The sequence below is a fragment of the Micrasema longulum genome, unplaced genomic scaffold (genome assembly GCF_059751315.1).
Source record: "Micrasema longulum isolate JH-2025_06_02 unplaced genomic scaffold, ASM5975131v1 h1tg001716l, whole genome shotgun sequence".
Taxonomy (NCBI): domain Eukaryota; kingdom Metazoa; phylum Arthropoda; class Insecta; order Trichoptera; family Brachycentridae; genus Micrasema; species Micrasema longulum.
The window spans coordinates 171799-748514 of NW_028278894.1; the positions used below are offsets into that span (position 1 = coordinate 171799).

The 576716-nt window shown below is 32.9% G+C and overlaps 11 protein-coding genes and 1 long non-coding RNA gene across 17 annotated transcripts; 6 read left to right on the forward strand and 6 right to left on the reverse strand.

Annotated features, from left to right (window-relative positions):
• Window positions 1-26438: 26438 nt before the first annotated feature.
• On the forward strand, window positions 26439-30243 carry LOC148274233 (odorant receptor 4-like). Its single transcript, XM_088237397.1, has 5 exons — window positions 26439-27241; window positions 27320-27419; window positions 28646-28750; window positions 29575-29730; window positions 30187-30243. The coding sequence occupies exons 1-5, from the start codon at window positions 26439-26441 to the stop codon at window positions 30241-30243; spliced, it is 1221 nt and encodes a 406-aa protein (XP_088093523.1).
• A 1198-nt stretch (window positions 30244-31441) lies between these two features.
• On the reverse strand, window positions 31442-35536 carry AP-2sigma (adaptor protein complex 2, sigma subunit). The gene is made up of 3 exons (XM_088237419.1): window positions 35397-35536; window positions 35086-35235; window positions 31442-33693 (listed from the first exon to the last, which is right to left on the reverse strand). Exons 1-3 carry the CDS (start codon window positions 35397-35399, stop codon window positions 33418-33420), a joined length of 429 nt encoding a protein of 142 aa, XP_088093545.1. The 5' UTR covers window positions 35400-35536; the 3' UTR covers window positions 31442-33417.
• A 96-nt stretch (window positions 35537-35632) lies between these two features.
• On the forward strand, window positions 35633-45637 carry LOC148274235 (uncharacterized). The gene is made up of 5 exons (XM_088237417.1): window positions 35633-35845; window positions 35923-37593; window positions 37684-37824; window positions 38687-38914; window positions 44222-45637. The coding sequence occupies exons 1-5, from the start codon at window positions 35824-35826 to the stop codon at window positions 44521-44523; spliced, it is 2364 nt and encodes a 787-aa protein (XP_088093543.1). The 5' UTR covers window positions 35633-35823; the 3' UTR covers window positions 44524-45637.
• Window positions 41027-58292, reverse strand: LOC148274236 (solute carrier family 71 member 1). The gene is made up of 2 exons (XM_088237418.1): window positions 54557-58292; window positions 41027-54315 (listed from the first exon to the last, which is right to left on the reverse strand). The coding sequence occupies exon 1, from the start codon at window positions 58116-58118 to the stop codon at window positions 56670-56672; it is 1449 nt and encodes a 482-aa protein (XP_088093544.1). The 5' UTR covers window positions 58119-58292; the 3' UTR covers window positions 41027-54315; window positions 54557-56669.
• A 1305-nt stretch (window positions 58293-59597) lies between these two features.
• Window positions 59598-62243, forward strand: LOC148274237 (ubiquitin-conjugating enzyme E2 J1-like). The gene has a single exon (XM_088237414.1). It carries the CDS (start codon window positions 59706-59708, stop codon window positions 60444-60446), a length of 741 nt encoding a protein of 246 aa, XP_088093540.1. The 5' UTR covers window positions 59598-59705; the 3' UTR covers window positions 60447-62243.
• Window positions 62244-70582: 8339 nt separating this feature from the next.
• Window positions 70583-85287, forward strand: Sf3b2 (splicing factor 3b subunit 2). The gene is made up of 14 exons (XM_088237410.1): window positions 70583-70796; window positions 70902-72189; window positions 73366-73505; window positions 74209-74375; window positions 75260-75455; window positions 77292-77501; window positions 78158-78360; window positions 78738-78888; window positions 79349-79552; window positions 80280-80358; window positions 81328-81499; window positions 81979-82103; window positions 82784-82980; window positions 84079-85287. The coding sequence occupies exons 1-14, from the start codon at window positions 70776-70778 to the stop codon at window positions 84145-84147; spliced, it is 3222 nt and encodes a 1073-aa protein (XP_088093536.1). The 5' UTR covers window positions 70583-70775; the 3' UTR covers window positions 84148-85287.
• On the reverse strand, window positions 85284-91128 carry LOC148274239 (eukaryotic initiation factor 4A-III). The gene is made up of 5 exons (XM_088237411.1): window positions 90884-91128; window positions 90339-90674; window positions 87755-87977; window positions 87066-87320; window positions 85284-86062 (listed from the first exon to the last, which is right to left on the reverse strand). The coding sequence occupies exons 1-5, from the start codon at window positions 91026-91028 to the stop codon at window positions 85810-85812; spliced, it is 1212 nt and encodes a 403-aa protein (XP_088093537.1). The 5' UTR covers window positions 91029-91128; the 3' UTR covers window positions 85284-85809.
• Window positions 91129-91250: 122 nt separating this feature from the next.
• On the forward strand, window positions 91251-105586 carry H (transcriptional corepressor hairless). Its single transcript, XM_088237412.1, has 4 exons — window positions 91251-91858; window positions 92075-92230; window positions 98786-99952; window positions 101812-105586. The coding sequence occupies exons 1-4, from the start codon at window positions 91681-91683 to the stop codon at window positions 101838-101840; spliced, it is 1530 nt and encodes a 509-aa protein (XP_088093538.1). The 5' UTR covers window positions 91251-91680; the 3' UTR covers window positions 101841-105586.
• Window positions 104590-283653, reverse strand: Myo81F (unconventional myosin 81F). The gene is made up of 37 exons (XM_088237415.1): window positions 283475-283653; window positions 242619-242740; window positions 196466-196528; window positions 156774-156863; window positions 153407-153611; window positions 150635-150825; window positions 148933-149032; window positions 148633-148772; window positions 147965-148132; window positions 145821-146072; window positions 143973-144098; window positions 143008-143247; window positions 142347-142537; window positions 141472-141699; window positions 135779-135920; window positions 134282-134520; window positions 133141-133381; window positions 132711-132822; window positions 132124-132634; window positions 130880-130946; window positions 130581-130758; window positions 129287-129447; window positions 128828-128956; window positions 127630-127902; window positions 126461-126690; window positions 125844-126024; window positions 124347-124520; window positions 123496-123643; window positions 121895-122066; window positions 120408-120656; window positions 118996-119365; window positions 117815-117997; window positions 117525-117732; window positions 116983-117221; window positions 115453-115704; window positions 114884-115087; window positions 104590-113610 (listed from the first exon to the last, which is right to left on the reverse strand). The coding sequence occupies exons 1-37, from the start codon at window positions 283500-283502 to the stop codon at window positions 113494-113496; spliced, it is 6924 nt and encodes a 2307-aa protein (XP_088093541.1). The 5' UTR covers window positions 283503-283653; the 3' UTR covers window positions 104590-113493.
• Window positions 283654-284884: 1231 nt separating this feature from the next.
• LOC148274242 (lysM and putative peptidoglycan-binding domain-containing protein 2-like) lies at window positions 284885-301514 on the forward strand. 2 transcript variants are annotated; one of them, XM_088237405.1, is made up of 3 exons: window positions 284885-285341; window positions 285461-285747; window positions 291395-291817. In XM_088237405.1, exons 1-3 carry the CDS (start codon window positions 285171-285173, stop codon window positions 291414-291416), a joined length of 480 nt encoding a protein of 159 aa, XP_088093531.1. In that variant the 5' UTR covers window positions 284885-285170; the 3' UTR covers window positions 291417-291817. The 2 variants fall into 2 exon arrangements, with proteins under 2 accessions (XP_088093531.1, XP_088093530.1); XM_088237404.1 differs by lacking the exon at window positions 291395-291817 and adding an exon at window positions 292056-301514 and having other exon boundaries at window positions 284892-285341.
• Window positions 293476-304183, reverse strand: LOC148274243 (uncharacterized). Its single transcript, XR_015824346.1, has 2 exons — window positions 304042-304183; window positions 293476-303538 (listed from the first exon to the last, which is right to left on the reverse strand). It is a non-coding gene; the product is annotated as an uncharacterized LOC148274243 (long non-coding RNA).
• A 4758-nt stretch (window positions 304184-308941) lies between these two features.
• On the reverse strand, window positions 308942-449182 carry LOC148274244 (uncharacterized). 5 transcript variants are annotated; one of them, XM_088237402.1, is made up of 26 exons: window positions 448928-449182; window positions 422242-422560; window positions 410891-411542; window positions 379740-379847; window positions 364817-364899; window positions 361495-361596; window positions 343235-343311; window positions 340580-340638; window positions 337402-337555; window positions 336916-337052; window positions 330444-330651; window positions 328446-328613; window positions 326642-326898; window positions 324786-324882; window positions 323539-323787; window positions 322333-322481; window positions 320612-320761; window positions 319544-319692; window positions 317894-318042; window positions 316392-316592; window positions 315315-315468; window positions 314402-314606; window positions 312472-312601; window positions 310849-310972; window positions 309875-310034; window positions 308942-309702 (listed from the first exon to the last, which is right to left on the reverse strand). In XM_088237402.1, the coding sequence occupies exons 3-26, from the start codon at window positions 411421-411423 to the stop codon at window positions 309057-309059; spliced, it is 4449 nt and encodes a 1482-aa protein (XP_088093528.1). In that variant the 5' UTR covers window positions 411424-411542; window positions 422242-422560; window positions 448928-449182; the 3' UTR covers window positions 308942-309056. The 5 variants fall into 5 exon arrangements, with proteins under 5 accessions (XP_088093528.1, XP_088093524.1, XP_088093527.1 ...); XM_088237398.1 differs by having other exon boundaries at window positions 422203-422560; XM_088237401.1 differs by having other exon boundaries at window positions 422193-422560.
• Between the last annotated feature and the right edge of the window lie 127534 nt (window positions 449183-576716).

The window sequence follows — 576716 nt, forward strand, 5'->3', positions numbered from 1 at the left end:
TCTATGTCTACCGGTTTCGAGACGTACCCGTCTTTTCGTCAGGACACCAATTAAACCAACATGCAAACCAACATGCAAAACCCACTATACACCTTCACCATAGTTGTTGCACAAAAATATAAAACTAACAAATATTTAACAACATTTATTAAAATGTTTGACCACAAAGTTAATGCTTTAAATATTAATTTGTCTTTATTTTTTTTTGCTTACTTTGGTAGTCGGTATCACATGGAAAAGTTAGTTTTTTTAGTAAAAAATCGCGCTTCTGCTGATTTGTTTCTTATGAAAAAAAAATCTGTCATCCTCTAAATTATATTATGCATATTTTAAATGTATCTCCCCTAATTTAATAAAATGAAATTACTCGTGAATCGTGCAAATATATTCATTTCTGCGTTTTAAAAATAAATTTACGATAGCGGATAGTAAATTAATTCTCCAAACTAACAATATGAGCTAGTGGATGCAGCCAACAATCTAATAGAAATGTACTCAGACCAGAGAAAATCAACATGTAATAACACTAACTCACCTCTTAGTTGAGTCCTCTTCCTTGTTGGCGATCAGATAACGCTGTCAAGGAAATTGGTGATCAGGAACACTGCAGGCACACAATTTCGTCTGGAGGCGGCGGATAATGAAGAACGGCGATGAATGATGATAACTTTGCGGCGTTGTGCGAGTTAAAGCGAAATTATAACAACTTACTCGGCGAAAAGCGGACAATATTTTTTTCAAATTTAAAAGCGTGCGAACATTTGGTCGAAAAAGCGAAGAGAAGAACGCGCGGGCCAAACAGTGTAGCCAAACCAAAAATGTCCCGTCAGGCGTAGCAACCTCACAAAACCAAAATTAGCCAGTATCTACTTACATATGATTCTTCTAGCTAAAATACATCGCAACAAATTATCGTATCAACTAAATACCTATATTGTAAGAAAAACACACGTGTTATGAATTTTGTATATTGATCAGTTAAATTATCAGTGTTCATTTAAAATTAACGTCAAATGATTCCAAAGGTTCATAAGTTTTTTTTCCTTTAGTACATACGGAATAATGTGATTTTATTCAAATGGAAGGAAGAATACAGTTATTTGCATGACACAGAACCAGAACCCTGGACGAGTGATTTCGATAAATCCTGATTAAAAAAATCGAGTGGAGATGAACTCGCCTCGTTGTGTATTGGTTGGCGCATTCGCCTATTGTTCAAGGTTCTGGGTTCGATTCCGGCAAGGTGGACGTGAACCGTTTTTAAAGGTTTTTTATATTGAAATATTTTATTGTTCCTGGAGGAAGTGTAGGACTGATCGCCTCACCTTCATGTAACCGATGATGAAAATATGCTGCATTCGGTTTACCAAAGTAGTGCCCTATGCACCACTGTGTGCTGAATGGGAAATGATGATGATATACAGAATGCAAAATATGTTTAATGTCCGTAGTTAGTTAGTTAGTGTTCAAATCTGAAGGGGTTAAATCTGAAATTACTCCAAATTGTGTGTTTGTTGGCTAAGCGTGTTTGAAGTTTAAATCTCGGTGAATTAACTGATTGACAGATCATAAGCCTTGTAAGTATTCCTTGTATCTTATCTTGTAATTGCTCTGACAACGTTCCATTCTTAAAAAACGATTTTGTTGAGAATGCAGTGAATATTTATTCCCTGGAGGGCGAGGGTGGAATTCAGTAGATAGGTACTCTAAATGGTTGAATAAAAACTTAAACTAAATAGTGTTTATATTTTTAGTACGTCTATACGAAATGTATGTAATAAAGACTGAATTCTTCCAAGGGAGTTTTATCATATTGCAACAGAGATGGATAACATTTTTGAGATGGGAACATGGAAGCTCATGGCAATTTAATAATACAGACCGGTCAAGTCTAACTTTAAAAAATATTTTTTCAACGTTTTTTTTACGGTTTCTACAACAACTCATAATAATATTTTTGGGTGTTATAATAAGCCAATTAAGGCCTTAAAGTAAAAATGATTTTATTTTAACGATATTTTTCGTAATTTGTTTTTAATTACATTTATATTTTCATGATGTCAGACATACAGTGCTATTTCACCGTTTTAGTAACGAGATAATCCTTTCAATACCCATTCACCGCTCTATTTTTTTGCTTCCTCTTAGACAGTAGTAGCTGCTTGATTATGGAACAATCTACCTACTAATGTCAGAGACGCTTTTCTTTATTTACATTCAAATCACGTATAAAATGTCACTTCCTGAATGTTTGAGTTTTTCCTTTCTCTTCCCTTTTTCTTTTCCTCTTTTTTCCCCCCTTTGTCTTCATTGTATAGTGGAGATATTAAGTCATTTTTTTTACTAAAAAAAATTATAGGTTTATCTATAATTTATTTTATAACGAAAAAATTATAATATACCAACAATATATCATCTCCAACTCATTTTCTTAGTTTGAGTAAGTATGAAGAAATTGCCTTAGGGCAAAATACCCGCCCTTTTGTATATGTATGTAAAATGTATAAAAAGTGTTAAAATAAATCAATATTGTTAGTTATTTTAGCAGACAGCCTATTATAAGTACAAAAGACATTATATTTATGTATGCAATGTGTTTTTAATGGTTTATTATAATAATTGAAAATAGTATATGCTTAGATAGTGTTTCTTGATGAAATTGCACCATTAATCGATTAAAAATCCGTCCTATTGTTTTAGCGTTCGAAAACATTGGCTAACACTTTTATATTAAATACCTGTAGGCTATAATTACAAGAAGTTCACAAAAATATTACAACGTTTCAAAAATTCAAAGTTGTGTATCCGGGATGAATTTTTGGGGTCAATTTTCGAATATTTCTTTATTTTTAACGTTTTTATTATCTAAAATTAAAAATTTCAGTCTTCTTTTGAATTTTCCATTCCAATGTCTTGTCAAAATTCAAAAGAAGACTGAAATTTTTAATTTTAGATAATAAAAACGTTAAAAAGCGTTTCCAATTGTTAGATTTTTATTCTACAGAGAACATAAAAATCGAATTGGGTAATAAAAACAACCAAGGGCTTGTTTTATTATTTATTTTTTTATACTCCCTACGGGTTTTTACATTTATTAGCAATACGTTCAAGTGCAGCAGTGTAACATAAATATATACATAAATGAAGTCTAAAGTAAGAATAACACAATAAAAACTAAAAGAAAAAATAATAAGTTAAATTTTGGAAATGTACCCACATAGGGTATATGGTTTTGTAGGTAATCTAAATTGTTTTGTCACACATTCTTTAGTTTTCCAATAAATTGATTGCAAACAATGTTTTTTTGAAAACAATGTTTTTATTTTTTTTTATTTAGTACAGTGGTGCCTCGCATAACGAACGCCTCGCACAGCGAACGCTGCACACAACGAACTTCCTTTTCGTTCATTTCACGATTCATACAACGAACTTCGCTTCACACAACGAACTTCGCTTCACACAACGAAGTCGCCCACTTCACACGATCACTGCCGATTTATTGCATCCTTCCGCGCAGGCAGTCGTTAGTCACTGAGCAGTACGCTTAACTTACGCACGTGTCGCAGCAATCGTTGAAGAGGATGTAGAGGAGCTTATTGAGGAACACAAAGAAGAGCTGACAACTGAAGAGCTCCAAACACTTCTGGCCCAACAACAGGACAATGCTCAAAGGGAAGCGTCATCTGATAACGAGGAGCAACAATCAAACAATCAACCAATTCCAACTGCTGACATCAAGAACATCCTGGTCAAATGGAAAGCAGTTCAGGAGTTTACCAATGCCCACTATCCGGATTCCGCTGAAGCAAACAGGATCAACGACCTGTACTCCGATACTCTTGTCCGTTATTTCCGGCAGATGTTGAAGAAAAGAGAGAAACAAACGACTTTGGACAGGTTTTTCACTGCACCATCGGCCAAAAAGCGGAAAATGGATGAAGATGTGCAAGATTCGATTATTTCTTAAAATTAAAAAATGTGTGTTTTTTTCATTATGTTTTTAGATGTACCTATCTAAATAAAAATAATAACAAAAAATTTATCTTTTTTTTATGTCATCTTACCATATTTTATGCTACAGAACGAATTATTTTTTTTAACATGTATTGTTATGGGAAAACGCGTTTCACATAACGAACTTTTCGCATAACGAACTTGCTCCTGGAACGAATTAAGTTCGTTGTGTGAGGCACCACTGTATTATGTTTTTTTAAACAATAAACATAAGAAGTAAAACAGAATATACATAAAAAATAATAATTACATAGCAATGAAATACATTTATTAACAGTAAGAATAGTTAACAAAAAATCCCACAAAGGCATGGCCTGTTTGTGGGTATACAAAAAATGTTTTTTGCTCCTATAAAAAATAAACAGGTATAGTATTTTTGTATAATATAAGAAAGAGAAAATAAAATATTCTGTACAAGATGAGAAGGTAATTTTTATTTTATGGTTATTAAAAAAGGAAATAAAAAATATGAAAAAACATTAAAATATTTCTTATTAGGGGCAACATAATATATCATAGAAAAAAGGAGTTAATGTTTTTAGTTTGAATCCAGGATAGTAGGTTTTTTAAAAGAAGGAATTTTTCGAAAGTTAGGATTAACAAAATATTATCAGAAAAACTTAAAATTAAAACCAAATTTTATCTAGTTTGTACATTTACATAATAAAAATATTTCAAAACAAATCTTATGTCATTTCTTCCAAAATCCAATTTTAAATAAAGCTAATACTAGAAAAATACCTACTAACACGTATTGCTTCGTAATTATTTTTTTTAGACCTTTTTTTATTTATCATAATACAACTGAGATGGAGAACGTTTATGAGAAGGAATATAAAAGTCCAGCCATTTATATGGATCATGACCTGTCATTGCCTGGTTTTAGTGGTAAGTTAACACGCTTCATCATTCCGCCTATATTTGTACATCCATATTTCTTCAATTCGTACACTTGTTAATTGTTCTGAAGTTAAAGAGAAGAGAGAGAGAGCTAAAACTATTATTTATGCGGGTGAGATTCATCTAATTGAATTATTTCATTTACATACTAGGCAACGCCTGATTTTTTTTTTCCGCAGAATTATGGGCAGGATGGTGAATGTTACACAGTGGGTAAAGTGGCCACTCAAACCAGCCAACGACAGGTCACAAGCCCTGTAGATGCCTAGATTTCTATATTACCATTTTTTAAATGTTATTTATATCTGATGTAATATTTATTTATTCATATTTTACTCTTACAAGCTATAAACAATAATAAAAATAATGTGCCCTCACTGGGGTTACCCGTGCCGAGGACACTTAACAATATACTTTTTTGAAATGTTTTTACATTTGAGAATAAACAAAATAGACTAACTTAATAAATATAGATAATTAACAAAATATTCAGACTGTTTTAAAAACTAGGTATAAATAAACATCTATATTATACGTTAATATTATGTATGAATAAGCTGAAAATATTAAATACATGTCGTTTTTAAATGACATCAAGTTAAATAAATCAAAAATATGTGTCTTTGTTAACAAATAATTAATATCTGCATTAGTCGGGATACTGATAGTAAAAATAATAAGTAATTTTGATCCCAGTAAAATGGCTAAATAGTGAAGAGCCAATTCTAATATATAAAACAAATATATATTGCATTTTCATTTCTGTATATAAAGTCTTCTTTGTGTATTCTCATTTTTTATTCAATATATTTCTTAAGGCCTAAATTTTTCGCTGGCGGATCCATACGGAGTAACCTCGATAAAATAAAAATTGATAAAATCCTCTAGATCCTCCGAGGTTGTTTCAAAGTTGGCGTATACGTATAAGATAAAAACCCACTAAAAATTCTTTTTTTAAACGTTTGCTGGGGAAAACCTGTGATTCCATTCGGGCTTATTCTGTCACAATTTCGTTTCGTAAGTTCGTTCGTCCGTCATATATCCATCTCATTCTAATGCAATCAAAACCATATTTCACTCTCGTTCCCTCTGGTTGAATTTACGAAACGAATTAGTTACTGTATAAGGCCACTGATATTTTTTTTCGGAATATCATCAATTAAAACAATACAAAAGAACCAAGTTGGTTTCATATTTTTGTCCAAAATATGAATAAGGAAGACTGGAAAAGACTTTTATTGAGCCAAATATCCAAATCTCAGAATAATAATTCTTACTCGAAAATTCAAATAGATTTTTCCCATATAATGCATTTTATTTTATTGGAAAGCCAACAGACATCTATAAATGTATAAGATACAATTATACTATAAATACATATCATTAAGTTCAATTATAGGCTTCCATATAATATTGTTATTGTAAATGTTGTCACAGAAAAATTATACATAACATAAAATAATTAATCATATACAACTTGTAATATAACTAAAAATATAAATGTAGTACATATTATAAAAAAATATATCTACTTTTGAATATTGGTCACACAGTTGCACATTATAATATATAATACAACTATGGTTGACCATGCAGTGTACATTTATTATGTGCCTACATACAGAACTGCACATAACCTGCATAATATAGTGTGCGGATTCAAGGCGCAACATCATAACATGAATTTTTTTGGAAATTTAATTTATGAAGGATGTTGAAGATATGATATTAATATCAAGACAATTTAATTCATGATTACACACATTGCGGTTATATTTACAAATGAATTTTAAAAAGATTTAGTGGAACACTCAACACAATTTTTAATAGAGATTGGTTTCTGGTCTGCGTTACTTGGACTCTAAAATTAATAAGTGATAGAATCTTAGGGCAATCTATCATGTTATTTAAAGTTTTATACATAAAAAACGGCGTCAGCCATGTTCCTGCGAGTTTGGAGAGTTTGGAGTTTAGGTATGTTTGTAGATTCTTCTGGACCTGTATTCAGAGTCAACCGTCTAAAATTGCAATAAGATATAAATTTTGATTGTATAGATTCAATTCGTTAATGTATTTTGGGGGTTTTATCAGTATGCCGGGGATAATTTGTTCTGAGTTCTGAGATAGCTAATATATCGCTAGCGCAAACCAATAGTGAGATGTGTCTGAAGAATACAAACAATGAAAGAATGAAGAGTACTGGTACAAATTAATTTGTCAGCATGCGTCGCACTCCAAGTATAAACACAAGTTGGTACATGATTACAACACCAGGTTTACTAGTATGCAAGGGCCAGCTGTTCCTAGATATTGCAATAAATATGGCAAAAGGACACTGCAATACAGTATACCTAAAATATTTAACATGTTACCAAACAATATTAAAAATACTGAGTTAAATACAGGAGTGAGACGTTTGCTCAAATTATGGTTATTGGAAAAAAGTTGTTTGTATTGGGGATAGTTTTTAGTTTTTCATAATGTAATATGTAATGTTTTTCAAGTAAAATTATTGTTAATGTATTTACATTTTACATTTTTTTTTTGCACCACAACAGGCCAGGAGGCCTAATTACAGTAGTGAATTACATCACAGAGCACCCAGGCTTGACTCTCTGTTCTCACCGGGAATCGAACCCGGAACCTTCCGTGCGTGAGTCAAGCGTCTTGACCACTACACCACGGAGGCCGCCGATAATGTAGGTTATGTGTAAATAATCTATGTAATTTATAAGAACCTGCTGACGAGTTGTATGTATGCAACTCAGCAGGACTTTAATTTAAGACTATTTTGTAAATATTTTTGAAAAATAAATTTTTAAAAAATTCAAAAATATTTTTTTTTAAAATCGGATTTTGAGGTGGTGCAAAGGGTCCGACTTTATTTCATTATTTTATTTTATTTTTTTTATTTTTTATAAGGTAATTCAACAAAGATGCATACTAGAAAATATACTATTTGCAGGTTTTAGTAGATATAATTTCACATGCATAGGTATGTCTTCAATTATAGAATTAAACAAAATGGATGGAATTACATTTGTTGGTTTTTTAATATACTTTTTTAAATCTTTATACATATATATAATTCCTCTGAGCGTGTGATGTTACTGAACTTCTCCTAAACGGCTTAATCGATTTACGTGGGGTTTTTGGCGAAACGTAGATCTTTGCGCTGTGCTAGTTCGTAAATTAAATTGTAGTTAAAATTTTCAATTGTATCTGTGAAAAAAAAGTTAGAAGCACAAATATTTATTTCATCGACCTACCAGTTTTGCATTCGACGTTAATGCATTTACAAAAAAATGGAAGGATGTTGTTTTTTTGTGTTAAAAAAAGTTTGTTTTTGAATGTTTACAAACAATATTTGCTTTTTATGGATCCCAATCAGATTCTTTCCTTAGATTCCTTGTAATTTCATCCCATTTATTTCTTTTTACTGGATTTTTGGTAATACTAAAATAATATGAACAGACATTAAATACATTTTTTAAATCGCATTCATGAATAAAGTGCACCCTGTTGGTGAGAAAAACCGAGTTGGACATTTGCAAAAAGAACTCTATATTTGAAAATGAATTATTTTGTGTTTTGGAATTCAACCATAAACAAGAACCTAGGTACCTGCTTATCGATGAAAAGTCTTTTTCCAAGGTAATAGCAGGCAAGCTAACGTTCGGGAAGGACAAAGTATGTCGGGTCCGCTAGTTTCTTATATAATACAATACATATGTTGCGCGTGTGTACTTGTTAACTAAGATTTATTCCCAAGAGATTTTTGGCAAAAGTTGAGAGAGTATCATAAAACATGTCGATTTTGTTATTTCGGCAGTATATGTTATATTCCCGACACATGCGGGCCAAAAGCGTGTGGTATGTTGAAACCAAAGACAGTTAAAATATGTCTCGATATCTGAGTGTTCTCAATCTCGCATTTATTTGTGATTTTTTGAGGTGTCTACTTAATAGTTTAATATTTTATCGAAACATTTTATATTGAAAATAACGCGGCGTTATGTCAGGGAATCAAAGTGAAAAAGACTTAGAAGTTGCTCGTAATTTGAATTTAAACGCGGACGTTAGAGTGGGCCGATGATGTATAAAGTTTTTTATTTTTTTAGACAGCAAAGTGAAAGGGGTCTAAAAAGTTGCATTTTGGATCACATTGAACGTAAAAAGTGTTTTTTTAAATATTCCATACTACTTTTGGCCCTCAACCGAGGTTTGATGTTCATAACTGTCTGAATATTTTGTCAATTATCTATATCGATAAAATATTTTTTTGTTAGTAAAGATATAACTTAACCTTATTACAAATTAAAACACGTTTTAAAACTACCGAAATGCAAAAAGTTTACACTCCGCGGAACTGATTCCGTTGAGCGCCTGGCTAATATTGACGAAAACAATGGCTCATTAAAACAATGCTACCCATTTATCACAAATCAAAGTGTAACTCACGCCCTCAGATGCTTATTTAATACGGTTTAACGCACATTATAAAATTTTATTGGACTGATTTTCTTACTTAAATACGAAATGACAGCCGGCTTGGCGCAGAAAAACTACTTTTTCGAAAACTTCAAGCTCTGGTTGAGGGATAAAAGTAGTAAACAATATTTTTTGTTTTTTTTTTTCATTCCGTGTAATCCAAAAGGTAACTTTTTAGACCTCTTTCATTTCTAAATTCGGGAAAAAAATTACCGGTTAGATATTTGAGAGTGATATAAAAGGTATTTTAAAAACTAAATAGATTCTATAAAATTCTATCATATTTGAAGTAAATAATTATAAATACTATATTTTCACATAAGTTAACTATCTATTTTCAATATTTCAATACTTCAAAACATTAAATTATTTTATTTATTTACATATATACATGTGTATCTCAAAATCGGAAATTTTGAGTTTTAAGAATAATATTATTTATTTTGTTTTAATATGACACAGTTTTAAGATGATGCATGCTATTTGTTACTTTGTGGTTATTGACGTCTCCATTGTGGTAGATGGGCCAATACTTTGTGTAAGATATTTAGTGGTTTTAGATGTATTTTTCTATTTCGACAATGTATTAGCACAACATCCGTAGATATTCTCTAAATAAATAATATTATGATATTGACCACTTTCTTCCCTCTAAATGAGCAATCTATTTTTTACAGAACCTTGACATTGGATAAATATTATATTTATCGATTTTCGCCCACCGCAAATATTCATCAATAATTGTTTTTAATTTTCATGAAAAAAAAAATGACGGTGATTCATTTATAAATTATTGCTTACAAATTATAGCAAAACAAAACAAACTAACCATAGAGCCGTTTCCCCGAAGGATTAGACAGAAAGGATAGAGCCATATTACACCATCTTTGTACACAGACCTCTCTTCCTCTATATTCATATATCTTCTCATGTATGCACGCGGGTTATTCCTACATTTAAAATTTCCGCCTTCAAGTATTTGTTGGATACGGTAGTCGTGCCATGTACTTCCTCGTTTTCTGCGTGCATTGATATTCGTATCCTAAATCTTTTTAGCCGTTCATTCACCTCCTTTCTTGATTTAGCAGGACATGTTTTAACGCACAACTCATTTCTTTATTTGGTCGATAATCCTTATTTTTATTTTTTTTATTAACCCTTATGGATTATTACATTCATTTTACAAAAATTATATATACTTTTTTATTCATACTCTGTTGTTGATAATAATATTTTTTACCTCTTTTGAATTTTTTTATATAAATAAAAGACGAGTGATACTTTAATCCACAAATTTGGAATATCCAGTGACCGGTTTCATCGCTTTCGCGACATCTTCGCCACTGGTATATTTATTAAGGAGTTCAATGTATTTATACTAAACAGAGGTAAAAATCACTGAATATTCCAAATTTGTGGACTAAAGGATCACGCGTCTTTTATTTATGTAATAAATCACAATGAACTTCCATCAAGAATTTTCACATACAAACTTAAATCTTTTGAAAAGTTTGTCGGAGTATTTTGTTCAGTTTTGTCTGGTAGTTTATTGTATAATTTCTGTACGAGACGCGTTTCCGCCTCGTATAAAGAATTGTGAGACTGTAAAAATCTCGGCAAGGCGCTGGTATTCTACTGCGAGCTGCGATAGGTATCAGTAGCCCGTAGGTATGAATATTTATTCCAAATACTGTCGGCTGACAGTGGCGGCTAGCAGGTTGTAAATCCGCTTCTGGATTCGGCTGAGTCCAGGAAAGATGCAGTGAAGATCTGAAGACGAAGTGGCGAAGTAATCGGGCAGAGTAGAGTTAAAAGAGAGTGTTTACTGTTTTCGATCGATGTCTTTATTTCTCACATGTGCACATATTTATACAAGATTACAAAATCTGACCCTACGGTTAACTTAGGTATGGGAATGGTGCCGGCCCCCCACTCCTGTCGAGTATTCTCCCGAGCGGCCAACGTAAATAGGCGCCCCCTAGCCAACGTATAAGCCCCGACCCCCGCCTCCGTCCCTCCATTGCACAATCGAGCGCCGACTAGAGCGGACGTGAAAGGGCCGCTAGCTTGACACGCTCCGCTCAATTTGTCCTTTATACGGCAGCGGCCGGTTAGGCACGGAATTAGCCTCGTAGACTCATACATACTAGGTTATATATTAAATACAAGTAAAATAATAATTGAAACATTTATACTAACATACAATAATAAAATAAAGGACTATGACGTCGGCTACAATTTCAGTCCCTGATGTATTAGTCTCGATTGTCCTTGTCTCGTTTTGGAATGTTGTATGTGATATTGTTCTGATATTCTTGTATCATTCCCATGTTTATTACAAGTGTTAGTTCTTTGTCTAAAATGATATCAGCGGCTAACTTTTGAATAAATTTTAAAGATTCTAGTTGAGAAAGTTCATTAACATTGAATCGTTTAGTTTTTTTAAAGAGTTCTTTAGTTGGTGTTAGATAAGGGAGGTCATATTCTAGCTTCAATATTTTATTTTTCTGTCGTTGAGATCTGTTTATGTTATTTTGGTTTCCTGTTCCCCATAGTTGTTGCATATAACATATTTTAGATTTGACATGGGCTTCATACGTATTTTTTTTTTGGTTTTTGGAACAAAGTTTTTGATATTTGAATGAAGACTCGATAATGTTGCTATTTCGTTAATTACATTATCAATGTGAGTTGTCGATGTCAATAGGGTATTTTCACGTTTTTTTTTTATTTTGCAAAAAAATAGAAAAAAAAATTACGATAGTAACTGTACAGTTTTTATTTTTTTATGTCCACGCGTTAATTTTTCAGAGCGGTTTAAAAACGTATACTTTGAATTGGCGCCAAAACGAACATTCAATGCCGTATGGGCTTGTGACGTCACGCGTTACGAATTTGACTGACCGTTCAAACAAATTCATACGAATTTGTATAGCCTACGTGTTGTTTTTGTTGTAATTGGTTGTTTTAACTAATTAACGCGCATAAAATGTCTTTAGTTATAAGATACAAGTACTGTTTAATTCCGATGTGCACAAACACTACGGTGAAGACGCAAAATAAAGCTTTTTTCGCCATTCCTAGTACCTAATGAAAAAATGCAGAAAAAATGGTTTAACGCATTTGAACGTTATATGTTAGATGTTAAAAAAAACAAACCACTATTCTTTTTTCCGTAGGTCTTGTTCAGTACAAAATACTATATTTTATGGTGTAGACTGTAGACTATAAACATTTACTAACAGTAGGTACTGAAATTAGCACTTATAAAGCTTGACAGGTACTACAATACTAAAATAGTTTATTCTTTGAACGTTATTGTTTATATTTGTATTATATTTCTATACTTATGTTACTTAATTTAATTTGTTGAACTGTTGGTTTTCTATATGAATAAAAAAAAAAAATTACAAAAAAAATCCTGTATGAAAACCTACCTTATTTATTTGTGAAATTTATTGCATTTACAAAATGGCAACTGACCTTGAGATGCTGGACAGTCTTCACACTTACAGGAATCTATTATTTCCTATACTTCATCGCAAATCAACGTCACCGAGTACGATTTGGTTCTAACTTTAAGTTCTGCTGGGGGTGACTCGACCTTTTACCATTCAAATATCACCCGTCCGTTTTACTTGAATGTAATCTATGGCACTGTCTCCGTAATTTACCCTAGCTGATATATTAATAAGTAAATCACATTTAATAAAAAAAGGCATTACAGAGATGTTTACAAGCAATGGTATTTTATGGATTATGTTGTGTCAAAGTCACGTTACTTCCCTTTTGCATTAAATGTACGCTAAACAATATATTTATAGTACATGCAAATAATACAACTATTTGAATGAATACATTCTGGAAGCAAACATTATATATTTGCTTATCTTACGGCCTTAACATTTCTATACTCGAACTTAAAAAGTTTGTATTGGATGAGAAAAAAATACCCATCATGATTATATCTATTTTGGGCAAGTTATCGGACTTTCCTTGTAAAAAACCAATTTTAGTCATAATGCTATGGATGTTTTTAAATGAAAACAAAAAAAAAACAAAGGAAAAGACGAAATTTAACTAGAAAAAACAAATAAAAAGCCACAAGCCGCCCGCGTCGGAGTATCTCAGTATAGGATTTGAGTGAACGTAGGATATATAAGTCACGCGTGACGTCATCAACCCTTTTGGCCAGTTACGGGCCGTTTTATTTCTATCAACCTTTAAATAGGAAATTATAAATGAAAACATTCGCTTCAGATTTTGATAGTAATATGGTTCGAATCGTAAAAATATTCTTTAAATACTGAATACATTAAAAATCATATTCCCAGTTTATGAAAATACCCTATTGTATGTCTATTGTTAGTCCTTCATATTGAACATGTTTAATTTCAATTAGTCGTTCTTCGTTTATGGTTTATGTAAGCATCAGCCTAACTTAATGCACGGATCTCGATATTAGAGCACCTATCGTACATAGTTTCCATACATAAGGGTCGGCACCAGGACTCCATTGCAAACTGGTTATTTCGCCTAGGTACGATAAATACTTTATGTTTCGGCAAATATGAAAGAGCGGTACAAAATAATATGTTCAAAAGAATATTAAACTACAAAAATATTCAGTAATATTTTTTTTCACAAATTAGGAAATAAATCAATTATCTAGAGCGGCTTTTTACGATTCTAATGATTTAACTATCGATGTTTTAAAATCAGTTTTTCATTCATAATTTTCGGGTTTAAAAACGGGTATATAAAATACGCCCACATTTGGAGTAACGTCATTTTGACGTCACACATCATGCCCGCCGAGTAGGCTTCCGACAAACATTACAAGTATGGCGCTGTAACGTAGTACTTGCCGTTTGTCGAATAGGGCGTGAAAGTCTTATTTTCAGGTAATTAAAAAAATGCGTATTTTAAAATTTTGTAGAAAATTCATCCGACGTCGCACGGAAAATAAAATTACCGTTAATATTATTCTCAGTTTGTTTCAGTTTAGTGCTGGAATACGGCGTTTATTGGCAAAAAATAAAGTACATACTTGCAATACAAAAAAACTGTTTGACATGTAAAAATTGCAAGAAAATATTCCTATTAGCTTCACTAGATACATAAATACCTCAGAAGATAATACTTGTCAACGTGTTTCAATTTATTTTTTTAATGCGTTTTAAAAACATAACAAAATAGTATATTATATTTTCCCTTCAGTAGAGAGGAATGGCTCATTTGGTGAACCTTACCGGGAATCAAACCTAGTGCATGGCATTACGCCATCCTTTAGACCACAAGGCGGACTAATCTCTACTCAATTTCCTTCGTTCGGACCAACTCTTAACAGCAAATTTGTATCTCTTCCCATTTCCTAGCTCAGCTATACGCAACTTAGAGTGCTTGCCAAAAACACATTTTTTTTGCTTAATTTAAAAATCACACTATACATGATTTCAAATAATATTCCCAGGGAATTTTTGTAAAAAACTCATTTAAGGACAGATAACAATATTTATTTACAGACGTATTTGGGTTTTAAACTTATAGCACCCGTTTTAATCCCCATATTTTTTTTTCGTATTTTTATCCTACTCTTACAACATAGTTACATATTAACAACTCCTCTAACATGTCAGTAGGTTTGCATACACTCGTATTCAAACGCGATGTCCTTATGACATCCCTCAGCTACCCGGGCTTACCCCATGCCCCGCGAGACCCTTAAATTTCTCATCCATCCTTATTTTTGGTCTTTATAAGGCAGATTCCTAGCTCCAGAAGTTAAAGTATTCCGGGTCATCTTCTTACCTTTCTGCTTACCTATCTTCTTGGTGCTTTTTGGTAGAAACACCTACTCGGGGCTCTCCTAGCGAACTAGCTTGCTTTCGTTATCTGGAATTCTTAGGTATTAGGCTTCCCCCTTTCGCTCATCCTGTACGGTCATCTTATACTGTACTCCCTCGCCAACCTAGTCGTAAACCTTATTTGGTACAACCGGGTTCTTTGGCCAGACATATAATTTGATCAATCCAGATCATAGCAATTGATCCCTGGTACCTACTCAGAGAAGTCCGAATGCTTGTTGTTAGGCCCTTTCGCTACCTTCTAAATACGGTGTGAGACATTGTATGGATGGGTGCGCGTGAATTTATTTGAGGTTAAATGAGAAATATGGATTACAATATAATTGCAGTTATTTATTGAGTAGATACACACGAGTTACATCCTTACAATTTTGTACAGAAGGAATTTACTATAGCAAACACTGGCGAGGAGCTGGTGGACGGGCGACACGTAATGCCAAGATGAAATGTGCATATTCTTTCGCTGCGCGACGTTTAATTACTTGTCCGAGCTGACGTTGCGTTGGGTTACGGGTTGCGGGCCAGAACGGTATTCTGCTCTGCCAACTTTACGGCTTGATGGTGATGACTTCCACAACATCATATTACTAGGAAGAGATAGTTCAGCTGCCCGAGGCACCAAGTGTTTTGGCCATTCGGACCCATAAATCAACACCGTGTCTTAAACAATAACTCCACCGCCTCTCGATCTATAAAGTCAGTGTTTGTCAACCCGATTAACAAACGATATTGTATTTATTTAATTTCTCAGTACTTATACTGTATGTAATATATGAACTGAAGCAATAAATATATTTGAAATATAACCAGACGTGTTATAAATTATAATATTGTTCACAAAAGCAGTATGAAAATTACAACTTATCCCAAAAAATATTATCTATTACAAACTTATCTTCTATATTCTAACCTATTATAAGGATGAAAAAGTTGATATTATATATAATACAAGGTGAAAAGCTTGAGGTATTAAGAATTACATATACGTAATACAGCTTAAAAGTACGTGATTAAGTATTAAAAATTACATATAACTGCATTAAAAGATAATGAAAAGTTTCAAAAAATTGCAGAATATCCATAATACAAACAAAAAAGGTATAGTAGGCATTAAATTCAGTACTAAACAAAAATCAGACCAGTGAAATGGTATAAACACGAACTACAACAAGCGAGCTGTGCCAGCGTCCACCTGGACCGCCAGCTCCAGACACACAACACGGGCGTCACACGACCACCAGTTCTTCACTAGGTTCCGTCACCAGACGTCGCGATTCAACACAAGCGGAGTTGCGCATCCTTCCCTTCGACCGTACATAAAGTATTTCTGCACACCTCATCCACTCCTCTATATCCTTATTTGGGATTTTCACCTGGAAGTATCCATTGAGTTGCAATATTTTTCCGGGGTCATGGTTCTCTTTTGCATGCAGAACTGGATTCCATCTTCTCTCTGGATGCGGGAAGAATAACACCGCGATTTTATTTTGAAAAACAAAGAAACATGACATACTTTTGAGTCACTTTATATCGTCATTAAAAGCAGCTGAACGGTCTCGTTGACTAATACTCTTAGTCGAAAATATGTGATTATAACCAACAATACAATATCGCTGACGCAAACATCTGGTTGAAAAAAAGTCTGTAAAATAATATAGGGACACAACTTGTTTACGTACGTAGGTACTCGAACATTGTACCTGCGTGAATAATTCATGTTTTATTTTTAAATATAGGTTCAAGGTGCCAAATTGGAATGAACTATCTCTTTATGTGAATAGACTTTTTCCAAACACCTTTGAAACTCCTAAAACATTACCTACTATAAATATATCTGTAGAACTCTTACTTTCCAACACATCATTCCTTTCTTTTGCTATCTTCTTCCAAACTTCTGACCTGTTCCCGCATCATGCATTACTTACGTCATAACGTGTATTATGTATTATGTCGCCGCCAAATAGTTAAATCAGCTGTTCAGTAAATGACAACAATCAATTTAATGGCTAACGGACGCTTAGTCAAAATGTTGAAAGCAACATTTAACGAAAGGCAGAACGTCACCGTCGCTTAGCCTCTTTAGTTTTAAACGAACCATTATAATTGTTTTATCTTTTTATTTATTTTGTTATTTTATTTTCAATTTATTTATTTTATAAACGTTTATGCACATTACAAAATATTTCAGTGTATACATAAAACGAAAAAATTAATACTAAAATTCAAATATACAAAAATGGTAAAATAAAAATACCCAGCAATTGTAGAGAAATAATGAACTCTCTGAACTTTTTTCACTAATATGAAAGATGACAATATCCGAAGAGATACGGTTGAGTAAAGACATTGCTCTTCCTACTGGCATTACCATCGGCCGGTTGGATCTGCAAACAGGAAGATACAACAGCTTAAGCTGTCTATGTCTAAGGTAGTCATTAGGAACATAAAGAAAAATACTCTCAGTTACACCTATGTTGATCGTAATACCACGGATCAATCGGAAAAAATACATAAGCAAGTATGCATTTCTTCTTTTCTCCAAACTATTGTAGCCAAGCATTCCCAGTATGAAGTCAGACGGGTACAACCACGGATAATATCCGCACTCCCTTAAGTAAAGATACCTCAGAAATTTCTTTTGAACCATTTCCAGCTTAAGAGAGTACTTCAATTCGTGGGGTGCCCAGATCAGAGATCCACACTCAAGTCTGCTTCGCACCAATGAGTTATAAAGAAGCCTTAGAACACGAGTACCTATTCAAGAACACCTTAGCTGTTCGGAGAACAAATCCCAACATTTTGCACGCATTGTCACAGACAGTGCCTATGTGAGTATGAAATTTCAGTCTAGCATCAAACATAACTCCCAGATCTTTGATAGTGGCAGTTTGCTTGAGTGAACACCCTCCCATACAGTACCGTATAAAAATAGTTTTTAATGCCCTCGTATATGACAGAACATAACATTTAGAAACATTAAATTTTAGTTGTTTCTGTGTTCCCCAATCAAATATATTATTTATATCAGACTGGAGAAGGGGCAATCATTCACGGTGGAAATCTCCAGAAACAATTTTAGATCATCTTAATACAAACATTAATTATAAAAGTTATTTTGAAAAAACCGTCTACTTTTCCCACTGTTCAATTATTTAAAAAAATTAAGGTTTTAGATATAAAATTGCTATATAAAAAGAATTGTTTGCTTCAATTACATAAAGATAAAATAAATAGTAGTATTTCTAGGTCTCAAAACGTAAGTACGCGACCTAGAACAGGTAGTAATATCTTAATTCCTAAATTAAAAACAACTACTGCACAACATCATTATACTTACAGAGGAATATTTTTCTTTAATGAAATGAACAAAGATAATAAAAAGTACAATCAGGAATAGAATATATTTAATAGAGAAGTAAAAAATTACATCTATAATTCTTCTTTATGTAACACTGATTGAAAACATCGTTTGTATCTTTTTTGTAATTTATTTATGTTGTTCTAAAAATATTATTGATTAAAATAAAATAATCTATTGTAAGACGTCACTCCCCATTATGTACACAAGAATTATTTATTTCTTTTACGTATTGGGAAACGTTCATGTAAATATATGTATTTGATGAATGTAAAATTGTGTTTAGTTGTAATATTGTATTTTTATTTGTTATGAATAAAAATATTTTTTTTAAATTGCAAACAACAAGAAGTTAGGTTAGGTTAGGATAGGTCGTGTTAAATTTAATAATAAAAAATAGGTTTTATACATAACTTCCTACTTAACTAAACTTAATAAGTTAACGTCGTTGCGCCGGCAATATCTGTTAAGTGATTTATTTTTTAACTCATTAAGATTTCACAATTTTGTTTCAACAAAATATAGGGTCAAAGCACCAGTAAATGACCACCCCCCAGTAAATGACCATTGGTTAATAAAGCACAATATAATAATAATAGCTACATGTGTCCAGTCAAAAAACTTTTAACACTAGAAACTATGACAAAAGCAGTAGGCGGACACATCTTTTGGTAAGAAACAAATCTATCAGTTTTGAACTGTGAGTTGTCAAAAGGTAATAGTGCGTCTTCCCGTTATTGTTCTGAGATTGATAGTGTTTTTATAAGGAAAGGTGTGGTAAGTGTTTTATTTGATGCCATTTCTTATACAATTCTTTGAATATAGCCATATTCTAATGTAAACAGCTCCCCAGGAAGTTGAATCCAGTCCTTGTCTACAAAAATTTGGACAAACTCAAAATATTGTTGATAAATTACCTGGTCCATGAAAAAGTATAAAAAAAAAATTGAAAAAATAACATTTTCAGGCGTTGCCAGTATGTAGGTGAAATAATTCAATTAGATGAATCTCACCCGCATAAATAAAGGTTTCAGCTCTTTAACTTCACAAACATCAACATATGAAGGAATCAAAGGAATATAGATGTTCAAATATAGGCAGAATGGTGAATGTTACACAGTGTGTAAAGTGGCCACTTAAACCAGCCATTGACAGGTCAAACTGTAGATGCTGTAGATGCCTAGACTTCTATATTACCTTTTCTTAAATGTTCTTCATCTCTAATGTAATATGTTAATATTCTAATGTGTTAGGGTGTTTTATATTGTTATGATGTAACTAAATCTGAGTATTATTTTTACTGGGGTAGTAGTGGACATTCACTGATGATTCTGCTATTTTTTTAGAGTAATATTTATTATAATTGTAATACTCGTATTTGAATAAAAAAGGAAAAGTACTTAGAAAAATTCATGTGTTTTTAATTGTTTTCTTTTATTTTGTAAGCTTAAATAATGAAATTTATACCTTTAATGTGGGTTGCACTACAAGCTGAACCTTAAACGGTCAGTCATTGGTGCTTTGACCTTAGTTTAATATTTTGTCAAAATAAAATTAGGTTTTTTTCCTTTTTGTCGTGCGTAAAAATGTATTTAAAAATAAAATCCATCATCAATACATTGTTTAAATTATCTCCTTAAAAAAATCAAAATGTCACTTAACAGATATTGCCGGCACAACGACGTTAAGTGAAAAGATGGTTGTCTTTATTATTAAACTTAACCCAACCCATCCTAAGCTAACCTGGCGGCTTTCGGTTCGGTCGTTTCCAAAGAGCTAACTTTCAACCAGCTATAATCGCCTTAACTTCATGTAACAGTTGATCTAACTAAGCTGCATTTTTACCAATGCAGTGGCCTATGCACCACTGGGTGCGGAAAGGGGAATGACGATGATGGTAAAGTATAAAATTTGAATTATGTTTATGATTCGAGTTCCGTCGTGGTATCAGCGCGGCGCAGACGGCACGAAACATTTATTATGTGGACGGGCTAAACACCGCAAGCGAACGTACTGCACGTTTTAGGTTTGACCGCTTCTATTCTGAAAATTTCCATCTCAAAAATGGGCCCTGTGCAAGACCGGAGACTAAGGTTGAAGATGAGGAATTGAAAGCGATAGTGAAAAATTCTGAGTCAGATCGTTGCTTGCGATAAGAAATTAATCTTCCACAACAACCGTAGGCGTTCTTCGCAGTGGTTGGACCAAGAGACTTCGGCCAAACAATGCCTGGGGTGATATTCCAAACGCTCTTACGGCCATAGAAAATACTTTTGTCTCGCGTATTTTATATGTAAATAAAAATAAGTGTTTTCTACGGCCGCAAGAGCGGTTCAGAAGAGCACCGCTGGAACAAAAGATCACCCAAAAGAAGCTTACGGTAATAAAATTGTGGTCCTATGCCGGTGTTATCCACAAGATGTAGATAATAGGAAAGAAAATCAAAGTAATGCTGATATTGATATCTTTAACGATATATTGAATAATTATAGGAGAATTGTAACGCAATTTATAAAATCAAATAGTCCCTTCTGCTAGTAAGGTAAAATAATTTGTAATAACTTGTTGATATAATTTATTGTAATAACTTTCATAATATTAATATAATTTAATTAAACAATGTTATAGTATGTCCAAATGCTTGCAGACTGGCTGGATTTCCTCCCTAGGGAGTTAGTCATGTATAAATTTATTTCAACAGAGAGGGAAAACATTTTTGAGAAGGGAATATGGAAGTCTAGGCATTTACAGGGCTTATGACCTGTCATTGGCTGGTTTAAGTGGCCACTTTACATACTGTGTAACATTCACCATTCTGCCCATGTTTGAACATCCACATTTCCTCAACTCTTCCATCTGTTGACTTTTGTGAAGTAAAAGAGTCTCTTCTCAAAAATGTTTTTCTTCTCTGTTGAAATAAATTTAAATAATTTAATTAAGCTAATCATTCTTTTTAATGTAGTGTACTATTTTTTTACTTATTTGTGCATTCTGTGTTCACATATAATTGATGAGCAATATCAAAACATAAAAAATTGTGATTCTTATAACAATGTCGTATTATGTATTGTTTATTTATGTAAAGCATAATAAATTAAATAAATAAATAGTTGAAGACAATGTTGGAGAAGCTCACTGTAAAACAAGCGTGACTGGGAAAACTCCTAGGCGCACACACGGGAGACGATCTCTAAACCGCAAGAGCTGAAGCTGGAGACTCCGTCACCCATCATACTTGCCAGACCTTGCTCCAACTGAGTACCGGTTTTCGCTGAATTTGGATAACTTTTTACAGCGGAAAAATTGAGTAGATTTTTTTTTTTAAACTCTGAAGATTCAGAGAAAATTGCCTTCATTCATTTGTCGACTTCTGCCCACGAGATTTTTACAGCAAAGTCATCAATTAACTTTTATTAAAATTGCAAAACTGTATTGATAATAACAAAAATTGTTTGCCTCGTGGTGCAATGGTCACCGCGTTTGCCTACCATGCAAGAGGTTTTGGGAGCGATTAGAAATATTTATTTAGAAGTGTGTTTTTACACTAAAATATTTCACAGCCCCTTAACTGGTACCTGAAGCGTAAGATGGATCATCTTACCTGATCAAGATACGCTGCAATTGGTATACCGATGCAGTGCTCTATGCACCATTAGGTGCGGAAAGGGAATGATGATTGATAATACGGGACAATATTTCTTATGAGCGAGAAAGACATGGTATGGACATGTCAAAAATTCGTCGGAATAATCGGATAAAGAAAAGGGAGGTCTGTATGCAAAGGCAGAGTGATGTGGCGTTCTATCCTCTCTGCTTACTTCATCCGAGGGTTACGTAAAACCCAGAAAAAAATATCATCTACTTTATAAGGATATTGAGCGATGTAAATGCAGACCGCATACATCCCTCTTAACCCCGCTCTGAACTTAAAATCTGATATATTTTTATATTATTTAGATTTTAGTTGGATAATTTAAATAACCCCATTTTTGAGAAAATCACCTCAAATGCGCTGTACCATAAAAAAATATCCCAGAACGCCTTGCAGCTACAGAGCGCATGGACAGTAAGAAATCTAATCCTCATTTACATTGTTTTAATTTGACAATAAAGTTTAGTATTTAAATTATATTTTTAAAAAATAAAAAAGCTAATTTTCAAAAATATGAGTTAGATTACAGGAAACAGGTCTTGCAGCTATTGAGCGCATATACGGTTGAAATTCTAGACCCCATTTACAACATTTCGGTATTTTAAAGTTGATAATATTTACATATTGAAGCTAGATTAGCAATCGTCTTGCAGCTACAAAGCGGACGAGTGGAATTCTAGCAACATAAAATTACATCAATAAATTTACAAAAAATGTATTCCAATACACAGATAATCTCTTATATATTGACGTTTTCAAATGCGATGACTCTGGGGAATCGGAAAATGTGACCGTTATCATAAGAAGTACCAAATTCAAAGGCATTATCTAACTTGTCTGTGGAACACAGGTAACGAGAATAAATATTCGTGTGTGTCGTGTGCAAAATATTCAGTCTTATCATCCTATTTAGTATCACTAGGCACCAATAATATCAGAGCTGGAATGAGGAATTTCGGTGCTATGCAAAATTGGGTATAAAAAATGATTTCTTACGCGCAGTGAAAATTAGAGCATTTGAGAGAAAATGTTTGTTTTAAATTTGAAAGGAAAATACTGTAAATATTCGAAAAAAGACTGTCAAAACATTTTAAAGAACAGATTCTTATGCACACCTAATTTCGGATTCGAAAATTTATTCATTTTCTGATTCCTTAAACTAAAAAAGATTCCTTGTCCACAAACATTTGAATATATTAAAAATATTAGTAACTAAACCAACTGGTTTAAGAAGTACAAAAATTAAAAAATACTATTTTTTAGGAATTGCCTCTTAGGTGAAATAATTCGGAAGAATCTCACCCACATCAATCATTTTTCAGATTTTCTTTTTTTTGTTCTTACTGTATCCTTCGTCTCTATTGCATACATCATAATTGGTCTGACGCGCGTTTTGTATATCCGAATCTTGCTCCCAACCCGCATGTATTTATCGTACAACGTCGATTTTAATTAAAATATACATTTCTTGCAACAACTTTTACGGTTATTATTTTCAAAATGTTTAAAATATATCAATTTAAATTGATTTTTATATCGCTCAGTAATATGTAATGGGTAATTAATGCAACAATGTTTGATTATGTCCAAATGCTTGCAGACTGGCTGGATTTCCTCCCTTCCAGCCAGTCTGCAAGCATTTGGACATAATCAAACATTGTTGAATTACTACCTGGTAAAAGAAGAAGTATAAAAATTGGAAAATTGCTTCCAGGCGTTGCCTAGTAGGTGATTTGGTTCAGCCGGATGAATCTCACCCACGTGATAAAGGTTTCAGCTCTTTCACTTCACAAAAGTCAACAGATGGAAGAGTTGAGGAAATGTGGATGTTCAAACATGGGCAGGATGGTGAATGTTACACAGTGTGTAAAGTGGCCACTTAAACCAGCCAATGACAGGTCATAAGCCCTGTAAATGCCTAGACTTCCATATTCCCTTCTCGAAAACTTTTTCCCTCTCTGTTGAAATAAATTTAAATAGGTAATTAATGCTTTTAAAAAATACGAATCCTCTGATAATAGCGAATAAACAACACTGGTTTGGAAGAACTTTATTCATTCGAATCCATCTCTGTCTTTTGAAAAACGTTGAATAAAAAAACGGTTTTGCACGCGGTTTTGCACCCGACACCAATCAAAAGTAATCAATAATTTGATTATACCTATTATTTTTTCACACTATCTCAATCTTCAATAATAATAATCGGTTTGTACATATTATGTTTTAGTAAAATTGTTGCCCATCAACTTAACAATATTAAAAGCGGGTATTTTTGTAGTACCTAGCAACATCATTTTTTTTTTTTTTAATAACTTTAATAGCGTGTCACCCATTAATTATTTTGATAGATATAATTTATATTAACGTTTTCAAACAACACAATAATATGTATAGCAACAAATACAATGAAATGGTTTTTTAAATATTTTTTTTAATGTCAATTTCAATTTGTTTTTTATATTTAGCACGGACCCCGTGGAGTAATGACTAAGACGCTTGACTCACGCACGGAAGGTTCTGCGCTTGATTCACCACTGCAATTGGGCCTTCTGGCCTGTTGAGGCGTAAAAAAAAACTTCATCCAAAATAATAGCATTATTATGAAATTCTTTGGGATAGATCTCCCGGCTTTTCGTAGATCTCTTCTCCATTATCACAGTGTGGGATGAAGATGGATTAGCATGGGTTAGCTCAAAGTCTTACATGTTGCTCGTGTTTTTAAATATATTGTATAGCATTATTTGTTTACCGTTGTTTGTCTTTGCTACAGAGTTTTATGCTCTTTTTGTTTAGCTTCTTGTTCATATATGTTTCTTTAGAAAACTGTTGTAATTGGCTGCCACATATATAATAAATAAATATTAAAAAATACATTACAAAAAATTGCACCTTAATGCATACATGGTGCATAGGGCACTACATTGGTAAACCAAACGCAGCGTATCTTGATCATTTTTGAAACATTAAGATAAAATGATCAGTCTTTACGCTTCAGGTGCCAGTCCAGGGACTTTGAAATATTCTAGTATAAACACACATTTTTTGATAAATATTTCATCTCAACCATGTCGGGAATCGAACCCGAGACCTCTTGCATGGTAGGCCACTACGCCACGAGGCTGAAGAAAATAAAAATTACATATCAAAATATCTTTAAAAGGGCAAGAAAATCTCTCAATAAAAAATTCTCTCAGAGACATGAAAAATATCAATGTCTAAAGTAATGTTCAACACAGCCCTTCAAACAGGCATAACCATCGGCAGGTTGATCCTGTATATTCTAGTCTATGTTGAACTTGTTAGCGGTGTTTGTATCCGGAACATAAAAACTAATCTCCCTGCTCAGGAACATGAATATATAAGATGGGCAAGAAATAATACCAATATCTATATTCCTTCCTTTAACATAACATTTAGTTAAGGATTATTTTTCTGCCAATTTTTTTAATATACTTTCCCATCAAATTATGTTATTAATTAGTTAACTGATAACAAACAATATTTTTAAAAAGAAATAAAAAATCGGTCTGAAGAAAATTGGGATAAAAGAAATTTCAAAAAATATTTTAGTGACATGAGATATGAAAAATATTTAGCTTATTTTTTGTTTTGTACATCATTTTGTGAAAATGACCTAAATGATATTGTTATGGTATTTTTAACAATCAATATAGTGTAAAGTTTCCGCATACCAAGTTTTGTAAAACTTCCATTGAAAATAAACGTAAAAATTGCAATTTTCAATAAAAAATTATAAAAGCGCCATCTATGAATAATTGGTTTCATATTTTCGTTAGAGGTAGCTTTCTGATAAAAATGTACATTATTTTAATACATTATTAAGTTTAATGCATTTTCTCTGCCTAAGGAAAGAAATAAAATGTCTTAAAATCTTGCAAAGTGTATTATTACAGTTAGTATAGAATTATTACTTATTGTCAAACATTTTGTATCAAAGGGAGATTATTATAGACAAGAAGTGTTATGAAAAATATTTCTGACAATTTGATTACAAAGAAATATTTGTTGTGAATAATTTATAGAAACAAGCATGGCAGCCGACGGATATAAAAACTTCAGTCAACCTTTGAGCAATACATAACTTTAAAGAAACAACCTGCAAGTAGTTGTATTACAAAATCTTTCTAAACATAAAATGGAGAAATTCAGATTATTATTTTCACCAAAAGATTTTAAGTTGACGAGTTACGCTGATATTTATAAAAGAAGTTGCTATGGCTTGGTTGCCAATGGCGTTTTTCCTATGCATAATTCTTACAAAATAAAAATCTGGCTGTCATTAAATATGTTTATACATGCCACAGGAATATATGTCTTGGGACATGCGGCTTTAGTCGATATTCAGAATCAGGACTATTCCGATGCAACAAGACAACTCTCTATAACATTCCTTTTTATTTACATGTTCATAAAAGTTTTTGCTCTAATAAAACATAAAAAGATATTCGTATCCATAATAACCCGCATCGATGATGATTACAAAGATGCGAATGAGCAGCTTTCGAAAGAAGAATCTGAAATTGTAAAAAAATATGCTAAAATAGGTGTACTCGTTCAAAATATTTGGATTTTCCTCGTTTCGTTTGTTGGAAGTATATTTCCTGTATCCGCCGTGGTAATGAATCTTCATTCCGCTGTTAAAGGCAATGTTCAGAAAAACATGGTGTTTTACTGTATTTTACCATTCTGGGACAGACACAAGTTTGACTTTCCTCTTTACGAAATATTCTTTCTCTACGAAATCCACATTTGTGTACTTACTACCATGTTATACTGTGGATTTGATCCGATTGTTCCCATCGCTGCACTGCATGTATGTGGACAGTTGGATGTGATTAAATCCCGTATAGTGCGTATTTTTGATGAGGAAAATGAAACTAAGCATGTCGTTAAGTTAAAACTACGCCGTATAATAACAGAACTACAACAAATTTATAGGTGAGAGCAATAGAAATATTGATTCATCGAAAAGTTTAATGATTATTTGTATGAATGATTCTACCTGTATGTTTTCAGTTACATAGAGGATTTAAATAAAGCATCTAGGACAGTATATGAAGCAGTATTTTCTATGACTCCGCTTATATCCACAATTGCAGCATTTCAATCCTACAGTGTAAGTTTTTAGATTTTATATTGGAAGAAGATTTTATATTGCAAAATTAAAAAATATTAGAAAATAGTTCATACCATACAACATTTTTATTATAAAATATATATAAAACGAGGAGCAACAGATCAAAGTGTATTAATTCCATATATCCAAATATTCTTATGAGATTTTTTATGTTTTATTTATTTAATAAATGCCCAACAGGGATCTTACAACATACAGTTTAAAAGTGCATAAAGTATATAATTATAGCGAATAACATGAAATAAAATTACAATTATTATACTGAATGTGTAATCAATTCTGAAAAAGAAAAGTAGTGAAGTAAAGAAGAATTTAAACAAAAACACACACCATTCAATGGATAGGATAGCTGATTTAATTACAACAGGAGAAGTGTGGAGCAAGTCTGACAGCTCTGCATAATTATTAGCAGTTCTGTGAATGCGTGCCGGGGGAAAATGGTGGGTGTAGTTTTTCCTGTTGTACCTACTCACGTTGGAACATATGTTGGAGTCGGGTGGTACTTGTGAATACATAAAAGTATATCAGGGACAGTCATTTAAGGCAATCTATTAGGGTGCATTTCACTTTGTGCATTAAAGTGAAGTCAACAATTGTCCTTCTGGTGGAGAGCAATAGTAACCTCAACTCAGATCTCAAAGTTTGGTAGCAAATTTAATGTACAGGTTTACCTTTTTTAACTGTATGTGGCGTAAAAACTTCCGCTAAAGTCTTTCCAAGTTGAAATAGTTGCAGTTGTACAAAGGGCTCCAGACCGATGAGGCATATTCCAGTTGTCATCGGAAATACAAAGATTTTACTGAAGTGATGCTTCTAAAATTTGTTGTATTCCGGATAATGAAGCCCAGCAACTGTATAGCCATATTTCAATATATTTTTAAAATATTAAAATCTGCCTAACTAATCAAACTATATAAAATCCAAACACCGTGCCATTTCAAAATTTATTTAATTTCGTGTTTTAGCCTTTATCTTAAAAGTGATATGCATGGAGTTAATACATTTTCATCTGTTCCTCCTGGTATGTAATAAATTATGTATATCGACATTGTGGGTTTACAAGAAAGCCCATTTTAATATGTATCATAAAAAATAACTAGGATATTTTTCTATAAATTAAACGAGACAAAACTATTTGCATTGTTAGCTCCATAACTAGTGCTGTATTTTTTAACAAAAATTATGTTTCACAAATTTATTTTCAGACGTTGAAAAGGGGTGAAATTCCATATGAATTTCCATTTTTTTGTATAGCAACAATTGTCCATGTATTCATCCCAAGCTTGTTCGGAGATATCCTTCTAGAAAAGGTAATTGCTGCTTATTTTAATAATCAAAACATAAATGTTCATAATAATAATTACGAAAGTGTAATTTGCAAATTCGTCCGCCTCGTAAAGTAAGTGTCAGCACTTGTTTGCCTACCACGTCAGAGGTCTCAGGTTCGATTCCCGACATGATTGACATGAAATATAGATTTAAAAGGTGTTTTTACACTAGAACATTTCATAATCCCTGTACTGGCACCCGAAGCGAAAGACTGATCATCTTAACTTGATGTAACAAAAATGATCAAAATATGTTGCAATTGGTGTACCAATGCAGTACCCTATGCACCATTCGGTGCAGAAAGGGAATAATGACGATGAATTTGAGATTGACAAATGATTTTCTAAGTTATGCAGTTGATCTTAAAACACATATTATCTGATTGAATCAAGGTTGAGAACTGTGATAATCTCCTAATCTGTGTTTTAAGACAAGTTTTAAGTTCGTTGAGACATGATCTTTCAAAATGGTTTAACCTATAGAATTATTATATAAATTCTATGTTTTAATCATTGATAATGTGTCAATGGGTTTAGCCATAGAATTATAAACAGTCTATAATTCCAAGGGTTGTCGTATTTTTAAGATGTAAATTTTCTATTCTATAATTCAGTAAATATCAGCTTATGGTAATACTTTTTAAAAAGCAGTACTGAAATAGTCATCTTTGGCAGCCCATCACAAAAGCAGCCACTTATAATTTGGTGTGCTAGCCAGAGTGTTAGCGACGGCGGTGGTTGCCAGAGTAAAAATCAGATCTTTTTGATAGACAGTACTAATGACATAATATTGGTTTACTTTACAGAGTATCTCAGTTGGTGAAGCAGTTTACTTTTGCAACTGGGAAAACTCGACCGATACAAAGGCGAAAACTATACTACTTATGATGCTACTGAGGTCCCAAAAAGCTCTTCAACTCTCAACAATGTTTAAACCTGTTTGCCTAGTCTTATTTTCAGAGGTAAAATATACACATATTAGTAGTTAAATCTAATATCTATCGAAAATGAAACAAATGAATTCTAGATTCAATTCATGGACAGTAAATTCACACAGTTTTTTTTCAATACATCTAATATTAAAACATTGCAGGACTGCTTAATCGATTGTCATTTTCAAAGCAGTTTCCAGAAAACTTTCATGATTTGATATAACATGCATTAAAACTATAGATTTTTATTTTACTGAATGAAAAATTCAACAATGTTTTGAGTATGTCCAAATGTTTGCAGTCTGGCTGGATTTCCTCCCTAGGGAGTTATTTAGACTAGACTTCTATATTCCCTTCTCAAAAAAGTTTTCCCTCTCTGTTACAACAAATTTAGAATGACAAAATTTTTGATAATGTGCATGTTGGACAAAATATTTTGATTATTATGAAGTACTAATAATCAAATGGGTACATTTATATTTTTAGGTATGTCAACAATCCTGGACCATGTTTAATCTTCTGAGGGTTATATTTGAACAATGATATGTCAACTAACAAACTGCTGTAGAAAATGATTGATTAAATCTTACATGTGAATATTATGAAAATTAACCAATGACATACAATGATGAAGTTGTGCTTTTTTTACTATTAAATATTTATTAATAGACTATCAAACTAAACCAAAAAATATTTTTTTTATCATTTATATAAATTTTTCTAAAACTTGATATAAATGACTTTTCAAAAACTCTATCATTGGTACCTTAGGAAGAACTTTTGATGTAGTTCAAGATAGTTAATTTTTTCATACATTTTTTAGATACTTCCCTGCACAATTAAATTCTATAATTTTTACCCATGCAAGAAAACATTTTTTATATCCAATTCCCCATAGCACTGAACTTCCTCATTAAACACACATATTACAAGCACAAAGTTGATGCATTTTAATTCATGTGTAAGCCTTTCTTGCCTTCTTTCGTTATGATCAGATGAGACATAGACAGTTGCTTTCGTGTGTGATGAGAAAATGCTATGATTATACAGTAACTGTGAAAAGAGAAAATACAATACAATATTTTATTTACTTGACAATTGTGGTCTGCATTGCTTTAAGGGCTGTTTAACCCAACATGTAATGAAAACTGTAAATGTAAGTTAGAAGTTAATGAATAGAAAGCAAATACCTGCTTAACTGATATGTACAGAAAAATAGATCTATATTATCCGAAGAAGCCGTTATTGAGCAAGTAAATATATATATATAGTTCTATCTGTAAATAAAATCCAATGTATTAAATAAGTAGATATTAAGTTATATTTTTTAATACATATTTCACAATTTTGAAGCACGTAAGTAATAAAATGCAAGTTATGCAGGATATGAACTAAGGAAAAACTCTCTCTGTTTTTATAGAAAGCTTTTTTTTAACTTCACGTGAGCATTTGCATGTGATTACTTTAATGTGTATCATGATTTGTTCTCTTTATTTACAATTTTTTAAGGTAAGGCAATATTTGCATGAGATGCAGCCATGTCTGGTATCAGTGAAATTTACAGATTCCAAAATCAATCATTTAAACACCAAGTTTAAAATGTGTTTTTTAAATGCAATAGTGCCTGCAGCTGTTTGCCCATTGTGATGGACCAACAAAGCATGTTACAATGTATTTTAAAAAAATAATCTAAACTTAAAATCTTCATCTAAAACTTGTTACAAAAAATAAAAGACGTGGAGTATTTAAGAAATATGAATATTTATTATACATTTGATTATATAACGTAGCTTCATTATTTAATAGTATTTGTGTGTAATTAATGTATCAGGAGTTCCTGAATGATATATTGTATCATTATTCCTAATAAAGTATTGATGGAATACTATTTAGTCCATTGATTTAGTCTCCAAATACCCTAGACACATAATGTATCAGATAGTGTTAACAAGACAGGACATTTTTATTAAACATAAGTGTCGATCAATGGTGTAAGTACTTAGTAGGATCGAAAATAAAAGGAACTTTTAACATATATATATATATATAAGCTATTTAAAAAAAATTGAAATCAGTATTTCGAAAATGGTGGTCTTTGGCAAGGATTTGACGACCTTAAAATTTTCACCAGTCACAGATCAATCGAAACTTCTGTTTATTTAGTTATCAAGAAATAAATTATAATAAAATAACATTATTTCTCTAGATTTCTTTTATTTCATAGACTGTCATGGATCAGCCAAGAAATTATTCTACTTGCATAACTGGGTTAGTTGAACTTTGATCAAAATATCAATGAAGTTATAAAAAAAATCTAATCACCAATACTCAATTGATTGAGTAATCGCTTTGCTTGAGCAGTGCTGAGATGCAGATGTAATAATTAACGATCCTTTTTAAAAGCTAGAACAAATTGCAGCATTTAAGATTTGTATTAGATAAACAACCTCACAACCATCTAGTTGGAATTGCATTTTGAGTTATATTAAATCAGTCACTGTTGTTGCTGGTCAAATGATTTCACAGGAGCAGTAAACTAACCGTAAAAAATGGTATTAAGACGGGGAAAGATGGACAATGTACATATTATATTCGAGAATGTACCCAATTTAGAGATTCTTATTTAAAATATAGTCGACGCCAACAAGCCTTACATAAGCATAAACAATAGAATACAAATCATGTAGCCAACCTTTCATCGGTGAAAATTCATAGCTAAAAACAATCTATATGTACTTTATGTAAATAATAAATATTTATAAAGGAATGAGTTTGAACACAAAGCCGCTTGTTCATTTTTAACATTTCTAACCATAAAACTAAGAAATTATTATATTTATGTACATATTATATTACCTAAATTATGTATCATTTTTTATTAAAATTATTACTTATTTAAAGTATTCCAAATCATTTACCAGACATACTACAGTTCAAAACATATACAGAAAATAAAATAGTGAATAAAGCTAAGTACAGATGTTATTATTCATTAGTACGGATGATTTATTTAGTTCAATAAAATACCTGGAGGGCACTGACACACACGCTAACACTACTCTTAAACAATAATCTCAGCCATTGAAGATTATTACGAACATACATAAATTTTAATGTACCAAATGTACACTCCGTGGCCTATTTAAAAATAATATAATTTAATTATTTTATTCATATAATGCTGGTATGAGAAATTAAGTGTTGCATTTCATGAAGTCAATATGAATATTAAACAATGAGTAATTAAAAATCTAAATCACAAAAATTCTAATTCTTGTTCAAAGAAACAAATATTATTTTTCTGCAAAATGATTCAATATCCTTTTCCAAATAATGAAGTTGAAAGATAATTATGAAGTTTTTAATAGAAAAATTAAAATTTGGCAGAAGCATAGTAACAAAGATTTTTTCTAATATTTATGTGAAATGTGAACAAAAAAAATATATTTTTTTGGAACATTACAGTTCTCGGAACAGGTTATTCTAACGAGGAAGACCTGATTTTTAAATCAAATCGGTATAAAATGGCATATGATTAACATTTGAGGCACTAATTTTGTGATTTTATTTGTACATGTAATGATGTTAGACAAAGCGATTTAAATAAATAGCTGAAATAATGGAACTGTAACTATATGAATAGTGATAATATAGTGAAGTGTAGTATGTCGTAAACAAAAATAAAATAATCAAACAGTAATTAGGCATTAACACATTTTACTCTAGCGAATTTAACATCAACAGTTGTTTGAGGACTTTTGTTTGTGATGTTTCTCGTATTTCTCCTGCCAAGAACATCTCATCCACCACCGTGTATACTTTGTAGAAGTTGAATACGAGGTCCAGTTCACACACATTGTGGAAATATTCATTCAGAACTTCCACGAAATTGTGGATGGCTTCCAAATAGCAGAGGTTGTTGTCATTGACGTCTACACATATGCAGAAGTACAGGCCGGCATATCTTCTATACACTATCTTGAAATTACGAAACTGAAAAGTAATAAAACCTATTGAAAATTCTGGTAAACACAAAGCAAAGCTTCAGAATAAAACTTTTTGATGATATACTGGCGAAAAGCTGGCCATAGGCAACATAATTAATGTTATTAGTCGACAGGGTGGAATGTTAAATACTAACTGTAGAGATACATTTTTTTAAAGCCATTTTTTTGCAAATCTGAGGCAGGTATACATAATTATAAGATTGTGGAACAAACGGATGCAATAAGACCGCTTACACCAGCAAATGTATTATTTCTCATCTTCCATATTATTTTTAAGAGCTTCTTCGTCACTACCGAGATACTTATTGTAGTGGGATTAAATATGATTATTATACGTACTAACTGAGTAAACGTTAATATAAAAACAGTAACTTTTATTTTTACCTTTTTAAAAGTTTATTTTTATTATTCATCAAATTTATAAACAAAAGTTAACAAAATCTAGATCGCACCAAATTAATAATAAATTAAAGTTTATCAGCGTGTTTCTAATACAAATAAATAGACAAAGGAAATCGTCGTAAAAAATCAAATAAAGAATAAATAAAACCATTATTTACTTTAAAAAACAATACTACGAATTAAAAAAAAAAGTAAAATAATAGCCGAACATATTTTCAATCTTTGAGTCTTGATTTTTGATAATGAAGTCCTTTAATCATTTTCTTCTTTGCTCCAGACTGGTAAAGCTCTTTACGTCGGCGGGAAGCTTGTTAAACAGCCTCAGTACAAGAAGTTTTGTGCTCTGGGCTCATTTCATGGCTGAAATTGACCCAGTTCCAGGTTGGTGACTGAGCAGGGTTTTTCCCTCATAAAAGTACTTCATTATTAACTTAAAGTGGTATAGTTGCTTCAACGGAAGTACCCCACGATGGTTAAATAGGATTTCTTTAATCTTATCTTTTAATTTCGTCATTTACAATAATTATACTGAGAAGTCTTTTCTGGAATTGTAAATTCTATCTATGAATATCTTGTTAGTTCTTCCCAGATACATTTACTAAATTATTTATAGAAAATATTGTAAAGAAGAAATGGGAACCAGTAAGTTATAACTTGAATTTCTTTCATGTTTAGTTAAAATTGTACATTGTAATTCTTTAGTAATCTTTTTTGTGTTTTACTGAAGTGGTCTGCAACTGCGAGTGATTGTTACAAGTGAACATACACATCAACTACAATGTGAACAAAATACTGATAAACAATTTATTCTTATCTGGTGAACTAATATGTGGAACGTAACCAGAGAAAATGGGTGTACTAAAAGCCTATAAATAACTATATAAATCACTAGTTTCTATACAAAACGGAGATTCAAATATTAAAATTCCAATATTATCCAAAATGAAAACTAGACATTGAATTTAGTATTACTTACTTCTACAAAGTTTGTGTGTTTCGCGTCTCTTACTGTTACAACTGCGTGGACTTCTTCAATGAGTTTTTGTTTCTCATCATCATCAAAATTCATGTACCATTTTGCCAATCGAGTCTTCCCAGCACGGTTCTGAATAAGTATAAACCGAATCTGAAACAATAAAGAATTATGTCAAAATATGTTTATTTCTATTAGGCTGTGATTTTATTTTTATAACGAATTCCAAGAGTAGCTAATGAAGAACGAATATCACACATGTTCATGGTTTCTAATAAAATCAAGTTTTAAATCATATAGAAAAAATCTTATACCATCGCGATCGATTTGACACTTCCTCAACTCAACTTCAAAGAAGCGGCGCTGACGTACGCACGCAAAGTTTTTAACGATTGGTCGGAGAAACTCCCTAATCATGACCAACATTAGAATGTTAATATTTTTCTAGGGTATGTATTTGTCTATGTTTTAGGAACGTCAATTTTCAGCCTAGAAATCGACATTATGCGAGATCACGCGCATCACTATCTAATAACGGCAGTTTTGATCTATGGAATTGTATTCAAAATTTGAAAAAGTACGTTGTTTTGAGTTTGATGTGTGGTTTCAGTCTGCTTGTGATTTGTTTGATTTCAATTTAATGCAAAATATACGTACTAATTAATAATAATATTGCTCCCAGTTATTGTGAAAATGTTCTAATTTTATGATCGTTTGACATCAAAAACACCGAACCTTAAAATGACTACCAGGAGCACGAGAAGTATGTACAATACATTTTCAATGTTTGTTATGGGGCCGTCATAATATGCGAATGTATAATAATGTCTTTATTTTTAGGAGGCGCTTGTTTGGCTTCTATCGAGAATGTACGCGAAGATGATTCTTCAGCAATCACAAAAATACCCAATGTTAAGCGTTCTATGCGATCACGTAAATGCGGGACTACAACTTATAAAACGGAGAGTGAAAGTGTGCCTGAGCCCAATTTACAAGAGATACTCCACGAAAAACATGACAATGTTGTGAGTTCTCCCATTGCTTCATCAAAACCACCAAATGAACGTATCAGAAATACGCGTTCTCACAAGGAATCGAAGAACGTTAACACCACCATAACTGTTGACGTTGATGACAAGAAAGCTCAAAACAACAAAAATATTCAACACAAAGTCAATACTGCCGAGACCAAACTTCCTATTAAGATATCTACTCGAACGACAAGAAGAAATAAACACAAAGACGACGCCGAGGCAATCTTAGATGTACATGTGTCAGAAGCGATCTTGTCCAACAAAGAAAATGACAGTTCTAGTAATGACAAAATGAAAAAAAAGAAACCTAAGCAGGAAAAAAAGACGGCAGCTGCATCTTCAAAATCGCCAACCTTGACGAACACAGCAAACGATCTTCCAAAACCTTCCAAGCGAGGTTCTACAGATGGTTCCATCAGCAACGTGGCTCCCAGGACAAGGAGAGGAGCCAAATCCAACAGCAACCCTCCGTTGGAAGTCCGTTCACCGGTGATGGCTAAAAGACGGCGAAACAAAAAGCCCGACCCTAAAGCTGCGAGACAAAAATCTTCCAACTCTTCTAAAAATGTCTCAAGCGTATCGAATGAAACAACTTTTCACTCGATTGATGGAGGTATTAGCAAAGACGCCAGTTTTTCTTCAGTTAAAGATTTTGACATATCTGAATCTAAGCACTCTTCGGTTATAAATCTCTCTAAGTCTGACTTGCCATCAGCTAAGAATTATTCCCAGATTTTCAACGAATCGCTTCCTATCTTAGTTGACGATTCCATTACTTCCGGAAAAGGAAGTTCGAATAAAAAAAATATTTCCCCGGCGATTATCAATATTTCTTCGAAAGAAAATTCTTTATTGGAGCCGTCGCAATTTATGACGAGGTCTAAAAATAGTATCCGGATATCTGGAATTGAGGAATTCCCTCTTGCTAAAGTATCGGAGAAGAAACCTCGAAGGCTTGAACGGGAAGGAATATACGTAAAAGAGTTTGCAGCGCCCGATATGAACTCTACGTTCAACAAAACTGTCGATACTTCTCATAATCAGAGCAGCTTTACGCGGCGCCACGTGTTTTCCGCCGCAAGTCCTTGCAAGCTATACCCTAGGCAAGGATCATTAGGAAATAAAAAGAGTATCATAAATTGTACTTTCACTAAAACTCCTCCCAAATCTCTGTGCCGAGCGATATCAGTAGGGTCTGCTGGAAGGACGCCGATGCCGCCTCTCGACAAATCTCTTTCTGCGGACAAATTACCGGAGGAAAGAACCACACCCGCAAAAAGGTCCGCGTTGAACGTAACCCACTCCTTGGAGAAACCCAAGAAACTAAAATCTCCAAAACCGGTGGAAATTTCTAAACCCAAGAATAAAGTAGAATTTTGTAACTCGACTAAAAAGCCCCCTTGTTTACCGAATGCGGGCAAAATTATCAAGTCTAACTTAAAAGGATCCGGCAAAAGCTTTGTCATGTCAAACACAGGTTAAAATACCTCTATTTAGATTATTTAATAACTGAATCAAACAATCGAGACTTTGCAGATTATATAAATATGTTGTTATGTTGTTACAGTGGCAAGACCGGGAACTAGGAAACGATCACTTACCCAGAGTGATGCTGAGACACGGGGAGGGAAGATACGCAAATTGGCCCTCAAAGAGCCAAGCACTACTTCAAATCGTTTGATCAAACTTAAGACTCCTGTATCTGTTGGTCAGTACCTAACTACAATATGACAAAACTAAATGTGTTTTTTATAGAAGAAATAATCTGGGCTTATTTACCACTCATTTGTTATTTCTAGCTTCAATTTACAGCATAAGTCGTCCCTCTCCTGACTAGCTATTGTCAAACCATTTTTGGTTGCTACTTGCTACTTGCCAGTGTAAATTAAGATTCCTAACTATTGTCAAATACAAGTTAGTCGAGAAAGATATGAAATATCTTAGATCAAACAAAGAAACTCGCTCATAAAACATTGTTACTTGCTACCTTCTCTTCTCCTTCTTCACGTGTCATGTTGGGTCCCCATAATGTTGACGACCACTTGGGCGAAAGCTTTCCTGTCAAACAACTCCTCCGCAGTTCTAATCCTGGCCCATTCTCGGATGTTTTAAAGCCAGGAAAGCTGTTTTCTTCTGACCCCCTACATCCCTCGATCTTTCCTTTCGTGACAAGCTGAAGTAGACACATTTATCACCTCTCAACACATGGCCAAAATATGAAATCTTACGGAGCTTAACGGTGGCGAACAGTTCTCTATTCGTATTGGCTCTACGTAATACTTCATGTTGGTTATCATTTTGGTCCAAGATATTATTAACATTCTACGGTGGATCCACATTTCAATTTCTTCAAAGTGGTTTATGAAATTAACTTTAAGAATCCAAGCCACTTGGCCATTCGTTGTCTCAGCTTTAGGTTTATTTTCGGTAATGTTTATTGAAAACAGCGGTTCTAAAGAAATTTCTTTAGTAAAATTAATTTTAGTGATGCCTATTCTATTCAAATTGTGTTTGTTTTGGTGCCTCGCCTGAACTAGGTAATTTTCTTTAACAATACAATTATTCTTCAGGTAAAAACCTGTACAGCGGAAGGGTAAATGCCTCGCTGTGCAGTACGACTCCCGCTAAGCCAGCCGAAGCACGTCAACCCCCATCGGCGTCACGGAAGATGCCGGACTTTGCGTCTCTCCACAAGAAACAGTTTGCGCAGATGGAATCTCTGGTACAGAACAAAGCCAGGAAAGAAGAGAGGGCCCGTCAACTGCTCTTCTCTAAAACTCTTCCCGAAGTATTAAAATGTAAGTGATATTTTTCAAACATTATTTATTTATCTTATTATGCATATTAAGTTATCACATTTAATGGATATATTACTCTAAGTTACTATTTTTCAATTTCGAACCAGCCAATGACAGGTAAATGCATTCCCTTTGCTAAAATGTTCTCCATCTCTATTCTAACATGTTGTTCTTGATAACTTCCTTGGGGGTATTCCAAAATATTGTTGATCAAATCTAAATCATCTGGTCCAAGAAATGAGTTGTTTATTTCCAAAACCTGCCATCTTCTTACCGAACTATTTTTGAGAAACACGTTTTTCCATATCAGCATTCCCTTTCTTGTAAATGCCTGACCAGTGTTTTACAGTGACAATAATACCTATTGAGTACACGTGAATAATAGAACAAAAAGATAAGAAAAAAAATCCCACATAGACATAACCCGTGCGTGAGTATACATACATGCACACACACACATCCATACACATATATAAAAAATACACAATATAAATATTTAGCACAATAAACCGAAAAGTGACATATTTTGCTAGCAATTTAGCTAAAGAAATCAAGTCCATCTCTTTCCATGACCCATTTTTTAGAATATTTTTTAAAGGTGTGATTGGTTAAACTTTTCATGTCTCTCACATTATTAGTAAATACATTGTATAGTCTGCGAGTGAAGAAGAGTGCATGTCTCTCCTAGTCTAGTCTTACAGAGGGGTACTTTTATTTTAAGGCTAAGCCTCTGACTGGTTCAAAAGAAAAAATGTAAAATAATAATCTTATTTTCATCATGAATATGGAGGAATAACAGTTTTTTTAATTACTGATACTCCTCATTTGAGGTTTTTTTTTCTAATGGTTTAGCTGTGCAATACACATTCTCCCCTTATTATGTACACATATATTTAAATTCTGTAATAAATCGGACATTATTCAATCTTGGAAACAAATAATTAGGTGACGCTGCGGCAGACCCGAAAGTTACATTTTTATGGGCAAATGCTCCGATACTCTGGCCGCTAAGAAGACTGCTGGTGTGGTTTGGAATGATTCTATGTTGGATGTGGCGGCATTAGGAATAAACCTTAGTATTTGAAACTAATTTACAAGGGATTTGGCATATATTGCTACTAAATAATTATTTTCGAGGGTCACAGATTAGTATGCTACATTTCTTTAAAGTTCATAAATTATCTACTAAGTTGGAGATGCCAGTGGTTATTTGAAGTAAACAACTCCAATATAAAAATTAAAAATATTTTCAAGCATGCTGCTTACAGGTGGAGTAATTCAGTCAGATAAATCTCACCCGCATCAATAAAGATTTCAGCTCTTTTACTTCACAAAAATTAACAGATAGAAGAGATGAAGAAATATGGAAGTTCAAACATAGGCAGAATGATAAATGTTACAGTGTGTAAAGTGGCCAACTCAAACAGTTAACGACAGATCATAGGCCCTGTAAATGCCTAGACTTCCATATTCCCCTCTGTAATAAATGTTCTTCATCCCTGTTTTAATATTTTAATCTTAATAACGCCATATGGAGTGAAATCCAGTCCTTGTCTACAAACATAAAATATTTTTCATCGCAGATATGTTTTTGGGCCAGTAAAATCTCTTCATTATGATGTTTTAAATTCTTCTTTGAATTTGAGTGGATTTTCTCTCAATCAGGAATGAGGTGGAATTCAATTTCAATGCAAAAATCATCAAATGCGGCGCGCATACATAAGCCGTTACTTAAAATATTTTCCTTACAATTTTCTCATCATTTATTCACACTTACCTATTCCATATCGATACCCTAGTTCCATAGGGAAATAACTCAAAATAGCTCATTTTGAGTAACCAGCACTTTTTTTATTGTATTTTATTTATTTGTTATTTTACAATGTATGTATGACTTTTTTCACATTAATGACAGTGTTCCCTAGTCAAATTTGACGGATTTTTAAAATTGATATCTGGAAAGGGAGTGTTTCTTTGCCATCTAGCATCATTAACTCGAAATTTTAGGATTTTGAGTTATTTCCCTATAGAACTAGGGTATCGATATGTACCATCTCTCAGCAAGTACAGCACTGAAATAAACGCATGCTAGGAAATAAAATTAAAAAATTATCAATCAAATATGTTTATTTTACAAATAAAAATATGGATGCAGCAAAATAGCTAGATTTCTTATCTTACAATTATATTTGTTAGAGACTAGTTGATCATACGATACAATACAGTTTCCTTGTTGATTGACCAAAGTGTCACTCTGTACAAGAAAGTACAGAAGGTTGTGGTACATACAGCAATCTATACACCTACTCTAAAGGTTCACCCACACATAATCTCCCTAGAGCTAGTAATTATCTCTCGCTTCACCACAAGAACTTGACAAAATACTTTATACATCTTTCTAAACCCTCGACGCAACCGGAACAGGTTAATCATTTCATGGAAACATATCTAGTATCTTCTATCTGGAATGCGCCGTATGCATTTCCATCGTCTTGTCTTGTTCACGTTACTTTTTAATACTCGTCGATAGTTCCCATTCAATATGCCGAAGCTGACATTTTTGCTGGAAAGCTTGCGTTGATCACTAGCTATTTCCCTATCACTCGATATTAAAAGAATAACACCCAACTCAATATTATTATCATCTATAAAGTAAATTTTAAGTTAGTTTGCTAATACATATACAAATCTAACAATTCCCACACATCCGAAGGGGGTGTCTTTTCTCAGTGAACAACGACAAAGTAAAAAAATACACGTATTAATTCATTTTGTACAATAAATATTTTTCAGAAATAAAAAATAAAATGTTTAATAGTAAATATTTGAAAAGATATCATTTTACAAAAAAACAGTTTTTTTATTTTTATATATTGGCCGTAATTTTTCAGCTGGTGAAATATTACCATAGTGTGTAGAAATAATTGTAGTATTAAATAATGACGTTAATTCTAATGAAGGTTATCGTGCCTAATTAATGTTAGAAATATATGTAAGATAGTTAATCGCACATCTGCCGAAAGCTTTGCCAAGATAGTGTTACTGGCTCTGCTTATGTTTTAGTCTCGCGTATCCCAGTAATCAAATATGTACTAGAATAGTTGAGATCGTGTATAAGTTGACCAGTTGACCGATATTTACCCCGTACCTTCCCAATTTATTGTTTAAATGCACACAAATGTAGTGGAATATTACAAACTTATGTCCTAATAAAATGTAATCTATAAACTTTGGTACACAATAACAATCCACGCAGCATGTCACATATTTTAAACTCTCTAGTTCCCACACATAAATTGACATCTATTCAAATAGTGACCCAATTTGACATAGTATTTAATGTGGCCGAAGCAAATGTGACATATCTGATGCTTCCATATACAAAAATACATATTGTCACTCTACAAATATTACAAATGACTTGCAGACTTAAACAATGCAACCGCTCTGGGCATAATTAACATTACAAAGTATTTACAGATACAATAAAAGATAATACTTGGTTTATCTAAAAGACAAAAATAAATACATATGTATGTAAGTAATCCCTTGTAGGGTAATAATTTTGATTAACATTAGTTTATATATACTAACCGAAGCAACTAGGGTTGAAAACATTCTTTTAGATTACTTAATTCGTATTTTCTACGATCAGGACAAAAGTTTATCGCTAATTTAGGTGTTAAATTAATCAAAATCACAAGCTCTAAATATATTCTACTAATAAAAAATGCAATCCAATATAAAAGTTTAGTAAACACAGCAATACACTCCATTTTCCTTCATTTTATTAGAAATACTATAATTATATATACATTAATTTTGGATCAACTGACATCGGCACACTGCGATATTCTATTTTTGATATAAATCCTAATGTTCCTCTGATTCTTCCTTTTAACATTGCAAATTTGACATAATGTCCTTACTTTGTTTTATTTTAAATACGTAATAACTACTTGGAATTATCAATATTCAAGTCCCTTTCTTACAAATGTTACCCATCTGTTTATACTTATTATTGGTCAGTATTAAACAAACTCTCCACCAAATCATGTTATTTGGCTGATTCTAGTCGTGTTAAAAATTGTAATTGAAATCTTATTAGTCTTAAATGTAGATATGAATGCGAAATTAACAAATATGGCAGTATTTTCTATATAGTCTCATTGGTAGTAAATTCATGTTATATTTTAACAAACTCTGCAATATGTTGCGTAGTATATGTACAGTTGCTAACAAGACCATGAAAAGTTTAATCATTTTTACACACAGCTGAATACATAAACAATATTCCTCACATTTATTGATATACTTATCTTCATATTTTCATCAGATCTTTTGAAAATATTAAAAACATAATTTTGCTATTTTTTATGATATTATTTAAAACTAATACAATAATTATTTTTTAAATTATTTCGTAATATGTATTATTTGAAAGTTTAGATAAAATAGTAGATTACTATGAAAAATTAACTAGCTTTCTGAAGCATTTTTGAAAAAAGTGAAAAATATGTAACTCCACAAAAACATAAAATACTCGAATAATTTTGTTTGAAATTTGTGATGTTTGACACTTAAATATACTTAACGTTATAATTTAGTTTTGAAATTTGATATTCATCTATTGATTGTATTAAAAATGGACGATTTAAATACTCATTTTGTATTTTCTTTAAAATTCAACAGAATAACGCGCGTACAATATCAACATTATTAATATTGTGTTGAGGGAAGCACAGATATACATGACAGAAATATTTTCTATGGTACCCTGAAATATTGTACAAATAATGCACTTTAAATCTTCAAAACCATTTCGGACACTGATAGTGTTCTTTCGGGCCGTTGACACGTGTCATTAGCATTTCTTGCTGAAATTCTATCTGACATGTCAACAAGAAATTCTAATGCTGCACAGCATAATGGCTCAAAAGAATGCTTTCATTAATAAAAATGAAATAGGGAAAATAATCTACCTCATTTTGGTTATCTTAATTTTAATCTATTTTTCCATATTATCGTGCCTGCAATACCGCTCTGCTTACTGAAAAAGTTTCTTATTTCATTTTATTAATTTTCTTGCAATTATTATACTTTTCTCATGCTGATCGAGTGTTATCGACGTGTACTGTTTTAAAGGCCTTTTATTATACCGGTGCTGTAAATGTGATGATTATAATGTTAAGCATTTGTTCAATAATGTTTGCCATTTAGCGCTGTATGTAAAACGACTCTCCAATACTCTTTAAAAGATAAATTACCAAACTAGAATTTTATTAATGTCTCGATTTTTTTTTTCAGCAAACAGCAAGTCAAACACCAAGGACAAAACTTTGAATCCTTTCAGCAAAGAATCTGCTGACACGGGCTTCACTCGCTTCGGATTTAAGCTTGCGACAGAGCCGGTCAAAAGCGTCGTAAAGGCGAGTCCCTTGCCGATTGCCGAGACCAGCAAAAGGGCTGAAGCTCGTAAGGTCATCATGAGGGAGGACAAGATGTCTATCGTCGAGAGGAAGAGGATAGAAAACCGGAATTATGTTCGGGGGGTTCGCACCAATAGGAGATTTGAGCTGCAGATGCAATCGAGAAATATGGCGGCATAATCTCTTTGACTCGCGCATCGGTATGCCCCCTTAACTTTTGTTATTTCAATTAACAATTCTTAATTTAATTGCGCTTTAACTCTATAATATTTAAAATAATTGTTAATTTTAATTATTGATCAATGTTAATTATTATACGCTGACTTGTACTATTCATAAAAAATGTGTGGGGCTAGAATTTTTTTTTTTTTACATTATTTCTATTTTCTACTCTTAATTTTTACATTACTAGCATCTGATTCTAATGTATTTTGATAAAACATAGAATATAAAGCAAATTGTTATACAGATTTTGAGCTGCTTATTTATAATTATTATTTATTTTAATGTTGGATTATGGCAAGCAGCCTCTGCTGATGCACCTATATCATCATATTTTGTTTGCGATAACCTTTTTTCAGAAGAGGTTTTTTTTATACTAATTGACCGTGATGGAATTGTCAATAATTGTTGATAAAATAAAAAATACGTTTAGCAAATTAAAAGTTAATTTTTTTTATAGCATTATTAAATTAACTAAATTTGTGGAATTCCACAACAAAAAATTATTTTTTTTACAATTTCAAACCCGCCATTTTGAAATGTTTTGTAGTTTTATTTTTTTGTGTATACACAATATTTAAAACAATAAGATAGTGAAATATTACACTGACTGTAAATTTACACACTTGCACAAACTGTATTTAAATTTATTTACGTCACAAGTTATCAAACCAGATATTCTTTGTGAGAATTTGATTTTTATTTTATATCTATACTTTTTATTTTACACTCAATATATAGGGTATTTGCCCAGATTTAAAGGTGTTTTTTTCCCTTAATTTACCGTAAATAATTCAATTTAGTTCATGTTCTTTTGAAATTTCGGAAAGGAATACTAACATTTTAAATCGTAAGATGTGATTGTGTAATCACACGATTTTATCAATGGTGGTGTAAGGATAATCAGTTTAAACATATTTATATTTTATAGTGTGAGCATTGTTTACATTCTGGTAGAACATAACAGATAGGAGGTCCCATGGAGTTGGACAATGAATAATTCGTTGTTGTAAAAACAAAGTAATTTTGAAATTAATAATACCCTTATCATCCTCATTTTTATGTTGGTTTTTTCTAAATAATTTTAACATTTTTGAGGTAATTCAATGTGGCATTTTTTAGACTTGCTAATAAAACTCAATTAACTAAAACTCGAAAAGAAATAAATTGTAATTAAAAATAAACTTCGTTTATAATAATAAAATTACTTTTATAGTTTTATTCCACTTTTATTTATAATTTTTTACCAGTGACCGGGTTTTGTCGTGAACAACATCGTCAGACTGGTTTCAAAAATGTGGTCTGGTAGACTGGTCAAAAAATTATAAATAAAAGTGGAATAAAACTATAAAAGTATTTTTATTATTATAATTAAAATGCAGTTCCACCAAGAAATGTCAGTAGAAAAACTAAACTTCTTTTGTTTATTAGAAAATTGATTGTGGTTTTTCACAGATTCTATGCAAAACAGGCTGGGGAAAGGAAACAAACGAAAGAAAACATAATCAAACCCCCATAGAAAACTGCATATCACGGGGTAATTACTACAACTGGGTAACATCGAAATCAGGATTTTTGAGTTAACCATTAATAACATATTTTTATATTTTTCTCAATAAATGCTACAAATAGACGAGTCGAATCATATGATGATTTAAATGCATCATGATTTGTCTATTTGAAGCATTCATGGAGGAAAATAAAAAAAATATATTTGCACGGTAAACTCTTAAATCCTGATTTTGAAGTTACCTAGTTGTAATAATTACTTATGATTTCATATAAGCTTTTCTGGTACCTACATTAAAGAGACGAATATAATCAAATGTATGTAGTTTTAATTAATTATATAAATATTTAGAAAAGGGGATAAAATATTTTTTTAAAAACATCCACATATTCGTAAAGTAGTATTTTTTAGTCTATTATTTGAATGTTAAAATAATACTTGTTTGTGTTATGTAAAGCTTTAAATTTGTAATAAATATAATAAATATTTTACTAAAAAATATTGTAAATATTATAATCATACAAATTGTTAGACAAAGCAAATGGAATAATGTGGTGCGATACAAACCACAATTATGTTTCCACAAGTGATTCATTCTATGTAAACGTGTACTGTGTTTAAACACACATAACGTCGGCAAGATTGTGGTTCGAGCTCTACTACATCTGTACTCTCCTTAATTTTACATTCTAATAATTAATCCTATTAAGTTAATCATTTATTTGTCAAAACCAGTAAGAAATATTTTGTGTAACACACCCGAAACATTGGCTTTAATTATTGTAACCAAAATAATTTTTAGGATGTTAAAACGTGTTCTCCATCGGGCTGCTTGAATTTAAAAACCTATTTATAAAAAAATAGGTGATCGCCACATTGAACGGACTTCTGACTGACTTTTGAAATGTTCATCGTTAAGTATTTATCGGATTTGGTCATGCCATGTTTTTCTCGGTTTTTTATCCATCAACGTTCGCATCAGAAATCGTTTTGGCTGTTATTTTTCTCTTCATGTCCAAACCAATGCAGCTCCGCTTTCTGGATTTTTTTTATAATACTCGTCTGAGCCTCGCATACACTGCACTGATCATGACATTTGTGCACCTATCATAGATAGTTTTACCGCACATTCAGCAGAGATTTCATTTTGACGGCATTTAGCTTGCTATCATTCTTGTTTTTCCAATTCCACACACCTAGACTTCATTGAAAACTATTATCAAAATAAAAAATGGCAGAAATTTCGCAGATATTAATAAAGTTATTTATTTATACTGATACACTTTTAAACCTGTAAACGTATTGTTTATTGAAAATATACTAATTAACTCGGTGAATCGACGGTTATCAAAGAACTGTCTTACATAATTTATTGAGGGTCAAGATTACTACAGTTTATATCAGCGAGACTTGGTAGAGATAAATACTCTATGGGGCAATACATACATTTTATTTACATTACGATTCTATGTTGTCTCTTTTCTGATGGATGTGTAGGCAAAGTTCTGACATACATTTGACATTGAATACTAAGTATTATAGGCAGTAATGAGGTTAATAGATATTACGAGAGAGAAGGTAATATGGAAGACATTTACATGGCTGACCCGTCATTTGCTGGTTTGAGTGTTCACCATTAGACTTATAATATTTATCAATCTTGATCAATCGGATTGAATCAGGCGTGCGTGCACGCAGCATTGCACAACAAACAGCGATCGGCCTACTGTCTGTAATACAACTGACAAGCTGACTGACTATCTCGCTTCGGGACTCGGGTGACCGAGGCGGTCGTCGTAGCCACATCCCCACACCTAACCCTGACAATAGCTAGATAGACAGGTAAAGTCACAAATACTGGTGAGAGTCTCTTAGAATCGAAAGGTATCATCTGATTTTGCCGGCAGTAAATATTTTCAAGCAGGTAGGTAGATAGTTTGCACGTCTTTTGTTTGTGTTGGGTTATTTTTACAGAAAGCTTAGGCGGCAGAAAAGCCCGCCCGGCTAAACAATCGGGAAGTCTGCGGCGCCCGGGGACGGCAGCCCCGCTCGCCCTGCCCTCGAGGCGGCCCTGATATTGACTGTGTTTAAAACAAAGACCGCAATTTAGACCGGAATTTTTTTAATTAATTTTATGTGTTTTTAACCGATTATGTGGATGTTAGACGCATTTTGGCATTTGGTAAAGGATTGCATCAATAGGTGCTTTGGGTTTAAATACTACTTGCTAGAATATGTATAAGACCTATGTAATTAGTTAAAAACACATTTAAAATAATGAAACTCCTTTTCCATAATGAGGAACTTCAGCCCTATGAGAAATTCGATACAAAAAAAGTTTTCTTGCGCGGGGTAAAAATAAGAGCATTAAATTGTAATGCAACTTGAAATTGTACGGAAAAAATAATAAAAACGCACTACTTTGAATGACGTCACTGGTTCATATGAATCAACCTATGATCTGAGAGCTATGGAAGATTTCTGGTCTGCTTGTCGTTTCTGGACCAATGGGAAGAACTGAATGAGAATAAACGGAAATGAACCTCTGACATTACACGCAGAGTTATTTCAGAAATACAAAACTTTAAAAAATCGTAGCGCTGATAAAACTATATATAAAAATTGAACAATAAAATTTTTGGCTTAATTTAATAGTCTATTAACAAACAAAAAAAAAATTTAAAAACCGCTGAACTTCCTCATTGTAGTAAATGTATTTTAAAGTTTTTCAGTGACAGTGGTAATTTTGTTTTTATATTGATGAACAAATCTTAGGGATCAGTGAATGGATTTTTTAATTATAAGTTTAAACATTTCTTGCACTGCTGTATTAACAATTTCATATGGGCTTTATTTATAACGTAGCATTATTCTATGGGTATGAGCCCATTATTTTAAAAGTGGTTAAAATGGATCTTTTTTTGATATTTCAGTGTTTAATATACACAAAAGCTGAACTGAAACTTAGATTATCCTCTACACAAATTATTTAAACTAAGATCAGCTTTGTTTTCAAAGTGAATAAATTGACTTTTAAATCCCAGTTTGAATAACTCCACAAAATAAACAACTTATATATCTCTTTCATTGTACATTCGTTAACTAATGTCTCCTACATTTTAAAATGTGCTCTTTTAATTCCTTGATATTTTCATTTGTGTTGATTGAAGTTTAACTTTTTTTTTTAATGTAGTCAACCCTAAATAAAAATATATTAGAAAGTATTCAAATGGTACATTATGGTTGTATGTACTTACAGTACATACAACCATTCAAAATTTTTTATTAACTTTGCTTATGTGTGCATAGCAAAAAGTTTTCATATAAATCATTCAAATTTGCATGTTTACTTGGTTCACTAGCACTATAACGCAATAACATCGGTTTATTAAACATTCAAATGCACTGTACATATGATTATAATATATAACTTTAGATTTATTAAAATTTGAAACAGGAATGCAAATTTTATATAGACATGAAATTAATAATAAATTTGGGCTCCGCTGTGCTTAATTTTTTATCTCTTGTAAGATTTTAATGGTTTTTTTTTATTAATCTAAGAAATACATACTTGTATTTCAAAGATGTTAAAATTTGATTAGATGTTTGGACAAAACTAATTTTGTTTGAAAATATGCTAGGCATTGAAAATTATTTAACACATTTTGTAATAGTGAAATAAAAAACTAACAATAGAATGTATGTACATAATTAAGTTTTTTTTTAAATAAATAGTAAAATGTACTAGTGTTTCATTTTAAATAGCAAAATCTGATTTGAGATTTTTCTAAGCAGGATTTTAAACATTGGTAAAGTTAGTCTGGAACAGCAGCTACTATGCATGACGTCCGGAGTTTGATTCCCAGGTCAACATAAAATATTTATTTCAAATGTTTTTACCGCAATATTTATTATTCCCTGGACCAGCACGTGAAGCGTAAGATCTTGCATTCATGTAAAAATTGATTGAAGTACATTGAATTTTTATAGCAATTTAATTTATGTATGGAATTCTAACGACAATACATCTGAGACTCCGATAATTTTACTCCGTTGGAGGTTCTGCCTTAACAAATCTATCCGATAAGATTTTATGTTAATAAATCTGCAATTGAAATTATAATTCCTGCAAGATTTTCCAGAATGACAATTATTAATTCAGTTTGTATAAACAGCTTTAAAAAAGTCAAAATAAGCTATATGCGATGTAATGCCTGAGAAGCTTGGCTCACGAGGGGGTGTTAAGGGTTCAACTCCTGTTGACATCGCAATAATTAAAAAGTTATTTTTCTCAAGTCTGGGTATTCTGGGCCATGTTCATCACTGTTATACGTCTTAGCCTTTTTGAAAAAAAAAAAAAACAAATTTAAATACACAAAAATACCTATGAAATCAGGAACACAATATGACAGTAGCCAACGCATGATTCAGACATTAAATTGCATAAATGATTAATGGGTCTAGTGGTAATGTTTGAATAAGCAAAGCACACAATATTAATAAACGTCACTAGTATCATGAGTGGGCTGAGTGAGGATTATAAAACCCGCAATTACTAATTATCGCTGGTTGTACTAAGGGGTTCTAAATGAAAATATAATAGAAAATAATTTGAGTGAGTAAATTATAACGTATGAAATAATATACAAGAGCAAAAATGCTTTAACAAAGTTTTAATCGTTTTTTCAGCACAGAAAGCACACAGGGGGATCACATACCCAAAAACTGTTTTTAAGACGGAGGGTAATTCATATTGGTTCCACTCATGCTGATAAATTATTATTTTTGTCAAATCTACTTTGAAAGATTTCAATTTCATAAATGGCGATTAAAATTAAATTTAACTCTACGGGTTTCATTGCCCCTTTTGCTGTGCATTTGGCGGTTTGTATGGAAGTCTATGTTGGATATTGTCATTCTTTCATCATGACCATATTACAATTACGAGAAAAGTAACAAAAGCTGTGATTAATTTCCTTGTATAATCCTGTTACTAAAGTCCATTTCAACTGTGGTGAAAACATAATCAGTTTAGATTAGTATTTGAAAATTTAATTTACCAACGCTCTTCATGCAAGGCACCAAAATATGAATTCCATAACCATGCAATTGACACAGCTTATTTCAAAGTTTAGCTACCTCAATTTAATCTAGTCACATTGAAAGGATTGTTAGTACTGCATTTGTCAATTTTTGCAAACACCAAGGGTTCGAAACTTCTTCCCTTCGGAAAGGACAGCACAGAAATATTAGTTCAGTTCATACTAAAAAACATTGGGCTCCTTTGACATTTACCAAATATTCTACAAATTCTCTAAAAGACGTTGGGAACGTCTCTAGACATCCTTCGATGGTCAATTCAATGGCACTTTATTGAAAGTGCAATTGAATATTGATCCGCCTCCTGGGGTTTGTCGCTGTGACTAATGCTGTCAACATTTTATTTTGTTCCAAAGTTCTATTTACCATTCTAAAGGAATATTATTTTTTTTAATTAGCCATGTCTTCTCTTTTAAATTTTGGGATTATATTAATTAAGCTTACATTTTGAGATCAGTTATAGAACTAATTGTTCATTTAAGTCATTGTTAATCATTATTACATTTTGCAACATTGAAACATGCTACTATGAGATAGTTAAGATTGACACATTTTTATCATGTTTTCTGATAACACAATTGATTAAAAAAAACAAAAAAACTGGTTACAGATAATATTTTATGAACACTTATTGAGGCAACCCTGTGTGATTACATATATTAATAAATTATCTATCTGAATTGTAAAATTGCAAGTCTTGGTAATCTGGTGATTCTGAATGTTTGTAATTGTTATGTGTTTTTGCTTGGAATATTTTTTTATATTTTCGAAGAGACCAATATCTTAACAGAGACAGAGGAAATAACTTTTTGATAGACAAGTCAACTGAAATGATGGAATTATTTGGGAAACTGGAAATCTAGGCATCTGCCATTTGGCAAGTTTAAGTGGCTGCTTTACGCAATGTAATATTTATCATTACATCTGTTGATTTTTGTGAAGTAAAAGAGCTGAAACCTTTATCGATTTGGGTGAGATTCATCTGACTGAATTATTTCACCTACATACTAGGCAACGCCAGAAAATATTTTTCTATTTTATACCTCTTGGACCGGTTGATTTAACCAACAATATTTTGAGCTTGTCCAAATGTTTGTAGACAAGGACTGGATTTCAAATTGGAGTGAGGCTTAGATTATACTGCCTGCTTGATCTCAATTAATTGGGAAAGCATAGCAATTTGATAATATGAATCATAATGTAACATGTAAGCTTCCCTAGAAAAAATATTGAAAAATCAATTCAAACTCGCGAAATACATATTATGCTTCTGCTTTTAATATGCTCTGTGTCTGGGCGGATTAAGAATACAGGTTCTGTGTGTAAAATAGAACAAGAATCCTGTGCGAGTGCTTTTGACTCGATGGCTACCCCCAGGTAAAAACCCTGAATAAGGAGATCGAATGAGGTAGGGGCTGGAGTACTCGCCTACCCGCTTGAGAGCATATGTTCAATTCCTGGGAGGGTCGAAAAATATTTATTTAAAAGGTGGTTCTACACTGCAATATTTCATGTTCCCGGACCGAAAGTGCACCCAAAGTGTAAGGCTGATCACCTTACCTACATGTAACAGATGATCGATATACACTGCATTTGGTGTACCAATATAGTATTATGATGATGTTTTTATTATAATTTTGGTTGGTTTTTACTGTTATGTAGACACCTTAACACTTACAGAAAAGATAAGCCAATACATATAAATACCTGCATAATGGTATGCATGCATTGTTATCATTTTAACATATTTACATAAGTGCTCAAATGGTTCCACGTGTAATTCGTTAATATGTAGTTGATTTCATTTAAACATTTTATTTTACCAGTCAAAATTACCAAATAAAATAAACTTATTCATTTGGCCTTAAAAATTGTGTGTTTTTACAAAAGAAAACCTGTTGAAAAGATTTTGGTTTAATTTATTCAGTTATTTGACATTTTGTACATGCATATGTGTACATTGGTAAGCTTATCGCCAAATGGTAATCACTTTTAACCAACGGAAAAAATAAAATAATATATATAATTTTAGTTTGCAGTAGAGCGTTTAATTTAGACCTCCGAATGCGCATTGTACAATACTAAGTCTTCTCAGTACTATTTTACGATGTCGAAACATGGACACTCACCCAAGCCACTTCAAAAAATATCAAATCCTTTGAAATGTGGTGCTACAGGAGGATATTAAAGATCTCCCGAGTGGACAGAGTCCGAAATGATGACGTTCTCCGATGGATGAAAAAGGATAAAGAGGTACTGAAGACCATAAAGAAAACTCGAGTACTTTGGGCATGTGACGAGAAGCGATAAATGTATCATTTTAAGTGTCATTCTACGGGGAAGGATTGAAGGAAGACGCAGTGCAGGTAGAAGGCACATCTCTTGTTCCATTGCAGAACTCAGTGCCAATGACTGCTACAAAGCTGAGTTTGAATTGGTTGAAGACCTCCCTTATTCACTTGATTTAACCTCCCGTGACTACCAGCTATTTCCATAACTCAAGGAACATTTGCGTGGAAATGAATTTTTGGATGACAATGAGGTCGTGTGCTGTGTAAATGATTGATTGGCAGGGGTTGGAAAAATATTCTACCGGGAGGCTATAGAAATGTTGGAGCATCGTTAGAAGAAGTCAAGAAAGAATACAGAAGAATAAAAGTCCAAGGGGACTATGTCAAAAAATAAAGTACAAACAATTTTTCTCATCCACTTGGAAATACGTCAAGGGTGAAACATTTCAATCAACCCTCTTAAGTGTAAGAAATATTTCAGCTTAGTGTTAAAAACCCTTCAATTTTAAACCAATCCATAAACATTTATTTATGTAAATACAATAATAATTCTGCAGTTATTGTTAAACTGTATTTAGTTTTAAAAAAAAACTATAACCGATAACTATTTGACTATCGTATTTCCGACTTTGATTTTAGGGTACATTGTATTAATATATCTAATGATTTACAGGCAAAAAACAGGTAAACTCTGATCATAATTATGTTACTTTGGTTCGTATTAGTAAAACTGATTGTTGTATGAATCATATTGTGTTATCATACCACTCTAATCGAAAGTCCTTATCAGCCATGGGAAATGGTTAGTTTGCCTATTTTAAATGTGAGTTTTTTTTTTGTACAAGGCTATTTATTTATTTATTTATTGTGGATAACTTATATAGCGCCATTTTCGTAATAAAATACCTCAAGGGCGCTTTACATGGTGATTCTATTGTTAAGTTAATTTAATTGAAGCTTTAAATTTGTAATTTAATTAAAATAATTCATTTTGTTGTCACGTGCTACGGATTTATTCAAATGATTTAGAGAACAAGTGGGTTTTAAGTTTTTTCCGAAACATCACTTCACTTTCACAGCCTCGCACCTCTGCTGGGGATCTTTACTTTTGTACAAACGTCTACAGCAGCAAATAATTTAATGTATGATAAAAACATGACTGGGTTTTATTTTTCAAGACCTAGTTTAATTTACATTTAAATTATTTATTTCAGTCTACCGGTTATAGTATTCTTGGGACAAAACTAAAGTTTGGAATTTCATTACATGATCCAGGAATAACAGAGATAAGGAAGATAAAAAACCACAATGTCATCGTTAGAAAACCACAATGTAAATATTTTAAATTAGGGATTTTGAGCAAGAGTTATGTAAATTATTATTTATGGTATTAAGATTTGATCACTGATTTCGAATTTTCTATATGATAAGTTTACTTATAATTAATTTAAAACTGTATGCCTGTAAAAATTGTGGTCTTAAGATATTAAACTATGAAAGTTTCTTGATAACTGAAAACTGGTCAGAAATAATTCAGTTATACAACTTAAGTATTTTGATTTATTATAGAAATAAAAGACGATCCAGTGACAGGTTTCATCGCTTTCGCGACATTTTCGAAACTGGTATCTTTTCATATAGTTGTGAATCCTCTATCCTTACCTCTGTTTTGAATAAATACACTGAACTCCTTAATAAAGATACCAGTCTCGAAGATGTCGCGAAAGCGATGAAACCGGTCACTGGATATTCCAAATTTGTGGATTGAACTATCACTCGTCTTTTATTTCTATAATAAATTACAATGAACTTCCATCAAGAATTTTCACTTACAAAGTTAAGTATTTTGAGTCTATTTTTTTCACTATAGTATGTTTGTCAGTTTTACCTCCCTGTAGTGCAATTCTGAACGTTGTCTAGGGAGTAGAGAAAGCGTTGCTAGTACGTAATTAGTATGTAAATAACGTGCTAGCAACATTTTATTTACCTCCTAAAGAGCGTTCAGAATCGTCTGCTGGTATAATAATAACCTTTATGAATGACAGTTTATGATCCACTAGATAAATTATTAACTCTAAAGAAAGAGCTGAAAAAAAAACACTGTAAATGTTTATTACATATTAATGTGCAAAAAAAATTTCATTATTTCAAATCTTACATGGATTGCATTTTACGTAAGGACAAGAATCAGTGTAAATATGTGAATGTGTAGAACAGATTTTAAATTATAGTCTTCTGATTTTTTTAGGATTGCTTGTAAATTTAATAATAACATTTTGGTTTCAACACAATCTAAAAATAAACAAGTATAATGTTGTGTTGTAGGTATAATATTTACATTTACAAACAAATTTCTGTTTTATAAAATAATAATACGAGAAAATGGGCAAGATTTCTTAAAAATAATTGTCAATTTTAATCCTATTATAAATTATTTTAGACACATTTCTCAATTTTGTATGGATAAGAAGCAACGTAAATAAAATATTATTTATTTTTGATTGAAGTTATCATGCATACTTTAAAACATAATATGAAAATACAAGATTATTCATATCTACTGCAGGTAGAGGAGAAATGCAAAATAAAAATAGAGATTAAGTTATAAAGACATGCCACAACCACCATTTCTTGAATCACAAATCCACATAGTGACAATAATGAGATATACGGGATAACACAATAACAGCGTATCGAATAAACTTGTAAAAAGTTAGTACTTTATTGCAAGGAACCATGAAGTTACGAGTTATTTCATTAAAATATTATTTTGAATATACAGTTTACAAGTAAGCAGTAGAAGTACAGATTTTGCACGGTAAATTATCAGTTTAAGGAATGTGATTTTACGTCTATTTTAAATAAAAGTTTGTTTCCCGGGCGGTTCAATCGATACATAAACTATAAGCGTAATGAAAGTGATACATTAAAAAATAGATTAATAATAAATTAGTTCTTATTCACAGCTTTAACAAGTGTGTATGTATACGTAGCATAAACACTCGAAGGATAAAGTTGGGTACGATAAGTACCTCTCACAGAGGCAGTCGTCGCATCGTCGCATCGACGCCGAGCGGAACTCGAGCAGCGGGCGAAGGTTCGTAACTCGGACGCCGGCCACGTTCACCCTGGCGCGAATGTCGATAATACACTCTTTAGGTAACTGAACGCGGTAAACTAAGGAGACCTTTACCTTCGGCCTACAGGGCGGCCGAGTCAGCGGCCATGAGCGGCGACAGGGGACCCGCCACGCGGCGCCCGCGCTCCACCTCATAGTGGAGCTCCAGCCCCGGCCGCCGGGGGCCCTCGTCCGGGATGAAGGCGGCCACCAGCAGCGCGCAGATCACCAGCAGCGCTCCGAACACGAAGGGCGGCCCCGGGACGAGCCTCACGTAGCGCGCTTCGCCCTCCGTGTAGTTGCGGTGGATCTTGTTCCCCAGGTGGTCCTCGTTCAGATCCACGTGGAAGAAGTAGAAGATGACCCCGAACATGGCCGGCCCCAGGCCGTTACACAGGCCGCGCATGCCCGTCACCATTCCCTGCACCACACCCTGGCGGTCCACATGGCTGTTGACGGACACGAAGGCGCTGATGGCCGGGTACGTGATGGAAGACACGGAGGCCAGCACCCCCGCCGCCCACATCATCCACGTCTGGCTGCCGAAGCCGTACCACATGAGCTGCAGCATCTCGAACAGCAGGCCGATCATGATGGTGTGCTTAGCGCCGAGGGAGCGCATGAGGAAGCCCAGGATGACCTGCGCGGCGATGCTCAGGATGCCGACGGTGGCGATGAACACCGCCACCTGCACCACGCCGAAGCCCATGACCAGCTTGAGATACACGAAGATGCACGAGTACTGCCCCGCCTCCGGCAGGTACGACAGGAACACGGTTACGCACAGCATCAGGATGGTTTGGTCCTTGCCGACCTTGCGCAGCGCGGCAAAGGGATCCGCCTGCTCCCAGCTGATGGGCGCCCCCCACGAACTCGGTCGCACTTTCTCGGGCAGACTCTCGGGGACGGCCACCAGGATGAAAAACACGTCGAGGATGGCGATGGCAGTAGCCATGGCCACCACGAGGGTCTCGCTATACACGTCCATGAGGTAGGCTCCGAGGGCGGGGGAGATGACCATGCTGGCGGCGAACGTGGCCGACACCAGGCCGTACGCCCGCGAGCGGTCCGCCTCGGACGTGACGTCGGCGACGTACGCGAATACTATGGAGAACGTCACGGCAAACACTCCGCTGATGCTTATCATGGCGAAGAACCACCAAGTGTTTATAGTCATCAGGGGAATCGGGGCGCAGGTGAAGAATACGGTGATCAACAGAAAGAACTTGCGACCCCACACATCGGACAGGGCACCGATCAAGGGAGCGCTGAGAAATGATAGAATGCCCTTGATACCCATTATCAGTCCATTCATTAAAAAGGTATGATCGGGAAACGTCGCATTGAGCACGGATATTATAGGCATCGTCAGAAGTCCCCACGCGAAAAACTCTAAGAAAATAACCACAAGGGCATGAAAAACACTCGGATCTCCTACTCCGGACATTGTCATGACTCCGTCTTTTATGACAGTTTTACGGTTTCGAATCACCATTTCGACTTCGTGTTTTGAGGCCTTCGTGGACGTCATTTAAAAAAGGGATTTTGTTATTTCGATAACCAAATTATCACACTCCCGACATTTTTTATTCCACAACGAATTCACTCCCTCGCAACACAATCCGCCACAAAAAATTTAAGCGTAACCACTCGACACAACCAGAATCAGACATACCAGAAAACCATAAACAAAATTTAGTTTGTAGTTTTGATTTTAAAATCTTCCGTTGCCATGTATAAAAAAAAGGAATTATAATCGTATGCCGAATATGTCATATTATGTTTCCATACATTTTTACTTGGTTAATTGTTATTATTATTAATTCATAATTATTTAGCATTAACAATCTTAATAATGAATTATTATTTAATTTAAGAACTTTTTTTTTTCGTTTTCATGTTGTATTTTTTTATAACTCATACCACCGATATTTTAAAGTGATTAAAATTTCTTCATATTTTTACATTAAATTTACCACTGGCCGGTTGTAATTTTTTTTGCATGTTTACATACTGCCTCAAGGAAGTTAACTTATTACCATTAGCAGGCAACAGTTATCTATTGCCGACCGTTACATGCTGGGAAATCAGTTCTTTGTGCTACATTTAAGGTATAAGAATCTCAAGCACTGTGAAATTTCACCCTTTTGGGCCTCAATTTATTTTTTTGCTGCTAGGAGCAACCTAAATATAATAATGAACCGGGGGTGTGGTTCCGTGGCTATTGTCGCGGACCCAGGGATCAGAGGTCCGAGCATCGCACCACGCTCTACCACAAATAGGCTCTCATTTTCTAATAAATAAATAGTTTGGGTAGAGCATAAGAACACAATTTTTTATTTTAAAAAATGATCTGTCACTCAGAAAAACGCTTCACAAACCATCCTAGTAAGAACACAAAAATTAAATGTGATTTTTTTTTTTTTAATTCACCACAAACCAAATACTTACGTGAAGTTTTGGTATTCGCGAAAACCGCATGTAAATCTTGATTGAGATACAATTTAATAAGCAAAATAAAAACACGTCGTCATAACGACAGGCCGTTTTAGTCTGTAGGTTTCATGCCGATAAATTCGTGAATTCGTTTTAATTAGGCATTTATCGTAGGATGTTTTGCCAGTGATATTAAAGTATCCTTTCGGTACTACATAATGAAAATGACAGTAGAATATAAAAGTTTGTATCCATAATCATTCAATTACTCGGGTTGTGGTCCCGTGGCTAGTGTTGCGGACTCACGGATCCGAGGTCCGAGGTTCGAACCCCACTCGACCCCAACTTGATTTCCATTTTCTAATAGTGAGTTATTTACAACTCTTTGAAAATAGCCACCGAAATCGGAATATTTTGGTAAATCATAAGAACGTTAATATTTCTTTTAAATAAAAAAATAAAAAAAATGTATGGGGTACTAAAATAGAATATATTTCAAAAATATTTACAATACTTTATTCTTTAGCATATGGCAATATTTTTTGTCTATGCTCATGAAAAGTCAAAGCAAAACGATAAATCAGTGAAACCGTGCAGTGAAAAATTACTTATCTGATTATATTATTGAATATAAAAACTATCCAAGTTTATTGTACTTTATCATACTCTCACGGTTACCGCGATGGAGGATTTTAAAGAAAGATATAATACTAAGTGCCCTGGCGTGAAACGGTTGATGCGAGAGGCAATTGAATTGGCTGAAGCTACTGAAGAATATTGCGCTCGTCCATTGGAAGATAACTTGTTCGAATGGCACTTTACTATTCAAGGTCCGAAGAGTACGGAATTCGAAAATGGCGTATATCACGGTAGAATTATTTTGCCTAAAGAGTATCCCATGCAACCGCCTCATATAATTTTACTGACACCCAACGGAAGATTCGAAGTGAATAAAAAAATTTGCTTGTCTATATCTGGGCATCATCCCGAGACTTGGCAACCGTCTTGGTCGATCAGAACTGCTTTGTTGGCGCTGATCGCATTTATGCCTACTCCTTCAGAGAGAACAATCGGATCTCTGGACTACACTCCGGCTGAGAGGCGCTCGCTGGCGAAGAGGTCTAAAACTTTCGACTGTCCCCAATGCGGCCTGACTGCTCTGTTGCTATCGCACACTGCAGCGAAGCCCCTTACGGAGGAAGAGAAGACTGTGTTGAGTCAGATTGCCCTGAAGGGAGAAGAGGATAGAACGCCGAGGCCCCCAGCCCCAGCACCGCCCGTTGTGGAGACTCCTGCGGAGTCAAATGAACCGACTTCGCACTTGGACAGTGTAAAAGATGTTTTAATAATCTGTTTAGTCGTGGTAATTGGAATATTTTTTTACAGAAGACTAAATTTCTTCAACACATTGCTTGAAGTTTAATGTTGCCTTGTTAATTTTCTCAGTTGACCTGTTCCATATTGTAAACTGTTCTATTTGGGAGCTGCATTGGTTCTCTAATAGGGGCGTATTCCGATAATTTGCCACGCAAGTTAAAATTATCAGCAATATTTTAAGTATGTCCAAATTTTTGTAGACAAGGCTGGACTGCACTTCCCAGGAAGTTATCAAAATTGACATTTATTGTAACAAAGAGGGGAAACATTTAAAAAATAACTTGTTTACTGCCGTCATAAGGAAAAAGGGCAGTTATTTGTTTTTTTAATATTTTTATTATTTATTTTTATTTAAGAAGGTAAACATGAACAGAAAATATAAAAGGAAAAATATTGAAACCCACTAAACCGCTAAACCGGCTTGTCAGCAGGTTTCTTATTTTTCCTTTACAAATAAAAAAGTTAAAGAAATTGTATAAATTTAAAAAGTAATATAAACATTGTTAAGAATTAAAAGATAAGCATACATATTTTTCACACAAAATATATTTACAAAAATTTAAATAGTTGAATGTTAACTAAAATAATAATCAACATAAAGCCTTGTTACATATTAGCCATTGAATTATTTTTTTCTTAAAAGTTTTGTCAACATTTTATTTTAAGGTCCGCTTAGGAATTTTATTAGAAATTTTAGGAATTGTATAATAAAGTGTTCTTTGGCCACACTTATTTAAAAACCTCGGTGCTGACAAGCCTTCATGTTGTACTAGCCTTCGTCTTCTTCGTTTTTTAATGGCCTTTTCACCTCTTAACTCGGTAGGAGAAATAATTCTGCCAGATGAATCTGACCCGCATCAATAAAGGTTTCAGCTCTTTTACTTTACATAAGTCAACAAATGATAGAGTTGGGAACATGTGGATGTTCAAGCATAGGCAGAATAATGAATGTTACACCATTGACAGGTCATAGTCACTGTAAATGCCTAGACTTCCACATTCATTTTTTTAAATGTTTTCCTTCTCTGTTGCGATAAATTTCAATTTGAATATTTACTTTAGTCTTACGCCTGTGAAATATTAGAGTAAAATAACACTACAAACCCAGCACTTCAAGCATGTTAGACAAACGTGCTAACCAACTTGGCTGGTGGCTAATTTATTTATGTTAATGTTGGATATTTACAAAATATGTTCTTAATTCAAGCTGACAATGTTATTAATTTTGTTAATTTTAGGTTTAGTCGCCTCAAGTTGTGCAGTCTATTAGGTGTTAACATAAGTTGAGTCCGTTTTTTTTCCAAATTTAAAAATGAGCAACTAAAGTAAAACAAAATGTAACGTCATTTGAAAGAAAAATTTATGGTCTGCAAAATATTGTGTTTGCGTTTTCCATTTATTATTTTATTTTATTACAAGCCTTCAAAATGGAGCGTCAAGTAGACAAAAGTGAGCATCGCGCGACATTTGTGCAGTGTGCGGTGAAGATGCTATGAATTATTGAATAATTCGTTTCAAAATAATAAAGGAGAATACATCAATGACCAATTTGTTGTAATTTTTTGTTTGTTGTGTCTCCCCTTTCTCTTCATTTGGAAAAAAACGGACACCACTAATGTATACGTATACGTTTCTTCGTCAGAACACTAATTAAACCAACATGCAAAACCCGCTATACACCTTCACCATGGTTGTTGCACAAAAATATAAAACCAACAACTATTATGAAGGTGTATAGTGGGTTTTGCATTTTGATTTAATTGGTGTCCTGACAAAGAGACGGGTACATCTCGAAACTGGTAGACATAGAAAAGTCGGTAAGTGGTTGTATACAAATATTAAATAACATTTAGTAAAATGTTTAACCACAAAGTTAATGCTTTAAATATTAATAGTATACTATTCCTTTCATAAAATACTTTTTATTGGAGTATTTGATATTTTAGTTATATGTGGATAAACTTGCAAAATTTGAAAAACACATCTTCTGATACATACTTACATACCGTTTTTTATGACTGTTTATTTATAAATAACTGCCATTAGGACTTTTACATGGATATATCGTCTCATAATATAATATATAGATATAAATACAAACACAAAACATAAGAGTAAATATCAAATTATTAAATGTTTCTGATTGATTGTTTTTTAGAATACTTAACCAGATTATCATTGGGAGTGTACGTATAAAACAGATCTAAATCATCACTGTATTGATTTACAAGTCGTTGCATGCGGGTAACTGGTGAATTTAATGAATAATGATTTGTTATATATTTATTTATTTACATTCCGGATAAATTAATATACTTGCTGAAACTCTTTATTATTATGGATAACTTATATAGTGCCATTTTCATAATGTAGCACTTTCAGGGCGCTTTACAAAGTGATTCTTTGAATACTGATTTTATTTTGACTAAAAATTTATAATGTTAGTGAAACAATTTGTTTTGTCATCACATGCTTCTTCTGTGGATACCTTCCATCTACGGAAGACGATGGTGATGTACCACTCAATTTGAAGACTGAGACAAACAGTTTTTCCCGTGACTGTATAGTCCTATACGGGACGTTGGTGTAGCTGATCTAAACATAAGACGTCTGTCAGCTAGTTAATCTAGAATGCATAGTTCTTTTAAATTTATATATTTTAGAATTTAAATTCTGGAATATACTTTTCATAACCATAGTAATTATTATTTATTCTAAACAATATATTTTCAGAAACATTTCAATAGAGTTTAGGTCCTGTTATTAATATTCTTTGCCCAAATTCGGCTCTTTCAAAAGCGTACAGTCTAAAAGAAACAAATAACGTTCAGTTAATTGTAGATATATTTTTTTTTTTACATAGTTATATTTTATTTTTTACATAAACCAACCACATTACTTTCGTTTCTGCTTATATAATAACAGAGTCTATGTTAAAAAAAGAATGCTTCATTTTTAAAATGCGATAATTTTGTGTAGTTTTTTTGAACTGCACTTTTTTTTAGGTGACACTTTAGTTATTAGACAACCACATAATAAATTCTAATAGGTATTTATAATGAAACACCACTAGTAAATGTTACTTTTTAAAATTGATATTAATTTTATGTATGTAGAACATACATGATAACACAAATAACCCGGATTGTTTTGTCATCAATGACGTATAATAAATCGACTTATTATTTATATACAAGCTCCATCTAGATAATATATAATAAAAAAAGAGATAGAAAATCACGATACACGTGCAATCGATCATTCGTGTATGGAGAAAAACATTTTTCCTTAGTTTGTATTTATTTCTGTGTGACGCATTACCATTGAAACAACACTAGCAAAAATTAAAAAAAAACTTTCTTAAAAATATAACTAATTATCTAATTATTGCATAAATTGGATTGTATTTATGAATGAAACGATATATCTATACTTTTTTTCAACTTGCAGTGCAATTAAAGCATTTTTCTGTCATACAACTGCATATTTCTGCGTAGCATTATGTTTGATCATGATGAAAGTTCGTTTGGGAATGAAGGCACGAGAGGCAATTACCCACGAATTAAAATGCCATTTTGTGAGACACTTGACAGTATTAAAAAAAATTAAGACTATTCTCTCAAATTATTTAAAAAGATTAATAATAATACTGTAGATTATTTTATAAAATTTTTATATGTACTTCATTTATTTTATAATGTTTTTAAACATTAACTCAAAAGTTTTAGTTTTTTAAAAGTATTATGTATGGTGTAAAATTTCTTAAGGCCAATATGTCACAAAAGTTGAGTGTATTTTAAGCCATACCTGTTTTTTATTATGAAAACACTCTTTTACACAAATTATCTCTTGTCCAGTTTAGGAAGATATTAATAAGTTCTTTTGAAAGGGAAATATATGTTTGAAGAATTTATTTTACTATTTATTATATAATTAATTGTTTTCTGTTCCACCAGTCAAACATCTCTACTTGTATCAGTGCCATGGTACTATGTACATATGTATTTATTTAAAAAACAAATGTTAAGAGTAAAATTATATTACTACAGCTTGGGACTGATTGTAATGAAACAGAAAAAATAAGTTATTCATTACTTATCCACTTATAATCTTTTAGATTATAGATACATTCAAAATGATGACATGTTCATTTTGTTTAAGTTCAAAACCTTTACTGAGTTTTTCGAAAGAATGAATATTTTGTGTTTGTCAAAATCTTTGTAGACAAGTACTGGATTTAACCCTCCAGGAAGTATATAAATATTAATGGATTTTTTTTCTGTACTGTGAAAAAAAATCTTAATTCACATGTCACTTGCATATTAAAATTAAAGTATTCACTTTACACACTGTATAAAATTCACCACTCTTGTCTATGTTTGGCAATCCACATTTAATTTATTCTCCACTTGAGTCATAAAACTGCATAGACTTTCATATTTCATTCTTAAGAGGTCAATTTTAGAGAAAATGTGTTAACCACACTTAAAAAATTATGTTTCATGCAACTCATTTTTGTTATAATAGTTTTCTTTTTGATTAAATAATTTAATTAGATGAGTTATTAATACGTAAAAAAAAAACAAATCTTGAGAAAAACATATTTTCATTGGTATTGTAAAATCTACACACAAAGTACGCATTGTTTTGGTCTATCTAATGGAAAAAAAAATTAATATAATTTAAATTAAGATGTTGATTCAGGTTCTTCTTTATCACAATTAAATGTAGGTATCTTTAAGTATAGGTTAATTAACTTAAAATCTGCATGTATAATTTTATATATATATATTCATCATTTACATTATTATTGTTTTGCATTCCATTATGTAACCCATATTAATTACTTACATAAAAACTACATTCAATCCAGTGGAGGGTATCAATTTGACCAAATACAAACTATTATCAATTCAAATTGTGTAGTTTGTAAAGTTTCTTTAGGAAGTTAATTTTAATTTTAGAAAAAATGTAACAGGTTAAAAGTAACTGGCTTAAAAAACAATGTGGAAATTGGCAAAGTATAAACATGTAATTTTTTTTATTGAAAAAAAATCCCTGTGCTAAGCAATATGCAGCAGCTATGCTGCTCACTTTAATATTATCTAGGCAAGTAGAAACTTGCAGACCATAAGAAGAGAAAATTACAATACCATAAATAAGGGGGTTAAAAGTAACAACACCACTGTCCAGGAAGACTGTTTCTTTCAAGTTCGATGTGCAACTTGTGCGTGGTGTAACAAGTAGCGAAAAGTCCATTTTAAGTTTTGTCTGATGTGCACATTGAACTTAAAGGAAAGAGTCTTTTAGCTACTGATTTTGTTGGTCTTCCCAAAAACAGTGATTATGGGCTGACGTTTTTTTCTTTTAACCCTCTAAATTATTAAAAAATGCAGTTTTCGTGAAAATTATAAATACATGGCATCTTCTTGAACAAACTTACAAATAAACTATCATAATGGACTTCCTTTTTTTTCCGTACAGCAAAGTGAAGATAAGCTGTTCTATATATATATATACGAGTATATGTTTTATTCAATACCTCACTGGGAAAGAACAGTTAGGTAAAATTATTAAAAAACAAATGAAACTGTTTATTATTTCTAGTATAAATGAAAATAACCCACCGTAGAGAAATTAGTATAACTGGTTATAATTGATTAATCTATATAGTAGGTAATAAGTTGAAATTATTTTATTTTCTTTTATTCAACATTGTTACTTTATGTTCGCCTTATGTGTGGAGGGATCTGGATAGAATTATCAGTGGGATAAATATTAAAATAATTTTTCTCAAGCTTGGTGGTTCTGCGCTATAATTTAAACCCTCTTGGTCTGTTGTGGTTTGTGGTGCAAAATGAAGAAATTAATGTGGTTGAGAATGTTATTTTATGTTATTATTTTTCTACGTTTTCATCTAGCTTTTTAAGACAATTGCGATATTCTATCTTTATTTTATTGTTTACTATCCTTCAATCAATAAAATTCAGATTTGCCTGAACTATGTATATATATTATATTGTAAATAGGTTTGTTAATTGCTATATTTATTATTGTTGTTTATAAAACAAATATATAAAGCTTTTATTTCTTGTATCATTTGATGAATACATTACATTACTCTCAATGAATTATTTTAATCATTAAAATAAAGAATTTAAACAATAAATTATTATGATTTATTTTCCCATAGCCTTATTTCATAAATATTGTCAAAAAATGTGTTAATTTATATATTTATACATGGACAAGTTAAACAATCAAACAATGTTTATACTACGATACTAAGCTTGTTTACTAGGTGTCCCTGTGTTGATGCATTACATAGAAATGGATGGTTGGTAACTAACATATTATTCTAAAAATTTAATACATCTCATGAGTTACAGGTAAGTTACTCTTGCCCGTCTATTAATGATGTTATTATTTCTTGCACTTCGGGCCATCAGACAAACACATACATCCCATTGTTGTTAGTGCTAACATCGAAAATGACAAAGGATCTTTTACATTGATTTATTAATACACTGTATTGTATTAATACATCAATGATCTTTTATAATTAAAAAAATATTTTAATTTATGATAATTTGTATATTTTTTTCTTTCGTGGGATTAGGAGTTTCTAATGATTTCTCCGATTGTTCCAATAAATATGCATCAGAACAAAAGCACATACAAAAACATATATTAAGGCATAAACTTATTTCTTTTACCAAATAGTTTTTTTTCAAAACAGTGGCTTTTATTTATTCGTTGATAGTTAATAGCCTTTTAAGAATATCATGTCAAAAGCAGACACAATCGAATGCAGGAAAAGCTAAGAATAGAATATTTCCTTTGGGGAACAGGCGTGACTAGTAGGAATAAATTGTATAAAACCAAATTCAATAATATCCATAGTTATGAAATTTTCAACTAAGGTTACAGGCATAGAATTTTACAGGTGATTACTGACTCTGGACTTTTGTTTGAATTTACTTTAGAATAATAAAGTAACAATAAAATCCGTAAATTACCTTGTGTCAGGTTTTCGTAAAAAAAAATATTTGTATTATTCCACAGAGGTAAGAACTACCACATATTCATAGTTACAACACTCGCAGTGAAAACGATCGAAAATATTAATATATTTTCTATACTTCGACGCGTTTCTGTGGTTTTTGGTAATATAGAATAATCGAGATATTTAGATAATCGAAATACAAGCATTCGAGACATGCAAATAATCGAATTCAAAAATCGAATTTATCGATTTTTTACCGTGAAAAATAAGAAAACGGCCAAAAAAAAAAACAACATTGGTAACTGTTGGGTAGGGGGATAAAAATACATCTGTAATAACAAAGTACTTCAAAATAATTATAAGGAAGTTCAGCCCTACGGGAAATTTGAAATAAAACATGTTTTATTACGCACGGTAAAAATTAGAAAAATAAATTGTAAATTTCTTGAAAATGTATGAAAGAAAGTTCACCAAAATCAACCAATAATACAGCGTTGTGATAGTTATATGTCGGCCTCTTGGTGTAATGGTCAGCGCGTTTGCCTACCATGCAAGAGGTCTTTTTGGTCTTTTAGTAGTGATCTCGCTTGACATAAGAGGGGCCTTTGATAACGCTTGGTGGCCATTTTTGATGTGCCAACTGAGCAGTAAGAAGTGCCCTCGAAACTTGTTCTTGCTAGTGAAGAGCTATCATCAACAAAGGAAAGTTGTATTGTCACACTTCGATGCCACTCTTGAAAAGGTTACGACCAAAGGATGCGTTTAAAGATCCTCCTGCGGACCGAGCTTCTGGAATTACATCTTAGATGATGTACTCCAGAAAAACTTAGGTGCGGGAGTCGAACTGAAGGCATTCGTGGACGATCTTTTCTTGACAGCCGTGGCAGACAATACAACAGAACTTGAGAGGATGACAGACAATACACTGAAGATTATCACAACATGGGGCTCAAAAGCTAAACTACAATTCGCCGAAGATAAAACCAACGCAATGTTTATAACCAGAAGAAAGGACCGCCGCCAGCCAGCCATTCATATGAACGGAGTTCAGTTGAACTATGTGGACCACTTTAAGGTTTTGGGTCTTACCATAGATCGCAACCTAAATTGGTCCAAACACGTTGACAGTGTTTGTAAAAAAGCCGCAGGTATTACAAACAAACTCGTGAGAGCCGCCAAACCCACATGGGGTGCGTCGCTGGAGGTTATGCAGCAAATATACGTAGGTGCTGTAGAGCCTCTGATTACGTACGCTTCAAGCGTGTGGGTGGACGCTAGATCACGGCTATGATGATCAGGTTCTGCCTGGGACGGCGCGGGAAGAGCTGAGAATCCACACGGACGGCAGTCTCTTGGATAGCAAAGTGGGTGCAACTTTTGTACCTTACGATGGCATCAGAGAGCTGCCGTCGAGAAAGTTGAAACTCGGCAATTTTTGCTCCGTGTTTCAGGCAGAACTCTTTGCGATCAGAGAAGCCCTGGTCTATGTTTTGAAGAAGCCACCAAACAGATGGAAGAAAATAACGATCCTGACAGATTGCAAATCTGGAGTCCATGCAATAACTGACCGAAATTCAGTCAACCCTATTGTAATGGACATAAGAACAGATATCCAGAATCTACGATGCAGACACCAGGACATGTACATCGGCTGGATACGAGGACACTGCGGAATCCTTAGCAACGAAAAGGCTGACAAAAAGGCTCGGGAGGCTACGCTTAAGAAAACAGCCCCCGATTTCGCCGATTTTTCACTCAGTTTCGCCAAAAGAAAAATAAGAAGCAGGACCCTTCAACTCTGGAACGATCGCTATTTGAGTGAGACAACCGGAAGTGTAACTAAAATGTTTTTCCCTACAATTTTTCATGCCTATGATTTCAGAAAAATGCAAAATGCTGGCTACGAGCTCACCCAGATGCTTACGGGTCATGGTGGCTTCATGAGCTACCTGCATCGCTTCAAGCTCTCAGAGATTGACAGCTGCCCATGCGACGATGAAACTCCTCAAGATGTCCCTCACCTGTTGATGCATTGCCCCTTTTTCAGCTTTTAAAGACAACAGCTGGAGGCGCGATGCAGAGGCCTGGGTGAAGATTTATGCGACATCCCATCGGTAATAGGTAATAAAGAACTCACACAAGAGGTAGTATCATACATGATAAATATAGCGCAGGAAATTGGTAAAATAAACCAAAGTAGGGAACAAAATGACGAACACTCCTCTAGTGGAACGGAAGGCCTGTTGACTACTGCCAACAGGCCGGCTTCTCCTGAAGAGTTTTAAGTGGTTTCCTCTCCACGTGAGCAAATGCTGAGAAGTTCCTGATTAGCCCACATTAATATACCCCTCCTGATCCCAATAGTTTAGATAAATTTAAAGATATTTAATTGCAGAAAAATCCACTTTTTAAAATATAAACCTTGTGTATTATAAGCAAGGTAAATAATAAAGCAACTCCCATATAAAAAAAAAATATATGAAAAAAAAGAGGTCTTTGACATGGTTGATTGGAAATATTTATTTATAAGGGTGTTTTCACACTAAAATATTTCATAGTCCCTGGACTGGTATCTGAAGCGTAAGACTAATCATCTGACCTTCATGTAACACAAAATGATCAAAATACGCTGCGATTGGTTTACCAATACAGTGCCCTATGCACCATTAGGTGTGGAAAGGGAATGATGATGACGACGATAGTTATCCTATTTTCGAGAAACAAACTAACAGACGTGAACTTAATACGTCACACGCAGAGTAATTTCAAAATAAAATCAAAATTAAAATCATAGTGCTGATGATACGACATACAAAAATATTAAAAGTTGTGAATGTTTACCCACATGTCAGAATTCATATCTCGATTGTCTCGAAATCTCAAGTCCGAAATCACATTTCGACTGTCTCGAAATCTCAAGTCCGAAATCATATTTCGATTGTCTGGAAATGTCAAGATCGAAATCATATTTCGATTGTCTCGAAATCTCAAGTCCGAATTCATATCTCGATTGTCTCGGAAAACCATTTTGAATGAATTCACTCGAGATATCTCGATCATTTTTCCGATTAGTACTAGTGAACTCGATTAGTTGTAAGCATTTCGAAATGTCTCGATCTTTTTAATAATCGAATATTTCGTATATTTTAATTCGATTCTTCCCACCATTAGTTTTTAGACAATCTCTATGGTTTTGCGCGCTTTGCGTCAAGCGTCAAGCGACAGGAGCGAAATAATCAGAATAGTGTATTTGAATATACAAAATATCCACATTTAAAAAGTTATCCAATTCCAAAAATCTATATATTTTGTTAAACCGTCAGAAAAATACGTCTTTACCAAACAAAAAAGGGGCCAATCTTTTAAACCATGAGTGACAACGGCGAAGAGGTTAGAATTTTTATTAAAGCGTACCTTTGTATGCCTTAGATTTATAAATAAAAAAAAATATAAGTTAAATATTTCGCAATGAAAAAGTTTTATCTCATGTTTTAGGACGGAATGGCGGTGAGAATCGCCCAGCAGCAGGCAATGCTGGAACAACAGCAACAAGATGATCTTCTCCGCCGGCAGCGCTCCGCCCTCCAAGAACTTTCAAATTCTTCTATGAGCGACCATGAAGCCGAGATGCAGCGGCAGATGTTGTCTGTGATGCCCGCTCCTCCTGGCTTCGGGGGCGCCCCATTCTCCAGCAGCGGGACCAACTCGGATATGCCGCTCATGATGGGCAATGTTCCTCCTCCGGGTGTCATGCAGTCCTCGAGGCCACCAGGGGTGCCTCCAACTCCCAATTTCTCTTCCAGCGGGTCCAATCAAGACAATTCTAACATTGGGTCTGGACCCATGCAGGGGATGATGATGGGTCCTCCTGGCACAATGGGAATGGGACAAAACTCTGGCCCTCCCGCTTCCAATTCTGGACCAATGGGAGGTCCGGGACAAATGGGTTCTAATTCAGGCTCCATGGGACCAGGCCCGATGGGTTCGGGTCCTCCCGGACAGATGGGATCTAATCAAAATCAAATGGGCCACGGACCGCCGGGAATGGGGCCGCCGGGAATGGGGCCGCCCGGAATGGGTCCACCTGGCATGGTTCCGCCCGGAATGGGACCTCCAGGTATGGGCCCTCCGGGAATGGGTCCACCTGGCATGGGCCCGCCTGGTATGGGCCCACCCGGCATGGGCCCACCTGGCATGGGCCCACCCGGCATGGGCCCACCCGGCATGGGCCCACCCGGCATGGGCCCACCTGGTATGGGCCCTCCTGGCATGGGCCCGCCGGGCATGGGCCCTCCTGGCATGGGACCTCCTGGCATGGGGCCACCTGGAATGGGCCCTCCGAATATGGGTCCTCCTGGCATGGGCCCTCCCGGCATGGGCCCTCCCGGCATGGGCCCTCCCGGCATGGGCCCTCCCGGCATGGGCCCACCTCCGCTAATGGGGCGTGGGCCTGGAGGTATGATGAACCTCCCCCCGGGGATGGGCCCACCGCCCACCTGGGGCGGCTCCATGGGAGACCGGGGCGGCTCCATGGGAGACCGGGGCGGCTCCATGGGAGACCGGGGCGGCTCCATGGGAGACTCGGGTAGCCGGGAAGAGATGCCCCAGCGCCCTCAGAACAGTAGCAACTTGCCGTCCTTGCTGTCCCTGAAAGTAGAAAAACCAGAAGAACTGAAAAATAAGAAACCAAGTGAAGTTGTTTTGCCCAAGGCACTGGAAGAAGCGCTCGCCTTTAAGGACCAGAGGGCGGCTGCTGTTGGGTCTAATGAAGACCAGGAACCCGGTTAGTTATTTGGGATATTGCACTTTCTTAAATGTTGATGACGTAATTTAGGGGAGCACTTTTTAGTTTAAAATTGATGATAATTCAATTAGGTAAAAAAGGCACAATATCGTTCCATACATAAGTAATTCATTTTTCATAAAAATTGTGTCTTCCGTGTGTGCGTTATCGTGTATCACAACAGAATAAGGACATTTCACATACTACGAATACTGATAAAAATATGTGAAATGGATTTGGAAAATAATTGTATTTTCAAAATTAACATGGATATTCATTGAGAAAAAATGTTTTCATTCATAAGTGTAAAAATAAAATTGTTAAGAAATATATCTCAACAAAAATGCGACATGTTTGTCCTTGAGAATTGTGACATCAAGATTCGCATAGGTCAAAATTTAACCAAATCGTGATGGATTAGGGGTGTGGCCAATGCAGTGAACTGTTTTTACAGGAATTTAAAACGATAAATCAAAACATATTTTTTATACTACTAATACAAAAATGGTACATAAAAATATTTATTTTTACTCAACAGTATTTCATAGACCGTTATTAATTTAAAGATGTAAATAACCTGTGACCTTATGCTGTAACTAATTTGAGAGCGAAATAGGGTTTTCATTGCGTTAGAATGAGATGTATATATGATGAACGAATGAACTTACGAAACGATATTGTGACATAATAAGGCTGCAGATATCCCTTTTGGTATTTTGAAAAAAAAAATTAAAACAATGTTGTTTTGAAATAAATAAACTGTCTAACAAGTGTTTAAAATAATGATTTGTCAATGATTCAATCCTAAATCTGCCACTGAGCCATAGAAATCATGTAATAAAATTAAGTGCTAAATAACATCAAAGTATTACAGACCAGTGATCTGCGCTTGCATAAATATTATTTGTTAAATTACTGATAAAGCTAACTCAAATTTTTATAATTTGAATACATGATATTTTTCAGTTTGAGTTAATCAAGTAATCTGGGGAGTTTAACTATGTAATCATTATTTTACCACAATCTGCTATTTATAATCAAAAAATATTCCATGAAAAAAACCAGCAATATACTTAAATAATTAATTTTGAATTTGTGGAAACTAAAATATAAAATCTTATTGATCGATATTAATTTTATATAATATTGATGATTTATTTGAAAATTTTATTGTAGAACCCCGAGCTCCTACACCGCCTCCAGCACCAGTGATAAGTTCAGAGTATGAAGGAGAAGGGGAGGATGAAGAAGGAGATTCTGATGATGATGATGATGGTGTAATGGCTCCACCTCCACCCACTATATCCAAACAAGAGGTATCTATTCATGCTCATAAAAAAGGCTGTCCCAAATGTAGAAAATAGTAGAAATTTGAACTACAACCAATTTACATACTGGCAACATCGAATTCCACTATTTTGACCAGAGATTAAAATAATTGATTGATCTCAATAATCCGATTAATTAATTTGGTTTGAAGTTAGAGCAACTTGTTCTATATAATCTCTGGTTTGAGTAATCAGTCTTTGGATTGGTCTATTTGCTATTTGCATTTGAAATTTCTTTTTTTTTGTTGCTAGATTTCGGTTTTGTTTTGCGAAAATTCCATAACTTTAATTATAAATACAATAGGGCACATTATGCATTTTTGTGTTTGTCCAGTCGATTTTTGAACACACTAATCTATCATGTACCACTTTCCCGGGAAGACTTTTCCATTCCTCCACAATTCGGTTTGTCAGGAAGTTCTTTCTGGAGTTGAATGTGAAGAAGGAATTAGATATAACTATTTTTATTAACTACGTTCAATTGGGTACTAATTTATTTAAATAAATAAATTGGTAGTTGTATTATTTTTATTCATTACTAATTTTGATCATTTTATGAACACTGATGTGATGTACCCTGTTTTTTTTTTTTATTTTTAGAAATTTATAATGTTTATATTTTAAAATTAATTTGATGATACATATTGTGTTATATATTATTTTCTAATAAATACTCTTTCTTAATGTGAAGGGATTGGGTAAGGCCAATAAAAATAAAAGGAAAAAGAAACGCAAGAAGGTAGCAAAAGCAAATCGACTGGAAAACAAAAAAGAGGAACAGATGCGAAAACAAGAAGATGACAAGGATAAGGAAAAAAGTCAGAAAAATAATGAAAATGCTCCCGATGTCGAAGTCGAGTAAGCCCTGTTTACTTTTTCATAACCAATTTAATACTCTATGTGTAATGATTTTAATTATCCTGTTAATAAAAATTTTTAACTAACTAATCACAATGCTTAGTGGGGATGTTCGATTTAATTTAAATATGATTTTAAAAATTTTATAAATAAATCCGAAAATAGTTTCTGATTCTGTCATCTTAAAAATGTGGTGGCAGTCCCTTTACTAGTTTTTACATATTATTTATATAATATGCGCATTGAATCTGAGTAAAAATGTGGTTCAAAATTAGAATGTGTTCTAAAATTTAGCATTCATATACTAGATTTTAACCAATTTGTGTATTATAAGACATATCATCGCTGTTCAGGCAAAAGCCATTAACCCCGAAATGACAGTTTTGAGTTAAATATGCCATTCCAAGCGTAAAATTATGTTCTTAGAGGCAAACGTCACCAAGGTTTGGTTTGAAAAAAGTTGGGTAAATCCGAAATGTTTGTTTTTTACTATGTGACAATAATTATATCTAATATTTTCTAGCTTTCACTAATTCTTATAGCTTGCATTGTCTAGATTATAAATAAGCAAAAGTTCCAGATATTAAAAAATATATCAGAAGGCGAAAGTTACCAATGGAATGTATTTAAAGGACACAAATTGATTGTTGCGTACATAAAACCCAAAAATCCGATTTTTCGTTGGTCTCCAAACTTTAAAATTACGATTTCTCATAATGTTTTTTGGGTTATTGACTTTTTATCAATGTTCTCTGATTAAAAATTAGATTATTTTTCTCACCAGCTTTTTGATCGCTGTATTACAGCTATAAAGGTCTTCGCAGTTTTAAAGTAATGCTTTTGTTTTTTCAATAAAATGGTGTTTGTGATTTGTCATGTTACAGGTATATTCAAGAGAATTTACAGTTTCACGAATTGGAGCCCATGTATCGGCAGTTTCACAGGATATTTGAAGTATTCAAAATATCAGAAGTTAAGCCTGAGTTGGAAGAGCTGGCTGCGCCTAGTCGCCCCGTACCTGCGGCCAGGAAGGCAGAGCGAGTTCAGGATCAATTTGAAGTAGATGAAGAGACTGAAGAGGTATAGAATAACTTTTAAATCTGATAAAAAAAAAGAAATAACATCAATAGGATATTAAGCGAGTATGGTAAAAATGTCACTCTTTTCAGCTCATCAGAATCATTCCGTTCATTAACACTGCCAAATTGGGTTTGTAATGATTGGCAATAAAATGGTTTATCGTTTCATAAAATCATTGAAAATTGTACATTAAAAAGAAAAAAGTTTATTGTGTATCTTCAAAATTCGATAATCATGCAATTTAAAAAAATGCAATGTTTATTCATCGGAAATTACAAATCTTTAAAAATAACTGTCAAGACTTTTTTCATGTCATATGAATTAACAAATATGACATGGAAATATTAATTTCTTATTAAATAACATTTTAGTATGTACTTCTTTATAATAAGTAAAATGTGTTTTTGTTTAAAAAACTGTTTGCTTAAATTTAGAATTATTCACCAGAGACCAGGTTTTATTGTGCCTGACCTCGTGAGACTGGTGGGAGACTCAACAAAATTACATGTTATAATATAAGTAGTGACCGACCAAACATTCAACTGAAACCGAATTTCGGCTTCTGTTCTAGTTTCGGCCGTATCCGAAATCGAAACTTATTTAAATACGTTAAAAGTCTCTTCAAAACGCCCAAAACTAGGTGTTTATATTGTCGAACCTTACGAGTTCAAAATACACAATGAAATAAAGGCATAAATTTAATGAGTAAATTTGTTTACTTTTAGCGCTTATTGGTTCGTTGTTATGTTATAGATATAACTTATATGTGACAATTCTTCAATGTACACTATAGGAACTTAAACTTTAAGGAATTATAAAAATACAATTATGAAAGATCTTAGAAGCTGAAACAAACTAAAAGTCACAAGTCATGCGGTCGAGTCACAAACCATAAGATTGACGCAAGTACAACCAAACGTAATAAAACATATCCCGACCGCAGGTTTCAGCTGAGCTAAAGTTTCGGTCAAATTTTGGTCTAAACTGAAACAGAGGCCGAAACTCGTTTTATTGGCCAAACTAAAACCGAAATTTCAGTGTTACTAAATATAAGTAAAAGCAGGACTTGTAAATCATGATTTTATATAATTATAAAAAAAACTAAAACTAATTTAAATTAAATTATATCCGACTGTGCTAGAACACAATAGATTTTTTCAAAATATTAAATACCAAGACTTGTATTATTCTGTAAAATAATAATAATTCTTATCACGAGCATCAAAAACATTATTTTGACAGTTGGTGGAGTGTAAATAGCTTCACCTTGCGAGAAAGGATTAAAAATTAGCGGCAGGGACAGAACAATAATTATTTATCCAAACTGACAATGTAACCTCCTAGTGGATAATGCGGCCAACAATTCACTAGATATGTCCTCATAAAAGCAGATCAATATGTAAAAAAAACACTGACCAACCTGGAGTTACGTCTCATGTCTTGTCAGCAATCAGCTCACTCTGTTAGGGCTTGGTCTTCAAGAAACTGCAGTATCACGAATTCCCCGGAGGTGCGGAGATTATATGAAAGGCGATGGATTATGAAAATGTCCAATGCCAATGTTCACGGCATTAAGCGAGTAAAGGCGTAGCGAAAACATACACACGGCAAAAACAGCTGGAAGAATTTATTAACTTGCAGGAATGTGAGTAGATGCAGTTGCTTAGCGGGCAAACAGAACACAGTGAAGCCAAACCGATGATTTCCTATCAGGCGCGGCAACTTCATAACACCATAATGATTTCCTGGCTAAAATATAATTGAAACAAATTATCGGCTTAACCAATGGTCAAGCTAATGTAAATTGTACAACATTAATAATCTTGTGAATTTCAGAAAAAAGCTAATGATGAGAAGGAGCGCCTGTCAAAGAGGAAATTGAAGAAGTTGTCGAGGTTGTCAGTAGCAGAACTGAAGCAGTTGGTGGTGCGACCAGACGTAGTGGAGATGTATGATGTTACTGCTCGAGACCCTCGACTCCTTGTCCAGCTCAAGGCACATCGGAATACGGTACAAGTTCCCAGACATTGGTGCTACAAGCGCAAGGTATGGTATGGTACAGTGCGTTTGAATGTTTAATAAGCCTATGTTAGTGTGTTAGTGCCGGTTAGTGTGTTAGTAGTCGGTTAACCAAGTAAACATACAAATTTCGTTTATGTTAATAGGCACATTAGAATATTTTTTTGAAAATATTTGGTCAGGCGCACATAATCAAGGTTCATTCTAGATTTGAATAGACTGTACATTACTTTAAATTCAAGATATCTGCTCTTAATAAAGTCGTTTAGAATCTGTATAATCTGTATTACTGTACCACTTAAACCAAACCAATAAAAAAATGTGATTTTTATGCCAGTATGATTTTTTAAAATGGAGATTTTTTCATTTCCCACTTTAATTTTTACTTGTGATACCATTTCTTGTTCTTACTCCTTACCTCCTAGTTATTTTACAAAATCTTTAGCATTTATGATTGGTGAACTAATTTGTGAATAATGATAGATATTTAAATGTGTTTAATTTTTATTATTTTATTAATATATGTATTTTAGAGAAGTTTCACCATACAATTAAATGTTTGTATTGTTAATATGCCCCAGAAAAATTCCTCATTGCAAATAGTATTATTTCAGTATTTAGAGAGGGAGGATTAGAGGGTAGATTATTTGGAGAGATTATCTAAATTAATTATTTTATTTCAGTATTTGCAAGGTAAAAGGGGTATAGAAAAGCCACCGTTTGACTTACCAGACTTTATCAAGAAGACTGGAATTATGGAGATGAGAGCCTCACTTCAGGATAAGGAGGAAGCCAAGACCCTGAAGGCCAAGATGAGAGAAAGGGCCCGACCTAAACTAGGGAAGATTGATATTGATTATCAAAAATTACACGATGCTTTCTTCAAGTAAGTAATTTTTTCAATCACTAAAAATGTATTTAACAATGGTTTACTTTGAGAAAACCCTTATGAATAATATATGTTCCCGAATACGTAATATTGTTCTTTACAATGTAAACAATGTTCTATCAGTCATAATCCTCTATCTCGCATGTCTAGACAATATAACAAATTAAACAGAGACACTGCGAGAAACATTGATATTGTTAGAGACTCGTTAAGCGCCCTCAAGAGGACAGTTTTGCAATTATTTCTGCCTCAGAATATCATGCTATAAAGTTTGTATGCGAGTGTTGCTAGTAATTTGTTATTGTTTCAAAAATAAATAAAACTATGTACCTTTTCAATTATGTTATTAATTATTGTTGTGTTATGTTTTCTAGGTGGCAGACCAAACCTCGTATGACAATACACGGTGACTTGTATTATGAAGGCAAAGAGTTTGAAACTAGATTGAAGGAGAAGAAACCCGGCGACCTTAGTGAGGAACTTCGAACTGCTCTCGGTATGCCCGTCGGACCAAACAGTCACAAGGTTTGCGAATTTTTATTTTCTTATTAAAGTTCTTAAGAAAAGTCAACTGAAATAATAGGATAAATGTTGAAGGATCAGACAATTTTGGTTGCTGAATATTATTGTTTCTATAATTCACCACAGTCGTTCTTTTAAATCTGCAAGTTGAACATAATAATTTTACTTTATTTCACTTTTATTTAAGAAAAATAAATTTATGGGGAACTGAAATAAACAGATAGATAAACTGAAAGCAAACATTTATTTATTTATGTTTTTACAATATTATTTTTCTACTATAACATTATCTGGCTATATAGAGTTCGAATCCCATTCCAAGCCAGGCTGATTTTTTAAAAGCAAAGATGTAAATATTTGATATATTATTTTATCTAAAAAACTTATTTAATATTGTAAATATTTATTTTTTAAAGAGTGCTTTATCAATCTCGTTTCTTACCTTTCGAATTGTTCTTTCTAGGTGCCCCCTCCTTGGCTTATTGCCCAGCAGAGATACGGCCCCCCTCCCTCCTACCCCAACCTGAAGATAGCCGGATTGAACGCCCCCATTCCTGAAGGTTGTGCCTTCGGCTACCACGCGGGAGGATGGGGCAAACCCCCAGTCGACGAGCATGGAAAGCCCTTATACGGAGATGTGTTTGGACACACGCAAAACCTCCAAGATGTAATATATATTTTTTATTTATTTAATAAAACCTAAATTTTAAATGGGCAGTAAGGTAGTTTTTTCCTTCCTTAACCACTCGACAGTTGGATTTTGGTGAGTAAGGGATTCCAGAGAAAAGATAGGTCGACGACATTGCCTCTATTGCCGGTAAAACATGGATGATGAAAGCGGGTGATAGGAAGGAATGGAGACGTTTGGAAGAAGCCTTTATTCAGCAGTGGAGAGAATAAAGCTAAAGAAGAAGAAGGCATTCAAAAAATTCTTAAGTAAACTAATAATTATTTACAAAAATATATTCCGTATCGAGAAAACAAATTGGAACAAGACCTGCCTAAACCATGCTCGGGAGAAACCACTCCTAACTTGGGTTCGTCAAAGGCAAAAGTCTCGGGCAAAACTGTCACATAACAGAAATTAATAAATAACCTAACCTAAAAAACACTGTGCATTTGTTTAATTTCCATCTTACCACAAGACAGAGGTTCCATGGAATTGGAACATAGTCTATGTTAAAAGAGAGATAATTGTCTATCTTTATGATCTATAATAATTTACTTTCTGATACATTGCTTTCTTCCCAAACACTTATTGATTAAGTGGTCATCATTATTTTTAACAATCTAAGCTTAATTTTATATAACCTTCCTTAATCAGTTACATAGTACAATTATTGCAATCGTTAAAAAAATATTATTTTACCAAGTATGTACTATTTTATTTCCAGGATGCAGAAGAACCAGAGGTAGACAGAACTATGTGGGGGGAATTGGAATCAGAATCTGAGGGCGAATCATCAGAAGAAGGTTAGTTTTTTGGTTAAGTAAAATTTTAATTGTTTTAGAAATTCACACTGCCGAATATTACAGATCCCGCTGTTACATCGTTTTACTCGGAAAACTTCACCAAAGAGAAGAAATTACTATTACGATTAAATCAATTCTGTTTTATTGTGGATAAATATGTATGTACAAAGTAGTTTTTACCTTATGTGAAATTCTAAAATTATTTACAAGATATGTACTTATTACAATCATTCTAAATTTTAGATCTTTCGAATTTCAGCAATTCTAAGGCACAGTTTTCTAAAACACCATGGACTTGATTGTCTTAGCCAAACCTTTTCATTTATCACAATAAAAATAGATCTTGTAGATTTCCAAAACAAAGTGTTCACACCATTCTTTTATTTATTTTGTAATACACGTGCATTATTGAAATATGAAATAAGATTAACAAATTACAACAGGGATGGAGAATACCTTAAATAGGGGAATATGGAAGTCTAGGCATTTACAGGGCTTGTGACCTGTCATTGGCTGGTTTAAGTGGCCACTTAACACACTGTAACATTCACCATTTTGCCTATGTTTTAACATCCATATTCTCCATCCCTTTTTATTATATAAACGAGTGATACTTTAATCCACAAATTTGGAATATCCAGTGACCGGTTTCATCGCTTTCGCGACATCTTCGAGACTTGTATCTTTATTAAGGATCATTATCAATAAATTTTCTTTGGGTTAACTAATGAATTGATATATAATAAATTACAATGAACTTCCATCAAGAATTTTCACTTACAAACTTAAATGTTTTCTCCATCCCTGTTGTAATTTGTCAATCTTAATAACTCCCGAGGGGGTGAAATCCAGTCTTTTGTCTACAAACATTTGGACAAACTCAAATATTGTATGAAATAAGTGTTTTTTTAATTATTTTTTATTACTACCGAAAATCATATTTAATTTGCCTTTATTATGTGTACACAGAATCAGAAGGGGAAGATGGTGGACCAGAGAATACCGAAGCTCTTGCCAGCGGACTAGTGACTCCTGGAGAAGGGCTGGCTACACCTTCAGGGATGACTTCTGTTCCACAGGGACTAGAAACTCCAGAGACCATCGAGTTGAGGAAGAAAAAAATTGAAAATGACATTGAAGGGTCAGTTGCTGTAATAGTTTTGACAAAATTTATATTTGCCATGCTTATATTTTTATGCATACATTTTTACAGATTTTAAATAGTGGGCAGTAATAGTCTCTCTAGTGGCGTAGGAGTTGATTATTCTATTCTAAGATAACAAAATTCTGTATTTTTCTTACACCTGTAGTCACTGGTTTAGCAAAAAAGTTAAAGAAAATCTAAAAGCTACAGTAAAAGATTTTAAATATGTAATCATGGTCACACCTTTTATCTGCCCCTATTGGACATTATGCTTATAGACTCTTCTCGACATTTTAGTTGATTTTGAGAAACTTCCTTTGTGACTGTACAAATTTTGAATATGTATGTATTTATTTATTTGTTAATACGTAGCCCAAGCCATTGTTTAAAACCGAATAATATGTGCATGAAGGTTGCTTGGTTTTGTAATATATAATTTAGTTTTAATGGTATGTAAAACATTTGTATTTTCACAGAGGAGAGACACCGGTGTTGTACCAGGTGTTAGCCGAGAAACGAGGAGTAACAGCCGGCATGATGGCCTCAACACACGTTTACGATATGACAGGAGCTGGGGGAGCTCAGCCGCCCACAGTTATTGGTAATTATTAAAATCAGTTATACAGTGAGGATTAGTCAAATATCTAATCATTATCATTCTCTTACCCGCACCAAAACACTGCACTGGTTTACTGATAGGAAAATATCACATACTATGAATACCGATAGAAAAATGAGAAATTTTTTAGAAAAATTAGTCTAAAATTGTTCAAAAATACGCCTCCACAAAAATGCGACAAGATTGGCCTTGACAATTGTGACGTCAAGATATGAAAAATTATGTTCCGTCTCTGTATAAGTTTCACCACTAGCCGAACATTATATAGAGACAGGACATAATTTTTAATTTGATTGCGAAATATTAGGTCGTCCCAAAAGCTACTAAACTCGTCTGACTCGGCCATTGAAATTTATAAACATTAGTATGGAGATGACGGAATGCGCCTCAAAACATGGCACCTGGCATTGAATATAACACATTAACCGATACAACACAAACCTGCCCACTGCAGTACGGTACAATTTCCTCACACAATTACAATACACTAAAACTACATCAGCCCAGATGATGTATATCCCTAAATCCAATACAGCAAGTACGCCATGCGTAACTGCCTCAACTAACTTCCTCTAGACGCATATGATAGTAAAAATTGATTTTCTTGTATAAATCAACAACACAAAATATTCTTTATTCTTAAATAATGTATTTTTTTATAGCTGCTAGGAGGGGCCAGGCCGGGGGCGGCGTGACGGAGCGCGGGGGGGCTGTAGAGTTGGCTCTGGACCCTTCCGAATTAGAGTTGGACGCAGAGGCCATGGCGGCTCGCTACGAGCAGCAGCTACGTGCTCAGCAGCATCACCCCGCCAAAGAGGATCTGTCCGACATGTTGGCTGAGCACGTTGCCAGGCAGAAGGTATACTTGTATTTTATTAAGAAATCCACAGTTCTACATTTTAATAATGAAGAACTGAGCCACAGTATTATAGTTTTGAGAAAAAATATTTTTAAGTTGTCTTGTTAAATGGATGCGCGGTCTGACGTTTCTTCATACAAACATATTCTCATATTTACTCCCTGGATTATGGCACTAGAGCAATTATTTTTTACACACTAGATATCCACCATTGAAGTGCCCATATTGTTCGTTTGTTTTGATAAATTGTCTTTTATAGGAGATAGGATCATTCAAAAACCCTAAAAAATGCCTAGTTTTATATCCGTCTTTATCGGACATACGGCATACAAATATTACAACTTTTTTTGAAAAAGGTGAAACATGTTGACACAGAAAATTTATTTCTTATACTTTCTTTTAAAAAAAACATAATCCGTTCAGTTTTGGGGCAGAGAAAACATGAATGCGAGACCTCGATTTTGACAATTTTAGTTAGGCATAATCAGCCCGGCAATCAGTTGTTCTTTTCGCACAGTATTCAGGGAGGCAGCTGCGAAAGTGACAGAAAAATTATATTTAAACCACTATTCATTAAACCTCTCCTCGCCGCACATCTTAACGAAACCTTTAGACTACAACTACCAACATGCCATTTCTTCGTAGGGGTAGGCAGAGAAAGAATGGACTGCCACTGGCATACATTCTTAGGTTCTTCCACATTCATACATCTCGTCATACATGCCCTTCGGTTCTGCCTGCTTTTTACATGACCAGACTTAAAGTTTTGGTTTATCCGATCATGCCACGTCTTCCTTTGTCATCCTTGTCCCACATTACCGTTCATTCTCGCCGCATATACCTGTTTTTACCATTCTTTCATCATTTATTTGTTCTACATGACTTGACTATCTTGTAGACGTTTTCTTAATCTTATCAATTATACCTGAATCAGATTTACATTCTCGCCTGATTAATAATATATATTGTATTTTTCTGTCCATAAGATGCCCTTTTTTACTCTGCAAATTAAAAAAAAAATTGGGGTGCATCTTATGATCCGATGCATCTCGTCGTCCGCAAAATATGACAATAATGGTGTTTTTTTTTTTGTTTCAGAGTAAACGCAAGAGACAACAAACCACAGACTCCAAACAAGCAAAGAAATATAAAGAATTCAAATTTTAAATTACTATTCCTTCAACAATATAGTGCTGTTCAACCAAGATTCTCTCCTGTTCTATTAATTTATGGTGAACATTATGTTATTCTGTTGAATTGTTGTTTTGAATCTAAAAGCCATTAGAAAATTTGTAGTCCGGCTTATTTAGGTCAAAAATGTATTTCAAAGCAGCCATTTTGTGAGAATTGCTATTTTGGTCTCGCACTATGCAGTGTTAATATGCACCCTAAAAATAACAAATAGTCACTTCTGTATACGAAAATTGAGTAACTCGACTTGGACATAAAAGATGAGAAACATTTTAGATAAATACAACTCAGTGTAAATCTAATTACTCAAAAAATAGAGAAAAAAAACCATGGCATAACTATTATTGTTAAGGGAGTTTTTTTAAATTATATATAAGCCATTGATTATGAATATATGAGTTGATAAAAAAGATTAAAAGCCAGTATGTCCACCCAAAGCATCTTTTGACATTTGTTCTACAGAATGTAATGAAAAAAAAAATGGTCATTTCAGTACTATTCAAATGAACACATGTCTTCATTATTACAATGAAAACATTGTCAAAAAAACTGTTTCGATTCAGAAAGTAGTAGGTCCACATGGACATTGTGGTGGATATACTGGCGTCTGATATTTATCAACTCGTATGTAATATGTACACACACCTCCGATAAAATAGTCATAACTCAAAACTATCTAATTTGAGTCAAGTACACAAATTCATTATAAAAAACCTTTGTATGTGCAAAAATAGACACAATTCTAGCATTATGATTTAACTGCTTGATGGCTTTATTACACGTTTACTCTTATTTGGCGGGTACTCTCAAACAGTGTAATATTTGAACTATTTTCTTTGTGATAATCGAGATTTTCGTTAAACAATGTAATGAAATCTAAAATATATTACACATCGGCATTGCTTTAAAACAAAAAAAAAACACAATGAAAAATACATGTTACTTTAGTTTTTAGACTACTGGAAATTCTGAGTTCTGACTGTAATTTATCAGATGTGTGATATTACATTAATAATCATAATGTATATTACATGCATTGTTATGGTAAAATTTATTTTATGATTTTAGTTTTAAGTGTATAAAATTAGAAATATCAAATAAAACTATTCATATGTGGTTTATTTTTTTATTTGTTATGGAAATTTCGAAAGATGTGTGTGGTGTAGTGAAAACAATATAGTTAAGTGCATGCAAATGCATTTCAACTGTTTAATTTAAAACATAATTCTTAGATTTTATACAGTCACAATATGTTGTTTTAATATTCCAAATAATTCCGTATTTTTAAATACAAAAAATATTGCATTTGTTTTTTTTTAAAAACTTAACCCTTTTAATACCAGCCTATTTTGAAGAGAATGTGAAAAAAATTCCAAACAATTTTCGTAAATTTAATTAGATTTAGTAATCTTAGTAGTTGAGTGAGAACTTGGATGTCTCGTGGGATTAAAAGGAATAAATGGAAATGAAAGATCTGACAGTTTTCTAAAAATATTCCAGCGGTGGAAACATAAATATATTTTACATCATCACAATAGCTTTAGGTAATATTAGCGGCTTAATATTAAATCGTAAAAAGTCATTCAAATCATACATCACACATTCAAACAGACACTCCTAAATGATTTAATATAAAGTCTAAATGAGATCCGCCACGTTCATCGGCATCTCATCAATCTGTGTCGAGTAGTACTGCTCGATATCTCTTAGGATTCTGATGTCGTCGGACTTGACAAAGTTGATGGCGACACCCTTCCTGCCGAAGCGGCCGGAGCGACCGATCCTGTGGATGTACAACTCGCGGTTGTTGGGAAGGTCATAGTTGATGACCAGGGAAACTTGTTGCACGTCGATACCTCTTGCCCAGACATCTGTGGTGATGAGGACGCGGCTGAAACAAAATCAATATTTGTCTAAATGTTTTTTTTAGACTACCATTTTACATGGTGTATATGTTCCACGTATTATCATATTAAAAAGGGTATCATAATACTTCCTTGTTTAAAAATCAATTTCATTTTTTAAATTACTTAAAAATTTAGACTTCCGCATTCCGAGTACCAAGTTCATGCAAGAGGTTCGGGAAAACGAATAGGTACACAGTATTTAACAGTAGTTAGGAATTGTAAAATTAACAAGTAAAAAAAATAATACATTACACTATGGTAAAACTCCTTCGAATTGATATGAGGTACAACTTCAAACTAAATAAATATCATGATTTTGATAAAATTATAAATAATTTTATCAATAAAACTCCTTGGTTTAGTTTTGCTTTTTTATTATTTCGACCAACAAGCGCTTTCGCCTAAGTAGGCATCTTCAAGACTGGTTAATTGTTTATAACTTACAAATGTGTATTTCCTACTCTGTTGTATTTCACCGTGTGTTCTTTTCCCACCTTGTAATAATAATAAATGCCTTATCCCAATTTCGGTCCAATAACTCCCAAAAATGAACTGTTTAGCAAACTAGTTAACCCTACTGGTGCATAGGGTAGGCATCATTTTTGTTACATGAAGGTAAGATGATCAGTCTTACGCTTCAAGTACCAGTCCAGGGACTATGAAATATTCTATTATGAAAACACCCTTTTACATAAATATTTCATAATAACCATGCCGGGAATCGAACCCGAGACCTCTTGCTTGGTAGGCAAACGCGCTGACCATTACACCACAGGCCGGCCACGGTCAAAATAACAAAAAAGTAAAACTAAACCAAGAAGTTTTATTGGCAACTTTATTTACAATTTTTTTAAATCATTAATTATGGAATTTTATCAAGAAATACCATAAAAAAACATAAATATTACAAATAAATATCACTTACATGTGTATTCCAAGACTGGGCAAGAATAAATAAATAGGTCGGTTGTACAAATGTAAATTTACCTCTGTCCAGAGCGGAATTCCTTCATGATGTTGTCCCTCTCCTTCTGGGGCATATCCCCGTGCATGGAGCTCACCGTGAAGTTGGCCTCGCGCATCTTCTCCGTCAGCCAGTCCACCTTGCGCTTGGTGTTGCAGAAGATGACCGCCTGTGTGATGGTCAGCGTGTCGTAGAGGTCACACAGGGTGTCGAACTTCCACTCCTCGCGCTCCACGGCCACGAAGAACTGCTTGATGCCCTCCAGAGTCAACTCATCACTGAAAACACGCAAGATGTTTATTTTTAATACGATTTACTGTAACTTGATTACCATTTTTTGCCATAAGTTGGAAAATTGCTTTAAAATTGAAATATTTCAGTAAATCATTGGAATGGGAAAATTTCATTCCAGTCTAGGCATTTATTGAGCTTATGACATGTCATTTGCTAGTTGAAATGGTCTGCTATGTTTGAACACCAACACTTATCCAATGCTTCTATCGGTTGACTTTTGTAAAGAAAAAAAAAACTGAAACCTTTAAATGCAGGGTGAGATTCATATGGTAGAATTATTTCACTGACTGTACATACAAGAAGATCAAATAAAATTTAATATTGTAACAAATTTACACGCTTTGAATCAGCTCACCAAAAGATTTAAATTTTCAACACAATAGTTCACATATCTGCCAGCAAAATAGTATGAACTTACCGCTTGACCAATATCCTAATGGGGTCTGTCATGAACTTGGAAGTCATCTCCAGGATCTCGTGGGGCAGAGTAGCGGAGATGAGCACTACCTGAGTGGCCGGGGGGAGGTAGCGGTACACGTCATAGATTTGCTCCTTGAACCCCTTGTTCAGCATCTCGTCAGCTTCGTCTAAGACCAGCATCTTGATAGAGCGCGTGCGGAGAACTCTGCGCCGGATCATATCTGCAATAAAAAATATAGTGAAATAAAAAAAATTAAGGACGCAGTGACAGCGATATGTGTGAGATTGTGAGTTTTGCGGGCAAATCTTGGTTTGAATTCACTATTTCAAATTTTGATAGAATTTATTTATTTATTTATATTTGGATAATTTATATAGCGCCGTTTTTGTGAAAATTACCTCAAGGGCGCTGTACAATAAATAAATATCCCAGCAAGTCTTGCAGCTACAGAACGCATGGACAATAAGAAATCTAGCCCCTATTTACATTTCTATTTTTTTATTTGACAATGGAGTTTAGAGTTTTAGTAATATTTAAAAAAAATGAAATACAAAACAAATTTATAAAAATAGAAGTTACATAACAATAAGTCTTGCAGCTACTGAGCGCATGGACGGTTGGAATTCTAGACCTCATTTACTAAATTTGGATATTTGATAGTTGGTAACATTTACCTATTGAAGCTAGATTACTAATCGTCTTGCAGCTACAAAGTGCATGGACGAGTGAAATTCTGGCAACTTAAAATTATCAATAAATTTACAAAAACAAACATTGAGCATAATAGTAAATTTGTAAAGTGTTCGTGCTAAAAAGTAAACTATAAAAAACTAAACAGATAAAGCACTTCAACACTATGGATAGCATAACAGATAAAAATATCCAAAGGGTAGTTTTCGTAGATGTTCGGTAGTCACTAGTCACTGTCGCAGTATCGCACAAGTGCAAACACATGTTTTTGCTAAATTCCTAGAAGATGGCCCGGTCCACGTGTAGTTGCCGGAGGGGGGAAAGAAGCCTATTGTTCAAACGACTTTGTATCCATTTTAGTCTGTATTTTTTCGTTTTATAATGAGTATGAAATTCCCGCTCAATTTTATTAATTTTTGACATTATTATTAGACAAACGTGTGTATGAGAGTAGTTTAAGGACTGACGTATCATTTTGTATGTACGAGTATATTAGAAAGGATATTTTAAATCTATTGAGTATGTATCAATAAGTTCACTTTTAGTAGCACTGTTGTAGTGGGAGGTAGTATTCCAGATAGTTCAATCTTGGTACATGCATCACAAATTAATACATTCTTAAACGATTTTAATGGGTTCATATACTTTTTTATGATTTTAAAGTATATGTTGTTTGAAAGTTTCCGTTATTTATTTATTTGACACTTTATATCCATATGCAATAAATATACATATAAGGGCGGGCATATTGCCTTAAGGCAATTTCTTCTTACCTACCCAAATCGTTCAGTTTGAGAAAATTATAAATACATGGACATATTGAATCTTACAATTTTATACAAAAATTAAAAGCAAAGATTAACAAAAATAAATATATTTATATATATAAAAAAAATAACACTATACTATGAAGAGAGGAGAGGGGATGGGAAGGAAAGAAGAAGGATAAAGGAACAATTTAAATATTTAGATAGTGACATTATTAGTGATGTTATTCACTACTTGTCACATATTTTAGTAAGAATAAATAAAGCGCAAAATAATGCTTTAAAATGAATAGTCTTCTTTTCCACTTTTTGTCTACACATCGACCACTTATAAACATTAACACAATGTTTGTTTAACAGTTAACAATTTGATTTAGAATTTTAAGCTACTATTGGAGAGAGAAACTAAAATTCACGCCCAGCCGGTATGGAGGCTGAGCGCGAAGTATAGATAGAACCACTAATTGACAATGCATTTATGCACATACTAAAAAAGAGCCTTCGGTTGACCGATGTTTTTTTTCAAATCAAGATTTTCCCGACAGGGAAAGTGCGTATTTTTTCCACAAATAATAATGATACAGTAAAACTATAAAAAGAGTAGATTTTTTATAATTTTCTGAATAATCGTAAACTTTGCTGTTCTATGCAGGAAAATACAGCTATTCGTCGTCTTACGACCGCGATCAGTTCCTGAAAATAGGTCGTAAGTCAGAACATGCAATAATTTCCTTATATATACAATTACTTACGCCGCGTGAAGATATTAATCTACGACGAAAATGAAATAGTATGTCACTGTCATTTATCGGGTTTCTATATGTTTCTTTTTATATTATTTTGGGTTGGTCTGTGGTTGAATAATAATTACCTATCTTGGGAATCTCGATTTATTGTATTCAGCGCAGGCAAACAACTGATCCAGATTGTGGTCGTAAAGTCGAACAGCTGTATGTCACAATTTGACAAATAGCTGTATGTATTTTTTGCCTGAAAAGACACGTCCCGCTAAAAATTCATACATCTGTCGACAACACTAATAATAACAATTTGGAAAAAGTGACAGAAACATCTTTTTGGCATTTAAAGGTGGATGTTCCCCAAAACAAATAAAGCAAACTCACCGAACACTCTTCCCGGAGTCCCCGACACCACATGTTGCCCATAATCCAGTTTCCTGATGTCTTCTCCCAAGTTGGTTCCCCCGATACACGCATGGCACTGAACATTCATGAAGTCTCCTAACGCCAGGATGACCTTCTGTATCTGCGTGGCCAACTCCCTCGTGGGAGACAAGCACAGAACTTGGGTCTCGCGTACTGTCGTGTCCAGGGACTGGAGAATGGATATAGAGAATGTTGCAGTTTTACCAGTTCCGGATTGTGCTTGAGCGATTACGTCTCTACCCTTTACTATAGGTTGGATACTTCTTTGCTGGATAGCTGACGGTTTTTCGAATCCTGAAATGATTAAATAAAACAGTTAAAATAACTAACGGTAGGAAATAAACATAACTAACCTAAATACCACAAACATAACCTACAAAAATAGCTATGCGCACTGCTCGAAACATAAGCGGGTAGCGTATGAATACAAAAAAAAATCAGTCACATATAAAGTAAAGTGAAAATGAGATATTGGAAGTGTGATGATTACGGAATAAACAAACCATATGCATATATTCCACGCAGAAGTTCTTCTCGAAGCCCCATAGTATCGAAGGTGGGAATAACTTCGACATCTTCGCTGGTGTCAAATTCCACATTGGATAGATCTTCCGTAGCCAGAGTTCTTTTAAATGAAACTTCTGACATTTTATTAGATTGTTGACAGTCTTTGAAAGAGAAAATAAACAACCGCCAAACGGGTACGAAAATCAAACGCAAACTGTGAAATCGAGATGGCCGCCACAACACGTATTTTGGCAACTCTATGGATGTGCGTGCGCGTGCGCGAGCACCGGTGTAAATGTTGCCACATAAAAAATATATCGTCCAATCATCGGTCGAAGAAATGAAACACGATAAAAGAACGAACCCATTTGAACGAACCAAAATGGATGCTGGGTGTGAATGAACTAGTGGAAAACGAACAAGTAAATGTCGAGTTGTGTCGTGGGTTCGATTTGCGATTTGTATCGAAGAATCCGGCGTCGGAATTTCTTAATCGTTGGTGTTGTGGGTGGGATAAAATGTGTAGAATAGAAGACATTTGATCGCTAAAATTACGTATAATTTAGATCAGTTTCGAAGAATACTCAAAATATGCTCGATTCCGCGTAAAGTCTAGCTGTTTTTCGCAGGTGGTAAACGTAGAATGAAAATTTTGAAGTTTTACAGGAGTTTATTTCGCGAGTTTCGGCCGTTCCTCAAAATATAATAGTTTCGATACGGCGGCCCAAAATGAAAAATTGTGACAGTTTTAAAAGCGCAACATGCTGACGGACCCAGGTTTGTCAGAGATGAAATGCATATACAGGAAAGAAACAACACAACTCTGACAACATGTACAAAAATGACAGAGGAAGTGGACAGAAGACATGGCATGAATGGCAACAGCAGCAGTAAGGGAGTTTCGGATAGTAATTCCGTGCATAGCTCCGCGCCACCGACCTCCGCGGGAGGACGGCTCAAGTTCTTCAAAGGTATACTCCCTTCTGCACTCCCGTTTCCTTAATCCCTTTTCCTACATTCTCCACACTCTATTTCGTTACTTTTCGCGTAATTACTCTCACTCATACGGCGTCCGTAATGAGTAGAAAGTCATTGTTACGCTCTGATAATCTCACATACAGTGCTTTACCGTCTACCGGGCGCTGGTTCTGCGCTCGCCGCTCGCTCTCACCGTGTCCGTGTTGCAGATGGAAAGCTACTCCTGGAGCTGGAGCAGTCCCGCGAGGGGGAGCGCCTGGGCTGGGTGTCGGTGCCGCGCAAGACCTTCTGGCCGCCCCCGCCCGCCGCGCCCTCCACCCCCTCCACCCTGTCCGCGCGCCAGGAGAGGGCCACTTCCCTCAGTGGTAAGGCTCTCTGATGTTTGTCGCTGCGCTAGTATACATAGTATGATCAGCTGATAAGTGGATGAGTATTCAAACAAATTAAACCTCCTTTTACGTCCACGAAGAAAACAGTTCCGTGTGTGAAATGGGACCAGGACTCTGTAGATCTATAAAAAAAATCTCCTCATAGTGTAGGGATTGTTTCATTCGCTTACCATGATTAAGGCCCTGGGTTCGCTTCCCGGCTAAGTGGATGTGAACTATGCTTCTGCACTGCAATATTTCATTGTTCCTGGACTGGTACCTAAACCTTGAAGTATCTTTACACGTTGACAATACAATAGATAAGACAGTGTTGCCTTGTACCTGCTCCATGAACAGCTTCGACGGACAGAATGCTGGGACATTACGAAAAATCAGCCCGAATGAATACACAACATCATTTATTACGAGCGAGTTTACGAAAAGTACCTAATTTGTACCGAGATGTATTGGAACTGTTTAAAGACGAACTAAATTATAAAAATGCGCAGGAGCGACATGTATACGTTGAGCACATTGCTATTGTCATAAGGTCCTGTTCGTACGCGTTCACATGAAGACAATGAGGCTGCGTGCGGTGGTGAAGATTATCATCGTTCCGCTGAGACAGCCTGCTAGCCTATCTCCTGTCTCGGAACGATGTCCTGTCCTACAAATGGCTGTTTACACATGGACAATGGTTGAGTCTTAAGATAGAACAATATTGTACTATCCACGTGTAAACGGCCTGTAAGTCTGGATCACCTTACGTAATTGGTGATCCAGATACGCTAGATACAGAAAGGGAAATGATGTTCAATATAAGATGTTTGGTCATTAGTGTAATGGTTACTACATTGTCTTTTCTAATTAGGTGGCGTAGTAGTGAACAACATTATTATATTTTCCTAATTTTTTTAACTTTTAAGCTGTCCTACCTCATGATAATTTGGGACATGTTTGTAAAGTATATAATGCATGAGATTATTTCCCAGATTAAAAATTTATGTCGTTTAGAATAATCTTTGAAGAACTCCGAAGATAATACTAAAAGAGCATAAAATGAATTTAAAGAAAGAAGTAGATTTAATTTAATATAAAATCACCTAATAACTAATGGACTTATGCTGCACTCTTTCATCTTCATAGTCGCTTGTGACTTCCGTAAATTGACACATGATACCATTCTTGAACTAACTATGTTTCTTCGGCCTCGTGGTGTTATGGTCAGCGCGTTTGCCTACCATGCAAGAGGCCTCGGGTTCGATTCGCAACATGGTTGATATGAAATATTTATTTAAAAGGGTGTTTTTACACTAAAAATATTTCATAGTCCCTGGACTAGTATCTGAAGCGTGAGACCGATCATCTTACCTTCATGTAACAAAAATGATGAAGATATGCTGCGATTGGTGTACCAATCCAGTGCCCTATGCACCATTAGGTGGGGAAAGGGAATGATGATGTGACTGAAGTTGATTACTAGTTACTTTATCTTGAATTAGTTCATTTTATCTCGAGTGCCCCGAAACACTCTGCATTGACAATTTAATGTGCTTCATACCTTCAGCTGTCTATTTTCTGAGTGTAAAACGCTCGACATTAATCTTTGAATGAGTATTTTGATTTAATTTTCATTTATGTATGTTGTTTATGTTAAGGTGCACCGAGAATATGTGCAACATATAAACTGTACTTATTTCAATCGATTTTCAAGTTTAGTTTTACTAGAAACATCGATTACCTCTGTCAAAATACTAGATGAATGTCAATAATTACTCCTAAAAAACTCAATCTCGGCTGTAAAATGAACTATCTTACCTCTGAATTATTATGGTTAGCATGTTCCACCAGCAAATTCCTGATTTTTCTCATACTCAAATTTAGAACATTTTCTGTATTCTTTGGATCCTGGATCCTTCTCATATGCATACATGAAGAAATCTTCTGCATATTGAAGCAAACTTACTCTATGGGAACAATGTTGCTGATGTCATACGCATAAATATTGAAGAGAATTGGGCTCAGGACAGAACCCTGGGGCAGTCCCTTGCTTAAATCTCTCCATCGCAGCATGACCGCGAATAATCAAATTTATTATGAATGTGAGCTTTTGTGGGATTTCGATTTGTAGCATTTTATCTTCTAGAATGTAAATAATGCTGTCACATATTCCATCTATATCCCCATAAAGAATTATTTTTTAGTACGAGCGACTCTGATCTCTAATGTCTGAACCGACACGCTTTTAATAGTGCTCTTTGTTTTCCTTAACCAAATAAAGTTTCGGGGAGAGTTTCCGTGCTCTCCACAATTCAGTTTAAGTGTTGTCTCGCCATATAATCCGCCACTTTTGGCAGTGTGAAAGAAATAACTATGAAACGGCCGGAAGAGCGGAAATTTGGATCTTTGTTGGGTTTAAGGATAGGAATGTCATGCTACGGAGCATGACATTCCTATCCTTAAACATGCCTATCTCGCAACAAAGAGCAACATAAGTTTTCCATCCTTTTCTTCTCTTGATTTCCAGGAGACATTTGACTGTACACAAAATTGCATTAGGAAACATACATGACGATGACATTTCAGTAACCAAAAATGCTGATGTACACAAATATAATACCAGACAACAACACTACCTCATTAAAAGGGGAAAGACAAATGCAGGACTGTCAAAAATACTATACAGTGGACATAAACACTACAAGAACACCTTATTGCTTGAAAAATTACTTTGAGACAAATTTAAAATCAACCTTAAAAAGCACATGTGACTACCAGATGAAACATAACGTGACTTGACTTTATAATATGCTTATATAACCTCAATGGGTTTTTTAAAAATCATAATTCAATAAAAATACAAAAAGTAAAATGTATCCGCTAATTTATTTTTCAAAACTTTTCAATCATAAATATTAATTTATGTTAAAGCGTTGTATATTAAATGAATGTAACATTTATTTAAATACTTATCATAATTTCTCTATCTACACCTAGTGGTGCATTGGAATTCCAATTGCAGTGAAGGTGAGGTGATCATTCTCACGCTTCAGATGCCAGTCCAGAAACATTGAAATATTGCAGTGTAGATCCACTCTCTAAACCAATATTTCTTGTCCACACTGTCAGGAATCGAACCTAGAATCTCGAGCATGGTAGGCTAACGCACTAACCACTGAACTACAAGGCGAACTTGTTTCTACTCAAATTTATTTTACACTCATCCAGGGTTCTGGTTCTATTTCAAACACATTTGTGTTCTTCCTCCGCCCAGATAATAAAATAATTAATCAGCTGTGTGTGTTAAATATTTTAAAAATTCTAACGAGATTATGTATTTACATGACCTTGTTATGGCTTGACGGTGGAGATTTTTTTTCAAAAAAAATAATTATACTATAAATTTTATATTTGAAGCACTAACTTTGGTTATTCACCACTTATTTTTTATACCGACCGGTTTCAAATCTATACAAGCTTCTTTATCAAGGTAGTTAAGGATTAGTTAAGTATACCTTGATTAAGTATAGCTTAAACCTTTGAAAAAAAAAATTTGTGGCTAAAAACAAAGTTGTTTTATTTATTTTATATTAATTGGTATATTTAATACTTCTTGTTAAACTATAATACGGTTGTGGCAGAAATAGTCAGCAAAAGAGTTGATGTAGCTATTTTAAAAATGACAATTAATATAAGCAGATAGAGTTAGTATTCCACCCTGTGCGGAAAACATAGCCAGTGTAATTCCCGAAATAATATGATTGAACTTAAGATTCCAAAAATAAGTCTCGCTACTGTGTTTAATACAGACTGTACGTGAATCATTTTATTCATCGGTAGCACAGGCGGCTCCTGACCAAAAACTCTGGTGGCAGAGCATTTCTTTACATTCTGTCAACTTGTGTATTAAGTTTAATAATATTATATTGTGATATGTCTGATATGGTGAAAGTGCAATAATATGTGCGATGACGGCTGCTAATACTAAATCTGCCATTAATTTTGTTTGCATACTGCTTAAATGCACTGACAAAATCACCCAAATTCTTACTAATACTCTTTCAATGCGCGTGCTTAAAGTGACATTATAAACAAACTTCATTTTTGCACATGGCAGTGCACGCAGTATGTATATAGATGGTATTAGGTCAAAACATGTTCACTGAAATTTTGTCGATTTCATGTTATGTGTGAATTTCACTTACTTACTTACTTATACCAATATATTCATTTGATCAAAGCCTGTTAACTTTGTTGTATGATTTTTTTTTTTCCAAAATTTCAGTTAACATGTTTTTGACCTAATACTATCGGTATTGCTTTCTCCTTCTAACACACAACTCACCAGTACAAAGCAAAGTCAATATCTAGCCGCAACTTTACCAGATGTGGTATTTTTCATACAAATTCAGAGTAAAATCGCATGCAAAACAGAATATCCAACGGGATAATTGCGTTTAGGTAGACAAGATAAGAAAATCACTCGCTAGAGCTGATTTCGCTAGATCTTTTGTCGCTAATATTGAATATAATGTTGCGATGAATCCCCTTTTCTATGTATTATATATTTTGACTATGAATTATAATTTTTATTTACACATATTTTTACATGACAGTGCACATGCTAAGGAATCACCTGTGATTGGCAGACCTGCGTAGATACCATTACAATAATCTACTCTAGACACTACAAAAGCATTTATTAATTGACTGGCGGCTTCGATGGTCAAATTTTTGCATATGCATTTGATATGTCTCATCTGGTAGAAGCATGCATTCATCGTCCTACTCATTTGAGTATTAAGAGAAATATCAGAATTTAGGAAGACTCCCAGTAGTTAAATGGTGGGTAAAGCCCTATATCGGGTAGTGCTGTAACGTCAAATTCTGTGATTTGAATATTTTTCCAAAAATTACTTCTGAATTTTAACTTTTACTAATGATCGTGTTTTTACACTACAATATTTCATAGTCCCTGGACTGGCAACTTAAGCGTAAGACTGATCATCTTACCTGCAATTGGTGTATCAATGCAGTGCCCTATGCGCCATTAGGTGCGGAAAGGGAATAATGAATGATCGAACAACCGAATTTTATATCCATCTCACCTACACATACCATTTTAGAAAATATTAATTTTTCCATGGAATTTTAAAATAATGATGTAAATTATATTTTCAGGAATTTAAATTACTTATAATAATAGTATTTATGCTCTCTTTACTGACTCATGAGATTTAGTAGATTATATTATCTATGTAAGGAGAATATGGACATATTTACTTGTGTATTTATCATACATCAAAATAATACTGACAGTTGATTGATTACTCATTAGCTATTTTTTACCACATTTATTTATTTAATAAACGACCAGAGGGCTCTTACAATATACAGTTAAAGGTACATATAAAATATCATAGAAAATAACAAAAATAAACTCACAACTATAACGCCTAACATGTAATTCATTCTAAAACTTTTTTTAAAAAGGAAATAAAGTGAAGATGAGTGGAGAAACATATTAAATAGGGGAGAATTGAGAGGATGGCCATCCGATGGATAGGATAGCTAATTTGATAGCAGCAGGAGTGGTGTGGAGCAAGTCCAACAGCTCGGCATAATTATCAGCAGTTCTGTGGATGCTCACTAGGGGAGGGGAGAATGGTGGGTGAAGTCTGTCGTATTGTACTCACTGGAAAATGTGTCAGAGTCTGGTAGTCACATGTAAGATTGCTTTTTTAAAAATTTAAATTTTGTTGTTTTTTTACAATAAATAAAAGAGGTAAAACAGAGTATTAAAAAAAATAAAGCATAATTACATAGTAATGAAATACATATTAATAGTAAAAATAGTAAACCAAAAATCCCACAAAAACATGGCCTATTCGTGGGTATACAAGAAAATTTTAATGAATTTTTGCTCCTATCATATAATATTTATTTGTTTTTACTTAGTTACAAATAAGTATATCAAATCTAATCGACCATTTACCTACATATAATAATTAATCGCGGTAATCAGTAAAGTACTAGATTTATTTTCATGTGGAATTTTTTTTTATTCCTAAAACTTAAACCAAAATTATTTCCAAAGCTACTTAAATTTTCTTTAATATGTTTATGCAGGGTGTCCAGTGGCAGATTTCAATTTTTAAAAAATTATAGAATAATAAATATACATGTTATTTAAATAAATCTTAATTTTATTTTGAGTACATGAATCCGGATTTTAATTTTTTTCAAGACAAAATAATAAGCGCCTTTTTTGTAAAAATTACCTCAAGAACACTGGTATATTGTTGTGAAAATATCCTAATTTGATTTACTCCCATATTTCTCAGACCAGATGATAAAGCTTTACTGTATAAATTTTGAATTTAAAGGGGGGATTTGATAAGTAGATACCTTGTATAAACAGTGAGAAACTAATGCCGTGTTTATGTGTGCCCTACTTCAAGATTCTAAATAAAAAATAATGGTATAGACAAACTAATGACATTTGTTATTTATTTACTCGAGATATTTAATCAAATATATTTTCTTCTATAGTATCAGATGACAATAGTTCCGTGCAGTCATCACCTTGGCAGCGTGACCATTGCTGGAAGCAGGCAAGCCCCAGGCGGGGGCTCTCCCGGGAGCTGGGCCTGCTGTACGTGCGTCCCGCCAGCCTTCCAGTGCGAGCCTTACGCTGCCCCGAGGCGCGGCGAAAGCGTCGGCGCCCCCACGACCCCGCGCCTGTGCCCGCCCCGGCCCCCGCCAACGGTCAGGCCTCACCGGAGGAGGCCCACTTCCGCCCCTCCGCGGACAAGCCCACCGCTCAGGGCAAGTTTAAGTTCCTCCGAAATAAGGGTGAGGCGGTCCCGGAACACGCCCCTCTGAGAGTTTACAAAAAGTCCGGGAAGCGCGCTCCTCGTCGAGAAATGAGTAAAATAATAGATTCATTAAAAGAGAAACTTCCACCGCAATTTACTCCCGTGAATGCCAAAATTTCCGCTTTGAATTGCAAGCAGGATCACTTGAACGTCTCTCCGAGGAAGCGTATCTTGCGCGAAATGGAACGGGTTAGTTTGGAAGATCCCGCCAACAAGCGGAGTCGAGCGCGTCGCACTCCGCCTACTCAACCTCCCCTTCCTGGTCCTTCGTGCGCGCCTGACCCCGCGCGACTGTACAACGGAACCTCGCGCGCCCCGCCGCCCTCCAAGCCGGTGAGCAGTTACAGCATCCACTCGCTCCTTAGTATGCCGGAGGATGGCGCCCCGGCCGTGTCGCCTGAGGGGCCCTCCTCCCGCAAGCCACACGCGTACTCGAGCGCGAAGAGCGAATCACCGGTGGGGGCGCAGTCCCCGGACTCGCACTCGAGCCGGCGGCCCGCGGCGCACGCGAGTCCTCTGGGGGCGCAGTCCCCGGACTCGCAGTCCCTCGGCCCGCAGGCGGCGTACGGCTACGCGTCCTCACCCGACCCCAGCCCCAGCCCCGAGTACCGCCGCGGGGGCTGGGGAGCCCTGCGGCCGGCTTTCGCGCATGACTACTACTACGGGGAGGGCTACGGGCTGGCCGGCTATCCGGGGGCCTACCTACCGGCCCCCTACCTGGGTTACCCGACCCGTATGCCCGTGTGGCCAACCTTCCCCTCCCACTACCCGCCCAACCACTGGGGCCCCCTGCCTCCTCCGCTGCTCAACAACCACACTCCTAAGGAGGACACATCTTCAGGTAATCTTAATGGCTCTTATTTATTATTATATTATTAACTTTTTTTTAAAGAAAGAAATGATTGAGTTCTTATTATTCACTAAAAGAATTCAATTTTCAGTCCATTTCTTAAAAGTCATAAATAACTTGTGCTGGAATGGAAATCAAGTTGTGGTAGAGTGGGATTTGAAGTCTACAATACTATCACGGTACCACGACCCGGCTTAAAAATTTTGCATTGTGAATAAGTAATGTACTTTATATTAAAATATTGCTATCGATGTTATAGTTAAAAATTTAAATTGATAAACCATCTTCATCACATTTGTATGACAAATAATAACTATCTTTTCCAAATGGCGCTTATATTTTTTTACCATTTGAGTATCTGTGGTTAAATTTATTTATTCATTCAAAATTTTATTATTATTAATAATACACTAGCAGCTATTAAGCTGATGCGTGTATATCAAGTGTACATGGTTATTAAACATTATACATTGATGAGTGCATCTAGTTAACATTAACTGAACTAGCACCAATCACTTTCTCGGAAAGGCCATTCCATTTCTCCACAACTCGGTTTGTAAGGAAGTTCCTCCTGGCGTTGGATGAGAAGGAGGTAGTGTTGATTTTCAATGAATGACCTCTGAGATGGCGGTTTTCATTCATAGTGAACATTGATTTCAACTTGGGTACATTATATTGCTCAGTTAAGATTTTGAATGTTTCAATCGAGTCACCACGCTGCCTCCGCTCTTCCAGCAAACTTAACCCGAGCTCCCTTAAGCGGTCCTCGTATGATTTATTTCTTAGAGAAACTACCATTTTAGTTGCTCTTCTCTGGACTTTCTCCAACAACTCTGTCTTTTTTAAAATAAAGACTCCAGATTTAGTAGGCATACTCCAGGAGTGGACGAACATATGTTTTATAAATTTTGAAGAACAAATCTCGGGTGATGTGAGCGAATGTTTTCCTTATTAAGTATAAAAAGGAATTGGTGCGTTTGACAATTTCGATAATATGTGATTCCCATTTAAGATCACAAGTAATCACAACTCGGAGATCTTTTTACACTTGTTTACATATTCATTAACTTATTAAGGCGTTTTAGTCTGTGCCCGTGTTGAGCCATAATAATTACTAATATTTTGTTTACATTTATTTTTATATACAGTAAAATTTATTAAATTCTAATAACATATAATGCAATAGAATAACAATCCAGAAAAACAAAGTATAAATAATAAATTATACAAATTTAGTTTCACGCATAATCAAGTATACAAAATCATAGTATCATGGAAATCTATAGAAAATAATACAACAACATAATTGATTTGATAATTGAGATATGGTTTCTATAAACTCACTCTATACTACAGTTAGAAATTACAGTAGTAAATAATATGCCAAATAACTGTGAGTACTAAATTAAATAATACAAAAATAAAAAATAATGAAAAGACTTCCAAGTATCGAGATATACAATAAGCAAATAAATAACAATCATATTATTTATGTTCAAAACATTAACTCTGTGGTCTAACATTTTAATGAATGTTAGTAAATATAAGTATTTAACCACTTTTTATGTCTACCGGTTTCGAGACGTACCCATATGTTTTTGAGTAAATAGGAGTATTTAATTAACTAATTTGCACTTTTTAAATAATTGATTAAAGTTTGTATTCAAGTTTTACGTTAGACTACCATTTACTGGAGTAAATGATTGATTTATCTTAAGTGGAAATTATGCGTAAATCTTATGTAAATATTTTTAACAAATAAATAAAGTATAAAATGAGTATTTAAAGTTACCGATGATTGATGAAAGTTTCATTAGGTTTTTAATTCGTGTTTGAATGTTTTTTTTCAGATTTACCGTTAAATTTGTCCAAACACTAAGTGCAATGTGGCCGAGCCGCCGAACTGCGATAACAGGGCGGCTGCTACCCGCGGAGTCAACTCAACATGTTATGAGACACAGTAACTAAGCGACTTTGTTCCAACACACTTTGAGAATTAGACTGATAAAGTATTTTACCAAACACAAAGACATTATCATTATATAATTCTTAGATGTCTAGTGTTTTAATTGGTGCGCAGCGCTGAAATTGATAACTACCCTTTTATAATCTTTATAATGATCGCTGAATTCTGTTTTAGTAAAGTCAATTACAAAAATAATAAGAGAGAATCAAAAATATACTTACTACACACATATATCCAAAACATAATAACTGACAAGAAGTGTTTTCCTGGAGAATACTTTTTCTTCTTAATTATTACGTAGAATATTCAAAACAAAACCTTGAGAACCAAGTTTTGTGTTGAATATTTATTTTATTGATAATAAACAAAATAAATAGTCGAAACACGGTTTGATTCTCAATGTGCATTCCTTGTTAATTGAGAGAAAGAAGTGTTCTCATGTAAAATATTGCTTTTGTCAGTTACTATGTTTTGACAATCGTGGCTCCATATCAGTATTCTAATTTTGTGTTAATTTTTCCGTTTGCATTCAATACACATTGTTAAAAAAAGATCATCTATGATTTTCCTAATTGCTTTTAAAACAGTAATAAAGTTATCATTATAATTTGTTTCATTGTTACGCAAAGGCAAAAGGATTTGATTGTGTAGAAGCTCTCTCTATGTTTATGATAAAAGTGCCTACAAATTGTATTTATTATATTATTAACATCCCACCATTTGGCAGAAGAGATACAGAGAATTAACTCCATTTAATAGTCACTGGATTTTAGTTTTAATAAAATAAATAAGAGATGTCCTAAATAGGTATAAAACATATTTTTATAAACTTTTAATAGAACCGTAATAAGTATTGTAATTCCCAAACAAACTGTAATGTTTAAATGCAAAATGGAATACACAGTAGCAAATATTTGATTGATTTATCTACGGATGCTAAGTCTGGAAAGTAAAGAATTATTTCCACACACGACTGACTTTGAATGTTCGTAATTTATGAAATATTTTTTATTTGGGATAGATAGACAAAAGGTAGATCCGTTTAAAGGGTATGTAGTTGACAATTGACTAAAAGAAGAAAAAATAAATTCCAGTTAGTGGAGCTAGCGGGTATTGGAAACTGTTCTAATACGTGTTAAAAATGACAATCAATCGAATATTAAAGATGTTCCTAAATTTATTGAATTATTTTAATTCAAATAAACATTTATCATAAAAATCTTATATTTTCTAAAAAAAATCAAACTATTTGAAAGTTATTTAAGGGTTTATTTCTTCTCATAAAATTAATACGCACAATAATTTTTTCCAGTTGTAATTTTCTAAAAAGCAGTTCTCGTCGTAGCTATGTATATATATATATCCCAACCATACTTTCCTGATTTATTGTAAAAACTGTATGCCATTGAAATATTTTTAAAGCCATCTCCAGAAGAAATGGGGCACAGGGTATTAAATGCTTCCAATTTAAAATCAGACAATTCTGATCATCGCTTCTCATATTATGGCATAGTCTTTTGATGTTTTGTAATATTTTTAATTAAATGATTAAATAGAATTCAAATACATACCCTTTATTGCCATCTTTTTTACACTGAACGATGTTATTATTTTAATAAAGGCATCTCTATGCACATAAAAATTAAACGTAAAAACAGTGCGTTGGCTGTAATATTTCACTCATAGGGGATATTTATTTAAACAAAAATATTTGTCTTTGATATTACTGTGTGACCTTTCAATTGAAAGTAGACATTTATCAGGTGTTTTAACAATATGTTATCTCAGTCAACCGGTTCTAAATTCAGTGTTTTTGTTTTGTCAATCAATTCAATAATGTAAATCTGCCTTATAACATGTAAGCCTAAAAGTTAAGTTAATCCTTCTGCCGAATAAGGGAAATGACATTCCTTCTCTCCGTAGAATTGATCTCAGAGTCTCAGCAATGAAGAGATGTGTAGTATGAAGTGACAAGTTCCCCGAACGTACTAAGCTCGGCGTAGCCGACTAGTGGTTAGCCGTGAGAGGTGCCTTTCTGCGAGGATACATGTGCGAGATAGATATTTTACGATGAATATATTGTACAGTTTTATAGATAAAATGTAACTACTTTAAGTCTCTTTTGGAAACAGTTCTTATTGTACGTTAAGTGTAATTAATATTTTTTTATTTAAAAAGCAATGTATTGCAAATTGTATCGTGAAATTTATATTTAATCATATTTTTAAGCTCGCAATTTTATATTGCGATATATAAACTGTTCGAAATTGGATAATTATTAAGAAAACAACCGGATATATATTTTCTTACGAGTATTTATACACCGCAGTGTCTAGGCTGTGGTCAGATTTTCTACGAATTGAACAAATGTCGCTGTAAGAATATATGCACTGTACAGTAACCAAACAGTTATCAGTTCATATCAGAAGTCTGTTGGGCCAAACATGTCCGGTTCCCTGTTGAGTAATACTAGAGTGCCTTCTTCCAACAAACTATTAGTACCGGCTCCGTGCTGTATGATTATATTTAATACTTTTAATCTTCCCAATTGGCCTCGCGGGTAAACGCAAATAGACAGCTCTTCGTAATCTCACCGATGCCTGAAAGTGTATTCATTATGTTTGTACAGTATACAATAGCTTATAAATATATTATAACATTAGGAATAAATTTGGGACCATACATTAGATTCAGGGTGTGTTTCTTTTATCTAAATCGGATCCCTAATATATTTTTATACAAAACTTGTATCAGATGACGACTTTCTAAGGTTTTAATTGAATTGTAAATAAATCCAACATTGATAGAGCTTTAATAAATCTGCTCAATGTGTATGTATATAAATATACACGTGTGGATGTATCATTACTCACCAATAGGATTGGTGTTTGTACTGGGGACGTCGGGCTGACCTTTGTGTATGTATGTTTTGTAAATAGTCACATTAGACTAGTTAGGTGTAAGACGCACATTATATATTCCCTATTCCCAGACGAGAGACGGAATAACAAGTGTGGCGCTAGTTTGTAGAAATACATTGTACAGTATTTGCATAACCTTTGCACGGTTTAAGGTATCGAGAGCCCATTCAGTAACGCTCTCTGTGGCCACGAGCCTGTACATTCTTCCCGCAAGATGCCTTAAACATTGAAGGACTATTCCTATATAAATTAAAAGTATTTTATATCCGGGATAGGTTTCCGAGATCTTGAGATTAATTAGTAGATGATAGTTGAAGTGAAACCTGTTAAGGGTTTACTTCGTATCCTATGTGAGAAAATGTTATCGGTACGGGACTGAGTTTATATTCTTCATATCATCGTTATTTGTAAAATATTTCCTATCGATTAACCAATTTAAATAATTCTAGAATCAATTTCAGTGTCTCTATTGCAGACCACGCGCTTCTCTGTAAAATGTGCCATTTACTTCTACCTTTAGTGACGTATCCTGGCTTCGTCAGACAATATTACTTTCACTTATTTATTGTGATATGACTGACCAGTTACTCGCTCCTGTCCACTATAGACCGATCAGACACGACAGTGCTCATTATTCAGGTGTCTTCCTATTTTAACTATGAAGATAATCTATGATTGAACATTTATGATAATTATTAAGGTATAGCTATTTACTCGAATAAATGGAATTTTCTACAAGTAGAGTTTTATGATTTTTCCCAATAAACATAATGTTATGTATCCTATTTCCAATTTTTGATTTAATAATTACAGCCCAAGAATCATCATATTTCCCTTTGTCATTTTTTCTAATTGTGTTTAGATTTCCAGTTTATGGTGTATGTTCTTATTTTCTATAATAAATTATTTTTTCACATGCAGTTAAATTGTAAAATATTAATTTTATGCTTAAGTCTGGGGGGGGCAAAAAAAATATTTAAAAAAAAAATATTGAAATTGGATTACGTTATTTGTTTTTAAAAATACATTGAAAATAACTCATTAAAAATAACCATTATCACTTTTCAAGATGACAAGGCAATTTGCTTTTAAACATATGGATTTTGAATTAGTTACATTCTTAATTTTTAAAATTAATAACATCATTTGACTTAATGGGCACTGACTATAAAACATTTGTAAATTGCAAAGGTTGGGAAGAAATTTTTAGTTGGTAGTGGAAAAGGGAGTGGAAACGTTTGGAAGAGGCCTATATCCAGCACTGGAGAGAACAAGGCCGAAGAAGAAAAAGTGATATAGGGAGTCTATAAAAGAGGATGCCATTTAATTTTCACTAAATTATATCTTATAACTCTATTACTTTTACGAAAAAAAAATTAGTTAAAATTGTATTTAAAATGAAATGTGAAGGTAAGAACCTGCTGTTCTGTGATTATGGTGTTACTGAGACTGGCAACACTGGTCTGACTTCACTCGCCTTTTTACTCTCGCACCACCACCATTCAAAAAAATATTGTGGTTCCAATCCTTAATCTGTTGATTTTTCATATTCAAAGTTTTCTAACTGCATTCCAAGTTTATTTCAACAGAATACAAGATACCGTAACTCAAGGTTAGTAAATAAATGTTTATTGCATATTTGTCTCTTATGCAAATATTTGTTTTGGATGAATTTGTCAACCATACTTAACTGTTTAAATTTTTAGTTTAAACAGTAATTAATTTAACTTTTTAATCCCACCTAGTGAAGCTACTTACAACGCATCATTAAATTATGTAATATATTTAGGAAATGTCTATCAGGAGAATATAATACATTTTTCTTTCTATTTATCCTTAGTTTTTCAATATTAACCATCTAGAGCATGTGGGTGACCCCTGTTTTGATCCGTTTTAAGCATTGTTAATCACTCGTGAACAAATATTTACCGATGAAAAGTTACACGATCCTTTTTACAGTGTTTAATCCAAAATATTTTTACACACTTTCATGACACAAGTAGGCATTTTGTTTTTTATTCTAAATGTCAAGCCTGGCTGTCGAAAAACGACTAAATACCCGAAAGGCATGACTGAGCGTTTGGGCATGAGTTAAGTATGTCATCATTTTTGAGGGCTCAGGGCATGTCCATAATATGTCAATGTACCATGTCATATTCAATAGGTAACAACATACAGCTTTTAACTAATGATCCTTAGTAATTTTGATATTCCAGCCTGCAAATCAGAGGAAAATTGGCGATCTGGTCCAGACTTTCCCGGGACATAAATTTAAGTAAAACAGAATATATTTTGGCATAATTTTATTTTACATTGGTATACCTGATATAATTTATACACTTTCAATATTCATATAAAAAAGAAAATTCTAGAAATATAATAAATAATAAGTATACAAGGTTTACATAATATGAGGTTGATGGTTTATGCTTCATGCGGCAGACTTAGTGTTTGGAAGTTGATTATTTTTTTCAATAAATGTTTTCTAAGAAAACTTTTTAAAGTCTATGTAAGTTAACAATTGAAGACATGAGTGGACGAAGGCGTTATGTTGCTTATCTTCAAAAATGTCCTTTTTTACATAGATAAAGATTTTATGTACAGCCCTTTCATATAAAACCAACTACACCATCAAAAAGTAGCAGAAAACCAATTTTGAAAGCGAATAAGGGTGTTATATTATTAATAATTGTACTGGTGTTCAAAACTTTAACCCCGGATATCTCTGCTTTTTGTTTTCGTCACATAACGCCTTTATCCACCCATGTCTTCAATTATTTATTATAGAGACCTACACGCATACTGAAGCCTATCTATTAGATAATTGTTATACATTTTTAATTTGTAAAAGGAAGCATACGTTTTTTTTAAATAATTCAAATTAAGTACATATATACGTTTAAAAAAAATCATTGTTTATTGGTTAAAAATTGAGTAGTTAGGTATTTATTTAATAGAGGTACAGACATTTTAAAATAGCGCAAGAATTAATTTGTTTCAAACAAAATGCTATGTCAGGTACCTATTAAATGAATAATATTTTTATTCTGGCAATACTGTTGTTGTATTTTTGTTAAAATGTTTTTTAACTCTAAAACATATCACTTTAATAACGCTCTCAAAAAAATATATTAAAAAAATGAAGACAGTTGGGAGAAGGTAATGATGATTTTATTTTACTACAATTTTAAATCAGTATAGGCCTTAAATTTTCAGTATAACTAGCTAAAGATAATTCTGTACATAGTTTGGGACAGCAGAAATATTAATTGAAAAAGAAAAATCGCTATGGATACACAAATATAACAATCGTTTATGAGGAAGAAATAATAGGTGCTTTAATTTTATCACACTGCATCCGGTGAATTCTTTAGAAAATGGCACTTAATAAATTAACCTACTATATATTTATCAATTTAAGCAGTTATAGATTTTTTTTCAATAAATTGAGACATTTAACAAAAAACTTTTTTTTTTAATTTGTAAAAAATAGGTGTGACAGTTTTGGTTGTTTGTTTAACTCGTTCACTACTGACGCTGCGTGAGGCGCGTTGACAGTTACATACATGCTCGAGGCGTGCTGACGCATTGTGCATCTCGTGCTATTTGAATTTCAGCACTTTATATTCGGCATAAAAGGGTAGCTTATGGTTGTCCGATACTAGATAAGTTATTTTACAAATTTGTTAACTTTCAATAAGTCAAAATTCTCAGCATGGCATAAATATGTGAAGCATTTTAATTAGCAATTAACGTGTTAATTGAAATGACATTCTGATGAAACAAATTTTATTGTTTGCCTTGTGCATTTAATTTTGTTGTTCGGGATGAGTTCGTGGTTGTTTCTTAAAGTCATATTTTAACATGCAGTAAAGTCTACTGTTATAGATATATATTTGTAATTTGAAGCATTTGAAAAATATTACAATTAAATCATATTTACCACCAAAATAAGCGATGTATATAATAAGAATACTTATGTACAGATCTTTCAGACTTAAAACTTAGTTTTATGTAATATGTCATTATTCATTTCTAGCTAAAGATAATAAAATTTGCACACAAACGTTCACATGCAAGGTATTTTATTTTATACATACATTGAATAAATATTGGTACTAAATTAACATATTTATAAACTAACATTGTCATAGCCAAAGTTACTCGGGTAATATTTCTATGTGATGGCTACACTGACTAGGGGGGAGGGGGGCACTGAATTAATTCAAATAACGCAACCGATTTCATTTGGTAAATATCACAAATTTTTTATCTATTTTAGTAAAATAAAATCTAAAATTTTTCACACAGGAGATTTTTCAACTTTTCAGTGGTGAAAAATTTAACTAAACTAAGTCAAATTAAAATCATAGCAGAATGCAAATGTTGTACATTCAAAGCATATCATTCACTTAAAAATAATTAATTACTTTTAAATTGTCAATCAATCATAGTCACAAGATTGATCTAAAAATAATATATTGTGAAGACATAATAGTGAAATTAAAATACAAACATAGGCCTTAATGCCTTTATTAAAAATACTCTCGGTTAAACTCACCAATATAACTCATTTTTGTTTGTGAGTCATATTGTTACAGATTTTTCTTATGCCTGTCAAGGCAAGTCATATAAAACATTTTATTACGTAGAATAATAATTCAATTAAAAAATACTTATCATTAAAAGCAGAGTAAATATAATATAAAGACATTGACAAAATCGGGGTTATTGTAAACGAAAAATATTGATTTTATGTGAGATCAAATCAAGAGATATTCCTCCATAATATAATAACTTGAGATTAAAAAAGTATTTAGAAAAAAAGTAAATAATCGAAAGCTAAAATGATTCTTCACTCTCTTATAAAAAAAGAGAAAACTAAATGCATGCTTCTACTACAAATTATAATATGGTAGTTGAAATAAATACGAGGATTTTTTAACAATTTTCAAATGTCAGATTAAATTGACATATATTTAAAAAAAGATAAATATTTGCATTCAATTTTATTTAATTTTGATTTAATTTATGATTTATAAACAATGTTTTGAGGTCCAAATTTTTGTAGGCAAGGACTGGATTCAATCCGTTAGGTAGCTGTTATTATTAACATAATACAACAGAGATGAAGAACACTTTAGAGAAGGGAATATATAAGTCTGGGCATCTATAGGGCTTATGACCTGTGATTGGCTGGTTTAGTGTCACTGTGTATCATTCTGCCTATATTTGAACATCTATATTCCTTCAACTCTTCCACCTGTTGATGCTTGTGAAGTTAAAGAGCTGTAGTATGTAGGTGAAATAATTCAATCAGCTGAATCTCACCCGTATATATAAATTTCAGCTCTTTGACTTCATAAACATCAACAGATGCCTAGACTCCCATATTCTTTACTCTAAAGTGTTCTTCATCTCTTTTGTATTATGTTAATTTATGATTTACTCAAATATTTCGATTTTGGGGGGCATTTTTAACGAGTTGTAAATAACTCACTATTAGAAAATGGGAATCAAGTTGTGGTAGAGTGGGGTTTGAACCCCGGGCTTCGATCTGCGAGTCCGTCACACTAGCTACGAGACCACAATCGATTCCAAAAAGTCTACACCAAATTTGTATTGCACAAAATATTTTTCCAGTATTTCTGTTTCAGTCTAAATCATACCCCAGAGCCACTTTCCACTTGCTCCCGCTATTTTATATAATATGTATAGCTTTATATTAAGTATATATTTGTATAATCAACAGAGATACAAACATGGTTATTTTCTAAATCTATAGTAAAAATATTTCAGTAGACAGCGCTGCGAAACGGTCTCATCTGATTTAAAACATTGGTTAATTTGAGTATCTACCTAATAGTCTATAATATCCTATACCCACGTCTGTCGAAAGATCGTAATTAGAAAACAATCTTAAAATGTTTATGTGAGAATGATTACGAATTTTGCATCTGAAACAGTTTTTGTCTATGGCATTGCTTGCCAGTATATGGGTGTAATTAAATATACATTTGATGATTTTTATCTTTTTGAAATATCACAAGATTATCATTATTAGAAGCGTCAAGGATGGTGCGAGATCAGTTCGTTCCTGTAAATTTGTAAATAATATGTATTTTTAAAATACTTACCATACTGTAAACAAAATGGTCACAGCAATATGTTATGTCTATTGTGAGTCAAATACCATTTTTTAAATCACTATAATATATAAATGGTATCTGGCTCACAATAAACAACATATTAAAGGAATAAAGTTATGGTTTCTTAAGAGTGGGGTGCGTTCATGAAGCGGTGGATGATGTCAATAAAACATCCGTATAAACCAGATAGGTCAGGTTTCCTAAAACAATCAGAACGTCAAACAGCGGTGTCATCATTTGCAGGACGGCCGTCATAGTGGTACTGACAGTTTAGGAACATTTTATTCCATGTAGTGGTGGACATTTTCACCTTTGGGGTCCAAAAATGAGTACAATAATTATGTGATTTAGACTGTTAAAGATGACAAAATTTTTAGTAAACCTTGAAATGTTCACTCTGTAACATGATTTTTAAACATTTCACTCTCCTCAAGACGATAATTATCGACTTCAGATGACTCTTCATTTTCTAAATATATTTACTAATAATGCTAAGTACTCGTACATCTAGATTGTTCATTTTTAAAAACAAATTAATGAAATTGGTTGATCACGGTCACTAGATAACGGCACCACTATCTTTCAGTTGACATCTCTGGTCACCGTTAAGATAGCCATCTTGTTACGCCCACCGCATCATGCCATATCATGAATGCTAGATAATGGCACCGCTTTTTTAAGAAACCATAACATAAATAAGTAAATGTTAGATTGAATAATGACAAAGACAAGGGGGGTATCTATAGAATCGCATATTTTATCACCAAAATTACAATCTTTTGCAGGTTGCAACAAATATAGAATCCATTTCTAGCACTACATATTTAACATTGGTGATTTTGTAATTTGCAAATCTGTCACAACCGGATTACTCCATTTTAACAGCCATTATTATTATTATTTCATTGCATATAAAATGGGCCGTTCAAAAAACATTACAGATGTAATAACAATTAATTATAGTAACCCAAGCTTTAAACATCGGTGATGCACGCAGACATTGAATAAATTCTTAACAATCACTAAACATAGCACGTATGGTGTAGGCAACTGTTAAATATTTTTAATAATAAAAACATTATTTTGTACATTAAATGGAAGCTATTATACCCGGTAAAATATTAAAATATAAAAATTGCAATTTATTATTTTTTTATTAAACATTATTCATTAATTACAGTTCTGAAATGTTTATATTTTTATTTTGGCAGTGGTAGCTCTTACTTTCACTATAAAATATGACAGTTAATTATATTGATAATCAATTCATGTTGTGAATCAGTTGTAAAATCTAAAGCTTTTTTATTTCGAGACATTGAAAATAAGAATAATAAACTCTAACCAAAATATTAAGATTTATAAACATGAAAGATAAATCAGAATGAATCAATTGAAAATACTCTTCATCAACTTTTCCAAGTTGCTCTATAATTTTAAATGTCAATAAAAATTACAGTTAAAACTATTCTATTGTCAAAATGCACATATGTATCTACATATGTACATACTTGTATGTTTTAGTATAACACAAAATATGGACATTATATTGCCTTATTATACTCGACTCCTGTCTAACCTACAAACTATATTATCTCCTGGCAGTGATTAATTATATATATTTGATTTACTTTGGTGTTTTAAAAGATTCCCATAAAAAATGCTTTATAAAAGTTTTTCATTTGAAATACATTAAATATAAAAAGTTTAAATGACTTCAGTTGCCTAAAAAGCAGTCAAATATACCACTTGTAAACAATATGTTTCCAAAACTGATATAATAGATTCGCAAACCTTTGTTTACCACCCAATCTAACCTTTAAAAGTTCAAATGTATATGTAGCTTAGATAGGGTGCAGTTTAGAAGAATTTTTATATGATATTGTGGGGTAATTATTATTACTACACTTAGGAAACTACTAACTTTGAAATCAGGATTTTTGAGTTACCCACTCAAACGGACAAGTTGTGATTCATTAAAATCATGCTATGATGATTTGAATGCACGACTTGTCTATTTGTAGCCTTTATGGAGGAGGATAAAAAAATGTGTTTTTAGTAGGTAACTCACAAATGCTGATTTTGAAGTTACATAGTTGTAGTAATTACCCCGCAATATGCAAATCAATATTTTCATTTATTTATTTATTTGACCATTTATTATAGTCTGCATTACTTTACAGGTTTTTTTAATTCATTACATAATGCAGACTGTTACAGCAGTAAAGTAAATATTAAAAAAATAAATAATTATAAAGCTTTTTGTTATGTAGATATACATTATTATAAAGCATGCGAGTAAATTAAATTAAATACAAACATATATTATGTTTCCAATATTTAAAATAACATGTCAATAGTAGGAATTATACACAAAGGACAATCTTTTGTAACATACAATTTGAGTAGATTTTTTGATGATTTCTGTACTTCTTGGCAGATTGAAGTAGTGTTTCCGACCAATCACAAGTTTCTCGGAGCCATGTTGGATAATGATGTTCACGCTGGGACAGGGTGTGGGGGCTGTAGGGTAGAGAGGGGGCGAGCAGGGGCGGCGGCCGGAGGGGGGCTCAGGGCCTCCACATACTCCTGGATCAAGGTGGATATCTGGAATGCCTAAAGTAACAAAAACGTGATCAATATTGAAGCAGAGGATCTGCGCGCTGACTGCTCTAGGACCCTCTTCGTCGGCTCAAAGGTCTGAGAGGTTGTCAGGGTTCAAGGTTTTTGTACAGGATTGTACACTACTGTTGGTAATAGGACAATTGGGGTTTTGTGAAGGATCAATGGTGTTATGACAAAAGGGAATTTGGCATCAGTTTGAAAGGTCGTGTTAGGATCTGTGTTAGGGGTTTTTCCAGTATTGTCTTGATAATTTGATGTATTTATGTGCTTTGGAATGCAAATTGTTTTTCTTTCATTGTTTGACTGCGTATTGTATTGGGCAAATTCTGCAAATGTTCTCTAGATGCATAGAGGTTTTGCGGAGTTTTTTCTTCTTTCGAAGCGGGATCCGAAAAGTGTGGCCATGGTCCCAATTTGGAACTAACACCGTATTCCTTCACTTTCATACAGGGAAACTAGAATAAGGTGAATGTACTGATCTTCTGTGTACGATTGATCACAAATTGACAATACTGCGCAGTGAGTGATACAATAAAACTTTTTCAAGTTTCTATGTTTTGTCATTTTCGCAGTTTAATTGTAAAGAAATATTAAATTTTAGGTAAATTGTTTTTTTTAAAATTGATAGTTCATAGGCGCCTTCATTGTAATATTCGAGCATTAATATCATTTGAGATATTCAATTAAACAAGTAATTTATAGTGGCTGTTCTCCTCAATCTGCAGTAAAGATGAAGAAAGTGATCATGTATGTCTGAGCATAAACACTAGAAAGTATATTTTTTTTATTTATAACGAGCAGCATAAAGCTGATGTGCTTAAATCTATTTGAACGAAAGTTAGTTGTTGGTGTATTCTAACTTTTCCATAACAAATCTAGCCCATTTTTGAGACTATACGTTGAGACCAGCTCTTGTGTTAGCTTATTCCAACCATCAGCAACCCTATTGCTCAGGAAATGCTTCCATGGGTTTAGGTTGAATCTGGTTTTCTCCAGGCTGTGACTGTGGCGTCGAAGTCTAGCAACTTAAACATGGAATCCAAATTTGAGCAGCTATAGTGACTGATGAGTATTTTATGTCTATCAAATCATCCCTTTCTCGCCGTTCCTGCAGCGTTAAGACCGAGAGTTTCCAGTCTGCACATACGGAAGCTGTTTCAGGCTTGGCGACAACCCTGTGGCTCGTCTTTAGACTCTTTCCAACAAGTTGATATCCTTAACAAAACAGTTGCTGGTGAAGGATTGCAGACGGAGGAAATATTACCTGCTGGGTGGTGAGAATGACTTTGCTGTGTTTCGAGCCGGCCGCTGTAACTAGCAGCAGGCAGTCGGGGGCCGGCGAGTGTGACAGGAGGCTATCGTACTCGTAACAGCACAGGGGCAGGCGCGCGCGCGGACGCAGCAGCTGAAGGCCCCGTGCCCCCACGGCCAGCCACAGCGAGCGAGGCCAGTTGCTGGTGAATGATTGCTGCCAGACAAAACATTTACATCAATAACTTCAGGCTTAAGAAATTAGATCATTTCTAAGAAAGATTTGTGGCATTAATGTCAATAATAATTTAAGCTGCACAATTTTTTGATTTTAACTGTTCTAGTGATATTTTTCTGTCAAACGTCAACAAGCATTTCAAATAATACATGCCATCATAACTCATAACTAAGACACTATCATTATTTTTGTTTCTATTGACTGTTGTCATATAGACTCTTAAAGGATTGAAATCATACATCATACACATATTTGGTCTAGGAATTTGAAAGAATTCAATGGAAATAAACCTCCCTACAGTTGGGGTGAAAGACGCATGTCTCTCCAATGTAAAGTAAAAGTACCATGACGTCGAAGATGGTGGCGGCGTGCAGCGGCCAGGACTGCAGCAGGTTGAGCAGTGACTGCGCAGCGTGCGCGGGCGGCGTGCCGCGCAGGGCCAGGTGATGCTGGCGCACGGCGGGCGCTGGCAGCCCGGCGCCCAGACGCGCTGGCAGCGTGCGCGCCGCCACCTCCGCATACAGCGCCTCCCCACCCGCGTCCTCCTCCGCCGCGTCGCCGCTCGTCGCCTGCGCCTGCAGGGCCACCATCATCACCTGGGACAAATTTATTATTAGCCTTCGACATGTTACATCGATGGGATGTTATGAGTGTATTGATGTCCGGCTTTATGTTTGTGAGTAGCAACCTACCTAGGCGCACTAATTTCTAGTCGGTTTCTTTTTTTTGTGATGAGGCTCATCGAAAAATCTTTTTAATTCAGTAAATAGGGGTTCTCCTTTAGTATCGGTTTCCAAACATTTAGCAAATAACATTTCTTGGGAATTTTTTTCTTATTTTATAAATCTCACATAAGCTAAAAGTAAAGCTTTGTTTCCTGGTTATGTTGACTCAACAAGCTGGATCTTAAAGTAATCGCGTAAAGAGTTTTCTACTCACTGAGCATATTATTTTGATTTTATATTAAACCTTGCGTGGGCCCCCTGCATTGTTTAGGGACCCCAAATCAATTTTAATTTTCCACGGACCCCCTGAATGATCCCAGGGACCCCTGGGGGTCCATAAGGACCACTTTAGGAAGCACTGGCCTAGTGGGTCAAGGTGGTTTTACACTGCAATATTTCACTGTCCCTGGACTGGTACCTGAAGCTAAGACTGATCACCTTACCTTCTCGTGACAGATAATCGAGATACATTGCATTTGATGTTCCAATGCAGAGCCCCATGCACCACTGTGTATAGGAAAATGATGATGATATTCATAAAACATATGTATTACTTTACAGGAGTTTTCAATTTTTTGATGAACAAATTGTTATCCACAATAATTACTTTTCCTCGACAGATGTGATGTTAAAAAAGTATAAAAGCGTAAATATATATATAATTAACCTAAGTATCAAATGGTATACTTTAGTACTTTTCAAGTTGTCACATAGTATCAAAAAAATTTTTTAACCGATCTCACGTAAAGTTGAAGAAAATCACATGCATGTCGTTGTTCTACGATCCCGATGATTTGTGTAATTTTCTATTACTATCAGTAATTGAATAAAAATTCACAACAAAATCATTTTTACAAAGATAATCCTCAAAAAAACTTTAATGGTGATTTTGTATGTACTGTTTTATTATTGTATATGGCGTAAAAAAAAATGTTTGTTACTACATCCCGCTATATTAAAACATACATTCTAAACTAACACCACATTTTAAACTTGTTTGATTTGAAAATTATTGATGCCTTAAATAATGAATGTGCATCGATCAGTTTCTCCAGTAGGATTCTACTACTATTACTATTCAGTCAATCTACAACTCATGTCAAGAACATCTTTATGGGACTATTATGTCACGACCAAAACAAAACTCACGGCTTCGTTGTGCGACACGGGGAGGCGATCAGCGCGCAGTTGGTGCAGCAGCTGGTGCAGGAGCAGGTGCAGCTCGGCCGCGCAGGGCGGCGCGGAGGGCAGGAACAGGTGCTTGCGCAGCAACAGCAGCTGCGGAGCGCGGCGCGGCGCTCGCTCCCAACGCGCCAGCACGTCCGCCGCACGTTCGCCGCTGCGCACGCTGCGCTCACCGCCCCCGCACACCTCGTACAGGGAAAAACCTGGCACGGAGAAATCATTTCATGAGTATAAACAAGTAGACTCTAAACATGGGATTATTATTTATTATTTCATGGTTAAAAACATGTACGTGGTTTGGTTATAATGCTTTCCTCACTGGAAAATCAGATCGACAATTTTTTTTATAAAATATATACTTACATTCTTCCAATACCATGTTATTTTAGCAAATATTTAGTGTTATTTTGAACCCAGAGGTTCCGGTGTACTGTATTTAAGATATATAAATTGTTTTAAAGTTGATTGACAATAAATACGTAAATTAGGATAGGACAGCCGTGTACCTGTGGCAGTAGGACTGAGGCCGATCTTTTCGGCCAGCATGGCCACCAGGTCCCGGGCCGTGGCCGCCGGATGGAACTGCAGCGAGTGGAAGTGGCCGTCCGGCAGGTGGACGCGAGCGTGCAGCGGGCGCCGCGCCGCAGAGCACAGCACTTCCGCGCGCGACGGTGCCCACTGCCGTCGCCGTCCTGCCGCCGTGCGCAACACCGCCTGCGGAGGACAATGGAGAATGTTTATTTACGAATTGGGATTATTTTTTTTTTATTTTGAATAAAAATAATGTTCTCCAAACCTTTTCGGCAAAGCGCGCATATTTGGCCTGATGAGTGTGTGGGTCAGCCGCTCGCGCACGCAGGTGCGCCAACAGCAGGCGACGCAGTGGACGCGCGGTGGGGAGAGCCACGGCTGAACACACGCACACTAGCGCCCACATGCGTAGGGCTGCGCGCGCTCCCGCCTCAGGTTGCTCTGAAGTCTAGAAAACATTAGGTCATATTTGATTTTCTAACTTAGTTATCGAGAAAAGATAAAGTTAGAAATGATAAAACAATCATCATCATTTCATTTCAATGCTGGTTTAAAGCAATGATAAACAAACATAATTGTCATAACAGTGCTACTTGGCTGCTTTGAGCTATGAATGCAGCTTGACCACATTTCTTTTTAACATATTACAACAGAGATGAAGAACATTTAAGAAAAGGTAATATAGAAATCTAGGCATCTACAGGTGAGATTCATCTTGAAAAAAAATAACATAAAATACTCGTAACAATAACAAAAAATTGAAAAAAGAACATTTTCAGGCGTTGCCTAGTATGTAGGTGAAATAATTCAATTAGATGAATCTCACCCGCATAAATAAAGGTTTCAGTTCTTTAACTTCACAAACATCAACAGATGAAAGAATTGAAGGAATATAGATGTTCAAATATTGGCAGAATGGTGAATGTTACACAGTGTGTAAAGTGGCCACTTAAACCAGCCATTGACGGGTCATAAGCCCTGTAGATGCCTAGACTCCTATATTACCTTAACTTAAATGTTCTTCATCTCTGTTGTAATATGTTAATATAAACAGCTCCCCAGGGAGTTGAATCCAGTCCTTGTCTACAAAAATTTGGACAAACTCAAAATATTGTTGACATTTCTTTTTCTTAGAAGAACACTGTCCAAAAGACAAAGACAGTCTGTCTATGATTTTTTTGAGGATGTATCATAAACTTCAGTATTTTCAAAAATTGAGTAAAATATCAAGAATTGCAGTAATAATGATTCTACAGTGATCTTGTCATATTTTAAGAGTTGAATTAGCAAATATCTAAAAAAAACTTGGCACTGTAATGTCAATATACATTAAGTTACGAGCATTAATAAATTAAAAAAAGTTTGTTTTTGCTCTCCTGCAAAATGGCCGATCAAGACATACCTCAGAGTACTTTAATATGTACAAAAATGTGTTAGTTAACTGACCTGTTTTATAAGTTGCATATACAACTCCGCGAGCAGCGACTCACTCCGCAGGCACTTTTCCAGCAAGCCCTGTGCGATGGCGACGTGCTCGTCGGCGCCTGGCGCGGGCGCTTCCGCCGGCGCGGGGAGGGGCGCGGGCGCGGGGGCCATGCCCGCCCAGGCCAGCAGCCCTCCCCACAGCGCCAGCGCGGCCGCCTCCTCGGCCTCGGGCACGCGCGTGAGCGGGTGCGCTAGCGGCACGCGGCTGAAGGCCCACCAGCCGGGCGGGAAGCCCTTGTAGTTCTCGCCGACGATGACGCCGTCCGCCGAGTCTTCTGACTTGATGCTGCTTGAGTCGGACTTGCCCTTGTCTAACCGGTGTTTGCTCAATCTGAGAAGAGTTAAGCGTTTCAATTGTTGGAAAAATTATAAAGTTACGTTGGATAGATGGTAAAAGGAACTGTACAGGACAAGCAAATAATTCCTTAAATTCACAAGCTCATGTGTGAAAAGAACAGATGAACCCAATGATGACACATTACTGGCGTAGTTGACTTCGATGCCTATATTCTTCAACAGACTTTCATCATAATCAGACACAATGATACGCAGAAATATGTCGTTGTATGTGACTAAAAAAATGCTTTGACTGCACTATAATTGTGTAAAATAAATCAACAACAACAAACCATTATGCCGTTTCCTCGTAAGGGTAAGCAGAGAGGATAGAATGCCACATCACTTTATCTTTGCATACAGATCTCGCTTTCTTTACATTCATACATCTTCTCATGCACGCGTGCCGATTATTCTGACTTTTGACATGTCCATCTTCAAGTATTTGTTGGATTTGGTCATGCCATGTCTTTCTCGGTCTTCCTCTATTTCTGCATCAATCAACACTTGCCTTGTAAAATTCTTAGCCGTTCTTTTGCTGTCTATTCGCTCTACATGTCCAAACCAGCGCAGAGCTCCTTTCTTGATTTTGTCGATAATGCTTGTCTCACCCTTACATAATATACGGATCTCAATATTTGTGCATCTATTGTACATAGTTTTACCACACATTCACCTGAGAGATCGCATAATCAGATAATATATATTGTTTCATTTGCAAATACGAGTGTACAATCCAATTTATGGATTAAGTTAATAATTAATTGTATTTTTCAACACATTTTCCAAAATGTTGACAGTTGTCTACTAGTATAATTTCTATGATAACGAGTTATATTATAATAACACAAAAAATATACCGGCCTCATCACCTTAGGGTATGCTATAGAATTTGTTCAGCTGATTTTGATAGAATCTTTCAGAGTCTGATAGTTTCTGGGTTTAATAGTTTCTAAGCTTGAATGTTGCTGAGTCTGATGGTTTTGGAATTTGATAGTTTTCAAGTTTGATAGAACGATAAATAGAGTCTCACGGACCTTCTCAGCGTGTTTCTCAGGAAGGACGCGGCGGGGTCGTGCGGGCGGCGCAGCAGGCCGGAGTCCACAGCCAGACGGCGCGCGGCTGACAGTGCGGCGTGCAGGCGCGCGCGCTCGGCCGCGGGGGCGCCGCCCCTGCCCGCAGGCGCGGGAGCCTCCTCCTCGCGCAGCCAGGACCCCAGGCTTGCGCGGTACGATACCATCAGCTCGGCAATCTCCACCTTCTGCTCCGTCTCCACCACCAGGCATCTGGAATATTTCAATCAATTATTTTGACAGTATTAGCTAAAAAAATTTATTTTTTTATTTGTAGGTTAAAATTAAATTACGAGAAATATCTAATCAAATATGTTAGGAGTTAACATAAGTTGGGTCCTTTTTTTTCCAAATTTATAAATGAGCATTAAAAGTAAAACAAAATGGTACGTCATTTGAAATAAAATTTTCTGCACTACAAGATATTGTGTTTGCTTTTACGTGTGTAAATGTTAATTTCTCTTTCTTCTCTAACTCATATAGTGTCCATGCGGCTTGACTGTAGAATCATCTCCCATCCACCATCAAAGAGGTTACTACATTATCTCTGTTTAAATCACATCTGAAGAAACATCTCCTTTCTCTTCCTTAATCTCTCCTCCTTTCCTTTTTCCTCTTTTTTCCTTTTTCCCATTGAGTAATTTTTGATTTAAGGTAATTTATACAAATATGTTTATTTCTATTTTTATATATCTTTAGCTTTTAATTTTTTTTCTATTGAATATGTTCTGTGACTTGAATTATAAAAATAAAACTTTTATTTTATTGGTTGGTTGGAAGAAATTGCCATTTGGCAATAAGCCCGCCAATGTACAAAAAGTTAAATAAATAAATTTTTAAAAAAAAGTATTATTTTATTTGATTAAAAGTCTTCAAAATGGAATGTCAAGTAGACAAAAGTCGGCATTTTCGACATCTCATTCTGTTAGCGTTCAATAAAGCTGCCAAAGCTGTTGGCGATATTTGGACTGTGAATTATTGACTAATTTTTTGCATTTTTTTTTGTTGTGTCATCTTGTTCTCTTCATTTGGAAAAAACACACAACCTATGTTAACACCCAATACTTAGATTTATTATTTGCGTCCGGATTTGATTAAGGATTAAGAATTTAGTTCTGTAAGTGAAATATAACCAGAATCCTGGACGAGTGCTTTCGACTCAATGGCTACTCGAAATCGAGTGGAAATAAGTCCGTGCTAAATTGCTTGCGGTCCGGGGTTCAATTTCTGGGATGATCGACACGAAATATTGATTAAAAAGGTGATTCCACGCTTTAATGTTTCTGGAATTGCACAAATGATCAATATACACTGCATTTAGTGAACTATTGCAGTGCCCTATGCATTATCAGGGTATGATATAGATATTTATTTTTATATCACGCATATTTAATTATATTTAAAAAGCATTTAACGCTATTTGATTTTTGCTAAAAGTTTTTGAGAAATACCTTTGGTTGTTGTGCATGGCTGCCTGGTTGAGGGTGATGGTGAGGAAGCAGTCGGATGGGTCCACCATCAGGGACTCGATGTCCTGGTAGCGGTGCTCTGCCATCACCTGCTTGTCTTCGGGTCGCACCAGCACTAGACCGTCGCAGTTCACACCCAGCAGGACGTGGGGACCTTCAGTATAACAAGGAACGCTTAGCTTTACAGACATGTATTTTTGTAGCTTTCATACATACCTATTGAATACATTTTAATTTAAGAGGAAAACTTAATGACGTATGAATAAATAGACACGTTACTAGCACAAATTTATTTATTTATTTTGTTAGATAAACAAACAGTATGTATACAAGTATTGCCAATTTCTTTGTATATTAGTGTAAGAAACTCATGCACACACCAAAAAAATTGTTTACACTTAATACAATAATTTAAATTATGTTCAATATAATAAATATAAAAGAAACGAAATGAAAAAATATGTATATAATAATAAAGTTAAATATCTGCTTCTCTCAAATTTTCTATAATTTTTGACCTAAATATACATACATTGTCGACCTGCTTAAAAAAAAATTGTTGGCCCCTTTCTAGTCTATTAATACTTATATTATAGTAAGGTGACCAGTGACCAAATAGGAGTACAGTATTCTAGCTGGGGACGAACAAATGTTTTGTAGAGTTTTTCATATGTCTCTGCATGTTTAAATGGTTTCGATACTCGCATAATAAGTCCGACCATTTTATATGTTTTTTTCAGGACTGATTCAATATGAAGATTAAACATTAGTTTCGTATCAATAATAACAGAAATAAAATGCCATTGCAACAAGTAACTTCAGCCCTACAGGAAATTGTATATACGAAAAATGTTTTCTTATACACGGTAAAAATTAGAGCATTAAATTGTAGGACAAAGTTTCTTGAGAATGCATAAAAAAAATGAATAGTAACGAAGTACATTAAACGACGTCGCTAGTTAATATGAATCAACCTTTCATAAGAGTTGTGAAAGATTTTCGGTTTACGGTAAGTCAACAACAATTGTTTACCAATAAAAACCAAAAGAAACATATAGAAAACCGCAGTAAGACCAGCGATGATTTTCAGTTCTGAATGCTAGACTGTCAAGAAGGTGAATCAACCAAAACTCCATACAAGTGAGATGGAGATGCTCAGGTAGTCGGGGGGTGTGACAAGGTTGGATAGAGTGAGGAATGTGCATGTTAGGAGCAGTTTCAGAAGATGAGGGAATGCAGACTGCGATGGTATGGTCATTTAACAAGGCATGAAAAAATGCGGTGCACACAGCGCTAAAACTCCATAAGAGCCGAAAAGGTAGAGGTGCCACATGGTGGAGTACTATAAAAAGGAAGATGAAGGAACCCCAGTTGGACGAGACGATGGCCCAGAGTAGTGGACTGTGAGAGGTGCAACAAGAGGAGCCAAACCAAAATGGAATGGGATAAGGAAGAAGAATAAGAAAGAAAAAACTGGTAACAGTTTCACTAAAATATTAATAAGTACAAACAGAGGGATTGTTCTGCATAGATATTTGAGTAAATTTACACAGAATTTATACTGAAATTGAAAGGAAACTCACCATGTTGCCAGTGTGTACGATAGATGACGGGGAAGAGTGTGGTTCCGTACAGTGGATACTGCATGACGCAAGTTAGGTAGAGCACCTTGGCAGTCAGCTCGCTGCGTCCCGCTCCATATTGTCTGTGGGCGGCCGCAATGACACTAACCTATAGCAGGGGAAAGTTTAGTGTTTTCTAAAGTCTTACACTTTAAAAATGTACAAAAATAATTAAAGCAGTTGAAAATTGAATACATTGAAAAAAGACGAGTTTATGCTATCACAATTACACGACTTAAACAATCATTACATATTTAATTTGAAAAAATGTATAAATGCCATTTTTTTCACCTGAATGAGTTCTATACAATGGAGTATTCAAAATTAACAAAATCCGCCTTCCCTGTCTCTAAATTGATAATTGGCTGACAAAAAACAGTAAAAATACGACAATTGCTGCAAAGAGCTTGTTGTTGTTAGTTCAAGAAGGGAGATTTCAAAAGAAATATAAAGTACTTAGACGTTTTTGTTTCTTTTTTATGTGATTGTATGTAAAAACTATTTTATTAAATTCATATTATTCGTTTTTCTTCTTTTTGCTCTTCTGTGTTATTCTACTAGTTATTTTTTATAAGGCCAGTTAGTGCCACAAAAATGAAAAAATCCATACATGTCATAGAACAACTATGGGGTTATAGTAGGAGGAGAGTAGAGGAAAAATGAAAATAGGGAATTCATAAAATGTAAACATTACAATTTTTTTTTTTAGAATCAATAAATATTCTCATTCTGATGACTGAACAATAATTATCTTTAAAAGTTTTTTTGATTTAAACATTATTAGATGAGGTCTAGTAATATGTGTCACTGACCCAATGTGGGTGTGGTCGCAGCTTGGCAACGCGAGGAGGAAGATACAGGTGCGGCTCATAGTACGCGGCGTTCTGGGGGGCCGAGGGCGCGGCTGAGGGCTCCCCCAGCGACACCTGAGCCTGCAGCCCCGCCAGCTGAAGAGCCACCTTTTCGCTGACCGGGAACTCGTCGCACTAAACACCAAAGAAATACATTTTCAATATAAAAACATACACTGAAATTCATGTTTTCACGTGTGCGTAATTCAATGGCATGTTTAATGTCCACAAAAACATGAATTCTAAGAAACTCTCAGACCTGACAAACATTCTTGGACCGAAACTGTATATTCTGTTACTACTTAAAATTAAGGGGAATAAACAAGCAATTTTAAAACATTGGGTAAAACCTCAGAGTAATAATGCGTATTATCTTGGCGCATTATTACTCTGAGGTTAAAAGACTGGGTTAAAGAAAATATCAAAGGAGGAACCACAAATAATAATATACTGCTTATTTGGAGTTTGTGTTCACTATGAAAGTTGATTGATATAAATACTCCCCCCTGTCTTATTTCAAAGTGGATGAGAAAATGCTTTTGTACTTAATATTTCTCTGGGCTTGTATGCACTTCTTCCAGCGATGTTCCGAGATTTCTATAGCTTTCTAGTAGAACATTTGTCTGACCCCTGCCAACTCTCATCTACATACCACCACGCATGTTCCATACAAGGCATTAGTGTCAATGACTGCTGTTCACGAAGTTGGGTTTAAACTGGTTAAACACACCTCATATTCACCAGATTTAGCCCCCAGTGACTACCAGCTATTCCCATAACTCAAATCATTTTTGGACGACAATGAGGTCATGCGTTGTGTAGATGAGTGGTTGGTAGTGGTCAGAAAATGTACTACCAGGAAGCTTTAGAAATGTTGAAGCATCATTGGAAAAAATGCACACAAGTCCAGAGGGACTACGTCGAAAAATAAGGTACTCTATGGTTGATGGTTAGCGTGTGATCTGATTAATTAAATGACTCGGGATTGGAAAGATAAACACGGATTAAGTATAAGGTATTTATTCTATAAAATTACACATTAGAACGCCAAAATTGATCGGAAGGAATTTACTGTAAAATATCACTGAAACAGGGGCTCGTGTGGACGAGAGAATCAAAGCGTGAAGAATGCTACAAGTTGTCACATTTTGTGCATGAAATTGGTCGTACAGTTTGAATCTAGGTTCGTACCAGCGTTGCCAACAGAAGAACATTTCAATGTTGGCAACCTGACAGTATTTGTTTGGGTGCGTTCGGATCCTCCACAGTACAAAAACTTTTTTTCATCCACTTCAAAATAGGTCAGGGTGGGAGCATATCAATTTACCCTTGTAATTTAATGTGTTGCTTAGTTCTCAATCCCACTATACCTATATATTTAGCTATGTAACATTTACTATAGAGTTTGTTATTTTTAAATAAATAAAAAACTAGTTAATTTTATAATAATCACAATACCTTGACTACACTATGTACAGCCTGTGCGTACAGCAGCGCCACTTCCACCGGGTCTTGTGAAAGTTGACGGGGGCCCCTAAAGAGCCTCCTCTTGAATACAAATCTGTTCTCTGCAGAGCCCCCACTGTTGCCCCCGCGAGCCACAGTAGGAAAACCCCCCTGTGTCGCAAGTGATTGACTCCTGGGGGAAATTTCAAAGCATGTTTATTCTATCAGAGAAAAAAAACTCGAGACAGGATCTAAATTTTTTGATACAAGTAAAGATTTATACGTTTTAAGATATTAGAAGAAACCATCTTTTGTAACTTCATCAAAAAAATAAAAACAGCTTTGCAGCTTGGTCATACAAAGATATAAACCGTGTTCAGGCCAAAGGCTTCAAACCACAATGCTGGAAAAAGCAGTTAAATTACTTCAAATGTGTTTTAAACTAATTGTAAAAGGATTTGAACTACAAACATCTATAAACATAAATCGTTTTACCAGAATGTGTATAAGACCTACGCAATTGGCTTAAAGACATTTGAAATAATGAAACTCCTTTGTCCAGAATTGTGGTTTAAAGCCTTTGTCCCGAACACGGTCGATATATATATAAATATTAAAAAATATCTCACATTTCCCAGCTGGCGATCACATCGTAGAGGAAGTGGTGCCCCTTGACGTGGTCCTCCGCCCCGCCGCGGCTCTGGAAGACTGCCCAGCCCTCGCGCTGCCGCAGCCCCAGCTTGTCCGCCAGGCGCGCACCCGCTGCCGCCGCCGTGTCCGTGGGGTGCACGTCGATGGCCTTGGTGCGCCCGTCCAGGAAGAAGAAGCGGCACACGATGGTGCCGAGACGCCGCATAGCCTGGAACGCGACATCATCGTCATTTCTTATTATCAATTTAAGAAACTGCAAGATGGCATTAATGTGCTCGTTAGTTCTTTCTATACAAAGCACTGCCTAGCAATTACTAATATGGACACATTGTCAACTGAAGAAAAACCCACACATACCCATTTTTGGTGTAAAAAAATAACTGCCATATGAGTAAGTAAAGTAGGAATTTGTAGTTTGTGCCTTGACACCGCTTATAAGAATCCACTTTTTTTTGGAAAAGAAATAAAAATAATAACAGACAAACATTGTTTTTACGTTCCTCAATTTTACATTTTCCCGCTTTTTATGCTGAAATGTTCAGGTCCCATTTTTCTCCATACATTCTCATTTAAATATTCCCCCCAATTGACATTTTTTATCACCCCAGTTTTACATAAAAAAATGTTGAATTAAAATTCTGGCAGTACCTACAGCATTTACCCATAGTCAGAACATTAATTTAATTTTCATTAATTCCATTTTTTTTATACATTTTTCATTTTGTCACTTTGGAGATTTCATCAATTTTACACTTTTTTTGTTGCTCCATGGAAAAATGTAAAGAGGGAGTTTTACTGTACATTCATTTATTAATTTACATAGATAAGTCCCAACTCCATGGGACTAAAAGTCCTGTGTTGAGATGGGACAAGCAATTAGTTGACACAGACACATGAGTATATCACCACAAATATAGGATCAGAAACATCAAAATTTTTTTTTTTTAAATACATATATATATATATATATACGGCACATCAATATGGTAAACAATAAACTCAAACATTCGGAAAATCATCAAGGAGTTTCCTAAGGAAAATCCAGTCCTTAACTACTTTCTTGAAAATAGTTTTTGTCCTTGATTATCATCATGCATTTCTCTCACAATACAAATATTTTTCGTAAGTTATTCCACAGAACCAGTACCGCAATCTCCACAGTGCTGGGCGGGTGTTTCCTGGGCTGCGCGGCGGCCGGCCGGCAGTTGTCCAGACACCACTGGGCGAGCTGGGCGCGGCGCGGGGGCCCGTCCGCGTCCCCGGGGCTGCCCCCCGCGCTCCCCACCGCCGCCGCCGCCTGCCCGCGCAGGAAGCTCACGTAGTAGCGGTGCAGCTGGCGCGAGGGCTGCCAGGCCACGGCCGTCAGGCACAGCACGAGCCAGACGCGCTCGCACCACTCGGCCGAGGGGCAGTTTGACACCTGGTGATATAATACAGTCAAACTTGGTTATAACGGTTACGGAAATAGTGAGATCGCAGATGTAATGAAGAAACATTCATCGATATTTTAGTTCATGGTTTCCTTCATGCATCTATTCACTCTTACAACAAGCTACTTCTCAGACATACCAAATAAAAATATTGTCAACACCTTCACAAAAACTCTTCTATTCAAACAACATTTTCAAAATAAGAACTCAAGTTATAAAATCCGAACGGGTGGTTAACTTAAAGGACCAATGCTTTCGGATTACGTTTATAACAAGTAAGTGTCTAAGTACCTAATTTATGTTTTCGCTGACAGCATTAAAAAAGCATCCACACATTTGAAATTGCATGTAAAAAATCCAAGCTTTGTGAACTCAGTGAGTACCGGCTCAGCACGTCATTACATTTTACAACTTCTTTAGTAGTTTATGAATGACATCTTCAGATTTTTAATGTTCTATGCTTACACTGGTCAATGCATAATAAACATTTTGAGCGGGTGATGTCAGATCAATTAAAAACTAACCTTTGAATTATAAACATGTCTTCTAACAAGAATTCGTGAAAAAATGGCAATTATTCATGAAATAAAATGTTGTAGTGTGTAAAAGTTGTATTTAAAAAAAAAAAACAGTCTCTGGTAATGCTTATAACGAGCAAGTCCAGTTGATCCCATCATCCTCGTAATAATAATCATTCAACTGTATAATGCTACCATTGTTTGAAGAAATTAAATACAAAGTGCTGTTGCATGAAGAAATTAAATAAAATATGTCATCATATTAAGAAAAGGACCAATTCTATACTAAATTTAAGATTAAATGGAAGTACATGCTAAACAAAGTTAAAGGTAAATGTAATAACAACTACAAAGTTAAAGAAGACAGAAATATTGACATTTAATATGAAAATGTTACCTGTCTCATACACTGTACAATGATCTCATCTCTAAGTTCTTCCCTTTCTATCCCGTGCCTAACTATGCTCTGGATAACTTGTGTTTCACGGTCGGCATTCATCTCTCCACGCATGTATTTGCACAGCTCCTATAGTAAAAAAATAAAAAAATATTGAATACTGTAATGAAGAGAAAATCAATTATGAACATTCATTGCGCAAGAAGTTCCCTTCCCCGGTGTATTGAAACTACCATGCTAAGCAGTGGAATCAGTTAGCATTTAAATATGCAGGTTTGGTTAGGTTCTTCCTGATGATGTTTTTGGGGTAATTATGCAAGAAAACGTATGCAAAAAAGTTGATGAAAAGGACGAACTTCGCACGGGACAATAACTCAAGGAAAACACCAAAAATTTTAACACTTTCAAATGAAGGCCCGTTCCGGTGCTGGGAATCATTTGATTAATAACTAGGCTTACCCTGAAGATGTTGCAGGCAATGGTGACATTGTCAGGGTCCTCCATATGTATGTGGGATGTTGGGATGGTGTTTCCTTTGTAGTACATTATCATTTCGTACTTAGGGATCATTTCCAGTGACTTGGAGCGGTTCTTTCTGGTCAGAGTAGCCATTATCGTTCCTGGAGAGATACAATTTCACAAATAGGTGAATCATTTGCCTATCAAAAAATGATCAGAGAATTAAGAAGTCTTTTCGAGGGCATAAAATGATTTCAACTTTAAAAAAATCAGTTATACAGAGAACATTGATTTCAGTCCCATTCTGTTGGTGGTTATTGGTAGATTATTATTTGTTTTTAAATGTTTAATCCATCTTCATAACATTATGAATTCGCTTGTTACCTTTTGTCTCGTAAAATAATATTTATTTCTTCCAAATAATGTCATTAAAAAGAGGACTAGACCAAAAACAAAGCCTTGTGGTACACCATTAGTAACCACCTGTTGTTGGTTGTTGTTGTAGGAACATAATAGGATGAGGTTTTTGTTTATTTTATCAACTTTTAAAAAATTTTTAATTTGCAATTGATTAAACGCACTGTTATTGCATTGTGGCACATGACAGACAGTGCCCACAGTCACCATATGGTCACCTCCGTACTTGAAGGGTCAATCCAATCTGTACAGTGTAACACAACAATACATCACATACATCAACTCGATTTTCTATCCTTTTGCAAAAATGGAATAAATTCCACTGTCCATTAAAACAAATTAGTAACAAGAAAATGTTTAAAAGAGCTCTAAAAAATTTGAGGTAGGTAGAAGTAAAATGGGTTGTGTCATTTGACCAAACCATTTTTGAAATACCTGCTCCACATATGTAGTTCATGTTTGATTCTTTTATACTTTTTATAGTAAAAAGAGAAAAATTAAATATACCTATGCATAGTGTTTTAAACTGTTTTATAATTTTGTGATTTTCTCGGAGTACATTATGTTTTCTATGTACAATTTTCACATGTTAAAAAAGAAAAAGTATATTGTTAAGTGTTCTCAGCACAGGTTACCCCTGTGAGGACACAAAATAATAGCATTCACAAATTAAAAAGAATCACGAGAGTATTTATTATTATTTTTACACAACTAATGCATGTAACAGTGTCGAAATTGATGAGAATACAAAGTGTTTATGTTGCATTTAAATACCTCTAAGTAGAAGTAATTAATCCAAAGTTTCACGATGCCACGGAACATAAAAGTTGACTAGTCTTGGATGCAGACAAAGGGTTCAGTAATATATTGTCGGTACCTTCGGGCGAACGAGGGTGCTGGTTAAAGTGGGCTTCGGCAAACTCCAGAATATCGTGGTGAAGCTCGTCAGGGGCTGCCGGAGCTGCGGGTTCGTTGCGTTCTTGTAAGCGGCGCTCTACACGCCCACGACGCCTAGCAGTGCGCTCGCCGCAGACAATGCCATTGGCCGTGGTTCGCTGGAGAAATATAATAGAATTAGATATTTAAAACAAATAACAAGAGACTATTTAAGGTAGATAAACTACTCGAGGAAGACAGATAAACATAATAATATTGAACTCCTATTCAGCTCGTTACCTGAGGTTCCGGAGAACTCATACTGTTAGGTTCTGCATGTCCATTCATCATAGGTTGGTGTGCGGGCCTGAAAAGTAATATAAAACTATATTAGTACAGTGATGTAATCTAGACCTTAGACAGAGTAAAGTTATGGTTTCCTAAGAAAGCGGAGCAGTTATCTACCGGTCATGATGTGCCATTATGCGGTGAGCGTTGCAAGAAGGCCGTCTTAACAGTGACTAGAGACTAGAGATGTCAACTTAAAGAGAGTGGCGCCATTGTCTAGTTGCCGTGATCACATAATTTTATTAACTATTTTTTTAAAGCTGAGACGTACTGTGATGAAAAATGGACAATCTAAACATACTAGGTATATTTGAAAGATGAATAGTCATCGGAAGTCGAAAACTATCATTTGGAGGAGAGAGAGACATGTTTAAAAATCACATTACAGAGTGACCATTTTAAAGTTTAGTAATTTTTTACGATATTAGTACAAAATCAATAAAAAATTATAGTACAAATTACATTTCCATTCATTTTAACAAAAACCAACAAAAGTAGGCAGAGAGGATAGAACGTCATATCACTCTGTCTTTGCATACAGACCTCGCTTCCCCTACATTCATACATCTTCTCATGCAGGCACACTGATTATTCCTACTCTTGACATGTCCATCTTCAAGTATTTGATGGACTTAATCGTGCCATGTCTTTCTCGGACTGCCTCGTTTTCTGCATCCATTAACACATTCGCATTTCGACAGCATTTAACCTACATTCATTTTCAAACACAAAAATAATCACCGCTATATGATAAAAAACCTTTCCGGAAAATTCATAATTCATATACACATACATGAATACAAACGTCGCACACATACAATTTTATAAACTCTTTTCTTATATATTATGTATTATTAGATTAACAGTGGATTTTTTAAATTGGCTTTAGTATTGTTAATATATTTCTACTTTTTTTTTTATGTAAATAGCTGTAAAAATCACAAATAAATAAAATAAAAGCCATCCTGCAAATGACGGCACCATTGTTTGAAATTCTGCTCACAATCAACGCTCTCTAGGAAACCTGAGCTATCTGCTTTGTACAGATGTTTTAGCGATGTTATCCACTGCTACATGACAGTCTCTTACAGTCAGAGATTGATATGACAGTCAGAAATAAATATTATGTGGTTGCTGACTTTTAGAATAATTATTGTAATTCAAATTATTGTTGAGAACTCCGATGATAAACTTACGGATGAGGAGGCTGAGAAATCTGCTGCGGAGGATGCTTCTCCACTGCGTTCTGGTACTGAATAGGAGGGGGAGGTAGCGGAGGAGAAGACAGGGGCGGAGCCGGCACGTGATTATTCATCAAATGCACGTGATTAGTCGGCGCCTGCACATGGTTATTCACCATCTGCACGTGATTGTGTGGCGCTTGAACGTGATTGGAGGGCGCCTGGACGTGATTGTTCATCACTGGCATCGGTGCCGGGACATGGTCTTTAGCTACCGGGACGTGATTAGCCAGGGGCTGGACGTGGTTGCTGGCCGCTTGATTGTGGTCGGCTACCGCGTGGGATGCGGGAGGAGTAATGTCTAGGGGAGGTGGCGGCGGGGGGGACGGAGAGAGAAGTGGCAGTGGAGGCGGGGGCGGAGACGGCGGAGGGGGTAGTTCGGGATCAATTCTAGGAATTACAGCTTCGTATATCGGCTCCACGGGTTTAGCTGAAGGTGGTGGGCAGCCATTGACAACAATTGTATCTGGAAAACAAACATATTTATTCATAATTACATAATTACTGGCTTCTGTTATTTTTAATAATTTTAGAAGACGAACCTGTAAGTGGAAGTGTTGTGGGCGGAGGTGGTGGGGGTCCATGAGGAGCTGGGGGTAAAGCAGCTCTCTGCAAAGCCAATGATCGTATTTCTGCTTGAAGAACATTTTCCAACTGAAAAATAATATGATTGTTACAATATTATTAAAATAACATATTTTTGAAGCCCATACAAGAAAATAATGACAGGCTCAGATAAAGTCAGATGTTTTTATTTTACCTAATAAATCATCCCTTCTCTGTATCTTGTCAAGAAAAATAGGAGGATAATTAAATATTGATTGCTGACTCGGCATTGATTTCATGGAACTTCGTGATTTAATTAAAAATACTTAGTGATATGTATATGTACATTGTTTATTCAACTTTGAAGCCATCAATTTTTATATTTACAGCAGATTTATTGCATATCATCCATTTGTAAAAGATTACCTCTTCATCCAGGTCTCCGACAAGTTGGTCCATATGGTCTCCGATTTCCTGGATGGTCTGATGAGTGGCTGCGGGCTTGCCGGATCCGGACACATCGGCCAGGAAGGCAAACAAGTTGTCCAAGTCAACCGAGTTCCCGACTCTTGGTACAGCCTCATCAGTGGGTGGCGGCATCTCGGTGGAAGGATCAGCTGTTGCACCCTCCTTAGCGCGGGCTTCAGCTTCTGCAGCAGCTTCAGCACTGTAATCAAATGCTTATGTTAATGTGGTCCACGGAATGAATGCCCTGCCCATACAGCCCCCCTATTTCAGTAAATTGCACTACGAGACATGGCAGGGTTTAAGGTCTTAAGATGGCACCCCCACAAGAGATCAAGGATACGACAGGTTAACCCATCCGGCGAATCGCCAGCTTTGTGTCAGTGACAAATTGACCTTGGCCGGCTTGTCTTTGAAGTGTTTTTTTTTTACATTAAAACTGAATGCCAATAACTTTATTCATAAAAATGACATAAATAAGTATATTTCGGTTACTGATTTCATAATAAAATGTAACAATCACAATTTATTTCACATTATTTATTGCAAAATATTAATTTAGTCTTAATGTTATTGTAGTAAAAAAATGTGTCTAAATCAAATAGTGTGTTGTATGAACAAATTATGTCATCTTTATTAGTGGTGCGATGAGTTAATCACCTGTCTATCTTAAACCCACATAATTACAAAATCGAAAACAAGAAAAACTGGACACATGACTAATTATTAATGCATATAATTATTTGTTATAGGCAGGCAACCATTGCTAGTGAGCATATATCTCGAGTACTGCTTATTGCCAGCGTTTCTCTTCCTTCAAAAAAGCATCCGAACGCTTTCTTAACTGGTTGACCGAAATGGAATGGACAACTAGGCTTGGCAATTTATTGGGGATAAAAGAGCTTCCAGTTATGACCCTATAAATTGGTGTTAGGATTTAATTGACACATCTTGAGCAGAGGGCTCTTCCATTGTTCTTCACAAATTTTTAGTCCTAGTGCTTTTAATCTACTGTGGTAGAGTATCCTTTTAAGTGATTTGGGGATTTTCGTAGCCCATCTTGGGCTTTTTCTGGTTAATAAACAAATAAAATATTTCTCACGCTGCGGCTGCCTCGGCCTCCCTCCGCCGCATCTCGTCGTCAACGCGCCGCATCTCGCGCAGGGCGGCGGCCACCTCGCGCCCGAAGGCCCCGCGCAGGTGGCTCTGCAGCACGAGCGCGGCACGGCGCAAGCGCAGGAAAGCGGCGCGCGCGCGCCAGCCGCGCAGCGCGGCCTGCAGGCGCAGCGCCGCCCCGCGCCGCTTCCCGTACCAGCGCCGCTGCACGCAGCATCGCCACCACTGGAAGGACAGAAGGACATGATTTGTAAAAAAACTATCACAGTGTTTGAATTATCACATTGATTTCCATATTCACACTCAGTGGTGCATAAGACACAGCATTCGTACATCAATTGTAGCATGTCTTGATCATTTGATACACAAAAACAATGATAACACAACGAAGCGCAGTACGAGCAAGTTCTCTATAGTAGTTGGATTTTTCTATAGTAGTTACAATTGCCTCCACCATCTTTTCTCTGCACTGTTTGTTCCTACAAGTTGTACAAGTTGCTGGCAATCGATGTGTAGTCGTGTTCGCTTCATATATATATTAATTTTATAATTTCTTTCAAATAACATCTACATGACGTTTTCGCCAAAAAATGTGACACTCGTGAGTGGAGCATATGACTTTTTTGCTACGGTCCTGTAGGTGTGCGTTCGTTCGAGGACTACACGGTCACACACGGTGGTAGGGGTAAGAAATTGTCCTCCAGATATAGTCTGCCCATCTATCTTTTGAACAATGTCTTCGTCCATTGTCCTGTTTCAAAATTTCTGTTTACACTAGAACAATAGGTCAGATACTAAGACAAAACAATGTTGTCCAATCTTACTTTACGCATCAGATCCAGTCTGCACACCTCTGAGAACTTGAGCCTCCTTGGAGGTGCCCGCATACAAAAAAAAATTGCCCATTGCTGAACGATAAAAGCTGCCCGAAAGAACTCTGTGTAATCTGGAGCCTTGACATCATTGTCTATACAAAAAAAGGTAATCCGCAGAACATAATTTCTACTTTATTGGATTGAAGAAAAGAGGCAAGTGATTTCTTCATTAATAGGACATGATCAACTGGGAAGATATTATAAAACCCTTTAAAAGCTTTGAAATTCGGTTTGGAAGCTACCGGCTATGTGAAATTATGAAATACAGCAGTGAAAAGTCACTAATCAAACAAATATCTCACAGGAATCGAACCAGTACACCAGCTAGAGTTCAATATTTTTGGCTCCTGAACTCTAAGACTCATCACCATTAAAGCCCAAAACTACTTTTGAATCAACCCCAGGAAGAACTTCCTGACAATCCAAGTTGTGGAGAAATGGAATGGCCTTCCCGAGAAAGTGATTGGTGCTAGTTCAGTTAATGTGTTCAAAAACCGCCTAGATGCACACATCAATTTATAATGTTTAATAACCATGTACACTTGATATACACGCATCAGCTTAATAGCTGCTAGTGTAATATCAATAATAATAATTTTAACACTGACCTTTTGTATCCTGAGAGCCTGGGCAGCGAGGAGGGATGCTCTGCGCTCTTCGAGAGAGGCGTGGGCGCCACTTCTTAGGAATATCTTGGTACACCCCGCCTGCCACTGTGTTGACTCTACCCCCATCTCTGTCATAATCACCCTGAAAAAAGGTTTATTTGATTAACGACCATAACAATCATAAATAAAGAACTCACACAAGAGGTAGTATCATACATGATAAATATAGCGCAGGAAATTGGTAAAATAAACCAAAGTAGGGAACAAAATGCCGAACACTCCTCTAGTGGAACGGAAGGCCTGTTGACTACTGCCAACAGGCCGGCTTCTCCTGAAGAGTTTTAAGTAGTTTCCTCTCCACGTGAGCAAATGCTGAGAAGTTCCTGATTAGCCCACATTAATATATCCCTCCTGATCCCAATAGTTTAGATAAATTTAAAGATATTTAATAGCAGAAAAATCCACTTTTTGAAATATAAACCTTGTATATTACAAGCAAGGTAAATAATAAAGCAACTCCCATATAAAAAATAAAATTTTTAAAAAACCATCATAAATGTATTCAAAGCTTATCTTTTCTCCTGTTAGATATTCGTAATAAGTGAGATCTACAGAAAATGCCACGTCAATCTCAATATCTAATACATTAAATAACATAAGATGACAAGAAGTACCTCAGTAGAAATATTAAAAAAACAATACGAGTATCCTGGCTCACCCAAACACAAAATTTCTTTGCCCGAATTTAGAGTTTATGGTACTCCCCATCGAACCGCAAAAGTAAAATGGCAGAAGCCTAATATGTTATTGGACTTGGGTGAAAAATGACTCATAGTTATAAATGTGTATGGTGGCCCACATGGTATAATAATCACTCCTACTCATTGTAGCGAAGGACGCGTGTGTTTTGTTCGCTCCGTTTTTAAATTTAATAAAGTGTTCACTATGTCGAAGGATCTCAGTGAAGTGATGGCAGAACAGAGTAAACTAATTGCTCTGTTACTCTGCAGAGTTACATCAATTGAGGATAAGGTGAGCGTTGGATTTGGCGAGATTTTGGATGCTTTGAAATCTCTGCCTAAGCCGATATCTACCGACTTGTGTAACGGCAACAATATGTCGCAGTCCGCGTCAGCCGACCGCGGCCCGCCCGGCTCGCCCGGCTCGCCCGTCCTGCCTACTAACGTCGTTCCGGCACATCCTGATACGGCGGCGTTACTTGTAGACTGCGTCGCAGTGTCTACAGCGCATACTTCTGCGCACTCCGGTCCTGCGCCGCCGCTGTCGGCGCGTGTAGCCGAGTCGACTATGGTACCTGCGCCGGTAATAAACGAGAAGCGCAAAATTAATACTCGCTCAGTTGGAAAAAAATCCACAAACGTAATGTCTGCGATCTCGCGGAAGGATAGCAGCGTACCGGAGCGACCGGGGAAGGTAATGACTGAGGTTGCCCCGATCCCCAGTTGTTCGTATTCACTACTTGTCACTGCTCCTGCCGCTGCCACTGCTCCTGTCGCTGCCACTGCTCTTGCCACCGCCGCTGTTCCTGTTGCCACTGCTGTTGTAAATCCAGCAGTGACACCGCCATCTTCAACCCGCGACGCCACAGAGTGGAAAACAGTGAAAAATAAAAAACGTGTCTTCATTCGTGGTAGCATTGGAAGACGAACTGAGCAGGATTTAAAATTTTATCATTTTTATCCTTTTCACAAGGACACCACGAGTGAAGACATGTTAAAATATTTGAATTCTTTTGTAAGTACCGCTTCATTTAATATTGCAAAAATTAAAGCACGGGGTGATTATTCGTCGTTTAAAATCGGTATTCCAAAAGGAATAACGGACATAGTTTTGAAACCGGAAAATTGGCCACGCAAATCTTTTATTAAAGAGTGGGAAGACAAGCGAGATCCTCCGCGTCTTCCAAATATCAAATGACTCTTTCGTGATGCATCAAATAAAAAGCTGCATTTTTATTACCAGAATACTCGCGGTTTAAAGACGAAGTGTGTAGAGTTCTACAACAATGTCGCAGCTGGCGATCATGACGTCATCGCGTTAACCGAAACGTGGTTAAATGATACCGTCTTTGATTCCGAGATTTTTGATAGTAATTTTACAGTTGTGAGAAGAGACCGGTATGGCCACAGGCAGGGTGGGGGGTGTTTATTGGCAGTGAGAAATAGAGAAAACTTGCGAGTCGAGCGGTTTTCTATATTGGAAACTACCAATGAAGATCTTTGGGTAAAACTAACATACGCTCTCGAAATTACTTTTATTTGTGTACTTTACTTTCCTCCGGCGAGTGAGGCTAACACATATCGATTATTTTTCGACAGGGTTTTGTCCAGTTTAGATTTGTTTCAGAACAGAAGCGTCATTATATTGGGGGATTTCAATTTACCTTCAGCGAGCAACATTGAAGGTATAGAGGCTGACCTAACTTTTTTGTGCTCATTGTTGAAACTTTCCCAGTGTAATGATGTTTTGAATTCTAGAGATAGGATTCTGGACTTAATACTTGCCGGGAAAGAAGTTGATGTGTTTCGGTCATTGTCACCTCTAACAAGAGAAGACAATTATCATCCCGCGCTTGAATTTTGTATCAGTGTGTCGATTAATCGTCCCCATCGAACTGAAGTTCCCACGGAAGGCACAGTCAGTTGGAGAGGCTGGAACTTCAATAAGGGCAATTTTGACCAGCTATGCTTTTTAATGGCCAGTATCGACTGGAATGAGGTATACGACACATTGGATGTAAATGAGGCGGTGCAAAACTTTTATTGTATTGTTGAAGGAGTACTTGATTCTTGTTTTCCTAGAAGGTCTCAGACAACTGGAAGAAGGCGATATCCAAGGTGGTTTTCTGGGGCTATTATTAGGGATATTCAGGTTAAGCATTCCTACCATAAAAGATGGAAAGCTGCGGGCTGTCAGAATGATTATGAAATGTTTGGTAGATTAAGATCTAGCGTTAAACGTGACATTCGATCAGCGTACCGGTCATTTATTTCCAATATGGAAAACAATATTCTCAAAAATACAAATTGTTTTTGGGATTTTATTAAATCTCAAAAGGCAAACGGCGGGAATATTGACGCCATGACATGGGGTAATCGAACTGTTCGGGGCGCAGATATTGCGGAAGCGTTCGCAGGTCACTTCAAAACTGTATACAGTAGTGAACCTCCGCTTCTTGACGTTAACGCTGCTAAGCGGTGTACTACGCAAAACGGTGCACAATCTATTGTTATTCCAAATATCAATGAGAAAGACGTAGCTACGATCATAGATAGATTGAATAATACCAATTCTCTTGGCCCAGATTTTTTACCGACGTTCTTTTTTAAAGGATGCGTAGATTTTTTAAAGGGGCCGCTTTGTTTTTTATTTAATTTGTCATTAAATACAGGAGTCTTTCCAGAAATTTGGAAGATATCTAAAGTTACTCCTATACACAAGAGTGGCTCTAAGTCATCCGTAGAAAACTATAGACCTGTAGCTGTACTTTCAGCGCCAGCTAAGGTATTTGAAATTTTAATAAGTAAAATCATCGCTTCTCGAGTCGAGCCATTTATAATAGATGAACAGCATGGGTTCAGGAAGGGTCGCTCGGTTGAAACAAATTTAATGATATTTACAGACTATATTACGGCTGCATTAGATGCAGGACATCAGGTTGACTGTTCATATAATGACTTTGCCAAAGCCTTTGATACAGTCGATCATGATGTTATGTTAAACAAGCTGAGTGAGATCGGTTTCTCGGATGGAATGCTAAAATTAATGGCGAGCTACCTCCGAAACCGAAATCAATACGTTTCACATGGCTTGTTTGCATCAAAAATTTTTCATACTTACTCAGGTGTTCCCCAGGGATCCAACTTGGGTCCATTACTGTTCTCTATTTTTATCAATGATATTAAAAAAGTTGTAGTCAAATCGCGTTTTTTATTATTCGCGGATGACTTAAAACTATTTTTGAGGGTTAAAACTTTGGATGATTTTCGTTCTCTCCAAACGGATATATTAAACGTATCTGAATGGGGAAGACGAAATAAATTATTGTTCAATATTTCAAAATGCTCAGTTATGTCTTTCACCAGGGCCCACAAAACGCTATTCTTCCGCTATAGAATGAATGACCAGAATCTTATGCGGATTGCGAAGGTTAAAGATCTAGGCATCACTTTTGTGAGTTCCCTGACATTTCATGATCAGATCGAAACAGTTTGTAGTAGTTCATTGAAGATGTTAGGATTCGTCTTGCGTACTGCTAGGGTTTTTGGTAGTACACGAGTACTGAGAATTCTTTATAACTCGTTGGTGCGAAGTAGACTCGAGAGTGGCTCGATGATTTGGGGACCGTGTGAGTTGAAGTACTCTCTTATGGTGGAGAGGGTTCAGAAGAAATTTCTTCGGTTTCTCTACATGAGGGAGTGCGGATATTATCCATGGCTTTATCCCACTGAGTTTCTCCAGGGTATGCTTGGTTACAGCAGTTTGAAGACTAGAAGGAATGTGTTTTTAACAACGCACTTCTTTCGATTGTTGCGCGGTATTATTGACAACCCTGAAATTATGCGGAGCATTAGCTTTTATGTTCCTGATAATTACCTTAGACAGCGTCAACATAGACTGTTTCACATTCCAATATACAGGACCAACCTGCCAATGGTTATGCCTGTTGGAAGGGCTATCTCTATGTTGAACAATATCACTTTGGACATTGACATTTTTCACGTCTCTGAGGGAGTTTTTCGTTACAAGATTCTCTTACTTTTTTAACATATTATTCTTTGGATATTATGTATACTAATGTGTTTTTTTTTACATATACCTAATTTTACCTAATTATTTATATATGTATGAATTAAGATATTTTATTTTGTAATGTACATATATATGAATAAATAAATGATAAATGATAAATGATAAATGATAATGGCTAGAATGCTCGCCTTACACACGGGGGTTTCAGATTAGATTATATGTGAGATTACAAAAATTTCAATGTTATACAGTAATTAAGTCTCTTGGCATATTGTGGTGCAACAAAATGTGAATGAGTGAAGATATTGAAATGTTGATAGCAGTTTATCATAAAAACAGAATGGCCTGGATTAGCCTGCTAAGACATGATGCAGATTGATAAGCTGCGACGACTGTTAACACAACAAAACCTTTTTTTTAGGTTTGAGTTTTTTTGCTTTGCTTATTATATACAAGGCTTATATTGACTGCAGAAGGTATGTTCCTTTTAACTACTCTAACTATTGTGTGAGGATGTGATGGGAAATTCGGCTGTAGCCTTGTTAAGGAACTTCTCCGCGTTTGCTTTAAGAAAAAAAAACCGCAGAAAACTCATTCAGGAGAAGCCGTACTATTGACAGAATCGACAGGCCTTCCATTCCGCTTAGACAGTATTCAGCATTTTGTGTCCTTCTTTTGTTTATTTCGAATGCAAATTTTGCATTAGCAAAAAACACAACGATACCGAAAAACTCAATCTATTCAGATTAAATAAATATTGCGAAATTTGTTTTTTTTTGTTACTATGCAGTGTGTTGTTCACACTTTTTGTTGAGCGACACAACGCATAAACCCTAACCATGTATCTGAATACCCTAAAAATAATTTAAGAAATTTAATACACATAAATATCATTGACATAAAGAGTGGTGTATGTTTACCTAACAGCATCGTTGACATCAATACTCCTCAATTGCTTTCTCGTAGGTGGCGGAAGCAGACAGTTGTACCTCTGCAGCGCCGTGGCTGCCGGTAGGTGGGCGGGGAACCCTTCACGGCGGATCCTCACGATGTCCAGCATCCCTAGGTACCGCAGCTGGGCCAATACCAACTCCGAGTCAAACTGTCCGGGGGCTTTGTCTGCGTTTGGCTTAATGCAACGCACATACCTAAAAGAAAAAGTATGACATGAAAATCAAATTCTAAAATTTATTTATGAAAGTACAGCTTGCCCACCACATACCGCATCTGAGGACTTATATTCTCTTCACATCGAGATGTTAAAAGAGCCGGCTTTGTAATAGCTTGGTAGATAAAAACAGATGAAAGTTCAGCATATTGTTTTAGTAATTGTCAAAAGTCATATAAAAATCATGTTCGATGAGCATTTTTTGCTTGAATTGAGATTTATAATCACTTTGAAGTGGCCACTTAGAAGCCTATTTAAAATATAAATAAGAATTATTTTTAAAAGCGGACTAAATTTTCAGGGTCATTTATCGGTTGGATTTGATCATATGATATCCAGATAAGTTGGTAGAACATACCGAGGTAGATAGAGATAGCACAGAAATGAAGTATACCGTCTCGGTATGTACCGATCAAGATAGCCTTTATAATTGCAGCCCCGAAGGGGGAGAAAATATGTAGAATGCCATTTTGAATACGTTATTTTGCTGTTAGATTTTTCCAAGTGTTGACATGTCTGTGTAATGATTTTCCTTATTGTATAAAAAAAATATGCAAAATCATTGTTAAAAACAGTATTTCTTATTCTCATTAATACATCAATTGGCGGAATGATCGTCTTCCTTACCATGGGTTGGTAGCTTGCAGGACGTCTACCAGCTGCTGCAGCTGTGCCCTGAAAGTGTCGCACACTGTGGGCCGCCCCTTGGAGGTGCCCCTCTGGCCGGGTGGCGGAGGGGGCGGCGGTGTGGGAGGCGAAGGAGGCACGCTGCCGCCACTCGTGGGGCGTGGAGACCCCGCCATCGAGTAGCCATTTTCCTATTGATGAATTTAGAATGTTTCAAGTGTCATCACATTGTATTTATTTCAAGTATTTTCAGGTGTTTTCTAGTAGGTGGAATAATTTAGTAGAATAAAGGTTATACTCGTAGTTCTTTAACTTCGTAAAAATCAAGAAGTAAATTACTATTAGTTTAAAAATGCCCTAGCAAGATCCTGCAATGTGATAACTTGGCGATAAATTGTGTGTTTTTACTCTGTACTTACAATTTTTAATAAAATATCTGTAGCAGGCGCACAGAGCATGACAGAAAAAGCATTTTCCTTAATGCGAAGAACATTGAATGAATTACAGACCTTATTTCAGAAGTGGTGATATTTTTAATTTTATTTGTCTTTTCAAACAAGCATCACGAAGCGTACACAACAGTTAGCTAACACATAATGGCATGAACTCCTTCTCAATTGGTCATTACAAATACAATGTAATTTTTGTGAACAAGCCTCACCTGGTACGTGCTGAGTTCCTGCACGAACGAGTTCTCCGAGCGACTGAGGTGGTCGAGGAACACATCCTGCTGCGTGTCCCGGTTCTTGTCAACGAAGCCAGCCACGCAGTACGTCACGGTACCAGCGTAGTGCCGCACCCCGAACTCAGATTCCCAGCGCCGCCGGTCCTCCCCCTTTACGAAGCAAGAGTGCTCCGAGAACTCGCCGTGGACGTTGTTCAGATACGCCGCGTCCGAGCCCTGAGATGATGTACGTTTATTTAAGCAAGCAAAAGGTATTTTAGGAAATATATTGAATAAAGTGGTGACTTGAAACTCTAAGCAGGGCAATCAATATAATGAACCGATAATATTATGGACACTGGAAACACCAAATGCCAGGCCCTTGCATTAACTCAATTAACACGTCACCAACTGCTACAAAACGGAAACCAAAACCAGACTTTCTCCATTCAGCGCTGGTACTAGATGTGTAACACAAGTTTTCGACACAACACAAAACATAAATTCACGTCATTCATTGTAATGGCCAAATTCAATTAGTATTGTTTATATTTTTCATTATTATATTAGACACCTGTTATAGTTAATTCAGTTATAAAATTAGTAATAAAACATCATGAAATATGTAAGATAATATTTTATTTTAACATGCGCAACCTATACAACAAAACTTCCGGTAAGTCCAATTTTATTATGATCATCTTTGCATGAAGACAGTTCACTATACTATGAATAATAACCACCATCTTAGAGGTCATTCATTGAAATGGAACATTATTTCTTTCACATCCGACTTTAGAAAGAACTTTCAGACAAACACAAACAATTATAATGTTTCCTACTGTACTATATAACGGGAATTGTTTTTTTTCTATTAAATTTAAAACACAGCGCATTTGATGTACACACATCAGCTGAATGCTGCCAGCATATCCAATTATAATAAAGTTGACCAAGCTTACCTTAGGCATATGGCACTGCTCTGAGAGAAGCTTGAGTAAACTACGAGGGGGACGCTCTAATAATTCCAAGCAAGATGTGTTATCTGTGAATTGGATGTGTGAAAACACAATGTTTTCTTGGCGATACTGGAAAAAAATATCATTAAGTTAGAAAGGAAAACAGATAAGTTAAACAGTTTTTTTTTATTTAGCAACACTTTATACTAACTTTTCATATCTACTATAAGATGTAGAGACATTAATGTCTATATTATAATTTCGAGAAAGAAACATGGGGGAGTATCTCAAGTGTGAGAAATACACAACATGGTCAGTAAATTCTAGGAAACCAAGCTAGTGCGTTCAACCATAGAGGTTCGACGATGAAACCCCTCATGATGTCCCTCACCTGTTGATGCATTGCACCCTTTTAAGCTTTCAAAGACAACAGCTGGAGGCGCGATGCAGAAGCCTGGGTGAAGATCTATGCGATATCCCATTGGTGATAGGTAATAAAGAACTCACACGAGAGGTAGTATCATACATGATCAATATAGTGCAGGCAATTAGTAAAATAAACCAAAGTAGGGAACAAAATGCCGAACACTCCTCTAGTGGAACGGAAGGCCTGTTGACTACTGCCAACAGGCCGGCTTCTCCTGAAGAGTTTTGAGTGGTTTCCTCTCCACGTGAGTAAATGCTGAGAAGTTCCTGATTGGCCCACATTAGTATATTCCCTTGATCCCAAAAGTTTAGATAAATTTAAAGATATTTAATTGCAGAAAAATCCTTTTTTGAGCTATAAAACTTGTATATTATAAGCAAGGTAAATAATAAAGCAACTCCCATATATTTTTTTTTTTTTTTTAAACCATAGAGGTTCAAGTCAGGTTTAAATGGTCTACCAAGAACGTGGATCCATTCATGATATAAAGCATCACGTCCAAATATGACGTGTATAGGTGTTTCATCATCTGCACTGCAGAACCTACATCTAGAAGTTTCAGAGAGATTCATTGTGTTTCAATTTGCAGTGCCCTGCGAGAGCTCTAGTCACTCTTACATGGTTTCAGCTTTCATTAGGTCAAAAGCTAACCTTTCCGAGTACCCTTTCTGTAATTCCTTGACATGACTTTGGTATTTGTTAGCTGGATGCAGATTGTATACAGATTGGTCTATAGTTTGTGACATCACATCTATCCCCACTCTTATACATAGGCATTAAGAAACCAGACTTCGAGTGTTTAGGAAAAAGTTCTGCACATAGCTACTTATTATAAATTATATATAAAAAATATGTAAGGAAATCAACACACTTTATAAACCGTATTGTAGGTATTTTCTCCGGATCGTAACAGCACTTGAAACTAGTTTTTGAATACTGTTTCTTATGTCAATCATCTCAATCTGAATATGGAATAATTGTATGTTATATTACTGCTCAAGTTGGTTAAATAGTTATTTATATTAAAATTATTTGTATCATCATAGACACTTTAGAAAAAATCATAATATGGATTTACCATATCTGTTAAATTGTTGCCAGACTATACAGAATAATACATACATAACATCGGGAAAATTTGTGTTATGATTTTTTAAGGGATTTTAATAATTTCATTGCAATCTTTAATAATAAAAAAAAATAAAATTCTATTTTACAAAATAACTCCCATTGTAATTGGGGCCCTGTTAACTTTCCATTGCAATTGGGGCCCTGGGTTGTTTTCCGTGGTAGTTTTGTGGACTTATAAATCAAGGAATCGTACCCCGCTACCTATGATTTTTGAAAATGGTCTAAAATTAGGCAGATAAATAATTACAACTGAAATATTTCTTATTGAAAAATATAAAATAGTTTTTGCTTACGATTTCCTGTTCCAGTGCGAACACATAGTGGTTGAAGAATTTGTGCAGCTTCTCGTTGGTGTAGTTGATGCAGAGCTGCTCGAAGGAGTTGGTGGCGAAGTTCTCGAAGCCGAAGATGTCCAGGACACCGAGGAAGCGCGCGCGCACGGCAGCGGGAGGAGGGGGGCGAGTGCAGCGGTTGATGTGTGCGACGAGCCAGGCAAACACGCGAGAGTAGAGCGCCTTGGCCATCGCATGGCGGTTCTCCCGAGCCTAAAACAAATATTTATTTTCAAAATTATCATCACTAGCAGGAAACAGCCGGCTATCTCCAACTGTTAAGTGCTAGAAAATTCAGCCTCTTTTTTATTATTTTAATTTTATTTATTTACTAAAGGCAACAGGCTGCCTTTGCTGGTGTGTCTATATCTCGTGTACTCCCTTTTGTCAGCAAAAAGCATCCAAATGGTTTTTTAACTGGTTGACTGAAATGAAATGGACAACTAGGCTTGGCAATTTATTCCAGTCTGAAACCACCCTGCTGGAAAGGGATTTTTTCTTGGAATTGAGGTGGAATTGGAGACGATAGAGCTTCCAGTTATGATTCGTAGATAGATAATTATTAGTCTTATTATAGACTGTCATTGGATGACGACACAGCACGGCAGGTAAAGTATTTATTAAAAACATTGCCTGTTCGAGGACTACTGTGGCTTTGCATCATTTTGGAACAATTTAATAGTAATACATTCAAGTTTCCTCTCAAACATAACCATAATACACGCTTCACGTCAAATGATGGCTTGGTAGTACCAAAAGTATGTAATAAATATGGAAATAGAACTCTCAAATATTTGGTACCTAGAATTTTTAATTTATTACCAAAAGAACTTAAATTTAACTCACATTATAACAAGAGCAAAATAAGAGAGTGGCTACTCGATCAAGAGTTTATATATGAATAGTAGCTTAGGTGTAAATATTTTAATTTTTCATATATTTTCTTTTGTTAAAAAAATAAATTTATATATTATATTATTTGTATAAACATGTTTATTCTGATCTTTCCGGCTGTTAATTTTTATCTGTTATTCATTGTTTTTATGAGTGTAAATAATATTATTAAGTCAGTATAAATATAATCTTCACCAACAAGCTACAAAAAGTGGCTTGGTGGGATTTTAGTTTTAGAAAAAAAATATAACAAGTGAAATTTTTTTTAAATTGGAAAAATGTATAATTATGCTATTAAATAAATAAAAATAAATAATTATATATTAGTTGATTACAAAGAGACAGTTTATAGTGACACAACCAAGAACGAACCAAATTATAAAATGGCTGGTCATTCAAAAAGACCAGATATTAAGAAAAATCAGATAAACATCTCGATAAAAGACCTTAACAATAACTTTTTAACTTAGTAGTTATATTTTACTATCATACAAAAAATTTGGATACGTGTCACCATTGTGGACAGTGGGGGCCGGTATGAAAAGGTAATCAGCCCTTCGGGCCTTCTGTCCTCCTAGCCTAATTTTTTTCTTCTTAACTAACTAACCATCACGCCATTTCCCCGGAGGGGTAGGCAGAGAGGATAGAAAGCCACACCACTCTGTCCTGGCACACTTCCTTTGCTTCCTTCACATTCATACATCTTCTCATGCACGCACGTCGATTATTCCGACTTTTCACATGACCACTTTCAAGAATTTGTTGTACTTGATCATGCCATGTCTTTCTCGGCCTTTCTCGACTTCTACAACCAGACACATTCGCATCATAAATCTTTTTAGCCGTTCTTTCATCATTCATTCGCTCCACATGACCGAACCATCGCAAAAGACCTTTCTTAATTTTGTCGATAATGCTTAACTCAGCCTTGCATTCTGCTCTAATTTCGACATTAGGGCACCTATCATACATTGTTTTTCCGCACATTTCGTCTTTATATTTAGAAAACAATAATTCAATGATCAAAGCAATATTGATAAATACAAGTTATTATTTAATGGAACATAATATCACAAGTAGCTATATAAAATGGTGTATTCTTTTATCCGCATTGACAATCGAAGAGTTGATATTTTGTATTATTCTTCATTTTGCCTTATCGGGACAATGTAACATGATTAATATTTTTTAGTATTGTATACCAAACTAACCTCTTGTTGTCGAAGCGGTATCTCGGTGATATTCCCTCTTACGTTGATCTGGCGCTGAAGAAGGACTTGTGCGGTGCGTTGGGCACTCAGGCCCAGGAGTGCCGCGGCTGCAATGACCGCCTCCCCGTCTTCTCCTCCCACCAGAGCACACCTCTCTCCATCCACATCCTGCGAGACATACCAACCATAAACCATTGTGAATAAAAATTATTATAACTTCATTACTTGAATTCGTTTTATAGATTTAAAAAAAAAAATATTTGCATTATTATGATTTACACAAATATTCCATTTTGAGGGCCATTTTTAACGAGTTGTAAATAAATCACTATTAGAAAATGGGAATCGAGGTTGAAAGTTGAGGCAGAGTAGGATTCGAACCACGGACTTTTGAGCCGTGAGTCCGAGACACTAGCCACGGGACCACAAACCGATTACAATAATTTCAATTTAATTTAATTTTTAAATAACAATTCTGGCCACATGCACTTTTAAACTAAATTTACCAAAATGATGATTTTTTCTACTTAAAACCGTTTGGATGATTTTTTTAAAGGAAAAAAATGTGCACTAGATGTAAAATGGAAATGAGCAAAGACAATTCAGCTTTAATCCAATACTGATTTGTCATACTCCCTGTAATAGAGAAAAAAATATGAGTAAATTACCTCGAAATCCACATTCCCTAGCCAAAGTATGGCTGCTAGAACCTTGAACAGACCCTCGCTCATGTGGGCGGGAACTTGTAACACCGTGAACGCCAACCGGAGTGCTTCTAGTCTCTCTGATTCTCCCCCGCAACCCGTGCCTAAGTACAATTGATGGGACGATCATTTTGGGCCATTAAAATTAATAAGGCATATATAATGGCAAGGATATCAAACACGGAATTAGTTATTTTATATAAATTTAGTTATGATTCTCCTTTCACATATCGATTGACTTACTAATTAGGTTGTAATACTAACCGGGTGGAGCTCCAGCCCCTCCTAAGCAGCCAGATTGCCTGAGGTAAGTGTAGTGAGAGGCTTCCCTGAGTCGCAGTGTACTCTGTAGTTCTGGATCACTCTAAAAATAAAAATAAAAAATGTGATTCCAACAGGTGCATTCCATGTAAAGTGGGAAAATGACCTAAACATCTTTATTTTATAAATCTGTACAAAAATATTTTTCAAAATAATAAATAATTACTTTTTTGTCTATGGAAACCTTCACCCCAATTTGGATATCTCACCAGTCACAAAGCTCTGTCCCACCAGTCACAATTTTATTTTTTTATGCAACTGTTATTAGACTTCCCATTTATTAAAACATAAGCGTTATTATGAACTGTATGACAAGTTGACAACAAATGTTCATAAAAAACATTACCGCATATGTAATTATGTATAAAATAGTTTAATAAATATTCATTTTAGGATATCAACCGCCCTACAAAATTCTGGTAAGATATATATGAAATCTGACATTGGTCCTTGAAGATCCAAGCCACGAGTCACATTCATTTTTGACATTGTGTATTTTATCCAAAGCTCTAGTAAGCTTTAATCTGCTTTGAATAAAAGTGACTTAACATTGTCATTACATCTGAATAAAATACATCTAATGTAATTTGTCACAATCACGCGTAATTTATTTATTGACTAGTGTTTATTTTGTAGAAGTCCATATTATAATTTTAATATTTATTTAACAAAGAATATTTTACAATACAATGATATTTGTTCATAAAATTATAAACTCTAATAAAAAACAGAATTTTGGAAAAAAATTGATCGGAACCAGCATGAACACAATCACAATACTAGAGAAAAGAACAAAATTAGACTTCCATTTAGGAAAAAGGCAAAGTCACAAAATTCAATTTTATTTAAAGCAATTAAAAAGTATTACGAAATGGAAAAAAATATTTATGAAGAAAAAAACATATCAAAATTTAAAATAATGGTCAAGACATATGTGATAAACAATTTATAAATTAAATATATTTGCAATGTTATTATTAGAACACACATAACAATATGTATGATATGTGTGCCCTATTTTAAGATTTAAATAAAAAAAAATATATATTAACATCAAACGCTGATTTGAGTCTACTTAAAATCATTTCAAATCAAAATCAAATCAAAAGGCAGCATCCGTGGGACTCACACACGGAAAGTTCTGAGTTCGATTCCCGGTGAGAACACAAAAATTAAATGTGATTTTTCTCAAGCCTAGGTGTTCTGTGGTGTAATTCACCAATGTAATTGGGCCTCCTGGCCTGTTGTGGTGCAAAAAAAAACAATATTTTCATTTTAAAACACATTTTCACAACGGCATTTTCAAACGAAATTGAAAATGCCCTTATAAGGCAAAACAATAATTGTCGGATTTTTTTTTGTTGTTTTTAAAAATAAAATAAGCTCTTTTACTTCACAAAAGTCAACAGATGGAAGAGTTGAGGAAATGTGGATGTTGAAACATGGGCAGAATGGTGAATGTTACACAGTGTGTAAAGTGGCCACTTAAACCAGCCAATGACAGGTCACAAGCCCTGTAAATGCCTAGACTTCCCTATACCATATTCCCTTCTCAAAAATGTTTTCCTTCTCTGTTGAAATAAATTTAAAGATCAAACACTGATTTTAATATTAAAACGATTATGCGTAATGTTATCATGTTCACCTTCACGCCCTCAGCGAGATAGTAGAATACGTGGTAGTTTCTCTCCTGCGAGGCTTGGAAGGTGATTCTAGACTGTTCCAGAAGATAGTCTTGCACTACGCAGCCGGCAATGGCCCCTCGGGCATCCAGACAAACTTGCATAAACTTGCCGAAACGGGATGAGTTGTCATTGCGAACTGTTTTGGCATTACCTGCAAGAAAACAAATTTAATTTTTCTTCAATCTAGAATAACAGTAAACATCTATTAATCATTCTACTATAAAATATCAATCAAACTTTTTAGTACACTTTTGCTATTCTATTACTGGAGTGTAAATCGTTAAAAACATATATTTTTGTTGACAATGTGAACGATTTACTAATAATTATAGATGTTCAGAAATAGGCAGAATGGTGAATGTTACAGCGGCCACTTAAACCAGTTAATGACATGTTGTAAGCCCTGTAAATGCCCAGACTTCCACCATTTTTACTTTTTAAATATGTGCTCCATATGTGCTAGAATATTTGCAAAATATATGTAGGGGGTGGAATATAGGGTTTTTGACACGGGTTTCCCCAAACCCGAAAACCCCGGGTTGTTGTAAGCCCTGTAAATACCATGACTTCCACCATTTTTACCTTTTAAAGATTTGCAAAATATATGTATGGGGTGTAATATAGGGTTTTTGATCCGGGTTTCCCTAACCCAAAAACCCAGGGTTATCAAAGATTTTACAAACCCAAAAACCCGGGGAATTAGTTATATATCTAATACAGTAGAATACCAATTATATTACCTAATTATTGATAACTAATAAACTATTTGTTATTTTAGTTCTTTGCTATTGGCACCCTGGAACCAACCAAGTAAACCCGGAAAGACCCGGGTTTTAAGTTAAAAAAAACCGTCAAACCCAAAGCCCGGTTTTCAAAAAATTGCTCAAAATCGAAATCACTAGTGGAATCCAGTCTTCGTCTACAAACATTTGGACACACTCAAAACATTATTGATCAAAGTCTATTATTAAATGGCTATTGAACTCATAGTGCAAAAAAAATTACAACCTTCCTTCTTTTACCTTCTTCAACTAAAAGTTAGATTAATGAAATATTTAAATATTTTTTCAATAATTCAATGAGATCAAAAAACCTTCACAAAGAATTCAACTGTATCATAAAGTAAAATCAACAATTTCTTATGTGTATTGTATGTGCATATACCATTATGGTCAAAAGTCACAAATGATGTACATCAAGGGCTTAATTTTGGGCCTTGACTTTTTTGATATTTTCAAAACAATTCATTAATATGAATGACATTACAAAATCCTTGATTGAACATTATGGTGTCACCATTGGTTGGCATTAAAATAATCTTTCGACCTAAATATTGTCACCGTGGGGCAGTTACATAACATTAATCATAGTTATGTAGAGTAGTTAGGGTTAAATAAAATTCATTTTGAAGGTGACAGGCATTTTACTATTACGATAGAAATACACCCCTGTGAAATAAATTGATTAATTGATATTGAACTGACAACACTGTAGCAAATGAATATATATAACTAATTTGTTAAACTCTCAAAGACAAAGTCAATTTTTAAGATAAAGGTTAAGAATTTAACATATTATATCAACAAGCTTTAAAAAAACGAAGAAACATTTGTGTTCTTATTATTTCCCAAAATATATCAACTTAAGAGCCATTTTTGTCATCATTTCCTTATCCGCAACCAGCGGTGCATAGGGCATTGCAATGTTACTTCAAATAGCGTTTTTGAGTTATTGTTGTTGGTAAGGTGACTTACGCTTCAGTAGCTCAATCAAAAATACCTATCGACGTGCTAATAAGCGACTTGATAACAATTTGGTTGTTTATTGTATTCGCGATCACAATGGAACATCCGTGAACACTTAATATTAAATGTCAAAATATTTACGTTTCGCGACGTATAATCCTGCTGCGCAATCACATATTTGAATTTCACCGGTGTAAATATAGAAAATATTCCAAAACTGCAATTTTTATTGATTTATTTATTATTTATCATGCTATTTATTGCATTCAGCCGGCGGCGGCGGCGGCGATTGGCAAGCCAAATGCCTAGAAAAGCAATCGCCATAGTAATTGTAATTTAATTTTCACTTTTTTGTATTAGATACTCCTTACCATTTTGCAAATACAATATATTGTATTATTTTTTATAGTAAACGCCGATTTTTCGCCAATGTATTTATTTACGAGGAAAACAAAAAACAAACCGACACGAGCGTTGCCTTAGAGATTACACACGCGTTGACTTATGACTGCGATAACTTAAGCATGTTCATTATTGTTCATTGTGATCGCTCAAATGCTTAGCGTGTTTTTAAGCACGCCGATAGTTATTTGTGATTGAGCTACAGGTGCGATTCCAGAGAATAAAATACTGCAGTGTAGAACAGATCAAATAATTTACGTCGACTCTGCCAGGAATTGAATCCGGGACCTCAAGCATGGTATTGGAACGCGCCAACCACTAAACTTCGAAGCGGACTTACCACCAATCGATTGCCTTTTTCGGGATTTTTAGCGGAGAAGCCGTCGAGTCAAAAGCATTCGTCCAGGGCACTGGTTCTATTTCACATCTGCTCTGACACAGAATAAATAGCCGCATAGAAAATTGGGAGCAAGTTGTGGTTGAGCGGGATTTCAACTCAGACTTAGTCCACGAATCGATGGCTCTCCCGAAACCACCAATGTTCCAACAATTAAGACACCTTTTTTTTAGATTTAAATTACTTACCGAAGGCTTCGAGGACGGTATTGGCCTCTAGGATCTGCTGTTCCACCCAAGCAGAGGCCAGAGAGGAGTCCAGAGTGTGCGTGGTGGGGTGCGACGTACTATGCGCAGTTACAGAACACAAGTACTGCAGAATGAACTTTGTGGTCTCCGTCTTGCCGGCTCCACTCTCTCCTGATATGACAACCGATTGGTTCTTCATGTCGTTCTGGAAAAAAGACAAATAATTAATCAAAATATCAAATAATATATAAAAACCAACCTGCCTCCGGTTATGCCGATCGGAAGAGCAGTCAGACAGCTGAACATTATCACTTTGGAGATCGACACCTTTCACATCAGTGAAACTGTGTTAAACAGGCAAATACTTTTGCTGTTGGAGAGTATTATGTCTTCATAATATCGAGATTGCTCAAGGGTTCCTGGCTCCGAAATATTGTCCCATTTAACGCCTTAAATATTTTGTAATGTTATTTTGTGCAATAAAAATAAATTCAGTTCAGTTCAGTGCCGAATAAATTGGTGTTTATTGTGAAGCATAGTATTATTATGATATGTTTGCAAAACAGTAAAAAGGGTAAAAAAATATACAAATAAGCTAAATTAAAGTCAAATTAAAGTATAAGCAAACATATTGGGCACTGTCTACTCTCACTAGGTATAATAACTACCTGTTCTGAGGTAAACGGAATTTATTTTTTTTAATATGAAATACAGCATTTTTTTTGGAAATGTCTAAAGATAATGAATACAAAATCGAATAATATATAAAAATATGACAATCTTCCTAAAAATTATGGACCTAAAAAATCAGAACTCTCAAAAATCAATAATTAAAATAATTTTTAAAAAGCCCTTCAGGTACCCCAGCGTCAAGTCATTTGAGGAATTTGAGATCTTAGATATAAGGCAATTATATATTTTTAGAATAATGTTGGTGAAAGCAAATTATTCTACCAAATCCCAAAAGGAACACTCCCACACTACCAGAAGCTAAACTAGAGGATGGGTCATGGGGTCTACCACAAACTCTGAATTTGAGCAAAGAAATTTCAGGTTTCTGAGCCTCAAAACATTCGATTTATTACCCGAACATTGCAAAACCATGACCCGGATTCAATTAAATAAATTTGTAAAAAATTGGTCACTAGGTTTAGGTAGAGAAAAATCGGAAAATTTACTCAAAAGCATTCTTAAATAATAAATGGTATAAATTAATATTGTATAACTGTATAATAAATTAACTAGTAGGTAGTATTGTTATTGTTTATTTTGCATAAAAATGTCTGCCTTAAAACAGGTTGTACCTAGTTAGGCAGACTAGACATGATCCAGAGAAATCTATTACCTAAGTGTGTATGTAGGAGATTAACACTCTTTTGTACCAATTTTAAATTTGTTTCCAGCTAAGCATAATATTTCTTGTGTGAGCATATTGTATACACGGGGGCCTATGGGCAAAATAAGGTTTCATGTGGAGAATATTTATTTTCTCTTCAGTTTTAAAATTTGGAATATATACACCCACGACTACATATTCCAGTTATATTCAGAGTTGATCATTTCTCCTTTAATACAGGATATTATAATCCTCTATCTCGCATGTGTTGACAGTATGACGCTGGTGAATTATGCAAAAATTTTATGCATTTTACTAACTGACGTTTATTGATGGTGTACATTGGCTAAATGTCAGCATTATTTTCAGGACATTTAGAAATGACCTAAGCAATATCACCATTTATTTCGGCATAGGTTATTTGGCATAATATTTTTTTGGTGGCGTTTTATGAAGCGGAAAGAAAGGAAACAGGATGATCGTTCTATACATTTTTCCCTGCTTCACTTCTGTAGCCCTTTTAGCGCCAGTAACTGTTCTACGAATCGCCTTAATTGATATTTTAGATGTAATTTAGAATTTTAATAATTAATTTTGTAAAAAAATGTGAGAGCGAAGGTAAAATAATAAATTATATGTTTATAATGTATAAATGTACAGTAAAAAAAGTGCTCTGCTTTCAACTCTAAAACTATTTATTTTTTAAATACCGTTCGTAAAAAACTCACATGTTTTTGTTGTAAATAGCTCCAACGATTTTATTTCTAACAAGTCGGGACATGGATATGGCGAGAGTCGTGAAGGTATTTTTTGTAAATAACCGTAATAAAAAAGTATTTTTAAGACATATTCTAAACGGTCGATAAATGCGAGAAAATATCCCCAATATAATCCCACACCAAACACAGGAGGTTTCCAATTTTTGTATGTATTCGTTTCGTTTTCTTCACGTGTACTTTCGCCGTATCGTATATTTCTTTTGTAAAAAAAAAAGATTAAATGATTAAAAATAAAAAAAATAACGAGAGGACTGTATGAACCTCTTTTTGCACGGCTTTTTTACAGTACAATGACTTTTTTTTACATTAACTTAATAACGCATAATAGTGATATGGTTATTATACTATTTATTTATGGAATTCTCTACACCGCTCTTAAACTCGGAAGTATGCGCAAGGTAAGGGGGATAGTGAATAATCTCTATTACGATTTTTCGCAGCATTTTGTCGTCATTTTGTAAAATTAGTATACAATAATATATATATATTTTTTTTAAATCCCGAAATGATTATAAAACTAGGTAACATATCCACCATTGTTCTTTTATAGAATAGTTTTTATTTTATTTTTTTAAATAAACGGCACTTAGTACCTTTTACATATTAGTTACAAATACAGTGAAATATACACACATGTAAGTATAATTATAAGTAATACAAAGCATTTAAAACAATATTATTAATTAACAAATTAAGAAAGTCTAAAAAAGATAAACTATATAAAATTAAAAAATATTACCAGTTATAGAATTATCGATAAAAAATGATAATTTCGTATTAGAAATACTTGATGACCAGTTAAAAAAAACTAAGAAAACAATTTTGAATAACATTAAACGATAAAATAAAAAAAATATATGCATTATTATTTAAAACTAATACTTAGGTAAATAGTATATATTTATGTATTAAAATATATAATGATGTAAAAATAAAAATATGAAGAGAAATATTTTTTACTTATAAATAAATTCAAGAAAAGAAACAAAAAAGAAGAAAAAATAATAATAAAGGAGTTTAAACAATTTTTAAAAATAGTAACAAATAGTTATCTAAAACTGTTACCAATGAAATACAGGAGAAGAACCGTTTTATATGCACTAAATTTCATATGCAATGAGTCACCAACGTCCTGGTACTCATTGCCTAGAGTGTGAAGTCTATTGATCACTGCATTTTTACCACGGTACTCTGTGTGAAACATATCCCCTGTGTAAAAGAGGTTTCGGTGTATTTAGTTAAGAAAATTAACCTGTAATGAAGAGTAGGCAGCCTCCGCCAGGGCGAAGATGTGGGGCTCCAGGGCCCCGAGCTTATGTCCCCGATACAATTTTTCCGAGCTCTGAAACAATAAGCAAAAAAACTGTCAGCATTTTGTTACAAAAACAGACAACTCAACATTGTTTCATTAATCATTACATATTCCGTCTTCATACTTTCCAAGGGGAAAACGCGTTCAAACAGAAAACTGCGACGATCTGCTCAGAGGCGAGAGAAGAAAAAGGAAAAGATAACCTCATGTTTGAACGCATAAAATATAATGTAGCTTTTTCATTAACGAACACAAGAAGCAGGAAACATTTGAGATAAATAAAAATCTGCCTGTTAAGAGGATATATTGATGATATTTCTTGATAAAACTCCATAGTTAATGATTTTGATAAAATTATCAATAAAACTTCTTGGTTAAGTTTTACTTTTTATTATTTTGACCAACGAGCGCTTTATATATATATCTATGCTCCGTTTGATTTAATTATTTACTACTAAGATAATATAATTAACATAAAATTAACTATCAAAAGGAATTACTTCATTCCATAAATAAATGTATTATTTAGGTATGTATTTAAAAATATTTCGTCATTCATCTATAGGTATGTAAACTTCCCTGTCAAAAAATCAAAGTATTGTGCTAACTTAACCTGTTAAAATGTGTATTTCCCACTCTGTTGTATTTCGCCATGTGTTCGTTTCCCACATTTTAAATAATAAATGCTTAGTCCCAATTTCGGTCCAAAAACTCCCAAAAATGAACTGTTTGGCAAACTAGTTGTAAATATTTATGTTTTCTGTCCCCTGTTAAAATACTTATTTGATCTTCTTATATCCAAAATATGTTAGAAATAGTATAAGAGCTGTAAACGTTGTAAACAATTCACCAGTCTTGAAGATGCCTACTTAGGCGAAAGCGCTCGTTGGTCAAAATAATAAAAAAGTCAAACTAAACCAAGAAGTTTTATTGATAATTTTATCAAAATCATTTAGAGGATATATCATAGGTTTTGTAAGCAGAATATCTAGTAATTTTACTAATATGTTCACAGTTAGAGCACTCTGTTGCTCACTTGTTCGTCCTCTTTTAGAATATGCCTCCGCGATTCGGTCTGCCTTCTATGTAGGCCGGATAAATCATATTGAATCGGTGCAAAATCGTCTGATAAGAAAAGTAGCATGGATGATCAGCCTCGAGAGGGGAGACCGGGAGACTACACTTACGGAGAAATGGAGTCCATATTTAAAATCTTAAAACATAGACTTCATATTCATGTTTGATTTACTAAATGGCTTAAATAATGTACCATCGTTACTGGAACAAGTGGCATATTTATTTATAGTTGGGTAATTTACATAGCGCCATTTTTGTAAAAATTACCTCAAGGGCGCTGTACAATTAATAAATATCCCAGCACGTCTTGCAGCTACAAAGCGCATGGACGGTTGGGATTCTAGTTCCTCGTTTTCAATTAAGATCAATTAAAAATTATAACAGATAGGAGCTAGATTACAGGACGTCTTGCAGCTACAGAGCGCATAGACAGTTAGAAATCTAGCCTCTATTTACACATTTTAAAAATTGACAAATAAATTTAGTGTATTAATGATTTTTAAAAATAATAATAATATGAATAATAAAAAGGAGTAAGATTACAACACATCTTGCAGCTACTAAGCGCATAGACGATTGGAATTCTAGACCCTTATTTACAAAATTTAGGTATTTTAAAGTTGATATATGAAAGCTAGATAATCAATCATCGTGCAGCTACAAAGCGCATGGACGAGTGGAATTCTAGCAAAGTTAAAATGATTTCAATAAATTTACAAAAAATAGAGCAAAGTAGTAAATTTGTTAAGTGTTCAGGCCAAGAAGTAAGCAATAAAAAACTAAATAAATTAAGCACTGTTTCAACTCCATGGTTAACAACGGAAGATAGATGTCCGAAGAAAAGCTTTTGTAGACAGTAGGTAGATACCGTCGCCATGTGGCCCACTGGCTGCTTGATAATTTCTGGAAACGCACGTGTGTAGTTACCGGGGGGATCCGCCGGTTGCGAAATAATAATGTGCTGTTTCTTAATCAGCACAACACAAACTATGGCTTGCTTGCACGCACCATTGTCCCGATTGTGTCGCATTGTAAACTCGAGACAAGATCCGAACTTTTGGTGTATGTCCAAAATTCACTCGCCGTTTCGGAGATGTGACGGACAAACAAACAAACTCAACACAGGACTTTGGTTCCATGGAGATGGGATTTATGTCTCAATAAATGTAACATAAAAGTATATTGTGAATTAAATGAATAAAACAATTTAAAAAACACACACATGTGTGTATTTTCAGTTTTATAAGATAAATATAGGCGAATTATAGAAAAATAAATTGGAATAACCCTGCATTAATAAATACACAGGTACATATTTAAAAGTATTTACAATGCAAATTGATATCCATTTGGAAATTCTCGACCTGAGTACGGCCCATTGTTTTGCTGCGAACTGTAGCTAACTTAATACCCAATAGTCATAGAATGGTTTTTCTACGTTTGGGCTCCTCTATAGCTTGGCGCATTATTACTCTGAGGGCAAAACCAAAAAGAATTTACTACGTACGTCAGATTCAATATGAACCTAGATTTAGGTGAGCTGGATTTTGCGGGTTTACACTTTAAGCCGTCGATATGTTAGGTGTCTTCGTCATACGGTAGATGGAAAGGGTTAGTGGGCCAGGAACGCTAGGCGAGGAAGGCGAGAGTAGGGTAAGATATTAAATTTCCTGCGGGAAATTGCAGGAATATCGTATGATGAACAGCTCAGCAGAGACGCGCGAATTAAGAACACATTAAGACATATTTCCGGGAAAAATTGCAAATCGCTTCCTATCCTGACATGTTTTCGAGGGCGGAAAGTGTCACGTGAAAATATGTCTGGTAAAATGTTAACGGTTGTAAATGTGTAAATCTGGAGTGACGGTATTTCGGAAGTTGATAGAGAGAATGTCAAATTGTCCACGAAATACGCAGCGTGCTATTTGGAAAATATATTTTCCCACTGATTTTGCTGTATTAAAATAAGTGATTTCTTTTTATGTTTAGTTCTTGAACGTATTAAGAGATGTCGGTTTAGCGAAGCGTTTCGGATATTTAAAATTTTAAAATAAGAAGCAGTAACATTTTCTGTTGCACAAATGAAACCATTTCGTAAAACCGTTTAATAAATAACAGTTTAAAGAAGCGTGGGCAAAAAAATTGGTACTAAACTGTTGTAGTGAAACTGTACCAGCTGCCGAAAGAAACAGTTTCATAAAAATAAATTAGCTGCATCTAGAGAATAACTCGGTAGTCAGATGGCAGTAGGGACCATAGGTAATTTTTTCGGGGTTTTAGCTTTCAAAAGTTTTAGAAAATATTTCATAAATACAAATATAAAAAAAAAAAATAACAGCATCATTTAAAATGAGAATTTCTTTATTATGCACTTTCATTTTCATACAAAAATAAAATAGTTCATCGCTTCAATAGCGTATAAATTATACTTGAATATATTATTGATTTGGTATGAAATATTTTTATAATAATACTGGTGTTTTATAAACTATCGGTGATGCTCTTCCCATTACATAAAATGCTCAGTAATAAATAATTGATCTCTGTTGCTTAAAACAAACCATTTTTACTTTTTGTCCACTGCAATAAATTAACTGGTTTCACCTACTAGGCAACGCCTGAAAACAATTTATCCATTTTTTTATACTTTTCTTATACCAGGGCCTTGATTATGAACGGCTATCTTCATCGGTATATACTGGACGGTATAAAATAATACCAATATTTATGTAAGAAAGTGTGTATATTTGTATGAAAATTCAAAGGATCTTCGTCGGTAACCGATAATTGAACATATTTAGAAAAAAAATTTGTAAACATATTCTATTTTTCATACAGAAATCTTAATTTTACTTTGTAGATAAAATTGAAGATAAATTTTAACTTCCCATCAGAGTACGTACCCTGGTAGTTATTTCAACAATGTTTTGAGTATATCTAAATATTTACATGGGCATAATGGTGAATGTTACACATTGAGTAAAGTGGCCACTTGAACCAGTCAATGATATGTCATAAGACCTGTAAATGCCTAGACATCCATATTCCCTTCTCAAAAATTATCTCCCTCTCTGTCGCAACAAATTTAGATCTAAATAACTCCCTAAGGAGGAAATCCAGCCTGTCAGCAAACATTTGGACATACTCAAAACATTGTTTAAACAAAATGGATGTTTTACCCTTGAAAATAGACGCACTATACGTTCGTTGAGACGGCTATCGTGGTCCTGCTTCCGTTTGTATTGACTTACTGATGAGAGACTGGCTTTTTATACCAAATACAGTTTATATTATTATTATTTTATTTTTTTTTGTTTTTTTACAATAAACTTAATAATAAAAGAGAGTATTAAAAAATTAAAGCATAATAACATATCAATGAAATACATATTTATAGAAAAATAGTAAACAAAAAAATCCCACAAAGGCATGGCCTGTTCGTGGGTATACAAGAAAATGATAATGAATTTTTGCTCTTATAATAAATAATGGATAGTTATAATATTTTTGTATCACATAAGAAAGAAAAAATAAAATATTCTGTTAAAGATAATATGGTATTTTTTTAAAAACTGGATGCCGCTCCAGATCTCCGTATTTAGTGAAAAAGTCCAGAGTTTCTTTTTATTTGTTAATAGTCTATTAATCTAAACCGTTAAAAAAATATGTATCGTAATATCGGCGGTATAATTTTGAAATGTTTTATATTTCTGAAATTACTTCGCTTCTCCGCGTCTCAAGTTCTCTTCTGCTTCTTCTCGGCCAGTTCTGCTGATTGGTCCATTGACGATAAGTAAATCGGAAATCTTCCACAACTTTCTTATCATAGGTTGGTTCATATAAAATAGTAACGTCGTTCAAAGTAGTTAGTTTTTATTGAAATATTTTTAAATATTTTTTCGTATATTTTCAAGAAACTTTGCGGTATAATTTAATGCTCTAATTTTTACCGCGCGTAAGAAAACATTTATTATAAAAAATTTCCCGTAGGGCTGAAGATCCTCATTGTAAAACTAATTTTAATGCTATTATAAGTATCACGGTGAAAAAAATTCTTCACACTAAATACGTGCAGTAAAGATTTTAAATTCAAAATATAGCCTTCCTTTTTTTTAAGTCGAACATTACAACATGCGAATACCAAAGTGTCATGGGTTTTAAAAATAATGTTTTTTGTCAATTGACTTTTTTCCCACCGAGGAGGGTTTCCGCCAAAATAAGATAAATCAATTAAACGCAGTTATGCAGAGGTCAACCAGCCATAGGAAAGTGAAACTGAGATATTAGCACCTTTGTGAAAAGAGTGAATAATCAAATCTACACAACAGTTGGAATGTTTTTGACTTTAACAAATGAAAAACAATAGATAGATTGTTTTTTTAAATTAAATTAAGTTCATGACCCGTTTTAATGGTTTTTAAAGAATCGTAAGAATATAATATTATTCAACAGTATATATTGAGAACGGTAGTGGTTACACACATAAATAGAGACATTTACCCAAGTGTCAACCACAACCACAATACGAGATACTCCAATAGGGATCTGATACTAAGTGAAGGGGTCAACACTGTTCTGGCATCGAGACAACACTATTACGTAGGCAAAAAGGTCCATAACCTTTTGCCAGAATCGTGGAAAGACGGGAGTGTTGTCAAGTTGCGGAAGCTGTTGACCTCGCTCTTTCCTGACATTGGTCGTAGGGAGTCAGAAAGGTTGATGCGTGCCGCGGATTAGAGATTCTTACTGGATGTCGAAAATAAAATATGAAAAAAAAGAATAATTTAAAAAAATATATATGTAGATGGCAATCATGAAGTTTTGCATTATAAATAAATTGTCTATGTTTTATGAATGTATGTATGTGTATGCGCATGGGTGTATGTACGTGTGTGTATGTACATGTGTATGTACATGTGTATATATGTGTGTATATATATATATATATATATATATGTGTGTATTTATGTGTATGTGTGTATGTATATGTATCAAAATGTGTATACGAGTAAGTTTATAGTTTATTGGTCTGTGCTCTCCATTAATTTGTTAACTATTATCATATATTAGAATGTAATTGCCTAGCTTGGAACGGGGTATGTACCCTTGTTAGCTGGGCAAAATAAACGTAAAATTGTATTTTTGATAAAAGGTGTAAATAAATAAATGAATTTTTCTAGAGCTGTGGCTGTTTTCTGCAAATTAAGAAATGCCGTTTTTGTGATCGACACTATTTTCAGAAGGTGATTATTACAGTTGTTTGTGTGAAAAAGGTATGGCTGTGTTTAGCATAACATACACCGCAAGACAAATAAATTTACGAGTTCTCAAAAAAAACTAAAATTGACATATAATGAATTATTCTTTATATTTAATTAGTTTTTTTTATATTGTTTGACATATGTGATGACTACTCGTTATTTCAAGGTTAAAATAAAAAATCTTACTCATGAATTGTACTTAGAAATTGCCATTATATATCAGGTATCAGATTACCCGAACCTTAGAGACCCATAACGGTTCATTTATGGTCGAGTGTTTGTGATGGAATAATAAAAGACATGTTATTTTTTAATTCATATTTAAGAAGTAGGTTCTTATCGCTTTATTTTAAATTAAAGTATTTTACATTTAAACATATTTATAACATTTAAAAATATTTAGTACTTAGTGAATTCACCTTTATTTTTTATAACATGTAAAATTCTATTATTTAGAGAAGCGTAAAGCGAATCTAAAATTTCTGATGTTATTTCTTCTTCCCAAACTTGAATTAAGTTTTTTTTTAATTCCTCAATGTTTTTTGATTTTTTTTTCCCGACTTTTTTTTTCATAATCGCCCATAAATTTTCTATCGGGTTCAAATCAGGGCTATTCCCGGGCCACGTCAACGATTTTAAGCCAATTTTCTCCTTGAATTCATTGATCTATAAAAAAACAATAAATTATTTATCATGTGGTCACAAAATGCATTTAAAAATATATATATTTGTACTCACAGTGCGGGCTCTATGGCACGGCGCAGAATCGTCCTGAAAAATTGGGTCCGCGGTATACTGCGTAATGTCCTCGATTGTTGGAAAAATATGTTTTTTTAACACTTTTTTGTACTGAATGGCATTCATCGTACCCTGTACAAAATTTAGAGGTCCTAAACCGTATGCTGTCATGCACCCCCAAATCATCACGTAGGGTGAATGTTTAACGGTTCGAGTGACGCACGACGGATGATATCTTTCCCCACGTTTTCGTCGAACTATCTTTCTGCCGTCTGGACCAAAAAGGTTGAATTTTGATTCATCAGAGAAAACAACATTTTGCCAATCCTCCAAGGTCCAATTCTGGTGCTCTTTCGCCCAATCCAGTCTAGCCTTCTTCATTTTGTCCGTGAGTAATGGTTTCTTTGCGGGACTCCGTGCTTGGAAACCATGCTCCAACAGCCGCCTGGACACTGTTTTTACTGAAAATGTTGATGTGCTGGTAGACTGCACCTCTGCGTGTATTTCAGGTGCCGTTAAAAATCGATCGCGCATAACAATTTTTTTTATTAAGCGATCATCTCGGGCAGATGTCACGCGCCCCCGTCCGCTTCCTTTTTTCCGTTCTATGGATCCAGTTTCTTGGATTTTTTTAAATAAAAACCTCACTGCACCTTCTGAATACCCAACTCGACGAGATATTTCACAATTAGATATGTTTTCTTGCGACAATGTGATTATTTTGGATTTTATCGCAATCGACATTTGCTTTGCACTTTCCATGATTGTTGTGTTATGTTCACTCAAACGCGGGTAAAACAAGACTGTTGAGACATTTTAAAATGTAAATATTGTAGAAAGGTGACACATAGTGTCCTTAATTTATTAAACAAAAGAAAGAGGTATCGATAAAGGATTTCTTAGAAAAAGGGTTCAGTAAAGTCAAGGGGCGCGGTAGCAGGTAAACTCGTATTTTTTTTTGTCTTGCGGTGTATATAGAGTCTTGAACTTACAGGTACAAATCTTAAAAATTATCGTACCTGTAAAAATAAAGATTGAGGCTAAAGACAAAAATAAAATATTATTTGATTTTGTTAACGTTTTGCCAATTAACAAACAGTGTCAGTATAAGATAATGACAGATAATTTCCTCGATTGCAGTTTTAAATCCAAATAAACCACCAGATCATGACCCGACCAGTATCGGCACAGCAGCTGATGGTACCACGACAGAAAAACTACTATGGTGACAGAACAATGGGTAATGTAGTACCAAAACTGTACAATTTCATACCAACTAAAAATCGTGAAGAAAAAAACTTAATTTCATTTAAAAAAATAGTGAAAAAATTATTAAACAGCAAGTGAAACTTAAGTGTATAAATATATTTTAATCTTCAATTATTATTAGACTATGTACTTATGAATTAAAAAAAAAAAAAAAAAAAGTATTGTAACCCGCAGACAAGCTTCGGCTTTGCGGGAACAAAAATACAATAATGTATGTTACTTATTTGTTAAAATGAATGAAACTTAAAAAAATAAATAATATAATTGACCTTACTGCACCCGATAACACCAATATTTCATATTTTCATATAACGACATTCAATTGGGTTTCCGCAGCCAAAAAAATGGAAACCGCTGACATAGACAATAATGAGTTTATCTCGGTGTATTTTTCAAGCGTGTCCCTTTCTTCATTGGATATTATAAACAAAATATGTGCAGACCGTCGTAATAAGATGAGCGAGGAAAAATGGTTGGGATAAGCTGAATTAGGAAGGCCCGGGAAGGCAGTATTCTCGTACCAGCGGATAAAGGGAAATGAGATGGAAAATGCCGAGCCTTCCCGAGGTATGAATCCCTCACGCACGACATACGATACTCAATCCACTAACGTCATTACGTTATTGATGAAATACACAAGTTTGGTCAGCCGGGAGTCGAGACTGTGACGGGCGAGAAAACGGTTTTATTGTCTAAAACAGAGAGGAAGTACATTTTTGAGAAGGGAATATGGAAGTCTAGGCATTAATTAATTTATTTATTTAACTTTTTGTACATAATCTTATTTGTACATTGGCGGGCTTATTGCCAAATGGCAATTTCTTCCAACCAACCAATAAAAGTTTTATTTTTATAATTCAAGTCACAGAACATATTCAATAGAAAAAAAAAATAAAAGCTAAAGATATATAAAAATAGAAATAAACGGATTTGTTTATAAATTACCTTAAATCGAAACTATTACTCAATGGGAAAAGGGAAAAAAGAGGAAAAAGGAAAAGAGAAGAGATTAAGGAAGAGAAAGGAGATGTTTCTTTAGACGTGATTTAAACAGAGATAATGTAGTAACATCTTTGATGGTTGATGGGAGATGATTCCACAGTCGAGCCGCATGGACACTATATGAGTTAGAGAAGAAAGAGGAATTGTGGATGGGTATTAAGAGAGTGCTTTGAGAATTAGAACGAAGAGGTAAACCATGAACTGATAAGCGTTGAAGGGTTTACGCAGGTATATAGGAGCATTAGGACTATAAAGTACATTGAACAGAAGTGAGAGGGAGTGATGGTCTCTCCGCTGTCTAATTTTGAGCCATTTCAGTTGCCTACGACTTGTCGTTGGCTGTATTTACAGGGCTTATGACTTGTCGTTGGCTGGTTTGAGTAGCCACTTTACACACTGTGTAACATTTACCGTTCTGCCAATGTTTGAACATCCCCATTTCTTCAATTCATCCACCAGTTGATTTTTGTGTAACATTTTGTGTGACGTCTGTTGGAATTTCAGATTATTTACTAAGTTCGTTAGCTCTTGGGTTGAGAAATGAGGATTCTCCATAATACACATATTACATATTGTCCAGGGAGCCCAATGTCTCTGGGTATGAACTGAACTATATTTATTGATATTATTATTATTTAGTGGCGTCTGTCTACTCCCAACTGAAGGATATCTCAATCGGGTATAAAAAAAAGTCTTTAAATGCTCTACTTGATGTTTGGCAATCGCAATGGGAATCTTCCCCTTTAGGGGGGTTACCTTTCTTTTTTCCCTTCAATCCGTCAGCGCTTAAAATCTTCTTGGGTTATCTCCAATCACTGGACTGCGCAGTTTTTATCAGGTCATGGTAAATTTAATGACAAATTATTTGTTCTGAATATTGTTGATTCGCCTTCGTGCTGCTGCGGATATTCTATTCAATCTTCTTAACACATCCTGTTTTCTTGTCCCTTTCCCCATCTCTATGATTACCGAATAGAGCATCTCGCTAATATCCGTGGCCCTGTTATAGTTCCTGTCGGGTATACAAATCTGGTGGCTTCCAAAAAGAATTTCAAGGCTTTTAAAAAGTTTCGTTATAATTTCGGCGAATTGATCGTGTCGAATAAATTTTATCCCAGTCCCTTCCCTCTTTTCTCAATCCAATAAAGTGGATATTATGTATTTCTGGATTACCCTCCTTCAGCACAAATATGCTTAGGCTACCAGATAACAGAAAGCTCCTTCGGGCAGCTTTTCTCGTTCGGCAACGAGCAGTTTTTCCGTGTATGTGGGCACCGCCAAGAAGACATGTGTCCTCGGGGGTAGTATTATGAACGCAAAAGCGCGCGTCAAAACGAATTTTTACGCGTATTTACGTTACCTATGTAAAATGCCTTGCAATCATGGCACATCAACTTGTAAATGCCTGATCGATCTAATTTATCATTTCTTTGTTTAGGGTTTTTAAGTATACTTCCCATATTATTGGTTGTGTAAAATGCTGGTTTTATGTCATCCGGTAAATCTTTTAAAATTTTATTTGAATAATTGTTAACGTATAAAAATATTTTCCACCGTCTATTAATATTTAAATCCTCGTTGTTTAAAAAACATCACGTACTTTTAAAACTAGAGTTAAAGAACATATGAGATGTCTTAAAAACAATATTTTTTCTGAGTTCGCTGAACATATCCTAACAAACTCATTCAACTTTGAAGATGGCATTGAAATTTTACATACAAACATAAAAGGATATTCACTTGATTGTTATGAAAGATCAAATATTAGAAAGGCTATAAATAAAAAATTTAATATCTTTAATAATCAAAAAAATCTTAGTAATAGTCCTATTTTAAATATGTTCCCTCTCCCTAAATTCAAACACAAACCCTCTCTCCTCTCTACTTCCGTAGCCACGCCCACTCTACCCTCACTGTGAAAATTTTCTATGTGTTATGTTAGTTTGTAATTAACCTCAAAGAAGGCATAGTATTTCCGAAACTAGTTGGTTGTCAAATTATAAAAATATAAGTGGTACATAAAAACAAAGTTATTTTATTTTAATATATTAAAATAAATAAATACGATGTTTTGTGGGTAGTTTCTGCATTGTATTTAATGCATTTACTCCCCCCACCTCTGAGTGCCAGTGCATTGACCTACAGATACCAAGTGATAACTGGAATGGTGTTCCAGCGAGACGTCCCCTTCTGCAGTACAGAACTTTATAATTCCCCACCAGCCCCTAACCGCCCACTGGCTAACAAGGGTGTGTGGCGACTGGCAACTTTTAAGTATTGTAATAATATGCAACAAATTATTTTGACGATAACCAAATTATAATCAACAAATTTTGATAAAAATATACAAGTTTTTACTACTTTTAATTTGGGATTTTTTACAGGTTTCGTCGAGACTATTCTAATTTTATTTCTAATTTTATTTTCGTATTAGTTAAATTAGATAATTCTAATTTTGTATACATGTGAGATCAACAGCAGTCACAAGTCTCATGATGTCGGTCACTGGTTCAAATTAAATGCTGTCCAAAAAAAATCAATTTTATAAATTAGGGAAGTTGATACATCATTCACGCAACCAAAGTTTTAAATTTGGCGATAGGGCTTTTGAAATAGCAAATTACTTATTTGTGAAATCGTTTTCTCGTAACTAGTAGAGATTTAAAGCCATGTAATACAAATATATTATTGTATTACATGGTATGTATTTTTATTAACTATACATAAAATAGTATGGTAGTAAAAAATAATAAAGAGAAACTGACAACTCCATAAACCATTTAACACACGAAATAATTAATGTGTATTTTTCGAATGTGATAGGCTTCTAAAATCTCTTCCATTAAAAATAAAATACTGTATGCCATCATAGTGAGAAAGGGTCGAGAAGATATTTGATTACATATTACACAGGACCTAATTAATAAAAAAAACGTAGGAAAGTGTTATGATCGGTAGGTACTAGGTACTGCGTAAGGAAATATAAGGGGGTGTGCTGTAGTAATTGGACATGCTATAGTAATTGGATACTCTAAATCTGATGGTCAAAAATAAATAAACGTAAGAATTTCACGTCCACCATAAAATATACACTTTTTTGTGTGTTTTTTCTTTAAAAACAGGCATTATAGTATTCATTTTTGACCATTGAATTTAGAATGTCCAATTACTGTAGCATATCCAATTATTATAGCAGCCACCCTACGTCATTTTTATGAAATAATTATTTCAGAAACTTGAGATGGATTGCAATGTATCAAGTGTTTTATTGCCGTGATAGAACTTTCAATTGGAAATACTGTCTCTTGTCAAACTAATGAAAACATTTTTTTTAAACGTTTGTGCTGTAATATAATACTCAAATGAGGTACTTCAGTCCTACGATACAAACAATGATTTTTTACGCGCGGTAAAAGTTAGAGCATTAAATAATACAGCAAAGTTTCTTGAAAATGTACGAATTTTTTTCTTCTAAATAAAAATGAACTACTTTGAACGACGTCAATAGTTCATATGAATCAACCGATGATTTATTCATTTATTTATTCAGATATTTAGAACATTACAGAAAAAAGACCCAATTCATTCTAAATACAATAATAGATCACAAATTACAGTGGATAGTTATGTTATTAAAATAATATAACAAAATGTAAGAAGAAAAATTAAAAGTTAGAAAGTGCTTTCCTAAGGGAAGGCCCACTGTCGTGAAATATGTCGACATCCGAGGCGATGCGATTAGGTAGCAAGATTGCTCTACCAACCTCTGCTGATAAGAGAGTCATAGAAGTTTTCCGGTTTACGTACTGTCAGCGGACCATCGGCAGAACTGACCGAGAAGCGGAAGAGAACTTGAGACGTCACACGCGGAGTAATTTCAGAAATACAAAACTTTAAAAATCATAGCGCTGATAATACAATACACAAAATAAAAAATAGCTTAGTTTTTGGAAAAAACGCCGAATTTGTTGGAAAAAATGGCCAAAAATTGGACAGACAGAATGCGCTACGTAACTGCTAGTCGAGGAGGACATTTTAAAGGATATCATTTTCATAAAACAAATGTGATTTTTCATACAATAAAAACAAACTCATTTCAAGAAATATTTGCTTTTTCTATTTGAATTTAAAGTTGCTTGATATTTGAAGTGTCTTAAAAAATTACATTAATTTAGAACTTTCAACTTAAAATGCAATTTGCATTTTTTGTATTCAATGCAAGGTTGGCAGACAGGCAATATACAAGTATATTACTCAGTCCAACCCGAAAAGAGCGAAAAAAAAATCGATAGAAATGTAAGAAGTTTGCATCTTTTAGAAAATATTTTTTTTTTTACTATTTCATTAACTGGATAAAACAAAAAAAATATACGTTGAAAGCAATTTATATATAAAACGTATTTTTTATTTATTAAAAAAATTGTAAACAAAATAAGTAAAAAATACAATTGTTTTGTATGTACATAATTAATAATATCAATTATCAAGATCCATTAGAATATGAAATGGCTATGTACAAATATAACACACCCCTACATTTTACTGCAACCCCAATGATTTCCTTTCCCCATAAAGCAATTCGGATCACACCACAATCACGTCTCTTGTCAAAACTAACAGTCGTTTTGCAACGTGTAAATTTCGTAGCTTTAAATTTGGTTTGCGGTTTAACCATGGCATCTTTTATATGTTGTGCCCGTTAGTTGAGAGTCAGTTAAACTTGGTAAGCGGTTTACTCTCTGAATTTGGCGTTATTCAGTTTGGAATTGAACTGGCGTTTTTCACTGCATGGGGTTTACTCCCGTCTATTCAGAAATCCGTGGCGCATATGAAGAAATTGGGTCACACGTAATTATCGAGTCATTTCAGGCATGCACTACCTTGTAATTTACTGATCTAGTTGTAGGATATTTTCTTAATGAACTTTCATTCAAATGAAAGTTATGAAACATTTTATCGTTAAAAAACTATTTACGATTTTTTTGGAATTTAATTTAAACTATTCAATGAAAATTTAAATAAACACACTTCTTTTTCAACCACTTATTGTATAGTTAATTACTGGCCGGTTTCGAAGCTACAAAACCTTCTTTAATAACGTATTAAGAAATAATTATTATCCTATTTTATAATTTGAACAGTTTCTAATAAATCTAATTGACATAATAAATCAAATATTTATGTCAAGTATTATATTGTGTTTGTGGAGGTAAAGAGTGAGGAGTACGGGGGATTGAAATTCAAATAAATAAAAAGTGCTCTGAGTTTGTAGACAGGCTGAATTTTCTCCCTAGGTAGTATAAGAAAAAGTATAAAAAATGAAAAATGGTTTTCAGGCGTTGCCTAGTAGGTGAAATGGTTCTGCCGGATTAATCTCAAAAACATGATAAAGGTTTAAGCTCTTTTAATTCACAAAAGTCAACAGATGGAAGAGTTGAGGAAACATATGCAGTATGGTGAATGTTACACAGTGTGTACTTAAACCAGCCTACGACAGGTCATAAGCCCTGTAACTGCCTAGACTTTCATATTCCCTTCTCAAACATGTTTTCCCTCTGTTGTAACAAATTAAGATCCAAATAATAAGTGGTTAAAAACAAAGCATTTTGATTATATGTAATGTGATGTGTTTATTTTAGATATTAGTACGAATAAATTTAAACACTATAGTCCTTAAAATATAGCTTGATTAGGATAACAGCTGTCAAACTAATTTCATTAGTGATGGGAAATTACTGATCACTGTTCAAATCGATTTTATCAGTTATTTCATACAATCATGAAACTCTTTTTCCGAAAATTGATATAAAAAACGCAAAAACAAGCCTATTATAGCGTGTTTAAAACAATTATTCACCAAAACGTTAGATATTTATACTTTTTTCATGAACAACATCAAATGATTTTTTTTTATTCGATCAATTTGTCCCATCTTTAAAGTTTTTGAAAAATGATGTAACCTTGTAAGAACGTCTTTAATAATAAGGTTTACAGCACCCGCTTTTTCCCTATACATTTTTTCGCATATTGTTATCCGTTTCTTACGAGATAGTTACGTATAAACAACTCCTCTAACATATGATTTAGGTTTGCATATTCGGCCGCATTCCAATGTGATGCCCTCTTTCTTTTTTTCTTTTTTTTTTAAATTTAATTTCTCATCCCCCCCTCGATTTTGGCCTTTATAAGGCGGATTTCTAGCCCCAGAAGTCAGAGTATTCCGGGTCGTCCTCTAACCTTTCTGCTTACCTAGCTTCTTGGTACTTTTTGGTAAGGACACCCACTCAGGGCTCTCCTAGCGAACCAGCTGCTTTCCTTTTCTGGAACTCTTTGGTACTAGGATACGCCCTGGCTCTCATCCCGTACAGTCATATTATACTGTCAACCCTTGCTAACCTAGTTGCTTGCCTTGTTTGGCACCTCCGGGTTCTTTGGTCAGACATATAATTTGATTAATCGAGATCTTGTGCAGTCATATTATACTGTCAACCCTTGCTAACCTAGTTGCTTGCCTTGTTTGGCACCTCCGGGTTCTTTGGTCAGACATATAATTTGATTAATCGAGATCTTGTGCAGTCATATTATACTGTCAACCCTTGCTAACCTAGTTGCTTGCCTTGTTTGGCACCTCCGGGTTCTTTGGTCAGACATATAATTTGATTAATCGAGATCTTGTGCAGTCATATTATACTGTCAACCCTTGCTAACCTAGTTGCTTGCCTTGTTTGGCACCTCCGGGTTCTTTGGTCAGACATATAATTTGATTAATCGAGATCTTGTGCAGTCATATTATACTGTCAACCCTTGCTAACCTAGTTGCTTGCCTTGTTTGGCACCTCCGGGTTCTTTGGTCAGACATATAATTTGATTAATCGAGATCTTGTGCAGTCATATTATACTGTCAACCCTTGCTAACCTAGTTGCTTGCCTTGTTTGGCACCTCCGGGTTCTTTGGTCAGACATATAATTTGATTAATCGAGATCTTGTGCAGTCATATTATACTGTCAACCCTTGCTAACCTAGTTGCTTGCCTTGTTTGGCACCTCCGGGTTCTTTGGTCAGACATATAATTTGATTAATCGAGATCTTGTGCAGTCATATTATACTGTCAACCCTTGCTAACCTAGTTGCTTGCCTTGTTTGGCACCTCCGGGTTCTTTGGTCAGACATATAATTTGATTAATCGAGATCTTGTGCAGTCATATTATACTGTCAACCCTTGCTAACCTAGTTGCTTGCCTTGTTTGGCACCTCCGGGTTCTTTGGTCAGACATATAATTTGATTAATCGAGATCTTGTGCAGTCATATTATACTGTCAACCCTTGCTAACCTAGTTGCTTGCCTTGTTTGGCACCTCCGGGTTCTTTGGTCAGACATATAATTTGATTAATCGAGATCTTGTGCAGTCATATTATACTGTCAACCCTTGCTAACCTAGTTGCTTGCCTTGTTTGGCACCTCCGGGTTCTTTGGTCAGACATATAATTTGATTAATCGAGATCTTGTGCAGTCATATTATACTGTCAACCCTTGCTAACCTAGTTGCTTGCCTTGTTTGGCACCTCCGGGTTCTTTGGTCAGACATATAATTTGATTAATCGAGATCTTGTGCAGTCATATTATACTGTCAACCCTTGCTAACCTAGTTGCTTGCCTTGTTTGGCACCTCCGGGTTCTTTGGTCAGACATATAATTTGATTAATCGAGATCTTGTGCAGTCATATTATACTGTCAACCCTTGCTAACCTAGTTGCTTGCCTTATTTGGCTCATCCGGGTTCTTTGCTCAGATATATAATTTGATTAATCGAGATCTTTGTAATTGATCCCGAGTACCTACTCAGTGAAGTACGAATGCTGGCTGTTCGGCCCTTTCGCTAACTTCTGAATACGGTGCGAGACATCATATTACTAGGAAGAGATAGTTCTGTTGTCCGAGGCACACACGTGTTTTGGCTACCGGAACCCGAGATCACCCCCCTGTTGTGAATAACAATTCCGCTGCCTCTCAATCTGTAAAATCAGTGCTTGTCAACCCGTGTAACCAACGATATTGTTTTAAGTTAATTTCCTAGTGCTTGTACTGTATGTAAAGTATGAACTGAATCAATAAATATCTTTGAAATATAACCAGACGTGTTATAGGTTTATTTTAGTTTTAAAGCTGATTTTATATATTAATGTTGATTTATGTGTCAAGTATTGTATTAAAAAAATAAATTAACACGCCAGATATGAATGTTTTTTCGTGTGTCAATATAAATTACTCCTTTGACGTTACTACAGTTATGTCGTCACTTTTTCTGACAAATGTCATTTTAATCAAGCTTTATTTTAAGGGAAATGTTTTTTTATGAATGAGGAAATTCAGTGTTTTTAAAAAATTTATTTGTTAAAATGCTATTCAAATAGCCACCTTTTTATTATACTTACTATTATCAGCGCTACGATTTTTTAAAGCTTTGTATTTCTGAAATGACTCCGCATGTGACGTCAGAGGTTCTCTTCCGCTTATTCTCGGTTAGTTTTACCGATTGTAAGTAAACCGTATTTTTTTTCACAGCTCACGTATTATTGGTTGATTCATATGAACCAGTGACATCGCTCAAAGTAGTTCGTTTTTATTAAAATATTTTTTATTATATTTTTCTTAAATTTTCAAGAATCTTTGTGGTTCAATTTAATGCTTTAATTTTTACCGCGCGCAAGAAAATATTTTTTGTACCCAATTTCCCGTAGGGCTGAATTTCTTGATTGTACAATGTTAAGTTGGCCAAATTCTAATTCATAATTAAATCTTCTACTGCACATTCCATTTCATTTGCGGGTTTAATATTCATAAAATGTACACTGAAATTCAAACTACCCCAGGGCTGGTATTCCGTACGCGTTTACAGCGCGCTATAATGCGTATTTAGTACTTAAAAGCGCGCTATACCACGCTATAATTTCGTTTAGAATACCAGCCCAGGGGTGGTGTTCTGAACGCAAAAGCGCGCGTAGAAAACGCATTTTTAAAGCGATTTTAAGTACTAAATACACGTTAAAAGAGCGATCTCTTCGCGCGCAACATGGGAATATCACGTTTTTTATTTATTTATATTTTTAAAGTAATAAAGGTCTATGAAATAATGTCCAGTTAAAAAAAAATTGTTTTGCTTATTATTAGAAGCATAAAAAATACTCTTAAATTTGCAATTTTAAATTCCCGCAAAAACGGTCATTTCATTGGCCATGTCCCTATACGTCACGATTCATGTTTACTTGTTCCTTGCCATTGAAATTTGTGTAGAACAATATCACCAATCCACCATCTCTACTTAAATCACGTCGGAAGAAACATACAAAAGAAATATACAAATATTGCTATTAAAATTTTTGTATATTTTTAGTTTTTTTAATTTTATTTTCTATCGAATACGTTTTGAAACTGAAAACTGTATTTAATAATAAACTTATGCATGAGAGCGAAGTATGGACTTGGAAAAACAGGGATGAAAGTAGGCTGAATGCTTTCGAAATGTGATCTTTCAGGCAAATGTGTGGTAAAACTATGTACGATAGATACACAAATGTCGAGATCCGTACATAATGTAAGGCTGAGAAAAGCACTATCGACAAAATCGAGAAAGGAGCTCTGCGTTGGTTTGGACATTTAGAGCGAATGGACCGCGAAAGGACGCCCAAAAATATTTAGAATGGGAATGTTGATGGATGCAGAAATAGAGCAAGACCAAGAAAGACATGGCGAGACCAAACCCAACAAATATTTGAAGATGGACATGCCAAAAGTCAGAAATTTCGGCGCGCGTGCATGAGAAAATGAATGAATGTAGAGGAAGCGAGATCTGCATGCAAAGACAGAGTGATATGGCGTTTTATGCTCTCTGCCTACCCTTACGGGGAAACGGCGTGACGGTTTGATTGTTTGTTGCTCGGTTTAAGCCCGCTAATGTACAATTTATATTATGTACAAAATGTTAAATAAATCGTGTGGATTTGTACAATCCGTCTGCGATGTCTACCATAGACATAGACGGACAAAGCACGACTGAAAATACTACATTCATTTCGGATATAGCTTAACAGGATATGTGGTGCCAAATAATCTTGCTGAATAGGTATTTGAACATTGTTTTCTGTCTCTTTCGCAAATGCCTCCCCGATACTGTGCGAAAAAGACAAATGCACGTCGGACTAATTTCGCGTCGACGAAATCGACTTTTCGCTGTCCCGTTTGTAGTACCCCAAAACTGAACCTATTTGCTTATTTTTTAAAAGAAAGTGTAGCAAATGAAATTTTCTGCATCGGTACCTTTTCCGATTTTTTTTTATCATGTTTGTACATCGTACGCCCGAAGACGGCAGATAAAACTGGACGCATTTGTGGGTTGGTCTCAGCTCCCAAAAGAAACAATTTATCAAAAAAGCAAAACGATAGACACGCCAATGGTAAATATGTGCCATAATCCAGAGAGATAATACGGTAATACGTTTGTATGATGAAAAGTGAGACCGCGATTCACCTTAATCACTGTATTTAAACGCTTAATCCCAATATTATCACAAGCTTACTTTTACGTTTTTTTATGGCAGGCCGTGAAATAATAAAAAGCAAAGTTGAAAATACACTTACAAACATTTATGTTTTGAAGGATTATACATAATATTGTTGCGAGGGTCGGTGGAGGCTTTTCGCCTCAAATTGGCGGGAAAACCAACCGGAAATGAGGACACTCCCGCGGGCAGTCGGAAGTTCCATCCCGTCGCTTAAGCCTCGAATAATTATTTAACTGAATTAAATTTCTGACATATTATTACAAAAGACCGTAAAAAACACACGCTTATCGAGTAGAATACTGAAAATAGTATAATTTTTATTTTACCAGGTATTATTTGAATTTTAATATACTTATACCATTGACATATAATATATAGACACGCCCTACAGAGTAAAATATATTTAAAAGTAGTGACATGAAGACTACCCATAGTTTTTATTTTTTTACTTATAATACATGAAGTAGATATTATATTCCCAGGAGTTATAAAAAAAACTCGCTTGGGACCGTATATAAAAAGAAAACATTTTTGTGACAATACATATTATCAGTTAATACAATTCAAAATAGTAGGAAAATATAATGAAAAAAACACAAAACACAGTATTATGCACTATCTAAATAAATTATATTTATAACTATCAATATTCAAAGATTCGCTGTTCGACTTTTCGTTTTCATCGTTTTCGACTCATCGGGCAATTTAATAAATTGGGAATGGCCAATATTTTCCAGAGACTTTTTGCCGAACTTCGTTGAGCGAAATTTAGATACATGAAAATTTTTTTAGTTACGTATTGTGGTCACAACCATATCGAGAATATATGTTACTAAGTAACTAAGTTTGTTTTTTTAGTCCAGGGCTGCATTCAACGAGCATGCATATGCTACCGAAAATTGGAGGATACTAGTTTTTGGTACATAAAAAAGTTTGTATTTTAACGTCAACACTCAACATTCGTTTTTGGTGGGTCTCAATCAGGTTGTTTCCTTAAATTCCTTATAATTTCGACACATTTATTTCTTTTCATTGGATTTTTAGGAATGTGATTTTTTATTTCTTTATTTAACATGTTAGACATAATTAGTTTTAAATTGTACATTGGTGGATTTATTGCCAAGTGGCAGCTTCTTCCAACCAACTGATGATGATGATTTCACTAAATAGAGGTATTATTTAGTAATTTAACTTTTTATTTTTTTTATTTTTGTTTTATTGCTCAAAAAGCTTTTATTTTTTTAAATACTAATGTTGTATTAATTTTTTTATTATTATTATCTAGTTATTCTCAACTTTACTGTTTTATATTTATATTTAGTACATACGATTTTCTCATGGTTATTGCTATCTTTATTTAGAAATATTAAATTTCTTTTTAACTTTTGTATTATATGTTTACTAAATTGTTTTTAGTTGTTTATAATTATTCTAATATTTCATACTATGTACTACATGATTATTGTGCACTGTGATTATTTCTGTAAATTATTATTTTTTTGTAAAAGGTTCTTTGTAAATAAATAAATAATATGAGCTCACGTTTATTTTATTTTAAAAACAGTGCACCACTGTGACTAAGAAGAGCTTCGCAATTGCACAGCTAGGCGTAGTTTATCATTTACAAAAAATAATATTTACATTTGAATTTTAATTGTTTTAAGCTTTGTTAATCACCCGTGAACAAATATTTACCAACGAAAAGTTACCATATCCCTTTACAATGTTTATCCGAAAGGTTTTTACACGTTTTCATGACACAAGTAGGGCTTTTTGGTTTCGATTCTAAACGTAACGCCTGGCTGTCGGTCAAAGAACGAGTAAATACGCGTTGGGCATGACTGACCATTTAGGAACGAGTTAAGTGTCATAATTTTAAAGGCTCGGGGCACGTCCGTGTATTGATTCATCAATGACTTTTACGTATAATAATTCTTAAGGGGCTTAAGATAATATGCGTAGAAAACTCTCCTTATTTCGATCTGTGGCCTGTGGCATTACCAACATTAAAATGAATGCATTACTCGTGAACTTCTGTGACAAAATTTATTACCAACTTACGAAACGATCGTTTTTGAAAGACCTTATTTTCGAAACGAAAATAATGAATGAAAATATTCATTATAAGGTTTATATAAACACAAGGAGAACCTTTAAAAAATCTTTTATTTGTAGAGTAGGTTAAATCCGATATTCTTTCCGAGTGGTAATACCCTATTGTCACGTTTTCGTAAAATGGGATCGTTAACCTCACTTTTTTATGCAATCGGTTTGGAACAGTTGTTCATAATAATAAAATAAACACACTTAAAACGACTAGCTGAGTCCATTAACTGGTCCTAACTAGGGTTGTATAGAGGATATGCGGTCAAAGAGCGATTTCATAAATAGGTAGTTGAATATAGTTTTTCTCTCACTCTCTCGCGGATGCCTTCCCAAATACATTTGAGAAAAAGACAACTGAACGTCGGGCTCATTATGCCTAGCTAAAATCGATAAAATCGAGGTCTCGCATTCCTGTTTTCCGCACCCCTAAACTGAACCGATTTCGTTTTTTTAAAGAGAGTATCTGAAAGAAATTTACTGTGTAGGTACGCTGTGCTTTTTAAAAAATAGTCAAGTTTGCATACCGTACGTCCGAATACGGCAGATAAAACAGGGCGCTTTCAAAGGTTTTTGGATAATCCTAGCTTCTATAAAATACAATGCATCAAAAAAATAACGTCGATGGTGGATTTCTAGTTTGTAAAAAAATCATCGCTTTAGTGCCATAATCCAGGGAGAAAACAAGGGAATACATTTGTATGAAGAAAAGTCAGACCGTATCCTCTTAAGGGTGTTGATATTTTTGAAGACCCGGTGAGTAAGTTATGTACGCAAATAATACATCAAATGAAAATGGCATGAAAACTGCAGAGCGAGACGTGTTTTTAAAGGATTTAAAAGTACAATATTAAAAGGAAGAGAAAAGTTATTCCCGGTGAATAAGTTTACAATTATTCCGACAGGAGAAGCCGGGGGTTGTATGACATTTAATATTTCACAAGTTATGGGGTGCGTTTAAAAAAATTAGGGCAGCAATTTTACTCGGAGAAATGTTTATGTTTATGTGGGCGCGGGGTGTCATAAGGAGAAATATTTCGAAGCATTAAGTAGGCGGGTGATAACGTTAGAAATAAAATAAAAGTGTTTCTGTGAATTAAAATAAAACAAAAAAATAAGTAAATATGTCCGCCTAGTGGTGCAGCGCATTTACCTAACATGCAAGAGGTCCCGGGTTTGATTCTCGGCAACGTAAACTATTTATTTAAGAGCTCAATGTCTTCATGTAACACACGGTTCAATTTCAGTGTCAAAACACAGCGTTTTTTTGCAAAAAATAGTACATTTAATTATACTATTTTTTTAATTACATGCAACAGTCATTGACACTTTTCTGGTCATGTGGATACAAGAGGAGATCCCAGCAGAATCTCGTAAGAGGTTTTTTCTGTAATTTGAATTATTTAATACCAAAAACACTAACGATTGTCGCTCAGAAAAAACTCTTTTGTGGCCCCAAGAGTGTTTTATTTATTTAACTTTTTGTAGATAACGTTATTTGTACATTGGGGGGGTTATTGCCAAATGGCAATTTCTTCCAACCAACCAATAAAATAAAAGTTTTATTTTTATAATTCAAGTTACAGAACATATTCAATATGGAATATGTTCATAAAAACGAAAGACACAAGACTTCGAGCTAAACCATGCCAATCCAACTTTATCCCACACTGTTTAGTCGCGAAGATATCTACGAAAAGCCGGAAGATCTATCCCAAAGAATTCCAAGTAGTGTGATGAATTGACTAATATACACATTCTCGACATTAGGGCATAAAAACAAAAGTAGCTCTTAGAAGATAAATATCAGATTTTACTTCTGGTGACATGGTTGGGAACATGAAAAGAAATTGATTGCAACAGAGATGGGACATCACTTATAGCATTAAGTATTTTGAAAATGCATATAAGGTCTATCTCAGTTCTACGTCTCTCCAATGAAGACAGATTAAGAGATTGCTCTATTTCAAAATAACTAAATTTTGAAATTACTGTTAAAATATTAGCGTTTACATTCATCAGACAACAAATTTACTTGTGATAAAGAATTTTTTTATACAAAAATTATTTATTTTAAAACGTTCTTAAATCCATTGTTTAAAGACAATTTTAAAAGTCGATATAAAACTTTCTTTTTCATGCATTTTTTTTTCAGTATTTGAGGAGTATTATTTATTTATGCTTTATTGAGTTAGTTCATTACATTTTAAGAACTAATATAAACTTTTAATAATATTACAATTTTTTTATCAAAATGTCTCAATTACATATTTTAAAAAATTAATTTTAAATATTTAAATTTTTTATATTTCTTTTATTTCTTCGGGTAACTCATTGTACAGCTTCAATCCCTTGTACAATGAGTTTTGAGATTCTGTTTTTTTCCTAATTGGTAATCTTATCTTTTTTTTACCCCTTGTTTCATATGCATGACATTGTTGGTTAAATTTTATTATTGTTTTTATTGTATTCATCACCTTAATTATTTTATGTATAAAAATTGCCACATTATATTTCTATTCTTTTTATTGTGTATTATACTCTTTCTGAAATTATTTTTTCAAATATTTTATTTGATTGAAAAATAATTAAATTTTTAAGTAATGCATTTGTTACATACACATTCATTTGCTAATTACACAAGAAATGTGATTGCATCCTGTTTCTTTAAGATCCTAGCAGTATCTCTACACTTGACACTACACGGCATAGTTGAATTCAAATCAGGAGTTGCGTACTGAGCGACGTCTACAAAGAAACTAATGGGTCAAAACATAAACCTACTTATTTATGAGTAGTTTAGTTGCCTTCTGTTTGATGTACGTACGCGGTTTCTGGACTATTCTTAATTCTATGTTTTTATACATTCTAAACATTATGGGACAGGATTTAATAATTTTTTTTAAAATTATTTTTTTCATAGTAAAAAAGAATTATTGGCGTTCTTATAATTTATCCAAATATTTAAATTTTTCTGGCCATTTTCAACGAGTTGTCATTAGCTTACTATAAGAACATCGAAATCAAGTTGGGCTAGAGTGGGATTCGAACCTCGGACCTCTAATCCGTGAGTCCGCTTCACTACCCACGGGACCACAATCCGATTCAGATGATTGAAGAAAAAAAATTGAAAAAATATGCTACCTGGGGACCCTAGATACCCCCCTGAGGCCCGGAAGGGATATAATCGACAAAGCTAACTTAAAATTTCATACAAATATTTCTCCGTTTATTTTTAAATGATAAAACACGTTCAATATGAAAGGCCTTTGATGTAGGTTCCTTAAAAGCCCATAAACTAATTATAACAAAAATATGTCGAGAGAAGGGTAGGTATCATCATGACAAAGTATTTTTTCTAATTTACACAATGACACAATAAAAAGCCCCGAGTTAATTTACCACGACTACGTGATAGAACGCTTTAAAATTACAAATTAATTTCTTAATATAAATTTTATTATTCTTTTGTTAAGAAGGCCCTAGCCTCCCTTCGGTGTTATTCTGATGTCGGGATGTTAATTTTAAACACACGCATTAAATTTATGGTATGTTTAAGGAGATACAGTGGGCTAGAGACCACGCGTCAGTGGGCATTTTATTTAATGCATAAACACACGTATTTCTTAGATAGATGTATCAACGATACCTCGAGCAACGCGACGTCCGTGCGGTTCCAATGTTTATCTCAAACATTTTTTTAAGGACTAAGTTTGCATTCACCAGTAAATTATTATTCACTCGCTTCACTCCATCCAAATTTATATGAAAATCGCGCACGGCAAAATCAAAATATTTAGAATTAATTATGTATCTTGTATCTTGTTGTACCTTGCCTACCATGCAAGAGGCCTCGGGTTCAATTCCCGACATGGTTGATATAAAATATTGATTTGAAAGCGTGTTCTTACAGTAGAATATTTCATAGCCCCTGGAGTGGTACCTGAAGCGAAAGACTGATTATCTTACCTTCATGTAGCAAAACTGACCAAGATACGATTCAATTGGTGTACTAATGCAGCGTATGCACCATTAGGTGCGGAAAAGGAATGTTTTTAAAAAATATATATAAATGACAACAAATACACGTATTAAAAAAATATTTTTATAGGTTTTTGTGAAGATTTTTATCATCTTTAGTATTAAGGAAAAATTACAAAGCCAACATTTTTGTGAGACTTTGGCGCCAACAGCTAAGGTATTTTTTGCGTTTTCGCCCTTATTTGGGTATGATTATCTGGGTTCACGTATTACATATAGAAATAATAGTTTGTTTATGGTAAAATTTTTTTTTTTCATTCGGTACATATTTTTGAAATATTTTGATACTTTACTTTATGCCACTAGTTACGCCCACGGAATATTTTGTTTGCCTATTTCGCGGACAGTATAATAACATGCATAATAAACTTAGTGTGTAATTATTACGAATCGTTCAGAATACTACAGCTGGATGTCTTGGTCGTGCAGGAATCTTTTTTTAAACTAGATGCCGCCCTTTTGTATTATTTATTTTATATTTGGAACGTCCGCCATCTTACATCCGAAGCTGTGTTCAGAAAATCAGTGATCCACCTGATCAATCGTCGTAATTACCTCGCGCTTAGAAATATAAGAATGAAAATCTATAATAACTAGCGATAAAAGTAGTAAAATGAAAGTAGTCAACTTCATTCAATTACTTAATTCAGTCGAATGAAAGCCCGAATGCAGTAATGTGGTCGAACGAATTCACTCGAATGCAAATAGACCAATAGGCGTGCGTAAAATTCATTCGACTACAAATATACCAATGGGCGAGCTTTACGCCGACTATCGAATGAATTTGTAATTTCCAAACGAATGAATTCACTCGAATGCAAATAGACCAATAGGCGTGCGTTAAATTCATTCGACTACAAATAGACCAATGGGCGAGCTTTACGCCGACTACTTTCATTCGACTACTTTCATCGCCAACTAATTCGTTATAACGTATGTTGGAATTTTGTAAGTTCAGTTATACGTTTATTATTACAATGATTATTTTATGTTATTCTTGTTATATATTGTTATTCCTTTCTTTTTGTGTTGTTCTTACGTTTATTGTAAATTAATGTAAATTGTTTTTGGCCGATGTTACTATATTTTGGTAGAATGCCCCAATTCTTATAAAGGGAAAAAACATTTACTTAGCTATTCATTAAGTAGGTTATTACTTTTATCATTTAATTTCATCAATTGATATTTCAATAACACAAGCAAAAATCAAAACGGCAAATCAATTAGAACTAAAACACAATCGATCAATCGAATTATTTCTCTAAGTACGTATAAGCATTGTAACCTGTACAGTCCATTCAAATCTTTAATAAACTTCGCTAATGCGTGCGCGGTAGAACGTTTTCAAATAAAATATTCTAGTGTGGTTAATAACAAACGAAATTGTTGCATTTTGAGTTTGTCCAAATGTTTAAAGACAAAATACTAGATTTCACAGGGATGGAGATTATTTTAAATAACTAAATATAGAAGTCTAACCTTATGACCTATCATGACCGGCCAATGACAAAATAATAGAAAACATATATTTTAAGATATAAATATCATTTTTCTATCATCAAGGAACTTAAATGAACTACTTAAATGCTTTAAAAATAATTATTAGCGTTGTTATAATTTACCCAAATATTTAAATTTTGGCGGCCATTTTCAACGAGTAGTAAATAACTCAAGATTAGAAAATGGAAACCAAGTTGGGGTAGAGTGGGGTTCGAACCTCGGACCTCTGATCCGTGAGTCCGCAACACTAGCTACGGGACCACAACCCGAAAATACCTTTATATTTTTACCGAAAAATTACAATTCGATGTTTTTTTGTCATTTTTCCAAACTTTGGGTCCTTTGCGCCACAATTTGCGGAATGCAGGATTTTAAAAAGTATTTTTACGTTAATAAGCATGCTAATACGTACGTTTTAGAGCCCTGGGGTGTTATTTTCTGTGTATTTTGTATGTGCATACACGAGATAATACGGAGCGTTTGGGATACCAGCCTTGGTAAAATTTGATAATTTAAAAATCGCTGTTTTCGACCCCGCCTAATGTACAGTAAGTATGAACGAAGTTATTGTTTATGTTAGCAAGTAGTGATATAAAAAAACATTACATTTGAAATACAAAATCATTTTCTCATTTCCTTTTTATATGGGACTCATTGAAGGTATGATGGAAATCAATACCATTTCGATTAATCTTAAATGAACCTCTACAAAAAGAAATAAATACGAATCAAGCTGTCATCTGTTGAGAGAAATCGGCTTTACCTTAATAATAATGGAGAAATCGTGCATTGAATTACTGAACTTAAAAGTGAGGAACCATTATTTAATCACATGATTCGACAAAAGACTTGATGCGATTAATATTTATAATAACGGAAATATTATTATATTAACAGTTAATACAGTCGGACAGGAGCGCAACTGAAACTATCAAATTTTACCAAAAAACCAACATTAAACTGTCGGAACATTTTTTTAATTATCTCTGTATAATGAGTCTTCTTTGTATATTCTCACGTGTAAAAATATGTTTTAAAAAGCATATTGTTAAGTGTCCTCGGCATGGGTAACCCCAGTTAGGTAATATTATTTATATTATTAATCATTGTTTATTATGTGAAAAAAAAAAAAAAATATTTAATTTATAAAAACACAGAAATAAGGCCCAGTCGAAATAATAAAAATCACATAAATATGTATAAATTACACTCGAAATTATTGTGATTAAGTTAAATTAAAAAAAGTTTAATAATCATTATTCCCCTTTCCGTACCCAGTGGTGCATGGAGCACTGCATTGGTAAACCAAATGCAGGGTATTTCAATGAAATATTACACGAAGGCAAGGTGACCAATCTTACGCTTCAGGTGCAAGTCGAGAAACAATGAAATACTGCAGTTTAAATAACCTTTTAAATAAATATTTTACGTGAACACTGCCAGGAATCGAACCGAGCATCTCAAGAAAGAGGCGGATTTATCTACACTCGATTTCCATCTTCAATTTTTAAATAAAAATAATAGCAAAAAATATTGTTACTGCGCTTTGCTTTTACGTCATAATTTTTCAACTTTGATTCTTGCATAGCGCTGGTTACGGAATTATTCGACTGAATAGAACGGGCTTTTGAGTTTCCCGCGCTTAATTTTGTAAGCCCTCGTTTGTTTATTATTTTACTCTCCCTTTAGAACCAATCGGCGCTCAGCTGTTATTGTTTCTGTTCTTAATTGCGTTCACTTGTTTTATTAGTGTTGATTTAGCGGGACCACGTGGCCGAGGGATAAACAACAATAGTGATGTTCTATTTTCAGCCTTTTTAAAATTCTACTGGGCGCCATAATAAACGGAGTCAGTAGGTTGGGATGTGAGCCATATATATATATACATGAAATTCATACGTTTTTCGATTCATGAAAAATTAATAAGATAAAAAAATTAATTTAAAATTAATAAGTGTTTTTATTTTTTTGAATAAAGATAAACCAGTCGCATAAATTTAGAAATCAATGTAAATATTATATAAAATAAAAATTAATAAATAATACGAAATTGTTATAACAATGCATAAAAATTAATACACAAATTACATGTATGAAAAAAAACATAATTGCATGATACATTTTAAACTGAAATAAGTAAAGGTTGACATTGAGTAATTATTTTTAATTTGTTTGCCTACCAAGCAAGAGGTCTCGCGTTCGATCTTAAATGGTTGAAACGAAATATTGATTGAAATGGGTGTTTTCACACCAGAGTATTTCATAGTCCCTGGACTGGTATCTAAAGCGTAAGACTGATCATCTCATCTCCGTGTAACAAAAAATGATCAAGATACGCTGCGATTGGTGTACTAATGCAGTGCCCTATGCACCATTAAGAGCTGATGATGAATTATTTGGAAAGGCGTTTTCATCTATGAAACTAAGGTTTTTAGCTATCTCGAACTTTTCTATTATAAAATTACTTAAGCGAAACAGCTTTAAAGAGTTCAGAGGTAATGCAGTTAGACTCTTCTTCATGCAAACGTATTCTCGTATTTTCTCTTTGGATCATGGCACTAGAACAGTGATTTTTTTAACATACTATAGATTTTTTTCATTAACGTGTCTCTATTGTTTTGTTTTTTATAATGCAATTATTCTTATAAGAGCTAGGACTATCGTACCGACATAGAAAATTTCATTCGAATACTAATCAATACAAATGTGTATGATAATCGCGCACGGCAAAATCAATGAAAATTAAGGATGTTTAAGTAAATGAACAAATACACATACATTTTTGATTGGCTTTATAATGTTCTTCATATTGTTAACCTTAGTCTTAAGGTACAAAAATAAAGTAAACGTGCATATAAGACTTTTATTGTACTTTTAGCTAAAGTATTTTTTTTAGCGTTTTTGCCCATATTTAGTTAATTATTTGTTATTTGTTTATAAGTTTGTATAAACCACTTAATTAAGTGGTTAATACAAATTTATAAAACAAATAAGTGTAAAATGTCATACCACAAAGTGAAAAATGTTTTTGATAACAGTAAAAATTATTTGTGTTTACGTATTACATTTAATAATAAAAGTTTGTTTATAGTTACTTATTTTTCTTTGAATACATATTTAAAAAATATTTTTGTGTTATTTACTTATTAATAACTTATTTTACACACTACACAATTATTACTCTGTCCCGACTTGCTAGAAAATGATGTCTTTAGTTGGGATACTTTACTACATGCCAGTAATTACGCCCACAGTATAATATATTATTTGCCTATTTCGCGCCCTTAAGCGAAAGCACTCGTTAGTAAATAAATAAGATTATTTTATTTTTATATTTGAGGCACTAACTTTGTGTTTATTAATTATAATAAAATAAATAAAACAATACGTTTCTTTTTTGGGTGATAGCGTGTGTGTTGGATTTGTTCCGACGTTTCGGATACCACAATTGCAGGAGCCATCTTCAGGGAAACATATTGATAACAGTGACCGTGAAAACCTTCGCACCGATTTAAATAAAACAACTTTGATTTCAACCACAAATTTTTTTCACCGACCGGTTTTTTAAAGCTTAACAAGCTTTTTTCTTAAGGTAAACTTAACATACCTTGAGAAAGAATCTTTTTTAGCTTTGAAACCGGTCGGTGAAAAAAATGAAAAAATAGTGGTTAAAAACAAAGTTGTTTTATTTATATTATTAATATTCAAAGCATTAACTTTGTGGTCCAACATTTTAATATTATGTTAATAAAATTTGTATAAAACCACTCACCGACTTATCTGTCTACCGGTTTCGAGACGTAACCCGTCTCTTCGTCAGGACAACAACACTACACCAACATACATATATAAATATACATATCTACCAATTAAATTGCAATTCTTGTTCTTCAGTCTACATTGGAAGAACGTCAAGAAATTTCGATACTCGTGTTAAAGAACACATGAGATGTCTTAGTAATAATAACTTCTCAGAATTCGCCAACCACATTATAGACTCAAATCATGAATTTAATAAAGATACCGGTGTTCAAGTTTTACACATAAATAATAAAGGACTGAAAGTAAATAATATGGAGATTTTTTACATAAAGAAGGCTTTGAAAAATAATGTACCATTAATTAATAATCAAGTAACTTTCCAATATAGTCCATTATTCGATATTTCATTGTAATGGTCACCCTACCCTCCCCCTCCCTTTTTCCTCCTTTTCCGATTGTTAATCCTTTTGAAATATTAGCTTCATAAGTAATTAATCCTCGGTGGTGGCGTAGTGAAGCATGTGTCTAACCTGCATGTCGATTTTATATTTTTGCAAATCTACTATGGTGAAGGTGTGTAGTGGTATTTGCATGTTGGTGTAGTGTTGTTGTCCTGACGAAGAGACGGGTTACGTCTCGAAACCGGTAGACAGATAAGTCGGTGAGTGGTTTTATACAAATTTTATTCACATAATATTGTTTTATTTTATTATGATAAGAAATTTATTGTTTGGACTTTTTATGAGCAGATTTCTAGAGATATTTTAATTTGTATTTGGCCTACTACAGTATTCAGATTTTGACTTATTGCGTATGCACGTGGATATTTTTTGTATGATATAATAATTACATACTAACATTTTCTTTGTATGTATTTGTATTTTAGTTTTGAAGCTGTAAAGATGTACTTTTGTCTAAATATTATTTTAAGACTGTTATGTAATGAATAAGAAACAATATTCGTGTAACAATGCGGGAGTACAACAGGGCGTTCGAGAAAAATATTTTTAATGGTCTTTGAACAACGCGATTTGTTTAGGCGGCACAAATTTGAACAGGCGTGTTTTGGCGCCGGCCACTTGATGCATAGTAATGCAAGTGATCTCCTGTATAAAAGGGAACATATTGAAATTGCAGGACTCTTCCAGTTACATTATTCTAGACATCTACGCCCTGTTTGTTACGCTCATCTGAAGAAATGACTATTGTGCTACTAAATCTAAATTTTGATTAAGTGTTTTTTCTACTTTTCGACTTACGCGACTACCAAGTTCCAGAACCAAACAGACGAAACAATTATTATTTACGTACATGTATTATTACAAAATGTCTCTTTCCTCCTTGGCCAAAGAACAAAGAAAAATAATGCACTGTTAGAATTTAAATAGTAATTTCCTTCCCGAGGCAAGGGGCGATATAATTAGCTCGTTATAACGACATTATTAAATGAAACTGAGGAGAGATTTATATGGAGGGAAAGGGAACGGTTATTTCTGTACTAGGGAGACTTAAAATATAAAACTATCGTCACGAACGTCAGGAGTTATGAAGAAGTTTCTTAGTACAAAAATAAATATGTTAAAATATCGTATGTACTAACTTTGTGTTTTTCTATGTTAATCAATTGACATTGATTTATAATAATAAATAAAACAACTTTGTTTTTAACCACTAATTTTTATTTTTCACCGACCGGTTTCAAAGCAAACAAGCTTCTTTGTCAAGGTTTACGTCACTAATGAATTGATTCCTTTTTATTTTATTTCTATCATGTTCACTAAATACTATACGTGGACCCAATAAATCAAGTGTTTTTTTTTTCTTACACGGGACATTGATTTAATTTAATAAGACTAGTTACAGAACACATCTGTTATTAAAAATTACAGAAAAAAAATTGTTTGAAAATACAATATGACAGAGAAATTGTGGAAGGTTTTATCGGAGTATGGAGTGAATGGTAAGCTGACAAGGGCTATTGCGTCACTGTACAAGGACAGCACAGCATGTGTGAAGGTGAATGGGTCATTCACATCGTGGTTTAACATTCCCAAAGAAGTCAGACAGGGATGTGTATCTATGTGATCTGAAAGATTTAAGAATGGGAGCAAAAATGAGTGGTATAACTGTCTTCTGTATGCTGATGATGCCGTGCTTCTTGCTAGCATCAAAGAAGACCTGCAATTCTTCGTAACAAAAGTCTACGATGCATGCAAGAAAAGCGATTTGCTTATGAATGTTGATAAATCGAAAGTGATGGTTTTTGAAAGGGATGAAAATATAACTAAATGTGAAATTAGTGTAAACGGAGATATTCTGAATCGGGTAGAAGAATTTGTCTATCTAGGAAGTATGTTTACTAGGGATGGAAAGACCGAGAAAGATATTGAAATGAGGGTGAGGGCCGGGAATAGGGTGAACCATGCGCTAAAATCTACTTTGGCAAACAAATGTTTATAGCAGAAGGCTAAACTAGCAGTTCACAATGGAGTTCTAGTGCCAAATCCAATGTATGGGAGTGAAGTATAGAATTGGAAAAATTATGATGAAAGTAGGTTAAATGCTGTCGACATACGATCCCTCAGGCGAATGTGTGGTAAAACAATGTATGATAGGTGCACAAATGTCGAGATCCGTGAACTGTGTAAGGCTGAGATATGCATTATCAACAGAATCAAGAAAGGGGTGCTGCGTTGGTTTGAACATGTAGAGCGAATGGACAGCGAAAGAACGGCTAAAAGGATCTACGATGCGAATGTTGATGGATGCAGAAAACGAAGAAGAGCGATAAAGACATGGCACGATCAAGTCCATCAAATACTTGAAGATAGACATGTCAAAAGTAGGAATAATCGGCGTGCGTGCATGAGAAGAAGTATGAATGTAGAGGAAGCGATGTCTGTATGCAAAGATAGAGTGATATGGCATTCTATACGAGAGTAAGGCAGAGATGCCTACCCCTGCGGGGAAACGGCGTGATGGTTTGTTTGTTTTTCAATAAGAATTTAATACAACTTGCTAAATAAAAAAACCTCAACTGACAAGAAGTTGTAGGATCATAATATCGCGGGGTAATTACTGGAACTAGATAACTTCAAAATCAGCATTTTTGAGTGCTTTAAAAAAAACTAGTTTGCTACTAAAAATCCCTTAATTGTATCCTCCATGAATGCTACAAATAAACGAGCCGTGCATTCAAATCATCATAATATTATTTGTATCTAATAGCCCCGCCACACTATGCTCCTTGCGCTGCTCATGCTCCTCGCGCTGCCGCCCTCTCGCTCGATGTTGCCCTCTCCGCCCACACACTTCTCTACTCGCGCAATTAATCGCACTAGTCATTTGTCTTACTATACAATGGACGATGAAACTGTGGCAGCATGCGCGCTATGAATTTTTAGTATAGCTTATTATACCAATGTCATACAAAGAAATATACATCATACAAAAATGACGCGTGCGTCTTGTGTGAGCGCTCGATGCGTACTGCGACCGCGCGATTATGTGGCCGGCTACTCGCGCTCATATTGCCGGTCCTTTGGCGCTCAAAAACCGACAAAAAAGGGAGCGGTCGACGCGACGAGGAGCATGACGTGCGGCATGACGAGTAATATTGCCACACTACGTCTCTGCGTCCTTTCCTCGCTACTTCCCATGCCACTTGTCGAGTGTGTGGCAGGCCCATAAGAGAAGCTAGAGAAGCTTCTCAAGAGAAGCCCTTAAGCTCTATTGCATAGAACAAAAGCGTTCCAAATTATTGGTTTGGTTTTAGTTTGGTTTTTAGTTTAACAACAAACGTGTAACGGTTTTGGTTAGCGATTGCAATTCTTAACCCAAGTACTTACAATCCGTTGTATTGCTGTAATATGTAGCTAACTTTGTGGTCAAAAATCAAACAATGGTTTTTTTCCGTATGGGCGACTCTATTAGGTTATTAGTAAAAGATTGGAATGCATCACGACTGTCTTTGTATATTTATTTGTAGGATCCATTGCATACAAACATGTGTTTAAGTGGTTAGCTTAAATTTCTTGATTTTGAAATTAAAAGTTGTTTATTTATTTATCTATTTATTCTTATTTTACTCTTACAAACTATAATCAATAATAAAAATAATGTAACCTCACTGGGGTTACCCGTGCCAAGGACACTTAACAATATACTTTTTTGAAATGTTTTTACATTTGAGAATAAACAAAGAAGACTAACTTAATAAACAGAGATAATTAACAAAATATTCAGACTGTTTTAAAAACTAGGTATATATGTACATCTATATTATTTATATTACAAAACGCATAATAAAAATAACAAAAACCTAACAAGCTATACACTTGTGGAGCAGTTGATTCAATATTGGTTTGGGCGAATGAGACAATCCATTTTACTTCTACCTAGCTCCACTATCCATTTTTTATAGCCTTTTTAAACATTTTCTCGTTACTAATTGTTTTAATAGATAGCGTTGTAGATTTTAATTGAATAATACTCAAAATCCCTGTTATCTTCTTTTGCTTCTTCTCCTCAGACTAATTGTAATCTTCTTCTTTGAGTGAATGACCTCTGTATACTTATGATATTAAGATTTATGATAAAGTTATCAGAGGGTGGATTTAAAAGATCGACAGATATGATATGACGACCCTTTTTAATTTGCGAAAAAAAATATGGAAAAATTAGGGTTTTTTTTTTTTTTTAAGAAACGCGTACATGACTAGTTTTCCCCAGAGAGCGTTGGTGTTTTTTTTTTTTTTTTTAATTTTTGTTATATTTTTAAAAATATAACATTAATTATTTGCGTTCTTATACTAAAATACAAAAAAGTTATTAAGAAGAAAAATACAAAGTGATTGTAAAATTAATGTAAATTTGATGTGATTTTAGTCTGGGTGTATGTAGAATGTACAGGGTCAAGGGAGTGGCACAAGCCAGGATCTGATTAATGGTGACATTGGTGACCAACGGAATTAAATATAATTTATATAATGTGTACATTCGTTAATGAAGATAAGACACGCGTGTAAAGACGTCAGATTTCAAAGAATTTGCTATTATTTGATAACGTGACAAAATCATATAAAATGTTGAATGTTTCAAAGTACCTACATATACAGTTTCAAAAATAACATCGTGCAGTTCAAAATTGCGTTATTGCCATTACTCTGGCGCTTCAGCTTTAGCGCCAAAATACGGCGTTTATTGGGAAGAAAAATTCCTACTTCGAAAATAAAAAAATTATCCCAACTTGCGACACAAAAAAAACCCCTACTTGCAATACAAAAAAATAATCCCAACTTGCGACACAAGAAAAACCCCTACTTGCAATACAAAAAAATCCCTGTATGCAGTACAAAAAAAAACCTGTTCTAAAGCTACATGCGAAAAATATAAATTAATAAAAACAAAATTACTATATTATCATAAAAATGAATAAATCGCAAAAATAAAATATTTAAAAAATATATAATAAAGTTAAAAAACTAAAAACAAGCACAAAAAATAATAAATTAAATAAATAAAAGAAAATGGCCATTAAGAATCTCAATTCAATAAATTAAAACGAAATTTTAAGGAGAATTGAACATAGTTATGCAGAAAGCAGCCTGCCATAGAAAAGTGAAACTGAGATAATAGCATTTTTGTGAAAGGACTGAATAATCAAGTCTACACAATAGTTGGAATGTTTTTGACTTTAACAAATGATAAACAATGAAAACACTAGTTTTTTTAATGACAAACAAGAATCTAATTATGTATTTGACCAGTTTCAACGATTTTTAAAGAACGGTAAGATTTTTCAAATGCTGTGGGTGTTTTTAGCAAATTGAAAAATGCTATTTTTGTAATCGACACCATTTTCAGAAGCTGATTAATACAGTTTTTTGTATGAAAGCGGTCTGGCTGTTTTTAGCAGAATATAGAATTGACCTTACTGCACCTTATAACATTAATATCTCATTTTTACAAAATTGTGGACTGGCTGCTTTCTGCATAACTACGTTCAATTACAGATTATAAAAAAAAATATTAAAAAATAATGAAAAATAAAAAATGATTCTTAAAGGCAGCATTAATATATAGTTATATTATGAGCTTCATAGCAAATTCCGCATTTTATTATTACATGTAAAAAATACACATCGAACATCAACATCGTAGCTCCTGTCACCCCCAACTGGGGTAGGAGCCACCCAAAAAACCACTTACAAAATCCTATGTGCATAAATAAGGCGTAAGATAAGTCAGTAAATGTTTTCGTTGTTTAACTAGACAAAAATAAACACATGGAAGAATTGAAGAAATACGGATGTTTGAATATAAAGAGAGCAGTGTATAATGTGGTCACTTAACAGCTATGCATTGTTATAATGCCTAGGCTAAACATGCACACATAAACTCGGGTGTACTAAACTAAAAATCGGGTTGTGGTCCCGTGGCTAGTGTTGCGGACTCACGGATCAGAGGTCCGAGGTTCGAATCCCGCTCTACCCCAATTTGATTTACATTTTCCAATAGTGAGTTATTTACTTTTATATTGAGTTATAACTCGTTGAAAAAGGTCACCAAAATTGAATAATAATTTCTATATATAAAAAATTTATTGGTAACCCTAACTGGGTCTCTATTTTTTTCTATTTATATTAATAGTAGGCAGTACATGGAAAAGTTAGTTTATTTTTGACAGCTGGCTTCTGGCTGATTTGTGTGTTTTGGAGCAAATTTCCATTGTTTTTTTTATGATAATAAGGGAAAGTTTAACATGACAGATTTTAAATACAACATATCTCAAAAAATTAAGTGATTTTCACTGAATAAAAATATTTATTTATTTAACTTTTTGTAGATAATGTTATTGTACATTGGCGGGCTTATTGCCAAATGGCAATTTCTTCCAACCAACCAATAAAATAAAAGTTTTATTTTTATAATTCAAGTTACAAAACATATTCAATAAAAAAGAAAAAAAAAGCCAAAGATATATAAAAATTGAAATAAACATATTTGTTTATACATTACCTTAAATCAAAACTATTACTCAATGGGAAAAAGGAACAAAGAGGAAAAAGGAAAGGAGGATAGATTAAGGAAAAGAAAGGAGATGTTTCTTCAGACGTGATTTAAACAGAAATAATGAAGTAACATCTTTGATGGTGGATGGGAGATGATTCAACAGTCGAGCCGCATGGACACTATATGAGATAGAGAAGAAAGAGGAATTGTGGATGGGTATTAAGAGAGTGCCTTGAGAATTAGAACGAAGAGGTAAACCATGAACTGATAAGCGTTGAAATTTTTCACGCAGGTATATAGGAGCGTTAGGATTATGAAGTACATTGAACAGAAGTGAGAGGGAGTGATAGTCTCTTCTCTGTCTTATTTTGACAACATTTTGAAACATACGAGTATACTGTAAGATTTTTTTAAGATTACATTTTTTTTTAAACTCGTTAGGGTTATACAAGAAATATTGTAAGGTCTAGTCCTATTATTTCTCGTCTGGTTAGTGTAGTGATTATGTGATTTTATATTTGTATCCAGTGTAATTTTTAAAATGGTAAGGTAAGCCATTTTAATGTTAAAGTCCATTGTACAGCATTTTTGACTATCCTACATTTGTCTTTGCTTGTTTAATGTAGTGTAGTTGTTGTCTGGTATTATATTTGTGTATGTCAGCATTTTTGGTTAATTTTATTTGATGTCTTGAATGTTTTCCAGTGCAATTTCGTGTACAATTTTTGTCCAGTATTTTATGTTTCATGAACTTTCTTATTATTATCAGGCAGAAAGCCAATGTTCATTAGGAATGAACGTTAAATAATTTATAAAATGTGTGAATAAAACCGTTGTCCAAATTTTTTCGTAGTGTTCTTTTTAACATATATGAAGATTTTATGTAAAATCACATAAAGCCAAAAATTTTTTTTTTTAAATGATTCGCTATAAAATATTTTATTTATCCACGGGAATCAATTTAGGTCTGAAAGGGTTGAAAATATTTGTCAAAAATCCATCGTTTTTATTTTCGATGTCACGGCGTGGTCAGAAAATATCTGTTGTAGAAATGGGCACGCCACATAACGGAAATTTCCGACGATAGATGGACAAAGCGTGTTCTCAAGTTGAGACCAAAGAATGTGAGGCTCTAAGGACGCCCACCGATGAGATGGTCGGATGATGTTCAGAGGTTTGCCGGGAGACGGTTGATAAGGACGGCGCATTACCGGGAGAAGTAAATGGAACAGAGGGAGCACTTTGTCCCGGAGAGGACGATCATAAATATCTCAAAGGCATATAAATAATAGTAAATTACTTACTGCATTGTAGCACTCGAGTTCTTTGTAAGGGTTGACTGCAACTAAGATGGATCCTGTGTATGTCTGTGAATAGATCTGGTTAAGGAAAATGGCATTATTATTACTAAAAAAATGCATTTTGATTTATAATAACACTAGCATGTACATTATACGGGCAGCCATAATTATTGTAAACAATTGTTTTCTGAATAAGTTTCCATTCCATTCCATTCATATTTAATTTTCTTAAGATTTTGGAATTTGCCGGGTTTACAAATAATACCTCATCTAATGGAGTTTAGTTGCATCGTCTGCGTAGCATGTGATGTTAACGACTTTATCTCCCTTAGTCCTAGATTAACAGCTTAAAAGCGTTATTTTGTTTTCAAAAGAAAGGTGTTTTGGTAACTGTATTTTTTTATTTTTTTTATTTATTGGGGATATCAACAGTAATCCATGTAAAAAGTATAACAAATAAAATATACAGAGAATAAAACCAATGACAGATATCCACAAAAATACACGAAATACTCGTACAATACATGTTAGTGTGTTTGTGTGGGTTAGCCTGTGTTATCATGGAATGAGGGTGGACATGTATGTAAATATTATTGCAAGAGTGTCAAAAATATATAAAATAATATAGGCGGCCTCCGTGGTGAAGTGGTCAAGACGCTTGACTCACAAACGGAAGGTTCCGGGTTCGATTCCTGGTGAGAACAGAAAAAATAAAATGTGAGTTTTCTTAAGCCTGGGTGTTCTGTTATGTAATTCACCACTGTAATTGGGCCTCCTGGCCTGTTGTGGTGCAAAAATAAATCAATATGATTTTATTATAGAAACTATTGTTGTACTTGTAATTTTCTCAAACTGAACGGTTTGGGTAGGTAGAAAGAAATAGCTTTACGCAATATGCCTGCTCCTTTATGTATATAAATTGTATCTGAATATAAAGCGTAAAATAAAATAAATATTAACAAGCCAATGACAGGTCTATAAGCCTAGACTTCTATATTCCCTTCTCTAAAATGTTCTCCGTCTCTGTTGTAATTTGTCGACATACATATATAGTTATATTTAACACTCAGCCAACTAACAGGCTGAAAGAAAGAAAACTTATCGGAGTTCGAGTTACCGTATCAACTCGTGACAGAGAGGTACTTAATAGTATGGGGTTTCTCCGATAAAAAAGCTGTAAGTGATTTCCCGAAAGCGCCTCCCTTGCAAAAATAGGTCATGTGACCATCCCTACCCCTAATTTCCAACCAATATTTTCGCCAAACACAATAAACCACACCGAGCTATAAAAGTTTAACACCGAACGTTAATTTGCGAATTACTCAACTTAATTAATTTGCTTTCGATAAATGTTTTATATGACTTTTGTTTGTTTGTACAGCTATGTCTTTTTATACGATAAACCCATTGAATAGATAATCTGCGAATATACCCAATGTCACCCTGAAAATGTTTTTGCCAACGTTCCCATGTTATATTCGATATATCTATAGAACACAATAATTTAATGTGATTTTTTTTCTTTTCTGTGTTCTGTGCCTCCTAGGCCCCGATTACATTGGGAGGTAATCATTTATCTTCAATTTTATCTACAAAGTAAAATTAAGTTTTCTGAATGAAAAGCAGAATATGCATACAATTTTTTCTTCTAAACATGTTCAATTATAGGTTACCGACGAAGATACTTTAAGTGTTCATTAAAATATACTCATTTTCATACACAAATATCGGGTTTTATTTCAAGACAGTGGATAATAACTCTGTTAACTTTACATTGTAATCGTAGCGGGGCCCTGGCTTGTTGTGGTGCAAAAAAACAGAAATTAAAATAAAAAAAAATCAACAAGGATTTAAGTTTGTAAGTGAAAATTCTTGATGGATATTCATTTTAATTTATTATATAAATAAAAGACGAGTGATACTTTAATCCACAAATTTGGAATATCCAGTGATCGGTTTCATCGCTTTCGCGACATCTTTGAGACTGGTATCTTTATTAGGGAGTTCAATGTATTTTTGGAAAACAGAGGTAAGGATAAAAGAAAGTAAATTAAATAAAGTTATTTTTATCTTAAGGATCATTATCAAAAAAATTTCGGGTTAACTAATGAGTTGATATAATGCTTTTTTATTTTATTTTTAGTGTCCCATCATTCGTGAGTGTGATTTTTGTAAATTATGATTTCTGAAAAACAAAGGGTAAAAAGTCATTAGTAAAAATATATTACAATGGGTAAAGTAATGGAGAATGCACGTGTGTTATCTGTTCATTACGTAATTCTACGTCGGGTTTATTTTTTGATCTATTAATTTCGAGAATTTCTAATTTGTCAAGTTTATGGCCATTAGGTGTAATATGAATTATTTTTACATTATTTTTTTAATTTTTCCTCGTCTTTTATTTATATAATAAATCAACAAGGATGGTGAGAAAATACTCATATAGTAAAAAGTATTTTGATCGGGTTGTGGTCCTGTGGCTAGTGTCTCGGACTAACGGACCAAAGGTCTGTGGTTCGAATCCCACTCTACCCCAACTTGATTCCATTTTCTAATAGTGAGTTATTTACAACTCGTTGAAAATGGCCCTCAAAATTAAATATTTGGGTAAATCATAAGAACGCAAATATTTCTTTTTATAAAAAAAAAAATATATAATAATACATATGAATTACATTCCCAGGAGTTACAACAACTCAATTCGGGACTTAAATAATATGAACTTTTTTTTTAAACAGCACATATTCAGAACAACAAAAAACAACGTTAACATATTTAATGGTAAGTATCGGCGTATACTTTGAGCGAGTTTTATTTGACGAAAAATATTATTTATTTTATACCAAGAAAGACGAACTAAATAATAAAAAGGATGTTTTTCTGCAGCCATTTTTGGCTGAAGAAATGCGCGAAAGAGACACGTACATGTCGAGCAAATCGCTATTGTCATCCTGTTTGTAAAGCCTCGTACTATGGCCATGTGTGGCGTTTTTCATACGTTTTCGTATGTTTGAAACTAACGCCCCCGCTGTCGCTACCGCGTAAGGCCCGCACTATGGACGAGCCCTAAGCGTCTACACAAGGACAATGCGGCCGCGCGCGGTGGTAGGGGGAATCGTTGTTCAGTCTCTGGAAATGTCTCGGAACAATGTCCTGTCCAACTAATTGCGCGGACAATGGTCGAGTCTTGGGACAAAACAAACATTGTATTGTCACCCAAGAGTTTCTTATCATTATGAGACTCGGAGTTCCGGATTTGAACCTTGGTCCTCCAGACAAACAGTAAAAAATGTCTAAATAGTTGACGGTAGACATCATAAAACTTTCTGAGAGCTGTTTAATTGGCTGTTAGATTACGGAGGATATTAAATAATGATTCATTATCATTGTTCATAATTGTTTCATTACTATATTTCGTAATTAATGAGCCTTAATTATCGTAGTATAGAATGGAGTCATTACTAAATGGAAGAACTAAAAACAAATACAATGCTCACTATTGCACTCACATTACACAATTTAATATAATAATTTTGAATTTTGATATAAAATACCAATTGAACTTCTTGGTTCTTTGCCATTCCTTATTGATCATTGCGTTCTTTCGCTTAAGCATCATCTTCAAGAATAAATGTTTCTGTAATATGTCTGATCCATTCTAGAAGATACCTGCTTAGATTTAAACACTCGTTAGCGAAAAAAGTAAACTTGGTGAAAAGGGCACTAATCTTAGAGTTTTAGAAATAGCGTGCAAAAAAAGTCAATTAGTTTTATTAGGTATTTCACAGTTATGAACATATCACGATTTGTTTATAATAAATTCTTTACTGGTAAATTTCGTGCCGAGGAATTCATATAGCATGTTTTAAAGTTTTGATGTTGATAGAATTAAAAATCAAACCCACAATACGGATACAAATCAAATGTAAAAATATAATAAGCTGCAGCTAATTACGAGTATATCCATTACAGCTTGTCATCAAATAAATTAGTATATCTTTATATATATAATTCTTCTGTACGCGTGATGTCACTAAACTCCTCCTAAATGGCTTAACCGATTTACGTGCGGTTTTTTGCACAATAATGAGCTTTACGCTGCGCATGTTTGTAGATATTATTCGATATATATTTTTTTATTCGAATGTTTACAAACAGCATTCGTTTTTTATGGATCTCAATCAGATTCTTTCCTTTTACTGGATTTTTGGTAATAATTTCTTGTTAATATTAACTGACATTCAATACATTATTGAAAATCCCAATCCTAAATAAAGTTCACTCATGTTGTTAGAAGGGCAGAGTTTGGGGTTTACTAAAATAATTCTGTATTTAAAAAATATTTATTTTATGTTTTAGAATTCAACCATTAAAAAGTATCTAGGTACCTATTTAAATTAAATATTTGAATATTAATAATTTATCACACGTACATAAGAATTATATATATATGGCTGGTAATATTGCAGTTTTTTTTTAGTTTGCTTTGGGAAACAGAAATTACACAAAGACAAAACAAAAATAATGAAATGTTGAACTCAATGTCAAATGTAACTAAGTTTATCGAAAGTTCGAATATAAAAAAAAAAAAACGTTTGGCGAACCAGCTAATAGCAGGCAAACCAACGTTTGGACAGGACAACGTCTGTCAGGTCCGCTAGTCAATCTATAAAATCGTGTTATTTTCAATATAATTTATGAAAATCTACGAAAGTACAAACATCGTTAGGAAACGAAAGTTTTCAAGTTGGATTTAATCTTGGATTTCCAATTTCCCTGATTTTTGTTATTTTGAAATAAAACTGTTTTATCTATTGTTCTTCATTATGCTGTCCATCATTTATCTTCGTCACCTTCCGTCGAGAAAATTCGAGAAAGAAAGAATTTGTTTGCCACTGCGTTAAAGAATCGGATAAAATTTCCAATGTTTATAATTTATTCATTACTAAAAAACAGGTAGCTAAATTACGATTTGACTTTGTATATGATTCCTTGTGTTCCCTAAAATATGATTACGAGGTGAAGCAGAAATTGTTCCAGTGACCACAAACAGTCTCCGGGGTCCGTATTAGAATGAAAAAATGGAGAATATGCATACATTTTTTTTATAAATATGTTCGATTACAGGTTACCGACAAGGATACTTTGAATTTTCGTAAAAACCTTAGAGTATATACATATAATACTCTAAGGTAAAAACATACACATTTTCGAACATAAATCTGTGTCTTGGGTCTAAAAGGGCCAATGTTTTTTGGCCAATATGTTTTAGAGGATTGATGTCAATTAAACAATGTACGTATTTAACAATTTTACATACGTACACATACATGTGATTGTGTTTTTTTAAAGATTGATAATATTTTATTACACCTCAAACAGTTATTTATAACATTACGAAATTGCCGTAAAATTACTCTCCTGTAATAATAATAATAAATTTTGACAATTTTTATAGCGCCGTTTTCGTGAATAATCACTTCAAGGGCGCTGTACATTATACTTAATTCTATCAGCTTACTCTTAATTACTATTCACTTACACACTAATTTTATAAATTACCCATACACATATGTATTATGTTTGTATTCCTTTTAAGCAGTAGCACTTTTCAAATCAGGAAACGATTTCACAAATAAATGAGTTTTTGATTTTTTTCTAAACAGCGATTCTGTTGCACAATTTCGTAGTTCCGAAGGTAAGGCATTCCACGCCAAAGGTCCGGCTATTGCAAAAGCTCTATCACCAAATTTGGAACTCTGGTTGCGTAATTGGGGTAGTGTCACCTTCCCTACAGCAGAACAGGAGGCTGAGCGGAGAGTGAGGCGCCTATCTGCCAACTCATCCGGAATGCAGAGATCCTTAAGGTATTGAGGAGCCGTGTTATGCATTGTTTTATACATTAACCAACACAACTTATACTCAACCCTTTCAGGAAAACGTAGCCAGTGCAGACTTTGAAGCAACTGTGTAATATGATCGTACTTTGATACACCAAAGATCAGCCTAGCAGCTGCATTCAGAATCGACTGCAATTGTTCCATTTTATATTTAGGGAGGCCAGCATATATTCCATTGCAGTAATCGAGTCGTGATATCACAAATGCGTTCACTAAGAGACGGGCCGCCTCATTAGGTAGATGTTTTTGTTAGGTAAAAACATGCGCTGAATGTTATGACATTGGCCCTTTTAGGCCCAAGCCACAGAAATATCGGTTTTACTCTCAGAGTAATAATGCGTAACCCAGAGATAAGCCCTATCACTATGTTTCATAGAGCGCCAGCGATGTTGGTTTGTTGGTTAGCAACCATTTTGTTTTGTTTGACAACACATAACGGTTCTGTCGGATGCTTTTGTCGGTGTGCGTGGCTTTGTTTGTAAATAACTTGGATATTTACGTTATAATAAATAAAAATCGACTATGGTGAATTGCAGTATGTTTGGTTGCAGCAGTAGGAGGGTCAAATGTGTTTTGGAACATCAAAAAATAAATTTTTCTAAAAATTATATTTCTCACGCAGAACACCTGATTTTACTTAAAAAAAACAATTAATGATAAATCTTGTTAACCTCCTATAAAGTTTTTTTTTAAGTCACGCCCAGGCTACCGTTTGCAATGTACTACAACTACCATCACGCCATTTCCCCGTAGACTAGAATGGACCGCCACACACGTCTATCCTGGCATACACTCCTAGCTTCTTTCACATTCATACATCTTGTCATACATGCCCCTCGGTTCTGTCTGCTTTTGACAAGACCAGACTTAAAAGATTGCAATGTAATGGGAAGGTTTACCGGTGTAGGTCGATATAGTAATCTTGATGGTGTAATAACTTATATTTACATATAAGTTATTAATTGAAAAATACTTGTTACACTTCCACTTATTTGTTTGACTTATTAGCGCTTTCACCCTCTAATTGGCATTCTCAGACTGGTAAATATTATATAGTGTAAGGATAATTTATATAAAACTAAATATTATCATAAGTGTAGGTACATTAAAAATAATAAGTTAAAAGAGATACAATACGCAATATTTCAATGAAACAGAGTGGGACAAATTATTGAAACACGTGTTGGCGGTGTACTGTAAGAGAAGTTTCTATTATATGAAAAACAATTATTGTTTAATTACAATGTACACTGTACAGGGTCCAACTAAGGGGACTAATAAGGGTGAGTTTTTGAATTCTATCTGCTGATTTATTAAAATTCTATCAGTATTATTTTTTATCCTATTTATTTCTAAAACTTCTAATCTATCTAACTTTCAATCTTTATGTACAATATTAATTTTTTTAATGTTTTTTTAAATCCTCAAAATTATGTTTTAACTTATTTAGTAATCGTATAGTTATCTTGAATTAAGAAGAATTTCTAACTTCATATTATAAATGTTCAAGTAACACGATTTTTACTATGTAACCGGGACTTTTTTTACTATTCAAATATTTTAATTCTTGAAATAGTGCACACATATACATGTTATTATTTGTACTCTAAAAAAACATAACACGGTGTATAATTTACAAATTGTTTAACGCCTCAACGTTAAGTTTAAATTTAGATGAAAAAATTTCATTGTATAAATATTTTTTCCTATTATTACCTGTACAGAAATGGCTCATGCTTGTTAGAGGGTTCTGATTACTAATGTGCTAAAATATACACCTGGGGTGATATTTCAAACGCTCTTGCGGCCGTAGGAAACACTTTTATCTCGCGTATTTTGTGCATAAGTAATTATGCGAAATAAAAGTGTTTTCTACGGCCGTGAGAGCGGTTCAGAATAGCACCGCTGAAGTGTTTAATAACTTCGAGCAACAAAGTTCGGAGTCTTTAGCCAAAATAGACCGACTGACTAATTTAAGTATTTTCGAGAATCATATTTTAGCATCACTCATGGTCGATAAATACTGAATGAAATGAATCATTTTTCGTCAGAGAAGAGGGGATATCGGACCATTAAATCGTGAGTTTTTGAAGTGATCTTACTTAGTGACATTGTTTTCAGGCGTTGCTTAGTAGGTGAATTGGTTCAGCCGGATAAATCTCACCCACATGATAAAGGTTTCAGCTCTTTTACTTCACAAAAGTCAACAGAAGGAAGAATTGAGCAAAGGTGGATGTTTAAACATAGGCAAAATGGTGAATGTTACACAGTGTGTAAATTAACCACTTAAACTATCCAATGACAGGTCATAAACCCTGTAAATGTCTAGACTCCCATATTCCCTTCTCAAAAATGTTTTCCCTCTCTGTTGCAACAAATTTAAACATTCAATGAAATCTAGATGGATTAAGAATATTTATTATTATTATTTCACTCGTATCGTCCCGATCCACAGGGGACGGTAAAATTAGGGTGGATTAACATTTATTATACTCTTTCGTATTTATTTTAAATGTATTCAGAGGTTACTCTCGGGTAAAAATCGTGCAATAGAAAATCGAGTGGAAATTAGCCGGCTTCATGGTGTACTGATTATAAGGCATCATCGACCAATTAATAAATAGACGCGCCCTGAGCCCTTAAAAATGATGACATATAACTGATACCCAAACACTCAGTGATGCCCAGCGTTTACCTACAGATTTTCGGTAGATTTACCGATTTTGGGTGAAACCTATTGATCTACCGAATTTGATCGCAATTCTACCGATTTTAAAAGATTGCCATTTTTTCTTCGGCCCCAATATAGGCAATCCACTTGTAAATGAATAAACCAAATATTCACTTTTTTCTGTATGCTCAGATAGCTTATTTTTCTGCCATCTGTTTATTATTATAAATATGTACTACTTATCCTTTGGTCTTACATAATGCATACGTTGATTGGTTAGTATTGGTAAATAGTGATTCCCGGTTATTTTCAAAGTTGATAAAATTTAATGATGTCATTTCTCTTCATAATTTCATAGTCTTTATTTTATTGAATAGAACGCCTGCAGATCGCTTAGTAATAATGAAACATTTTTGTCCCCTGTAACTATTTTCTGCTCAAATTTAGAAACCTTTTTTAACGATTAGAAGTTGTTATTTTTTAATTATTAAGCTTACTATTACAATAACCTTAAAAAATGACGTAAATTATTGTGATCTCACTGGAAATCGAATCCGGAACTCTCCGTGTGTGCAAGCGTCGGCCATTAGTCCAAGCGGGCCGCCATTTGGTTTTGTGTTTATTTATTTACATACATAAGGTTATTGTACATTTTTTGAGACAGTCCCAACTCCATGGGGCTAAAAGTCTTGTGTTGAGACGGGACGAGCAATTATATGACACAGACACATGAGTATATCACCACAAATATAAGATTAGAAACATAAAAAATAATTATAAAAACATATATATGGTACATCAATATGGTAAACAGTAAACTCAAGCATTTGTAAAATCATCAAGGAGTTTCCCACTCAAATCCCTCCCACTAAGTAAAATCCAGTCCTTAACTCCTTTCTTGAAAATATTTTTTGTCCTTGAGAGCTTAATACGTTCTTCCAAAATATTGAACACTCTCGGTGCGATAAATGAGAGATGTCTTTGAGCAAAAGTCGTACGGTTTTTGAGTATGATATAATTCATGCTCTGGTTTGATTAAAAAAAATCCATTTGCAAGTTTAGCGAAACTTTGTAATAAAAAAGGTAGGGAAATTTAATACATCCCCCTTCCCTCCACCACCCCCGCCCCTAGGCAAAGATTCTACTTTATTTTCCTTTATTCACCGATTTTAGCATGATGGAGGTTGGCAACGCTGGCGCTGGTGATGCCCAACGCGTATTAATTTAGTCGTTCTTCGACCGCCAGCCAGCTGTGACGTTAACAATCGAAAACAAAATGCCTTGCTCTCGGATAAAGATTGTAAAATAATTTTGCAATTTTTTATTAGTAAATATTTGTCCATGAGTGATTAATAAAGCTTTAAGTAACTAATATTCAAATAAAAATATTATTTTTTGTAAACGTCAAACTACGCCCAGTGGCGCAATTGCAAAGCTTTTCTTATTAACAGGGATGTACTGATAGAAATACATTATAAAATATAATAAATGTGAGTTAATTATTATTTTTAGGATCCCCAAAAATTTAGTGTAAATAAATAAATGGGTCAAAATTAAAGGAGAGGATCTGATTGGATCCACCAAAAACGTAGATTGCAAACATTAAAATAAAAAACGTTTTTCTTTACCAAAAATGGGTATCCTCCAATTTTTGATAGAATATGAATGCTCGTTGAATGCAGCCCTGGCGTAAATAAACAAACTGAGTAACTATTTTCGAGTCACTACTTTTAAAAAGGTGGGGTTTTCTGGAGGGAGATGGCACAATCTGGCGGCCTCCGTGGTGTAGTGGTCAAGACGCTTGACTCATAACGGAAGGTTCCGGGTTCGGTTCCCGGTGAGAACACATAAATTAAATGTGATTTTCATCAAGCCTGGGTGTTCTATGATGTAATTCACCACTGTAATTGGGCTTCCAGGCCTGTTGTGGTGCAAAAAAAAAAAGAAATAAAAATGAAAAAAAAAAAATGTGGAGAGGTGCAGGATGATCATCCTCTGTTTCGGTGTTCACTAAAGCAGCTAACTCGTGAAGATGATGATTTGAGGATGGTCACCGACAAGGCGATATTAGTCGCTGCACATTGGAGTGGCAAGGTCTGAAGTCCTGACGCGATAGGTAAGTAAAAATATTTAATTCTCTAGAGCGCGTCTATATTGGTCGATGTAAAGCATGAGCGATGGCCACCTCCGTAGCCTCCAAATAAATTAATTAAATGTGATTTTTCTGAAGCCTGGGTGTACTGTGTTGTGATTCACAACTGTAATTGGGCCTCAAGGCATGTTGTGGTGCAAAAGTAAACGTAATAACAAAATAATTATAATACATATCAATGAAATTGGATACAATAATTGTTTTCTTGCGCGCGGTAATAAAAAACATTTTAATAAAAACAAACCACTTTGAACAACGTCACTGGTTCATATGAATCAACCAACGATAAGAGAGTTATGGAAGATTTCCGATTTGCTTGCCGTGACCAATGGGCAGAACTGATCAAGGATAAGCGGAAGAGAACGTCTGGCGTCACACGCGGAGTTATTTCAGAAATACAAAACAGTCAAAAATCGTAGCGCTGATAGTACGATATGCAAGAATTGAAAAAATAAAAAAAATAAAAAAACCACCGAACTTCCTTTATTTTTGTTATTATGTCATGTTCGTATATCATGTTATTTTATCGTGCCGTGTGGACTTTTGCCGTAGTGTGTATTTTATCGTGCCGTGTGGACTTTTGCCGTAGTGTGAAATGGCTCATTACTCCCATTCTCGCGTAAGTATGTTTTTATAAACAATATTCGTACAAACAAAAAACATAGTGGACTGAGCGACTTACCACATGGTACTCCCCCCTTCCCCCCTTTCCCACCTTCGCGGCACCATTAGACACACCATAAATACACACTACTCAGTAGAGATGCCACGAATATTCGGTATTCGGCCTGTTCGGCAACTTTTTAAATACAAGAATACCGAATCATAAAAAAAACACACATTACTGAAAAAGTTTCTATTTTAATCACAAATTATTAGTTAAATATGATATTTGAAAATCCATCAATGGTAAGATTTAGTGAATAAAAACATTTTTTTTTCAATATTTCGAGTTTGTCCAAATTTTTGTAGACGCGGACTGGATTCAACTCCCTGGGGAGCTGCTAATATTAATATATTACAACAGAGATGAAGTATATTTTAAAGAAGGTATAATAGAAGTCTAGGCATATACAGAGCTTAAGACCTGTTACTGACTGGTTTAAGTGACCACTTTTTTTTTGTTTTTTTACAATAAACATAATAATAAAACAGAGTATTAAAAAAAGCATAATTACATAACAATGAAATACATATTAATAGAAAAATAGTAAACAAAAAAATCCCACAAAGGCATGGCCTGTTCGTGAGTATACAAGAAAATGTTAATGAATTTTTGCTCCTATAATAAATAATGCACAGTTAAAATATTTTTGGGTAACATAAGAAAGAAAAAATAAAATATTCTGTAAAAGATCATATGTTTTTTTTTTTATAGTAATTAAAAAAGGAAATAAAAAATATTTTTAAAAAACACGAAATTATTCCTATAAAGGGCAAAAAAATAAATCATAGAAAAAAAGAGTTCATATCTTTAGTTTGAATCCAGGATAGTGCATGTTTTTCAAAAGAAGGAAAATTTTGAAAGTTTGGAATCAATGAAATACTATCAGTAAAAAAGAATTAAAAATTTTTGGGCCTATAAAATATGCATGTCTCTGTGCGAGCAACGTTTTACAATGTGGTATTTCTAACACACGATTCCTTCTTTGACTTAATCTATTTGAATTACTTGTAAATGATTACTACTATTACTTTACACACTGTGTAACATTCACCATTCTGCCATATTTGAACATATATTTTCTTTAAATTATTTCATCTGTTGATGTTTGTAGATTAGATTAATTGAAGATTAGTTGATAGATCTCGACTAGGATGCTAGATTTTAAATAGGTCGATGCTAGGTTTTCGTCTTGAATGTGCTAGGAATGGAGCAAATTTAGAAAAATGATTTTCTTTTTTTGGGCTTGATCGGTTTGAATTATTTGGCTAGTGAAGGGGTGGTTACGGTTCCGGCTCTCTGATCGGACTTGTTTCTTCTGGTTTACTAACAAGCTAATGAACTAACATACCCCATCGCCGTCAGTATTGGGAAAATTTGATTGACATACAAATTGACTGTATATACTTGACTGGTTGCTCTGACGGCGATCGGGGTATTGAAAGCAGTAAATGTAAATACAAATATATAAAAATACGCGAATCTTTTGAAAACAAAGATTAAAAAAAATTTTTTAAAATTACCGTTTAATAAAGCTAAAATAAATATTGTTTTTGCAATGTGCGGATTTGAAAAGAGGCCACAAGACCTTTAAAACAGATTCGGGTAAGTGGGTGGCTTTTTAATGTTGATGTTTGTGAAGTTAAAGAGCTGAAACCTTTATCGTGTAAGTGAGATTCATCTAATTGAATTATTTCACTTACATACTAAGCAACGCGTAAAAATGTCTTTTTTTTTTCAGCATTTGTTGGTAGCAAACGATTGCGCTTTCCTCATAAATAATACGTCGCGAGATCTTGTTATTACGTAGCAAACAAACAGCCAGCTTATTATCGTCACTACAAATCTCATAATATTCCAAAAAAGCGATATTTTATTAAATAACGCCATTATGTACAATGAACAAATAATTACTTATAAAGACTATTAGTAACACAGTGTGATGTAATAATGAACAAATAACGTGTGTCGCGACATGATCCACTCGGAAATTAAACAAATACGACCGCCCCGTCACCCCTGCACGCACCGCAATGAGATAGGTCGTAACCTGTCACACGCAAAATGCACACATCTTTTGCCGAACATTCTGTATTCGGCCAATTCACTTTTCGCGGTATCTCTACTACACAGTTCACCAACGAGACATCAAATGGAATATTTTTTAGTGCAAAAAATTACGCATCAGAGCTTTTCTGACTAAGCCTATCATTCGTAACTATTTTTGCTGCTCTTGAGATACGCCCATTTTACACCATGGCAAAAATCCACACGGCATGATAAAAATGATAAAATATCCTAGTGTAGATTGATACTTAATGTATTATAATATTATTAACTTTTTTATTTAGTGCCAGGCAAATGCAATAGTACAACATGAGGCCGACTAAACTCAACTCGATTTTTAACTGAAAGTAGCCACAAATTAAAAATATATATATATATATTATTATTATTTTGCACATAAAAACGATGACAATGTAATTTCTACCCATACAATATCCATATATATCCAACTAGGGATCCCATTATGTTTGTCCACTGTATTGATTAGTTTTTGTTTTTCTTTTATTCGTTTCGTTACTAATTTATGTTACCGAACTATATATGATTTAAATTTCTTGCAACAGAGAAGGAAAACATTTTTGAGGAGAGATACGGAAGTCAAGGCATTTACAGGATTGTTCTGCAAATTAACTGCAGAATGGTGAATGTTACAGTGTGTAAAATGGCGACTTAAACCACCCAATGACAGATCACAAGCTCTGTAAAGGCCCGAAATCCATATTACTTCCACAAAAATGTTTTACATCTCGACAAATTTAGATCTAAATAACTCCCTAGCGAGGGAATCCAGCCAGTCTGCAAGCATTTGGACATACTCATAACATTGTTGTATGTACATGATAATGAAAAAATGTATATTTATATATTTTTTTGTATATTTTTCTATTATTTTTTTTGATTATTTTGAATATTGTTTTGATTACCTGTATATTGTTTTAATGTGTAAATAAATATTTTTGATTAATATATCGAAGGGTCCCGACTAAACACGGAATTTTCTAACAAGTCGAGACATAAAAAACATATAATTGTGTCTATGTGAAATTGTGTATTTTGTGCATTAAAAAAAAAAAAAGAAATTGCCTTTAGGCAATATGCACGCCTTTATGTATATGTATATAGTGTTTAAAAAAATAAATACTTTGAAATCTCAGATTCATTTGATCTAACACCAATTAATTGCAGCGTTGTGATAAATATCCGATTTCCGGGTGGCCATTTTCTTTAACGTTTAGTGTATTTGGACGATACGGGGCTCTACTTTTAAATGTCAGTACGACAGCCGCCGTGGCGCAGTTGGTTAGACGGCCAACTGTGAAACTGGCGTCACGGGTTCGATTCCCGCCAGTTGCAAGAAAGGAATCCAAGAAAGATTTTTTCTCAATTGGTCTGGGTGTTGTAGTGTATTTTTTGTTACCTCCTTCCATATCCCCTCTATCCCACCTGCTGACAAGCCTCAAAATAGAGGCTTAGTAAGTTTTTTTTTTTTTTTAAACTCACCGACAACAACTTGTGACGTCACGGGCGGAGTAATTTCAGAACTACATTACGACAGTCTGGACACCGAATAACATATGCCAACACGACACGAGCGTAAATGAAGGCAATCACAAACATACGATAAGTAGCACAATTAATTAGTCAAATAAAATAAAATACTTGATTGAGTCCAACATAAATAACCCCAGGCACGATTAATAATCAAATAAGACAAAAAGCAAGCAAAACGCCAAACGAATTTCGGGCCCCTATGAAGAAACAGCTGTCGCAATGTCGCGTGGTATTTACTTTCATCTATTTGTCATTTTGTCGGCCTCGTGGTAAAATGGCAGCGCGTTTGCCTACCATGCAAGAGGTCTCGGGTTCGATTCCCGCCATGGTTGATACGAAATATTTATTTAAAAGGAAGCGGTCACCAAATTTCTCCACGGACTGGCGGCAGACTTCATTGAAGCTTGATTCCAAAAGTGGATTAGTCGTCCACAAAAATGCGTTGAAAAATCTGTTGATTTTGTTGAAAAATAGTTAAGAAATTAAGCTTTCCAATAGTGTATTTTTCAGTACAAATAAAAAATGCTTTAAACTTGAAAAAAAATTGAGAACCTTATTTTTTACGCAACCCTCGTATAAATATCAAAACAAATCTTTTTTTTAATACGTCACTAGAAAAACGCAACATGTTAGGCCTTGATAGTTTGAAGTCAAGATTCGTGAAAATGTTCTCAACAAATTTGAATGGTCAGGAACAAATAAACATGAATCGTGACGTACTGGCGGCGTGGCCAATTGAATGACCGTGTTTGCGGGAATTCAAAATTACATATTTCAAAATATTTTTTATGCTTTATAAGTAACAAAAAAATATTTGTTTTTACTGGACAGTATTTTATAGACCCTTATTACTTTAAAAATGTTTTTAAAAAAAGTGATATTTCCCTTTTACAACAACATACACGATTATAAAAAATCACGGGCAATTATTGTTATCTTATGGGAAAATAAATCCAGATCCCTTCGTGCGTACGGCAAGTATTACACCTTAGCCACACCACGGGGCCGCCAATAGACATTAAAAGTAATATTACGAAACAAGTGATTATAAATATGATTTTTGTAATAAAAAAATAACCAACACAAGAAAGATAATGCGATTGTTTACAAAATTTGTCAAAAATACTAATTTAGTTAAATTCATTCGTGATAAGGGCTATAAATCATATAATCGAATTCCTATCCCGAAAAATGTATTACGTAAACAATGTTTTAAGTGTCTCCAAATTTTTGTAAACAAGGACTGGATTTAACCCCCCAGGGAGCTGTCCACCTGGTCTGAATCCATCTGGTCCAAGAAGAAGTACAATAATTGAAAAATATTTTCAGGCGTTGGCTAGTACGTAGGTGAAATAATTCAACTACATATGGTTAATGTAATGTAATGTGAGATTCATAAATCTCACCCGCAACAATAAAGGTTTCAGCTCTTTAACTTCACAAACGTCAACAGATGAAATAATTGGAGGAATAAAGATGTTCAAATATAGGTAGAACGGTGAATTTTACAGAGTGTATAAAGTGGCCACTAAAACCAGCCAATGATAAGTCATGAGCCCTGTGGAGGCTTAGACTTCTTATTCCCTTCTCTAAAATGTTCTTCATCTCTGTTGTTTTATATTGGTATTACGTAAATATTTTTGTACGATAAGAATTTCCACCTGGGTTTAAAATGTTTAAACCAAATACTGATGATACCTGCAAGACTTGACTGCAAGAAAAGCCTTCAGGAGGACGGACGGCCCTAAGTCCTAATCATCCTCTGTGTGGATAACTCACAAATGAGGCACGCGTAGTTAGGTGAATCGACCAACCTTGACCGCAGCGCAAACACCATTAACTTCACATTTCCGAAACCCCGGTTGAATATACGATCCGGCCCGAGTTTGCGCAATAAAAGATTCCTCGGTTGAATCAGCGGTCGGGATCAGTCCTACGGAGCGAGTTACACATGTAAATGTCCGTGGGATAATATTATAAAGACCACAAGCCGTGACGATAGATGGACAAGTAGACTAGATTGATGATCTATATTTTTATTGTTTATAGCACAAACAAAGAAAAAAACTATCATTAAGGAGGAGAATGACTGCACTCACTTTGAGTTTACAGAATTTCTTGCCAATTAATGTTAAGCAAACATTAGTCTAGATCTTACTCAGTATCGGGCATAGAAGAACCATTATCATTCTATCACTTCTTCACAATATTTAAAATAATCCCACTTCGCCTGTTTGGCTGAGAGAGCTCTTCCAACCTCTTTCACAACACGGACTATCTCTTCGTTCTAGTATTTTATTTTATTTTATTTTTGCACCACAACAGGCCAGGAGGCCCAATTACAGTGGTGAATTACATCACAGAACACCCAGGCTTGAGAAAAATCACATTTTGATTTTTGCGTTCTCACCGGGAATCGAACCCGGAACCTTCCGTGCTTGAGTCAAGCGTCTTGACCACTACACCACGGAGGCCGCCAACAGTAACGAGAGAACCCTTTTAATACCCTTTCATCGCTCCAATTTTCTTGCCTCCTCTTTCACAGTAGTATTTATTTATTTATTTATTGTGGATAACTTATATAGCGCCATTTTCGTAATAAAATACCTCAAGGGCGCTTTACATGGTGATTCTACTGTTAAGTTAATTTAATTGAAGCTTTAAATTTGTAATTAGCCGCTCGATTGTGGAATAATCTACCCACTAATGTTAGAGACGCCCCTTCTTTATTAACATTTAAGTCAAGATTAAAATGTCACTATCTAAATATTTAAATTGTTCCATTATCATTCTTCTTTCCTTCCCATCCCCTCTCCTCTCTTCATAGTATAGTGTTATTTTTTTTTAGAGTTTTATTTTGTTCATCTTTGTTTTTAATTTTTGTATAAAATTGTAAGATTCAATATGTCCATGTATTTGTAATTTTCTCAAACTGAACGGTTTGGGTAGGTAGGAAGAAATTGCCTTAAGGCAAAATGCCCGCCTTTATACGTATAAATATATAAAGTGTTAAATAAATGAATGAACGAAATCTTTCAAGGGATGAATCGAACGCAATGAAGAAGTTCAGCCCAATGGGGAATTCGGTATAAAAATGTTTTTCCACGCGCGGTAAAGAATTGAGCATTAAATTGTACGGCAAAGTATCTTGAAAATGTATGATAAAAATCATTTTAAATATTACTAAAAAACTAACAACTTTCAACGATGTCGATAGCTCATATGAATCAACCAATGATAAGAGAGTTGTGAAAGATTTCCAGTTTTCGGTACGTTAACGGACCAATTGGCAGAACTGACCGAGAAGAAGCGGAAGAGAACTTTAGACGCTGAAACTTGAGACCTAGTTTCTCCAGGGTATGCATGGCTACAACAGTTTAGAGACTAGAAGGAATGAGTATTTGACTACACATTTTTATCGATCGTTGCGCGGTGTGATCGATAATTTTGAAATTATGATGAGCATTGGTTTGTATGTTCCTGATAATTACCTAAGACAGCGTCAGCACAGATTGTTTCATATTCCGATATACGGGACAAACCTGCCGATGGTAAGGCCTGTTGGAAGGGCTACCGCTTTTCTGAACAACATCGCTCTGGATGTTGATCTGTTCCATGTATCTAAAGGGGTTTTCCGAAGCAGGATTCTCCTACTATTTTGACAAGAGTCTCTTTATATATTTTTTGTCTGTTTATAATATGTACGCATTAAATTGAAGTTTGTAATATATGTATTATTTAAAATAAATTAATTGAATTAAATTCAACGTCACACGCGGAGTAATTTCAGAAACACAAAAACCAATAAAATCATAGCGCTGATAATACGACCCATAGAAATAAACAATTAATATTTTTAACTTAGTTTAATAGTTTATTTGTTAATATAAAAAAAAAACACTTGTGGCGAAAGGTCGTGGCGTTCTTATGGATACGTATTTTAATATAGTTTTTTCCGTTAGTCTCCCGCAGATGCCTCCCCTAATACTATGCGAAAAAGACGCGTCGCACTGATTATGTCCAACTAAAATCGACAAAATTGAAGTATCGCATTCCCACCTACCCCAAAATTGAACCGATTTCGATTTTTTCAGAATCTATTTTCTGATCTAAGAGCATCAGAAATAAATTTTCCGTGTAAGCACGTTTTCCTTCTTTCAAAAATAGTTATCATATTTGTATACCGAACGTCTAAAGATGGCAGATAAAAATGGGCGCTTTAGAAATTTTTGTATGGTCCTTGCTCCAATAAGACAGTTTATCAACAAAAAAACAAAAAAAAACGCCAATGGTAGATGTTTAAAAAAAATTTTTCTCTAGCGCCATAATCCTACAACAACAAAGTTTAGTGGTAAGAATCATTGAACTCATTTATCTCTGCTTTAAAAGAAAAGATTCTCGTTATAATTCCGTCAGCACAGGAACCCTTTGAAAACAGGTAATGAAATTTTAAAAGTAAGCGTTAATTCCTAGAGAAATATGAAGATATTCCCCATCTTAAGAATGGACTATGGACGTGTCTATATTTTTATCAGGGTAACGCTCTGAATATTAAAATTTATGAAAGGTACGATGTACTCGTACACGAGTCGTGGGTACTCAGTACTCTCGATTAATTTCTATTCTCGACATTATTCTATTATGAAAACATATTTTTATTCACGCCTTTTTTAAAAATTTATTTATTTATTATGTACATACAATATTACATTTTAGTTATTTTAAGACATTTTTGACATTTTTTTTTTTTACAGGACTCACCAAGCCAGTGAATATGGCTTGTCGGTAAAGATCCTTTACAATTAATCATATGATAGTCCTACATGGTTTTATAATAATAATTACTACTAACTTAGATATAGGGAGCGAAAAAAAGTACATGTAATTGATGCTTTCAAAAAAAAAATATTTAGAAGATGTAAAAAAAAAGCATTTTATTAAAAACATTATTTATTAACATATCCATATCTATATCTATATCTATATCTATATGTAAGTCTATATCTATATATCATCCTCATCCATATCCATACATATTTATACCCGTACATGCACACATACATATCCATACATACATATATACACATATATACACATACATACATACATACATGTGAACATACATATACACACATAAACATCCATGAAAATATTACTTAGTTATAAATTCTATTTTATATATATCTATATTTACAAATATTCATTTTTTTAATATATAAACTCCTGATCGAATAGCCAGTCTATTATTTTACATAGTGTTAAGTTTAAAATTACTTGGTACATGGACTACCCAGAAACCCCAGAAACAAATAAAAAAATAAAAGGGCCTGTCGCACCGAAACGTCAAGTAAAAAAATATTGAAAGTATCGGGTCGTTTACAAATGGACAATACAATAGATATGACAAAGTGCGTCCAGAAAAAAATTCTAAAATATATCAATTTTAAAGTACATATTCCTGCTGCTTTATTTTATTATAATCAATTGTTATCTTTAACAAATTCATTAATTGACTGTCCAGATTTGCTGGAGTTGGTGTGTTTCCGTGTACCTGGTCGACATACCCGCCACAGATCTCTTTTGTGTTCTGCAAGTTCTAGGACCAACTATCACATGAACTCGCCTATCTCTAGGCTCCACAGATATGGAAATCAGTATGAGGACAAGGCTCATATATTAGGTTTTGGACTCAATAGTTATAAAACGAGTCTGATTTCTTTTTTTCTCTTGCAATATAATTCTTAAACTTTTCTTAATTTTTAGAAATGTTCTTCTTTATTTCTTTTTCATATTTATGTATATATTTCGTTAACATTTTTGGTTGCTTATGTGTATTTACCTACTTGTTACTATTGTTACAGTTATGCAATTTTATTATTTTTTGTTATGTATTTATCTATGTACATATGTATTTTTTTTTTCATTTTTATGTTCAATATATGTTAAAAGCAATTTATGTCGTTTATGTAAAAATAAATAAATATTGTCATGTCCCAGCTCCGTGAATAGCCTCGACCGCGCAGTACAGAACGCTGGAAAAATATTAATATTCGACACGCAGGCGCAGTTCACACGCGAGCGCTGCGAAAATGAATACACGACGGCGTTTATTACGAGCGAATTCATCACCACCATCATTCCCTTTCCGCACCTAATGGTGCATAGGGCACTGGTACATCAATCGTAACTTATCATCTAAATCATACTTTTTTAGAATAAAAAAAAGCAATCATACAAAAATGATAAATATATTTATTAAAACTTCAAGTACAAAAATATATGCACTTTGACGGACTTATTGCTAAAAACAATATTTAAAAAAAAACCAAGACAATTAATTGGCCATAATTTGGGCGTAAAAAACGAATTACAGTTGTTTTAGTAGGCAGATAAAGCTTGTACAATTGTATATACAAAATGATTTATAAAAATACTTCTGTTTTACACATTACGAGAATATGATGACAAATTTGGAATCAGGTAATGAGTTTGAAAGGAGAAAGGAAGAGGATCCAGGAAAGAAAAGGAATGAAAAAAAGACTAAGAGAAATTAAGGTTCTAGGGGTATTTAATAATGTTTCAAGCGTTTCTTAAAAGTGGCCAAGAGAGGTGAATTTTGTATATGAAGAGGCAGCTTATTCCGTCTGTAACCTCGGAACAGATAAGGAATTGATGGAGAATAATGTAGTATGCCTAGAAATGAAAAGTGTTCCCTCCAAACCATGATCAGAAAGGTAAATGAAATTCTCAGCAAGATATTCTGGTAGGCAAGGGTTAGATAGAATGTTATAAGAAGTGGACATTTCGATCTTATTTATTTTGGAATGAAAAAGTAAATAAAACGTGATCGCTAGCTTTTGGTCCTTCGAACCGGAACGCCATTGAAAAAAATACGCGAATTGAATGTATTAAGTTGGCGGTGCGCCGGACACAATAGAAACGTAGGAATTTCCTTATCAGCACAGGGAAGAGGAATATCAATTCGATAATGTAACCGTAAAAAGATAATACATAATTATAATTATTGAAGAATGGCATCCGACACACGACCACCAGCGCGTGGAGACCATTATTCGATAATAATTCTATAGTCTTCTGTATGATTGAAGGTGTGAAATTTGAATACTAAGTGCGCCCATGTACGAGTGCGAGACTCCGCTAATATCAATTATATTATTAGCCAGGCTGGAATTATAAAAGAAGAAATAGGCTTGTACTAAATTATGTAACCACTGAAACCACGAAACCAGTTACCAAATTGTTGAGGAAGTACTCGTAGAGCCTTCCTTGTATATTTGTTTGACACCAGCTAATTCCTTGTTTTCATTCTCGTCCATCTAAATATCCACCGGAATTATTTATTGACGAATTATTAGTAATTGGGTATGTGAATCTTACTAAAACAATGAAATTGTTGTACTTAGAAATGTCAAAACTGTAAAAATGACATAAAATAACTTGTCTCTGGTAGAGTAAAACAGATTTTGAAATAAGCTTGACTGCGACGATAGTGTCATAATGGAATATATATTCATTATTGTTTATTAAGTTTTGAAGAAATTAAAGTTGAATGTATTTGGTATTTTTTTGCGTACACTCATCAAAACAGTTTTTTTTTTTACATTTTAGATTTTTGGTAATCAAAATGGATAGTTTAACAGAATTTTCTTTAATTTTTAACAATTTCGAAGTCCTGCGACCTTCTGAATGCGATTCAAGTAATTTTTAATAATTTATATCTTGTAATATCTGAAATTTTATATATTATGTTTGTAAAATTAAGCATGAAATAACATGTGAATTGTTATTCTAGGTAATAAATATTCTTATATGCATTTTTAAAATACTTAATGCTTTAAGTGATGTCCCATCTCTGTTGCAATCAATTTCTTTTCATGTTCCCAACCATGTCACCAGAAGTCAAAATCTGCTATTTATAAAATCTTCTAAGAGCAACTTTGGTTTTTATGCCCCAATGTCCAGAATGTGTAGATTAGTCAATTCATCACACGACTTGGAATTTTTTGGGATAGATCTTCCGGCTTTTCGTAGATCTCTTCGCGACTAAACCGTGTGGGATGAAGTTGGATTGGCATGGTTTAGCTCAAAGTTTTTGGTCTTTCGTTTTTTTTAATATATTGTATACTATTATTGTTTTCCCTTGTTTGTCTTTGCTAAATAGTTTTATGTTCTTTTGGTTCAGTTTCTTGCATTTATGTTTCTTCATGTAACTGTTGTAATTGGCTTAGGCCGTGTATATATAATAAATAAATAAATAAGTAAGTTTTTTATATCGGTTATAAATAATTAAACTGGCTATAGTTATTTCTTAATGTAAACCTGGTATAAGGAAATCTAATAAGTAAGGCCCTATAAAAAACGTGTATCACATTTATAAATAATTTTATATGTATTGTGTCTTTCTTTTATATGTAATTTCTTACTTGGGTAAATGATATTTATGACAAAACTAATATAAAAAATACATATTTACTGCTTTATAACGGAAAGCTATACCCAGTTAGAATAGTTGGGCAGTTTCGATGACTCACCAGCAAAAAAAATGTTTGTATACTTTTACAACTCAATCAACCTATTGTAGAAATGATTCAATGTAAATTGTTGTAATAAATATGTTGGAATAAAATAAAAAAACTGCAAAAGTGTAAATTTTCAGGAAGGAATAAAGCATCACGCCGTTTTTCCGTAGGGGTAGGCAGAGAGGATATAACGCCATATAACTCTGTCTTTTTTATTTATTATTTATTTATTTTTATTTTTTTATTTTTTTGTATTTTTACAATATGCATAAGAGGTAAAATAGAGTATTAAAAAAATAAAGCATAATTACAATGCAATGAAATACATATTAATAGTAAACAAAAAAGCCCACAAAGGGATGGCCTGTTCGTGGGTATCCAAGAAAATGTTAATGAATTTTTGCTCCTATAATAAATAATGGACAGTTATAATATTTTTGTGTAACATAAGAAAGAGAAAACAAAATATTCTGTAAAAGATAATATGGTAATTTTTTTATAGTAATTAAATAAGGAAATAAAAAAGATATTTAAAAAAACAAAAAAATATTCCATATTGTTAAAGGGCAACAAAATAAATCATAGAAAAAAAGAGTTCATATCTTTAGTTTGAATCCAGGATAGTGCGTGTTTTTTAGAAGAAGGAAATTTTTGAAATACAGACCTCGCTTCCTCTACATTCATACATCTCTCATGCACGCACGCCGATTATTCCTACTCTTGACATGTCCATCTTCAAGTATTTAATGGACTTGATCGTGCCATGGCCAAATTTCAGGAGAGAAAAAAACGTTATGAACCAATTATTTAGGTGCAGAACTCATATTTAGCGAAATGGATTATGATTTACAGATCACTTCATCTGTGTAACCATGTTCGAGTAATTTGTACAAATAACAGAAATATTCCAGATATACTATTTGAACTATAATACGCCATAAAAATAAAATTTATACGAGACATTCCAACGTTTCGCGACTATACAAGAGATAAATACCAAATCACTGCGGGAACTTCTTTTATTTTTTTATTTGGGAGTTACATTTGATTTGCCAATACCTAGGGCTAACTCAAGGAAAAAGTGTTTTTTCTTAAGAGCATGTCATTTGTTTATTTATTCACACTCTTTATCAAAATACAATTCCATGTTCACTTTGATCAGCTAACAAGGGTACATACCCCGTTCCAAGCTAGGCAATTACATTTTAATATATTATAATAGTTAACAAATTAATGGAGAGCACAAACAAAATATAAACTTATTCGGATACACATTTTGATTCATATACATACAGACATACACATATATACACACATATATATAAATATACACATATATACACATGTACATACACACACACGTACATACACCCATGCGCATACACATACATACATTCATAAAAACATAGACAATTTATTTATGCGAAACTTCATGGTTGACTTCTTCCTTATTCCTTATTTTTTATATTTCATTTTTGACATCCAGTAAGGTTCTCCAATCCGTGGCATGCATCAACTTTTCTGACTCCCTACGACCAATGTCATGAAAGAGCGAGGTCAACACCTTCCGTAACTTGACAACACTCCTGTCTTTCCACGATTCTGGCAAAAGGTTATGTACCTTTTTGCCTACGTAATAGTGTTGTCTCGATGCCAGAACAGTGTTGACCCCTTCACTTATTATCAGATCCCTATTAGAGTATCTTGTATTATGGTTGTGGTTAACGCTTGGGTAAATGTCTCTATTTATGTGTGTAACCACTACCGTTCTCAATATATACTGTTGAATAATATTCAGTACTCTGAATTATTTGAAGAGCAAGTCACTTGGATAACGAAATGTTTTTTTTAATTTCATTATTATAATACTGTTCTCTCCGGTCAGGCAGACATTTTTCATCTCTCCTAAATGAAATATTTAAAATTCCTTATAGACAGTACGCCTGTTTAGTTATACGATGCCATCAATTATGTATGTTCATTGTTATAGTTTGCACCTTTTACATTATTTTTATATAACTGTATTTTTTTATTTGCAACAGCTACATTTCTCAATTTTTAAATTGCTTTATTTTGATACCAATAATGTACTTAATCAATGGCTTACATCACGGTGGAAAATGTATATTGACTGTTTTCACAATTTTAGATTCTATATATTCTTATTTTCTGTATGCAATATATGTAAAAACTGTTGTTTTTTTCCCAAATGAAAAAAAGTACTGTATCATTGAACTTGCTTATGATATGGGAACATACAAGGTTTATATTTCAAATGTGGATTTTGTTTCCCGGCTACCTGCTTCTGAGTAATGTTAGGGTAGGAAAGGAATTTCGGCTATGGACATTTAAGGGGATTTCCAGCATTTCCTTGATGAAGAGGAAACCACAGAAACAACAACACCGCTTTAGACGTTGATCTGTTTCATGTATCCAAAGGGATTTTCCGGAGCAGGATTCTCCTACTATTTTGACAAGTCTATTTATGTATTTTTTGTCTTGAATTTAAAAAACAAAACTCATCCAAGATGCCGGAACTAAAGACCACACTAAAAAGTGCTTTTTAAAAAAGGTTTCGAGCATTAGAAAAAACGCTGGTATAAGTGAATTATATCCGATGGCGATTACTTTTTTTTTATTTTTAGGAATAACCCGCTAAGCGTCTTTTTTAGAGGCTTGTCAGCAGGTGGGAAATAAAGGGTGTGAAAGGAAATTATGAAAAATACGCCACAACACCCAGACCAATTTGGAAAAACAATCTTTCTAGGATTCCCTTCTTGCAACTGGCGGGAATCGAACCCGCGACACCAGTTTCACAGTTAGCCGTCTAACTAACTGCGCCACGGCGCGACGCCTGTCTGTGGAAGGGAACAATATTAATATTGAGTAATAAACAAAGGTTATTTTAAATACACACAAATTTAGTGTATTTTTATCAAACTGTGTACATCAACGTATTGTAAGGGCCGGGTAGGTTTAATAATATATTCGTATTGGAAAATATGTCTACAAAAACTACTACACACATGATTTGGCTTTGTAACAATGGCGAAAAGAAATGACGAAATAAGCATGATACTTTTTTTTTTGGCTTAATAATATTTTTTACTCTGCTCCGTATTTAAATCGGCTCAGTAGCTCGAGTGCCATTTTGTAACCCGGGCTGATCTTGCAGATGGGACGTTGGGTGACGTCACCGGAAACAATGGAGGAAGACGACATAAAGCCGGCGACTTTACGAGCAGCGAGGCCCATAATGGCGGGACACGACAATGGTAAACAACTCTTGCAACTAATTACAGAAAACCCGCGAAGGAAATTACATACATAAACATAATATCTATCAGAAGAAAGCAACGACAAAGTAGATGATGGACGCATTTTAGGGATAGTCATGTTCAGAATACCCGGGCCTTACTTACAAATCGGGCACACAGTTAAGCTAAAGAATAGTGGTAGAATAATTGAACGTAGTTATGCAGAAAGCAGCCAGCCATAGAAAAGTGAAACTGAGATAATAGCATTTTTGTGAAAGGACTAATAATCAAGTCTACACAACAGTTGGAATGTTTTTGACTTTAAATGATCAACAATGAAAACATTAGTTTTTTTAAAACACAAACAAGAATCTAATTATGTATTTGACCAGTTTCAATGATTTTTAAAGAACGTTAAGATTTTTCTTATGCTGTGGGTGTTTTTAGCAAATTGAAAAATGCTGTTTTTGTAATAACATCAATATCTCATTTTTCCGAAATTGTGGACTGGCTGCTTTCTGCATAACTACGTTCAATTGTTATTCCAGGTAATGATTTTTTTTTATAAGTAAGATTTTTTTATATCGGTTATAAATAGTTAAACCGGGTATAGTTATTTCTTAATGTAAACCTGGTATAAGGAAATCTAATAAGTAATGCCCCGAATATACTAAATACTACAGGCGGTTTTCTATTTTTTATCTTCAATTTCATATTTTGTATAAGCTAGCTGTATAATACATCATCTGTGGCTTGGATCTAACATTGGCATTGTCGGAATTTTTTTTTCTTGATAACACTTGGTAGACGGTTAATGTCAATTAAAAAATTATACGTATTTAACAAATTTATGTACACACACATATGTGGTAGTGTTTTTTAATTGACAATAGTTTCAAACACCTCAAACAGTTTATTGTAACGTCACAAAATAGCTTCAAAATTACTCTCCTGTGATGTGATTTACGACATGGGCCATTTTAGACGCAAGCAACAGATATATTTTCTGTGTCAGAACAGACGAAGAATACAAATCTATGTGAAAAAGAACCAGAATCCTGGAGAGTGATTTTGACTAGACGGCTGCTCTCAGATAAAAATCCTGAAAAGAGAAATCGAATAGAGAAGAGCCCGCCACGTAGAATTGCAAATTTTACATTAGATGAATGTTTTATGCTTTGCCAATCTGATTTTATTTTTATATGTTTTTTACGAGAGAATATAATATACGAGTATATCATATTTGAGAAGCAGAAATGACTTGTTGGTTTAGTAAATATGTATGTGAGGCTATCGAATATCTATTACAAAAGCGCACAACGTTTTCTTTTTCAGTTACGACTTTAAGGCTTAGCAGGGCAGTAAAGTGGTTAGTACTGGGGCAGTCGGTTAGACAGCTAACTGTAAAACTGGCTTCGCTGGTTCGATTCCCGCCAGTTGCAAGAAAGAAATGTAAGAAATATTTTTTTCTGAATAATTGGTCTTTTTTTTTTTTTTTTATTTAAAATTTTTATTGATAAACCCTTACGGGTTACAAACATTTAACAAAATATTTTTACTTTGAAAATTCACATTATACTGTTAATGATAATATTTTAAACATCTTTTGTAAAGGTTGTCTGATTAGACAAACCTTAAGGTGAGGAAAGTACATTCTACTGTCTTCACCTTCGGGTTATTCTCTGCATTTGAAATTAGAATGTACTAGAGACAAACCTTAAGGTGAGGAAAGTACATTCTATTGTCTTCACCTTCGGGTTATTTTCTGCATTTGAAATTAGAATGTACTAGAGACAAACCTTAAGGTGAGGAAAGTACATTCTATTGTCTTCACCTTCGGGTTATTCTCTGCATTTGAAATTAGAATGTACTTTCCTCACCTTAAGTTTTGTCTCTCATACGGGTATGAGTCTTTTGATTAGTTTTGTCTGGTAGTTTATTGTTTAATTTCAGTCCATGGTTTCTTAGTATCGACTGTCCTTGTCTCGTTTTAGAAGGTTGTATATGATATTTTTCTGATATTCTCGTATTGTGTCCATGTTTACTACAATTTTTTTCAAGTTTCAGTTCTTCGTCTACAATTACATCAGTGGCTAATTTATGAATAAATTTTGAGGACTCTAGTTTAAAGAGTTCAATAAAATTTAATTGCTTAGTTTGTTTAAAAAGTTTTTTAGTTGCTGTTAGATAGGGTAGGTCATATGCTAACTTTAATATTTTATTTTGCTGTCTTCGTAGTCTGTTTATGTCATTTCGATTTCCTGTTCCCCATAGCAGTTGCATATAACATATTTTCTAGTCTAGGTGTTGCAGTGTATTTTTAATAACTTCCTTCCAAAACCTCTTTTTCCTACCTGCTGCCAAGCCTCTTAAACAGAGGCTTAGCGGGTTATTCCTCTTTATTTAATTTTTTAAATTAGAGAAAAGAAAATGATTTTGAGAGTAGGGAGTTTATTTATTCAGAATACAACGAGGAATTTCAGTGCTACGGGAAATTGGATTAACAAAATGTTTTCTCACACGCGGTAAGAATTAAAGAATTTAATTGTAATTGTAAAATTGGTGTTTAATTATTAAAAATACTTATCTTTGCTACGCGAAGAATAAATGTGACGCCAATGCAGCTATAAAGCTGTAGAGAGAGCACGAAGACAGAACTCATAACAAGGAAGACAGAGACGCGGTTCCGTGACCGGTGTTTGAGTGAGATATTCGGTAATTGAGTGATGGGGGGTGCACGCATGTAAGATGACTGGCGTAGTTATAATTTATTTTGCTATAATAGGTCTAAAAATCGGGTTGTGGTCCTGTGGCTAGTGTCTCGGACTCACGGACCGAAGGTTCATGGTTCGAATCCTACTCTACCCCAACTCGATTCCATTTTCTAATAGTGAGTTATTTACAACTCGTTGAAATTGCCCCTTAAAATGAAATATTTGGGTAAATCATAAGAACGCAAATATTTCTTTTTTATATAAAAAAAATAAAAAAATCATACGTTTATTTTTTCAATGTCTGAACTTTCGAATGTTCAGTATTTTGCTTGTGAAAACACGATGTTACATCACCGCGCGTAAAGGAATTATTTACCACGGTTTTTTAAGAGTTAAATCAGTTATCTATATCAATGAATACAATGACATTGTTCAACAATGTTTGAGTATGTCCAAATGCATGCAGACTGGTTAGATTTCCTCCTCCTATCCAGACAGTCTGCAAGCATTTGGACATACTTAAACATTGTTGAATTACTACATGGTAAAAGAAGAAGTATAAAAATTGGAAATTTTTTTCAGGCGTTGCCTAGTAGGTGATTTGGTTCAGCCGGATGAATCTCACCAACGTGATAAAGGTTTCAGCTCTTTTACTTCACAAAAGTCAACAGATGGAAGAGTTGAGGAAATGTGAAAGTTCAAATATGGGCAGAATGGTGAATGTTACACAGTGTGTAAAGTGGACACTTAAACCAGTCAATGTCAGGTCATAAGCTCTGTAAATGCCTAGACTTCCATATTCCCTTTTCAAAAATGTTTTCCCACTATGCTGAAATAAATTTAAAAATGACATTGTTAATTTTGGAATAATTTTTGGAAGTGAAAAAGGAACTTTGATGCGTCCTTGGTGCCGGATTCTTCCTAAACACGAAGCACTTGCAAATATTGAAATCATGATATTTGCCATGGACAAAGGAGTAAATGACCTCTTGGATCCTGCCCGGTAATCCGTCACTCCGAAACTGCGAACTGTTAAAGCATAAGACGAAGAATAAACGACACGAATTTCAAAAGCCTGGGAACGAAATCAGTGTAAGTTCGAACGACCCTTTTGTAAGAATCGAGTAAATAATGGACGTAAATTATTCAATAAACTAAACACTTTATTATCTTCGTCCAAACCGAACGCTAAGTCACGAAAAGCGGACGCGACTGGAATCCCTAAAATAGTTTTACACGCGGTCGATCTTTTGCTATTTTAAGAACTAATAAAAGGCAAAAAAGGACCATAAGTTATAGTCTATGTTTCCCCCAGTGTGTAGCATTATCATCATCACATACTAAAACCACGATCATACTAGTCAGTAAGCAACTTTGTATTTTACTAAATGTTACTAAATATTTGTAAAGATTTATTATTATTTATTTAACACTTTATATGCATATACTAATGACGAGGTTCTCAACGGAATCGAAAAGGGTAGGCACCTAATCAAAACCATCTCAGAGAGGCGAGCCCGATGGATCGGCAACATTATGCGCCATGAGGGTCTCCTGCACGACATCATAGAGGGAATGGCTGAGGGGACAAATTAAACAGGGCGCCCCCGACGGGAATACTTGGAGCAAGCGTGCGAAGATTTAAACTGCGCCTCAAATGTCGAGCTGAAGGGGCTGCAGAAAATAGAGACCAATGGAGGACGAGATGCAGGACTTTGCTGCAAACCAATCCCCAGGATTGAGACTGCGAAGAAGGGCGGACATATTGCCTTAAGGCAATTTCTTTCTACCTACCCGAACCGTTCAGTTTAAAAAAAATACAAATACATGGACATATTGAATCTTAAAATTTCATACAAAAATTAAAAACAAAGTTTAAGAAAATAAAAATATTTTAAAAATTAACACTATAGTATGAAGAGAGGAGAGGGGATGGGAAGCAAAGAAGAAGTATGAACGAACAACTTCAATATTTAGATGATGATATTTCAGTCTTAAATGTAAATAAAGAAGGGGCGTCTCTAACATTAGTGGGTAGATTATTCCACAATCGAGCAGCTACTACTGTGAAAGAGGAGGCAATAAAATTAGAGCGATGAAAGGGTATTAAAAGGGTTCTCTCGTTACTAGAACGAAGAGATGGTCCGTGTTGTATAACCAGTTTAATTCTTTGTCTATAGTCTATCGATTTTAAAACGTACCCGTCTCTTCATCAGGACACTAATTAAACCAACATGCAAAACCCACTATACACTTAGTAGACATAAAATTCGGTAAGTGGTTATATGTATATATTTAATAACATATAGTAAAATGTTTGACCACAAAGTTAATCAACAATATTTTGAGTTGGTCCAAATTTTTGTAGACAAGGACTGGATTCACCCGCATAAATAACATTCATCTGGCTGAACCAAAGAATCTCACCGACGTGATAAAGGTTTCAGCTCTTTTACTTCACAAAAGTCAACAGATGGAAGAGTTGAGGAAATGTGGATGTTCAAACATGGGCAGAATGGTGAATGTCACACAGTGTGTAAAGTGGCCACTTAAACCAGCCAATGACAGGTCATAAGCCCTGTAAATGCCTAAACTTCCATATTTCCTTCACAAAAATGTTTTCCCTCTCCGTTGAAATCAATTTTAATAACGTAATTCATTTTACAATGTATTTTTTATTGTTAATTATTATGGCCTTACACGGGCACAACCTAAAAAGCATCAATAAGTTCATTAATATTTAAACGAGTGTATTTTTGAATAAATAAATTGTTTAAAATGTCTCCTTTCATATAAAAAAAATCGGTTAGGTTTATCGAAGTACCCACAACACTAAAAATAAACCACTTAGCTTAAAAATGAGCTTATTTTTACCACTTACCACTCACGAGTTATTACAACTCACAACGCAAATGCGCAATTTTAACAGATGTTTTAAATGGGAACGGACAAACAGTAAATCAAAATATCTTATTCAGTAATAAAATAAAACTACAACACCAGGCTACCAGATAATAGAATCTAAGAGATTACTAACTCGCTACTGACAATGTGGACAAAAGGGGTCTAGAATTTCAACCGTCCATGCGCTCAGTAGCTGCAAGACTTGTTGCTATCTAAATTCTAATTTTATAAATTTGTTTTTTATTTCGTTTTTAAAATATCACTTAAACTCTAAACTTCATTGTCAAATAAAAAATTTGAAAATAAAAATGTAAATGTTAGAGATTACTAACTCGCTACTGACAATGTGGACAAAAGGGGTCTAGAATTTCAACCGTCCATGCGCTCAGTAGCTGCAAGACTTGTTGCTATCTAAATTCTAATTTTTTAAATTTGTTTTTTATTTCGTTTTTAAAATATCACTTAAACTCTAAACTTCATTGTCAAATAAAAAAATTGAAAATAAAAATGTAAATGTTAGAGATTACTAACTCGCTACTGACAATGTGGACAAAAGGGGTCTAGAATTTCAACCGTCCATGCGCTCAGTAGCTGCAAGACTTGTTGCTATCTAAATTCTAATTTTATAAATTAGTTTTTTATTTCGTTTTTAAAATATCACTTAAACTCTAAACATCATTGTCAAATAAAAAAATTGAAAATAAAAATGTAAATGTTAGAGATTACTAACTCGCTACTGACAATGTGGACAAAAGGGGTCTAGAATTTCAACCGTCCATGCGCTCAGTAGCTGCAAGATTTGTTGCTATCTAAATTCTAATTTTATAAATTTGCTTTTTATTTCGATTTTAAAATATCTCTTAAACTCTAAACTTCATTGTCAAATAAAAAATTTGAAAATAAATAAATAAAAATAAAATGTAAATAGGGTTTAGATTTCTTATTGACCATGCGCTCTGTAGCTGCAAGACGTTCTGTTATCAAGCTCATATATATATAATAATTGTAATATATCATAATTTTAGACGAGGAACTAGAATCCCAACCGTCCATGCGCTCTGTAGCAGCAAGACGTGTTGGGGTATTTATTTATTGTACAGCGCCCTTGAGGTGATTTTCACAAAAATGGCGCTATATAAATTATCCAAACATTATTATTATTATTAATGTGATAGTGACCGACTGAAGTTTCGGTTTTGGGCAGTAAAACGAGTTTCGGACGCGGTTTCAGTTTCGGACAAAAATTAGCCGAAACCTGCGATCGGGCTGCATCGGATTATGAGAATGCATTGCAGTTGAAAGAATGGAAGGGATAAAGATGTTCAAATATAAGCAGAATAGTGAATGTTACAGTGTGTAAAGTGGCCACTCAAACCAGCCATTGGCAGGTCATAAGCCCTGTAGATGCCTAGACTTCTATATTACCTTCTCTTATATGGTCTTCATCTCTGTTGTAATATTCTCTGGAGTTATTATCTGTTAAACTGTATCTGAGTTACTTTATCTGTTAAAATGTGTATTTCCAACTCTGTTGTATTTCGCCATGTGTTCTTTTCAGTTCTTTTCCCACCTTTTAAATAATAAAAGCTTAATCCCAATTTCGGTCCAAAAACTCCCAAAAATGAACTGTTAAACAAACTAGTTGTAAATATTTATGTTTTCTGTCCCCTGTTAAAATTATTATTTGATCTTATCTCCAAAATATGTTAAGAATAGTATAAAAACTGTAAACGTTGTAAACAATTCACCAGTCTTGAAGATGCCTACTTAGGCGAAAGCGCTCGTTGGTCAAAATAATAAAAAGTAAAACTAAACCAAGAAGTTTCATTGATAAGTTTATTTATAATTTTAACGAAATCATTAACTATGGAGTTTTATCAAGAAATATCAACAAAAAACACCAATATTATTTCTGAAAATGTTATTTTTTCAATTTCTATACTTCTTCATGGACCAGGTAATTTATCAACAATATTTTGAGTTTGTTCAAATTTTTGTAGACAAGGATTGGATTCAACTCCCTGGGGAGCTGTATATATTAACATATTACAACAGAGATGCAGTATGAAATATGTTAATATATACAGCTCCCCAGGGAGTTGAATCCAGTCCTTGTCTACAAAAATTTGGACAAACTCAAAATATTGTTCATAAATTACCTGATCCATGAAGAAGTATAGAAATTGAAAAAATAACATTTTCAGGCGTTGCTTAGTATGTAGGAGAAATAATTCAATTAGATGAATCTCACCTGCATAAATAAAGGTTTCAGCTCTTTAACTTTACAAACATCAGATTAAAGAATTGAAGGAATATAGATGTTCAAATATAGGTAGAATGGTGAATGTTACACGGTGTGTAAAGTGGTTACTTAAACCAGCCATTGACAGGTCATAAGCCCTGTAGATGCCTAGACTTCTATGTTACCTTTTCTTTAATGTTCTTCATCTCTGTTGTAATATGTTAATATTATTTGTATAACATACGAGTATAACGAACCATTAAATGTATGCCTTTTATTTTGTTGTTTTATATTGGGTATTTTCTTTAGCACTTATTTTAAGAGTACTCGCAAGGTTTAAAGCTGTAGTCTGGTAAAACGAACGCAAAATTAGGAAATACATTTTAAAACGAATGTTTTTTTTAAATCGCGCAATAATAAAAACACAAATCAGATAAAAACAATATTTTTTTAAGGTATTTCTGTTAAAACTTTTATGTAACTAAAATATAATTGCTTTTAGACCGGCAGATTACGCCATTTCAAATTTAGACTGAACTTAGGTATCTGGAATCTCAACAAAGACTAAGTATTGAACTAATTTATTTTTTTTAATTTGAAAATAATAGATTTTAATTTTTTGATTTTGAAAAGATACAAGCATTTTAAATCACATACATTTTTGGGACATTTTACTTTATTTCAATGTAAAATCATACTTGCGGTAATACTTTAAAAAAAATATTGAAATACTTTAGTTGAAACATTTTTTTATAGAACTGTATTCTCTTTTTTTGTAAAAGAAGATAATTCTGGTTGTAATATTTAATTTAAAACAACATCTTATTTACGTTTTTATGACCTTCATACCTGCTCTAACCGAAAACGATAAGGATAATGTCAGGCGTTGCCTAGTACATGAAATGATTCAATCGAACGAACCCCATCACAACAATAAAGGTTTCGGCTCTTTAACTTCACTAAAATCAACAGATGGAAGAATTAAAGCAATATGGATCTTCAAACACGGGCAAAATGCTGAATGTTACAAAGTGTATAAGGTGGCCACTTAAGCCAGCCAATGACAGGTCATAAGGCCTGTAAATGCCTAGACTTCCATATTTCCTTTCTTAGAATGTTCTCCTACGTCTCCTACTCTGTTGCAATGTGGTAACTAAACTTGTATAATATTTGTGAGTATCAAATGAAAACAGCCACTCACAAATACGCGTTTTTCTGAATTCATGAACATTCTTCATAATTAACTGAATCGTTTTTTGTTTTATAAACATATGACAATTTTTTTGTTTATCCATATAACGTGATTGCTGATTATAATAAATGATTGCTAATTACTGCACAAACACTGAAACGTAAATTGCGAACGGTGTTTCTTTTTACCGTAGGGTATTTATTGTACAAATAATCAGTTGCAATTAAGAGGAAAAAACACAGCATGTTTGACATGGAAAAAATAACTGTGAGATGGCGGCATAAGTGGAAGAAAGTGGAACTTTGAGCAAATATCTCTGCTTCATCCGAATACAATTCTTATAATAGCCAATAATAGCTTTTTTAAATTCCCATTCTATTGTTGACGATAATATTTTTAACATATTTTGTAAAGGTTGACTGAGGTGATGGTGATATAACTTAAAGCCATCAATAAAATCCATTAAGTATGAAGTACTTGAATAAACAGTATTATCGAGTCAAGTCACGTCTGAAATGCGTCCCTTTTTAAAGAACACGTTGTAAGATAAGGAATGGTCTGATGAAAGCCACAATTTCTCGGAAACCTCAAATAAAGCTGATAAAAAAAACATGAAACAGATCGTGATTAATGTATATCAAAATAAACTTTCTTTGAGAAAAGATAATCGAGGCATTTGGATGATATTTTTGTACTTACTAGACGTTAAACATATAAAATCATTTAGTGGTGGTTGCTAGCTGTTTTTCTCGGGAAGGATTTCTAATCGCAAGAAGACAAAGACACAGAACTTGTTGATGCACCGAGCTGTAGAGTTATATTATAAGGAAATACCTTTAGAAATAAGAGAACAATTTTTTTTAAATTAAATTTAAATGTAAGTTAAAAAACATGTGTGTAGCAGATAAGTTAGCTCTTAAAATGAAATCGTATTCGAGTTGGCTGTAAAGATTTGTTTTTGCGGGTTTTCCAAAATTGTGAGTTAATATTTTTATTACATGAACCTATATCAACGAATCTTTTGATTCTTGCCAAAAATTTAAATTAAAAATGTTTAGTTTTCTGCAATATTTTTCGTTATAGCTTTTAATAATATATATTTTAATGATAATTAGATATAACTTAATATTATGACATTTATGTATTATGTTTGTAGTATTTTAAGACTAAATAAAAATTAAAAATTAAAAAAAAATATTGTGATGACTTGAAAATCATTATTTCACTATTTATATTAACGTCCAGCGCATTTACAAAAACATGCAAGCACCTTATGTAACAATTTTTTTACCTTATGGCGCAATATTTTCATTGGAAGTCATAAATAAGTGAACATAAAATTGTATTTATGATAAAATGTATATATGTCTGAATAAATAAATACATTTAGTCAACTACTAAGAGCTACTACAGTGGGCTTTCCATGTGGCAGAAAGATCAAGATTAAAATTTAATAAACAAAATTTAATCATGCCTGAACGGTTTACTCGGTAAGTTTTAGACAGCTGAACGCTTGACGCTTCTTTGTTTGTATGCCAAATACGAGTGAGATCTCTGAAACATACGTTTATATACATATGTGCTGCCTTATAATGACTACTAAGTTTAAATATGAAAAATAATATTCGGCTTCAAAACAAAAACGAAGAACTATCTTAAAAAATACATATTTTTCTAAAATAAAAAGAAAATATCTACCGATAAAAGACAGAAGACTCTTTTTTGTGATTTCGATAATTGTATGTTCTTTTAAAAGAAAGTACCCACGAGATCAATTAAGTTGACGAATGAAGAACGATACATTATATGATATCCATACATAATGATGGCTAAAAGATGCAGCTTTTTAATATTCAATATATATATATTAAAAATATAAAAACAATAAAACGCTTTACACTTACAGCCAATCTGCTAAACAAAATGGATTTTTTACCCTTGAAAATAGACACACTATATCTGAATACTAAAGTAGACTCCTTTAACCCGCTCTCCAAAATTAATCTTAATGTCCCCTTTCGCGTGACAAGAAATAAGTATTTATTCCATCTGCCAGTCTGTAGCACTAACTATGCACAACACTCTTTCCTCTATCGTTCTCGCTCTAACTATAATGCTTTTTTTTCATCTATTGATATTTAAAAAACCCCTTAATTTATTTTAAAATAAATTAAGACTGATTCTATATGGCTGCGATACGATCCCACTTGCTATTTAATGATGCTCACACTTGACATACCTGAACACTTACTCCCACGTACACACCTATACACTTACTCTCATACGAATACACATAAACACACCTTTTTGTTGTACCACAATTTAATATGTATGATTTTTATTTAGAAACTTCGCTGGACTGTCCTTAAACCGTATATTTTTTATGTTATTATATCATTGTCGATTGTTTGTTTCTGTAAAATGAATAAATACATGATACCGTTGGAGAAAATTGAAGGGAAAAGAGGAATCAGCCACAAAAAAGCTGTCATGGTTGAGAAATATGCACCTGTGAACAGCGGAAAGCTGCAGATCTGCTGAGCTGGTTCGAGTGGTGGTCGTTCATGCCCTTACAATATATACAAACTTAGTCTAAGTTCACGCCTGATATCGAGCAAGACACAAAAATAGAAGAAAATCCAAGGTGCGGCATTGCTACCCTACCTCCCTAGTTTTGTAAATAAATAAAAAGCTATTCGAGGTATAACAAATTAATTTTTGTTTGTGGAAACAACAACATAGGATTTTTTTTCTTATGTTGCTTTGAAAAGATTGTTAGAGACTCATGGTAATAATTCTCTAGAGAAGCCCTTAAGCTCTATTGCATAGAATAAAAGCGTTCTCAAATTTTTGGTTTGGTTATTAGTTTAACAACAAACGTGTAATGGACGGATTCGATAAGCGCTTGCAATTATCAACGCAAGTACGTACGGCCCGTTGTATTTTCTGTGGCCAACATTGTGGTCACTAATCAAAGAATGGTTTTTCTCCATATGGGCGACTCTATTAGTGTATTACTCTAAGGTTAGACAAGTGGTGCCCGTCAATGTCTAAACACTCCTGCAAGAGATCTCTGAAGCGTCACACAACTCTCCAGAGCATATTTTTTTGTATGGGCAAATTTCCGTGTGGATTGGCTCCTTAAAGTTTTGTAAGTTGCTTGAGCGATGTTTATGAACTTTGGCTCTGAGATAACCCTACAAGAAAAATAGCTAGGCGGCATATCGTTTAGGATTTAGTCACAGCCCGAGTTCCCTCTTCAAAAAAGTAAGGCCGGATGATTCCGTTTTGAAAATGCGCACCGCGCTTTTACGGCAATCGTGCTGTTCATACGCCCACACCATGTTTCCAACTGACACGAAAACTTCCCAGCTGCCTGCACAACTGCACATATCGACCTCATCTCCTCTCTTCTACGACCAATCCTCGCGTCGCAAAAATACATTTAAACTAGAGAGATAGCAATGCCGCGCTCTGTATGTACATCACAACTCTATTGTATACAAATATTGAAAAACGGCGATCTCGGAATTTCTGATACGGTTCTAAGACAGACAATTTGTCGCACTACGGTACTGTAGGGTAAGGTTGTCTACCACTGAGTTTGAGTAAGGGTATATTCTGTGAAGCTACATGAAACAAACAAAGCCATCCCTCATATGATGTGACTGCTAATGAGGGCTGCGGACGATAATAATAACCATTAAAATAGTCACCTGCCATCTATAGCTCACGGCGGTCACGCACGCCGTAGACCAGATGTTAAAAACATTAAGAGATGTAAATATAGCATACGTATAAACCGAGGTAGGAATGGAGGAAGACGACACTTCACAGCTTTAAACTACAGCTTGCGTTTTTTTGTGAGCATCGTGAAGCAATGGACCAAGGAAGATAAAACAAAACATTTGGTTCAATTTTTAGTGCGACTTTTTAATACTGATTAGCAAAAAACACCAACATCATCACTCTTCTCAATTTTCCACGGTCCTCAGCGCTGATTTTATCGGGGCATAAGATACGCATTTTGTATTTAGGTACTTTGATTTGTTCAAAGTATTTTGGATGGTCTTTTATTATTCGTAGTTCGTACCTCTATCGTTCGTTCTAAAATATTTTGTAGAAGATGCTCACGACGCAAAATGTTATCGATTCAACTAAAACGCTTTTCATATGATATTTTCAAATTTTATCTAGTAGAAACCTTATAAACAATACTGTTTATTATTTATTGTATATTACTTCTATTAACTAATCAGAACTTTCTGGGCCCCGATTACAATAGTAAGTCAACAGAGTTATCCATAAAATCGAAAAAAATTAGGCATCTTCGCCAACAACCTGTAATTAAACACGTTTTTTATGTTTTTAAATATGAATATTTATCATCAGAAAATTCGATTTTACTTTTTAGATATTTTAAGATAATTCTGTTAACCTTTTCATTGGATTTAGTGTCCTGAATTAATTATATATTTTAATAATAAAAGTTTTGCTTTTTAGATTTGCCTAGGTTTATGGTATGAAAAATTTTGCAACAAATTGTGATTATTTATTTGACATACTCATATAAGGCTAACTATGTTTTGTATAAAACAGCATTTATCGATATTTTTCCAGGCTGATTTATTTTCTTACCTATCCTTCCCTTGACCTTGATAGAAGAAATACAAAAATAGAACATGTGGATTTAAAACAAAACAAACAATATTTTTGACATTACATAAAAAAAATCTTGGATTCGTCGCGTGTCGTTGTAAAAGTTACAATAATTCATTGTGAACTTTCATCATCCAGTGCCCATTATTGAAGAACATCCTCATCGTATCAAAGGTAGGTCCATTTCCGTGCTCTTTTCCTTTCTTGGAATATTTTCAACCTTTAACAAAACTGAATTAAAATCGTTTTGTAGCCACAGTCAACTTTTCGTTAACAAACTACAGGCAATCAAATTAGGTGGATGAATGCAAAGTATTTATCTTTTAAGTATTGACATATAATATTATGGGGAAAGACGATTGATACATAGGTGGAACTTGCCGGTAGCCGGATCTTATGAATAAAACAAAAAATGTCGATTCCGTTGGATTAAATATTTGCACATTGTAGATGTACGGAAAGCAAACCCCACGGGGGGAAAACGTTGTTGTGCCCACCTACCCTTTTTCAGTATTTTTTTTACATGTTAACACATCGGCCCATCGGGAAATTACTGATAATTAATAGGTACATTAAATTTCATCAATGCTGGGCGCAGAATTCCTTGGATTTCTAAGTTCACGTAATTACTAAACAGAGAGTTCAACTGTAACAATATTCGTCTGTTTCTCTCGAACAAAATTTAATTTGAACCATTTCGTCATTTCTTCTTTTGTCGCGTAATCACAAAAATTTAACTGACAACAAAAAATAAATATGCGCGTTGTTATGATTTACCTATACATTAGTCATTTTTAACTAGTAAATAACTGTGCTGGGACGCGATTACAAACGCTATCTTCATCGCTTCATATTGAGACAGTATAAAGTAAAATCGATATTTATGTACGAAAATGTGTACGAGTACATTTGTATTGAAATTTAAAGTATCATTGTCTGTATCCTATAATTAAACATGTTTAGTGAAAAAAACTTCTCATTGTTATACGGGGCCCTGGTGTAACGAGTATGTGTCCAGGCGGATGAAGAATACAGTTCTGAGTGTGCAATTGAGTGGAGAAAAATTCGACTCATGGTGTAACAGTTGGCGTGTTGGCCTGCCATGATTGAGGTCCTAGGTTCGATGCCAGTCAACATGAAATATTTGTTCACAAAGGATGTCAATCGAAGCTAAACTGGCAGTGCACAACGGAGTTTTAGTCACAACACTTATGTATGGAAGTGAAACATGGAATTGGCAGAGGAAGCATGAAACCCGAGTGAACGCGGTTGAAATGCGATCTCTTGGACGAATGTGTGAGAAATCAATGTATGACAGGGTTACGAATGATGAAATCAGGCGAGAGTGTAAATCTGAGTCAAGTATAATTGATAAGATTAAGAAAAGGTCTCTGAGATGGTTTGGTCACGTAGAACGAATGGACGACGAAAGAATGGTAAAACAAGTATATATGGCGAAAATGAAAGGCAACGTGAGACGAGGGCGACCAAGGAAGACGTGGCATGATCAGATAAACCAAAATCTTGAGTCTGGTCATGTCAAAAGCAGACAGAATCGAAGGGCATGCATGACAAGATGTATGAATGTGGAAGAAGCTAGGAATGTATGCCAGGATAGACGTGTGTGGCGGTCCATTCTCTCTGCCTACCCCTACGGGGAAATGGCGTGATGGTAGTAGTAGTAATATTTCACTGTCCCTGGACTAGTTATATATTTCAAAAAGAGGATTTTTCTGCAGTTAAATTATTTTTAATTTAAGCCAAGTTTTTGGGATCAGGAAAGATATTCTAGAGTGGGCCAATCAGGAACTTCTCAACATTTGCTCATGTGGAGAGGAAACCATTTAAAACTCTTCGGGAGAAGCAGGCATGTTGACAGTAGTCAACAGGCCTTCCACTGAGGACTGATCACTCTACCTTCTTGTAACACACGATCGGTATACACTACATGTATCTTATGAATCAGTGTCCTATGCACAATCTGGTGCGGATTAAAGTTTGATGATGATGATAAAATAAGTGTGCTAGAAAATGGAAATCAATTGTTAACCTCTGATGTAAGTCCGCGACATTACCACGTGACCGCAATCAAGTTCTCGGAGGTCTTTAATAGGTTAATACAATCTTATTAGCTAATTATGATTGGCCTATTTATGTTCTGGAACTGCTCCTCCATTCTTCACCTATTTTAATGATGGACCATCTCTGCCTCACTGCCAAGTGTATTAAAACTTATTCGTATGAATTTCTATTAATTTATTAACGTCTTTAGTCAGACTTCATTAAGAGGAAACGCGGTGTCGCTTTTCATTATACAAACGCATTCCTGTATTTTCTCCCCGGATTATGGCAGAGGAGCAATGATTTTTTTTACACACCAAAGATATTTTTAATTGGCGTATCTCCATCGTTTTGGTTTTTTGATAAATTGTTTCTTATGGAAGCTAGGACCACCCAAAAACCCAAAAAAAAGCGCATAGTTTTTTTTAAATTTGGTAGTGTATCCAAAATATAACAAGTTTATTGGATTATAATTCTACTTTATTTTTTATAAAATATACAAAGGGTATATTGTGACGCGTTTCGTCTTGTTAGGACATTTTCAAACAAACTCTTTCAAACAAACTCTCTGAGTTTGTTTGAAAATATCCTTACAAGACGAAACGCGTCACAATATACCCTTTGTATATTTTATAAAAAATAAAGTAGAATTATAATACAATCTTAGAGTATATATATCTTACTCTAAGATTGTATTATAATTCTACTTATATGTATATACTGTTTTATTTTGGATACATTACCAAATTGAATATGGAATTCTACCAATTGTCTGCATACACAATTTTAAAAATGCGCCTAGTTTTATCTGCTCTTTCTATATTTTTTGAAAAAAAAAACTAAAACCGGCACAGAAAATTTAATTCTGATACAAAAACAAAAAACGGTTGTTTTGAGGCGCGGAAAACGGGAGAACGAAACGTGTATTTTGTCTATTTTACTTAGGCATAATCAGTCCGACGAGCAGTTGTATTTTTGGGAGGCATTTGCGAGAACGTGACAGAAAAACAATGTTCAAATACCTATTCATTTAAATTGTCTGGCACCGCTTAGGCCGTGTAATGTATCCAAAACAAGAAAACTGTGACTTTTTATTAGAAAGTTATTTGCGATTTTGTTCTCAACAAGTAAAGATTATAATAAGCAATTACGCCATTAGCATAACGGTAATTTTCACTAATAATAATGTTTACCTAGTATGTAAAATATACCCGGAGAAATAACGGCATAAACATTATGTTATTATACAATAAAAAATCAACAAAAAGGTATTTATACGAAGCGCGGAATATTGATTTCAATGTACGGGTTTTGATGACTAATATAGAGTGCCTAAATAAAAACTTTTACAAATATCGTCACTGCACTGTTTGTGAACATTAGAGTCATTGGATATTTTACAAATTTTAGAAATTGGACATTTCGAAAGAGATCATTCTAGTTTCGCAAGTCGTTGGTTCTGATATATTGCACGTGATAGCACCATTTATTGAGAGAGATATATCCTATATGTTGTGCACAATAGAACTCCAGTCGCACGGTGCAAAGCGATTGTCACAACCACCGCATTCAGCCCAATCAAAGCGGTAAATCTTACAACTTCTGGTGGACACGAATCGATGCTTGCACTACCCACTTTGCAGTTGAGTGGGAATATTTTTCAACGAGATAATTAAATTCAGAAATAACCTGTTTTTCGGAGTTCCCCAAGGTTCACTTCTAGGTCTCACAATTTACATAACCGCAATCTTAAAAAACTGTAATATTTTGATATTTCGTTAGCACACTTTTTTTTCATTTATCCTTTCATTATTTTAGCCTTAAATGTTAACACTTTTAATTTAAATATTTTTATTTAATTTTACGTAAATTATTTTTTTAGGGTTATTTTTATCTTGTAGTACAGGTATACGTCGTTTTGCGCCAGTTCGATTTGCGCCAATTTACAATTACGTGCCGGTTGGTGCCGGAGTGGGATTCCCCGGTTCGGCCGACACCAGACGAGAGTAGGCGCCGCGATTTTATAAGCAGACACACTTTTACACTTTGTTTTATTCTTTTATAAATATTTTAATATATAAGTAGAAATATTTTAATAAAAAGACAATAATACTGTGGTTGATTTATCTTGATAAAAAAATAACGTAGAACCAAAGACGTAACTGTCAAACTATAGATCTAGATAACAAAGGGATTAAGCTAGTTTAACCATTTATAAGACATATTTTGTGTTGATTTACGTCTTCCAATTAAATACGTTATTTTTTAAGATAATAAACATATTACATTTGAAAATAAGTTATTACGATACTCTTGTGACATAAGACTTAATATCAATACGCAATCACGGAAAATATCTCAGAATAATAATTCTCGACCCGCTTATAGAGCCGCATATACTGACAAAAACTATTCTAGGATTATCAATCATGAAGTTAGTTACAATTTTCAGCATAAAAGGGGGGCTAAAAATTTGCAACGTTTTTTTCTATGCAATAGAGCGAAATGGCGTCTCTTTAAGTGGGTTAAGAATTATTACTCTGGGGAAAATATCCTCAATTCTGGTGGTATATGTATGAACCATTTTGCTCTCGAGCTGCGACGAATATGTAGCGTATATAGGACTCTCGAAGAATAAAATGTATAATATACCTGACCTACAATTTACATAATATATGTTTCGAACGCGTATGAGCAGTAAAATTATATTATATTGTTAATAACGTAATTGATAGCCCAGAAATTGTTAGGGGCATTTCATATCGAGTCCCTGTCCGTAGAACTCGTCAATCTGTACTCTTCGACATTCCTAACTCAATGACTAATTATTTAAAAAATATCACTCTACGAAGAATACAGATTAACTATAATGACAGTTTTAGTGACATCGACATATTACATTGTAAATACCATATTTTTATCAGAACTGTTAAAGACATTTTAAATTTATCTCCTGCTTGACTTTTAACTTTTAATTGAATTCTTAATTTTTTCTTTTAATTTTTAATTTTTAATTTTAATTCTTAATTTTAACTTTTAATTTAAACTTTTAATTTGATTTTTTAACTTAATTTTAATTTAAACTTTTAATTTTAATTTTAACTTTTACTTTTGATTTCAATTTTAACTTTTGATTTCAACTCTTAATTTATACTTATTCATGTATACATCTACTACCTGCATCTAATAAATTATTGTTGGTTGTGAATTTTTACAAAGAAATTTAAATGTTCATGGAAGCAGAGACAGAGGGGGGAAAGTAGAGTTGGAGCTGTACAATGTCTTCTCCCTTTTATGTACTTTTTTTTAAATATTTATAATTTTACTTTTTTAGAATTCATTTATTTTTCCCCTCTCCTCCTGCATTCATAATAAATTAGTGTGAAATCTGTAATTGGTCTTACTTTTTTTAATTGTTCTTTTGTACCTTGTTTTATATAAAGACTGTATGATTTCCTTAATAAATAAATAAAATGAAAAAAAAAATTTTTAAACTTATCAAGAGGAAGTCACAAATCTCACTTACCTGACGCGAATGTTGGCACAAAACGGCAAAAGTGTGAATATCATTAAAAAGGATACATATATTTTGTCGTAGTCATATCTCCGCCGCAGATTATCATTGATGGAATGCTCCGTGATGTCAGACATAAGCGTCATGTCCGGCACCCCTGGAGGCCCTGCCCCATCCTTTCCCTGGGATCCTGAAATAACACAAATGTTTACATTAAAATAAATTTTAGAAAATAATTTGTCATGTATAGATTGAACGTAATATTGAAGGGCTTTTTGATAGAATCCCACCTGTCAAATTTAGTTATTTTTCAGGAGGGACAAAAAACTTTTTCAAAGTGGATTTTTTGACTATCCTGAAAAATTACTAAATTTGACAAATGGAAATCTACGAAAAAGCTCTTCAATTATTCGAACTCAATTTATCACGCTATACGTTATATTTTTAAACTTAATTTGAGAAAGTTTTCTGTTTCTCCTGAAAAATCACTAAATTTGACTAATGGAATTCTATCAAAAAGTCCTTCAATTGAGAGGATTGTGAACCATTAATTAGCCTATGCAAAATTGTTAATCTTCCAATCTTGTCATATACTCCTAATGAGAACGATATTTCGACGAAATACAAACACACATAATAGTTTAGATTCTTTATTAAATGCATTATTTTTTGTGTCACTGTATACCAAAGCTAAAAATATTTATCTCTTTACATTTATAGAAAAAAAACTAGACATTTTAGAAAGTATAACCATAAAAATCTCGTATAACCGTGAAAAAAAAAATCATTTATAAATATTGAATACATAAAAAATAATATTCAATAAAACTAACCAATCGTGGTATCCAAAAATCCTTGAATGAACTTCAGAAACAGGGAGATGACGCATACAAATTGCTAACAGAATTCAATCAAATAACTATAAAAACCATCCTAACCAGTGGAAGTTCCGTATTCATTTTCTATTTTACTAGTTTAATTTAGATTCCCTGGTATTAAATATGTATCCTTATTTATGCAAAACAATTATAAAATAAAATTAAATAAGTATGGAAAAAAACGAAAGAAAAAAATAGGAAACATAATGCGTCTGAATTTAATAAGTTGTAATATAGTATCTGAAAATAATTTTGTGCTTATTTTCTGGTGATTATAATGTAGGTTATTGTTTGATTATAATGTAAATTTAGAGAAATCTATGCGACTGTGCTCAGAAGTTTCAGGACAAAGGCTTCAAATAACAATTATGGAAAAGCGGTATCATTATTTTTTATGTGTTTTTCAACCAATTATGTAGATACTAACACATGAAAAATAACAAATAGATTGCAGCCTTTGTCCTAAACACTGAAGTATGCAAATCGGCATTTTTTGCAGACGAAGATAATAGTAATTTTTCGAGTTAACATTTTTCGTCGATGGAATGTTGATGTATGACGCGTAAAATTATTTTCTCTCTTTCATAACATTACACGAACAGGTTGTTATGATGTAAAGATATATCACCTTTTCCCGCATTTCCGAGAGTCAATGTGTCATGCAGAACCTAGGTATCCGGGTGCGTATCTCTCGGATGAATCATTTGTGTCACGATGAGTGAATTGGTAACACGGTAACGGGTAATGCTACTTCATCCGTATAATTTTTTCTTGGTTTATAGGAATTCTTCAAGGACTGTAGGAGCGGATGTTGGTACTCCGTCACACAAAAGGAATGTTCGTGTTAGGTTGACAGAGTACACCTGTATTGATATAAATATTACTCAATAAAAGTACCGTGTAGGTATTTTAATTATCCGATTATTCAATATGCAAGTATTATACTATTGTATATTACGAATTAGAGGAATTTTACGGTTAAACAATTTATTTACATGCCGTATGTCCTGTCATTGTTTAGTTTAACACATCACAAAAATTAACAGGTAGAAATCAAATAATGAAACCATCCATCACGCTGTTTCCCTGTAGGGGTAGGCAATGGGGATAGAACACCATATTTTTATGTCATTGCATACTGACCACGCATACTTTACGTTCATACATCGTTATTTATTTATTTTTTATTTTATTTTATTCAGAAAACATACAGTCATCCATAATAAATATTAAAAACCAAAAAATTTTAACATAAAAAGACCAATCAAGTTTTCATAAATTATTTTTATTTTTTTTATTTATTTACTTAAGTTAGTTAATATTACATTGTATATTAACTAATATATTTACAATTATAACAAATACTTATTAAATATTTCTTACATAACTACATTATTACAATAAACATAACATTTTTTTTTTAAATCCGTAAGTTTTCTTTCATTCTTCATACTTTCAGGCATCTCATCATACAGTTTTAACCCTTTATACATTAAGCTATTTTGTGATTTTGTTTTTTTCTTAAGTGGTAGTCTTATCCTATTTCTATTTCTTGTCCTATATTTATGTACATTTCTATTTAATATAATTTCACTTATAAAATACTTTGGCATGAGATTATTAAACACTTTATATATAAATACAAATACATTATACAATAGTCTTTTCTTTATTCCTATCCAGTTCAATTGTTTTCTCATTTTTTCAACACTATTATATTTGCTTTTTTTCAGTATAATTCTCATTGCTCTATTTTGTAGTATTTCAAACTTGTTTATGTCTCCCTCGTTAGCTAAATATAATATAGTAGAGCAATAGTCCCAATGAGGGGCAATTATTGTTTTGTATATAAGTTCTGCACTCTTTTTATTATTTTTTTTTTTGAATTCTTCCTAGGAAGAAAATCTTTATTAAAAAATTATGCAAAAGATATAAACATTAAATGTGACAAAAAAATAAATAAATAAGAATTTCAAGTGAGAAAATAATAATTGTTAACATTTGCGCGCATGCCGTTTATAACTGAGTTGGACATGTGCATTATCAAATTTTTGTTGGGTTTTGAAAAGCCATGTTTTCTAGATATTGTATTCTGCATCCATCAATCACATCGTAAATCTTTCTAGCAGTTCTTTAGCCGTCCATTCGCTATACATGTCTAAACCTTCAAGACCGTCGAAATAAATCCGACCTTCTAGTCCTATTTAAAATTCTCAACTCACTCTTTGATGCGCCTGAACTACAGAGCTCAATAAAATTAAATATCCCAACTAGAAACCTCAGACAAAACTTAATCTTTCATACCGATAACCATAGAACTAACTATGGTTTTCATTCCCCTATGCCCTAAGTCTTAGGTCTGCCAACAAACATACAAGTCTTCATTTCTTTGAAAACAAGTTGTCTTCTTTTACACGATCACTGAATCATATTCAATTATAAACACCTCTCTTCTACTTCCACTCCCGCCAAGTCTACTATATACCATTGTGTCTTTCTACTTTCCTTTATAATAATTTTCTTTGTATAAATATGTCCTTAAATATGCCCATTGCGCGTATATATAAATAAATAAACAGATTAAGGAGTTCCAGTTGGGTAAGTCATTTATGAAATCAAATTTGTTGATCTGAAAAGAGTTTTCCACATTCAAAACACTAGATTAAAAATTAAGGGTTCTCTGGTCGTTCCCCAAATTACAAATATCTTCGGAGATGAACATTGAATTTCATTATTCAAAGGTTGTTCAATGATCTCCCGCAAAACTATCATTCACATGGAAGATCTTTAATTGAAAAAATACCTGCTCAATACTATACAGTGACTGTAAAAAGGTAATAAATGAATGAAATGAGAAACAAAAAATACAGCGAGCGGTTGACGAGAGAATTATACAATATAGACTCACCCTTGGCTAATACCGACGGAGGGTTTGTGAGTTGAAATGTCAAAAAGGTCGATTAACACCCCCAACTGCCTTCCTCGCTCCAATTTAATCAAGTCGGATGTAGCTCTTTAATTGACTTTAATATTAAAATTTGTTGCAACAGAGAGGGAAAATATTTTAGAGAAGGGAATATGGAAGTCTAGGCATTTACAGAACTTATGACCCGTCAATGACTGGTTTAAGTGGTCACTTTACACACTGTGTAATATTCACCATTCTGCCTATGTTCAAACATCCACATTTCCCCAACTCTTCCATCTGTCGACTTTTGTGAAGTAAAAGAGTGTAAAATGTTTAAATGTCACCATCTGAATATTTAAGTTGTTCCTTTATCCTTATTCTTTCCTTCCCATCCCCTCTCCTCTCTTCATAGTATAGTGCTATTTTTTTATTTTTTCATTTAATCTTTTTATCTAAATTCTATTTTAAAAAAACTCATTTATAAAAATTTAAATAAGATTACAAAAAGTCTTGCAGCTACTGAGCGCATGGACGGTTGGAATTATATACCCAATTTACTAAATTTAAATATTTGATAGTTGATAACATTTACCTATTGAAGCTAGATTACTAATCGTCTTGCAGCCACAAAGTGCATGGACGAATGAAATTCTATCAACTTAAAATTATCAATACTATATGTGTATATATATTGTATATGTACATAAAGTGTAAAATAAATAATAAATATAGAAGTCTAGGTAAACATAAAACGTCTAGGCAAACGTCAACAGATGGAAGATTTGAAGGAATATAGATGTTTAAGTATAGGCAGAATGGTGAATTTTTCACAGTGTGTAATGTGGCCACTTAAACCAGCCAATGACAGGTCATTAGCCCTGTGGATGCCTAGACTTCTATATTCCCTTCTCTCAAAAGTTCTTTATCTCTGTAGTAATACGTTAATATTACGTATTCTTATTACTGAATAGCTTTTTAAGTCTTCTTCTTCTTCTTTGGCTTTTTTCACCCCTAACTGGGGTGTTCTAGCCAGTGTCAAGTTTTAGTTATCTTTTTGAAATATTTACACATGTGTTAGTACTATACACACAAGTTAGTGTGTTAGTATTTATATTACATATACTTTACATACTATATAACTTATTTACAACTTAATTCCATTTATAACTACATATTTACATAAAATTTTAAATATCTGTTTATTGGGTGGGGACAAGAGAGTTAAACTATTAGTGGGGAATGGGACGCTGATTTTGGAGAGGTCAGATAGGAACTCAGGATAACAATCATTTATGAGGCATCCAAAGAAAACATGATTCAGATCTTCCTCCTCAAGCTGACATTCGCACATGGCAGAGTCCCGGACATGGATTTTGAACAAATGAGAACTATTGCAACAATGTCCAATGCGCATTCTGCATATAGAAGATGTCTCAAATTTGTTCAGAATCACTTTGGAGAACCAAGGTTTTTCTGTTACATTTGGTTTCGATTGGAAAAGGTGTCTTCCCTTGGCTTGAGGGGAGGCTACTTGCCCTTTTTAAGTCAAATAATATTCTACTTAAAAATTATATCAAACATAAGTTAAATAATACTGAATTTATGTTTGAGCATCCAATTACAAATTGCTTGAAAAACAGTTTATCGGGAGTTACATGTTTTTGTTTTTTAGTAAAAAAAAAATATGTATTAAAACTTTATACAAAATAAAAAAAAAACAAACAAAAATATAGCAACAAGACCAACGTGCTAACCATTTCACCACGAAGACGGATGCTGATAAAAGAGTATTATTATAATGTATACTGCTTAATATATGGAATGTTCTTCTTCGGGCTCCTCCAGCTTGACAAAGAAATTCCACACAGAATTCTCGAAATGGAATTTCTTACTGAATACTAAAATAAGAAATAATAATAAAGGGAATTCCCAACATGATCACCTTATAATATTCTTCACGTGATATTGACAAATAATTAATAAAAAAATTTAAAAATGTGAATCAAATTTACTGACGTATTACAAATAGACACGTTATTACCATAGAATTAAGAATAGTCCAGAAGGAGCGTAGAATCATATTTGAATACATCAGACTGTGTCCAAAAAGTCCCCCACTTTCGCCGCGCGCATGCGTAAAGTCGCCGCGTAATGTTGCCAAATCGCAAAATATATTATATAATCATTTCTTTTATTTCTTTCTTATTTTATTCACATTTTTTAGATCTTAATTTTAATAGGTACTTTTAATGTTCATATTATTTTTTTTTTTTTGTAGACATGAATCGAAATTTTCGATTTACTGTGTTTTATTTTTTATCTTGTTTTGATTACATTTATGAGCACACACTATTTATATATGTGTTTTTTTTTTGTAAATTGCTATTCTTTAATTTTAATTGTATTATTTTACTTTATTTTCTTACTATAAAAAAAATATATTTCTATAAACTATTTTTATCTGTTCATTATTTTAATTTATTTTATGTTCATTATTTTATACGTATACAGTATTATACGTATACTCTTTTTTTTAAATTTAAAACTAATGTCTGGGCACCCGATGACAAACTATTATTGAATAGTTTATCGGGATGAAATATATTTTAATACTTTGTTTTCTTCATAATGTATTAACATTGTAATAATTTATATATTTTATTGAATAAAGACTCTATAACACAAATATAAAAATAAAAAAAATTGTTGATTTCTCTAAAATTTTATTCTACACGCGGAAACATTGATTGACACAACAGAGTAGATAAATAAAGGATCATTTAAGAAGAGTTATTATTATTGAACTAAATATTACATAAAACGGATATTTTTATGTCATTTTAAATAATATTTTATGTTTAAAAGATAATGTCGGTCAAATGGTCACCAAGGCAGACTACTTGCTACTTCTTGCAGACTGGCTGGATTTCCTCCATAGGGAGTTGTTAATATTTAAATTTATTTCAATAGAGAGGGAAAACATTTTTGAGAAGGGAATATGGAAGTCTAGGCATTTACATGGCTTATGACCTGTCATTGGCTGGTTTAAGTGGCCACTTTACACACTGTGTAAGTAAACAGATGGAAGAGTTGAGGAAATGTGGATGTTCAAACATGGGCAGAATGGTGAATGTTAAACAGTAGGTAAAGTGGCCACTTAAACCAGCCAATGACAGGTCATAAGCTCTGTAAATGCCTAGACTTTTATATTTCCTTTTCAAAAATGTTTTCCCTCACTGTTGATTTTTTTTAAAATATAAATCATTTAAATTTCTATAATGAGGAACTTCAGCCCTACGGGAAATTGGATACAAAAATGATTTCTTGGGCGCGGTAAAAATTAGAGCTTTAAATTGTAATGCAAAGTTTCTTGAAAATGTACAAAAAAAAAATATTTTAATAAAAACGCACTACTTTGTTTGACGTCACTGGTTGATATGAACCAACCAACCAATGATGTGAGAGCTGTGAAGGATATCCGGTTGGCTTACCGTAAACGAACCAATGGGTAGTACTAACAGGAAACAACCTCTAAAGTCACACGAGGAGTTATTTCAGAAATATATTTTTTTTAAATCATAGCGCTGATAATACGATATGCAAAAAAAAATGGCTTAGTTTAATAGTCTTTTAACAAATAAAAAAATAAAAAAAAGACACTGAATTTCCTCGTTGACTTGCTTTATCTATGGTTTTTTTTCTCTTTTGGTTTTGTAGTAGGATTTTGGATATATGAACAGAATAACGATGCTACGTCACCATAGACTAATGGATCCTCATATTTTTTAAATTTTTAATCCCGACAAATATATATCATTCCATCGGGAAAATTCTTACTGACAAACGGAAACTATTTGTTGATCAACGAATCAAGTTATTGATTACTTAAATAATTTCTCCCTTATACCGCGTGAACGAAGCAGCGGGTAAAAGCTAGTATTTAATAACTACAAGTATATACATTTTTATTTTGTTTTATTTTATTAACATAAACGGCAAATCTGCCTTTTACGAACATTTATAATATTAACATATTTGGCTAAATATATATTTTTTTTTAAACATGAATTTTTAAAACAAGATTTACAAAAAAAAAATTAAACGAAAAATTATACAAGATTTATATTTAAAAAAATGACCTAAAAATTATACAGCATATTCAGTAGAAAGTTTAAATAATAAAACATTCTACAGTAAAACAACAAGAAAAATAATGATATAATTTAAGATTATTTCATTGAAATAAGTTGGCTGAGTCCGTAGTCAGTACGCAATATGAAGTAATACATTCAACGCCCTGGACTAAGGCAATCATTATGATTGTAGAATTGCACGCTTCCTTGCAGTTAATTTCATTGTCTTGGGAACGTCCGACTGATGGGATGTTGTGGTCATAAAACATTTTGTAAGATTTAAACATTATATTATTTTTTAATGTTTGTGTACCAAAAAAAATTTTTTATTTACATTTGTATAAAGGTGTTTTATACTTATTTCGTTATTTGTATAATTTCTGTTGTTTTTCATAATAAAAATAATATAAATTAAAATGCAGTTTACCAGAATGAAACGGCAAAGGAACAATAGATGGGATAGGAAAAAAGGGAAGGAGAGGATGGAAAAAGTAATATGAGGAAGTAGTAAAAATAAAAAGCTAAGTAACGTAATGATTAGAAATTATGATAGTGTACTATCTCATTCGCATTTTTTGCCCGTTTTCGTAAGGTTTTTAAATTAAGTTTTTTTTATTGCAATATAAAAGTAAAAAGTAAAAGTTTCGTTGCATGGTAATATATCGTTTGTAATAGTGATAAAACGCCCTTAATGGATTATTGCCCATACTGAGAAAAATCAATTTGAATGTTTGCCTCAACAAAATTCTTTTCCGAATTTTCTTATTCATATTATGGACACGACACATACTCATAAAGCCATCTTAATTTCTTCAAATTATTTCAATACACGAGATTTCAGAAAAAAATATCTGGCAAATGTCTGGCCGGATGAAAAATATAGTTCAATGTATTTTGTTTTTATTTTATTTTTATTTATTTATATATACGCCTAATGGGCATTTTTTATGGACACATTTATGCATGGAAAATTATTATTAAAAAAAAAGAAAGACTCAATGGTTTGTAGTAGACTTTGTGGGAGTGGAAGAGGGAGAGAGGTGTTTATAATTGAATTTGATTCAGTGATCGTTTGAAAGAAGACAACTTGTTATCAAAGAAATCACGACTGGTATATTTGTTGGCAGACCTAAGAATTCTGGGCATAGGGGAATGAAAACCATAGTTAGTTCTATGGTTATCGGTATGAAAGAGTAAGTTTTGTCTGAGGTTTCTAGTTGGGATATTTAATTTTATTGAGCTCAGTAGTTCAGGCGCATCAAAGAGTTGAGAATTTTAAATAGGACTATAAGGTCGGATTTATTTCGACGGTCTTGAAGAGAAGATACATTCAAGGTAGTTTCTAACTCATTATACGTATATAAGTCTCTGGATAAGCCCAACCTACAGCCTATCTTTCTTAAAAATCGATGTTGAACTGATTCAATATTCTTGATGTGAACATCATAATATGGAGAACAGATAACAGGGAAATACTCTAGGTGCGGGCGAACTAGGGAACAGAAGAGAGATTCTAGTTTTATTAAATAAAACTAGAATCCTAGACGAAAGTGTTCAACTGGATGGCTGGTAAATACTTTTTCGATGATAGGCTGAACCATTTTGATTCAAAAATGTTTTGAGTATGTCCAAATGCTTGCCGACTGGCTGGATTTCCTCCCTAGGGAGTTATTTAAATCTATTTTTTTTGCAACAGAGGAAAAATATTTTTGAGAAAGAAATATGGAAGTCTAGGCATTTACAGGCAACATTTTGACATACTCAAAATATTGTTGCTTCAAATAACCGGTAAAAGAGGAAAAAATGAAATCGTGCGTTGCCAAGCAGGTGAATTGGTTCAGCCGAATGAATCTCACCCACATGTTAAATGTTTCAGCTCTTTTATTTCACAAAAGTCAACATTAAGGGGGATCCTTAAGCCCAGCATCCACCTGCAGCTGTTATAAAGTCCTGGAAGACTTTCGGTCAGCTGCTCAGAGGAAAGTTATTATAAATATTCCTAAAGATTACAAACTCTATGCAGATTGAGGAGGGGGGAGGAGGATGTATGGACAGAGGCCAACACGTCGTCCCCACACCTCAGGTCCCCTCAATGCCTCTTTTATTTATTTATTAAAAAATATATATAATAATAATCATAAAAGTCAACAGATGGAAGAGTTGAGAAAATTTTGATGTTTAAACAAAGGCAGAATGGTGAATATTACACAGTGTGTAAAGTGGCCACTTAAACCAGCCAATGACAGGTTGTAAGCCCTGTAAATGCCTCGACGTCCATATTACCTTCTCAAAAATGCTTTTATTCATTTATTTTTTTATTGGGTAAACAAACAGTATGTACATAAATATAGACAATTTATTTTTATATTAGTGTAGGACACTCATGCACATACCAAAAGAAATTGTTCACACGTAATACAATAATTTTAATTATGTTAAATACAGCAAATGTAAAAGATAAGAAATGAAAAATACATATATAATAATAAAGTTAATTAAATATCTGCTTCTCTCAATATTTATAAGATTTTTGACCTAAATTTACAAACATTATCATAAAAAATATCAGCCTCGGTAAATCTATTGTTATATTGCTCGCATATTCTAGGTATTGTAGATTGTTTCAAATAGTTTTTTGATGCGTTATCTGTGTAAAACGGAAGATTTCGTCTTGTTGGTCTAGATGGCGGTCTTTTCCCTCTCAGTTGCAACAAAGTTAGATCCATTTTGGATCATCATAGTTTACCTATCCAGACCGGGTGGTGCGTAGAGCCCTGCATTGACACTTCAATTGCAGCGTACCTAGATCATTTTTGTTACATGAAAGTAAGGTGATCAGAATAACGCCAGTCCAGGAACAATGAAAAATTTACGTGCGGAACTTTGAAACAAATATTTCACGTCCAACCCTTTCAGAAATTGAACCCAGGACCTCAAACATGGAAACACGGTAAACGAACGCGCCAACCATTACGCAACGATACGAACTAACCTCCTTGCGATTTTTTTTCCAGAATTTTTATCTGAGAATGGCTCATTTCACATGTATCGTACCAATCCATCCGGCCCGGTAAAATTTATGTGGTTGGATCCTCGTGTATTATTTTCTTTTATTTTTTTATTTCTATAATTTCTACTAGCGGGTGAAAATTTTGCTAAAGGAAATCTACTGGAGATTAGTCGGTCTCATGGTGTACTGGTTCGGGCGTTTACCTGCCTATTATTGAACAAAATAATTGTTCTACGATAAAAGTCAATCCACCCTATGTTTTTTCATCGGACCGGGTGGATTTTTGCGGTAGTGTGAAAACGGCTAGTAGCCAATTGGAGTCGAAACTACTCGTCTAGGGCCCCGATTACAATAGAAAGTTAAGAGAATTATCTTCAATTATTTATAAAGTCGGCCTTGCGGTATAATAGTCAGCGCGTTTGCTTACCATGCAAGAGGTCTCCGGTTCGATTCCCGACATAGTTGACATGAAATATTTATTTAAAAAGGTGTTTTTACACTAGAATATTTCATAGTCCCTGGACTGGTACCTGAAGCGTAAGACTGATCTTCTCGCCTTCTAGTTACAAAAATGATCAAGGTACGCTGCGATTGGTGTACCAATACAGTGCCCTATGCACCATTAAGTGCGGTAAGGGAATGATGATAACGATGACGTATAAAGTCAAATCGAATTTTCTCTACAAAAATGTGTTTTTTTGTATGATTTTTTATTCGAAAATGTTTGAGTATAGGTTACCGACAAAGAAACTTAAATTGATTGTAAAAATATATTGTATTTAAAAATATATTATATTGTATATGTATATAAAAGCAATATATTTCTGCTCTTATATGTGTCATTAATTTTGAAGATGTTTTTAAATTGACTTAAATTTATTTTCTTATTTCAAGATTCTTCTCATCGTTTCCTTGAATCCCTTAAAATATGTATGTGTGTGTATATTTATGTTTTACCTTTTCGAAAAATATTATTATCATTTTATTTTATTTTTACATCTGAGCATGTTTTTCATTCTTTATTTTAATTACTTTTACAAATTTTCTTCATTTCTTTGCTTTAATTTTAATTTTTGAACAACTTCTGTTTATGTTTTTTTTCCTTCTCTTTTTGTACTTTAATTAATAACCTTACATATAATTACTTTGTAATATGGAAACTTCACTGGTCCATTAGAGTTAAGTCTAACTGTGTAAAATATAAAACTATGTAACTGTACTGTATATTTCCTAAATAAAAGAAAATAAAATAAATTTTAAAAAATACCTACATGTTTTCGTACTGAAAATTTGCTTTTACTTTCTAACTCTGTTAATTTTCCATTGTGATCGCGCCTTAGGATTTTAGTTCTATTTTACAAACAGAACTATATCTTCATCCGCCTGGACACATAATAAAATTTGGAAAGCATTTGGATTGGCAGGATGAATAATTTGCTTAGTTGTTGAGCATCCCGCACCGCAGGCCCAACCATAAACACCCCTTAAGTTTCCCCCCGGGAAGCAAATATTTTCCGCTAAGGGGGGAAATTGATTTATTTCGTGTGAGTAATAGTTCCCAAGTGGGGACTCATGTTATTGTGGGGTTTTCCGATCGAAAAGGTTATCTTGTCAGTTTACTATTAAAATACTCTAAATTACAACATTTGAGAAAACAAGTACAAAAATATAAAAACATTTTAGAAAAAAAGTATACGAAATGAAAACTAGAGAGGCCACGAATAATCGGCTACTATTCGGTATTCGGCTACTTTTTTAAATATTCGGTATTCGGCCGAATACCAAATACCAAATCATGAAAAAAAAAACGCACATATTACTTAAAAATGTATAACGTATCCCTAACTCTATGTGGCCAAGAGCCCTGTGCTGAGTTGGGATACAACATAATGGAAAATGAAAGCAGCATATTATTAAAGAATACAAAAAATAAATATTATATGAACATAAATTTGAATAAACATCTGGACAACGTGCTTAATCTTTATATATATATATATATATTTTAAATATATATATTTATAATTCTTCTGTACGTGTGATGTCACTGAACTCCTCCTAAACGGCTTAACCGATTTACGTGCGGTTTTCAGCAAAATGTAGATCTTTGCGCTGCGCGTGTTTGTAGATATTAAAATTTTCAATTGAATTTGTTAAAAAAAAGAAAGAGAAGCATAAAACTTTTTTTCATCGACCCACCAGGGTTGTATTCGACGAGAATGCATGTACAAAAAAATGGAAGAATGTTGTTTTTTTGTGTTTATAAAAAGTTTGTTTTTGAATTAATGAAATCTTTTTTTTCTTTAACGTAATGGGAAACGTTAATGTAAATATTTACATATCTTATGTTTTATTTTTTTTTCTCATGTACTCGTATATTCAAAATTATATAAACTCTTATAAATAAACAACTAAAACAGTGTAAGTCACTCTCCAAGCGCAAGAGTTAGTCTCTTTTTTGGAAAGGTGCAGTGATTACATTTACTAGATGTATAAAAGTAGATCTGTATAGAATTTTTTAAAAACCTGTACCTTTTATGAAATTTATTAATAAAAAAAATATATATATAAAAAGTCCAGTTCCTTCATTAATTGAAACAATGTCTCAGGTGGGAACATTGACTGACATCGAAGCATCACTCAAATCATTCTTTTTTGTACATTTATTGATATTACTTCTGTTGGAATGGCGCGAAGTGATGTTTTCAATATCTAGCGCACACAGACTTGCAATGTAGTAGCGAGCGGTGCGGTGCATGGCTGGGCACACTCTGTCTAGGAACTATTTATTCTATGGAATGGAGGACGGGGTACTACCCGGATATTGTGCACCATGCAAAAATCGAAGTCGGGTGGATTCGGAACCGCAAACAGTGCGGATAAATATACCTATCTCCACCTTCTACTCATCTACATAATAAAGCACATACTTACAGTAGTAAGCAAAAGTTACTGAGCAGCAAAGCTGTTTTCCGCACTGATAATGGAATTGTCAGAAGCGGAAGACAAACTACAAACTAAATGGTAATGAACTTTAGACTAAGTATAATAATTTTAGCATTGTCTCAATCCGCATTCAGTGGTGCATATGGCACCCTAATTAGAGCGTATCTGGATAATTTTGGTTACACGAAAGGAAAGATGATTGATTAGTCTTAGGAACAATCAAATGTATTTCAGCGCAGAACCACCTTTAAAACCAATATTTTGCGTCGACCTTGCCAGGAATCGAATCTCAGACTTAACGCATGGTAGGCGAATGCGCCAAACGCCATGTGTTATATTATGAGCATGCTAATACTGTAAATTGAATTGCATTGTATGATGTATCCAGTTTTGACTTTTTTTTAATATTTGAAAAAAGAAAAGCAGCTTTTTGCGAAAGCCATGATTTGAGATATTACACTTTTAATAATTTTAAAAAAAAACGTAAATTAAAAAAAAAACGTAAATTAAAAAAAAAACGTAAATAATCGTAAGTAAAAACACAGTACGCCAATTGTTCTTAAGCATAAAACCTGTATGTGTCATATTTACACTCTGTTTTTACTCAGCGCCATCAAGGGGATTTTCACAAAAATGAAAGAATTAAAGGAATACAGATGTTCCAATATTGGCAGAATGGTGAATGTTACACAGTGTGTAAAGTGGCCACTTAAACCAGCCATTGACATGTCATAAGTCCTGTAGATGCTTAGACTTCTACATTACCTTCTCTTAAATTTTCTTCATCTCTGTTGTAATGTTTATATAAACAGCTCCCAAGGGAGTTGAATCCAGTCTTTGTCGACAAAAATTTGGACAAAATCAAAAAATTGTTGATATGTGTATAATGTAATCAAAGTAACGATAAAATTAGAGACATTTTTGATTCGAGGAGCGTTTACTCTATTTTTTACTTATCTCAACCCTACACGAGAAGACCACAATACTAATATTGCTGAAAACGATTACAATGAAAATATAAGGGTTATGTGTGACCCTAGATGTCTGAGAGGACTTGGAAAGACGCGGAATACGCTAATCGCCACTATACAAAATGAAACAAGATATTATGAAGCAGGCAGTGAGGGATAGGGGTAGAAAAAAGCTTTCAACCCCCGAGGGCCAGCAACAGATGAAAGGGGAAACACAAGAAAGCACTAGAAAATAACAATGCGACTGTGTATCACCAACAAACATACGAAGTTTTTAATTCGCAGAACAGAAATAAGTCAAAGTATACCCTTCTTACAAAAAAACATTTGTGTTCTCATGATTTACAAAAATATACAGAGATCTTAAGAGGAAACGCGGTCTGACTTTTTTTCATACAGATGTTTTCTCTGATTTTCTCCTAGGATTTGGCACTTGAGAAGTGTTTTTTTACCCACTAAGGTTTGTTTACACTTAGAAAGTCGATTCCACTAGATCGAGGAATATCCGTCTCCCCCTCACAAAAACTCTGCGACGTAGAGTATGACGATGATGCGGTTATAATTGACGATTCAGCCGGGGGTCTTCTTTTCAGGTCAGCTAAATAGGTACTCCGCATGGATAGGTTTGAAAAAACAATACTGCTAAAACCCATGTACTGAGTAATATTTTGTGCCTTGATGCTCAAATTCCCTGACTCTCTCAAACCAAATCATCGAAAGGGTCAAGAGTTTCACATACCTGGGAGTATATGTTACAGAAAATGGCAGCTTTCAAAAATAACTGGGAGTGCGGTTAGGAGTAGCAGGCGCCACATTCAACAGTATAAAGGCTGTCTGCAGATCGGATATTTGTTTAGTGAAAACCAAATGCAGCCTATATAATGCCTGCATAACACCTATTCTCTTCTACGGATGCGAATCGGGGCACCTCACTAGGGCACTAGTTTTGAGAATAGGTTTCTCAAAAGAATCTGGGTGTGCGGTGGTTTGACTTTGTGAGAAATGAGGTTATAAGAGAACGGACGCAGAAAACTCCGGTGACAACTGTCGTCAAGTGCAGGCGATACGGTTGACTGGGCCACATACTGCGGATGCCTCCTGAGAGTCTTAACCACGCTTGCCCACTTTACAAGACATCAGGTTCTCGACGTCCTGGACGTCCACTGCTGACAGTTCGCCGGCAGTTTATGTCAAAACTTCGGGAAGAGAACCTGACTTGGGAGGACGCAAAGGAGTTGGCGGCCGACAGAGATGCATGGAGGCTCTTTGTAGATACCATATGCTCCAGCTAGGGAGCGGACATGGAATGATGATAAATATTTTAAATGGAAAGAACACATAGAATATATACCACAACAAATGAGAAAACTTTTCCATATCTTCAAGTCGATACGTAATATTTTATCCCTAATTAAACTCAAACAACTACATTTATTTTATGTAACTCAATTATAACTTATGGCATAATATGATGGGTAGGCACTAATAAATCTATATTAAAACCTCTCGAATCTGTTCAAAAATCAGTAATTAAAACAATTTTTAAAAAGCCCTTCAGGTACCCCAGCGTCAAGATATTTCAGGAATTAGAGATCTTAGATATAAGACAATTATATATATTTTTGAACAATAATATTTTTGAAAGCAAATTATTATATCAAATCCCAAAAGGAACACTCCCACACTACCAGAAGTCAAACTAGAGGATGGGTCATGGGGTCTACCACAAACTCTGAATACGGGCAAAGATATTTCAGGTTTCTGGGCCTTAAAATATTCAGTATGTTACCCAAATATTGCAAAATCATGACCCGGATTCAAATTAATAAATTTGTAAAAAAATTGGTTACTGGGTTTAGGTCCAGAAAAATCGGAAAATTTACTCAAAAACATTCTGACATAATAAAAGGTATAAATTAATATTGTACAACTGTATAGTTAATTAACTAGTAGGTAGTAATATTATTGTTTATTTTGCATAAAAATGTCTACCTTAAAACAGGTTGTATCTAGTTAGGCAGACTAGACATGATCCAGAGAAATCTATTACCTAACTGTGTATGTAGTAGATAAAGTATTTGTTATTTTTGTTGATAAACCATTATTATTATTTACCATTTTCTTTACCGTTTTGTTTTTCTTGATAAATTATTTCTTATGGAAGTAAGAACAATCCAAAAACCCATAAAAGCTTCCAATTTTACTGGCTGTTTTCTAACGTACGGATATATTTGGAAAAAAAAAGAAAAAAGATTCAACGCGCATTCTGGTATTAAAACCAACTGATCCAAGAAGTTTAAACATTGAAAAATTGTTTTCAGGCGTTGCCTAGTATGTGAAATAATTCAGTAAGATGAATCTCTTACCACAATAAAGGTTTCAGCTCTTTAACTTCACTAAAATCAACAAATGGAAGAATAGAAGAAATATGTTTGTTCTAACATAGGCAAAATTGTGAATGTTACACAGTGTGTAAAGTGGCCAATTAAAACAGCCAATGACAGGTCATAAGCCCTGTAAATGCCTAGACTTTCATATTTCCTTCTTTAAGGTATTCTCCATCTCTTTTGTGGTTTGTTAATCTTAATGACTCCCGAGGGGGTGAAATCCAGTCTTTTGTCGACAAACATTTGGACAAACTGAAATATTGTAATATTATAAATTCTATGGATAAAAGATTTTATTTGTATATTTTTTTAAAACCATAAAATCTCGTTAAAAGAATTGATTTAAAAAATCCCTTTCCTTGGGTTGATTTCTCATTTCAAATACCTAAAATTCTTTGTCAACCCCGTTTAAATTATATTTCGTCCATTATTAAATAGCAAAATAAATAAAATTATCCCTCGTGACGGATGATGTGCTCTTTCCACCGATAAAATGCACTTTGCCGAGGTCAGTAATTTGAATATTTATTGAAATTCCGCCGAAGGAAAGATGCATCAGTTAACTTGATTACAGAGTAGGTTAGGTAATGCAGCTGATAGTATATACGTACTTCTATCTCTCTAGATCAGTGGTTCTGAACTTTTTTGAAGTCAGGGAGCACTTTTGATCATTAGGAAAATTCGCGGTACACCAAAACTTAAGATTCAAAAAACATACAAACATAACTTTTATTGAAAATAAAACTGATTAGTTTATTACAGACAAGTTAAAAAACACATAAATACTCCAATGAAACTTTTTGCGGCGAAAATGATTTAATGTGACACCTGAGCTTGTCGGCTTTTACAAATTTCAGCGATTATTAGGTCTAAAATTTGATATGGCTACTCTCATTTCTTCATCCAAATTGCTAAGTATTGCTCGTTTCTTCGTTTTAATATCAGTTAATGTCGAGAAACCTAGCTCACACAAATATGAGGTTAAAACTGTAATAATAAAAAATAAAAAAAGATGCACTTATGTTATAAATAGCATACACACAACACTATTGAAATAAACACACAAAGGATTATTTAATCACAGGGTATGTCTATAATCTACGAATGTAAACGCAATAACGCCAGGGGAATCCCCTGCGTGGAAGTGCTAAAAACTAGTAACCGAGCAACGGTTCTTGATAGAGTACTTGACCGCTGTTGTGAGGTGATCGCACACAACTTCCCTTTGCAAGGGTGCTGCCATCTAGCCATTATATCTGCAACTCAAATAGCACAGTAAAAAAATGTTGGTTTTCACAATTTCACGGAGCACTCGCAACAAGCTCGCGGAGCACCAGTTAAGAACCACTGCTTAAGATTGTATAGCTGAAGAGTAGAAAGCTGCATTTTATTTGAAATAATAGGGAAATATCACAAAGTACGAATACCGATAAAAATATATGAAATGGATTTAGAATAATAAATTGTATTTTTAAAATCAATTTGGATAATGTGGAGAAATGTTTTTATATAAAACTTCAAAAAAGAAATTATGAAAAAATATGTCACTAGAAAAACGCGACATGTTTGGCATTGAAAGTTGTGACGTCAAGATTCGTGACGATGTTCTATAAAAATTTCAACGGTTAGTAACGAAGTTGAAAATTAATACGAATCGTGACGTATTAGGGGCGTGGCCAATGCAATTACCGTTTTAGCGGGAATTCAAAATTACAAATTAATTTTTTTTTTTATGCTACTAATAAGTGGCTGAATTATGTTTTTTTACTGGACAGTATTTCATAGACCCCTATTACTTTAAAATGTAAAAAAAATGTGATAATGCCCTTTTGTTGTATATGAGTACGAAGATTAACGTATGCAAAAATTTTATGACATTGATTAAAAAATGTCTTAGGAGAATTTCAACTAGACAGTCAACGCTCAATTTTCTAGGGTAAAAGCTGTATCATACATACATATGAATTAGTTACAGTATAAGTTCTGCGTGCAAAATAGAACCAGAATCCTGAACGAGTGGTTTCGACTCGATGCCAGCTCAGAAGCACAGAAAAATGAAAATCTCCTGAAAAGTCCGCCTCACACTCTAATATTTGTTTATAAGGTGGTTTTACACTACAAGATTTCATGGTCTCTGGACTGGTACCTAAAGCGTAAGAAATTTCACCTTATCTTCCTTATGATAATACGTTTTATAAATTTACAATGTAATGTATTTATTTTAGATAGTTGTACAAATCAAAAAAATTTGCTCCTAGTTATATGTTAACTAATAAACAATGTTAACATATTACAACAGAGATGAAGAACATTTCAGAAAAGGTAATATAGAAGTCTAGGCATCTACAGGGCTTATGACCTGTCAATAGCTGGTTTAAGTGGCCACTTTACACACTGTGTAACATTCACAATTCTGCCTATATTTGAACATCTATATTCCTTCAATTCTTTCATCTGTTGATGTTTGTGAAGTTAAAGAGCCGAAACCTTTATTTATGCGGGTGAGATTCATCTAATTGAATTATTTCACCTACATACTAGGCAACGCCTGAAAATGTTATTTTTTCAATTTCTATAATTCTTCATGGACCAGATAATTTATCAACAATATTTTGTAGACAAGGACTGGATTATATGAACAGCTCCTTAGGGAGTTGAATCCAGTCCTTGTCTACAAAAATTTGGACAAACTCAAAATATTGTTAATAAACAATGTATATAGAAAAAAAAATCAAAAACAAAACATTGTTATAAAATCCACACGCTTTCCAGTGACAATCTATCCACCTATATGGATGTGTGTTTTTAACAAAAATCATCGCCATCCCACGAAACGATTTGATAGACCCAGCATTTGTAATCTCTTTTGGAAACTCATTAAAGATCTCAAATCCTTTTTGATACAGATTGTTTTGAGTTGCCTGGATTTTTGTTTTGAGGAGTCTGAAACCTTCACCTCCTCTCGTAGGATAGCGATGAATTACGCTGAACATCACAAAACATGTATTCGGGCAGTAATATTTTTTTTAATTGAAATATTAACACTAAATTATTTCAAATGACTCTTTGCTTTACCGAAAGCATGTTCAGTACCATCAACATATATTTAATTTTTGTATATCTGTCACATCTCAATAAAATCCTCATTCCCCTATTCTGAGCTTTCAGTATGACATTATATTGATTTTCAGTGCTCAGGAGAGAACACTACAACAATAATTGAAATGCGGTAAAACAATTAACTTAAAATTCAGATTACTTTTTTTTTCTTATTTTATTTAAAATATTACATTTTTAGAAAATTAAAAGAAAATTGCAAATAGTTGAAATCGTCCAGCTTAATCAAAAATAGTTTATTGGACGAAATAACAGATGTAGATTCTTACACCGAAAAAATGGGGTCAAAAAAATAATCATACATTAAGGAATAAAAAATTATACCAAGAACTTGAACAATATTGGGTTGTGGTCCTGTGGCTAGTGTCTCGGACTCACGGACCAAAGGTCTGTGGTTCGAATCCCACTTTACCCCAACTTGATTCCATTTTCTAATAGTGAGTTTTTTACAACTCGTTGAAAATGGCCCTCAAAATTAAATATTTGGGTAAATCATAAGAACGCAAATATTTCTTTGTTTTTTAAATAAAAAAAATAAATAAAACTCTCTTGGTATAATTTTTTATTCAATGATGTTTTTCAAACATACAAAGTACACAACAAATTAATATGATTATGATTCTACCATTTTTTTCGTAAAACATCTTGAATGTTATATCACTTCACGAAACATTCATTTTTCCCCTGTGAATATTAACTAGGGGTTGTGGAGGAGAATAACCTTTGCACCCGATCCCGACCCCTGGTTTTATTTCTGAATTTTTGATAAGGAAATTAAGTCACTGTGCAAAAAGGTAACTTTTATTTCGGCTAACTAGAGAAGGAACAGCGCAGCGAATGTGATTTTTTTTACTTGTTTTTTTGCTGTTGTAATAAAAATGCAGTCATTCATTAGCGTAGAGCCTAATTACCATTATGGCTCGTCTACCAACTTTTTCCTTATGCAACTTTTTGAATAATAATTATTTCAGGGGTGTCACATAAACTGGGAGGAATTTCAAATGCGTTTAATAAACATTTTTTATGTAATCAATCCATCAGACTGTTCAATTTCAGGGCTGTAAATTTGCATAGTTTTTTTTTACAGATTTTCGAATTAGTCAACCTGAGTTTCTGTCGAAAATAATATACTTCTTTTTCTTTAAACATAATTTTTCTTTACGGAATCATTCAGTCCATTTTGTTACAATAAAAACACTTCAATATGCTGGTACGATAAATAAAAAACAAATATCACTTTTGACTTCAACTATAAATAATTGAAGCAATAGGGAATTATCACTTTTTTAAAAAACATTTTTAAAGTTATAAAGTTCTATGAAATGCTGTCCAGTAAAAAAAAATCGCTAATTATTAGTGGCATAAAAAAATAAATTAATTTGTAATTTTAAATTGACGAAAAAACGGCGATTCCATTGGTCACGACCCAAAACGTCACGATTCATGTTTATTTGTTCGTGGCTGTTGAAATTTGTGTACAACAATGTCACAAACACCAAGGCCAAACACGTCGCGTTTTTCTACGAACGTATTTTTATTGAATGTCATGTATGAAAACATTTCTCTACAATATCTATATTGGTTTTGAAAATACAATTAATTATTCTAAATCCATTTCATATATTTTTATCGGTATTCGTAGTTTGTGATATTTCCCTATTGCATATGAATATTTAATTTTATCGATTGGAAATCTCTCATTTTTTAATGTGTATCGACTACAAAGCACGTTGAAAAAATATAATAAATAAATTTTTTTTTGAAGTGGCAACATTTTTACGCCTAGATGCTCTTAATAGGGTAGAATCTAGCTACATTATATGTGCATTTGGGCGTTCGTTTTCAAAACTGACAGTTATGACGGAATTTAATTCGATTTCAACATTTACTTATTTCTCTTTCATACTTTTTAATAGGGTTTTAAGAAAAATGTGCCAACCTCAGGACGATAAAATTTTTAAATAAATCATAATAAAAGGTAACATTGCTCGTGGGAATAAAAAAAAATGGCACTTATAATGCTATGTGTATCGAGGGGTACTAGACCCGTCGGTACAAACCAATGAACTTACATCAAAACTTGACGGTGGGGGGTCATGTATCTTCGTAATCGCTCGGGAGAATTTATCTTCAACTGTGACGTCATAATGAAGCTATGTCACATAAGTGCGTAGATATGTGTACCGTGACGTACGCTTCCCCTTGTTACACATCGATGTACCTACCTAAAACTTGAAGGTGGGGGGTCGGTAGTGTATCTTCGTAATCAGTCGAGAGAATTTATCTTTAACTATACCGTCATGGTGAAGGTATGACGTTCTTAGCTTCCCATCATAATCGCGGCCACGATTCTGTCTCGTGTTTACAATACGACACAATCAGGACCTCGGTCGGTGCACGCAAGCCATAGTTTGCGATGTGCTGATCAAGGAACAGCACATCATTATTTCGCGACCGGCGAATCTGAACATTGAATGCCATCTGTTCCAGTAACGATGGTTCATTAATCAAGCCTTTTAGTATATTTATAAAACCAAGTGGTCCAAAAAGATTTTTTCAAAATTGAAAATAGTTTTCAGGCGTTGCCTAGTATGTGAAATAATTCGACCAAATGAATCTCTTCATAACAATAAAGGTTAAAGCTCTTTAACTTCACTTAAATCAATAGATGGAAGAATCGAAGAAATATGGATCTTTAAACATAGGCAAAATGGTAAATGTTCCATGGTGTGTAAAGTGGCCACTTAAACCAGCCAACGACAGGTTATAAGCCCTGTAAATGCCTAGACTTCCATATTTCCTTCTCTGAAATGTTCTCCATCTCTGTTGTAATTTGTTCATTTATTTAGTAAACTAAACATTAATTTGGAGTCAGTGTTGAGTTATCTTCAACTGTCTATAAAGTAAAATCAAATTTTCTGTATGAAAAAATAATATTTATATAAAATAGATTTTGAAACATATTCAATTGCAGGTGACCGACGAAAATACTTTAAATTTTAATAAAATATAAGTATTTTCGTATATAAAATTCGATTAGACTATTTTTAGACTGTGTAAATTTCTCATTGAACAGTTAGATGAAAATTGTGAAAATGCTTTTAGAGTACTTTATTTAAAAAGTGTAAATAAAATTATGAAAAGGTCATAAAAGTTACGAACCAGATTACAGATCGATTCTCTTTAACAGCGGTGTTTGTGAAAAGGTTTAAGGTTGGATGACCCGAGCCATTGTACAAAAACCGAAAGTGCCTTCATCCATTATGGAGAGATGTGAAGTAAAGAGCGATCAATTATATCAATTACCCACAGCCTCCCGCAAGATCGGATTACCAGATCAAGCTACTCGTGGCGTCGTGGCTGACTAACCGCTATATGACTATCAACTTCCAACACAATGGAGGAGACACTCGATCAAACCGAAATAATAGAGATGCGGTGAAAAGATTATCAATTTGAATGGCAAGCGACAGACAGGTGATGAAATATTTTTTGTTGGCAATAAATATAATATAATAAATAACAAAACGAGAAAGAATGATTACTCTAATAATGCAGCATTTTATTTTATGTAATTTCAATAAATTTATGGACACAGTTCAATTTAAACATAATATCGTCGGGTTTCTGGCACAAGTTGAAAAACGACATTTTTAAAGTAAAGTTGTGAGATATTGCACTTTTAAAGTTAAAATCTCAGTCTAAATCAAAAGTTCAAATAAAACTGCAAGTTAAGTATTATAAAATAGGATTTTTTTTTTACTTTTTATATTATACTCGTATATTTTATCGGTATAAACTGAAATTTATTACAAAGTCCACTTATGTAAAAACAAAACCGCATCTTTTTGATAAACAATTTATTTAAAATCATTCTGATTCGTACTTTATTTATTTTATATCACGATATTTTATTAATGCTGGTCAAAAGTAAAATTGCGATATAAATACATATACCATAGAATTAAGAATAGTCCAGAAGGAGCGTAGAATCATATTTGAATACATCGGACTGTGTCCAAAAATTCCCCCACTATGCCCCACTTTCGCCGCGTGCATTCGTGACATCACCGCGTAATGTTGCACGATGGGAAAAAATATAATCATTACAAATCATAACACAAATGTAAGGTAAAAAAAAAAAACAATTTGTTAATTTCTCTAAAATTTAAAGGGTCATTTAATAAGAGTAATTGAATTAATGAACTTTGAACAAAAAATATTAAACTAATTTTTTATTTTATTTTACATAAAAAGGATATTTTTGTATCGTGTTAAATAATATTTAATGTTTTAAAGATAATGTCCACCACAGAGTTGTTAAATCCGAGGTCCAGTTTTCATTAGTTCTCTCACTAGGTGAGAAAAGTGGGGTAAAAAAATTTACTACCCTGGCAACCTAACGAAATTTCCATTTTGTTTCTTCGACAATCTGACAGATGGAAAAATAATTCATTTTTAAGTAATGCATTTGCTACTTACACATTCATTTGCTAATTACACATGAAATGTGATCCCATCCTATTTCTTTAAGATACTAGCAGTACTTTTACACTTTAAAAGGACACAACACGGCATAGTTGAATTCAAATCAGGAGTTGCGTACTGAGCGACGTCTACAAAGAAACTAATGGGTCAAAACGTAAAACTACTCATTTATGAGTAGTTAAAAAAATATGATAATTTCACTACTATTTAAATGAAAACATGTCCTCATCATTACATTGAAAACACTGTCAAAAAACTCTGTTTCAATTCAGAAGCTAGAAGGTCCACATGGAAATTGTGGTGGATTGTGTGGACATACTGGCGTTTGATATTTATCAAGTCATATGCGTATTTTTATTTTATTATTTATGTACTTTTATAGCAGTATATTCAAAATAATGCTTTGAAAAAATAGTTGAGGAATAATTGTTAGCTATTTCAGAACTGGTTATATTTTAGTGCGATAGTTAGCAATCATACTAACAATTTAAATATTGTACTTTTTTTTACTTTGTACTTTGTTTTCCCTATTGTAAAAATAAAGCTGTGCTCAACTAAAATAAACGCCTATTCTGTGGCCATCAAATCTGAAAAATAAAATCCTGTGAATTTGTAACAAATCTCAGAGAATTGTTATTTGTGATAAGAATAACAATAACCAAGAACAATGATTTATAGCATTTTTATTCAGTGATGGTTGCGTGGCCTTATTAAATATAAACAGGGTTATCACACGATTTTTCCCCAAGCAAGACATGTTTGTTATTTCACGCTACGTATTTTGAATATCTGACTTTTTAAAATTTCCCGGAATTGCTTCTCTGAAAAAAAATCATTTCGGCAATCAATTAACGACCGGTGAATAAAAAAAATAAATGGTACGTAACAAAATATTAACTTTACGTTTACAGATACGATTATCTCATACGCTTCAGATGTATGAGATAATCGTATCTCATACATGGAAAGGGGAAAGTATGATTTTTTTTATTTATTTCAATCTTCGAGTACAAAGAATGAGTAATTTGGTGGACTAATCGCTAAAAGCAATATCTTCCAGCCGACCAAAAATCAGGCTGGTCAATTTTTTTTACTAAAAAAACAAAAGAGACATACGTGAAAAACGATTATTAATTGAAAATAACAGCTATTTTAAAATGTGGAGATGAGAGGCTTGCACAATTAAAAATAAAAAGAACATTATGTTTTACATATAAAAGGATGAGGAATGAGGACTCAGGTGAGTTTGCAAGGATAGAGGAAGAGAAACCAGGAAAGAAAAGAATTTTTAAAAAACAATAAAATGAATGGAGGTTCTGGTTCTAGGAATATACAGAAATGTTTCAGGAGTTTCTTGAAAGTGGCCAGAGAAGATGCATTTTTATATGAAGAGGTAGCCCATTCCCGTCAAAGTCTAGCAATTTTAACAAAAAAGGAATTGCTGAAAAATGATGTGCTATGTCGAGCACTGGAAAGTGTTCTCCCCTAAGAAGAGCGAAGCGAAAGATCATGATCAGAAAGATTAATGAAATTCTCAGCAATATATTTTGGAGTGCAAGGGTTGTGAAGAATTATTATAAAGAAGTGAGAGAGAATGAAAGTTTATGCGCTGATAAAAACGAAGCCACTTGAGTTGAGAAACGAAGCCAAAGGGTTGATACGTGGTTAAACTTTTTGAGATAAAAAAAAAGCGGATGCTTTGATTCTGCAAACGCTCCAAACGTTGTATGAGTATTGAACCTAAGCAAGATTTTTTTTAATGCCGGCAGAGAATTCCTAAAAATTTGGCGAATTACATTAAATTCAAATTTCAATAATAATTATGAAATTTGAGTACTTGCATATACAGGTGTTCATTAAACCCTGTCACATCCGAAACCACGATGATCAGTATGAGCAAGAAAACATATTGGCACATTAAAATATTTTTTAGAACGAATAAAATTTTAAAAAATAAAATATCAAAAAAACCAAATGGTTGTTTACTTCTGCAGGGGTAAAACGAGGAGCGGGAAGGGGGGGAGTCTGATACTGCCCCGCGCTCCCCTCACTTCTCCCCTGCAGAAGTAAGAAACCATTTGTTTTTTAAAATACTTTATTTTTAAAAAAAATCTTTGTTATACATATTTTTTTAAATATGCTAATATGTCTTCTTGCCCATAGTGATCAACGTGGTTTCGGATGTGACAGGGTTTAAAGAACATCTTGTATAATTCATTTTTACTTTATTTTTCATTAGTACTTTGCGTATGACGGAAGACACTTTAGGTGGTTAATAAATGAAACAGTTTTTTCACTAAAACAGCTATAATAGATTCAGAAAAAAAATGTGAAACGGTAACTGCTACTGCTACTCATTTTAAATAACCGAAACGACCATCTATACGAGACAGTAAATGAGAAAATTCAGTTCTACGGGAAATCAGATTTAAAAAATGTTTTCTTACACGCGGTACAAATTATAGCAATTAATTGTACGGCGAAGTTTCTCTAAAACGTATGAAAAAAAAAAAGAACTACTTTAAATGACGTCAAATCTTCTTCTCAATCAACCAACAACAGAATGTTGTGATAATTCACCAATCAACGATGAGAACTAGTGACGTCACGCGCGGAGCAATTAAAAAACACAAAACAATAAAAAAATCGTAGCGATGCACAAAAAAAACTGTTTTTTTTAAACTTTGTTTGATAGTCTATTAACAAATAAAAACAATATTTTGAAATCACTGAACTTCCTCAGTGCTCCTGAGAAACGGTGTACCCAACTGACCATCGATTCGGTGACCCTGATTACTCGTTATTAAATAAAAATGTCACTCGAGATAAAATAAAATAAGTATGTTGTATCGTTGGTAATATTCGCGCAGTAAATATTAAATATAACGTACATGATAATATCGGTATTCGGAACTAAACTATCCCACATCCGGTCGGCGATATGTAAGTAACTAGTAACTACAGTACTATAACTACAATGTATCTGAATCGAAAATAAAAATTGCACAATATACACGAGTAATCATATACCGCGTGCGGTTTGTTGTAATTCCCCACACATTATGGTAATTACTGTGTACTTTGGACTGCGATCCCAAAGGAAACGAAGCTCGATCTTTTCAAACACCATTATCGACAATCGACTCCATGCAGAATCACAGCCGCAGCCGGGTCTTTAGTAAGAAGCAAGTACCTACAGTATTGTTGATAAAACCAGGTGGTCCAAGAAGTATGAAAATTGAAAAATCTTTTTGAGCGTTATTTTTTCTTTATTTATTTAACTTTTTGTACATAATGTTATTTGTACATTGGCGGGCTTATTGCCAAATGGCAATTTCTTCCAACCAACCAATAAAATAAAAGTGTTATTTTTATAATTCAAGTTACAGAACATATTCAATAGAAGAAAAAGATTAAAAAGCTTAAGATATATAAAAATAGAAATAAACGTATTTGTTTATAAATTACCTTAAATCAAAACTATTACTCAATGGGAAAAAGGAAAAAAGAGGAAAGGAGGAGAGATTAAGGAAGAGAAAGGAGATGTTTCTTCAGACGTGATTTAAACAGAGATAATGTAGTAACATCTTTGATGGTGGATGGGAGATGATTCCACAGTCGAGCCGCATGGACACTATATGAGTTAGAGAAGAAAGAGGAATTGTGGATGGGTATTAAGAGAGTGCCTTGAGAATTAGAACGAAGAGGTAATCCATGAACTGATAAACGTTGAAATTTTTCACGCAGGTATATAGGAGCGTTAGGACTATGAAGTACATTGAACAGAAGTGAGAGGGAGTGATAGTCTCTCCGCTGTCAAATTTTGAGCCATTTCAGTTGCTTACGATAATCAGAAAAGTGGTCGTACTTCCTCAGACCAAAAATGTACCTTATGCATGTATTCTGAAGTCGTTCAAGTTTATCGAGTTGTTCACAGCTTAAATAAGTCACGGAAACATCAGCGTAATCTAGAATGGGTAGCGTTACCAAGTATGAAGTTGAAATAATTCGGTCAGAATGTCACCCGCATCAATAAAGGTTTATGGAATATAGATAAAAAATAATAAATAAAATGGAATTATAAAAATTGGGCAGTGAAGGGTAAATAAAATCTGTAAGCAAAATATGCATCCTAGACGAAAGACGTCTTTTAAGTCGTCCCGTTTGAATAGAAATCGCCCTATTTTTAATAAAATTTTCGTATGACAACAAGAAATATTTATTTGTACTAAATAAAAATACGAACCCCGAGACCTCTTGCATGGCAGGCTAACGCGCTGACCATTACACCACGAGGCCGACATGGTTGATGTGAAATATTTATTTGAATGGGTGTTTTCACACTTTAATATAACAGTCCCTGGACTGGTACCTGAAGCGTAAAACTGATCATCTTATCTTCATGTAACAAAAATGATCAAGATACGCTGTGATTGGAGTACCAATGCAGTGCCCTATGTACCATTAGGTGCGGAAAGGGAACGATGATGAAATAAAAATACTCTAAAATAAAGTCTTATTTCATCTTATTTTATTTTATTTTATCTCTAATTCTTAATATTTTTAATATATATGTATATTTTCGACACTTGACACTTGTGCAATATTTACACACATGTCCACCCTCATTCCAATATAACACCCACTCACCCACCCTCTCACTCACTTACAGTCACACAAACACACTAGTATGTATTGTACGTGTATTTAATGTATTTCTGTGATATCTGTCATTGGTTTTATTCTCTGTATATTTTATTTGTTATATTTTTGTTACATGTATAACTGTTAATATCCCCAATAAATAAAATAAAAAAAATCTTTTAAAAAAAATATAATAGACAGTAAAGATTCTCTTCATAATTAAATAAAATAAAAATTTTAAGATATGTTGCAATAGTGTAGAAAATTCAAATTAAGTCATCGAAAGGGTCGAGAGTTTCAAATACCTGGGAGTATGTGTTACGGGAAATGGCAACTTTAAAAAGAACTGGAAGTGCGGCTAGGAATAACAGGCGCCACATTCAACAGTATGAAGGCCGTCCGGAGATCGGATATTTACTCAGTGAAAATCAAATGCCGCTTATGTAACGCCTGCATAACACCTATTCTCCTCTATGGATGCGAATCGTGGCACCTCACTAGATCCCAATACAGCAAAATTCTGAGTTTTGAGAATAGGTGTCTCAGAAGAATCTTGGGTGTGCGGGGGTTTGACCTTGTGCGGAATGAAGTAATAAGAGAACAGACGCAGAAAAATCCGGTGACAGCTGTCATCAAGCAGAGGCAATTTCTGTTGGCTTGGTCATGTACCGCGGATGCCTCTCGAGAGCCTTAACCACGCTTGCCCACTTTACAAGGCATCAGATTCTCGACGTCCTGGACGTCCACTGCTGACTCTTCGTCGGCAGTTCATGTCAGAACTACGGAACGCGAACCAGATTTGGGAGGATGCACAGGCAGCCGACAGAGATGTCTGGAGGATCTTCGTGGACACCATATGCTCCAACTAGGCAGTGGACATGGAATGATGATATAGATAATTCATTTACATGTAGGTATGTATGTATGAATAAACATATTTCAAATTTATAAAATCCTTAGGTTTTTAACATAATTCTAGGTGAAATGAATTTAAATCAAAATAAGTACATGCATTTCTTAGTTTTGATCGCTTTTAATAAAAAAATTGTTCATCAGTGACTGAGTTTTGTCGTAACCTGACAAGTCTAACGATGTCCGTCACGACGAAACCGGTCACTGGTAAACAATTTTATATTAATAGTCATAACTAAAAAAACATTTTACTTATAATTCATAATCATGATTCCCTTTCCGCACCTAAAGGTGCATATGGCAGTACATTAGTACACCAATTGCAGTGTATCTTGATAATTTTTTTGTTACATGAAGGTCAGATGATCAGTCTTACGCTTCAGGTACTAGTCCAGGGATTATAAAATATTATTGCGTGAAAACACCCTTTTAAATTATTATTTCATATCAAGTATGCCGGGAATCGAACCCGAGACCTCTAGCATGGTAGGCAAACGCGCTGACCATTCCACCACGAGGACGACAAATTACCACAAGTACGCAACTTAAAAATCTGCATTATTTAGTTAAAATTGCGTTAACCCAGTACTAATCTAAAAAGATTTGGTCATACCCAATTATTTTTCACAATGTTGTGATGGTATGATCATTTAGCGAGGCATGAAGAAAATGCGGCGGATAATGAGGGCCGAAGATGTGAAAGTCGACCCAGTGCCACACGGTGGAGTGCCATAAAAGGGGAGATGAAGGAGGCCCGGTCGGAGGAGACGATGGCCCAGAGTGCGGGACTGTGGAGAGGCAGGAAAAGGGGAGCCGAGAGAGAAAATGTGACAAGGGAGAGAAAGAAGAAGTTCTGAAACTCCACCACACCGTTGATAACATTAATATGAGAAAAAATAAGCACATACTCGTAAGAGGGAAATATCACATACTACGAATACCGATAAAAATATGTTAAGTATATTTAGAAAAAATAATTGTATTTTCGAAATCAATGTGAATATTGCGGAGAAATGTTTTCATACATAACTTTTCAAATAAAATTGTTAAAAAATATATTTCCACAGAAACGCGTCACGTTTATTAAATCTTCTAAGAGCAAACTTTGTTTTTATGCCCTAATGGCCAGAATGCGTAGATTAGTCAATTCGTTACACGACATGGAATTTTTTGGGATAGACCTTCCTGCTTTTCGTAGATCTCTTCCCCACTAAAACAGTGTGGGATGAAGATGGATTGGCGTGGTTTAGCTCGAAGTCTTAAATATTTATTAATATATTGTATGCTTTTGTTTGCCTTTGCTACATAGTTTTATGTTATTTCTGTTCAGTTTCTTGTATATAATACGTTTCTTCATAGAAGTGTTGTGATTGGCTTAGACCATACGGTCATATTTTATATACATAAAAATAATATGTTTGGCCTTGACAATTATGGCGTCATGATCGCGACGATGTTCTATTTTAATTGAAACGGTCACAAAATTTAAAATTAAACCTTATCGTGACGTATAAGGGGCGTGGCCAATGCAATGAACCGTTTTCGCGAGAATTTAAAATTATAATTATAAATTAAATTATTTTTTTTTATCCTACCAATAAGCAGATTTTTTTTGTTGCTTTTTAGTATTTCATAGACCCCTTTTAATTAGTTTTTTATTAAAAAACTGGAATAAAAAAGGGAAGGTAACCCCGACAGAAAAATCCACCAGAGAAGGCAACGGGAAACCACACCGGTCATCTTCTCCCAGGAACCACTATGGCGAGTGTATGGAATAAGCAGTTGTCCTGGCTGCGGAATACAAGAGTAGCGCAGGACTGAGATGCTTTCGCTGTCGTGATCGCCAACGTCGGGGGACCTGACAAAGCACCGCAAGAAGAATAAAAAAATACGCGATATTTCTTTATTCAAGATTTGATGAATAATCACTTCACGACTGTCGCCAAGTTGTCTTATTAAATATTTATCTGCATTATCCTAAATGCAAAAGCCCCGTTGGATTAAAATAAAGAAGAATTTTACAGACAACTATGTGGGAAGCAGCGTCCCCTAGGTTGTAAAACACAAGGGTAATAATATGAGAGGAAACGTTAAATATTAAAGCAGTTTCTTCAGAAAAAATCATAAAAATTGTTTATCTCGCTTTGGTATTTTCCTGAATTTTATTTCGCAGCCATGAAGCTTTATTTACGTGAAGATTTCACTAGTAAAAAGTACATTGCGCATAACAACATGTCTAAAACTACAAACAAACCATCACGCCGTTTCCCCGTAAGGGTAGGCAGAGAGGATAGAACGCCACAACACTCTATCTTTGCATACAGATCTCGCTTCCTCTACATTCATACATCTTCTCATGCACGCGCGCCGATTATTCCGACTTTTTACATGTCCATCTTTAAGTATTTGTTGTCTAAAACTACCTACAAATAAATTCGTTTTGGTAATTTTAAACTTTATTTTTTATTTTTTATTCTTTAATAAAGATAATTTTAAATTCATTTTCACTTTTTAAGCTTGTATTATGTGAATTTTTTAATTTTTTGAAACTATTCCCTACTCTTTTGATTTGTACTGTAATATATAGGTAATGTTTAATATTAACAAATTACAACAGAGATGGAGAATACCTTAAATAAGGGAATATGGAAGTCTAGGCATTTACAGGGCTTATGACCTGTCATTGGCTGGTTTAAGTGGCCAATTTACACACTGTGTAACATTCACCATTTTGCCTATGTTTGAACATCCATATTTCTTCAGTTCTTCCATTTGTTGATTTAAGTGAAGTTAAAGTTAAATGTTGAGATCCGTACATTATGTAAGGCTGAGACAAGCATTATCGACAAAATCGAGAAAGGAGCTCTGCGCTGGTTTGGACATGTAGAACGAATGGACAGCGAGAGAACGGCTAAGAATATTTACAATGCGAATATTGATGGATGCAGAAATAGAGGAAGACCGAGAAAGACATGGCATGACCAAATCCAACAAATACTTAAAGATGGACATGTCAAAAGTCGGAATAATCGGCGCGCGTGCATGAGAAGATGTATGAATGTAGAGGAAACGAGATCTGTATGCAAAGATAGTGTTGTGGCGTCCTATCCTCTCTGCCTACCCTTACGGGGAAACGGCGTGATGGTTTGTTTGTTTATTTGTTTGTTTGTTTGTTTGTTTGTTTGTTTGTTTGTTTGTTTGTTTGTTTGTTTGTTTGTTTGTTTGTTTGTTTAAAGTTAAGTTAAGTTTAAGTTAAGTCTCTAATCTCGCTACACCGTGATATGGAATTATCTTTTTATTGCGCGATTAAAAAAAAACATTAGTTTTAATATTGCAAAATCGTATGATTTCCTAATTTTGCGTTCTTTTACCAGACTACAGCCTTAAGATGACTCTTATATTTTAACATATTACTCGTACAACATAGATGAAAAACATTTTAGAGAAGGGAATATAGAAGTCTGGGCGTCTACAGGGCTTATGACCTGTCATTGGCTGGTTAAAGTGGCCACTTTACACTTTGATTATCTAGTTACATAATAATTACATCAAAGTTTGAGTATCTATTACCTAGATATAAAACTTATTGGACTTGTTAGTTAGGTAATCTAGTTGCTGGAAGCGCTACCGACATTATGCTAGTATAGGTATATAAAGCAATAGTAAAGATATCAAACTACCACACAATAATTATAGCTTCGGGCTTATTCCTTCCTCAAACAAAAGTAGCCTTGAAGATTTTCAATGTGAGAGATTCTTTTCTAAAGGGTTTTTTGTTTTTTCTTTCGACAATTTATTTGTCATGGATAAGTCATCAAGCGCCATTTTTGTAAAAATGACCGGAAGGGCGCTGTAAAATAAACATCTCAGACGTCTTGCAACTACAGAGCTACGGATTCCAGTAGTTAGATTCTAGTTAATGAGGAGGTTTATATTTTTTATTTGTTAATATCTGATGAAATAGCCGAAATAACTAACTACATCAATAATAATATTGAAAAAGGTGATAAATGTATAGGTATTTTCCTCGATTTATGCAAAGCTTTCGATATTATTAAACACGGCACACTATTTGAAAAACTTAAGAATCCTGAATAAGGAATTAGAATTGCTTAAAAGTTACATGAAAAATAAAAATCAAGTAGTAAAAGTTAATAAAAAATAAGCGATCAAACGTACATTTCATTTGGTGTCCCTCAAGGCAGTATACTTGGACCTAAGTATATTGTTATTTATCTACAAAAATGATATTTGCAATTTATCAGTAAAAGGCTCTATAATTAGTTTTGCTGACAATACTGCGCTTCTGTCTCAAGGAAGCTCATGGGATATTGTATTTAAAAAAGCTGAAAACGATTGGAAAATTGGCTTCCCGTAAACCAGAAATCTATCACAGCACTGTATCATTAGTTGATTCGTTCATTGACATCGTTCAAACTAGTTTATTTTTATAAACGTATTTTTTTTCATACATTTTCAAGAAACATTGCCGTCCGATTTAATGCTGTAATTTTTACCGCGCGTGAGAAAACATTTTTTTACATCCAATTTCCCGTAAAACTGAACTTCTTCAGTGTGTTTAATTAAACTATAAAGAAGGAAACACGGAAATCTAGGCATGTAAAGTAGGCCAGATCGGTCAATGTATGGGAATTAAAAAAAAAAAGAAAATGGTCATAAATACGGGAAATCTGTCATGTGCTTATCGCAAATAAAAATATTATTAAAAAACATTTACATTAAATAATGCCCACAAAGCACGTGAAATTGAAAAAAAGGAGAAAAATTAGGGTTTTTTCCTAATGTTCATTTGTATGATAATGTTTTAAATTTTTGATTTAAAAATTAAAATAACATAAAATTACCTCTTTTTAATAATAAAAAAAGTAGTTTGGATAATTAATAATACTTCTTCAACCCCCTCCTAAAAATTCTTAATTAAGCCTCTAAAATACTATATTTTCTACTGCCGCCAGGACACTGGACAGATACGGTGTTTCTGATCGAGCAGGAGCTGCTTTTTTTCTGCTACACTTCAAGATGTAGGATTAATTTCACAAAAAAAAACACCCAAAGCTGTAGACGGAAACAAAATTCGTGAGCTCTAGCAAAGGAAAGATTAACTCAATCATCGCAGTATCTTTGTTTTTAATATTGTATAAAATCATAAGATTCAATATGTCCATGTATTTGTAATTTTCTCAAACTGAACGGTTTGGGTAGGTGGGAAGAAATTGCCTTAAGGCAATATGCCCGCCCTTATACGTATATAAACTGTATATGTATATAAAGTGTTAAATAAATCAATTATTAATCAATGATAATAATTTAGGTTTATATTTTATTGGCCGTAAGGATTAAACATTGACTGTGTATGGTTGATGGACGACGAAAAGTAGTGATTTAAGAACATTTATAATCCTTTCAGTGATAACTTTTTTTTTAATTTGCCGTTTTCATTTTTCATTTCTTCCATCCGTTGATTTTGGTAAAGTTAATCCATAAAGTACAATTTAATATTGATAACTACGCAGGAGGTAAAATCCAGTTCATGTCTACAAACTTTTAGACATGATCAGATATGGTTGACTGAAAAAAAAACTGCGTTTATTTTTATTATATTTAACACGTAAAAATAATAAAAGAAGGAATTAATATTTGCCGCATTGTGATTTTTCACATTTAACAATTCCGACCGATTCCAAAACATAACTATACTTGCACGTGACATTATTTTACGCCTTGGCAATGAAAAGGTTGTGTTGCAGGACCGGTGAAATGAATTATTTTACTAGTCTTTTAATCGAGCTTAAATAAATAACTATAAAATTCACACGAATCCAGCAAAAAAATATTCATTGGCGTGCAAACAAGTACTTTGAAAACGGGGCAAAGGAACTTTTAAAATATTCGAAATTGAGTCCAGTATTACAAGAGGTAAGGTAGTCGCATATATTTAATTGTTTTATTTGTACCGATATTTATTTATTGTTTGTTATGCTACCGCCTTCAAAAATCATCATCCTCCTTTCCGCACAAAGAGGTGCATATGACACTATATTGTTAAACCAAATGCAGCGACGTTCGATCATCAGTTACGCGAGGGCAAGGTATTAAATCTTACGCTTCATGGGCCTGCCACACACTCGACGAGTGGCATGGGAAGTAGCGAGAAAAGGAGGCAGAGACGTAATGTGGCAACATAACTCGTCATGCCGCACGTCATGCTCCTCGTCGTGCCCACCGCTCCCTATTTTGTCGGTTTTTGAGCGCGAGTCAAAGGACCTGCAATATGAGCGCGAGTGGATGGCCACATAATCGCGCGGTCACAGTACGCACGCGTCATTTTTTCATGATGTATATTTCTTTGTATGACATTGATATAATTAGCTATACTAAAAATGCATAGCCCGCATGCTGCCACAGTTTCATCGTCCATTGTATAGAAAGACAAATGACAAGTGCGGAGCGTCGCGATTAATTGCGCGAGTAGAGCAGTGTGTGGGCAGAGAGGGCAACATCGGGAAGTTCACAGTGATCTACAATTGTGTCGATACAGTAAAATTAGATTATCTGCATGAAAAATAGAACATGCATACATTTTTCTAAAACGTGTTTAATTATAGGTTACCGGCGAAGATACTTTATTTTTTCATACAAAAAAAAACATTTTCGTACATAAATTTATATTTTACCTTATAGACAGTCGAAGATAATCCCGTTAACTTTCCATTGTAATCGGGGCGTTTTTGACTCGACGGCTGATCTCAGGCAAACATTTTTTTATTTAATCTACATAAATTAATGTTTTATGTAAATGATAAATAGAGTAAATCAATATGTATAAATTAAAAAAAAAAATTACTATACACGATTAGTTTTTGTAACATTTCAATTTTATTGCGAGAAAAATAAATTTTAATTAAGAATTAAATATTTAATAATGTTTTAGTACCTATGGCGTGCATTTAAATATGTTTGAAATAAAATAATTGCATTATATATATTTTTTAAAACCACACATTTCCTTTGGTTAAGAGATTATAGAAATTACTTGTACTAATACATACCGCCACATAAAATATTATATAAGAAATGCAACGACAGGTAAGTACTTACTATTATAAAATTATGTATTATTCTACGATATTTTTATAATGTTAAAAATAAGGTGCGTGTAAGCAAAACTCGCTTTTTTTTGGAGAGACACAGCATAAACAACAAAAAGAAGAAAAAACCATGGAATAAAACTGTTTAATAATTCTTTTTCCATAATTCATTTAAAAAAACATATAATTTAGCCCTGTTTTAGCAAAATAAATTAAAAATACGCCGCTCATTTTACATTCACGCCTCCCCTATCACGGTCACTGACCGACTGAATCTGTCTCACACAAAACACTGGCCACAGAACAGCGTCTCTGTCTTCATTGTTATGAGTTCTATCTTCGTGCACTCTCTTATACAGATTTATTGCTTTATTGGCGGAATTCGTTCTTCGCGTAGCAAGGATTAACATTTTTGTATTAAAATCCAGCATAGCACATTTTACTTTACAAATCCGGTGTGAAAATGTCATCACTAAAAAATCATTAAAAAAAATAAGAGATATATCCAGTCTTGTATCGTATGTAGACTAGTGTGACATCACAGCCACACAAGAGTTAAAAACGCACAAATATACATAATTTCGTACAGAAAACTAGATTTTAATTTATGGAAAATTGAAGATAACTCTTAATTCCTATTGTAATCGGGGTCCTGGATAATCCACTTTAGAAAACTTTTTTTTTAAAATCCAGCATTCGGTTCCAAAATTCACCTGAAAAAAAAAAACAAAAGAGCACCGTTCTCTTGCAGACAATGCCAACGGCGAATGGCGGGAAGATAGATTTTGTTTTTGCAACCAAAATGGACCCCCGTGGAACCATTATTCAAGTCGAAGACACACCCCACACCTGCACACCCGACGATGACAGGTGCATGAAATGCAACGGCAGATGTTTGTCCGGTAAAATTCTTAAGTTTCAAAATAATATACGTAAGTATATACGGTAGAGACTAGAGACTGTAAATCCGCAATACTCGATCGTGCGTGAAAATTTGGAGGGAAAAAAACTCGGAAAGTACGAGATACACCGCGTAGTTTGCAGTATAGGTACCTAATCCCACGTCTTAAATAATTTTAAGTAATAAAAAACTGAGGTAGTAAATGTAATGTAATTTATCAATCAATGGCAGAATTTTTTAAATACATAGCAATATTGCTAGATTGGTTATAATATAGCTGACTTTTATATGCTCTAGTCTAGGCCCTTCGGGTCCTCATGTAATCGGCCCTGCGGGCCTCAGTTTTCGGCTCTTCGCGCCTCTGTTGATTAGGAACACGATCACCTAGAAGTATCGTCTCTTCAGTTCGGTTCGGTCCGCCGTCATAAGTAGCGGCTGATGTTTTTCGTTCTGATCCTAACATTATTTTTATTCCCTTTTTTGCTCTTATTTAGTGTTTTAAGTTTAGTTTGTATTTATTTTGCGTTCTAGAATTAGTTTTACCATACTCGTTTTTAATTTATAGTATCGTGTCTAAATAAACTGTTAAAACCTGTGATAAAATTAATTTATAAACAGTGTAAGAGCAGGTACACTCCTCGTCGACTACAAACGTGGACTCGTCCGCTGTGCCGAGAGAAGGCCTTCTTTTTTGTTGTTGTTTGGAGTAATCTAAATTTAATTAAGAATAATCAAAATAATGCTACAAAAACCACAGAAAATTGACAGAAATATTTAGTATCTAAGTAAAAACATTGGAAATTAAAATTAAAAGAATCAGTAATTAAAAAAGATAACAGTCTGCTCTGGCCGACTGTTACATGCTGGTGCAGTCGGCCCCTCGGGCTTCATTTAGTCGGCCAATATAAATCTTTTAACATGATTTTTTTTAATTTCTGAAATGAAAGTTATTTCAGAAATTTAAAAAATCGCAGCGCTGATAATACGATACATACAAAGAAATTGAAGAAAAACAATTTCGGACTTAGTTTAATAGTCTAATAACAATTTATTTTTTTTGATCACTGAACTCCCTCATTGTAATGTTTGTTGTTTGCACGGGAGAAAAGCAAATACTCGTAAGAATTATTATTGAAAGAATTCGCACTACAGCGTCCATCATCAGGGTTGATGTTATTTATGTAGCTATATAATATGTCACATAAATATACAATACGTATGTTTTATGTTGAAAAATATGCCAAGAAAAAGTTGACAACCCTAGTCAAGATAGACGTGAGTGGAGGTCCATCCTCTTAGCATACACCTACGGGGAAGTAGCGTGATCGTGGTGGTAGAGAAATAAAAAAATATGTTTATCATTTAAAATATATTAAAAAGAAACGGATATATTTAAAAAACGAAGGATGAAAGCCGAGTGAACGCGGTCGAAATGCGATCTCTTAAGACGAATGTGTGTGAAAACAATGTATGACAGGATTTAAAAAATATTTTTATAAGGGAGTTGCTTTATTATTTACCTTGCTTAGGTATAATGTACGGGTTACGAATGATGAAATCAGACGAGAGTGTAAATCTGAGGCAGGTATAATTATTGATAACATTAAGAAAGGGTCTCTGAGATGGTTTGGTCATGTAGAATGAATGGATAACGAAAATAAACAAAATTTTAAGTCTGGTCATGTCAAAAGCGGGCAAAACCGAAGGGCATGTATGACAAGATGTATGAATGTGGAAGAAGCTAGAGAGGTATGCAAGGATAGCCGTGTGTGGCGGTCCATTCTCTCTGCCTACCCCTACGGGGGAATGGCGTGATGGTAGTAGTAGTAGATATTCCCTTTTTATTAAATGAATAAAATCAACGATTTAAACGGAAAATGGACGCATGCGATTAGTAAATAATATTAGTTAATAAAAGTGTTTTGAAAATTGATTTTCGGGTGTGCGATTAGTGATAACATTGATAAAACATTTTGGAGAAAATAACAAGTAGTACGCGTGAATGGAAAGAGCTGAGATAGTCGAATAAAAAGTTTTTTTTTTAAATCGCAATAAACCATTTATTTGCAAAGTTTTTATCAATATGAAAGGAGGAAATGCCGATAAGAAAAATACTGTGCAAATAACACATTTTGCCATTCCTAAGAAACGTCACTATCAGAGGGTTGGGCGGACCCGATCCTGGAAAATCCTTTAAGCTAGTTATTTATAACTAATCGATAAACATTAACGTCTATGATGAAATAGGGTAGATGTTGATTATTCTGAAACGAGCATTCTAATAATAAAAAAAAGGTACATTCGCACCCCCTAAATTTAATCGAAAATGGGATAGACGGGTGGGTGTGTACGTAAAGATGAGCGCATGCTGACTATTTAACGAAATAGAAAGAGTCACAAAACTATAACAATTTTGAATAAGTAACTATTTATTTATATTTACTGATAATCAATCGATAAAATCATTAATGAGTGTACTTATGAAAAGTTTTGAAATTTCGCAAAACAATATAATCTTACCCCTATTCCCGCTGCTGAGTGTAACCATTTTCACAGTATATGAATAAAACGATAGTTAATTTCACAAAATAATCCCATTCTGCGCCCACAATAACTACAAAAAGAACTTCACACTATCGTACACACACAAAAACATTACAGACTGACAGATGTTCGGTGGACGCTCACAGAAACCAGCCGCGAACGGCCGCCGCGGCCAAAACAAATCGACTGTGCGGTGTCTAGTGTGACCTGTAGTAAAAAATGTAATATTCTTTGCAAAAAAATAACCAATGAGCAAGCGCGTAAGTAAAATATTGCCATAATACCTTGTAATGCTCGTTTCATGGTTCAACTTTTAGTGAGGATGGGCGATGGCGTAATAAAAAGTTTTTGTATTTTTTATAATATCAATCTATTATATAATATAATACTTATGCAGCCGTCTGTAAGCAGTGGGAAATTGACATTTAATACTGGAACTAACAAATAGGAAAAGTTTTTCATTTTAATTTCCAATTAGAGAAATAAACTTTAATGTATATATTGTTTTACAAAAATATTCAAGCTCAAAAGTAAACTTATCAACATCATAAGTAGACGGTATGTTAAATTTAAAATTTGATCACCTTCTTCGCAAGACTAAGACCATTCACAAATACGCAAATGTGAATGACTCGTTAAAAACCATAATATACCGTAATTTGAATTTTTAAACTCTAAAGTTTAGTTTAGAGTTCAACTTTGGTACCTGAATTTTCAAAGATAAATAAATTTTACGAAATCAGGGAATACCGTTGTTAAACCAAAGGCGTACAGTTATTTATGCATGCGCTGAGCAAAAAAGTATTCAACACGTATAAAATTTACCCGATATTTTTTTTACATATATTCACTTTATGTTAACGCTTATAAAATGATTTTGCTCAAAAACTGGGATTTTTTTGTTTTGATACAAATTGAAAGGTTTTTTTTATTATTTTAAAGGAAATATTTGCGTTCTTATTATTTACCCAAATATTTCAATTTTAGGGCCATTTTGTAACGACAAGTTGTAAATAACTCACTATTAGAAAATGGAAATCAAGTTAGGGTAGAGTGGTGTTCGAACCTCGGACCTCTGATCTGTGAGTCCGCAACACTAGCCACGGGACCACAACCCGATTTTAATAAAAAACAAATTTCACCGAAGAAAATTAAAAATAATTAAAACTTTATTTGTGTTAGCATTGATAAAACATGTTTTCAATTAACGTAATATATATTTTACATTTAATCACAGAATTAATATAAATTAATAAAACAATTACTTTCTTGAACTAACAAAAACGATTTTGTTGCAGCGGTGGTCGAATTTCGGCTTTTATTTTCCCAGCCATGACCCAATTTTTTTTTACAATTTTTAAGAGTCATATTTTGCTGGTTTTTAATTATGTAATTTTGTTTTGCTCATTTAGGGGAGAAACAAAGGTTAAATGTTGAGCTGTGTACCCTTCTATCAAGATGTCATTGCTGCAACAAAGCGAGTAGGAATTATGAATAATCATTTCTTTCTCCATCTCTCATCATGCCCCAGAATTCCTTGTTGTAAATGTCCACGATAGTACTTACTCAATTTTATTTTATCGCTTGAAACGTACTTTACAGTGAACTTCGTGCGAAAGAGAATGCGAATCGCAAATCGCAGATGTTTTCATTTGTGATTTTGTGACCAAACATGGAGGAAGAGCGGCTGTTTGACGAAAGAAAGTCTATCCGAGATTCGGGTTGGCAGCTGAAAAGGTACGGCAGCACCTCAAATCACGTCAAACGACAGGAAGATCTGATCAAACACATCGTTCTAAAGGGCGACACATTACAAGGGATCGCGTTAAAATACGGAGTGACAGTAAGTGACTGACGTATTGTTCATGTAACTGCAATTAAAATAAATATCACATGACGTTTGCACTAACAATTACTTTCTAGGTGAATGTCATGGCTGTATTGTGATCGTTTGTTTTTCAGACTGAGAAGATTAGGCGAGCAAATAGACTGTTCGCTTCTGATAGCTTGTTTTTACGAGAATATTTGATGATACCAGTTCCCAAAGACAATTGTTTCTCTCCCGATGCGAGTCCCGGCGTGCCTGCGGCGGTGACTCACAGAGCGTCCATCGCAGGAATTCCGAGTGCCTCCAGTATGCCTGTCGGAAGTCCCGACGAGAAGACTACCTTCGACGACTTTCTCAGCAGAGTGGATTCCTCTCTAGCAATTATTAAGAAAGATGTCAAACGAACCAGCGAACAAAGCGAGTGAGTAAATTTATTGTGTTTATTTACATTTATTATTTTACAGTTTTTTGTATTATTTGTTTAAAACAGGTTCGTGGATACTTTTCTCATATGGACATAATATCACAACGTTCTTTTTTTTTTTTTCAAAATTTCACTTCCAACTGTAATTTGTGGTTTGAAGTAAATATTTTCTGACTAACATATTGGGACACTTTGGTTGCTGACTGTTTTTTTATAGGAACATTAATTGTCCTCATGGACAATAGAAGTAGATTGTACATTTACTAATTATCCTTATGGACAATGAAAGTAGATTGTACACTACACAAGCAGTGGACCGAACCTCTTTGACTGAATGCTGTGTTAATTTATATTTTCTTTTCTACAAAGATATTCCTCCGCTTTACCCTTATCAGCATTTTCATGTTGCATATAGTGGTCAAGGCCAATGTGGTACCCTGTATTTTAGAGGACATTTTGTTTTTCAACAATTTTTACAAAAAACGAATATGTGACCATATGTGATATAATTATTTATCTATTTATGGACTTATTTCGTCCATTTAACAAGCATAAATTTATTTCTTTAAAATATATAAAAGTACAATTGAAATAAAATACAATTAAAGAATATTAAAGGTAGGACAAAGAAATTAAATAATAATTACACCTCAAGACAAAATGAAACGCAGTACCCCATATTTACCTGTAATATTAGGTCATATTCACTGTAAATAGGCTAAATGACTAATGCGCCATTAAGTGAATATTTATTTATTTTTTCATAGGAATACATGTATGTATATTACAAAAAAAAAACGTACCCCTTATTCTATGAGGTCATGAGCCTTTGTTGAGTTGGATATAACAAAATGGAAAGTGGAAGCACACACATTATTAAATGACAGCAAAAATAAAATAAAAAAATATTACAAAAACATATATTTCAATAAACATCTGGACAACACGCTTAATAGTATATCAATCTATGCAATATCACGCAGCAGTCTCCTGCAATGGTCTCTTCCCTTAGTCAAAATCCAGTCTTGTACACTTCTGAAAATGCCTTTCGTTTTGGAGGACTTAATATGTTCATCCGGGACATTGAACACTCTTGGGGCCACAAAAGAGACATTTCTCTGAGCAAAAGTGGTACGTGTTTTTCATATTAAATACTTCAAATATTACAAGGAGAGTCGATTAACAATTTTTAAATGAAAAATGAACATTACATTTTTATTTTGAATCAACTCCAAAACAATGTACGTAATTATGTAAAACTTTTTGGGCTGTGTAAAATAAATACCAAAATAATTTGGCCGTGAGGCCGGTGAGGAAGAATGACAATATCAGTCATAAGCCCTAAATATAATTAGCCAAACTCACAGTGAAAGGGAAAGAAAAGTAATAGAGTTAAATTAAATTAAAATTGTGTTTTTTATAATTTAAAAATAAACTTAATTTTTGACATTTTTTTTTTGTATAAGCGAAATCTATATGATTACTCTCGGTCTTTAATTCACCTCTGTCACTGGTTATTCCAAATTTGTGGCTTTAAGTATCACTTATATTTCTATAATAAATTTAAAAACTGTGTTTATTTTACTTGTACAGTCCTGTTATAAAAATCCTTTTCTGCACCTTGGTATTGATTTAACCCGCCTGTTCCTGTGATGTAACCGACATTGCAAATTGCACTTAATTATTATTATCTCGGCAACTACTATGATTTTTTTATTTTTAACCTTAATATATAAGAAAAAATCACCTATCAAGGCATATTAGAAATATTTAAATATTTTGTCCATCTGTATCTCCGAAAATGACAAAATATTGAGTACCCCGAAATAAATATATAAAACATTAATTTGAGAGAAAGAAATATAATCTAATTAGATCACTAAGCAAGCCACACATAATTTTAATAAGATGAAAAGAGACAGTGATTATCAGGCGGTCATTTCCTAAACTCAGGTTACCACCCAGCGACTCGAGGGAGTTTTTCACACAATATGTTAAAGGTCAATAAGTATACATATATTTTACCAACAATGATAACAAATAAATAAATACGTAAGAAAATTTTATGATATTTTAAAATTTTAATTGACTGTTTTGATGTTTGTTTTCATTCATGCCATTCATTATTTATTTGTTACAAAATCTGAATGTATTACAATTTTTTTGTCCGAGTGACATAAAATATTGATTGCATTTAGTAGCTTATTTTAACTGTGCACGATATTAGACATAAAACGAAATAATGTAAAGTTAACTTGCGTATGTTTGTATGCTCACATATTTTAATTTTTGTCTTGGTAATCCACTCAGTTCTATTATCACCGTTTTGTTAGTAAAGATCATGTTATCATTTTGCAGATGGATCTTTTTCAAGGTTATGAAAGGGTTAACTTATGATTTTTTATCTCTGTTTTATTTTTCGCCTCGAAATTTATGATTTTGGAACTGTTATTATTATCATGAATAACTTATATACCGCCATTTTCATAATAATCGTTTATATTAATATAAAAGGCACTTTTAAAAAAAACATATTTTTTTATTTTCTTTTATTTAGGAAACAAACAGTACAGTTACAAAGTTTAATATTTTACACAATTAGACTTAATTCCAATAGACCAGTGAAGTTTCCATATTATAAAGCAATTATATGTAAGGTTAATTATGAAAGTATAAAAAAGAGAAGGGAAAAGAAAAACATAAATGAAAGTTGTTTAAAAATTGAAATTTAAGTGAAAAAAAGATATTTTAAAGTTTGTAGTTTGTAGTGAGTGACAAATGGAAATAATATAAAAATTGAAGAAAATTTGTAAGAGTAATTAATAATTAAGAATTGAAATAAAGAATGAAAAACATGCTCAGATGTAAAAATAAAATAAATTAGTAATAACATTTAAAAAAAAGGAAAAACATAAATATACACATATTTATTTTAAGGGATTCAAAGAAACGATGAGAAGAATCTTAAAGTGAAATATAAGACAATAAATTTAAGTCAATTTAAAAAACATCTTCAAAATTAATGACACATTATAGTAAGAGCAGCAATATATTGATTTTAAAAAGTCTTAAAATGTACAATTTGTACATTATACATGGCCCGTTATAATACATGTTGTGTCTAATAAATATGAGAATATTTATAAATAGTTTTCTTATCTATCGATTGCATACTCTGGGTAAAGATTCCTTACAAATAGGCCCCCATTAAAGGCCACATCGCTATCTTTCATATCCTAAACTGTGTTGATGTATTCAATATGTATTTTAACATCTCACAAGAGAGGTGGAGAATATTTAAGAGAAGGGAACATGGATGTCTAGACATTTACAGGGCTTATGGCCTGTCATTGGCTGGTTTAATTAGCGACTTTACCGAGGCAACTGGAAATTATTATTAATTTTTTTTTTTAATGGTTTTAAAACCAATTTTACAATTTGATGTAATATATAACCATCCATCTGCATTTTGCCAACCACCCATCACCTTTGATTTTATGTACATAAAAAAACATAAGAAATCAATGTTCTTATTCTTTACAAAAAAAAAAGCTTTTTTTATCGATTAACTGACAGTTTGTAATAATAATATTAAATGTCACAAAATAATTTTGATTCGCTTTTAAAAATAGTACAAAGTTAAAAAATTTTAAACAATTTTTATATAAATACATAAGAGAATTTCAATCCGAAATTTTTCTTCAAATTCACGATCATAACATAATATAACCCACTAATTATTATTTCAATTGGAAAATTATTGTAATAAGCTATTTGACATTAAAATTTAATTACTCTTTGTGTAAAAAATATTTAAATTTGTCTATACGCCAATAATGTAAACAGTGGATCGTAAAACTGCCGTTTTTAGAAATAACAGTTGCAAAAATGTTTGAATTTTCAATTAACATCAAAATACAGCGTCTTGCGTCTTTTGAAAAGTTTATTTTCATTTGTCTTAAAAAACGTGATGTTTAAATCACTATCGTAAATAACTTTGTCTTCTTTTTAAAGTAATAATTTTCTGAGTAAACTCAAGAATGAGGTAGCTTTATTCTTGTGTACATACATTTTCATAAGCTACAAGTGTGATGGACTTTAGGGCTTACGTTATTTTGTCTGGAGACTATATTTTAAAATGTTTTTTTTTTTAATTTTACCTTATCAAATTATTTTATCTAAACTAATACTATTTCCCGTTTTTTTCTATTTGTCTCTTTCACTAGGCGCACTTGTATTGATAATATTTCATTTGTATTAAATCTGTTGTCCTATGGTGTGACTTTGTGAGAAATGAAGAAATACGAGAGCGAACGGAGAAAACTCCAGTGACAACTGTCATCAGGCGGAGGCGGTACGGTTGGCTGGGCCAAATGCTGCGGATGCCTCCTGTGATCCTTAACCACGCTTGCTTACTTTACAAGGCGTCAGGTTCTCGACGTCCTGGATGTGCGCTGCTAACTGTTTGTGCCAGTTTATGTCAGAACTACGGGACGCGAGCCTGACTTGGGAGGATGCATGCGAGCTAGCAGCCGACAGAAATGTCTGCAGACTCTTTGTAGGCGCTTTCGAGCAAATTTTTCCATTCTTTAAAAATGAATATTCATTTATTATATACGCCCTGAGAGCTTTTACATAACAGGTACAAAATTACAATTCAAGCGTTTCATTACAAAAGTTTATCATCATCGTCATCATCATCATTCCATGTCCGCTCCCTAGTTGGAGCATATGGTGTCCACAAAGAGCCTTCATGCGTCTCTATCGGCTGCCAGCTTCTGTGCGTCCTCCCAAGTCAGGTTTGGGTTCTGTAGTTCTGACATAAACTGCCGACGAACAGTCCGTAGCAGACTTCAAGAATGTCGAGAACCTGATGCCTTGTAAAGTAGGCTAGCGTGGTTAAGGCTCTCAGGAGGCATCCGCAGTATATGGCCTAGCCAACAGTATCGCCTCCGCTTGACGACAGTTGTCACCGGAGTTTGCTGCGTCCTTTCTCTTATTACCTCATTCCTCACAAAGTCAAACCACCGCACACCCAAGATTCTTCGGAGACACCTATTCTCAAAACTCAGAATTTCGCTATTACATTATGCTTTATAGATTTACATAAATAAAGATGAAATATTACATAAAACCATTTAAGTACTTAATTAAATATTTTCAATAACTATAACAGTTTTAGGCAAAAAAATAAGTAAACAATAGGTATTATTTAAGTTTAGGTAGGTAAAATACAACAATTCTGTGATTTTTTATATCATTCGAATAATTTAAGTTATTTTAATTTTATTGCTGTAAGAATTTTTATATCTAAAAACCGAAAATAGTAAACACAACATATCAGTTTCTCCAGACTCGTTTCTGAGCCAGCGTAGTCTGACAATTTACAAAATAATTAATTTAATTTTATAATACACAATAATAATATTGTTCCATTAACTGTTTATAGTAGATCTAGTGTTTCCTTCAATTTTTTTGTTAAATGGATTGTAAAATATTGGGGGTTCAAAATTTGAATTGTACTGTTTCCATAGCTACCCGTGAAATTATGTAATTTTTATATACCAGCTTCTCCTTGTCTTTAAAATTTGTTAACATGTGGTAACCTAACCTAACTTAACTCGTTTGATATTTTTATTTTCAGTGTCTTGCAAACTGATTTTTAGCGCCCCATCGTCAGGGCCCTTATCTGCTTAGCCTTAATATGCCGCCGTCACTAGAGTTTTCTGTAGTGTATTTTTTATGCTGTCTATTATTCAGGATGTTAAATTCAGATATTGAAACAATTTTATCTCATTTTATGGACCAATAAAGCTACTGATAAACAAAGTGTATTAATACCACTCAACCAGTAGCTTTAAATGAATGGGTATTTGATGTCTTATCAGATCTGATGTAAACATATGTTGCTTTGTAGCAAGGGGGCAGTGATTTTACAATTTTATTACAGTAAAAAAACAATACTTCAGTCACAATGCATAAAATATTTTTTTTAATTTTGTGCATTGAAAATGGAAAACAAAGAAGTTTTCTATCTCTGTTGAAATGACTTATTGTTAATCTTGGGGAAAACACCGTTTGTGTACAGACATATTAAAAATATTATTGATGAAACTAACTTGTGTAAGATGTATAAAAATTGAAAAAGGGTTTCATGCGTTTCCTAGTGGGTTATTTTACCTATTGGTTTCGCTTAGGTTGTAACCAAATTGAGACAACAATATTTATACCCTTTATTTATTTTCCAAGTCTGTGTGATTTCTACAATTAATAAAATAAATTTAATTCTTTTTTTTTCTTCTCAGATTTGGTCGCGATTTGGATGAAATCTACACCCGCCGAAGGCCGACGTCTCGGCTCCGCCAGTCGGCCTCCGTGGGAGGCGTCGGGGCTGGCGAGGGGGGCTACCAAGGCCCCGTGGGGGAGACCGTAGTCCTGGCGCAGGGCCGCCACGTGCGCTCCTCCCTGCAGAGGCTCCAGAGAGCGCAGGACGACTGGTACCAGTTGTAGCGTAAGCGGAAACGGGCGTATGATCGCCTGCAATAACCATAATATCAACAATTATAGATTTCTGTTTTGACCGCATCGAAGGCAAAAAGCAATAACGAATAATGTGATTTTATGTTAATTTGTGCAAACATGGTTGTTATTTTTTTGAATTATTAGATTTCTCTTTATAATTGATGGCGTGAGTTCATGAAAGCGTTATGTCGCAATTTTTTGTTTATGTTTTTTTTTTACATTGATAAAGGTTTTATGTACAGCCCTTTCACATAAAGCTATCTTTGCCGTAAAAAAGTAGCAGAAAAACAATTTCGACAGTGAATGAAGGTGTTATTTTATCAATAATGTAATCATACTGGTGTTCAAAACTTCAACCCCATATATTTCTGCTTTTTGTTATTGTCGCAACAGCTTTATCCACTTGTGTCTTCAATTATTACATTTGAATTGTAGAATCTAATGAGTTTTATTAAGATACTTATGTACCCGTTTTAACCAAAGGTTGATTAATAAAATAATTAAATTTATAACGTTTCATGAGTCTACATAAAATAGAAGCTATGATATATCTCTCTCTTATTGAAAAAAAATCAATTTCATATTTTGCTATAACAGGCCTAAATTATATGAATATTTTTACAAATTATGTAAAATAGGTTATTAAACAGTAAAAATATGTGCTAAATTTTTGTTTTTAAGTACCCGTATTTAAAAGCTTGTCATCTTTTGTTTGATGTAATACGACATTACAGAACCGTCTCTGGAGAATTTTTTTAGCACAGTCTTTTAATAGTCAATTTCTTTCATTAAGTAAATCGATTGATTGTAATGAAAAATACATTTTCGCATTGCATTCATTATTTTTTTTGCACCACAACAGACTAGGATGCCCAATTACATTGGTTTGAGAAAATCCTCCGAGTAATAATTCTCTAGAGCAACCCTTAAGCTCTATTGCATAGAACAAAAGCGATCCAAATTTTTGGTTTTGTTTTAGTTTGGTTTTTAGTTTAACGGTTTCGGTTAGCGTTTGCAATTTTCAACCCAATGTATTGCTGTAATCTGTAGCTCACTTCGTGGTCAACAATCATAGAGTGGTTTTTTTCCATATGGGCGACTATTAGGTTATTACTCTGAGGAAAAATCACATTTGATTTAGTGTTTTCACCGGGAATCGAACCCGTAACCTTCCGTGCATGAGTCAAATGTCTTAGCCGCTACACCACAGAGACCGCCTGTTGTTTCAACATTGAAAAACAATAATAAAAGATGACGGTCTAACCTAAGTTTTAGTTTCTTATTTAAGAAGCATCAAAGGAATAAAGATGTTGAAGAAAATAAAAAATCATATTTAAATCCATAGTTAGGCCGCCAGTTACATGTTTCTATTGATATAAATGTTATATGTTTTTTAACTTTTTCAACCTCCGCAGATTTAATGCTCTCTCAAATTTTTGGCTGTTAAAATTGCTATTAAAATAATTTTCCGTATTTTGTATTCTGTACCTTCAATGTGGTTAAATCAGAAATTATAAGATTCTAACAGTTCTACAAAGTGATATAAAAATTTGGTGCGACGTCAGTGAAAATGGTGTTACATTATTTGTCAGTCACCCTCGACAAACTTATTGTGATTCCCGTTAAGTGTTTATAAAATGGACTTAATCGTAATGTATCTGTTCTGTCAAAGCAGGAATTGTTTGTTAAGAGCTTTGCGATCAAATGTGAACAAGACTTAAATAATATTATCTATTGCTAAATTTCTATTGTGTTTATGTGGGCTCTTGAATACTTCAAATTTCAATTCTTACGTATGATGTGTTTAAGTAAAAGGTCCCACAACATTTAATTACTTAATCAACATATATCTTTATATGAATTTAATACTAATTGTCCTTACTTATCTATTTTTTCTTCATTACATCACTCGTAATGTAAACATATTTTTAACGGCTTAAACATTGTCTCCCAAAGAATTGATCCTTGAAAAATTTATCAGTTCCATTTTAGTTAAGTGTTTTATATTCTCGAAATGTTTATCTAAATATTTAACTTTTGGATTCCACCAAAGAGATTTGCTTTTGCGGTGATTATGAAACTGTCCAGAAATGATCGTATGAAATTTAATATTTTTAATTGAATCGGCATTCACTTCGTAACACTTCATTATAAATTATTATGAAAATAAAACTTTGTATGAAATTTAATTTAAGAATTATAACGGCGGTTTGATCAAAAGAACATATCTAATTAGGAAGTGACGACTGAGTTGAATAAATTAGAGATTGCTAATTATACTGCATGCCACACCAAAAGTAAACATATTTATATGTTTACTACTACGAAATTATAGCGAGGTTTTGTGAAAATATTTATACGTAGTTATCTTAATTCAATATTGAAATCTCCTATCTGTTATGAAATTGTCACAATATCGCATCTCCGATAAAATGGAGTCATAACTTAAAAAGTCTGATTTCGAGTTAAATATACAGAATAAATCATGGAAAAATATATCATTATGCTTAGCGATTTAACCCCTAACAACATTTATTTGAATGTATCCATTCTCAAACAGTGTCATACTTTAACTATTTTCTCTGTCACAATCGAAATTTTCTTTGCAGCATTTTTTTATTCAAATCCAAATATGTATGACACATCGGTATTGCTTTGTAGGGTAAAAAGAAAAAAAAAGATAATATGGCTTCAAGACATGTTATTTTAGTTTTTAGGCTCTCCCGGAAATGCTGCTTTTTTTGCTTATGACTCTATTTTATCAGATGGTCAATATTTTCCCCTTTATCCTAGTGCGGTGGTCAACTGTTAAAAATAAAAGCAATTAGCTAGCAACCAAGTCACCTATGTCAAAATTTAGGTAGTTAACTTAATATTTTATATATTAATACAAAAAGTAATTAGTTTTGAATTCTAAATATGGATTATTTGTTGTTAAATAAGCAATCAACATTTGTATGATTTTTAAAATGTATTCTTCTGTTCCTTCAATTCACATTTAGAGTCATAAGTTTCATTATAAAATTATTATTCTTAATGCTATGCCAAAAATGCTAACTTAGCCATTATTTATCATTCAACGAACTCTCTTAAACTTTTGACCATTGTCAAATGATTGTAAGCATTACAAGTATTTATTATTATTCTTATAATATTTTAAAACACGATCTGTTTCGCTTCAATGATCGGGGTTTCGTTTCCTAATTCATCGAGCTGTAGTCAATGTCAATATTGTTATTCAAAACATAATGAACCACGTTAATTTATTGGTCTGTTGGCGTTATTTTTGTTTTTTTTTTAATGTAGCATTGAATAATGATTTCATGTGTTTTTATACTGCCTAAGAAAATTAAAGTCAATTTTTTTTTTTTTAATATTTTTTTTGTTGCTATTTTGATTGAGGCCTAGATACTAATTTTATAATTTCCTGTCTTTTATAGTCACGTAATATACCACTCTTTATCTACAGATGATTATTTTATTAGTTTTATTTATTGATTTCATAATGTAAATAGATATTATATATACAATTTTTGTCCTGTAAAAACTTCTTATTAGTTGGAGACTTTGAATTTTTTGATAACAAGTAAGAAATGTACTTACGGCTCACTTTTATTAATTGAACAGAATGTATTTAATCTCGTTAAGCCTCAATTATTTCCTCCTCAATTAGTGTCAGTTATTTTTAAATAGTGTCAGTTATTTTAAAATTTTATTTGTAAAAAAAAAAAAATAGATTGAAAGAATCCAATGAGCAAATTGCTCATACCGAATTTCAAGCAATAAAATCATAATCAACATAGTATCAAAATTCTCCATTCTATGGTATGCCATTTATTGATACAATTTAAGGAAAATCTAAATGAATTTCACAAAAAACTAAAAATATTTTTTCTATCAATACAAGGAATTGTACATAGTTTTTCTGCAATTCATATCAACTATATCTCACTTTTTTTGTCAAAATTATCTTTGTTAGACTAGAAACAATTGAATACTGAAGTGATGAAATCATTATAGAACGAATTATGGCTTCCAGACACCTTTTTCCAAAACAAATTAGTGTGTAATGAGGTTTAATAAAATGTTTTTAATGAAAGCTATTTCCCCATTTTGACTTGACAGGTTGCCACGTTGTTTGTATAAAATTGCCCTCTAATTTTTTGCACTTGTTCATTTCAAAATTCTGTGTAACTCTGAATTAAATCCAGCAATAAATTCATATTCTCCCACATTGTGATGTAAAAATAACAGTAAAAATCGCACTCTGGGAATAACAGTGACAACTAAAAAACTAAATTTTTCAGGAGAGCAGTTACACATACACCCACTCTATCATTGAACTTAACATACATTCTTAAAAAACTAGGCACAACAAGTTTGCTCACTTGTGCCGTCTAGTGACAAATGCTTACCATAATAACAATGGCACATGATCATAGTGCCACTATTGCTTGAAATATTGTAAAAATGTAAGTAAAATATAACATTTTTAATTCAAGGCTCGTAAATAAATATTTTTTATAATAGGGTATTTTCACAAGTCAGGAATAACATTAAAAATACGATGAATATTTTGAGCAGATTTTTATGATTCTAATGATATAACTATAGATGTATTCAAAACAAGTTTTCATTTATAATTTTCTGGTTTAAAAATGAGCATATACAAAACGGCCCACAGTTGGCATCGCGTCATTTTGATGTCACGCGTTATGACCGCCGATTGCACTTATAAACATTGCGTAGAAGTTTGGCCCCAAAATTATCCGACGTCGCATGAAAAAAAATATTATTACTATGTTAATTTTTTGCTTATTAAAAAATAAGTTGTAAAAAAAAGTTAAAATATCCTATTATGTGGATAGAAAATAAATACAGACTTAAAAATATAAATTCTGGACTGTGCCACTATTATTGCTCAGGTACGGTATGCACATCTATGCTCAGTCATAGTAAACATAAAGGCATGTGTTAATATTAATCTTTGTAATCATCGGGTTCTTGTGTTATCTTTCGAGTGGAAAATGATACTATCAATATCTTTATGAGACTGTATTATTTATTTATAACACAACACATCACTAAAATGGAATTATTATCTATATCCGAGTGCAATAATGGCTAGCTATTATTTTTTTTATTTTATTTTTTTATTTTTGCACCACAACAGGCCAGGAGGCCCAATTACAGCGGTGAATTACATCACAGAACACCCAGGCTTGAGAAAAATCACATTTTAATTTTTGTGTTCTCACCGGGAATCGAACCCGGAACCTTCCGTCTGTGAGTCAAGCGTCTTGACCACTACACCACGGAGGCCGCCAATAACAAATAATAATAATAATAATATAACATGCCATTGTTTCTTTAACTGGATTTTATAAATAACTGGTTGATTTTTGGATTATTCTGCCTTATATTAATACAGATAGAACAATCTGCACATCATCAAATACGCATGCAACATGTTTTGTATTAAAATAATTAACTTAAATTAACAATGTTTTAAAAGATGATGGAATGTAAAACAACTTACATTTCAGTCAAAATTTTCAACAGATTTGTCAGCAAATTCATATATTCTGTTCTAAAGCAAAGCTATCTGTGCACTTATGCATTATATGCCACAACGTGCGTATAAAACTAAAGCACGTTCAAATTTCTAATTTTTTAGGTTCAAATGCAAAACAATCACATTTCGTCGTGATCATAGAACAACGACGGATGTGCAAAAAATCCGACGTTTACTTTCTTTTATATTTGATCTTGAATTTATATTTCTGGTTTGAAAATAATGAATAATATATAACTAACCTAAGTATCAAATTGTGTACTTTTGAACTTACCAAGTTGTGGCATAAAGTGTAGTAAAAAATAAATTACACTGCTCTCATGTAAAGGTGAAGGAAATCACATACGTCGTTGTTCTATGATCAAGACGATTTCAGGAGGTAATGGTCAAGTCCGCTTTTGTTATATTTGAGTAAATGTGACTTTTCGGCTCTGAAATTCTATATTGAAGCAGAACAGCGAAGGACTGGACCAAATTTGAAATGAATTAATTTAAAAACATTAAATTTATGTGCAAATAGAAGCGATATTGATACATTTAAAGCAAAAGCGATGCTCGAAAATTAATGTACCAAAATATTCTGAAAATAAAAAGAAACTCATTTTTGGACTTGACCATTTTTGAAGATTACCTTCTGATTTGTCACAAGCTTGAAAGTGTAAAAGGGAAGTAAGTTTAAACCAAAACATGAACAAAAAAAACACAGTTTTACAAGTAAAGTAAAATCTTCACACCCCTCATATCTTTAAACTACATACTAAGGTTTTACACTCGAGGTGCGATGTTATCCATATATTTTTATATTAAGAGAATTGTTGATGAATTTGTTCATTGGTCAATTTTGAAATTTAAATATACCAAACAATGTGGCTTGTCTCATTCTATTGAAAATGTAAAAAAAAACTATTATGATTTTTTTGGCTCATACGCTGTATTGTTTTGAACTTACATAGGCGATATGTATTTCAATATAAATAATATATTTATTATAATTAACATATATTTCAAGTATGTAACCAGTTTTTACAAGTTTTTAAAATGATTTTTTTTATTCATCTGTCTTTCATTGCTAGAAGTGCTGAGACATTTTCATCATAAACTATGCTTAATTTGATAGATTATCGCAGAGATAAAACATTGTTTTTATATATATTGTTGATGAAATAGTTTTGCGTATTTCATTTCATTTCCCGGAAACATCTGGTACAAACTAGACTGATAACTTTGAGAGAAACTGTAGATTCAATACAAATCAACAGAACACGAAATATTTCTATTGAATTACAAACATGTTTGGAATAATTTAATGATCTTGAATGTTTCTAATTTAAATAATCTTAAATTCATTTTAAAATACAGGTGATAATATTCACACATAAAGCGCATGTCTTTTTAATTCATTATTCCGTAGCCTAATAACAGGATATTTCAGAAGAAAAAAAATACTTAATCTGTATTGCACTTTTGTATTTTGCAAGTGTAGAATGCTGTTTTTATTTATTTTTTGGCTTATAAAGAGTGGTTAGGAATGCCAGTGTAATGGATACATTTTTCTTTGATTTCAAATTCTTAAAAATATGCAATTTATCCAATCTTTTCGAATTTTATTATTATTGGAAATAGTCTGCTACATATTAAAAGTCTAGTAACTCGACATTGTACATTTCTAAGTGGATCTATTTATCTACACAAAAATGATGAGATAATCAATGTTACAAGCTACAAATAACTAAATATACGTAAAAAAATTACAATTTAGTGTTGTATATTGCAATAACGCCTTGCGTCCGATATAAATAAAATATAAGGTTGATTGAATTATTTATTTTTCTTAAGTTTGTCCATTGTTTCACTCTATATTTATCATCAATAAATATGTATGGCTTTTATAAATAATACATTACTATTTGATAGATTATAGTCATTTCCATTATAAAACAAATACGTACATTGTTTGGCAAATCTAACATTACATTGAATAAGACCACATAACTGTGTCAAAGATAACTTGTCTTTCGCTGTCAATTATCAAATTATTATTATTTTTTATCACCAGTCGAAATTTTCTTGGCAAAGTCATGGATATTTATTTTAATGATCGGTGTTTTCATTTATAAAATTATACCTAAAACAAAAAAATATTTGCTAATTAATTAGGTATATGTTTACTTTGCAAAATGCTGTGAATTTTTGTATGTATAAATTAATTTGTATTAACAATTTTATGACAACAGTTTTGGTGTATAAATGAAAAATGCTATGTAAATTATTCTAAATTTATTAAACTTTTAATTTATTCCATTATATAATCTAAATTTGACTGCCAGTACATTGGAAAATATTTCAATAAAAAATATTGAGTTGTACAAATTCAAAATGTTACTTACAAAAGAAAATACTAGTTGAGATGGAAAACATTAAAGTATTATGGCTGTAAATATACTGTTTTCAGCGTCGTAGCTGCCGGGGACGCAGTCCTCAGGGGGGGCGCACTTTGCAGACTTGTCTCTTACTTTTCCCAGAAAATAAGTCTTGGGGGGCTCAAAATTAAAATTTTGCCAGGAGCGCTCATGAGCCTAGCTATGACGCTGATTGTTTTAATATAAAGTGTGAATTTTGTTATACAATACATAAAATAACTACAGAATTAACTACCTAACTACTGTAGTTAAAAAAATAATTTTGTAATGATTCTTGGGGTGCTATAAATCTTCTGGTCGTTGGGAATTTGTGGATTTTAATTTTTTGCATTGGACTACACATTGCTTTATATATGGGCACATTGATGATTATAATTGACATTGTTTGGTCAGTTCAACTTAATTAAGTGTTTTGGGTAATGTTTAAGGTCACAATAATGTTCTAAATGAAAATCATCATGTTTTGTTCCACGAGTTTGTATTTATTCTATGTTTAATCATCAGTGGCCATTTATAAAGCAAAGTGTAGTCACAGAAAATAAAAATCCTCAAGTAGAAATCTTCTCTACCCTTGCGAGAAGGTTCATAATAACACCCCAGACTGTCCCGATTTTATTATATTTCCAATTCTCTTTCAAATTTTGAAATGAAACTCCTTAATTCAATTTATTTCCTGAACAAAATCCAAAACTATTCTGAAATGCGAAAACAATGTTTTATTTTTTCTAAAGATCTTTATTTATCCCTGCCAGAAAGCAAAATATATATAATACCAACTCAAAAATCTGCCTAAATTAAATAAATATTGTACGTCTTAATATTATATTCTTCTACTTTTACATTGAATGTATGTAAACCCGACAGTGTCTTGATGTCTTTTAATCTTAATTTTTTTTTTTTTCATTATAAATACATATATTATTATCTCAATTAGATAGTTGCTTTTAAATCTTTTGAATTGTACTGAATAAATTGAAATCAAGTAAGAAAATATAAGTGTTTTGGGAAATCATGTTAAAACGAGACGGAATAAAAAAATAAGTAAAACAAAAGAACCCAGCTCAGAGTGTTTAGTGTTGAATTTTGATTTTGTAATGAGTTAGGTAGGTACTTTTATTTTGAATTTAGATTTAGATTTTTCCTCTCACTAATTTCATTACTTTCCATGTACATGTTAAGTAAAAGTGATATTAGGAGACTTGCACGAAAATATAAACAGTATTTTGTACACACACAAAAAAATAAAATGAAATACAGTAAAACTCCAACTATCTGGATTAATCCGGATATGCAGAAATCCGAATAGTTGGATTAACCATTGAATTAAGACAATGTTTTGAAAGAAAATAGTAAATTTACTCTAAGACAAATTTTATTGCTTTTAAAATAATATGGCGAATTGGAATCACATTAAAACTTACTTAAACATGTCCAGCAAAGTTAATTGCTTCAACGAAGAAAACATTTATTTGTTATTATAGATTTAAAAAAAATTGCACCACAACAGGCCAGTAGGCCCAATTACAGTGGTGAATTACAGCACAGAACACTCGAGCTTGAGAAAAATCACAAATTTTTTGTGTTCTCACCGGGAATCAAACCCAGAGCCTTCTGTGCTTGAGTCAAGCGTCTTGACCACTACACCACGGAGGCCGCGACATCTCCTTTATTGTTTATTTAATATCATTTTTGGCAATCCGGATGAATGGTTGGATAAACGGAGATTTGCTGTAAATCACTAACCTAAATTCTAAAAGTAAAGATGTAACAATGATAAAAAGTGGTTCTCTATGTTGAAGTTGTGTAAAATGTTTATGTTGAAGTTGTGTATCTCTATGTTGAAGTTGTGTAAAATGTTATATCTAAAATACAAAGCATAATGTTAGTAAGTCAATGTGTATATGGATTTGAAACTACACATCGTCTTAGTGATAAATGGAATCAATTTTGAAACCCCCTTTTGTAAATGTCACAATATTACAAAATCAAGGAGAACGTTTTGGAATTTTCAAACTTAACTCTAATAAATGAATTATGTAACCGGATTGCTTTATTCTAAAACAGTATTTGTTTGGAAAGCACAACATTGTGAATAATTATATTAAAAGCAAGATTAAAAGGATTTTGTCAAAAATTATTTTGTGTAATTTAGTTTCAAAAGTAATCATAAATTATTGTTTATTATAATGTAAGATTTTGCACCAAATTGTAAGTTTGCTTTTTATTTTTATTAACTGATGCTTTTAAAATTATAATTGCAGTGTGGACAGTAGACAAAATGTAGTGGTTACTTAAATTAATTTTATTTAACTAATAAAATTGACATAATGTGTAAAGTACATTTTGATAGTAAAACCAGAAAAGATCTAAAATTTTAATTCATATACTAAATAAAAGGTAAAAAAATATATTGGTAATACAATTTATTTTAACCACAAAGCATTAGTGAAGTTTTTACAATGAAATTGAAATAATAGAGCAAAATAGATTGTAAAAATAAACTATGAAAATCAATAAGACTTTACATATAAATTAATACAATCAACCATTTACTGTAGCAAGAATATTCTAGTTTGAATTGTCCGATAATTCCCTCTTATTTAAAGCTATCTGAATTAGACTAGCAAAAAATCTACTAACTCCTGTTATATTATGGATAAATTTTATTTTTTGTACAAGTATTTAATATTTCTGGGCACCGCAATAGCATTAACATTACTGATTAATATTATGTAAATGATATAAAAACTATAATATATAATATTGTGTATATTTATAACTCAAAGTTATGTGTAATAAGTATAATATAGATAAATTAAACAATTGTATTACATACAATACTGTATATTTTAATGAATATTAAAAGTTGTTTTTTGATAAAAAGTTATTTCACTATATTAAAATTAAAACTGCTGTTTTTTAAGTCATAATGCAATAATTTATAACAGATTTACTGCAATTCAGTAATCATTTTTAATGATCATGTCTTCTTTTTTCCACACCCACTCCTGATTCCCGCCCCTCTTGCCTCTTCCCACGTCGATCCCGCGTTCCTTAGTTCTGCCGAGTAAATCTGAAAAATCGACATGGACAGCCTTCCAGGTCCAGTACACAGGTGTGAAGAAGAGGCAACTTGAGATAAGGTTCTCCCGAGGCATTTGCAGTACGTGTCCAAGCCAAAATTACCACTGCGCCCTGAAGACGCTCATTGGAGGCTGCTGTCGTCTCGGACTTCAATGTTGTTGATCATGTCTATCTCATCATAAAAGGTCTACAAAAATGGTAACAACATATTTTATATTTCTTTAACTCTCTAGATAATTTTGTTGGAGTGGTTAACATCACATTATATAGATTTAGATTTTCAAATATCTTTCCAAGGGCCTAAAGTAAAAGTCTGTACGTAAGGAGTATGGTAATTGTGAAATAAAAAAAATCACCCAACTTTTACTTGTGTTGAACATACCAATAATTCCTGTGAGTGCAAGTTGTTAATCTAGAATCAGTTGGATTATTTAGATGATCCAGTATAATTTCATAATTTTGTCAAATAGTATGTATTTACATTATTTGGTTATGACCTTTCTTTCACAATTCTGCTTGGATTTTTATCTGCTCTACTTAAAAATCTTACCATCTATTAAATAAGATCATGCAGATCAATATAATATTTATCTGATCGATTAGTGTAGTAATCATTTCATGATAATATCAGTTGAGAAATGAAATGAAAGATTCACTTAGATAACAATTTAATCAATAACAATTACATACCAAATCTTGGATGTGATTTATTCGTGAAATATAGCGTGGTTGATACATGTCATCTCACGTCAGTTTAATATCATTTGTGTTTCCGGAATGTCTTTGATGTGTCACATTTTGACATAAAAATATATCAGTCTCATGATATTTTTAGTGGAGAAAAAGTAGGTAAGTACAAAAGTTTTAATAATATTAGCTTAACAATATTTGTTCAAAATTGATCTTATCTCAAGATAGGCAGACAGATATTTGGTTAAGGATTTGAAAGTGTTCGTTGTATCAATAATATTTCATAAATTATTACAGATATTTATTTTTTAAAACTAAGAAACACTCTCTTTAGTAATATATACTTTCCTTTTTTGATTCATCGTAAAAAATCTGATGTATCTAAAATCATAATTGAATTGCCTCTGTAGTTCAACAACTAAGATTACTGATAAGGAATATGAGGTAAAAGGTTCCATTCTGGATCACAACCGATTAGAATTTACTCAACTTTATGTGTTGTGATATGTACTTTTATAACAGTCAATATAATAAATTATAGGTATTGAAATATTATCAAATTTTTCTAAGCACTATTATTAAACAAACACTTTTGGATATTAATGGGTATTATCTGATAGTAGTACGTGCAGTGATAAGAATATCTTTTACTAGTTAGTCGACAAATGAAATCATCTTTATAATTTTCTTTGTTAATTATTGAACATATAAAAAAACATCTGGAATGTAATATTATTCCACAAAAAATGTTTATTTGTTTTTAAATTTTAATAAAAATATATAATATTTTGAAGTCGTATATCCTGTATTCAAGAGATGGTAATGGCAGATTCACGGTGTTTGCTGAAAACCAAAGGATTTATTCCTTCAGAGTTGGTGTTTGACATGAATGTACGTAATCCTCGGTGATTATAGCTTAGGAAGTGAATTCAGTTTATTGTCACTTTTTACAATTTGCAAATTTTTATTTATGTTTTAAACACAATATCAAGAGATATTTTTACCAATTTTGATTTACTATATTAATTTGTACGATAGATTTTTACCATCAAATACAATGAGTTCCTTTTGAGCTTCATTAGAACAATGTCCATTTCCAGATCCAAATACTCCAGATTTTGTATTTTATGTTATATTTTATGTCATTACGTCATTAGTGATCACAGTGAATCGTAAAAGGTGTTTATATTATATTTTATGCGTTTTGGGTAAAAGTATGTTGTACATAATGAAGAAGTTCAGTGGTTTTTTTATTATTTGTTAATAAACTATCAAACTAAGCCAATTTTTTTTATGTATCATATTATTTTTAAAGTTATGTGATTATGCCTGTGACATCTCAAGTTCTCTACGGTGAGTTCTCCTGATTGGTGGGTCGGCTTCCTGGTTACCTAAAATGTATTACAACACTCTGTCATGGTTGATTTCGGAGAACTAGTGACGCCGCTCAAAGTACGAGGCATATCTAGAAAGTAAGAGTACTGTTTGGCTCTCGTGCTATGAGAATTTTTTTTCCAAAAGTTGGCAACACCGATTGGTAGTGGGGGTTATCCTGAATGCAACGAGCACCGGCGACCCTCGTTAGTACCAAAACTTGTAGTGTTCGTTTTTGTGAAAGATGCCAGTAAGAAATCTCGCCAAATGCGAGGTGCGCGCTGTCATAAGGTTCCTTCTCGCGGAAGGAAAAATCCCGACTGAAATTTTTGCACAGATCTATGAACCGAACAAACGTATTTAAGTGGTGTCGTGAGTTTAATGAAGGAAGAATGAACATTCATGACGAGCAAAGGAGTGGAAGACCTTCAATTGTGACCGATGAGTTGGTGCAAAAAATCAACAAAACTGTTTGTGAAGACCTCCGATTGACAGTAGATGGAATGTCTGCGATGTTACCATAAATTTCCAGATCTCTGTTATACAAAACAATTACAGAAACGCTGGAATATCAAAAATTGTGCTCAAGATGGGTCCCAAAACAACTGACAGAGCAGCACAAATTGAATCGGATCGCTAGCGCTCATGAGTTCCTCGAGCGCTTTGAATTGAAAGGCGAGGATTTTCTGAGCTCCATTTACTCCCCTGACTTACCGCCTTCAGATTTTCATCTTTTCACCTTCCTGAAGACTCACATGGGTGGAAAAAAATTCTAACCGATGAGGTGAAACAAGAGGTTTTGAAGTGGACGAATGAGATGGCGGGAGAGTTCTATAATGAGGGCATCAAAAAGCTTGTGCCATGACTTACAAATCTGCATAGAATGGGAAGGCGACTATGTGGAAAAATAAGTAATAAAATATATACAATGTACTGTATTTTTTTTTTAATACAAAAATTGAGTACTCTTACTTTCTGGATATGCCTCATCGTAGTTCATTTTTATTATTTTTTTATACATTTTCAAGTAACTTTGCCATATGATGAAATGCTCTAATTTTTACCCATTTTTTATATCCAATTTCCCGTTGCACTGAACTTCCTCATTGTATTTTTGCTGTTTATGTAGTTAAATAAAACTCAATTATTTTACAAATGTCTTTATTAATTATCATTATTGAGTGATTCACACTTATTAAAACAACATTAGGTTATAAAACAAACTGAACTAGTCATAAATACCCTTTTAATATGATTTTTTACAAAAATTACCTTCATATCACAGATAAACATTAACATAAATTTAATTCGTATGTCATTTTACATTACTAGTGATACAAAATATTATATTTCATAAAATATCCGATGACTAGACATGACTTTAGGGTGGATAACTTACTTCTAACATTAACATTGAGAAATACTATTACTAACATTAGGTACTTACATATCTATTATGGGCGATATTCGATTACATTCTCAGTAATGGCGGAATCATTTGGAGATTAATTCCACAAGACATTGAATAAACTTTAATCTTTCTGTGTATGAGATCCTTACCACTATATTATAAATATACATTCGTCCTACTATATAAATCAATATTAGCTAAATATATAGACAAATTTTAAATGTACATTTAAAAATTCTGAATTATTTTATTTGCTTTACTTAAAGATGCAGGTATATCTGAACACATGTATTATTTATAAATTACGTTGATCCAAAAGAGAGAAAGTTATTATATTTATGTTATTTTAGTAAACATGGAAAATATTCAATGTTTTTTTAATTAAGTTAAATAAATATGTAATTATGCCAAAAGCTTTCCAATAAAGGTTATTTACTCATTTGCACAATACTGCAAAAGAAAATTAATCCATATTTATTCATATTTTTTGATGTCTATAAAAATAAGGGGAAATCCTCCACAAGACATAATATGCCATTCGCCGCAGCTCGTTAATCATAAAAATAGCTTTGGTACAGAATTTGAAAAAACTATTTCCAAATAATAATAAATTAAAATGTAATTTTAAAAGAGAGAAAATTTGGAGAGCGAAAGCCAGTTATATTATTTTACATTTTTGTCAAATATTTAAATGGTAAGTACGAAAAAAAAGCCACTTATGAATATTGGTTAGTTTATACTAGGGTTATACGTGGGTTATCGCACAATATAAAATCAACGCAATTCAATAATAACTATAAAAGATGTATTATTTGAGTCAATATTTTTTTTTCAGATTTAACGTACTCGGCAGATATCGTATTGTAACATAAAATACTTTAAATTGATTGTTAGTGAAGATTCTTGATGAAAGTTATTGATATTATATGTATTTGTATGAATAAAAAAATAAACATTATCATAGTATTAATAAAAGATGCGTGAATTGAATAAACAAATTTGGAATAATCAGTACTGGTTTCATCGCTTTAGCGACATCCAACCGATCACTGGTTTTACCAAATTTGTAGATTTATGTATCACTAGTCTTTTATTTCTATAGTAAAAATGCGATTTTTGCAGGTCATTTTGTAAATATCTCCCCCTTGGCAGGGTTGAACCACAAACTTTATCAAAAGTTTTACTGTTCTTAAACCCCTCTCTGTATTTTATAATAAGGATTTAATAAACACTAACTCCCTATTTCTCTATCACAATTTGTTTTATACAAAATCAATCCTCAAGATACACTTGTTTGGTATAATTTTTTTATTTCTGAAGAGGAATGTCATTTTTCCTTCGTTTATAATAATTTAAAAACGCAGCGATCCTAGATTCATCTACCTTCTCAGTGGATAATAATTGCGGATACTCTCTACCCAAACTATGTAGCGGGTATCCGATTCCAGCCCCAACTAAGCCCCGAGTGACGTCACACAAGGGCATCGAGCGATCATTGAACACGCCAGTAGTTGTCAACTATATTTATTATTTTAATCGCGCACAGGGCATAGCGTCAGTGGTTGTCAACTTACACTATTATTCTAATTAGTTAACACTCGGGCTCGGTGCATAGGGCTGTCTGGCCATTTTTAATAAGTCCGAATGTTTGCTGCTGCACGTGTGAGGGTTGTAAATGGTATGTTTGTGTTGCCGGCACTATTTGGACTGGACCCCCTTGCAGCGAGAGATAATCTATCAAACGATTTATTTGATATAGTTTTTATTATTGTTACGTGAAAAAAAACAGTTCAGGAACCACAAAGTATTAAAGGGATGCATGACCAAATATTGACGCGAATAACGAGTACAAGTCATCCCCCTAGTAAAACACGTGTGGTGTATTCTGTATTACCGAAAAGAGCGGCAGTCGCTTGAGGCTTAGACCCGCTACCAAAGTTTGGGTAAAGATTGAGTTTACTTCGAGCATCCGCAATTATTATCTACTCTATTCATCGCATACCAAGAATTAAATTGTAAAAATCTGGGTTTTGTAATCGCTTCCGATTTGTTTAAAAAAAATCCAAACTTGGTAAAATGGAACAGGGAACAAATTTCATTATTTTAAACCTAAAGTTGTCTCAGACCGCTTTATTATTATGAGAATTTGTGTGGTGTGGTTATTTGAATAATTAGTTTTCTCAACAATAAATTATTTACATTAGAAACGAGGACTAGGTTATTAGTAGACTTATAAACTCTCTTCCTGTATATTCTCCATCGTAGCAAATGGTTTGGGCACGGCTTCCACCGCATTGTTTCTGTTCAAGAGATAATCGAGATCATGGGAGATGAGATCGAGCATTCCGTCCATGTTAGGATCGTCCTGCTGAGGATTTTCCTTGGAATGTTCCGAGGGTTCTAGATCGGAGACGCCCTGGCTATCGTCTTCGGATTCGGTCGAAGGCGATTCCTTAAGAACAACATCAGAGCGGTAGATAGGATGGTCTTTGTTCTTGAGACAGCTTTTGATGGGAAGTATTTGAGGTTCTTTTACCTCTTGCTTGGAATTGACACACAGTATGCAGTTGTCCGCCGTGTCCATCGGGTTTAAGTTATACTTGCAGTCCGGGTATTGTTCAAAGTCAACGGCGCAAAGTAGTATCGGAGGTTCTGACGGCGGTGGGGGATTGCGGTTGAGGATACCGAGCTCTACGCAGACTCGGGTGACATACTCCTGGGGCTGGAGGGCCGGAGGTTCCGGGGGCACCAGGTCACATACGCTGGAGACGGGGCCCCCATTGGAGCTGGACGTGGAGCGCTCTGGGCTGTCCATCATCGGAGGGATGTTTTTAAACTCGACGCTTTTGACTATATCGGCTTGTTTGCCCATCGATCTGAAAAAATTGTGTAAAATACAATGAATAATTTAAATTGATTCATTGTTTGAAATCGCTACAATATAATTCAATGAATGCTGACCGGTTTCCGAAAAAGCTGTTCATTTATCGCGTCGTAATCCACTAAATATCGTCAACCCTCTACCATATCTTTTAATCAAATGGTAACCTGTCTCTATGGTCCATGGTGTGGTGGCCCATGGAGGGAGGAGTCCTCCACAGGGAGGGGGGCGGCGCCCCGTGGCTGCTGCTGCCCCCAGCCAGGGGCAGGGAACTCTCCCCACTAGGAGCGCTGCGGGACTCCGCATCGCCCCCCTGCTTTATAAAAACTACAACAACAATTCGACTTATTAAGGTGATAAACAAAATGTATTATATAGTCTAATGACTACTGATAGTGAACTGAGTATTCAAAGTAATATGATGGACTGTGGATCTTTAAGGACTAAAAAAAGTAGTTTCCCATTCATTGTATAAAGCTTAACTGTGTGGATCTAAAAAGAGGTCATAAGAAGGATTCATATAACTAATTCGAGGCTTTCAATGTAATAATACTTGATTATAAAATTGAAGTTCGGTTATTTCTATCGTGTAAACCTCATGTTGTGGGAGTGATTAGCACATTTGATTACGAATTATAAGGTCCAGCCTTCAAAATATTTGTTTTAAGGGTATTTTTTAGATTCAAGTATACATGTATAAATTGAAGACATGGGATGAAGGTGTTATGTGGCAAATTTAGAAAAATGTACTTTTTTACGTAAATGAAGACTTTATGTACGGAGTCCTTATACAAAGAGCAGACTTCACCATAAAAAAGTAACAGAAAACCGATTTTGAGAGCGAATGAAGGTATTATTTTATCAATAATTGTATTGGGGTTCAAAACTTTAACCCCAGATTTCTCTGCTTTTAGTTTTTGTCACATAAAACTTTTACCCACTCATGTCTTCAATTTGTAAGATCTTTCTTCCTGGCCTCGGAGTACCAATGAAGTGACCTATGCACCGATAGGTGAGAATAAGCTATCGCCATTAGTTGGTAGAAAAAGAAACAAGATACATTATTCAATAGTGCACGCTGCTTGCTTTATCTGATCTTGTACTTGTCCAATTTCTTTATAATCTGATAGTTATTACTCACAGCTCAGTGAAGTGTTGGCGTAGTCTGAGCTGCAGTCCCAGTCGGTCTCCTTGGGCCTCAGGAGCCTCCTCAGACCTCCCGAAGTTTCATCTCGGATGATGTAACACCCAAATACAACGATGCCCTGCAAAGTTTATTATCAATTTTTATTATTTGAAATTGAGTATGCAAACACAGAAAAAGGCATTATATGTTTAATATGTTTGTGTGATATATTTAATTTTTATTTATGCCATAACAATACAGCAATGTATCCACATACATTAGGGTTGCCAGCCCTCCCGAAATCCCGGGATTCTCTCAGAAAGAGTACAATATTTTTTTTAAATCTCCCGACTCCCGGAATGCACCTTAAATCTCTTGGAATTGACTGCTATAAGATGATTATTTATTTATGTCAAAAAGTTTATGAAGTTGTAGTGACCAAAATGAAACTTCAACATTTCGAAAAATTGTGTAGATGAATTTTTATTTATTTATTTATACTTTTACAATGTTTGTTTTCTTTTTCTTATACAGAATAATGTGTGTCTAGGGCAGAGGTTCCCAAACTTTTTCGTGTCGTAGACCCCTTGCCATGTTTTTCGGTTTTTGGTAGACCCCCCACTTGATATTGATTTTTCATAAATTTCTAACTGTAGTGAAGTTTAGTGTTAAAAACTTAAAGTTAAAACAAATGTTAAGTTTATACATTTATTAATTGAATTTAAATTAAAACTACTCAAAATAAAATTTTGTATCTGTTATATAAAATAAACGTAACATAAAATAAACTAAGAAATAAGTAAATGTTTTTAGTGGGAAGGATGAACTGATGCTTTAATAATAAATTATCAACATTTGGCTTCAATTTTGTCAGGTTTAATCCTAAATCTCCTTGGCCAATGATGTCCAGTCTGTTTCTTTTTTTGTTAGGAGATTGTTAACAGCGCTGAACCCCCTTTCCACTAGGTATGACGATGGAAAGGAAATTAAAAATTTGCTCGCTATATTCCATAATACAGGATAAGTAACGGGTATGTTTTTTTGCAGCCAGAAGTACAGAAGTACTATCAGTGTATGTTGAGATCCACTATCGTGGACCCCTATTTTCATTTCATGGACCCCCAAATTTTTTTTTCGTTGACGTAGACCCCTTGCAGGTTGTCATAGACCCCTGGGGGTCGATATAGACCTTTTTTGGAATCACTGGTCTAGGGTGACCCGTGGGAAATCAATATTTTTTTGCATTTATTCATCAATCCCAATCACAAATGCCACAGCTAAGTAAATTAACTATTGTCAAAAAGTTGTTTTCTGTTGGTCTGCGTGGAGTGTAAAAAAGTATAACTTAATGTTAAAAAAGTATTATGTTTTGTGAATAAATATATTTTATGTTAGTTGTATAAAATAAACTCTCATTTGATTTAAGATGTTTTTTATTTTACATTCTGGATTTTCAGTTTTCGGTTGGCGACTCTAACTTCCATCCATTTTTGAGCATATTAGTAATCATCAAAATCAAAATTTATGAGCAAAACTTTTTTACTAACTCATTTCAAAGTGTTGTCGTTAGTAGAAATAATATCTTCACGGTGTAGAGAACCAATACACGTTAATAATTACATATAAATATGTAGTTACCAAAAGAGCGGCCGTGGCTGCCAGCACATTACTGGAAATGGGTCCGGGAAGATTATAGTGCACAATACTGGCTACTTCGAAGGCTTTGCTGCACAAAAAAATGGCAGCGCTGCGACGCATCATTCCAACTCTAGAAAGAAAAATAATAATAATGAATCAACATCTTATTCCAGACCAACTTGAGCCAGATTAGCATGTTATTTCTAAATAAATTAAATTGGCAACTACACAAATGGAGATATTTGAAATCCAGGGTAAAATATTAACCACGTCATTACTATAGAAGTTATGTTTATGTATGTTGTAGGTACACCATTTGCACAAAATGTAATCTTGGTCCATGTAAAACCAAACAAAAATAATTAAGTAAGGACTGCCGAGTCACAAATATCACTGGTTTTAAATAAATGACCCATTACTCCTATATAAGCTACATCTAAGATATAGCAAATATTGCGATGCCCTCAATTTGAAAAAAAAAGAGATGTCAATTCACGATAAATGCAATGCAACTAGTAATCATTTATGTAAAAAAGAGATATACATTTTTTTAGTTTCTTTCTTTAGTTCATATTATTTTTCTGTAACTCATTACCATAGATACGACACTAGCTTCAAAGTGTAAAAGTTTTTAAAAAATGTACTTAATAAAATTAATTACCTACTTATTCCATAAATTGGATTGTATTTACAAATGAAACGATGCATCTGTTTTATTTTTTACAGCTGTAGTGCAATAAGGAAGTTTAATAATTCAGCGCAATGACTTTTTAAAGTTTTATTACAACACACAAGTTCTGCTGATTTGTGAGTTGGCTTCCCAGAAACCGGAAATCTATCATTGGTTGGTGACGACTACTATACTAACTATAATTTTTATTAATTTTTTCATACATTTTCAAGAACCTTCACTTTACAATTATATGCTATAATTTTTACTGCGTGTGTGAAAACATTTTTATATTGAATTTCTCATAGCTTCGAAATTCCTCATTAAAGCTTTTTTCATCGCACATGTCGGCCTATTTTTGCTTAGCATCACGTTTGATCATGATAAAAGTCTGATGACTCTTGTGTGGCTGTGGTAAACACGAGTCTACATAGGAAACAAAACTTAATATATCTCTCTTATGTATTTAAATAATGAAGTTGTATTTTTTGTAATCTTCAAATGGTCATTTTCAAATCGGATTAAGAAAGTAAAATTTGTATAAATATGGTGGATACAAAAATGCGAAGAATAATTATATGAATGATGTGATGTTGATACACAATAAATCTGTTTTATTGTATAAGAAAGAGCACGAGAATAGAACTTGTAACAAGGAACAGAGACGCTGTTCTATGGCCGGTGTTTGTGTGAAAGTATAAGTAAATTCGTATTGGCAAAACAGTCAGTTACTGGCAGTGGGTGAGAGTGTATTCCAGTTATATGATAGGCGTATTTATGATTTAAAATTTATTTAGCTATAATAGGCCTAAATTACAATATGATTTGTACAAATTGTGGAAAAGGAATTATTTAACAATATTTCTCTTTGTTTTTATTTTTTAAAACTCCTGAACTTCAGAATATTCTGTCTTTTGCATGAGGTAATACGATGTTACATCAGCGTATGTAAAGGAATTTTGTGGCACAGCCTTTTAAGAGTTCAAGAATGAAAGCACGGATGGCAACTACCCACCAATTGAAATGTCATTTTCTTCGCTCTAGTAACGTGTCTATTTAATTATACGTCATTACTAGTCATTAGTTAATATATAAGAATTTTCATTTACCTTTAACTTATTTTTATCTGAATAAATGTTTAAATAACACAACCAATGTCTTTGTCAACATTCTATCAACAAAATACTTAATATTCTCTAAATTTTAAATTACATTATTCAATAAATTACAGGTCGGTATTTATATAAATCAAATTGGTACCTCTTTTCAATGTAGTGATGCCTATCAGGAAGTTTGGATCTCAAGAGTCGCAGGCGGGAGGCCACACACAGGCAGAGTAGAAAGTGCAGGGCCGCCAAGAGAGCTGACGCTGCCCCAAACACTGCCAGGGGAGTAGACGGGGCCCGCAGCCCCCAGCCCGAGTCCCCGGCTGCGCGGGAACACAGCGCAGCTAACACACAGACACCTGGACATAGAAATATGAAAATTCGTCAAATCATGTTCAGTTTTGGTCCAGTGGTACTGTCACGAACTCCAAATCAGAGGTTTGTTTCCTACTCTACCACAAATTAATTCATATTCCCTAGAGGGGATATGAATTAATCGATAAATTGCCAAGAAGACCAAGTAAATAATTTATTTGATTAAAATGGCATTCCAAAATATTACTCCAGAAATGATCTTTAAAATATATGACACCTCTATGGGAATATGGATATCAGTTTAGTCCCCATTTCATTAAAGACATCAAGCTAACAGAAAAATTCCAAAGATGTTCTGATATGTGAAATAGTATTAGCTTTTGTCATATATTTATTTTATAAACGCCCAAAGAGCTCTTACAATATATATTTTAAAAGTACATCTTATTAAAGTAATTGACATAAAATATAATCATAATTATTTTATTAAATATGTTAATAATTATGAAAAATAAAAAAAGTAAAGATGAATAGAAATAAAAAATATATTAAAAAGAGGAGAATTGAGGGACTGGCCATTCAATGGAAAGGATAGCTGATTTAATTGCAGCAGGAGTGATGTGAAGCAAGTCTAACAGTTCAGCATAATTATTAGCAATTATTTGGATGCGTGCCAGGGGAGAATGGTGGGGGAAGTTTGTCCGATTGTACTCACATTGCAACATGTAGTTGATCAACCCAAGGTTGTTTACCTGTCATGAGCATGAGAATGGTCCTGGGCAGGTGTGGAGGGGGCGGGGCAGGCCAGGCTAGTTCGGCGTGTAGCAGTAGGAGCTGTGCCACCAGCGCCGCCCCTCCTCCCAGTAAAAGGAGCTCCAGCCAGCCCCCGGTCATGTTACCACACCACTGAAATATATTTAAATAGTTTTAAAAATATAGCATTGAAATTGTCTTATAATATTTAGATTAATTTTTTGTACATACACATACTGTTGCTTACGTTACATTATTATTTTTTTGTTGATAAAAATAAATATTTGCGTTTTTATGATTTACCCAAATTTTGAGGGCCATTTTCAATTTGCTCAGTTGTAAATAACTCACTATTAGAAAATGGAATCGAGTTGGGTTAGAGTGAGATTTGAACCACGGACCTTTGGTCCGTGAGTCCGAGACACTAGCCAAAGGACCACAAACCAATTATAACACAGAATTTTTAAATAAGGTTTTCATTTGATAATTTTATTTCTGTTTTTGGTGGAATTTCTTTTATTATTTCTTCTGAAAACCTGTCTAATTTATCGAATACGGACGTGACGAACAGTGACGATACGTACCTTAGAAATTTGTTCACATTGTTAAATAATGTAATTTTCTACAATTGATATAAAATGTTTATTGAAATAAATACTACCATGATTTCAAATTCAGATTTAGAAGATCAAGACAGAAAACTTTGCCTTGTACCTTACGAAAAACACAACCAGCACCATTGGATTCTAAATTGGCAATGGGGTAGGCAATAAAACTCTCTATAGTACATTTTTACTGCATTCTGGCGGTAGACTACTTAAATTATATTTATGGCAAAAAGTGTAACTATGAGTTAAATAACAAAACTATCAGATGTCAAACAATCTTATTTTTCACATTCAAATTAAAGAGTGCTGAAAAACTGGGTGTGTTTGTAAATTAAAATGAGTATGTTATTCTCCCATATCATGTAAGCAAGTGGCTGGTTCTTTGTGCCAACTGAACCAATGGTAGGTCTGGCTGTACTTAATATTATATTGTTTAGTGGTTTTCTAAATTAAAATAATTAGGCTTACGTCAGATACAAAGCAGTAAAGCATCAAGCCGAGTGCCAGGGACATGGTGAAGCAGTAGTGTAACTTTAGGTACAGCAGGCAGCAGCGTCTTCTTAGCCAGCCGGGGAGCAGAAGGAGTCCCGAGCCCAGGATGGCGAGGGACGCAGCGCCCAGAAGGGCTTGCACAGCCTGCTGACTACTCCCATTTTCCAGGGCTCCATTCTAAAATGCATACCATCAAAACATCCATAACGTTGAGAGAATTGAAATGGAAACTAATTGATTAGGTTATTTTTTAAAGTTCTGTTATGTTCAACACATTTTTAAACATATTTTTTATTGTTTTACGTCAAAATTAACGCTAAACCGAAACCCTTTTTTACACCAGGGCTGCGTTCTATTTATGGTTTTTAAAAAAAAATATTTTACTATGGTATTTTGAGTTTGTTCAAATGTTTGTAGACAACACACTGGATTTCACTCCCTTAAGAGTTATAAAGATGAATAAATTACATGATAGATGGATAGATAGATGGTGAATGTTACACAGCGTGTAAAGTGGCCACTCGCACTTATGACCAGCCATAAGCCCCGCGAATGCCCGGACTTTCATATTCCCTTCTCTATAATGTTTTCCATCTCTGTTGTAATTTGTTTTTTATTGTGCCTTTTTAAAAAATACAACATCGCAACAAATACTAAATAAATAAAAATCTGAACAAAAATTATTCACTTTTACTCATCTCTTGCGCAATGCGTCTTCGAGTACCTCCATTTAGTTGCAACAATTCGCAAACTGTACACTCATATAATGCTATTCTGAATCGACTCCATGTACTCGACAATAACTATTCCGACATTGTTGATATTTTCCACATAAAGTATAGCTTATATAATAAATCAACTCTATTTAATCATTTCAAAGATGGTGAACGGTAATTTACATTTTTTAGATTATAGTGTTTTCTATGTTTACTTTTGTATGGGTACTATATTGTGTACCATATTTACGTGTATACTTTAATTGTTATTATTCTTTTTTTAATTTTTTTTGAGACAAAATAATTTTATTGCATTTAATCTACTTATATATTGTACATTTGAAAGAAAAACATATATAAATTCTTTTCATTTTAAAATTTTATCTGCACACAATGTTTAATTATTTTTTTATATCTAAATATGTTCTTTATATAAAACTCCTGTGTTATATATAGTGTTTATGTAACATGATACTTTTCAATTTAATTTTTCAGTTTTTCACATTATAATTTAAGTATTTATATTATTTTTAAAGTGTATCTTTTTAAGGTAAAAGGCACTGCATGTCGTGTATATTAATAAATAAATAAATGTGCATACCACTCTGCGCCTAGTACCTAAGTAAAAGAGCGATGTTGGGAATTCTAAAAACCAACATTTTAATATTTTTTTAATTTATTACTGATTTCTTAAAATTATTGTAGTTCCTAACTTAAGACAACTTTTAGAATTAATAAAAATTGCCAGGATGTAATTTTTACCTGTGTGGTTTGTCTAGCAAGTAATAAAGCGTACACTCCTTGGTCCTCGCAGGAACACTGAGTCACATCTGCTGAGGTCATCACAGTAGTACAAGTACCCTCCGACCACATCCCATTCTCGTACCTGCCGCACACTATTGTTCCAGAAGCTTTAAAATATAATTATACATTAAATTTGAGTTGAATTCTTCACATTTTTGTTGTAAAATTATTTTTGCACCACAAAAACATTATTTTAATCATATGGATTTTGCTGATCGATTTTGGACTATCACCCCATATTGTTAAGATCCTCATATAGGTAATAAGTCAAAGGAGTTTTTCTGACATTTAAAAATAGAATCCCTTATCTGGTAGTCGAAATACGCAAAAAAAACTAAAACTATGGCTGGCCCAGAAATCTATCAGAACAACATAACAACGCTATAATTGATTGGTTATTGCAAACATGTGTTCAATGAAATTGCGACGTTTCAAAATACAGTAGAACTTGGTTATTACGAGGAAGATGTGACCAACTGAATTTGCTCGTTGTAAGCATTAGGTACTCGTTATACCAGAGAAAGATTTTTTTTAATCCAGTCGCCATTGCATTCTTTCTCTAAGTAAACAAATAAATATACATATAGTTCATAAAGGAAAATTATAATAAATGCTTAAAAACATACTACTTTTGAAATTTAAAACGTGGATAAATAAATATACTTATTTTGCCACAATATTTACACTGTGGATAAGAAGACTTTTCACACACCTCCAGATTTTTCACGCCACATTCTATTTCACAAATAATTGCCACTTTTTCACCAATTGAGAGACACTTTCCCTTGTTAGTAGACATGTTTATAATTCAATGGTTAGTTTTTAACTGATCTGACATCACCCACACCCACTCATTATGTTTACTATGCATTGGCCATAGAACATTAAAAAAAAACTAAAAAGCATTGTACAAACCCCCGAAATAAAGATGTCATTTATAAACTACAAAAGAAGTCGAAATTGTAATGTGGTGTCGAGCCGGTACTTACTGGATTCACAGAGCTTGGATTTTTTTTACATGCAATTTCAACCACATGTGTGATAGTCTTTCAATGTTGTCGGTGGAAACACCAATTAGGTACATAGATAGACACTTACATAATGTCATAAACGTCATCTGATCCCGATGCCCAGCAGCATCAGTCCTAAGTTAGCCGCCCATTTACATTTTACTACTCAGGTTCTTATTTTTAAAATTATGATTGAAGAGTTTTTGCTCAACTGTTGACAATATTATTGTTCGGTACGTCCGAGAAGTAGCTCATTATAAAAGTGAATAAATATATGGAGAAAACTATAAACTAAAATGCCGATGAATGTTTCCTTGTTACATCCGAGATCACGCTATTTTCGTGATCGCTATAACCCAGTTTGACTGTAGTTCATTTTCATTAAAACCATTTTTATGAATTTTTATATACATTTTCAAGAAACTCCTCTGTACAAATAAATGTTCTAATGTTTACAGTGTGTAAGAAAAAAATTCTTACTTCAAATTTCACGAAGCACTGAACTTCCTCGTTGGGCCACTTGGCCTGAAGTGTAAAACCAATGAAAAAATATTTTTGAGAACATTTTTTTTATTAATGTACTAAAAAAGTAACATACTTCTTGGCCTCGGTATCGGGGGAGAATGATGCAGCTTAATCTGGAAGGAGACGGCTCCCCGAGGAAGAGATAGGAGACCTCCATCACCACCGGCCACTCGGACAGCCACAATATGGGAAGCCACCCAATATTCGAGACCGTTGCCATCCCTAAAACCAAATTCATATATTAATAATAATAATAATAATAATTGGCTGATTTATATAGCGCTTTACAATTGTATACTTAAACTTACATTCTAACTAAACTTAAGTTACATATTATATTTTCTGATTTAAAATTGAGGGTATAAAAATCTGAAGAAGTGAGATTTTAGTTGGGATCTGAACTGACTAGGACTGTCAATGATTCGTAAGTTTGAAGGCAATAAGTTCTAGGCAGAGGGGCCCGCAAGGGCAAAAGCAAGATCTCCAAATCTAGTATTTGGGGAGCACCGGATTTCGATAAGTTTTCCTCTTCCTGAATCAATCATCAAATCAATTGATCTTAATCATAAAAAAAACTAATTTCAGTTTCGGTACTATTGAACACAGTTAGATATAACAAATAGACACGTTATTGCCTAACAAACCGCATCTCATATTTAGCAAATGTTGTGTCGCCTTAAAATATTTGTAATAAAAAGATAGCAAATCAAAATACACATGCGTGCATGGAAAATCATTAAATGTGAAAAAGAGTTTTACATATTTCAGTGTAATTCATTGCCATAGCTACAGCCCTAATTGTCAGTATTATTATATATGTTTTTATTATTGTGAAAAATCTACTTAAAAATTATGAATAATCAAAATATTACAAGAGATTGGAAATATTTTACGGGAGGAAAATGGAAATCTTGGCATTGACAAGGCTTATAACTTATCATTGGATGGTTGCGATATAAATAATCATTAATTATACATGTATTTAATAAATTGGATTATATTACAGAACTATGTTACAGTACTGCGGAATTCAAATTGTTTAAGGCAACACAATAATTGCTTAATCTGAGATGGAGCTAGTAAAGAAATAACATGTCTATCTGCTGATGAGTGACAAATAAACATTTTTTAATCCACTTACTTGACTTCAGTAGAGTAGTATAGAGATGTGAAATACTTGGTGAGATTTTTATAGTTTATGAACATTAAAATGGATTTATCCGGTACTGGCTTTGCTCCTTCCACTGGAGTCAGGTACATATCAATATTTTCTTGATCCCATCTATCATGGCTAAAAACAGAAAAAAATGTAAATTAAAAAACCACACTCCACAGCTTTAAATAAAATGCATAGAAAATTAGTAAAATACAGATGAGCAAAAAACAAATGAAGTTTCAAATACCTATATTTGAAATTTGAATATAGTTCCATTTAATTGTTGTTTAAAATAGTTCTGACTTTGGTTAGTAGTGGCAACACTGACAAAGCGTGAAGCGTTTGCACTATAAACTCGGTACCTACACGTACATAGGTATCCATTTATTTTTAATTATGTATATACTTACATATGGATGGTAAAAATGCCAAGTGACTGAGGTGACTTTTTCCAGAATTTTAAACAGCAACATTTGAACTGATACCCATGGAAATTGGACATAAATTTTTTGTGTTTACACCAAAAACCCTCTTGTATGATGTTCATAAAATCAATGGATTTACCTTTATCCCACAAAAAATTGAACTTATTTTTATTGTCATTTAGGTTAACATTAAAATCAGTTTTTGGTATTTATCCTACAAAGCCCTATTAGTTTTACATAACTCCCGTCTTAACTACATTGTTTTGGAATCAATTTAAAATTAAAAAAAGGTATATTCATTTTTTAATTTGAAAAAATCTTCAATCGACTCTTCTATAAAATTAACTTTATGACACAGCAGTCACAGTAGCACAGTAGCCTTTTAACTGTAAATATTATCTAATAATTAGTTTTCTTTCTGTTAAAAACAATTTGAAAATTGATATTAAACTTTTTTGTAATATGAACCACAAGCTTATTTTCTATTAATATTTTACCCAATCAAATTCCACTATGTTTTGTATGTATTATATTTTCCTCTTAATGGCATAAATTATCATTTTTAGGGATTGCCTATAAAAAAAAGTAATCAAAAAAACACTGACCCAATTACTATACTCTTAATTGAAAAAAATGTTGTAGTATATCTGTGCATGTCTATTTTCACCTATTATAAAAAAAAAAATTCACACATTCGATTTTCAGTTTGTTTTTTATTCCAGAGTATGTAAATGTAGGCAGGAATATATATTTTTTTATTGTTGTGCATTATCAACTAAATATTTGAATGTTTAGTAATGTTTCTCATTCTGAAAAATTGAGGTCAGTGCAACATTGCCAACCCTATTTGAGATTTACCGATTTTGGGAGAAATCTACTGATCTACCAATTTTAAACACAGTCGATAGAATAAAATTTCGATATAGAAATTGTTTTATCTTTTAAATTTTTAATTACTGTTAAATAGCAGTTAACCCCCCATTCTCCCTTTACAGGAGATAATGAATCTACCGAAATCTACTGATTTACAATTGATTTATTTTCCAGCCTACGAGCTTACTGATTGATGAAGGCTGGCAACATCAACGACGTCGCTGCGACCAGTGTAGCCGCTGTGAAGATCTATTGTGATGGGTCACCGCAAATTAGTTCTCGCCATCCAAGTCCGGTCTTTAATAAGCCTGGCTTCTGAGTGGAGGGCGAGTGTTCTCATGTTGCTAAATTTCCCCCTAAATAATAAGTATCGGGCTGTTGGTAGGGTAAAGTATTAGTGTTTAGTACCTGGTGTTACTGAAAGGAAACATTGTGTGGTAGGTGGAGGTCCCAGGTTTAATGGAGTCACAGTGCACGGATAGTTCAGTTAGTCGAAGAGACGGTCCTACCCCGAATGCTGCTCCTAATATAACAGCTTGCTGAAGCTCTTGAACCCCCTGAAAACAAAAGCATAAGTTAAATTGATCAATTTATCAACAATATTTTGAGTTTGTCCAAATTTTTGTAGACAAGGACTGGATTCAACTCCCTGGGGAGCTGTTTATATTAACATATTACAACAGAGATGAAGAACATTTAAGAGAAGGTAATATAGAAGTCCAGGCATCTACAGGGCTTATGACCCGTCAATGGCTGGTTTAAGTGGCCACTTTACACACTGTGTAACATTCACCATTCTGCCTATATTTGAACATCTATATTCCTTCAATTCTTTCATCTGTTGATGTTTGTAAATAAAGGTTTCAGCTCTTTAACTTCACAAACATCAACAGATGAAAGAATTGAAGGAATAAAGATGTTCAAATATGGGCAGAATGGTGAATGTTACACAGTGTGTAAAGTGGCCACTTAAACCAGCCATTGACGGGTCATAAGCCCTGTAGATGCCTGGACTTCTATATTACCTTCTCTTAAATGTTCTTCATCTCTGTTGTAATATGTTGATCAATTTATGATACCTTTAAAATCTCTAGTAAATTAAAAATAAGGACCTTGTTCATTGAATTATTTTTAATTTTAAAATCACATTGTCAGCATTGAAATTAGAACTAACAAAGCAATATGCACACAACACTTCATCTATACATACATGTTTTCAACCTTTTCCATCCTTATTCTTATCCCCTTCATACAGTGCTTCGCCTTTACATTCCGTACTAGCCTGAATACCACACGGCCTAAAATATAATGCCATTTATATATTTGGAGCAGGAATGAAAGGAAAATTTCAAATATAAAACAAAAGTTTATTAGGTAAATTATATTATAATAAATACGATATTTTTATTCAGACAAAGTATTGCGGATAATAATCCGAATACGTTAGTAATCTGCTATGGTTCTGTTTTTTGCCCGCCAAGATTGTCGAGGCCTTACTGAATATTTTTTAATCCAAAATTTACATTTGTGAAAGTCTATCATAAGTTCTGTTATACGAAAATTCTTTTTCAGTCCCATTGACATCTGTCAATATTGATATTTATAAAAGTATACCTGTTGATCTAATACAGCATATTCTGACTTCATCAGCTGGTTTACAATGCTGAAGAATGGTTCCACAGCATCATCTCTCTCCGCCGAAGAGTTGAGGAAAGCCAGATAGTCCAGGGCTGCCTTGGCCTTGCGAAGGATAGCTCCTCCTTCACCGGGGTACAGCCAGGCTCTGCTGCGAATGTAGGAGAGATACCTCTGGAGAACACCCACTGCAGAGGTGTTGCCGTATCCAAATGTTATTTTCTGGAACTAATATATTTTTGCAATTAGTAAGATTTTAAAATCTGATAAAATTAAAGGAAGGATGAATCCACAAGATTGGATTTGTTATTTAAACTTCGCACCTTGCCAATATTTTTTTGTAAACAACTATCAGACAAATGAGGAGTTCAAAAACAAAGGCAGTAATCTTTAAAAATAACTGAAACAAATATTTATGAATGCAGAAATAGCTACCCCCCCCCCCATCCAGAGTGCCAGATGTCTAAATGCGTAAAACTGAGAAAAATTACTTTGAAGATTTTGACATTCGTAATTTTTGATCACAGATCAATGTGAAACAATTGGCTTATTATAATTATACCGTAATATACATAAAATAACAACAATTATTATTGATTACGAAATAATAAATATGTTTGACTGCCACATTTCGTGTTATTGTAGTTTTGACGAATTATAAAAGATTTTAGATAAATAAGTGCTATTATGCACACCGTACGAAGTTATAATAAATTTTTAGCTATGTTAGGTAATTTGGCACATTCCAAATTCTATTAAATGTCGTACTTAACCTAAAACACCGTTTTTTTATTACTTATGGCACCTTTGATTTGAAATGTACGGGAGATGCGATGTATTAAAAATTTTTCATCTAAAAATATTTTTTTACAAAAACAGCAATCTTTATTCGAAATATATTTTTATACCAAAAAGCCACTTAACAAAATGGCTGCTCATTAAATTCGACCCCTTTGTTGAAATTATTGTTCAAATGATTAGACTGGATCAAAAAAGAATTTAAATAAGAGACTAAAATGCATAAAATATTTTTTCTCAAGCAATGCAGCAATTAATAGGTACTATTATTGGGCAAAGAAAAGAAGAAACATATTGATACCAGAAACACTTTTAGCCAGTTTAAACTCACGAATTATGAAGCTAATAAAAACGCTAGTAATATAAAATACACTTAAGTAAATATGAAGGTATATTATGATTATTCTTAGCTTGGTTTTATACCGTACCTCAGTATAAATGTCATTGAGGCCATCTGCTATACAGTTGCTAAAGTCTGGAATATTCCATTCTGATTCAAAAGGTGCTGTTTTCATCTCACAAACCCTGAAATCAGAAATAATACATTCAAAAATTATTTTATCATGTTTATACTTTCAAAGGGGTTAAAACTTTCAGTAGGGTCGCAGTGAGTCACATCTTGCTGGAGGGTGTGATTCTATAAAATGCTGCGAACGCCCAGTTGCATTCCACCGGCAACACTACTGACTAGTCCAACTCGTTAGCGTCCACGTCGCGAACCCTGGGCAGTGGGATCACACTCATAACGGCGTGATCACAGCAGATAATGAGAGGATAAGAGGCGAGTTTCTGGCGCCTCAAAACCAAAACCAATCAGCTAAGGGAAGGTAACCCCGACAGAAAAATCCACGAGAGAAGGCAACAAGAAACCGCTTTGGTCATCTTTTCCCAGTAATCACTACGGCGAGTACATCAATAAGCAGTCGTCCTGGCTGCGAAATATAAAAGTAGCGAACAGATACATATGCTTTCGCTGTAGTGATCGCCAGCGTCTGGGGGACTTGACAAGAAGAAGAAGAATACTTTCAAAAATGACATTCAGCAAACAACATTATAGGTGAGGAAAATTAGAAAGACAAATAAGGAGTAAAGATGTCTTCTTCAGTAGGATTCTAAACTAGCGCTGGTCAAGTCTTGCGCTGGGATCAAGTTTTTTCAAAGATGTTCTGAGAAAGGATAAAAAGGATGAGAAACGATAGAACACCACATCAACTAAGATTTCAATAATGATTTATCTTTTTCCACATTTCTCTCATACAATTTGTATTTCATCTATTTTTTATTATTGTGCTATTCTGAACCGCTCTCGCGGCACGAGAAAACCGTTTTCTCGTGTATTTTGTATGTAAATACACGAGATAATACGGCTGCGAGAGCCTTTCAAATACCACACCTAAAATAAAAGTAAACTGAGTAACGCAAATGTATTTGAAGTGAATATTTTAAGAACTAGGAATGTTATTATTAAAATAATAATATTTTTATACTTGGTTTGATTGTAAGAGATTACCAGTGGTAATAAGTCCGCCACATAACCATATACACCTGCATAAATTGTTTTAGTTTATGCCATGTATTGTTAAGGTGATTCTAAATGAAAATATGAAACTGCTTCATAGTGCTCTAATATTTTTTTATTGAAAAATGCCATTTTTACTTTTATTTTCAATGGAAATTTTACAAAACTTAGTTTGCAGAAACTTAACACTATATTGATTGTAACAAATACAATAACAATATAATTTAGGTCCTTTTCACAAAATGGTGTACAAAACCAACAATTATTAATCTTATTTTTTGTTCATCATGTTATAACCATTATTCTCTTTCCGCTCCGCTCCTAATGGTGCAATCGTAGCGTATCTTGATTATTTTTTGTAACATAAAGGTAAGATGATCAGTCTAACGCTTCAGATGCCAGTCCAGGGACTATGAAATATTAGAGTGTAAAAACATTTATTTAAACATAATATGCGGAGAAAATATAATGTCTCTTTTTATACCTATTTATTATTTATATTATAAAACATACAAAAATTAAAACAAGGTATCAGGTTTTTCAAAATTCGTTTGGCTAAATGATACAATCCACTTTACTTCTACCTACCTCCATTATCCATTTTTTCAAAGCCGTTTTAAACGTTTTCTCGTTACTAATTGTTTTCATTTTCCAATACTCAATGTCATACCGAGATTTTTCACAGTTTCACGTGTTGGTGTGATTTCTGCTGGCGGTCATTTTTTTCTACCCCCGCAGGCCTGAAAGTTGATAGTGAAATCTTACCTCGTGACGTGTCCAGTAAACCCTTGCGGACACTCTATCATGTGGTCTGCGGGGGCGGCTTGGGGCCAGCGGATACCCCACGCGGTGCCGGCGGGGCACAGCCCCCCGCCTTGGGCTTCCTGGAAGCCGTCGGAGGCAGCTGATCCTTCCACCGAGTCTTGGGTTCTCGGAGTGACGTCTTCCACGGCCCTCACGTAGACGGAGCGCACTCTAGTGGACACCGCGCTGCTGACGTGACAGCTGTATTCACCGGATTTCTGAAGAAAATAAGGGGAAAATACCATTTGCAAAATTAACTTTTGGGCAGCTATGATGTCACTAGTGCCTACATAGAATACAGAATTTGAAACACATGTATTACACAGACCAATATTATTACACGGAAGGTAAGGTGATCATTGAAGCTCACCCATTTACGCATACCCTAAGAGGTCTTGTGGTCGTTTTTTAGATCCACGAATTGTAAAAACATTTTATTAAAGGTTTTATGAGCGGATTATTATTTTTGTTTTATTTTTTATTAATATTCTTTGTTTACTAAAGATTTGCGTATTCTTAGAATTTACATTTACTGCTTCCAAGGCCCCTATCACCGTGAGTGCACCTCAGCATATATAGTCAAATAAGTAATGTGTCAGTCTTACGTAGGTAAGGTGATCAGTCTTACGCTTCAGGTTACTATCAAGAGTGTCATAAGTAAAAAAGAAACTGTGTTTCAAGTAAGTTTGACATTTAATAAAAACTACCATAGCTAAAAAACGTCATTAAAACCGCATACGGAATGCATAATGACACTCTAACACGATATTTATTTATTAATATATATTTTAAAAAATAAAATGAATACGAAACATATTTTTTTTATTTTTTTATTTTGTCTTTAAATAGTACAAACATAAAAAATGAATGTCCTAATATTAACTTATATCTAATTATTATTAAAACATATACTAATTATTAACATTTTTCAAACGATATACGTACACTTAAAAAGAAAACTTCTATAAAGCTAACACGAATAAGATTACTTTTTAAAATTTATCTGCTAAACACATGTTTTTTTTATTGACATTTAAATGAAATAATATTTTTTTGCTCTCTTATTTCCAATGGTATTTCCTTATAATATAACTGTACAGCTCGGTGCATCAACGAGTTCCGTGTACTTGTTTTCCTACGAAATGGTAGTCTTACTTCATGTTTATTTCTTGTTTTATATACATGTTCACATTGATTAGAAAAAACCTTTTGAGTCAACTCTTTTGAGGTATAACCATAACCGTATAACCGTATTTATTAAGTGGATATGCGGTGCCAGACCATTTTGATGAATAGGTATTCGAACATTGGCTTTCTGTCACTCTCTCGTAAATAGCTCTCCGATACTCTACGGAAAAAACAACTCGTCAAACTTGACAAGCACGTCAGACTGATTACGCAAAGCAAAAGTCGACGGTATCGACGTTTCATTGTCCCGTTTTCCGTACCTCAAAACTGAACCGATTTTGTATTTTTTTCAGGTTACAGTGGAGAGACAATGAAATATTTGCAGTGTAGAACCACTTTTAAAACCGTTATTTCACACACCCCTCGGCAGGAATCAAACCCGGGACCTCAAACACGGTAGGCGAATACGCTAATAGGTGGAAATAACTCCACTCGATTTCCGTTTTCACGCTTTTCATTCGAAAGTAGTCCAATCGAGCCGAGAACTAACTAACTGGACTAGTGTCCAGGTTAGTTTCCATTTCACACCACACACAGACACGAGAAAAAAAATGAAGTAAAATAAAAATTTTGGTACCTGGATATTGTAAAGGTGCAGAATGCTCCCCGCGGGAGCTAAATCCTCCCAAACTTCAGATCCTGGGGTCAAAGGAAAAAGGGCCCTATTCCTGGTCCAACTATATCCCAGTTTCCCGTGCAACCCCCCACTGTTTACTGAGAGACATGTCAGTGATACATTTTCGCCCTGAAAAACAAGGATTTAAAGTTAGGTATGTTTATATTTTGTTACTTTGAAAATGAAAACAATACGATCGATCTTATCCTTCGCGTGCCGCGTCACGGTAAAACACAATGCTGTAAAGAACACGACATAAATATTATGAATTTATCGAAAGATAAAGATATTATAACATGATGTAAACATTCAAGAACAAACTTTTTTTAAACACAAAAACAACATCCTTCCATTTTTTTGTATGTGCATTCTCGTCGAATGCAACCCTGGTAGGTCGATGAAAAAAATATTTATGGTTCTAACTTTTTTTTTACAGATTCGATTGAACATTTTAATACTACAAACAACGAACTTTAAAATATATTTTTTCACTTAAATTTTAATTTTTAAACAACTTTCATTTATGTTTTACTTTTTCCTTCTCTTTTTTATACTTTCGTAATTAACCTTACATAAATGCTTTATAATATGGAAACTTCACTGGTCCATTAGAATTAAGTCTAATTGTGTAAAATATTAAACTTTGTAGCTGAACTGTATGTTTCCTAAATAAAAGAAATAAAATAAAATAATAAAAAAAAAAATCTACGAACACGCGCAGCGCAAAATTCAAAGCGCATTTCGCTGAAAACCGCACGTTAATTGGTTAAGCCGTTTAGGAGGAGTTCAGTGACATCACACGTACAGAAGAATTATATTTATAAAGACTGTTCACCGCTGTGATTATTTCTGGAAAACATTTTTTTGTAAAAGGTTTATTGAACCGTTGATGTACAAATATTTTTTTTCCAATAAATCAATTAAATAAAAGTTGTTGCAGTATTTTGGTTGCAAAACGTGTGCGAAAAAATCAATATATTAACACTCGCCGAACTAACTGCTTTTTTTTTTTTTTTTTAATTTCAAAATACAAAAATGTACAAAAACACAATTGTATTCCCATGAGTTAGCAAACTCATTCTGGGATTGATACAATTAAAGATTATCAGATGAAAATAAAAATACATTTAGTTGAACATAATTAAAACAAAAATGGACATATCTCGGAGACCTTTTTAAAAACAAATTATAATATATTATTTAACATTAAATCACATGGGTCAAGGGTTATCGATAAATAATTTGAGGAAATGATTTTTTAGTGTTATTTGATTTCCATTCGTAGACTGGTAAGAAATTGATTTAAAGTGAATAGGCAGGAGGTTATATTGAGTAGAGGCAATGTAGAGGAGTGACCTCAATCCGAATTTAGAGGAGTGTACAGGGGGTAAATGTAGACAGTTATGAGATCGTGTGCGATGGTTATGTATATCACTGTTAAAAGTAAGCGCTAAATTTGAGTATAATTTATGTTGCAATATTTGTAAAAAAGTGTTAGTTATTTCATATGAAGGTAAAATACTAAAAGAAATTATATTTGTCTCGGAATATATCTCCTTTATGCTTTTATCTCTTGGAAAACAAAATACATTTCTTATTGCTCTATTTTGTAGAACCTGTATTTCCGCAATCCTCTTTTTCGTCGCAAATCCCCAGACACAGGTAAGATAGGATAGATGAGAGTGAAACATGGCAAAATATACGGCCCGAAGAAGTGTTGTTGGAAGCACTTAGGGTTTCATAGCTCTCATAGTAGTCGTCCCAAATGTTCTTTCTTTGTCCAAGTGGAAAATTGAGGTCATTTTCTATTTCCCTGACTGTCAGCAATTCGTGCTAAGTCATCAGTATTTTTAGATGTTTTGATATTGTGTTGTTTACATATAGGAAATGCATGATTTACCTCTATCCCGGTTGTATTTCAGATTTACTAACATTAGTTGCAGAGTCATAGTTTCCTACCTTATGCGCCGTGACGCTCATGGGGGCCAGGCGGACCTCGGGCGCGAGCACGTGAAGGCGCAGCTCCCGGCACTGCTGGCGCCCCCCCACGGCGGCCTGGCAGCCGAACACGCCCGTGTCGGCGCGGGCCGCCCGAGCCACCCCCAGGAGGGCGGTCCAGCGGGTCCCCACGCCGCCCTCGTTGTCCACCAGCCGCGTCCATGTATTCCTACAACGGCGGAGGTGTTAATTGTTTATGATAATCAATTGAATTCACCAATGATTCGCATGCAGCCACTTGCAAATCAATACAGTGATGATTAAGATTTATTTTATACCACGCCGCTAATGATCAAGTCCTGTGTTTTGAAAAAAAAAAATTACATTAAAAATTCGAATAATGATTAGTTCTTCACTTCTTTTTAACTCTTTACTATTGTGTCCATATTTATTTTATACGTTTATTATTGTTCAGTATTAATACTTATATAAACCACGAAGTAAACCTTTAACTTTTCTTTTAAATCACTTTCTTTTTTTTCTTTTTTTTTCTTCTCTTCTACTAGTAAAACTGCTTTTTTCTTTAATTTACCTTTCTTTCATACTGTTAAATATTTATATTTGTTAGTTATCTTTTTTTATATATAAATACCGTTTACCATTGTATACTTTTCGCTATATTTTTGTTCTTTTTTAATATTATGTTATTTTTTGTTGAATTTTTTCCCACTGGTTTTATTGTAATTATGTAAAGGTTCATGAAAGCGTAAACAAATAAATAAATATCGTATGTAACATTTTCAAACGAGACAAAGGAAGTCGAGACTAACAAACCAGGGACTGAAATAATACAACAAACTACTTGACAAAACTAAACAAAAGATTCGGAGAACCTTTACAAAGAATGATGTAATATCTTATATTTACATATAAGTTATTAATTTAAAAATACTTGGTACAAAAGATGTTTAAAATATTATAATTAACAATAGAATATCAATTAAAAAAAGGAAAATGATTAAGTTTAATGAATGTAATCCGGAAGGGTTTGTAAATAAATTTCGAATAAAAATATGGGTTGTCAAATACACATTTCTTCTAGTCTCCATTATGGGCTTTATAAACATAGGATTATTAAACATTCAAACGCACTGTATTTTAATTTACTTTTGTTATGTTAATAGAAATATTCCAATTTTCCGTATATATTGTTTCAATAAATGAGCTATATGGCTGAATTTATTTGCATTAAAAGTTTTATAATATCTGAGTTCTTTTAGTTTCAAAATACAAAAACGGAATTCCTCGCATCTGTATATGACAGGATTAGTTTTCGTGGATAAATGGGTAGGTGTGTTTGTATTATCTGTGCCGACATTGTCCTGAAGATAGGGGAGGAGAAATCGGAAGATGTTTTCCAAGTAAATACGCCGTGTGAGCGTTTTGTCATTATATCGCGAAGTTTTTTGTGAAATGAGGTAGTTCAGTGCTAAATTGGATACAAAAAATGTTTTCTTAGACGCGGTAAAAATGTGAACATTAGTTGACGGCGAAGTTCCTCCAAATGTATGAAAAAGTTATAAAAACAGTTTTAATAAAAATGAACTTCTTTGAAACGTCACAGATTCATGTGAATAAAACGAACCAATTATGGCGTTGTTATGTGTTGTGATAAATTTCCGGTTTCTGGGTATTCATTTTCTTCAATGTTTAGTGTATTTTGACAGCTACGGGGTTCATTTTTGAACGGCAGCAAAACTCACCGACGGCAACTTGTGACATCACAGCCGGAGTAATTTTAAAATTACAAAACATTAAAAAATCGTAGCGATAATAATACGATATTCTTTAATTTAAAAAAAAAATTGGTTTAGTTTGAAAATCTATTGAACTTTCCCATTGCACAGAAAAAATGCCATATTTCTTCTCAAAAACGTTGTCCCTCTCTGTTGAAATAAATTTAAATATGAACAACTCTCTAGGAAGAAAATCCATCCAGTCTGCAAGCATTTGGACATACTTAAACATTGATGTTCATTATTGTTTATTGTGATCGCTCAAATGCTTAGCATGTTTTTAAGCACGTCGATAATCATTTGTGATTGCACTGCTGAAGCGTAAAACTTTGATACTAACATATATCGACATTTCTACACCTATCGTACATATTTTTACCACACATCCGCATGAGGTTTCGCATTTCGACAGCATTCAGCCTACCCTTGTTTTTCCAATTCCAATTCCATACTTCGCTTCCATACATACCCAGTATTCTATTGTGAACGGATAATTTCCCCTCCTGCGACAAATTATTTGTACGTATTTGTTAAAATATTGATTTACTTTTAAAAAGTACAGTAATAACGTAAAAAACATTAAATTTTGAATTAAAAATTAAGAACAAATTTTTATTTAAAAGAAATACTCCCACGGAAAATCGAATCTATGTATTTACAAATTTTATCCCTCGTCTCCGTGACAGTTTACTTACATTTTATAGAATAAATAGACATTGATAAAATTGACTTTTTAAGCTATTGGCCAGCAGCGAGATACGATCTTCAGAAACAAACATTTGGAAAATCTGCCGGAAGTGAGTATATCCTTAATCTTTAGATTTTTCCCCTCTTAGTTCCGTTCACCCCCTTTCCGTAGTTCGGCAGTCCCCACACACAAGCCTGCCATAAAGTAGTTCTAAATAAGATTATAGAACTTACGTAATTTCTTCTTTCCCTTAGGGAAAAACTGGGGATAGATGTATAAATTTGGGTGTATGCGCAAAATACAGAATGATTTATTTTGCTGTATAAAAAAAACTAAACGGACAAATAAATAATCGGAACTTGTACTTTTTCGGTTAAAATGAATGTTTTTTTTTACCTATTGATTAGTTTTAAAACAACTAATTAGGTTGAGTGTAGGTAACAAACTGAAACTTTAAATATTAACAGTTTGGTCAAAATATTCACAAAATTGTTGACAAACTGCAATAAAACTCTGCTTGCATGGGTCTTAATAATAATACCAAAAAATCTCATATTATGTGCAACAAATCCTGTCTTGACTCTGATCAGTCTCTGTAATAATGGGCAAAGGATTTGGAAAGTCGACAGCTTTAAATACTTGGGAGTTCACATAACTGCGGATGGTAGTATGCATAAAGAGATCGCAACTCGCCTATGAATTGCTGGAGCAACTTTCAACACAATGCGTGCTGTCAGGAACTCTGGTCTATACTCGACCAAAACAAAATACCGGCTATTCAACTCTTGTACATATAATGCCAGTTCTCCTATATTGGCGTGGATTGTGGCACCTTACCAAAACTCAAAACACCGAACTTCCGAGTTTTGAGACGTGCTTGAGGATAATATTAGGCATAGGGTGGTTCGATTTTATAACTAACAATGAAGTCCGAGAACGAACGCAGCAGCCTCCTACAACGAGCGTCTTGAGGATGCGTTGGTGGACCTGGCCTGGGCACGTGCTGCGCATGACCCAGAAGAACCATAAGAGTTGCCTCTTTTTTACACCCGCGCCCGCGAGCTACCGCCGATGACGATTTTTCGGCTTTATCTGGCGGAACTAAGGGACGCGAGATTGACGTGCGAAGAGGCTAGAGTGCTGGCTGACGATAAGGTCTCCTTGAGGCCTGGATGTGGAAACAGAAGAAGAAGGAAGAAATACTCTTAACCGTTTTTACTCCTTTCTAAAAGAGAAAAGAAAAATCTCAATGTTTAAATCAACCACTATTTTGAGTCTACTAATTCCATTTTCATTGAAAACGAGAAATCGGACAGTTGTTTCGCCTTATTAGGGCATTTTCTAACAAATGTAGAGATTAAGCAGACTGGAGGTCTTTATGTACTTTAAATTCTTTAAATGTTTAAATTCCGTAAATTTTAAAAAAGTTTCAAGGCACAAAAAATATTAGAGGCCTGAAGAAATATTTAATAAATTATATTTGGGCTAGCTTTAAACATTCACATTGCTGGAAAGTTGTAAATTTTAAGTTAAAGATAAAAATAACAAAATAAATTGCATTATTATGTTTTATTCAGGTCAGTTATATATTATTTTGAGATAGAAATAAGTATCATACAAAGGGTACTTTAATTCTCAGTTATGTGGACATTGTATTTAATAGAATCCTAAGAGACGGGAGATTGCTTTCTATTGCTAACACGATTACTGCCTATTCATATAATTTTTTTGACAAAAAGACCTTTTTTTCAATTGTAACTGAATATTTTAATCATACGAAGACTCTCGTGCCATTTATAGTCTTACTTCCCTAATTAAACAAAGCAAGCAGAGAAACAATTCTGATTCGTAAAATATTGTAATAAATTGTCCCGTTAAATCAACACGACAGGTTAAATTTTTTAATAATCCATTGCCAAAAAAACTACTTTTAAAACTCATTTATTCATCGTAGTTGCGCTAAGTTGAACATATTTTGTTCCCATTTTCATATTTTTAGCACCAAATTATTAGGTTTTGTGTTTTTTTTTTCAAAATTTAATGAGCACCAAAAGTAAATAAAAAATTATAATGGTTTATACGTCATCTTCTGTTCTACAAGTCATTGTATTTGCTTTTACGTTACTTTTATTATTTTATTTGATTACGACCCTTCAAAATGGAATGTCAAGTAGACGAAAGTGAGCATTTTTGACACCTCTTTCTGTTCGCTTTCAATCGAAAGAATGCAGCTGCCAAAGCTGACCGCGATATTTGCGCAGTGTACGGTAAAGATGCAATGAATTATTGACTAATTTGTTGTAAAATAATATTTAAAAAAATACATTAATGACTAGTTTATCATTTATTTTTTTAGTTGTGTTTTCTTGTTATCTTCATTTGAAAAAAAAAACGGACAAAACTTCTGTTAGCTTCTAATTAATCAATAATTTATATTTCATGTTACTCGAATTAATATAAGTGAATATGGTGTTTTCACGATTCGGGAATAAGTTTGAAAACATCAACATCAATGCATAAGAAAATGGTTTTCACCTATAATTTTTAAGTTTAAGAACAGGCACATTCGGTTCGCAGTTGGCGTCACGTCACTTTAGCGTCACATGTCATGCCCGTCGAGTACGCTGCTAACAAATATTGCGTATAAGTATGGCGTGGTATCGTAATACACGCCGTTAGTCCTGTAGGGCGCGAAATGGCAGAAAAGATGGGACATGGCATGTACGGGGAGATGGACGCGGTTTTTTTTTACGTTTCAGTAGACACAGGATGTGTAGTAAGTTCTTGGTGTTTGACCATCATACCGCACAAATGGTTTCGGGACATGGGGAGTTTAGAGACAAGCTTCATAAGCCTTGACTTGCCCCTGTCTCGAGCTGTGCTTGCGGAGATGACCATCAATCGGCCGAACACATCCTGTGGCACTGTGTGCTATTGAATGGCGCCAGAGATGAGATGCTGAATGGTTTGAATGTGGATCTGATTGCCAACAGTACGAATTTTGCACTCTTCCGTCGGTTTTCCCGGACATGGGTATTGCGTTGGGAGCTCCTCAGATGAGCGGACGCCTAGGTGGGTAAAATAAGGGGGGACAGGCAACTGTTCCTGTGGGATGCTGATTCAGTTGGGACTGTGCTTCCTTCCGAATGCACACGTTCTTTTGTTTTGTCCTTCCCTTACGGGAGTCGTATTCGGATCCTCTGCCTTCGATCACCCAGGGAGTCTTTCTTTATTCAAGGCCGTTCTCCAATTGTAAATATTCGTGTTTTATGTTTGTTTGTTTGTTTGTTTGTTTGTTTGTTTGTTTGTTTGTTTGTTTGTTTGTTTGTTTGTTTGTTTGTTTGTTTGTTTGTTTGTTTGTTTGTTTGTTTGTTTGTTTGTTTGTTTGTTTGTTTGTTTGTTTGTTTGTTTGTTTGTTTGTTTGTTTGTTTGTTTGTTTGTTTGTTTGTTTGTTTGTTTGTTTGTTTGTTTGTTTGCTTGCTTGCTGTGTTACTTTAGTTTTAAGACATTGTGTGTAAATATATATTTTTGAAAAGCAAAAAAACAAAGTCGTTGAGGGGATCCTGAGAAGTGGGGACGACGCGTTGGCCTCTGTTCATACACCCCCCCCCCCCCACCTTAATTGGCATAGAGTTTGCATTCCTTAGGAGTATTTATAATAACTTTCCTCTATGCGCAGCTGACAGAGTTCCCCAGGACTCTATAACAGCTTCGGGTGGATGGTGGGTTTAAAGATTTCCCCTCAATATTGTGTGCGAAATGTCAAGAAATTCAAAATATGGATACTTTCAACCATCACTGTAGAAAATTTATCTTAATAATTAAAAATCGTGAAAAGACCCCATACCCATTCTTGGAAAATATGTACTAAGTTACAATACATATACGGTTATTGGATTTTTATGCGTGTATGATCACTTTACAGGAAATTCTGTAATATGTCTATTTGATTTGGGGTCTAACAAATTAATTTTTGGTGAACTGTGGTAGACAATAAACATGGGGTTACCTGGTCGCTCGGGAGACGTTGACTGATACTCCGTCCTTGAACCAGCTGAAGGTCATATGAGGAGATCCTTGAGCTTCGCAACTCATGATGAACTCGGCTCCTTCCCAAACTACGGGTCTCTGGTTCACAGCTACAGCCTGTTGACAACATAAATTATAAAATACGACGGTTTCAAGTATCAGATTTGACTCATTCACTGCCAAGAAAAAATATTTTTTTGAATTTATCTCTGTCTTTCTCATTTTGTCAAACAAAGTATGAAGAGTACGTACGAAATTGACGAACATACAATGTAACGGGATTTTTTTTTTAATTGCTTTGTTTCGAAGCGGTATATTTTACGCATTCGGCGGCAAACCGTACGATCCAACTTACCGACTACAGCCTTAATTATCCGTGTACAATTAACAGTTCAATCATCAGTAATATTGCTTCTGTTGAAATTACGCGAGGTGATGTTTCTAATATCTGACCCGTAATGTTTACCTGTAGAAAGAGTGCGGGCTCGCTGTGGAACTTGACTGTGGAGGAGATGTGCAGGCGGAAAGTGGCGAGGCGAGAAAGGCGCGCCAGGGCAGTTTGCAGAAAAGTGCCCTCATTTTCAGAGCCCCACGCCTGGATGTATACTTGTCCATCGGTGCTGGTAGAAAACAAAACATTACATACGATAAATTAAAATAAGGCGCCTACATCTCAAAGCCCAGCACTAAACAGTTACAATTCGCGAACGGTATTATCTTAAAATGCTATTCTGAGTCGACTCCATGTACTCGGCAAAAACTATTCTAACGTTGCCGATATTTTAAACATATAGTTTATATAAATCAACTCCATCATATTATTTCGAAGATGGTGAACGGCAATTTACATGTCGTCGCATTTATTTGGGGAACAAGGTTCTATGTAGATTCATTTTTTTTTTAAACACGAAAGTTTGAAATGAAGAAGAATATCAGAACAATATCACATGCAACATTTCAAAACAAGATAAGGACAATCGAAACTAATTTAATTTTTTTGTTTTATAGAGTCTTTATTCAATAAAATATACATATTATTACAATATTAATACATTATAAAGAAAACAAAGTATTAAGATATATATTGTCCCGATAAACTATTCAATAATAGATTTTCATCGGGTGCTCAGACATTAGTTTTAATTAATAATCAAATAAGAAGAGTACAGACATAATACTGAATACGTATAAAATAATAAACATAAAAAATAGTTTTAAATTTTTTTTATTTTTTTTAAAGTAAGAAAATAGAGTAAAATAATACAATTAAAATTAAAGAATAGTAATTTACTTAAATATATTTTAAATATAAGAAAAAAAAAATAATAGACACATATATAAATAGTGTGTGCTCATAAATGTAATCAAAACAAGATAAAAAATAAATGAAACAAAGTTAAGTAAATCGAGAATTTCAATTCATATCTACAGAAAAAAAAAAATAAGAAAATTAAAAGTACATATTAAAATTAAGATCTAAAAAATGTAAATGAAATAAGAAAGTAAGAAAGTAATAAAAGAAAAGAAAAGAAAAGGTTAACCCTAAAAAATAACAAAAATGTATTCAATGAGGGATAAAAAAAAAAAAAAAATTATAATAAAAATAAAAAAATGTATTACATAAATAATAAATCAATATAGGAACGTTTTATCTACTAACCACTTACGTAATAGAAACATAATTTTATTTTTACTATGACATGTTTTCATGTCAAGTGGCAACAAATTAAATACTTTTGGAACAATATAATCCAACGTACGTTGTCCATATTTATTTTTAAATTTTGGTACTACTAGGCCATCAACAGATGTAAATCTTGTTAGATAGCTGTGTTCTAATTTATTTTTATATATCGAGCTGAACATCTGTTGGATAATAATTTTGCTCCATAAAATACCCTTAACTAGTAAAACATTTAATTTACTATACATAAATGGGGTATTATTCCAATAAATCAAGGACTAGCATTATACAATAAACTACCAGACAAAACTAAACAAAAGACTCAGACAAACTTTTAAAAAGGTGTACAAAATATTATTATCGACAACAGAGCATGAATGAAATGTTATAAATTATTTTTGTAATGTGAATGTAATAATCCGTAAGGGTTTATAAATAAGTTCCAAATAAAAAAAAACATATAAAAATTTTAAAGTTCAATGTAAAAAAATCATATTTTGTTTGATAGAACCTTGTTTCCCCAATGCGACGATTTGTTAGGCTATAGTTGTTATGTACTGACAATACATATTTTTAATTTTATTTTGCTTTCTATTTACATTCTTTTTCTTCTTTTTACATTTAAAAAATTATTTTACTTTTTTTCTTTAACTCGGTATATTTAAATTTTGTATTTTTTTATGATAAAAAATATACCTACACGCCTTTTAAAAAAAATAAAAAAAATTCTAACTTTTTAATTTTTAAATGCATTTTAATGATTTATTTTTGCACAATATGTTAGCGTGATCATTGTATGAAACCACTGCGTTATAATATGTACATATAAACTATTCATGCTTTTTTTCGTTAATATACTGTATATTATTTGATATGTTTGTTTCTACACACTATGTATTTTTTGTATTGAAAAAGGCACCGCATGCCGTGTATATTAATAAATATTTAATAAATGAATAAATAAACAGAAATATCTCAAAACTTTAGCTGTGAGGTAATCAACATTTGAAATCAACGTTTATAAATTTAATAAAAAGTAAAAATTGAACGTAGTTATGCAGAAAGCAGCCAGCCATGGAAAAGCGAAACTGAGATCATAGAACTTTTGTGATAGAGTTTATAATCAAATCTACACAACAGTTAGAATGTTTTTTACTTTGATAAGTGATAAACAATGCATACATTCGTTTTTTTTATGCAAAAAAAATTTACTATGTACTAGTATTTCACCAGTTTTAATGATTTTTAAAGTTTGGATGACCAGCGACCACACAACCTAAGATGTGCATTTTGCAGAAAACAGCCAATCCTAGTGAAACTCTGATGTGGGTTGTTTCATTATGTATTGAACATATTATTTTATATTTATATTAGAATACGTAATTGTAAATAAACACTTAATTGATTTGTTATGATAACTTTATATGTTTTTATTTTTAGTTTTATTTGTGAGTTTCATGGGTTTTTTATTATGTTAAATAAGACATGTTTCAAAATTATATAAAATGTCTCCCTTGGCACGGGACACACCCCAATGAGAGAAACTTTATAATTAAAGAAAAAAAAGTAATGCATGAATCGTAAAATAAATAATAAACGTGTAGACTCGTGGTAAGACATGGCCACACAAGAGTTAACTTGGCAAAAAAAGACAAAATGCGATTATCGTTGCAACTAGCTCATTTTTTTTGTTCAAAAAGGAAGTTAAAAAAATATATAAAGTGGACATTTTTGTTTTTTTTTTCTGTGATTACATGTAAGTATATATAACATGAATTGCAAACCTAGTTTTTTTTAACTATATGAACCCAGTGATCAACAAATAAGGTTTTTATTCTTCTTTTTGCTCTTTTGTGAAATACGTTAATTGTTTATGGGCCCTTTCTTGCCGTGTATCTTTCAATTGGAAAAGGGAGTTTGATTTTAATCCTCTTATGAAATGCGTAGTAGACGAGCTTACCTAATATTTGTTACTTCAATGTCCTTTGTAATATTCAAACTTTTTAGGAAGGACGTCATCTGAAAATATAAAAAAAAACATCATATGAAATATGTCGGATTCTTATCATTTTTAACGTTAAAAGGTGTGGTAAAATTTTATTATTATGTCAAAGTACAGCACTCTCAAATTAATCACTCGCAAAAACGGTGCCATAAAAATTGAAAATAGATAAATTACCAAACAATAAAATTAATACAAGGTGTTTCACTGTTGAATCAACTAACTGGTAAAAGAAGAAGTATAAAAAATGTAAAAGTAGGTGAATTGGTTTAGCCGAATGAATCTCACCCACACGATAAAGGTTTCAGCTCTTTTACTTTACAAAAGTCAACAGATAGAAGAGTTGAGGAAATGTGGATATATAAACATAGGCGGAATGGCGAATGTTACGCAGTATGTAAAGTGGCCACTTAAACCAGCCAACGACAGGTTAAAAGCCTTGTAAATGCCCAGACTTTTATATTTCCTTCTCGAAAATGTTTTCCCTCTGTTGCAATAAATTTTGATAATATAAAATGGTTTGGTAGTTAATTTATTTTTATTATTATTTTTTGTTATTATTTAATTATTGAAATCTATAGTCATATACACAATAATACAGCCATAATATAATAGATACATAATACTAGAATAATTTAAAAAAATATTTTTTTTAAATAAATAACCCGCCAAGCCTCTAAAATAGAGGCTTGTCAGAAGATGGGAAAGAGGGGATATGGTAGAAGGTAGTGAAAAATTCACCATAACACCCATACCAATTGAGAAGAAAATCTTTCATGGATTTTTTTCTTTCAACTGGCGGGAATCGAACCCGCGACACCAGTTTCACAGTCGGCCGTCTAACCAACTGCGACACGACGCCTGTCATTTCTAATGTGTAATTAATAATCTACGTAATGTATCATAAAAAAAGGTCGATTAAATGTAAATATGGTTCAATATTAAAATTCTGTTAAAAGTAAAAGGCAGATTTGCCGTTTACGTTAATAAAAAAATATATAAAAAAATAAGTCGTATAATACAAGAATATATTTGGAAAACAAATTTTGAAAATAAAGAAATAATAATACCTTTGGAAATTTAAAATAAAAATGAAAAAAAATGTTTTGTATCTATCATTACTTTCCCAAAACAATAATGTCTGCATGCTGTCGCTGATTTCCTTTTTGAATTGAAAATTGAATATATTACTCGCATTGGCTGGTATAATGTTATTATACAAATTGCAAATTCAATGTATGCATGCTGTTTTGGGCAGTAAAATAATTTGATTTGACGAATACGTTACATATAAATTAAAACATATATATTAAATAAAAAATAATTAACGTATGTAAATAAGAGCAGTCAGTATACCATTTAAAAACTTTGAATAAAAACATTAAGGTTAAACAAAACCGTGTTTGTCCATACAAATTTCGATTGTATAAATCCTTGTATTTATAAAAAGGATTAATATTAAATCAGTCTTAAAAAATGACAAAAAATAAGCTAACCGCAAACCAATTTACGTAAACGCAGTTGTATTAATAATCTGATATTTCGATTTTATTAATTAATTAAAAAATTTAACAATCTTATGCATGTGTGTGTGCGTAGAATCGGTATTTACGGAACAAAACATTATCGTCATGTTTAAAAAAGAGAGAAAGAATACTTTTTACTCTCTATACTCTAAGTTTTTACTCCATTTTAACACCGTTAATTGAAGAGATATAATTATTACTTATAAACTGTGAAACAACTGATAAATTTTGACAACCTAGTAAAAAGAATACAGACTACCTATAATGAGTTTTGGTGACATCGACATATTACAATGTAAATACTATTTTTTTATCAGATCTGTTAAAGATAACTTATCTCCAGCTTAACTTTTGAATTTTTACTTATTCATATGTACATTTACTACCTGCATCTAATTAATTATAGTTGGTTGTGAATTTTTGCTAAGAAATAAAAAGAGAGGAGAGGAAAGTAGAATTGGAGCTATACAATGTATTCTCCCTTTTATGTGCTTTTTATTTAATTCATATAATATTTAATTTATTCAGTATATAATTTTTTTTCTCTTCTCCTATATTCATAATAAACTAATGTGAAATCTGTAATTGGTCAAACTATTTTTAATTGTTCTCTTACACCTTTTATTTATAAAAAAGACTGTAATATTTCCTTAATAAATAAATAAGTAAAAAGAGTGTATTATATATATAAGTCAGATATTTGTCGTCTATTATTCAAGGAGTCTATTTTAAAATGTCTCCTCGCTTCATTGTAATGATTAAATTGATAATTGTTTCTGTACGATGGACATTTAAAGAAAATATTTTTGACTTTTTCCATTTTATATTTGTGACTTTTATAGTATGAGGACAAGATCAAAGTTGCATGTTCTAGCCGGTTTCTAACAAATGCGTAAAACAAAATTTGATTGATGAATTAAATTATTTGTGCTGAATAAACACAGTATTTGTAAAAACAACGGAAAAATCTTCGCCCGTATTTTATACAAGCGAAAGAATAAAAACAAAACGCATAAACAATAAAATTACTTGGAGTTCAACCGTAGAATGTGCACATATATATTTTTGCTGCAAAAAGTATAAGTACCTGTTTATGTGTCTCAACAGAAATGGGTTGTTTCGGTTTTTCAGCGAGTTTCAGCACAGCTTCAAATCTTGTCCTTCCTGAAAAAATAAAGTTCATTTGTGTAAATAATTAAAATATTCTACTAACATTTAGACATACTCAAAATATTCTTAATCCAAAATACCAATTAAGTTTTTGAAAATGATTATTTTTATCCATGAAAGTATCCGAAAAAAACTGAATTCACGCACTGTGTCATCCATACACATACACGAATGCATGTATAAATATGAGTATGTTTATATGTACACATTGTACACACATACTCTCATTCACATTTATATTTAATATAAAACGTACACATGCATAAAGTCCAACAGGGAGAGACATTTTCATAAACAATAATAATGTCGAAGTGGTTGATGGATACAAATATCTAGGACACAAAGTCAAACTTGGTTAAGATAACTAGACTGCGGAGTTACCAAGAAGAAAAAGACTACAGTTGGGCTGCTTTCGGTAAACTAAAATATATTTTTGAAAATGAAGAAGTCCCTTTATGCTTAAAAAGACAAATATATGAATTATTGCCGGTGACAACATACGGAATAGAAACCATGTCCGTAACACAAAAAAGCGGCCAGAAATTAAAATGCACGCAACGATCCATGGAAAGACAGATGCTCGATGTGTCCAAGAGACAGAGTTAGAAATGAAAAAATAAGGCGCCGAACCGGAGTCGTGGATGTCATGGATCGTGCAACGAAATTAAAATGGCAGTGGGCAGGACTCTTGGCGAGGCAAAATGATGGCAGGTGGACACCCAGAATAATAAAGTGGAGACCATGGGCAAACAAAAGAAGTGTTGGAAGGTTACAGAACAGATGGGTCGATGACATCGCCTCCATTGCCGGTAAAACATGGATGATGAAAGTGGGTGATAGGAAGGAATAGAGACGTTTGAATGAGGCTTTTATCCAGCAGTGGAGAGAATAAGGCTGAAGAAGAAGAATAAGATACACATGCATTACATACGGTACAAATACAATTATGCATAAAACGTCATAAATCACAATAATTACGCATTAGGTGTTAAATTGTGTGCATTTTCTTTTAAAATTTGAAAATATGCACCAAAAGTAAAATAAAATGGTAAAGATTATTGTACGCTATTCGAAAGAAAATATTCTGTTCTACAAGATGTTGTATTTGATTTAAGGTTAAAGTAAATATTTTATTTGATTACAAGTCTTCAAAATGAAATGTCAAGTAGACGAAATTGAGCATTTCTGGCACATTCTTTTTTGCGTTCAATCGAGGGAACAAAAGAGAAAACAAAAAAGAGAATACGTTATTGACTAATTTGTTGTAAAATAATGGTACTGTTATGCCACTGAAAAAAAATAATATTACTTCTATTTACTACATTTGTCTATTTATTAATTTACAAAATGATTTATTTGACCTTTGACGTATTTTCATGATTTTTCATAATAAAATAACATAATGATCCAATTTCAACAACTTCGACATACTTTTGAAATTTACAAATTTACTTGCATGGGTTCGCTAACTCCACAAAAAAATCATTTAAATATGTAAAAAAAATAAAATTAAACGGAGTTTTGCAGAAATTAGCCAGCCATAGAATCGTGAAACCGAGATAATAGCATTTTTGTAAAAGAGTGAATAATCAAATCTACCCAACAGCTGGAATGTTTTTTACTTTGGCAAATGATATATTTATTTATTTTTTCATATTTTACTCTGGCAAACTATAAACAATAATAAAAATAATGTGACCTCACTGGGGTTACCCGTGCCGAGGACACTTAACAATATACTTTTTTGAAATGGTTTTACATTTGAGAATAAACAAAGAAGACTAACTTAATAAACAGAGATAATTAACAAAATATTTTACTGACTGTTTTAAAAACTAGGTATACATGTACATGTATATTATTTATATTACAAAACGCACAATGAAAATAATAAAAACCTAACATAAGCTATACGCTTGAGGTGCAGTTGATTCAATATTAGTTTGGGCAAATGAGACAATCCATTTTACTTCTAACTAGCTCTACTATCCATTTTTTTATAACCTTTTTAAACATTTTCTCGTTACTAATTGTTTTAATAAATAGTGAAAGTAGGTTATAGATTTTAATTGAATAATACTCAAAATCCCTTTGTCCAAAAGTGGTATTAGTTTGTATTTGTTTAAGTTGTCTTTGTGTTGAGGATCTAGTGATTATATTATTTTATGTAATGTATTGTAGAGGTTATGTCTTTCATCTGAGTAAGAGTAGTTTTTGAATCTGTGAGTATACTACAAAAAAGAATTTAATCGAGATTTAATGATTTTAATGACAACCAGATCTAATATTGTATGAAACCTCATACAAACTCTGAATGTATAAGATGATATGAATTTTTATGACATTTTGGCATCATGAAATATTCATTAGGTGTTTATTACAGTTTTTTGTATGAAAACGGTCTGGTTGTTATAAGCAAAACAGAGAATTGACCTTCCTGAATTCGGTAACACCAATATCTATTTTTTCAAAACTGTGGACTGGCTGCTTACTGCACAACTAAGTTCAATTTCAGTACGTTGTAAAGTAAATCATAAAATATAAATCAATAAATTTTGTCTTCGTATCATTGAATTTATATTTTATACCTAAAGTTTTATGTGATCAATCTTTCAAAGTATAAACTAGGTAAAAATTTATCGCCAGTAAACGAAAAAAGTTTATTCAATATTGAATTCAAGATAAGTAGTTTTCAATTATTTTTTTTCTGATTAGTAAGTAAAGTGTGTTTGTTATATTTAGATTCGCGTGTGTTGTAATAAATATAAAAAAAATGTTTCAGAATTCTGACATCAGCTTATTTAAAGACTCGCTAGCTAGCTCGCAACTGGCAGATTAGGCAGGTACATACAATAATAAAATGACATCAGAAAAAGTTACTTTCCGACGCAACTTTCTAACTTTGTTGTTTATATTATTATCCCTTCAGCTTACCGGCGTCAAATAACTGAGAAAATAACAAGCTTGGCATTAGAAAATGAAAACTAATACTGGACGAAATTATACGAAAATGTAAGATTTTAATTTGTGTCACCATTGAGGACAGTAACAAGGCCTGCAATAATTATATTGATGGCTAAAATAATTTTTAAAACACTATTATTTCGTAACGGTGGCCACCGTGGTGTAGTGGTCAAGACTTTTGACTCACGCACGGAAGGTTCCGGGTTCGATTCCCGGTGAGAACACAAAAAAATAATTGTGAGTTTTCTCAAGTCTGAGTATTCTGTGTTGTAATTCACCACTGTAATTGGGCCTCCTGGTCTGTTGTGGTGCAAAAAAAAACAAAAAAAAAATTAACGCGATTTGTCTTATCTTTATATAGACACTTATACGTTACGCCATAGCACAAAACAACACAAAATAAGATAAAAAAATGTTTTTTTGTACGCGATAAAAATTACATTTAATTGTGCGGCTAAGTTTCTCGAAAACTCATGAAAAAAAATAAAAAAATAAACCACTTTGAAACATTACAGGTTCACGTAAACAATTATCAATCAATAATAGCGTTGTTGTATATTGTGATTGACTTACGGTTTCTGGATATCTATTTTTTTCAACGTTTATTGTATTTTAACAGCTTTAAAATTCCACTTTTAATTGGCAGAAAATTCACCGACAACAAGTCGTGGCGTCACGGGCGAATCAATTTCTGAATTACAAAACTAAAAAAAATCATAGCGATGATAATATGATACATAGGCTTAGTTTGATTGTCTTTTAACAATTTAATTTTTTAAATCACAGAACTTCCCCATTGTCTAATTATTTTAAGTATAAATAATAAACACAGTTATCAACTCTATATTTTGATATGATAATGTATTTTACGGTATTTATTTCATCTTCAGCGATCTCTTTGTAAATGTAACAGATTTTCAGTCTGAAAACTTTTCAGCCGCCTCACTACGTGGGTACTTTGCCCACACGCCTATTGATGACATACACCCATAATAGGTCTGCATGTAGGCATACGTATGTAAGATGTCTCAAGAAAAAGCGACATGAGATGAGCTTTCCCCATCAAAGAGAATAAATGTACTCGGTAGATTCGGATGGGTGTGTGATGCGAGTACAAGACGACATCACACAGGACAGGATTATTAATGGTAAATTAAAATTTTAAAATTAAAAAAAAAAAAAAAAGAGAATGGATATATTTGGACCCCTGTACTTAGCCTTACGTGTCATGTACAAGGCTTAGGTACTCGGAAAAATCGTTTTTGTTTGTCTTGGAAATGGGATGTTCAATCACTGATTTTGGTTTATTACCTTTATGAGTCCAATCACCATTGTTGCAAAGTTCAAGAACAATGGCGCGTGATAACTACTTTTAACTACAGTGTGGATATCTGTTAAGGATATTCCATCTTTCCTGCATTCTGCTTCAAGATTATGGCGTTGCAAACTGAAAAATGGGCACTGTAACTGTAATAACAGATGTTCGATACTCTGTGAAGAAATATCATCACACAGACAATAGTCATCATTCCTTAATTTACACCTATATAGCGGAATTATGATCTGTCATTGATCGGCTAAAGTAGCCACTTTACACTGAGTAACATCCAAAAGTCAACAGATTGAAAAGTTGAGAAGACGTGGATGTTTTTTATTATATAAATAAAAGACGAGTGAGATTTTAATCCAAAAATTAGGAATATCCACAGTCACTGGTTTCATCGCTTTCGCGACATCTTCGAGACTGGTATCTTTATTAAGGAGTTCAATGTATTTATACAAAACAGAGGTAAGGATAGATAATTCAAAATTACATGAAAGTAAATTAAATAAATTTATTTTTATCTTAAGGATCATTATCAATTTTTTTTCGGGTTAAATAATTTAATTTTTTATTTTTAGTACCCCATCCTTCGTAAGTGTGATGATGAAGGATGAGCACTAAAAATAAAATACTTAAACTCATTAAAAAAACATTATGTCAATTCATTAGTTAACCCGAATTTTTTTTGATAAGGATCCTTAATATAAAAATAACTTTATTTAATTTGCTTTCATGTAATTTTGAATTATCTATCCTTACCTCTCTTTGTATAAATACATTGATCTCCTTAATAAATATAGCAGTCTCGAAGATGTCGTGAAAACGATGAAACCTGTCACTAGATATTCTAAATTTGTGGATTAAAGTATCACTCGTCTTTTATTTATATAATAAATTACAATGAACTTCCATCAAGAATTTTCAGTAACAAACTTAAACGTGGATAATTATTTTGGTAAACGGTAAACTTTTTGAAATTTAAAAAAAAAGGTTTAATTTGTTTATTTTTCCGTAAATATATTTACATAGAATTTTAATTACAAAACTACACTTTAAAAAAATACACCTTAAAATTAAGCTATAACATAAATTGGCAAAAATGCCCACAAAGACTTCGGCGTCTCAGCGTAGGCCTTTCTTTTTTTAATTATAAATAAGTTTATAGCATATAAATATGGTATGACATGATACACTTTTTGTATATTCTACATTTGTTGCTACAAAAAAAAAAACATTTTTGAGAATTGAATATGGAAGTCTAGGCATTTACAGGGTTTATGACCAGTCATCGACTGGTTTAATTGGCCACTTTACAACTGTATAACATTAAATATTTCGTCGAGTTGGGGAAACAAGGTTCTACGTAGGTTCAAATTTTTTTTGAGACAGGAAAATTTTAAATGATGACATTAATAAATCTAATTTTTTTAATTAAGATTGTCCATACAAATTAATCGGTAATTAAGGATTGATTTCGTTTTTCTTTAAAATTTTGATGCAAATCAAAACGATATTTAAATATAATATAAGTTTAATGTAAAAAAATACATTTTGTTAGACAGAACCTCGTTTTCCCCAACGCGACGATTTGTTTACAAAAATTTGGACAAACTCAAAATATTATACTGTCAACACCTAATATTTATGTAATGTTATTATTCGAATATGTACATGTGTGCATTATTTAAAGAATGAAAATAATAACAGAATAATGATTCAGTTATTGTATAAATAATCATGTACCTAGTGCTGGCTGCATGATTGAAATATGAAATTCGATTGTTAGTTCAATCAAAATTCTATCAAAGTTTTGTCAAACAAATTTCCTTTTCGAAAAGCAAAAAAATCCGGCTCTGTCACGCAAATCTACCTATTGAGAAGTTTTTACGACAAATGGAGGGCGGAGATTTGTCATAAATTGAGAGGCATTTATCAAAGAAAGCTTGATCCACTCTAAGGGATAAAGTTTGTATTCATACACATGTTGGTTAAGGTGTGTATTATTTGTGATAGCAATTGTTTTTCCATAAGCATGTGAATTTTATTAGCTTAGCACGTGAAATGCTATTGCTATGCTACATTTATAAAATTGTATAATCCCGACAGACGCTGGCCTGACGAACGTTCGTTTGCCTAGGAAAAATACTTTTTATTGATTAGTTGGTACCTAGGTACTTGTTGGTGATTAAATTTCAAAACTAAAAATTGTTAATATTCAAATATTGAATTTAAGTAGGTACTTGTTTATGGTTGAATTCCAAAACATAAAATAAATGTTTTTTTAAATATGGCATTATTTTTGCAAACGTCGAATTCCGGTCTTCTCACCAACAGAGGGGTGTACTTATGTAGGAATACGATTTTTAAAAATGTATTGAATTGAATTTTTTTTTAGTATTATTAAAAATCCAGTAAAAAGAAATTAATGGGTAGAAATTATAAGGAATTTAAGGAAAGAATCTGATTGAAATCCACAAAATACAAATGCTGTTTGTAAACATTCGAAAACAAACTTTCTTATACAACAGAAAAAAACAATATATTTCCATTTTTTTGTAAATGCATTCTCCTCGAATGTAACCCTGGTAGATCGATGAATAAAACATTTATGCTCTTTACTTATTTTTTGCATATTAGATTGAAGATTTTACTACGCGAACACGCACAGCGCAAAGATCTATATTTCTCTAAAAACCGCACGTAAATCGTTTACGCCGTTTAGGAGGAGTTCAGTGACATCACACGTACAGAGGAACTATATGGGTATATAAAGATTGATGAAACTGTAGCCAACTTTTACATGCTTGAAAATTCGGTGCGTTGGACCTTAGTTAATCGGGCTTCGGGCTTCAGTTAATCGGCTCTTAGGGCTTCAATAAGGAACTTCAGCACTACGGGAAATAGGATATAAAAAATGTTTTCTTGCGCGCGGTAAAAATTAGAGCATTAAGATAGCTCAACGTTCAACGTGCATATGATTATATGTTAATAATAACGTTAATTTAAAAAAATATATTAATAATAATTTTTGGAAATGACAACTCACTAGAATAAAAAATCGTGAGCATACAGCGAAAGTGGTCAAGTTGAATTTTGCGGTTCTGATCAAGTTTTATAGCTGGATGGTAATTTTTATTTAAAAAACCCAGACCACGTTCTCAAAGCCTTTTGCAAAACTGATAATTTAACGTAGTTATGCAGAAAGCAGCCAGTCCACAATAAAAAAAAAAATTGATGTTTTCGGGTGCTGTCAGGTCAACTCTATGTTCTGCTAAAAACAGCTGGACCACTTTATACAAAAAACTGTATTAATTATAATCTGAAAATGGTATCGCAAAAACGGCATTTCTCAATTCGTAGAAAACACCTACAGCACTAGAAAAATCTCACGGTACTTTAAAAATCAAACGGTCAATTACATAACAAGATTCTTGTTTGTAATATAACTAATGTATTCATTGTAAATCATTTTCAAAGACAAAAACATTCAAACTGTTGTGTAGATTTGATTCTTCAGTATTTTCACTAAGGTGCAATTATCTCAGTTTCACTTTTCTATGGCTAGCTGCTTTCTGCATAACTACGTTCAATTGTATGTTGATCGAGTCTGTCTATGAATGCTTGTTAGCGGAAATATTCACAAAACATCATGTAAAGTTTACTAAAGAGCAAATACATATATAGTTGGATAATTTATATAGCGCCATTTTTGTGACAATCACCTCAAGGGCGCAGTACAATAAATAAGTATTCCTGCACGTCTTGCAGCTGCAGAGCGCATGGACGATTTGGATTCTAGTTCCTCCTTTCCAATTATGGTATATTTCAATTTTAACATATAGGAGCTAGGTTACAGCACGTTAGAGTTAGAGTGCATGGTGCACGGTTAGAGTGCATGGACTGTTAACATTCCAGACCCCATTTACAAAATTTATGGTTGATAACATTTACATATTGACGCAAGATTACCAATCGTCCTGCAGCTACAAAGCGCATGGACGAGAGGAATTCTAGAAACATAAAATTATATCAATAAAGCTACGAGTGTGGCAAAACCTTCAATCTTGATTTGCCAATAGACAAGAATTTTGACTTGCCCAGTTTTCATTGTTGCCATAATGATAGAATTAGCATTCTATAAAATGAGTAACCACACAACATTATTTTTAATTTGTTTTACATTTACCATGCTAATGCTAATAAAAGCATTTCTTGTCTATATTAGAGAAGACAGGATGGGAAGTGACATCATGACGTTTGATACAATGGGAAATAAGAGGTTGTATTTTGTGATGTATTTATTCGAAATTCGATCAACTACAACATACGACTGTCGATTTATTGAAGTAGATTTGGTGGGAACATTTCACATACTCTAACACCTAGATTATAAAAACAATAAAACGCTTTGTACTTACAGCCAATCTGCCAAACAAAATAGATTTTTTACCCTTGAAAATAAACGCACTGTATCTGAATTATGCTATTTACATAAATTATCAAATAATAAAGTAGACTCTTTTAACCTACTCTCCAAAATTAATCTTAATGTCCCCTTTCGCATGACAAGAAATAAGTATTTATTCCATCTGCCAGTCTGTAGCACTAACTATGCACGACACTCTTTCCTCTATCGATAGTGCAGAAGTTAAGTATACCGTCTCGATATATACAGATGAAGATAGCGTTCATAATTGAGGAACTTAAATCCGCCATGTTGGATACCTCTCTGTGACGTCAAACAACGCAGCGTAATTTTATTTGTTTTGTTGGTTTTACAGAGTGAGTAGGGAATTGCATACTCGTTGGGAATAATACGGTTATCTTTGGAAGTTTATGGCGGCATTCTTTAGCTGCAGACATTTTTCTCATAAAAATGCATTCGCTTAACTGTTGTACAGAGTGAACTTAAATGGACGGGTACATAAATTAAATGAAAATAAACAATATTTTGAGTTTGTCCAAATTCTTGTAGACAGGTACAGGATTAGGACAGGTACAGGAGACAGGTCAGCCCCTTTACGTTATTAAATATTTGTATGTAACCACTTAACGACTTTTAATAAAATGGCCAAGTAATAAAATGGCCACTTAAACCAGCCAATGACAGATCATATGACCTGTCTGCCTGAAATGCCTAGACTTCTATATTCCCTTCTTTAGAACGTTATTCATCTCTGTTGCAATATATTATTATAAATAAACAACATTATTAAAAATAAAACAATGTTTGAAATACTGTTTTCCAAATCAAGAATCTTCAAATAATTTGTGTAATCTGCAAGTTTAATCTAGGAGAAAAAACCCGCACTGGGGTTAATACATTCAAAATAAAGTAAACTTATTTGTATGAAAAAATAATCTGAAATAATTGGCTAGTTTCTCGGCTCACCGCAGGCGCTGGCGCGCTTTATTAAAATTTACATTTATATTAGGATAAAAATACAAACGGTGGAAATGATTTAAAATAAATGTTAATTATTTATTTGTTTTTCTGTAAATAAAGTTACAACAAAACATTATTATAGTTAGTCAAATATAATGGTAAGCTGCGCATAATCGCTTCTATACACAGTTCGCCCCTGATATGCTCTAGGAAGAGCCAGAAGAGGTTGCCTTTGTCCGCTTAAAATAATAGTCTATTAACGAATAAAAAAATATAAACAACACAATGAACAAAACCGTTCAAGTATTTTTAGGCCACCCAGTTACTATAACACTCCGTGTCTCTAGATTTAGTAATCGTGTTAATAAATTCACAGGATCAGTTTTCAGATTTCGAAATAATACTTCATACGACTAACTGCGGTTATCTTTTACAAACGACCAATGCTTTGCACATTTACGACTTTTGCTGATTCCTATTCAATGAAGCGTACATTTTTCAACTTTATTGCACATTCCAAGTTCGTAAAGTATATTCCGTACGCTGCATACCATTAAATATGATATTATTCAGCTTTTCGCTGAAAACAAGCGACATCAACTTTAAACCCGAGAATTTTTAACCAATGGATTATGGGTGGGTGCCATAGCAATTGTACATATGTACAATGTATATATAATTGTAATTTGACACGCTTTTGTTTAATGGTCAAAAATAATAAATAACACATTATATGTATTTATTTTTGATCATTAGATTTAGAATGCCCGATTGCACGTAGTTATGCAGAAAGCAGCCAGTCCACAATTTTGAAAAAAATAAATATTGGTGTTATCGGGTGCAGTAAGGTCAATTCTATGTCCTGCCAAAAACAGACAAGCTGCTTTATTACAAAAAACTGTAATAATCACCTTCTGAAAATGGTGTCGTTTACAAAAACGGCATTCCTTATTTTGCAGAAAACACCTACGGCACTGTTAAAAACGTTAAACCCATTAAACGCCGTCAAATACGTAATTAGATTCTTGTTTTTAATACAAAAAAAACTGATGTTTATATTTTTTATCATTTGTCAAAAGTCTAAAACATTCCATCTGTTGCGTAGATTTGATTATTCACATTTTCCACTAACGTGCTCTTATCTCAGTTTCACTTTTCTATGGCTGACTGCTTTCTGCATAACTACATTCAATTACTGTAGCGTGTCCAATTTATACACCCACCCTACGTGTATTTGAACTTTTTACTTACTTAATCTGTCAATTATATATTTACTTACATTATATTAAACATTTTACATTATATTAAACATAAATTTGTTGCAACAGAGTCCAGGCATTTTTTTATATATTTTATTTATTTAGCTTTTTGTACATAATGTTATTTGTACATTGGCGGGCTTATTATGGCAATTTCTTCCAACTAACAAATAAAATAAAAGTTTTATTTTTAAAATTCAAGTTACAGAACATATTTAATATAAAATAAAGATTAAAAAGCTAAAGATATATAAAAATATTAAAAAACGTATTTGTTTATAAACTACCTTAAATCAAAACTATTCTACTACTCAATGGGGAACAGGAAAAAAGAGGAAAGAGGAAAGGAGGAGAGATTAAGGAAGAGAAAGAATATGTTTCTTCAGACTTGATTTAAACAGAGATAATGTAGTAACATCTTTGATGGTGAATGGGAGATGATTCCACAGTCGAGCCGCATGGACACTATGAGTTAGATAAGAAAGAAGAATTGTGGATGGGTATTAAGAGGTAAACCGTGAAATGATAAGCGTTGAATTTTTTCACACAGGTATATAAGAGCGTTAGGACTATGAAGTACATTGAACAGAAGTGAGAGGGGATTTTTAGGGCTTATAACCTGTCATAAGCTGGCTGTAAATATTACACAGTGTGTATAGTGGCCACTTAAACCAGCCAATGACTTGTCATAAGCCCTGCAAATAATAAAGCCCGGCTACCCCAGAAATCTGAAATCTGTTGCCGACTGTAATCATGATCGTCGTGACAGTTGCCACAACAACATAACAACGCCATCATTTGTTGGCTATTGCAAACACGTGGTTACATAAACTTGTAACGTTGCAAAGTAGTCGTATTTTTTCCTTAGAGTAATAATGCGTAACCTAGAGAGAAGCCCTATCACTATGTTTCATAGAACGCAAGCGATGTTGGTTTGTAGGTTAGCAACCTATTGGTGGCCATTTTGTTTTATTTGACAACATAAACATAACGGTTCGATCGGATGCTTTTGTAGCTGTGCTTGGCTTTGCTTGTAAATAACTTGGATATTTACGTTATGATAAATAAAAATCGACTATGGTGAATTACAGTATGTTTGGTTGCAGCAGTAGGAGCGTCAAAGATGTTAAAGGAGTCAGTTTTCACAGGTAATTGATTTAGAATATTTTCCCATGATTTACATTGTTTTTTGGCACGTGTATTATGTTGCTTATTAACTTTCCTTATATCAATATATTCACTTCAGGTACTATTTTTTCTCAATTAAGGGGATAAATTTGTGAATTAAAGTATGTTTACGGTTGATAATGAAAGTTGATTATGGGAAATATGTCGGGGCCGCACTAGGCATCCATAAAAAGTTTGAGTTTTTATCGAGTAGAGATCGATTAAAATTTTACTCGAAAAAAGCAACGTTAACCTTTAAATCGCATTTAAAATGACGTGTCCAAATTCGGGCCGTTACGACTCGCCATTTCGGAAATGTGACGGACAAACAAACAAACTCAACATAGGACTTTGGTTCAATGGAGTTAGGATTTATGTCTCAAAAAATATAACATAAATATATTGCGAATAAAATGAATAAATAAATGAAAAAATAAACACAAACGTGTATTTGCCGTTTTATCAAATAAATGTAGGCGAATTATAGAAAAATAGATTGGAATAAACCTGCAATGATAAATACACGGGTACATTTTTAAAAGTAATTAAATGCAAATTAATATCCATTAGGCAATTCTCGACCTGAGTATGGCCCATTGTTTTGCTGTGAACTGTAGCTAACTTAATACCCAATAGTCATATAATGGTTTTCCTAGGTTTAAGCTCCTCACTAGGTTACGCATTATTACTCTAATATTTTTTCATTCATTTTCGAGAAAATTTGCCCTAAAAATAAATGTTCTTATTTTTATTGAGTCTACGAAAACATTATTTATATTCATTTTCTCGTATTTTATGAATTAAACATTTCAGTTCTATTACTGTAAAATTGTGTTTGGGAAGCGATGATCTCGAGTTGTTTACCTCTCCCAAAACAGCAAACTAACTAGACGGAAGTAATTAACGGAGTGCCACAGGGGACGGCTATGGGCCACAAAGTAAACGGATTCCTAATTTCTCTAAAGTGTAAAGTGTATTCGCGGTCCCGTCTGTATTTATCATTTCAATTGATTTTTTTCATGTTTTCGTCAACCCTTCTCTTAGTGTGCCAAAAACATCTTCGCGTTCCGGTGCTGTGTAGTCATTACACATGAAAAATTTAGGGATTTCAAATCGAAAAAATATCATATTCGAAGGCAATCGTTTTAACGATTTACAGTTGAAGGTAAAAATGATAGTTTTTAAAATCTAATTACCAAAACACATGAAAAAATATTGGATGAGCGAGAGAACCACCCTTAACGGAGCTCGGGGAGCTACTAGCATCTGGCGACGTAGTGCAGTGTTGCCACTTTGTCATTTACATTACCGCTAAAAATATTTAAAAATCCGTCAAATTCCCGTCAAAACTTACACGGATTTCCGCGAGATGTTCCACTGAATTTGATCACTTTTTTACGAACTAAAATAACTACACGACACTAAATTTTTTTGTTAAATTTTCATGTTCACTCTTAAAATTAAATTAACATCATCATCATCATTCTCTTTCTGCACCTAATGGTACATAAGGCACTGAATTAGTTTAGAAATAGCAACGTATCTTGATCATATTTGATACATGAAAGTAAAATGACCAGTCTTACGTTTCAGGTGCCAGTCCAGGGACTATGAAATATTCAAGTGTATAAACTTTTTTACAAATAAATATTTCATTTCAACTATATCGGGAATCAAACCCGAGACCTCTTGCATGGTAGGAAAATGCGATGACCACTACACCACGAAGAAATTAAATTAAACTGCAATAAAATCATTAAAGTTAGACTAAATCCTCTTCATCTTTACTTTCTGCCGCCGCCGCCGTTGTTGGTCATCAAACTCAAATGTCGCAGATGGTAGTAATTCCGAAGTTAGTTACTTTTTATTTTGTATATATCTTTTTCCTTCAATTCCGCCAGGAATTCCGTCATCTTGAAAATAATCATTTCGTCAAATACGAAATTAATCCGCCTCGAGGGCACTCCAATCCGCTAGATATGACGGAAAATCCGTCAAGATCACAACACTGGCGTAGTGTTGGCTTCTGGTTATTGGCCTGCGTGAAATTGTTCCTCTCGCTCGCGAATATAACTGCAGCATCGTGAGTGTGGTGTAAAGAGCGTGTGAGACAATCGTATATTCGGTACACTTTTACTTCATACGCCGCGACTTGCGACACATTTATTTGTTTTTTTTTTTACAATTTATGTATGCCTTTTTTTACATTAAAAATAATATTCTCTCACTTGTGTGTCCCGTGCCGAGGGAGGCATTTTATATGATTTTTAAACATAATAAAATCACATAAAACCCGCAAATAAAAACATCTTTGTACTCATCAATCCGTGAGCATCTTACCTCCATTATCCATTTCTTAATGGCGATTTTATGTTATTGGTTGTATAGGAGATTCATGTTCAATTTCTTTGATAAATCTTTTCCGAATAAATTATTTTAACTGATACATAAATGTGTAACGGAGGAATACTGAAAAAATTTACACAGTATTTATTATATGTTATTTTTTAGAGAGATATCAACGTTATTAGATCTAATATTTACCAGCTACACATCATCAGGAAGGGAGGATTAAGCTGTTTCCCATTAGAATTTTCTGTTTGAATTATTTATTGTATTTTAAACGTTGGGATTAAAATTTATTTAAACAGATATCAAAAACCCACTTCAAAAGTGATAATGGACCCCAATACATAATTTATTTAGAATCTTTTGACTTTGTCCAAGTTTTTATTATAATAATAAAAATACGTACCTACATGATTTTTTATTATTCATTATTATCCATATACGTATGTGTGTATATCATCACTGTCATACGTATAACTTTTCTACATTCCATTTTTCGACATGTATGCATTTTTATAATTTGTATTTTTCTATTATAATTTTAATTATTTACATTTTTCTATTATTATTTTGTATGTTGTTTTGATTATTTTGCATATTGTTTTGATTACTTGTATATTTTTTAAATATGTAAATAAATATTTTTGATTTATATATCGAAGAATCCCGACTTAACTCGGAATTTTCTAACAAGTCGGGACATAAAAAAACATATAATTGTGTCTATGATAAAATTGTGTATTTGTGTATTGTGTATCATTAAATAAATAAATAAAATATTTATTATCATTATATTACATACACAAAATTATAATTTATACAAAGTTGCTTTGACTTTAAGTTATTTACCCCGTTCCAAGACAGTCAAAAAAATATAAAAAAACAGTTATCAATATGTAGAAACAGTTATAAAGATAGAGGACAAAGTGACAAACAAAGAAAAAAATGGAGGAAAAACATGGTAAAAAATGTAGTAAAAACATAGTAAAAATTGAGTAAAAACATAGTAAAAATGTAGTAAAAAACGACGCAAAGACATAATAAAAACAAAGTAATAAATGCAGTGAAAACATAGTAAAAAACATTAAAAATATATAAATATATTTATTAATATATTTTAAAACTCAAAAAAATGCGAAATTAAAACAGAATACATCGTAAGAATCATATTTAAAGTCATAGTAAAAAAATGAAAATATGTTCATTCCACTTTTATTTATAATTTTTACCAGTGGTTGGGTTTCGTCGTGACCGATATCGTAAGACTGTTGGGAGACTAAACAAATTTAAAAAAATAAAAAAGTAATAAACTAATTTAAATTTCTAAAAAACAGGCATTAATGTTCAGTTTTGGAGTGAAAACGGGACAACGAAACATCGATTTCGTCGATTTTAGCTAGGCATAATCAGTCCGACGTGCAGTTGTCTTTATCACATAGTATCCGGAGGCATTTACGAGAGAGTAAAAGAAAAACAATGTTCAAATACTTAATCCTCTTAATGGTCCTTAATGCGTTAGTTCTATAACAATAAACACCCACGTACTTCAAACACACATTATTATTAGAACATACTTGGGATTCAAATTAATAACTCTGTTTATGGTCGAGATACAAATAAAGGAGTAAGTAACCCTTAAGTAATCAATGGATGATGATTTGAATAGAGGATTTAATCTATTTTAGGAAATGTGATAAAGAAATTAGAATAATTTCAATCAATGTCGGTAAATATTTGTATATTACCACATACCGATTTATCTATGTCTACTGGTTACGTAAGGTAATTGAACGCCGTTTGTCCTGTGTTCGACCTCTTTTAGAATATGTCTCCCTTCTATGTAGGCCGGATAAATCATATTGCATCGGTGCAACATCGTCTGCTAAGGAAAGTAGTATGGACGATTGGCCTCGAGAGGGGAGACCACGCTTACGGAGAAACGGAGTCGTAGTTCAAAATCTCAAGTCTACAAACACGTAAAAATAACACTGACTTCACATTTATTTACCATCGTTACTGGAACAAGTGACATTCAATGTTCCGATCCGCCGGTTGCGCAATAATAATCTGCTGTTCTTTGATCAGCACAGTGCAAACTAGTCCCGATTGCATGGTATTGTAAACTCACGACAAGATCTGGACTTTTTTGGTGTAAGTCTTTCTGATTTAAACAATCACCAAGATAAACCAGATCTTGTCTTGAGGTAGCAATTAATATTTATAAATTATAATAATAATAATAATCAAAGTTTATTAACAAAAATAACAATAACTTTATCTAGTACATAAACAATTAGGTAATAGATTTCTCTGGATCATGTCTAGTCTGCCTAACTAGGTACAACCTGTTTTAAGGCAGACATTTTTATGCAAAAATAAACAATAACATCACTACCTACTTGTTAATATACTAAACAGTTATACAATATTAATTTATTAGGAATTTATTTTTAGTAAATTTTCTGATTTTTCTCGACCTAAATCCAGTAACCAATTTTTTACAAATTTGTTAAATTGAATCCGGGTCATGGTTTGGCAATCTTTGGGTAGCATTTTGAATATTTTGAGGCCCAGAAACCTAAAATTTCTTTGCCCGAATTCAGAGTTTGTGATAGACCCCATGACCCATCCTCTAGTTTGACTTCTGGTAGTGTGGGAGTGTTTCTTTTAGGATTTGATAGAATAATTTACTTGCACAAACAGTATTATTCTAAAAATATATGTTTGTCTTATATCTAAGATCTCGAATTCCTCAAATAACTGGACGCTGGGGTACCTGAAGGGCTTTTTAAAAATTATTTCAATGATTGATTTTTGAGCAGATTCGAGAGGTTTTAATATCGATTTATTAGTGCCTCCCCATCCTATTATGTCATAAGTTATAATTGAATTACATAAAATAAAATATAGTTGCTTGAGTTTAATTAGGGATAAAATGTAAAATAAATAAACACATGCTATTAGAAGCTAACACCAACGTGCACTTTGATGCGTTGATTCTTAGCAACTCTATGACCGCTCACTCACGCTATTATATATTTTTTTAAATTTTTTAAACTTTTATTCGTTCCACATAACCAAATCATCGAGCGATCCTTAATAATATATTTTTTTCGATTAAAAATATTTCAGAACCCCGATTACAACAGGAAGGATAAGGGATAACTGAGTTATCTTCAATCATCTACAAAGTAAAATCGAATTTCATGCACGAAAATGAGTTTATTTGTTAGAAATATTAAGTTTAGTCGGGGAGGGGAACAGGTTCGTGTCGAATGGAAGAAATACTGTCATCAATTCATGTGCTTTGACGCCGCCCGGTTGAGTCGAGATAAAAGTTAGCTTGTCGATATTCACGAATACATTTTTTTCTTAAATATGGAGGAGCCATTTTTTATTTTTTTATCTTAACACAACCAGGCGGCCTAAAAAAAAATTCCCGCATTTTTTCCGTAAGGCACGAACTATGCCTTCGTCGGCAACCATTCACTGATTTTTTTCATTAAAAAAATAATTGAAAACACGAAAAATAAAATTCTCTTACATAAAATTCAATTTTACTATATGGGAAATTAAAGGTAACTCTGTTAACTTCCCATTGTAATACAGACCCAGAAAGAATGTAAATGAACATATTTCTAAGTTAGCAAGCGTCCAAATTATGGTCGGTGTTAATAAATTTTATAAGCATAAAATAAACCATTGAAAAGGGGATTTATAAAACAAACCTGGTGTTACTATGACGGAGTTTTCAGGACGACAGTTGCAGGCATGGCCAGGATCCCCGTCGAAAGGACACTCCAGAACGCATGAACCATCCTCACAGCCAACTGAAATAAATATAAATAATTAAGTTATTTATTTCTATTTGTGTTATTAATTGACATATATTAGTGGAATACGCTTGTAATTGGTTGCGCGAGTGGTTGATGGGATTGAGTGGTTTGTGGCTGGATGGACCGCCAGTAGATGAAGGTCCACCTATCTACCCATTTTGTGATCTATCAACTTTCAATGTTTGTTATTCTCCTCGTCTCTATGGCCTTGGGTAGCTACGGTTGCTATGGGACCAATTTTCCATATCCATAATAACCAACATTAACAATCTCATCATTTTCTCTACGTGATAATTTCTGCCAACTACCTCACGCAGTCCTCCTAGCTGACAGCGAAGAGGAACTGCAATCCTTGGTTACAAAGGTTTACGAAGTGTGCAAGGAGAGTGATTTGCTAATGAATGTGCAAAAGTCGAACGTCATGGTCTTTGAAAGAAATGTAACTATGACTGAATGTAAGATTGTAGTAAATGGAGATAGTTTGAAACAGGTCGAAGAATTTGTATATCTGGGTAGTATGTTTACTAGAGATGGAAATATGGACAAGGATATTGAAAGGAGGGTTAGTGCCGGTAACAGAGTTAATGGTGCCTTAAAGTCTGTCGTAGCAAATAAGTGTCTATCGCAAGAGGCTAAATTAGCAGTTCATAATGGAGTTCTGGTACCAACCCTAATGTATGGAAGCGAAGCATGGAGTTGGAAAAAAAGGGACGAAAGTAGACTGAATGCTGTTGAAATGCGATCCCTCAGGCGAATGTGCGGAAAAACAATGTATGATAGGTGCCCTAATGTCGAAATTAGAGCAGAATGCAAGGCTGAGTTAAGCATTATCGACAAAATTAAGAAAGGTCTTTTGCGATGGTTCGGTCATGTGGAGCGAATGAATGATGAAAGAACGGCTAAAAAGATTTATGATGCGAATGTGTCTGGTTGTAGAAGTCGAGGAAGGCCGAGAAAGACATGGCATGATCAAGTACAACAAATTCTTGAAAGTGGTCATGTGAAAAGTCGGAATAATCGACGTGCGTGCATGAGAAGATGTATGAATGTGAAGGAAGCAAAGGAAGTGTGCCAGGACAGAGTGGTGTGGCGTTCTATCCTCTCTGCCTACCCCTCTGGGGAAATGGCGTGATGGTTGGTTAGTTAGTTAGTTAGTTAGTTACCTCATGTTCATAATTTTAACTGCCCGCATTTGAACATCTTTACATTTTCTGACCGCCGCCGCCGCTCCGCCACATCATCTTTATATTTTGCAAATAACGATAGTGAAAGTGCCGTGTTAACCAAAAAAGGAAAAAAACTACCCAAAAGCCAGGACTTGGAGATATCATCCAGATTATGTCCCTGATTCCCTTTCCTGTCTTCCTAAAGGTAGGATTTTTGTTTGCTGTAGTTTGTTCGGCCGCATACTTTTCTTTTACATATCTGCCATCATTGCGCAAACGCACCTTTTTCTTTCCCCGCAAAAATTAACACAGATTTAACGATTCAGTCAAAAGATATCCACGCAAGATTATAATCGCCATCCCAGTAATAATGAAAAAAAATCGTTTTTAGATAAGTTACGAGTATGAGTAAATTGTAAAACCAAAAAAATGTAAAAGTTTTTTTTTGTATTTATAACTTATGCATACCAATTGTAAAATTTAGACTAAAAAAAAAACTTAAAAAAATTATAAGAAAAAGTAAGTTTTCAAGTAACTCGGAACTAATTGAACCCCAAATAGTTTATAACAATATTTTTTACACCAGTAAAAAGGCTGAATAGTGCAAATGGTGAGTAAATTTTCCTGTATTTAAAAAAAAATATTTCATGAAACCAACACAGCCATATTTATTTATTAATTTATACGCCCTACGGGCTTTTACATATATTAAAAATTACATTCAAGTGCAGCAGTGAAACATAAGTCTGTAAATGTAGTTAAAATTAAAGATAACATAAGAAAAACTAAAAGATACAATAATAAGTAAAAATAAGGAAATGTACCGACATGGGTATATGGGTACATAGAAAAATATTTAATAAATTTACATATGAAAACATACTCACATACATACACATGCATATGCATACATACACACACACATATACATACATGCATGTACATATAAATACATATACATACACATACATGAACATACATATACATACACATAAGTTTATACATTATTATAGAGATACATAAGAAGAAAAAAAAGTAGATAAAGAACAATGTTAATTAAATTTTATACAAAGTAATTTATAACCTTTTGAATACTTAACCTATATTTATATAAAGACAGACGAAATATATCAACTTCACCTTACTCGTTACCTAGCCAGTGTAGTCTAGGTATTGGTGAATTGTAAAAATAATATTAACAAGCAATACATACAGAATAACAAAAAATAACAAGACCAATTACGGGTTTCGCATAGGATCAAAAATATAAGAAACAAAACGTAAAGTTTGCTAGGAGTGAAAGGAAGTGGGCTGGGAAAACAGGAAAGGAATAGAAAAAGGAAGAAGAAAGAGTAAGTAAATATAAAACAATGCAAAAGACATAATAAACAATATTTCTTATTTTCATAAACCATTATAGAAATGACTGAACAAGCATAAAAAAATCTTTTTCGGCCATAATATCATATCAAAAGCATTTATGTAAATATGTTAAAAGATGGGTAAATATGATATGACCTTTTTTTAGGCATATTGAGTTACAGAAATGTATTAAATATGTGTTACTATTGACGCAATAAATTTATAAAAGAAAACGAGTAAATCATTATTTAAAAATTAAATAATAGCAGCGTCGTGGAAGAAGTCCGAGGCAAGAACCCTACTTATTTATTACAGCTATTTTCTAACACGGACACAACGAACCGAAAATATCAAATAATTGAAATATTTGCATGATAACGCTGATATTTCTTTCACAATTATTCATATAAAACCTTTATCCTAATAGAAATTTCTAATTAAGCGCTGTCTCTATATTTGAAATTGTTGAACCACTGCGGTATCCTGTGAACCAAGACACTGCAGTGATTCGTTGATTGCAGCGTATCTCGTTCATTTGTCAATTGAAAATGGCAGTCCACAAACTGTCATATATTGTAAAAAATCACATTTAAATAAATATTTCTTCTCAAACTTGTCGGGAATGGTATTTGGAGTTTATGCGGATTAAAAAATACACGCGAACCAATTATCTATACTAGTTATACCTGGTTCTGTTACAGGAACTTCACACAAGTCGCCGGAAAAGCCACTTGGACAGTCACAGCTCACGGCCGCTGCTCCTATTTGCCTGAAATGAAACGTAATATTATTCTTTTTTGTTTGAAGAATTATCGACATATTTATATATGCATTAAGTAATAATATAATGCTGAAACTGAGAGATATGTCATATAAAAAACATCACGAAACCCATCAAAACAAAATATTTTAGTACCATAATTTTCTTATTTTTTGTACGCTGTTGACATATTTAAAGGAAAATCATTAAAAAAAGAGAGCGGAGAAAGATATACGCATTTAAAATGTAATGCTGGTGGATAATGTTTGCTTTTAGAATAACAGCGTCTTTCTTCCTCTATGCAACTGTAAATAATCAGTTGGTTACGTCACGAAGCGTACGGACACTATGGAGAAATAAACTAAAGATACCGCGAATCAAAGAATCTCGATTCCGTAGAAGGAGTTTAACTGAAAGGACCGACTTGGTGACAGTTGTGACTGACGCTTCTCTCCAGCTAGTTTCCAGAAGTGCTGGAGACTAAAGCGGGTGGAGGCGGATCCTAGATATGTACTTCCTCTCTACCCAGTGACTCACCGTTTCAACAAGAGCAAATGACTGACAATAAAAATCTCATAGAAAAGGTAATAAAGATTTACATATATAGTGAACAGGATATTTTGGTATCACAAAGTTATCTGTAAATAGCGTCTTTTGGGAGAATTGGGAAGATCTCGCCGAGGATAGAGAAAGGAGAAGAGCCGTAAAAGAGGGCAAAGCAGTACACGGTGACATCTGGCTGGAGAGTCTGAGGCTAAGAAGACAACAAGTAAAGCAAGGACCTACTACCTCAGGCCCAATCATAGATGTTTATCGACGTGGTTTAAAAGTCGTAAAGCAACTTGACCGATCACGAAGGAACACGATTAATTTATAGCGGTCACGTGACGTTTGGCCGCTGCGATATAGCGCATGACAAATTGTTCACAAACAATTACTACTTTATTTATTTATTTATTAACAGACGTTGTTCATGTAAACAATTTATAGGGTTTAAATATTACAATAAAATAATAGTTTAAAATATATAAAAAAAGAAAAGAAGCATAAGGGACATCAAGACAAGATCTGGGCTATTTATTTAGTGCTCGTTTAAATCGTTGTAAACTTAAACCAAAAAAGTCCAGATCTTAAAAAAACAATAACTTTATTAAACAATTTTATTTTACTTTACACAGCTTTCGAGTATTTTCCATCTTTAATTAATTAAATAATTCATCGGCGTAATAATAATATTAAAACACGAAAAACGGAGATTATTATGCGCGTCACAAAACGTAAGTATTTTTTTCGCAAAACGCAAGTGTGGCAATATTAAAAAATATAAAAATCCCGATTGAAAAAAATTAATCGCTGTTCCATAGGAATCGCTAAAATGTTAAAATATCGGGATGTAAATTTTTTATCGCGTCGGTTATTATCAACAAGACCAGAGAGTTAAAAGATATAGTGAATGACAGGACGTGTTAGTAGACATTATAACAATAAATTACAATAGATACATTATCTTTGATATCAGGACCCGCATTACAACGGGAAGTAAATACAGTTATCTCTAGTTGTCCATAACTGAAAATATAATTTTAGGCTTTCAAAATTAGTTACATTTTTTTACAGAAACTTCCCGGTTATATAAATTGGGTATGGCATTTTTTCATACATCGACTTTTCTCCTCCCGAAAGCGACAAATGCATTGTTTTAATTTGCTTTGTGTTAAGCTGTTTTTAAGATGCGTAATAGATGGTAAGTAGTTTTTAAACTTTTTTTGGGCTCTAGAAAATTTTTCGTTCGCAAAATGGGCGGTGAGCGAAATAAATTAGAGAACCTTTGCATCAGAGAAAGAGCTAAAAAACGCAAAATTTTAATTATAATAAATGAAAAAAGTGCCACGGGGCCTGATCTAGAGAATACGGTGCTTAGCTGATGAGATAAGTCGAATTTTTGGTCAAAAACTCCGAAGCAATTACCGCTGTATGAGACGGCGCGGCGTTTTATCGTGGTGTAAAATTCACGAATTGTCTTTCCACATTCCTTCAGTGTTTTTGAGACGAGGGGGGCAGTGACGCGTTTCATACCCAAATCATTTCAATGATGAGATGCTCAATAACACAGCAAGCTCTCAGATTGGTATATATCGATTTTTAAAAACCATTTGCTTTGACGATTCGATGTTTTCTTCGGTACTAGACGTTACCGAACATCCAGTATGTTTATCATCATCTAAGCATTCAGGAACGTCTTCAAACCTCTTATACCACTCGTATGCCCGTGTTTTTGGCATACCTGATTCTTTAAAGGCTTTATTTAACATTTTTCATTATTAGGCACATGAAATTTTATTAACAACACAAAATTTGAGCATTAATTGTGTAAATTTTTTATCCATTGTAAAAATTGCCACACAGCAATTTTTCGACTCACTCAAACAGACGCTGACAAAATACTGAGCATCCGATTGCCGTCAAACTTTGACAGATTGTAAAAAACAGTGCTGTCAATGTGGTTACAAAAAATACTGATTGGTGCAGCGCGGGAATTTCAAATGAGAAATTCCCGTTTATTTTTCATAATATGGTATATACCTATATTGATTTATTTCATTGCTATTTAACTTAGATTTGAAAGCAAAAGTTAATATTAATTTCGTATATTTCTTTATTCTTAATATACCCCTATTTGTAATATAAGAAATACGTGAGCCCTAATGAGTTGCTCCGTTTTTAGGCGGAGAAGAATACAATTCTGTATATGAAATAGACCCAGAATCCTAGATGAGAGTTTTTTACTCAATAACTACTCTCAGGTAAATATCCTGAAAAGGGAATTGATTTTGGATAAGTCCACCTCGTAGTGTAGTTGTTGGTATTTTCGCCTACCATACTGGAGATCCCACATTCGGTTCCTGGGAAGGTTGAGATAAAAGTAAAGAAATAAAATATTTTAATTTGTTTCAACAGAGAGGAAAGGTAAAGGTGATGAAGGTTTCAGCTCTTTTACTTCGCAAAAGTCAACATTGAGGGGAGATCCTTAAGCCCACCATCCACTTGCAGCTGCTATAGAGTCCTGGGGGACTCTCTGTCAGCTGCGCATAGAGGAAAGTTTTTATAAATATTCCTAAGGAATACAAACTCTATACAGATTAAGGAGGAGGGAGGAGGACGTATGGATAGAGGCCAACACGTCGTCTGTTTTTTTTATTTAAAAAAATATGTATGTACACAAACAATTTGCATAATACAATTTCTTAAAACTATAGTAACACAACAAACAAAACTTACACAACAAACATAAGTAAAAACACGGATATTTACAATATTTACACAAAAGTCAACAGATGGAAGAGTTGAGGAAATGTGGATGTTCGAACATAGGCAGAATGGTGAATGTTACACAGTGTATAAAGTGGCTACTTAACCATCCAATGACAGGTCATTAGCCCTATAAATGCCTAGACTCCCATATTGCCTTCTCAAAAATGTTTTCCCTCTCTGATACAACAAATTTAAATATGAACAACTCCCTTGGGAGAAAATCCAGTCTGCAAGCATTTGAACATACTCAAAACATTGTTGAAATAAAAAATATTATATTCATACATGAAGCTCTGTAAATATTAATTACAATAAAATAAATATCCAACAACTTTGTTTTTACCCATTAAAAAATATTTTTTTATTATTAATTTAAGATAAATTATTGATTTGGAAGGCGGTTTTACACTGCAATTTCCATTGTACCTGGACAGACACCTTAAGCGTAGGTCTGATCACCTTACTTTCATTTAACAGATTATCAATATATACCGCATTTGGTTTACAAGTGCAGCGACATATGCACCACCTAGTGAGAATAGGGACGTGATGATAAATTAATAAGTAAAATAATAAATAAGTAAGAAAAATCAGTCTCACTTAAACAATACCATCTAGGATTGATGAATATGCAGATTTCCATTAATTAACACCTCGTTTTAATTGTTATTTTCTAAATTAAATCTATTCAGTAGGAATATTCTGTAACCAATTCGTTTCGTAAATTAATTTGTATCGTTTGAGAGGGAACGAGAGCGAAATACAACTTCGATTGCGTTAGAGTGAGATGGATGTATGACGACGGAACGAACTTGCGAAACGAAATTGTGACAGAATAAGCCTACAGAACATTTATTAAATATTGTAATAAAATCAGTAACAATTAATAATTAATTAAATATCAAAATCATTAACGGAATACTTTTCCTTGCGCAGAATCGTTAATGAGAATTTCATCTGGGTTAAAAGGTCTATTTTCGCTTGAAATAATAGTCTAATACCCGAAGCCAGCCTTTCATTGCTCTACGGTCCCTAATTAAAGCCGAAGGTAAAACGTTAAGCGGATATAGCCCTTAACACTCGAGTGAGCGTTATTAAATTCGGGAAATTAGACCCGCGCACATTAAAGAGGAGTGCCAATTTCAACGGGTTTAGATTAAAAAGGATTTAAATAATTTAATAAAACACTTTATAATTTACAATTTATAATTATTTGTTAAAAGTCACTCAATTAAATACCTCATTATTTGCATTTAACGACACAATGCCAGATATAGGCATTATGCAGAAAGGCGCCGCGCCGTGGCGCCGCGCCGCGCCGTGGCGCTGTTGGTTAGATGGCTAACCGTGAAATAAGCTTTGCAGGTTCGACTCCCGTCAGTTACAAGTTTTTTTTATTTTTTAATTTGTCTGGGTGTTTTGGTATATTTTTCAAAACTGTTTTCCAAATCCTCTCTTTTCCACCTGCTGACCATTCTAAAATAAAGTCTAGCGGGTTATTCCTTTAAAAATTATAAAAGGATTGCAATTTTTAGTATCCAAATATCAGTCAAAAGGCTGCTAAGTATATTTGATATGTCACTTTTTCTGGCGAATTAATTTATTTTATTATTTTTTTTTGCTCCACAACAGGCCAGGAGGCCCAATTACAGTGGTGAATTACAACAAGAAACAATATTTTTTAAATATATATATTTACAGAGTTTTCTTTAAACCGTGTCACATCCGAAACCACAGTATGTGCCCATACAGAAGACACATTAGCATATTAAAAAAAATATTAAGAACAAAAAAAAGAAAAAAAAATATATATAAAAAAAAACATGTGGTTGCTTACTTCTGTAGGGGAGAAGTGAGAGGAGTACGGTTGTTGGCGTATCAGACTCCCCCTTCTTGTTTCTCCCCTGCAGAAGTAAGCAACTATTTGTTTTTTTGATATTTAAAAAAAAAAAAATCGTTCTAAAAAAATATTTTGATGTGCCAATATGTCTTCTTGCTCATACTGATCACCGTGGATTCGGATGTGACAGGGTTTAATGAACACCCTACATATATATATGTATGTATTATGTATGTGTGTGTGTGTGTGTATGTATATACGTTTATGTATAATATTTATATTTGTTTTAAGTTTTTATATACGCAATTTTTTTATATATTTTTTATAAAAGTTTTCTTTTAATTTGAAGATAGAATAAATAAAATAATTAGTTTAAGACCCCAGAAAAATTATATATATAAGCAGTCATACTTGCTACCTAGATGGGTTCATGCTCATTTGGTTGTACATAGGAAGTAAGTACTACTGACTTTGCAACAATAACCGATGAACCAGAGTTTCAGTCTGTTTGTATAATATACTCATATAAAGGTCTATTTATTTTTATTTTTGCTGAATTTGTGTGCCTAATAATGTGTGCCTATGTAAGATTTACAAACCTAAAATGCATATCTTATTTACTACTTTTCTTCTATACGTCACTGTGTCACATAAATCTTTTTTACTTTACATTATTTTTATTTCATTTAACCATAACTATGTTCATCAAAATATTGCCTTACACTTTATCATAAAAAGTCTTTATTTATTATTTAGTCTTTGATGAATTACACTTAAAAATGTTCACCTACTTTACTGATCCTCTGGGTTGCCAACCTGTCGTGTTTGTTGTATATTGCTCTTCTACTGACGGTTGCCGGTATCTACTTCTGAGGCAACATAACAGGGTAAATAACCCTAGTTAAGTTTAATAAAATTTAAAGTCAAATAATTGTTGTGTTTTTGTCAAAATGGACGTCTAAAATGAGTTTAGCAGTCTGGCAGTTTTCAGTGAACTGTTTATGTAAACGAATAAATAAAATTAAGGGTTAAAATTTGTTCACTCCCAACTAATTTTGCAACCAAAATATAAGGTTGGAATTTATGATCGTATTGTTATTATAAAAGTTTCGTAAGAGGGATGTTTACGTGATATTATCATTAATAATTCCATAAACGATATTTGATCCGTTTCATAATCAAAGCCAACAAATCGACACGTGTACAAAGCACACGAGTTTCGATTGTTTCTGAGAAATCTGATCAAGTTTTTGTTCAAAGCAATAGAAATTATGATAGTTTAAGTATCTTGAGTTATTATATAATTTTTGATTAAGAATTTATTCAATTATAATATAATATTATTTGTTATCATTAAATTAAGCATATTCCTAACATTTCAATGTAACGTTTTTGTTATTCCTATGAAAATGTAAGTAAGATCTGAAATAAAAAAATAAAAAAAACAAATTTACACAGCAACTTATTACTAATTTTTATACCTAAATTACGATTTCCGCTATAAATATATTTATTTATTTGTTATATATACGGCCTAAGCCAATTACAACAGTTACATGAAGAAACATAAATGCAAGAAACTAAACAAAAAGAACATAAAACTATTTAGCAAAGACAAACAAGGGCATAACAATAATGTTTCGTATATCAAATGAAGTGCATAAAATGTGTTATTAAAGCTATATAATTCACTACAACTACTACTACTAATACTCATCATCATTCCCATTCCGCACCTAACGGTGCATAGGGCACTGCATTATTTACATATATATATATATTTAAGGAATAACCGCTAAGCCTCTATTTAGAGGCTTGTCAGCAGGTGCGATAAAGGGGATATGGAAGGAGGTAATGAAAAATACATCACAACACCCGGACCAATTGCGAAAAAAAATCTTTCTTGAAACTGGCGGGAATCGAACCCGCGACGCCAGTTTCACAGTCGGCCGTCTAACCAACTGCGCCACGGCGCCTGTCCAATTGATCCATCAATTGCAGCGTATCTTGATCATATTTGTTGCATGAAAGTAAGATGATCAGCCTTACACTTCAGGTACCAGTCCAAGGACTATGAAATATTCTAGTGTAAAAACACCCTTTTAAAAAAATATCTCACATCAATACCAAAATGTGAGATATACAAATACCAAAGAATGTTTATTTTTTATTTTTAATTTACCTTGTTTGTTTTTATTTTTAATTTTAATTTACTTTGTTTTAATTTACTTTGTTTATAAAAAAATGTGAAACGAACTCCCTCTCTAAACACAAGTATCTACTTTATTAGAGAGGTAGAAACGTTATATATAAGATGTTCTGTATATTTACCTATTTTATATTTCAAAAATGTATTTTGTAAAAAAAAAAATATTCAATAAAAAAAAATCATGTCGGAAATTGAACCCGAGACCTCTTGCATAATAGGCAGACAAGCTCACAACTACACCACGAGGCCGACATTACTACTACTACCATCACGCTATTTTTCATAGGTGTAGGAAAAGAAGCCCCGTACGTCTATTCAGGCATACCTTTCTAGTCTTCTTCCACATTCATACATCCTGTCCTTCGGCTTTGGCTGCTTTTGACATTAACATACTTAAGATTTTGGTTTATCTGATCATGCCATGTCTTTCTTGGTCATTCTCGTCCCACGTTACCGTTGACTCTCGCCATGTTTATTCCATTTTTTTTTTCACATTATAAACAATAATGCGACTTCACTGGGGTTACCCGTGCCGAAGACCTGTATTTATACCTGTTTTACCATTTTTTCGTCATCCATTAGAGACCCTTTCATCATCTTATCAATTATACCTGACTCTCTCCACTCTTTTGATTTCATCATTCGTAACCCTGTCATACATTGATTTCCCAGACATTCATCTAAAAGATTGCATTTTGACCACGCTTCTTCTGCTTTCATCCTTTCTCTGTCAGTTCCATGTTTAAATGCAGGGACAAAAACTCGTTTGTGCACTGCTAATTTAGCTGCGATTGACATAGCTTCGATTGACGTAATTCGCAATTTAAGTTTTTATTACCTACTAGACCCGACAGACGTTGTCTTGCTCGAACGTTGGCTAACCTGCTATTACCCTGGAAAAATACTTTTCATTGATAAGCAGGTACCAAGGTACTTATTTATGGTTAAATTCCAAAACATAATTCATTTTCAACTATAGAATTCTACTTGAAAATGTCCAACTCGGCTCTTTTCACCAACAGGGATGCACTTTATTCATAAATGCGATTTTCAAAAATGTAATGAATGTCGGTTAATATTATTTTAGTATTACCAAAAATCCAGTAAAAAGGAGTAAGTGGGATGAAATTGTAAGGAATGTAAAGAAAGAATCTGATTGAGATCCATAAAAAGCGAATGTTGTTTGTAAACATTCAAAAATAAACTTTTTTTAACACAAAAAAAACAACATCCTTCCATTTTTTGCAAATGTATTCTTGTCGAATGCAACCGATGTCAGTCGATGAAAAAATATTTATGCTTCTAACTTTTTTTTTACAGATTCGATTGAAAATTTTAATATTTACGAACACGCGCAGCACAAAGATCTACATTTCGCTAAAAACCGCACGTAAATAAATTAAGCCGTTTAGGAGGGGTTCAGCGACATCACACGTACAGAATAATTATTTATAAAAAGATAAATAACATGGCTTTTTAATTTTTTAATTTTAAATTGAAATACTAAGTACTCGTATTTTAGGTTATATTTGAATATATTCATTTTCAAAATTAATGCAAATCAACGGTTAGAGTTTGGCAGCCAGCATATATGTTTGGTATGTTAATATTAAGATTAAATTTGTTGCAGTAAAATAAGAGAATTATTGATAGAGCTGGGTGAATGGTCGTATAATGGTTCTCTTAAATTATCTGGGCAGATATTTGGCCCAGGATCAAAACATTCTAGGCCTGGTGAAGAATGATTATACTGTCACAGCGCATCTATCACTGTTGATTGACCACTAAATTTTGTCTTAGGAAAAGTTACCCATATAGGTACGGACAAGACAAAGGCGACAAAAAAGTTATCAAGTACAAATGTAAAGCACTTTTGAACATATGTTTTTTAAGTTTTATTCAATTAACAAATTACAACAGGGATGGAGAATACGTTAAATAAGGAAATATGGAAGTCTAGGCATTAACAGGGCTTATGACCTGTCATTGGCTGGTTTAAGTGGCCATTTTAGACACTGTAATATTCACCATTTTGCCTATGTTTGAACATCCATATTTCTTCAACTCTTCCATTTGTTGATTTTAGTGAAGTTAAAGAGCTGAAACCTTTATTGTTTTGAAGATTCATCCGACTGAATTACTTTACATACTAGGCAACGCCTGGAAACAATTTTCCAATTTTTAAACTTCTTCTTGGACCAGTTGGTTTCATTAAAATATTTGAGTTTGTACAAATGTTTGTAGACAAAAGACTGGATTTCTCCCCCATCATTTTCTGACAGAAATTGATTGCAGTGGATATGAAAATATTTTCCTATCCAGCCCTTGTCCACAAACATTAAATCAAACGATAAATACTGTTTCAATAAATCCAACTATGGACTTCGAAGACAGAAGAATAAAAAATGTAAAATATTTTCAGGCGTCGCCAGAGTATGCTGGTGAAAAAATTCAGTCAGATAAATCCACCCAGATCGATTGGGTTTCAGGTCTTTAACTTCACAAAAAATAAAACGGAGAAATTAAAGAAATGTCAATACTGAAGAAACATATGCATACATAACGCAGGCAGAATGGTGAATACTTCACTAGCCCAATGACAGGTCATAAGCCCTGTTAATGCCTAGACCTCTTCGATTAAATGTTTTCCATCTCAGTTACAATATGTCAATTGAAATAATAATAAAATTTATATTTGAGGCACTTACTTTGTAATTTTCCATGTTTAATCAAATAACTAAATATTTACTTCGTGTAAAATTATTATACACATTTAATCTTCCTACCGGTTTCAGAACAAGAACTTTTGACAAGGCTTAAAAAAAACTTATTTTTAAGTTTTAAGAAATAAAACAGTCTTTTTCTGAAACCGGTCAGCAGATTATATACTCGAATATGTATTTTTATTTATTTTTTAAACACTTTATATACAAACACATTTTATATACATATATAAGGGCGGGCATACAGCGTAAATTTCCTCCAACTGCCCAAACTGTTCAGTTTGAGAAAATAGACAGCAGGTATATGGACATATTGTTGGATATTAATGTATTATAACATACATATATACTTTTTTTATAGAAAATAAAATTGACTAAAAATCTACACTATACCATGAAAAGAGGAGGGAAAATGGGAAGATAAAAACGAGGAGAAGGGAAAAACTGAAATATTCAGATATCTTGATTTAAATGCAAATAACTCTTAAAGGATTGTGGTAAATAATTCCTTCGCGCAAGGTGATGTGACATCGTGTTGACACAAGCAAAAGACGGAATATGAGTATTCTAAAGTTCAGAAAAAAAAAATAATATGGAGACATACTATTAATTCATTCATATTCCATAATTTATAAAAATAAACATATAATTTAGCAAAAATATTTTGAGTTTGTCCAAATTTTTGTAGACAAGGACTGGATTCAACTCCTTGGGGAGCTGTTAATATAAACATATTACAACAAAGATGAAGAACATTTTAGAGAAGGTTATATACAAGTTCAGGCATCTGCAGGGCTTATGACCTGTCATTGGTTTGTTTAAGTGGCCACTTTACTCACTGTGTAACATTCACCATTCTGCTCATATTTGAACATCTATATTTAACTTCACAAACATCAACAGATGAAAGAATTTAAGGAATATAGATGTTCAAATATGAGCAAAATGGTGAATGTTACACAGTGTGTAAAGTGGCCACTTAAACCAGTCAACACGTGACAACAAAATAAATTATTTTAATCAAATTACAAATTTAAAAGCTTCAATTAAATTAACTTAACAATAGAATCACCATGTAAAGCGCCCTTGAGGTATTTTATTACGAAAATGGCGCTATATAAGTTATCCATAATAATAATAATAATAATGACATGTCATAAGCCCTGTAGATGCCTAGACTTCTATATTACCTTCTCTAAAAGGTTATTTATCTTTGTTGTAATATGATAATATAATTTAACCTTGTTATGGCAAAATAAATCATCAATACGCCGGTTATCTTACATTCGTGCGTCCCCCATTACTACAATAACCGACTAAATCTCTTTTCTCACAAACGCCGGCCAGAAAATAGTGTCTTTGTCTGTCTTGTTATGAGTTCCATCTTCGTGCTCTTTCTTATACATATTTATTGCTATATTGGCGTCACATTCATTCTTCGCGTAGCAAGGATAAATATATTTTTATATTAAAATTAAAAGAAATTAAAAGAAATCCAGCGTAGTAACACAAATTTAACTTTATAAATCCTGCGTAAAAATGACCATTTCAGGAATACAACAAATAAAACTTCATCATTTTAATAAATAAAAAAGATATTTTAAGTCTTGTATCGTATGTAGACTAGTGTGACATCACAGCCACACAAGATATAAAGGCGCGTCTCTGACTCTCGGAGTGGGTAATAATAATTACTTTTTAAAATTAATAATATTTGTACAAATAGGATACACAATATAGTTAAATAGTATTGAAAATAAATTGTCAAAAAAATATCGTGAAAGGTTTTTTTTACCGTTCAAATGGCAATTATCGAATTAAGCTGAATGTTTTTGCCAGTGTAAAGTTAAGTCTTACATTGGTATGATATCTTAAAATTATCACTATAACAAAATATTTGTAATTATTACAAAACAGTACATTAGGTTTATTTATTTAAAAAAAAAAAATTTTTTTATTTAAATACCAGAAGAAATTTTGTGATTGGGATCAGAAATCAGAGTGGAAAATATTTAAAAAAAAATAAATAAATAAAACAACTTTGTTTTTAACCACTAATTTTTATTTTTCACCGACCGGTATAAGAAAACAACAATGTTTTTAGAATGTCTAAATGTTTGTAGACAGGCTGGATTCCTTCTCTAGAGAGTCATTTAGATCTAAATTTTTGCAGCAAAGAAGAAAAACATTTTTGAGAAGGGGACATTGAAGTCAAGGCATTTACAGGGCTGATGACTTGCCATTGGCTGGTTTAAGTGGTCACTTTACAAACTGTGTAACATTTACCATTCTGCCCGTGTTTCAAGGTGATGCCACTGCATGATATAACCAATACTATTTTGAATAGCATAAACTTTTCTGCTCACACAAATTTAAAATACACATTTGGTCATGGTATCACAGCATGATATACGCGTTACTCAGGGAATCTTCATGTATCTATGTAAGTTTTCAACGAAGTTCGGCAAAAGGTCTCTCGAAAATATTGGCCATTCCGAATTTAATAAACTGCCCGATGAGCTAAAACACTAAAAATCGAATAGCAAATCCAAAAGTGTCGCAATTAAAAAATAATGCATAAATCTTTTTGATAGTGATAGTTGTTAATGTAATTTATATAGATGGTGTAAAAAAGTGTGTTTTATGTTTCTTATATAATGTTTTCTTACTATTTCGGATGTATTAACTATGTATGATAATAAGTATTGTCACAAAAAAAAATTCTTTCTATGTACAGCCACAAATGAGTTTTAAAAAAAAATAAATCTTGGGAGTATAATATGATTATATATGAATTATAAGTTTTGTTAAAAAAAAAAAAAAAACATTCACATTTTCTCAACTCTTCCATCTGTTGACTTTTGTGAAGTAAAAGAGCTGAAACCTTTGTCATGTCGGTGGGGTTACACAGTGTGTAAAGTGGCTACTTAAACCAGCCAATGGCAGGTCATGAGCCCTGTAAATGTTGAAACTTCCATATCCCCTTCTTAAAAATATTTTCCCTCTCTGTTGCGAAAATTCGAAGAGAAACCTTTATATACGACGAAAATGCTGACAAATAAATACAATTTGTAAAGCATTTTGATTTCAAGAATCGTAAATAGGTTTAAGACATAATTTAAAAATGAAATTGCCTCGGAAATTCCCGGAAACGAGGGTAAGATTAGAGATAAGTAGTATTATGTCCTCAATCTATTAGTTATCACATCCCAGGAGAGTTATGTTAATCTTTGCCCAAGACCCCCCAAGAACGAAATGAAAGTATAAATGCTTACTTTTTCAGGCTAGCGAAGAAACTGCGTGGCGTTTGTGTAATAAAAAATGTATTTTTGATAAAAAAAATTACACTCATTTTAACCAATTCGCTTTAAGAAATAAGTCCGCCAAAGTACTTGCACATTTATTTTACTTTTTGTACATAATGTTATTTGTACATTGGCGGGATTATTGTCAAATGGCCATTTCTTCCAACCAACCAATAAAATATTCACACTTATTTGTTTATAAATTTGTATAAACCACTTTATTTTTTTTAATTACACTTTGACCGGTTTCGAGGTTACTACCTCATCGTCAGGAATTTAACTAACTTATCATTACACCCGTTGCTATTTACATAATATTGTATGAAAGAGACAGAAAATTGAAAGAAAGAGAGAGAAAGAAGATAAAATAAATCATAACGGGAATAGTTTTAAAAGAGGACTCAAAGTTAAATTTAATTGATTATTTTTTATTTGAAGTTTTTGATTAATGGCTTTACTAATTTCTAATCGTTCTTAATTATCTAAACGAAAACCATTTTTATTGACATGCAAAATTTCTACAATAATATAGATGTGTACTTATTTTATGCAAAAATGCATGCGAAGTAGTTCGTTTTTATAAAAAAAATATAAATATATAGAAAAGGCTTTTAGCCTATCATGTACACATTGCAATTTTGAATCTTGGTATTTCTGTTTTGAATTTCTATTTTATTTTTTATCTCATAAAACTGCAATTTCGTGTGCTTATTTATTGTTATTTAAAAAAAATTCTTAACACTGTTGTTAAAAAATATATATTTTGTATCTATTATACGTAAATAATAAATAAAATAATTATTTTTAAAAAAATAATAGAAAAAAAATCATGAAAAAATACATTTTCAAGAAATTTTGCCGTTTAATAGGGAAATATAACCTTTTTTTACATTTTCAAAGTATTAAGGGTCTACGAAAAACCGTACATTTTTAAATTTGTAATTCCTGCAAAAACGGTCATTGCATTGGGCCACGCCCCTAATAAGTCACGATTCATGTTAATTTTCAACTTTGTTCCTAACCGTAAAAATTAGTACAGAACACAGTCACGAATCTTGACGTCATAATTATCAATGCCAAACATGTCACGTTTTTCTAGTGAAATATTTTTTGTTATTTCTTTTATTATGTTATGTATGAAAACATTTCTCCGGAATATCCATATTGATTCTGAAAACGCAATTTATTTTTCTGAATTCATTTCATATATTTTGATCGGTATTCGTAGTATGTGATATTTTCCTATTTTATACTACGATTTTCCAATTTTCTTTCAAATTTGCCGTAGAGCTGAACCTCATAATTCGAGGGACATATAGTCATGGATTGATAAACATAAAATTAAAATCTAAAGAAATTGATATAAGCTGTTTTTAAAGCAAGGACTTCAATTGAAATTACTCGCTGTAATTTGGTTATGTGATGGCAGATAGAAAAACGAAATTATAAAATAAACATACCTGCATGTTCCGCCATTATGACAGGTGGGGTGCCCATGGCGTTCACAAAGGGGTCCATCGCCACAATCTCTCCCACTGTATCCGGGGAAACAGGAACACCCGTACTTCCTGAAAAGATACACAACATGTTTTCAGATTTCAGGAATGATACAATGCTCGCATTAATAATGCCGGAGGCTGAAAGGGGTGAAATATCTTCAGCTTTCCTTGGCGAGTCTACAATACAGATGTATTCACATTTATAAGATACTTTCGGCGATAACACGGCGGCCCCGTGGTGTAGTGGTCAAGAAGTTTGACTCGCGCAAGGAAGGTTCCGGGTTTGATTGCCGGTGAGAACACAAAAAATTAATGTGAGTTTTCTTAAATCTGGGTATTCTGTGTCGTAATTCACCACTGTAATTGAGCCTCCAGGCTTGTTAAAAAAAAGTGTGTAAAAAGTTTATGTAACTTTTTTTTTATTTTCTATGTATAGATTACTGTTTTTTGTAGAAGATAGACATGTCAAAAGTAGGAATAATCGGCGTGCGTGCATGAGAAGATGTATGAATGTAGAGGAAGCGAGGTCTGTATGCCAAGATAGAGTGTTATGGCGTTCTATCCTCTCTGCCTATCCCTACGGGGAAACGGCGCGGTGGTTTGTTATTGTTGTTTTTGTTGTTGTAGTCAAAGCAAAAATATATAATTTTATGTATATATGACAATAAATAAATCAATGACAGTAAATAAATTAATCTTCAGCGTGACATTAAATCTAAATGTAAAAAAAACATTTGAACGGTTTGTGGCAAAATAATTCGGCTATCAGCAATAGATTAAGGAATTTTTTCTTGCCACCAAAAAATACATCATCGACGAGACAAAACTAATTGAGGGAATAAAATGAATAAAAACAGTCCAGCCAAGTATTTTTATTCAGGTTGATTGAATAAATGGGGTTAAATCTTTTCGCAACTATCTGTCCGTTTGACGCCAGAGGACGTCAGAGTAATCTGTCTCCTTAATTGGTGTAATGGAACATTAATCAAAGGGAAGGAAAATTCCAAAACAGCCTTTGGAAAAGTAATTTACTTTAGCGACCTCTAAGCGTTTCCAAATTAGCCATGTTTTCCCGTTTATTCAATACTGCGACGAGCTTTTTTCACTAAGACAGAAAGATTATTAAATAAGATTAATAATCAAAATTAAGCGTTCAAAACATTCAAGCTTAGAATATCAATCAAAATTTTACCATTTCGCTTTCGGTGTATCTCAGGGCTTTCGACTGTGCCTCTTATTAACCCTTTCCTTATTGTGTAGTCAAAATGAGAGATTTAAAATGTTTTTTTATTTTTTTTATTGATAAACCCTTACTGGTTACATACATTAAACAAAATATTTTTACTTTTAAAATTCATATTCTACTATAACATTTTAAACGATAATATTTTAAACATCTTTTGTAAAGGTTGTCTGAGTCTTTTGTTAAGTTTTGTCTGGTAGTTTACTATATAATTTCAGTCCGTGGTTCATTAGTCTCAACTGTCCTTGTCTCGTTTTAAAAGGTTGTGTATGATATTTTTCTGATATTCTCGTATTGCGTCCATGTTATCTACAATTTTTTCAAGTTTTAGTTCTTCGTCTACAATAACATCAGTGGCTAATTTATAAATAAATTTTAAGGATTCTAGTTTAAAGAATTCAGTTTCATTTAATTGCTTAGTTTGTTTAAAGAGTTCTTTAGTTGATGTTAGATAGGAGAGATCATTGGCATTCGCTTCAATCAACTATGTTTGAAGTTAAACGTGATAATATTTTAAATAAAATTGCTAAAAATACTAAAAAAAGAAAACTAACGCTCACAGCACGAGCAAACAAACCACCCTTTGCGTAGCTCTGAGGGTAACTGAGAGCAACTGGCGTTTTGTAGTAGTGGTACCGGCTGGCTTGGGTCAGCGAATATATCTCAAAAATCGTCGAGAATGTGACGTAAGGAGTGTTTAAGACAGTCGTTTATACTCGTTTACTTTATCGCCGCGACCATGCAACACATCGGTAAGCTTTAATTTTTTTTAGGTAATTTATCTCCAATTATGAGTCAAAGTGCATTTTTGTGCCCAATAAGTCATTATTATTGAATGATAAATTATTTCAATCTATACGAAAATGAATAACGAAGGAATATTGAAAAGCTTAACCCAATATTTATTATATTTACAGATATATAAAAGTTATAAGATGCAATGTGAACTGGCTACACATCACCAGGACGTTATTTGTTCGGCTTTTTTGTTAGTATAAGTGCAGTTGTTAATAAATTAGGTATAAATCACAGGTTTGAATGATAAATAATTTAATTTATCTATAATGGAATAGTAGTCTGAAAACAGCAATGAACAAAAAACTACTAATCACTTAAGACTCGCGTAGTACTACGAACGTAAACACAAGGCTAAGGTTTCAGCTCTTTAACTTCGCAAAAAGCAACACATTGAAGAATTGAAGAAATATGGATGTTTAAACATAGGCAAAAATGGTGAATGTTACATTATGTGAAGTGGCCAATTAAACCAGATAATGACAAGTCATAAAACTAGACTTCTCTATTACCTTCTTTAAAATGTTTTCCATCTCTTGTTATATTTAGTTATTTATTTATTTAAAATTTCAAGTACAAAGAATAAGTACTAAAAATAAGTACGTAAAATATCTTATTTATTTATTTATTTATTGACACTTTATATACATATACAATAAATATACATATAAGGGCGGGCATATTGCCTTAAGGCAATTTCTTCCTACCTACCCAAACCGTTCAGTTTAAGAAAATTATAAATACATGGACATATTGAATCTTACAATTTTACACAAAAATTAAAAGCAAAGATTAACAAAAATAAATATATGTATAAAAAAAAATAACACTTTACTATGAAGAGAGGAGAGGGGATGGGAAGGAAAGAAGAAGGATAAAGGAACAATTTAAATATTTAGATAGTGACATTTCAATCTCGACTTAAATGTAAATAAAGAAGGGGCGTCTCTAACATTAGTGGGTAGATTATTCCACAATCGAGCGGCTACTTCTGTGAAAGAGGAGGCAAAAAAATTAGAGCGATGACAGGGTATTAAAAGGGTTCTCTCGTTACTAGAACGAAGAGATAGTCCGTGTTGTGAAAGAGGTTGGATTAGCTCTCTCAGATAAACAGGCGAAGTGGGATTATTTAAAATATTGTGAAGAAGTGATAGAATGTGAATGTTTCTTCTATGCCTGATACTGAGCCAGTGTAGTTGCGTGCGATACTCGGTTATGTGGTCAAATTTGCGAAGATTAAAGATATAACGAATACAAATATTCTGCAATCGTTCTAACTTATCAAGCAATTCAGAGTTAGCATCTGGATAACATACATCCGCGTAGTCAAGGAGTGGAAGAAGTAAGCTCTGGACTAATGTATCTCTGCTCTGGACTATAATATCTTCTAGCCAACCAAAAAACACACTGGTTAAAAGAAGAGTTGGTCAAAATTTTGTACTGAAAAACCGTAAATATATATGAAAAGATACCTACATAAAATAAAAATAACCTAAATTTTGAAACTAACAGCTGTTTTTTAATTGGGAAATAAGGGTTACACATTAACTTTTTTAAAAAGTCAATCATATTTTACATATTAAACGATTAGGAATGTGGAATTAGATAATGCGTTTTAAAGGAGAGAGAAAGAAGAACCAAGGAAAGAAAAAGGGATAAAAATTAGTATTAATTTAAAAAAAAAAAAAAAACAGTAACATTCAGGGATATAATAATCCTTCAGGCGTTTCTTGAAGGTGGCTAGATAAGGCGCAATTTTAATATGAAGAGGTAACTCATTCCAAAGTCTAGCAGCTTGAACGGAAAAGGAAAAGCCAAAAATGATGTGCTATGTCGAGGAATGGAAAGTGTTCTCTCCTGAGAAGAGCGAAGCGAAAGACCATGATCAGAAATGTAAATGAAATTCTCAGCAAGATATTTTGGAGCGCAAGGATTGTAAATAATATTATGAAGAAGAGAAAGAGGTTGAAAGTTTATGCGTTGATAAAAATGAAACCACTTGATTTTCGAGCGAAAGAGCGATACATGGTCATACTTTTTGAGATTTAAAATAAAGCGGATGCATTGATTCTGCAAACGCTCTAGACGATCTATAAGTTCTGTATTGGCGTCAAGAAAGCAAGTATTAGCATAGCTCAGAGAAGATAATATAATAGATTGGGACATATTTTTTTGGTTGTGGTTGGGAGAAAATTCTGCAGTCAAATATGTTAATATTAAGTAAAATAATACAACAAAAATAAAAACACCATACGCATCTAATTTTACCTTGCTGTATTAATTTGAATAATCTGACTAAAATAGACCTTTCTATCTATTGCAATTTATTCCTCATTTATATATCTCATTTATTCCTTCTTATTTATTTTTGAAAGAAAAAAATGTTTCCCAAAATATTTGAAAATATTTTTCGCACGACTGAATTCACAACCGTGTAGGTTAAATTCACATTACCTCGCAGTTCTTATGTTTACTGAGTTTCAATGTATGAGTGGCCCTTTTCAGGGAGGTTTGACCTTTAATGAGGGTGTTATTTGGGTCCAAAGACACTTTGTAGAATAGCCCAGAAATGGGTACGACCCAACACATGTGTGGGCTCTGTTTAGAGCACAAAAATGGACGCATTAAAAATACATAAGTGCCCATTTATTCCTTTGTTCTTCAGATTTTATTTTCATGCTTGTGCCTCTAAATAATGCTAGAAGAAAAAATCCAAAAAGCACTTACGTTGATTTATTTATGAACCAAAATATTTTCAGATACAATTGTATATTTTAGCACCGCGAGAGATCATTTTTGAGAAAATAAAATAGAAGTCTGGGCATTTTTAGCCTAAAAAATTAGACTCATTAAAAGGTAAAAACTAAAATATTGAAAAAGAAACATAGTTATTATTATTTTTACAAAAAAAAAACATTCAGCGATCAACTATAGCGGCGGCCGAACCACAATCTTGGCTATGAAATATCAGCGAACAACAAACATCCCCGGAGTCAAATCTCGATACACATATTTCCGGTAGCCCTTCACAAGAGAAAATAATTTCCGCCGAAAAAAACTAATATCATAAACATTCTATACATTAGTTTAAATAGGTTCGTCGATAGGACTACGGTAGATATCGGTACTAACGCTCTCTCCCCCTAACTATGTCTTTTTTCTTTCAGACTTTCCCATTTCCACAAAATAGTCCATCATTATAATACTGAGAGAAATCTGGTCCATTGATCCGAGTAGTGTGTTTCCGTTTGTACAACCCTTTATTCCAACCCCTATCTTTCAAACACCCTAAATTTATTTGGGTATTCGTACCCTCGTTTTTTCCCAATGTCAATATTGATTCTTAGAATATATTCGTCGATACAAATGTAACGCTTTCGAGAAAATGTCAGAAAGTAAAAATCTTTACAGAAGATTTTTTTTTAATTAACCTTTTTTAATCACTATAAAAAAAATACCATATTATCTTTTACAGAATATTTTATTTTTCTTTCTTATGTTATACAAAAATGTTGTAACTGTCCATTGTTTATTATAGGAGCAAAAATTCATCAACATTTTCTTGTATACCCACGAACATGCCATGCCTTTGTGGGATTTTTTTGTTTACTATTTTTCTTTTAATATGTATTTCGTTGATAATTAATTATGCTTTATTTTTTTAATACTCTGTTTTATTATTATGTTTATTGTAAGAAAACAAAATAATTTTAATAAAAAATAAATAAAATAAAAATATATAAATATATTGAATTCGTCGAAATGCAATTATGTCGCTGATTTTTAGTAATATCTATTTATTATACATAAATATAATTATTATATATAATATTAATTCAGTGACTGTAATTTATCGACTACCAATCAGGGTTCGAAAGATGTCATCATCAACATGCCCTTTCCCAAACACAGTGATGCATAGGGCGCTGCACTGGTAAACCAAATGAAGCGTATTTCGATCATCTGTTGCATGAGGATAAGGCAATTGCAAAATAATTTTATAAATAATAAATTCATGATCGAGGTACGCTGCATTTGCTGTGAGTCATCACTAAATGCCTTTAGCTACCGCACCCGCCACACGTCGAGCTCTCTATTTCATGTGCCAGCAGCTCGTAAAAACTATGCCTAGAACTCTCCACTTGTACGTTTGGCTCGTGAATATAATTTGAACATTCCCCCTGTTGATCTTTTTTATCACAATAAATTAACATTAAAAAAGCGTATGTAAAAAAAAGTTTTCCTCTCATATATCTTTCTTATTTTCATACTAATAAAATCAAAATGTATTTTATGTTTAATATCTCACATTCCGTATTTTATATATTTTTGACACTTGCAATAATATACACAAGGATGTCCAACCTCTCACTCACTTACACAAATACGCCCACCGTCACAATAATCTATCACGTCAGCAATGAACAAGTTCTCATATAAAATATATTCATTCACTGATAATTTTATTTGATCAGACAGCAAGGTTATTATGTCCTCATTATATATTTATTAACTCTTTGTATCTCGGAGCCGTGTAAACACGTGATTATATAACAATGCGTTGTATCCCGGTCCCGTTTTTTCACGTGGCTTACCAGCTGTCTAAAAAAGTTTATTTTATTGTCATCTAGAGACTTTTATTAGTACTATTTTACTGCTGGTAAACTACGTGAAAACATGGGACCAGGGCACAACGCATGGTTATTATAATCACGTGTTTAAGCTAGGGTTTCCTAGGACAGCGGTGCCCGTATTTTAACGGCCGTAGTGAACGGTGATGCGGTGGATAACCGTCGTAACGGTGACTAGAGAGTGGTTTCCTAAGAAAACGGTGTTATCAACACCATTTAACACCGTTTCCCTAGAAAACCACTCTCTAGTCGACGTTACGACGGCTATCCACCGCATCACCGTTCACTACGGCCGTTAAGATACGGGCACCGCTGTCCTAGGAAACCCTAGCTTTACACGGCTCCGGGATACAAAACACAAAAAAAGGAGTGAGACCCTGTATATGTGTGAACATTGCAATGCGCAATGTGGCTCTCCATAAAGGCCAATGTTGGCAAAACTATCATACAAAAATGACTTATTTATCTGTTCCAAATAAGTACGAGAAGTTTCAATTAATTTAACCCGGTATTTTTATAATTATGACGCTTTTAAGAAACCCTTCGCAAAGCATGAAATTTCACAAAAATGGGCCGGGCACGGGGTAAATTCGATGTGTATTCGGCCGGTGCTCAAAGTGTTAAGAAGCATTTAATAAATACATTGTAAAAGTCATCATAATATTCATTTTTTAATTATATTTAAATTATTAATGGTGTTGACAGTAAAATTCCCTTTTTTGTTTTACAAAAATTTAAAAATGAATATAACTTTATGTGGAATTAAAGTACATTATTTATATTTACCTAATTATTCCATGAGATGCGACTCGAACGCTCATCAAATACACGCCTTTTCTTTGCCAATACCTCAGATTTTTTTATTTTTTTAATTTTTATTTGGAAAATATTCAAAACAAACATGTTAAATCATGATGTATCAAAGCGACCTCACTCCGAGGGTTCGGCATTTTTTTATTTTTTTCTCGCTCACACAAAGTATTTTCTCATTTAAAAACAGCAATTTAAATTTCCCTTTGAATAACATACCATAATAATGGTTTGAATTTCGAAACTGATGAAAGTCACCCCATTCCTCGATAGTCCGTTAAAAGTCATAGAAATTTACGTAAAATCTGCCGCCGCATCCGATGACGTCACGAATTAGTCGTTTTTAACTTTATTCAAATGACTAGAGTTTAATCCTTTATATTTCTTTTTTTTACTACAGATTTAAATAGAAAGAGTATCGTAGGTCACGTGATTTTTTAAAATTAATTTATCAGCCAATAAAAAATAAGTGATATTTGCCCATTCAGATGGATGAATTTCAGCTTCAGTGGTGCTATTCTGAACCGCTCTCGCGGCCGTAGAAAATACTTTTAACTCGTGTATTTACATACAAAATACGCAAGATAAAAGTGTTTTCTACGGCCGCGAGGGCGTTTGAAATATCAACCCAGCTCTTTTACTTCACAAAAGTCAACAGACGGAAGAGTTGAGGAAATAAGGATGTTTGAACATAGGCAGAATATGGAATATTACACAGGGTAGTGGCCATTTAAACCAGCCAATGACAGTTCATAAGTCCTGTAAGACTTCCATATTCATTTCTAAATAAAACGAAAAAATATTTTTCAGTTCATTTGCAATAAATTTACAAATGTACCGACTTTACATGAAACAAATACATTGCTATAATAAATATTATAATTATAATTTAGTGCTGTTTTTATACGTGGTCTCAAAAAAGCTTCGCTTGCGGACTTTAAAGTGCCATTTGGTCATTTCTCGTCCTGCTTTTTTCACGATAATTGTCAAGAATTCTAAACGCTTTTAAACAACGATAAAGCCAGGGTTAGCCGAGAACTTATCTTCCTAAGTGCCACGAAAAGTAAGAAACATTACAATTTTTATTTTTAGATTAGGTACTATAATTTCGTATAAGAGTAAATGTCTTCCAAATAACATTCAAAATAAAAACGGAATATATAAATCAATTGTACAAACCATTTTAAAGTTTTCGTGCCAATGGGCAAGGATGACTTTTTTTCAAATTAAAAAAGTTTATGAATTTATTATATCTGTGGCTTGGATCTAGAAGGGCCAATATCAGATTTAATATTTTACTGGCCACCATTTTGTAGTGGGTCGATGTTCATAAAAAAACTTGTTTATTCAACTTTTGTATACGCACATCGACGGTCCTACGTATGTTATCGAAACTGCATTTTGCGAGAACGCAACACACCGTTATATTTTTTTAAGAAGCTGTTTCTTCTTCTTTATCTTTTAAGATAACCCTAACAAATGTGTTACAGAAAACAAGTTGTTCTCCTGAGATGATGAGGTCCAACTGCTCCTCAGGTTTTTGTCGGTCTTCCGGGCGGACGTTGTCCAGATAGGATTTCATTGGCGGCAGTGCACACAAGTCTGTCACTGCTTATTCTGTCCACATGGGCCTTCCAGTATCTTCTTCTGGATCTGCTCCATCGTACGAAATCCTCTATTTCACACGTATCTTTGAATACAATATTACGGATTCGGTCTTGGAGCGTTTTTCCAGTAATGGACCTGAACACCTTCATTTCAGCTGTTCTGAGTAGCCCTTTGATACGAACAGTAGACACCCCGACACAGTTGAAGCTTTGTTGACCTGTTGAACTTCAGTGTACAAATCGCTGACTTAAGATTTCTTTTCTCAAATATCTGAAATTTATGTCGTGTTCCACGGGCTTGTTGTCAAAAATCAGCTTACTTCTTATAGAATAAAAAAATTAAATTAAATATTTTTCAAATATTTAATTTTGAGGGCCATTTTCAACGAGTTGTAAATAACTCACTATTAGAAAAATGGGAATCAAGTTAGGGTAGAGTGGGAGTCGGACCACGGAACTTTGAGCCCTGAGTCCGAGACACTAGCCATGGGACTACAACCCGATTCTGTTGTCTGGATACGGTAAGACTTTTTGCTTTGTTGACTGATATTGACATGTTTAGTCTTCTTTGATACATTGTGACGCTTTTTAAGAAGCATATACATGTGTGCATGAGAGAACATATATACATGTATGGGACAAAATACTTCTTTTGCTGTTGATTTGCATAGTTCAAACTATGTCAAATACTCACCTATTCCACGGTTCCACATGTTAACAAACAAACATGGAAACTTAGACTTATTTAATTTATCTTTATACCAATTAAAATCATTACTTTTTAATCACTTCTTTTCTAAATTATAAAAATGTACTAAGTGTTATACTTGTTTTACTGTTTATGCTATGATACATCGCCTCTGTTACACTTCAATCCTTTTTCATTTAAACTCTTTATTTATTGTTAATTTGCTGCATACCTATGTTATAATTTCTTATTTAATTTTTCTTTATTATTTCCTTATTTTCTGCTGATTTTATTTCGTGTATCTATATTTTTTTATACTGAGTTCAGGTGTTTTGTTTTATTATAATAGTTTTTCAATATTATTTTATACCGTGTCAAATGATTAAGCTGTCGAAATAAATAAATAAATTATATGTACACATACATATTAATATTTATCACATGCATCTTACCGTTAAGTTAAAAATTAGTTTTTTCCCAGCTCAGCAAATTTTTTTACTGCCTTAATTATGTTTAATTCTCTGACCCCCCTTCTTTGTAAATGGGAGTCTGATCTTTACTTTTTCTCTGGTATTATGACAATGTTTAAGTTGACTTCCATTCTGTTTGTCGAAAATTTTGTGGTTTTTAGTAGATTAAATTTATTGACAAATACCATGGTACTGTAAAATATTATTACATAGTATAAATCATATTGAAAAGCAAAGTATAAGCATATATCTAAATAATAATAGCGCTAGGATATTGCCTTTGGGTACTCCAGTGCCGATTTTGAAATCGAATGCTTCAAGTATCACTTTCAATGTACATTTATGTGTAAAGGTTAAATTTTGAAATGAAAACAAGTACGGTTTCTCAACCTCAAAATCTCAATTTCATAGCCACTAAGCTGGGTTTGACATGCAAATGAAGATAATTATTTTGGGTACGTAGTACATGTCATATACTCGTATCTCGGTGCCAAGAGTTCTACAAAATTGTTTACTACAAGAGAAGAAGAATTAACACCTTAATCCAAGGTAGAAGACAAACTTTTAAGTAGGAATACGTTCATTACTGTTCGTTATTAATTTTCATTGAAAGCAGTGGCGGACAGTTCAAAGCAAGTTGTGTTTGACAACAAAAAAAAAAACACTAATACAGTTTTTTCACAAATCAGGAAAAACGTTGATGTTAATAAAATACTAATGATAGTTTTAATGCCAGAAAGCTTTAGGATAAGCTATCTTCTACCGTTCTAGAAAAATAAGGGAGACTTCAGGAAGTGTGGCAATTATAGAGGGATAAAGCTTGTATCCCACAATTACCGTGTACAAAACAATTAAAGGTACTGTATTGGCATACTTGTGTGAGGTGCTTACACTGACACTTTTGAAAGAAAAGTACTCCGAAGAATCTGCGGACCAGAGAGAGAGAAAAATCAGTGACGCATTCGGCATAACGAAGAACTGTACAATATGTACCAGGCCCCGAGCATATCGGTACATATGAAGTTGCTTAGATTAAGATGGGCCGGACATGTACAGAGAATGCCTGATTCACGTGTCCCTAAAAGATTAATGAGCAGACACCCAGGTGGAAAGAGATAAGTGGGAAGACCCAGGCTGAGATGGGAAGATGAAGTGAGAAAGGATGCAGCGCAGTTTCTCCGGGTGGCAAATTGGAAGACGGCGGCTGAGGAAAGACAGCTGGAGACCAAAGCTCGATATGGACTGTAGCGCCATCGGAGACAGAGAAAGCTTATACTCTACAGTATGAGTCGCGTTTATTCCGACTTTAGATATGTCCCAATGTTAGTAGGATTTAATCATGCCATTTCTTTTTTGGTCCCTTAGTTTTTTTGCTTCCATCAAAATTAGCATCATAATTATTTTTGGCTGTTTTTATGCTATTCATTCGTTCTGCACGACTAAAGCAAATCAGCCCCCTTTTCTTAGTTTTGTCAATAATGCTTGCTTTAGCCTTTAATTATACAAGTATAGAGACATTTGTGCACCCATCGCAGTTTTATTACATATTGTCCTTTGAGATTTTCGTAATTTCGACAGCATTCAGCCTAGTTTCAATTTTGTCTTTCTAATTCCATTCATCTTACCCTTAATTAGGGTTAGTACCAAGATCGTGATTACGATGGGAACCTAAGGACGTTATACCATGACGGTATAGTTGAAGATAAATTATCTCACGTTTTCTCAACTCTTCCATCCGTTGACATTTGTTATCTAAAAAAGCTCTGTTAATTAAGAAACGATGACTATTGTAAGTGCGATAATATTTCTTTACGGAGTATCAAACATATTATATTACAATGCCCATTTTTCAGTTAGGAACGCCATTATCTTGAAGCAGAATGCAGAAAAGATGGAATATCCTTAACAGATATTCAAATTGTCGTTAAAAGTAGTTTTCACGCGCTGTTGTTCTTAGATTTTGCAACAATGGTGATTGGTCTCATAAAGGTAATAAATCAAAATCAGAGATCAAACATCCCATTTCCAAAATAAACACTGATTTTTTTTTCCGAGTACCTTAGCTTTGTGCATGACACGTAAGGCTACTTAATACAGGGGTCCAAACATATATAAATAAAAAAAATAAAAAAATAAACTAAAATAGCTGAAATCTTTATTGATGTGGGTGTGATTCAGCTGGCTAAATTATTCCACCTACTACGCAAAGCCTGAAAACACGTCAATTTTTATACCTTCTTCTTTTTATAACAATTATTTATTTAATAATGTTTTGAGAATGATCAAATGTTTTTAGACAGTCTGGTATTATGATCTAAATTTATTGCAACATATGGGGGAAAACATATATCTCAAAAGAAAACGTTATACAAAAGTGGATAGAGAAGAGCTTTTTATTATTATTTGCATGGGTCTTTTTACCACGAAGACGCATTATTAATATTTATCCGTCCTTCTACGTCACTGTTAAATAAGACAAGTTTTAAGTATTCGGGAAGATTCCACAACGCTGCCGGCGCCGCCGCAGACGTGCGACGTCAACGCCAACGGCCGCTTTATCGGGAGTTTTGAAATAACGAGGGGTGAGGATCATAGGAAACAATTTGCTAAATGTTCATATCTCCCATTCGGGGTTATTGCGAACAGGGTACAGTGTGCAGGAAAGTTCGCGAGCTTGGCTGTGTCGCGCGTCAGAAGTCTTCGTTATTTTCACTAATGAGAAAGCAAGTTCCTAGCTAAACGCCGAGATAAAACTTAAGTGGACCGCACGTATATAAACAGCATTGTTTAATTTATATTGCAGCGGAGATGGAGAGCATTTTAAGAGAAGAAATGTGACAGTCTCTTGATGCTGAAAGAAATGGCATCTTCAGCAGACCACCTAATTAAACCGGTAAATGTGCTCGCTCGCACGAAGAGTGATCGCCCCGCCTACACAATAGCCCGATACTCCGCCATTAAGCCATAAATACAAAATAGCGGCCGTCGACGCTAGTTATTTTATGTACTTACACAGTGTGGGACGTTGTAAGTACCGCCTCATTTTTCCAAAATTTTATATTTCAAACCAGCCCAAAGTATTTTCCCGAACGGACAAAAGTATTTGAAATTTTCACAAACTGAACGGTTTGGGTAGGTAGAAAAAATTGCTTTAAGGCAATATGCCCGCCCTTATATGTATATTTTATTTTATTTTATTTATTAGGGATATCAACAGTAATACATGTAAAAAAAATATAATAAATAAAATATACAGAGAATGAACCAATGACAGATATCCACAGAAATACATAATCGTACAATACATGCTAGTGTGTTTGTGTTAGTGTAAGTGTGTGAGAGGGTGGGTGAGTGGGTGTTATTATGGAATGAGGGTGGACACATTATTTTTAATTAATTAGGTTTTTTTTATTTTTATTTTAACACATGAATGTATCTTATGATATATATTTATTAACATATTACAACTGAGATTAAGAACATTTTAAAGAAGGCAATATAGATGTCTAGGCATCTACAGGGCTTATGACCTGTCATTGGCTGGTTCAAGTGGCCACTTTACATACTGTATATAACATTTTCAGGCGTTGCCTAGTATGTAGGTGAAATAATTCAATTTGATGAATCTCACCCGCATAAATAAAGGTTTCAGCTCTTTAACTTCACAAACATCAACAGATGAAAGAATTGAAGGAATATAGATGTTCAAATATGGGCAGAATGGTGAATGTTACACAGTGTGTAAAGTGGCCACTTAAACCAGCCAATGACAGGTCATAAGCCCTGTAGATGCCTTGACTTCTATATTACCTTTTCTGAAATGTTCTTCATCTCTGTTGTAATATGTTAACATTGTTTATTAGTTAAGATATAACTAGGAGCAAATTTTTTTGATTTGTACAACTATCTAAAATAAATACATTACATTGTAAATTTAGAAAACGTATTATCATAAGGAAGATAAGGTGAAATTTCTTACGCTTTAGGTACCAGTCCAGAGACCATGAAATCTTGTAGTGTAAAACCACCTTATAAACAAATATGTTTATAAGGTGGTTTTACACACAGTGTGTAATGTGGCCACTTAAACCAGCCAATGACAGGTCATAAGCCCTGTAGATGCCTAGACCTATATTGCCTTTTAAAAAATGTTCTTCATCTCAGTTGTAATATGTTAATATAAACAGCTCCCGAGGGAATCGAATCCAGTCCTTGTCTACAAAAATTTGGACAAACTCAAAATAGTGTTGAAATATATTTATGTTTTTTTAAGTACAAAATTTTGACCAATCTTTTCTTTTGACCAGTCTGTTTTTTGGTTGGCTGGAAGTTATTGCTTTCAGCAATAAGTCCGCCAAACTACTTATTCTTTGTACTTGAAGTTTTAAATAAATAAAATAATGATGCTAAAAAAGAAACGGTTATCCATGACGTGATTATTTTATATCGCATTCATTAATATTAGCAAGTACAAAATTGCTAATGCTTTAAAAAAATAATCATGAATCCAAGGTTCAAATACTTACAATAAATTGCATTACGACAATGTGTTGTCTAGTAGAGGTATTTTTATTTTGGCAACTCTCATTGCATAATATTTCACGTATCTTAAGTAGTATGAGTACGTACAAATTTACATGCGATATAAAAGTACTTTGAAAGCTAAAGCACAAATGTCGAGATCCGTGAAGTGTGTAAGGCTGAGACATGCATTATTGACAGAATTAAGAAAGGGGTGCTGCGTTGGTTTGGACATGTAGAGCGAATGGACAGCGAAAGAACGACTAAAAGGATCTACGATGTAAATGTTGATGGATGCAGAAAACGAGGAAGACCGAGAAAGACATGGCACGATCAAGTCCATCAAATACTTGAAGATGGACATGTCAAAAGTAGGAATAATCGGCGTGCGTGCATAAGAAGATGTATGAATGTAGAGGAAGCGAGGTCTGTATGCCAAGATAGAGTGTTATGGCGTTCTATCCTCTCTGCCTACCCCTACGGGGAAACGGCGTGATGGTTTGTTGTTGTTGTTGAAAGCTAAAGATATCCAAACAATCAAAATATTTCGGACCTAAAAAGTTGCGTTATTTCAATAATTCAGTTCTTACTACACAAAAGTAAACCTTTTTAATTTACAAGATAAGAGATATGACAAAAAAATATTTACTAGTTGGTACTTATTTATATTTACAAATTACAACAGAGATGAAGAACATTTAAGAGAAGGTAATATATAAGTCTAGGCATCTACAGGGCTTATGTCCTGTCAATGGCTGGTTTAAGTGGTTACTTTACGCACTGTGTAACATTCGTCATTCTGCCCATATTTGGACATCTATATTCCTTCAATTCTTTCATCTGTTGATGTTTGTGAAGTTAAAGAGCTGAAACCTTTATTTATGCGGGTGAGATTCATCTAATTGAATTTTTTCACCTACACACTATGCAACGCCTGAAAATGTTATTTTTTTCAATTTCTATACTTCTTCATGGACCAGGTGGATTTATCAAAAATATTTTGAGTTTGTCTATATTACCTTCTCTTAAATGTTCTTCATCTCTGTTGTAATATGTTAAAATAAACGGCTCCCCAGGGAGTTGAATCCAGTCCTTGTTTAGAAAAAATTGGACAAACTCAAAATATTGTCATTTTTATTTGATTCATTTAATAATATTAACGCCTGAAGGGCTTTTACATAACTGTTTGGATTTATCTAGAGTACGAACGTTAAAAAAATATAAGTACCTATACTGCAAGAATTATTTTATTTTATTTTTGAATATTTTATTTATTTATTCATTTAAAGGTACACATTATAAAAAACAATAATAACGTATTCATGAGGCCAAAAGCCCTGTGTTGATTTGGGATACAATATAATGGAAAGTGAAAGCATGCATATTATTAAAAAATACTAAAAATAAAAATTATCACAAAAACATGAATTGTAGTAAACATCTCGACAACACGCTAAATTGTACATAAATGTATGTAATGTCTCGCAGCAGTATTCTAAAACGGTTTCTTTCCTTCGACAAAATCCAACTTGTACACTTCTCATAAAAATGGCTTTCGCTTTGGTGAACTTAATGTGTTCATCTAGGGCATCTAAGAAATTGAACACTCTTACATCCAGTGACCGGTTTAATCGCTTTCGCGACATCTTCGAGACTGGTATCTTTATTAAGAAATTCAATGTATCAATACAAAACAGAGGTACGGATAGAGAATTCAAAATTATATGAAAGCGATGAAACCGGTCACTGGATATTCCAAATTTGTGTAATAAAGTATCACTCGTCTTTTATTTCTGTGATAAAGTTTAAACTAATGCTTAAAATATGATATTGTCTTTTTTTTCCTCTCTAGTTGCATTTTGACAGCGTTCCACTTAAATTTTTAAAACCGAGTAAAAATAATCACAGATTTTTTTACCAGTCATCGTAATTATATTAAAATACGCCTTTAACCTCGTTTTATTTCTAGGTTTATTACGATTTACAACAAATACAAACGCATAGAAAAAAAAAGAAATAGCTTCTTTGAGAAAATATTTGGCAAACCTCCAGTACAACTAGTTTTAATATCTTGATTTTTCTGGTTAAAATACCTATGTATGCGCATACATACATATGTTGTAACATAAAATTAATGAGGTCGAGACATTAAACCGTTCTGATATTAGATCGTCATCTACGTCGATCTCCTCATTGCTGAGACTCCTGACTATGCTTCCTCTTTGTCCTTATAACTTTATGTCTTGTTGTCTTTAACCTTTCCTGATCCCTGACACAGCGATGCCCAGTGTTTCGATTCATAAAAAATAGACGCTAAAAATTCTGAAAGGTCTCGGAACCCATTTGTGCGAAGTATTTTATCCTACCATTATATAAAATTGTGTTAAATATTAATTATGGATAACTTATATAGCGCCATTTTCGTAATAAAATACCTCAAGGGCGCTTTACATGGTGATTCTATTGTTAAGTTAATTTAATTGAAGCTTTTAAATTTGTAATTTAATTAAAATAATTTATTTTGTTGTCACGTGCTACGGATTTATTCAAATGATTTAGAGAACAAGTGGGTTTTAAGTTTTTTCCGAAACATCACTTCACTTTCACAGCCTCGCACCTCTGTTGGGAGAGCATTCCATGCCATAGGGCCTGCGACCGCAAATGCGCGCTCACCAAATTTAGTGCGCTGTTTGCGTAGAGGTATAATAACTTTTCCTCTCGCCGTAGACGTAGCTGATCTAAGCGTGAGACGCCTGTCAGCCAGTTCATCTGGAATGCGTAGTTCCCTTAGATATTCCGGAGCCGAGTTGTGCAGTGACTTATACATAAGCCAACAGAGTTTGTATTCGACCCTCTGTGGAAAACGTAGCCAGTGTAGTTCCCGAAGTAGTGGAGTGATATGACTGAACTTAGAGATTCCGAAAATAAGTCTCGCTGCGGCATTCAATACAGATTGTAGGCGAGTCATTTTGTTCATTGGTAGACCTGCATAGATACCATTACAATAATCGACTCTAGACACTACAAACGCATTTATTAATTGACGGGCGGCATCAACCGGCAAATTTTTGCGTATGCATTTAATTTGTCTCAGCTGGTAGAAGCATGAACTTATCGTTCTACTTATTTGAGCGTCAAGAGGTAGGTCAGAATTGAGTAAAACTCCCAGTAGTTTAACGGTGGGTAAAGCGGTACTCCCTACATTAGGTAGAGCCGTATCCTGGATCAAATTCTGTCGTCTGGCTGAAGCCACCCACAGTTGTTCAGTTTTTGATGGGTTTAATGTTAGTCTGATATATGATTGTTATTAAAAAAAAAAAATGGCCACTGAAACCAGCCAATGACAGGTTAAAACCCCTGTAAATGCCTAGACTTCCATATTCCCTTCTCTGAAGTGTTCTCCATCCCTGTTATAATTTGTTAATCTTAATGACTCCCTTGAAGACTCACAATGAGGCTTACTAATCTCCCCTCAGTTTCCTTTTGCAGGATTTTTACTTAAAATTAATTCAATCAATATATAAATGAACAACTAAAAAAATGGAGCAATAAATATCAATTCTCAGTAATTTTACCCTGTCATGTGGATTTTGACGATGCGTTTGAAATGGGACAAACGCGAACGCGGGAAATTTTTACCAATACTTAAGTGCATTTATTTTTCTTTCTGACCTGCACCAGCTGGTAATAATTAAACACCTTTTTGTCAATAAAAACGTGCGAAATATTTAGGTCAATAAATTTTGTATTATTTGACATTAGAATAACATTAACATGTCATTAGCTTTGTCTACCACACCCATACTTATACACACAATATTGATTGTAGTAGTAAACGCTGCCTTAGTTTGCGTTGAGTCAATATTTGGCTTTTTTATGAAGTGCCAGCATGGGTAGACTACGAATAATTAGAAAATACTAAACATGAAATAAAAAATAAGCAATTTTGCCTTTGAGCGGCACGATTCTTTAAAGCATGCTTTGAATTGCAGAATAAACGCAATGTCTTGTTATCTATCTATATCTTTACTAATCATATACCATTGTGAGCCCTGAACTCCACCAGAATATGTCTCCATTCCTCCCTGCATCTTGCAGCTCTTCGCGAGTTCGTCAGGCCGATTGCTCTTATCACTTTACACACTATCCAGCCATCTTAATTTTAGTTTGCTTATGCTTCGTCTTTCGGAGTGGTATAAAAAATCTTTTTTGAGGTACGATTATCTTTCATTCTGTGCACATGGCCCAACCATTGTAATCTTTTTATTTTTATAAATTGTGCAATGTTGGGTTCGCCATACAGTGCCTCTAATTCATGATTAAACCGTCTCCTCCACAATCCGTTTTGGTTGACAGCACCAAATATCTTCCTTAAAATTTTTCTTTCAAATACTAATACGATGTTTTTATCTCTTTTGGCCATAACCCAGCATTTGGCATCATATGCAATGACCGGTCTGAAGAGTTTTGTAAATAATGGTCTTAGTTTTTCTAGTGAGCAATTTGAATCCCAGATGTTTTAACAAGCCTTGATAACCTATGTTTGCTGCCGATATCCGTGCTCTTATCTCAGTACAATAATTTTTATCATTAATAGTTTCAGTACCTAAATATTTAAAGGAGTCTACATTGTCTATGTGGTGTCTTAAACGGGCGCGCGCCGTGCCCACACAAGCCCAAATTAGACTCACGCGCAGCGTTGTGACGTCACCTTGCAACCCCTCTTCTGTTTCCGATAAACTATTTCCAGTAGTCGACAAAACGGGCTATTCAGTCATAGTTTTAGATATTCTTTTATCTTAATAGTTTATGCACACGTTGCCCTCAAAATAACACTAATATTGGTTGCGGCAAAACCTTACATGACACAAAGAATGAACCGTATGATTTTCATTCATATCCACATAAAAAAAATGGATTAAAATTACGTTAACACGAGATAAATTAACAAAAGAGTTGGAATGTAAAAAATGTTCTAACAAAAATACCCAGTATTTAAAGTAAAAGAATATATAGATATCATCAATGAACATTCTTTCAGTTCCATGAAAGATGTGAGTATCCAAAGATATTCTCTTACTCTTACTCTTACAAGTTTTCTTCATCTTTAATATTATTTCCATTTGTAAATACTCACTACAAACAACAAACTTTAAAATATCTTTTATTCACTTAAATTTTAATTTTTCAGCAACATTCATTAATGTTTTTCTTTTTCCTTCTCTTTTTTATACTTTCATAATTAACCTTATATATAATTGCTTTATAATATGGAAACTTCACTGGTCCATTAGAATTAAGTCTAATTGTGTAAAATATTAAACCTTGTAACTGTACTGTATGCTTCCTGAATAAAAGAAAATAAAATAAAATATACATTATGACCGGTCACCCGTCTAAGAATAGCATAATAATTAAAAAATATTTTCAGGTATTGGCTAGGATGAAGGTGAGCTAAAAATCAACTCTGGCACCACAATCTTTCACTTATAAATTTTATTAGGTTTAATTTCTGATTTAAGATTTAATTAAGTATGTGGGCATACGCAATAAGTAGAGGAGAGTGCGTATGAATGGGACATTTTTTATTTAACGTCACTAATTTTTCTCCTTAAACGAAATTGCAAACATTAAACGTGATTTTCCTTTACTTAATCTTTAAGTAACAAATATGCCGTACATTGTTTTCAAATAATTTAAACAGTGGCACTCACAAAATCTATTTGTAAAAAGCTCTAAATATGTCTTATTATTAACACTATAAATAGGACGCTAGTATACTTTAAATAGAACATAATATATTAAAATGCAAGATTGGTTGAAAAAAAAGTGTTATGTAAGAAAAATGAGTGAACACATTCATAAAACAGGTGCGAAGGTTTTCACGGTCACTGTTATCAATATTATGTATCTTTTTTGGGTGATACCGTGTATGTTGGATTTGATTGAAACAGGGCGCACAGCAAAGATGAGAATTGACGAACACAAAAGAGCGTGTAAACTTGGACATCCAGACAAATCCGCAATAGCGGAACACTTTATAGACACAGGACATTTTTTCGCCTTTGAACCAAAAATTCTACATAAACCTAGTAATTATAGTGCACGAATAATAAAAGAGGCAATTGAAATACACAGACATCCAAATAATATAAACAAAGACGACGGGCTTAAATTAAATTCAACATGGTTCCCAGCACTACATATGACAAAAACGAAGAGAAATGTGCCTACTGCAGGCTGCGACACAGTACAAATTACTAGTACATAAACATAATTATTCTTTCCTACAAAACAAGAAATGTGCCTACTGCTGACTGTGACACGGTACAAATTACTAGTACTTAAACACATACATTTCTCTATAAAACACACAGTTTTCCCTGAAGATGGCTCCTGCAATGGTAGCCGAAACGTCGGATCAAATCCAACATACACGGTATCACCCAAAAAAGATACATAACATTCATAAAACATTTAGACAAATCTGTAGATACATACTTTTTTTTTTTTCAAAATTTTGATTGCAGTAAAAGCATTTGCTATAAAAAATAAAAACGCATTAGTATAAAAATCATAATTAGCCAAACAATCGCATAGTATGTAATGTGTATTTATACTTCAATGTCTTTAAACACAGTTTATAAAATAACATAATTAAAGAATCGTTATAACTAGAAAAAAAAGTAAAAAGAAATTAAAGCGGTAAAAAAAGTGGAGAGAACCTAAAATTGCAAGATTTTCATGGGCCCAAAGCCTACACAATTTTAATTCAATTCATTGCGCAACACAATATTAATTTGTATTTTCCATCACAAATGTGACAAATGTACGTAAAAGTTTGATATAGACCGAAAGTACCGCTGTGCCAAATCCATCAATTCTATAATTTCTTGTTTAAAAATAATTATTGTGAAGGCGTCTATCTTTAAAAAAAAATACCGTTAGATTTTTTTGGAAGCAACAAGGACCCGAATTGCGCCTTTCGCAAGGGTCGTTGTATGTAATAAAAGTCTGTCCGCTCGGGCAATCGGGAGCCTATTGTTCTTGCCGAGAAGGTACCCCAAGAACCGGCCACATGTCAATATTTGTGAAGCTCAGGACACTTTTAAAAACGCGAATAATAATAGTTTAAAATAATATTTATATTTCGAAATCCAAATCACTTTATTTCCATGAATAACATATTTATATTTTACATGAAAATTATAACAGCAACCATCACGCCGTTTCCCCGTGAAAGTAGGTAGAGAGGATGGAACGCCACGTCACTCTATCTCATCATATAGACTTCGCTTCTTCTACCTTCATACCTATTCTCGTGCACGCTCGCCGATTATTCCGATTCTTATCATAAGTTAATTATAAGACTAGGTTAATTTAATATTTAAGTAGTAGAATAAGTTTTAAGAACACCATTTGGCGGGAAAGACGGGATTCGGCGGGAAAAGAAGACCGCCCCAACCGAAGCGTGCGCCCGCCAATGAGAGCGACGAGACCAACCGGGAAGGGGGGACGTCTAAAAGATGATAAAAACCGTGACGCCCGCTTCCCGGACTCTCTTCCACTTAGACTCTCTTCCACTTAAACTCTTCCTACGGAATCTCTTTCGACGGAGACTCTCTTCCTTGTTGGACTCTCTTCCTTGTTAGACTCTCTTCCACTTAGACTCTCTTCCACTTAAACTCTCTTCTACGGACTCTCTTCTACTGCGTCAGTTGACCTCAAGGGTCACGGGCGGGTGCCTTGCCATCCCCGTGGCCCAGTCAGCAGCCCAGTCAGCAACCCAGTCAGCAACCCAGTCAGCAGCCACTAGAGAAGCCACCGCGCTGGCTAACCAGCCCTGAAGCCGCAGCCCCGACGCTGCCGCCTACGACGTACCCCGCGCGCTCACGTCGCCGCACCACGGTGACGCAGCCCACGCACCCACGCGCCCACGCCGCTGCGCTCATGACGAGCCGCCCACGTCGAGCCACGTCACTTCTCATGCCCCGCCATGGGACAGGAAGCCACGCCGCCGCTCATGACGAGCCGTCCTCGCGGCATACCTCACCGCAGCTGGACGCCGCCGTCCCAGCTACCCCTGTCGCCGCAGCCAGATGCCGCCTCCCCCTACGATGCACCACGCCGCCGCCCCCATCGCGTCCTGTGCCCACGCCGCACGCCAAGGACCCACGCCGCCTTCGCGTCACCACGCCGCGCGCCGCATCAGGGCGTCAGGTTAATTTTAAGTTTATGGTTTAAGTAGGTTAAGTCTAATTCTAAGCTAGGTTAGATATTGTTCATAATTTAATTTAAATACATTTGATTTCCATCGTTTATCTTATTTCCTTTCTTACCCCTCCACATTGACATAATTAAACTGAATGCAACTTTAATCTAATTGTTATTCTGTACGAATAACTGGCGCCCGACTAAACCAAACGTCTCTCACTCTCTTAATTAATGATTTTTTTTTCCTCTAATTTTTATTTAATAATTTTATATATTTTTACTTTTAATTACCTTTTTCGAGGTTGTCAAGTTTTTTATACATTTAATTACAAAAAAGTTTTATGTTCATTTTTTATCAACATACCTTTTAATGTTTATTTTCTAACGGCACGATTTTTATAAAGATGACTAAATCACACGAGTTTCTTACTTTTTTATCAGACTACAGCCTTAAAGCACATATGAGAAAAAATCTCACACATTGAACGCATGGAAGGTTATTTTTTGTTAGTAAACGTTGGGATTTTGGATGACAACGCGTAGCGCAATTTTACATCAATGAGAATTAACATCACGTTAATGACATTTTTTTCGTATCAAGATTGCAGTTTGAGTCATGTTATAAAATTTACAAAAAAATATAATTAAAACGATTTTTTATACATACTAAAAGAGATAGAGGCCAACAGAGGGCGCTGTCAAATATGATAAAATAAGAAACAACTGACAGATTGCTCTCTTTTCCACGCCGACAACTCCCAACAAATACGTTCCGTCAAACTTCAAAATCTCTTAATTTTAAATTATACTTATCTATTATTTCAGCAAAAAATAAATCTCATTTAAGTAATTCTCCTAGCGGATCATTTAATAACCATGATACATAATTACAAATAAATGGAATAATAACTTATCTTAAACCGGAATAATCTCTCAATGGATTATATCCAACGCCGTACTTTGCACAAAAAGAACAAAATGATTCACAGCATGAATAAAAATTTAATTCTATTATTGTCCTCTGATCCCTTTTCCTCTCAAAATACGGTTGATATTTACCTAAATAATAATTTATTGAATGGTAATCAAAAGCATCGACTTATCACAACTAAGTTTGCGCAACTGTTAGTTAAATGTCGCAAACTATCAAATTCTGTTCAACCAGACTAGACGCAAGATAAATAACACCCATTGAACGTAGTTATGCTAGTTAACAGCCAGTTAACAATTTTGAAAAAAATAGATATTGGTGTTGTCGGGTGCAGTTATGTCAATTCATGTTCTGCTAAAAACAACCAGGCCGCTTTCATACAAAAAAACTGTAATAATCACATTCTGAAAAAAGTGTTGATCACAAAAACGGCATTTCTAAATTTGCAAAAAACACCCACATGACTAAAAAAGCCTTAAGTTACCTGATGGAAGATTAATTATTTTAGAAATCAAATTTTCTTAACTAAATTAATGTACTCCTTTATAAATTAATTCAATTTCAAATACTCTCCATAAAATGAAAGGAAAGATTGTCCCTGTAGCTGGAATACTGTACAGATTTCAGAGAATTCTTCCAGTTTCGCTGCTTCGAGCAATCTATTTTTCTATGGTCCATTCGCATTTATCATACCTATGCTGTGTTTGGGGTTTTGCAACTAAGAGCAAAATTTCTGAGGTGCAGATTATTCAGAATAGAGCGATCAGAAATGTGTTTCACCTACCGTATGATACTCATGTAAGGGACATTTATTTTGAAACAAAAATCATGCCTTTTAGCATGCTTTCCTATTTCGAGATAACTGACACTATCATTAATACTACTCTCGACTCAATGCACAGTAACATAAAGCCAGCTTTCATTGGAGACATCCATCGGTTCAGTACTCGATCAAAAAACAATATATATATTGGATCTGTGAAGTCTACGAAGTTTGGTACTAGATCTTTACAATACATAGGTTTCAAGGAATTCAATAAATTGCCACAAAAATTTAAAGTACCTATTTCAAAATATAGAAACAGGACGTGCGAATTGAAGAATTATTTTTTCCAGAAGTACTTTGAATAAATAATGTTTGTTTATAGAGAATGCGCATCTTAAACATATACCTTTTAATATTTCACCGTTTTTGATGGTATATGTAATTTTTAATACTATTTAAATGTTATTTGTGTTTTTTTCTTTTTATATACTTTTTTTGGCTTGTATACATAATTTCAATTTTTTCAACGTTTTTGATAAAAAAATTAACCTGTATTGGGTGTGCGCATATTTTGTTAATTAAAAAAAATGATTTTATTTTGTACTAGTTCAGTATGTATATATACATCCATGTAATTTTTAAACTTTTTCAATTTTCTTTCCCAGATTGCAAAATGTAAACATTATTTTGAATTTATTTCCATGCCTAGTATTCTGTTTATTCTGTTATTTTCAAGTATTTTTCATACCCTTTTTAATTTGTAGTATATCATAATTTTAATTTTTCTGCTTTTGTTAAATAATATTATAGTTTAAAATTTAAAAACGTCTCTAAAAAAAATATTATCTGTATGTCCCTAAATGAGTTTTTTTAAAAAAAACTCCTTGGGGAATATTGTATATAATTATGTATAATATGTTTTCAATATAATAAAAAAAAAAAAAAAAAAAATTTTTTAATACAAAATATCACCTCATACATTCAAAGTTTGAATGATGTATCATTCAATATTAGATCTGGCCGTTTTCCGCAAAATGCATATTTTAGGTTATGTGATCAGCAGTTTGACTTAAAAAATCATCAAAATTCCTTTAACACATAATTAAATTACTTTTAAAATTATTGTAACAAATGAATTGAGTGATTCTTTACAATAAAGTACCCCAATATAAATATAAAATGAAATGTTCAATACATAATGACACAGCATACATCAGAGTTTTACTACGGCTGGCTGTTTTCAGCAAAATGCACGTCTGGTGATCAGCCAAACTATAAAAATCATAAAACTGGTCAAATTATTTTTTGTACTATAAAAAGTACGAATGTTTGCATTAGTTGTCAAAGTAAAAAAATATTCTAACTGATGTGCAGATTGAATGGGAAAATATCACTTTTATTTTACATTTTAAAGCAATAAAGGTCTATGAAATATTGATCAGTAATTTTTTTTTTTGCTAATTATTCTTCATCTTTTTATGGTTCCTCTCCCCGCTGGAGGTTGGAAATTATCGTTGCGATTCTTACTTTATTGGCAGCTGCCCTGAACAAAGACTAAGTGTTGCAATGGAACCAGTCGCGCAAGTTCTTAAACCAAGAGATGCGCCTTCTACCTGCACTGCGTCTTCCTTCAATCCTTCCCTGTAGAATGACTTGTCAAATTTTATATTTTTCGCCTCTCATCACATGCCCAAAGTACTCGAGTTTTCTTTTCTTAATGGTCTTCAGTACCTCTTTATCTTTTTCCATCCGTCGGAGAACATCATTGCTTCGGACTCTATCCACCCAGGAGATTTTTAATATCCTCTTGTAGTACCACATTTCAAAGGCTTCGATCTTTTTCGAAGTGTTTTGAGTGATTGTCCACGTTTCGACGCCGTAAAAAAGTACTGAGAAGACGTAACATCGAGCAATGTTATTAGTAGCATAAAAAATATTTTTAAATTTGTAATTTAGAATTCCCGCAAAAAATCTGTCATTCTATTGGCCACGCCCGTAATACGTCACGATTCATGTTTATTTGCTCCTGATCATTTAAGTTTATTTAGAACATTATCACGAATCTTTAAGTCACAACTACCGAGGCCAAACAAGTCGCATTTTTCAAGCAACGTATTTTTATTAAATTTCTTTTTTATATTTATATATGAAAGCATTTCTCTACAACATCCATATTGATTTGAAAATACAATTAATTATTCTCAATCTTTTTAAAATATTTTCATCGGTATTCATAGTATATGATATTTCCCTAATATTAATTCTTTTCACAAAAGTGCTATTATCCCAGTTTCATTTTTCAATGGCTGGGTGCTTTCTGCATAACTACATTCAATTGTGATTATTAATACTAAGTATAATATCAAAAATCAAACATAAAGTACTTTACATTTGGTTTATGTCAATAACTCAATGATTTAAGAGGAAACGTGATCTGATTTTTCTTCATACAAACCTATTCCCGTATTTTCTCCCCTGATGATGTCACTAGAGGAGTGTTTTTTTACACACGATAGATATTTACCATTGGCATGGCGTGTCGCTCTTCGCTATGGTTTTGTTTTCTATAAATTATTTACTATAATGCAATATATGGAAATAGGACCATCCAAAAACCCTTTATTTTATCTGCAGTCTTCAGACGAACGGTACACAAATATGATCAATATATTTTTGTAATAAAATACGCCTCCACCATTTGCAATCGTTCTTCTTCTTATTTTTCTTCAGCCTTATTCTCCCCACTGCTGGATAAAGGCCTCTTCCAAACGTCTCCATTCCTTCCTATCACCCGCTTTTATCATCTACGTTTTACCGGCAATAGAGGCAATGTCGTCGACCCATCTTTTCTGTGGCCTTCCAACACTTCTTTTGTTTGCCCGTGGTCTCCACTTTATTATTCTGGGTGTCCACCTGCCATCATTTTGTCTCGCCAAGTGGCCTGCCCACTGCCATTTCAATTTCGCTGCACGATCCGTAATATCCACGACTCCGGTTCGGCGCCTTATTTCTTCATTTCTTATTTTGTCTCTTAGATATACACCAAACATCTGTCTTTCCATGGATCTTTGCGTGCATTTTAATTTCTGGCTACTTTTTTGTGTTATAGACACGGTTTCTAGTCCGTATGTTGTCATTGGCAATATGCACGATTCATATACTTGTCTTTTCAAGCATATAGGGACTTGTGACTCCCCGACGAATGTGTGGGAAATCAATGTATGACAGGGTTACGAATGATGAAATCAGGCGAGAGTGTAAATCTGAGTCAAGTGGGTCTCTGAGTTTGTGTGGTCATGTAGAACGAATGGACGACGAAAGAATGGTAAAACAAGCATATATGGCAAAAATAAACGGTAACGTGAGACGAGGACGACCAAAGAAGACGTGGCATGATCAGATAAACCAAAATCCTAAGTCTGGCCATGTCAAAAGCAGACAGAACCAAAGGACATGTATGAATGTGGAAGAAGCTAGGAATGTATGCTAGGATAGACGTGTGTGGCGGTCCATTCTTTCTGCCTATCCCTACGGGGAAATGGCGTAATGGTAGTAGTAGTAGTAGTAGTAAAGATGTAAGCTGTGGTGATCGTTGAAATTTTTCGCGTAGGTTTAGTGGCGCTTTAGGACTATAAAGCATAATTAACAGAAGAAAAAGAGTGTGATGATCTTTCCACTGTTTAACTTTGAGCCATTTCAGTTTCTGAATTTGTCTGATTCGATATTTATTATCAGTTCACAGAGAGTTCAAAAATATACGACAATAAGGTGAATGTTCCCTTGAGAAATGTATATTTTACGTGTGCTGAAATATAAATCGACGTATAGGGAAATGCGTTGGTAAAAAAACGTCTCGAATAGGCTGAAATTCCAACATGAAAACTGCATTAAATGTGTTTTACATTGCGGCATATCGTACGCAGCAAAAGTGGGTCATTAATAAATCATTCTTGATTTATTTCATGAAATATTCAAGCACGGACCATAGAAAAGTGCATCCAAACTCAATAAGATAAGTCGATGTTTATTAATGTGCTTCAAGATTGCAAAATATGAATGTGATGAAATTTTACAAGTATGGGTTTGCCTCGAAATTGTTTGCTTAGTTTATTATCTGTTCTTGTGTTATTTATCCGTCTCACCTATACTTGCAGTTTATACACATATAAATATATATTACTTTGTAAGAGGCATAACCCGTTGAAAATTAAAAAAATTAAAAGTTGATTCTACATTCCAATATTTGATGTACCTGGCACTTGAAGCGTACGGCTGATCACCCTTTTAAAAAATATATATATATAATAGGTAAAACAGAGTATTAAAAAAATAAAGAATAATTACATAGCAATGAAATACATATTAACAGTAAAAATAGTAAGCAATAAATCCCACAAAGTTATGGCCTGTTTGTGGGAAATGTTTATGAATTTTTTGCTCCTATATTAAATAGACAGGTATAATATTTTTGTGTCATATAAAAAAGAAAAAAGAAAGTATTCAGTAAAAGATAAGCAGGTACTTTTTTATTTTATAGAAATTAAAAAAGGAAATAAAGAATATAAAAAAAACACGAAAATATTATGTATTATTAAAGAGCAACAAAATATATAATAGAAAAAAAAATTAATATCTTTAGTCTAAATCCAGGATAGTGCGTGTTTTTTTAAAGAAGGAAAAGTTTGAAAGTTTGTGATTAACAACAAAATTATTTAAAAAATTTGGGCTTATAAAATATGCATGTTCTGTGCTAGCCTCGTTTTACAATGTAGTATTTCTAGCACACGATTCCTTTTTAGACGTATGCCCGTATGCAGAGACAAACCTTAAGGTGAGGAAAGTACATTCTATTGTCTTCACTTTCGGGTTATTCTCTGCATTTGAAATTAGAATGTACTTTCCTCACCTTAAGTTTTGTCTCTGCATACGGGTATTAATCTATTTAAATTACTTTATGTATGCGGATGGGTGTATGTATGTGTGTGTGTTTATATGTGTGTATATATGTGTGTATATATGTGTGTATATATGTGTGTATATATGTGTGTATATATATGTATGTGTGTATGTATATGTATCAAAATGTGTATACGAATAAGTTTATATTTTATTTGTCTGTGCTTTCTATTAATTTGTTAACTATTATCATATATTAGAATGTAATTGCCTAGCTTGGAACGGGGTATGTACCCTTGTTAACTGGGCAAAGTGAACGTTAAATTGTATTTTGATAAAAGGTGTTAATAAATAAATTTCGGTTCTTAAATATATATTTAAAACGTTGACAACAATATATTTGTCTTATTTCCAAAAGTTTAGCTTCTTGGAACAATTGGAAGAAAGGAAGAAAATCGACTTTGTGAAGCATTCCTTTTTAAGTAATTTTTTTAATAGTTTTTAATGAATTTATATTGTTTTTAAAAGCTCCTCCCCATCCAATTACCCCAAAAGAAAGTAATGACTGTAGAAATGCATAATGATGAGAGTGGCTCGATGATTTGGGGGCCACATGAATTGAAGTACTCTTTTATGATAGAGAAAATCCAAAAGAAGTTTCTGATATATCTCTACATGAGAGAGTGCGGGTATTATCCTCGGCTCTACCCAACCGAGTTTCTCCAGGGTATGCTTGGCTACAACAGTTTAGAGGCTAGAAGGAATGTGTATTTGACTACACATTTTTATCGATTGCTGCGCGGTATGATCGATAATTCTGAGATTATGATGAGCATTGGTTTGTATGTTCCTGACCCAAGACAGCGTCAGCATAGATTGTTTCATATTCCAATATACAGGATCAACCTGCCTATGGTTATACCTGTTGGAAGGGCTACCGCTATGCTTAACAACACCGCTCTGGATATTGATCTGTTCCGTATATCCGAAGGGGTTTTCCGGAGCAGTATTCTCCTATTATTTTGACATGAGTCTCTTTATATATTTTTTGTCTGTTTATAATATGTACGCATTAAATTTAAGTTTGTAATGTATGTATTATTTAAAATTAATTAATTTAATAAAATTGAACGTCACACGCGGAAAAACAAAAATTTCTAATTTCAGAAACACAAAAACCTATAAAATCATAGCGCTGATAATACGACCTATAGAAATTAAAAAAAAACATTTTTTTACTTAGTTGAATAGTCTATTAAGAAAAAAAAACGCTTGTGCAGAAGGGCGTGGCGGTCTTATGGATACGTATTTGAATAAAGTTTTTCCGTTTTATGTTTTAGTTTTCCTAATGTTATCTTTAATTTTAACTAAATTTACACATTCATGTTTCACTGCTGCACTTGAATGTATTTCTAATAAATGTAAAAGCCCGTAGGGCGTGTAAATTAATAAATAAATAAATAGACTGAATGAGTCCGCAAATAAATGAATAATAATAATTATTATTGTACTAAAATAATTATAAAATGAATGTACTCACGAGTAGTTTTGATTGGCGTAGCAGTGTCCTAAAAATCTGCATTCGATTGTGTTGCACTGGTAGTCCTTAACGGGGTGTTCTGCAGTGCTGATTTCATACGTGATATTGAAGCCATACACGTCCAGCAGCGCTGGCAAGGCCCGCAGGTGGTGTCCTTCCAACCGGCTGAGGCTCAGCTCGACCAAGAGATATGGCCCGGACACCTGAAGCCACTTGACGTGAGTGGCGCTGGACTCACTCACGGTATGGACGACCCTGGCCCCTGCCTTGTACGCGGAGTCGTAGTACAAATACTCGGTGAACTTCAGCCCGGTGGTCACGAAGACTTGGGTCAAGTAGACCACGATCGACCCGTTGGAGTCCGAGTCTCCTTTCGATATCAGCCACTGACAGTGGATCGGAGTCTGGAATGACGCTGGGAAGTTAGGAGTGCTTATAGTCCCCGTTCTGGCAGTCAGCACTCCGCCGCATGATGACGTCAGCGCTGATGGAGATGTCATCAACACCAATAACGCAATACACAAACACCACATCGTATTAATTTTTACACTCACTGCTCACAAACTTTTTTGCGGTTTCAAAATCAGTACGAATTTAAAGCAGTTCAACATTTTTGTTGGTATTGAAACGTTTTGACAGTAACATAACTAAGCTACAAAAAAAAATCACATTGTTAAAATACCTATACAGCGTGTTCTTTAAACCCTGTCACTTCCGAAACCACGATGATCAGTATGAGCAAGAAGACATATTGGCACATTGAATGAAAGAGTGCGGGTATTATCCTTGGCTCTACCCGGCCGAGTTTCTCCAGGGTATGCTTGGCTACAACAGTTTAGAGACTAGAAGGAATGTGTATTTTACTACACATTTCTATCGATTGTTGCGCTGTATGATCGATAATTCTGAGATTATGATGACCATTGGTTTGCATGTTCCTGATAATTACCTAAGACAGCGTCAGCATAGATTGTTTCATATTCCGATATACAACCTGCCTATGGTTATGCCTGTTGGAAGGGCTACCGCTATGCTGAACAACATCGCTCTGGATATTAATATGTTCCATGTATCCAAAGGGGTTTTCCGGAGCAGGATTCTCCTACTACTTTGACATGAGTCTCTTTCATGTATTTTTTATCTTTTTTATAATATGTACGTATTGAATATATTTTTGTATATGTTATGTTTAAAATAAATCAATTGAAAATTAAAATAATTTTTTAGAACAAATAAAATTTACAAAAAAAAATATTAAAAAAAAAAAACGGTTGCTTACTTCTGCAGGGGAGAAACGATGAGGGAGAGTCTGATATACCATCAATCGCGTGGTTGCGCCCCCCTCGCTTCTCCCCTACAGAAGTAAGCACACATTTGTTTTAAAAAAAATATTATTTGAAAAAATTTTCTTAGTTCTAGATATTTTTTCAAATATGCTAATATGTCTTCTTGTCCATACGTGATCATCGTGGTTTCGGATGTGACAGGGCTTAAAAAACACCCTGTAATGAAATTTAATGTATAAATTTCAATAAGACAATATGACCATCCAATGTATTTACGAATATAAAATCTAGGCGTTGCTTTGTGATGAAGATACGAACTAATTTTAGATTTTTTTAATTAATGTAATCGTTATTTATTCACGCTTTTAATAAGCGCATTAATTTTATGATAACATGCTATTTTATTCGATGAGAGTCAGGAATACAATATATTTAAGAAATATGTTAAAAGTTATTAGTTTATTCATAACTCGTTTTTGTGTAGCACTGATTGAAACTGAATGAATTTACATTTTATATTAAAATAATTAAAAATAAAATAACACTTTTTTGTAAGACGTTACTCCCCATTATTTATTTATTTTTTATACAGGTTGGCTGGGGAAGTGGCGTCCAAAGGTGTTTGTGTTATATTAACGTTCTTATAATTTACCCAAATATTTTAACTTTGGTGGCCATTTTCAACGAGCTGCAAATAAATTGCTATTAAAAATGGAAATCAAGTTCGGGTAGAGTGGGTTTCGAACCTCGGACCTCTGATCCGTCAGTCCGCAACACTAGCCACGGGACAACAACCCGATTATTATTATTATTATTATTATCAGTCTTGTTATTATTTTTGAGACCATTTTTTTGTAATGAGTTTTTTGGTGATGAGTAATGAGTCATGACTAAAAAAAAATTGTGTATTATATTACAAAAAAGCGTTTGTTTATAATAAAAGCACTTTTCATTCAGAAAAAAACATATATATTTTAAAATCTATAAAACTATATTTTTTAAATTGCTTTATTGAAATATGTCATTTTTTGATAATATCAAAATACGGAACTAGTTTTTCCTGTACCAGTGCAGTGTTTACCAGTGCAGTGCCCTATGCACCATTGAGTGCCAAAAGGGGAATGGTGGTTATGAATAACATTTGATCGATAGTAAGTAACATTTGTAAGATATTTATTTAACCCTGTTCAGTAAAAATATTAATTCAACATATATTCTGGTGCCTTGGATTGAAATATTTATTAATAAATACGAGTATGTGTATTTAATTTATATAGCGCCGTTTTCGTGATAGAAATACTAAAACTGTTCCCACCTATTCCTACATATATAAACGTTTTCCAGAATTCAGCCTTTTGGGACTGTACGTAATTAAAATTTATAATTATAAAGTTAATCAATAATTAAAACACCAAATTAACATTTTCGTACAATTAAAGGTGTATTTTAAATCATTTAACACGTTCGCTGCCAACCTAAAATATTTCAATCGAAAAAAAAAACTGAACATGCTTTTTTATCATATTGGCTCGGAGATTAAAAATAATAAAAAATGCAATATGAAGCAAAAAATGTATGTACGAGTATATAAATATAAATTTCTTGCAATTTTAAAAATACGTATGTATTATATATAACTGTACGATATTCTAACGTTCTGACTGAACTGACCTAGAAACTGTGAGTAACATTTTTAATGCTTTTTTTTGTTGTTTTTTTATTTAATTAATATAATTATACACTTTTATAGTTTTTAAATTTCAACTATCATATTTTTAATCAAACTCAAATCCCACCAAGCCACTTTCTGTAGCTTGTTGGTGGAGATTATATTTATACCAACTTATATAATATTATCTACATTTATAAATACAATGAATAACATATATAATTAACAGCTGGAAGATCAGAATATACATGTATATACAAATAATAATACATACATTTATTTTTAAATACAAGAAAATATATGAAAAATTAAAATATTTAAATATAAGCTACTATTCATATATAAACTTTTGATCGAGTAGCCACTCTCTTATTTTGCTCTTGTTACAATGTGAGTTAAATTTAAGTTCTTTCGGTAATAAATTAAAAATGCTAGGTAATAAATATTTTAGAGTTCTATTATCATACTTATTACATACTTTTAATACTATCAAACCATCATTATACGTGAAGCGTGTATTATGGTTATGTTTGAGAGGAATTTTGAATGTATTACTATTAAATTGTTTTAAATTGATGCAAAGCCTCAGTTATCCTCGAACAGGTAGAGTTTTAAGTGTTTTGTACGGGAGAACGTTATCACTTCTTTGTTCGTAAATCTCTGTTGGTACAATTATCTTAACTATATAGTACTGTAGACCCAGGATCTTGCTAAGCTGTACTCTCCAGTGGACTCAATAGTTCCTTAAACTTTTCATCATGCATTATTGATCGTATTTGTGGACCCACAAATATTCCCTCTTTAATTTTTGCATCACTAAATTATGCAAACTTTTGTTGTATTGTGAAACCGGGAGTATCGTCCATGGCTTTGACGTGATTCTGTGAATGGCGGAGAAACTTCAAATACATATTTAAAAACAAGATAAAAAACTGCATTAAGTACACTTATTGGTACTCGTAAGACAAAAATCATGTTGCCCAGTATAATTGACGGCAGTGGCGAATGGTGATTTTATTTACAGGTAAGCTATAAAAAAAATATCATATATTTGTACCTACATAGGAGGTACATAATATAATGTTAGTAATATATACAATAAATTGATATTTTTCTGTAGTTCTGTGTGATACAACAACTCTCAATCATGAAATCAACTCATTTACAAAAATTACCATTATGAATTCAGTCCATATTAGGTATTCAATTGAAATGTCAACTGGCCGCATTATTCGAATAATTGATAGTGTTAAAAACGGCCGCGTGGAGCGTTTACTGTCCTGCAATATGACGCATGAAAGTAATTATGGTCTTATGTCAAAAGTACCATCTTAAAGAAAAATAGTCCTTAAGAAACAATGTTTGAAATACTGTTTTCCAAATCAAGAATCTTCAAATAATTTGTGTAATCTGCAAGTTTAATTTAATCTAGGAGAAAAAACCCGCACTGGGGTGGGGTTATAATACATTCAAAATATAGTGTACTTATTTGTATGAAAAAATAAGCTGGAATAATCGGCTAGTTTCTTGGCTCACCGCAGGCGCTGGGCGCGCTTTATTGAAATTTATATTTATTTTAGGATAAAAATACAAACGGTGGAAATGTTTTAAAATAAATGGTAATTATTTATTTGTTTTTCTGTAAATGAAGTTACGATAAAACATTATTATGGTTACTCAAATATAATGGTAAGTTGTGCATAATCGCTTCTATACACAGTTCACCCCTGATTGACGGAGCCAGCAAAAAACCTGATGGTTTTATCTGTCATACTCTCTGCGCAGGTAATTACAGAAGCAATACATTTTTCCAGGTATAACAACATGTGCCGCCAATTATTTTCTCATTTCACTTGATTGTTCATAAAAAATATACCTACTATCATGGGAATTACTCAGAAATGGCTGTGTTTAATAATAATGGTATTTCGTTTATTTTTTACGAATAATGATGAAGTTTATTGCTGCACGATAATTATTTTATTCAAGTATTTATTTAGAAAACGTAGATGTTATATATCTTGTTTTATGATATTCCCGAGAAGTTTTGGAAAAAAGAAGCCGACAGCATAATAAATTGTCATATGATAGTATTGTTAATTGATTACACCATGCTAGATTGAATAAATTATTGAACGAAAAAAGAAAAATTAAAAGAAATGCACTACTAGTATTTTTGTTTAGGGAACCATATAAGCTAAAACCACCAACGGACCTTTAAATGCGACTTCTGATTGGTAAATAAATTCTCACAGTTCGCTTTGTCGCAAACTTCAGCTCTGAGGATAAAATTTGTTGCAATCTCGCGGTGGATTCTGTTTAAGGCTGTATTCCCATAAAAAGTAAGCAAATCAATTTAGCCCGGTTTATCACGGTTCAGCCATTTTAAAATGCTGCTTTTTAAGAATCGCTCTATAAAAAAAAGTAAATGTACATTAGATTAATGCAATAAGGTATTTTGGTTAAAAATATACTTTAAAGTTTTGTATAACTAAAATATAATTACTTTTTGACGGGCAGATTACGCATCTTAAAATTTATACCGAATATTGATTTTTTGATTCTCATATAAAGCCATCGTATTAAAGAAAAAAATATTAAACATTATTCCAAGATAATAAATTGAACAAAAGAACTAGGTGGCAAAATCTTAAACTTTTGTTTTTGAAAAAAAAAATAAAAGCATTTCTTATTACGTAAATTTCGTGGTATTTTACCGCCTTCCAGAATTATTAAAAAATGTAGTTATACATTTGTCATAATTTTTATCAGACTATAATAACGACTATCGCGTCTCTACTATGAAACCGTTCGCGGTAAAAACTATTCTTTTACCAATCAAAGTTTGCATTAAAAACTCATTTGGAGGATGTTGATTATATGCGTCAAGGACTGCCTGTACGAAAGTCCCGAGTAGTAGAGTAGCACAAGACTCACAGAGTATTTCTTCGTGTGGTACAAAAACGAGAGCGAAATAAGGTTTTAAAAGCGATACAAATACGACCAATCTACGAAACGAAAGCATGACATTCGAAGGGGTCTGATTAAAATATTTATATATCGTCTTAGTTAAGTTTCTGTCAGCATACAAATTAGTGGCGAAAGTGTCACATAAATAATTCTCCCGGTATCAACACCCGGTCCTTAAACTAACTAATTTGCTCCACACGCGTGAAATGTTTATCTTAACTAAACTTAACTTACTGTGCATACAATAATAGTATACCAGCGCCAACGTAATGACACTTTAGACGTTTGCACGCTCATGAAGTTCCGTAAAATTGACACTTAGGTGGAAGGAAAAAATGCCGTGCTTCATTGTTGAAGGTTGTAGGCGCCGCAACATTGACGTAACGCCGCGCCGCTTCATTAGCGAGGGACAATATTTATTGTATTGAATACTGAATTATTATATTGCGGGAGTCCATTACATATTCATAGATATTAATATATCTAAGTCGAATTCACAGATTAATTCTCTGTTCCCGAGAATTTACTTTCTGATAAACAAATACACTGATAAACAAAAAATAGATGTATTTGCTATAATTTTATTATAAAAATAATAATAATAATAATATTTGGCTGCTTAATAAAGCGCCATTTTTGTAAAAAATCACCTCAAGGGCGCTTTACAATTGTATACCTATACTTACATTCTAACTAAACTAGAGTGATATATTATATTTCCAGATTTAAAATTGAGGATATGATAGTCTAAAGAAGTGGGATTTTAGTTGGGATCTGAGCTGACTGGGACTGTCAATAATTCGAAAGTTTGAAGGCAATTGGTTCCAGGCAGAGGGGCCGGCGGCGGCAAAAGCACGATCTCCAAATCTAGTGTTTGGGGAGCGCCGGATTTCGACAAGTTTTCCTCTTCCTGAATCAAATGCTGACCTAAGAGTAGATTTTTTTGACATGTATTTTCCCTAAAACAAAGGCCCGATAGGTATTTTGGAGCCATTTCATGAAAAGATTTGAATACTGTTCAGCAAAGCTTGTATTTTATGGGCTTTTTAACCAGTGCAAATCTCGAAGATGTTGTGAGATGTGAGAATATTTTTTTACTCCCATAATAAGCCTCGCTGCTGCATTAAAAATAGATTGAAGTTTCACCAAAACAGAAGGGAATCACCAAAAACGAATGTTGAATGTTACCGTTAAAATACAAACTTTTTTATTTACCAAAAATGAGATTTCTCAAATTTTTGCTAGAATATGTATGATCGCTGAATGCAGCCCGGGTAAATAAATAAACTTAGTAACTATGGGTACGTTTTCGTGTTGCTAATTTTTAAGGTACATGACTATAGGGTGCGTCTATGTATTAATATGTCAATGACATTATGCCATCTTTAAACAGACATTTCAAAACATCTTTTGAAATAGAGTAATGGTTGACAAAACATGATATGATTTACATTTCATGTTTTGCCATCTAAAAAGTCAAGTCTATTAAGGACCTCGGAGTTATCATGGACTGTAAACTTGCCTTCAATGAACATATTGAAACTTTGATTAACAAGTTACTAAAACTCTTGGGCTTTGTTAGCAGGACATCTAGTGACTTTACTAATATGTTCACGGTTAAAACACTCTATTGCTTACTTGTTTGTCCTATTTTAGGATATGCATCCGTGATCTGGTCTCCCTTCTTTGTAGGCCGGATAAATCATATCGAATCGATACAACATCGTTTGCTAAGAAAAATAGCATGGATGATTGTTCTCGTGAGGGGAAAAATAGAGTCATTGTTAAAAATCTCATGTCTACAAAATCGTAGAAATAACATTGACTGCATTTTTATGTTTAATTTACTGAAAGGCTTAATTGATTACCATCGTTACTGGAACAAGTGGCATTCAATGTTCCAATCCGCCGGTTGCGAAATAATAATATGCTGTTCCTCAATCAACACAGCACAAACTATGGCTTGCATGCACCAATGTCCCGATTGTGTCGTATTGTAAACTCGAGACAAGATCTGGACTTTTTTGGTGAAAGTCTTCGTAGATTTAAAAAATCGCCAAGATAGACCGGATCTTGTCTTGAGGTAGTAACTTTTATTTTTTTGTCCTAGCTTTAATTTTATTTAGTTGTATTTTATTTTATTAGTGCCTGTATTTATTATAAGAAATTGTATTTGCCATCGTTAGAATGGACTGCATACGTCCGTAAAATAAATAAAACGAAGACGGGCAAAACAAGATGTATTTGACATATCATAAATCGTCAGCTATTACTCCATTTTCAAAGATGGTATGTCACGTATGCTGTCATGTCATGTTTGTTGTTAAGTGACATATTATCTTAATTTGCTATCTTTAAAAACATGTTATGAAGTGACACGACTAATATTATCTAACTATTTATCAAAGACATTTCATATTTTGGTAGATTGTATGTAGATCTTATAGAGACGAATCTGATGATACATACAACTCAATATTCCTAAAAATGTGACATATCATACTTAGCCGTCTCTCCACATAATCCAAATCATATTCCAAGGAAAAGTGAGTTGAAAGAAATCGCGGTACATCGTAAAGAAGACGTTTCTTTCCAAAACGTTTCTTTGTGACATCAAGTCATTATTTAGAGCGGCTGCACAAAGTGAAACTTGTCAGTATGTAAGGAAATCTCCACCGTGGAGTAGTATCATAAGAAAATGAAGAATAATCTTAATAGATTCAAAAACTATCTTGACTCAAACGAAAGACATAAAAACAATACAAATAATACAATCATTAGATCCTCAACACAAAGACATTGTAAACAAATACAAACTAATACCACTTTCGGACAAAGTGATTTTGAGTATTATGTAATTAAAATCTATAACCTACTTCCACTGTCCATTAAGTTAAATAAATCAAGTAAAATATTCTTGGAGTGATTGAAATTTTGTCAAATAAAAATATTCCTAAAATATAATAAAAAATCTAATAATTTAAAAAATTAAAAATGAGAGTTAAATATTGTAAAAATAATAGAAGTACAGAGATAAGTTAATAGAAATGAATTATTTTTTATTTCTCGCCGAATTGCACGAGCAACATAGGGTAATAAGTAAAAAGGGTCAAGACGTCTTTCAAACATTTTAAACGAAGTCACCAACTTTTCGATTTATACATTTATTTGACTATCCGTTCTAACATGTTTAGCTTACGGGGCTTGCAGTTTTAGCTTACGGGGATTAAATGACTTGGATCGCAATTCACCAAATTTTAACAGACAATAATGACCCTGATTAACCGCAGACCACGGTAACAAGGCTGAAATTCCTTTGCGCGAGTGTAAGTGACAGACGTAATAAATTAATTCTGGAGTATTCATATGATAGATAATCTACTTAACCTCAAATGGCTAAAATTAACTAATATCAAATCGGTATAATTTTCAGACATTTTCTTTATTTACTAGTGGAGTAGACCTAGATGGGTTGACACAAAGGTGAGTTGACACAATGAAAATATCTCAAGATATATAACTGCTAGGAATATGGCAATACTCTAGTTTAACTTGTTTTGCAACATGATCCAGCAGTCAGCACATGTCAGAACAGTGGAGTGGGCGGTTATGTTGATGGTCGTGTCTGTGCTGCGAAATTGTTGAAAAGTAAGTTTTTGACAACTTTTAAGTGCCATGTTTATTGAAATGAGTTGTATTTGTTAATGTAAGTTTTTATTCTTGAAATATAACAACTTGAATAATAATAATAAAACGTTGTTTTGTCAAAAATTACGATAGTGTAGAATAGATACATATAAGATGAAATAAAAAAAACTGTTTTTTTATAACCGAGGTGGGTTAAAATACGTTGTTTCAACTCACCTCGGTTGTCAATAATACACATAAAATATATGTTATAATATGCCAAATGATAATTAAACAAACGTTTTTTTTTGTTTTTTCAGAACGCCAAATAAACATGTTCGGAAGGCCGAAATGGGGAATGCAAGTATTGAAAGTTGAAAGGAGACTCAGAATAGAAGATAAGTAAAAAAGTAAGATAAAAAAAAGAAGCGTCAGAGACAATCGAAGGAAACAGAAAAATTAAAATCTGCAAAAAGGCATATTTTTCATCAAGTAAGGCAGAAGAAAAAGTCAACAAGACGAAAAAATAAATTAAGCTAACTAAATGCAGTATATCTGGAATTAAAAATAATGATGGTGATTGTTTATGTCTATGTTATCTATAATTATTTACGAAAAGCCGACCTAATGAAAAATAGGTCCAATGTTTAAATGGAAATAGCTAGTCGCACGTAAAATGTACTCGAGACGAATGATCGTATGTTTGCCAGAACTGTCAGTCAGACTAGACTAAATTTTACGGTCAACCTTTATAATCATGAAATTAATTATAAATTATGGCGACAAATAATAATGATTGGTGTCTCAGGATTTGTTGATTATATCGTAAATTAATGAATACAAGTGCATTCATTAACAAATTACAACAGGGATGGAAGATACCTTAAATAAGGAATTATGGAAGTCTAGGCATTTACATGGCTTATGACCTGTCATTGGCTGGTTTAAGTGGTCGATTTACACACTGTGTAACATTCACCATTTTACCTATGTTTGAACATCCATATTTCATCAATTCCTCCATCAGTTGATTTTTTATTTTAGTAAAGTTAAAGAGCTGAAACCTTTATTGTAGCGAAAAAATTCATCTGACTGAATTATTTCACATACTAGTGCTTTAATTCTTTAAAAAAACGTTGTGGAAATTTTCAATAGCAGGCTCCTAGAAATATAATTATTTTGGCCTTTTTATATTATTATGTTAGTTGGATTAATGAATTGATCTAAGAAAAGCGAGCTAATTGTCTTTTTTATATTATTAAAATAAAGATACACATAAAAAGTATTTTTTCATGTTTTGCGCTTGTATTAAATAAAGTGTTTCAACCCACCTTAACTGCTGTTTCAAATTACCTCGGTACGAGGAGGGTTGTCACAGTTAAAATGCTTACACTAAATTGGATTGTTTTTCCATTTGTGATCAATTAGGACAATTATGTCTCAAAACATACGTAAATTATGAAATATGCTTTCTCAAAGTATATTTTCATACTTCTAGCAGTGAAATCAGGGTAGTTATGATAAAAATGTAAAAATTGTGTCAACCGCTCTTGGTCTCCCCTAATAATAATTGAAAAACGTAAACCTCCCGAAAAAAGATGTAATCTTTAAGTGTTAAAATATTTTTCTTAAGCAATTTTTAAATCTACATCACAACACCATGAAAGATTGATTCAAAATCGCAAAATACACTGAAGCATCATATTATCTTCAAAATATACTTTTTATAGCACAAAATAAATTTAAGTACACAATTTTACTTTGGTTGTTTTTAAAATATGTTGATAATAACTTTTTACCCGTTTGTTATTGCAACACTTCGACAGACACGACTTTGAGGCATACTAAATTTTAACTACCAAATGTTACAGAAACTTAAATGTTCTTAAACACATCTGTTTTTTTTTAAATCTGCGAAACAAAGACACAGTGTCTCAAATAGTAAACTTTCGCTCAAAAGCCCTGCAAAGCTTTCCGTAATTTGAATGTAGTATTTTTTATCTCGTTTCAAGTTGCATATTAGAATTCTTAATGTTTTATCTTGAATCCCTGGGAGGTTCAGCCCAGGAGAAGACGGCAGATTGGTTTTCTTGATGATTTGGCAGAATCTCACGTCACCTGTAATAAAAAACATTAATCAAAAAATATACCCATCATCTCAGATCCACGTGTCATTTTATTAGAAACATAAAAAATTCAAGATAAGACATAAATATGATACATTTTATGACAAATATAAAGTAAATAAAACACTGTATTTTCACGCAACACACGAGTATAATATTAGTAAGAAGACACTGAGTTTCAGATATTTAGAATTACCCATCAACAGGTGTAAAAAGTAAGATTCGTCCGGCTGAACCAATTCACTTCCTAGGCAACGCCTGAAAACCATTTTCCGATTTGTAAATGTATGTGAAAATGAGGAATGTGGCACAGTGTGGCCACTTAAACCGGCCGGTGTCAGGTCGTAGACTCTGTAAATGCCTAGGCTTTCGTGTTCCTTTATCAAAAATGTTTTCCCTCTCTGTTGCAACAAATTGAGATAAATAAGTCAGCTCCCAAACAACAAAATATCAGAACACCCACTACGGAGGTGTTCTGAACGTCAGGCAACTGTAGGCTAGGGCACTTATCGTTCACACACATAAAAATAGTGGGAGTTAACATAATAGAATCTATAAAACAAGATAAAAACAGAGACAACTATTCGTGCCACGTAACATAACAACATCGTTTGGTCAGAGAAGTCACATGTACTTTGCTCCCAAAATTTACAATACTCTACCTTAACATACGTATTACAACAGAAATGAAGAACATTTAAGAGAAGGCAATATAGAAGTCTAGGCATCTACAGGGCTTATTAATTTATTTATGCTTTATTAAGTTAGTTCATAACATAAAACAATAATATGACCACACATAAATTACTGTTCTACATTCTTTTTTATGTAACGAAGGAGAAATTCAAAATATACAAATTCTTCAAAATTAAGCAATGAAGATTATACTCAAAAGAAATATATATTCTAATGTAGAAATAATGCACAAAAAAATTGGCTTGCTCACAGTAAAGCAACAAATTAAATATAATGTGGCAATTTTTATACATAAAATAATTGAGGGGATGAATAAAACAAAAACAATAACAAAATTTAACCAACAATGTCATACATTGGGGGTAAAAAAAAGATAAGATTACCAATGAGGAGAAAAACGGAATCTCAAAACTCATTGTACAAGGCATTGAAGCTGTACAATGATTTACCTGAAGAAATAAAGGAAATAGAAAAAATTTAAATATTTAAAATTAATTTCAAAAAATATGTTATTGAGAAATTTTGAAAAAAAAATTGTAATATTATTATTAAAAGTTTATATTAGTTCTTAAGATGTTATGAACTAACTTTATAAAGCATAAATAAATATTAAAATAATGTAAATGAATGCCTCGACACGGGTTCGGCTCAGTGAGGTGTTCGTATAGAAAAGAAAAATATAAAGTTTGATGTGAAATAAATAAATAAAAATAAATATTAACATTGAGTGCAGTGTAATATTTGACATTTAAGACGAGTGACACATAAAGCGGTTGAGATTATAAAATGGTACAGCTCATACGTCAAATACTCCTTTAAGAGTAGTTTAGTCGCCTTCTGTTTGATGCGCGTATGCGGTTTCTGGACTATTCTTAATTCTACTGTACACATATTCATTGATTGATTAATATAATTACTATAAATATATTTTACTATAATCGGATTATTCTCATGATAAATCACGACTTTAAAAGAATGTTGACATTAAATATGTAAATTTTTCGTCTGTGTGTTGAAAGATTTAACCCCTTTTTAACCAGAGTTGTTTAAAAACAAAACTATCTCGAAAATTCTTCGCAAAAAAAACTCACTACATTTCCTTGTGGCTTTTAAGAATGAGGAACTTACGCCCTACGGGAAATTGGTTGCAACAAATGTTTTCTTGACCGGGGTAAAAATTATAGCAATTATTTGTACGGTAAAGTTTCTTGAAAATGTACCAAAAAATAATAAAAAATATCTTATTAAAAACGAACCACTTTGAACGACGTCACTGGTTCATATGAATCAACTAATGATAAAATAGTTGTTAAATATATCCGGTTTACTTATTGTAAACGAACCAATCGGAATAACTGACACAGAATAAGCGGAAGAGAACCTCTGAAGTCACATGCGGAGTAATTTCAGAAACACAAAACTAAAGTTTTTTTTTTTAAATCATAGCGCTGATAATAAGATACATACAAAATGTTTAGCTTAGCTCAATAGTCTTTTAAAAATATGTATATTTTTTAATAACCACTGAACTTCCTAATTAATGAACCTTTTATGGCAACGCTATTTTTTTTTTTTTGGTTTGGTTCACTATGAAAAAACTTTATAAACAAATTGTTTGGGTGTTTTAAAATTCTGTCACCTGAGGGAGCTGTTTTCGCCAAACTCAAAATGCATTATTTAGATTTTTTTTACGGATGAAATTCATATTCTACTGTTAATGATAATATTTTTAACATCTTTTGTGAAGGTTTTCTGAGTCTTTAGTTTTAGTTTTGTCTGGTAGTTTATTGTACAATTTCATTCCCTGGTTTATGAGGCTCGATTGTCCTTGTCTTTGCCTTTATTTTTTGTTAATATGTAAATGTTCAAATAGAAATGCATTTTTTTTATATGCAGTATGTAAATAATTTTTTTTAATTTTTTTTTTTTATTTATTTAATTTTACAATACGCCCAAGGGGCATTTACAAAAAATATACAGGTAAGTACAAACATAGTCAGTAAAAATTTAAAATATAAAAAACGCTTTTTTGAATACATGTAGAAACAATAAAAAGCATACTGCTTTGCAAAAATAAAAAGTGAAACTTTACATAGTAAAAAAGAAAAAATAAATAAATATGGATATTGGAAAAGTAATTGAATTAATAGGCAAATTGTAAATAACTTTAAAGAATTTAAACAAAAAAAATATTTAGATTTACATATACTTATACGTATAAAAAAATGGTATTAACAAATTATTGTTAAAAACAAATAATAAAAATTAGTTTACAGTTAGTATATATAAGATAATAACATAATATCTGGTCCACAAAAATATTTGATACATTAATTTCAGAAAAAGATAATAATAAATAATAATACACATCAAAAACAGAGAAAAAATTGTACGAAAAAGAAAGTTTTATTACGACATTAATAATTAGTTTCAAACAGTGCATTTAAAAATGTTTTAAAATGGATAATTGTCGTATTAAAAATGTTTATATCACCAGTAAATTTGTTGGCTAAGGAATGTAAACGCGGAATCGGAGAGTGTCGCGCATAGTTAGTACCTACGTATGTACTCGTAGTTTCCAACAACTCCGTACTTCTAGTGACTCGATTAGGTATTTTGAAGTTAATGAGATTCAGGAGTTCACAACAATCGAGCTCCGAATTTAAAATTTAAAATAAAAAAGAATAATAAAAAATATATTATTAGACAGAAAACATGTTTCAATTATCTTCATACCATACAAGTTTTTTTACCCCTCGTACAGTTTTTTAAAAACACTGCTAAATAACTCGACTATTTGTAAGAAAAAATATTCAAAAACATTTTTAATAATGCCAGTGTGTATAATCAATTATTCAATCTTTTTTTAATCTAAAGTATTCAATGGGTCAAGGATGAGAGAGGGTTAAAAACATGTTTAAAAATAGAAAAATCTGTTTACAAATTATGTTCACACGGAAAAACATATCTAGTAACCTCGTGATACAGTTGTCAATACGTTTTATTACCATAACAAGTTAGATGTGTTTTTTTAAATGTGTATACCATGTTCGACTCCCGACTTGGTTGACATTAAATATATATTTAAAAATACGTTTTTAAAATATAATATTTTATAGTCCCTGGAGCGAAAGACTGATCATCTTGCCTTTATTTAAGAATAATTCAATTGCAATACTGAAATTACAAATGCAGTGCCGTATGCACCATTAGGTGCGGAAAGGGAATGAAGAAGAAAATATATTATTTTTAATTTAAGACACGAAATTACGAAATTTGTCAAAATACAAAGTGTCCCGGGCTCAAGTAACTCATAAAAGATTGTGCTACAAAATTCTTTTACAGGCGGTGATGCAACATCGTGTTTTTACGACCAAAAGACAGAATATTCTGAATTTCAGACATTTGAAGATAAAAACCATAGTCACATATGTACTGCTAAATAATTCCTTTTCCATAATTTGTAAATATTATAATATAATTTAGACCTTTTCAGCAAAATAAATTAAAAATCCCAGAAGAACATACCGAGGTAAGATACATATGGCACAGAAGTTAAGTATACCGTCTCGATACTCGATATATACAGATGAAGATAGCGTTCATAATCGAGGCACTGCTTATTGTAATCACGGACAAGCTTGTAGTTGTAAAAACAAGCAAATGCATATTATTCTACACTTCAAAGTACGCAGAGAACTTAGTTTAAAATACGGTTAAATTTAACGATCCGTTATGACATTATAATGCACTAGATTAGGGATCAGTTGCCGGTTTAACGTGTTCAATTTCGAATGACGTTTTTGGGAGCATTAATTTTTTTCGGGTTAATAAACTTTGACGCACATACAATGCACACATTTTGCTTGGTTAAAAGCGTTTCTTCTCTAAGATGCATTTTAATTTTTCTCTCTAAAACGCAGTTTATTTTTTTCCACAAAAATGCAGTTTATTTTTTTAAGAAAATTTGATTGATGAGATGATTAAGACATTTTATTCGTTTAAATCACTTTATTCATGTGATTGAGAAATATATTTTATATGCCTTTAATGTTGTGCTCAAAATATTCGATTTCAGAAATTATAAACTGTAACATGCTTCAACAATACTTTGAGTTCGTCCAAATTTTTGCAGACAAGGACTGGATTCTAACCCCTAGTTTATGAAGATTCACATATTACAATAGAGATAGAGCGCCGTGGCGCAGTTGGTAAGACAGCTAACTGTGAAAGTAGCGTCGCGGGTTCGATTCCCGCCAGTTACAAGAAATAAATCCAAAAAAATATTTTTTTTCAATTGGTTAGGGTGGTCGGCCTCGTGGTGTAATGGTCAGCGCGTTTGCCTTCCGTGCAAGAGGTCTCGAGTTCGATTCCCGACATGGTTGATATGAAATATTTATTTAAAAGAGTGTTTTCACACTAGAATATTTCATGGTCCCTGGACCTGAACCTGAAGCGTAAGACTCATCATCTTACCTTCATGCAACAAAAATGATCAAGATACGCTGCGATTGGTTACCAATGCAGTGCCCTATATATATTAGGTGCAGAAAGGGAATGATGATGATGAAATACGCCGGTCATATAACGAGCGTGTACTCTCGGCCGCTGCCAATAACCGACTGATTGAACGTACGTCTTCTTCTGTTTTTGTCTCTTTTACACAAACACCGGTCACAGAACAGCGTCTCTGTTTTCCTTGTTATAAGTTCTATTTGAGTGCTCTTGCTCATACAGTATTTATTGTGGTATTGACATAACTTTCATTCGAATAATTATTATTCCTCGTATAGTAAAGATAAATCTTTTTTGTATTAAAATCCTAATTTTGATGTTCCACTGTAATGGTCACCCTATAAAACTTTTTAAGCTTATCCCCTCCCCCCATCCCCTCTACTTTTTTCATTAATTCTCAAACAAGATAATATTTTCATAATTTAATCAGTGCATGTTTGTCCTAATCAATGCTTGTGCTTATTAAAATGCATGTCGTGTTGGTTTTATATTTTTGTGCAACAACTATAGTGAAGGTGTATGTGGGTGTTGCATGTTGGTTTGCATGTTGGTTTAATTGGTGTCCTGACGAAGAGACGGGTACATCTCGAAACCGGTAGACATAGTAAAGTCGGTATGTGGTTATATACAAATATTTAATAACATTTAGTAAAATAAATTACCAACAAATTAACGAAATTAAACGAGAAGACAAAACTGATAATTGGAGGGTCATGTGGCTAGAAGCTGATTGGTGGATTTCCAGAATACTAAATTGGAGACCCTTCGAAAATAAAAGGGAAGAAGGGAGGCCACAGAGGAGATAGAACTCGTGGAAACACATGGAAGAGGCTAATATCCAGCAGTGGAGAGAAACGGGCTGACAAGAAGAAGAAGAAGGAATGAACATACTGATACCATGATTAATAAGTCACTAAAACTCTTAGGTTTTGTTAGCAAGACATCCAGTGACTGCTAATATGTTCACAGTTAAAGCAATATATTTCTCACTCGTTCGTCTTCTTTTAAAATATGCCTCCGTGATCTGGTGTCCCTTCTATGTAGGCCGGAGAAATCATTGTAAATCAATGCAACATCGTCTGCTAAGAAAAGTAGCACGGATGATTGGCCTCCAGAGGGGAGACTACACTTACGGAGAAATGAAGTTTATGTTTGAAATTCCACAAAAACGTAGAAATTCCACATTTGTTTAATTTACCAAATAGCTGAATTGATGTACCATCGTTACTGGAACAATTGGCATTTAATGTTCCGATCCGCCGGTTGCGAAATAATAATGTGCTGTTCCTCGATCAACACAGCACAAACTATGGCTGCATACACTAATGTCCCGATTGTATTACATTGTAAACCTAGATTTAAACAATCACTAAGATAGACCAGATCTTGTCTTGGGGCAGTAATTATTATTTAATTTTTAGTCCTAGCTTTAATTTTCTTTAGTTGTATTTCAATTGTACCTATATGCATATTATTATTTAAAAAAATGTGTTTGCCATTGTTGAATGGACTGAATAAGTCTTTAAATAAATTAATAAAAATAATAAATTAACGAAAACAAAAAAGGAAGCCAGAGTTCGGAAAGAAACAATACGTATTATTACCAGCGAAGCAATTGGCCTACTAAAAAATGAAATGGCGGCCTAACAGTAGTAAGAAGATGACGTCTTACAGAAAAATGGCGTCTCCCGAGCGGCAACGGTGACTTATTACACATACCATAGGTCCATGGCAAGTCCATGGCATTTCATGGAATCTTTGAAAGATAGAAAAAAGCTTTATTTATTTTTTTAATTTTTTTTATTTATTTAAATCTTAAAGTAGGGCACACATATCATACATATTGTTATGTGTGTTCTAATAATAACATTACAAATATATTTAATTTATAAATTGTTTATCACATATGTCTTGACCATTATTTTAAATTTTGATATGTTTTTTTCTTCATAAATATTTTTTTCCATTTCGTAATACTTTTTAATTGCTTTAAATAAAATTGAATTTTGTGACTTTGCCTTTTTCCTAAATGGAAGTCTAATTTTGTTCTTTTCTCTAGTATTGTGATCGTGTTCATGCTGGTTCCGATCATTTTTTTTCCAAAATTCTGTTTTTTTATTAGAGTTTATAATTTTATGAACAAATATCATTGTATTGTAAAATATTCTTTGTTTATATGTTAATAATTTCATTTCATTTACCATCGACTTTACCCTCGTATATCTGTTTTTGTCCTAGTGTATTGTAATGTGTCTTTAAAAAAATAATTAATAATTGTTGACATGTACTTTACGGGATTTTTTTTCAATGAAATCATCATTTACGTAAAAAAACAAAAAATTGCGTAAATTTTTTTTATTCATATTTTTATTCCAAAAACCTACATCATTTTTGAGTGTTTTTTTTTATTTCAATCATTAAAAATATGAAATAACAATTCTACGCTTCATCGCAGGGAGAATTTTTAGAAATCGGATCAGAAATGAAACGATAAGGTCAGTATGTGGTGTTGAAGACATAGTGAGGTGGGGCAGTAGGCGCTTTTGGAGGGACCATGTGGACAGCATGGAAGATACGAGGCTTGCGAAAATCATAACGTCTAAAACCCCTGCAGTAGGAGAATACCAAAAAGGCTGCCAAAAAGATGAAAGGACAGCTGGATGTCATCATACCAAGACCGCCCACCGTCACAAACAGGTCATACGACCTAGACCAAGAGGAAGAAGAATAAGACAATAACACTGTTTTTATATTTTTTATTACCACTTTTTTATTAACTTCAAAGATTTTTTTTATGTAAGTGCTAAGAGTTTTTGTCGATAGCTTTTTATAAATTTTCATATGACAATGGCTGGTCACTCGAGTCCGGGACACATTGCATTATTTATAGAAAATTTCGGGAAGGAACAGGTCGATTAAATCGGTAACCTTGAGTAGATATTTATAGATTTTTGGCTATGGGTCCAAGCATATACATATTTCCTTATTATAATTGTATTCAAAGGAGGCCTTGTTGTACACAACAAAATCGTATCACCATTTAATGGTGACACATATTAAAAAGGTCAATTTCTTGCATGATTATTTCCTGTATTTGCTTTGATTTGCTTACACCGTGACATCTTACTGCTCCAGAATTTGACCCTAGTAAGACCAATCCATTATAAATGCAAATGCGTGTTTGTGTTGCCTTCACGTCTCAACGGAGCGACTGATTGACATATTTTTTTGCAAACGGATAGCCAGAAAAGTGAGAAGTAAATTTGGGTACTTATTTTTCATTCAATTACAAAAAAAACAATATAAAAACACAATATATTATATATGGACAATGAGCAACATTATTTGAAGATGAGTAGGCGGTAAGGAGGGTGTCAAAAATAATCAATTTTAAATTAATTCTTTAAATTTATATAATTGACTTGCTTTATCCATGATTAATTTTGTTTGCTTTTCGTTTTGGTTTTGTAGTAAGATTTTGGATTTGTGAACAGAATAACGATGCTACTTCGCCATAGACTATTGGATCGTCACATTTTTATCAAAGCGATAGTTGGAGAACCGGAAATCGTCACGAGCTTCTTTATATCCCGACAAATATGTCGTTCTAACGAGAAAATTATATTTGCCAAACGTCAAAATTAATTTATTACCTAACTAATTTCTACTCTATACCACGCGAGCGAAGCCACGGAAAAAACTAGTAGTAATATAAAACTACAAAGTCAAATGGTTTAAAAGTTGCTAAGGTCAAATTCTATTATCCTTTTTTTACTGATTAGTCATTTTATTATTCTATAGTTCTATGGATGTCATTTTTAGATTTGAAGAGACTTTATAAAATCAAATGATTTTGAAAGAAATATTCTTCTTTACTACATATCGGTCGCATACCAACCTTACTTTTTGCTTGGATATTTGCATATGTGAATAATATGCTTTTTTAATCCAGCCTTCTACAAATGATTCAAAACGGTTTCATGATTAATATTCAGCTCCTAGGCGATGCTACGACTGCTAACATGACCGTCTATCTTGATATTTTCCATAATTTTATCGACATTTTCGACGACAGGCCTGCCAGAGCGTGATGCATCATTCACCTCCACTACACCAGAACGAAATCGCTCGAACCACTGTTGTGAAGCAAAACCGAAAAAGTATCGGCCTCGTATACAAAGCAAATTATTTGGTCGCCTTCGACGCATTTTTCCCTTAAAGGTAGAAAAATGTAACATATAGCAAATTTCTTCCTTTGAGACCTCTATACTCGACGCACGATAGTTAACGACTGAACCGACCAAACACAATACTTTAAAAAAAAAAACTTTTGTAGTACACAATCACACCTTTACAACGCCGTATTGTACGATCCGATGTGACCAATAATGAACGAGATTAGTTAAAAAAAAGAGCCCAAAATGCGAAATGACTTTTTCCTTAACCTATTATATTGTGTGGTTATAGTAGCATTATTTTGAATAACCAATTCTTACATTTCGATCGCTCACGAACCTTACATTTTTGAGTGGCTATTTTGTCGACCTCGTAGTATAATGGTCAGCGCGTTAGCCTGCCATGCAAGAGGTCTCGGGGTCGATTCCCGACATAGTTGAAGTGAAATATTTATTAATATGGGTGTTTTCACACAATAATATTTCATATTTCCTGGACTGGTACCTGAAGCGTAAGACTGATCATTTTACCTTCATGTAATAAAAATGATTAAGATACGCTGCGATTGGAGTACCAATGCAGTGCCCTATGCACCATTAGGTGTTGAAAGGGAACCATGATGATTGTTTGTGTGGAGAAAGTTGAGTGTCCATATTCAGAAATCAAACTAAAAGTGAGGAACGTACATTCTACTGTTCTTACTATCTACGCATATTTATTTGTTTAAAGTTCTTCATTAGCGTTAGTTTTTAAAACCCCTTAAATAAGTTATTATTTATGTGTTACGTAAATTAATCAACTCATGTGTTATGCAAACAAATTAATCAAATCAAGCTTTTGACAAAAAATAATACGACGTAATCCGGTCCATGTTTTATTACGACGTGACATTGTGCAATAAAAAAATACATTGTGAGTTCCGAAGGGGTGAAATTACTAGACGTCTGAAATTCCAATTAATCGAGGCCCAAAGAGCCGAATAAGAATGTTCAGTGCTTCGGATAGTTGGATATAAAAATGTTTTCTTACACGCGGTAAAAATTAGATCATTTCATTGTATTTAATTGTAAGTTCCTCAAAAATGTATGAAAAAAATTATAAAAATAAACTACAGCGTTAGATAGATTTCCGGTTTCCTGAAGTCAGGACAACTAGTGACGTCGCAGGTGGAGTAATTTTAAAATTACGATGCTTAAAAAAAACGTAGCGATGATAATACAACGCATTTTTTTATTTTTTTTCTATTTTCTATTATCAAATATGTTTTTTTAAAACCACTTAACTAAAATGAAACAGCTGGCGATAGCCAATTGTTGTCTCTTTTTTTTTTTATGTGTTGATTGAAAATATTCAGATTCATAAAAATACTTACGTCAACGTTTTTTACATTATTCAACGGATTTTTATAGAGATAAATGCGGACAATCAAAGTTTATATTGTTTTGTTACAATGTTTATATTACAATGAATAAATTGTTATTTAAAATAAAAATGTGTTTTTTTCTCAATAATATATAATATGACCTATGTATGAAGTGTGATTTTATTTAACAAGTTCCGAACGGTTTTTCTACAACCCATCGTTAGTGTCGTGTAGTTCTGTCAAATAAAAAAAAATATTTATTCTAAAAAATAAAGCGAATGAAAACGGTTTGTGGCGGAGATATTATGAACAAAACAAGTGTGTTTAAGTTGTGAAGGGATTTAAGAAAAGGAAGAATAAAAATTCATGACGAATAGAGGTATAGAAGACCTTCTATTTTGAAAAATTAACTGGTGCGAAAATCGAGGAAACTGTTGGTGAAGACCGCCGATTGACAGTGTATGAAAATTCTGCGATATTTCCACATCTCTTCAGAATCCTCTTATACAAGACACTCGCAGAAACGCTGGGATACCAGAAACTGTTTAAAAGATAGGTCCCAAAACAGCTTGCAGAGCAGCACAAGAAAAAATGGGTCAATAGCGCCCACGAGTTTCTTGAGTGACTTGAATTAGAAGGTAAGGATTTTCTGAACTCTATTGTGACTGGAAATAAAACCTGGGTGGCTCATTACACCCCTGAGCCAAAAAAACAGTCGCCACAATGGCGTCACACCAATTTCTCATCCTTAAAAAAAATTAAAAACCACAATTTTAAGTCAATAAATCATGGCCTCAATATTTTGGGACCGAAAAGTTATCATTTTGGTTGAATTGTTGCCTCTGGGGAAGATCATCAATGTACAACAATATTGTGACCCCTTAAAAACTCAAAAGAGCAGGAATGTTGACAAGAGGTGTGTGCTTGTTGCACGACAACGCCCATCCTCTCACAGACTTAGCCACCAAGGCGCTCTTGGACACATTTGGTTAGGATGTTTTGAATTACCCCTTGTATTCCCTTGACTTAACGCCTTCAGATTATCATTTGCTCACCTTTATGAAGGCATACATGGGTGGAATCAAATTTTCAACTGACAAGCAGGTGCAGAAAAAGGCTAAGTGGGGGAAGGAGCTGGCGGGAGAGTTCTTGGAGGAGGGCATAAAGGAGCTTGTGCCACGGCTCACCAAATGCATTGAACAGGATGGCAATTACGTGGAAAAGTATTTAATAAATGGATCAACAATCAAACTAAACTAAATACACGTTTTCTAAAAAATCTCATAACCTCGTACACTTACTTTCTAAACATGCCTCGTATATGAGACTAGAGGAACATAAGGAAAAGGGTTTTTACTAAGAACTTGAGGAAATACATTTATAGAGAGACCGAGCTATTCAAATAGTAATTTAGGACAGTTAATTGAAACAGAGGCTATTTTGAACCAAAAAAATATAGCAGTTATTTGAAAACGTTTTTGCAGAGAAGTTTTTTTTTAAATACATATTTTAAGATATTTTTTTATTTTATTAACATAAACGGCAAATCTTCCTTTTACAAAAATTTATAATACTAACATATTTGGCTTAATACATATTTTTTTATTTTTTTTAATATAAATTTTCTTATACCCAAGATTTATAAAAAAATTAAACCTAAAAATTATACAAGATTTTTATTAAAAAAATTAATTTAAAAATTATACAGCATATTCAGTGGAAAGTTTAAATAATTAAAAATTTTACAGTAATATAACAAGAAAATCATAAGTACTGTTTCATACAGCTGGGCAAAATTAACAAAAAACCGTATATATTATGAAATGCATGAATCAATATATAAAATTACCATTCACCATCTTTGAAAAAGTTCAAAAAGTTTGTTCTATAGGAACAATACCCTACACTAAATATATCAGATGCGTGGGAATAACTATTGCCGAGTTCATGAAGTCTATTTAATACGGCATTACAAGTATACACTGTCCGTGAATTGTTGCTACAAAACGATGGCACCTGTCTAGTTATTCTTCCAGGCACCCTGAAGTTGATGAGAGATAATAGTTCAGGGCAATCCCATATTGAATTTACAATTTAAATAAATTTAAAAGGTCTTAATTTTTCTTATCCTGTTAAGTTTTAACAATATTAATTACATTTCCAGTCAAATTCTAAACGGTACACATGAATTTCACAAATTTATTTTGTATAGTATATTCGATGCGTGGTATCTGCACACTGTACAGAGGATTCAATACTTGTGATGCATACTGATAAAATCTGGTTAAATAAATAACAATAAATAAAATAAAAAATAAGAAAAAATATTACGCGGGTGTGAATTAGTCGAATCTCCCAAGCGGCTAATCTCGTAGTTATCCTTCTATTTATACAACACAACACACCAACAAATATTTTGTTTAATGCGTCGCAGCTTGGGATAAATTTAAATAAAATAATCTGATAATAATGATACGCCTTGTTTACCTCGGTGTACGTGCTTGGCTACCGCGCAAGAGGTCCGCAGCAGCTCTGAACAATGATTTAGAGCTACAGTGGGACCATTTTTTAAAGTTTTTAAGTCAGAAGATACGTCTTCTTCCTACACTTCGTTTTCCTTCAATCTTTCCTTGCAAAAAAAGATAAACTTAGGTTTATGTATCTTGCCGTAACTTGCGTACAATCCTGTCTTTGCTGTGGGAAATTATAAAACTAACATCTGATTCTTTCCCCCTCTGCCAAGGATCCTCAGAACAGTGAACGAAATCTCACTAAACGGTACTGTCGATGTGTTCCTACAGCAAGGGCAGGCGTTTAAGAAGCAAGCGGAGTGGTCTCTCCTGACTCGCGATGTCACACTTGCCATTTCCGCCTAGATTATGCTATATACATACCTTTTGTTAATTATACACTTCGTTAATTTTAGTAGATTTTAAGAATGTTTAGATTAAGTATTACTCATTAATGCCAATCTACTAAGGCTTACTTAAGCCTGTTGATTGGCTTAAAAAAAATATCTAAGATTTGGAAATTCTCTCACCGCATAAAATGTTTAAAGTGCTTTAGCATGTATTTCTCAATTTAAGGCCAGGGTAGGGTGCTCCAAGAGCACACGGTTCACAAGAGTACGCATTTTCATTTATTTTTCATTTCATTTATTTATTCAGATATTTAGAACATTACAGAAAAAGACCCAATTCATTCTAAATACAATAATAGATCACAAATTACAGTAGATAATTATGTTATTAAAATAATATAACAAAATGTAAAAAGAAAAATTAAATGTTAGAAAGTGCTTTCCTAAGGGAAGGCCCACTGTCGTGAAATATGTCGACATCCGAGGCGATGCGATTAAGTAGCAAGATTGCCCTACCAACCAGCATAACCATTGGCAGGTTGGTTCTGCATCGCGGTAGGTAAAACAATCGATGCTGTCTTTGTCGAAGATAGTTATCAGGTACGAACAGACCTACATCCATCAGAATTTCTGAGTTATGTATGCGACCACCGATCACCTGGAAAAAGTGAACACCCAAATGAACGTCCCTCCTCCTCCATAATGACTGATAGCCTAGCATTCCCAGTAAAAAGTCAGTTGGGAAGAGCCAAGGATAATATCCACACTCTTTAAGGTACAGATAGCGCAGAAATTTTTTCTGCACTCTCTCCACCATCAAAGAGTATCGAGTCTCATGTGGCGACCAAATAATGGAACTAAACTCCAAACGACTTCTTACCAAGGAATTATACAATGTCCTCAAAATCTGAGTGTTAGAAAAGATCTTGGCATTTCTAAGAACAAAACCAAGCATTTTAAGGGAGTCATTACATAGATTAACTATATGAAGATTAAAAGATAACTTAGCATCAAACAACACCCCGAGATCTCTGGACGTTGAAACCCTTTCAAGTCTTACTCCGTCCATGAGATAACGATAGTATATTGTTTTGGATGCTCTTGTGTATGCCATTACAAAACATTTGGAAACATTGAAGAACAATTTGTTTTGTTTGCTCCATTGAATTATATTTTGAATGTCACACTGAAGTTTAATACAATCTGAAGAAGTCAGTATTTCACAAAAAATTTTTAGGTCGTCAGCAAATAAGAGAAAATTACAAAATTTTATGACTTTACCAATATCATTTATAAAGATCAAAAATAACAATGGTCCCAAATTAGATCCTTGAGGAACCCCTGAAGAGGTATTAAATGTTTCAGATTGATACAGTCCATATGACACATATTGCTTACGATCTGTAAGATAATTTGTGAATAGCTTCAAAAGAATGTCGCTAAAGCCAATCCTCTGAAGTTTCAGAAGCAAAAGTTGGTGATCTACCTTATCAAACGCTTTGGAAAAATCGTTGTACGAACAGTCTACTTGAGCACCTTTGTCGAGTGACTTAGTGACAAAATTCGTAAACACCATCAAATTTGTATTGGTTGAACGCCCAGGCCGAAATCCATGTTGTTCGTTTGATATGAATGGTTCGATCATTCATTCTAGTTTTTAGTATTACGTGACGATATTACAAATAATTTTCCATGTATTTTAATTTCATTGATTTTTCAACATTTCGGCGTAGGTACACAAGTTATAATTTGTAGGAAAAATGGTGAATGTTATACATTGTGTAAAGTGGCCACTTAAACCAGCCAATGACAGGTTATAAGCCCTGTAAATGCCTAAACTTTCATATTTCCTTCTCTCAAATGTCTTTCATCCGTACTAAACACTATTTTTACTATTATTAGTTATTTTGCAGAGCGTCATTTTATTTTCAATGCGACGAAAATGTATAATGGGGCGCATGCTTCTTAGTAACAATATTTTAACGAAAATGTTTCCCAATTGCTGATGATTCGAGAGAGACAACATTTATTAGTAGACTAACTATTGTGACGTGATGAGATGACCTTTAACATGGAAAATATTTATATTTAATACATATATGTTTGTATTTTGTGTTTATGTCTGTACTATCAAAACAGGATTCTTAATGAAATGCGTATAAAATAGCTGAGGAATAATTACTAGATTTTTAAACATTCTATATTTATCTTTTAAATAATTAATAAACTAGGGGTTTATTTAAGTTTCATTGTAATAGCATATTTTTGTTATTAATGCTGTTCCTCTCCAAAGAAAGAAAGCCTTTTTTTAGAGGGGGGTTTATACAGAATTATCATTATGAGTACTATTATTGGCGGCCTCCTGGTGTAGTGGTCAAGACGCTTGATTCACGCGCGGAAGGTTCCGAGTTCGATTCCCGTGAGAACACAAAAATTAAAATGTGATTTTTCTCAAGCCTGGGTGCTTTGTGATGTAATTCACCACTGTAATTAGGCCTCCTGGCCTGTTGTGGTGCAAAAAAAATGTATAAGTATTAAAAGAATTTATTTAATAAAAATATGAAGCATTGACCTTTTTCGACCTTATTATCAAATGTTCGAATCCCACTCTACCCTAACTTGATTTCCATTTTCTTAAAGTGAGTTTATTTACCACTCGTTAAAAATGGGCCTTAAATATAAATATTTGGGTAAATCAAATAAACGCAAATATTTATTTTTAATTTAAAAAAAAAAACATGAGATTCAGCGCTATGTGAAATTTGATATAAAAGTTGTTTTCTTACAAGCTGTAAAAATGAAAGCATTTAATTGAAAGGCGAAGTTCCTAGAAAATTCATTATGAGTGTTGTGATGATTTCCAGTTTCCAGGAAGCCAACTTACCAAAATCTCTTTGACTAGAACTTTATAGAATTTCAAAATTACAAAACTATAAAATAATACGATTCATATATTTATTTTTGGCTGATTTTTAAAGTTCATTAAAAAATAAAAAAAACGTTCAATTTACTCATTGTTTGTCTGAATAAATGTCATATCGTCGTAATTATAACCATTGGAGTTAAGTATTCAAAAATTTGCCATAACGTGTTTATTCATATTTTAAAAAAACTTGTTTTTGAATGAAATGGCAGGTTCTTAACATTCGCGCGGACCGGAGGGCTTTATTAAAGAAAACTTTAAATGTTTCTCCAAATAAGGCAAGCCGAAAGTTCGATTAATTATTTTGACAGGTGTCCGGCAACCGGTGCATTCAAATGCATTAAAATAATACATCTTGTGGCATGAGTTATTACTCTTGTCCCACGTGCAATTTTCCGTGAACATACAACAAGATGGCGAAATTGATAGTGCGTTACCTCTGGCAGTGAAATGACCCACAAAAACGTGGTGTGGTCAATACGCGTCCTTTTATAATAATATTATAATAATTATAGCAGGCGCCGTGGCGCAGTTGGTTAGACGGCAAACTGTCGTGGCAATCGAACAAAGGTTTTTTCTCAATTGGTCTGGGTGTTGTGGTGTATTATTCATAATTTTTTTCCATATCCTTTCTTGGTAACTGCCTACAAGGTACCTGCTGACAAGCCTAAATAATAGAGGCTTAGCGGGTTATTCCTTAAAAATAAAAAAATATGAGGCTGTAATGCAACTTTATTATTTCCAAAATTAAACCATATAAGACTGTGTCTCTGGACTGCTTTATGTACAAGGGAATAAAGTAATTTGAGGAAATTATGAAAAAAAATGACATGAAAAGACTATATATGTAAAAATACTGGGTTATTCACGGTTTTTCAGGGCCAGACCGCGAAACTTCAGAGGAACATTCTCCATGGTAGGCTTTGAAAAAAATCCTAAAATTAGGACTTTTTTCAAAAGGTCATTTAAAAAAAAAAAATATGATCTCAGAATGGAGTGAAAAATCCGATGAAAATGTATTTGACCAACGAAGTGATACGCACCAGAACGCGGACAAGGGAAGCGGCTGGGTAGGAGAGGGGAAAGGGGTTGTGGAGGGACTGCTTGTCCGAGAAATTAAGGATTTACTACATTTTGAGATTACATTTTTTTTTTCAAATGACTTTTTGGAAAAAAAATTCATAAGGATTTTTTTTAAAGCTTACCATAAGGAATGTTCCTCTGAAGTTTCGCGGTCTGGCCCTGAAAACCCGTGTATATATTGTAAATAGTGAATATACAAAGTTTAATATGAGTGTCGGTACATATTAAACACCTTGAATATTATAAATTAGGATAGTATGTGTACAATAGTAATAAATAATGTTAGAATAAGTATAGATGTAAATATTATGTTGATATATATTAGACTATGTTTATCACAGAACTAAAAAAATATACTAAAAAATGATGATATGCTTGTGTTGTCGAATAACTCATTGATTAAGTAATTTCAGGGCTGGTATTGCGAACGCATTTACAGCGCTTTAACGCGTATTTAGTATCTACGTAAAACTATAAATAAAACTATAATATAATTGCGTTTAGTATTACCACCTGCGAATAATTTTAATGTCACAATACGCATATGCAGGGCGGATTAAGAATATATTGAGAAAGCTTAGTGGTTTTTTCAATTTGTTAATAGACTATCAAAATAAGCCAAAAAAAATTACGTACCGTATTATCAACGCTACGATTTTTTAAAGTTTTTTATTTATCACTTCCTCCGCGGGTGACGTCACTATTCGGTGAGTCGTCTTGATTGATGATTGCCTCCCAAATTCACGGCATAATCCCCCACACCTTCACAGCGGGAAACTACAAATTTGAGGTGGTCAAATCCTTCACTTACCTAGGTAGGTAGGTAGGTTTTTACGTATAGTTTATTTTGGCATCAATAACTAATTTTCCGTTTTTGGTGGTGATTTCTAAGTTTGCTTTTAACACCCTCAATTATTCAATTCAAGTGGGCCAATACATACATAAATTCATTTGTAAAAATACAATCGTTATCACAATTAAATTGCGAGGAATGTGGGAAAAAAAATCAATGTATAAAAATGTTTCAGTAGTTTAATATTTAATAATATACGAAATAAGAGGTTTTAAGTTATTCGTTTATATTTAATGTATTTTTTTTATAAGCAGTTTTCTCAATAGTATAACTCGATAAATTAAAAGGTTGCTTCATTGCTCATATTCAGGCCGCTATCTTGTCAAAAACAAATGATCACGTCTTCTCCTTTTTATGTGCTTTTTATTTATTTTTTATAATATTTCTTATTTCAGTATTTAATTTATTTCCCCTCGCCTTCTGTAATTGTATAAATTAATGTGAAATCTGTAATTGGTCTTACTTTTTAAAAAATAATTCTTGTACCTTGTGTTTATTAAAAAGACTGACTGATTTCCATAATGAATAAATAAACACAAACACACATAAAATTTACACACCGAAGGTAGAGCGGGTATGGATAAGTGGTACATAATATAATCAATGTTGTTTTACACTTATTTGTTTGTAAATTTGTATAAACCACTTAATTTTTTTTTTTAATTACACTTCGACCGGTTTCGAGGTTACTACCTCATCGTCAGGAATTTAACTGACGATGAGGTAGTAACCTCGAAACCGGTCGAAGTGTAATTAAAAAAAAAATTAAGTGGTTTATACAAATTTATAAACAAATAAGTGTAAAATGTCATACCACAAAGTGAAAAATGTTTTTGATAACAATAATAATGTTGTTTCATTTTAATAAATTTAATAATAATGTTAAGCAAAATTAGTGCTTCAAACATTAAAAATATAATTAATTACTTTTATAAATGCATAGTTTTTATTTTTAAAAAATATTTAAAACAAAAAAAAAAACAGTTTAATAAGTTGAATTTTTTTAGTGACAATGTGTTATAAATATTTCATTGAATTTTTTACTTTATATTTTTATGTACGTTTCTGTAAATTTCAGTTTTTTTTGTATTTTTAAAAAATGAATAACCCGCTAAATCTCTTCTTTAGAGGCTTGTCAGCCGGTGGGAAATAGGATATGGAAGGAAGTTATGAAAAAATGTACCACGACATCCAGACTAATTGAGAAAAAATCTTTCTCGGATTTTCTTCTTGCAACTGGCGGGAATCGAACCCGCGACGCTAGTTTCACAGTTAGCTGTCTTACCAACTGCGCCTGTCATATAAAATAATTTTTAAAGTATAATACACGGTCAGTCCCTTAAAGTATTTGATGGACATGCTTAGGTGAGCGTTATATTTTTTTCCCTCTAAATTATTCAAATACGCGTACTTCCACAAACAAAAATTGTATGTTTACTTGGTTCACCAGTAGGCACTAACACATTTACATAGGGTTATTAAACATTCAAACGCACTGTATTCTTAAAGTTATAAAACAGGTAGTATATTTGTTTTGATATTTGTAATATAAATAAATTTCATATCTGTATTCAAATAATATTTATCTGCTGTCTGTTAGTAAAATAAATAAATTTAAAAGTGTCCTGGGCAAGGCTTCCCCAGCGATAACACATTATTTATGTTTACGTATTTTACTCTTTAAAGGCTGTGCTATAAAATTCCTTTACACGTGGTGATGTAACATCGTTACACCAAGTTACCACAAGCAAAAGACAGAATATTCTGAAGTTCAGACATTGAAAAAAAAACATACTGTTAAATAATTTATTTTACATCATTTATAAAAATATGATATTATTTTGGCCTGTTATAAAAATAAAAACACAAATGCGCCGGTAATTTAAGTAGCGCACACCCTCGTTTACTACCAATGATACTAATGGTGTAGTGGTCAAGATGCTTGACTCACACACGGAAGGTTTCGGGTTCGATTCCCGGAGAGAACACCAAAAAATTAATTAAATGTGATTTTTCTAAGCCTAAGTGTTCTGTGATGTAATTCACTACTGCAATTGGGCCTCCTGGCCTGTTCTGGTGCAAAAAAAAAATGTTTAAAAATGGTACCAATAACCGGTTGATTAAAATAATTTCTTTTGTTTTTGTCTCTTTCGCACAAACACCGGCCACAAAACAGCTTCTCTGTCTTCTTTGTTATAAGTTTTATTCTCGTGCTCTTTCTTATAAATTTGACTTTCGAATTCCGATGGGAAAATTAATTTTTTTTCAAAGTTTTTTTTTGAAGATATAACTTAATTATTTAAATAAATAAGAGAGATGTACCAAGTCTTGTATCTAATGCAGATAAGAGTTACATCGAGCCCACGAAAAATAAATACGTAATTAAATAATGTAATTTATATTTTCTTTGACATAAACACAATATGAACGTTTGAACAAATGAGCGGCGAAACATCTCAAACGAAAACAAACCATTTAAAATTTAACACATCTTAAATTAATTTGTTTTGTAATCATTGGACACTTGTTCGCCTGTCCTTTTTTAACCTTTCCGAGCCTAATGGGAAAAAAATCCGCGAGTGCCTGAGGAGGTTACGCGCATGCGTGAAGTGGCCTCGCAATGTGGCGGCCTCCGTGGTGTAGTGGTCAAGACGCTTGACTCACACACCGAAGGTTTTGGGTTCGATTCTCGGTGAGAACACAAAAATGAGAAATGTGATTTTTCTCAAGTCTGGGTGTTCTGTGATGTAATTCACTACTGAAATTAAAAAGCTGTGATCAAAAATAATATAAAGAAATAAATATAATGTTACCAGACTGCGAACAATTTATTATCATAATAAAAATACAAGATAATTGTACGTTTTGTTATGTTATGTTTTACTACAACAAATATTTTAATGACTGGACTATTGAAAAAAAACAAGTACTTTTATTTAGTAATTAAGTAAATTAATACCGTTCAATATTATACTTAGATTTGATAATAGAAAGCCGGGTGAAATCGACCACCCTGGCAATTCTAACCAAGTGTCTACCTTGTTTTATTTAACAATCTGACAAATGGTACATAAGTGAATTCGCTATTTACACATGAAATGTGATCTCACACTATTCTCTTTTAATCATAGCATTAATTTGACACTTGAAAACGACACAACACGGCATAGTTGAATTTAAATCGGCAGTTGCCTACTAAGCGACGTCTACAGAGTAACTAATGCGTAAAACGTAAAACTATTAATTTGTAGTCGGCTTCAGTTTGATGCGCGTACGTGGTTTCTGGACTATTTTAATTTATGGTGAGGATATTAGAAGCAAACTAAGAAATCTCAACCAAAAACAGAAAATTACTTATTGGTGCCAAAATAATAATAAAAAATCTAAAAAACATTCCTACCTAAATAATTGCGTAATTCAAAACCATCTCTAAATCTTGCAAAAACAGATTTTAATTATACTACTTGACAGGCAAACTTAGCATTCTTTATTCAGTTGGTGAAGCATGATTATAAATCTCACAATTCCTTTTTCAAAGTTTTTCGCAAATCGCTAAGTGACCCTTTAAATGGAGTTTGCTTTTAATACCCTAATATATCGTTATGATTATCATGGTAGTGTTTATAAAACCGCTTTATAATAATTCCAGTTTTCTGCGAAATTCATACAATTTTTCACATATAGGTATACTGTTGCGAAAGTATTATATATGGAAGCGCGCTTTTCTCGCTGCTACGTTTTGAATAACATTGACTTGTCACGCCACCGGTAAGCGGAGTGGTTCGACGGGTGATTGGGAGTGGAGAGGCGCACGTTTAAATTAACCGAGTATCGAAGATTACTAAATTGTGGAGTAAATGAATTGTAACGCTTGCTGTTTGTTATCTTTTTTACACATTCTTAACATTATGTGGTATGATTATGAAAAAAATAAATCAATATGATGAATTATAAAAAAGGAATTGAACGAATATGCCACCTAGGGGATCCTAGATACCCCCCTAGGCACCGGTGGGTTAACGCCAGTGTGACGTAGTAGTCTAAATATTTCGTACAACTGAAAGGAAAAAGTGACGTCACAAGTAAAAAATAATGCGGAGAAAAAAAACGGGTTTTTGAAAAATCGTGGTGCTATCTAAAAAAATTCATATTTTTCATCAGTATTGTTTGTATCAATAATTTGTTTTTATAATTCTATTTTACATAGCAAACTGGAATTCGGAAGTCTTGTTTGGTCACCTTATTATGTGATTTATCAAAATATGACTGAACAGAAAAAAATCCTTCGTTCTTTGTCATTTAAGTGTAATATGGGTGGAATACTTCAATGTTACGAAGAGCGCTTGGAGTATTTTAAAATTGAAGAGTTGGAAACTAGGAGACAAATTACAGATATGATGTACTTGTGTAAAATAATTCACAATAATGTTGATTCAGGGTTTTTTGTTGAAAATGTGTCATTGTTTGTTCCCCGTAGGCGTCTGAGATCACCTGATACATTTTACCTTCCAATTTTTACAAACAATATGGCACATTTAAACACTCTTGCAACAATGTTAAGACTTTATAACAAAATAGAAAAAAAATATATATCGACATTTATTATGATAGAGCAAATGATTATAAAAAAATATTACTATGTTTCTGAAATAAAATGTCTAATCTTAATTTTTGTGAACAATATTTTGAGTTTGTCTAAATTTTTGTAGACAAAGACTGGATTCAACTCCCTGGGGAACTGTTAACATTAACATATTACAACAGAGATGAAAAACATTTAAGAGAAAGTAATATAGAAGTCTAGGCATCAACAGAGCTTATGACCTGTCATTGGCTGGTTTAAGTGGCCACTTTACACACTGTGTAACATTCTTTCATCTGTTGATGTTTGTGAAGTTAAAGAGCTGAAACCTTTGTTTATGCAGGTGAGATTCATCTAATTGAATTATTTCACCTGCATACTAGGCAACGCCTGAAAATTTTATTTTTTTAATTTCTATACTTCTTCATGGACCAGGTGGATTTATCAACAATATTTTTATTGAGTTTTAAATTAATTTTACGTGAATGTTACACAGTGTGTAAAGTGGCCACTTAACCCAGCCAACGACCGGTCATAAGCCCTGTAGATGCCTAGACTTCTATATTACCTTCTCTTAAATGTTCTTCATCTCAGTTGTAATATGTTGATTTTTGTGTATGTTAATTAATTTTTGTTTATTTTATACATTCTTGTATGTTATTTCATTCTCTTTTATTTAAAAAAAAAGTTTCTTATCTTAAACTCAATTTAATTTATTTAACTTAAGTTTTTATTCTTATCTTTCACTTAATCTTTGTTATTACTCAAAGTGATTTAGCATAAAATATAAATTATATAAAATAAGCAACACACTTATTTCATATAATTTATAAAAGATGGTGGACTTTTATAATTGAGGATGTGTATAAAGAATGCTACCAATGCTTACTTACAAATTGCATGTATTTTATGTATTATAATAATAAAAATCCGTATATGGTTTTATTTCACATATATGTATAAATTTTTACCATTGACCGGGTTTTGTCGTGACCGACATCGTCAGACTGGTGGGAGACTAAACAAATTTCTGTGTTATATACAAGTGCAAGCAGAGGTTGTAAATCATGATTTTATATAATAATGGAAAAAATAAATTATATGAATAAGTCACTCAGATACCAACATAATATTAAAATTCCCGAATTCCACATAATTCATGTTTAAAATAGCTTTGTCTTCAAAGGCGTAAAAAAATATAATAATCTTCCTAATGAACTCAAAACTATTGAAAATAATATAACAATAAATAAATTTAAAATAAATCTAAAGAAACTTTTTGAACACGTGTAAAAATTACATTGAATTTTAATGTTTTATTGAATTATGTTTTTTCTTTATATATGCCATATTTTGTTTTCTCATGTACTCGTATTTGAAATTATATAAACTTTTATAAATAAACAACTACAACAGTGTAAGTCAAGACAAGCACAAGAGTTAGCTCTTTTGGGCTATGTATAGCGTGTGAGCTCGCCAATATATGACAGTAAAAAATTTATTGTCTTTGAATTTCCTAGAGTTTTAACCATCGAAAAAAAAGAAGATTGCAAATAAAATCAACAGACAATGGAAATTTGATGTGTATTATTTTAATAGATTGTTTATAACAGAAAAATACATAGAGAAATATGCATTTTTTTTTGTAATAAAAACAGTCTAGTAAATTCAAATAAATAAAAATACGCTTTATATTAACAATATTAATTAAAATGCAAAAATAACATTGAATACTTGAAAAATAAATATTACTGAGTGTTACAAACATAATTTAAAAAACGGATAGCGATTGAAAGTAAAAACTATCTTTAGTTCAATTCTTATAGCGATAAATACATAAACATTATAAAACAGGAGTTATACAAATACAAAAATAATATTGTAACTAGGCGGCTACCTACACGGTTAAATTTCGAAACACCACGCAATTTCTTATCTCGGCTACGCTATGTAAAATGAAAAAAAATATTTAAATTAATAATTTCATCACTTCATGAAGTCGCCCCTGGGTAGCGCCTGCTAACGTCAATCAACAAAAACATCCTCGTTTTAATTACAATATTTCGGCTACGCCATAAATCTCTTTTTTTAAATAATTTCTCACGTCACAAAGTCGCCCCTGGGTAGCGCCTGCTAACGTCAATCAACAAAAACATCCTCGTTTTAATTACAATATTTCGGCTACGCCATGAATCTCTTTTTTTAAATAATTTCTCACGTCACAAAGTCGCCCCTGGGTAGCGCCTGCTAACGTCAATCAACAAAAACATCCTCGTTTTTATAACAGTATTTCGGCTACGCCATGAATTTCTTATAAAAAATGTCAAAACGTCAAAAAGCCACTCTCTGAGTGTCGCTACTGACATCATTTACAAAAACATAATTATTTGTGCTTTTTTCAGGTACGCAACATTTTTTTTAAATACACCTACCTAACCGATAAAATACTATTAGTAATTAAACCAAGGTCTGCTTTAAAGTTCCGTATGGCCAAATAATATTATTTATTATTAGAATATTATTGACATGTAGTTCAAGCATTGCTGCATTCACGTTGCTTTACTTCTGAGAGCTCAACTGCTATGTTTTTCTATGGTTATGTTAATGTCATCTGTCATGTATTGGCGAGCTCACAGGCTATACTTACGCCGCTCTTTTTTTGGAAAGTTACAGTGATAACATTTACTAGATGTCTTAAAGTAGATATGTATAGAATTTAAAAAAAACACGTACCTTTTATGAAATTTATCAATAAAAAAAAATATATAAAAAGTGTAGCTATTAAAAAATATTACTTGAATCTTTTTAATAGTGATAATTATTCATATAATTTCTATAAATACTGTATAATACTGTGTTTCATGTTTCTAATATTATGTGTTCTTACTACTTTGGATTGTATTGTCACAAAAATATTTTCTTTTTAAGTACCGTTCCAAATGAGTTTTTTTACAACTCCTGGGAGTATATGTTATTAATGTAAATAAGTAAATTATGTGTTTCATCAAAAATAATAAATTTTAAAAACCGGTATTCTTTAAATTAACACAATTAAAAAACATTTTAATTAATGTTGATAGTTAAAATATAACTGAAGTCGATAAAAAAATAATAGTGACGGCTTGAACGTGTTTTTTTTTACTCAAAAACAATGTTAATAACTTAAAAATTCGATTAATTTCAGTGCGTAAAAACAAGGCAATAAATAAATAATACTATTTTTACGATGGCCGCAAAATAAACTAATGTAAATATTATGTATTTTATTTACAACAGTCGCAATTCGCAATCGTTCATAGCTTCGTTACCTTGAACCGAGAGTCAGATGCCGAAAAATCGTACTGCTTGGCCCACTGTTCGTAGTTAAACTTAATCACAACGGTAAAAGACTTCGCGCCCAACGCCTTTGTCAAATTATCGGTCAGAATTAATGCGGCGTTGGATCGAAGTTGGTATGCATTTGCGTCGCCCGGTTTGCAGTTAAGCCGCGCTCGCCGAATCCAACACTCGCAAAAATGCTCGCAAAAAACGCGGCCACGCGGAGCCGACGACAGAAATAAACTGATCAAAGGCGCGGGTGTTTTGTTTTTATTTTTCTCGAGGCCAGTGCAGTGTACAAAATGCATTCGAAATTTTAAATGCGATGAGTCAGATAAAGAACAAGAGCCAGTCGATTAAGGGAGGGGTTAAGATGTTCTCCGGAATAAAATTTATAGGGAGACTGGAAAACGCGTTCTGAAATAAAATAAATTTAAAAAGGACTCCAGTGATATTTTCTTCAACACCATGTTCGAAAATATATCTAAAAATAGTTTGAAATTAAATAAATTTTAGACACAAGTTTTGTTGCGTCCATAAAAAAGGGAAATATCACATACTACGAATACTGATAAAAATAGATTAAATGGATTTAGAAAAATTAGCTGCATTTTTAAAATCGATATGAACATTGTGGATAATTTTTTTCATATATAAATTTTAAAAAGATTTTTTTTTAAATAGGTCCCTACAAAAACGCGTCACGTTTGGCATTGATAATTGTGACGTCAAGATTCATGACGATGTTCTATTAAAATTTAAACGGTTACAAACAAAGTTCAAAATTAATTTGAATCGTGATGCATGAGCATGTTTTATTTATTTATTTATAATATATACGGCCCAACAACAGTTATATGAAGAAACATATGTAGAAGAAACTGAATAAAAATAATATTAATGTTTGTAGCAAAGACAAACAAGGGCAATAAAATCAAGGGAATTCAAAATTATAATAAAAAAAAAAAACTTTAATACATAATGTCGGCCTCGTGGTGTAATGGTCAGCGCATTTGCCTACCAGGCAAGAGGTCTTGGTTTCGATTCCCGACATGGTTGATTTGAAATATTTTTTTTTTTTAAAACGGTGTTTTTACACAACAATATTTCATAGTCCCTGTACTGGTACCTGAAGCGTAAGACTGATCACCTTAACTTTATGTAACTAAAATGATCAAGATACGCTGCGACTGGTGTACCAATGCAGTGCCCTATGCACCATTAGGTACGGAAAGGGAATGATGATGAATAAATACATACTAAAAAAAATTTTTACTCCACAATATTTTAAATCTTTAACTTTTAAAAAAGTAATAAGGTCTATTTTAAATCTTTAACTTTTAAAAAAGTAATATCGAGTAAGAAAAAAAGTTATATTTCCCTATTCTTGGTCGGATTCCCTATGAGGAAAAATAATGACATCTGATACGAGTATATTTATTTAAACGCCTTGTAGGCTTTTACATGTTTTACATATATTTATGTATAAAGAACAGACATATATTTTACACAAAAGTAGCAAAAAGTTGGAAATGACGTAATAAAATAAAAAAATAAAAATGTTTACAAACTAATCTTACATATAGTACAAACATACATTTATTCCAGTAGAGAGAACAGAAGTTCATTTTTTCCCGTCGGTTATATTAAAAGAATCTTAAAATTAGAAGAATGTAGAAAAATAATAATTCTTAAAAGGTATACAATATAAAACAACACAGTATTATTTAAGTATTTGAATTTGGAGATAATAAATTGATACACTGCCTTTTAAAATTCAAAAGTGTTGTATTAAATAAATCTATATCATTTGCGTATTCCTTTGCAAACACATGAATTCTCCTTATAGGCGAGTGTGCACTGTACTAACTAGTTGCAGATACATTTATATTAGAGTTTATTAAATCGAGTAATCCGGCCGGGCACTTGCAAGTTAATTAGTTTTAACAGTTCGGGACAGTCAAATATTGATCGTAATATTTTAAATAAAAATAACAAATCATATATCAAATAACGACAGCGAAAAACCATTTGGAAACATTAAACAATTACCTTACGCTGCATTATTGGTGTACGAATGCAGTGCCCTATGCGCCACTGGGTGCGAAAAGAGAAATGATAGCGGAATATTTTTTTCATATTTAAATTGTTAAATTATTTCAACAGAGAGGGAAAACATTTTTGAGAAGGGAATATGGAAGTCTAGGCATTTACAGGGCTTATGATCTGTCATTGGCTGGTTTAAGTAGCCACATTACACACTGTGTAACATTCACCATTCAAGAGTTGAGGAAATGTGGATGTTCGAACATGGGCAGAAGGCAGAATGGTGAATGTTATACAGTGTGTAAAGTGGCCACTTAAATCAGATTTCCTCCATAGGGAGATATTCAGATCAATTTTTTTTGCAATAGAGTGAAAACATTTTTCAAAAAGGAATATGGAAGACTTGGTATTTACGCTACTTTAACCAGCCAACGACAGGTCATAAGTCCTGTAAATGCCTAGACGTCTATATTCCCTCCTCAAAAATGTTTTCCCCATGTGTTGAAATAAATTTAAATATGAATATGAATAACTCCCTAGGGAGGAAATACAGCCAGTCTGCAAGCATTTGGACATACTCAAACACTGTTGAATAATAAACTTGTTCTTATTTGATTCATGCCTTGTTAAGTCAAATGCTAACAAAACAAAAATAAGTAATTTATTAATCATCAATCAATAATTAACTTTTTCCGTGCCTAATGGAGCATAGGGCACTGCATTGGTACATCAACAGCAGTGTTTCATAACCATTTTTTTACATGAAGATAATACGAGTCTAAGGTTTCAGGTGCCAGTCCAGGGACTGTGAAATATTTTAGTGTAAAAACACATTTTTAAATCAATATTTCGTGTCGACTATGTCTGAAATCGAACCCGAGACCTCCTGCAAGGTAAGCGAACGGCTGACCATGTACTCACGGGGTGAATTTCGATCAAATTATTTATTTTATTTATTTATTTAACTTTTTGTACATAATGTTATTTGTACATTGGCGGGCTTATTGCCAAATGGCAATTTCTTCCAACCAACCATAAAATAAAAGTTTTATTTTTATAATTCAAGTTACAGAACATATTCAATAGAAAAAGAAAAAAAAAGATTCAAAAGTGAAAAATATATAAAAATAGAAATAAACGTATTTGTTTATAAATTACCTTAAATCAAAACTATTACTCAATGGGAAAAAGGAAAAAAGCGGAAAGAGGAAAAAGGAAAGGAGGAGAGATTAAGGAAGAGAAAGGAGATGTTTCTTCAGACGTGATTTAAACAGAGATAATGTAGTAACATCTTTGATGGTGAATGGGAGATGATTCCACAGTCGAGCCGCATGGACACTATATGAGTTAGAGGAGAAAGAGGAATTGTGTATGGGTATTAAGAGAGTGCCTTGAGAATGAGAACGAAGAGGTAAACCATGAACTGATAAGGTTTGAAATTTTTCACACAGGTATATAGGAGCGTTAGGACTATGAAGTACATTGAACAGAAGTGAGAGGGAGTGATAGTCTCTCCGCTGGCCATTTCAATCCTGCATTTTACCTTCACATCTGGGTCAACGCACATTATAATAAAAATAATTGTTAATAATTCTTTTAGGTGGCAACTGGATGCCACCTATTGAGTTTCATTTTCAAGATTTACATACATATTTATATTTGTTTATTTATTATATTATACACGCCCAGAAGGCCATTACACGACAGGTAAAAAAGGTTGTTATTATTGTTTTTTCAATACAATAAACGAAGATTCGTATGTGTAACATTGATAACAAAGTTTTTATTTTAAAATCATTTATTTAGAACACCACTGTGATTTTTATTGTTCTTTCAATAAATTTAATAAAATTTAATTTATATGTGTAACGCCCATTTCACACGTTGCGTTCAAATCCACACAGCACGAATTAAAATAATAAATTATTTATTAAATAAAATAAATGAAACAATTTTGTTTTTAACCAGTAATTTTTCATTTTTCACCGACCGGTTTCAAAGCAAACAAGCTTCTTTGTCAAGGTAAACTAATGACAATTCATCATCAATATTCCTTTTTTATTTTATTTCTATCATGTTCACTAAATACTACACGTGGACCCAATAAATCAAGTGGTTTTTTTCTTCCTTTACTCTTTTTTCTTACACGGTTTTTTCTTACGGTCGCCGGTCGGTGAAAAATAAAAATTAGTGGTTAAAAAGAGAGTTGTTTTATTTATTTTATTATAATGAAAAACCACAAAGTTAGTGCTTCAAATATAAACTTTATACTTTAAATTATTTATTATTTAATTTATTAATAAAATTATTTGAAAAAATAATGATAATAAGATAAAAATCAAACCACCTAATGTTATTTTATCATACCGGGTGGATTTTAATTGTAGTTTGAAAACGGCCTTACACTAATAACAAAGATTTGGTTTTATAATAATTTATCGTGAAGCCATTTACTTTGAGTTCTTACGTCGAAATTTCTTTTGTATCTTCTTGTTGTGCCCTCAGGGCCCCGATTACAATGAGAAGTTAACAGAGTTATCTTCGACTGTCTATAAAAAGTAACCAATATTTGTGTACGAAAATGAGTATATTGGCATACACATTTAAAGTGTCTTTGTCGGTAACCTATAACTGAACACGCTTAGAAGAAAAAATTGTATGCATATTCTGCGTTTTATACTGAAAACTTCATTTTAATTCGTAGATAAAATTGAAGATAAATGTTAACTTCCTATTGTAATCCCTGGGCCCCGATTACAATGGAAAGTTAACATTTATCTTTAATTTTATCTAGTAAAATTAAGTTTTCTCTATGAAAAGCAGAATATGCATACATTTTTTTCTTTTAATCATGTTCAATTTAAGGTTACCGACGAAGATACTTTAAATCAGTGTTTCCCAAGGTGGGGCATAACGCCTCAGAGGGGGGGCACCACGCTTCAGAGATAAGACACGTCGGCATTCCACATAAAAAAGGGAAAACTGCTTTAAATGTTTATCCAAGTATACTCATTTTCAAACACAAATATTGATTTGTCTTTATACACAGTCGAAGATAACTCTGTCGAATTCCCATTATAATCGGGGCCCTGGTGTCCTCGCCTTTGTCTCGCGCTGTCCGGAACAACTCCTCCACACACCATCACTCCGGTCCAGTCTCTTGCGTTGCGCAGCCAAGACGTTTGCCTTCTGCCAGGTCAACGTCATCTCTCAATCTTACATAACAGTATAAGTATGAGGATTTTATATTTGTCTTATACCGTTAAACATTTTAACATTTTTTTCTTGTAATTAGCTCTCCTCAGACCTCTACATCGCTGATCTAATCTGTTAACGATATACGAAGCATTCTTCTGTGAAGCCACACCTCAAATGCCTCCAAATGGTTCATATTACGTGATTTCAATGTCCAGGTTTTTAAGCCATACAATAGAACAAATCGAGCCTATGTTTTAGATTTAATCGTTGAAGAATACTGTTTTCGTTTTGTTAAATGTGCAAAAATTCATTTCAATTTTGCATTTTACCTCCACATGTGAGTCTACAGACATTGAAATAAAAATTATTGTTAATAATTCCTTTAGATGACGACTGGATGTCACCCCCTATGGATTTTTATTTTTATTGATTAAGATTTACACACATAATTATATTTGTTTATTCATCATATTATACACGCCAAGAAGGCCACCGACAGGTACAAAATCAAAATTCAAGCGTTTTATGGTATATGTTTTCATGGCCATAACAATACAATATGTAGGTCTTATAAAATAAAAAGTTTTTTTTAAAAAGTATTTTAAGTATTATAGTAAATTATTTAGGTAAATTATGTTCTTGAAAAATTACATGACAGTTTTAGTAGAAAAGTTTACAGTAGGTATTGTTTAAGTGCAGGCAAGTAAACTACAAACAGTCTAAGTGATGTACTCAGCATTCTAATAATGAAAACTATTTTGATTTTATCGCCGAAAGAATTTTTAATCTGAAAACGGAGCATACTCGTTTCCGAGGCGGTGTAGTCTGACGATTGGAAAGTTTGCAAAATAATAATGTCTACCGGACACAAAGGTAGACTGCAATTATGCACATCTATTTATTACTTATCGTTATTATATATTATACACGGTTTTTAAGGGCCTGACCGCGAAACTTCAGAAGAACATTCCTCGTGGTAAGCTTTTAAAAAAATCCTAATAAAACTTTTCCAAAAAGACATTAAAAAAAAATTGTATATGTATCTCTCTTCAATCCGTGTCTTATGTCTGAGGATGGTGATTACGCCTGACTACAGGCATGGCTCGTCTGTGGACAGTCTCTCTCCATCTGGAACGGTCTTGTGCTCTTCTATAGGCATTCGTCAGTGATGATTCTGATAACTCAGTGACTGTACCGCTCCATCTTGTCGGTTGACGTCCACGCGACCTTGTCCCTTCGACACTTCCCAGGAGAATAGTTTTCTCCAAACTTTTAGAATCTCCCCTGGAAATATGCCCAAAGAACTGCAGGATTCTTTTCTCGCACATGGATATCAGTCTTTCTCCTATGTCCAGTTCCTGGAGAATATATGCATTCGTACGTCTGGCCGTCCACGGAATCCGCAGCACTCGCCGCCAACACCACATCTCAAAAGCTTCGGTTTTTTTCTTTTCAGATTCCCTCAGTGTCCAACACTCCACACCATACATGAACACTGAGAAAACAAAGGCCTTCACCAGTCTCTTTTGGTGTTAATGGTTATACTGCGATTCTTCCAGATCTTCACCAGCCGACTCATAGCACTTCAGGCAATACCAACACGTCACCGTATTTCACCTTCACACCCACCGCCATCGCTAATGAGAGAACCTAGATAAATGAAATTGTTGACTCTTTCTAAGTTGCGCAGTAAGGATAATGGCGCTACTTTATTAGCTCGATCAATGATCATAAGCTTAGTTTTGCTCATATTCATTGAGAGTCCCAGATCTAAACTAGCAGCGTCTATTCGGTCAATTAGTTCCTTCATTTTAATCTCTGACGATGCAATAAGTGTGGTGTCATCAGCATATCTAAGGTTAGATAACTGCCTTCCTCCAATTGTGAACTTACTTGTCCAGCCGTTAAGTGCCTTCAATGATATATTCACCATATAACTTAAACAAGACGGGAGACAAAATGCAACCCTGTCTAACACCTTTTCGAACTGGGAAGTTATCTGATAGTTCATTGTTAAAATTCACGATGGCTGAGTTTTTATTGTAAAGTGATTTTATCAGGCAAATAAGGTGTACTGGTACCCCCCATCTCATTGAAGACAACCCATAATTTGCTCCAATTTACACAGTCAAAAGCTTTTTTATAATCAATGAAACAGAGAGACACGGGTTTGTTGAATTCTGGTTTGTGAACATTTTAGACGTTTATAAGTAAAAACAAAATAAACAATGTTTTAGTATTATATAACAGATTTGTCATTTGGAGGTTTAACACTTTTTCCGGGTTATGGAAATTCGATTTTTATTATGGAAAGAATAAATTAATTTGAAGGCTGAATTCAGTATCCAATAATCGTGTTTATTAATTTGATGTTTGAATATAAATGACGAAATCGTGTGCAATTTCAAAACGTAGTTATGTGGTTATTTTGCAGGAATTGTTTTGGTCACTAGGTTCAATTTCATACGGTCTTTATCAGTTTTTGATCATTCCAAAATCAATAAACGAATATTCCTTTCAACGCATTACAACAAAGATGGAGAATATTTAAAAAAAGGTAATGCAAAAATATATTTACTTCTCATTTTACTAACGGAGATAGATATGTTGTAATCAGCAGGAATTATATTTATGCACTTAAAATTACTCGTTTCACTTTTTATATAAAAAAGCATAAAAAAATAATAAGATAAATGCTCACGTTTAATTTATAAGATGAAACTTGTGTAACATGCGTTGTAAACCATCTTCTGTTTCTGTCACTATGGTTGCATCATCTACGTAGCATGTGATGTTAACGACCTTATCTCCCCTATTCCTTAATTTACCACTTCCTCCATTCTTGAAAGCGTTTTTATTGATTTATTCTGTTTGTTCAAAATTTTATTTATTTTTACATTTTATAATGTCACAAACATTTTTTGTACACTTTGCTAGCTAACAAGGGTACATACCCCGTTCCAAGCTAGGCAATTACATTTTAATAAATAATACCTTTCCAAAAGAAAGAACAGAATAAAAAAATATAAACTTACAAGTATACACATATTTATTTATCAATATACACGGCACGTAGTTCCTTTTAATTTACAAAAAATACATATTGTGTTGTAATAAACACTTCAAATAATAACCAGTAGATAAACGAGGATAAAAAATTTATTTGTACATATTATATCACAATAGTTTCATTCAATGAACACGCTAACATATTGTGTAAAATATTGTCAATATTATTTAAATCCCAAATTAAATTGTATTATTTTTTTCAGCATTTTTTTCTTAAATTAGGATTTTAAATCACTTTTTATCACAGAAGCATATTTAAAATAAAAATGAGAACTTTTAAAAATATTAATGAAGTATGGAACGCGGTTAATTTTTGCGGTCATTCATTGGTTCGTTTCGATCATATGATGTCGAGGAAGATACAGATAGTACAGAAGTTAAGTATACCGCCTCGATATATACAGATGAAGATAGCGTTCATAATTGAGGCCCAATGTATCGATCCGCCGATTAAGAAATAATGATGTGCTGTTCCTCGATCAACGCAGCACAAACTATAGCTGGCACAAACCAAAGCCGAGATTGCGCCGTAAAGCAAAAAAAAAAAATATCTAAAATTTTTTGGAGTACGTTTTTTAAATGCTAAAACTCGCACGCGACAAAAAAAGGGAGCGCTATTTTATATTGACGAACCAAGTATTAATAATTATTAAATTCACCCGCTTATTAGGAGAATACGTAAACTTGGCGACAAAGTTAGCTCTGTTATCTTTTGCTGTTTAATAACGAAATGTAATGGAGAGCTTTTACTGAAGGTAGAATAATTTATTAAACCATTTTGTCATTTGGGTTTTGGTCAAGATGGTTTTTTAACATAATTTTCTTTTGTATTTTTGTATGAGTATTTTGTGTATAGTTTATCACTTCACATCACTTTATTAGTTTGCAAATGAGAGTGATTTTTCAAAGATTCGTAAGTCAAAATTTATGAGTTTTACAGTAAGAACGCCAGTGTAATCACAATTTAAAGCTGCATAACTAGCCAGCAAATTTTGTTCACTGTCACTAAACCCGATACTGTAAGTCCCAATCCCAGTCCACGTCTACAAAAATTCGGACAAACTCAAAATATTGTTGATAAATCCAACTCGTCCATAAAGAAGTACAGAAATTGATAAAATAACATTTTTAAGCGTTGCCTAGTATGTAGGTGAAATAATTCAATTAGATGAATCTCACCAGCATAAATTATCATTTTATTATCATTTATTTATTCATATATATGTACATTACAAAATGGATTATCTTAATTTATACATTTAGAAATAATTAAAATAATTAGGTGAAATTAGGTTTATATAAAAAAAACACATTAGTATACATAATATCCAAAGAATAAAATGTTAAAAAAGGAAGAGAATCTTGTAACGAAAAACTCCCTCAGAGACGTGAAAAATGTCGATGTCCAAAGTGATATTGTTCAACATAGAGATATAGGTTTCAGCTCTTAAACTTCACAAACATTAACAGATGAAAGAATTGAAGGAATATAGATGTTCAAATATGGGCAGAATGGTGAATGTTACACAGTGTGTAAAGTGTCTACCTAAACCAGCTAATGACACGTCATTAGCCCTGTAGATGCCTGGACTTCTATATTACTTTATTTAAAATGTTCTCCATCTCTGTTGTAATATGTTAATACTTACAGCTCACAGGGAGTTAAATCCAGTTCTTATCTACAAATTTTTTTACAAACTCAAAATATGGTTGGTGCTATAAGGCTTTTAAAATTTTACACATTTCTTTAAAATGCCCGCAAAAATCTATATTTTAATTAGAATTTTGATGATGGCAAATTTGATGATACCAAAGTGTTTTTAAGTGATTTGATTGCATGATTCGAGTCTAAAATTACTCAGATATCATATAAATAAAATCACTTGATCGAATAAAAATAGACAACTGTTTCTCTCCAAACGATATTTTTTGACTTCTTACCACTTTGAAAAATCACCCTTTAAATATAAATCTGCCTACGTTTAATTTAAAAAAAATGTAAATCCCGTTAGGGCCTTTAGGGTATGAAGGTACAGAATATAAATAATGCAGATAATTTTTTACGTTTTAAACTAATAATGGCTTCCGACGGCAGTTCACACGATCTGCACTTTTGTTTTATAAATCTTGACATTAAAGGGATAGGCGGTGTCAGAGAAATTTAATAAATAGGTATTTGAAGATAGTCTTTCTGCCACTCTCTCGCAGATGCCTCCTGCGATTGTGCAAAAAGGGCGACTGCACGTCGATCTTATTATACCTAATGAAAATCGAAAAACTCGAGGTTTCGCAGTCCCGTTTTCCGCACCCGAAAACTGAGCCTAATTTGTATTTTTTTTTGAGTGTAAGAATAAAATTTTCTGTATCGGTACCTTTCCTGTTTTCTATAATTATACGTCATATTTGAATACCGTACGTTCGAAGACGGCAGATAAAACGGGGTGCTTTTTGAGGTTTTTCAACGGCCCTGGCATACATAAGAAACACTTTATCAAAAAATCAAAACAATAGAGCCAATGGTAAATATTCAATGTTCAAATATTAGATGATTCGCAAATTTAGAAAAATTGTCTTTGTTGAGACATCTTATAGGTATATTAATTTATACGAATTTAAAATTTAAGAGGACTTTTAACCAACATATAAATTACAAGTCAACTACAAAAATTCTGAATTATTCAATGCATTGATTTTATTTATTTTTTATTTGAAGCCCTAACTTTGTGGTTATTTATAATGATAAAATACGTACGTAGGTAAAAAAAACTTTAATAAACTTCCGGAAAACTTAAAATCTATAAAAAATTATCAAACTTTTAAAACTAAAATTAAAAAACATTTAAGACTCACCCCTTCCTAGACTCCATACCAAAGAATGTTTATTTTTAATTTTAATTTTAATTTACTTTGTTTATATAAAAATAAAAAAAATGTGAAACGAACTCCCTCTCTAAACACAAGTATCTACTTTATTAGAGAGGTAGAAACGTTATATATGAGATGTTTTGTATATTTACCAATTTTGTATTTCAAAAATGTATTTTGTAAAAAAAAAAATATTCAATAAAAAAAAAAACAAAAAAAAATATATAAAACAACTTTATTTTTAACCACTTATTTTTTATTTTTTTAACCGACCGGTTTTAAAGCTAAACAATTTTTTTTATCAGGGTATACTTAACTAATGAATGGTATTATATTTTATTATATGGATATAGTTCTTTGTGTGGATCTAATACATCAAGTCTCTTTAAAGGATGCACAATATTGATAGAACAAAGTAGGGTAGAATTCATTAGTTCATTATTTTATTTTTCTTTTATTTTATTCAGAAAGCATACAGTCATACATAATAAGTATTAAAAACAACATTTTTTTAACATAAAAAGACCAATTAAGTTTTCATAAATTATGCAAAAGATATAAACATTAAATGTGGCAAAAAAAGAAAAAGAAATTCAAGTGAGAAAAAAATAATTGTTAACATTTGCCTTTTTCAACGAGGTAATAAATTAAAATAAATAAAAATACCGAATGTACACTCCGAGCCATCCACGCACATACATGAACGCACGAATAAAACATACACAAACATATACATTACATGCGGCACATAAACATAGCATAAACCACTCAAGATGCACATTCAGCAACTATCCCAAATAATCGACCCCATGAAGAAATGTCTATATCAATACAGAGTATATTATTATTTCAACAGGTACGTCTAATGAATGAATTCGAGGTATAATTGCTTTTATAAGTTGGTACATAAAAAAGGGAATTCAATCTGGTATAGCGAAGAGGACAACGGAAACCAATATTTTGTAAAAGATACGGCGTATCAACTATATTATTTAAAATTTTGAAATGAAAAATTAAATCACGCGTAAGGCGCCTTTTTTGTAGTGATTCTATATTAAAATTGATCAAAGATGCGCCGTAATCATTTTTAATGTTGCCAAAACGATTTTCCAGGCTCCCTATAAATTTCTTTTGAATGTTTTCAATTTAATTAATATATACATTATACTGAGGGGACCATACTAATGAAGCGAATTCGAGTTGACTACGCACATAAGTATAGTAAAGAAGTTGAGTGTATTTGGTGATGAGAATGGCTTAGAGATTCGTAAGATAAACCCTAGAGGTCTATACGCCTTATCCGCTATTGTATTTATGTGATCTCTAAATAAAAGCTTATCATCCATCAGCACACCCAAATCTCTCGCTTTCATTGAACGATTGTCAATTTTCCCAGATAGTTTTTGGTCAACTAGTACATTTCTTTCTTTCGAGTAAATGACATGACAAGACATTTGAATTCAATAATAACTGATAGTCCTTGCAATAGCAACAGATTCTATCTAAGTCGGCTTGAAGAACTTCGTAATCATTTATTGAAGACACAATTTAAATACTTTATTGTCATCAGCGTATAGCAAAAAAATTTAGTTTTGATTGCATAAACTTATTTTCATTGATATAAATAACAAAAAATAAGAGTTTAAAATATATTGTAAAGAAGCTTTTACAGCTTTGAAACCAGTTGGTAGAACAAATAAAAATAAATTGTTAAAAACAAAGCTGTTTTATTTATTTTATTGTAATGAATATCAACAAAGTGCTTCAAAGATAACATTTATAAAATAAATGTATGTCAACAATATTTTGAGTATGCCTAAATGTTATTTGGACATACTAATACAACATTGTTGCGCTGCGGCGCTGTTGGTTAGACGGCCAACTGAGAAACTGGCGGCGCGGGTTTGATTCCCGCCAGTTGCAAGAGAAATATCCAAGAAATATTTTTTTCTCAATTGGTCTGGGTGTTGTGTTATATTTTTTATTACCTCCTTCCATATCCCCTCTATCTCACTTACTGACAATCGGTTAGCGGTTTATTCATAAAAAATAAAATAAACTTACTGTTATAAAAAGTATAAAAATCGGAAAATTGTTTTCAGGCGTTGCCTAGTAGGTGGATGAGGAACTTCAGCCCTACGGGAAATTGGATAAAAAATTTTTTCTTGCGCGTGGTAAAAATTAGAGCATTAAATTGTACGATGAAATTTCTTAAAAATGTACGAAAAAAATAATATCTAAAAAAAAACGTACTACTTTGATTGACGTCACTGGTTCATATGAACCATCCAATCATATAAGAGCTTTGAATGATATCCGGTTTGGTCACCGTAAACGAACCAATCGGAAGAACTGTCATAGAACAACCTCTGACGCGCATGCGGAGTTATTTCAGACATACAAAACTTTAAAAAATCATAGCGCTGACAATACGATATATAAAAATAAAAAAAATGGCTTAGTTAAATATTTTATTAACAAATAAAAAAGATTAAAAAAGACACTGAACTTCCTCATTGGTTCAGCCGGATGAATCTCACCCACGTGATAAAGGTTTAAGCTCTTTTACTTCACAAAAGTCAACAGATGGAAGAGTTGAAGAACTGTGGATGTTAACACATGGGCAGAATGGTGAATGGTCAGTGTGTAAAGTGGCCACTTAATGTTTTTTAAAAAATGTTTTTTCATTTTTTTGACAATTTTTTTTTCTCTTTCTTAAATTATTCAAAATTATTATACCAGTCTATTTATAATAGGAGCAAAAAATTCATAAACATTTCTTGTACACCCACAAACAGGCCATACCTTTGTGGAATTTTTCGTTTACTGTTCTCACCGTTAATATGTATTTCATTTCTAAGTAATTTTATTTTTTTTAAATATTTTTTTACCTCTTATGGATATTGTAAAATTTTTTTTAAAATATGTTTATAAATTAATTAAAAAAAAAAAAACATTGAATGACAGGTCGTTGGCCCTGTAAGTGCCTATACTGATTTTATTGTAACCAAAAGGACTGAATAAGTCCGTTAATAAATAAATTATTAAAATTAAGCGTTTTAATAAATCAAAAGGGCACAAATATTTCACTAACTTTCAAACCACCCAGCGATTTTGCAACAGGTCAATGAACCTTTAAAGAATTGTAAAAAATAAAAAACAAATTACGACAGGATGTTCCTTTTGATAAATGTAGAATGAAATCGCGGGGCCAAATTGTAAGAAACGTGAAATTCCTGCATTCATTATCAGGATAAAATTAATTAAAATCAACATTTGAAAAGGGTCGGTAGGTAACGGCCCATCAAATATTAGTATCACTTAGGGAGTACCTTCCCAATGTTTCATATTATATCTTACATTTATTTCTGTACCTTGGAATATAAAATACAGGAGTCCACTTTTTGCCGTTTTAAAGTAAAAAATGTAGAAATCATCGCCATTAGCTATTTTATACGTGAATAAAACACTGAAAAAAATTATTCGAAAGTATATTCCTCCACATACCCGAAACTGTTTTATTCATTCTTTATTCAATTTATTTATTCATATATATGTACATTACAAAATAGAGTATCTTACTTTATACATATAGTAATAATAAAAACAATGAGTCGATAAAATTAGGTACATATAAAAATAACGCGGAGGCATGCATATAATTCCACACTCCTTATCATTTAATATGTTTTCATTATTTTTATATATATTTATTTTATTTTATTTTATTTTATTTTATTTTATTTTATTTATTTTATTTTATTTTCTTTTATTTTATTTTATTTTATTTCATTTTATTTCATTTTATTTCATTTTATTTCATTTTATTTCATTTTATTTCATTTTATTTCATTTTATTTCATTTTATTTCATTTTATTTCATTTTATTTCATTTTATTTCATTTTATTTCATTTTATTTCATTTTATTTCATTTTATTTCATTTTATTTCATTTTATTTCATTTTATTTCATTTTATTTCATTTTATTTCATTTTATTTCATTTTATTTCATTTTATTTCATTTTATTTCATTTTATTTCATTTTATTTCATTTTATTTCATTTTATTTCATTTTATTTCATTTTATTTCATTTTATTTCATTTTATTTCATTTTATTTCATTTTATTTCATTTTATTTCATTTTATTTCATTTTATTTCATTTTATTTCATTTTATTTCATTTTATTTCATTTTATTTCATTTTATTTCATTTTATTTCATTTTATTTCATTTTATTTCATTTTATTTCATTTTATTTCATTTTATTTCATTTTATTTCATTTTATTTCATTTTATTTCATTTTATTTCATTTTATTTCATTTTATTTTATTTTATTTTATTTTATTTTATTTTATTTTATTTTATTTTATTTTATTTTATTTTATTTTATTTTATTTTATTTTATTTTATTTTATTTTATTTTATTTTATTTCATTTTATTTTATTACACCAATACCTAGACTACACCGGCTAGGTAACGAGTATGGTGAAGTTGATATATTTCGTCCGTCTTTATATAAATATGGTAAGTATTCAAAAGGTTATAAATTAATTTGTATACAATTTCTTAATATTGTTCTTTATTTACTAATTTTTTTCTCATGTATCTCTATAATAATGTATAAACGTATATGTATATATATGTATATGTGTATGTTTTCATTTGTAAATTTATTAAATATTTTTCTATGTACCCTATACCTATGTTGGTACATTTCCTTATTTTTACTTATAATTGTATCTTTTAGTTTTTCTTATGTTATCTTTCATTTGAACTAAATTTACATACTTATGTTTCACTGCTGCACTTGAATGTAATTTCTAATATATATAAAAGCCCGTGGGGCGTGTAAATTAATAAATAAATCACTTTTATTATAACATAATAATATTTACTCTAAGTACTAGTTTTAGCCACAAAATATTTAGTGTATCAGTTTTACTATTGTACATGTTAGTCAGGGTGAGGATATATATATTTAGGGTGTGTGAGAGTGTGTGTATTTGTGTATTGGTGTGTGAGTATTGTATGTATGCGAGAGTGTGTAGTGAATATAAGTGGACTTATTAAACAATGATTTTCAAAAAATATTTGTTTTTTTTAAAAACCTTAATGAGGAAACCTATCAACCACCTTATCGATCTATGTAAAATTGTTAAGATTTGTATTATGTATGACATAATGTTTTTTTTTAAGTCAACATGTGCAATTGTGCAAGCCTTATCCCCTAATTAAAAAAACAGCTGTTATTTTTAATTAATTAGGTTTCTTTTTATGAAAGAGGTGCTGCGTTGGTTTGGACATGTAGAGCGAATGGACAGCGAAAGAACGGCTAAAAGGATCTACGATGCGAACGTTGATGGATACAGAAAACGAGGAAGACCGAGAAAGACATGGCGCTATCAAGTCCATCAAATACTTGAATCAGAAGATGTATGAATGTAGAGGAAGCGAGGTCTGTATGCAAATACAGAGTTATATGACGTTCTATCCTCTCTGCCTACCCCCATGGGGAAACGGCGTGATGGTTTGTTGTTGTTGTTTATGTATCATTTGATATATATTTACGGTTTTTTTAGTACAAATTTTTGACCAACTCTTTTTTTGACCTGTCTGTTTTTTGGTTGGCTGGAAGATATTGCTTCTAGCAATAAGTTCGTCAAAGTACTTATTCTGGGAACTTGAAATTTCAAATAAATAATATCTTGAGAATAAAATATTTAAAAAATAGGAGAATCTTGCTACGAAAAACTTCCTCAGAGGCGTGGAAAATGTCAGTGTCCAAAATAATATTGTTCAACATAGAGTCGTTGGTCCTGTGGAACAATCTTTGTTGACGCTGTCTAAGGTAAACATAAAAGCTGATGCTCGGCATAATTTTAGGTTTGTCAATAATACCGCGCAACCTTTTTTAAAGACCTTAAGCCTTCCTACCAGTTTCATCCATAGTTACTCTTTTAAAATTTTAGATTTCATTTATCTTTGATCGGCGGACATAAAAGAAAAACTGCAAAAGTGCAACTTTTCAGGAGAGCAAAAAAACGCTATTATGAAACTAATTATTTAACTACAGAACTCATATTTAACAAAATTTAAATTTAGAGATAAGTTTATTTGAGTAGTGTGTAACAACAATTAAGTAATTTGTACAAATAACAAAAAAAACAGATACACTACTTAAACCGTTAAAGATAGGACAGAAATGAGTCTACTTATAATACTAAAACTAACTTATACTTTTTGTACTACAGTCATTCCGGGTAACATTGTAATTCAATATAATATTGCTCAAAAACGTGACTTATATATGACTGATTACTTTCTAAAAGAATAAAAAAGCTTTATCAATTATTTTTTTTATTTGTGTGGTACCACCGCTCGAGCCCAAGAGTAAGTATGTTTGGGGTAATGGACACAAATTCTTGTTTTTTTTTAAAATGCTTTGGATCAGAAGAGTATTTTATATAAAAAAAATATATTTCAATGTTACCCGGAGAGATTTTTTAAACAAAAATCAAGAAATTCGTTCATCGAAAATACTTAAGTCCAAAGTTACCCAAATATCAATACAACATTAGACCACCCATAAAAACATCATTAAAGTTATGTTTTCATGTAATTTTATAAATTTTGTGGTCAAATTTAGTTATATGGAGCTGGATTAACCCAATAAAAAAAAATTAGAAAAAACTTGTTGAAGTGGTCCAATGTTACCTGAAATGACCGTACTCAATAAATGATAGAAATTAGTCTACTTATATTACTGAGACCATCTTGTACTATTTGTGCAACTGAAAATATGACACAAATGTGCATACTTGTTTTATTAAAACCAAAGTTAAATAAACACAAAGTTACGTAAACCTTGACAAAGAAGCTTGTTTGCTTTGAAACCGGCCGGTGAAAAATAAATATTAGTGGTTAAAAACAAAGTTGTTTTATTTATTTTATTAAACACAAAGTTGTTTATTTATGTTTTGAGTAGTCTTAGAAGAGTACTGTTAATACCACTGATGCAGGCGTGTACAAGGAACATTTTCGCATATAAATCACAAAATGAATGAATAATGCAGTTTTACTCTTATGTCCGCCCATCAAAGATATATCGCTTTATAATTTAATTTAACTCTCTCACTTTCACTACCCCTTTCACTGTCAGTTTGGGAAATAATATGGAGGACCCATTTAGAAAAAAAGGCGTAGTCACAAAATTAAATTTTATGTAAGGTAGTTAAAAAATATTATGATATGGGAAATAACATTTATGAATAAAAAAGAAAAAACAAATTTCAAACATAGGTTCAGAAATGTGTGTTAAACCACTAATATATTAAACAAATGTACATTTTTATTATTAGAGCACGTAAACGAATGTGTTTTTGTGTGCCCTTTTTCGAAATTAAATAATCTTTAGGTCAATGGTACCAATATTCAATACAGAAAATCCGTAAAAAATCTAGGAGTACCAATGGATGAACATCTTTGCTGGCGAGCTCATATTAATGAATTAAGACGCAAAATATTTTTCAGTCTACACTCACTTAGAAGGTTGCAAAAATTCTTACCCATTAATACTAAATGCACTATGGTACAAGCATTACAACTACTCATTCTAGATTACGCTGATGTTTCAATGGCTGATTTAAGCTGTGAGCAACTCGATAAACAACTTAAACGACTTTAGAATACATGCATAAGGTATATTTTTGGTCTAAGGAAATATGACCACATTTCTGATTATCGTAGGCAACTGAAATGGCTCAAAATTCTCACTCCCTCTCACTTCTGCTCTATGTACTTCATATTCCTAACGCTTCAATATACTTTCGTGAAAAATTCCAACGCTTATCAGTTTATAGTTCACCTCTTCGTTCTGGTTCTCAAAGCACGATCTTAATACCCATCCACAATTCTTCTTTCTTCTCTAACTTATATAGTGTCCATGCCGCTTTACTGTGGAATCATTTCCCATCCACCTTCAAAGATATTACTACAGTATCTCTGCTTAAATCACGTCTGAAGAAACATCTCCTTTCTCTTCCTTAATCGCTCCTCCCTTTTTTTCCTCTTTAGTTTTGATTTGAGGTAAGTTATAAAAAAATACGATTTTATCTATTTTTATGTATTTTTAGCCTTTTAATCTTTATTTTATAAAAAAATAAAAATATTTTATTGGTTGGTTGGAAGAAATTGCTATTTTGCCAATGTTTTCTTTAAATAAGGTCCAAAAGTTAAAAAAATAAAAAAACATCACAAGTGTTTGTTGATAGTTCAAATTTTAATTTAGCCTTATGAGTGACAAAGCCAAATTAAAACTTGGCACTATAACAGAGATCACAAATTACAACATAAAAAGCTTCTCGTAATGAGCTTAGGTCATGGGCCAGGAAGCAGAGTATAATGCTCTGGGTAAAAGTACCTGGTCAGCACCAAACGAAGGAACTGATAAAGGAATATTTCCAAAGGTTTGCTTTCGACCTGATAGGGTAATCACTAGAGCCCTTGCTCAGATTGAACAAACACCTTAGTAGAATGAACATTTCTGAAACTTCTAGATGTAGGTTCTGCAGTGCACATGAGGAAACACCTTATATGTGAATAAGATGCTTTATATTATAAAAGAAGCGGAATCCTCGGGGGACTACTGGTTAAACCTAAGGATGTTAAAGAACTCGCCCCCTACCTAATAGCCCGATACTTTATAAATCTAGGCTTCGAGAGGGAGATTTAGCAAAATAAGTACCTTCACTTTCCACACAGTAGCGAGGCTCTTCCTGTTTCCTTACTGTAGAAAAGGGGTTACTTGGTATTTTTATTTTATTTATTTATTTTTATTTTATTTTTATTTTTATTTTATTAGGGAAATCAACAGTTCTACATACATATTTTTAGTAAACAAACAGATATAGTGTATAAACTCAGAACTAATAACAGATTTCCACATAGTATACAAAGTTAGTAAAGAATATATATATTACATATCAAATAAATACAAACAATTTATACATATAAAAATGTTATTTTCAAGTACTCAATAATCAAAGATTTTTTAAATATTAATTTTAAGAACATTAAGTTACTGTAAATTGGGCGGGATAAGGACAAAAATGCTTGAAGAGAGGATAAGGAGGGGGGGGGGGAGATGTACATATTTATTATTATAATGTCTACTAAGTTACATAATACATTTTTAGTGTAAATTTTAAATCTGACAGAGTGAAACATATTATAATAAGTTCAATCTTAAGTTTTTTAGACTGCTTTATTTATTACCTTCTAACAGTCACTTTAAAGTATTAAGCTGATTTTTCTTCAGTTCTTTATTTTTCAATAAGGAACTTCATCCCTACGGGTAGTTGGATACAAATAATGTTTTCTTGCTCGCAGTAAAAATTAGAGCAATATATTATACCATAAAACGTACTACTTTGAACGACGTCACTGGTTCATATGAACCAACCAATGATATGAGAGCTGTGAAGGATATCCGGTTTGCTAACCATAAACGAACCAATCGGGAGAACTGATAGAAAAATAATTCTGAAAAAATAGCACTGATAATACGATTTAAAAAAAATTAAATAGTTTTTTTGGCTTAGTTTAATACTCTTTTAACCATAGAATTTAGAATAGTCCAGAAGGAGCGGAGAATCATGATTGAATACATTGGACTGTGTTAATGTTGCACGGTGGGAAAAAATATAATCATAATCGTAAGGTTGAAAAAAAGCAATCTGTTAATTTCTCTAAAATTGTATTGTGCAAGCAAAAATATTGATTGACTCAACAGAGTAGATATGTAAAGGGTCATAAAACATGTAATACATATAGTACATATTATACTCCCAAGCGTTATTTAAAAAAACTCATTTGGGACCGTACATATAAGGAAAACATTTTTATGACAATACATAATTTCATACATAGTTAATACATCCGAAATAGTAAGAAAACATTATATAAGAAGCATAAAACACAGTATTTTACACCATCTATATAAATTACATTAATATCTATCACTATCAAAAAGATTTAAGTAGCATTTTTTTATTGCGACACTTTCGGATTTTCTATTCGACTTTTCGTGTTTTAGCTCATCGGGCAGTTCAATAAATTCGGATACTCTGTGATTGGTTTACCAATGCACCATTAAGTGTGGAAAAGGAATGCTGATGATGACGTACTTAAAATATTGTCACTTAAATACTCGGGTTCATGAAGCAACGATCATAAATTTACCTCTCCAAAATTTCTACCGAGGTCAAAGAACAGCAACATTATAAATTCATGACTGACGAAAATGCATTTCTGGACACGGCAAAATTCAAATTTGCAATGCACCAAATGCATTATTGTGAATTCAGAACACGATGCATTCTTATATTTCACTTCCCGCACCCGTAACACAGTGAGACGATAAGAGTTTATCGATTTATGTAAATGTAAATATGATCAATCGATACGAAAATGGAATAATTGCGTAAATTTTTATCAGTAACACGTTTGGTAGTACCTACGTGACTGATAAAGGCAACTAGACACTTATTTGCCGAATTGTATTTTATTTGCAAACTTTTGTAATCATAAATTTAAATAAATATAACCGTTTTAGCCAGGGAGTTAAGCCATTCAAATATACACGAATTTTAAGATTTTAACTACTCTCGTATCTCCTAAAATTTAATTACAGACTAAAAAATAGGGAAATATTACTCTTTTTTGTTACATTTATAAATAAATACTTTCCAGAATTTTTATTTTCTAACTAGTAGCGTAAAAAATATTTTTAAATTTGTAATTTTGAATTCCCGCAAAAACGGTCATTGCATTAGCCACGCCCCTTATACGTCACAATTCATGTTTATTTTCAACTTTGATTTAAACCACTCAAGTTTTTTTAGAACATCGTCACGAATCTTGAAGTCACAACTATCAATGTCAAACATGTCGCGTTTTTCTAGTGACATATTTTTTCATATTTTCTTTTTTAAAGTAATATATGAAAAACTTCTCCACAATATCTGTCTCTTGTAGGACTTGTAAATGACTACATCCATGTGCTCTATTAAAAATCTTCTCCGTCTAAGATGCAATATCTATTAATATATTTTATTCTTATTTAGGTAACAAAATATTATTATATTCTACTCTCCCCTCCCTCCCATTACAGGTCGAACATATTAAAATTGCAACTTAAAAAAATATTGTAATCTTTCCACAACAAACATTGCTAAATTTTAATTATTTTTACTGTGATAAGAAAAAAAGTCACAACTGATAATAAAATCGTGTTTGCCAATAAAAATATATATTAGTTTTACTTAAAATTCACTCTCTCATAGATGCCTCCCCGATACATTGCGAAAAGGGCAACTGCACGTTGCGTCGGAATGATTATGCCTGACTATAATCGACAAAAGCGAGGTCTAGTATTCCCGATTTCCACACCTTTTTTTTAAAGAATTAGTAATCAGAATGACATTTTCTGTATGGTACGCTTGGCGTTTTTTAAAAATAATTTATTTAATGTATATATTATTTTATGTAAAATAAATGTAATAATCCGTAAGGGTTTATAAATAAATTTTCAAATAAAAAAAATATATATTTGTATACCGTACGCGCGAAAACGGCAGATAAAACTAGGCGCTTTTATAGTCTTTTATAACGTGTAAAAAAATCAACGCTCTGGTGCTATAATCCATGGAGAAAATACGAGAGTACGAATACGTTTGTACGAAGAAAAGTCAGACCGGGGTTTCTCTTATACATAAATGTTAGTAAATATTTATCGAGGTCCGTTCAAAAAGTATCGCAAATTTAGAATTTCCGCGGGTTACGTATATTCGATTTTTTTATAGCATTATATTAGCACTCATGTTTCTAATCAATGCCAAAAAGTTCGGTCATTTTGATAGTTCAGTTAATTTTTGACAGCTGCTTTGCTTGCACGTGTTTTCGCTCGTCTTCGATTTTTATCTATTCCAAAAAATGGGTCAAAGAATATGTATCAAATTTTGAGTGAAAAACAAAATTATGTGTAGAAACGCATTCCGAATGTTGACTGTGGTATATGGTGAAGCTACCTTGGACCAAACCAGCGTTTATTGGTGGCACAAAATGTTCTCAGAGGGCCGAGAAGATGTGAACGACGAAGAACGTGACGGACGCCCGAGCACGTCAACAACTGACGAAAACATTGATGAAATGAAGAAAATAGAATTGATCAATCGTCAAATCACCGATAGAGAAGTTGTTGCGGACTATATCGATTGGCTCGTGTTATTCGATTTTTACCCATAATTTGGGCATGAGACTAGTCGCCGCGAAATTCGTACCAAAATTGCTAAATTTTGACCAAAAACAGCATCGCAAAAACATTGCTCATGAGCTGTTGGACTTTGTCAGCGACGACCTGAATTTGTTCCAGAGGACGAATTATGGATTTATGGTATGACGTGGAAACCAAAGCTCAATCATCCCAATGGAAGTTGCCGCACGAGCCAAGACCGAAAAAAGCGAGCCAAGTTTGGTCAAATGTGAAGGTTTTGTTTACAGTTTTCTTCGATTGCAGGAGCGTGGTGCATCACGAGTTCTTGCCACAGGGTAGAACGGTTAATAAGAAATATTACTTGTAAGTTATGCGCAATTTGCGTGAAGCAATCTGCCAGAAACGCCCGGATTTATAGAAGTACAAAAATTGGCTTTTGCACCATGATAACGCCAATGCTCACACATCGTTGCTTGTGGGTGATTTTTTGGCCAAAAACAACACACTAATAATGCCGCAGCCACGGTATTGTCCAGATCTGGCCCTCGGTGACCTTTTCTTGTTCCCGAAACTGAAAAGGCAGAAAGGCTGACGCTACACTACGATTGAGGAAATAAAGACGGCATCGAAAAAGGAGCTGAACAAGATCACAAAAAATAATTTTTGAAGTGCTTCGAGGATTGGAAAAAACGTTGGCACAAGTGTATAATATCTGACGGAGATTACTTTGAAGGGGACAAAATAGATATTCATGAATAAATAAAAACAATTTGAAAAAACACAAAATTTGCGAAACTTTTTAAACACACTACTTATAACCAATTTCCTTGTCTACTTGTTTCGAGACGTGCTCGTCTTTTCGTCAGGAAACCAATTACACTAACATGCAAATCCCATGTTCGTGAATTGAAAATTAGAGCACAAAAGTTATAATGAGAAAATGGGGTTTGTTCGAGCATCGCGTGTAAACATTGACAGTTAAATAAATGTGAAGTGCTCACTTTTATCCGATCAAATTCGGTTTGATCGAACGTCTTGAATATGGCTGACATATCCTTTTGTGTAGTGTGCAGAAACGCACCTGCATTTTAAGCTAAGATCAATCTTAAATTCACAAAAAAAACGAGGATCTCTATAACCCTTTCGATCCCAGTGTTTGAGTAAACTAACATGTTTTATTATTACAAATAATTCAATGCATTCAACATTGGAAAATAAAAGAAAACCCAATGATTTGTTATTTTTATTCAAAATTATCGATTTAATATTTGACTGTTTCCAACTATTACAGCTTATAATGTCGCGATTATAAACGGCTATCTTCATCGATATTTAAACTAATATCGATATTTAAGACAAAACGGTGTATACTAGTATAAAAATTCAAAACATGTTTTGCAAAAAAAATTGTAAACATTTTATATTTTTCATACAGAAAACATAATTTTACTTTGTAGATAAAATTGATGATAAATTTTAACTCTCCATCAGAATACTTCCTCGGGGCCGCGATAACAACCATCGGTACATTTTAAGTCGGTATAAAGTTAAATCGATATTTATGTACGAAAATTCATAGTATCGTCGTCGGTGATCTATTACTAAACATGTTTTAAAAAATGTATAATTATTATATTTTTCATACAGAAAATATAATTTTACTTGGTAGATAAAATTAAAGATAAACGTTATATTCCCATTATAATGCGGGCACAGGGCCGCTATTATGATGGGGAGGTAAGGACGTCATACCTTCCCCATGACGGTATAGTTGAAGATTAACTCTCTCGAGCGATTACTAAGTTACACCACCGTTCCCCGGTCCCCCCACCTTCAAGTACATTGAAATGTAATAAAAAGAAGCGTACGTGACGGTACACATATCTACGAACTAAAGTGACCTACCTTCATTATGACATCAAAGTTCAAGATAAATCCTCACTAGCAATTACGAAGATACACTACCGTTCCCCCCCCATTAAGTTTTAATGTAAATATATCGGTTTGTACCGACGGGTCTAGTTCCCCTCGATACACATATCTTATTATGAAAAGTAACAAAAATGTTGTTCAGCCAAGCAATTAATCCTGTAATTAGGATTTATTAAAAAAACGTTCTGAGATTGTCATTTTTTTTCTTAAAAGCATATTCAAAATATGAGAGAGATATAAGTAAATTATGAAGTCAAATTGAATGCAACTGTCAGTTTTGAAAACAAATACCTAGGTGCACAGATACTATGGCTAAATTCTGCCCTTTTACCATATACGAGCATCTAGGCGTAAAATGTTGCCACTCTAAAAAATAAATTAAGTTAAAATATTTTTTACATCTGTTTTACTATATTCCGGAGTGTTCGTATCGAGACGTTAAAATAGCCGGCTTTGTCATCGCTGGGTAGATAAATGCAGACGATCGTTAAGCATACCGTCTTGGTAATTGTCAAAAATCATGTTCAAATTATTGCTCAAATTGAAATTTATTGGGATTTATAATCATTTCGAAGTGGGAACTTTTTATCATAAAAACCTACTTAAAATACAAATGAGAACTATTTTAAATTTTAACGAAGGAACGCGTACCTAATTTTCGGGGTCATTCATTAGTTGGATTTATTCATATGATGCCAAGATGACGAGAAGTCGGAAGAATGTACCGTGGTAGATAGAGATAGTACAGAATTCAGTGTACCCTCTCGATATGTAAATACAAAGATAGCGTTCATAATCGCGGCACTGATCTTGTCTCAAAGTCCTACTTACATTAGTTGTGTTTTAGTTTCATCAAACTTTTTTACATCAACATATTACAATAGAGATGAAAAACATTTTAGAGAAGGGAATAAAGGAATCTAGGCATCTACAGGGCTTACGACCTGTCATTAGCAGTTTTAAGTGGCCACTTAACACACTGTTTAACATTTGCAATTCTCCCTATGTATGTTGACTTTTGTGAAGTAAAAGAGCCGAAACCTTTATCATGTGGGTAAGATTCATCCGGCTAAACCAATTCACATAGCCTAGAAAGTGGGTGAAATAATTCAATCAGATGAATTTCTTCTACATCAATAAATGTTTCGGCTCCTGCTTTGGCTTCACAAACACCAACAGAGGGAAGAATTGAAGGAATATGAATGTTTAAATACAGACCGTGTAAATATTGCACAGTGTGTAAAGTGGCCAATTAAACCAGCCAATGACAGGTCGTAAGCCTCTATAAATGAGTAGACTTATATATTCCCTTTTCGAAAATGTTCTCCATCTCTCTTGTAATATCGGGTTGTGGTCCCGTGTCTAGTGTCTCGGACTCGCGGCTCAAAGGTCCGTGTTTTGAATCCCACTCTACCCCAACTTGCTTCCCATTTTCTAATAATGAGTTATTTACAACTCGTTGAAAATGGCCTCCAAAATGAAATATTTGGGTATATCATAAGAACGCAAATATTTATTTCCTAAAAATAAAAAATATGTTAATAAATAAACGTTGGGTATTTTTTTTATCGGCGTCGTGGTGTTATGTTCAGCACATACGCCTTCCATGCAAGAGGTCTCGGGTTCGATTCCCGACAGGGTTAAAATTAAATATTTATTTGATACGGTGTTTTGATACTAAAATATTTCATAGTCCTTGGACTGGTAACTGAAGCGTAAGACTGATCATCTTACCTTCATGTAACAAAAATTATCAAGATACGTTGCGATTGGCGAACCAATGCAGTGCCATAAGCACTATTAAATCTGGATAGGGAATAAAAATAAAAATTAAATAGGGTTCGAACTGTCAGTAGGGTCGCTGTGAGTCACATCTTGCTAGAGGATGTGGTTCTATAAATTGCTGCGAACGCCCAGTTGCATTCCACCGGCAACACTACTGACAAGTCCAGCTCGTTAGCGTCCACGTCGCTAACCCCGGGCAATGGGATCACACTCGTAACGGTGTGATCACAGCAGATAACGAGAGGATGAAAGGAGAGTTTTTGGCGCCTCAAAACCAGAACCAACCAGCTAAGGGAAGGTAACCCCGACAGAAAATACACCGAAGAAGGCAACGAGAAACCACTCTGGTCGTCTTTTCCCAGGAATCACTACGGCGAGTACATCAATAAGCAGCCGTCCTCGCTGCGAAATGTAAAATTAGCGCAGGACAGATACATATGCTTTCGCTTTAGTGATCGCCAACGTCGGGGGACCCGGCAAAGCACTAGAAGAAGAAGAAGGGAATGATGATGATGGAATGAAAGACTAGTAAAAAATGTCTGACCGCATGACCGACTTACCGTTGTTAATTTGTGTGATTGCTGGTGGACTAAGGGGTTAAAAAATAATGATGCGAAAGTGTTCAGAAATCCAGTTCGGTGTTAAATTATTTAATGGCTTTTCGCGGCACCTGCCGGCATTTTTTCCCATCGAAACAGCTCGTTAACGGTGATAAAAGTGTATAATGGATCAAATATCTGCTCGCGGTCGGAACAGGAACAGATTGATCTTTTGGCGTCGCGCATCGATAATTTTAATCACTCAGAATCTTTTTTTTTGTGTACATAATAATTACATTAATCTGTAGCATTTGGCTGTTGTTGAGTGTTGGAGATAGACATTAGGCATGCGGTTGATGTTTAATGCGTATTTATTACATGGCTAATAAATATACCGAACTTTTAGGAAACACGAAAGTTATTTTATTTTATTTTTTATTTACTTATTATTCCATGCATATGTTTTTCATTACAAAAATACATATAAAAATTAAGCGATATCGTCATTTGAAAAAAAAGCTCACAAAGACTTCAGCCTCTGAGCGTGGGCCATTCCTTTTTTTAATAATTTATAAGTTTATACGAGTAGTAGGTATATATATTTGGTAAGTTCACGCCCAGCCTTCGTACAGGTTGGGCGTGGAATATAGTTCCTCTCTCCAACTCTCGCTTAAAATTCAAAAATATGTTCTAAATTGTTTAAAAAAACCTCAAGTTAAGAACAAAAGGAGAAAAGACGGTTATTTTATATGCAATACTGTTAGTCTTGCAGAATATGTTGTATTGAATTCAATATAAAATTATGACTTGCTTCATCGGTCGTTGCTCTATATTTCAGGTAAAATAATTTGTCAATCAATCATTGACCTCGAAAATCATGGTTTTAACTATGATAATGATTTAGGTATTGGCGTCCAGACATATTCAGAGATAATATTTTTTTAACCAATGTAGGATGTTATAATTCTCTATCTCGCGAAAAAGTACGAGTGACACAAAGGCACTGCGAGAAACATTTATATGTTTGGAGACTCGTTAAGCGTTTTTAAGAGGGTTTTGCAATTATTTGCTGCGCTAAACTCCAATTATAAGTATTTTTTATCGAGTTTTATTTTCACTGCAAATTCGTGGCAGTTTTGTAGTTCATGTTGAATAGGTGAAAAGGTTTTAAGAGATTAGACCTTAACAAAATAAAAGATTTTGAGTTAATTACAATTTTGGGTTTTATGAACACACGCAATGTAGTGATTTCACAAATTAAATAACGAAAAATAATAATTGAATTTTAATCCTGGCTTATGTATGTCCATTGGGCACTGCGCTCATAGAAAACATAACGTTCTCGTTATTTACTCTCTGGTTCTCATAAAAAGAAGACTTTTGATACAAAGCCTAACCTGTGATAACAGAAACCTATTAAAAAAACGAAAAAGAAATACTTTTATATTTATACAGCGTTGAACGCGGAGTAAAGTTTAAACGTCACATATTGGTTGAAATCAATCAAATGACGTCTGAGACGATGAAATGAAATCGCCTTTCAACATTCACCGTACCGACGTAGTTAAAAATAGTAGAAAAATTAAATATACTGTCTCGGTATATACCGATGAAGATAGCGTTTGTAATTGTGGCCCTGCGGTGCATAAAAGTGTTTTTTTCGGCCACAAGAGCGCTTGGAATATTACCGCTGGACTTGATCTCCTGCGTAAGACATATCAATAATTTTTCATTGATTAAATTATCAAGATACGCTGGAATACCAATGCATTGCCCTCTGCACCAGTGAGAGCGGATAAGGAAATGGTAAATTAAAATATTTTCTATGTCTTTTTAAGATAATAATTTATCGCACGACAAGCGTGGTCACGATCGAATTACCGATTAATCCCGAACACCGCCGAAATCCTGCCACAGTAGCGTACCAATGTACTATATACGAGTATGTATGTATACTTTCTTTCGTCTTCATTTTTTAATACAATACCGACAGGAGTTGTTTAACAAAACAAAGATCTCGATAATAAATTCCCGGTAAAGGAATAATCAACTTTTTTTTAACTGCTCCGGGTGGCCCATTGTATTCCCGCAGTCTTACATATGCAATATCATATAAAATACATAAGTATATTATAGTACCATTACTAAGATTTATTTTATAGGCAATCTACAAAAAATACTCATTAATTTGTACCTGCAAAGAGGTACATATTATTATGTAAGTAATATTTTATTTTATTTATTTCGAATACAAACAAATGTATGTATTAATATATTACAACAGAGATGAAGAACGTTTAAGAGAAGGTAATATGGAAGTCTAGGCATCTACAGGGCTTATGACCTGTCAATGGCTGGTTTAAGTGGCCACTTTACACACTGTGTAACATTCACCATTCTGCCTATATTTGAACATCCATATTCCTTCAGTTCTTTCATCTGTTGATGTTTGTGAAGTTAAAGAGCTGAAACCTTTATTTATGCGGGTGAGATTCAACTTCACAAACATCAACAGATGAAAGAATTGAAGGAATATGGATGTTCAAAAATAGGCAGAATGGTGAATGTTACACAGTGTGTAAAGTGGCCACTTAAACCAGCCATTGACAGGTCATAAGCCCTGTAGATGCCTAGACTTCCATATTACCTTCTCTTAAATGTTCTTCATCTCTGTTGTAATATATTAATATAAACAGCTCCCCAGGGAGTTGAATTCAGTCCTTGTCTACAAAAATTTGGACAAATTCAAAATATTGTAGATGTATTTAGGTACAGTAGGGTGGGCCGGTATTTTTTTTCCGAATTTTGAAATGAAAGGGGTCTAAAAAGTTGTCTTTTGGATTACTCGTAATGCAAAAAATATTTGATACTACTTTTGGCCCTCAAACAGAGCTTGAAGTTTTAAAAAAGTCAATTTTTCACACTCAACCGGCTGTCATTTCGTATTTCTTTGGAATTTGATTTTTTTTTTCTAGATTGTAATTCTATGTCATAATAATTTGATCAATTTAATTTTACTATAGATTTTTATTGTTATTTATTGTGGCTTGACACGGGCATGGCCTAAAAAGCCTTAATTAGTTCGTAAATATTTAATTTTGTAATTTTGAATGAAAAATAAATAAATAAATTTAAGTAAGGAAATCAGTCCAATTGAATTTTATAATGTGCATTAAAACTTATTAAATAAGCCTCTAAGGGCGTGAGTCGCACTTTGTTTTGTAATAAATGGATAGTATTGTTTTAATGAGCCATAGTTTTTGTCAAAATTAGCCAGGCGCTCAACGGAATCAGTTGTAGTGAGTGTAATTTTTTTGCATTTCGGTAGCTTTAAAACATATCGAATTTGTAATGTGATTAAGTTATATTTTTACTAACAAAAAATAATTTTATCAATACAGATAATTAAGAAAATATTCAGACAGTTATAAACTTCAAACCTCGGTTGAGGGCCAAAAGTAGTATGGAAAATTTAAAAAATAATTATTACGTTCCATGTGATCCAAAATGCAACTTTAAAGACTCCTTTTACTTTGATTTTAGGGTAAAATTATAGTGGATTTACATTTATTAGATTCTTTCGTACCTATTTAAATTTGATAATACTTATGATTTACGTTTTTATTTTATAAAACTCCACAGTTAATGATTTTAATAAAAATATCAATTAAAACGCTTTGGTTTATACATAAAATAGAAATATTAGCGTTCTTATAATTTACCTACATATTTAAATTTCGGTGACCATTTTCAGCGAGTTGTAAATAACAGAACTTACTATTAGAACATGGAAATCAAGTTGGGGTAGAGTGGGGTTTGAACCTTAGACCTCTAATTTGTGAGTTCACAACACTAGCCAAGGGACCACAACCCGATTCAAATAATACAGTAAAATTTGAAAAAAATGATTTTAATGATAATTTTATTAAAATCATTAGTTAAATTTAGCGAGTACTCTCAGATAAAAATTCTGCAAAAGAAAATCGACTGGAGATTACTCGGTATCATGGTGTACTGGTTATTACGTTTGCCAGTCATTCAATAAAAAAATATTTTTTATACAATAAATATTGATCCACCGTATTATATTTTATCGTGCCGTGGTGTGAAATGTGCCAATCATGCGATATCACGCAGTAGGCTCGTGGTTTGCACGTGCACAGCGGTCTAGTCTCCGTGAATATATGGTAGGAAGTTTAAACTTTGAGCTAGCTCAAGAAGTATAAAGAAATTAAAACTTGGGCGCTATCTACTATGTAGGTTGTAGGTGAAAAATTCAGTCAGACGAATCTCAGTAAAATCGACGAAGGATTCGGTTCTTGAACTTGACAACAATCAACAGATGGAAGAACTGAAGAAATATGAATGTTTAAACATAGACATTTTTTTTTTCATAAATGGTACATGTTTTTTATTCTTTACAAATCTACTTTTATGCATTTAGTGAATGTTGTAACTGTAACCCTCCAATAAAGAGACTGACTCTTGTTCTTGGAGAGTGACTAACACTGTTATAGTTGTTTATTTATTAGAATTTATATCATTTTAAATGTACGAGTACATGAGAAAAAATATATTTATAAAGAAAAACATATAATAATAATACATTTATTCTAATTGAAATTGAATGCAGTTTTTACACTTGTTCAAAAATTTATTTAGATTTACTTTGAATTTATTTATTGATCTATTAGTTCTAATAGTTTTAAGTTCATTGAGGAGACACCTTTAAAGACAAAGCTATTTTGACCATGACTTGTGTGGAATTTAGGGATTTTAATATTATTTTGGTATCTGAGTGACTTATTCATCTCAAATTCTTTTGTTTTTTCTTCTTTATAAATTTGTAGAATTTATTTTATAAATCGTGTCTTCTGTAAAAAAATTTAATAATATATATAGAACTAGCGGACCCGACAGACGTTGTCCCGCCCGAACGTTGGAAAAAGACTGTGCATTGATAAGTAGGTACCTAGGTACTTGTTTGTGATTAAATTCCAAAACTAAAAGTTGATAATATTAAAATATTGAATTTAAGTAGGTACTTAGGTACTTGTTTATGGTTGAATTCCAAAACATAAAATAAATATTTTATAAATATGGCATTCTTTTTGAAAACGTCAAATTCCGTATTTTCACCAACAGAGGGGTGTAGGTACTTATGTAGGAATACGATTTTTAAAACTGTATCGAATTAAATATTATTTTAGTATTGCCAAAATCCAGTAAAAAGAAATAAATGGGTAGAAATTATGAGTATAAAGAATTTAAAGAAGGAATCTGATTGATATCCAGAGAAAACAAATGCTGTTTGTAAACATCAAAAAACAAACTATTTTTATACACAAAAAACAACATCTTGCCATTTTTTGTAGTTGCATTCTCCTAAAATGCAACCCTGGTAGATCGATGAATAAAACGTTTATGCTCCTTACTTATTTTTGACACATTAGATTGAAGATTTTCATATTTACGAACACGCACAGTGCAAAGATCTATATTTTTCTGAAAACCGCATGTAAATCGGTTAAGCCATTTAGGAGTTCAGTGACATCACACGTACAGAAGAATTACATATATATAAAGATTTCCGTATTGAATGTTGAGGGTTTCTTTAAAATTAGTTTAATAATTAATTAATACTATCTTAAGAGGGTTGAATATGTTGGCATATGCACCACCCCATCCAACAATACCATATTGCTACAAATATTGTTTTTGAATGATTGATTTTTGAAATATTCCTTAATATAATAAATATGTATATTTATTTTCTAATACGTTTAACTAGTTCAATAACATGGTCTTTCAATTTTAAGTTTTGGTCTATGTATACATCGAGATATTTAATTTTATCTGTTGTACCAAGTACTGAACATGTTTGATCGCAGTTAGTTTTGTTGCGATTGCTTTGGTGAATAATTATTTTTACTACTGGATCCAAATTTGTTTGGTTGATAAAAAATAGGATGATTTTTGTCTTTTCCTTTTTAAAAATGATATATTTTTGTCAAATCATGATTTCAATTTGTTCATAAAGTTGGCTACTAAATTTACCGAGTTTCTTGAGTTAAAACAACCAACAATGGTGAATTTTACACAATTTTTCATGAGGCCAGCTCCATAGATATGTTCGATGTAATATTAAGACCACCCGCTGATTGTGACTTTTTGTCAATGTCACGTTGTGTCACTGTGGGTACGCTCACTACTCACTACTCACTACTGGTGACAAAATGTTCATTTAGCGATGGATTTCGTAGTGATTTGCACTCTTGAGTTACGCAGAAGGAAAATGAAATAAAAGAAACATTACTGGGTACATCCCATATATAATGAACGATTATTAAAAGGAAAATTTTATTCCCTGTATTCTGAATTACGTAAATATCCTCTCAAGACTTTAAAACTATTTTCGTATGTCAATAAACAAGTTTGAAATAATTAAATTGAAATCTCGTCCCATAATTTCCTTTTTAAATAAATACCAGAAAATTCCTTTAAATTTTTTGTAAACAATGCTGGCCTTTTCTCTATGTCTTCTTTTAACAATTTGTTGTCAATATCATATTCATGCAGAGAAGCAGCCGTCTTAAATATCGCCCGCATAAATAAAGGTTTCAGCTTTTTAACTTCACAAACATCAACAGATGAAATAATTGAAGGAATAAAGATGTTCAAATATGGGTAGAATGGTAAATGTTAGACAGTGTGTAAAGTGGCCACTTAAACCAGACAATGACAGGTCGTAAGCCCTGAAAATGCCTAGACTGTTGTCTAAAATGTTCTTCATCTCTGTTGTAATATGTTTATCTTAAATATAACTGAAAAATTCACAGCAAACGTCCATTCGGTAGGCGTCTGCCGGCAGAGTGACAAAAAGTTTCTAGTGAGCGCACTCCCATAGCAATGTACAGGCCGGGTGACAGTCACGTCACGCTAGTGTCGCCAGCCGCTGGAACGTATTGTCATGTCGCCACAGTCATTGCACTCTCATATATCTCCATAGCACTTGACTCAGTGACAAAAAGTCACTATGACTTCTTGTCACAATCTGCGGGGGCTCTTAGTAATCACGGTAAAAATAAAATAGGACAGAATTTATGTCTTGTTAAAGAAGCTTGTGTTGCTTTAAAACCGGTCGGCAGAAAAAATAAAAATAAGTGATTTAGAACAAATTTGTTTCATATTTATTTTGTTACAATGAATAACCACAAAGCTAGAGCTGCAAACATAATTAAATATATAATGAGCATATTAAAAACTAACCGTGCAAAAACATTGCCTTATTATTATGATTACTATTACGCTTCTTGCAAGAGAGCACCAAATAACCTCAAGGACGCACGAAGGAGAATAATAAATAATATCCTTAAATTTGATACTAGGTCTCGAGTCGTCTAGTGTATCAAGGACTACTTTTAAATAGCACTCATACATCTTTTCTCAATCCTTTTCAAAGTGCCTAAAATGGAAGACTTAAGATATTTCTTTGATTCCTGTTAGCGACAAGGACGAGGGAAACAGGACAGAAATTTCCTCTCTAAGCGGATATTATTTGAATAAGGACCTAGGAGGCGTGCACAGTATATTTTCCAAGGTCTTTTAACCCTTTCAGACCTGAAATAATCCCGTGGATATCCAAAATATTTTGTATTCTACAATAAAATGTACTAAAGTAATAATTTAAAGCTTTAGGTACTATAACATTCTTTTATCGTTAATGCATTAGACGTGATTTATCATTAATTTTAAAAATTTTAACATGTGTTATTATTTTACAATAAACGTTTATTTAATCAAATAAGTTTAACTAGGCAAATACATGTTTGTCGCGGAAGATAAAATTAATTTATTTAGGTACAAATTAATTAGGTTATTAATTTGTACCTACATAAAAGTACAAAATATGTAAGTATTATAATTATAAATCACTATTTTTTCTATGAAAATCTACTCAAACAACAATTATTACTAACCACCCGATATACGAAGCTTTATTCTGCTTATTATAATACAATACTTGTACAAAAGGTTTTTAACAAATACCACAATGACATTCAGCAGTAACTGTCCACACTGAGCACTGGTCAATTCTTTCTGAAATGTATAATGCCAAAAACGGCCGCTGCGAACGCCATATGTTTTATGTGATACATAATATGTTAACGGTATATATCAAAGAAAAATAAGGAAAAATTAGTAGAAATATATTAACAGTGGTGGTGATTTAGAATAAATTACAATTGTTTTATTTATTTTCTCATGAACATACCTATTGACTTTAAAACATTAATATCAAAAGTACAATATATAGATAAGCTGTGTATAATAGCTTATTTTGACGATTCGCCCCTGTTATCTATCGACAACCGTCCGTCTTTGGAAGACAATGGAGATGTATCACTTAATTTGACGACTGGGAAAAACAGCCTTTTCGGTGACTGTATAGTCCTATACGGGACCAGCACAGTCGACCACATCTCTCACATTTCCAGGTTGTGGGGGGCTCCAGTAGGCAGCTGCTTTCCTCGCAGTCTTTTAAGCCTCAGACTTTTCAGCCAGACGTCGGTGTGTGCCACTTTTCCCTCCTTTGCGGCTCCTCTTCACACATCTCTATCCCTGGCGAGATATTCTTAATGATCAGCTTCAATGCAAAAAGTCGTCATGTCACGTTTACAGACATCTTTAAATCTCTCCAGGTCTTGTACTGACACGCATTTTGTAAGGTCGAGATAAGCACTATCGATAAAATTGGGAAAGGAGATTTAAGTTGGTTTGGACATGTAGAGCGAACGGACAGCAATAGGACGGCTACACAAAGTATCGACGTGAGTGTTGATAGATGTAGAAAGAGAGAAAGACCAAGAAAGACATGGAATGACTAAATACAACGAACGCTCTAATGTGAATATGTCAAAAGTCGGAATAATCGGCGCGCGTGCACGAGAAGCTGTAAATTGCTGAGAAAATGAAATCTGTATCAGAGTGATATGGTGTTCTATTATCTCTGCTTTCCTTTACGGGAAAACGACGTGATGATTCGTTTAACCAAATTTGTTCGATTTTGGTAAAATATTATTTAAACTTGCCTTATTTATTGTAATTTAAAACGAAAACAGGAATTCGTTTCAAAACAAGCCAGAAACTGTCAAACTAAAAATGAATTTTCTCTGTAATGCCAACTACCACCTCAAGGGGGAAAAAATGGAGGAGTATTTAAGGATACTGAGCATTATCAGTGGCGTTAAAGCCCGTTTTGAGCCCTGGCCCCATCTAGAATATGTCTATATATATTCCTCTCTTCACCCTGTGGCTTTTCTTCAGTTCATCAAGCCAATTGCTCTTGTGTTACTTTCCACATTATCCAGCCACCTTATTTTTGGTCTGCCTCTGTTTCGTCTTTCAGGGTGGTATATCTTATTTTTATGAAATGTGCAATGCTGAGTTTTCCATTTAGTGCCTGAATTTATTATCAAACTAGCTCCTCCACGCTCCACTTCGGTTGACAGCACCAAATATCATCCTTAGTTTTTCAAATACTCATACCATGGTTTAATCTCTTTAAAGATTCTTATTATTTTTCTTAGAGGTTGGGGTCAGTGCTATGCAAGCTCCTGTTGTCAATGCGACCTGTGAAGTTCTATTGTGACGGGTCTCCGTGAAAAATTCTCGCCCTCAAAGCTCAGGTTTATAAAGAGCCTGGATACTAATCTTACCTATCTCTTGCTAAATCTCCCCATCCAAGCCCAGATCCGTAAAGTATCGGGCTATAAGGTAGAGGGCGAGCTCTTTATCATCCTCAGGTTTAACCAGTAGCCTCCCAAAAATGAGGCTCCTTTAATGATGAAATGTTTGATGACGTTTTGAATAAATACATTTAACTTCTTAATTAAGATACCAGTCTCGAAGATGTCCCGAAAGCGATGAAACCGGTCACTGGATATTCCAAATTTGTGGATTAAAGTTTCACTCGTCTTTAATTTCTATAATAAATTACAAAGAACTACGATCAAGAATTTTTACCTACTTGTTTTAATGACTTAATGCATTCTGTCGGTAAAACCTCAATATATAATAAATGTGAACTAATATATTTTCGCCTTCCCAAAATCCACCGAAAAGAAATAAATGGGTCTAAATTATAGGGAATTTAAGGAAAGAATCTGATTAGGATCCACCAAAAATGAATGTTGATTGTTGTTTAAAATCGGGTTGTGGTCCTGTGGCTGGTGTCTCGGACTCACGGACCGAAGGTCCGTGGTTCGAATCCCACTCTTCCCCAACTTGATTCCATTTTCTAATAGTGAGTTATTTACAACTCGTTGAAAATGGCCCTCAAAATTAAATATTTGGGTAAATCATAAGAACGCTACTATGTACTAAAAATGAGAAACCTCTAATTTTTGGTAGCATATGCATGATTGTTGAATGTAGCCCTGGTATTAACAAACAAACTCAGTAACTATGGGTACGTTTACTTGTCGCTACTTTTAAACATATTTTACTCTATCGCGTCTATGTATTAATATGTCAATGGCCTTTCATGTTTGTTTTTTTTAACAAACAACACGAATAAGGCAACTCGTGCGATACTTTAGGTCTAGCCGAAACCACTCCTCAAGCTTAGAATTTTCTGTCTCGACAATGTCTGGCAAGTTTAGGAACTTAGGGACTTTTGTACCAACACTTGCGTGGATTAATTCGATTAACATACTTCGACGTACAGCCCGAGGAGATGGGGTAGTGACGTCACTATCGAGCCCAAAGGGGGGGGAAATAAATAGGTTGTGTGTTGAATGCCGACGCCTATACAAAGTAAAAACTGTTGTTTCAAGATCAAAGTTTGCCAAATAACTTTAAATTTTATTTTGTTCCGAAACAATAGAAATCAAATGAAATTAACTATAATAAAGTTATTGTCAATAAAAAACACTACCACATATGTGTGTGTATATAAATTTGTTAAATACGAATGTTTTTTAATTGATATCAACCCTCTACAAAATGTTGGCAAGAAAAAAATAAAATCTGAATTGGCCCTTTTGGACCCGAGGAATAGATTTACGTACGAAAATAAAAATCAAAATTTAATATATCTTCGTTACAACTACATAACTAACAAATAAACGAATTATCCTACTTAAATATCGATGTTGGTCTATACCGTCTCGATATGTACCGATCAAGATAGTGTTCATAATCGCGGCCCTGGTGGATAATTTTTTTAAATATTCTGTGGATTGTTTTCTTTGGCATAATACCAAGTTTTAATTTTTCATATATCCCATTATTTTTATTTATTTTATTTATATTTGTTTCTATTAGTATTGATTTGAATTATTTTAGCATCATCCAATATAAAAACACATGTAACAAAAAAGGTCCTCCATAAACACTGGAAATCCCTAGCTAGTCGGGACCTGAAACAAATAACCTCCGTTCGTGGTAAAATAGGGAAATGAATAAAATAATCAGTTTTACGTTTCATGGACTGTGGAATATTCTAGTGTAAAAACAAACATTTTAATTCATATTTTATGTCGTCCACGTCGTGAACCAAACCCAAAACCTCTTACAGGTATGCAAATGCGCTGACCATTTAATTAACCAAGATGCCGATAAAAAAAATCAATCCATCCTTATTTTACCGTATCGATGTCGTGTAAATTTGGGCGATGTGTGTAAAACGGACCTGCCTATTTTAGTTATGAAATATTAAAACCTATGCAAATTATTCATAATAATAACTACATCTTCTGGAAAAAAAAATATGGATATTGATTGTAAACTAGAAAAAATTCTCAATCAGAACGATAAAATATTGGAAACTATCTCTTTCCTGTCATCAAAATATGATGACTTACTACTTAAGGTCACAAATCTAGAAGGCGAAAACAACTCCCTGAAAACCGTTAATAATGAACTAGTGACAACAGTCAAAGAGCTAAGTTTTCGTGTCTCACAGATGGAACAACAGTCAAGAGAACATAATATCGAAATGCAGTGTATTCCGGAAAATAAAAATGAAAACCTTATTGATTTGGTGACTCAACTGGGAAGGACTGTCAGAATGAAATTAAATGATTCTGACATACTTTCATGCTTTAGGGTGTCTAAATCAAACAAAAGTAGTGATAGACCTCGTTCAGTCATCGTAAAGCTATCTAGCACTAAATGTAGGGACGCCCTGCTTGGTGGTGTTATGAAGTTTAACCGGGAAAACCCAGGAGATAAAATAAATACTTCGCACGTTGGAATTGGAGGAACAAAATTTCCTATATATATTAGTGAACATCTTTCTCCTTCAAACAAAACCCTCCACGCAGCTACGAGGATTAAAGCAAAGGAGAAAAATATCAAATATGTGTGGACACGAAACGGTCGTATTTTTGTTCGACGGAATGATACATCTCCAGCTATTTTAATTAAGAGTTTAGATTGTCTAAATACTATTAGTTAATTTATAGGTGATTTCTCTTCTTATTTCTTATGCAACAAATGTACATGAAATTGAACAAATAAAATTCTTTTCACTTCGTTAAATATATATTATCAAAATACAAGAGGCATGAAGACCAAAACCGAAAATTTTCATCAAGAGGTTTTAAATAATAACTATGACATAATCTGCTTGACGGAAACTTGGCTTAACTCAACAATATTTAGTGAAGAAATATTTGACCGGCGATATGCTGTCTTCAGAAGAGATCGCGAAACATCAAGTTCTACTTCAAGGCAAGGTGGAGGAGTTTTGATAGCAGTCTCGAAAAGCTAGTGTCCAATAGAAATAAAACATTTGAAAGTGAAAATGAAGACATTTGGGTGGAAATCAAATCGAATATTACTTCAAACTTTAGTATTTATCTTTGTGTAGCATATATTCCTCCAAATTTAAATATCTCTAACTATAATAGCTGCTTTCAAAAGCTTCAGTACAGATGTCTTCAACGTAAATCAAATTCACAATGCATCATTCTGGGTGATTTTAACATACCTGAAATTAAATGGGTATCAGATGCTTCAGGTAATAATAATTTTCTCTGTCCTACAAATTATACTAGCCCAAAATCATTAATTTTGTTGACTTTGCATGTATCTGTAACGTTTATCAATTTAATTATCAATGCAATCATAATGGTCGAATATTGGATCTAGTTTTCTCTGATAAAAATAATTTAAAAGTTTTTCCAGTCGACGGTCTTGTAGCAATTGATCAGCATCATCCAGCAATCGAAATTTCATTTGAAATTGAGAATACTCAATTATTGAATGAAAATTGCGAAACTTTCAAATACAACTTTAAAAATGTAATTACGAACTCTGCCGTCAAGACATATCATCTGAAGACTGGAAGATGAAGTTTGGAGAACATAATACAAATGATATGGTCTTGATTTTCTACAACATTTTATGGGAAATAATAAATAGACATGCCCCATTTAAAAATAGTAAATCAAATTGTAATTATCCACAATGGTTTAGTAAACCATTAATTAAGGTTTTAAAAGAAAAACATAAAATGCGGACGAGGGCGAAAAAATACAATAATCCACTGGATTATGAGGCATTCTCCATCCTAAGAAAAAGATCCAAAGCTTTGCAAAAGAAATGCTATAGAACTTATATTAAATCTGTTGAGGAAGGCTTAGTAGACAATATGAAGGTATTCTGGTCATTTTCTAAAACACAGCGTGCTACTAACTGTATTCCAAAAGTTATAATATATGAAAATGAACGCGCCAGTGATGGAATTGCCGTAGCTGAAATGTTCTCGAATTATTTTGCCTCTGTTTTCAGTAAATCAAACATTGTTCAGAATGTATCAAATACATCCAAAGTATCAAATGATAGATACTACCAATTTAACCTATCTGATTTAAAAATTAACGAAGATGTAATCAAAATTTCTCTAAAAAATTTGGATATTAATAAGGGTCCAGGGCCTGACCAGATACCAAGTATGTTTTTAAAAAACTGCAGTAATGAATTAAGCAAACCATTGTACATGATATTTAATAAATCTCTTAATGAATGTATTTTTCCTGATCTGTGGAAGATTGCTAATGTGACCCCCATCCATAAATCTGGGGATAAATCGTCTGTCACGAATTACAGACCTATTTGTATTCTTTCATGTTTTGCCAAAGTTTTTGAATCGTTAATCTATAAAGTTGTTCTGGAATATGTTAAGCCATTAATTTGTCCCAAACAACACGGTTTTCTTCCTAAAAGATCTATTAATTCTAACCTTCTGGAATATTGTGACTATATTTGTTCATCATTTAATAAAAAATGTCAGGTGGATGCTGTGTATACAGATTTCCAGAAGGCCTTTGATAAAGTTAACCACCATATATTGATACAAAAGTTGGAAGCAATCGGTATACATGGCAATCTTCTAAATTGGATGATATCTTATTTGAAAAACAGAACCCAAATTGTATGCATAAATAAATTTGAATCATCACCTTTAACTGTAACATCTGGTGTGCCGCAGGGCTCTAATCTTGGACCATTATTATTTTTAATTTTTATAAACGATCTTGGCTCCCTCTTAGAGTGTAATTATCTTTTCTATGCTGATGACTTGAAAATATTTCGTAAAATTGAATCAACAGATGATCACGCAATGCTTCAAAAAGATCTTGATTCCTTAAGTGAATGGTGTAAACTGAATGATATGCACCTTAACGTTAAAAAATGCTATCAAATAACGTTTACAAGAAAAAGAACTCAAAACTGTTTTACTTATAGCATTAATAATATTGACCTCAACTCAGTAAGCACAATCCGAGATCTTGGAATCACATTTGACTCACGTTTAACTTTTTCCAATCATTTCAATATTGCTAAAGAGAAATCTTTACAAATGCTGGGCTTCATACACAGAATATCCAAGCCATTTAGAAATGCAGCATCAATAATTTGTTTGTATAATTCTCTTGTACGTAGTAAGTTGGAATTTGGAAGTATTGTTTGGTCACCTCATTATGTGATTTATAAAAATATAATTGAAACTGTACAGAAAAAATTTCTTCGTTCTTTGTCGTTTAAGTGTAACATGGGCAGAATACTTCAATGTTATGAAGAGCGCTTGGAGTATTTTAAAATTGAAAAGTTAGAAACTAGGAGACAAATTATAGATATGATGTACTTGTATAATATAATTCACAATAATGTTGATTCAGTGTTTTGTGTTCAAAGTGTGTCATTGTACGTTCCCCGTAGGCGCCTTAGATCACCTAATACATTTTACCTTCCAATTTTTACAAACAATATGGCACATTTTAACCCTCTTGCAAGTATGTTAAGACTCTATAACAAAATGGAAAAAAAAGTTAACATTGACATTTATCATGATAGAGCAAATAGTTATAAAAAAAACATTACTATGTATCTTAGATCAAATGCCTAATCCTTAGTTTTGTGTATGTAAATTAATTTTAGTCTTTTTTTATTATATCTTATATGTTTTTAATTTCTCTTTTCTTTTCTTTAAAAAAAAAAAAAAACTTTCTTTATTTTTACATTTCACTAAACTTAATCTTTACCATTACTTAAATTGAATTTACACTCTTATTTTATATAATTTATGAAAGATGTTGAAGTTCTGTAATTGAGAATATATGTAAAGAACGTTAGTTATGCTCACTTGAAAAATGTATGTATTGTATGTATTCTTGTTGAACTTCCAAATAAATTTAAAAAAAAAAAAAAAAAAAAAAAAAACTGATTGTGTATTATATTTATTACAATTTATACAAAAATGTAAATTAACGTGTTATTATTTTACATTTCTAATCTTATATAATTGTTTTATTACCGTTTATGTTATAAATTAAACAGAGATTTCAAGCAGTGAGGGAATGAAACACGTACTGAATTTAAACTAGGTATTTAGTACCGTGTAGGGATGCGAAGAATCATTTGATATATTTAATATAATCGAATAGTTATGTTCTGACCGTTCATCAACCTATTTGTTACCAATGTGACCATTGGGAACTCATCAATATTTATCGAATCGGTCTCCGATATTTTATGTACAATATCGATATATTACTTTACACCCACCCCACTTTTTATAAAAGTTTTCATTTCATTATCCTCTTTCTGATGAAAGTGTCACCGAATTAGTACACCTGTCACAGCGTACCTTGATCATTTTTACTGCATGAAAGTATGATGATAGTCTTCAATTTCAGATGCCAGTCTAGAGACTTTGAAATATTCTAGTTTAAAAACACGCATTTAAATTAATATGTAATATCAGCTGTATCGGGAATCAAACCCGTAAATTTTTGCGACTTTAAGCAAACGGGCTGATCATTAGTTCACGAGCCAGACAAATTATTATGTGATGGTTTTAGCTATTCTTTACTGTCAAAGTCACGCATTTGACTTGGTCAGTAAGTTGTCAATTGACAATCAAAAGAAGTCAAATTCGTTGCGTTTTTGATCGGATCGATAAATTTGCAATATGTTTTCTCTAGAATCGGTGAGTTGTGGTTCATATTTTCTAATCTTACGATTACATGCATGTTTAATTGAACTAGAATAATTATTATAAAAAAGACATTATTAAAATATGGATTTAAATTTTATATTTGAAGCACTAACTTTGTGGTTATTCATTATAATAAAATAAATAAAACAACTTTGATTTAAACCAAAAATATATTTTTTATCAATATTTTTAAGTTATACAACATTATTTTTGGTACGTGTACTTGTACACACACAAATCTGGATTTTCTCCCAAGAGGGAAGTAGGTATATATTTTTATTTATATCCCTACAGAGATGAGGTAGAATTTTTTCAAATTCAGGGTTATGGATATTCGAGCGTTTACAGGGCTTATGACCTGTCATTGGCTGGGTTAAGTGGCCACAAAATACTTAACTTCAATATCAATACATAGATGGCGCTCCAACTCGCTTGTGGATGGTTTCTCAATTCGTAACATATATACAAAAATCAAAAATGTTACCTGTGTGGATATTCGCTAATAAGCGGAATGGGGAATGTTGTAGTACCTACTTAAAGTGGCCACTTAACCCAGCCAATGACAGGTCATAAGCCCTGTAAACGCTTGAATATCCATAACCCTGAATTTGAAAAAATCTACCTCATCTCTGTAGGGATATAAATAAAAAAATTAAGTTATATTTTTATACGTAAATTACAAAGAAGTTACGAAGAACTTGACGAAGAATTTTGTTTGCTTTGAAACCAGTCGGTGGATTTTTTTTTAATTGTGGTTAAAAACAACGTTGTTTTTTTTATTTTATTAAAATATAAAAGATTTACTTCTGTTCCTAAATAGGAACATTGGGACGATCATGAACATAACATCACTTAACAACAAAACAACGAAAATTCCAAAAAAGCCTGTTTTTTTTAACTCTTGATATTATTACGTTCTCGAATTCAGTTTAGAAGTAGGAAAAAATAGAAATCTCTTTAAAAATATGTTAAACGAAGTTGAAACCTAATGCTTAAACGAACTCTACTTTATCCTTTCCAGCCAATCCTATCGGCATCTAAGTACTGTTATAGATAATTATTTTGGTTTTGTATTTACATATAATAACAGAGATGAAGAACATTTTAGAGAAGAGAATAGAAAAAATGTGAGAAAAACTCAATTGGTGTTGGATGCTCGATACCTTCGACCTCGGGACTGTAAACAAGGCCTGCCCTCTCGCGATACGCGTGTTCGAAGAAAACAGGGAACGTTTGATTTTCGGTAAACTAATTGACATTATGGTTTTGAGTGTCAATCCTGGAATTAATGAAAGGAGTAAGGACTTACGGTTTCCTCCCTTTGGCACTGGTCCAGAAAGACACCGTTATCGTTTGCACTGGTCACTTTGCACGTTTTCTTGTATGTTGGTGATTCGAAATCACGTCACGCTCGCGGTACGGTTTTCGTTGTGTTTTATTGTTGTGTTGTCAAGCGTTGCTTTCTTGACTCGCCGTCAGGGAGGAGTAGGTACATTGGGATTCAAAACAAGGACCACCGGAATCAAAGAAAGGAATGGCTTGACACTTGAATAAAAGAAAATGAATCCGAAACAATTGGATACCGATAGAAATATGGGTAGAATGGTGAATATTGCACAGTGGATAGAGCGGCCGCTCAAACCAGCCAATAACTGATCATTAGCCCTGTGAATGCCTAAACTTACGTATTCCTCTATCTAAAATATTATTTATCTCTGTTGTAATATGTAAATAATATTAACAGCTCCCTAGAAAAAGGTTGAATTCAGTTCTTGCCTAAAAAATAGTTTATTTTGGTTTGGTTAATATTTACACCTGATGATGGATAATTCTGAGCGCTCGAAACCTGTGTTCTTAATAAGTTTAAACTCGTGTGTGGCGTAAAAATACAAAGTCATTTATTTATTTTATATTTAAATTTTACTTCACACAATAAACGGTGAATCAATAAATAATATACGTTACAAGTTTTTGATGTATATTTTTTTACACAAAATTGACAGAACACTGTATTCTTTTAAATATCTGCTTCCCTCGTGATTTACTATAAACAATAAATACATGGGTTCAAAATAAACATTACTTTAACATTAATAATATATCTCAGTATTGATATAATTCAGCAGTTTATTTTAAATAACGTATTATTTCGAGGGAAGTATATAAACAGGTATAACGAACGAATAATCGAACGCTCGCATCACTATAAGTTCATTTTGCTCTAGTAAGGGTAGGATTAGACCTTTAAGATAAATCTGTATTACTCATTTCAGTCACACTGTTGCGAGCTTTTATTTCTCGATTATACTGTGTTTTAATTAATTCCACATGACTGCGATTAGAACGGAAAGAAAAAGAGAAATAAATGTACACGAAAGATTGAAACGGAAACTGTAACAAATGTCTCTTGGTTGTATCATATTAAATTAACTCAAAAAACATAATATGTACTACTTTTGATCGCGCACTAACCGGAAGATTGATAGGCGCACGATTGACAGGTAGCTGGTTCGCGGGTTTATAATTTTGGTTGCAAATTGCCATACTGACAATGCTCTTAATTCCGATTCAAAATTATAACAAATATTCACCTTATTCTGGGGTTTAATAATACAATGGCGATTGCTCAAATAACTTATCAGCGATCGCGCGGTAGTACACAATCACATGCGAAGACGGTAGTACCAGATTGCCGTAGAAAAATGGTATTGTCACCCACGGCGAGCGTGCTACATTTTGATACGAAGTACAGTAGGTAAATTAAAATCATAAAATAGTAATTTTCATAGTAAATGGCACGCAACCAAATTTGATTTGCAATAAAACGAATGATTTGATTAATAATTTATCCACAGTTGTCAGAATTTCATTTGTTTTTATATGAGCCGAAATATGGACAATAACGGCAAAAGAACGCAAAATTATGAATGTGGTGCTGGAAGCGTATTTTAAGAATACCCTGGACATTCAGACGCACCGACGCCTCCATTCTTCAGGAACTGAAGCCTGACAAACCCTCGACCATATACGAGTACCTCAGACGAGTTCTCTGGTATTTTGGTCACCTCGTAAAGAGAGGAAGATTGCCTGGAGAAGCATTTTGTGGTCGGCAGCGTAAAGGAAAAAAGAGAACAAGGGATGTTGCCCACAGGCACTTTGTTTATGGCAGCCTCAGACATGCCGGGTGCTGAGATAAGAGGAGGACTGCAGTCTCGAGGATATGACGTGGTCGCGATCCTCAGTCATGGAAGATGAACTTCCGACTAGAAAGAGAAAAGTTATTTGCTAAGTGATGAAAAAGTTTTAAGGGTAAAATGAATCACTAGGATTCCAGGTTTAGTTCCCAGTGGAATCGCAAAACTTTATGATGAAGGTATATAAAAATAGGAAACACAAGATCAATCACGAAAAACCAATAATTTATTTCAAATGCTGACCGATTAACTTATTTTTAGGATGCCACAAATTTATAAATTAATTGATTTATTTAATATATATACGGCCTTAGCCAATTACTACACTTTTATGAAGAAACAATGTTGGTATATGATATTTTTCTGATATTCTCGTATTGTGTTCATGTTTACTACAGTTTTTTTAAGTTTTGATTCTTCCCTTTTTATTTATAAATTCTTACCAGTGAATTCCAAGAATAAAACTATATACGTATTTTTATTATATTTAAAATGCAATTCCACCAAGAAATTTCAGTTGAAAAACTCAATATATTTGAATTCTTCGTCTACAATTACATCAGTGGCTAATTTATAAATAAATTTTAAGGATTCTAGTTTAAAGAATTCAGTTACATTAAATGTTTAGTTTGTTTAAAAAGTTCTTTAGTTGCAGTTAGATAGGGTAGGTCATATACTAACTTTAATATTTTATTTTGCTGTCTTTGTAGTCTGTTTACGTCATTTTGATTTCCTGTTCCCCATAGTAGTTGCATATAACATATTTAAGTTTTTACATTGGCTTCGTACATGATTTTTTTTTCCGTTTTTGAAACAACGTTTTTGATTTTAAAAAAAGGAATCGAAAATGTCGCCACTTTGCTAATTAAATTGTTGATATGAATTGTCCATGTCAATTATCTGTCTAGAGTTAGTCCTAAGTATTTTCCATGTTCAATTTCAGTTAGTTGTTTATTATTTATGCAAGCATTTTCTTTACGACATTTTTTTCTAGATTCAAAATTGATAATATTGCATTTTTTCATTAAGTGTAAGTTTGTTTGCGTTTGCCCATTTAGTTAACATAGTAAGGTCTTCGTTTATGTCATAGTTTGTTAATACGTCTGTTTGATTTTTATAGAATAGTCCCATAGTCGTCGGCATACAATTTTTCCTTTAAAATTCTACAGTGATAAGTCATTAATATATTTTATATATTAATGATTTATCACTTACCAGTGGCGAATGATGATTTTATTTACAGGTAAGCTATAAAAAAATATATATTTGTACCTACATAGAAGGTACATAATATACTGTAAGTAATATATACTATAAATTGATATTTTTCTGTGGTTATGAGTGATGCAACAACTCTCATCCATGAAATCAACTCAAACGATGTAACTTCGTGATAAACATATTATATTGATATATTATATATTACTTTAATATGTAATTCATTCAAAAATAAATAAAAAATACCACTAAGAAGTCAGTCGATATTAGGTATTCAATTAAAATGTCTCCTGTCCGCATGGTTCTAGTAATTAATAGTGCTAAAAACGGCCGCGTGGAGTGCTATATGTCCTGCAATATGACGCATGAAAGTAATTATGGTCTTATGTCAAAAGTACCATCTCAAAGAAAAATAGTCATTAAGAAACAATGTTTGAAATACTGTTTTCCAAATCTAAAATCTTCAAATAATTTGTGTAATCTGCAAGTTTAATCTAGGAGAAAAAACCTGCACCGGGGTTAAGACATTCAAAATATAGTATACTTATTTTTATGAAAAAATAAGCTGGAATAATCGGCAAGTTTCTTGGCTCACCGCAGGCGCTAAGCGCGCTTTTTTAATATTTATATTTATATTAGGATAAAAATACCAACGGTGGAAATGATTTAAAATAAATGGTAATTATTTATTTGTTTTTTTGTAAATAAAGTTACAATAAAACATTATTATGGTGAGTCAAATAAAATGGTAAGCTGCGCATAATCGCTTCAATACACGGTTCGCCCCTGTCACCTACGTTATTTCACCTCTATTGTAATATGTTTAAATTATTTCGTTATTTTGAAACACCCGCGTCACTGGGGATTTAAACCATTTTAAAAGCAGAGGAAATCTGGAAAATAAATACAATATTTATGCAAAGTGGAATGTGCATGCAAAACAAACAAGACTATCTCTCATGTGAGAGTCAAGATAAACAGAACCATATTTTGTATTCCCAAGGCCGTATTTCCTTGCGCCATTCTGACTCAGAACGTTAAAATTACCGTATTTTAAGAAAATTATAACATAAGAAATCAAACACTGATTTGAGTCTACTGAACATTTTATTTTATTTTTACAAATATAAGAACCAAAATTTCGTTACAATTGTTTCGCCTTGTTAGGGCATTTCAAACACGTGTTTGTATATGCTGCATAATTTTATGTTCTTTTTGTTCAGTTTCTTATATATTATTATTACTACAATATTTGAGTTTGTCCAAATTTTCCCAGACAAAAGACTGGATTTCACCCCCTCGGGAGTCATTAAGATTAACAAATTACAACAGGGATGGAGAATACCTTAAATAAGGGAATATGGAAGTCTAGGCATTTACAGGGCTTATGACCTGTCTTTGGCTGGTTTAAGTGGCCACTTTACACACTGTGTAACATTTACCATTTCGCCCATGTTTAAACATCCATATTTCTTCAATTATTCCATTTGTTCTTTGTCTTTACTAAAATCAACAAATGGAAGAATTGAAGAAATATGGATGTTCAAACATAGGCAAAATGGTGAATGTTACACAGTGTGTAAAGTGGCCACTTAAACCAGCCAAAGACAGGTCATAAGCCCTGTAAATGCCTAGACTCCCATATACCCTTATTTAAGGTATTCTCCATCCCTGTTGTAATTAGTTAATTATTATTTGGGATAACTTATACAGCGCCATTTTTGTTATATAATATCTCAAGGGCGCTTTACAAAGTGATTCTATAGATGAATAAATTTCATTGAAGTTTTAAAATTAATCACGTTATTAAATTATCACATGCTACGAATTTATTCAAACGATTTAAAGAACAAGTGGGTTTTAAGTGTTTTTCGATACATCACTTCACTCTCACAGCCTCGCACCTCTGCTGGGAGAGCATTTCATGCCATAGGGCCTGCGACTGCAAATGCGCGTTCACCGAACTTAGTGCGCTGTTTGCGTAGAGGTATCTTTTACCTTTTCTCGCCGTAGACGTGGCTGACCTAAGCGTAAGACGCCTGTCAGCTAATTCATCTGAAATGCATAGTTCCCTTAGATATTTCAAGCGAATGTCGCGTTTTGTAAAAATGGTCCTCAATCACAGGTTTCACATAGGAATAATTATAATTAAAAAAACATTTAGCCTCAAAAATAAACCTGGTACAAAGTTATGTCTAGGCATTGCGGCAGAATAACAATGGGAATACCATCGTTTTTCTATTTCTAAATTAACGATGATATTTCCATCCTTGTTCTATCACCATGCCAAGGTGTAACTTTATACTCTGTTTATGATAGAGGCCCATAATCTACAGTTTACGAAGAGTTGTAGGAAATAGGATGAGAAAATAGGGAAAGAAGAGAGTGTTCAATGTCCTGGATGAACTTATTAAGCTCTCCAAAACGAAAGCCGTGTAGGAGAAGTGTACTAGTTTGGACTTTGTCTAAGTGATCAGACCATTGCAGGAAACTGTTGCGAGACATCCCATATATTTATAAATAATTAAGCGTGTTGTTCAGATGTTTATAAATATTTAGTTTCATATTATAATTTTTACTTTTATTAACCTTTAATAATATGTATGCTTCCACTTTCCATTATGTTGTATCCCAACTCAAGACAGGGCTCTTGGCCTCATAGGGTTAGGGATACGTTATTTTTATTTTTTGAAATGTGCATCTTTTTATGAATAAATAAATAGTTTTAAAAATTAACAAATAGGTAAATAAATAAAAAGATCGGAACATATTCAACTTTCTAATACCAAGAAGAAAGACCGAACTACTGTACTTATGCGGTGCCCTACGCACCTTGATATAGGATATGTAAATTAAATAATGTAACACAAGAGATATGTAAATAAAATATTATGTGAAGCTTTAAAATATTAAATACTTTGTTGCAAATGCTGGACGTTATTTTGAACTGGAGAGTTTCATAAAAATTTATTTCGGAAATTGAAAATTGTGAATTCGTATCAGTAAAGGGAATTCGCTTTTTTATGGGCCTAAGTATTGGCGTATCTATACATACGAGTACATATTGTATTTTACATTATAGTGTTTGACTCCTGCTGGATCCTTTGTAGGGATGAAATGGAATCCTGTCAGGATGTTTTTATTCCTTTGAACGTGTTTACAGTTCACAGCTCAATTGCTTTACGGGGAAGCTTTCAAACACTAAACAACTATTAGAAGCTTTCAAAGCTCCGAGCTACTCAAACTTTAATATGTACTTTGTTTTAGAATTTTCGGATTTATTCGATTTTATAAAAAGTCAACTCTTAAGTGCTGGCAAGTGAGGCAAAGTGAGGCATCAAAGAACTTGAATGGTATTTGTTTGCTTAAATAAAATGAGCTATTTGATCAAAATAAATCGATAAAAATTTTCACAGGAAATTAGTAATCTGTTTGAAAACAAATTCAGCGGCGAGAAAAATGGATTAAAATATATATATATATATATATTGTAGAATAAGCTGTGGTTTATTTGCAAAAAACAATACGCTATTCAATTCATGTTCATTTTAGTTAAAGCAAAATTAAAAGTGTTGACGGGGTGTTTCCTTCGCTCTCTTTAACATCTGCTAAGTGATTCCGGAGGTTTTCTGACGAATTTCAATCTTTGAGTCTTTTTTAAACAATGAAATCCAACAAGAATTCAAAATTTTATTCATTTTTAGATTCAGAATCTGGGCGGTGAGTCAGAAAATAAAACGTGTAAAACGAGAGCACAATGTGTTCTTCTTCCTCTTGGTCAAGGTTGTATGACCTGTTCGTGGCGGTGGGCTGTCGTGGAATGACGTCCAGCTGTCTTTCCACCTTTTTGGCGGCTTCTGATAATCTCCTGCTGCTTGAATTTTCAGTCTGAGCAATTTCGCTAATCTTCCATGCGGTCCGCGTGGTCCCTCCAGAAGCGTCTTCCGCTTCTTCCCTACCTTATGTCCTTTACAACGCAGACAGATCTTATCGTCTCATTTCTGATCCGATCTGTAAAATTTTAGTCTGCGACGGAGTGTAGGGTTCTCATTTCCGCCACTCTGAAAAGGCTTTTTATCCTGTTGGTATCGGCTTTTCCTTCTGTTAGGAATGTAGGTATATTGTTGCCAACAATACAATACAGTAACAATACATTTACAGTCGTCTGCATACCCACACAGCTTGGCAAATCATTATAGATTTGTCTCTCCTAGTAAACAGTCGCTCTCTAAACATAGTAATAATAAGTATTTATAATAAACCACAGTCAACCGTACCAATTCTTATTACTAATCTTCTATCCACCATAGGGTATACAAACTGGCGAAGAGGATAATTTCGGTGTCGGAAAGCGTGAGAAGACCAAAATAATCATCTTCAAGGATTATTTGTGAAGAGGGTCGGCTGTAGTATTGTTGCATGCAAGGTAAACGACAAGGTCTCGAAGATTATCTCCTATGTCATGATGGAACAAACGCACGACTTATATTCTGACCTTGATTTTGGTTGGAGAAGCAGCCACAGCTGTCATTTTATTGGTGTGTACCGGTACTATACGATATAGACCGCTGTTTCCGGAAGTTTCTGCACTTAGGTAATTGAATCAATAATCAAAAATTTTAAAATCTGCTCGAAAATTTCTTGCTCAGCGTTCGGACCAATCTTTTGTTTGGCTTTCGGCCTTTTAAATCTCTCCGTCCGCGTCCTTTTGACACTTCGAGTACCGGCCGAATACACATAGAATTTACCCTGTGCTCGGTCTATTTTTGTGAAATTTCATGCTTTGTGGAGAGTTTCTTAAACGATACCAATTTACATCAATTTTTACTTCTCATATTTATTTAAAACAATTTAATAAGTTATTTTTGTATGATAGTTCTGCCAAAATTGGCCTTTATGGAGAGCTACATTGCAATGTTCGCACATATACCTAGATCGTCTCACTCCTTTTTTTGTGCTTTGTATTCTGGAGCCGTGTAAACACGTGATTATAATAACCACGCGTTGTGACCCGGTCCCGTGTTTTCACGCAGTTTACCAGCAGCGAAAAAGTACTAATAAAAGTCACTAGATGTCAATAAGATCCATTTTTTTGAACAGCTGGTAAAAGGTGTGAAAACACGGGACCGGGACACAGCGCATGCTTATATAATCACATGTTTACACGGCTCCGGGATACAAAGTGCTAAAAAATAACGTCCACTTATTCTATATCGACCGCATTATTTTCCATTTTTAATAGCGGATCAAAATACTTTCGTTTATTTTTACGTACTTAAATATATTTTTTGGAACAATATTCCTTTATAAGATCAAAATTAGGTACCATTTCTTTTGTTACGGATATATGAACTTTAACCGTTAGTTCTGGCGACTTTCAACAAGGGAAATAATATAATTACAAAATGTTTATAATCTCCTCTCAGTCGCAGGTAATACAAAGTTATGCATTAAAAAATATTAAACATTTAACAAGTTCTATTTAGTCTCTTTTCATCCGCGAATTTCACCTAAATAAACACGAAAAAAGTTTTACGTACAGGATGATTTATTTTCATAAGATTACATTACGTTAAATGAAGTTTTAAGAATAGTAGAAAAAACCATTTGTTTGGTTCTGTTTTTATTATAAAAATTAAGCAACAGCAATAATGCTTAAATTGAAGCACTGTTTAGAGAATTTATTAATCGGCATATTCCAACAGATGTGAAGAACGCCTTTGAGGAAGACCACGATACTTAACATTGAACAAAATGAGAAAGAAGAAGAAGGGTTTGCACCACAATGATTACCTATGTAGGATTAGGTACTAAAATTAGCCATAGAGACAATATTTATTAACTTCAAGGTACCTGGACGAATGACTCGTCTAGTACCTCCGTTTAGTTGCAACAATTCGCGAACCGTATACTCGTATAATGCTATTCTGAATCGACTCCATGTACTCGCCAATAACTATTTCGACGTTGCTGATATTTTTCACATAAAGTATAGCTTATATAAATCAACTCTATTTAATCATTTCAAAGATGATGAACGGTAATTTATATTTTTTAGATTATAGTTCTTTCTATGTTTACTTTTGTATGAATACTATTGTGTACCATATATACGTGTATATTTATTTTTTTTATTTCTTTAATTGTCATTATTATTACTATTTTTATTTATTTTTTGAGCCAAAAGAATTTTATTGTATATAATATACTTATATTTTGTACCTCTTAAAGAAAAAAATGTATAAATTCTTTTTCTTTTAAAATTTTATCTGCATACATTGTTTAACTTTTTTTTTATATCTTTTTAGATTCAGATTTATGTCCTTTATACAAAACTGCTGTGTTATATATATAGTATTTATGTAATAATACTTTCCAATTTAATTTTTAAGTTTTACACATTATATTGAAATGTTTATATTATTTTTGATGTGTATCTTTATAAGGTAAAAGGCACTGTGTGCTGTGTATATTAATAGATAAATAAATAAGTTCAATTTGAGGCTAACAAATCTTTAGGAAAGTTATTGGTTCTTGGAATAAAACGTATTCCATAAAAAAGGAGTCTGCATCTCATTTGCATAACAATGTTCCGGTTTCTTTGACCTTTATACTTTAATCTCTATTTGTTCAACACCATTAAAGTTTTAGAATTGTAATGTGAAAACTTCGCAAACAAAACGACACTTGCCGCCCCCAATTAAGTCGTTTAAAGCCCACCCGACCGCCCTGCTCGGTACGGACGCCCTCTACGCTTGACGCAATCTGTCACATTTTGATAAATGGCCAAACAATAAAAAGCTCTCCATCGCGATATACCGAGCCGCTACTGGCGCTGGGGACTAGTATGTACAAATCCAGCCGAACCGAGAAGTTACGATCGTTTATGCGAAAATTCGTGTTTATTTAAGCCAAGTGGGCATTTTTACTTCATGGTAAATTACCGTAGGTAGATAAAAATTAATAGGCTTTAAAAAGTAATTAATAAATAAATAAAAAAGGAAGGAAAATTCTAGTGGAAGGGATGCTAATCTGAAACATAAAAGGATTTTCTCCACTTTTAAATTTATTTTTTATTTTTTAAATCATTAGGATTTTTTTTTAAGTTTACCATGGGTAATGTTGACGAATCTTGGCTTCGAGGGGGAGATTAAGCAATATCTAAACCTCGCCTTCCAGACAGCAGACAGCAGACAGGCTCTTTATAGACCTGGGCTCGGAGAGGAGATTTAGCAAAATTTAAACTCTCGCCTTCCACACAGTGCACAGTGGCCAGGCTCTTTATAGACCGGGGCTTGGAGGGCGAGAACTATTCACGGGTGCCCGTCACAATAGATCTTCACAGGTCACAGTGACGTCAGGAGCTTAAATAGCACTGACTCCACCTCTAAGAATAAGAATGGGTAATGTTACTCTGAAGTTCCGCGATTTAGCCATGAAATACCAAGTATTTTAACGTCACTCCCGATTTGTAAAAATACTCTACCGCTGATTAAAAAAAAAGTACATGTTTTCATCTGTAAGCCACTGGTTTGAATTAAAATTAATAACAAACTAATGAACGTATTCCGACTTAAAAGAAAAGTTTGTCTTCTACCTTGGATTAAGGTGGTTATTCATTTATTTTAGTAAATAATCGAGTAGAACTCTCGGCACCAGGATACAAATACATATACGAACGTATCTAAAAAAATATTAGAGATGAAGCAGATATCTGGTAACTATCCGGCCTAATTTTACTATCCGGCCGGGTACCGGATAGCAGGGGCAAATCGTTCAAATAAGCGATTATGCACAGCTCACCATTACATTTGACTTTCGATAATGATGTTTTATCGTAATTATATTTATGGGAAAATAAAAAAAAATATTGTTATGAATTATAAATAAACACCACCGTTTATATTTTCCTACAAAGAAAATAATCTATGAAGTGCGCCCAGCCCGTTCTCAGTGAACGATAAAACCAGCCGATTACATCAGTTTATTCCTCCATACAAAAAAGGTACACTATATTTTACATCTTCAACTCAGTCAGATTTTTTAGAACTTTTTTTAATTTTTTTATATAATGCACAAAATACACAATTTTACATAGACACAATTATATGTTTTTTATGTCCCGACTTATTAGAAAATTCCGTGTTAAGTCGGGACTCTTCGATATATAAATCAAAAATATTTATTTACATATTAAAACAATATACAGGTAATCAAAACAATATGCAAAATAATCAAAACTAATATACAATCAAACTAAAACAAGGTTCCAGATTACAAATATTATTTGAAGATTCTCTATTTGCGCGCTGACCATTACACCACGAAGCCGACGTTATATCTTCAACGTTATTTTTGATTTGTGATAACACGTATCGTATGAGACCTTTATATATGCGAAATGTTAGGGTTACTTCAAATATGATGAAATTGAGTTATAACTGTTCCGAAATAACTCCTAGTTTCTATAAAAACAATGGTAATTATTTTAGTTTTTTTGTAACTCCATACCAAATTACAGGTTAACCTAGCCGCACCGAAGGAAGGATCCCCCATAGACCGATTTTAATTCGATAACTCGAGTATTATTAAAGCTATTTACTCTATTTTTTTTTTATCGTGAAAATAACAGTAATAGGCATTTTTCAGTTTTTGTTTTTAAATTTTAAAAAAGTTTAATATTAAAACAATAAAAGACGTAAATAATGCAACGGTCGATTTTACTTTACGTACATTAGCATTCGGCAAACTAACAAAAATGAATATAATACACGAATAAGTAAAATATGCATACGCGAAAACATGAGTATATAATTGCACGATCATAAACACTTCCAACTTTTATTCTAGTGACGCTATTATACAAGTGGGAGCTGGGGTCGTTTGGTCCTCCCGTTCGGATCATGTGTAAATTTGGATACTTACTGAGGAAAAGGTTAAGGACAGTAAAAAAACATGCAATGCTACCGAAGATTTCTGAAATGTGTATTTTTGTAAGACGTTTTAATATATTTTAGAAAATAAATTTACTTAAAAATCCCGTATTGAAAAAAATGGATGTTTAAAGTATTGAAAATCGCTAATTTATCTTTTCTGAAAAATTAGGTTTTTTGAGATTCTGTACTTTAAATTTCGCACACAGATTTATATTTGCGCTCGGTCCGGTTGCGTAAAAACATTTACCAGTGAAAACTTCAAATCCATTCCGTGCTAGGGAAACTGCGCTGTAGCGAAGGTGTGACCGCCATATATTACTATCATATACCGTCAGGCGCTAAATTCATTCGGAAAGTTTGGCCAGCGGCGTGGGGTGTCTGCGCCGCACGCCCCAAAGTGGGGCACGTTGTTTTGAGTTGACATCGATGATGAAGGTTCGCTACTGACGACAAGAGAATGGAAATTATGTTGTTCGCCCTTCTGGCGTTTCGCCCGATAAGGGAGACATACCTAAAAAAAATCTAATCGATTTTTTTACTAGTCCAAATTTAACCAAAAATAACAAAAATTCAACAAATTACAACAGGGATGGAAAATATTTTAGAGAAGGACATATGGTAGTCTAAGCATTAACAGAGCTTATGGTAAGTTATTCGCTGATTTAAAAGTTCACTTTATACACTGCGTAACATTCACCATTTTGCCTATGTTTCAACATCCACATAAAAAAAGGTATTAATAAATTTCATAAATGGTACATGTTTTTTTTATTCTATACAAATCTACTTTTATACATCTAGTAAATGTTATACTCGTAACTGTAACTCTCCAAAAAAATAGAATTAACACTTGTGCTTGGAGAGTGACTTAAACTATAATAGTTAGTTATTTATTAGAGTTTATATAATTTCGAATATACACGTAGATGAGAAAAAAAAAACAAAAACAAAAGATGTATAAATAAAAACAAAAAATAATAATACATTCATACTAATTAAAAATTAATGCAGTTTTTACACTAATCCAAAAAAATTCTTTAGATTTTTAAAAAATTTATTTATACATATATTCGTTTTAATTTTAATTTAATTTTAATTTTATATCCTGTAATTATTTTCATGACTAAAAATTGTGTTGCTTTTAATTGAAAAAAATCTCTTATGGTTTTTATGTATATTTCATTTTTACTTTCTATGTTTATTCATTTGCATATGTTTTATTTTTTTTTAATACTAGTATTTTACACGTATCTTATTTAAAAAAAATTATAAATGGTATATTCTGTAATTTATTTTTGTTCTTCAATTTTTAAATACTAACGATATATTTTCAAATTTGTATTTCAGCTTTAATTTTTATTATTATCGGTATGTTTTCCAATTTATATTTTTGTTTAATTTCTTTATTACTAATTTTATATTTCATAATGTGTATTTGTGGTTCAATTTTTATTATTATCGGTATGTTTTATAATTTATATTATAATAATTATGTCTCATTTATTTACTATTAATGGCATATTTTCTAATTTATTTTTATTATTATTACTTGCATGTGTTCTAATTTATATTTATATGGATTTTTTCTAACGTTATTATTATTCTTTGAATTTATCAAGCATCATTTAATGAAATTAAAAATATAAAAAAACACATGAAAAAAATAAGGTCCTTCCTAAACACAGGAATTTCCTAGCTAGTCGGGACCTGAAACAAATAAACTCTGTACATTTTAAAACTGTGAAATACTAAAAAAAATAAAAATATTTGTTTTAGTTCATTGGAGAAATTTTTGGAATTTTTGACACCTTTGAAGACAAAGCTATTTTAATCGTGATTTGTGTGGAATTGAGGGATTTTAATGTTATTTTGGTATCTGAGTGACTTGTTCATCTCAAATTCTTTTATTTAACACATACGGCAAAATTGCCTTCGACAAAACTTATTATATAAACGTATTTGGTTGAATTATTTTTAAAAAAAACATACATTACTAAGATTTTGAAACAAAAATGAAACCTGAGAATTACGTAAATTTACAACAATTTAAAATAAATGTAAAGATCAAATTTAATAATAAAATATTTTAATGGGTAAATATAATAGGAAAATCATAAAGCACTGTTTCATGTAACAGTTACACTAAAGGCTTAATTACTATTTGCCATCTTTGAAAAAGATCAGTAGGTTTGATCTACAAAAACAATATCCTACACTAAATATATTTTTATTGATTTTGTTAATTTAAGTGAAGTTAAAGTGGCCACTTGAACCAGCCAATGACAGGCCAAGGGCTCTGTAAACGCTTCGACTTCATCTTGAAGGCTTTATTGTTATGACAGGTCATAAGCCCTGTAGATGCTTAGACTTCCATATTCCCTTTTCTATGGTATGCTCCATCCCTGTTGCAATTTGTTAATCTTAATGACTCCCGAGGGGGTGAAATACAGTCTTTTGTCTACAAACATTTGGACAAACTCAAATATTGTAATAACAACCAACTGTGATATTATTCAGTCAGATGAATGTCTTAACAACAATAAAGGTTTCAGCTCTTTAACTTCAATAAAATCAACAAATGGAAGAAATGAAGAAATATGGATGTTCAAACATAGGCAAAATGGTGAATGTTACACAGTGTGTAAAGTGGCCACTTAAACCAGTAAATGACAGGTTGTAAGCCCTGTAGATGCATAGACTTCCATATTCCCTTTTCTAAGGTATTCTCCATCCCTGTTGTAATTTGTTAATCTTAATGACTCCCGAGGGGGTGAAATCCAGTCTTTTGTCTACAAATATTTGGACAAACTAAAACATTGTAATATTTTTATTTTTTTTTCACATATTTGGACTTTTTTACTGGACAGTATTTCATGGACCCTTATTAAAAAAAAAATTAAAAGTGAAATTTCCATATTCATCAAAAAGTTTACGAAATTATGCCGACTCTGGAAATAAATTAATGTTTATTAAATTAGAATTTAATCTCATAATTAATCAAAACAACTTTTTTACTCCACAGATACCCTATTAAAGAATTGAGATATATCACATTTGACTTTTTATAATAATCTATTCTGAAATCGAAGAGTCTTGGCTTTTACATCATGTAGTTCTTAGCCTAATATATTTGAAACCAGAACGCCTCTCGATTTGTAAACCGCAAGTCCCAAACAACAAGAATCACAACTAAAGTTTCGATGGGTTAACTTTGAATAATAAAGGCATTTTAAACCACCCCCTATCAATTTTCTTCCCTCACCGCTGATAGCAAACCAATCTTCATGTCGACAGCCTCAAGACACGATAAAACAAATAAGCCTGTAGAGGATGCATTCCAACCCCTTGCTTGTCTGAAACCCACCCCCGGAGACCTCCCTTAGCGATAAGTAATCCTGGGAATTTGTAGAGGAATCGTAGGAAACTTGAACCTCTCATATTATCCTCGAGAGAAGGGATGAAGGGATGAATAGACCTACTGACCTAGAGGCCTTAATTCACCCCTCGTGTAGCTACTAAGGATAACAATTCATTACAGACTTGATTTATTGGGTAGAGCACCTAATAAATTATATGATGAATTCAAAATAACTTGCAAAAAATTCTCATTTACGTACCGGATATTGTAGATTTTGGTGGGCGTATGACCAGTTAGAAAAATAGATTATTTTTTACAAATATTTCATATGCTTTTACTATTATATCAAATTGCACTGTAGTATTGGCAAATACGCATTTCATAGATACATATTTTTATTTCTTATTTTTTCGTGATAATATATGCTTGCTTGTTTATTAATTTAACTTAAAAATGTCTTTCTTGCTTACCGTAACACTTTATTTATTGTTTGCTTTACATAATTTATTTCACAAGCTTAGATCTTTGCATTTTTTGTATATATGCTTACTGTTTTTTCTTGCATACCTTTGTTATTATTGTTTTTTTTTTACTTTGTAAAACTTTTTATCATATCCTTTTTAACTAATTTCACTTTTTTTTTCTGTTTATTATTTAGTATGTTAGCATGTATTTCATTTTTATTTTTTGTAAATGCCTTTTGGGCGTTAATGAACAAAATAAATAAATATGCTACTTAAGTTTTTTTGTTTTCAATAAGTTAGCAGCACTTATTGTTATTTCCATTTTGTGTATTTTATTCTACGGTTTTTTTATTTATTACATTGTTTTTCATCATCATTTTCTTTCCGCACCTAATGGTGCATAGGACACTGCATTGGTCAACCAATAGCAGAGTATCTTGATTATTTTTGTTACATAAGGGTAAGATGATCACTCTTTCGCTGACAGGATTTATCAGGGAACCGGAAATTTTTTCTCCCTTCCTCATCCTGCGGAGCGATACCAGATGAACTATGGATTCAATGACCAAACGCTGCCTGACATGAAAGAGGATGAATTAAGGATCTTCGCTGATGGCAGTCTCTTAAATGGCAAAGTAGGTGCAGCATTTGTACCCAACGATGGCGTAAGAGAACTGCCTGCCAGGAAGTTTAAACTCGATCACTTTTGCTCAGTATTTTAGGCTGAAATATACGCTTTTAGAGAATCTATAGTTTACGTTTCAAAAATCCACCTAGGAAACATATAACAATTTTGACAGACTGTAAATCATGTATTCACGCGATTGCGGGTCGTAATTCGTTCAACCCAATTGTCACGAGTATACGAACTGATATCCAGATATTAAAAAATCGATCATGATAATGGCAATGATAATGGCAACGATAATGGCAATGAAAGAGCTGACGAAAAGGCTCGGGAAGCAACTCTCAAAAAAACAGTTCCTTTTTTTGCTGACTTTCCAATAAGTTGTGTTAAGAGAAAGAAGCCGAAATTTACAGCTCTGAAATGATCGCTATTTAGCAGAACCCACAGGAAAGGTAACAAAAATGTTGTTCCATCTATTAACCATGCTTTGAATTCAGGAAACTGCAGCGTGCAGGATACGAACTAACACAAATCCTGATTGACCATGGTGGATTTATGAGCTATGTAATTCAAGATATCTGAGATCAACACTTGCCCATGCAATGATGTTACTCTCCAAGATGTCTCTCATCTATTGATGCATTGTCCCTTTTTTAGTTTGCAGAGAATGCAACTGGAGGCGCGATGCAGAAGTCTTAATGAGGATTTACACGATGTTCATGTGGTTATTAGTCATAAGGACTTATCAAGAGAGGTAACATTATACATGACAGATATAGTAAAGGCAATAAAAGGTATCAATGATAGTTGGATACCAAACACTCTTCAAGTGGATCAGAAGATCTGTTGACGAATTACAACAGTCCGCCTTCTCCTGACGAGTTTTCTGTGGTTTTCTCGTTACTAGAGCAAATGCGGAGAAGCTCCTGAAACAGGTCATAACCGAAACCTCCCACCCGATCCTTACATAATATATCCACTAAATACCTAAACAAAGTTTATATTGAAGTAAATTTAATGGAATAAATTTTTGAAGTAAACAAATAAATAACTATTCCTTTGAAGTAAATATAAACCTTGTGCATTACAAGCAACGTGAAAGAATAATAAAAAAAAGATAAAAAAGATCACTCTTACGCTTCAGGTTCAGTGACTATGAAATATACTAGTGTAAAAGCCAATTTTGTCAAATATCTTTTGTGTGTAAAAAACACCGCTACAAACAAACAAATCATCACGCCGTTACCCCGTAAGGGTAAGTAGAGATGATAGAACGCCACATCACTATATCTTTGAATAAATATCTCACTTCCTCTACATTTATACATCTTCTCGTGCACGCGCGCCGATTATTCTGTCTTTTAACTTGTCCATCTTCAAGTATTTGTCGGATTTGGTCTTAATCTCGGTCTTTCTCTATTTCTGCACCTATCAACATTCACATTCGTTTTATCGCCGTCCATTCGCTCTACATGTAGAAACCAACGCAGAGCTTTTTTCTTGATTTTGTCGATAATGCCTATCTCAGCCTTACATAACGTACGGATCTCGATATTTGTGCATCTATCGAACATAGTATTACCATACATTTGCCTGAGATATTGCATTTCGTCAGCATTTAGCCTACTTTCATCCCTATTTTTTCAAGTGAAGTATATTCACTCCAATACATCAGGGCCGGGACCACGACTTCAATGTGAACTGCTAATTGAACGTAGTTATGCAGAAAGCAGCTAGTTTACAATTTTGAAAAAACGAGATTTTGATGTTATCTGGTGCAGTAAGGTCAATTCTATGTTCTATTAAAAACAGCCAGACCACTTTCATACAAAAAACTGTATTAATCACCTGCTGAAAATGGTGTCGATCACAAAAACGGTATTTTTAAGTTTGCAGAAAACACCCACAGCACTAAAAACCTCTTACGGTACTTTAAAAATCATTAAAACTGGTCAAATACATAATTAGATTCTTGTTTGTGATACAAAAAAAAACTTAATGTATTCATTGTTCATCAAAGTCAAAAACATTCCAACTGTTGTGTAGATTCTATTTTTATTCACTCTTTTCACAAAGGCGATATTATCTCAGTTTCACTTTTCTATGGCTGACTGCTTTTTGCAGAACTACGTTCAATTTGCCAATTGCAACAAACAATTAGTGCCATAATTCAGGGAGAAAACAAGGTAATACGTTTTCACGAAGAAAATTGACGGTGTTTCTTCTTAATCCAGTTGACCATTAAACTCAAGACACGTATGGTTGCAAACGCGCGCTTAAATCGTATTATAGATCAAATTAACGGACATTATATTATACATACAAATAATATAATCACTAGATCCTCAACACAAAGACAACCTAAACAAAGACAAAATAATACCACTTTCGGACAAAGGGATTTTGAGTATTATTCAAACAAAATCTATAACCTACTTCTACTATCTATTAAAACAATTAATAACGAGAAAATGTTTAAAAGCCTATAAAAAAATGGATAGTGGAGCTAGGTAGAAGTAAAATGGATTGTCTCATTTGCCTAAACCAAAATTGAATTAATTGCTCCACAAATGTATAGCTTACGTTATGTTTTTGTTATTTTCATTGTGCGTTTTGTAATATAAAGAATATAGATGTACATATATACCTAGTTTTTAAAACAGTCTGAATATTTTGTTAATTATCTATGTTTATTTTATTTTATTAATTTTTCACGCCCATAAGGCTTTTACATACATGAATGTTATATCAAATATGAGTATATAAACAACACTTAATTTAAAAAATACAATATTCAATATAAAGCAACAAAAGATAGAACAGTGTTTAAAAGTAAAGTGGGTATAAAAAAGAAGATGAGTATATAAACAACATTAATTTTAAAAAGTACAATATAAATCTATTTCAACAGAGAGGGAAACAAAATTGTGAAGGGAATATGGAAATAAGTTTTAAAAATGAACAACTCCCTAGGGAGGAAATCCAGCCAGTCTGCAAGCATTTGGACATAATCAAACATTGTTGAATTACAACCTGGTAAAAGGAGAAGTATAAAAATTGGAAAATTGTTTTCAGGCGTTGCCTAGTAGGTGATTTGGTTCAGCCGGATGAATCTCACCCACGTGATAAAGGTTTCAGCTCTTTAACTTCACAAAAGTCAACAGATGGAAGAGTTGAGGAAATGTGGATGTTCAAACATGGACAGAATGGTGAATGTTACACAGTGTGTAAAGTGGCCACTTAAACCAGCCAATGACAGGTCACAAGCCCTGTAAATGCCTAGACTTCCATATTCCCTTCACAATTTTGTTTCCCTCTCTGTTGAAATAAATTTAAATATTAACAACTCCCTAGGGAGGAAATCCAGCCAGTCTGCAAGCATTTGGACATAATCAAACAAGTACAATATAAATTGATAAAATATAGAACTGTGTTTAGAAGTTAAGTTGGTTTAAAAAAAAAAGCTAAAGAAATGCAGTTAAATGTTTAAAGCAGCTAGGTACATAATGTTATAAAATACAATATGAACAGAATATTAAGTTCTATTTGATATGGAACATATACATTGATATTAAGTCTTCTTTGTTTATTCTTAAATGTAAAAACATTTAAAAAAAAGTATATTCTTAAGTGTCCTCGGCACGGGTAACCCCATTGAGGTAACATTATTTTTATTATTGTTTATAGTTTGTAAGAATAAAATATAAATAAATGTATGAATAAATAAATAGATAAAACTATTTTAAACTTGAATTATATCATTAGAAGTTGAACGTCGCTAGCCAGAAAAGAGTGCCAAAAGGTGCCAAAAACGTGGAATTATGTCCTCTAAGTAGCTAACTTCTTATCTATCAGATTAGTTTAACCCTTTACCAACAATGGTCTTTTAAAAATACCCCGAGAGAGTTTTTCAAATAAATTTACAAGTGTTTTCCCAAATAAACTCACCCTTTTGAAACAAATCGTCTCTAGAATGTATGATGTATGCCTGAAGAGTAAATTTGTGATTAACGAAAGTAAGTCAAAATTGATGGTATTTGAGGAGAAGTGAGGTTATTGATTGCACAATAAATGTAAACAATGAATGTCTTGAACAAGTAGAAGAGATTGTGTATCTGCGAAGCATGTTTTTAAGAGATGGAAGAGTAGAAAAAGGTATTGAAAGGAGAGTGAATGCGAGCAACAAAACAAACGGCGCACTAAGCACAGTAATAGCTAATAAAACTTTGTCAATCAAAGCTAAATTGGCAGTGCACAACGGAGTTTTAGCTCCAAAACTTATGTTTGGAAGTGAAAGATGGAACTGACAGAGGAAAGATGAAAGCTGAGTGAACGCGGTCGAAACGCGATCTCTAGACGAATGTATGGGAAATCAATATATGATAGAGTTACGAATAATAAAATCAGGCGAGAGTGTAAATCTGAGTGAAGTATAATTTAAAAAATTAAGAAATTTATGACAAAAGAATGGTAAAACAGGGATATAGGTCGAAAATGAACGGTAACGTGGGACGAAGACGAACAAGAGAGACGTGGCATGGTCAGATAAACCAAAATCTTTAGTCTGGTCATGTCAAAAGTAGGCAAAACAGAAGGGCATGAATAACAAGATGTATGAATGTAGAATAAGCTAGAAATGTATGCTAAGATAGACGTGTGTGGCAATCCATTCTTTCTGCCTATTCTTACGGAAAAATGGCGTGATGGTAGAGGTAGCAGTAGTTTTTTTTATTAAATAGTGCGTTTACTTATTATTGCTACCGCAACGCCTAAAAAGATCCAACAATATTATTTTCCAATCCACCGCAGAGTGGTCTTACCCCTAAATGTATTGCAACAGAGAAGGAAAACACTTTGAGAAGGAAATATAGAAGTCCAGGCATTTACAGGGCTCATTGCCTGTCATTGGCTGGTTTAAGTGGCCACTTAACAAACTGTACCATTCATATTCTGCCCATGTTTAAACATCCACATTTTTTAAACTCTTCCTATTTGTTGTTAGTGAAAGAAAAAAGTTGATACTTTAAAACATATTGTATTTTTCATACAGAAAACTCAATTCTACTTTATAAATAAAATTGAAATTAAATTTTAACTTCCCACTAGAATACGGACCCTGATATGTTACCTGAAATGTAAGACTGATACCTTTTATTTAACAAAAATGATCAAGATACGCTGCAATCAGGGTATCCATTCAGTACCCTACGCAACACTGGGAGTGGATGAGAAAATAATTATGAATAATAAAATAAAAATTTATTCCGGTGAGAAGGGGTTGAAATTGAAGTCCAGGCAAATGTTTGCTGGACCCGAACCAGAACATATTATTTAACTATTACGTACCCTTCTAGAAACCGGTGATAAGGTGCCATTAAAGTAAAACTTTCAGCGCAGATAGACTAAGTCCATAAAACTCGAAATAATGTTCCATTTTGGTTATTTCAGTAAAACCCTCACGCTACACAACAGCCGATGTACTTATTAGTATTCATAACAAAGTATAAATTCAAACAATACATTATTTTTACGTCACTTCTATCTTTAGAGAATGGGAGTAAAAATGAGTGGTTTAACTGTTAACTGTCTTCTGTATGCGGATGATGCCGTGCTTCTTGCTAGCAGCAAAGAAAACCTGCAATTCTTGGTAACAAAAGTCTACAATAAATGCAAGAAAAGCGATTTGCTTATGAATGTTGATAAATCAAAAGTGATGGTTTTTGAAAGGGATGAAAATATAACTAAATGTGAAATCAGTGTGAACGGAGATATTCTGAATCAGGTGGAAGAATTTGTGTATCTGGGAAGTATGTTTACTAGGGATGGAAAGACCGAGAAAAATATTGAAAGGTGGGTGAGTGCCGGGAACAGGGTGAACGGTACACTGAAATCTACTTTGGCAAACAAATGTTTATCGCAGGAAGCTAAACTAGCAGCTCACAATGGAGTTCTAGTGCCAACTCTTATGTATAAAATTGGAAACATTATGATGAAAGTAGGTTAAATGCTGTTGAAATGCGATCCCTCCATCGAATGTGTGGTAAAACGATGTATGATAGGTGCACAAATGTCGAGATCCGTGAATTGTGTAAGGCTGAGACATGCATTATCGACAGAATCAAGAAAGGGGTGCTGCGTTGGTTTGGACATGTAGAGCGAATGGACAGAGAAAAAACGGCTAAAAGGATCTGCGATGCGAATGTTGATGGATGCCGAAAACGAGGTAGACCGAGAAAGACATGCCACGATCAAATACTTGAAGATGGACATGCCAAATGTAGGAATAATCGGCGTGCGTGCATGAGAAGATGTATGAATGTAGAGGAAGCGAGGTCTGTATGCGAAGATAGAGTGATATGGCGTTCTATCCTCTCTGCCTAACCCTACGGGGAAACGGAGTGATGGTTTGTTGTTGTTATCTGATCTATCCACTTCCCAACTCAATTCAGGGCTTTTCTGCCCTCATAAGTAAGGCAATTTCTAATTATCTAGGCATTTTCAAGACTTGTGACCTTCGCGTTGGCTGGTTTACACAATGTGTAACATTTACCATGCTGCCTACGTTAAATATTTGCAGCTACATTTCACTGACTAAAAAATGGTAACTTGAAAATTATGAATTACCATATTTCTTGTTTTACTTACCTGTATTTGTTTAATTTGCCCGAAGTTCTCTAAAGCAGCATTATTTAAATTCTTGATTTACCTGAAAACAAAGAAAAATATGTTAGGTTTCAAGTCTTTTTTAACAATGAGTGATATATATTTAAGTTGATGCATGCAATTATTGTTTAAAAACTCTTTTTTTTTATCTATATGAAATATTTTAAAGATTTCTATTGGACTTTTTCTACTTTTTATTTAGGTTGACATTAGCGGATTTATTAGAAAACGTTCATTTATTCCAAATAACCAATAAATGGTGTAATTTATTAGTTTCGCCCCCCTATAGGCAAATATCACATACAACGAATACTGATAAAAATATATGAAACGGATTGAGAATAATGAATTGTATTTCCAAAACCAATATGGATATTGTGGAGAAATATTTTCATTAATAAATTTAGAAAATAAATTATGAAAAAATATGTCACTACAAAAACGCGACATGTTTGGCCTTGATAATTGTGATGTAAAGACTTGTGAAGACGTCCTTTTTAAATTTAAACGGTCACAAACAAAGTTCAAATTTTACAGTGACGTATTATTGGCTAGGCCAATGCAATGATAGTTTTCGCGGGCCTTAAAATATTTTTTATGCTACTAATAAGTTGTGAAATTTTTTTTTTTTACTAGACAGTATTTCATAGACCCTTGTTAATTTAAAATTGCAAAAAAGTGATATTTTTCAACTGGCTGGTTATGATGCTTGAATGATGTAAAAATATAAAATGTTTATAATTGCTGCACCCTATGCATCACGCAATGAAAAACGCGACATATTTGGCATTGATAATTGTGACGTCAAAACTCGTGACGATGTTCGGTAAAAATTTAAACGGTTAGGAACAAAGTCGAAAATTATCATGAATCGTGACGTGTTAGAGGCGCGGCCAATGCAATGGCCGTTTTTTGCGGGAATTCGAAATTACAAAATCAAAAACATTTTTTATGCTACTAATAATTAGCAAAAATATTATTACTCAACAGTTTTTCAAAGACCCTTAATACGCGATTTTTTACTTTTGCTAAACTTTTACTCTCATTTGTATTTTTTTTATATTTTCAAAATGCTTATAAAATATTACTGAAAATTGCTGAATAGCAAGCGTGCAAGTAGTCTGCAGATTCTTACGCATTAAATATTATATGCATAATTAACGTACATTTATTAATAATTTTAGCTTAAATCATAACATATTCTAACGTTTTTTTTTTTAAATAATCCTAGATACAAAAAGCTTTTTTTTGCCATTATTGAAGCATGCGTATCACTTCTGCATTAAAATCCCTTTTATTGATATTGTTTAGTAACATGTTACATATTTTTAAGTTTAAATGTTTTTTTATTTTCCGTAGTGCGGTTTCCATTTGCCAAATTTATCGCAATACATAGAAATAGCTGGCCCTTCTGTACTAGTAAACATGATATTTTAATCATGTACTGATTTGGGTTTTTACTCAGAGTGCGACGCATGCTGACACATTAAGTTACCCCAAAGAAGAGTGGGAACATAAAAAATATATTTAAAAAACTGATAAAAAAAAGTTAAGGAAATATATTTTTTTGATGCAGTCCATAGGGAAAAGCATTGGAGTCGTGGCGAGTTATTGTGTTGAAACTCTCTTTTGTTGGTAGTGGAAATTCCTTCCCGGAATGTCCCTTAGAAGAGATTTCAAGCAGTCGACAAATGGGGTTGATTAAGTTTCAGGGAATTGATTTCTCCCTTGTCTGTAACGGTAGGTATTTGGTCCAGATTCCTAAACTATACCAGCCGGAATTCCTGCCCATAGATTACAGCCATTTGTCAATTAAAGGGAGATCGATAACTTTACCCAAAGTGCAATTAAAACAAAGAAAGTGTGTTAGCGTAATGTGTAACGTATTATTACAGAAAAGGCGCTGAAATAAAAAAAAAATGCATTTATCCCCCGTGAAAAGTTAAAACTGATAAGGAACTTTAGTAGTTTTTGAAAATATTTTTATTTCTGTAAAAATTATCAAACAATGCTAAAAAAACTATATAAAAATTTATGTATCTAGTCTTGTAATTTTTAAATTTCACCGCTGCGACTTCACCAGTTAAGTCAGTGAGTTTTCCTGACATTTCAAAAGAGAACCTTGTCTATATGATGAATATGACTACCCGGAAACCAAAAATCTATCACAACACATAATTGATTGGCTCTTCCCAACACATGTTCACCTGAACCTGTGACAGAATATTTATATTTTTTAATAGATTTTTAAACTAACCAATTTTTTTTTAAAATTTTCATACATATATACACATTTACATATATACACATTAACAGCTCACCAGGGAATTGAATCCAGTCCTTGTCCACAGAAATTTGGACAAACTCAAAATATTGTTGATAAATCCACCTGGTCCATGAAGAAGTATAGAAATTGAAAAAAAAAACATTTTCAGGCGTTGTCTAGTATTTATGTGAAATAATTAAATTAGATGAATCTGACCCGCATAAATATAGGTTTCAGCTCTTTTACTTCACAAACATCAACAGATGAAAGAATTGACGGAATATAGATGTTCATGTATGAATGTGAAGGAAGCAAAGGAAGTGTGCCAGGACAGAGTGGTGTGGCGTTCTATCCTCTCTGCCTACCCCTCTGGGGAAATGGCGTGATGGTTAGTTAGTTAGTTAGTTAGTTAGATGTTCATATGTGGGCAGAATGGTGAATGTTACACAGTGTGTAAAGTAGTCACTTAAACCGGCCAATGACAGGTCATATCTCGTGTATTTATGTACATACAAAATACGCGAGATGACAGTGTTTTCTACGGCCACGAGAGCGTTTGGAATATCACCCGTGTTGTAGTTTGTTAATCTTATTTTGAAATCTGGTATTTTGTCTACAAACATTTGGACAAACTCAAAATATTGAACATCCTCATTGTCAACATTATTCCCGATTTGCGAAAATACCATATTGGTCTTATGGGTGCAATAAATAGAGGCACGTAGTCAAATAAATCTTGAACAATCGCAAAAGGTAAAATATTAAATGGTGCATGCATGAATAACTATCGTCGTTCCATGGTATTATGCCAAAATGTGTCAAGTCAAACCAACCTCAAACTGACATAATTGGTGTTAAACATCATGCGTATTTTTCAAAAACATGATTAACAATAAAGCTTGGCTGTTAAATTTAATCTAAAAAAATAATAGAACAACAAAATAATAGTTTTTATATTTCTTATTTTTTAGTCAGAAAAATTTAACAAAAAGGTGGAATAACACGTTTTTACACAACACCTTTTAAACTATGACCTTTGTATTAACAATAATTTTAAAATGTTTTATTTATTTATTTATTTTATTTCATTGGAACATTTTTGAACAATGTAAGTTCAAGTATATTTATATCATAGTCCTCAAAATGTAACTTAATTATAATGACAGTTTTCAGCGAAAGTGACGATATAACTTTGTATTTACGTCTAGAGTGATTTATATTGACATACGAAACACCATTTGTATCGAGCGTGTTCATTAATACAATGCCTGTCATATAAATTAACAAAATTATATAAAATCAGCTTTAAAACTAAAAAAACAAAAAAAAACTAATTATTAATGACGTTCTTACAAGATTTCATCATTTTGCAAAGCGTTAGAGACGGGACAAATTCATCAATGTAAATCGATCGAATAAAAATATAATTCATTTGATGTTGGTCATGAAAAAAAGTATAAAATGTCTTATTTTTGGTGAATAATTGTTTTTATATTACAACAGAGATAAAGAACATTTAAGAGAAGGTAATATAGAAGTCTAGGCATCTACAGGGGTTAAGACCTGTCAATGGCTGGTTTAAGTGGCCACTTTACATACAGTCCTTGTCTACAAAAAATTGGACGAACTCAAAATATTGTTGATAAATCCACCTGGTCCATGAAGAAGTATAGAAATTTTAAAAGTTAAATTTTCAGGCGTTGCCTAGTATGTAGGTGAAATAATTCAATTAGATGAATCTCACCCACATAAAAATAGGTTTCAGCTCTTTAACTTCACAAACATCAACAGATGAAAGAATTGAAGGAATATAGATGTTCAATATGGGCAGAATAGTGAATGTTACACGGTGTGTAAAATAGCCACTTTAACCAGCCATTGACAGGTCATAAGCCCTGTAGATGCCTAGACTTCTATATTACCTTTTCCTAAATGTTTTTTATTTCTGTTGTAATATAAACAGCTCCCCAGGGAGTTGAATCCAGTCCTTGTCTACAAAAAAATGTACAAACTCAAAAGATTGTTGGTGAATAATTGTCTTAAACACACTATAATAGGCTTTTTTGCGTTTTTATATCAATTTTCGGAAACAGAGTTTCATGTTTGCATGAAAAAACTGATAAAATCGATTTGATCGGTACATGGTCAGTGATCAGTTCTTTCCCACCACTTGTCACATTAGTTTGGCAGCTGACATTTTAATCAAGATATATTTTAAGGACTAGTCTGTAATTTTTACAATAGAATATACTTTATTGTCATGAAAAGTTAACTAAGAAAATTGAAATAAAAGGTTCATGTTCTTAGCCAGATGTTAAAAATGCCTTTGAATTTACTTGCAATTTGAATACCCGAATCACAAAAACTTAGCTGCGGTTTGTAATAAAAGAAAATTGTGGGGAATTCTGACGAAGAAAGCGCCTGTTGCGGAGTTAACGCATTTTTTGCAATACTGTTATCATATTAGCCAAATACTGATCTGAATTCGCAACAACATTTGACTGTTTCTTAAATCATAAAATAATTTTAAAACAATGCTACATTGTTTTTAGTTCAGTTGCATGGTTTTTAATTAACGCATCAAGGTATTTAACATAGAATTAAGAATAGTCCAGAAAGAGCGTAGAATCATATTTAAATAGATCGGACTGTGTCCAAAAAAAACATCACTTTACCCAATTTTCACCACGCGCATGCGTGAAGTCACCGCTTGTTATTGCCAGATCGAGAAAAATATAATCACACCACAATTTGTTATTTTCTCTAAAATTTTATTGAACACTTGGAAACATTTGATTGACATAACAGAGTAAATAAGTAAAGGGTCATTTGAAAATAACAATTTAATTAATGAACTTTGAACTTAAAAATTGAACCAATTTTATTTTACATAAAACTTATATTTATATATACATTATGTTAAATGATATTTCGTGTTTTAAAGATAATGTCGGTCAAATGTCCTCCACGGTGTTGTTTTATCCGAGAGCTTCTATTTTCATTAGTTGTCTCATTAGATGAGCCAAGTAGCGTAAAAAATTGGACTACCTTAGCAACGCCAAAAAAATGCCCCTTTTGTTTTCTTTGACAGTCAAACAGATGGAAAAAATATTATTTTTTTAAGTAATGCATTTGTTTCTTACACATGCATTTGCTACTTACACATGCAATGTGATCCCATCCTGTTTCTTTAAGATCCCAGCAGAATTTCTACACGTAAAACGACACAACACGGTATAATTGAATTCGAATCGGGAGTTGCGTACTGAGTGACGTCTAGAAAGAAACTAATGGGTCAAAACGTAAAACTACTCCTTTAAGAGTAGTTTAGTCGCTTTCTGTTTGATGCTCGTATGCGGTTTCTGGACTATTCTTAATTATATGGTATTTAAACTAATCGAACTATTTTTTCAAAGCAAGGACTTTTGGATCATGATTCTGACAATAAATTATTTTTTCGATTTTGTGGCGTGATACATTTTGGCACAACACCATCAAGTTATGAATAGCTCAACCAATAATTTTGGTTAACTTTCAACCACACATCCAGAAAGTTAACGGAGGTCAAACTGTTATACTTCTAAAAGCAGTATTGATCTCGATTCGTATTTAAACCGAAGCTGGAGTTTAATGTCGGTTCATCAAAAGTTACCTCGTCCGGTGTATAACAGAAATGGAATTTCAATGGTCTCGAAATGTGACAAAAGTCGGTTAAGTTCGTGCCAAATGCGAGACTATGCAAAAGGTATTCGAATTCTCCCGAATTAATGATCTTTGTACAGTTATCTGAATTGGAAAAACATAAATATGCAAAATTCTAAATCGAAAAGTCTGTTGTATTTAAAATGTAAAAAAAACGCAACGTAGGAATAAAAAGGGCCATTGATACAAAAAAATGGACACTTAAAGGCGATGTTAAATAAAAACATCAATTCGATTTAAAAAAAAACAGTATTAATACAGAGTAATGTACAATTGAACAATATAAATCTTGAGGTGATTTTCACAAAAATGGCGCCATGTAAATTATCGAACTACATAATATGTGTATATAAATACATAGAAAGTAGTGCATTTAGCCCTGAAATGGTACGCCATCCGCAGCTTAATAGTTTTTTGTAACGTAAAGATAAGATGATGAATCTTACGCTTCAGGCGCTAGTCCAGGGACTATGAAGGCCTATTGGAGGGCCTTTTTTTGTCAAAAAATACAATGATGAATTTCAGTGCAATTAGAAATTGGGTATAAGAAATATTTTTCTACGCGCTGTAAAAATTAGAGCATTAAATTGTATCGCGAAGTTTCTCGAAAATGTATGAAAACATTAATAAAAACAAACTACTTTGAACGGCATCGCTAGCTCCCCAAAATCATCCAATGACAGAGTGTTGTGATACATTTCCGGTTACCGAGAAGCCAACTTACCAATCGGGATAACTCTACGTAGAGAAGTTGTGACGTTACAGGCGGAGTAGTTTCAAAATCACAGAACTTAAAAAATCATTGTGCTGATAATACGATACATTAAAAAAAAATGTAAAAACGTAGAATAATATTGCGATTGACAAATTAATGAATCGAAAGCTGATAGCTTAATAAGTAGTATATTTTTGTTAAAAAAATTTTTTTATTAATAATTTTGTTATTCAATTTTTTATAAATTTTAGTTATAAGTTGAGACGAAGATGAAAAAAATCAATGATATTAAAGTAAAATTTCAAGAATGTAAACTACTAAAATCATACTTAACAAATCGGAAGCAGTATACCATTTTGAATGAAAAAAAAAGTTAAATACAAACAGTAAATTTTGAAGTAGATACCATTTTTATATATCTTCTTATATGTTTTATCAAAAAAAAAAAAATATATCAAAAAAAAAAATACAATAAATGTTAATTATTTTATATGTGTACAATATTATGTTTGTACTCTTTCATTTGATTCTTAATTAAAACTCTGAACACCCGATGACAAACTATTGTTTAATAGGTTATCGGGACATATTAATATTGTTATTATATGTATTTTATTGAATAAAGAACATAAAAAGATTTTTAAATGAAAAGTTATAAACGTTCTTTTTCTGGAAAAAATAAAATATAAAACTTTTCAAAAATTTGCTTTGAAAAAAATATTAAAAATAGGAGAATCAAATACGCCTCTCCGAAGCATGCGGATGCTTTAAAGGGGACCTTATTGAAACCAAAACTTCGGTCGGTCACTTTTCTATATGCGATAGCCTGAGGAAACCAACGGCCTATCTATGGCAGAATCTCGCGACAATTCATCGTTTTGAAGACTTAGCTAAGTCCACAAGTCTTACATCTTGGGCTCGTTCACACAGCGTATAAAGAGGCCTTTAAGAGCGGCGAGTGAATGGTCTGAATGGATTCTATTCCGGGGTAAATTGTGAATCCCACACCCGCCCCCGCCCCGGGTGAAGAAAGCTGTCAAAAGGGAAAATGGTACTTTGCCAGAGGACGGAAAATGATAGTCGAAGAAAAATAAAAGATCTCTAAACTCAGCAAAAATAATATAGACCTCACTTTAAAAGATAAATATAATGTTAATTATAACACACCTTCTTCAAAGATATATTTATATTAAAACGTAGTAAATATGTAAGTGTTAGTTAATGGTCCTAACCTCAGAGTAATAATGCGCCAAGCTATAGAGGAGCTCAAACGTAGGAAAACCATTATACGACTATTGCGTATTAAGTTGGCTACAGTTCGCAGCAAAACAATGGGCCGTACTCAGGTCGAGAATTGCCAAATGTATATAAATTTGCTTTGTAAATACTTTTAAATATGTACCTGTGTATTTATAGTTGAAGGATTATTCCAATTTATTTTTCTATAATTCGCCTATATTTATTTTATAAATGCGATTTCAAGGTTAACGGTGCTATTTTTGAGTAAAATTTGAATCGACCTATACTCAATAAAGACTTAAACTTTATATGGATGCCTAGTACGCCCCCGGCTCGTAATCAACTGTCATTATAAACAGTAAACATACTTTAATTCACAAATTTATCCCCTAAATTGAGAAAAAATAGTATTTGAAGTAATATGTATGTAGATATATGTTGATACAAGAAAAGTTTTTAAGCAACCATAATAGTGTCGGGACAATAAATGCCAAAAATCAATGTAAATCATAGGAAAATATTCTAAATCAATTACCTGTGAAAACTGACTCCTTTAACACCTTTGACGCTACTACTGCTGCAACCAAACTTACTGCAATTCACCTTAGTCGATTTTTATTTATTATAACGTAAATATCCAGGTTATTTACAAACAAAACCAAGCACAGTGACAAAAACATCCAATAAAACCGTTATGCGTATGTTGTCAAACAAAACAAAATGGCCGCTAGATTGTTGCTAACCAACATCGCTTTCGTTCTATGAAACAGAGTGATAAGGCTTCTTTATAAGATGACACATTATAACTCTGAGGTTCTAATTACATTAAAAGAAAAAGATGTAGGAAAACACAGTTTTGGAAAAGGATGTATCTCGTTAAAAACTTAAGGGAATCGTTTCTCTGTAGTTAAACTCTTAACTCATTCGGGCTTTAGTGGGGTACCTAGGAGTTCCTTAAGAAGCATTTTTTTTCAAACATTTTTTTAAACAACCATATTGATTTAGTTTTTTGCATAATTCCACCAGATAAGGTTAAAAATGTATTAAATATTTTTCTGACGAATTTTTTCATACATAATTCACATTTTTTTTGTTTTTCTCGTGCAAAAAGCAAACCATCCGATTTCCAGAAATAACTACGAAAATCGGGTTTTTTCATTTATTTTTTCTTACATTGCATAGCGTACAAACATAACATAAAACGGAATAGAATAATAAGAAATAAAATCTCACATAGGCACAGCCTGTGCGTGGGTATACATGATTTATTCAGTTTAATGTTACAGCACGTACCTATAAACATAATAAAAATATACAGTATAAATATTTTTATACAAGAAACAAAAAATAAACGTAAAAAAATAAATGAAAACTCAATATTTCCCAAAACACAGTCTCGCTAAAAAAATCTTGTTATTTATTTACAAAGATTGTGGCATAGAATAGTCCAGAAGGAGCGTAGAATAATATTTAAATACATCGGACTGTGTCTAATAATTCCCCCACTATGCTCCACTTTTACCACGCGCATTCGTGATGTGGCCGCGTAATGTTGCACGGTGGGAAAAATATAATTATATCACAAATATAAGGTAAAAAAAGCGATTTGTTAATTTGGAATCGGGTTGTGGTCCTGTGGCTAGTGTCTTGGACTCACGGACCAAAGGTCTGTGGTTCGAATCCTACTCTACCCCAACTTGATTCCTATTTTCTAATTGTGAGTTATTTACAACTCGTTGAAAATGGTCCTCAAAATTAAGTATTTGGGTAAATTATAAGAACGCAAATATTTATTTTTATTAAAAAAAAAAAAAATTCTCTAAAGTTATATTGTGCACGCGGAAATATTGGTTGACGATTGTCATTTAATAAGAGTAATTGAATTAATAAACTTCAAACATAAAATATTTTTAAAAAATATTTTACATGAAACGTATATTTTTATATCATGTTAAATAATATTTGATGTTTTGAAGATAATTTCGGTCAAATGTCTACCACTGAGTTGTTTAATCCGAGGTTCAATTTTCATTATTTCTCTTATTAGATGAGCAAAGTAGGGCAAAAAAATATACTACCCTATCAACACAAACGAAATTTCCATTTTGTTTCTTCGACAATATGACAGTTGGAAAAATGATTATTTTTTTAAGTAATGCATTTGTTACTCAAACATTCGTTTGCTAATTACACATACAATGTTAAACTGTCCCGTTTCTTTAAAATCATAGCAGTATTTCTACACTTTAAAAAGACACAACACGGCATAGTAGAATTCAAATCAGGAGTTGCGTACGGAGCGACGTCTACAAAGAAACTAATAGATCAAAACGTAAACCAACTCATTTATGAGTAGTTTAGTCGCCTTCTGTTTGATGTGCGTATGCGGTTTCTGGACTATTCTTAATTCTATGGATTGTAGACTGTAAAAACAATATACTCGTATAGTGAGGGTCAAATATATTTTTTCATTTTAGCAAAACTTATTTGAAAGTACATCGGCATTTGGGTAGTGAAAATTTATTGTATGTTATTGGTTGTTGTAAAATGTTGTAAAACGTTATTGATTGTGACTAGATCAATGCTATCCTGCGTGTAACAGCGAGAGCAGCACGATGTCATAAAATATCCTTTCGCAAGAGTATTTTATAAAAGAATGTACGAATTTAAAAAAAAACTCGAAATATTATGAAATAGTTTTTTGAAAACTACCACGAAAATCAAATTAAATAGGTTTATGGCATTTTACTCTGGGTATTCCCGTTACCTCTCGTCCGGAACTCGCTGATTTTTTCACGCTTAGGCCCGGAAAGATTTATCATAGCTGCTGAGGAAAAAATAAATTCCGTTATTATTTGCCCAATTTCGTTTTGAAATTAAAACTAAAGAAGAAAAATGATATGTTTTTCATATTAAAGAGTCCATTTTTCCAGAGCTAAAAATAGCCTATTACGTGACATGTTAGTCTGTTGAAAATAACAAGTTCCGTTTTTATTTTAATGCACTTATTTACAGCAAAATAATCACAACATTTCATTGATTGTATAAATCACAAAAAAATCTTTTATTTTAGGAAATTAAATCAATAATATAAATTTTATATTTGAAGCACTATCTTTGTGGTTTTTCATTATAATAAAAAAAAAAAACAACTTTGTTTTTAACAACAAATTTTTATTGTTTTTTCGTGACCGGTTTCATAGCAAACATGCTTCTTCGTCAAGGTTTACGTAACTTACGAATTATTTTTATTTATTAATTTTCTATGTTCACTAAATACTACACGCCGAGCCAATAAATGAAGTCTTTATTTTCCCTAAAAGGGTGGTAATTTGATATGAATATTTTCAAAGCTAGGCAAAAGTAGCAAACCATCTGAAAATAATCATAACTTTAATAAAGACAGTGGATTAAAAGTACTTCACGTTGAATATAAAATATAAAAATAGGACAACACAAAAATCTTAAAAATTATAAAAGTGATTCAAAATAAGAAAAGTTTTTAATTAATATCCAAATAAACAATATTTCTTTAAATCCGCTCCTGTCTAGCTTCAAAAATATTCATATCAAATTACCACCCTTTTAGGGAAAAAATACTTGATTTATTAGCTCCACGTGTAGTATTAAACATGATAAAAATAAAATTGGAAAGAATTTATAAGTTACGTAAACTTTGACGAAGAAGCTTGTTTGCTTTGAAACCGGTCGGTGGAAAAAAAATACTGATTAAAAAGTTGTTTTCTTTTTTTATTATAAATCAATAATGTTTGATACAAAGTAATTTTTTATTTAAAAAAAGTTCATGTTTAATTATATATCTCTGCAATTCTAGCACGAATTCTCCGTCAAAGGTTAAGGCCGAAGACACGTGGGAATTCCACTTAAGTATCATACCTGAGCCTCTCAGAACCACCCTGAAAGCCTTCGATCATCCCCTAAACGAGAGATGTGAAAAGCCTTTAAAGACAGACTTGAAAAATCTTTTTGATGGAAGAGGTCCTTAAAAAGGATTCTTTTTCCCAGACATCTTTGTATTCCAAGCTTATTTTAGCGAAATACGACCCTACCTTTTTGACTTAACCGTTTTATGTTTTATGGGAAAACCAAAAATGAATTACAGACCAGAATAATATAACAGTTTGAATATTGATAGATTGCTTACTATATTTATTACAGAAAAAAAATGCTACGCCAGATAATGGCATTCGAAATATGAGACTCGTGTAACCAATTTAAGTAGAAATCGTACTTCGCTTTTAGTATGAGTTTGTCTGTCGTAGAAATTAATAAAACGATTTTTCATTTTTTTATTATTGTTTAAATTTTTTAGTTTTTTTATAATAAACATGATAATAAAACAAAGTATAAAAAAAAGCATAATTACATATCAATGAAATACATATTAAGAGAAACATAGTAAACCAAAAAATCCCACAAAGGCATGGCTTGTTCGTGGGTATACAAGAAAATGGTAATGAATTTTTGCTCCTATGGTAAATAATGGAGAGTTAAATTATTTTAGTGTTACATAAGAAAGAAAAAATAAAATATTCTGTAAAACATAATATGGTATTTTTTTGCAGTAATTAAAAAAGGAAATAAATAATATAAAAAAAAACACAAAAATATTCCTTATTATTAAAGGTCAACAAAATAAATCATAGAAAAAAAGAGTTCATATCTTTAGTTTGAATCCAGGATAGTGCATGTTTTTTAAAAGAAATATTCAGAATCAATGAAATATTTTCAGTAAAAAAAGAATTAAAAATTTTTGGGCAATTTAACACACAACATACAAACAAACTGTAATGCCATTTCCCCATTGGGGTAGGCGGAGATGATTGAACGCCATTGGTTGCGCCACATTTACTATGTGTGTGGTGTATTGCACATTTACTAGGTTGCAGCATTAAATTATTACTTTATCTTTGGATACAGACCTCGCTTCCTTTACATTCATACATTTTCTCGTGCACGTGCGCCGATTATTCTGACGTCCATCTTCGAGTAATTTGTTGGATTTGATCGTGCCATGACTTTCTCGATCTTCCTGTTTCTCGGCACCCATCAAAATTCGCATCGTAAATCTTTTTCTTTTTGCCGTCCATTCGCTCCACGTGTCTAAACAAACGCAGAACAGGAGTTCTGCGTTAAAAGGATTCTTAATTTTTTCGATAATGCTTATCATTATAATGCATTATATAATGCACCGATCTCGACATTTGTGCACCTATCGTTCATAGTTTTACCACACATTCGGCTGAGATATCACATTTTTAAATGTAGTACCAATATTTGAAAAAAATAACCATTATAATTGTTGAAAACCGATCAGGGTTTTATAAACATAGAAGGTCATGTCATGTTATGCCAATTAGTTTAGTCATCATAATATATGCTTTAAATTTATCACCAATATAATTTTTCAAGCAGTAAGATAAGTCATTTTCGTGTTAATATCCATTGAATAATATTTTTGACTATCCTGTATTTGTCTTTGTTTTTTTAATGTGGTAGTGTTGTTATTGCCTGGTATTATTTTTGTGTATGGTCAGCATTGACAAATCGCATTTCGACAGCATTCACCCTAATTTTATCCTTGTTCTTCCAATTCCATACTTCGCTTTCATAAATAAGGGTAAGAACAGAGACTCTTTTGTGAACGGTTAATTTGGAGTAATTTTGATTTTAACCGTTCAAATAAATTCATCAGTAAAACGGCCACATTAAATAAAAAGTGGATCAGATGTATTTTTTGTTTTCAATAATAAATCATGTTTTGAAGATAGACGAAGTAATCAAATCTGTGTGTGAAACACTAGTACAACCAGAGTGAACTATGGAGACATGGAGAGTGTTTTTGGCTCGAAGGCTACTCTTAGGTGAAAATCTTGAAAAAGAAAATCGACTAAAGATTGAAAGAAAGCGAATAGTTACTTAATTTATTCCAAACTCTTAGATAAAAATAAAGTTTCAAGAATTATGTAAATTTCCAACATTTGTTGAATTTTAATATAAGTTCAGAAAGCCTGTCGATAGATTAAATCAAGAATTATGTTTTCAAATTAATTTTCCGTGAATTTTGACAATTGGATTAAATTGAAATAGAAAATTTTTGGGAGTCACGTAAATCGCGTAAAGTTTTAAATAAATAAGTTAATGTATAGTTCGGAATGATTACCTAAAAATATTTTAAGAACAGCTGGATTTGATAATAATAATGAATTAAATATCTTCCGTATTTTTTACATATATACATTATTTTTTTATTTGACTTTTTGTACACAATTTTAATTTTACATTGGTGGGCTTATTGCCAAATGGCAATTTCTCCCAACCAACAAATAAAACAAAAGTTTTTTTTTTATAATTCAAGTTAAAACATATTCAATAGAAAAGAAAGGTAAAAAAAGCTAAAGATATATAAAAATATTTACTTCTATTTCTTACAATATTATTTCTCAATGGGAAAAAGAGGAAAGAGGAAAGGAAGAGAAATGAAGGAATAGAAAGGAGATGTTTCTTCAGACGTGATTTAAACAGAGATGATATAGTAAAATCTTTGATGGTGGATGGGAGATGATTTCATAGTCGAGCGGCATGGACACTATATGAGTTAGATAAGAAAGAGGAATTGCGGATGGGTATTAAGAGAGTACTTTGAGAATTAGAACGAAGAGGTTAACCATGAACTGATAAGCGTTATTTTTTTTCACGCAGGTATGTATACAAGAGCGTTAGAACTATGAAGTACATTGAACAGAAGTGAGAGGGAGTGATAGTCTCTCCGCTGTCTAATTCTGAGCTATTTCAGTTGCCGACGATAATCAGAAATGTGGTTATATTTCCTTTATAAGGAGATTAAGTTATTCACAGAGCTCTTAACCATAATTAATTACCAAATAAAAAAAATAAACAAAAACCCTTTGCTAAAAATGTTGAATAATTAAAAACCAATTTCAATCCAATAACTAGTACCTACCTCTTATCTGTTTTCAAGAGATTCACAGCCTGAACAAAAAAACACGGATCACACGTAAGAATTTTAAGTTATCTGCTGTTAAGTAAATAACAGCATTTACTATTCCTGGCCGATTACCGTTCTTTTCCATCCTTCCCTTGACCCATCCTTATGGTACCTAGCTAACATGAAAATAAAAGAAATTCAAAATTAAAAGATTCGGATTTAGAACAAAAACAAAAAAACGTTTGTCACTTCACATAAAAGTGCTTGGATTCGTCGCGCGTCGTTTAAAACATTGTTACATTTTATAGTGCCTTTTTTCATCCAGTGCCCGAAATTGAAGAACATTTACATCATAATAAAGGTAGGTTTCCATTCCATGTTCCTATCCTTTCTTCAAATATTTCCCCATCACAAAACTGAATGAAATTCGTTTTTCATTTACAGTCCGCCTTTTAGTTAACATCTGCTTGTTATTTGATAAGAATTAAAATATTAAGTGTTAATTGACAAAGGAACCATCTGAAATCAGTCCGCAGATCAAATTTATTTAATGATTTTACGCAAAGAAAATAATTACTAATATTAATTAGAATAATTTACTTTGATCGATATTAAAACAGAAATGGAAAACATTGAGAAGGAAGTATGCGTGTACATAAATCAAAGCATTTACAGGGCTTATGATTTTTTTGCACCATAACAGGCCAGGAAGCCCAATTATAATGGAGAATTAGATTACAGAGCACTCAGGCTTGAGAACAATCACATTTTGATTTTTGTGCTCTCAGCGGAAATCGAAACCAGAACCTTCCGTGTGTAAGACAAGCGTCGTAACCACTACATTTAGGATTGGCTGAGGCATGGTTGGTTTGAGACTAACCTAACCAGAGGACACTCTATATTAAAGTTGAAATACTCTAGTGTTATTGATTGATTTGGTGTTTATTTTGTAGAACTCCATATTTAAACTTATATTTAGAAATCAAACACTGATTTGAGTCTACTGAACACTTTATTTTATTTTTACAAATATAAACATATAAAAATAAAAACTTCGTGACTTGTAACTTGTAACAACAATTATCTAAATTTACAAAACTATAAGGCTTCATTAATTATCTCACAATACATACTTGTATGTCAATAAATACTTACTTTATTATATTTTCCCCGAAATTCAAATATAAATACCTAAATTCCCCATTACCTATTAAACACTTAGTCTCACCCTTAACCATCGGTTTTTCCCTCAATTATGATTAATGTACATGCTATAGTTCATAAGATTATTTTTATTTTCTACTTAAGTACCTTGAATTATATAACTATATAAGGACATTCAATCCAAATAATCTTCACATTCGTTTGAAAATGCCCTAATAAGGCGAAACAATTGTCACGAAATTTTTGTTTTTATATTTTTTATATTTGTAAAAATAAAATAAAGTGTTCAGTAGACTCAAATCAGTGTTTGATTTCTAAATATATACGTTTACTCTAGTGTTATTCAAACTCCCTAGCAATAAATATGAATGCATGTACCATGAATGTATATATAAAATAACTAACAATAAGTCACTTTGTTTCTTCAATTAACCTGCAAGAATTTTTGTGAAGTGAAAGAGTTGCGTTGTCGGCCTCGTAATGTAGTGGTCAGCGCGTTTGCCTACCATGCAAGATGTCTCGGGTTCGGTTCCCGACATAGTTAATATGAAATATTTATTTATTTATTTATTTTTATTTATTTATTTTTTTATTATTTTACATATTTATTACAGCAATATACAAGTAATTATTTATACAACAAATTAATTCAGTAGTAACAGTAAACATACATATTTTTTATTTTTGCTGTTAGTTCATCTAAACTGCCTAACTAGGGATAGCTTCCCCGTTCTAAGGCAGTAAATTATGTATTTTATAATGATATTTAAAAGTATTTACAGTTTTATCATAATGTGTGCTTTTTCAGTCTTAAAGGTAAACAATGAATATCCAGAGAAAACATAAATAGTACCAAAATCTCTATATCCTAAGTCCCAAGTCATTACTATTAAAACAAGCAACCAGCTTACGTCCTTCTACATCGGACAACAAATTCTCTGACTCCCTCCGACCAATATGGATTAAGAATGCAGTCAACACCTTCCTCAGCCTGGCAATCCCACCACATTTCCACGAAACTGGGATAAGGTTATATACCCTCGGGTCTATATAATATTGCTGCCTTTGAGCTAAAAAAGTATTGACTCCTCTCTGTAGAATCAGATCCTTATCGGAGTGTCTAGTATTATGAACATGACAAACCCTTGCGTATTTTTCCCTGTTGAGATGTGTGACCGCTACTGACCTCAATATATACTGTTGACGAATATCCAGCACTTGAAATTCTTTGAAGAGCGAATCACTCGGGTATCGGTATGGTTTTTTTAATATAACTCTTAAAACTGATTTTTGAGCTATAGCTGCTGAAGCCATAGTCGTTTTAGTGCAGCTTCCCCAGCCAATCAGACCATACGTTAGTATTGAATTTACCAATCCATAATACAATTGTTTTAGTTCTTTAATAAGGTTATTTAAAAAGGTATTTTACACTATTGATTTATTTATTATTATAACTAACGGCCGTAGCCAATTTGTACAAAATTAAAGTTAAATACAAAGTTATATAATATGAAGAAAACATAGTTAATTGTTATGGTTAAACTCAGTAAAAGAAATGTATAGTAAAAAAAAAAAAAGATTATAGTAAAAGAGTGAAGTATAGAAGAAAAGTAGTAAAAAAGAAATGCGTTTTAGGTTTGTAAATTTTACATAGACACACATTGTTAGGCTCAAAAATTCAGCAAAAATAAAAATAAGTAAACATTTATATGATACAAACAGACTGAATATCTGGTTCATCGGTTATTGTTGCAAAGTCAGTAGTACTTACTTCCTATGAACAACCGAATGAGCATGAACCCACCTAGGTTGCAAGTATGACTGCTTGTATATATAATGTTTCAGGGGTCTTAAACTAATTATTTTATTTATTCAATCTTAAAATTAAAGAAAATACATATAATTAATCAAATAAAAATGTTTCATATAAAAATTAAAAACAAATAGAAATATTATACATATTTATATACACATATAAACATATAAACATTCATACATATACACATATTTACGCATATATTCACATATATATATACACACACATGCGAACATACATATATATCAAAGTAGGGTGTACAACAGTGTTTCCCACGGTGGGGTGTAATTCAGTAGAATAAAATAAATACGTGTATGGTGCCCTTTATAGACACGTCTTCCGCGTATTGACATACCTAAAACAATGTAATAACAAAATATTACATTACTATTATACAGCTTGGGCCCGGTACCAATACAGCATCTACAGCTACATCCTGCTCAGTTTCGGTGTTTTTAGATAATAATAAAAATTGTAACGGCTTTTATTCTATTGTAAGTACAATTTGGTCTATATTTTAATTTTGTGCATCTCAGGCTTTTTTTGTATGACCGATGACCGATGACCGATATTCCCCTTTATATGTGGAATGCCGACGTGTCTCATTTCTGAAGCGTGGAGCGCCACCTCTGAGGCGCTTTGCCCCACGAGCTTTTAGTATAACTATTGTAATATGAAACTGTGCTTTATAATTTTCCTGTTATATTTACCCATTAAAAAAGTTTATCATTCAACTGGATTTTTATATTTATTTCAAATTGTTTCAAATTTCCACAAAATCTTTATAATTTTTAGATTTAATTTTTGTTTCAAAATCTTAGTAATGTATGTTTTTTTAAAAAAAATTATTAAACCAAATATGTTTAAATTATAAGTTTTGTGAAAGGCAATAAATTATATCAGATTTTGAATTCTGGTGACAGAGATGGGACATTAAGCATTTTTAAAGCGTTTATATACGTATATTATTGGGTAAAAATGTACAAAGGAATTATATAAGAAACAAGTCATACAAATTAGGAATCACAAGCGACTACCATAACTATTATTTAACATTTTTCAAGACAATTTATGATGGCACTAAGCCTCTCTGTTCGTTTTGGTCACCTGTCACACGTTACAACGTCCTAAAATGTTACACATCCCACTAATTTCTAATCGAACTCCGGGAGAGTATTTCAGGAATCTTCTTTGTTCCTTCTAGGATCTTGTTCTCCCTAGGGATGGACAAAATGGCGAACGGGTTGTGTAAGACTCACTACGTACCATTTGCAATGGCTTCTATTTTCATATATTATACAGGTCGAAGGCAAAATAATAGCTTTGAGGGTTTATAGATAAAGAACGGTACAAATAAGAGAAAAGTGGTCTACTTTATTCAAATGTGTAGATAGTTTAATCATATTTTGACAATTATATCAACAAGGTGGCGGTTGTCAGCAGCAATATATTGATGAAGACGATTTCTTTAGTTTTCGCATGATTTTTGGCATCTTTGATGAGCATGGCAGCGATTTAAATGGAGGGGTTTTTTTTGCGGAGTTGCTGTAAGTTATTTTCAACCCAAAACCGAAAATGTAGTTATTGATTGACAGCTCAAGAAAGATGAAAATGGACCCAGTGATAACAGAAAAAAATTGCTCTCTGAGGGATTTGCTGAAAATTTTCCTGACAGCGATTTAAGTGGACTGCATAGTCAATAACACATAATTCTTGAAAATGCATTAGTTTTTAGGGATAAAACGATATTTTTTTATAAAAAAATATCCTTTAAGAGCGGTGTGACATTTCCAAACCAGCTAGTTTAGAGTTGAGCGTTCTGGTCACTGTTCAAATGCTCTATCCTGCTGCACGTTTTCAGTACTTTTTAATGGTTCTGGATTCTAAATGAGGACCTTCTCATGGGTACTTCCAGTTTCTTCTTATTGTTGAATTAAGAATTTGATCATGTTACCAGAAGAGACAGAAATGGCGTGGGGAATGCTGAAGTGTCGAAAAGAGTCCATTTCGTGGCGATCACCGAACGGATATTTCGTAAAACAAGCGCCCGACGAAACCTCGACACACTCTAATCCTGATCATGGTAATGACTTAAAACGAGATAATAGTGAAAATATAATGAGACTACTCGCATTTTCCTACGTCAACCTCAGATTGAGCAGTGACCCTATTTATTCTATTAATATTCATTTCATTAATATTTATATTCTACTCCCACAGTAAATAAAGCAAACCCACCTAAACAATGAAGGCGGATTCTTTTTATAAACCACATTTTTTCAAAACACGTATCTAATTCCCTATCATCAAACATCAAACCGGCTTTCTACACAACTAATAATATGGGAACATTGTTAAAAAATCACAAAGTCCATAAATATAATAAATCTGGGATATACCAATGAAATTGTAATGATTGCGATTCAATCTACATTGGAAAAACTAAAAGAAACCTTAAAATTTGAGTAAAAGAATACTTAGGATGCTTAAATAATAATAATTTTTCTGAATTCGCAAATCATCTGATGGAAAATAATCATAACTTCAATAAAGACACTGGATTAAAAGTACTTCATACTGCAAATAAAATATTAAAATTATACAACTTAGAAATCTTAGAAATTAAAAAAGCTATTCGTATTAAGAAAAAAATAATTAATAACCAAATAAACAATATTTCTTTTAGTCCTCTCCTGTCTAGCTTCGATAATATTGATATCAAAGTACCACCCTTGTAAGAAAAAAAGACTTGATTTATAGGATCCACGTGTAGTATTTAGTTAACACGATAAAAATAAAATAAGAATTAATTCATTAGTTACGTAAACCTTGACAAAGAAGCTTGTTTGCTTTGAAACCGGCCGGTGAAAAAAAATGGTTGAAAACAAAGTTGTTTTATTTATTTTATTGAAATAAATACTCAGTCGGCTCCACCCCACCTTTTACTTAACGTACAAAGCTTGCGGTACGATCTGGCAACGCCGCATCAATTATCACTTTTCAAACAAATGGATTTATTTATACCACAAACATGCTATCATTTCCTTCATACCAAATGGTGCATGGCGCACTGTTTTTTAACAACATCGTAACGCATCTCGATCATTGTTTATTAAATGAAGACAAGCTACTGGACCAGCGACTATGCAAATGCATGTCTTGGAGTGTGAAAACAAATTATTTTATTGATATTCAGTACCAACCATGTTAGGTATGACTTGATTCAACGACAGTCATTAACACAATAACATAAGCTTATACAACGTTCGAACTCACTGCACCTTTTAACCATTTTTTTTAGATTTAAAATAAACAATTAACTAAATGAACAATGCCCCAAAAATCTAAATATTTCGGTAAATCGTAGGACACAAATATTCATTTTTTTTTATTTAAAAAAATGATAGATATATTATTCTTCTAACTGTATTTGCACAGTTGCCAAACCTCAAAGAACGCCTTTAGGACACTGTAGTTATTATCGATTCAGTAGCACTGACATCCTCAGATTTCCCGCCGAATTGAGAAAATTTTCACGAACACGCGGGAAATAATTTGAGCTCAGAACTGACCTATAAAACTCCGGTATAAAGTCATCGACTTTCCTCTCCCTTGTGCGAGTTTATTGAACTAAAAAGAAAAGGGTGAGTTTATATATTTAACCCAATATGCAAATGATAATTACTATTAATGATCATTGTGTATCGAGATCGAGACGGTACAATTACCCTTTTTACTGTCTCTATCTACCTCGGTATAACGAGGACGGCTCTACCGATACGCCGATACGTGTTTTCAGGGCTGCGATTACAATAAGAAGTCAAACCTCCACCATGACGGTATAGTCAAAGATAAATTCTCCGGAGCGATTACAAAGATACACTACCGACCCTCTACCTTCAAATTTCAGGTAGGTACATTGATATGTACCGAGGGGACGCGTACGCCACGGTTCACATATCTACGAACCAAAGTGACAAACCTTCATTTTGACTTCACAGCTTTAGATAAATTTTCCTGAGCGATCACAAAGGTACATTCCCGACATTTTATTTTCAAGTTTTGAGGCAGGTACATGATTTTTATGTATTAATAAACGCATCTACACCATAGATTTAATAATGTATTTTAGATTTGGTACACCCAAGCACAGGCCATGCCTATGTGGGATTTTTTTGTTTTTATGTGATATATTATGAAAAAAAAATTGCAAAGGTAGAGAAAAAAAATGTAAATGAATAAAATAATATTCTTCCACCGAGCTATTTTTGCTTTAATTAAAACTAATTTATATTTTTAATCGTTTTGAGGTGGGATTTTTTTTTCTTACAAGCCCATTTTAAATACGATAGAGAAATTAGGAAATATTGAAGTCGAACTAAATTCTGACACAACTGTAAGTTTCGAAAACGAACGGCTAGATGGGGAGATAATATGGCTAGATGATGGCGTATTAACATATAGCAGCATCTGGCTGTTAAAATATTGCCACATTCAAAAATTGTTTTTTTTTTCCTTTGTTTCTGAGAGCACGTATCGAGATCTAGATAGAGCCGGTTTTGTAATACATACCGTCTAAGGAACTGTCAAATTTTGTTTACAAATCAAGTTCAAGCTAATATTTTTTTAGTGGTTTGTAGTACTATCTTTGTCGATCATTGTAATATATAATATTTTTGAGAAACAAAATATCTGTGTTTCATGAACCATATTATTTATTTACACAATCGACTAGTTTCAGCGTCATTTCGTTGCCCTCTTGCCTAGTGTACTAATATATCTCTGTAGTAATATATCTAATGCGTGGACGTTTATTTTCCTTTCTTTCAAATCTTCACCTCTGTTGTAATATAAGAGGGAAAGAGTAAGGGAAGAGACCATTGCATTGCGTGTTGTGCAGGATTTTGTCTCAGTGAAGAGACCATTACAGGAGACTGCTGCGAGATATTGCATAGATTTATATACTATTAAGCGTGTTGTCCAGATGCTCTTTGAAATATACGTATGTTTCTGAAAATATATATATTTTTTCTATTATTTAATTATGTACGTGCTTCCACTTTCCATTATTTTATATCCCAACTCAACACAGGGCCCTTGGCCTTAAAGAGTTTGGGATACGTTATTATTATTTATTTTTTGTAATATGTATGTATTTACATGAATAAATAAATAAAAAATCTTTGGCTCGCATGCGTCGACCATATTACACGTACTGCCAAAATAGCAAAAAATAAATAAATGTGTATTTATGTATTTATCTTAATAACTCCCTAAGGGGTTGAATCCAGTCCTAGTCTATAAAAATGTCCACAAACTCAAAATATTGTTGATTAAACTAACTTGTCTAATAAGTATAACAATAAGAAATAAGTCAATAATAAATAATAACAAATATATAATATTATTGCTATTGAAAAAGTAATTCAAGTTGTAATAAATACATCTGATTATTTGCATGTATTTTTTATACACTTTGATGCATTAAAATTCCTTTTATAAGAAATGATTGCGTTTAAATATTCTGTTTCTAAAGGGAAATCCTACCATCTCATTTTCACCCTTATTTTGCAACTTGCTGAAAGCCTCTTATATAGGGCTTAGCAGGGTATAAAAACATCTTAGACTTGTGACTACGAACTCTTTATAGCTTTTACAAAGGTAAACAAATATATCTGTACAAGAAACATTTTCATCCAAAATATTTTTGCAGTATGCTAAAGAATTATTTGCAAGATACTTTCATGAAAAAAAAAAATATATTGAAAGGTACAAAATATGTATATATTAACTCTTCCCCCTAATAAAATACAACGGAGCTAATACAAGTGAACTTATATTAATTTGAAAATACGTAATATATTAAATACCTACCTTCATATAACATACAAAATTATGAATAAAATCTTATACTACTCTCATAAATGCGTTTGTCTAATATTAACGCTAAATGTAATTGAGAAAATTTATTTATTAACCCTTACGGATTATTACATTTATTTTACAAAAATAATAAATACATTTTTTATTTATACTCTGTTGTTCAAAATAATATCTTTTACATCTTTTAAAAAAATTGTCTGAGTCATTGTTTAGTTTTGTCTAGTACGAGTAGTTTATTGTACAATTTCAGTCCCTGAGTTATTAGTCTCGACTGTCCTTGTCTTGTATTAGAAAGTTGTATATAATATTTTTTTGATATTCTCGTATTATGTCCATGTTTACTACATTTTTTTACAAGTTTTAAATCTTCGTCTACAATTGCATTAGTGGCTAAATTATGGTTAAATTTTAATGATTCTAGTTGAAAGAGTTCAGTTATATTGCTTATTTTGTGTGGGAAATCAATGTATGACAGGGTTACGAATGATGAAATCAGGCGAGAGTGTAAATCTGAGTCAAGTACAATTGATAAGATTAAGAAAGGGTCTCTGAGGACTCTGAGGTTTGGTCACGTAGAACGAATAGATAACTAAAGAATGATAAAACAAGTATATATGGCGAAAATGAACAGTGACGTTAGACGAAGGCAACCAAGGAAGACGTAGCATGATCAGATAAACCAAAATCTTAAGTCTGGTCATGTCAAAACCAGACAGAACCGAAGGGTATGTATGACAAGATGTATGAATGTGGAAGAAGCTAGGAATGTATGCTAGGATAGACGTGTATGGCGGTCCATTTTCTCTGCCTACCCCTACGGGGAAATGGTGTGATGGTAGAAGTAGCAGTAGTAGTAGCTTAGTTTATTTAAAAAGTTATTTAGTTGCTGTTAGATAGGGAAGATCATATCCTAACTTTAATATTTTATTTTGTTGTCTTTGTAGTCTGTTTATGTCATTTTGATATCCTGTTCCCCATAGTAGTTGCATATAAAATATTTTAGTTTTTACATAGGCATACATTATAATTTTTTTCCGTTTTTGAAACAAAATTTTTGATTTTAAAAATAGGACTCGGCAATGTCGCCACTTTGCTAATAAAATTGCTAATATGAATTTTACATTTCAACTGTCTATATATTGTTAGTCCTAAATATTTAACATGTTCAATTTCAGTTAGTCGTTCATTATTTATGTGAGCATCTATTTTTTGTAATTTTTTTCTAGATTCAAAATGCATAATATTGCATTCTTTTTCATTAAATGTAAGTAAGGTTGTGTTTGTCTATTTAGTCAAAATAGTCAGGTCTTTTTTTTAATTAATAAATTTCATACAAGGTACATGTTTTAAAAAAAATCTATACAGATCTACTTTTATACATCTAGTAAATGTTATCACTGTAACTCTCCCAAAAAAGAGACTAAATCTTGTGCTTGGAAAATATTAGTATTATACATTGGTGTAGTTGTTTATTTATAAGAGTTTATATAATTTTGAATATACGAGTATATAAGAAAAAAATAAAAACATAGAAAGTAAAAAGAAAAAAATATAAAATAATATTACATTCATACTAATTAACATTTAATGCAGTTTTTACACGTAATCCAAAAATTTCTTTTGATTTACTTGAAATTAATTTATTGATATATTATTATTAATTGTTTTTCGTTCATTGGGGAGATTATTATATTTTTTTACACCTTTGAAGACAAAGCTATGTTGACCACGACTTGTGTCGAACTTGGGAATATTAATATTATTTTGGTATCTGAGTGACTTATTCATCTCATATTCTTTTATTTTTTATTCTTTATAAATTTGTATAATGGAATTTATTTTATAAAGAGTGTCTACTGTATAATACTTAAATATGTTATTTAGACTTTCCGTATTGAATGTTGAGGGTTTCTTTAAAATTACTTAAATAATTGAGGGTTTAATATATTGGCATATGCACTGCCCTATCCTACAATACCATATTGTAACAAAGATTGTACAATTGAGTAATAAGCTATTTTTAAATTATAATAAAATAAAATAAATAAAACAACTTCGTTTTTCACCTTAATCTAATAAATATGTCAATACATTTTCTAATACGTTTAACTAGTTCACTAATATGATCTTTTCATTGTAAATTTTGGTCTGTGTATACATCAAGATATTTAATTTTATTTGTTGTATCAAGTACTAAACATGTTAGATCGCCGTTAGTTTCGTTGCAATTGCTTTGGTGAATAATTATTTTTACTAGGTACTAAATCTAAATTTGTTTTGTTAGTAAAAAATGTTCATGTCATTGTTTGTTAATACGTCTGTTTAATTTTTTATGAATAGTACAATGTCGTCGGCATACATTATTCTTGGTAGTTCTGATTATATATTATTGTACAGGACTATAATATATAGCTCACTTGCCTACCGTGCAAAAGGTCTTACCTTATGACTCACGGTACACCGCGTGTAACGAATGTATATATTGAAAATACCAATCAATTTTTAAAGAGGTTTAATAAAACTCTTCCTAACGTTAATAATATTGACACGAGATCCTCAGAACTCTGTTTGATTAGCGGAATTGATCGACTCAGAACATTCAAAATTAATGTGATTTTAACTGAAAGGGGACGTTCTGCAAACTTGTGAACGTAATGTAAACATACTTCTATTTTTAATACAAGTTCTTTTTTTAAAAGGATATATACTAAGGTTCGTTACAATGAAATAAAGATAAATATTGAAATTATACAAACTAAAACACAATAATTATCACTGTTGGTTACGCCAAATTTAATAAATGTGTTTGTGTAGAGCACATTACACGAGGTTGCGGCGTTAAATTTATTTGCTACCTACTGAGCCCTGGTTTAGATGTTACAATTATCCTACTGTGGGTACCATCTTTTTTATCTCCGCCCTTATAACAACCAATCTGTCATCGAGTGTACCTTGTTTTGATATTCCCAGAGCAATCGCAAATAAATTGAGAAATGTGTCGTGATATCGAATATTTATGATTTAGAAACCGACAAGTGCCTATACTGACCACAGAATCTGATCCTGCCTGCCGTAAAGTTCGAGCAATATCATTATCATCATTCCCTTTCCGCACCTAATGTTGCATAGAGCACTGTATCGGTCACACCAATCTAAGCGTATCTTGATAAAAAAAAATTACATGAAGGTAAGGTGATCAGTCTTACGATTCAGGTACCAGTCGAGGGATTATGGAATATTCTAGTGTAAAAATACCCTTTTAAATAATATTTCATATCAACCATGTCGGGAATCGAACCCGAGACATTTTGCATGGTAGGAAAATACGCTGACCATTACACCACGAGGCCGACATTCGAGCAGTAAGGTGCCAAGAATTCCAGCACAAAAAAAAGAAAGAATAAAGATAACGCAAATCCGCGAACCAGCAGTTATTTGAGCGTCCATCAGCTTCTGGCGAGTGGCGCGACCATGTTATTTTGTTTGTTTGAGTATAACATAATATTTGTATTCTTAAAAAAAATGTATATATAATTTGTTTTGTTTTAAAAATATAATAATTCAACAATAATATATTCATATACCACTGATTTTCTCAAATTGAACGGTTCGGGTTGGTAAGAAAAAATTCCTCAGACCATATGCCAATGCCCTTATGCATATGTATGTAAACTGTGTATGTAAATTAATTACAAACATAAAAACGTAGCGTTTAAAACTGTATGAACATTTTGTTAATCATTTATGTTTAATATTATAAGTCTTCATTGTTTATTCACAAATGTAAAAAAATATATTTTTTAAATACAACTATTATGGGGAGCAGGATATCAAAATGACATAAACAGACTACAAAGACAACAAAATAAAATATTAAAGTTAGTATATGACCTTCCCTATTTAACTGCAACTAGAGAACTTTTTAAACAAACTAAGCAATTAAATATAACTGAACTCTTTCAACTAGAATCATTAAAATTTATCCATTAATTAGCCACTAATGTAATTGTAGACGAAGAACTAAAACTAGTAAAAAATTGTAGTCAACATGGACATAATACGAGAATATCAGACAAATACCATATACAACTTTCTAAAACAAGACAAGGACAATCAAGACTAATGAACCAGGGACTAAAATTATACAATAAACTACCAGACAAAACTAAACAAAAGACTCAGACAAACTTTTCAAAAGATGTAAAAAATATTATTTTGAACAACAGAGTATAAATGAAAAATGTATATATTATTTTATGTAAAATGAATGTAATAATCCGTAAGGGTTTATAAATAAATTTTCAAATAAAAAAAATAAAAAAAAATATTTTTATGTGTCCTCGGCACGGGTAACCCCAGTGAGGTGACATTATTTTTATTATTAATCATAGTTTGTAATAGAAACAATATTAATAAATAAATAAATAAATAAATAAGTAAATATGACGTGTTTAAATAAATAAAATAAATAATTAAATATGTTAAAACAAAGTATTTCTTGGTTCAGTATAAAATAATATTTCGAATAGTTATGTGCAACTTTATTTTTATTATTATTATTATGGATAACTTATACAGCGCCATTCTCGTAATATAATACCTCAAGGGCGCTTTACATAGTGGTTCTATTGTTAAATAAATTGAATTGAAGCTTTTAAATTTGGAATTTAATTGAAACAATTTATTTTGTTTTCACATGCAACGGATTTATTCAAATGATTTAGAGAACAAGTGGGTTTTAAGTTTTTTTCCGAAACATCACTTCATTTTCACAGCCTCGCACTTCTGCTGGGAGAGCATTCCATGCCATGGGGCCTGCGACCGCAAATGCGCGTTGACGAAATTTAGTGCGGTGTTTGCGTAGAGGTACAATAACTTTTCCTCTTGCTGTAGACGTAGCTGATCTAAGCGTGAGACGCCTGTCAGCTAGTTCATCTGGAATGCATAGTTCCTTTAGATATTCCGGAGCACAGTTGTGCAGCGACTTATACATAAGCCAACAGAGTTTGTATTCGACCCTCTGTGGAAAACGTAGCCAGTGTAGTTCCCGAAGCAGTGGAGTAATATGACTTAACTTAAAGATTACGAAAATAAGTCTCACTGCAGCATTCAATACAGATTGTAGGCGAGTCATTTTGTTTATTGGTAGACCTGCATAGATACCATTACAATAATCGACTCCTAGACACTACAAACGCATTTATTAATTGACGGACGGCATCAACTGGCAAATTTTTGCGTATATATATGAAAAGAAAAGAAAATCAGCTTTTATTTATTTTATTTTTTTATTAATATAACCCGCAGACGAGCTTTGGCTTTGCGAGAGCAAAAAATACAATATGTATGCTAGTTTCAAGATATAACTTTGAAAAAAAAACTTTCACTGTGTGTTTGGTAAATTACATGGAGGGCTTTTATCGGATATTGTCATTCATCCTAATGACAAAATGTAGCAAAAACTGTATTTACAAAAACTGATGGAAGAATTGAGGATATGTGGTCATTCAAACACAGGAAGAATAGTGAATGTTACACAGTGTGTAAAAAGCCAATTAAGTCAGCCAAATAGGTCATAAGCCTTGTAAATGCCTAGACTTCTATATTCCCTTCTCAATGTTTTCCCTCACAGTTTCAATAAATTTATATTTAATTAATTCATTTTAATTTTTTTGATTTTTGTCACATTAATAAGAAAAGCTAATGCCACTAATTAATGTTTTGATTTTAGTACAGTAATTGTTCTTCAACCAGAAGTTTATGTAATTTATATACCGCATACGTTTGTAAACAAAATGACTGCATGCGTTGAACACGTAATTTTATCTTGACGTTTATTTTGTCAGGCGTCCCTAAAATGTTGTTTATTATTCCCCAAGCTTGCTTTCCGCGTGTAAACACTTGACAAAATGTCATTTTGACACCCTTTACCGTGTCAAAGTTTAGCAAAGGCCTGAGCAATGCGTGATAATTGCATACTTCACGCTATGTGAGTACCTCAACCAAGTATGAACTTAGTAACCTGCCAGCATTGGCATCCGACATTTTGCGGTCGGCTGACCTGTCAAAAATCAATCCAGCCTAGAAATAGAAAAAGTACTGTTTCATATACAAAGAAAAACTCCAATGCGAAACAAACGATAAATCATTTTTATTGCGTGCCTCCCCGAATTCCTTCTCGCTATGAATCTGAAAAACAAGTGAAATACGAACTCCGTGACGTCACGATGTAAAAGCGCGGGAAACGCAAAAAACGAGGCGATTATTGAAACTACGTAAAAAGAGACGCATATCATTGAGAAATGTTTTTCTAAGCGCTGGCAATTCAGGCAGAAAAGGACGAATACAACCCTTTGCACGAAAACCGGCAGAGAGCGAGCGAGACATACGCATTATCAAAATTTCTCTTCTAATGAGCGTCGCGCTGGACAAGGACGGGAGTGTTTCCAGGACGTTTTTTCTCCGGGAATAGTGCGGGCGGGAGAGGGACGGATACACCATCAGGACATTATCGATTGGTACAGATGCGCGCGCACGCAGGTACCATTATTATTTCTTGCGGTTGTTGAGAATGCCGGGTTTATACAAATTTTGCACTTATTTTTGTCCCATTTGCCGACTTCCTTCCGCATTTAAATTAGTTTCTAAATTTATAAAGAATGAAGCGTCTTATCATGCGCCGTATAAAAATGATATTACCTTCAAAGAGAATATGCCAAAACACATTTAAATATTTATTAACTAATTTGAATTCTTTCCATAGAGCTGATGAAAGCAGACATACACTTTTTATTTTGTAGAAATTACCTTAAATTTACATTTAGCAAAAAATAAATCCTGTGAAACAAAAAAAAATCTATAATTATTTCCCATTTCTGACCAAGTAGTGCATAAGGCACTGTATTTGTTAACCAAATGCAGCTTATTACATGGAGGTAAGGTGGTCGATCTTACGCTTCAGGTGCCAGTATGAAGTATTGCAGTATTAAACCACCTTATTTTCTCAAACAAAAAAAGCCTATGGCTCGTGCGTGGATACATTTAATTTATAATATATTATAAAACCTTTGGTGTGAAAGTGAAATAAAGACATACAAAATAAAAATAGAAAATTTCATCAACTTTTTTTGAAACACTTAATTGGATTTCATTGGAAAATAAAAAATAGAGCATATAAAATAAATGTAGAGACAAAAAAAATAGTAAAATTAAAGTAGATAATTAAATGAAAAAATAAATAGGTATTTCATGTCTACCCCTCCCAGGAATCGAACCCGGGGTCTCAAGAATGGTAGATGACCACGCCAGCCACTACACAATGAGGCAGACTTATCTCCGCTAGATCGGCAATTGAGTCAAAAATACTCGTCCAGGGTTTTGGTTCTATTTCACACACAGAACTGTATTATTCATTCACTCGGGTCCAGAGAAAATAATAATAGAACAAAAAATTTCCATCAAATAGGTCATTTTTCTCTTTTTTTTTCACTCATTTCCTGATCGAACAACGTACGCATTAATAACCACATTTAGTCATTTTTTTATTTAAGTATTTTTACTTTAACAATGTTTTGAGTAAATCCGAATGCTTGTAGACAGGCTGAATTTCATTCAAGATCCAAATTTCTTGCAACAGAAAGGGAATTTACATCTAAATAACTTCCTATGGAGGAAATCCAGTCTGTCTTCAAACATTAGGACATACTTTAAACATTGTTGATCAAACCAACTGGTATAAAAGTATAACAAATTTACAATTGTTTTCAGGCGTTGCATAGTTGGTGAAATGGTTCATCCGGATGAATCTCATCAAAATGTTACGGAATTTAATCAAACTCAAAACATTTATTTATTTATCTATTTACATACATCAGTTTGCTGTACATTATTTAAGACATAAGTCCCATATTCAACATTATTAACAGATGATCGAAATTCGTCGCCATTGGTTTACAAATACAATGCCCTATGCATCACTGGATGGGAAAAGGAATGATGATGAGGAAAGAAATAATAGATTTTATGAACTCGTTTCTGCAATAAACATAATTAAAGATGTGTTCACAATATTAGACTAAAGAGAAAAAGTATGACATTTTTAGCTGTCTCAACATCTATCTGATATTGTTTTTAATTTTTTAATATCATAAAATGTTGTTTTAATCCTATTTATGTTTTAAACACATTTTATGTTGTGTGATTTTTTAGACCGGCAGCCCAAAATGTCATTTGCAAGAAATTTCTTGTTTATAAGTAGCACAACGTAGACGCGTTATATTATAAGCATTTTGTGTTACAGAGGGGAATTTTTGTATTTTTCTGTTAGATACTCGTATCATAGATTAAAAAGATTTTTTTTATTTAAAAAATAACATATATACGATACTAGCGGATCTGACAGACGTTGTCCTGCCCAAACATTAGCCTGCCTGCTATTAGCTTGGAAAAATACTTTTCATTGATAAGTAGGTACCTAGGTACTTGATTGTGATTAAATTTCAAAACCTAAAATTGTTAATATTCAAATATATTGAATTTTAGTAGGTACCTACGTACTTGTTTATGGTTGAATTCTTAAACATAAAATAAGTATTTTTTCAAATATGGCATTCTTTTCGCAAACGTCAAAGTTAATGATGGTGAGAAGATAGGAGAATCTTCTCACCAACATAAGGGTGTTCTTATGTATAAATACGATTTTCAAAAATGTATTGAATTTGAAATTATTTAAGTATTACCAAAAATCCAGTAAAAACAAATAAATGGGTAGAAGTTATAAGGAATTTAAAGAAAGAATCTGATTGAGATCCAGAAAAAACAAATGCTGTTTGTAAACATTCAAAAACAAACTTTTTTATGCGCAAAAAAACAACATGTTTCCATTTTTTTGTAAATGCATTCTATTCGAATGCAACCCTAGTAGATCGATTAATATAATATTTATGTTCCTTACTTTTTTTTACATATTAGATTACATAGAAAATTTTAATATCTACAAACACGTACAGTGCAAAGATCTATATTTCTCTAAAAACCGCACGTAAATCAGTTAAGCCGTTTAGGAGGAGTTCAGTGACATCACACGTGCAGAGGAATTATATATATATTTATATATATATATATATATATATATAAATACATCAATAAATGTATGAAAAAACTGAAAGATTTAAGAATGGGAGTAAAAATGAGTGGTATAACTGTTAACTGTCTTCTGTATGCTGATGATGCCGTGCTTCTTGCTAGCAGCAAAAGAGACCCGCAATTATTGGTAACAAAACTCACCAACAAGCTACAAAAAGTGGCTTGGTGGGATTTTAGTTTTAGTAAAAATATAACAAGTGATTTTTTTTTTTTTTGTAAAAATGGTATAATTATGCTATTAAATAAAAAATAAAATTAATAAATAAAAGTCTACGATGTATGCAAGAAAAGCGATTTGCTTATGAATGTTGATAAATCGAAAGTGATGGTTTTTCAAAGGGATGAAAATATAACTAAATGTGAGATCAGTGTGAACGGAGATATTTTGAATCAGGTAGAAGAATTCGTGTATCTGGGCAGTATGTTAACAAGGGATGGAAAGACTGAGAAAAGGAATGATGATGATGATTCATGTCTATCTATGTTTTTTAATATATTTAAGGATGTCAAATCCAGTCGCTACGTAGATGGACAAAGGTCCTTCCTGTCACGGCCACCTACTCGTATTTCCTTTGTCTTCACGCAACCACGTGACTTCCTGTGCGACTTCCGTTTCCGGCTCACCGAAGACAGAGGGGCGGAAACCAAGGTCGGAATAAATGTTTTCTTCTTAAAATCAAAACGGATTATACAAAACGAATATTTACATGCCGACAATTCAGAAAGTATTTGTTTTGTGAATTTATTTTTTACTATTAATGTAAAGAGAAAAAAGAATATAGATACCTTAAATTCATTCAAACGATTAAACATGCTTTTTATAAATATTTAGTAAATCTTATAACTGAAACTTTTTTACTGTATTTTATTTTTATCAAACAAAAAAAACATAGATAAACTAACTGTATTACAAAAAAAAGCCTTTGGAATCATTTTGAAAAAAAACAGATATACGAGGGTAAAGTCGATGGTAAATGAAATGAAATTATTAACATATAAACAAAGAATATTTTACAATACAATGATATTTGTTCATAAAATTATAAACTCTAATAAAAAACAGAATTTTGGAAAAATATTGATCGGAACCAGCATGAACACGATCACAATACTAGAGAAAAGAACAAAATTAGACTTCCATTTAGGAAAAAGGCAAAGTTACAAAATTCAATTTTATTAAAAGCAATTAAAAAGTATTACGAAATGGAAAAAAATATTTATGAAGAAAAAAACATATCAAAATTTAAAATAATGGTCAAGACATATGTGATAAACAATTTATAAATTAAATATATTTGCAATGTTATTATTAGAACACACATAACAATATGTATGATATGTGTGCCCTACTTTAAGATTTAAATAAAAAAACTTTCCTAAAAAGATACTAGCTCTTGTGCTTGGAGTAATATGAAGTTTTATAATTTTGAATATACGTGAGAAGAAAAAAAATTAAATAAGGATAAAAACAGAAAATTACAGTAACAGTAATTTATATACAATATTTTGAGTTTGTCCAAATTTCTGTAGACAAGGACTGGATTCAACTCCCTGCGGAGCTGTTTTTATTAACATTTTACAACAGAGATGAAGAAGATTTAAGAGAAGGTAATATAGAAGTCTAGGCATCTACAGGGCTTATGACCTGTCAATGGCTGGTTTAAGTGGCCACTTTACACACTGTGTAACATTCATATAGCATGTCATTGACAGGTCGTAAGCCCTATAGATGCCTAGACTTCTATATTACCTTCTCTTAAATTTTCTTCATCTATGCTGTAAAATGTTAATATAAACAGCTCCGCAGGGAGTTGAATCCAGTCCTTGTCTACAAAAATTTGGACAAACTCAAAATATTGTTGATAAAGTACCTGGTCCATGAAGAAGTATAGAAATTGAAAAAATAACATTTTCAGGCGTTGCCTGGTATGTAGGTGAAATAATTCAATTAGATGAATCTCACCCGCATAAATAAAGGTTTCAGCTCTTTAACTTCACAAACATCAACAGATGAAAGAATAAAGATGTTCAAATGTAGGCAGAATGGTGAATGTTACACAGTGTGTAAAGTAGCCACTTAAACCAGCTATTGACAGGTCATAAGCCCTGTAGATGCCTAGACTTCTATATTACCTTCTCTTAAATGTTCTTCATCTCTGTTGTAAAATGTTAAGTAATTTATATAGTTTGCAGTAAAAAATACGTTGTACTAATTTAAAAAAATATTGTTTATGACAATAAAGAGGAAAACATTGAAATCAAATAAATGAAAGGAATGGTGAAATAATTCAATTAGATGAATCTCACCCGCATAAATAAAGATTTTAGCTCTGTATCTTCACAAACATCAATAGATGAAAGAATTAAAGGAATATGGATGTTCAAATATAGGCAGAACTGTAAATGTTACACAGTGTGTAAAGTGGCAACTTAAATCAGTCGATGACAGGTCTTAAGCCCTGTAGATGCCTAGACTTCTATATTACCGTCTCTAATATGTTCCTTTTCTCTGTTGTAATATATTAATGCCAATAATACCGTTTTGGAAAATTTTGGACTTTTGTTTTTTTTTTTTAGAACGAGGTCTTCAATTATTTCACGTACTAGGCAAGTCCTGAAAACAACTGTCCATTTATTATACTTCTCTTTATAAATATAATTAGTTTTCCAATATTTCAGTCTACTTTGTAAAAAAAGAAGCAACCCGCCGAACTAGCGATTTAATCCAGCATCATGCGGAGGACTTTTAAAACAATATACCCATGTACGTAATTGGACATGTTTCCAATCAGAAAATAAATCCGTTAACAATACTCTGCTCATGACACGAAACGAGGGACACAAATGGAAGGGGAGGTTTTTGATTTTGCCATTCATGCGAAACTGGGTTAAATTTGTGCAGAGGTCAGCGCTTGTAAAATACCGTAATAAAATAATAAATAATAACTGATTTCGTGCGATGTCAACATTATTATTTGGCAATTGTTCATCATTATCATTCCACGTCGGAGCATATGGTGTCCACAAAGATCCTCCAGGCATCTCTGTCGGCTGTCAGCTCCTGTGCATCCTGCCAACTCAGGTTCGCGTCCTGTATGTCAGACATGAACTGCCGACGAACAGTAAGCAGCGGACGTCCAGGGCGTCGAGAGCCTGATGCTTTGCATAGGATCTCGGGAGGCATCCGCAGTAGTATGGGCCGATATTTTTTTTCCGAATTTTAAAATGAAAAAGTCTAAAAAGTTGCCTTTTGGATTACTCGAAATGCAAAAAAATATCAAAAAAAATATTTGATACTATTTTTAGCCCTCAACTAGAGCTTGAAGTTTTCGAAAAAGTCATTTTTTTGCGCCAAACCGGCTTTCATTTCGTATTGAATTTTATAATGTGCATTAAACCTTATTAAATAAGCCTCTAAGGGCGTGAGTCGCACTTTGTTTTGTAAGAAATGGGTAGCATTGTTTTAATCAGCCATTGTTTTGGACAATATTAGCCAAGCGCTCAACGGAATCAGTTCCGCGGAGTGTAAACTTTTTGCCTTTTGGGAGTTTTAAAACGTGTTTGAATTTGTAATGTGATTAAATTGTATCTTTACTAACAAAAAAAATAATTTTATCAATATTGATAATAAACAAAATGTTCAGACAGTGATAAACTTCAAACTTTAGTTGAGGGCCAAAATTAGTATGGAATATTTTTTTAAATAATTTTTACGTTCAATGTGATCCAAAACGTAACTTTTTAGACCCCTTTTATATTGATGTCTAAAAAATAAAAAACTTAATACATCATCAGCCCACTCTAATCCCAGCCAACCGTATCGCCTCCGCTTCGTGACAGGTGTCACCGGAGTTTACTGCGTCCGTTCTCTTATTACTTCTTTCCTTACAAAGTCAAATCATCGAACACCCAAAAATTTTCTGAGACACCTATTCTGAAAACTCAGTATTTTGGTGTTTTGGACCCTAGTGAGGTGCCACGATTCACATCCGTAGAGGAAAATAGGTGTTGTGCAGGCACTATATAAAAATTCGGCTATTGTTACTATATTGAAAACTAGCAGAAAACAGACGGCTGTCGCCGAATGTCATGTGCTAGAAAATTCGGCCCTTAGGGCCTCATTTCATCAACTCTCCCGGCCTGATTTTATCGGCTTTAGTTGATCGGCACTTCGGACAATTGTTGATTAGGTTCTCGGACACCTAGATTTATCCCCCATTCGGTCTGTTGTCTGTTGTCTGTAGTCTGATTGTATACAATTTATTTTTTGTTGTTCGAAGTAATGTAAATTTAATAAAGATGAATCATTTACAATTTCGAAAATATAAATTGTGCATTTCGACGTAATGTATCATTTCAATTTCAATTTATTTATTTTATACACGTTTATGTACATTATAAAAATATTTCAATGCATACTAGTACATAACCCGAAAAAATAATACAAAAATTTTAATTTACAAAGACGGTAAAATAAAAATACCCAGCAATTAAAGAAAAAGGTTTTTTTTAAGCAGGTTGACTACCGGCTAAACATTAACTTCTCTAACCATGCTAAAAGTATGCAGTACCATGGAATAAACGCTCTTAAAAATCGAAGAATAATGTGAGACCAGTTATTTTTATTCAAATTAATAAATAAAAAAAATGATTCTCCTAACCTACTTGAAAGGCTTCTATTCCGTGTGCCATGTAGACCGACCAGACAAAATCTTCTGTTTTACACAGAAAACTCGTCAACAAACTATTTTAAACAATCTACAATACCTAGAATATGCGACCAATAAAAAAATATATTTACCGAGGCTGATATTTTTTGTGACAATGAATGTAAATTTAGATCCAAAATTAAAGACATTTTGAGTGAAGCACACACCTTTGTACCCATCGGCCACTTTCAACATCCTTATCGACACAATTTTTTCACTGTTTCTTTTATGTATGTTTAGTTTTAAAAATACCCTGAAGAAGGTAACAGTTGGTTACCGAAACTAGTTGGTAAAAATAAAGTGAGTGTATCAAAAAACAAAGTATAAGTTTTATTTCTCCAAATTTAATTAAAAATGATACACAAAGTTATTGCAGAAAATATTAAAAATACAAATTAATACATCCGAAATAAACAAAAAACATTATTGTATAAGAAACATAAAATACCATCTTATTTAAACTACGTTAATTATTATCACTATCAAAAAGATTAAAGATTTTTTTTTTAATTTCTACACTTCTGGATTTTTTATTCAGTTTTTCGTGTCTTAGCTCATCAGGCAGTTTATTATATTATTCGGAATGGCCAATATTTTCCAAGGACCTACTGCCAAACTTTGTTGAGCGAAACTTAGACACATATTCAAATATATACATTTGGCAGGACATGGAAACTACCTACCTGAAGTCAAATAGTATCCTGTCACAACAGTAATATGGTTTTAGAGAAAACTAAGTACAGAAGATGCAGTAGCGAAAGAGTGCAATGCAACTAACACAAGACATTGCAAGTAAACTTGACGCAAAACTTAAACGTGTGGCAGTTTTTATAGATTTGGCAAAATCCTTTGATTCAGTGTCTCGCAAAGTACCAGTTCACAAATAACGTGAAATCGGAATAGCTGGAAAATTATTATCCATACATTATATTTAAACAATAATGATTATTAAATTCTTACAGTTGATTATCATTATTATGGATAACTTATATAGCGCCATTTTCGTAATACAATACCTCAAGGGCGCTTTACAAAGTGATTATAAAATTTAATTTCAACTTTATCAATTTGTAATTAAAGAATAACCATGTACTTTGTCATCACATGCTAAGGATTTATTCAAATGATTTAGAGAACAAGTGGGTTTTAAGTTTTTTTCCGGAACATCACTTCACTCTTACAGATTCGCACTTCTGCTGGGAGAGCATTCCATGCCATAGGGCCTGCGACCGCAAATGCGCGTTGACGAAATTTAGTGCGGTGTTTGCGTAGAGGTACAATAACTTTTCCTCTTGCTGTAGACGTAGCTGATCTAAGCGTGAGACGCCTGTCAGCTAGTTCATCTGGAATGCATAGTTCCCTTAGATATTCCGGAGCAGAGTTGTGCAGTGACTTATACATAAGCCAACAGAGTTTGTATACCAACATCAGCGGAAAAAGGTAGCCAGTGTAATTCCCGAAGTTGTGGAGTGATTAGATACTACCCCACGCCAGCTTTTAGGATTAGCTACGCATTTACAATTAAGAAGTTTTAGTTTTTTTTTTGTTATAGTTTTATTAGTACAGAACTACTTATACTTTTAAAAAAATAAAAATCCATCTTAGGCTGAGCCATGTTGATGGAGACTATCTCAAACACAGAAGACGCTTCGTATTTATTTTCTAATTCACTAGTTTTATGCAAAAAAAAATGGAAAGGTGTCGTCTCCGTGTTGAGTTAGGGCGATTCTGTTTTTGCCAGATAAAACATTGTAAATACAAATCCTAAATATATTTTCCATGAACGTGTAAACAAGTGTTGCGTACAGAGGAATTTAGATAAACAGCATGAGAATATTTCACAGTTCACAGTACGCATACCATGCTTATTTAAACTTCACATAAACTTTCTTATTTCAAAAGGTCGGTGCGTAAAAGCTAACCAGATGTATTTCATATACCTATCAGCTTAAATGTTTAATCAATATTATTCTAAATAATTTAAATACATTTTTTATAAAACCATAGAATTAAGAATAGTCCAGAAACCGCATACGCACATCAAACAGAAGGCGACTCAACTACTCATAAATGAGTTGGTTTACGTTTTGACCCATTAGTTTCTTTGTAGACGTCGTTCAGTACGCAACTCTTGATTTGAATTCAACTATGCCGTGTTGTGTTCTTTTAAAGTGTAGAAATACTGCTAGGATCTTAAAGAAACAGGATGCAATCACATTTCATGTATAATTAGCAAATGAATGTGTATGTAACAAATGCATTTTATTTTATTTTATTTTATAAACACAAACGGCAAATCTGCCTTTTACAAACATTTATATTATTTAAATATTTGGCTTAATATTTTTTTTTTTAAAACATGAATTTCCTTATACCCAAAATTTATAAAAAAAAATTAAACCAAAAATTATACAAGATTTAAAAAAAAGGAATTAACCTAAAAATTAAACAGCATATTCAGTAGAAAGTTTAAATAATAAAACATTCTACAGTAAAACAACAAGAAAATCATAAGTACTGTTTCACACAGCTAGGCAAAGTGAACAAAAAACTGTAAAAATATATATTTATTATGAAATGCATGAATAAATAAATATAATTACCATTCACCATCTTTGATAAAGCTCAAAAGGTTTGTTCTATAGGAACAATACCCTACACTAAATATATCAGATACGTGGGAATAACTATTGCCGAATTCATGAAGTCTATTTAATACGGCATTACAAGTATACACTGCATTACGTGCATTACTTTAAAATTGAATTATTTTTCCATCTGTCAGATTTTCGAAGAAACAAAATGAACATTTCGTTAGTGTTGCCAGGGTAGTAAATTTTTTTACCCTACTTTGCTCATCTAATGCAAGAAAAATGAAAATTAAACCTCAGATTAAACAACGCCGTGGGGGACATTTGAACGACATTATCTTTAAAACATAAAATATTATTTTACATGATATAAAAATATCAGTTTAATGTAAAATAAAATTTGTTTTATATTTTAAGTTCAAAGTTCATAAATTCAATTGCTCTTATTAAATGACCCTTTACATATCTACTCTGTTGTGTCTATCAATGTTTCCGGGTGCACAATTAAATTTTAGAGAAATTAACAGATTGCTTTTTTTTTACCTTACGTGTTATGATTATTTTTTTTCCCATCAAGCAACATTACGCGGCGACATCACGAATGCGCGCGGTGAAAGGAGGGCATAGTGGGGGGATTATTGGACACAGTCCGATGTATTCAAATATGATTGTACGCTCCTTCTGGACTCTTCTTAATTCTATGCCACATTCTAAAAAAACACGTTTTTGTAAGACGTGGGTAAGACCTTGTCACCGAGAGGACACGTATCACCTGATCCGCATCACCAAAGTGACCAAAATTTTCAAGTAGTTCAATTGAAAGAATGCATCTTTTGCTCATTCGGATCATTTAGCTCATTATATTTCCGCATCTTCGTATCGTTTGTATTTTTTTTTATTTAATAGCATAATTATACATTTTTACAATTAAAAAAAAAAATCACCAGTTATATTTTTACTAAAACTAAAATCCCACCAAGCCACTTTTTGTAGCTTGTTGGTGAAGATTATATTTACACTGACTTAATAATATTATTTACATTTATAAAATCAATGAATAACAGATAAAAAATAACAGCCGGAAAGATCAGAATAAACATGTTTATACAAATAATAATATATAAATTTATTTTTTAAATACAAGAAAACATATGAAAAATTTAAATATTTACACCTAAGCTACTATTCATATATAAACTCTTGATCGAGTAGCCACTCTTTTATTTTGCACTTGTTACAATGTGAGTTAAATTTAAGTTCTTTTGGTAATTAATTAAAAATTCTAGGTACCAAATATTTGAGAGTTCTATTTCCATATTTATTACCTACTTTTGGTACTACCAAGCCATCATTAGACGTGAAGCGTGTATTATATTTATGTTTGAGAGGAAACTTGAATGTATTACTATTAAATTGTTCCAAATCTTCATACATTTAGTTTTTTTTTATGTCTCTAGTTCGTTTTGTTCTTTTGTATGCTTGAGCCGAATGTGCCATTTTTGTATCCTCCTCCGCGAATGCAACAAATAGACCGGTTGCGCATTCAAATCATCATAATATCATTTCAATGTATCATGACTGAGGCTTCCGTTTCGAGAGCTCGAGACTCCGAATTCGCAAATCACCTAATCAATTTTAATCATGACTTTAATTACTATCACTACTAGAACTATTGGAACTATTTCTCTGCTGACAAACTTAATAGAGGCTTAGCGGGTTAATACTTTGATAAAAATCTTATAAAAAAATAATTAAGGGTTAAAAGCAAATAAAATGGAAATATTTCACATTACGAAAGCTTTAAAAAATAATGTTCCTTTGATCGATAATCAAACAACCTTTCAATATAGCCTGTTATACGATGTTTCATTGTACTACTCACACTATACCTATTAACCAGTGAAAGTTTTTAAAGTTTTTTTGTTTCGTTATTTCCGCGGTTTGATTGTGAAGAAATATGAAATTTTCGCCTAATTAGTTTTTTAAAAATTGATAGTGATATGGGAAACTGAAGAAAGATACAAGTCTTTATGAACCGTTTCGGGAAAGGGGTGGATGCTTTCATATACCTATTAACCCTACGCCCGTCCCTTCATCCCCTCCTTCTTTAACTATTTCTCTTACAAATTAAAATATTTTCATAATCTAATCAGTGCATGTAAGGGTTGCTCATTAAAATGCATGTCGTGTTGGTTTTAAATTTTGTACAACAACTATGGTTAAGGTGTATAGTGGGTTTTGCATTTTGGTTTAATTGGAGTCCTGACGAAGAGACGGGTACGTCTCGAAACCGGTAGACATAGAAAAGTCTGTAAGTGGTTGTACACAAATATATTATTGCACTTAGTCAAATGTTTGACCACCAAGTTAAAGCTTTAAATATTAATGATAAATTATTTACACTTCGTTTATTATTGCCAAAAAAGGCAGTATTTTAGCACTAAAACTAAAAATTTCGGCAAAAACTCTTTCAATCTCGCTTCAAATTTTTTCTTCCTAAAAATAACGTGAAACGAAATGTCATCTATAAAGAATTTGAGGGTTTTTCTATTGCTATCGTAACTCAACTTGAGGTTGAGTTTAAAAAAAGTACCTACACACGTTTCAAGTTAAATCTGAAATTTCTTCATTAGTCCCAGAAGAGGGGAAAAAAGTAAATCCATTGAAGAAAATTTTCGCTACAAAATAATTTTAAGTTAAAACCGAGGAGTGTAGCCATGTTAAATAAAATAATAAAAAATAGCTCTTCATATTTTACGAGTTCACATTTTTCCCGCTCATTGTACTCGTGTAGATATTTTTCCTTGAATAAAATACACCCCTGTTAATAAAAAATATATACCGACCATTATATCCTGAACCCGCATTACAAAGACGGCAGGGACTTTACCGATATTTCTCGATATAAAAAACTTAAATGGTCTTTTTACTGTAGAAATAAAATACAAGTGATAACATCCTCAAATATTTTATTTTCAACTAATGTAAACTAAAATATTCGTACAATGGATTTTTCTGATTTTTTAAATCATGATCACAAAGCTATTTTGTCCACTACTGAACATAGACGGACTCAACATATAGCATCATTGAATATTTCTACAAAATTAACGACCCTTTACCATAAAAAGAAGAAATCATGATGAACGAAGCTGATGTTAAAAACTAATTGGGCTACACGATCGCCATCTGAGGAACCGGTAACAAGACAGACATAACAAGGATACAAAGACAAAAAAATAAAATAGTAAAACAAACATTAAACTTTGAACTTGATAGACGACAAATAAAATGCTTGATGAAAATTGAGACGGCATAAATTGTATTCAAAATTAAACTAGAAAATATACAAGACGATGTCTTAACATCAACTTAAAATGGTGACATGCACACATTTAATATCAGACAACTAAATCAACCCGAAAAAACACATGATGACTACACTAGCCAGGGGAGACATAACTTGACTAGACCTTGTAAAAGTTCTTATATAACCTTAACGGGTTGTTGAAAATAATAAATACTCCCCCATTTTTCCCTTTCTTGCGCTTTCTGTATCCAATAACCAGCAATTGTCTTTTTATATCATATGACTATCGTGTGGGGAGTGTCACTCTACTTCCATTGTCTTCGCGAGGTCTCCACTTGACAACCATTTCAGTCAGTCTTTAGTCTTTAAGTCTGGCAACATGTCCTGTAAATGACCATTTGAGCATGCACCCTTTCAACTTCGTCTGTTACTCCCGACCTTCCACGTATCTCGGTGTTTCTTATCCGTTCAGAGAGTTTCATATGTAGCATGGTTCTTTCGTGTTTTCTCTGTGCAATACAGAGCTTTCTTATAGTCGATTTGGTGAGCGTTAGTGTTTCTGCTCCATATGTCAATATTGGAAGTACACGTTGGTCATACACTCTGCGTAGGAACTTCTTCAGATTGCGATATCAGTACGATGTAGTCTACGAATCGCAAGGTTGTTAAATAAATGCCATCCATTTTAATTCCTTTCTCTTCTCAGTTCAGGTTTTTAAAGGCATATTCCAAAATTGAAGTGAACAGTTTTGGAGATATGTATTTATTTTTTTTTTTTTTTTTTGCAAAAAATAAGCATACATATTTAATAACAGGGAATCTAAATAAAACTAATTAATATAAAATGAAAACGGAGTGTTTTCTGTTTGTGATAGTCTCCATCTAACATGGCTCAGCCTGTTTTGAGATAGAGATTTTTTATCTTTTAGAGCATAAGTAGTCCTAAACTAATAAAACAATAACAATTATCTAATCAAATGTTCGAAATTAAAAATCGTTGTTATACAAAAATAAAGTATATATGTGTGCCAAGAATACATGTTACTTAAACATAAATAATTTAGTATAATATATCATAAAAAACAAATATAAAGCAATGAAATACATAAATATATAAATAATATGTGTACCAATTATTTAAAGTACCGTACTACGTTTTTTATTTCCATTGGTATTTCAAAAATATCTCCCGCTACACTTTTTATATGTGCAGTTTTTTTAATTTTAAAATTTGTTTTACATTTTGAGTCTTTTATATTTGACAATAAATCATTAAATATTTTTGGAGCATAATAAATAAAAGAGCAGAAATAAATCATTAAATATTATTTTTATTACATTAGTTTGCTTTTTACCAAAGGCGGTTGATACAAATGGGACAATACAGTTAATTTGTGTTGCTGAACGATTGTTTATATTTTATTGTCTGAAATTTTATCTGTATCGTTAATGTTGAGTTCTTTTCCAAATTTGACTTTTTCAAAAACATAGAAAATTGTAAGATTACATTTCCAAAACCTGACAGTTTTTTTTTCCAGAAATTAGTCAATTTTGTGAAAAATTCAAAACAAAAAAAAACATTTTTATATTTATCGTTGTATTTGGTGGACCGACCTAATTTTTTCAGAAAATAAAACTTATCACAATCACATATTATCATTTTTTCACTTCCAAAAGTCTATAAATAATAAAAATTACCGATTACTGGTAAAGTTAAAATTTAGATACAGTTTTGTAAAAGTACCCTACAATCTACAATTACTACTCAGGTAACTGATGATTTATAATGATAGTTGAAAATTGTATAGAAATATGCCGATTTCGGAACGGGGGTTCAAGTTGTCGTCAGAAATGGTAAATCTTTTACCGTCCCATTGTAATGAGGGGTCTGAGATCTGAAACAGCTTGTCTCTCTTGAAAATCTGTTAAAAATAATACCATATAATTAAAACGACTGGTATTCTGAATTGCTCAAAGTATAAAAGAAAATCTAGCAATTTCTCATAGACCCATCTACGTAAGTACGATTTTTGAAATATTTCATTTTCTTTTAGTATTTTATATTATTCGTGTGTAATGAAAGCACGCATTAATATATAATGTAGAAAGCGTTACAAAGCCCAAACAAATTTAAAGCGATATTGTGAACGATTTAACGACTATTATAATTTTTTTCATTATCATTCGTTTATTATAAATTAATTTTCTTAATAGAATAGAATGTTTCAAAAAATGAATCCAATTTTTCATACAAAACAGATAAATTGAACAGAAAAAAATCTTATTAAATTAACTTCCGTGCATAGAATTAAGAATAGTCCAGAAGAAGCGTAGAATCATATTTGAATACATCGGACTGTGTCCAATAATTCCCTCACTTAGACACACTTTCGCCGCGCGCATACTTGAAGTCACCGAGTAATATTGCCAGATCGCGAAGAATATAACCATAACACAAATGTAAGGTAAAAAAAAACAACTTGTTATTTTTTCTAAAATGTTATTGTGCACTCGGAAACATTGATTGACACAACAGAGTAGATAAGTAAAGGGTCATTTAATAAGAGTAATTGAATTAATGAACTTTGAACTTAAAATATAAAACAAATTTTATTTTACATAAAACGGATATTTTTATATCATGTTAAATAATATTTTATGTTTTAAAGATAATGTCGGCCAAATGTCCACCACGGCGCTTTTTAATCCGAGGTTAACTGTTCATTATTTCTCTTATTATATGAGCAAAGTAGGGTAAAAATAAGATATTTTACTGTAATTTATTTTCCATTGCATGCAAAAAATGTTTATAAGTCTCTGCGCACGCGTTTAAACCACAACTCGCTCAATGTAATATTAACTAACTTAAGTAAATAAATAAAATAAAAATAAAAATGGCCAGCTAATCGGGACCAGCCGATGGCCTTATACTGTAACTAATTCGTTTCGTAAATTCATTCGTATCGTATGAGAGGGAACGAGAGCGAAATATCATTTTGATTGCGTTAGAATGTGATGGATATATGACAAACGAACGAACTTACGAAATGAAATTGTGACAGAAGAAGCCCGCAGAACTAACGCATCGAGAAATATCATGTTTTTTCCTGTCCCATATTTAACGGGTTTGATGTTGCAATTTTTCGTTTTGCCCGCCCTCCCCTCGTGTCCGTTCGTCCCTTACATCATTAAAACCGTTTTCATAGACAATAAGATTTAAAAATAATGTTACTTTTTCAAGTAAGACACAGTCCGCTAGTTTTTATACAATTTAAAATCTCGTAACTCGGCGCATCATTATTGTATATGAGCTTACTTCATAAAATTGTTTATGGCCCAATTGAAAGCCCACAATTAGTTGAAAACATTCCGTATCAAGTTCCTGTAAGTAGGACTCTTCGTTTTATCCTTTTACTCTCTAATGATATTCTTAAACTAACACACAACCTACCCTACCTGACCTCTACGACTGAACTGTACAAAAAAACACACCAGTTTGACATAAACTACTTGACTAAAATTGAGACTTTAAAAATTGTGCACAAAATAACACTGGGAAACATACAAGACGACGACATAATATTAGTCAAAAATGCTGACATACACAAATATAACACCAGACAACAACAACACTATCATATTGAAAAAGCAAAGACAAACACAGGACAGTCAAAAATACTACATAATGGACTTAAACACTACAACGACTTACCTTACTACTTGAAAACTTTTACTGGAGACAAATTTAAAATCAATCTGAAAAAGCACATGATGACTGAACTAACTAGACTAGACGAGACATAAAATGACTAGACTATATTAAATTTCTAATGTAACCCTAACGGGTTTTTTAAAATTGTAAATAAATAAAAAATATAAAAAATTCAGCACCCTTTAAAGAAAACAAACTACCTACAGTGACAGCTTTAATAACATCGACATATTATTCTCTGATCTGGGCGCCCTACAGTCAAAGTAGTATGTTATGCTGGAGATGGTTCAGAAGACATTTCTAAGGTATATTTACTTAAGGGAGTGCGGATACCATCCGTGGTTGTACCCGTCAGACTTCATTCTGGGAATGCTCGGCTACGGTAGTTTGAAGAAAGTTTAGTTTAGTTAGTTTGTATTGTTTTCTATTGATCCGTGGTATTAGGATCAACCTAGAGATGTGAAATAGAGAGTATTTTTTTAATATTCCTAATGACTACCTTAGACATAGGCGACTTAACCGGTTTTGTTTTCCTACTTGCAGAACCATCCTGGCAATGCCTGCGCCTACAATACATCACAAACAAATGTCACTAGTGTAATATTTGGGTTTAAAAATAGATAAATTTATGAGATGGAACCTACAAACTGAAGAAATTTCTAATAAAATAAAACGTTTGAATCATTTTTTCATACCTTTAGGAAATGTACTAAGGATTAAAGAACTAAAACAATTGTATCATGGATTGGTAAATTCAATACTAACGTATGGTCTGATTGGCTGGGGAAGCTGCACTAAAACGACTATGGCTTCAGCAGCTATAGCTCAAAAATCAGTGTTAAGAGTTATATTAAAAAAAACCATACCGATACCCGAGTGATTCGCTCTTCAAAGAATTTCAAGTGCTGGATATTCGTCAACAGTATATATTGAGGTCAGTAGCGGTCACACATCTCAACAGGGAAAATACACAAGGGTTTGTCATGTTCATAATACTAGACACTCCAATAAGGATCTGATTCTACAGAGAGGAGTCAATACTTTTTTAGCTCAAAGGCAGCAATATTATATAGGCCCGAGGTATATAACCTTATCCCAGTTTCGTGGAAATGTGGTGGGAATGCCAGGCTGAGGAAGGTGTTGACTGCATTCTTAATCCATATTGGTCGGAGGGAGTCAGAGAATTTGTTGTCCGATGTAGAAGGACGTAAGCTGGTTGCTTGTTTTAATAGTAATGACTTGGGACTTAGGATATAGAGATTTGGTATTATTTTTGTTTTCTCTGGATATTCATTGTTTACCTTTAAGACTGAAAAGCACACATTATGATAAAACTGTAATACTTTTAAATATCACTGTAAAATACATAATTGACTGCCTTAGAACGGGGAAGCTATCCCTAGTTAGGCAGTTTAGATGAACCAACAGCAAAAATAAAAAATATGTATGCTTACTGTTACTACTGAATTAATTTGTTGTATAAATAATTACTTGTATATTGCTGTAATAAATATGTAAAATAATAAAAATAAAAAAAAAATAAAAAATAATAATATATAATCACTAGATCCTCAACACAAAGACAACTTAAACAAATACAAACTAATACCACTTTCGGACAAAGGGATTTTGAGTATTATTCAATTAAAATCTATAACCTACTCTCGCTACCTATTAAAACAATTAGTAACGAGAAAATGTCTAAAAAGCTAGATAAAAATGGATAGGGGAGCTTGGTAGAAGTAAAATGGATTGTCTCATTCGCCCAAACCAATATGAATCAACTGCTCCACAAATGTATAGCTTACGTTATGTTTTGTTTTTTTTTTATACGTTTTAAGAGTTTCTCGTGTTATAAAAAAAACGGTCATCAATTATTGGTCTTACTTCTTTGAATTGTTTTCTTGTACCTCGTATTTTGTTGAAGACTGTATGATTTGATTTAACTTATAAGTAAACAAATAAAAATCTACGTTGTAATAGTAAATTAAAATTGATTACTTTACAAATTTGAAGATACTCACTTTTTTACTAAACTTGTTATCTGAAATATTTCGGAACATACATTTTTTCAAGGCTGCTACGAGGGTTGCTACTTAAGTTTTAAGATATGGCAACACCAGTGTGAATATGTCAAATCTGACTTCGTCATCGCAAAGTTTGCCATTTTGTAATGGTAAACGTATTCAAAACGTTTTATCATGTGAGTGATATTTGTGTTGTTTACAGATACTTGAAAAATTTATTTTGTTAAAAAAATGGAAATAAATCGTGAACATTTTTGTGCGATGATTTTCTATGACTTTCAACGTGGATTAAACCAACAACAGTGTGCCGATCAACTCGTTGCGACTTTTTATGATAAAGCATCACCTTAAACCACCGTGTTTCGCTGATTTTCTGAATTCAATCGTGGTTGCACTTCGTTACAGGACGAATTTCGTGAAGGTCGCCAAATCGGCTATTGTGCCAGAAAAAAACGACGCTTTGCATGAACTGATATTGTAAGATCGTCATGTTAAATAGCGTGAGATTGAAGCATACTTGGGCATTCGTTCCATTTACAAACATTCAATATTGCATGAACATTGGTCTTTAAAAAGATTTGTTCGCGTTGGATACCGCATAATTTGACAATCGCTCAAAAAAGGCTCGTGTCGATGGTGCAAACAAATGTTAAAAAATCAATCACAGTGCTTCCAAAGACGTCAAACAAATAAGATCGTGACAGGCAACTAATTACGGATCTATGCATATGAGCCCGAAACTAAACAACAATTGACAGTATGGGTCTTCCAAGACGAGCCAAATCCAACAAAAATTGTTCGCGCACGAAGCGCTTCGAAGCAAATGGTCACCTGATTTTTTCGAAATAACTAGACATGTCGCCACCATTTTATTTAAACAAAGTAGAAAGGTCAATTTCAAATGGTACACCACAATTTTTTTGCCAGAAGTGTTCGGAAAAATAAAGGAAACCAATTGCAGAAGACGAATCATTCTCCACCACGACAATGCAAGCTGTCACACATCAGCTCAAACGAATGAATTTTTGAGCAATCAAAACATCGAATTGATGGGCTATTTGCCGTACAGTCCTGATTTGGCACCCAATGATTTTTTTTTATTCCCGCGTATTACAAATAAATTGCGAGGTCAATGTTTTTCGACGCCTGAAAAAGCGGTTAAAACGTTAAAATCACATGTTTTGGAGGTACCTCTGGACTGAAAAAAGTGCTCTGAAATTTGGTTCAAACGCATGAAAAAGTGTATTGATCTTCAAGGAGAATATTTTGAAATACAATAAAGCCATTTTTGATTATAAATATTTGTTTTTACTTGTCTATTTTAAAACTTAAGTAGCAACCCTCGTATGTTCGCAAGTGCGAGGAAAATACAGTTCTCTACCTACCAGACTTGTTTTTCATTCAGTTTTTTTATTTTCTTCTTTCAGCTACTTTTCCCAGCGGAGATAATGGTATTCTAACAATGTTATGAAATATTCGTTCCAGTTCTACAGGATAAAATTATGTAGTTACACGTCGTCACAGCGAGAACTGGTAAATATTTATTTTATGCCCTGATTTTACATATTCTATTTGGTAAGATTATATGTTTTCGTTACAAAGTAAGTACAAAAGTAGTTTTTTACTTATCATTAAAAAGAATACATTGTCATTGCGAACATTCGCTAGTAAATACTGCCATCATAAGAAAAAAGGACGCATCTAACATTTTCTCGAAAATGAGTCAAACACATATTCGGAATCAGGAAAAAAATACGCATCTATTAAAAATACATATATCTTCCTAAAAAAACCACAACCCTATTATTTTCCCTAATAAATGAGACTTATCTGTAAAGAGCACATTATTAAAATATCTAACAAAGCTGTAAAATTATTAGGATTTGTACTTAGAACCGGAAAAGATTTTAATAATATAAACACATTAAAATATCTTTACACATCTCTTGTTTAAGCAGAACATCTACAATATTTTATTGTCAAAATTCTCGAACGGTAGCTCAATATAACTCACCTATTGTTAGATTACAGAATACCGGGAATGAATATGCATCACATTTTGATATATTTAGTTTATCTCTGCCTAACTTAAAAAATAAAGTGACCAACATATTTTTATCAAAAAGAGCTAATCATCTTCAGAAGATTGGGTTGGAATAGTTATAATTTGATTGATTAATGTATTTTGTTATTGTATAATTTCTTTAAAATATGTATGTATTTCAAGTAATTAATAATGTGTACAGTACGAGTATATGAATATTTCATACTAGATTTTTTTTATTTTTAATATTTTTATTTCTAAGCACTCTTTATACCACATATATGTAAATGGCAGAAATGCCGTATATAAATAAATAAAAAGTCTCGAAGAATACTAAATATAAAAGGCTTTTCTGACTTATATAATTATTCGCTATTTTGGGTTTCGATAAAAGAAAAAGAACGTCACAAACTTCTACTCTCATAAAATATTGCTGACAAATTGAGAGCTATCGATTTCGTTTATATTATAATGACAGCCTCATTTTCGCTGAGTAATGAGGAGAAAGTGAAAAACTATGTTTCACAGTTTTATACCCCATAATATGTCTGAGTCATCTGTTATTATTTAATAGTACGAATAATGGCGAATTGGACCGATGCAGTTTTATCGTGATAATTTGTTCCCATGAACCTGTCATTAAAAAAAGATTTAGTAGAAAATATAGCTGGGCCGCGATTGCAAACGCTATCTTCATATGTACTTATTGAGACGGCATAAAATAAAATCGATGTTTACGTACAAAAATGTGTACATTTGTTTGAAAATTTAAAGTACTTTCGTCGGTAAAATGTAATTGAACACGTTAAGAAAAAATATTTTATACGTATTCGATTTTTCATGCAGAGAAGTTAATTTAACTTTGTAGATAAAATTGAAGATTCGTGTAGACTTTCTATTGTAATACTAGCCATGGTCTTGTTGCGTAGGTTGGGTAATATTTAAGTTATGTATTTTTTGCATTGTTTATACAGTACAAATATCGTACGTCGGCACTTAGAAAGAGACTGTCAGCCATTTCGGATAACTTGACATTGTAAAGCGTCGTCTTTGTCGCACGACAAGGGTACTAGTCAGAGCAGGGCTGTTGAAGTTTTCATATTTGTATATATATTTTTTTAAACATCCCTTCAAGACATGTATTTTTTTAATATTGTTATATTAAAACTTTTTGTAAGTAAAAAAACATGAGCACATATGCTTATTACCATAAGCCATATGCCTAATATCGGTCTTATTTATGACTCATGAGTCGTTAGTTATAAAAATGCTTACAGTTATTTACTTATCAAAACTTCTGATAGTTTATATTAAACATAATTTTATTTAAATTATTTCAATCTTATATTTTTTTTTAATGTTTTTATTTAATTAAATTATACAATTACATATGAACATAAAATTATGAAAGAAAGAAAGAAATATAATTAATAAATACAACAACCTCACCAAAAAATATATGTTGGCTTTTATAACAAAATTTATTGTGAACATTGTAAACAATTTCGCGTGACTGAGCGTATGAAGGTTTTCTAATTTTAAAATAAGATATTATAGATGCCACAAATAAACTATTTCACCAAAAATTAATACATTTAAAATTGTCCCGACCGTACTTAAGAACGCTTAGCACCGACTGATCTGGCCGAAGGTCTCTTTCTAAATGCCGACGTACAATATAATATATTAGCATTAAACTGTTGGGTGTATTATAATATAATGCCGAGTACTGTACATACATAAAAAGCTTGATTTGGTGTAAAAGAACACCCTACAATAAAATGCTAAAAAGCGATTCATCGAAACTATGTAATATTATAATTTGCAATGTCCAGGCGGATAAAGAATACAGTTATGTGTGTGAAATAGAGCATGAATCCAAGTCTAGTGTTTTTGACTCGATGGCTACTCTCAGATAAAATTGTATGAGTCGGGTTGTGGTCCCGTGCCTAGTGTCTTGGACTCACGGCTCAAAGGTCCGTGGTTCGAATCCCACTCTACTCCAACTTGATTCCCTTTTTCTAATACTAAGTTATTTACAACTCGTTGAAAATGGCCCTCAAAATGAAATATTTGGGTATATTAAAAGTACGTAAATATTTATTTTTAAAAAAATATATAAAAAATATTAAAAAGGGAAATCGATTTGAGAAAAGGCCGCCTCGTAGTGTAGTCGTTGGCGTGTTTGCCTACCATGCTTGAGGTCCTTGGTTCGATTCCCGGGAGGGTCAACATTAAATATTTGTTTATAAGGTGATTTTACACCGTAATATTTCACTATCGCTGGATTGACACCTAATACATATTTTACGATTACACACCCTTATCCCCCTTTCAAAAATTGTTTTCTCTCTGTTGGGTTTCAATAACTCCCCGTAGAGGAGATCAAGCTGTCTACGAACATTTGGACATACTCAAAATATTGTTGGTTAAACTAGCTGAACTGAAAACTGAAAACCTGTATTCAGGCGTTGCCTAGTAGCACCCACATCAATAAAGGTTTCAAAGTCAACAGATGGAAGAATTAAGAAAATGTACTTGTTAAAATATAGGCAGACTGATAAATTTTGCACAGTGTGTAAAGTATATAAGCTCTGTATAAGCTCTGTGATTGCCTAGACATCCATGTTCGTCCATCTTCTCAAAAACGTTTTCCCTCTCTATTTCAACAAAGTTAGAGGCAAAATATTGATTCGCTGTAATATTACAGTAGAACTCCGCTTATTCGACATTCTGTCATCGGGATCGCCAAATTTCCGGATATTTATAAGGAAATCAAAAATAAATGTGAAGTTATGGTGTGTTTCTTCATCAAAGCAATTAACTTTGCGAACATTTAAATAAGTTTTTAATGTGATTCCGAGTTTCAAGACTCTGTATTATTTCAAAAGCAATAAAAAAGTTATCTTTAAGTAAATTTTGGATTTTTTTCCAAAACATTGCTTTAATTTCATATGGTAAACACTCTTTATAAAATAAATTCTATGAAACAAATTTATAAAGAAAAAAAAAAAATTGAGATAAATAAGTCACTTAGATACCAACATAATATTAAAATTCCAAAATTCCACACAAGTCATGGTCAAAATAGCTTTATCTTCAAAGGTGTAAATAATTATAATAATATCCCTAACGAACTAAAAACTATTAAAAATAATATATCTATAAATAAATTTAAAGTAAATTCAAAGAAATTGTTTAAACACGTGTAAAAACTACATTAAATTTTAATTAGTATGAATGTATTATTGTTTTATGTTTTTCTTTATTTATCCTATGTTTTTATTTTGTTTCTCGTGTACTCGTATATTTAAAATTATACAAACTCTTATAAATAAACAACTACAACAGTGTAAGTCACTCTCCAAGCACAAGAGTTAGTCTCTTTTTTTGGAGAGTTACAGTCATAACATTTTCTAGATGTATAAAGTAGATCTGGATAGAATTTTTAAAAAAACATGTATCTTTTTTATGAATTTTATTAATAAAAAAAATATATATAATAATAATGGTAATGAAATAAACGGATAACGTCTGGCACTCACTAATCCGGATAACTGTAGTTTTACTTTACATCGTTCCTCGACCGGACCGGAGCCTGGCTTTACCTTCCATGTAACAAAAAATATTAAGATGCCTTGCAATTGAATATTATTCAATAGTATATATTGAGAACGGTAGTGGTTACACACATAAATAGAGACATTTACCCAAGCGTCAACCACAACCATAATACAAGATACTCTAATAGGGATCTGATAATAAGTGAAGGGGTCAACACTGTTCTGGCATCGAGACAACACTATTACGTAGGCAAAAAGATCCATGACTTTTTGCCAGAATCGTGGAAAGACGGGAGTGTTGTCAAGTTGCGGAATGTGTTGACCTCGCTCTTTCGTGACATTGGTCGTAGGGAGTCAGAAAGTTGATGCATGCCGCGGATTAGAGATTCTTAACGGATGTCGAAAATAAAATATGAAAATAAAGAATAATTTAAAAACATATATATATACAAATGGAAATCATGAAGTTTCGTATTATACAAATGTATATATATGCGTGTATATATATGTGTATATATGTGTATGTGTGTATGTATATGTATCAATATGTATATACGAGTAAGTTTATATTTTATTAGTCTGTGCTCTCTATTAATTTGTCAACTATTGTCATATATTAAAATGTGATTGCCTCGCTTGGAACGAAGTATGTACCCTTGTTAATTTGGCAAAGTGAACGTAAAATTGTATTTTTGATAAATGGTGTAAATAAATAAATAAACAAAATTGGCGTACCAAAGCGTTATATCTTTCGGAGTGCGTGTCTGGGGTCTCACCTTCCACAGTTTCATCTGGGTGAAATTTATGATATTCAGGTGAGACTGTTGAGGGGGATTGTACCGGATAGCATAATCCATGAGGCGAAACATATGGGCGAAAGTGTATATTTATATATATATTTTTTTAAATTCTGTAATGTCCTGCCGGTAAAACAACGTTGTGACTACAAATTGATTGTAGATCACTTTGTTGATCCGGAATATAAAAAAAGAGTTTCCCACACGCACAACACTAGATTAAAAACTAAGGGCTCCCTGTTTGTTCCCCGAATTACAAATTACTTCGGAGAGCGAACATTAAATTGCATTGTTCCAAGATTGTTCAATGATCTCCCACAAACCACCATTAACATGAAAGATCTTCAAATGAAAAAAAAAGAACTGAAGAAATATCTTCTAGATACTTTATGGTGCCTGTTTATAAATAAACTAGTAAAATATAAATAAAATAAATGTCATACAAACCTGCCATAAAAAAAATGTGTCCCACCGAAAAGTCTTTAGACTCAGTGGGTAACAAATTCCTGTATGTATTTTTTAAATTATAAAATAAACGCTGCTCTGCAGCACCGAAACTGAAAGCATTGCCCTATGCACCACGTGGTGCAGGTGTTATGATTATGAATAATGTTTTCTAATTATTTTTCAAGACAATTTGAATTCCTGAATATAACTTTTGAGACAGTTCTCAGGGAAACAACAATTTGTTACTTAATTTAATTTGCATTTTATTTCACTTTCATGTTTTATAAGCTTTCCCGTTAATTTTTCAAACAAATTATTTTCAAAAAGTAATTTCATATTCCCGGGCGAATTATGAACAAAAAAGTGAATGCTTTCATAAGTACCGTAATTTTTAAGGTGACATTATGAATGAAAATTATTCAGGTTTATGAATTAAGTAAATTCGTGTTTTTTGTTTGATTTTTTAAACTAATAAAAATATTTTTTCTGTGAAGATGTAAGCTTATTTGGGTATATGTACATTATCTGTGTCCGGGTGGATTAAGAATACAGTTCTGTGTGTGTAATAGAGCCATAATCCTGGACGAGTGCTTTCGATTCGATGGCTGTTCTCAAGTACAAGTTTTGTAGCTCAATCATAAATAACATTCGACGTGCCTTAAAACACGCTTAGCATTTGAGCGATGACAATGAGCAATAATGAACATGCTTAAGTTATCGCAGTCATAAGTCAACGCGTGTGTAACCTCTAAGTCAATGCTCGTGTCAGTTTGTTTTTTGTTTTCCTCGTAAATAAATACAGTTCACTGGCGAAAAATCGGCGTTTACTATAAAATTAAACAATACATTGCATTTTCATAATAGTAAGGAGTATCCAATACAAAAAAGTGAAAATTAAATTACAATTTCTATAGCGACTGCTTTTCTTGACATTTGGTTTGCCAGCCGCCGCGCCGTCTAGATGAAATAAATAGCATGATAAATAATAAGTAAATAAATAAAAATAGCAGTTTTGGAATATTTTCCATATTTACACCGGTGAAATTCAAATATATGATTGCGCAGCACGATTATACGTCGCAAAACGTAAATATTTTGACATTTAATGTTAGGTGTTCACGGATCACACCATTGTGATCGCGAATCTGATAAACAACCATGGTGAGAAATTTTTATCACGCTGCTTATTACCACGTCGATAGTTTTTTTTTTTTTTTTTGAAAAAATAAATATTTGCGTTCTTATAATTTACGCAAATATTTAATTTTGAGGGCCATTTTCAACGAGTTGTAAATAACTCACTATTAGTCCGAGACACTAGCCACGGGACCACAACCCGATTCGAAGTTATTTGTGATTGAGCTACAGAATACGTAAATCGGGTGGACATAAGCCCGACTCGTTGTGTGGGGGTTGACTCGTTCGCCCACCTTGCTTGAGGTGCCAGGTTCGATTATTGGGAAGGCTGACATTAATTGTTGATTTTTTTTTTAAATTTTTAATTCAGAGCTCGATTGTTGTTAACTCCTGAATCCTTGTCACTTTAAAATACCGAATCGAGTTAATAGAAGTACTGAGTTGTTTGCAACTACATACATAGACAATAACGTTGCACGACACTCCCAATTCCGCGTTCACATGCGTTAGTCTACAAATTTACTTTTGATATATGTGATATATCACACAAATACACACAAACACCTGTACACTTTCTCTCATACTAATACACACAAACACACCCTTTTACATATTTACAAATATGTATAAATATATATATATATAAATATATATATATATATACTAGGTGTATTAAAAAAATTTCGAGAATTTTTAAATTTCGCGGATTTGGAGATTGGTTTATGTTGGTATACATGCCCCTGAAGTCTGCTAAAATTTTCAGCTGTATTCATTTTTTACTTTGTCTGTGACAGCCGCTAAGATCTAGGTACGTTTTAAAAATTAAAAGAAATTATCATGTTGTTTATTTTTAAAATCATAACTAGGTTTGTACTTACCTGTATAATTTTTTGTAAATTCCTCTTAGGCGTATTGTAAAATTAAATAACTAAATAATACAAAAATAAAAATTCTACACTGCAATGTCGTAAGGCTGTTGACAATGCCTTCAAGTAACAGGTGATCGATTTACGTTGCGTTTAAAGTAGAACCCCAGTAATATAATAATATTTGTCTGATTTACATAGCGCCATTTTTGTAAAAAATCACCTCAAGGGCACTTTACAATGGTATAGGTAAACTCACATTCTAACTTAGCTAAAGTGACATATTATATTTTCTGATTTAAAATTGAGAATATGATAGAATAAAGAAGTGAGATTGTAGTTGGAATCTGAACTGACTGGGACTGTCGATGATACGTAAGTTCGATAGCAATTAGTTCCAGGCAGAGGGGCCGGCAACGGCAAAAGCACGATCTCCGAATCTAGTGTTTAGGGAGCGCTGGATTTCGGCAAGTTTTCCTCTGCCTGAATCAAATGCTGACCTAGTGCCATTCACCATCGATTGAGGACAGGGGTATGATAATGATGATATGGACTAATAAAATTGATCATATTAAAAATAAATTGAAATAGCTAATTTTCTTTTTTGAAACTATAAGAAATATAATTAGCCTAAAGAACTTGTAAAAACATATTACGCTCCCTCGGTATATTTGAAAATCTTAATGTCAAATCTATAAAACAACTTTATGTAAAAGCTTTGTTACTATACGCACGTAAACATTATTTTCTACCTTCCGTTACAAATACGAGAGTTACTAGATACTCCACCCTGATGCTGCAAAAAAAATAAAATAATAAATACAACCTTCGCTCAAAGAGGATTTGGCCTACTACTCGGTTAAAGTGTACAATCTACTTCCATCATCCATAAGGACAATTAGTAAGTACTTACAATATAAACATGCTATTAAGAAATGGATAGTGGAGGTGGGTTGCGCATGGATCGATGAGTGGATCAAGCCAAATAGGTCAAATG

Excerpts from the sequence above, each read along its gene's own strand:
- LOC148274233 (XM_088237397.1), top strand. The coding sequence starts at position 26,439 with ATGGAGAAATTCAGATTATTATTTTCACCAAAAGATTTTAAGTTGACG. Across the intron at positions 27,420-28,645 it reads CAGCATTTCAATCCTACAGT|ACGTTGAAAAGGGGTGAAAT; the intron begins GTAAGTTTTTAG and ends ATTTATTTTCAG. Across the intron at positions 28,751-29,574 it reads GAGATATCCTTCTAGAAAAG|AGTATCTCAGTTGGTGAAGC; the intron begins GTAATTGCTGCT and ends TTTACTTTACAG.
- AP-2sigma (XM_088237419.1), bottom strand. Across the intron at positions 33,694-35,085 it reads AACACACAAACTTTGTAGAA|TTTCGTAATTTCAAGATAGT; the intron begins GTAAGTAATACT and ends ATTACTTTTCAG.
- LOC148274235 (XM_088237417.1), top strand. The coding sequence starts at position 35,824 with ATGACTACCAGGAGCACGAGAA. Across the intron at positions 35,846-35,922 it reads GACTACCAGGAGCACGAGAA|GAGGCGCTTGTTTGGCTTCT; the intron begins GTATGTACAATA and ends CTTTATTTTTAG. Across the intron at positions 37,825-38,686 it reads TAAGACTCCTGTATCTGTTG|GTAAAAACCTGTACAGCGGA; the intron begins GTCAGTACCTAA and ends ATTATTCTTCAG.
- LOC148274236 (XM_088237418.1), bottom strand. The coding sequence starts at position 58,118 with ATGACGTCCACGAAGGCCTCAAAACACGAAGTCGAAATGGTGATTCGA.
- LOC148274237 (XM_088237414.1), top strand. The coding sequence starts at position 59,706 with ATGGAGGATTTTAAAGAAAGATATAATACTAAGTGCCCTGGCGTGAAA.
- Sf3b2 (XM_088237410.1), top strand. The coding sequence starts at position 70,776 with ATGAGTGACAACGGCGAAGAG. Across the intron at positions 78,889-79,348 it reads TCGGACCAAACAGTCACAAG|GTGCCCCCTCCTTGGCTTAT; the intron begins GTTTGCGAATTT and ends TGTTCTTTCTAG. Across the intron at positions 80,359-81,327 it reads GGGCGAATCATCAGAAGAAG|AATCAGAAGGGGAAGATGGT; the intron begins GTTAGTTTTTTG and ends ATGTGTACACAG.
- LOC148274239 (XM_088237411.1), bottom strand. The coding sequence starts at position 91,028 with ATGTCAGAAGTTTCATTTAAAAGAACTCTGGCTACGGAAGATCTATCC. Across the intron at positions 90,675-90,883 it reads GCGTGGAATATATGCATATG|GATTCGAAAAACCGTCAGCT; the intron begins GTTTGTTTATTC and ends TAATCATTTCAG. Across the intron at positions 87,321-87,754 it reads ATTAGGATATTGGTCAAGCG|TGATGAGTTGACTCTGGAGG; the intron begins GTAAGTTCATAC and ends GCGTGTTTTCAG.
- H (XM_088237412.1), top strand. The coding sequence starts at position 91,681 with ATGCATATACAGGAAAGAAACAACACAACTCTGACAACATGTACAAAA. Across the intron at positions 92,231-98,785 it reads GAGGGCCACTTCCCTCAGTG|TATCAGATGACAATAGTTCC; the intron begins GTAAGGCTCTCT and ends TTTCTTCTATAG. Across the intron at positions 99,953-101,811 it reads TAAGGAGGACACATCTTCAG|ATTTACCGTTAAATTTGTCC; the intron begins GTAATCTTAATG and ends GTTTTTTTTCAG.
- Myo81F (XM_088237415.1), bottom strand. The coding sequence starts at position 283,502 with ATGGTTACACTCAGCAGCGGGAATAGGG. Across the intron at positions 143,248-143,972 it reads AGCAGTGCCATATGCCTAAG|GGCTCGGACGCGGCGTATCT; the intron begins GTAAGCTTGGTC and ends ACATCATCTCAG. Across the intron at positions 130,947-132,123 it reads ATTTCTCAGCCTCCTCATCC|GCCCGCACACCAACCTATGA; the intron begins GTAAGTTTATCA and ends ATTACTTTTCAG.
- LOC148274242 (XM_088237404.1), top strand. The coding sequence starts at position 285,171 with ATGGAGGAAGAGCGGCTGTTTGACGAAAGAAAGTCTATCCGAGATTCG. Across the intron at positions 285,342-285,460 it reads CGTTAAAATACGGAGTGACA|ACTGAGAAGATTAGGCGAGC; the intron begins GTAAGTGACTGA and ends TTTGTTTTTCAG. Across the intron at positions 285,748-292,055 it reads CGAACCAGCGAACAAAGCGA|ATTTGGTCGCGATTTGGATG; the intron begins GTGAGTAAATTT and ends TTTTCTTCTCAG.
- LOC148274244 (XM_088237400.1), bottom strand. The coding sequence starts at position 411,423 with ATGTGGTGTTTGTGTATTGCGTTATTGGTGTTGATGACATCTCCATCA. Across the intron at positions 326,899-328,445 it reads TGCACCTTTACAATATCCAG|AAATCCGGTGAATACAGCTG; the intron begins GTACCAAAATTT and ends TATTTTCTTCAG. Across the intron at positions 323,788-324,785 it reads TCAATGACATTTATACTGAG|TTCCAGAAAATAACATTTGG; the intron begins GTACGGTATAAA and ends AAAATATATTAG.